A 415263-nucleotide genomic window follows, 5' to 3' on the forward strand; every position below is an offset into this window, starting at 1 on the left:
CCTATAAGAAAAATGTATTGGTCCAGCTAAGGATATTATATTATAATATTTTTTAAAATCAAAGTCTTTACCCATGACGTGCCAAATGTCCACCCTGTTACAGGACATTCAATTTTCTATTAATAACTGTTTTGAATACACAGTTATAGTAATATTTACATTTTCTAAAAGCTACAATGTCCCTTTTTAAAATCTGCAAGGAAATTTCAAGGAAGTATTTTAAACAAGCATTATATTAAAAGAAGACAGGTTCCGTTTTAAGACACAGTGTAATTTCAAAAGATTGTTTTTAGATTCAAAGGGAATATAAAAAAAAAATTGGCTCCATTTTTAAGTAACTTAATTTTGCTGATTCATTCCCTCCCAATAACCAAAGAGACATGCATTATGTTTGTTGATTTGATTTAATTAACAAAAGAAACACACAGGTAACAGGGTGGACAGAGGAGAAACAGGGTGGACAGGAGGTAACAGCGTGGACATAACATCAGTGACAAAAAATACCACCTTAAAGAAACTTTGAACACCTTCACCATGCCCGTCCAACCAACACAGGTAGATACATGTCCACATTAAACAAGCAAATTTTCACTGTACACCCAACGTAATGAACATTTTTCTCACACATTTTACCTATGCAACAGACCAGCAACTCCAGTTTTTTTCAAGGAAATCCCACACTTTCCTCTCCAGCTGAACTGACCTCTTATTCAAAGGTGTTGGTTCTTTCATCAGACACACAACCTGGTCATCCCTATACCAGGTTATGTCCTCACGTGGACTTGGCCAGTGGAACTTGTTGGTCCCGTTCTTGTGCATGCATTTCACTTTAACATCCTCTTCAACCTCCAGAATGATTCCTGGGTAGGGTTCACCATCGTAGTTGATAATGCACCACTGACCAATATGATCTTTTGTGATGTTCTCAGGCCGGGTTGGTCCCTCAGTGCAATGTGGACTTGCCTCTTGACTAAGGCTTATCTCCTTCAGGCCATAGCATTCACAGTCCAGTACACCTTTGTCTGCCTGGCAAAGGCAGGTTATGTCCCTGTATTTTATTGTTCCTGGAGAGAAACTGAGTACTTGGTGGATTTTCATGGTTCCTTTGACAGGCACAAGTGTCGGTCCATCAATAATTTCTTTTACTTTCCTCTCAACATCATCTTCTCCCACAAAAAAAAGTTCCACTGAAGTGCCCATGTCTCTCAGCTTGTGAAACATAGCTTCTGCGTTGGGGATATCTCCTCCATGGCGGACAATTGTGTCAGCTGACCTTTTAAGGGTGGCTCCAATACCATCTGGAGCCCCCTTTCCATGGCTGGCCTCAAAAAAGTTCCAGCTGATGTTTTTTTTTTTTGATCAAGGTCTTTTTATTGAACAAAGAATTGCTTCCAACAACAATTATGGCAAAATTAACAAACAGTTGTGCCCCCACCCCCCCAGAACAGTGTAACTAAAACCCAGCCAGAGAGGAAAGGAGAGACAAAATAACATAAAATAAAATAAAGTTACAGATACAAAGTAAATAATAAAATAAATGAACAACAGCAAGAGAAAAAAACAAAAACAAAAAAAAAACCCCACTCACACGCACATTAAGCAATAGTATCCGGACTTAATCTTTCAAAGTAAGTAAGAAAAGGTTGCCATGTGTCATAGAACCGCCGAACCGAACCTTTTACAGTGTAGCGGATCTTTTCCAGCTGAGTATAGTACATGACATCCTTAACCCATTGCCCATATACAGGTGGAAGTGGCTCTTTCCATTTCAATAATATCATTCTACGGGCCAAAAGAGTGCAGAAGGCCAGAAGATCAGAGTGTGATTTGGAAAGACTGGCATCACAAGGCGTCACTCCAAAAATAGCTATAAACGGGCAGGGTGCAATTGGAACACCAAATATGTTGGATATGGTTTCAAATATGCTTTTCCAAAAGCTACCCAGTTTTGGACACGCCCAGAACATGTGAAATAGGGAAGCAGGCTCTCGTTTGCACCGGTCACATGTGGAGTCAAACCCATCCTTGATTTTGCTCAGTCTAGTTTTAGACCAATGGAGACGGTGAACAACTTTGAACTGAATCACCACATGTTTAAGGCAAATAGATGATGAAGAAATGCTATTGATTATCTTGTGCCAAGTCTCATCTGTAATCCGTTGGCCAAGATCACTTCCCCATCGTTCCCTAAGTGATTGCAATGTGGACAGCCTAAAATTACTCAACAGCTCATAAACATCACTTATAACCCGCTTAGCATTTGGCTTAAAATCAAAAATATCATCCAAAAGGGATGGTGGTGGACAGGACGGAAAGCAGTCAGTATTAGAAGCAACAAAATTCCTGAGTTGTAGATACCTGAAAAAGTGTGACTGAGGGATCTTGAACTTGTTCACCAGCTGTTCAAATGAGGAAAAGATATTGTCCGTGAAAAGAGCAGCCATTGACGTTATTCCCAGCTTTGTCCATATGTTAAATGCCTCGTCCGTCAAGGATGGGGAGAACATGCAATGTCTATGCGGTGGTGCATTAAGAGAGAGTTCAGTCTGTTTAAAGTGCCGTCTGAGCTGATACCATAACTTCAGTGAGTGGACAACAAGAGGATTCGTGGTGAAGCTGGAGATCGGTCCCGCCAGAGGTAATCTGGCACACAGCAAAGACACCAGGGAGGATTGACTCACCGACAGCCGCTCCAGTGTTACCCATGATGATGATAAATTATCATGGTCTTTCATCCAGTACAATAATGCTCTTATATTAGCTGCCCAGTAATAAAACAGAAAATTTGGGAGTGCCAAGCCTCCTGCGCTCCGCGGTCTTTGTAATACACTCTGTTTCAGCCTAGGTGGTTTCTTGTTCCAAATGAAGGAGGAGATTTGACTATTTAGATTATTAAAAAAAGACTTGGTTAAAAAAATTGGAAGACACTGAAAAAGATATAGAAATTTAGGGAATATAGTCATCTTAATGATATTTAATCTACCACCCAGCGAAAGAGGCAAGGACTCCCACTTTCCAAAATCCTCCTTTAGTTTAGACAATAAAGGAAGATAATTAGTTTTATACAAGTCTCTATGATTCTGCGTAATCCAAATGCCCAAGTATTTGAACTTGTTATAGCTGAGCTTGAAAGGTGCTAAAATAGACGAAAGTTCCCCGGTTATTGTACCTAAAGGCATTGCCTCACTTTTCCCGAAATTCACCTTATATCCGGAAATTGTCCCGAATTCCTTAAGTACATCTAAAAGTTTAGGGAGGCTATTTGAAGGGTTGGAAATAAACAAGAGCATGTCGTCGGCATAAAGAGAGACTTTATGCTCGATATCCCCACGACGTATTCCCTCAACCTCAACACAGTGTCTTAGAGCAATAGCTAGCGGTTCAATTGCGATGGCAAAAAGGAGAGGTGACAAAGGGCACCCCTGTCGTGTGCCACGCTGAAGCTGAAAAAAGGGGGACAGACTATTGTTGGTCCGAATGGCTGCTACAGGGTCACAGTACAATACTTTTATCCAGGATACAAAATTACTCCCGAGGCCAAATTTTTCAAGCGTATGGAAAAGAAAGTCCCATCTCACCCGATCAAACGCTTTCTCAGCATCAAGTGAAATAACAGTTTCCAATACAGTACCTTTGACATGGCTATAGATTATATTTAATAAACGTCTAATATTAAAAAACGAGTACCTGTTTTTGATAAAGCCTGTCTGATCAGGTGAGATAATGGAGGGCAGATGTTTCTCTAAACGGCGGGCCAACACTTTAGCAAGGATTTTGGTGTCGGTGTTCAGCAGAGATATTGGACGGTATGTGCCACAATCTAAATGATCCTTATCCTTTTTTAGAATTAGGGAGATCACTGCCTGACGCATTGTTGGAGGCAAGGATTGTGAGAGGAAAGATTCTTCAAAAGTCGATTTTAACAATGGATTCAATTGGTTAGAAAACTTCTTAAAAAAATCGGAAGGATACCCGTCGGGGCCAGGTGATTTTCCAGACTGCATACTCCGTATGGCCATTTCAATTTCAGCATCAGAAATGGGCTCCTCCAAACTGGTGGCCGCATCTTCTCCTAAGGAAGGGATATCAAGTTTCTCAAAGAAATTTTCTAGAGCCAGGTCATCCTTAGCCGGGGGGGAGCTGTATAAAGTCTGATAGTATCTAAAAAAAACTATTATTTATACCTTGGTTATCCGTGCATCTTATTCCCTGGTCATTCCGGATCTCAGGGATAGCTTGATTAGCTGTTCTTTGTCGTAGCTGATGAGCTAGCAGCTTGCCTGTTTTTTCTCCATGCTCATACGAGTAGCTACGCAACTTCGAAATTAGATACTCAGCCTGTTTTGTAGATAGAAGATTATATTCAGTTTGTAATTTCAGCCTACGTTTATATAATACCGGGTCAGGGGAATGGCTATATACAGCGTCTAGTTTAGTAATTTCGTCAGCCAATAGAGAGAGTTGCTCAGTATCCCTCTTCCTTTTGTTCGCACAGAATGAGATTATCTGGCCTCTCAGATATGCTTTTAGAGATTCCCAAACAGTTGATGGTGACATCTCTGGAGTTTGATTGATGGCAAGAAAGAAATCTATTTGAGACCTAATATAATTAACAAACTCTTCGTCTGCTAACAATACTGGGTTGAACCTCCATGGCCGATAATTGGAGTAGGCATTGGGAATACGCAGTGAAAGAACAACAGGTGAATGATCTGAAATCACCATGGCCTTGTAATCACAGTCTGTCACCAAAGGGAGGAGTTTTTTGTCCAGAAAGAAATAATCTATACGAGTATATGTTTTATGGACATTAGAAAAAAAAGAATATTGACTTGAAGTTGGGTTACGAAATCTCCATACATCAGCTAACCCGTAGTTATGAAGAAAACGCTGTATAACACGTGCTGATTTTGAAATAGGCGTGCATTTGTGCAAGCTGCGGTCCATAGCAGATAATGAGCAATTTAGGTCCCCACCAAGAATAATATTATGCGTTGCCATGTTGGGAAGCCGTGCAAAGACATTAGTGAAAAAACTATGATCGTCCCAGTTAGGGGCATAGACATTCGCTAAAATCAAGGGGAAACCATATAAATGTCCTACAACTACAACAAAATGGCCTGCAGGGTCTTCATCTACAGTTGTGGCTATAAATGGTAAAGTTTTGCTTATCAATATTGCTGTCCCCCGAGCTTTAGAATTAAATTTAGAGTGATATATCTGGCCTACCCATCCAGACTTGATTCGAAGATGATCAGAGGTACGCAGATGCGTTTCCTGGAGAAATGCTATATCCGTTCTAAGTCGTTGTAAATGAGTAATAACCTTTTTCCGCTTGACTGGATGGTTGAGTGATTTTACATTCCAGCTTACAAAATTTACCACCCGATCACTAAATGATCGCGCTGTGCTCATCCCTGCTCAAATAGTAAAATATGAAAGCTCCAGATGCACAACAGGCATAGGAGAAGAGGAAAGAGAGGGGAGGAAGAAGAAGGAAAAAAAAAAAAAAAAAAGAAGGGAAAAACAAAAAACACATTGATAAGTAAAATAAACATCTGGCTGAAGCCCAAACCAAGAACACAATGAGCAATTACACCAGATCGAACATGGTGACTGCCAAACCCCCTGCAAACAGATCCACACATATAGCCTAGTGCTTGTTTGGGTTACTATAAGCCAGACTCTTAGGCTCCCACTGGCCGCTTGACATAACATATCCTACAAAGAAAAATAGTCAATAAAATAGAAAAAGAAAAAGAAAATATATATATATATATACACATATATATATCGACATCCAAACAAAGTATAGAACTTTTCTAAACCCAATGGTATTGCCATGAAATAAAATGAACCAAAATGTGTTTATGAAATAAGTTTAAATGTCTGAACAAGAAGTGTCTCTTCAAGCTTTTCATCACCGTGCGAACGCTACAACAAACAGTCATGTACACTCAGCCGTAACTGAGACAACCAACCGTAGCACTGGCGCTCCCACATAGAGCGACAGGCGCAGCCTCCTCAAACGTTGATAATATGTTCTTTAACATATTCCATTGCCTTCGCCGCATCCAGAAATTCTTTCTCCTCCCCGTTGTGCGTGATACAAAGTCGCGCTGGGAACCTGATCCCAAAACGGATACCTTCCTGCTCACGGAGAAGTTTCCGGACTTCTGTAAAAGCAGCCCGAGCTCGGGCCACCGAGGTCGTAAAATCCGGGAATATTGCAATCGGTTGTCCATTGAACCTCAGCGGAGCTTGGGTCCTGGCACGGCGTAGAATTTCCACACAGTCCTGGTAGTAATGAAGCTTGGCTATGATGGCCCGCGGGTTACCACCCGGCCTTCTCGGGGCCAGACTCCTGTGTGAGCGGTCGACAATAACATCTTTATCCATACCCAGCGCTTCACGTAGTAGCGCGGATACGGCCGTGGTGGAGCTCGAATCCGGGCCCTCCGGGACCCCCATGATACGGATATTGGATCTCCGCATCCTGCCTTCCATGTCATCACATTTATCTTTCAGGTCAGATAGCTCCTTCCTCAAAGTCTTCACCGTAGATTGCAAGGTGACCACCTCATCGCTCCACATTGACAGCCCGTCCTCTACTTCTTTCACCGTGGCCTTAACTCCATCCATTTCAGCGCGCGCTGCCGCCGTATTGTTAGCAATCTCATTTCTCACTTCTTGCACATCAGCCCTAATGTTATCAAAATCTTCTTTCAGTGCATTCCTGAGTTCTTCTTTTAACACCACGCTGATATCATCTTTAATGGATTGAAGAAGCTCTAATTTCAGGGCATCAGTGTCCACAAAGCGCCCATCACTCTGCTGAGCCCGTTCCTCAGTGGTCGCTGAGCCGGGCGCCGCCCTTGGGCCACCATTGGTATTCTCGCCCGAGGATGCGCCGGGCCTAGCCGCAGTTCCTCCGGTGTACTTGTATTTCCTTAGGTTCGATGCCATTTTGTCTCGAGTGAAGCTTTAATATAGTATATAAAACTGTTAGCTTCCCCTGTGACATAAAATGAGACTTTGTAGGTTGAAAAAAAACTATTTCTGAAACTCTGTTAGCGGGAGCCTTCAGAAACACGTCCTACTCCATTGCTGGCTCGCTAGCGCCCCCCCAGCTGATGTTTTTGAACCCTTTTTTGAATGGCTCTTTTGAGAGCAGGTAAAAGTTGCCCTTTTGTTTGTATTGTGTAGCTGGACCATCGCTGAAGACATGGAGGTGTTTGATAAGAGGGTATCTTTCTCTGATCATGTCTAACACAGGGTCAAGATGGGCCCATATCGCAGGGGGATCATGCCGCCTGGAAGGTGAGATAGAGCAGAATGTTACTGGTGACTGTTCAGCTGCAGTGTACAGTACTCCAGTATGTAGGGTTGCCTGCTGGTGTGACCCTCCGAAGTGGACTGCTTGTACTTCTTGAGAATACTTACAGGAGTAGTTCTCACTAAAATCTACATGTAGCAGACATTCATCGTTTCTCAAATTTTCTCTCAGTTGTCTGTAGGCCCTATACTGCCATCGGATATTAAAGACGTGCCGCCTAAATCTGAGTAGTCCGTCATGAAATTCCCCTGCAAGTGCATCCTCTGTTGTCATGACAGTTGTCTTCACTGTAATTGTTGACTTTTTACCAGATACCTCTCCATCATTTAATTTTTCATTCTCTTCTAGAGACCACTTGGTAAAGGCTATCTCTGTGTTGTTAGGAGGTCTCAAGAGTGTGTGTGTTGTACTGAAACAGTCTTTGCACTCACCGTATGCACAGACTTTGGATTTAGCATCACACATTGTTGCATCTACCATCTCTTCAATGTGTTTTGTTGCTGACAGACCTTGGACGTACAGGGCATTGGCCATGAACTGTAAGTTCTCATGTGTCCTGCACTGACAGGTTTCACGATCAGCTTCTGTGGGCACCACAACCCAAAATGGTCTTAAGGTGCAGAAACAAGAATATGAGACCTGATGCTCAGTTTCTGAAAGAAACTTATGGTGCAGATTCTTCAGTGAATCAGTTAGCAAACGTTTCTGTTTTTTTATTTTCTTTTGAGTTACAGTTTGCTTTCGTCCTGTTGTCATCCGACTGACGTCATCTCTTAAGAAGAAGGCCTTTATTTTCTGCTTGCAATCAACTGGTAATCTATTGCTTTCCTTTCTTTCAAAGGTTATGAGCCCTCCATCTTGTCTTTGACCACGCTTTTTTGAAAAGCCTAGAGCTGTCTGTGCAGCCCTCTGTAGCCTGTATTTCTTTATAATTTTTCCTATTGTCGTTTTTGCAATAATTTGCCTCTCTCGTTCCTTTTTGGTGTTTTTGTATTTATTCCTGATTTCCTCAATGATTGATTCCTGCAGTAATAGTCTTTTCCTAATTGTGTTGCTAACTGTTTCATGACGCAGCAGTGCATCCACTTTAGAACGTGGGGATTTTTTTCCCCCACCCAAATGCTGGCACCTCTTGTTGTATTTTTCTTTTTTTCTCTTTTCCTTTGAGTCTCCTTCTTCCCTGTCTAATATTCCTTCGTCCAACAATGTATTGCCTACAACACAGGAAATATTGTCACAATTATTATATATATATGTTTAGATAAATGTTTAGATACAGTATAAGATAGACGTTGGATATTATATGTTTATAATGTATTAGGCAGGTAGACTCTCTCTCTCTCTCTCTCTCTCTCTCTCTCTCTCTCTCTCTCTCTCTCTCTCTCTCTCTCTCTTTTTTTTTTTTAGGGCAAAATCACGTTTTATCATTCAAATACAAAATCTACCTAATCAGCAAAGCATTGAACTGTCAACTCTTCTTCTAACCTTGAGGGTCCTGGTTGCGGGGCATTTTCTGGCTCTAGGGAATATTCTGGACTTAGGGGAGGAGTATTCATAGCCTCAAATTCTGTCCTGCCTTTGGCACTAGCCCTCTGCTTTCTTTTCCTTTCTCGCCACTGCTTTCTCTGTGCTCTCTTCTGTCGTTCACTGAGATCTGCCACTTTCTTTTTTTTCCCTTCCTCTCTGTCCTTTCTCCACTTCTCTTTCTCTTTATTGAGATATATCTGTCTTCTCTCAGGGTCAGCATCACGACGTGCTCGGTAGCGCCGCTGCTTCTCCGCAGCAGACATTGGTGCCATTCCCTGAAAAATGTATACTATTCAAAATCTTCTAAAAGTATATATATACAGGTTAATAATAATTACCAATACACACTTGTATAAATAACCCTAAACACTAAACTTCTATCATCTTACGTCCCCCCTGTTACCATGTGCCCCCCCTGTTACAGTGCATAGCAATAACAGGGGTGACGGTAACAGGGGGGAGATTTTATGCTAAACTTAGCCATTACTACTAGTATGATGAACAACAAGCTAGTACATGGTGACCACTAAGAACCATTTTTAACATGTTTATTAGCCATATTATAAAAATTACAAAAAAAAATTGTTTCCACTATTAATAAGCGTAACAGGTTGGACGTGTTATGCTTTGCCACATTACAAAATCTTGCTAAAACATTGAAAAAAGGGTTGATTAAAGAGTGGTACTTACTCGTCTTCTTCTTGAAAGTTTTCCCTCCAAAATATGTTACATCTGGGAGTGTCATGTGACTAAAAGAATAATCAGGTGATGTGTTCTATGGAATTCTTATCAGAGTAACAGGGGTGACAGTTGATTCAGGGACACAACATTTTTTAAAGATTTTAAGTATTAAACATGCATTAATAATAAAAAAAGAACATTTGATGAGGAACATTAGAAATAAGCCAATCCAGAAATGATGAAAAATCTAGATTTTTTTTTTTTTTTTTTAAGTTATATTTGTAACTGAAGTCGAGCAAGCATGACTGGGGACATAGTACTTTAGTGACTTGTGCTAAAATAAAAGTAATTTACTTTTAATGTATTTATCCTGTGTATATATCAATGTGTTCTATGGTAGAGGGGGGTTAAACATACAAGAAAATGGTTTAGAAATAAGCATTAGACAAGTTTTACACTAAATATAGCATATTATGTCATTAGGACTCAAATGGCACCGAATAGTAAGAATGACCCTTTTATATTTTTTAGTAGTGTGTCACACAAACAGCAAATATTGTCAAAAAAAAGTAAGAAATATTTGGGGGTGCTTTGATTCATTTTAATGGGCTAAAATCGCCCCTGCGCTCATCTTTGTTACTGGAACCAAATGCATTATTGTCCACAACATTGGTATATTCTCCTACTTTGGATTCAGGTTGTAAATGTGACACAGGATCGCAGACACTTTGCTATCCTTCAGAACTTCAAGCCTGCAGGCTTGCACTGGCACAGTCAGCTATTTCCTGTGGTGGCTACTGTCACAGTGAACCAGGGGTCTTTGCTATAATGTGTAAACCTATTCTAGTTAATAAGTGAGCATAATATGGGCTCACCCCATGTTAGTCGGAATTATCCATCTTATGAAAGAAAATTAGCTTTTTAGCTTCGTTATAAATATGGTAAAAATGTTTACTCTGTAAAAATATCCAGTTTGAATTCTTCCTGATTGCTTCTGTTCTGTTGCTTGGCTGGAAGTCTCAAACCTAAATGAACCATGAGACATGCAAGCTGTGTACTGGCATATTTGCACCATTATACCTTTGTTGTTTAGATCTGTGTTCCTGGTATTTAAACAAAATAACATAATCAGTCAAAGGGCCATCTGTCTCATCTAATGAGGTCATGGCTTAAATGCAATAGATAGGTCCTTGCAGTTGTCAGTCTTCATGCTTTTATTCACAATCAATGGCACTGAAACATTTCTCACTAATTGGTCCTCTGAATATTTATGCAGCTACTTAGGTACAGAAAAGCAATCCATTAAACAATGTTTCTAAATCGACAACTGTAAGACAGCAACCATGTTAAGGTGACGGTGTTTTATGTCCCTTCAAACCTAAATCATTAAGCAAGCTACAAAATGGAGAAGCTGAATGATTGTATATTCTACATCCGATAAGCCTATAATTACTGCCCACTGCTCTCTTGTATTGATGTAGTACAATAGCCCATAAATAGGATAAAGGTCAGGATTTAACAATTGGCATTGACTTGCTTTTTTACACTAATAGACATCAGTAGAGACTGTAGACTGTTGGCAAAATGGCAAACACAATTTAATGATCTGTTATTAAAAAAAATGCTCATAACTGAGAATGAGTCTCGTTTAATGAGATCTATTTGGCTACTGAACCCTTGTTATTGTGTTTCTATTAGAGAGAAACTACAAGCAATTCTCCACAGCTTTACAAGTAGAGGAAAAGATTTAATCAGGGTGGCATTACCAGGCTATACAGCCACAAAACCTACTGTCGGACCAGCACAGCACAGAACCAATGCAGATTTGTAAAAGGTATCGTCATGTTTCCCTAATATTTTGTCAGCAGTAAGGAAGATCCGTAATCACTTATCTGCCTGCTTTCCTGGGTGTTCAACTGCTTTTCTATTTTTTACATGATTGCTGCTTTCACATGCTGTCAGTCTCAGTACTGACATCATTACTCTAGTCCAGTCGTCTTCTTTCTCACCTCGGCCAATCAGCTTCCGCTTTGCATGGTTTAAATCTGTGCTCTCCATCATTCCACCTTTCAGACTCACTTGTTAAACCCACCTACTTTCCACCTCCCCTTCAGACACCTCAGCCAGAGCTCCATTCAAGCCTCAGTCTTCATCTTCACCACCACCAGCACCTAGACTTCGGGGGATCTTTTCCTAAATTTCATAACTGCTAGGATTCCGTTCTGCCATGATGGGTCATTGGAGTTTAATCACCAAATACATTAATTTCTCCATCTCAATAAATCAGTGCAGTTCTTCCAAGTCATTTCTCCTTATTGAAATATTGTAAGGTAAAGACCCTACAATAACACAGAGAAAACCTCGGCAGTCCCCGACAATATTAATGAGAACAAAGACTTTGCTATAATAAAGAAATATAGCATATCACAATTAGATTAATGAGTTAGTGACCTATGTCCAGCTTAAAGTCAGTTTTGCCTGAGGCTTGCTAAATCACCATAGATAACTTATAATGGACACATCACCTGGTTGGGAGCAGATTATGCTGTTTTCCCACTTGAGGAACCTGTTATTGTGATTTTGGCACTTTCTAAATAAAATTGAAGTGAATGTAAGAAGAGTTCCTTTAAGTTTAATATCAATAGGAAGCTCTTCTTTTCACATGTTTTTGTCTTTTACAGCAGGTTTTACATGCAAAAAGTGATTCTGCTGGGTGAGTACATCTTATATGTGCTAGTTGTTAAAATCGCACCTGACTAAATCCAGGTATGCAAACTGTCTCATATTGTCACTGGAATTTGCAGATATCCAGCTAGTAATGCACAAAATGTTTCAACACTTGATTCCAAACTGCTGCTCTGTGTTATACTGTTCGAAATGCAGTTTGATTAATCTCTTTGTAGCAGTGTTTCATTAGACTTCTAGGAATCACTGTATGTGGAAGAAGACTGAAATAGCACATGAAACACCTCTTTTGATGAGAGCATGCACAGACAGTATGACTTAACAGAGAAATCTATTATTTACTGTTGCAATACCCATTATCTTAAACTGGGGTTTTAGATTTTGTTGAGCCAGCTAACACAATAAAAGCCTAAACTTCCTTCATGTTATACACACACACACACACACACACACACACACACACTGAAATTCCAAGAACTAAATATCAACATAGTGAAAATGAAGAGATTTGGCTGCAATTTTGTCAACAAACAGACAATAAAATACAGGCTTTTTAAAACCATCCACATGGCTGTGCTTCACTCTTTTGCTTAAGTCTTTCTGCTTCTCTAGTGACACACTAGTAAATTCTAATTTAAAGGCAGCTTGTTAGTTCAGCTTGTCACCAAAGCATTTCCAAATATTTACATGAGAGGCGCCACGAAGGTCTGGTCTTTTCAAGACCTTTTGTGGATGCACTGGGTTCTGGTGTAAGTGCATCCAGTGGAGATGAATCAAATCATAAAAGTAACAGAAAAGTGAGACTTGAAATTACACACTAACGAAAGAATATCCCTTTTTAATAAAGATGTACATATTTTAGGAATGTTAAACCTTCTTTTTATCGCCTATGCTCACAGCTATCTGCAATATAAGCCTTTTGAGTTGGGATTAAAACAACAACCACGTCCTGAAATTATGTAATAGAATTGGACTGTATACAATGTGTTTTTACAGATGATGTAATCATAGGTCTTTTTTTGTTTATGCAAACAAGAATTGAAATTTCTGCAGTTAGAGCAGCAAAGATAATATGAAAACACTATTTCTATTAATTTAAAAAAGTTGCTACAATAGCAATCACTTCACATTATCTACATTAAATGGTAGTTCACAATGAATTCATCCTACAAGGACTGGTTATTGAGAGCCCTTGTTCTGTCAACTTAACTAGTAGGTTAAATGAGACAAAAACATTTACGAATGTCATTTCTAGTAGGCTTGTCACGATCACCGTCCTCCTTAACATTTTACTTTATTTGATGCACTGTTAAGGACATTTATTTTTTTCAGCTTTACACTAATAGACAACATACCTTTTAAACCATAACTGCACTGATTGAAGACATCAGACATGCAGTTTACACTAAAAATTCTACCTCTCTTTAATTACATTTTGGCATCCTTCTCATCTTGTGTGTAATCTTACCTGCACTATCCTCACCTCTATAGAAAGTCTGTTTCAGGTCAGTAACTTAATTTGAAAAATTTAGAGTGCATTTGTTTGCCACAGGGAGCAGTAGCTCCTCATTTCTACTTTTTTTCACACTTTTTATTCTGACAGTTGCTTCAGAGCAAGACATCCGGTTTTCTCCTATGATTGACGGCTTTGAGACACCTTGCGATGACTCTTCTGCCTCTGTCATGTTTCGGCTCTGTCTGTCTTCTCTCCTTTTTCCTTTTGATGCCCTTTGTCTTTCTAGCATACACGTATGCCTTTCCTTAACCTCTCCAGGGACTGCTCTATCTAGCCCTTGGAAACTAAAGAAGAGCAAGTAATAAAAAGCTGGCTGTAAGAAAAAAATATATATATATAATTTCTGTCTCTCTTTATTCTCCTACCTCCTTCAGGTTTCCTGCTAAGGCATCAGAGATGCACAGCCAAATCCCTGAATCACTGACAGTTCCAGAACCTATCATGCCAATTTTTTTGTAATACATCACATCATATGCCCATCTATGAGGTAAAAAAGTAAAAGCATTACATTTCAAATTTTCAAAACTATCAACTGTTTTGAGTGGCCAAGTGCTTAATTTCATAAAACAAAAGTCCGGCATAAATCTGTCACTTTGTTTTATTTTTAATTAATTAATTTAGTCATTTCAGTTAAACATTTGACACATTATTTTTCAATCAAGAAACTATATACTGGAAAACAGTGGGCTTAATGAAGATGTTAGAACTTAAGGCTCCCCATCTCTTCTCTGCTACGGGTTTCAAAAAACTTACTACTTACTAACTGCAGTTAGTTGTGATTGATTATGCCCATACTACATGTATAACATGTCCCCTGTGCCTCTGCCTTAATGCACTGGGCATAGAAATAGCGGACACCAAAAGACAATTTTCCTTTTTTTAAAAGATGGACAAATTCAACTGAATAGAGTGGAGAGCTAACAGTAGAGTATGTCAGATTTTTTTGAGACCTTTTAGTCTTGGATGTTTTTCGATTGAAGTTTCACTCACTGATTTGTTTTGGTTTCAAACATTTTACAGTAGTTATATACTGAAGTAATTGGTTCGATGTAAGAAAAGTTTGTAATTTTGCTCAAAATACGACTCTTTACCTTTAACTTTTAAAAAACTTTTTAAAAAATGACACCTGAAACCGAAGGACAACTTAAAAAAAATGGTAGCATTTGTTTCCCTGGCAATGAAAACAGATTGGAATGTCAATGAGATAAACAGGATTTGAATTTTTTTTATGTTTAACTTTCAGGTGGAGGTGTGGATGAATCCTGTGTAACCACCCATGGAGTGGCATTTTCCCAGGCTTACTGTGCACACTTCGGTCCAATCATCAAGACTGCGTATTGTATTTAAGGACCGGCAGTGCTGTGTGCTCCTAGTTTGTAGCTTAAATTTCAGGATGCCTTGTTTTGGCTCTTATCTGCTTCTGTGCTGTTTGCCTGATATACTATCACCCACATCAAGATACTCAGCTGCAATTTTGTTCGGAATATAAGGACCAGTTTCATTTAAATTGTCGTTCCCAGAAGACGCCGCACTTTCCTAACAGTCTTTTACAAACCAGCTATTTTGTTGTTTCAAAATAGCTTCATTCCTTTCTCAACCTGTGAGTTTGAGATGCTAACACTCAGCTTTTGAATACAGTTGCCCTGGGGGATTGGTTTGCAACAATGAGTCTAACAGCTGCTTACTTTCATATGGCTATACAACCAAAACCACAGGCAGTTTGAGGTTGGAATTCATCGCCTACGAATATCTGGTCCAGCCAGTTACCACACAGCTGCTGTTCTAAAACTCAAGCTCTCCTTGTTTCATGAGAGTTAAGCTCTCAGCCAATTAGCAGTCCTTTGACTTTTTTCCAGCTCCCTCCCAGTGCTACCTCTAGGCCTGCTCTCACTCATCCATGTCTTAATGGATCTTGCTTTTTTCCCCAAAGTGCTTGCCCAAAAAGAGCCATATGATTATTGGAGATGTCTTGTTTTTTGTAGGGTCCTTACTTTACAATATGAAGTGACTTGAGGCAGTTGTTGTGATTTGGCACTGTATAAATAAAATTGAATTGAGTGAATACTTTGTTTGTGCCAATATAGTGTAGGCCTATTTGTGTTGGAGCTAGCTGATCATCACTGTTTGTTCTGTTTCATTGCTCATTCTGTTCTTTTTTCTGGGTTTACCATTCATTCAGGCAATGAACAGCATGTCTATAACTTGTGTTCCCTGAAGGAGAGGAACTAGGTACAACACCAGGTGTCCCTACTGTGCACCTCAGCTCAGTGAAGCAAACTAAGGGATGACTGTGGTGACAAGGTGTTGCACGTTGCATCATAGGTTATCTGCCTTAAAGGTGTGAATATAGGTTTCTTCAGCTCAGGATATGCAGTGGTGTAATATCCCATACTATGTCTATTGCACCTCATTCTTCTCCTTCATGGAACAAACGTTATAGCCATAACTTGTCTTCTCTGAGGAAAACATTATAGGCATAACCATTTGTTTTCTGTATGAAGTGACACTGCACAAGTGTTTAATAAGTGTTTCACAATGCATCTCTTTTTGAAACGAATATTTAGACCCTTTACTTGATGAAAAGGCTTTCACTTAAGTAAACTTTTTTCTTTAAAATACATGGGAAATAGGAAAAGTGGTGCAGAGCTACTTATTTTGGAATTATTTACTCAATATCATTAGATCACGTTATTCATTCTTTTATGTGTAAACTATATCATTTTAAAGTTGCTGCTTTGATTTCATTTCATATACTACTACACTACCTTTATATTGAAGAAGACAGTAAAGACATATCATTTTTGGAGGAGAGCGAGTGGGGTTCACTGTTATTCTAGTGTTTGAACTTTATGTCCTGCAGGTTCACTTTTATCCCTGTTGTGATGTCCTTAGCTCTCTAGCAATTTGGAGCTTTACCTTCGTTACCACCCTTTCAATTATTGTATACTTTTTATGAACTTTTGGAAGTCTGCCATGATGGTTTATATTTTTTTCTTCTTTCATTTAGCTTCAGTTTCTATTTTGAGTTTGTTCATATTTAGTTTCTCCAGTGTTTCTGCTTTGGTCCTCTTTTGTTCCACTGTTATGTTTAGTGTGACTTTTTGTGTTTAGTACTGCATTTGCCTTTTGGTTATATCCTCTTTCATTTGGTTTCCATTCCTTTGTAACTGTCTGCCCTTTCATGATTGCCTTCGGCTGTGTTTTCACTTATGTCTCTTTCTCTTTGTAATCTCCCAATCACATGCGAGTGTACACGTAGTCCCATTTTGCCTTTGTTCTCAAACAAGGCTTCTATTTATACTTACGTTTGTGTTCCTAATTTTCTGGATTTCTCTTCAGTTTTACTTTATGCCCAGTTTAGTTTTGATCACCATGTGCTCCTGGTTTTAGTTTTCTCTTCAGATTAAGTTTTATGTCCAGTTTAATTTTATTTTTTTGGACTGTAGTTTCTGCCAAATTAGTCCATTTTTGAGTCGTCTGCTCTGCCTCTGCATGTCATACCTATCAAATTTTATGAGAAAATCAAGTTGATAAAAGGTTTTCCTTTAATCTGAAAAAATTATTTCCCTGTAAAAAACAAAGCAGCACTGACTAATTGTGAATATAACATGACTACGATAATTGCCTTTAAATAAAATGCTGCTCTTTATCCCATACATGACTCTCAGTGCACAATGAAAAGCTCCATCTTTCTTAAATCTTGACTATATCATGCATCTCCCCGTGACGCTCCCATCAGCTCTTGTCGCCTATCATACCTCCTTTACCTTCCTCTTTGAGGACTTCCTCTCCCTTTCTGTTTTTGTGTATCCCATCTATCATTACCATCTTCTCCCTTTTTCTTTTTTGCCTTCCCCTTACGGGTGACTTGTGTCAAGGCTGAAAAAGATAGTATGTACCTTGCCTATCTGGTCCTGTGGGAGAATTTGTATGTGATGCTGACAGTGGTTGACGGACAAGGATGGCTGGACATCCAAAACCTGAGAGGCAAGAAGTGCTCTCTGGAAAAGACAGAAAGCATATTGACAGCACTGATGCCGCAGATCCTTAAGCATTTTTTATTTATCTAAATATAAAAATATATTTAGGAAAAACAGTCATCATATATTATATTTTTTTTCTTTTAAAGCATTTCACCGACTTGTTGCTGCCATTAAGTTTTGTATATACACAAATTCTCCCACAGGACAATTTTAATTTTTTAACTTATTCTGCGAGCTAATCAGCCTCTGTCACATCTGTCTCAGTGCTCTTCTGTAATCTTGCTTTTCAGACTCTCATTGAGGCATCTACCTCATCCTGGCCAGATAAAGTCTTGTCCAAGTGTCAACCTGCCTCGGCACCAGTGTCTAGATTCCAGAGGGTCCTGTCCCACTTCCTACCATTGTTGGACTCCTCTCTGCTGTTTAGTTTCATCAGTCTTGTCACCAAAAATCTAATAGAGTATATATACCAATAATGCATGCAAAGTTCCTTTAAATGACATGAACTGATGTTCTGCACTGATGTTCAGCATCTTGGCCATTCTGCGTTGTAATATGGAATAACCTTATTCATGCAATAAGCTTAGAGAAAATACACCTATAATCAGATTTTGTTGTGTTGAAAGTGTACTTTTCAGAACATATTGATTTACATATTGCATTTCAGTGGGTTCCTAGCTTCTTTTTAAATAAGTCAAAACGATATAATAGAAATATTCTAGTATGGCAGAGTTTATAATTAAACAACACTTGCATAAGTGTGTACTCAGTGGTCTAGCTTTTTTCTTTTCTCTTTTGTAACCAATGTGTCTGATCACAGTCTCACACACTTTAAAATCACTAAGGACTTTCAGTCTTGTTTGAACTCCAGAAACAATTTTAGCATGGCTGAAGCCTTGATGACTAAAGCATTTCCTATAAGGCAGAACTTCACAGCAGACAGGGTCACTCATACTCAGGAATCACAAACCCTGTCATTGTTCAGTAAAAAAACAAAAACAATTTGACTGTCTTAAGAGAAAAATGGTGATAATATAAAAAGGCCTTTTAGAGAATTTTCAGTGTGTGCTGCTTTTTTGTTGCCCTGGTAAGCTGTTTATCATGCACGTCAGCCTCAGGATTAATGCTTTCATTTGAGACTCTGATAAAGGAGTATTGATTTTGTTTAATCACACTCTGGATATGAGAAATCCATTGTGAAACATAAAATGTCCCAGTGAACTATTGATCTTTGCTTTGGGTCAAAAAGCAGCTAAGATCTGATAGGCAAGTTAAATATTTGACGCCAGCACAGCAGAAGTTGGGAAACACTGACAAACATAATTCTGCTATTGCACTCTAGTAAAAAACACAATTTGCATGATGTGAAACATGACTTTGAGAGGTAAGTTAGAAAAAATGAATTTAGCTCACCCAGAAAAATACCTGTGATCCATCTCTTGCCTTTCCTCAAACTGAGGTATCACCAACTTGTAATAGTTGCTGCAATGACATACAGCTGCTCCTATTTAGTGGTACTGTGCTCCCAGCTCATTGCTGCCACCATTGGTCCCAAACTGAAGCGGCACATTTTCATGCTATGCTTTCTAAAACATATATTGAATACAGAAAATCATTACTGCTATCTTTATTATACTATTTACTTTTTTGGTGTTTATGTGTCAAAACACTCTAAGAGAAGTCCTTGACAAAGCCAGAGGTAACAACTATTGTCTTACCATTGCAACAGGCAGTTATTTATAAAGCTACAGCTACAAGAGTCAAGTGTACTGGGATGTCCATGAGGAAAATACATCTTTGGAATAGAACAGAATGTCTTTATTTGTCTTTGTTAGTGTACGATGAAATCTGGAGTATCTCCCTGCAAGGTGCATACAGTTAAGACAAGAAAATATGGATTTAAAAATATGTGAACTTAACAGTATGAGTTAAAACTCACATACACCACACATGGGCTATATGAGCTAGAGTTCAGTACTTTGATGGCATTTGGACACAGCAGCTTTTCTGTGGTTCTACACCTTCCAGAGAGCAGCAGAGTGAAAAGGTGGTGGCCAGAAAGACTAGAGTCCTTGATGATCTTTGCAACTCCACATGGTGATGACCGTGTTCTGTAGGACTGCTTGAGTGAATGTAGCTGACTGGTGGTGGTCCTCTGTGTTGATTTGATGAGTCTCTGAAGAGCTTTCTTGTCAGTCTCAGTGCAGCTGGCACACCACACCAAGATGCCATGGTGAACAGGTCTGCAGCTCAGATCAGAAAACAGGGTGGGAATGGCAGGTCCTCAATGGGTGGTCAACTGGTAGGATTAGAGCTCGCAAATTTGTTGTCATGAAAGACACAATACCATACTGGCAGTCAGGCCATTTAATCACCAAGGCAACATAAACTTGACAAACTGGGCAAAGCGGGAACCTGCACGAGGGCTCGAGCAAACAGATGCCCAAAAGTCAGTCTGTGTCAGTTTTTGTGCTAATAAAGAGCAACTTTTGTTTTTCAATTTTATAATTGGTAACACTATGGCACAAAACCTGAGGGGGTTATCACAAGCCTTGCATCACTCCATTAGGACAATTTCCTAAGCTGGGTTGTCTGACCACATCAGAAATCAAACGTGATTTGAATGGACACACTTTCTGACAGAATGATAAGCCAGCACATCTAGAGAGAATATAGGCCAGGGTTTTGATGGAATGAACCAAGAGTAATTAATTAAAAATGGGGGAATCAGTGTATCTAATCAAGGAGACATTGTCTCTCATAGTCTTGGGGCATGCATGGATTGGGCATTGTTGCCTGCAATGTGCATGATTCCAACCCCTTCCCATTGCCCTGCTGGCCTCTGCTAACACTGCCCTTAGCCATCCAGATGATCTGGGCAGAATTAAAGCAAGAATTACACTGTTGAGTAACTCCCTGAAAAACTCCTCTAGGAATTGGAACAAAAGTATACAAAACTAATACCCCTTGTATTATTCAAGGTGCAGTATATCTATGCATACCACAAGTGTCTAACAGCTTACTGTTTGTGGTGCAGATTTGTTAAATTAGCGTTACTCTGGACAGTTCCAACTTTCTTCACCTCCAGAGAGACAACGGGAACAGGCTGACTGCCAGATCTCATTAAGTTCAAAGATATTCAGACGGACAGGCTGAGCGAAGCTTCAGATCCTCTCAGATTTAATTTGTTTGGTTCAATCAGTGCAGGCTGATCGCTTGTAGACATAAGATGAAACATGAGAGAAATACTTCATCCGTTGGTGTTGACAGCACCTCATTTCTAACTTAGACAATATGGGCCTGTATTTGCTTGCGATTGTGATCAAGTAAAATGAAACAAAATGTGTTAATTGTTTTCAATATGCTGGAATTTTAATTTGTTAACAGGGCTGTCACTGGTTAGCTTCCCTTGTTTTAAGTGTTAAACTTAAATTTGCATCTGCTCACTTCATAGCTGAAACAGCAGTCACATTTTTGACTTTCACTCGTGTACACTTGAAATAGAATACTGGCTGAGTAAGGACTCAAACCTGACGAACAGATGTTAGTAATATAAAAGTGTTTGATCATTAAACTTGTAAACACAACACAGATCGAGTCCGTTGTATGTGTGCATGTATGTTTTGTTATTTCTATTTTGTTTTTATTTTTTTGCAAAATGAGCTCTTTGAGAAGAAGCTGGGCCTAGAACAAGAGAAAGACAGTGCATTGATTATAATTGCCTTACCTGAAGGTAGCATCCAGTGGACCAACTCAAACGATGCAGAAACCCAGCAAATCCCAATTAAAACGAACACAGACATGAACAAAGCTTTTGCTGTGTGTTTTGTCAGGAACAGAACAAAAGAGTGATTAAAGCTGCTTGTTAAGGGGGAAAGTGTGACTCATCTGCCTCAAAGCAGAGCAAATTTTGGATATCTAATAAGTGACTTGGGAATTTCAGTTAATAATTTCACAGTTTTAATCTTCCCATCTGAAATATAAAGGAAAAATTAGTTTGCCGTAATGTATTTCAGCAAGCTTTATGTCTTTTTAGATCGGGAGAATGTCTTTTGGATCTTTTGTGGCCTGAAAGCAGCTTCATTCAAGCAACCTTCCATCTGACTATTACCCATCCAGATAAGTTGTGTATTGCGGTCCTGAAAGCAAGTAAAAAGGAGGTAGTATATGACTATCTGATACTTATATCTTAGTTTTAAAAGAACCCTTTCATGATGCTGGAACCAAACACACAAAAAAGAGGAGAAAATGGAATGAAAACCATCCATTTATTACCTGAAACTAAATACATCTTGACTGCATACTGAAACTGTGACATCACATATTATTATTATTCTGATTATTATTATTATAGCAATAATAATAGTAATAATAGGCCTATGTTACTAATGATTTCTTTGTTTATTTATTTATTTTGCCGTCATTCACTATTTGTCACAAATTTAATCTGTGTGACTGAGCATAGCTGTCCTCTGGGTTCTCAGTCATGTGGCACAGACAAGTCATGTGACATGGCTGCTTTGGCTCAACCACTAAAAACAAATACTAGAAACAAAAAGTGAATCAGCCAAACATGCACTTTATATAATTATCGGTGAAATCAACACCAACTGAGTGGCTTGTGAGTATTAAAGTAATGATCCAGACGTATCGATTCTCCGGTCCCTGCATCACAAACCACCAGCTCTGTCTAATGAGAAAGTCTGTCATGAGTCCTTTGACCTCTTAATAACAGGCAATAGCACGGACAGAATAAGATATCAATACGATACCTTTTTTTCCCCTTCGCATATCGTCTAGAGCATCACACAATTTAGTGGAGCTCTACTCCATAGGTGCAACATTATGTAACTGTTCTATTTGTGAAACACTGTTAAAGTACACAGCAATTACCCAACTGTTGTGCTGCTCGCGACAATGGCCCTGGGACAACGGCAGCACAGCTAGATCAAACAGTTGTGCTAAATTAAAGAGCGGGTTATCAGACCAGGCAGGAGTGTTTGATGTGCAGAGATGAGATGCATTATTATGGTAAATAAGCCTCCCTTATCAAGCTATTCCTACAGGGCCCTCTGGCTGAGCAGCCCACAGTCGTGTGTGCCCTTGGTCAGACAAATAGATGCACACATACACGCACACACACAACACACAACACACATGACAGGATCAGTGCCTGAGAGCATAAATACATGCTCTGTTGATCCTTTACACTCCACTCCAAACAGCCGCCTGCTCTCCAAATGTCAGTCAGTGTCTGGCATAATTTGTTTCTAATCATTGGCAAAGAGTGAGAAAATGTCACCCTTTTCCAAGGAGGATGAATTTCGATTGATTTCCAATTAGCACTAAACAAAATGCCAGTTTGCTTTTTTTTTTTCTTGGTCTGCGTGTGTGAGAGAGAGAGTGCTTGTATTTGTGTGATATTTAAGATCAGAGGAAACTGATAATGCATCACATCAAGCCCTGAGGCGCAAAAGGGTCCCTGAAGTTCTCAGGCTGAGCCCTACAAATACTGTTGTTCTGCTCTTAGCATGCATTCAGAGAACTAAAACGCATAACTAAATTCATCACATATTGGAAAACAATAAAACATTAACCACTAATGAATGATTCAAAATCTCAGTTTGTGTTACAGGACGAAATGTGTTTTAACAAAATAAGAGAACAGCAATAAAGACGAATTAGTTTAATATTCTATTTCGTCCTGTTTTTTATCCTATTCATTTATCCAGTTATTGTTGATCTCATATTTCTATAATGAGCATTTACACATGGGTTACTGCTAGAAAGTTTCTCTCTGTCTGACACATTTTATTGTTTTCCAAGATCTATGACAAAAATCATTCTAAAGAAAGAAAGAGATTTTACTCAGTATCGAATTCTCTTATATTTCAAAATAAAGTACAATTTAAAAAAAAAGTCAGATGATTTCTTATTGTGTTGCCAATCAAAATGCAAACCTGATCAGAGGGGGCACCTCTGAAACTGCGTCAATGTTACATGTTTCAAAATGAGCCAGGCTGCTTTTAGTGAGAAATTCTGATGAGTTTTGCAGAGTTTAAAGGATTTCTGTAATAGTGTATTTTTTCATTTTGTCACTTTTGAGCCACACTTGTTTATTCAGCTTTAAGTGCTTCTGTGCAAACTTTAAAACTTAGATGAAAATCATCAATAATGTGTAGTAATTTAAAGGTAACAGCCAAGATACATATTCCATATTGCACGTCTTCACCTTTTGCAGTTCTACAAACACACCCAACCTATTGTCTGATGGATGGAGTACCATAATGCATAATAACCCACACACAGAGTTCACAAAGAGCATAAATGCATAGAATTCATGAAAAAAAAAGTGCGGTAGAAGAAACTCTTTAATTTTGTTGTCACATTTTTTTGCCCATTTCAACAAAAGTGACAGATGTTCACCCTCTATCACCGTGTGTACTTCCTGTAAGAACATGGTGAGGTTTTACAGGCACTATTTTTATTTTAATGCATTCTACCTAGGACAAAGCTTGTTCAGCCTTCAGTCACAGAAAACAAATTTAATCACGCCACAAATAAATTGCCAGAGTAATTACTCGCGAGTATGAAGTGATGTGTGCTTCACCAATTAAATTAGTAAACTCAGCAACAGCCACAGAAAATAATAAATGAAGACTCCAGAGGAAAAAAAAACATATCAGCATATTAAAATCATTTATTGTGCTCCAGAAGAGTAATTACTATTTAACCAGAAAGAAAGACAAGTGACAAATAATCTACAATACAAATGCCAGACCTGCTCACATAGTTCCTCCGGTTCACATGACTTTCAAAGAACAAATCCACCTTTAGCTTTCAGACTGCTTGCACAAACCTCTCAGGATGAATCTGAGGTTTAATTGTTGTTTCTGCTGCGCTTTGAGGTCAGAAAATGGCACGTTGCGTTACATTCATTCGCAGTGCTCGTTCCTCTCTGCCCTTGCACTACAGCACAGGCTCACTGTCGACCACGATCTGCGTAGCTTTACACAAGAACAAAAAAAAAATGAAGCTTCCCCCTAGAACAGGGTTTCACAAGTGTTTGCAGTCCCAAACTGTTTGGATGTATACTCACCCTTCTTGACTGGCTTAATAAAATCTAGTGGTGCTGGGAGTCAAAAGAAATGACCGAAGAAATGCTACCTGGATTGGGTGAAACTTCCCCTTTTGCAAATGGCAGACTAACACCGTCTCACGGTAGCTTGAAAAATAGATGTAAATAATACCTATATGTTACGTATGTAAAGATCAAGACAGCTTCCACTTTAATGTACTAAAGTCCACTCAAGAAAGTAGGAGGATAGTGGCATAACTACAAGAACTTAATCAAAGAGACATTTTTACCATTCTTTTGTTTTATTCTTCTTATACGCTATCGTTTTACTAAAAGTAATTTTCTGGTAGATAAGTCGCATCTGATAGGAGTGTTGCTTCTCTGTCACGATTAAAGCAAAAGTCATCCTGTACAGAAGCGCACAGATCACATTTTTGGGACTATTTCACAAGCTGCCATGAGACTGGGCTAATTGGACACAATTTTTTAAAGGAGGGTGACACCAGATGGGAGTCATTCTCAACTATGGGGCATTCTCAGACTAATATCTCACATCTGCCATTTGAATGTCAACACTCTTACAAATGAGTGCTGCTACAAGCACAAAGCCAATAAATCCAAATTCAAGTCTTATTCAGGACAAGCAAGACATCATATGACACAAAATAAACAGAATATTTAAATATTCAACACAGAAACACAAAATAGGCACAATATAGAATTAAACACTAATGGAAATAATGTTTACAAGGCTGACAAAGGAGCATACTGGTAACTGGAAATGAACAATACCAGCATATGCATTCAAAAGGGGGTGACGGATTTTTGCAGGTCATGTTTAAGATTTTACAACTGTGTGTGGTGTGTGTTTTAGCTGTTGTTGTTTTGAAGATGTGTGTATTTTAGCAAACACACATGTAAAGACCCTCCTGCCCACGCATGCTGCACGTAATCAGTGTGCTCAACCTGCCCGCGACGGCTTTAGAAAATAACAGACTTTTAATAATCTCCTTAAAAAAAAGAGAAATTCAGTTATGAACCAGGTTGAATTAGAAAAGATGGGCAAAAGGTGTATGTTTATGATGTTATGGTACACAGCACTCAAACAAAAGGTATACCCTTTTCCTCATAACTCTGTAATGTTCCACGTAAAACTACCACAGTGTATAAACAGTATAATAACTGCAATTAAATTTGAACTTCCTTCGTATTTAATTTGCTCATTTCACTATCCAATAAAGTTTTATTGTTATTAGTTCTCAGTTTTAAGGCTTAATGTTTCCTCTATCATAGGGCAGGCGTGTGACTTGCCCTAACTTTAAAAAGATGTGTTAAGAGAATATATGTTTATGACATTTCCCACTCTTTAACGTAATCAAAATGCTTCTCATTGGAAAGAGTGTCATTTATGTGTAGCAAAGTCTCAGTGGCACTCTGGGATTGGATATGTAACGTTTAAAAAATGAGTGTCAATTACTCCAGTTTCCTAAAATCAGAAAGGAAGGATTTTTTTTCTTTTTCCTTTTTTCCTTCTTAGCAGTGAATCAAAACTTCAACAAATTAGATGAAAAGAGAAGGGCAACTTGGTTTCTGTAGCTGTTCTGTTGATTGGGAAAATTTATCACCTTGTTTCAGTCATACGTTTCATAATTATATACGTTTCTTAGCCCTAGTCTATTAAAAGCTAGCCCTTTCTTAAAAACACATGTAGTTGTACTTTAGTTGTGAGCTGAGATTTTTCCAACATGAAGAACACAACTCTGAGGTACCCTGTGGAACCTATGACCACTAGAGGTGCTGTTAAGCATCTTTTAAATGATAAAGTCTCAGCACTGCTAGTACCTACCATCATATGTACACAACCGTTTACATTCGTGTCAAGAGCAGGGAGACATGACCTACATTTGTGGCGGCTGCAGGGGTTGGCAATGCTTACTGACAGCTGGACAGGGTAACGCCTGATAAAACTTTACTATTGATACAAGAGAATAACAGCAGGATGGAAAATGCAACATTCACAAAAGTTATTATTTGCAAATGATCTATGAGGTAGGAAATGCATTTGAGATATTCCTTATACCATAAAATTTTTTTTTTAATGGAAACACTAAGAAAGGAATATTTTTCACAGAGCATATTCAACACACAGCTTAAAAGGTGACACGGCTTTAGATGTGGACCATTTCTTACCCAAAGACTGCGAATCTTAATAGAGAAAATGTCACCAGGCAAAACAAGTTAGTTTGCTTTGAAATGCATCAGTCTTCCAGTAAGGTTGCCTTAGTGAAATTTACTGAATCCTTCAATTTTGGTGTTGTTAAGACAATACATGAACAAATCTAGAATACACATTTTGGGTATGTTAAGTGGAGTAGTGTGATATGATTTTGATAGGGTTTTATGCCATCAGTCAAATACCATTTTGTCTTAACTTTGCCCTGTGGTCGGAGAGGTGCTCGGCACAGCATTCTCTTCTTCTGCTACTGTGTATTTTAAATCTTTTTCACATCTTCCTGATTGCAAGGGAAACAGCAGCTAGCTGGTGCTTAAATCAGACTTTCAATTTGTGCATCGCTTTCAAGATTTAATCTTTTAAAGATTTCTAATTCATAATGCCTGCAGTTGTCTTCAGGGAAAGGTCATTCGGTGCTGCAGTTTTCTCACAAATTATGCCAATTTGCTTTCAATTTGCTTTGATAACCATGTTTTTCCACACACAACTGTCAAAATTTTTGCGTCATAACTTTTGCACTGTCCACTTCCTGCTGTGACAAAACAAATTTCCCACGTGTGGGACTAATAAAGGTTATCTTATCTTATCTTATCTTAAAACTGTTAAATGCATTTAATGCATTTGCTTACTTATATATTTCCTGATTGAGTCATTGCGTTTTGCATTTTCCTGCAAAAAGTTTTGCTGTCTTCCTGTCTAGTTTTACATCCTCAAGCAATCTAGCACAACTGCTTTTTCCTTATGAGAAAATTTGGACTATATTTGCATATAGTCACTGCAGAGGCTAAATCTTGTTAGCAACTGCCACTATAAATTAAGTTTAGTGCAGTTTCTAGCAATTTCCATTTATAATTCCAAATATGTCAGGTGCTGACCAACATTTCTCTCATTTTTTTTCACGCTACAGTTGATTTACATTTTTCAACTATCATCAATCAGACAATTGGATGCATGGCAAGTTATTAATTAGGATTCATCCCTGGCTGTCACCCACTTAGCATGGCCTTGCAATTGCTTGACTATTTACCCATCAGTGCAATTATATGTTTAATTCAGTGGGTGGCCCTGCCTTTGCCCCTTTGTCATTTCTCTGGAGAGCAACGTTTGAATTTGGCAAGTGCTAGCTATATACGATCTCAACCTCTGTGATATTTTCATGTAGAGTTGTAATTGCTCGTTCTCAGTGCCTTTCATCCTACTGCTAATGCTGCAGTTTTGCAAACTTTAAAAGGGAAATGTTTTTTGGGATGCTTTGTAAAGCAATATGACTAAAATGCAGAATGATTTGTCATATTACGTGGATTTATGTAAAATGCAATCCTAAAATGTGATGGAAAGTCATGTAAGCTGTGGTTCCACCAGACAAAAGACAAAACTACATAGTGCTTTTTGTCTTTTGAGATGGCTGTTTTGGAACGGGTTGACCACTGGATACTTGTTGTGAGTTAGCTAAGAGATTTTAAAGATTGAACACTGGATCCCAATTAATCATAGGATATGATCTTCCACAGCATGTGCGGAAGATTGATCATAGAAAGTGACATTTCTTTGTTGCAACTGCATGTTTGGGTGCACTGTATACTTACATAGATGCAGTAGGCATGCAGAGGGTCATTTCTAGTCAACGGGGATTGTAAATTCAATGGTTTAAGTGTCATATAAAAGTATCAAATGTTCACTGTAACAAAAAAAAAAAAAAAAAATCAAAACACAACACAAACAAAAAAATTAACAGATAAAAATCTTATTTTGTTTTTGCCATGTTTGTAGCGAAAAAAGTGAACAAGTGTAGTGCTCCACTGGATTTACATCATGAAACACATTGTTTTGGTATTCAAATGCGAGAAAACAGTAATAAACCAATATAAACAAAGGAAAACAGATTTTGTTTGTCTTGCTTGGACTCACGTTGTGCAATCTGACCTACCCCATGTGACTCTTTGCACATTTTAAATTAGTAACCTACATAATAGGAATTACTTTGTTGCTGATGCGCATATTCAGGCACAAATGTTCCTAAATCCCTGCACAGCCAACGTCATCATTTAATTTTCTTTCAAGAGTCCTTTCCACATCTAGTGAAGTGCATTTGAGCAATTGGGTTACAAAAACAAGGTCATGTTGCTTTTTATATGGGTCTAATAAATCTTGAGTTCAAGTAGAGGGTTTTCCTATATAAAACATTTTGTGTGGGGAAACAAAATACTTGGAAAGCCCAGGTGTAATTTCTTATCACATGGTTGTGTATGAGATTGTTTATACATATTATCGGTATTAAAGTATGAAAGCTTTTGATTTGTCGATACAGTGCCAACAAAACTACAGAGCAGATTTTCCCCAGATTCTGAAATTCCCACGAGGATGATGTGTGATAATAACCTTGGAATCTTTCTTTTGTTTCAATCCCAGATCAAGCACTGGCTGTTCATTTCATCCAGAGAAACAATCTGGAGCCAACAGATAAAATTAGTTTATTCAATTTAAATCGTATTCCAAAAAGCAACATTTCCTGTGAGAGACAAGATTTTATCCCCTCATCCAGCTTGTCTGCCACAATGTTACATGGGGTAACAGTAGTCTGCACTCATTATTTTGAATGACTGCACAGTGCCTGTAAGGAAGCCAAAAGGGGCAGGATGAATTCTCACAACAGAGGCCTCTACACATCTACATTTTAGCGAAGGGAAAACAGGGAGAAAAGCGTTTCAGCTTACCAAGTAGCATCTCTGCGCCAGCTTTCACATTTCTATATCCGTGCACAATAGAGTTGCCATCTAGGATATTCATGTCTCTGTCTGCTTTGAAGATCACCACTTTACCCCCACAGTGACTCCAACCTTTTAAGCAACTGGATTCGACTGCACTGTGACTCATTTCTACACCGATGGATAACATCGTTAGCTGCTGAGGCTTCACTGACCTGAAGATGTTAGCAAAGGCAGACAGCATTGTAGTAGATGGTCAACTGAAGACAGTGCGGATGTGAGACGAGCCGCTTTGCTAAACAGCCCAGCTGTCAGCTCAGTATAAAAGATGAGACAGTAGAGAATCCCTGGTAGAAAACGAGTGGGGCTAAAAAAAGAAAAGAAGTAGGTGAAGAGGAGTGACTGTGGGCTTCAGAGCTGCTATGAGAGGCCTTTTTACTTCCTTCACATAATTCAATAATTCCAACGCAATGTGTCTCCTAACACAACCAGCCTTGGCTAATGATCAAAACTAGATGAAATGCGCATAATGGGAATTGGCCTACCGTGACCCTAACTTTTCCTATCATCTTGCCCTTTGACTTGTGTTAGTCATGTGTAGGCATTCATGTTTAAAGAGCTCTACAGTGCCCGATTGGATGAATAAAAAATCTACACGGTCCAGAAATTTACTCTCCCACCATTTTTTTCCCCAGTAGTTTCACCCTCCACCACAGTCAACACACCTCCCAGTTAAAAGTAAAGAAAACCGGGCAATGGAATAAACAGTGCAGGTAATTACTTCTATACGGTATAGTGGTCAAGTAGGTAGAATACCAAAGAACATTGATCTCAACTGAAGGTACAATGAGTTTGATTGATACAGTGTAATGTGATTTAACCACTATCAAAAAGTAGTACCAACACACGGAGTACAAAACTAGTCCTTATATGCCCAGCTCCACTCAAGCTATATCATGTTATGCAAGAAAATTTGAACCATATTTCCAGCCCCTCCCCTTTCTACCCCCGACTCCAGCCCACATCATCCATAACCTGGAATTGTATTTCCCATGGTCCTGCAAGGGTGTGTGTTTTCTTGTAATCCAATCAAGAAATATGTCTGAAATTTCTCCAATGCAAGGGAGAGGGTGAAAATGATTCTTAATAATGACATAATCAGCAGAGCAGCCATCAAGCAGATAAATTGTCATGCGCATCGTGCTAAAATATCCAATTATCCTTTGTCCCCCAGCTCTCTGTGTTGAAGTTGGAAATGCCAGAAAGCCAGTAGGTGGATCCCCACTTCCTACTGGTTCAGTTCTACTGGCAGGTTTGCAGTATGGATGCCCCTCTGAAAAGAGGAGAGCTTAAACAGCCTCGGTGCTTAGTGTACAGATCTAGATATGTAAATAGGTTCTATACAATAAAATTGTTCCCAATCCTCAAAAATAAATGGATGAAAAGTATTTGCAAGATTTTTTTCTCCTCAAAATGGTTCTGTTGTGCATACAGGATTTCTTTTTCTTGAAGTTTTCAGTCTTTCCTTTGCTCTTTTCAACAATTGTTTTTTTTTCTTTTTTACCTTATCTTACATAGCCTCCATTTATGATGTCAAGACATGCCTAAATTGGTTTGCATGGCATCTACATTGTGCCCCACAGAGTAATCTCTAGCGTGATGCCGAAGGAAAACAACGCGCTTTCTTTCTTTTACAAAGAGCTCCCTTCTTCTCACCTCCAAGGTGTGTCTGATGCTCTCTTCTGTATCCAGATAATACTCTCAAGCAGTCATTTGTCAAAAGATCCCGAAGGCCATATCTGTTGCTAGAAAGAGAAAGTATTTTTACTGTACCTTGTTTTGCTGCAATATCAGAACAAAAATAATAACAATAAAAAAACATCCTCCTCTTTGTTTTAGCTTTAGAGGTTGTTTATCTTCAGCTCTTTATATGTATTTTTTTCTTGTCTTAAATTTTTGTACAAAAAGATAATTATTCTTTTTTCCCTGGTCCAAACCCTCAGAAACTCTTGACTATATTTCCTCAGGTATTAACAGGGTGTCGTACAGTCCCAGTGTAATTCCATGGGTTTCTGGCAACTCCAGGATGGCATTTCATCTCATGACATACTTGTGTTTGTCAGAAAGTTGGCCTTCAGTCTCTGCTGCGTCAGCGGCATTAGCTTTAGCCTCAGCCATCAGAGTCCCGCCTGCATGGGTGCATCCACAGGGCTATACTCGGGTGGTGGAGTGTGAGTGTGGGTGCGGGTGGGGCAGGGTGTTGTTCTGGCCACTGCTGGGGAAGGTATTGAAAGAGTGGAGTGAGGTGAGCCCTCCCATGGTGCTGGGGATCATGGTTATGGTGTTTGGTGTCATGAGCGGGATGTCATCTGGTGAGCGCCTCATGGCCAGAGTATAGTCCGGTGGGCAGGCAGTCCTCAGAACCACGTCATGCGGGTGCAGGGAGTCGCCAACCCCCCTGCAATCTCGGTCCAGGTCTGAGTGCTGCTTCATCTGTAGAGACATGATTTCCTCCTCTTGAGTATGGGCAAGGTCATTTGCGGCACTCCGCTGGGGGCTGCAGCGTCTATGAACATCGTGCCGGCGCTTGTCCTTTTTGTAGTAAAGTGCAGCAAAAGCCAGGATATTAAGGAAAAGCAGGGATGCTCCCACAGCAATGGTTACAGATAGTTCAGTGGAGTAGTCACGCTGGTCCACAAGATGTGGTTGGTTGTGACTGTCCTGTGTCTCAGTGGGGAATGGGGTTGGGTTAGGACGTTTGGTCACCAGAACTTTCTTCGGTATTCGATTAGTAGTCTCTGGTGGAGGAATCTGAAGACAAGAAAACCAGTGGTTAATAACTAATTCATCTGATCATGTTCAACTGTATAGTCTAGCTTGTGGTACCACAAAGTTGAAACTACATATTGGATACCCCATGATAGGCTTTCAATGTTATTAGAGCAAAAAAGCATGATTTCATTTGCAATAAATAAATACTTTAATATAGAAAGCAATCCTGCCTTCTCTTTGGTTTTATTGCATTGTCTACCTAGTCCTGCTGAGGTTAGTGCATGTTCTTGCTTTGTTTCACATGTGTCCCCCAAGTATTTTTCATTACTTCTTGTATTTACATTATATTCCAGCTGGACTTTTGGATTCTACATTTATTTATCTGCTATTAAAGCTCAACTCTTGTTTGTTTATTTGTGTCTCCTGTGGCTTGAATTTCACATCATTCAAAACTTTGCAGTGCACACCAAACTGACATTTCACTCATTTAGCTTCTAAGAGTCACATGACTTTAACAGCATATTTTGAAAGAAAAGGAAAATATTACTTGTTTGACATTTTATAATCCTTTAAGAAAACCCAACTTCATAGCCTTGCAGATTTCCTTCTAGCAGGAAGGTCAAATACAATTTCATTAGATCAATAGTAAATATGCACCTACTTCGATTTGGGGCCTTATTTTTTCAAATTCAGGAGTCAAAATATTTTTCTTCATCATTACATAGTGCTTGTAAGAATGATTGCACTGTGTCTTTAAAGACATCAGATCACTTCTGAGTAGGATGTCAAAAAAAACAAAGCCAATTATTTTCAGTTTTAGTGGCCTAAAACTAGCAATTTCTGACAACATTTCTTTATTTTTCACCAGTGAGATTGGCTACTCTCGATTTAAAGCTGAAAGTCAAAGTTTACTTCAACTGTTTGTTTGATTTAAAACATAATGTAGAGAGGCAACATTACAGAAACAGTGCCCTTATTCAAATACTCATGGGTCTAACATACGTAAATAAAATGGAGACCAGGAAAGGGATGGAGAGCAAAGGAGGAAAAGGAAGACAATATCAGGAAGGAGCAACTTCAGTTTCCTTCAGCTCCAAGTGTTAATGTAATGTTGATAATCTCTTTGCTGCAGCTTAATGCTTAAGTTGCATAGTGACACAAATTTTTGTTCTAACTCGTGGCAAAGTGAGATTGTGTACATCCTGAAATTACTTTAAACATATGGCCACTGCCTGACTTGATAATAATAATGGATTGCATTTATATAGTGCTTATCGGGACCCTCAAAGCACTGTACAATTCCACTATTCATTCACTCTCACATTCATACACTGGTGGAGGCAAGCTACAGTTGTAGCCACAGCTGCCCTGGGGCAGACTGACAGAAGCAAGGCTGCCATATCACGCCATCGGCCCCTCTGGCCATCACCAGTAGGTGAAGTGTCTTGCCCAAGGACACAACGATCGAGACTGTCCGAGCTGGGGCTTGAACCGGCAACCCTCCGATTATAAGACGAAATGCCAACTCTTGAGCCACGATCGCACCTTGATAAAGTTACTTATCAAAATGTGACATAAATACGTTTTTTAAAAATGAAATTAAAAATATTACACACATTCACAACCTCAAACCTTCAGAATCAGCCCCTTGTACATCAAGTATCTACTCATAATTTGCATCAAACTGAAGTCAGACTGGATGTTTATGTATAATTCTTCTCTGTCACACCTGATAGCTGCATTTACTGAACACTTTTGGCATTGCCTTTAAATTCATTCCTCAATATACTTCAACTGCTGCTCTGTGTTTATATGTGCTCGTCTATCATGTCTATATATATAATCACCTAAGTAGGAGATCACAAGAGCCCCTTGAGCGGAAAATTAGGCAAACTAGGTCAACAACCAATCTCAATGTTACATTTAAAACTTTTCAAAAAGCCTTCTGTGGAGGGAATGGCTCACATAGACACTTTTTGCCATGATATCACACATCGACTATTTAAAACCAACCTTGGTGGTGGTTGGGATGAGCTGGGTGACCTCATTGAGACTGTGTAGATGAGGAACCAGCTCCAACCACAAGTTGACCTGAGAAAAGGACAGAAATGCGTAGGTGGTAAAATCAAGCAAGTATGAAAACTGTCTTCAGAAGAGCATCTTAAAGTATGGAATTACAATAGGATGAAAATGAAACAATATTGCAGTTCAATTTTAAGCATTCAGAAAATGTCCCTGCTTGTGAAAAACAAACCCAAGACTAGGGCACAAGTGATGCATAAAGAGGAAACACGCAGGAATTTCATCTTTATAGAGACGAAAAATTTAAAATAATGCAAGAAACAATTAATTGGAATACATTTTTATAAATCCAGATTGCATACACTGGATTTATCCGTTTTTTAAAAAGTTAGAGAAATGTGTAAGATGTTAATAGAAACAGAATTAATTAGAGTTTAATTTAAATACATAATAAACAGAAAAATAGACCAAATATATCATAATATATGAGAAAGTCAACTTTTTTTAAGTCTGAAGTTTTAATGCATTTTTAACAGTCTACAAATTCATATCAGAATTATTTCAAGCTATCTTCTTTACAGATAGATTGACATGCACGCATGCAAATGCTATCAAAATATAACCTGTGAAGACATAGAAAATATCACATTAAAAAAAGCAAAAAAAGTTTATAAAAATGTGTTTTTATAAGGGATTTGAAAAAAGCCACAGATTTTGTGAGCGGTTTCTCCTCAGATAGATTATTCCAAAGATGATGGTCAACATGAGATTTAAATCTTGATTTTGGAATCACCAGCATGGCAGCTCTTGAGGCTCTAAGGCAGTAAGACAGCTCATATGGGGTCAACAAATCTGCTATTTAGCTTGGAGTCAAACCATCACATGGTTTAAAAGTGATCAGTAACATCTTAAAATCAATTCTAAATCTACAGGGAGCCAGTGTACTGAAGTTTCTATTGGAGTTCTCTTAAAAACAGTAAAAAGCTTATCTGCTGCATGACAGAGTTACATCTAACTATACCTTATTGGCTCGGTAATGCTCTTTGACCCGGGGCTTCAGGCCAATGTGGAGGTAAAGCTGGTCTTTCTGGTTGTAGCGTGTCCATGCCACTTCTTCAAAACGATTGGGCTTAGTGTGGATGAACTTGGTGTCCTGGGGTACAGGCTGGTTTGGGTCCCTTTGAAGAAAGAATAGGAATGAGTTTCCGTTAAAGAGGTCACAGAGGAGAGACGAGCTGAGAGTCTTACAGTGGAAAAAAAAAATGTTGTTGGCTGTTTACCTTAGAGGGCAGGAAGATCTAAAACCAGGCTAAAGGTGAACTGGACCTCTTAAGACACAGCTGTTTGGCTATTCAAATTTTAATTTTGACATAAGTGTAGCATTTGCCTCAGGTTAATCAGTATAATTATGAAAATACTGAAAGGCAGTGGTGAAATGCAGCCTCCAGGTTTCATCAAATTTTAATCAGCGCTTTTTAAGATATCACACCTGATAAGATCCAGAAAAGGTCAGAAGGGAAATTATTGCTCATAGATGTAGGGCTTTCTAAAGATTCTGACTGAATGGAAAGGTCTTAAGATACCTAATTTAAATTTTGAGACATAAAAAAAAATCCCTGTCACAGTTTTTTGTTTATTTTTTAAATTATGGATATCTCCTTGGAAGTGAATGCATTTATATATAATTCAAACATGAAAAGAAGCTTCCTGCCAAAGAATATGTTTAGTTGAATATGCAGTTCAACCATGCTGATAATTTCCAACAAGTACATGGTTCAATGGTTGCTATAAACCACACTTAGAATAGCTACTTTTTTAAATGTCATGTGCCATCAATTTTAAATGTTTGACTCAATAACTCAAGGCTTAAATAAACTGTAAATGCAGGTCAGTAACCCATGTGAATACCCCTCATATATTCAGTACAGAGGAGGACAACGCACTGAGTTTGGATCCTGCACTAAATAGAGCCACTCGCACTTAATCTGAGGAGAACAGATCCAGCCATGTGAACTATGGAGGCCCATTCAGACCCAGTGAGCGCCCCATTGTCTGAGAGCAGCATATGGAGCCAGCCAAACCTCATCAGGAACACTCTTAACCATTCAAATTGGTGGCATAAATCTCTCAGGTACCCAGCATTCTACGTCAATTTGGGGTTATATATGTAGATCATTAGTGCTCTTTTTGTTCCCCTCCGGGCTACTGGGCAGTGCACAGGAAAAGCCAATGTCCCCCTATTATGCTGCAGAAAAACAATTACCGCCATGACTATATAGTGGAGGGCAACATGAGACAGAGGGAGAAAAAAAGGATTTTAATTTTGTCGCTTTCAGAATGTCACTCTCCAGGCTAGGATCATCAATTAATAATGTATTTGAAGATATGTAGTGGGTATTTTCAAAGAATACCAATTATACAACACAGTCCATAAAACCCATAGTATGATTCACTACTCCTCGTCATACTGAAGAAACAAAATTACAGTGAAATTATAACTTCACTGTGAAATGATCACAATGTTCTAATGGTGATTATATGTATATTAACATATAATTAACACTACATAAGCTCATAAACTAATTGATTATTTCATGTAAACCAGCTCACTTGGTAAACAATCATGTACCCTTTTTTGGAAATGAATAGAATGTATTTTGGCAAAATCACAACCAATCATGTCAAACAATAGAATTATTTCATTTCCATATAACTAATAATCACATCAAATTATTTATCATTTACAGCGAAGTGAAATTATTAACTTTCCAGAGGTGCTGGTTAGATCAAGTACAAATATTAAGTATGAGCTATAAGTTATTTCAGATGTGGCACTTAACATTTTCATAACTGAAAAAGCTGTGATGGTTTTGTTCAGATTCATGAGATTCATAACACTGCATTGGCCCTTATGAGTCATCATACCCTGTCTTGGCAAAGTTTGTCCAGTAGGTCATAACCACAGCACTGAGCATAACGTCGTTCTTGGAGAAATTGCAGGGAAACAGCTCTGTTGGTCCAATCATAGGCAGGCCAAACACATATGGGATCTCGTCTCCATGTGCTGCATCTGCCCAGGGTGGTACCTAATGAGCAGCAGATGAATCAAATCACGTCAGTATTATTACATTTATGTGACAGATACAGGACATTAAAAGACTTTATTTTTGCACGGTGGATATTCTGACAATATGCATAGACACAGCAAGACTAAAAAGGCTGGAGAAATAGAATAGTTGTTGAGGAAAAAAGGGGGAATGAGATAAGTTGTTAATATTAATTTACCTGCCATTTTTGGCTCATTATTCAGTGAATTGAACAGAGAGAGAGAGAGAAGACAAGAGATAAAAGGATGATGCTGACAGAGGAAAATTGCTTTGAGATGAGTTTAAACTGGAATACAGAGTACATATACATGGTAGCTGTACCAAGTTGAAGTTAATATAATAAGGAATGTGGGCAATTTAATGAGCACTCTTTATTTTCATTAGTTTGTCTAGACATATTTGAACATTAACATTAAATGTTGCATCAAGTAATACAGGAAGAAGTAAGGATTTAAGATACCAGTAAAAAAAAAAAATCAAAAAACCAGCCAACCAGTTTAAATTCAATTCAATTAAATTTTATTTATATACCGCCAAATCACACCAAAAGTCACCTCAAGGCGCTTCAAAGATACAGAGAAAAACCCAACAATCATATGACCCCCTATGAGCAAGTGCTTTGGCGACAGTGAGAAGGAAAAACTCCCTTTTAACAGGAAGAAACCTCTGGCAGAACCAGGCAACCAGCAAACAAATATGTATGTATACATATGTATATGTCAACTGTTCAGTTCAGAGGAGACTGTGAGAATCAGGCCTTTATGGTCAAATAGCTGCTAAGAAACCGCTATTAAGGAAAAGCAACAAGCAGCAGAGATTTGTTTGGGCAAAGAAACAGGAATGGACATCTGTGCTTTGGTCTGATGAGTCCAAATGTGAGATCGTTGGTTCCACTAACAATGTCTTTGTGAGACGCAAAAAAGGTGAACGCATGGTCTCCACATGCATGGTTCCCACTGTAGGAGGCTTGGAGGAAGCTTGCTGGTGACCCTGTTGGAGATTTATTCGAAATTGAAGGCACACTGAACCAGAATGGCCTGGCCAGATGGACTGGCCTCCACAGTCACCTGACCTAAACCCAATCAAGATGGACCTCAGAGTGAAGGCAAAAGGGCCAACAAGTGCTCTGCATCTATTGTAACCTGTGGAAAACTATTGGAAAAACATTTCAGGTGACTACCTCATGAAGCTCATCAAGAGAAAGCCAAGAGTGTGAAAGGCAGTAATCAAAGTAAAGGGTGGCTATTTGGAAGAATCTAAAATATAAAACATGGTTTGACACTACTGCTTAGCCAACTACACATCACTGATTATTTATGGAGAAAGACTCATAAGTAAAGCAGCAGTTATCATACACATGTTGTTACATATGTGAACAATGTGTCGGCTTATCTATCAAACTATCAGTTCAAATCAATTACTTTAGTTTCATTTGGGAGCATTTTGTTTTGCCTTTAGCAATAAGAAATAAGTGATTTTATTTGATTGTACATTATTCTTGAATTCGTTCTGTTTACATGTGTTGATAAATGGCTTCTGCTCAGTGATACAATTCAAATCAAGACCGGGTGTTCATTCCTAGATTCCAGGTACCATAATACTTGAAAGTACCTTCAGAGCTGATGAGGCATGTGATAGTTTGAAGCTCACCTGTTCCGTCTGACAGTGGTGGTAGAAAGCATAGAAGTAGGTTGGAGATCCAAAACTGGAGTGCAGGTCAGCTGTGGCAACTGCTGGTGCTACCCACTGGTGATCGGTGAAAAGTGCTAGGAGTGTCTTCCGGCGTGTCTCTGGATTATGCCTATCAGCCCAGTCAGTGTACATAAACTTGATGGTCTCTCGGAGGATGTCTTTGCCTTCTGGGTAGCCATAAAGGTCATCCACAAAGCTGGACACGGCGTAGTCGAAGTCATTAGCTTGGACGCCATTCTCATTGTCCACGATAAGCTCGACAAACTTAAGGCCCTCGCCCTGGTTCACTCCCAGCATTATATCATAGTTGAGGAACTCACCTAGCAAGAGACAGTAGAGTTTGGTTAACTTACAAATTGTAATTACAAAGCATCCATTGGTGGAAAATAAATTGAATACCTTGTTCCATTAAAATCTGAGGGTCATCAGGTATAACATCGCCATCAATAACAGGGCCGAAGGCAATGTGATAACGGGCCGGCTGGATGTCTTGATCCACAAGCTCCTTGTAATGTTTTCTCTGCAGGCACAACACAAGCTCCACAGTGTCCTCCAGGTTGCAGCCTACCTTCCGAGCCAGCATTCGAGCATATTTGGCAGGCTGAAAACTGACAGCCCAGCTAGACAGAGCTGTGCCGCTCTGAGCGATGGCCCTCTGGAACAGGCCTTAAGACAAAAACAGCACAGGGGCAGCATTGATGGAGAAAACAATGAATTAGGTGCAATTCAGAGACTATCCCAAAATATGTCAAAATAAGTATAGATGCATAAAATGTCATTTTGAAAATCATATAAAGAAAAATATCATATGATAAATCAGCTGATTGAGAAAATGGAACGGAACCTCAGTGATCATAGGTCATATTAGAGGCAAACTGAATACACTGAAAAATAGTTTTGCTTATTAGAACAGACAAAGCAATATTTCTTTTGGCAAAAAAGAAAAAAATAACTCAGCCATCCTGATTTTCATCATGAACATAGTACAATGCAGGTTTGTTGAGTCAGTCCCATATTAATGCCCTGCAGGTTGAGGGTAACATTAATGATGTAAAAACTGGCAAATTCTTTGGTTTGTTAGTTTTCAGTAGTGACAAGAAACAAATCTGAACATTTACTAATGATCCTGTGATTGTTAGTCATCTTGAATGCAAGAAAAATCTTCATGGCTTAGTGTGATGGGGGATGTCATGTTTTCCCTTTCCCTTTTCTTTGATTTCCATCCAAATGTGTGAAACCCCTCTGATCACAGTTTTTAGATAATTATCACCAAACTGACTGTAATAAAAAGGTGTTGACAGAGTGAGATATTGGGGTCCTTCAGATATTTATAAATGTTGTTAACAAAGCTGATTTTGAATCCCCTATTGATGCTAAGCTAAACAGCTCCATCATAGATAATGGTAGAAACCTATGAGAGTTCATGGAGATTGTCTGAATCATCCAATCTATCATGTCAAACGTGAGTGGTGTGACTGAAATGAGATTTCTGTTTCTTTATAAAGCATGACAAATCCACAGAAGGCATTGGTCTGTAACATAACTTGAATGTTCCTAAATTCGCTATTTCCTTCTTCTTGAGAAATGTTTGTTACAATTACAGTGGACAGCTAGCCTGGGAAATAGACAAATCTCAAAGCTCAGGTTTCATATACTCTGACAAAATGACTATCCTGCCACATAGTGTAGGATTCAAACAGAAATCCCAACTACAGCAATGTCAGGCTACTGGTCAACACTGTCCTTATCGTTCTTATTGCTTACCTGACCTTAGGGAAAGAGGTGCTTCAAGTTCTTTCTTTCCATATATTTTGTTCCCCAGTAATGTCAATATCCTTTACATATCTTATCACCTAATTTTGTTTATGGTTAGAGGCACATTTTTATTTTTTTTTGCTGCAGATATACATGGTTGTAACACATTATTACTACCAAGTCTCTTCGTTTTGAAAAATTGGTCTCTGTATGAATAAAGAGCAACATCCCATTAAATAAAATCATATATGAAACCTGTGTTTAGAATATATGTGATGTTTTTGTTCATTTTTTTATTTTTTATTTAACTGTTTGTAAAACAACTGCTTTTAATTGCTCAGAGCGGGCATTCTCAGAAAATTATGAAGCACAAAATCTTTTGTTTTCTATATAGTAGTATATTATCAATTGCTTTTTTTCATGTCAAAGCTGAATATTGCAAGTACAGTGAAACGCAGAGAAAAAAACCCTCCATTCAGCACGTTCCGACGTTAACATACACGCATCCAAAATGACAACAAGCATCAGCAAAAGCAGATCACAACCTTTTTTATGGTCACTCGCTACTGAAATGAGACTTAAGAACGTATGAAGACCCCACATGGATCCCTGTAACTCGAGTCCTTGGGCTTTACCTTTTGTTGAGTTGCTCCAGCGGTTTCCCTCTGAGTAGTGAGACAGCGTGAGCAGGTTCACACAGGAAGCTCCAGCTCCGGAGCCAAACACAGTGATTCGCAATGGATCGCCGCCAAAGGCTGCAATGTTCTCACTGGTCCAGCGCAAAGCCTGGATCTGATCCAACAAGCCATAATTCCCTTTTGCTGCTTGGTCACCGGTACTCAGGAAACCTGGATGAGAGGACAAATTAAAAATAGTAGATATTATTTTAATATCTTCTCCTTAATTTTCTTATTTGACCATAAGCAGATGGCTTCATTAACAAAGAAAAGACACCTAATGGCATCAGGACTTTTCTCTGTCTTAATCTACACATTTCATTTATGGAGTTTGGTTCCTTTTCAACAAACTTTAGAAATGAGAAATTATGTTTATTTATGTCTTTACATTAGTAGGTTTAATCTTACAGTTTATCATCACACATCACGAAAAAAAAAATCATTCAAAAACATTCTTTGTACTTTTGTATTTTGAAGATTTTGCATTTTTTAAAATCTATTTTCTTTTTTAATCTCCTTGATTAAGCTATTAAGGTATATTTTGCCACTGTACACAGAAAACCAAAAGCCTCATTCTTTAATAATTTGCTGCAATATAGAGAGATATAGAGTTACGAGTAATTCAAATGAAAACTTCATGGAAAATGATAATGTGTCACAAAGAAGCAGTGATATGTTTAATAACATAATACAAATTTCAAATCAAGGTCTTTGTGGATAAATCTATAATAATAACTCGTGTTTTCAAAGGTCAGTACAACACACTGCCCACATCCAGACTGCCTTTCAAGAGAAGACTTTATTTGAACTGCCTATAGACTGCTTCAACGCCTCCATGATCTTTTATTTCAAGTTGAATTGATTTGTTAAAAAAACACACTGAATACACAAGGTCATGGAGTAATTTAACTAACAACATTAAGGATATTAATTTTTGTTGTTGTTGTTTATGCATTTATTATCATTATGCTTTTTAACCACAATAACAATAGGCGATCTCAAAAGTTTGAGGTCAGGTCAATAAGTGTTTGGCCAGATGTCTGTATCTGAAATGTAATATTTACCTTTGACACCAGACAACTGGGCTTGTCTTACAATTAGTTCTTCAGAGTTGGCTAGATCTTTACAAAGGATAGTTTGGGAAATAATTATGCTGTTTATTACAGTTTTTCCACAAGTGTTTCTGTATTATATTTTCATGCTGCAGCAATTACCTTTTCTAAGGTACTTTTTTCAGGCCTGTGCAAATAGTCATTCGTGAATCATAAAAACGAATCTGTTACTGTTTGTTAGCTAGTCGGAGCTATCACTTACTATTCAATTAATAGTCGGTGAATGGCACTGACTTATTCACTAAGTCAGTGCCATTCACCAAAATCACCTCCTTCTCCATCCGAGCTACAAGACACCATATACATCACTTTTATTTCTTTTACTGATCCAGTGAAACTATGGTGCTAACAGCCTTCAACTGAACATATGTTTAGCTATGCATCATGCTACAGGACGTTGCTGGTTCTTTGATGAGGTGACGCTATAATGTTCTGTGTTTGTGTTTATAGCACCGTTAATAAAAAACAACAACAAGTGAACAAATAAACAAAAAGAAAGTGAAACAAAATAAATGTCATGTTAAGATGTTTGCTTACGCTCATTCTCCTGTCCACTCATATCCCCTAAATTTATAATGTATAATGTGAACAGCCTGATGCTGCATGGCCCTAAATGTCACTGTTGCAAAGGATTGTGGGATGGCGTTATCTCCTTTCCTTTTGTAAGGTACGGACCAGTCTATGCAATGCTAAAAAAGATAAGAAAGGAATCTTTGAAGCAACTTTTCTTTGAATTTCAAGCAATCTGACGACCTCTTATCGCTTAGATTATTTGCCAAAATCCATGGCGAGTGAGGCTTCAACATCAAATACTAGTAAGGTACAAATGTACTGAAGAGACGAGGAGAGCCACAGGAGAGCTGAGGTCTTTTAGAGCAATTTCATGTCCAGCTCCCAACACTTCCACACTAAAAGCCCCATTAAGCCCTCCATGCATCCTGGGCACTGACACCCAACAACCACACCCAAGAACTGTCCCTTTCAACCTCACATGCTCACATATTTTCTTCCATGTGTTTTTGGATATTTTTATTTGTATCAGTGAAAATGAAATGCCTATTTCACAGTCTCAGTCAACACTACACTGGTAATTTACACTGGATGCATTATGTGTACACCCACAGAAAGCCTTTGAGGATTGCTAAAAGAATATATTTACCATCCTGCACTTCAGCCTGCATATCTGTTATTTGCATTAATTCAATTATTTGCTGTCATTTATTTTTTTTGCTTGTTCCTGCTGTTTTCCAAAAGTTGTAAATAATTACTGAAATAAAAATCATCATCGTTAAAATCACTTGGTGCAAAAAAAGAAAGGATGGCATCACTGGTTTGTAAATAATTACTATATGTGCTGAATGTCTTTAAAGTAAAACCCAGTATTATACATGGGGACATGAAAAAAGCAAATTAATATTAGTAATAATAAATTGTAATTTATTTATTATTATTATTATTATTATTATTATTAGTCATATTAGTGGTAGTAGTTGTAGTAGTTGTAGTAGTTGTAGTAGCAGCAGTGATTGTAGCAAGTTTATTAGTATTTCTACATCACTCTCACTACTACACACTAAAACTCTCTAGAACAACGACATTTACTTCTTCTGATACCTGAACAGTTTTTGGTATGGAATGACTTGGGGATATCTAGTGTTATATTCACAGCTCTGAGGTTTGAGGTTTGTCTGATTTTCTACTGTTGAGGACTAATTAAGAACTCTATATGAGAATTCCTGCTATACAACATAATTCTAATAATGTGAGAGTAATAAATCCAGTTTTACAACAATAAATATGACCTCCATGATATCTGCCCAATCCAAGATAACACTTACTGAACCATTCTAGCATCATGGAACTAATGTGTTTATTGTTCTTTGGCCTGTCACTTCGATATTTAAAGAGTTAAATCTATGACTTTATGCTGAACCCAGTTTACAAAAAAAATTCATTAGAAGGGATCACAAATCATATTCATTTTTATTGCATAACACAGTGATTTGAATTAATGTGGCTGTTAAGAGCTGTAATTATGCATGGCAGCACATGTGACTGTGGTCATAATAACCATAATGCATATTATGTTTACAATGGCTCACACAGATTCATCTACTGTCAAGTATAACCGCTGACATAGTCAGCTGAAAATTTGTTTTATGAAATTTATGATAGAGCCACTCTATGTTCGCATGCACGCTCACTTGCTTGCAAGTTTGCTCATTTGCACATATGCACAATTTTTAGGTTTTTTTTTGTATTTCTGCAAGTATTTCTGAACAAGCACTCATTTGAATCACGCACATGTGCCAAAATCCTATACAGTGCAGCTGCATCCACACATTCCTACTAACATCCAGACAAGCACACACCCCTGCTGACTGTTTAATTAAGTTCATTCCTTTTCTATTCCCCTTCCACTTGCTTATTTATTTATTTGTGTGTTTCTTGATCAAAGCCTAATCTGGTGGAAGCAACAGCAGCCATCTAAAAGAAAGATTTTAATTGATTCAATTTAGCTGTAGTGCAAGGATGGGCTGGCAATCACAAAGAGTGAGACAGAAAGAATGATTACTACGCCAACAGTGGTGGGGCAGTGGGGTGGGGCTCTATTCCCTTGCTGTCTTATATACAAACATGCACATAATGCGGTAATATATGAAAAAAAGTGGTGCGTTGATGTTACAATAAACATGCTTTATTTCCTCTACAGAGTGATGCCAAACATGTTTTATTTTCCTCCTCTATGCAGGAGTTCATACGTGTCTATGTCTCAGGTTTGGCTAAAAGCCACCATCCGTGATTTAGGAGCTCGGCCTTTAAGCTTCCTGGGATGACAATATTGAGGTGAACCCTGATCCAGGAATCCAGCTTTTATCCCTCCTATTTCTGTCGAACCAGAAAGAGAAGGCTAGACGAAGAGAAAGATGGGATTTTTTTATACTTCTTTCTCTGCACACATCTATTTTTCACAGTCACGGTCTGTATACTATAATCCTCTCTCTTTTCTCTCGTTTTTACTTTCTGTCCTTTTGACTCTGAATGGTGAGAAAGAGAATGAGAAGGAACAGTAGAGGAAGAAGGAAGAGGGAAAACACCATCACTCAAGCATGTAAACTCTTCCAGCAGATGTGGCTTATTACTGGTGGTGAAATCAAAAGAAAATGCAAAATTCAGAGACCAAAGGGAAATGGGAAGTTAAAGTGGAGGGAAAAAAGAGTTTCGCAGCGTAGCAAGATTAACAAGCATGCAGAGAACGAGGCAGCGAGTCTAGAGTAGACAAAAGAATGACAAGGAAAATGAAACAAGACGAAAAGACGCAGAAAGTGAGAGAAAGAAGCTTAATGACTAAGAAAAATGGCAGAATCTGTCATTGTTGTTGTGCTGTGTAGACCAACGTCTGAGGTGGCATTCTTGAACTGCTTAGAGATTCTTCTTCAAATTGTTAAATATGATTATCCCATGCCTTACTACAATGCAGGTTTATAAAAAAAACAATTCCCTTAATCTCACATCCTTTGAAATAACGCTCTTATCAGGTTAAAAAACAAAAAGAAATCTCAGTAGAATCAGCAGAATTGACAATAATGATTTCCGAGGCATGTCTCTTAATACAGAATCTTACGGCGTCATTTTTGTTCTACTATTCTGAGCACACGTAAAATAAATTTGAGCGCACGTAAAAAAAAATTGCAGGTGCAAGTGTTGCATTTTGAGGAGTAATTTATTTTGAGTGAAGAACAGCTAAATTTGAGTCAACAAAATTCATTGCTGCGTGCAAAAAATGTATTTCAGTGTTTGCTATTAACCATACACACACTCAGTTTTTGCATTTGCGCTTGCTCGCAATGTGTTGCTTGCACTCTCAACATTTATAAAGCGTTAGAGCGCTTTTGTAAATATGTGATGTCTTGATAAATTGAGCAGATATTTGAAGTTTACACTAGTGATGTGCGGATCGATACTGAAATATCGATTCCTCCGATACCAGTCATTTATGTTCTTGAATCGATTCTCATATTAAAATATAGATGTTTTAGTAATTTAGGAAAAAATTTGTAGTTTATCATTAACAGGAACACAGTGGAAATAAACTATATCATTCAGATTGTCTACACTGGAAGGAACTACTTCCTCTTCCACCTTTCATAGTCATATGCGAAATATGGCTGTATAAATGTGTTGCAGCCCCTTGGCGTGCGCACTCACAACAATGGCTGAGCGTAAATGGAGTCATGTGTGGATGTATTTTACCTCCACAAACAGCGAGACGTGGTTTGTGATACATGTGGCAAGAAAGTGAGGTGTTGTGGCAACACCACTAACCTCGTCAAACACCTCAGAGTAAATCATATCACAGAATATGATGTCTCTCGCGGAGTCCTTTAGTGCTGCAGGCAGGCAGCGTGTTCAAATAGCGCACAACTTCAGTTTTTTTATTTCTATATGATGAATTCTGCATTATTAAGAGATAAGAACAAGTAGTCTGATTTCTTGTAATCATGATGACGCTATAATTTGAGATACAATAAAAGATACAATAAATAAAATACGTTTTTGTACAAAGTATCGGTATCGGATCAGTATCGTCGATACCACCCTGAATTTTACTTGGTATCGGATCGGAAAGGAAATCAGTGGTATTGCACATCACTAGTTTCCACAGCACCATCCTCGCATAAAAGTTCATTTTGTGACCCAGAAAGAGTAATATTTCAAACTCCGCCACTCTGTTCCTCCGCCACTGCCTCGTTTGAGTTTTGGACGAAATGGATTCTGGGATATTGCATTTCATCATTTTGAGCTGATTGGAGACCAAAACAGCCAATCAGATTTTTTTGCATCCAAGTCTGTGATTGGCTGCTTTTGTGGCACAAATATAACGGTGCACAGAAAGAGTTGAACGCACACGGGCAGAAATGTTGACAGCACAAGCAACACATATCGAGCGAGCGCAAATGCAAAAACTGAGCGAGAGGGGCTGGTATTGTGTGTGTGTCTATGGATAATAGCAAGCACTGAAATACATTTTTTGCACACAGCAATGAATTTTGTTCACTCAAATTTAGCTTTTCTTCGCTCAGAATTTCTCCTCAAAATGGAACACTTGCACCTGCAATTTTTTTTTTACGTGCACTCAGAATAGTGGCACAAAAATAACGCCATAGAATCTCCACTGACGCAAAAAATCAACACAAATATACAATAACCCACATTTGGTCTGCTTCACTGAGTGAATGGGTTAAATGCAGAGAGGGATTTTCCCCACGGGGACCAATAAAGTACACTTTCTTTCTTTCTTTCTTATGGTCCAGGTTTCCACAGTTGCTAACTGTTCTACTGAACTATAATTTTACCGTAGCTCAGGTCTGTGGGAATGTGCTTAAAACTACTGATATTGTTGCATTAGTGGGTCAGCATACATAGTTCCAAATTAGCGGAAGCAGCTCTAGTGCAATCAGATTTTTTTTAAATTCTTCTCCAGTTTTGAAGCTGCAACCCTTCTTCAGATACTTTTGCATCCATTGAGAAATGACAAAATAAGATAAATATAATGGAATGCTCTGTTCTCATTATGTGGGCCTTCTGAACTATACTATATACTAGTAGCTCAGTGACTGGATGACAAGTCATTTTTGATCGAATACACTGCATGGCCAAACCATAACCTCAACTCATCTAGTACACTCCTCCAGTTCTGCCCTGCAGTCTATGGATGTCTTCCTAAAACAAATGGTGCAACAGCAGCTCTAAATATTTACAGTGCCTCAGCAATGCTCCATCTATATCTGTTCGTTGCTTACAACAACACTGAAGACAACGGCGCGCTGAGGGCAGCCGGCTGGGGAATATGCTGATGAGGCACAAAGCATTTCTCACTGGAAATAATGAATACAGAGCTACAGGATATTCACTCATTCAACCTTTATTTAGATAGCACTCGGGGCAAACACAGAGCCAGTTCTCATTTTCAGGTGTGTCCTCCTTGCATAGTTACAAAATTGTGCATTACCAGCAAAATGGACATCGGTATTTAGCAGAGGATATTATTATATGAATTAATTTAGCATGTGATCACTGGATGATAAATGGGTAAACATATGACACAGAACAACGAAGATCCGTGTTACTTTTAAAGATAAAATTTTAGCTCCATATTTCAAGAGATAAATAAAATCTTCTTATTTCTAAATGTAAGACCAGCTGTGCTTTTATACATAACTTTAAAAACATGTGCATTTCACTTTAGGCTGCACCTGATCAATCCTGTGTTTCACCTGTTACCACTAAATACATGACATTTTGTAAGTCACATGACAGGATATGCCAGGTAAAATGGCTTTTTAGCAAGTACCTGTGGGCTGCAAATTATTTAGCAGGCTGTGTCAAATTTGCTGTGTATATTAAATCCTTTTTACTAACTGTAGCATTATACCCTTTTAAGAGGAAAAGTAAGAAATTACATGGGAAGAAAAGAAGTAACAAAACAATTAGATGGTTTTCAAGTTGAATAATTGGCTTTTCAGCCCACCTGAGAGCAAGAGAAGAAGGTGAACACAAAATACAAGCATGCATATCAACTTATATTCCTGTTATGGGTGAGGTTTTAGCAAGAAGCTGCCTATCCAGTGCCACCTACTTTAGCGCCATACTATACTTGACCATCCAGTATTCACTCTTTACTCTGCTTTGTACCTGGCAGCTGAATAAAGTAATGAAGTACATCTGAAAAAAGGGATTAAAGAGACTAAAATGGTTTGCTTATAACAATTTATCAAATAGGATCTGTATTTTTCATGCTTAAGATATTGCAGATTTAAATTTCACACAATTCATTTAGGCCAGGCAGATAGCTGTTTCATATGGCTAACCGATAAAAAAACATGAAATGATATTAGCTAGAAACTTCCCCAAGAGAACTTTTACAGACATGCAAAATAAATAAATTAGTCATTTTACCGTTTTAAACTGCTAATACATTTTCAAAGCAGCTGTGTGCTTGTGTGTGTAGATGCTTTTGTGTGTCTGAATTTGCATTTAGAAGAGACACCTTATCTTCAGTAAAGTGACACCACAAAAGCAAGAGGTCCATTTAAATATTACAACTAGAGAGAACGAGACAAGGCAGCCGAACACACCTACAGCGCAAGGGGTGTGTGTGTGTGTGTGTGTGTGTGTGTGTGTGTGTGTGTGTGTGTGTGTTAAGGGAACTGATCAAAATTATCAGCCGCAAGTAGAAAAATTAAGCAGCTTTAAGAGTGGTAATGAGGAGTTACTGAATATGAAACAATTAGTGTAATTGTATAAAAATACTAAACCTAAGGTAAACAAATACTTTACCTACCACCTTTTAGAACACACACACACACACGCACGCACGCACGCACGCACACACAGCAGTTGGTTCACATAGGATGTCAAAGGCTGTTAGTCTACGGTGTCATTTTATGGTAAACTCTCTAATCATCATCTGTCCATCACCTTCTATCTTGATATGTTAATCTAGCGTCTCCGTTTTCTTGTCTATTAAATCCTCTCCTCCCTTACCTCCCTGCCTTTCTCCTTCCTCCTTTCACAAATCAAATTACACTCTCGACTTCAAAAATGAAATGAGCCACCGTTCATATTTCTTGTTCTGCACAAACACAAACACGTGTTAATTTGTGTCGCTGCCCTAACAGATTTGCCTGCAGGACAAGCTGGTATAGATTACCTCCTTCTGCAGGGTTGAAGGCAATGAGGGAGTAGGGAGGACTTCTCTGTGTGGGTGTGGATGTGATTAAACTGTTACTCAAGCTATTCCGGCTTTGTGGACTGAATGCATAATGCCCCCTAATTAGGTATGTAAAGACAAAAAATGGCTGGACCTGCCACATTATGAAGTTTTGTACAAGCAAAGATACAAGCCACAATTTTATATATATATATATATATATATATATATATATATATATATATATATATATATATATTAAACTGACAGAACCATGACCCATGGGAATCATATTATTATGGTGCAACCAATATAACAACACCACATCTTTATACAAGCTGTATATAGAAAGACATTCTTGTGCATATAAAATATTTGCAATTATGACAGATTTATTTGTGCACTGGTTGGCCGATTTACCCATAATTACCATGTGACCCATGCAAGGAAAAATGTAAGCAATGAAGGAATTTTCCAGTTGGAATTTACTTTATTTGGTATAATAGCTTTCTGTCTGAGATTATTTTTACTACAAAGACAGCGCTTGTTTATGATTTGAACAGCTTTTGGATTTCCATATAACATTAAAAGTGTTGTTTGCGAAAAGAGAGTTTAATCTAGATAGTTTACCATCTGGCAAGCAGAGAGAAAGAGAAAGATCATTTACTAGTAAATTGTATTCCTCCGAGGCTTGGTGAAATTACAAAATCCTGGCACATAGTCCTGAAACCACTGGAGACGTAAAGATTTTGTAAAGATTTTTTGGGGGTATTGTAAATATAGTTAGAATTTCTAGTTTATACATGCTGCAGCTCCACATTTGCTTGGTAAGTGAAAAATTGCTTGTTTGATTCCAAACAGAAACATAAATTCCCTTTGGGATTATGTCAGGAAGGGTAATTGATATAAAACACAGCCAAGTGTTGGTGGGCTGCCCACTGTAGCCAACCATTGTTACAAGGAAACAGCTGAAAGTAACACATACATCATATTGCCAAAAATATGCGTTCATCTGCCTTCACACGCATGACCTTGTGTAACAACTCATTCTTAATTCATTGTGTTTAAAGCGATGTCAGGCCATCGTTTCAGCTATAGCAGCTTCAAGCCTTCTGGGAAGGCTTTCCAAAAGGTTTAGGAGTGTGTTTATGGGAATTTATGACAATTCTTCCAGAAACGCATTGGTGAGGTTGGACACTGAAGTTGGATGAGATGGCCTGGCTAAGATCTAAGCTCTAATTCATCCCAGAGGTGTTCTATTGGATTGACGTCAGGACTCTGTGCTGAGTTCTACCACACCAAACCTGCTCATCCATGTCTTTCTGGACCTTGCTTTGTGCACTGGTGCGCAGCCATATTGGAACTAAAACTAAAACTTTAACTGGGACTAAGAGACTGAGCCCAGCTTCTCGAAAACAATCTCACACCATAATTCTGCCTCCACCAAACTTTACACTTGGCACAATGCAGTCAGACATGTACAGTTCTCCTGGTAACCTCCAAATCCAGACTCATCCTTTTGATTACCAGATAGCTTGTGGCAGAATCTCTCTATGCACTGTTCTCGATCCAATCTGAAGGTCACATGACGTTTGCAAGTCTGTAGCGAATAACTCTGCAGAATGTTGGCGACCTGCGCACACTTTGCGCCTCAGCATCCGCTGACCTCTCTCTGTGATTTAATGCACCAACTGTACCACTTTTTTGGGGTACATAAAATCTGAACATGCATTAAATCATGTACTATTAGAGAAAAATAATTGAAAACTGAAAACATAAAGCTGCACAAGAGTAAAAGGACAAAATGTAAAAAAGAGACAAAGCTTAGCAGGATGAGAAGATGTGAGGTTTCGCTGTAGGACAGAAATGGATGCACACTTCTACAGGCACAAAAGTACTGTGTGTGCGTGCATGTGTATGCATGCATGCATGTGTTGAGTCCTGATGTGAATAGGTAAGCAGCTTCCTTTCTTAGCACAAGAACATTATTAGCATACAAGTAGAAGGGCACCCAAGAGAATGAGAGATGAAAACAGAGTGGCAAAAAAAAAAAAATCTAACGGACAGAAAGCGCGACATTTCAGTGAGAGAGCAGAGAAAGACAGAATGAGGCATGTGAGAGGTAGATGACAATGTGAGAAAAGAGTGTGGGAGGTGCTGAAAAAGAGAAAAAACTGGAATAAAAAAGAAAAACGGAAGAAGAGGGCACTCAGAATGTAAGGTGGCATCTTAGAACATAAAACCTGCATAAGAATTGAAGACAAAGATAGCTCTGACAAGTTTAGTCCTGTAGATGGATAATAAAATAAAGATGGAGGCACAAAGATGGACTGAGGGAATGAAAAAGTAATGGAGCTACTCAAGAGTCCAAAGGCTTTAGTGTAGAAGATAGAGAGCCTATGGTAGCATACACTATATTTAGTAGAGTAAGGTGAGGTGTGTGCACACCTTCAAATTGTACTAATTGTGTAATAAAACGACTAAACCATTTCTCTAGTGTAATAACAGTGGCACAAACAGAGAAGTCCTAAAATAGAAAGTCCCAAAGGAAAAGAATAATTTGAATTAAACTGGGGATGTGCTTGACACATTGCCACTGTGCATGCAAACGTCAGCACAGTGATATTTGCTCTTTGCACTCAACTCAAAGAACTCTTCTTCTAAATGACTGGCATAGCTGGTGAAGGAAAAAACAAAACACACATTATGCCACAACACTAAACGACCAATAAAACATACAATGCGCAGGATATATGCCATTCCAAAACAAACCCAATGTGGGATTTTTCCAACTGTTGCAGTAGTTTCACTAACATCGGTTATGTGCCATCTGGAAATCATATGCTTCTACATTGATGGATTATAGAGATGCCTGTAGAGAGGAGACTGTTCACAGATCTGTGCTTCCAGCACATCAGTTTTGCATGTGCACAATGTTAGAAAAGCTGGGATCTGCACAATCAGCCAAAAGGACAACAAAGCAGTCCATGAGGCAACAGTAAAGGCAACATTTGCCTTTCTAAATATGTAGTCTGTTAAATAAACCACTGATTGGTATAAAAATGCTTGACAGCAACGCAATAACAGCAACAAGCACAACAGTAAATAACCAATCAAAGCTACATTCATAGTATATATGAGGGAGTGTTGAAAGGAGTGTAAGTGTGACTAAGCCAGTCCTCTGCCTCAAGCATGGAAATCTATCTACTTAGTACGATTGATTATAAATCATAATTAATCACAATTCATCAATTTTTTTCTTGCTGCGAGGTAACAGTGCAAATGACGGCACTATCATGCTGCCCTAATAATAATAATACCAATCTTTCTTTAAATACACACTGTAAAATACCCCCTGAATGAGAAAACAAAAAGTGCATTGCAAACACTAAACACTATTCTTCAGATTTCACAGTCCCAAAATCCATCAGCCCACAGCACAGGAGTGTCTGAAAGCATCAAATCAACATTCTAATGCATCCCTGGCCTTCAAAACCCCATATAGGTCAGAGCGCATGCTGCTACAATCTTGAAGTGAGGTGGCTTTCAGATATACATGTCTCTTGTAAGAGCAGCTTAAGCTGCTTAGTGCTTTTATGGTGAAGGCACTCTAGTGGACTCAGAGCCATGGTACTGGGCATCACCAGCCCCTCTCCTCTGAATAGAAAATACAGAACATGTTATCCATGTTATTTTTTTTTTTTTATAAAGTGAAGGAGGTAAATGGGGGAGAGAGAGAGAGAGAAAGACTGAGAAGAGAGAGGGCAGTATTAACATGACACTGACCCCCCTCTTCTGTTTCATTTTCTACCAGGTAAGAGAAATCAGAGGAAAAAAATTGAATTAATTCAGAAGTTGTTGGTAAAAATCTGTTCCTCAAATTTCCACTGAGGTAGTTACTAAAGTGACAGAAAGTAAGAGCATTAATCTGTATTAAGTTTGTATTTATAAAAATGACCTGCCCTGACTGGGACAAGGACTCATTGCATGTTAAAGCCTCGGTAAAGTGTTCAGGTCTTTGGACATGAGAGAAACGAGGAGAGTGCAGCACGACCTACAGGTGAAGCTCAACAAAAGTCATAAGGGAGTATGTAGAGTGGAATTTATTTATTTTTTAAATCTGCGTGTTTAAGGTGACAGAAAGACCACCAGAGGAAAGACTGGGGAAAGCAAATGACCTAAATAATCTTTTCAACAGATTTAGTTCACAGCCCTATTCTCTACACTCCACACACCCACACCACTGTCAGTGATTTTCCCTTTCTTCCCTGCTTAGCCCCAAGTGAACTCTATGGATCAGACCCACCTCCATCTGTGACAAACACCCTGTGCTTAACTGTAGGAGACAGGAGAGCTGGAGAAATTACACAGGGCAACACTGCTGGCCCTGATGGTATCAGCCAAAAGGCTCTGAGGATCTGTGCTTTCCAGCTATCTTTGCTCCGGAGTGACATTTACAGCCTGATTCTGAAACTGGAGATGGTACCTGGATGGTTGACAACATCCTGTGTGATGACCATATGATGATGATATCATATACAGTGGGGCAAAAAAGTATTTAGTCAGCCACCGATTGTGCAAGTTCCCCCACTTAAAATGATGACAGAGGTCAGTAATTTGCACCAGAGGTACACTTCAACTGTGAGAGACAGAATGTGAAAAAAAAAAATCCATGAATCCACATGGTAGGATTTGTAAAGAATTTATTCGTAAATTAGGGTGGAAAATAAGTATTTGGTCACCTCAAACATGGAAAATCTCTGGCTCTCACAGACCTGTAACGTCTTCTGTAAGAAGCTTTTCTGTCCCCCACTCATTACCTGTTTGAATGGCACCTGTTTGAACTCATCATCTGTATAAAAGACACCTGTCCACAGCCTCAAACAGTCAGACTCCAAACTCCGCCATGGCCAAGACCAAAGAGCTTTTGAAGGACACCAGGAAAAGTATTGTAGACCTGCACCAGACTGGGAAGAGTGAATCTACAATAGGCAAGCAGCTTGGTGTGAAAAAATCAACTGTGGGAGCAATCATCAGAAAATGGAAGACATACAAGACCACTGATAATCTCCCTCCATCTGGGGCTCCACGCAAGATCTCATCCCGTGGGGTCAAAATGATCATGAGAACGGTGAGCAAAGATCCCAGAACCACACGGGGAGACCTGGTGAATGACCTGCAGAGAGCTGGGACCAAAGTAACAAAGGTCACCATCAGTAACACACTACAACGGCAGGGAATCAAATCCCGCAGTGCCAGACGTGTTCCGCTGCTGAAGCCAGTGCATGTCCAGGCCCGTCTGAAGTTTGCCAGAGAGCACATGGATGATACAGCAGAGGATTGGGAGAATGTCATGTGGTCAGATGAAACCAAAGTAGAACTTTTTGGTATAAACTCAACTCGTCGTGTTTGGAGGAAGAAGAATAGTGAGTTGCATCCCAAGAACACCATACCTACTGTGAAGCATGGGGGTGGAAACATCATGCTATGGGGCTGTTTTTCTGCCAAGGGGACAGGACGACTGATCCGTGTTAAGGACAGAATGAATGGGGCCATGTATCGTGAGATTTTGAGCCAAAACCTCCTTCCATCAGTGAGAACTTTGAAGATGAAACGAGGCTGGGTCTTCCAACATGACAATGATCCAAAACACACCGCCCGGGCAACAAAGGAGTGGCTCCGTAAGAAGCATTTGAAAGTCCTGGAGTGGCCTAGCCAGTCTCCAGACCTCAACCCCATAGAAAATCTGTGGCGGGAGATGAAAGTCCGTGTTGCTCGGCGACAGCCCCAAAACATCACTGCTCTCGAGAAGATCTGCATGGAGGAATGGGCCAAAATACCAGCTACTGTGTGTGCAAACCTGGTAAAGACCTATAGTAAACGTTTGACCTCTGTTATTGCCAACAAAGGTTATGTTACAAAGTATTGAGTTGTATTTTTGTTATTGACCAAATACTTATTTTCCACCCTGATTTACGAATAAATTCTTTACAAATCCTACCATGTGGATTCATGGATTTTTTTTTCACATTCTCTCTCTCACAGTTGAAGTGTACCTCTGGTGCAAATTACTGACCTCTGTCATCATTTTAGGTGGGGGAACTTGCACAATCGGTGGCTGACTAAATACTTTTTTGCCCCACTGTATGCCCTATAGCTGGAGAAAAGGCTAACATTGTTATCTTTTTACAAAAAAACAGCTAAACATGAGAGGTTTTTGGACCAATTTTGTGTTCTCCATTCTTTAAGCACCGGTTTGAGCACCGTTTAAGCATCAGCACCGTTTCAAAAGTACCGGTTTGGCACCTGTATCGGATAAAACCTAAACGATACCCATCCCTACTGGAGAGAGTACTCTTGGCCCACATGAAACTATAGGCGAAAACCTCTCTTGACGCTCTGCAGGTCAGATATCAAACTAATCTGGCAGTAGATGATTAGGTTATCTGGAAGCTGCAGATAGCTTTCCCTCATCCTGCTGCACTGCGAGAATCACCTTCTTTGATTTCTCAAGTGCATCTAGCTGATTTGATAATGTGAAGTACAGGAGCTCAACAAGGAACTGTGCTGTCCCCACTCTTGTTCGCCTTGGACACTTTCAGTACAACTCTAGAACATGCCACCTACAGAAATACAATACTGCATTCACTTGATATATAAGTGATAGGCAAAAGGAGGAATGCAGAGCACTTGTGGATGATTTTGTGGTGGTTTGGGAAAAATCATCTACTTTTAAATGTTTATAAGACTAGAGATGTGGCGAACATCTCCAGAGGGAAGCTACTGTAAATGGCCCACATCTATCTTGGGACAGGATAAGGCGAAGAAGTACAAGTATCCGGCGTCCACATTGACAGACAGGCTGAACTGGAACACCAACACATAAGAAGAAGATGATCAGGCTCTATTGAAAAAGAAAGTTGAGATCATTCATGTGAAAAAATGTTGAAGATTTTCTATCAGTGTGTTGCTGTAATATGCTGGGGGAGCAGCATTGGAGATGATGGTGATTTATTCCAAACTGGACACATTTGAAGATGTACTAGAGAGGAGTTTACTGAACAAGTTGTTCAGTCATGGATAATCCTGATCTGCCTCTGCACTACTTACTGGAGAGGCAGCACTTTCTCTAACAGGATGATTCAGCTGATCTGTAAAATGCATCTGTCAAGCAAAAAAATGAAACGTTTATTTCAATCCAGCAAGTTTGATTAACAATGCACAATTTTAAAATATCAAATGTCTAAAATCCAGTTGAATTAGTTTGGTTAGGATTTTACCACCTACATTTAACACCGCAAGACTCTAAATTACATGCTCAGTAACAGCGAGACTGGGGATCACATTTCTCCATGTTTCATTTTCTTCTCTATTTCCCTCACCTGCCCTCTCAGTAATGACCTTTTATTGGCATGAAAGGAAAGAACAGTTGCCAAAAAGATAAACATATTACATTAAATCTTTTCTGTCCTCACATTCATGTCCTCTGCCACTCCACCCTCCCACAACCCTCTCTCACTGTGTCATTGCTTCCTCCCTAATGAGCCACCCAGGAGGTGATGTCGCTGTACGGCTGCCCATTGCCTCCAGTCATAAGCAAGCTGGCTGAAAATGTCAGCCTGCCTCTTGCACTATCTGAGCTCTGCACACCCACACAATACAGCTCACACCTTAAACGTAGTTGCACATATACCTTCATGCATAATGTCCTAATGCTTTAGGATCACAAGTGCCTTTTCTTACCACAAACTACTAGTTACTAGAAACTTTACTAGAACTAGAAACTCAAGCACGCATACATAAAAAAGATGTTATATTCAGAAGAACACAACATCGACACGGACAAACATAATCACTGCGTTCACTTTGAGTGGACACACATGATCACACGACCAAGCAGCATCTCACCCTTCTAAACACACGTAGACTGACTGTAAACACCTGCACACAATCACACAGACATCAGTCCCAGTCACCTGATTTGCGGCTGGAGAAAAGGTTACTTGCCCAGATGGAACACTCTGCTCTTTTCTCTCTTCTTCTTTTTGTCAATTTGTGTGAGGCTGAGTAAAGGTTAGGATTGCTGAGGCGCTTCTCTGTGGCCGTTTTGTCATTCTTTGGCCTTTACTACTTCTGACTTCACTTGTGGTTCTCCACTGAGAATCTAGTTTTAGAGTTGTTGGAGGCTGATGAAGAAAAATTGGGAGTAAACTACTAAAACCAGCCACTGTTTACAGTATTCCCAACTTTCTGGAAAAAATAAAAAAAATTAAAATCAATAAACTGGACAGTATTAGCATGAAAGTGATACTATAAACCCCAAATTTGATGTTAATATGTAAAGACACTGTACACCTCTCACCGACTGCGTGCAGTGTTGCTCTAACAATCTACTTAGCTTTTGTTTCTCTTTTATAAATGTTAATAAAATTATCATGTAATGTTGGATGAATATTCATAACACTGAACTATAAAAGAAAAGGACACAAAACACATGGAGAACAATGGATGAAAGCAAAGTTGTTTGCTTTGGCTAACATTAGCTGATTACTCTCAGAGGACAGTGTGCAACTAAGTTTGTCTGTATGAAAAAATGGCGGCGCGGCAGTAGCACGCAGCGGCCACTCCGGAGCCAAAACTGGTGCTGCATTGTTTATTGTTTACGTTTTTGTGTGTAGCGTGCTTATTTTGCACTATGTATGGATAACGTCGCAACTGGTGTCGGTGTTCGTGCATACAACAGCCAGACACTTTTCAACCTAAATAACCTAGTTGACGACATCCAGGAGGGGCTGCGGGAAACGCTGCGTGAACTCGGCTTGCTCCGCGAACCAGGCCTCGAAGCCTCGGCGTTGCCTGATGCCGGCGGACGGAGGTGGAGACATCGGAAGCGTTGCGCGAGGAAGCGTTGCGCGAGGAAGCGGAAGCGCGGCAAGCGGGCGGGAGTCTGTGCTAGGCTAAAAACAAACCCTAGCCGGCCGGCTCTACCGTCCATCATCTTATCCAACGTCTGCTCCCTGGATAACAAACTGGATTACATCCGACTCCAGCAGGCCACACAGCGTGAGATTAGAGACTGCTGTGTCTTTGTTTTCACGGAAACATGGCTCAGCGAAAGAGTACCGGACGCCGCTATTCAGCTAAACGGGCTGGCCTCGTTTCGCGCCGACAGAAATGCAGCTCTGTGCGGTAAGACTCGCGGTGGCGGCTTGTGTGTTTACATCAACGAGAAATGGTGCAAGAACTCTGCGCTAGTCTCTAGTTATTGCTCATCGCTGGTGGAGTTTGTGACTGTTAGATGCAGACCTTTTTACTTACCACGGGAATTCACCACTGTTTTCATTATCGGAGTGTACATTCCACCTAGCGCTAATGCTAAGGAAGCGCTATGGGAATTGTATACAAAGATCAGTGAACTGCAAAATACACACCCGGATGGACTGTTTATTGTTGCTGGGGACTTCAACCATGCAAATCTCAAGTCAGTGCTTCCTAGATTCCATCAGTATGTGGACTTTGCAACGAGGGGAGAAAACACGCTGGATCTTGTTTACACAAACATCCCCGGCGCATATCGGGCAGAGCCCCGCCCCCACCTCGGCTACTCAGACCACATCTCTGTTATGCTAATTCCAGCATACAGACCACTCGTCAGGCGATCAAAACCGGTTCTGAAGCAGGTGAAAACCTGGCCAGCAGGAGCCATCTCTGCTCTTCAGGACTGTTTTGAGAGCACTGACTGGAACATGTTTAGAGAGGCTGCAACTTACGGCGACTTCACTGACTTGGAGGAGTACACATCATCAGTGTCCAGCTATATCAACAAGTGCACCGATGACGTCACTGTCTCCAAGATCATCATCTCACGACCCAACCAGAAACCGTGGATTACTGCGGAAGTGCGTGCACTTCTAAGGACCCGAGACTCTGCCTTCAAAGAGGGAGATAAGGTGGCGCTTAGAAGAGCGAGGGCTGAACTTTCTCGGGCCATCAGAGAGGCGAAGCGCGCACACGCCCAGAGAATCCACAACCACTTCAAGGACAGCGGCGACACACGACGCATGTGGCAGGGCTTACAAGCCATCGCTAACTACAGGACGACACCACCTGCCTGTGACAGTGACGGCTCCCTCCCAGATGTGCTTAACAACTTCTATGCTCGGTTCGACAGGCAGAACGACGTGGCGGCGAGGAAGACCACCCCTCCTCCGAACGACCAGGTCCTGTGTCTCACTACAGCTGAGGTGAGGAAAACTCTACGCAGAGTCAATCCACGTAAAGCTGCTGGACCAGACAACATCCCAGGCAGAGTGCTCAGAGAATGTGCTGATCAGCTGGCAAATGTTCTCACCGACATCTTCAACATCTCTCTGAGCAGTGCCGTTGTCCCCACGTGCTTCAAGGCCACCACCATCGTCCCCGTGCCCAAGAAGTCTTCTGTGTCCTGTCTCAATGACTACCGCCCTATCGCACTTACACCCACCATCATGAAGTGCTTCGAACGGCTCGTCATGAGACACATCAAGACCCTGCTGCCCCCCTCATTGGACCCAATGCAATTTGCATACCGCCATAACCGCTCAACGGACGACGCCATCTCCACTGCACTCCATCTTGCCCTGACACACTTGGACAAGAAGGACTCACACGTCCGAATGCTGTACATAGATTTCAGCTCAGCATTTAACACGATCATCCCCCAACAACTGATCGGAAAGCTGAGCCTGTTAGGCCTGAATAGCTCCCTCTGCAACTGGATCCTGGACTTTCTGACCGGAAGGCCTCAGTCAGTACGGATCGGGAACTGCACCTCCAGCACCACCACACTGAGCACTGGGGCCCCACAAGGCTGTGTGCTCAGTCCTCTGCTGTTCACACTGCTGACTTATGACTGTGTAGCAACACACAGTTCAAATCACATCATTAAATTCGCTGATGACACGACCGTGGTGGGTCTCATTAGCAAGAACGACGAGTCAGCGTACAGAGAGGAAGTGCAGAGACTAACGGACTGGTGTAAGGACAACAACCTGTCTCTGAATGTTGACAAGACAAAAGAGATGGTTGTTGACTTTAGGAGGACACGAAGCGACCACTCACCGCTGAGCATCAACGGCTCCTCTGTGGAGATCGTTGACAGCACCAAATTCCTGGGCGTACACCTGGAGAAGGACCTCGGCTGGTCCCTCAACACCAGCTCCCTGCACAAGAAAGCCCAACAGCGTCTCTTCTTTCTGAGAAGACTGAGAAAGGCCCGGCTTCCACCACCGATCCTGACCACCTTCTATAGAGGAACTATTGAGAGCATCCTGAGCGGCTGCATCACTGTCTGGTTTGGGAGCTGTGCCATATCAGACCGCAAGACCCTACAGCGGATAGTGGGAACAGCAGAGAAGATCATCGGGGTCTCTCTACCCTCTATTGAGGACATCTACACCACACGCTGCATTCGCAAAGCCACCAGCATTGTGGCTGATCGGACACACCCCTCTCACACACTCTTTACACTCCTGCCATCTGGAAAAAGGTACCGAAGCATTCGGGCACGCACATCCAGACTGTGCAACAGCTTTTTTCCACAAGCCATCCGTCTCCTCAGCAAAAAGGGACTGACTGATAAACACGCACACACACACATACACTAACATTATCACTCAGCTTAACTCAAATACCTCAAAACATTGTGACTGGACTGACTAACCAACACAAGCGCAAACACACTGACCTACACCACCAAACCATCGCACACACCAACCTGTAAATGCTCTTTTGCACAATATTATTACTAGATATATTATATATTTTTTTTTTTTTTTGCACTAACTTGTCTTGTAGCACCTTGGTTCCTAGAGGAACGTTGTTTCGCCTCACTGTGTATTTTTAAACTGTATATGGTTGAAGTGACAATAAAGTTGAACTTGAACTTGAACTTGAAGTTATATCACCTGCAATAAAAAACAATTGACATTGTTTATATGTAAATTCTTTCTCATGCTGATCCAAAAGAATCCGGTAGTATATCATTATCAATAATATCAGAACACATTAAATTATGATTATAATATGACATGATAACTTTTACCATCAGAGTTGATTACTGTGAGTTTTGTGTTGTCTCCTCCTATTTTACATAGAGGAAATGGCAACTAATGTTTTCTTCTGATAAAGCAACTTATGCAGATATTCCTCATTTTTGATATCAGGTCATTTTCCTGCTTTAAAAAGTCAAATTGCTTTCTTTCCAAGCTCCTTAGACACTTAGATATTTGCTAGATATTTTATAACTACATTATTTTTGCATTAGCAACTTCTTCTCTCTTTTCTCCAACTAATGACAGAGCATTATCTATCTATTATCTGCTTTTACCAATGAAGCTACAGGCTGAAGCTACTTTTAGATGTCTCCTGTGGTCACTTGTTTCATGGCTATCAAAGTTCACTTTTCTTTCACTTTAGCTTACAGATGTTTTTTTCCATTGTAAATGGATATTTATGGCAGATCTTGGTGGATAAAATCCCTTCTGGCTTCGAATCAGGATTATTATGGAATACAAGAAAGCTAAAAAAGGCAAGGCTTATATTCCTCAGGCTGCAGAGGATTATCTGACTTATACCAGTGTTTATTCACATAACATTTATTGAGTTTATTGAGCTGCTTCATACATATGAAAGGGGAAACATACTAAAGCATGGGATAAGTTAGCCAGTCTGGATGATTCATTAGCCAAATTGTGTGACTGTTATTTGCCCAGATTTAAAAATAAAAACAAGTATCTTAATAAATTTAGCAGAAAACACGACGCAGTGTCCCACCTTTATGAAAGGCAGGCACAGGCTCACCTTTCAAAAAATTCTCAAAAAGGCATCCTTCAGAACTTGTTTCCATAAGTTGCGTTATGACAAAATGTGTTTCTTGAGGTCAAATTAGGGCGAGAGATTTGAGACACAAACGAAAATCCCACTCTAATTCTAGAGAGACCATCAGAAAAAACAGGTTGCCAGACCTCTGTCAGGTTCTTCAGACTGTCTGTTCTCATTAGTTGATGCCACCATGCTGAGTGGACCGACTTACTCAATGATCCATTGAAAATGAAGAATAAAACAAAGTACAATGAATCCAGTTCAGATATTCTACAAATACACAGCCTGAAAAAATGCAAAACAATACACAAAAAAAGAAAAAGGAAAAAAAGGAAAAAGTCTTCAAATGTGAGACGACAAACCCAAAACTAATTCTGGGACTGTAGAAAAGAGCAGAGGACGGGTTTAACTTTGATTTGTGATGCCCAACAGATCCAGACTGTCTAGCTGTACCTCTGCTGGGAGGATTTCTTCTGATTAAAAACCATTTGTCTAGAGAAGTGACAGTGGATTTCATGTCAAGAGAAAAGACTCCTACTACAATAGCTATGTTATATTGCTGTCTCTTAGCCTGAAATCCTCTGCCTCCTTCATACCTTTCCTACAGTAGGCCCCTATCGCTTTTTTAGTCAATCAATCTGAGCAGGAACTTGTAAAGAGGTAAAGAAAAAAAATGACAAATATGAAAATATGTAAATAAAAAAGAAGTATGATAATATAAGGTGAGCATTAGCACAAACAGTTGAATAAAATACCATGACCATTTTTTTATTGCCTTCAGTTCTTGTTTTGCCCAAGTGTCACCGTTTTTGTTCTTCTCTGTCTCCTTCTCTGCCACCCACACAGTTTTGCTCTTCATAATCAAAATGTCATTTTGTAGCTCAGCCTCTCCTCTCTCTCCGCTGTACTTCGATGCTCTTGCGCATATCTAGTTATTGATCTGTTCTTCCTCATCACACCGCTGGGCAACTCATAATCCACTTCATTATTTCACCTACGGCATACAGACACACACACTCTCTCAGACACCAATGTACCCACAGGGAGGTGAGCGAGCAAGCAGGCATCTGTGTAGGTACACAGCACTGAGGCACACCCAAAAAGAAGCACCAGATAATTTTTCAATTAAAACTCAAACTCCCACAGACTACCCACCGCGCACTGCAGCTTCCAACTGCGGCCTCGTTTATCAAAGCATGCACAGAACAAGTTTTAAATATGCATACACATGAATCAAACACATGTACACACACTTGAATGGAACGAACATTTATTGATGCCACCACTGTGGGAACGGACATGAAAGAAATCATTTATTTAATTGACTCAATTAGCCCAAATGTAGGAAGGATTATCTTGGAATAAACATTGCAGCTAAAGGCAAAAAGAAGGAGCTTGAGGCTCTGATTAGCACTGATAATTGAAAGGAAGCAAACAAACAAATCAAAGATTGTTCAGCAAAGGAATAAAACCTTTAAAGTACCTTGACTGTACTTACAGCAACACTGAGCAGATGTGTTAATATAATTGTAAGAGGTTCTCCTCAGTAACCACAGAGCTGAAGCGGATTTGGATATACACGTTATTATTTATTGCTTCAGAGCATTTCCTCCGGCCCTGCTCCTTACATATGCAGGAGAGACTAATCAGCAGGCCCACACCAGGCGTGTCATTTTCTCCAACTGATGCCACACTCAGCCATCCTGCCCCACCTCTCCAACCTACACCCGAGCCACAACCATACCATCCCACCACAGTAATAAGAAGGAAATTCATTAATGACGGTAGGGCGAATAAACTGGGTTGGTAATGAAGATAATGGAAAGACATACTCTACTAGAAAACGACACCAACAATAACAACACCAACAACAACCATGTTCACCTAAGGAACAACCAGACACAAACACAATCTAACTAAACTAAACAGTTCTCCCTCTCATATATTTGTTAAACACACTGAGTTATTTCCTGAACCCGTTTTATTTTTCTGCTTCAGTGTCTTGCTGCATCAGCCAGCTTCTCTCATCTGTCCACAGGACACGGTTACAGAAGTGCAAACTTGAAAACTTGAGACTTGCTGTAGCTTTTGTTAGCTTGTTAGTTTGCTTTCTCGGTTGTTGAGCGCAGGATTCCCTGAGTGGTGCCTTCCATTAATACCACACCTATAAGGAGTTTTCCTAGACTGTAAATGACTGTAGATGACAAGATGGCGCCGAGTATGGCAGCCTCGTCGCGAGCTCCCCCAAGCAACAGCTTTTTTCTGTGTTTAATTTTACTTTTCCTTCATTTTTTCGCGAGTAGCACATGTCTCCTTGTGTACGACCGACAAACCTTACTGGACATAAAAGACGGTCTTTCTTATAACTTTCCGGAGTTCAAGTTTTGCAACACGGACGCTCCGTTTGCAGACCCCCCATTCATCTCACCTGAGACGCCTTTGTTCTCTGGCCCTGGAGGCCGCAAACGCCGACGCAGAGGGAGAAGATCTGGCGTTCTGGTTCGACTGAGACGGCGCACTAACAGACCACCGTTACCCAGTTTATTACTGGCTAATGTGCAGTCTCTGGAGAACAAGCTGTGCGAGCTTCGGGCACGGATCTCATTCCAGTGAGAGATGCGGGACTGCTGCGTGATCTGCCTCACAGAAACCTGGCTATCGGACAAGGTACCGGACTCCGCAATACAACTATCGGGGTTCTCCGTGAATCACGCAGACAGGTCACAGGATCTTACTGGGAAAAGCAGAGGCGGTGGTGTGTGTTTCATGATCAACAACAGCTGGTGTGATTATGCGAACGTGCACCCGGTCAAATCCTTCTGCTCACCGGACCTGGAGTACCTGATGATTAAGTGCCGGCCATTCTGGCTACCGAGGGAATTTACAGCAGTGATTATTACGGCTGTTTACATTCCCCCACAAGCCGACACTGACCGTGCACTCAGGGAACTGTACAGCGCGATCAGCAGTGAGGAAACCGCACACCCAGAGGCAGCGTTTATCACAGCCGGAGACTTTAATAAGCGAAACCTGAAGAAAGTCTCACCAAAACTCCATCAACACATCCTTTTTAACACACGTGGAAACCGGCTACTCGACCACTGTTACACCTCTTTCCGGGATGTGTACAAAGCCCTCCCCCGCGCCCCATTCGGCCAATCAGATCACTGCTCCATCCTGCTCCTGCCCGCCTACAGGCAGAAGCTGAAACAGGAAGCTCCAACCCGGAGGGCGGTGCACTGTTGGACGGACCAATCGGAGTCTGCGCTGCGGGACTGTTTTGATCACGCGGACTGGGAAATGTTTCACGTGGCCGCCAGAGACATTGATGAGTACACAGACTCAGTCTGTGGATTTATCAGGAAATGCGTGGAAGATGTTGTCCCATCCAGAACAGTTAAATCCTTCCCAAATCAAAAACCCTGGATTAACGGAGATGTTCGCGCGGCACGGAACACCGCCTTTGCCTCCGCGAACACATCGGACTACAAACACGCACATTACCAACTCCGGAAGACGATCAAAGCAGCCAAACGTGAGTACAGGGACAGGGTGGAGCAACAGTTTGACAACCCTCGGAGTATGTGGCAGGGACTAAACACGATCACAGACTTTAGAGGGAAAACCAGCACACCGCAGACCACGGCCTCTCTGTGTGAGGATCTAAACGTATTCTACGCTAGATTCGACACAGCGAACACCATGAGACCGGACAGTGTGCGCACCGCGGATGACGTCAGTGCGCACACTGTGTCTGAGGAGGATGTGCGGAAGTGCTTCAGGAAGGTGAACGCGCGCAAAGCTACTGGTCCGGACGGGATTCCCGGCCGCGTCCTCAAGTCATGCGCGGCTCAGCTGGCTGGAGTGTTCACACACATCTTCAACCTTTCCCTCTCTCTGTCTGTAGTCCCAGCCTGCTTCAAAATGGCCACCATCGTCCCTGTACCCAAATCCTCCACCATCTCCTCATTGAACGACTGGCGACCTGTAGCCCTGACCCCCATCGTAAGCAAATGCTTCGAGAAGCTGGTCAGGGACTTCATCTGCTCTGCACTACCCGACTCACTGGACCCTCTACAGTTCGCATACCGCCACAACAGGTCCACTGATGATGCCATAGCCCTGACACTACACACTGCCCTGTCACACCTGGAGAAGAGAGACACGTATGTGAGAATGCTGTTTGTAGATTACAGCTCAGCATTCAATACCATCGTTCCCTCGAAGCTGGACAGGAAACTGCAGGATCTAGGACTGAGCAGCTCCCTCTGCAGCTGGATCCTTAGCTTCCTGTCTGACAGACGCCAGGTGGTCAGACTGGGCAGCATCACCTCATCCCCCATCACACTGAACACTGGTGCTCCACAGGGGTGTGTACTGAGCCCTCTCCTGTACTCACTCTACACCTACGACTGCACAGCCACTAACAGCTCCAACATCATTGTGAAGTTTGCGGACGACACTACAGTGGTGGGTCTTATCACCAACGGTGATGAGACGGCTTACAGGGAGGAGGTCAGCGCCCTGACCCACTGGTGTCAAGACAACCATCTCACCCTCAACGTCGCAAAGACAAAGGAGTTGATAGTGGACTTCCGGAGGTGCAGAGAAGTACACACCCCCATCACCATCAACGGCGCTGCTGTGGAGAGAGTGAGCAGCTTCCGGTTCCTTGGAGTACATCTGGCTGAGGATCTTACGTGGTCAGTACACACAAACAAAACAGTGAAGAAGGCGCAGCAGTGCCTCTTCTTTCTCAGGAGACTGAAAAGATTCGGCATGAGCCCCCGCATCCTCAGGATCTTCTATCACTGTGCCATTGAGAGCATCCTCACTGGATGCATCACCACCTGGTATGGCAACAGCACCGCCTACAACTGCAAAGCTCTCCAGCGAGTAGTGCGGTGCTCTGAACGGATAATTGGAGGTGAGCTTCCCTCCCTCCAAGACATCTACAGGAAGCGCTGCCTGAGGAAAGCGGGGAGGATCATCAAGGACTCCAGTCACCCCAGCCATAAACTGTTCAGACTGCTTCCATCAGGAAGGAGGTTCTGCAGCATCCGGTCCCGTACCAGCAGACTGAGAGACAGCTTTTTCCATCAGGCCATCAGACTGCTGAACACGTCATAGACACCTCAGCTTCACTACTGGAACTTCAACATTATGCACTCCACACTGTATATAAATGCCACTTGTTTTGCACATATTCAACTCTGTATATTTTATATATTTTATTATTATTATTATTATTATTATTATTTTTTATTTTTTTTTTTTACTATTTAATTTGTAAAAATGTGTATACACACACACACACACACACACACACACACACACACACACACACACACACACACACACACACACGTAGGAAAATATTTAGTATACACATCCAGAAATGCATATGCTATTATATATTGTACATATATTTATTAGTTTCAGGTTGGCCATTCTTGTATTTTGCTCGTTTGTGTTGTTGTGTTTGCACATCTCTGTTGCTTGTGGGGCTCGCACACAAGAATTTCACTCGCATGTGCTGTGCCAGTGTGCCTGCACATGTGATGTGACAATAAAAGTGATTTGATTTGATTTGATTTGAAAGAGGAGCAAATGCTTTATCAAATTGTAGAGTTTTTTGTAGGTGTTTTAGTCAGAACTGTGGACCATTTTCCACAGTTTTTGGATCGCACATTTTGCTCCTCGTGTAATATCTAGGCTAGAAGCCCCAATTTAGCTCTTCACCACTTGTTATCTTATCATAGAGTGGTGAATATGTACATATTTAGAAACCCTTCTATAACACTTTCCAGTACTGTGTATGTCTATAAAGCTTTTCCCAACTTCTCCTAACTAGTAGTCTCAGTGATTGAAGTATGGTTCTTTTTCTTGAGAAGAGCACACATCTTTAATCAGATATTGTTTCCAATTCTGTTGTCTTTAACTGAAACACCTGATTTCTCTAGTAGTTTTTGAAGAAGTCATCAAGGTTTACCAAATAATTATAAAATACAGAGAAACCTCAACTGTTTTGTAGCATTAGTTCATCTAATATGTAAAATGAAAACAAATAAAAATACATAAACAGTTTTATTCATTGCAGAAAAGCAACACATTTCTATTTCTCAATCAAGCCGTCTATTTTACTTTGCCCACAAGCCTTGATAATTAATAATATAACACACTTTAAACATAATAAGAAAATAAAACAAATTATTTATGTTGAGTTCGGGTTGGAATAAATCAACACTGTGGTCTTTCCTTACATGTAGGGCTTCTCAGGGCCCACTTACTTAAAATTACATGAAGAAAATATATTTTGATCCTTTGCTTAAAGTTAATAAGTCATTTATTTTCTACTGACTTCAGATACTGCTGTGTTTACACCCTGGCTGCTAGCTGCTGTCCAGATATTATGTTTGTTTAAAGCATCATGCCGCATGAGTGGGTGGTGGGTCTACAGTTCCACGTGAACAGAATGTAAGGTGCCATCGAGGGAAAACCTCCACTAATTGGAAGGTCTATGGTTTGATGCCTGTAGAAAGTTTAACTGCTTTGTGTTATTGGTTCATTCTTTTACACTCGTCCATGTCAAATATCAGTGTGCTCAGGTTTAACTACTGTGTGTGTGTGTGTGTGTGATACTGAAAGCAGTTGTGTCTGTGGCCTGTGTGTGGTCTAAAGTGTTTTGATTTGTAAATAAGACAACAAAAATGCCTTATTAAAGTGCAGCACGTTAACTTACTAGTTTATGATGGGAATACAATGTTCCAACAAAAAAACAAACAACATAAGTAAAAACGGGGGCTTATGATAAATGCTATTCCAGAATTTGATAGGTGTGTAGATGGAATTTACATATCATGCTGACACGTTTGGCACTAGTGGAACAGGGTCAACCTGTGATAAGGCTTCAGTTGTCATTGTGAAAGCAAAAGTTTTTCTCTCAAATGTTGATGAGTTTATCCTGCATCTAATGCTTCCTCTGCTCCTGCAAAACAGAGCAGAACCAGAACCATATTCACATATTAATTAAGCATGGCCTATCTCATCATAACCCAACAGAGGCATCTTTTATTCATCTGTCATATGGTTGGCATGTTTGCAAACAGATGTGCACAACAAAACCAAGCAGACTTCAGGTTTTTGCAGATTTGGTCAACAGATTACGGAGCAGAATCCACAAACGACAAACATTCTCCATGTGCTGCATGACAAAGGTTCATGACTTCATGACAAAGGTTTCCTTTTTGCAGCTCAGGCTGAAATCAAACTGTTTTTACAAGTGTTCTCAATCCACCTCAGGGCCGATAGGATCTTGCCACCTGCCACCTGCTGAGCTTCTCTCCATTAAGCTGCCTTTGATTATTTGGTCCTTCACTTCAAGTGGGTGACAACTGACACTTACAGATTCCCGCTGATAGCCCTGCTTTCATACACACCTCACACACAGGTGTCAGAGTACCTTTAGTGCCAGGTGGTTGCCATAGTTGCCGCATCATTTGCACGTTTGTTTGTCTGTCTTTGAGGTAATGCGTTATGCATGTGTGGTTTTTCCAGCTGATTGTTGGGTTTAACCTCTAGAACTGCAGTTGACCACTTTTATGCTCCAATTCCACCAATAGAAACCGTGTTCATTATAACATTAAAAATAATGATAGTACATGAAAACGGGTTATTTATAGGCACTTTGGAAAGGTGAGCATCTGCTTTGTGTGGCAGGTTTCACAAGTGAAGAGGAAAATCCCCTCAGTGCACACAGGAGTGATTTCGCAGCTCAGACATCTGGTATGAAATAATAAAAACTTATTGACGTGCTGCAGTCTGCAAAGATCCTATGCCATAAGAGAGGCAGCTCACTCGGACTGGCTGATATCTGATTTTTAATTCAAGACCAATATTGGCAAATCCATATATCAGTCTAAGCCAAACACAAAGCCACGTGCACCCACAAGATTGGGGTGGGGGTGGGGGATCAAGCACACACACACACACACACACACACACACACACACACACACACACACACACACACACACAGATGGGGAGCAGATTTTGTTAGCAGATTTTGTTGTTTTGTCTCAGAAAGAAGGAGCTGTGAGGCTCCACATGGACCTGTCAATGAATACGAACTCAAAGATGAGAACTCACTGTCGGATTCCCTATGCATGCTGGGAAAGAAAGATTGGAGCACAGAGAGAAAGAGGGTGGTGGGAATGCGGGGGACACTACAAATGAAGGCTCAGACACTAGGACAGATAGAGCGAGGGTGTGAAAGGGCGAAGAAAGAAAAAAGAGAGATAGACGAAGACATATGGAGGGGAAGAGGAGGCAGAGGAGGCAGTGTGGTATCTTTGGGGACTTACTGTCAAACCTCTCTAGGTTTGTGAGCAGAAAAAGAAGCAGCTTCACACACACACACACACACACACACACACACACTCTCTCACACACTCAAAGACACCAACAGCAGGTCCACGCAGATTGACGTCTATTGAAGTCTTTGCACAAACAGCACTCAGCAGCACTCCCATGAGGCTTTGCTTCAGCCCAGACATCACCTTATCAAGAATGAAATGTTGAACATTCACTGAATTGATGGGCAAAGAGCGTTAAATATCAAAGCAGCGGTGTGTCCAGAAGAGTTTTAAAACGCCAAAAACGGTCCTGTGCCCAGTCATGACTGGGCACAGGGATTTCCACAGTAGTTATGTGACTTTTTAAACAGCTGGTTTTCTTTACAGGTCTTCATCAAAAATAACACGATTGTTATTGGTTTCTTTAATTAAATAACAATAGTTTTCAGTAAGGTGCATTTGTGTGCATAGACCCTTTTAAGTTACTCTTGCAATTTTTTTGTTAATGATGGAAACAACAAACATTGTGGCCCAAGAGTTGTATAACAAACTTTGCAAACTCCTGACATACTTTACCAAGTTGCCAGTTTAAAAATAAAAGATCATCAGTGCACACTACTATTTGCTTATTTCTCTTTTTTTAATGTTAGGCTGTTAGAATGAAAAATAGGTGAGTTTACCTCTGCTCTATCTCACTGTACCAATAAATTCTTGTGTTTTAGGGCTGTAAAGGTTTGTCTTCTCAAGCACTCTCAAGAAATTTTGTGGCATAAAATATGTAAATAGCGATATTTCAGTTAAATGTTCTGTCAATTTTAAGATCCAGCTCCAACAATCTGATTATGTTGAGGTGTGTTTGGTTTGGCTTTGGTTTGGTTACATGTAGACATAATATCAATATTTATTTAACAATATGAATGAAAATTAGAGGATGATACATTAATTTTACTCTTCATTTTTGCTCAGCCCACCTTTTGGATCAATGACTGTGTACACCTGAACCACGACTGATTTCACAAAGACACTTTGGGTTAGACTGGTCTTAATTTTGCTTATACATTCTAATGCATGTGGAACTATTTCACATTAAAAAGACTGACTAATCTACAGATTTAATAAACTGACAGGCTAACTAAGACAAGACATGTAACTCACTTGGCTATTTTTTTTGCTTTGTGCAATAAATGTAGAAATTTATTTCAAGTATATTTGACGTTATTTCACATTTTTGAATAAAACACTTCTTCTGGAATGGTCAACTTTCTCTACATGTGTACTATGGCTTTCCTCTGGCCAAGGAAGCAGTGAAAGTGACTCTTTGAAATTGTAACTTTTTTGTCTTTAAATTGATTGCTAACCTAAAAATAACCTTCAAAAATTCAGTTCAAATCTTTAGAATACCTAAAACAAGACACATTTGCCTGGTGTTGCCAGGTGTTTGCACCCAATTGAGAGGGGTGATTTGAAGAATAAAACCACACAGAGATAATTAATGATAGATTGGTTATTGTATTCATATTTATTTATTTATTTATTTGCTATATTTGATTTTTCCCAAATGAGTCTTATTGGGTAGGGCTTGTTTACTGCTTATAGTCTTGAGGCAGAAAATAAAAGCTAATATGCAGAAAATCACTCAAAGTGCTCTCTTGGCTACTTTTAACATTTTAAGAAGTATAATAACACACTTACACACAATAGCAGGGTAGACACACAAATACACAGACTGATGTGCCGGCTTCTCGCAGGGAGGGCAGTGCAGGGCCATTAGCCTAACACTTAGACACACCATGTCTTATAGGCCGTGAATGACAGACAGTCCTCTGTGTGTGTACATGTGTGGTCATCGGTGAAACCAAGAACCACCATAAAACTGGGGTTTCAATAACACATTTTCCTGAAAGAGCACACAAGGGGCTCTTCAACGACCCACAGCATCTCGGTGTGTGTGTAGAGGGATTGTGTGTGTATTCTGGTTACAGTCACTGTGGGGGCCATAACAGTCTCAGTGCCTCGGCATCATGAGTAAACTGTGTAGAAGTGTAGCCAAACAAACACACCCACATCCACCCTCAAACACAAGCATCCACATACACCGGGTAGATATATGACCTCAGGGTTAGATATAAAGGGCTCGTCTTGGTGATGTATAGGCCAAGGTCTGGGTCATAGATCTAATGGACAATAGAATGGACCTTGGTGTGCATGCAAACATTTTCTGGCTAAGGCTGAGAACTGGCTAATGTCAGCCCATGATCTCCTTCTCAGCACTTGCACACACATACACGTGCATACTGGATCTTTTTGTATTTCCACGCCATGTCAGTCATTTGACACACTGACATGTTGTACCATGGTGTAACCGGCTGTAACTGGTGTACAACTGGTTATTTTTCAGAGTTGTGCAGCATCATCGAGTCCTCTTGCTCCAGGCGAGCCATCTGCTGGATCTGACATGTGAAATCCAGGCAGATAATCCACTCCTCAGTGTTTCACTATACTTCGAAGAGCACATTTCAGATGTTACAGGCAGCTGTTGAAAATTGCTTTATGAAAGAACCTTTATCATTACTTGAGAATGTGTCTTCAACTGTTATTTTTTTGTAAAAACCAAAACTTGAGTGTAAAATTACTGCTCACAAAGTGGACCTTACTAAGTAAATGATGTTTTACTTCCTTGAATTGAAGTTAAAAGCCATAACTTTATTCTAATAGGCCCGTATCTTGTATAATATTTTCTTCCTGCTGCTGTATTTTCTTTTTTTTTTTTTACCATATGAGACTGAATGATCCCATTTTTCCATATACATTTGTTTAAAACTGCTCTGTGACTTCACTTTCTCACTGTTTATAGCTTAAGTAAAAAAAATAAAATTCTTAAATATCTATTCCGCTCATGTGCTCATGTCTTAAACAGCTAACTTGAGATTGTCAGATATAAGAGGTAGGATGTTTCATTCACCCAGTCACTCTTTCACCAGCATGTCTCATTAAACTCTTGTTTGTTCACTGCAGGCCTACATATTCAATTCCTATTAGTTTACAGCCAATCCACTTCCACTGACTTCAATAACACACACTGGTTGATAAGGGAGACACTTTTCAAGCCACATGCCAAGGCAAGCAGACAAACAAAATAAACAAATCCATGCAGGGAGAGGCATGAAAGTGCGTATGTAATTCCTGTAATGGTTATTCATTCACTGTAAATGACTGTCAGGCTTTTGATCAATCAATCACAATCAATCAATCACGTGAACAAAATGCGTGATGTAGTGCTGAGTAACGGAAAACTATAAGTCTACTACAGATTGCAGAGCTTATAGCAATTGTATCAAACATTAAATTGCAATAGGCCTGCTATGGGCAAGTCCAGGTGGGAGGGGAGGGGAGCCAGATGCCTTCTGCCAGATCACATGAAACATCTCAGGTTCATCTGGTATCCAAGATAATATTCATCTCTCTGAGTTATCAAATCTTCACTATTAACACAAGGAAAGATTCATTGTTGTTCTTCATGGCTACCAAGCACTGCCACAAAAGTCTCTTCAGCGTCTTCTGTTTGTTATAACTATGACTATTACCATGTCCTGCCCTCAGGCATAAACAGTTTAGGTGAATCATGTACATGAACTTTATTACGAACAAAAAAAAAAAAGGGGGGGGGGGCTTTGCACATTACTGGCACAAGATTTAGTTTAGACCGTATAAAAGCTAAACTCAGACTAGAGCGAAAAGGGAAAAACGCAGAGCATCAGACCGCAAAATAGGTTGATCAACAACCAGACGACTGGACAAAGACAAAGGGGAGGACAGGACCATCCGTTAGGGACAGACAGGGGATAAAAAACAGATGGGAAACACGACACAGATTAAAGTAATTAATGGCAATCAAACACACAGGAAACATAAAAACAAGACAGGTAAAAAACTGATAGATACCGAAAAGAAAAGAAAAAGATAGATACCGAACATGGAAACAAAACAAGAAGCAGTAGAACACAGAAGTCACAAACACACAAACATAACTAAGAAAAGGGGAGTGAATTTAAAAAAAAAACAACTCAAAACAAACCCCAGGGCCAAAGCACTTTGCTCTGGAAACAATGTAATACTTTAAACTATTCTCTCATATTTTCTACCTTGCTCTGTCTCTCTTATTGAAATTAATTAAATTATTTATTTAATTATCTTCTAGCAGAATGTAATCTTCATATAAAGATGTTCTGGGTAGTGCAATTAGAACAGTCTCCGGATGCTTTTTATTGTTGGCAGCGCGCACACACACATGATGATGTTGGAGTAAGTACGTGTGTCTGTGCACGTGTGTGCTCTGTGAATGTGCTACGGGGGGAGGGATGGAAGTCAGGATCTATAAATTCATTTCTCAGGGCAGCTGCGGTAAGTAATAAGATTGCTTGTAAGAAAGCAACAAGAATGTGTGTGTGTGTGTGTGTGTGTGTGTGTGTGTGTGTGTGTGTGTGTGTTTCTCTTTTCACATAATGATCCTTTTTTTTATTATTAGGATCATTTTACGTCTTCTATCCTGTCATTTGAACCAGTGTTTCTTACATTTTCGCACAGGTTAATTTTTAACAAAGTAACTACAATGTTGGAATAACACTGAAATATCACTGGAATGGTTATTGAAATAATACAACACATGTAACAAAGACAATAACAACATATTTATTCATATTTGTTCATATCACATTTGTTAATTTTGAGTGAACAGACACCTTTTTTCCTAATTATTGTGTTTTACGCTCAGTGCTCCCCGTCTTGCCTGTCCCTTTGCTAACCTTTGCACATCAGTTAAATGTTTCACTTTGCAGCATTCAGCTCTTTTCATAAATGTGGTCTCATGGCTGACTGACACCAGAGGTAAATTTATGTAAAACTCCCATATGTCTGAATGACACAAAGCCGTTAATGCAACAGACCTGCAAGCTAAATGGGCTCTATATATTCAGTATCACACTAATAAAAAGACAAAAACACTCAATAGGCTTACAAATAGACATTTTCAGAAGAAAATAACAACATAAACTGTGTCAGAACTTATGTATCGCTATGTTTTATATAGAAACGCTGTGTAGGACCACCATCACAACCCTGTGATTGTGACAGAGGAGGTGATGAGGAGTCACCCAAATATTTATGCTGACTGCCTGTTTATCAAGCCAAACCTATGATGTACAACAAACAAACAAATACACATATTCACAGACATGCACACAGACCCACACACACCAAATGACAGAAAGTGTCAGCCATCCTGCTGCTCTGATGCAAAATCAATCCCACTGATGGACATAATCCCTTTTAGAGAGAGAGGGAGGGCAAGATGTAACACTAGATGACAGCCAACTTGCTACAACAAGGGGGAACAACCACAAAAGCCACATTTAAGCAATGACAATAAATGATGACTTTAATAAAAAATGCACGGGGTGTTATTGGTCTGGAGGACTGTACAGCTCATGCACATAAAGACTGAGCAGGAACCCCCCAGTGGTGGAGCCGATCTTGTGTACATTTTCCTGTTTTTCCTTCTTTTCATAAGTTTGACATGATGTATATTCAGAATCTAACATTATCAAAGCTGATTCCAGAGGAGTCGAGATGTGATTTACTAATATATTAATTTAGGTTAATTTGTATATTTAACTGTTTAATTGGGGGTGGGGGAATTATTACAGTTCATATGCATTGTACTAGAAATTCTGATATGGTCTAGTGCAATCTGGTCCTCATATAAGATAAGATAAGATAAGATAGAACTTTATTAATCCCTCGGGTGGGTTCCTCTGGGAAATTCGACTTCCAAAAAAAAGCACAGCAACGACCGAAGTTACAGTTACAGAATTGTTATATATATATATATATATATATATATATATATATATACACACACACACACACACACACACACATATATAAATACAGAGACAAATATAAATAAAATATACAAAGGGGATAAATAGAATAAATAGGAATAAAAAATAAAAATACAAGTGTATTGCACATTTCAAGTATTGAGTCTATTGCACTGTTGACTATTTACAAAAAGTATTGCACAAGGTATTGTACAGTGAGGTGAAGAGGCACTACAGCTTAGTTGTTCCCCCCTCCTTTGTCCTCCTGTTTCCCCTCCCTCTCCCCTCCAGAGAGGAGTTAAACAGTTTGATGGCGTGTGGGACAAAGGAGTTTTTAAGTCTGTTAGTTCTTGTCTTTGGGAGAAGCAACCTGTCACTGAACAGACTCTTCTGGTTGTTTATGGCCGTGTGCAGAGGATGCCCAGCATTGTTCATAATGTCCAGCAGTTTCTTTAATATTATATTTAATATATGCATTTAGTCACTATAGTGCTCTTAATAGCAAAGTAAAATAATGCATGTTGATTGTCTGTAAACTTTAATCAAAGAAAAACTTTCATTTCTTTTATTTTGGTGCGTTGACAGTTTACTTTTGTTTTTTGTACAGAAAAAAAAGAATATGCTGAAGGAGGTGTATGCACTATATATCTGTTTGTGTTATCTTGACAAATAATGATAGAAAGTGAGATAAGAGGAAAAGGCGATGCCTATTAGTCTAGAATCCTACAACATGTACTCTGTCAAGAGATAACATAAAGTGAATGGTGGACTGCACGCTTCTCAAATGAAATCTTCTCGATGTGTGATGCATCTGTGTGTGTGTCTGTGTGTATGTATGTGCGTGGGTGTGTGCCTTCAGATGAAAGGTTAATTGGGTGGCTGCTGTTGTCCCAAAGACAGAGACAACAGGATCTGTAATAGCTGTGACATTCCTGCCTGCTCCCCTGCACACTCCAGGCAATGGTGTGAGAGCGTGTGTGTGCCATGTGGGTGGATGTGCAGAGAGAGGTGTGATGTCCCTATATAAAGTCTACTTTTCACTTGTAAGGAGAAGAGAGAGAAAAAAATAAAAGTTAGTGGCTTCCAAAATGATCCTGTTTGGTCCTTCTTGAAGTGTCTCAGTGTTTTTTTATAGAGAAAAATGACAGCCTGTAAAGTGTCATTGTGGAAGTGGAGTGATTGTGTCCATTGTCCACTGGTAAAACAACATAATTTCATTAATTAATCCCAATGCATTCAGCACAGCATCTTCATTTCAGCATGAATGTCTACCAATTCATGCTCAAAGAAATTTTGACCCTACAGTTTCTACCTGTTGACTATTTTCGTTAACAGTTATAGAAAGTTGCTATGGTTAACCTTAAAACTACCTTTTATTAATCAGCCTACATTTTACTTGTCTTCTCCATCATACAGAGTAGTATTTCTGGATATCTTCAGTCAAGATTTTAAGCCTATTCTCAAACTGAACCAGAAGAGCAGGATAGGTTAAAAAAAACCATTATAAGTGAGAAATGTATCCCACATCTGAGAGTAGCTCAGCAAGCTCTCATACTGCAGGTAAGCTTTGTTCAATATTTCAACATACGCACACAAACAGACACACACACACACATAGAAGTGCACTCATGAAAACGCGCATCCCTCTTGAGGGACAAGGTGATGTGAGTGCAGGTGTCATGAGCCATCAGCTCACCGAGTGTGGAAGAAGATGGCCAGATATAGACACAGACACATGCATGAAAGTTGCATTGGTGTGAACAGACAGGATACGGCTCCTAGCTAAAACCAGTCTGTGCTCATCTAATAATGATGCTGCCTAAGAAAATCTGGCATGATAGAGGCTTTCATCACCACCACGAGTATAATCTACACCGTCACAAAAAAAGTGACAAAGATGTATTGATAACCGTCATATTTTTATATATTCAAACAAACGTTATGTTATGTCGTTGTGTTCAAACAAATAATGCTGCTGAATGCGTTTTGGTTTTGACAGAAATATTACATTTCCTTTTAAATAATGATACACAGGCAGAAATAACCTCTTAAAGACATCAGTCAAAGTTTCTTTGATATATCCTTTAATACGTGTATCCTTTCATCTACTTAGATGTACTGCAATACAGCTGAGTTGAACAGGTGATCAGAAGTTTTGCCTTCTTGCATTAATATTCTTTAAAGCAAACTACAGAGCTATTGCCATAGTTTTAAAAGAAAAGTCGCTTCACTTTTTTTAACCTTACAAAGTTGCTATGGTAACATAATAGCAAACCATTTGTACAGAGTAACTTGAATTCATTTTTAATTAGGAAAAAAATGGATTCTGTCCATTGGACTATATTTGTTATTAACTTTCCTTTTGGGCAGACATTTTTCTTCTCATCCTTACAAATGCCAACCATGTGAAAAACACATATGTGCACACGTTTCTCTATATTATAGCTTCCACAAAATTGAAAGAGCTTATTGATGTAACTTGATATATGTGCACTATTAATTTAGAGATAGTCTGTGTTAATCTGCACTCATTTGTAAACATCTATAGCTACTTATGTGGCACACTACATTTTATATTGCTTAGCCTAAGATTGTATTTAAGGTTACTTAGGGAGAATACGTTTATACAATAAATCATTCTGGCTTTGTCCTCCCATTTTTCTTGCATCTTATGAGAAAGGTAATAAGTCCACTAGAGTCCGACTGTACTGTATGGTAATGCGACTTGAGAGGGTATGCAAATACAATTTGCAAGAATTTGCATTCAAATGTCTTCTAAAACATGGCATTTTAACTTCCTTTAGTGCAACAAAAAAGGAATACAAATGCTTTACTAGCAGCATAAAGGAACCAACAATTGTAAAAGCCTGGCATAAAGAAAGATAGAAAATACACAAAAAAGGAACTAAAGCCCTTTGATTCTATAAATAAACATAAAGTACAAAACCTTGTGGAAACTTGTAAACCAACACAGTCTTTCAAGAATTACATGTACTTCAAGAAATGAAGACGGAGAAAAGCGTGCTGTGTGAGACTGCTCACTGTGTAACCACGACCAGCTAAAAATGGAAAATGAGGTAATAACATGAAATGCTCTGCACACTGTGGCTACTGTCAAAAGTCATACATGTTAGGTGAATTTGTCATTCCACATAAATTGTCCATACATGTGAATGTGAGCCTGTCCCCACGTGTTAGCTGCGTGATAGACTAGCGACCTGTTCACCGCCTCTAACTGTGTGACAGCTAAGATGGGCTCCAGTCTCCCCATGACCCTGAGCTGAATATGTAGTTAAGAAAATGAATGATGGTCAAAATATAAATATATCAGTTAAATATGAAATAATTAAATACTGCATTTAATATTGTGGACTTTTAGGTATTATTAGGGGAAAAAATACTTAACTGAGCTGTGATAGAAGTTTTCCACGATTTCCTGACTGACTCATCTTTTGTTGACCAAGTTATCTATTATTTGTTTCCACCTCCCTCAAAAAAATCACATTGGTGCATGTGTGGGCAGCGTAAATCTTCACTGTAGATGTGCAAACATGTGGCTTTGCTCATAGGGAATCTTTTTTTTTTTTATTAATGATTTATTTTATTGATTTTTAAAAAAACTGTGACTGCGTCTCAGAGACAGTGAACAGTGGTAGAGCTTTGAAATAGCTGCACTTATACAAGAGGAAAGGAATCTACAGGTCGATGACTGCTCACGCTATCATCAAATATACACTCGCCTTGCATACACACGAACACACAATCCTGGCCCTTGGCTGAGAGTTGCCATGTGGAAGTCTTTCCAGGTCACTAACTTTAAGTCTACTGAAACAAACACACTTTGTTGGTGTCCTCCTAGCACCTTGGTTTTCCTCCAGTTTCTTGCTACTTTTCTATTTTCTACCACAATTTTCATTTTGTTCTCCTTTTCTTTCAAATTATTGTTTAGTCTTGTCTCTGGTAATTCAACAACTCCAAGCAATGAAAAACATTTCATCATCAGCAGTTCAATAAATTATCATTAGGTTCCTCCTTCTGGTCCTATTCTAAAACCATTCACTGTTTGTAGTCTGTATTTTTCTCTCTCTGCTCGCTATGCAGAAGCTGAAGGCACTGATCACTTTGCCACAACATAATCATTTTGACAACTTAGCATAGCCGACATAGCACAGCAGACATCATGCGACCACAAAGGAGAACAGGGGAAGGCAGTGCTTATAAACTATGAAAACACAGACAAAAAGCTTGTATAGTATGCTTTGGTGTGTGTGTATTCTGTCAGGTACTAAAAGTACTAAAACAATAAATGCTCCAAAGTTGATCGGATTGCTTAACCAAGAAAATTTTGACATGTATGAAGACATTTCAAAATGTTGCAGAATGTATGCTTTCGGCCATTATCTTGTCCTCCTGGGGTGTAAAAGTCTCTGAAACAGCACACACCATCTGGCACTAAAGCTCCCAAACCACTGAAAAACAATAATGATAATAATTCTGTGTAGAAACCAAGTATGGCAACAGCATGGATAGTTATTATAGTCATCCTACAGACAACCTGTGTGATCAAACAAAAAATAAATATGCAATGAGACAAACAGGTGGACTTTATTAATGCGACACACACACACAGACAGAACAGATGACAGAATGTGGCCACCATTCAACCGGTGTGTAACTGCTGTCTCGCCCCTCTTTAGCTGCTCTCTCCATATGACATTGATGCCTTTTGCTTAACAAGGCCACTGTGACTCTGATATGAAGCGTATGTTTATTTGCATCACATATGACGACTTTCTAATGTGAACTCCTGCATTTCTTGAGTCTATGAAATGCATTATTTTGTATGAAGTGTTGGTCTGATAATCTGTCATGTGTCTGTGAAAACAACCAAACATAGTCATGGTCAGTGAGTCCGAAGGCTTATTCAAGAGATTGAGTAAGACAGCATTTTACCCACTGCGATAACCAACAAGGCTACGATTTCCTAACATTATGCTGTTTAAATTTCAACCAGTTAATTAGGGTGTAGACTGTATTGTGAAGCAGTTTCTAATCTCTCTCTTTTTCATACTACAGTAAGCAAGTCCATCAGTCACCAAAGGCAAGACACTTATCTTCAGTTTGACTTCATAAATAGCCAATGTGAAGCCTTAAGAGAAGAAATGATTTCTAGATAGCTGTAAGTCCAAAGGCATAGCACACACAAATATTCAACAAACAACGCTTTGCCTGGCGAGCTCCGCCAATAGGAGGTATCGCTTTGTAAATGTAGCACATTTGCAGTTCAAGGAGAAGGTAGCAAGGGGGACGGAACCAGGAAGGAGAATGAATATGGGGAGAATAAAGACAACAAAAGGAAAGGGCATGCAGACAAGAGAGCAGGGAGGAGGACGAGCAAAAAGAGATGCAGGCATCCCAGATAAAGAGGTTTAATTGACTGTCACAGAGCCTTGTGGTTGTGCTGCAGCTACTAATAGCCAGCTAGAGGCTGCTGAGGCTAGCGGACACACAGAGAAGCTGGACTTCTCTCATTATCACTGCTACCCTCAAGCTCTTGCTCTCGTTTCCTCCTTGTCTCCCAGAAAGTCTGTGCTACAGCTGCTTTTCGGCTTATTTGGTTGAGTGTAATGTGCTTGAGTGGCACAAATGTTAGAAGAATCCCATTGTAAAAGAATTTCATAATGAATAGAAATATTGTAAAGTAATAACCTGCATGGCATGATTTTGAACTTGTATGTGTGTGTACTGCAAGATCCATTTGCTGTGTAGGAAATTAATGGGCCTCTGCAATTTGTCAGTGTTTGTGCGAGAATGTCGTGCTCTCAATTTTAAGTTCAATTTATTGTGCTTTATTGGGAGAACGTTAGAAGTATAAAGAACAAGTTTAAAGGTTTTGACAAAGTACAGAAATGCATTTAAATAAAAATCGCAGAGAAATTAATTACTGCCTCTGTGGTTTTTATATATATATATTTTATGTGTGAGTAAGTACGTGTGCCACAAACAATCTTGTACTCAGTTTTTTTTGTTTTTTTTAAATGGGATTAATATTACTTAAAGGCTTAGAATAAATTTACCATCTTCTCTGGCAGTTTCTTCTCACCTCTTCCTCATCCTAACTCACTCGCTTCACCTCGTCGTCCCCCCTCTTCCCCGTCTCTTCATGTCCCTGCTGCCCTGTACCCTCTAATAGGCTATTGATTTTCCATCTGCTCACGAAGCAGCCTCTACTTTTACCGTTCACTCATGATATTAGCTGTCCATTAACAGCAGCGAACAGCTCGGCTTGCACGTCAGCATCTTGGTTCACACATCCTCTCTCTCACTCTCTCTCACACCGACACACACGCATAGCAAGAGCACGAGAGAGAGAGAGGTCAGCTATGTTAGTCCTGTCCAGCAGATTGACTTTTCTTGCAATTCGTTGTAATCATCAAACCAAATAAGACAATTACAGGGTAAGATTGGTTATTACTGGCATAACTGCCCGTTACTGCTGCGTTTATAATTAATTGCAGGTCACAGTCTGTATCCTTAGTATGAAACACGACTCTTTGAAGCAAAAACACTACCTGCTGTGACAAAGTTCAGTTTTGTGAGTGCTAATGAGGTATTATCCATGTATTCCTGTAAACAACTGTGATTCATATATTAGAACAGCAACAACAACAGCTGTATGTGAGAATCCCACTATAGAAGTCAGTTCCAGCTGTAATTCTAGGACACAGATTCACTAAAAATAAACAGGATATACAGTGATTTCTTCAGTTAGTTACTGTGGAAGGTGTTGAATGAGTGCCTGTAGATTGCATCCTTGATTCTAAGTCTAAGTCAGCATGCTTTATTGTCACTGTCAGCTTTTCATTAACATACTAACAAAGGTATAAAAATTATGATCAAGCAAAAAAAAAATCATGTTTTTCTGTTTTTATCAGGTTTTTGGTGTTATATTTGACCTAAATTTGTATTTGTAATTAGTCTACTTTGAGTCAATAACAGATATTTCATGAATATATTCATGATATATTTTGAAATCATTTGTTCACTATATACATAAAAGCAATATTGACTTCAAAAGGATAATTAAGGCTGTTATAACTCACACGCAAAGCTTTTATTATATTCTTAAGTCCCCAAGATGGCAAAAAAAAAAGTTAGTGAGGCCAAATAACAGTAGGATGTCAGAGAGAGGTTAATGATGTATCGTGCTGTAGGTTTGTACAGTCAGAGGTTGCCTGGCTGTCGATCAGTCTTTCTCCACTGCCATTTATTTTAATTATCACTTTGTAATGAGGGCTGCACATACTGACAGTTTGCATTATGGGACTTATGATTTCTTTTTCTTTTAGTTGTGTTTATTTGCCTTTTCTCAGCTGTCTGTCATCTTTCTGCTCACTTTATTGTCTGATCTCCTTTCTTCTACGAATAGTGCTATGGAGGAAGAGTTGTTTTTTTTTTGTTTTTCCCTTGGATCTTGCATCCCTGAGTACACATCCTAGCATACCTTCAGTTGCTTTAATTCCTTTCAACTCATCGATATTTGCTGACATGTGCCAACAAAAAGCGGAGAAGTATTAGAAAAGAGAAAAGGCGTGTTTTATGATCATGAAATATATGTACGATATACCTTTAAATCCCACTTGTTTATTGTTGGTATTTTATATGAACACTGTTTTCATTACGCCCCACCTGGGGGTAATTTTTTGTAGCAGCTAGTGATAAGCCAAACACTGGAGGAGCCGACTTTAAATTGAGCCTACTTTAAATTGAGCCTACTTTAAATTGAGACCTAGCCTGGCTTCACTCCACCTCCTACCTAGCTTCAAACTGAGTAGTGCTGCGTTAATCCTGAGTGATCGTCTGTGTTTAGACAAGCTAGATCGACAACTATTGTACACATTGCAAATATCTTCTTGAACATGCTGTCCTGTTTTTAGCCTTATCGCGTTTTCTTCTGTTTATGCTTAAAAAGCAATTAAGCCACTTTTGTTTTCCTATGAGTAAAATGTATGTTACTTGTTTATATTTTGAGAATGCTTCGCTTGGCATTTTGACAATGCCCAAGATGAAGATATCAAGATAAAAAGAATAAATAAAACCTTTCTGTTTGGACAGCAGTTACTCTGTGGTCCTGGTCCTTACTAGGACGTGGGAAAGAGGGGAGACATTTTTGTGTTATGCTCAGACCAGGAAATACACTTCATGTAACCACACCTGGTATGTGGTTCCACACTTGTATTCTTATCTGCTGATCTGTTTCATTATTATTAACCGCATAATAAATAACATTAGTTTGAAGGAGCAAAAGGTTAATCAGCCATAATATGTCTATAAAGTGGAAATGTAAAACCAGTGCAGCTAAGTGAAGGTTTTTTTTCTCTCTATTCAGTAGAAAATCTGTAGAGAAAAAATAGCCTAACAGAATTAGTAAAAGTGACTGAATCATTTTGGTGCTGAAATTGTACTGAGTAGTTATTTCAGGTCTTAACTCACTCTAATTTCTTCTTGTAGAAACGTTCAGTGCATCTGTCTTATTTTCTCCATTGCCAGCCCATGCAAGTGAACAGTTGCTTTCATATTGAATATGATCCCTGTAATCAGATGTTTGAAAAACAGGAGATTTGTCCAATTTCCTGCCATGTCGCTCTGCAAAATTGTCTCCTCTGTCTTTATCCCTTCGTTTCATTTCCCTTTGCTCACAATCACACAATCCAGAACAGACAAAGGGAGCTCTTTTAGGATTCTACGTTTTACAGGCTTTCAAATGCTTCAAATGCTACCCTCCCAAAGAGGTTACAGAGGATTACAAGGAATCCAGGAAAAATTACATACACTCTTTTTCTCTCTCTTACACTTTATATATATAAATGTGCCATTGTGTGTCCTTGAGGGTATTGACCTTCAGGACAGGTGTGACTATTATTGTGTAGAAACTCAGTTTAGGATGTAGTTTAGATTTAGGATTAAGTTTGTTGGTTTGGGAATTAATGCAATCAATGTAAGGACTTTACAAGTATTGCACCACAAAAGTGCACGGAAGTGTGTGCGTATGTGTGCAAGATGAAATTGCGTTGGCCTTTACGGAGCCGAGTTAATTGTCTGATTGGGCGGTTCGGTTCCCTCCTGGACGGCTGTAATTTACTGATCTCCCAGCATATGTGAGGCTGCCGCAGCACATACTTGACCTTCTCAAATAACTGGGCCAGATAGAGAGAAAGGCAGAGAGAGAGAGAGAGAGAGAGATGTCTGTGTGAGCATGCTCACATGTCTCTATGTGTGTCTGTGTGTGTACCGACAATTTGCTTAATGCTAAAGTGGACAGCTGGGCCGACAGCTCTCACTTTAGAGAGCTAAAAGCCTCTTTAATTTAGAGAGTTGGAGCAAGGGAAAAAAGTGGCAGACAAACAGAACGAGCAAGAGTGCAAAAAAGGGCAGTTTCTTTATCGCTATCCACTGAAGAAGGAAATGAAATGAGACAGATGTTGGTTTCCACTCCACTCCAATCCAAATAAATAAATAATTATACACCCTGGGAAAAAAAGAATATAAAAACATAATAATCACCTCCACACAACCTCGGCCATCATACTTTAATCATGATTTTATAAAGAGTTTGGTTTACGATATATTTTGTGATGCAATATGAATTTTCCTTGTTCCACATTTTTGCTCAGACCAAACAAACTACTGTGTGTGTGTGTGTGTGTGTGTGTGTGTGTGTGTGTGTGTGTGTGTGTGCGCGCATGCAGGCTTACGTGCATGAAGTGTATCTATATCTTTCCATCCTCCAATACACTCAGTCAGCTTAAAGGTTTCTGACAACACCTGCACTAACGTCACCTGAGCCCCAAATAGCTATGTGTGTCTGTATGTGTGTGTTGAAATATTGAACATCACTGCACAATTTCTCCAGCATGAGAGATATGCTGGACACCTTTCTCACCTCGAGTGCATTTGGTCTGCTTTAAAGCACCACTGAGCCAGCTTGATGCAGCTTTGGCGCGCAAACCCGACAAGATAACCAGTCATACTCAAATGTTCAGTGCTGTGTAGATAAGCTGCAACTGGGCTAAAGTGTCAGACTTACAAGTGTGATGTAAAAGGTAAATTTGATTTACATCACTTTAGCTGGCTACATACTATTAGTAAATGCAAAGTGCTGCTTGTTAATTTACCTGTGATAATTGAAGTGGTATTTGAGCAGCAGATCAGCTTTTCATTGTTAAAATACTTATCAAAATACATTATCAATGGCATAGCTGTTAATAATGTTCTTTCTTTCAGTAAAATACCAAATGAAGTTAATTCTTGGGGTTTACCTTCATGGCTCTGTGCCATTCCAAAGTAACCTGAACACTACAGCTGATATTGGTTCATGTGCAGGAAGGAGAAAATAGTGGAATGGTCTACAATTTTTGAGGTGTGGAGGTAAGAACCCATAGAGACATATGTGCATATGTATGTGTCTATACTGAGAATGTAGCATCATTGTGACATCCATTTCGACCCGTGCATGTTTCCACAGTAGAGTCCGTTTCTTTGCACTGGTTTTAAACTTTGCATTTTGCGGTTAATTTTGTGTTCATACATAAACCCTAAAAGAAAAAAAATGTATGTGTCTGTTACGTTCCCCTGAGGGGGTCTAGGCGGGGAGGGGGAAGTAACAAAAGTGACCGGGTCAGAAAAAGGAGTCAGGGAGGCAAAACAGTTAAATAAAACAGTTTTATTGAAGTAATTCAACTAAAAGAGATGGACAAGCCGTTATCACCATAAAAGAAACAAACAAAACTCAGGCGTCGGTCAGTAAGGCAAAAAGTCAAAAGGAAAGCGCAGCTCACTAGCTGGAAACACCACAAGACACTCAGCTCACTAGCTGGAAACCACAAGACACTCAGCTCACTAGCTGGAAACCACAAGACACTCAGCTCACTAGCTGTAACCACACTCATGGCACTCTGGCCCAGAGCTCACCTTTCCCTGGGCTTAAATACTTTTAATTACTGATGTGAGTCAGCTGTGTAACAGGGAAAGGTGGCACCTCAGGCAGAAGAGGTGGTGGGACACGCCCACACAGGCACCTTCAGGAGGAGGCCCTGCTAGGGCCGTAACACCCCCTCCCATAAATACAAACCCGTGGTTTGTCAAATGATTATGATAACCAAAACAACTAATCAAGTCCGTAACCATCGCATCAACAAATTGCAGGCTTTCCACCTACCAAACCCCATAGCAACGGTTAGGCATTGCCTGCGGAAGCTGCCAACCCCATCTCAACGGGTTCAAAATACTGACTGAGGGTGGCCGCAGACCCTCAAAACAATGTCTCATGTGGTGGCTAGGGCTTTTTTGAGCCATCACATGTGGAGAACACAGCAGGCAGTCAGAAGACCTTACTGCAACAGTTTTCAGACGATTGCTCAGGTCACGGGTACAGGCATGTTTGTTAGTCAGGGGTGCAGGTCTGAGTGGTGGTGTTATACACTCAAAAAAATGAATGAGGTGGATTGTTCAGTGTATATTAATTATTTATTTTCATTTTACTTAAAATATATGTTTTTGTTAAGTTAACATATGTTTTTCTAATCAAGTCTACGTAATTGTGTCTATTATTCAACGTACATAATACTAATGTGTTACTTGATCGCATAACATTTAAGTTAAGTCAATTAGGATCGATATACCTTGTATATCCACAAGGTGGCAGTAATGCAAAAACAGTTGTAATGAAACCGTGCAGAACAAGAAGGTTTCACGGCTTGTGCCTGCTCATGCACAAGACTTCAAATTTAACTGAAAAAGGCTGTTTTGGCGCCAAGCTGCTGTTTCTTTGAGAGGTAAGACCACTTTTTTCTTTGACTATGTTGTGTAGTATCTATATGTCCAGCATGGTTATATTTTGCGTTTGTCTTACAAGACATGTTATATCGTTTGCGTGTGCTTGTTTTACATTAGTTTTACTGGGTCCTGGACATGCTTATTTTGTGGACTGTGTAAGAAACATTTTTATTGTTTTTTGTTTTATTAAGGGATTAGCTACAGGGGTTCATGGGGTTATTCTTTCAAGGGGTTATTTTTCCATTTGCTTTCTTGGGATTCCTTTTCTGTAATCCGAGAGTCGGAAATATCGAATAGGATAGCAAGGATAGCATAAAGTGACATTTAAAATCCAAAAAGTCAAGGGCGAAAGCCACTGTGACACCATTGTTCTGCTCTATCAGTAATCTGTATTATGTAAAAATGGTCTGTAAATACAGCATGTTTCCTAGCGGAGTTATACATATCAATGTAGTTATAAATTACAGTTTGTGAAAGTACACACTTAATTTTTTTAATAAAATTATTCAAGACATATGAGTGGACAGACAATGGAGGTCGACAGACCTGGTGATAATTGCTTCTATAGAAAGTTAGCACATGGCAGTGTCAATCTCTTGCTTTTCTTCTGAGTAGTATTTTATTTAGTTGTAATTCAAACAATAATTTGCTTCTTGAAATTAAGGAATTAATTATTTTTTTTCTTTATAAATCTCAGATCCTGCCTTTACCTGCTCCCTCCTATACTGATGTGGTGTATGTGGTATTGCTGAGCTTGTATGTGGTATGTGAACTGTTATACTTTTAAAAACAAAACTGTTTTATAAGTTAAGTTTTCTTTTGTGACCCATCCCATGCCCCTGTTATTTCTTCTCCACATCTGAACCATGGTAAAGGTTGCAGTTCAAGGGCCTGAGGCATGAAATTCTTTTCAGATCAGCTGTGATCAATATTTTTTGGAACTTGATAAATAACAATAAAAGCTGTAATGGCTCCATTAGCATTTTGTGTAAATGTTTGTGTTAAAATTATAGCTTTAATGAGGTCTTACTACATTAGTTTTAGTTTGTATATGTGTACATATAGTATGTATATTTACAGTACAGTATGTTGTGTTTGTTGACATATTTTCAGGTGGAAGCAGAATATGTGAGGATTACTACTGCATGTTCCAAGGCTTTTTACACAACTTGACCAATACACTGACCAGCTCATAAAAGTCTTCAAGAAAAAAGGAGGCGTTGCAGGGAAGAAAATTAGACAAACTTTGGCCCCAGCCACACAGGTGCGTTATTCTGTTGGTAGCAAAATATTATGGCTAATAAGATCATTTTCAAATTTAAACAGCTAGTGTATGGTAGCTGCACAGTGCACTTACATTTATATTAAGCAAGACAAAGTTTGGTACTCAAAACGTTGGAAAATTTAAATTACCTAAACATATGTAAAATCTGATCCCTTGATTTAGGTTAAACCAGAAGTGAATGTTTTTATGTTATGTTTTGAATGCAAAAAAGATGATGTATTAGTTTGTCTTTACCTCCATTATTGACATATATAATGTGGTGGAAACCCTGCCCAACAGGTTAACTATTCATGTCCATGTGATGATTAGTTGGTCTTGTGTACATGTCTATCTGTGCAGTGGATATGTCATTCATTTTGCGTATAATGTGAGTTTCTGTCATCCTAAAGTATATCTGTTTTCTCTTCCTGTATCTCTGCCACTCTCTACAGAAGGAAACCATTGAAAAGGGGAGGGAGTGTGTCCTCAGGGCACTACCTTTTTACCTGAATGAAGACCCAAGCATCCTCTTCAAAGAATAATTGGTTGGTAATTTTAGTTTAGTTTTTTATCTGTATTAAACCAAATTTTGAATAACTAATGTTGTTGCATGTTGTAATGTTGTTGTTGTTGTAATTTGCATGGAACCTGTTTAAATGTTTTGGGAAATCTTCTTGTATACCCAAACTATTTATATTTATCGTTGAATCTGTAGTCTAAAATAGTGGCGCACTGGGGTGCATGTTCCTAATATTGTGTTTACGTCATTAAAGGGTAGCTTTGGCCCTTTTTCTTTCTTTTTTTAAAACTGGATGCCATTTTTCTATGTTTTTGTGTCTAAGCTACAGCTGTTCAGAGGGAGCTGGAACAAATTACCCTTGCTATCTTTACCATCGAAAGAGCTGATGCCAGCACTCCTCCAGCCGATGTGGGTATAACCATCTAGTGTGTCCTGCATGACCTGGAAGACCTGGCCTCTGCATGTGCACTCTTAATGGGTGGGATATATGCACTGAATCTCAGTTAACCTCAAGACTGAAAGCTAAGAGACAATCAAAAGCATTGAGATTTAAAGGATTTAATTGAGAGATGATACTGCACCAGAAATGTTGAAGGGTGGTGTGTATATTAGCGTTCAAGGCATATTGTTATGAGGTGGAAATATATTCATATTCAGTTTGTGTTACATTGTGTGCATTGTAAAGGTAATTGCAATACATACTAAAAATAAGGGTAAGTTAGGAGGTTGATCTGATATCCTCGTGTTGGTGTTGTTCCCAGATCATCATACTAAATGTTGTTCCAGGATCAACATTGCAAGTGACCAATCAGAATGTTGTGACGTCATACTTTTGCGACTTCGGGAAAAACCGGCGTAAAACAAAAAACTGTACTTAAGCTGCGTGAAACCGCCTCTGTCCGCCGATCAACTGACCCTAACCCTAACCGTAACCCTTTAATAAACAGTAAGCAGAATTGATATTGTCCTTGCAACATTGGAATTTCATAAATGCACGAATGGCTTGGAATAGAATAACGTCACAACAATGTGATTGGTCACTTGCAATGTTGAACCTGGAACAACATTTTCATGATGGTCTGGGAACAACACCAACACGAGGATATCAGATCATCCAAGTTGGGAATGCAGGATGAATGTATATTTTGTGGACTTTTAAAGACGAACAATTGTTTCCATGTTAAAATGTTTACATCTGAAGTTTTTTGCCCAAACACTGGTAAAATAAATGTTGACAGTGGCGAGTGTTAAATGGTTACTGCTGTGCTGTTGCAAAAAACTGAACGCTGACAAGCTGTTTTATTGTTAGACCATAATGTTGGCATGTTTTGTTAAAGTTTTATTTGGGATGGTGATGTAATTTTCTTTGATTGCTAATATCAGTGGACTATTTATTATTATTATTATTATTATTATTATTGTTGTTACATTTTTTTTTTTTTTTTTTTTTTTTTAAATTGTGGCTGTTGAGGTGGACACTTCACTTTGCATTGTTAAAGGAAAGCACTTCATTGGCATTGTGTTACTGGACTGACCCTAAGCAATCATTGCAAATAGCAACTTTGCTATCCATTTTAGACACTAAAAGAAAAAAAACACTCACAGACCTTACTAGCATCACATGTGCATAACTCAAGTGTCATCTTATCAATGTGTTATGTGATCTTCAATGCGTTTTTTTTTCTCTTCTATTTCTGGTAGATACAGACATTTAATTTAAAGTCTTGATGTTGCATCTGTCTACATACTGTTAATTACTAACCCTAATGAGCTGTTGTGTTTTATTTTGGACTGGGTTTACACAAATGCTCACTGAATGTGTTGGCAATAAAATAAATTTTAAAAAATAAGTTGGATGTACTTAATTCATTTGTGTGGAACCTGTTGACAAAATAGATTTATGTAAAACTAATTAATAAAGCACAAGGTGGCTGAAAATATAATATTTGAATTAATCTAAATTTAACATTTTACTGCCACAAATAAGAAATGTGTTGAAGTAACTAATCTAAACTATCTAACCTGAAAATATATCATCTATGTTCATACAACATAACTTGATTTAGTTAGTCTTAAATATGTCTTGTTAATCTTAAGTAGTTTTTTTAAATTAGATGAACTAAAGATTTTTGCTTTAAACTAACATAATTCAATTTCGTGGAACCTGTTGACAAAATAATTTTAATTAAAGTCAACGTTTCATTTTTTTGAGTGTACATGATCTGTCCACCTGCAGGTCATGTTGAGGAACGGGGACATTGTCAACCAGCAGCAGCTCAGGGTTAGTTGACCTCTCACACTGACTAAATGACACGATTGAGCAATTATGCTCCAAGTGTAGCCTTTTACTAGGCCTGGCAACCTGGTCGGTTTGAGAACCACGACTAGCTTTTCTCAGAGCAGGCACTTGTTGCTTTGAGTCGGCTTTCCGTTTGAGTTTCAATTTTGAACAGTCAGCAATGAGGTGTCCAGGGTTGTGGCAGAAGAAACAAAGCTTTGTTTTGGGTCTCGAAACCACAACTTTTTCAGCCTTGTTAGCTGGCTCCCTCCTATCTCTCCAAGATGTATTATAGTGAGAAGGGATGTCACATTCTACCGCATTTGTTTTATGAGTTAGGGTAAACTCATCGGCCAGTATGGCAGCCTGCTGTAAAGTGGAAACCCTCTGTTCACTTAAATAAAGAGCAATACACTCAGGAACAGAGTTTTTAAAATCCTCCACAAGCATGAGCTCACGTAACGACCCAAAATTGTGAACCTGGCTTGCAGAGCACCACCTATCAAAAAGCTTCACCTTGTCCCTAGCGAAGTCAAGGTAGGACTGACCCTGTGCCAACTCCAAACCTCGAAAGTTCTGCCTATAGGCCTCAGGCACAAGTTCATAGGCTTGGAGGACGGCACTTTTGATCTTTTCATAAACTAGGCCGTCATGCCTAGACAGACCAGAACAAGCTTCCTGAGCCTTACCCGTGAATTTACACAGCAACATCAACCCCCACACGTCTTCAGGCCACTGTAATGCAGTTGCTATGCTTTCAAACACACTGAAGAAGCTCTCAACACCGGAGTCACAGAAAACGGGAACCAGGTGGATGTTATTACTTACAAACGAGCTTCTAGACACCTGTGCACTGATGGCTTCATCAGCCATTTTGGGGGCCGGAGAAGGGTTAGAAAACACCCTAATTAAGACACTACCACACCCGTCTGCCAACTCACTCAGCAACTACTGAACAATTAACAGAAAACTACACAACTTACTTTAACTGACCAACTTACCTCTTGCCACACACACATTAACAAATACAACTTACCCAGTTCCTAAGCACAACAACCTTTACCTACCTATCTTCTGGAGCATGCTGGGCTCGAGGCAACTTTAAAGGCAGAACTTCAGCGACCGGAGCCCTGAATTGCCTACCCCCAACAGGGAACTAATCCCCGCCCAGGATTACTCCGAAAATAAAAAAAGGCAAAACAACAAAAGAGTGCCCGAAGGAAGAACTTAAGATCAGCTGGACACTCACCTAACTTAACTGGGAAGTTGAATCTCTAAAGGTGAACAAAGCAAGATAATCAAAAACCAATTCCAACTCAAAACTCCCTTTTCAACAATCCCGGACGAGCCCCCACTTGTTACGTTCCCCTGAGGGGGTCTAGGCGGGGAGGGTAAAGTAACAAAAGTGACCGGGTCAGAAAAAGGAGTCAGGGAGGCAAAACAGTTAAATAAAACAGTTTTATTGAAGTAATTCAACTAAAAGAGATGGACAAGCCGTTATCACCATAAAAGAAACAAACAAAACTCAGGCGTCGGTCAGTAAGGCAAAAAGTCAAAAGGAAAGCGCAGCTCACTAGCTGGAAACACCACAAGACACTCAGCTCACTAGCTGGAAACACCACAAGACACTCAGCTCACTAGCTGGAAACACCACAAGACACTCAGCTCACTAGCTGGAAACACCACAAGACACTCAGCTCACTAGCTGGAAACACCACAAGACACTCAGCTCACTAGCTGGAAACACCACAAGACACTCAGCTCACTAGCTGGAAACACCACAAGACACTCAGCTCACTAGCTGGAAACCACAAGACACTCAGCTCACTAGCTGGAAACCACAAGACACTCAGCTCACTAGCTGGAAACCACAAGACACTCAGCTCACTAGCTGGAAACCACAAGACACTCAGCTCACTAGCTGGAAACCACAAGACACTCAGCTCACTAGCTGTAACCACACTCATGGCACTCTGGCCCAGAGCTCACCTTTCCCTGGGCTTAAATACTTTTAATTACTGATGTGAGTCAGCTGTGTAACAGGGAAAGGTGGCACCTCAGGCAGAAGAGGTGGTGGGACACGCCCACACAGGCACCTTCAGGAGGAGGCCCTGCTAGGGCCGTAACAGTGTCCTAATTAGGATAGTGATTCGTGTCAGCGTGTGAGACAGTAGGTTCTGGTTTAAATGCTCAGCTGATAATTATGTGACAATGTATTTCAGGTAATGTTACGTAGTGACATGAACATAATGTTACAAGCAGTGTAACAAGTTTCTTTCTCCAACAGCTAATTTAGTCATATACTGCATTAATGCATTACATCGTGTTTGTGTGGGTTCACTCTGAGTACTCTGGGTTGCTCCCACAGTCCAAAGACGTGTAATTGTGAGGTTAGGTTAACAGGTAATTCCAAATTGCCCATAGGTGTGAATGTGTGTGAATGGTTGTCTATCTCTCTGTGTTAGCCCTGTGACAGACTGTGACAGGCAGGGTCCAGGGTGTACCCTGCCTCTCGCCCAATGGTAGCTGGGATAGGCTCCGATTATTTCTGCCCTGTTATTTTGCCTGCTCTTCAGTCTTGTTGCGTGTTGTTGGAAGCCTTGTAGTTTGAAAAAGCATAACCCATGAATACAATACGAGTATTACAATAGAATATGAGAATAATAATAGTATACAATACTCAATTAGCTCAAGGTAATAAAGAATACTGGTCAGGGTTTAAATATAGAAAGCCTTACCAGTTGGAAAATATGTTGTTTTATTAATTTACTTCTCTACTTTATTTTCTAATAATCTATTTTAAGTCACATTAAATGATTGTAGAATGTAATGTGTATTGTCTTACTCAAGCACTGACTCACCAACAACATGAAAAAGTTTAAATGTTTGAGAAAGAACACAACATATATTTTGGTTTGGTCGTGTGCAATAAATATTTGATATCCACATCAGCATATGTGTTATGCTGCGTTCTACCTCTTTTTTATACTCCTCTACACGGCAGGGACTGCACTTAATTTCATTGTACTTGTTACAATGACAATAACGATATTTTGATTCTGAAAATGCATCAAGACAAATGAACATGGGTTTGTCTATTCCCTTGCTCTCGCCTGTTCTCCCCCCTCTATTTGAGCCTCACATTCCATGGCAGGAAATAAACACCATCAAATATGTCTTTGAAGAAAAGTTCAGTCAAATAACTTCCGAGAGTTTTTATTCAGAGGAGCAACTTGTGAAATTTCACAGCTTCAGACTTCAGTGGGTGGCCATTACAGCATGCAATTCTAGCTCTAATACACAGCATTTAATGCATATTTTGCAAAAATGTATTCACAACATGACAACATGCGTGTAACTTTATATTTATGTATGTACATATTCTTTTGACTTTGACTGCTCGTGTGTGTGTGTGTGTGTGTGTGTGTGTGTGTGTGCGGGTGGGTGCGTACGTGTGTGTGTGTGTATGTGTGTGTGCAAGGGTAGTGGGCATGCCTATGTGTGTCTGTTTGTTGGTGCAATGACTGCAACATGAACTTCAGAATTATTCATCATATTTCTCTGAAGACACCACAGGGAGCCCAAAATAAGCCTATTTATACCACTGAGACACCATAGACTCCTTCACCCCACTGCAGTTTAACTTGATGTGGACTGACAACAAAATTATATACAGCACTAAAAAACTGCTTCCACTTTCTCATTTGCACTAGACTTTAAAGATCGCAACTTAGCAGTTTTTTCTTTCTTTGTTTTTTTTTTTGGTATCATAGTATCTGCACTCGTAGTCTTCCATCCTGCATCAGTGCTTCAAATATTTTTTCAGTGCTGTTTGGAGAGATAACTACTTGCTTCACTTAAATACTCTTCTATCCAAATATAAAAGCGAGAGTGTGATCAAATGATTGAATACAAAGCCAACCTTTCCCCCTGAACTGGCAGACAAAGTTGCAGATTTTCAAATTAATTTATCTTTGTATGAATGTTTTTTCCTTTTGTTTCATATTTCCTTTCGTAACATAATAAAAAAAAGTTTTGATTTCCTTCTCCTATACTTTCTGAAATCTTGGATAATGTTGTTCCTTCAGTTGCAATTGAACATTTCACAGGTATGGTTATACACTTGGTCTTTTGATCATATTAAAATAAGAAATGCATAGGCAGCATGGTTTGTTCCATAACTATAAGAAACAAATGGATCCTTAAATAAACAATTTTGACTAAAATATATTTCCAGCTTTTTTCCAACCTCATTAAATCCACACTAAAATAACTATCTTATACCCTTAGCTTTTTGTACATCTCAAAAGAACTAGTGGCCAGTGTGCAATGCTAACCCTGCATTTGAAAAAATCCGTAGCTTTCTTAGGCCACAAACACATAGATCACACACTTATCCCAACCCCCCCACTACCACATTTTAGCCAATAGCAATAAACCACTCTATGAGGCCAAAGGGAGTTAATTTTGCCAACCAGCAGTGCATCTAAATTTCTCAGCTGGTTGTAGCTCCCTCCTGGTAGTGGCTCTCTACTATCTGTTAGCAGAATCCAGTCGTGTAACCCCTCCAGCTATCGGCTTGCTGCTTCGTTGATGCTGGCTTCTCAGCTTTATGCTATGGGACTCCTTTCACCCCTGCTAATCCTTCACTTTCGGGCTAATCCTACTTGTTCTCACAGCTCCTGTTCTCCGCTCATTCTCTCCCATCAGCAAAGCTTGTTTACTCTCCTCTCACTTTTGTAGTTTCTCTTTCTCACTCTCTCTTATAGTAACTCTTCTGCGCTATATTTTGTCCTCTCACCTTTTTGCTCAAAGAGAGGAACAAGGCTACATTTGAACTGTAATGTTTGAAACAACAAAAGCAGGTCCACATTTTGGTTTTCCCTTGGTTCATTTTACAGGTCACAGAGACTTTTTTTATATTGTCAGCTGTAATGAAGTATGTTACTTCATAAGTATTACCATTATTTTTTTTATTTTTTTATTATTTAGCTTTATTATTCATGTTTCTATTGGGGGCTTGAAAATCATAGTCAACATGTTGTGTTTTTAACATAGTAATTAACATATGCACACTAGGTAACCACACACTTGGATGAGATTTTGGAAACTGCCTTCATGGTCCTAACTTTTCAAACATACCGTTTAAAATAGGGTTCTCACTACGTTTTCCCTTAATTTCTGAGGTTTAGCTTTGCTTTGATGATAAAAAAGTGAACAATTTTAATGGGTTTACCCAACACTTTGATGTTTCTCACAGTCTTCTGGTGGCATATAGTGTGAAAATAGTCCACCCATATGTGGACTGATGCTTAATTTATCATACAGTGATTGTGTCTGTTTCCATATGTATTTGGCTGTGGAGAGAAGTTTTCAACCAATGCAAACATATTCCAGTGCAGGCTTCCAAAATCCCAACTGCAAGTTTCTCAGTGTGGATGGCACAGTGGATTGGTTGCATGCTGATTGATTGACAAGTTGGTCAGAGCAGGGAAGGGAACGACAGCAGAATTTACCAGTAATGGGACAGGTATGAAAAACACAACATCAAAGATAAACAAAACAACAATACAGCGTGAGACTGCCACTGAACATAATTTCAGAAGACTGTCTGAGACTAAAAGCTCTGTACTGTACAGTTTTTTTAATACCATTAACTCTATGAGGGTTCCAAGTGATCTAGCAGCAACATCACCACAAAATATATTCCTGTGACAATAATTATTAGTGTGTGTCTGAGTGGGCTTGATGAACCATGGATTTTTTTTTTTTAAATTTGGTTTATTTATTTATACCAGTGCTCTAACTATTTATTTTTACTAAATTATATTAATCTATATATTTGTAAACATAAACATTGTCTTTTGGGTATGTTGCTGGGATAGTGGTACACCCATTTAACAGGTGGAGTAATTTGCTGCTATATCCTTCTTTCTCTTATGCCTTTTGTTCTGTTTCTCATAGTCTCATCTCATAGTACCATGTAATCCCAACAGAGCACTCTCAGACTGGTTTCTTACTTGTAGTTCAGTGCATATTTAAAAGTAGAATGGGAGGCAGAGCTTCCAGCTTTCAGGCTCCTCTTTTTGTTTGGATTTTGGAGACACCCTCTCTACTTTCAAGATTATGTTTAAAACTTTCCTGCCTGATAAAGCATATAGTTAGGACTGGATCAGGTGACCCTGATTCCTCCCTTAGTCCCGCAGTAGGCCCATGGTGCTGGAAGCTTCCCATGAATGCTTCCTCCTCATAACCTTTAAAAAAAACAAAAACAAAAAAACCTCTATGCATTTATACACTGCTTTGCATTTCATCATTCATTATTATTAATCTCTGGCTCTCTTTCACGGATGATCTGATATCCTCGTGTTGGTGTTGTTCCCAGACCATCATGAAAATGTTGTTCCAGGTTCAACATTGCAAGTGACCAATCACATTGTTGTGACGTTATTCCTTTGCGCGCCAAGCCATTCGTGCATTTATGAAATTCCAATGTTGCAAGGACAATATCAATTCTGCTTACTGTTTATTAAAGGGTTACGGTTAGGGTTAGGGTCAGGGTCCGTTGATCGGCGGACAGAGGCGGTTTCACGCAGCTTAAGTACAGTTTTTTGTTTTATGCCGGTTTTTCCCGAAGTCGCAAAAGTATGACGTCACAACATTCTGATTGGTCACTTGCAATGTTGATCCTGGAACAACATTTAGTATGATGATCTGGGAACAACCCCAACATGAGGATATCAGATCAACCCTCTTTCACAGTGTCTTTGTTCTATCTCATCACCCCCAACGCGGCAGATGGCTGACCCTCCCAGAGACTGGTTCTGCTGGAGGTTTCTTCCTGTTGAAAGGGAGTTTTTCCTTCCCAATGCTGCCATGTTCTTGCTCAAATAAGGTCCTTTGGTTCTAAGGCTTTTTTTCTCTGTTATTGAAGGGTCTTTATATAAAGTGCCTTCAGGCAACTGTTGTTGTAATCGCACGATATAAATAAAAATTAGTTGAACTGAAAATTATAAAGTAGAGACGATAAAGATGCATACACGATTTGTATTAACAATCAACAAACAACGCAGAACAGCTAATATATATCATATAGATCAAGTAAGAAAATTAGTTTAGGAGATATTGTATTACAGCATTTATCCTTATCCTGCACATACTGTTGTCAAGATACTAAAACAGTAAAGTGATGTAATTTCTGCATTTTGGCCATTGCCATAACCTCCTCATAAGCTGGACCTAATGAATCTGTAATTATTGCCCATCACAAACAAAAGTACTATATAGTATAGACCTACCTCACTGACCTATTGCCAACCATATATTTTGATCAAACTGTAAAATCAGAATCAGAATCAGAAAGGGGTTTATTGCCAAATGTTGAGCAGGTTTACAACATTAGGAAATTGCTGCGGTGCTTCAGTGCAAACATAGTGTCATAAATAGCACTTAAATAGACATGAAAAAATAAAAGTAGGAATAAGAATTAAAAGTGCTACATAGAAAGATATGTGCATGAGATATACATGAGATATATACATGAGAATAAGAATAGAGTGCTACGTGGAAAGATATATACATGAGTGCAGGTGGTGATCAGTGCCAAACATGAAATGATGCAGTGACACAGCGTGGGGTCATGTGTTAGTGGTGGGAACAGTCATATGGTTATTGTTCATGTGTCCAACAGCAGAGGGGAAGAAACTGTTCTTATGGCGAGAGGTTCTGGTGCGAATGGACCGGAGCCTCCTGCCTGAGGGGAGCAGGTCAAACAGACTGTGTCCAGGGTGAGAAGGGTCAGCTGAGATCCGAGCTGCACGCCGCAATGTCCTGGAGGTGTACAGGTCCTGCAGAGATGGGAGTCTGCAGCCAATCACCTTCTCAGCAGAGCGCACAACACGCTGCAGTCTCTGTTTGTCCCTGATAGTGGCTCCAGCGTACCACACGGTGATGGAGGAGGCGAGGATGGACTCGATGATTGCAGTGTAGAACTGCATCATCGTCCGTGTTGGCAGGTTGAATTTCTTCAGCTGCCTCAGGAAGTACATCCTCTGCTGGGCTTTCTTGATGACGGAGGTGATGGTGGGCTCCCACTTCAGGTCCTGGGTGATGGTGGTACCCAGGAAGCGGAATGAGTCCACAGAGGTGATGGGGGTGTCAGTCAGGATGATGGGGGGGAGTGGGGCTGTGTGCTTCCTGAAGTCCACAATAATCTCCACTGTCTTCTGGGCATTCAGCACCAGGTTGTTGTGGCTGCACCAGGACACCAGACGTTCAACCTCCCTCCTGTAGGCAGACTCATCCCCGTCCGAGATGAGCCCAATAACGGTGGTGTCATCTGCAAACTTGATTAGCTTGACAGACTGGTGGGTGGAGGTGCAGCAGTTGGTGTACAGGGAGAAGAGCAGGGGAGAAAGAACAGCCCTGAGGGGAGCCGGTGCTGATGGTCCGGGAGTCCGAAACATTCTTTCCCAGCCTCACATGCTGCTTCCTGTCCGTCAGGAAGTCAGTGATCCACCGGCAGATGGGATCAGGCACATTCATCTGGGAAAGCTTGCCTCGGAGATGGTCTGGAAGGATGGCGTTGAAGGCAGAGCTGAAGTCCACAAACAGGATCCTGGCGTAGGTTCCTGGGGAGTCCAGATGCTGCAGGATGAAGTGTAGGGCCATGTTGATGGCGTCGTCTACAGACCTGTTGGCTCTATATGCAAACTGCAGGGGATCCAGGAGGGGGGCCGTGAGGGTCTTGAGATAGGAGAGAACCAGGCGCTCAAATGACTTCATGACCACAGATGTCAGAGCCACGGGTCTGTAGTCATTTAGTCCAGTGATCCTAGGTTTCTTGGGGACAGGGATTATGGTAGAGGACTTGAAGCAGGCAGGCACATGACATGCCTGCAGTGAGGAGTTGAAAATGCCAGAAAACACTGGGGCCAGCTCGTTTGCACAGTGTCTGAGGGTGGCAGGAGACACACCGTCTGGGCCGGGAGCTTTTCGAGCATTCAGATTCTTAAACTGCTTCCTCACATCTGCTTCATGAATATGAAGAGTTGTGGTGGGAGGAGGTGGTGTGAAATCCTCTTTTGTGTGGGGTGTTGTAGGTGAACAGTTTGAAGGTGGTGATGGCTCTATGGAGGGGGGAGAGGTGGGGGAATTAGTGTCCAAAGTGCCTCTATTGTTGGGGCCGTTGGAGGTGTGAAGGCTGCCTGATGGCTCGTCAAAACGGCAGTAGAAGTCGTTAAGGGTGTTGGCTAAGAGCAAGTCATCAGTGGAGTGGGGGGTTTTAGGCTTGTAGTTGGTGATATTCCTAAAACCTTTCCACACAGAGGCCGAGTCATTCTCTGAGATCTGCTGCTGCATCTTCTCAGAGTGCTGATGTTTGATGATGAAAAGAGAGAGAAATCAAAAAGTCTTAAAAAGCCAAAATGAAAATGTTATAAGACAAGTGCAAACAAGTATGAAATGGCTGCACAAAGCTATAATAAAACACTGTAAAACCAGCGTTCTTGCATGGAAAGACAAAAAGCATGCAACAGATGGAGAAAGCCAGAAAAAATGTAGGAAGGAAGTAATAAAAATTCATCTTTCTCCTGTCAACTGTTGCACAAAGTTTGGAGTATGAAGATAGTTGGGCTGATAAATGGCCTTCATTTGCCATTAGTAAGTGGTAGTGAACGAGATAATGGGGACGGGCTGTCCAGCGCCAGGGCACTCTGCGATGCTACCATCAGATCAGACCGCTCGTCCTGCCTGCAGGGAGAGGTGTGTGAAGCCTTCTAGCAAGAACAAACCATCTTGTCAAAACTGTGCAGTCATGAGATTAAGGTTAAGCTGTGCCAAAAACCACTGTCAAAACAGGTTCAGTGCATGCGTCTGTGTGTGTGTGTTTGTGTGTATATGTGTGACACTATCCAGTATAACAGGGTTATTTCTCTACAGACGGCTCTGGGCAGTTGTGAGACCTATTCCTCTCTGAAACCATCTTGTGGAAATCGATTCACCTTTCGCCTCAAACACACACATTGACACATACACAATTGCACTCAAACACGCAGACCCTTACATGCAAACACAAAGAGGAAAAACCTCACATCTGGTGCCTTGGCACAGGCACTTTTATGAGAGGTTGGAGTGACATCAATTGCACTCAGATAAAAATGGATTTTGCCCTGGCTGTTGGCTCAGTAATACATTCTGATGCCACAGCAGAGGAAGATTTATCAGGAGTCAAATCAGACTCCTCACTTTCACACCCAAACACATATCACACACGGAGAGGAGGCTAACAGATCTCATGCATCGAATTACACCATGCTCAATGCTGCATTCATTTCATTTTGCGCTCTTCAAAGTACCTCATTACTTCTGGGAGGTTTGAGGGTATTAGGAAATAAAGGTGAACTGCTCTTGTCTAGCTGAGTGGATAATGTTCTCTGGTTGGGTTCTCTTTTAAACCCTATCCTCTTCCTGCCTCCGTGATATCTACTATAGATTTATTTATTGTATTTATTTATTAAAGACTGTTTAAAATCTCAAGTGGTATCATAATAACCTAGTGTAAGTGTAAAATCACTACTGTCATTGAAATTTACTTCCACAACCTGCTGCACTGCTCTCTTTTTCGACATCTACTTTCTTTTTACTTTCAAATTGGTCAAGAAATAGTTGCACTTAATTCAAGTCATTTTAACCTGCTTAATACGTCAACTAAGAGAGTCAAACTGTAATATTGTGCTATTAAATAATATTATAATGTGCTATTAAAAAAGATCTTGTGGAAAAACTACAATTTAGGCTTGCATATCAAAGCTACAGGAAGCTTTCTTCTATATAGTTGTATACATTATACAGGTGACTAAATTAGAACTTTGAAGTCTGATCGTCTTTTCTTTGGATAAGAATGTGAGCAAGGACTACATATTGAATTTTCTAACTGAAACCTTTGAGTGGTTTGAAATGGGAGAGACCTTTGAGAAATTTCAGAAAGATGATGGAAATAATTCTATTGCTGCAAAATGCATGAGGTGTTGAATGTTACCGATAGACTGGTATATAATACTTGGATTTTCACATCACCAATTGCTTTCAAAGCTGTAAATGGCAATGTATTTATATAATGCAAAGAAAATAAAGAGTATATGCTGTTTCCGTATTCGACCCAAAAACACAGTTCAGGGTCACGCCTTGTTGTTATAATGACTAATGAAGCTGTCAGCATTTTTACATTGGACTCTGTGAGGACTGTCTCACTGTTGAAGCCTCAGGTGGACACTTGAAAAATTCCTGTTCCAACAAGTGCTATCTTATGGCAGAAAAGGCTGATATTTACACCTTGGGCCTATGCATGCCATTCTTACTTCCTTAAGCTTATTTGGAAGATGATTAAAATACAGAGAAAAAATGTTGCATGGATAAAAGACAAGACAACAACATTATGCAACTATACTTAGGCTATATAGATCACCAGTTGCATAGCTAAAAAAAAGTAAACTGCAGATGAGTAGTGGCGACATACTAACCCGTCACTTTAGACCCCTCCTAAACTCCTACCTTAGATGTATTAATACATTTATCAAGTGAATACTGGTGTTAGCTAATAACCATCAGCTACAAGTCTCCACTCTAAAATAGCCTTTAGTACATGCAGAGCCCCATTAGTCTGAAGTGAATGGTAGAGTTGAGCTGGCTGAAGATCAGGACTTTTCATCGTCCAGATATCCAGCCGATGGTCTGTTTTCTGAACAGTGTGTCTGGCATGCATTTTCTGCTCCAGTGGACCCGGTTTTGGGCAGTGATTCAGACACTGTTTTGCCCTGCTGTGGAACACTTACAACTTTGATGCTTAATTGATACAAAATCCTTTACAGTGGGCTACAGAGGAGAACACAGGAAAAAAGATGGGATGGATGGGCGTCTCTCAGGGCATTCCGGTTTAGTCCCAACAGATACATTTGGGGAAAGAGCCATTTGACTCTACAATGTGGCAATTAACACAAAGCTGGATACACTAAGACCTTTAATTTTGTTAAACAATAAAATCAAGCATTAATTAAAGTTTCAAAAAGTCTACAAATGAGGGCTAAGTTTATTGTGGATAGCCCTCCATGCAGTACTCATTCACGGTCACTGTTCTGCTACTAACCACAGGATTGATGGATTTGATACCTAAAGATGTAATTTTTAAAACGTATTGCCTGTTCACTGTAGTAACACTGGCAACTGTGAAACTGGACAAGATTTTAAGTAAATAACTGAACTGAATGGCACTTTCTGCCAGCGGATGTTGTGATACAGTTTACAATAATCTTGTTTTTTTAAGCAAAAGCAAAACTCTTCATTCACCTGTCTCACCTCACACACAAACAGGGACAATTAAATAGAAAGCATAGTATAGGACACAAACAATTAGAGTTTTCTTTTTCTTGGCAAACAAACAAAAGACATTAAGAGAAACTTCACCATTAAATCTTAGATTATTTGTGTATAGATGGGATAAGATTATTAATTTATGATGCAGAAAAAAAGGGGGCAGAGAAAGAGTAGAGAAGGAAAATACCAGAAGTAGTCTGAGGTAACATGATGGTGAGGATATATTTTTGGACTTGAAAAGACAGTTGGGGCCAGGGGACATGAAGGGAGCACTGAGAAAGAACAGGGAAAAAGGTAGACCAAAGGACTCTAGATCTCATGCCAAACCTAATTACCTTTACCTCAGAGAGAACGGCAGGGAGTAACCCTTCTCTCCACAATGAGTGGATGGAGGGAAAATGAATCTCTGGAGAAGAATGACAGAACAAAACCCCAATCTGTCCAAAGGTTCATGCATGTCTCGCACATATGTCTCACGGTAGGAGTTTGCACGTTTTTCTCCACATGGATGTGCAGATATGGGAATATGGATGTGCACACATGCACACACATACTTTACACATGTGTGCACATATGCCCCCATCCTTTTTAGTTTTATGGGTTTGCTGCACTGCAACTTGTAAGAGCAAAGTGATGAAATTAATTGACTGGGAGACGTTATTTTTTAGCAGATATATAGATATGCAGAACTTATAGGTCTTTGTCAGATAAGTTGATTAAAAAACTCTGACATATGGTATATGACCTATACCGACCACCCAGCTCATTCACTCATGCCTTTATCTTAAATGGTTATCTAAGTCGCAGGACTCAGACTTATCCCAGTTCACATTGTATGAGAGGTTGGCTACATCTTAAACAGGTTACCAGTTCAGGGCTAATTAATCTGGCAGTAGCAGTAAGCTAATGCACCCACAGACAAAAAAATATATATCTATGAGAAGCATGCAAAGTCCAGACTCACAAGCTCCAGCAACTGTATAGGTCTGAATTCAAAGCCTTTTTTTCTAAGAAAGAAAAGAAAATGGCAATGGTAAAGAAGTGCATAAGCTTCGATTTGCCATTTCTGGAAGAAAGGAGCAAGACCAGTGGGAAGGCATGTCCACCATTTAAAACATGATGAATTGTACTGGACAAGAAGAAGTAATAAAGCAGATGAAAAAAGGAGAAAGCTAAAGTTAAGAGAGTTAAAATCTTACAAAACAGGTGGAGAGAGAAAAGAAAAGAAATCAACAGAAAAAAGAAAAATAATAATGTAGTAATAACGGATTGAGGAGGTAGAAAGGTGGTTGAATATACAAGTAATAACAGGGCTTTTAAACCATAATAAAACTGCACAACTTTTGAAAGGACATTCCTTTTCATTGTCTTCCAAAATCATACAAGGTAGTTCAAAATACAATAGTGTCTGCTTATATTGTGAGCAATGTATGAATGTAAGGAAGAAATGAGAAAAACTGATCCATAGAGAATCGTGTAGTGGCATGGACATGATTTCTCATAGCTTATTAGCTAAGGTTTTATTCTGACACTTAGTGCTTCGGTCGCATAGCTTGATGGCATAAAATAACATGTAAGTAATGCTTATATCAAACTTTTTACTTTGACTGTGTGACAGTGCATGCTAAGCAGCAATCACTTGACTATTCTGCACAGCAAGGTGTGCAGAATAGGGGAATGGTTTTTATGTCAAGTACTGTACAATGAAGAGAGGCCAGAGGCTGTGTTTTAAGTAATGCAATCTGCATCAAGCTGAGAAGTACCTGGCAGTCCTCAGGGTGAACCGTAATCACAGAATGATTTTGGCTTCTGTGCAGATCTAATATTACCTTCTGCTGGTCATATTAATAGGCCAAGGCTCTCAAGTGCTTTGCACCTCAGTTGAAGTACAAAATATGTACTCTGTGGTTATGAAAAAAGCAGACATTTGTAGCATCTTGAAGTCATAATAAATACATGAACTCATACATTTTTGTTGCTCATGACCAACGTGAGCAATCATAGTATGATTTTAAAAATTGTCACACAGTCTCTGTCTGCTGTTGGTAGAAAGAGATTCTGCAAACAAAATCTGTAATGCATGCTAGGTCCAGATAACTACACGGAAATCACTAAACATTTATACTTTTTTGGTCAAATTCTTGGTGATAAATCCTAGTTGATGTTTACACAGTTTCTGTCAAGTGCTTAAAATGTCAAATGAGAATAGATCTTTTGTTTGCAACTTTTGGGGTTCTGCATCTTCAGTCTAAGAATAGCTTTTCCTGCTGTGAATGCTTTCTGTTTTCTTTTGCACATAGCTATCACAACTATACTGATACTGCAAAGATTAAAACTGAAGCTAATTCAATTCCAACTATCCAACACCCACCATGAAGGCTGTACCAACCAGGTCAATGGGTCCACTCTCATCCAAGAAACTTATCAATGGTTGCACAATTGGCAGTGGTACTGTTGTGAGGAATAATCACTAGCTTTTGTCCTATGAAAGTAGTGGCAGTGATCCAGCATCACAATTCCAGGATAGATATATTGTTTTAAGTGGTCAGTGGAACAAACTTCCTTTAAATAAAAGTCAGTTTCTAAAACACTGAACTCAGCCGACTTAATGAATGCTACTAGTTTGAACCTTTTTAACATTAACTGATTTTGAACTAAGAGTTTTTAAAATTCTCAGTGTGCTAATATAGTGACCTAATGAAATTGAATACAGAACGACTACAAGAACTAGGGTCTTACTGTCGATACTGTGCATTTCTACTCTACTGCTTTATGCACTGCATTACCATTTACTTTTCCTTTACTAGCGCTGGACTAGATGCCGGATTCTGATTGCAGAGCTGTTAGAGTGCTGCTGTATTTCATCTTAAGATTAAACTGTATCCTTGATCATGTTGGTTAGAGCAAAAGGCTAGTGTATGTAAAGCACTTTAAGTCCATCTTCATCTCACTCTAACAGCTACAGAGAACTCATTTCCAGACAGATGTACAACCTCAATAGATTTCTCCTTTAGTGCTATCTGATGGCTAAGGATCATAAACCACAGTCCTGCCACTCAGGTGAGCATCTATCCATTTTCTACTGCTTATCCAGGTGCGATTCATTGAAGTGAACACACATAAATATTGTACAATCAGGTAATCATGTACAAGCATACTAAGAGGATACAGAGAGTTTTTCATCTCGATCCTTTCTGGTTGTCATAATGTTTTAATTTTGCTTTTCCTGTCTTTGTATTCCATTATACAAATGGAATAGAATTTAATTAATATTACTTTTAATCTATTTCCTCTCCCCCCCCCCCTCCACCCCATCCACTTTGGGGTCACTGCAAAGACTCTGGCACAACACTTTACCTAACTAGGTCCTAGCTTTCACTGTCTCTCTCTCACCATATCGCTTTCATACTGACAAAATCCAATTTATAACAAACCTTTGCAAGCTTGCATGCATATTTCAGAGAAGCTGTGCACTCATAGCAGTATGCACACATTTTTTTTTATAATATATGTATGACTATGCAAGTGTATTGTCTATGTCCACAGAAGGTTATTCCCACAGATATGTATGCATGGGTGTGTATGTGCATCTGTCCAAAGAGATAAAGTTAGCCCTCCTGTCTGAAGGTTCCTGGTAAAATGCAATAAAAGCTGTCACAGTGACGAGACCTCTGCAATGAGATTTTCAGGATAGTTGTAAATGTTCAATCACGTTTCCTCTTTTCTCTCTACCTCTCTCTCCCCACAGCCAAAGAAGTGGAGAGAGGTTAGAGATGCATGGAGAAATAGGGGCAGGTTGGAGAGGGAGAGAAAAAAGACAATGTAAATTATTTGGATTTCTAGGATAGAAACAAAGAGAAATGCACAGAGTAGAAGAGGGAAATAAGGAGTTAGTGATAGAGAAAAGTGATTGGACACACAGCAAGGACATCTTGGCGTTTAACACCACTCCTAACCCTGGACAGATGGCCCTGAGCTGGGAACAGGGACGAGTGAGCAGAATGTGAATTTGTGTGTGTGTGTGTGTGTGTGTGTGTGTGTGTGTGTGTGTGTGTGTGTGTGTGTGTGTGGGTGGGTGTGGGTGGGTGGTAGTATTATTACTGTAATTATATTATAATTATGTTAAGCCTTAACATCAGGAGGGGGAGAGAAAATTACATTTCTATTACATCTCATGGTAATACTATCAATACTACTACTAATAATTTTATGCATGTCTCTTAATGCTAACACTGCTTCTAAGATCTTAGCTCCAGCTAATACCTCCAGTACCACCAACTCTGCTGTACATGTACAGCGAATCTGCATGTTACTGAACTACAATGATATGTACTTTCCTCAATGAAGGTAAAGCACCTGAGGAGTGAGCTATCTGCCTGTCTGCAAGACAAAGACAACAGACCCTGCTTCATTCCTAGTAAGCAGCTGACTCAATCACAATAAAAGCCTGATGTGCTAGCACCACATACTCACATCAGCTGCTTGGGGGAGATCTGTGTGATGCAGAGAATGAGGGGAGAGAGGGGAGAAAAGAAGAGCACAGGAAGGAGAGGAGAAGGCTGCCTTTGGGCTTTTCCTTCTCTCTCCTCACCTCTTCTGTGTCTCTCTTAGGATAATGAATCGGGCATAGAGAGTGGGGTTTCACAGAGTGGTCAATGCATAAATAACGCCTCCTGAGCAGAGGCCCTGTTATAGTGCTGCAGCGTGAGTCCAGGATTTCTCTCTCTCTCTCATGCTCTTCTACACGCACACACACACACACACACAAGTACATGGACACAGACCTCTATCAGATAATAGATGGCGTGGTACTATAACAAGGCCTGTACAGTCATAAAAAGCTTTCAGACAAATGGCAATCTGTCCTTTATCATAAATTAGGTGACATGTACAGAGCGAAGACGAGATCACTGTATGTGTGTGGGGAAATTGTTGTGTATGAAAAAAGGTGAATCAGAAGTAACACAATGTGAGATAAAATAGTCACAAACTTATGTATAACTTTTAACTTTCTAGGTTATCACAGCAGAACAAAATTTTTCACATTACTTATCCCAGTAGAGAGTCATACTGTTTAATTGTGCAACAGCAAAATCTTACAAAATTCTCTATTCCTACCATCCAGTAGTTCAGTGCAGATAAGTCTCCCCTTATGAAACTTTAATTTGGAGTCTCCATTCTGTTGTTATTTACCAGTTCATTATCTTACTTTCAAGTCACCACATTCCCCTCTGAATCTCTCTTTCTTTTATTGGTCTATGCAACAGCTTTGGTCCTTACAGGGAATATGATAAACACCTTGCTTTGTATTTCCTTCGTTCTATTACCTAATCTAATGCTTTACCTGAGAACAGAAATAATGATGGTGTTCATCACATATTTCAGCTGTCAAACAGACTGAACAACCTAAAAATGATGCTTTTATCTTACCCAGCTTATTCATGTCTGTCTTACTTTGGGTCTCACAGTCTCCATCATGAAGCATACAGAGACTGAAATCCGTTCTTTGCTCATTGTGTGAAACTTCATTCATCATTTAAAAGTGCATATGGAACACACAAAGTTGTGTGTGTGTGAGGGAGAGACAGAGATAGACAGAGAGTGATGTTATGTATATATATATATATACATATATATATATATATATATATATATATGTAAAACATAATCCTGACCAACATTAGACAAATTCATAGAGATGCAGATAACAGAGGTCAGTGATTGTACAGATCCTTATAGTAAAAACACAAAGTTACACATCATATTAGGACTGCATAATTAGTCCTGACAAATTAGACATTATAATTACAGCAAAATCTTTGGTTATTATTGTAACCATTTATTGTTCTGTCTGAAAGTCTACATCCAATATCCTTATCCACACATGGAGACATTATTCCATGACTAAATACTAACAGGTCTACATTTGTACATTGCCTTTTATTCTTTAAAGACCTCCATAATGGGTCACTAACAAAAAAGAACAATGGCAGCAGAGCAGAACTCATTATACTCTCCTGCCATTGGCCACAACTTGGGACACAACCATGAGTAAAGTATGAAGTTCAACATACCTGTATATATACAGGGTGGGCCATTTATATGGATACACTGTAATAAAATGGGAATGGTTGGTATCAGTGTGTGAAGAGTGGGAGAAGAGGGTTGCATTGACAATCCAACACAATGGGCAGCACATTGAACACATTTTATAAGTGGTCAGAAACTTGTAAATAACTCATGAAAGAATAAAGTTACGTTGAAACCAAGCACACCATTGTTTTTCTTGTGACATTACCAATAAGTTTGATGTGTCACATGGCCCTCTTCCTATTGAAAATACAAAAGTTGTATCCAAGATGGCCGACTTCTAAATGGCCACCATGGTCACCACCCATCTTGAGGAGTTTGCCCCCTCACATATACTAATGTGCCACAAACAGGACTTTAATATCACCAACCATCCCCATGTTATTTCGGTGTATCCACATAAATGGCCCAACCTGTATATATATATATGGAGAGAGACAGAGAGAGTCAACCAGCAGATTGCAAAAGTAGAGAAAAATGTATGGTGTCTCTACTGCAGCTGGTAATATGCTGACAGGGAAGAGTTTCATATCGGAAATGCATCTTTCGCTTTCTGTTTTTGTCCCATTCCTACAGTCCTTCTTTCCCTTTGGGGCTTGTGCTCAACAAACTGCTACAGTTAAAGCTATTAGATAAGGAGTGTAAACTGTGTGTTGTGCAGCTGGAGTTGTTTGTGTGATAGTGGGGTCAAAAGCTCTTCATCAGTGCATAAATCTGTGACGGTGTTCATGTGTTAGTAGTTCTATCTCGTTATGGGATGTAGTTGCTTATTAATGCATGGTGCCAGAACGTGTGTATGTAAATATACTCTATGTATACATTATGTTTTATAATGAGAAAATAGGGGGAAGTGAGCTACTGAAAACAACAACATCCAACTCCAACATCCAACTCCCATCGGCTCACTGTAGACAAAACGCCAAGCCAGTAGGCCAACAGATTGTGTCTGAACCTTGCCCAACCACACACACACACGCACAGAGAGCAAACACAGAGCAAACACAGAGCAAATACACAGAAAATACACGTACCCTCAGGGCAATGCAACAACAGCCGTTGCCCTGCGGCATGGGACACTCGTGTGTGGAACTGAACCAAAATGCAACAGAACAGACTATCAGGGCCTGGCGGATAGTTTTATTCCCAAGCACAGTCAATAACACACACACACACACAGAGCGAGAGAGAGAGCTCTGACTAATCTATTATCAACACAGCATCCCAGACCAACCAGACAAACCACTACTGATATAATCCAATTGCAGTGGAGTTGCAGCATATTTGCTGCAGAGATTATGGCAACGTGCACCATCTATAGGCAACAATAGGAATAGCAGAGCGTCGAGACATGAAGATGCACAGCAGATATAGAGATGTTTTTATCATGCCAGATATAAATGTATGTCTGTTACCTAATAATTTAAAAATATATAAAAAATGTAAATAATAAAAATGATACTTCATACTGAATTATATCTACTTGACTAGAATGTAAAGATCCGTGTTCCACCATCCGTTTGATAATACTGTTAGGAAACAGCTGTGAGTTAAAAAAATATAAATTTTTTCACAAGACAGGTAACATCTTAAAAGATCTTACTATGAGTTTATTAAGAAAAGTGGGTTTAACACATCAATCCAGTGTTGGGTTTGTATTAATTAACTCAGTGCTAATCTGATCAGACTAATTTAGACTTGGATTAAGAGCTGCCCATTCATTACGTTGAAGCAAATGCATGAGATACAGGATGTGGAACAAATCACTTCAATTCACACTGTAGAAACAGGGATGTAAAGTAACAACTGTGTACTGTTTGCAAAAGATCATTTACATTTTCTCTGGAGAATAAATCTTCATCGGTTTGATTGTGTTTGTTGGGTGTGACAGAGGAGCCTTTATATCGTGTAATTAATTCTCATTTCCTTTAGATTGTTTATCTGACCCTTTTAATCCAGTAACATTTGCACATTTGACTTACATTAGATTTAATGTGGCATCAGTTAGTTGAAATAAGAGGAAACAACATTCAGCCCACACCAAACATAAACAATATCATAGAGATGTAGCAAAACTGAAAACTGGTAACTGCCTGTACTTTTTTGGATATATATTGAAAACACTGACAAGAGACCAAATTCATTGTCTTAAGTGAAGGGTGAGTGCAGCTTAGGGTATTTTAAATTATGATAGTATATAAATATGTCCTGGTTATGATGCACTTTGGTAAAGAAATGGTGATAAAAGGAATGAAAAGATGAAGAAAACACTATTTTAGTTCTGGTTAAGTCTACAGTTAAGCTGAAACCTCTTCAGATACCTGATTATTTGCAGATAAATCTGTTTAAAGTTTACGTTAAATTTTGCACAGACAAAACTTTTGTTGTTTCTTTCTGACATATGTGTTTCTCTATTTAACATAAAGGTAACTTTAAAGGAACTTTATAAGTTAGGGTTATTTTCACATGATTTCCTCACAGGTATTGGTTTAATATAACAGTATATAACACATGTGATACCCTCCAACCTCCCATGGGTATCTAATCAATAAATCCATTGTATTATCTGCCTAAAGCTCTACCATTTTATTGGAAGTCAAGCTGGATTATATCCTGAGGCCTGAGTGAATAGTATAGGCTCAAGCACCTAATACATCTTTATTCCATAGACCCCAGGCTTCTCTTCCACAGCCAGATCTCTGTATTTGTCCAGCCAAGGCCAGCACTGTAGTCTGGCAGTGGCTGCATAGTGTACAAAGCAAAAAGGTGAAGGTGAGTCAAACTGGCACCATAGTCATGGAGCCAAGTTGATAATTCTGTTAGCTTACACAGCCATAGGACGAGCCATAGTTCTGCATGCACCCGGCTTTCAGAGCAATCTCCTGAGACACAGACAAAGAGTGGGAGAGAGTAGCGAAGAGATAAAGAGAGGGAGTGAGGGAATAGAAACATGAGGGAGAGAGAAAATAAAGAGAGAAAGAGATAAAAGGGCTTTCTGTATTCACTCGGCTTCCATCCGCTTTCCCCAGCAGGCTGGGATCGCCTCCACTTATTGAAGAATAAGACTCATTGGTGGATTGGCTGATAGCTAAGACAATATATGGGAAAGCAAAGGAAAGGAGGACAAAAGAGATGGAAGGAAAAAAAATATGTCTGAGACATGACAGAAGACTGAATGGGGAGAAAGTGAAGAAGAGGTTTCCCTTCATTTATGCACAGCGTTATTGCACACAAACTCATAGAAGGCTGCTAGTCTAACCACAGTATTAGGTCACTGCAGTGGTGTGACCTTGCTTCACACACCAAGGTCAGAAAACACAGCCAGACAGTGGATGGAAGCAGGCAGGAAGAGATGTAGGAATCTCTAAATCTCTATTAAAGCCGGTCATTTTGCCTCCTATTAGCTTTCCCATTCAGTGATAACCAAACAGGCTTTGAGGAGGGCATTGTAAGCACTTGTAGCTTAAGAGCTGCCTTTACTCAAGGACCCACCATGCATAGGATTCATTTAAATGCATGAGGTTAAAATGTTATCAATGATGTTTGAAATTGGTGAACATGAAAATACAGTATGACCAAATTGCTGAGGATTTCATTATGAATAAAAAAGCATTTGGAATATAAATGTGGCCAACTGTTTGTGATAATGTAGTACAGAAAGACTTCACACTTGATATGAAAATACACACTGACACTTTAAAAAAATAAAAGACGAGCACTTACGTATTTTATAAGACACTATAACCTGAAAGTTTTCTCTGTATTACAAAAAAATACAAAACTGTTGGCGTTAGAAACGAAAGAAAAATGCTTACACGGGCTTCAAGACCATGCGCCCCTGGGCACTGACATGGTGTACACAAGTTTCTCCTACACCAATCACAGAGCAAACTGCAGGTAATACTTACAGAAATCTGCCATTTCTCTTCGTGAGTGCAATATATATTTACCGCATTATTTGTTTGAACAGTGAAGTTGTTTAAGAGCTGGGAAAAAAGACAAGTATTGCAAAGAGCAACTAAAATGTAATCGTAAAATAGGCAAAGTGTATTTGCAGTGAACAGAATCTCTTCCTTATCTTAACCATGCAACCCAGGTATTTATAATGCATCCAAAATAAATCTTGCAACTACTACTCCTGCATACTAGTCTGAGGCACCTAACTGATTTGAGTATGTATGTAAACATTGATGTTCACCAACTTTAACCCCCAAATCTTTCATTTTTTTAGGAGTTACATGTAAATAAGACATACATGCAAAACAAGAGAAGCAAACAAAGCAGAGAAGTGTGTGAGTGGCTTACAAATGGTCCTGTGTGCGTGCATTATTACACAGTCTCGCACACCACGCGTGGTTGGTGTGGAGAGGAAAATAAAATAAACCAAACCACTACACTCAGAGAAAGTACTAAAGAGCTGTTTTGTGAATTAGAAGCCTGACATTATCAGCCTCCCTGGAGAAGCACAGCCATTTGCAGATAAATTAAGGGCCTTGGTTTAAAGTTAATTGGATCAACCGACAGTGCACCTTTGCAGTCTCCGGGGTCACCTCGGATTATTCATATCCAGGTAATTATGTATTGCTTGGATGTCTTTTTGTCAGCCTGCCATCTATGACCTGAACTCACCACAACATGTGAGAAGGTTAAACTGGCCTCTGGCAGTGGTGCACGGGGACTAAATAAGGTGAAAATATTACCATAACATTTTTAAGGGGCTGTGATACGGTGCTGAAACTGGAGGGAAAAATGCATCCGTGGCACGACTAATTTGTGTGTTCCTTTCAAATTATATGTGCAGGATTTATATTAAAAAATTGTTATTTACAATTTAGAAGATATCTTCAAATTACTTTGTTTTTCTTTCTGGACGTAATATCACGTGGTCACCCACACAGTCCTCTCGGTTTCACTGTCGCTCTTTTCGACTGTGTCTCTCTCGCTTTCTCTCTTTTGCCGTGGGAGTCTGTGGCTTCTGTCCCGGTGAATAAAAACCCCATTATTCAGCTAATTAATAACTTAATTAAAGCTCGCTGGCACGTCAGCCGTGCTTCATTACATCATTATTAGGAGTAATTGGGGATTTCTTTAATGGCACCTTGAGAGAAGAAGAGAGAGAGTGTGTGTGAGCGATGGAAGGTGAAATAGAGAGAAGGAACGAGGCCTTCTTTCAGCTGCAAAGTGCTGGGTTTACCTCACTTTCTTAAATTATATTTAGATAAATATCTGTGGAATAAAACAGCAGCAGCATTTAACTCTGTTTAATGCTGATCTATCAGTTAAGTGTTCTGGGTACCATTTTGGCATCAATGAGTCATCAACAAATCACCTAGCAGCAGCTGCTGCCCGCTTTACTGCATTTATAATTTGTACTTAAAATGAAGTCGCCTAAATTATGTGTAACTAATATAATAAAAAAAATTAAAATATATTTTTTAATCCATACTGCGAGACAATATTGCCTGCATTGCATTGACTGTCAACAGTGCATAGCAACTACAACAAGGTGGGTGAAACCAGAGACTCTATAATTACCCGTAATGCGTTCATTATTTTGCATTTCTAACTAAATTAAACAACAATGTAGGGTTTTTTAAGCACTTTAAAAGCAAACCAGATGACATATATGAATCCATAGGATGTTTTTTTCCCTTTAAATTTCTCCTTAAATTTAACATTCATCACACAAAAAAAGAATAAAATTCTTTAAGTTGTTTCTCATTGGGCCTCCCAGTCACAGTAGCGATACTATTAGCGTAAATAACAACAATCCAATCACGAGTGTTCATGAAAGATAGTAACTACAGTTGAGTTTTATCATCACAATATTTTACTAACACATCTGTTTTCCTTCAGCTACTTAGAGTGGGACATGTTGTCAGTGAGGTTTGCGGTCTACGGCATGGAGCCAGAGAGTCTGATTATTATAATCAACAGGGAGATATCATTGCTGGTGTCGAGTATCATAAATAAGTGTGGGAATAACATATACATCACATCACAGCCACCCTGGGGCGCACTGACAGAGGCGAGGCTGCCGGACACTGGCGCCACCGGGCCCTCTGACCACCACCAGTAGGCAACGGGTGAAGTGTTTTGCCCAAGGACACAACGACCGAGACTGTCCAAGCCGGGGCTCGAACCGGCAACCTTCCGATTACAAGGCGAACTCCCAACTCTTGAGCCACGATCGGTGATGTTCTTTTTATCTCTAACTACAATGACCGGGGACAGGAGGACACTAATGAAATTAGTCCAGACAAACCCCTTCCATTCTCTTTGTGCCTCATTAGAGCCTGATGTCCGTTCACTGTGAACCATCCAGCAGCACACTGGCCAGCCCCTCAATGAGAACCATTAAATACTTGGAAATTTCACCTCTGTTTGTGTAATTAGGCGCTGGATGAACACAGAGCAAATGGCAAATGAACAGGTGGAAAGACAGGGCTGCAGACTTTTCTTTCTTTTTAAACAAGTACAGCTCAAGTGTAGTCTTGTCACAAAAAAGCCTCAAGTTTTAGCTACAAAACTAACAAATCTCTTTCCAATTCTCTGCCTTGATAGATTAAGAAACAAGATCTAACTGTGGTCTCTCTAATAAAAGATGTACAACAAGTCAGTGGTTGCTATCTCTAAATTTCCTTCTACTATGGAAGACTGTCTCACAAACATCCCCACTGTATGTGTGGAAAAAGACAGATTGGTCCTTTTTGTTTCAATTACAGTATTTATTTATTTATTTATTTATTTATATTTAACAGGGGCAAAAGTGGCGAGAACAAAAGAAAAAATAATAATGCGAGAGCATGTGATATAGTGCATACTAAACTCGTTGGGGCTTCTGTGAATGACAATAATAAACATGTTTCGACCATCTGAGGGGACTACAATGTTTGTGCAAAAGAGCTATTCTTAAGTGGATTTTATTGTTTTCTCTCCTCCTCTAAAACCTCCTTTTTATGCTTCAGTAGATGCAGAATAATTACTGAAAAACGAAGGCTGGGGGTTTCATTTATAAAGTGAATTCAACAGATGTTTAAATCTAACCTGTGAGAATTAAAACGCCGGTATTTTTTTAAAAACTTGATCTGCTTTTAAATCCTTATTTATTTAATCTAATACAGTCTAACACAGTGGGAGTACATTGACTATAAGCTTGTTTAGAGACGCAATTTTCAAAGTTAATCTGCGAGCACAGAGGGAGGAACAAACAACTATATTACTCACATTTTCTTCTTACTATTCGAATATGAAGGATAGCAGAAGTATTCATTCATTTATTCATATAAAACAATCGTCAAGTAAAGATGTTTTTTTATTCCATGTGATCATGATATTGAATACGTACTTTATATTACCTCCTACCGATAGAGCTCCTCTATCTCTTGAAGAAAACTGACAATTCCTGCCTTTTGGGGAGGGAGTGGGGGGTGAATTGCAGTGTATCAGGCCCTGTGAGTCCAATCCCACAGGGACATGGGAGTGTATCATCACAGTGAGAGGCAGCGTATTCTCTACTCAAAAGAAAGAGACAGAACTTTAGTCTGTCAAGTCAACTAGGATCAAAACAGGGACTGAAACTGTCACCTTACTGGAGTGAAGAGGAATTTGCATAAATTTAAGCGTCCACCAGATGAAGGATGCATCAAACTCAGTATAAAAGGATAAGAAAGTGGAATCAGTCAGGTAAACATATTGTTTCAGTCAAGACTCCACTTTTCTTTAAAAAAAAAAGTCTGTCAAATCCTAAACAGTCAGTTAAGACCTTTATATTCCTTAGTGTCATCTGTTCATGAGATTTCATCTTTTACATTTCATTTCTGTGATGTTTTTGGATGTAAAAGCCCTCACAGCTCTTCCTATAAGCAAAAGAGCTGTAAGTGATGCTGAAAAATCAGATTTTCTGTTGTTGCCTTCCTCTCTAGCTACCCACGCAGTGATCAGTGAAATACTTAAGCATGCATATACATGGCAGCCAAACCTGCAAACAACCTGAGTATATGATTTATGTCTACAGTCTAGTGTGCAAATCACCTTATTGGTCAATCAAAGTTTCATGTTGTCAAATTTTCAAATACTCAGCTTGTCATTTCACCTTGACGTATTATTTAGTCTATCAGAGCATTGAACCCGTAGCAGAAAGGACATATCTTCTACTAGTATAAGTAAACCAATAGCAGGTTTACTATTAGTTCATATTAATAATAAGACCAGCATTAAACAAACTAAGAGTCGCTGAAAATGATTAAAGCTAAATTATAACTGATTTTATGATATTTTTCTGACAGTTGGTGGACTGTTGAATCAAAATTGAAATGAAAATCTTTTATTTTTCCTGACACTTTTCAGACTAAGGAGCCATATTAATACTGGAATGAATATTATTACCACAGTTAGTTCAAGTGCTTGCTGGTGGCCAGACACATTCTAATCACAGACTGTTTGTGAAAGCATTTGCATGTGTAAATGCAAGCCTGCAAGCTGAGCCACACTCACGGAGGGAAAAAAAAATGAAATCCAGACTCTCTGCTAAAACGGAAAATGCTTCACCCTTGAAATAAGCATGACTTGAACATTTCTGTAAAAAAATAAAAATATTTCGAATTAAAATCAGAATCAGTTTTACTGACCAAGTCTGTGTACACATACAATGAATCGGGCTCTGGCTGGTCCTTTGCTCTCAGGTAACAGAGTAGACAACAGACAATACTGACAATGTGACAGAAACAAAATCTAGCATATTTATTGTGCAATGGTGTAGAGTGAATAAATTATGTAATACATAAAGGACAGATAACTAGTTACTATAAATACGTTATATGCATGAGGACTGACTATAAATATACACATATGGTATCAATTTATGCGCAAAATAACAATTTAATTGGCCTTATTACACATATAGGACAGTGTGGGATGCAAAAACGTCCTGATATGTTAGCAGATACGTCACCCCATGTGGAAACAGGCAGATATTATTGTTTAATCTCTATTTTAGATTAAAATTCACATACATTCCAGTATTTGTGGTCTGATCTGGTCTGGCTAAAGACTGCAAATAACTTGTGTGATGATTACATGTCTCATACACCCATCGGTCATCTCTCAACCAACAGAAAGCTTTTAATCAGCTGCATATGAAGCAAAACCAAGGCTCAGGAAATAGGGGGACTGTATGTGTTATTTTGAATATATGATTTTAAAAAGTAATCAAACACTGCCTCTCTATGGACTATGTTAACCCAACAATCCCTATGGGTCCACAAGCCCCTCTTTGAGAAGCAGTGGTTCATATATCCTCCTCTTCTACAAAATACAGTGGAACTCTGACCTACATTTTACAGATCATTAACTATACGAAAACTAGCTGCATAAAATAAACAGACAAGCATGACTGTGCTGTCTCTAGGTCTACACCTGACAGTAAGCATTTGTGGAAAGTTTCCAGTGTGTTTATGGATGCATAAACACAGAGGAGGCAGAGTGAGAAGCACTAAAATACAGAGGTAGAGAAGTTGGGTTGAGACTTAAAGTTTATGAAAGAGAAAGTGATATATTTAATGAAGGCATATTCATACGAATGCATTAAGTGTAAGTGGTCTGTGTTAACTTAGTTATACAAGAAATGTGAAGACAATATTTAAACAAATATTTAAATAAATTCACTTACTGACTTTTCAAAACAAACCTTTCTGAAATAATAAGTGATGGACATTCTTTCTGAAGATGCTATGATTAACTAAACTCAAAAATGAGGGCAAGTATATCTGCATAAACACTATAAAATAAATACAAAGAAGAAGTATCTATAATTAAACATCCATCTTTAACATGAGGGTTATATTTTCATAATTTGTGTTCCAAGTTAAGACTGTGATATACACTTGTTTCAGCGAGCTAAATACTCTGTAATCTCATCTCTTCAACGCAGTCAAATACAGCTTCTCCCCTCCATCTCTTTTCTGGTTGTCACTGAACCATCATTAGCTGATTAATGTTTCCCAGCTGAGAGTGTTAATTGACATAATTTATTCTCCATTAGTGCTGGCCCTCTGCAGACAGACTCAATGTGTTCCTTTACCCCTCATTTCACCCAAGGTGGTCTTGCCCTTCACCTTGGGCTAACAGTAGACTAAACTAAGTCAAGGTCCTTGTGGGGGTGCTTCAGGTTGCTGTGGCTAAAGTATAATTTCACAAGATGCTGAGAGAATGAATGTGAGAAATCTCAAATTTGTCTCCATTTGACTGTTTTGGCCCTAATTATGGAAAATAAGAATCCTCATAAACAGGCAATCAGTTGTTTAGTCCAGTGGGATGAATCAGAAAGGTTCAGAAAAAATAATGAGATCAAGTTATTTGGTTATTTGCTGCTTGATATTTTGGATTTAGAGGATTTGCTTGGTTGTTTTTCCATCATCTGAAATTGTCATCAGTGACCAACGTTTTAGAGATCTGAGGCCCACTGCTCCACAGACCAGTTGTTTCTGGTGCGATAGAGAAAGTCTCAGGAACCAGGGATCCTGCTTAATTGTATAGCTGAGAAAAAAACTCTACATAGTCTTTTTCTTATGTCATGAAAAACAATCCAAGGAGAGCTGAGCAATGTTCACAATACACTGGCGAGTTAAGAAAGTCAACATGTTGTGCAGTCATGAAGACCCAGCACAGACAGGCTGCCTTCTTGGTGTATATTTAGACTGAAGCCAGCGACGGAAGGTAGAATGCAAAAGAGCAGGAACAGATCAGGAGAGAGAGTAAAATGAAGTTGAGGAGGGTGGAAGAGATTGATTTTCTTTGACATTCCCCACTGAAAAAGTCTCGAACTCGTCACAGAGACTTGAAAAAGAAGAAAGAAAGCATATCTAACACATACACTGGCTTCGTTTCTTAGCAACAGCCTGCACCCGAGGTGAGAAGGAAGAGCTATGGAGATGGAGGGATAAAAAGAAAGAAAGACAGATAAAGAAACAAGACCGACAAAAAGAAAGATATTGGAGTACGCACCCTGCAACTTGTCTGGTTGGTACATATTGATTTTAACTGATTTCTTTACCCCTGGTTCTTATTTTGAAGAACACACTCGCTTCCACCATTGTGTGGATTTCCTGAGAGAGAATTTATGAAAACTCTCATCTAAATATCGTCTTTAAGCTTTTATTTAAACAGGCGTGTGTCTTTAGACCAAATGTGCGAAAACTTTTCGAGACATTATCATCCAACCCAAGAAAATGAACAAAAATATCCAAAAAACATGATAAATTCCTAAATGCTGGTGCTGTGGGGATCAAGGAGGTGTGCAGAAAAGTAAAGAAATAAAAACATCATAGTTAATATCACAGTTTCCTTCATTAGTTAATGTGGAAATTATATGTTTACACATTTACCATTTCATGAAGTAACTGTAGCAAAATGACGTTTGCAGGATTTTAACTCAGTTATACAGCATTTATTTTCATGTCATATCCACCTTTAATCTCCATTTAATGAAGGCATTTAATACATCTGAATTTCACAATTATGCCTTGATATATTAATTAGAAGTGTTTCCTGTCCCTTGACACATATTGGATATTAACAAATTTCCAGTAAGGCTCATTAGTTTAGTGTTTTATATCAAACAGAACCAAAGTGCGCACAACCTAGAAAGAAACCCACTTGAATCACATCTTTAAAAAAGCATTAATATCTAATTTTTTCTTGATGAAATAAAGTTTGAGCACATACAACAGCAAACTCAGTCTATTTATGGTCACAAGAACCATGCTGCCATTATTTCATTTTATTATGGGTTTTTTTACTGCTATAAAATACAAAGTGTCCCTATGTTTGTGATATACAAATACAATATATATTATATATATAAATTAGGCATCTAAGATTTGGTGATAAATAAATTATTTGAATTATTATAAAAAACATGCAAATTAATTGATTTGGTCTATATTTGTCTATTGTGACTTTTCTGAAAATTAGTTTCAAACCTCCTTCAGATACAGTGGTGTATAAGCCTTAGTAAAAAACAATCTGCCCAACTTGTGAAGTATCGAAGGCTGAAATTGATCAAACAAATACTTGCCTGGCAGAGTGCAGCTCCGAGATAAGTGAACTGGTTTAATTATGGTGGTAGGGAAACTAGCAGTGGCCAATCAGGTTTCATTTCATTTCATTTCATTTCATTTATTTATTCATTTTCAGGCACAACAAATACCTATATTGAACATAAAATACACAAAACAAAAAACAAAAATTGCCTGAAAAAGGAGTGGGACGAAGAAAACTTATTAAATCCCACCCCTATACTCACTCATCAACAAAAAAAACAATAAACTTCCCGCAGCTACGCCCATCATTGCATACAGACCCATCAACAGCCCCGGGCACATACAAGCATCTAAGCGGCAGCTCGCAACCAACAATTAGAGCCTTCATAACTGAATACAGAATATATAAATTATAAATTGCATTACCACAGGTAACAGGCAGTAATAACTACAAGTAACAAACACACATACATATACATACATATATATCTACACACACAAGTACATATATGTACATACATACGCACACTTTATTTTTTATTTTTTATTTTGGAATCCATACCAGCAATGGTAAGAGAACAGACATTACAGAGCACACTAAAACCCATCATTGAGTATACTGTGACCAGACCAACTGTTTGTAGAGAAATTTAAATCTATGAATATTTTTGCATTGTTTCAATTGTAAACTCAGACTGTTCCAGATTTTCACACCACATACAGACACGCAAAAGCCTTTACGGGTTGTTCGAGTTCTGGGTAATTTGAATTCTCCAAAGCCTCTCACATTATAAACCTTTTCTCGAATTTCAAATCTAGTTTGTAAATTTGCTGGTAAAAGTTTAGTAAAAGCTTTATAAAAAATTATGGATGTATTGTAATTAACCAGATCCTGGAATTTAAGTAACTTTGCCTGAAGAAAGAATTTGTGAGTATGATCTAGATAACCAGCCTTGTGAATAATACGCAGTGCTCGTTTCTGTACTGTGACTAATGGATTAGTTGTATTTTTATATGTATTTCCCCACACTTCCACACAATATGTAAGATATGGAAGAACCAGGGTACAGTACAGAGTACGAAGTGCATCTTTATCAAGGAATTGTTTCACTTTGTTCAAAACTGCGAGGCTTCTAGAAATTTTGGTTTTTATGTGTCTGACGTGGGGTTTCCATGAAATTTTGTTATCAATTATAACTCCCAAAAATTTGTTTTCACTCACATTATCAATTGGTACACCTTCAATGATAATTGGTAATTCTATATTATATTTTAAATTACCAAAAAACATTGCTTTAGTTTTATTTATATTTAATGATAATTTATTTATGTCCATCCATTTTTTTATTAATTGTAGCTCCCTGTTTACGGTCATTACAAGATCAGTATAATCATCGCTACTGAAAAATATGTTGGTGTCATCTGCGAACAGTATGAGTTTAAGTACTTGAGAAACATCAAAAATATCATTTATGTATACATTGAAAAGTTTTGGTCCCAACACTGACCCTTGGGGAACACCACATGTAATACCAAGTTTCTCTGAATGGTAATGCCCTATGCTAACATATTGTTCCCGACCCGTTAGGTAACTTTTTAACCAGTTACCAGCTTTCCCTCGAATACCATATCTTTCCAATTTATCCAGTAAAATTGAGTGATTGATTGTGTCGAAGGCCTTTTTGAGATCAACAAAAATACCAACTGCATATTTATTTTTATCCAGTGTATCAGTAATTTCTTCTACTGCCTCAATTATCGCCATTGAAGTGGTTCTTTGCGTTCTGAAACCATACTGACCAACATTTATTATTTGATGTTTTTCAAGGAATTTTTCTAATCTTGAATTAAAAAGTTTTTCTAGAACTTTTGAGAATTGAGGCAGTAGAGAAATAGGCCTATAATTGGTAAAACTGTGTTTGTCATTACTTTTATATAGTGGTATTACTTTCGCAATTTTCATTTTTTTTTGGAAAACAACCGGACTGAAATGATAAATTACAGATATATGTTAAGGGACTAGCAATATTCAGAATAACCTGTTTAACTACAGACATATTTATGTCATGATAATCCATTGAAGACTTACTTTTACATTTTAATGTGATATTTATTACTTCTTGCTCATTTGTAGCTGAGAAGAACAGTGAAAAGGGATTTGATTTTATATTACTGATATTTTCATTTTTATGACACGGGATGTCCGCTGCTAGTTCAGGGCCAACATTTATGAAGAATTTATTGAACCCATCGACAATATTACTCATGTTGTGATTTTCACCATTTGCATCAGTAAAATATTCAGGATATGATGTTCCAGAAGATCCTTGTTTAATTAAGTTGTTTAACACATCCCAAGTTCCTTTTATATTGTTTTTATTTTCATATAATCTTCTTCTATAATAAAGTTGTTTGCTCGTTCTTATAATATCAGTCAATTTATTTCTATATGCTTTATATCTTTGTTCCACTTCTTTTGTTTTTACTTTGATAAACTGTTTATACAGATTGTTTTTCTTTTTGCAAGCATTAATAATTCCTTTTGTGAGCCAAGGACTTTTTATCTTTTTTTTCTTTGTCATGTGTTCGTTTACAGGACAATGTTTATTGTACCACATAGTAAAAATATCTAGAAAATTATCATAAGCCTTGTCCACATCTGACTCTTCATACACCGAACTCCAATCTTGTTGTGCTAAATCGAAATTGAAGGCATGAATTGCTTCTTCATTTATTGTTCGCTTTGCTATCATGATCTTGGTATCTATTTTTTTTAAATCACAGTCACACAAAGTAAAAACTGGTAAGTGGTCAGTTATATCACAGACAAGCAGGCCACTATTAATTTGGAAATCCATGACATTAGTAAAAATATTGTCAATAATAGTGGCGCTATGTGATGTTATTCTGCTTGGCTTTGTTATTGTTGGATATAGTGATAAGCTGTACATTGTGTCAGTAAAGTCATCAATGGCTTTTAACCTTGTTGGATTTAGCAAATCAATGTTAAAATCACCACAGATAAATAGTAATTTTTGGTTCACCGAAGCAAACGTTTTTTCTATCCATTCATTAAAAGTGTCAATACTTGAACTGGGTGTCCGATATATGCAACTTATTATAACATTTCTCTTTTTTTCATTCATAATCTCAATAGTCAAACATTCCAAAATTCCATCAATAGCCATAGACATAGTTGTTACACCATTAGATTTTATAGAGTTATGAACATATATAGCAACCCCGCCGCCCGCCTTATTTAATCTATTCATGTATTTTAAATCATATCCATTCAAACAAAAATCTATTCCTTTATCGACATTGAACCAAGTTTCAGTGATGGCTATAACACTAAAGGGGCGAGAAAATTGTTGCAAATAGTCCTTAATGAAATCAAAATTAGAGTACATACTTCTGCTGTTAAAGTGAATTAATGAGAGCTTCCCGTCTAGGTTAATTTCTTTTTCATATTGTTCCTGAGTGAAATAATTACAATTTTTAACAAAAGAAGAGAGAAAGTTACTTTCAGAATCTATTTCTGGATCTATTATATTATGCTCCTTATATTCACAATCTAGATCAATTACTTTCTGTTGAAGAACTAATTTCAACGTGTCCATGTCATTTCCTGGTGTAATTGATACATTGGTGTCAGTTATACTTGTCCAGATCCTCCATGTTCCTCACTATCAGTACTTTTGCCTCTTCTGGTGTCCCGTTTAGCTTAATGAAAATCTTACAGTTTGTTACCCATGTATGTTGTATTTTACCGTTCTTCTTCAGTTGCCTTGCCTTCCTCGCGATGTCTGCGTTTTTTCGTGTCAGATGCTCATTAATGAAAACGTCCGTGCCTTTCAGTTTGCGTCCTTGTTTCAGCAGTGCGACCTTGTTCTTCCGATTGACAAATCTCATAACGACGGCCGGCGGTCTGTCACTCCTCCTGGGCAGTGAGTGACATGCTTCTATGTGCTCCAGGTCCATCTCTATCCCCTTGCTTTGGAGGAAGGACGCCACCTGTTGCTCCACCGAGCGGGTCTCCTCGTCGCTGGGCTCCCCGACGTTCCCGGCCACCGCGCGCGCGTACGAGCGCGGCTTGATTTTAATACCGCTGATGACCACGTCGTTCGTACGGGTGTACTGCTCCAGCTCATCCACCCGCCGCTCGAGATCCATGATCCGTCTGTCCTTCTCGGCATTTTGGAGGCGTAGCTGTTTTACCTCCTCCAGAAGCCCCAGAAGCAGCTCCTGCTGTGCCCTGACTGCGGCCACGTCTCCGCACAGCGCTCCGAGGGAGGTTTTAATGTCCTCAACCTCCTCTGGTGTTGGGCCTTTCTTGGGTGGCATACTGAAGCGAGAGCACGAGGCGGCCACCACGAAGGACCCGGAAGCGGAATTTCTGATGATGGCGCCTGGCTAGGCCTGCTGGCTGATGGTGGAGCCTGGCTGTGGCCTGCTGGCTGATGGTGGAGCCTGGCTGGGTCTGCTGGCTGTGGCCTGCTGGCTGATGGTGGAGCCTGGCTGTGGCCTACTGGCTGATGGTGGAGCCTGGCTGTGGCCTGCTGGCTGATGGTGGAGCCTGGCTGTGGCCTGCTGGCTGATGGTGGAGCCTGGCTGTGGCCTGCTGGCTGATGGTGGAGCCTGGCTGTGGCCTGCTGGCTGATGGTGGAGCCTGGCTGTGGCCTACTGGCTGATGGTGGAGCCTGGCTGTGGCCTGCTGGCTGATGGTGGAGCCTGGCTGTGGCCTGCTGGCTGATGGTGGAGCCTGGCTGTGGCCTGCTGGCTGATGGTGGAGCCTGGCTGTGGCCTGCTGAGCCTGGCTGTGGCCTGCTGGCTGATGGTGGAGCCTGGCTGTGGCCTGCTGGCTGATGGTGGAGCCTGGCTGGGTCTGCTGGCTGATGGTGGAGCCTGGCTGTGGCCTGCTGGCTGATGGTGGAGCCTGGCTGGGTCTGGTAGGAACAAATTGCTGATGAGGTTTGATCCTCAAGCTTGGACAGTCTGCTCATTCCTGACTTAAAAAAGCATGTGGAATGGATTTATATGTGGTCATTCCATGCTTTTTAGATAAAAGCTGCACCGGGGATGTACGAGATATCTTAATAGCTGCTTTTCTGTTCAGCGTATCTGTGTGTAGGTGTGTGTGTCTGTGTATGTGTATCTGTATGTGTGTGTGTGTGTGTGTGTGTGTGTGTGTGTGTGTGTGTGTGGGTGTGTGTGTGTGTGTGTAGAGGGAAGAAATAGAGAGGAAGTCTATTTAGGACAGTGATGGCAGCTAAAGATAGAAGGCACGTTTTAAAGAGAGGATAGAAACATGGGATGTTTTGGATAGATCGAGTCTGAATCAAGGAACAGATTTTATAAATAAGCAAGGTATCGCTCTTCCACTATTATTTGTGTCTTGTTAGATCTAATCCACCTTTCATTTTCCCTCTCTAGCTACTTTTAGATGTTCTCAGGTGTTGTTACTTCCTTGGTCTCAGTCTCTTTCCACCCATTCTCAGTACTACTGTTTTTATCTTTTCTCTATTATGTTTCTCCGTTGGAAACTTGAGGCATTGCATGCGCAGGAGGCTATCTGAAGCACTTCAACTATCTCCTCTTCTTGCGCATGCAGTAGTGTCACCAAGTAGGACTTCTGCCCTCTCTGCCACCCATTTCAAATGCATACCTAACTCCAATAGCCAGAGGTAATCAGCGCAGGACAGAAGTGTAGCTTTGTTGATTGTTAGGCAGCTTAAAACAATCTCTCCAGTGCTGCTTGCAAGTTGTTGCACTCTCTATTCAAGATCATAGTCTAGTCCATGAACATCCGCTTTTACATCTCCAGGTGAAATTATTACATCAAAGATATGGCATATGCAAATTTGCATTATTCATGAGGTAGTGTTCCAATTGGCTGGAGGGTAACCTGACGCCATAATTCGAGCTACTTGCAATAAGTAATCATGAATAATGAAACTTAAGAGTAAATAGCTTCAAAAACCGTCTGTTGGGTGACAGAGGGGCATCTGCACTGTAAGGATGATTTCAAGAAACCAAAACAACTTTTGGAGACTGAAAAGTCCAGATTTCAATATTATTTTTAATTTATTCTATAAATCAATAATTAGATTTTCTTAATTTTTAATGAATCCAGTATACTGATCCTTGTTTAAAAGATTCTAAGTAATTATGTTTTTTAAGCTAATGTTAAGCAACAGACAAAATAATTCATAAACATGTTGCAACAGAAACAGAAAAAGGTATAGAACAGTGTGGGGTTTTGCCCCTTGGAAAACATGACATGTCCACATATGTAAGAGATAAAAGAACACATGTAAAATATTCATTATTTGATCAAAAACATTTTCTCATGCTAGTGAGATTTGCAGCTAAAACTAAGATACTATATAATAGAATAATTTGATCTATGATCAAATGATATGTTCAATGCTGGTTGTGGATGTGAAGCAATCTGAACTTCCTCTAACTGCAAACTTTTTAAATATGAATGAAGGGAAACAGCACACACACTGAACCAAATCTCTTGCTTTCACTTTCATTTAAAACGTTAATGGAACTTGATTTGCAACTGCTATCAATTTAAAAAGAAATCAACAGCTGTCCCACTTCTTTATGGTGTTTGGTTTGATTTTAAGACCCTGGAAGCTACGACTAAGTATTTCTGAATTTCCTGTGCTCCCAGTGCCGTGATGACAGGATTGAAAGGAGAGTGTTAACCTGCTTGTCTGTCAGCCTGTCAGTTTGCAGAGTCAGAGTGGTTCCGCAATAATGCTGATTCCTCTAGTGTTGCCAAACGATAAATCAGTGTTAATAAGAATTCATATAAAATGTGCATATGGAACAACAAATCTGTTCATGCATGCAGTTCACATGGCGGAGCAATTTAACAGAGCAAAATATGTGAATCTGAAAAACAGACAGTAGCAAAAAGCCAATCAAACTAAAGATGTTGGGAACGACAGGAGCTTTTTCTCGGCAGACTAACCATGAAGTTCCAACTAAACCTTCCTTCTTTGCCTGGCTGAGGCATCAGTCATTCCCGCGTGCACGCACACACACACATGCACACACGCACGCGCGCGCACACACACACACACCTTATATGCAAGCACAGTGAAGCCACTGCACCCAGAGATTTGCTGCTTGCAATGCAAATCAGGTTGAAAAAGGTTCTGGCAACGAACATGCTTAACTAGTCACTATGGAAACTCTGCAGGACATTGCTTGGCCTCTGCTCTATTTGTTTTTATTTGTTTCCCCCTGTTTGTTTACTATGTATCTTAGAAACACATCAGCGGCTGCAAGCCACCTCAGCACAAGCATCAACGAGAAAAAGATACCAGCTAATGATTGTGTTTATTAGATTGTATTCGATTAGATTTGATTGTATGAGATTACATTTGATTAGATTAGATTATAACGGAGTGACAACAGCAGACACGTTGCTGTTTTCTGTCATTACATATAGCACAGTTATTTCAATTTTAAACATATTTATCTGAAATTGCAACATTTAAATAAAAAAAAATCAGAAAATAACACTGTATATTCTCTATTATTGGTGGCGTTTTCTCTGTTTTCTTTCTATTATTGTCGGGTCTTTACCTCACTTTACCTTGAGGCAACTGTTGTTGTGATTTGGGGCTATATAAATAAAATTGAATTGAATTACTATCATAACAAATAAAGAACTCTGCCATTTTTGGGGGCTATTTGTAGTAAAACATTTTAATGCATAGTCGCAGCAACCCCACGAAGAAAAAAAAAAGTGTTGCCATGTCTGCGTGTCTGAGAAAATTGGTAAATAGATTCAAATTAGCATCTCTGTTGTCTACTCTGAACCACCATTACAACACTGATGGTGAGACGGCATTCTGTTTTCAAAATATATTTTACTTCTACCTTAATATTCTTCACACCTGCACTCAGACATACCCGCAACAGTGACAGAGGAAGCCACAATATGAGTGCATCCTCTCTTGCTTTAAACGTCCAACCTAGTAATATTGAGATAGAGTAAAGTGACCACGGTGTCGCTCAGACATGAAGTTGACACATTCAGATGATGTCAGATTAACAGAAAGGGCTTTTGGAAGATACCAGAAATGTGCAAACAATCTGATCTTCTACAAATTCCTAGAAAACCTTCAGAGCATTCAACATTACTGGAGTTTTAGCCAGAGGGCTAAATCTAAATGCTACAAACAAAAAAGCTCATTCAATTAACTACTGTGAAACTTGTCTCCTGCCTTTGTGTGAAACTTTAAATGAAAATGATTAATTTCTTAACAAAGCGATGATGTGGGTACAACTTATCAGTATGGACTTATGGATCTTATCTGATGTTTATATTGTTTGATGAGATGACTGTTAAATCACACCGATGACAGGAGCAATGCTCAGAGTGCAAACCTTCAGACAGATGTTTGCTATGTTTGGTTGAAAGTAAGCATGCACTTATGTGTGAATTATCTCACTGATTACTCGGGGAAAACTGAAAATAATTACACCGGTAGATTTAAAAACCAAACAATGTATTTGAATTCAGTTGACAGTTTTAGTCTTATGATTTATAAACCTGGGTGCTGCTCGTTGCATCGTTACCAACACATGGACGTGACTGCAGACCCGTCCCTTGTTCTTTGCAAACTATTTGTGGTGATTTGTGCTACGTTTACATATTTCTTACTCCAAAATATTTTTCAACTCAGCGTTGTGAGGTTGTTTTGAAGCTACAAATGAAGAGTAGATTTTCTTTTTTTATTGCTTTGTTATTGCATTTCAAACACTACATTATTTTGATGAGTTGATAGTATATCATGTAGATGGCATTTATGATGCAAATCCATCGTTAATGACTTTAGATTGATTGGTTCCCTATGCCGTATTTCTTCATAAAACTTTCATTTTCACTTACTGAATGGCTATGGTCACCTTAGCCATTTTTACATATGCACTGGCATTTCACAGTGTAAATGTCTGATGCTGTCAGGTTTGTTATTGAACAGTCTAACTTGCAAGCTTCCTAGTAAAGTCTGTGGGATATCGGATTGTGCTAGTTTGCATCAAAGTGGGAATAACCCAGGAGACTGTCTAGTAATAGTGTAGCAGTGAAGAGTAGCGTAGTAACAGCAGTGATTTCACAGCTAGTGAGTGGTTGTTCTGTGTTCCGCCTTCTGCATGCTTTACCAAGATGGCACCCTCCCATACACCAAATGGTATTTGGTGTAAATTCAAGTTTTGAGAACATGGTGGACACAAACTCCTCGAGTGTGCTGTTAGACAAGAAAACTCAAAGTTTTCCCAAATTCATGTTTAAAAAAAAAAAAGGGCTTCTTGCCAAATTGGCATGCAATAAGTGATGTTTGTGAGGCATCTCACTGTGTGAGAACAAAGAATTGAAAAAGTTTATTTACTTGTTGATGACTAATGATCACAAAAAGTGCAGAGATGTTTTTTCATAACATGTTAAACTGGATGACAAATTTAAAATGACCTCTTTGTTGAAATCTTGTTTTAGCCATCGCTGTGAATTCGGCGCCGGCCTTCAGCTTTGATTTCACGACTAGCTATGGTGATTCTTTGATGAGGCTTTGTACACTGCAGTGTTTTATCACAGGCCTCAGTGCAGTATTGTACCATGTCTCTATGGCGATAAACCACTTTAGAGGCTTGGGCTCGCCCAATATTTTATCTCAGCACCATCACTGAAGGCAGGTGGAACTGATTGAAAAGAAATTATGAAAGAGGAGAGAAAAAAATGGCACACAGCATCTGCAGAGCCTGGCTGAGGACATTGGAGAGAAGATTGAATACAGGTTATCAAATCTGAACCCAAAATAAATCTCTTTCATCAAGCTCTTCGTCTCATTCTTTCCCTGACGTTTTTCTCTGAGCTGCCTGTATACTCTGTATAACCAGATCAAACCTGCAATGAACCGCTGACTCAGTCAAGGCTCCAAACCCAGATATACAGAATTATTACTCCCACTAAATCCAGAAATGGAAGAGGGTATTCTACTGGAATCTTTTGCAAGTTTGAAATATTTTGCATGGACTACTGAGTGATTTTGATGTACAATAGCATCTTTACAAAATTAACTTTAAGAAAAAGAAAAAAGAAAGTAGGGCTGCTCGATTATGGCAAAAATGATAATCACGATTATTTTCACTGAAATTGAGATCTCGATTATTTGACGATATTTATTTAACAATAACAATGTATTGAATAATGACTTTAAAGACTGTCAAAAAATAATATAAAATAGTGTGCAAATACTGATAACAGTGCAAATGTTTGCAATATAAAAAATAAATGAAAAATGTAAACATCTATGTTTAGTGAACTTTGCAGTGTTGCTCTGTGGTGCAGCTACGACACTGTAGCAAAGTTTACACACTGTGTCTACTTGATCCACGTCTGGTTTTTTTTGGATTTTTTTACCTCTCTTTTCAACCAACGGCAGTCACTCTCCTCTCCAAATAACTTCTGCTTAGCTTTCCGAGCTTCCCTCGGGTCCTCTTGTTGTGACACGTGTTCGAAATGCAGAGAGGTGCGCTCGATTTGCCACACGGAGCAGCGCGAGAGTAAAGCATGAGGGAGGGGCTAATAATCGGCTCAGTTATTTTTAATGATCGTTGAAAGCCCAGATCGTAATCGTGATTAAAATTCAATTAATTGAGCAGCCGTAAAAAAAAGCATGAATTTTATTTGAACATTTGCTTCTGAAATACTAAATACTGTTCGCCAATACCTATTTGACTGATGTTGCACCTATGGTGTATTTCATATATTTCATATATAAAGATCCTCATTAAAATGTGTATACTTCTGGCTGAGAGAGCCATTGTCACTTATCTGCATGTCACACTCTAAATGCTACTCTAAAAACAAGTGAAAATTGCAATTAAAATTGGTGATACATATTTGAAAAGGATAAGCTGAACTGCTGTTCAGTGCATGAGAAAGATTAACGAATTACTAATGTTGTTCGTACCACACATGACTGCACTTTGAAAGATATAAACACTTGCATTCATGAAGCAGTGATCAGTGAACATCTGGCAGCTTCGTATGCAAACTAACACAATGAAGTCCATTCCAGCAGCACCTTTCATCAGTATTCTTTGGACAGTGCGTCATATGTGGCAGACAGTTCATAGCAGGTCTCTGCGGGGTGCCTGAAATGAGATGTGTCCAGTCCCGCAATTAACACACTCATACATTCGTGCTCAGGCAAACAGAGATGAATGTACGCAGCCATAATGTATGGATACATGCATGCAAATTCAGATATAGGTAGGGAGGAGTAGTGACATAGCTGCTTTGGTAATTGCAGTGTGCTCTGACAGCCATCTTAATGAGATAATGAGAGTAGGAGGGTGAGTCAGTGCCGCCCTCTCCCTCCTCCTCCTCCACAGAGCCAGAAACAGACGAAGGGGTCGACCTCAAAATGAGCAAGAAGACAGATGAGTAAATGGATAGAGGTTAAAGAGGGAAGAGAAAGAGATGAGAAAGACGACGGAGAGAATGAGAAAATGATTTGCGGCGTTAAAGGAAGAAGATAAAGGGAACAAAAAGGAGAAGGAAGAAAAAAGACAGGATGGTTTAAAAATAGGAAGATGACAATGGAGGGAAGAAGTAACACAAATTTATAATAAAAGGAAAATGAAAAATACAAAAGAAGAAATAATGACAGCTAATAAAGACAACAGAAATGCAAATAAGACGGTTGAGATCCTGAATTCTTAAGAGGCCCCAGGCAGACAGGGTGACACTGTGGAATCGAGAGCCTTATCTATGTGTGATATGTATATTATAAAAAAGCATGCATACAGCATTTTCCACACATGCTGCTACTTGTGTAGAAATTTGCTGGGAGAATATACCTCACACATGCTCTAGAGCAGGCGTGCACATTTGTGCTTGGAGCAAATCAAGGTAAAAGTGGTGAAAACAGAAAAATAAAACAGGTTTTGAACTATGGAGGAATATTTGAGAGATCTTGTCTGGCAATTCCTTCCTACATCTCCCTTGCTGGGATACTCTACTTATTTACTTTTCTATGTAAAGTTTGTGGTGCAAATTTCATTCTTTTATATGGAAAGCAAGTTTTCAAGACTTTAAATCATGTCTAAAAAAAAAGCAATGAAGATCGAGTTTTTGCAATCACGATGATAGACATATATGAGAGAGGACCTCAGTGTTTCATAAAACTCTGACAAAAATAACAATGTATATATGGATATCTGCATTTGTGTGTTCACACAGTTTTAGTCTTGAATCTATATATGTCCGTTTGTTTGGAACTGTCTCCAATTTGAAAAGCCAACACGTGACTGGGTGATCAAGTTTAAGCCTGGGCTAATATCTTTCTTCAGGATTGATAATATCACATCATTAAAAAATGTAAAGAGGGATTTTTGTCCACAAAACAAATTTACTCAGTCTTTTGCAGAAAGAAAAGAATCTAGGAAAAATATCCCTTTAGAACTATTTTAAAAAGTATCTCAGTGAAATATCTTGCAAAAGGTGGAGGGTGTAAACTCCTGAGGAGGATCTTTGAAGAATGCACAGAGCACTGTTTGAAATAATAACCCACAAAAACCTCTGAATATTCTGAATATTCTTTATCTCTCTCTCTAACACCACTAACACCCCCAAACACGCAGTCTCGTGTGATATTTTCTATTTTTCACTGCTAAAATGCCTGTACTTCCTAATCCAGCCCCCAGGAATTTTTCAGGAGGTTGCTAATATAGAGGAAAAACAGCCCTGTTCTAGGACTCACTGTTCTTTTAGGGCAAACACACACACACACACACACACACACACACACACACACACAGATAAAAATAAATACACACACATGTAGATAAACACACATCAGAGTTGATGCCAGATGGCCACATCTGTGACCAACTGCCATCTCATACAGACCAGGTGTTGAGGTGTTGCAGTGTGTGTGTGTGCGTGCGTGCGTGTGTGTGTATGCGTGTATGCGTGTATGTATTATGTTAACAGAACGAAGCAGCTCTAAAAACCCCTTTGCTGGATTGAAAAGCCATTGTCAGATTAGAGCACGTCTTTGTGTTTTGCATTCAATCTGTACACTAAAACATGGATTAAAGTCTCATCTACTGCAGTGCATTGAACTGGCGTTAGTTTAATTTTTTATTTTTTTTTTAAATTTAATGGGCTACTAATAAAAATGCCATACTAGTTCTACACTGCTAAAGACCAAACATCATCTCTTTAACAATGATTCAAGTCCAATGGATCTTTTTATTAAAAGAATCTCTTACTTTACACTTTTACATTTGTTATGTCTGATAAGTAAATCCATCCATCCATCCATTCGCTTCCGCTTATCCTTTCAGGGTCGCGGGGGGCGCTGGAGCCTATCCCAGCTGTCATAGGGCCAAAGGCGGGGTACACCCTGGACAGGTCGCCAGTCTGTCGCAGGGCTATAAGTAAATCCAGTAGAGCATAATTTGATTTTATTCCATTGTAGTGGGTGGCACATGCACGTGAGCATGAGCGTGTATGTATGCTAAACAGTATGATCATACTTTTGAAATTATCACTGGGGACAATAAATCTTTCTCATCGTTTTCTGATAAAATCAGTTGTGTTCTGTCTGTTCACTTTATTATTCGTATAGCATCATTGCATTAAATGCTTTTTGAAAAGAGACACACCATGAGTCTAAAACCATTTTTTTAATTCATACAAAAAAATCGAATCTCTTTCTTATTAGAAATCTGTTAGAGAACAGGCAATGTCAGGGAAAATGAAGAGATGGGAACGGGTAGATGATTCTCGAAAATCTAAATTTCAAATCAGGTAAAAGAATTCCCGTAACCCTTGGACGATGATATGCCATCCTTGTGCGTCAGTTATCAGCAACAGTGTTACTCAATCCTGTTTCGCCTACTCCCTCTATTATGGTGTGCAGCTCTGCCCATCAGTTGCTTTGGGCTCGTGAACTATCACGAGCGATCATCAAATCAAACAAGAAAATATATATAAAATTATAACATTGAGTTACATTATTAACCAAGCAGCTGATGGGATCCCTTCACACACCCTGAAAGGCATCCAAACACACCCCCACAGTGTCTTGATGCTGTGGCGTGTCCTGTCAGGCTTCCTGGATGTGATGGCGAAGCTGATGCTGATTTATAGCAGGCGCAGAATGGCTGCTTTAGATGGATGCAGGACACGCACTGTTTTAATATATCAAACACATACCACACACACACACAACTAAACACATAATGCCATAATTCATCACAGACACACACACATAGTTTTAATTCATCATAGTGGAGTGACCCATATATTGCGACTGAAAGTACTGTAAGAGGAAGCAAGAGGAGAACAGCACGGAATAGAGTAACTAAAGAGGTAGGCACCAGGACAGAGCATCAACAGACAGATGGATGGAGGAGGGTATACTATGATGCGTGCTGTGCATTACAATACAGTGCCAGAGGTAAGAAAACATAAATCAGACAAATTTACTTTTGTGCAAAAACAGACTTATTTTACTATTTTTTCCCGCATTAAACCATGTGCAGTTTTAAACTCTTGATATTTTCACTGAATAAAAACAATACTGACAGAATGTAATGTTAGTTTCCTAATCTTCACCATTTTATTAAACTTCATCCCAAGAAAGAACATGGCTGCAAATATCAGAGAAAAAAATACCATTTTGATGACTCATGGATTCCCACAGTAAGGACAACAATAGCAACACTACTCTGTGTCACCGAAACTGAGCTATTAACAAATTTTTTCATCTCTCTATCGATCTGCAAGAAATTACTCTCTCCGTCTACCTCTATCCTTCTTCTGCTGTCTCTCCTCCACTCACTCTGCAGACAGTGTACAGATTACATCTGCGCTTTCATTACACAGCTTTATTTTCCATCGCTGAGCTGAAATTGTGTCTTGCTGTTTGCCATCATTCGGCTTTATTACCGAAGCAGCCAGACAGTGTCAACAGGCTGCTCCTTCTGATCCTCTGTGCTCTGTCGGTTGTTAGACTGTCGTGTTATGGAAGCTTGTTGACTTGGGAAATTCCTGGCAGCTATCAAAGATATTGAATATCAAAAAAAAATAAAATAAAAAAATGCAAGTAGAGCTTTAAATTAGCACAAACCACCAGTGCGTGGTAATCATTTTATGTCTTTCATGATTCTATATCTTTTAGTTGCTGCTTTGGCAGGGACCCCCCCTCCCCTCCCAAACTCAAAGAAAGCACAGTCGTAAATGAATGGTCATGGTCTTGAGCTTGTTTCTACATTATATGCTTCTACCTCCTATTTTCTGCAACTTGCTTTCAATTTTTGATTACCGTCTCCTGACAGAGTGTACTCTTACAACCACCTGAAATCCTTCAACAAACCCACCTCCACCATCTGTAACAATGCATTCAAGTACAAAACATCCCAGTAGTCAATTATGTGTAACACACACAGTAATTGTGGCAGAACTGGAAATCGCTGTCAGTCTAACATGCAACATTGTAAATCTTATACTGGACCGTTTATAAGAAACATTTATAAGAAGATTAATCTTATGTCTGAAAAACACACATGCACACAGAGGAGAGACAGAGACATTAATAATGTTACAAACTTAACCTTTTCTTCCTACTGTAAGTATTTTACTAATAACCCATCATGCAAATGTACAAATGAGACAGAAATTATGACAACTGGCATCCAATCTTATAGTTCCAGAATTTATTCCCAGAAGTTATTTGGGAACGAATACATGAAACGGTAAAAGGGTTTAAAAAATATTTAATGACATAAGTTGAAACCTTCATTATCCCTCACTATACACATGGACACATAATGATCTGTGTCACAGCTAGAAGCCATCTGACAGAAGATGAAGGGCAGATCCATCTTTTACGTATTTGAGGATATAACAATCTCTGTACTCATCAAAAGGCTACTGGCCAATATCCTGGCTCAATGGGGCGCCAGATTCATAAGATTTATGGTCACTCGTGCGCGCACATACGCATATAGCCCAGGTCTGGATAATATCCGTGATGAAATTTAATCAGAGTGCCAGAAAACTATGATGAGAGAAATATGAGAAGAAAAAAAGTGAAATATTATATTTATATATAACAATAAAAAGTTTTGCTTCACTCACCTATGTTTCGACAAGCTGTGCATTGCTAAGTCCCAGTACAGATTTCATTGTGGTTCAATGTCTGAATATAGTGTGGAGAGTGGAAAGTACCGACTAACAATTTTGTCTTTTTCCTTTAATACTGTCACCCTTTTAAACGAATTTATGACAGCTCAGCATCTGAAGACACCAGCTGCATATAAATTATTTCTGCTGACAAGAAACTGTGAAGAATGAAGATCCACTGTGGAAATAAGTCTTAATTACAATGCCTTGTTTTAATTCATAATTACCATAAGATATAAAGCTCCATTTGTCAGTTAACTAAAAATGATGAAACTACTTGGCTATGAATTTTCCACAACACAAGATTTAAAACATAATCATGGAAAAAATGTATAATAATTGGTTATAGATTAATAAAAGTAAACTATAGTGTTTTCTTCTGTTGATGCTAAAAACTAAGAGTATGGGCTGGGCTTCTGTGATCTTTTTTTTACATTTAAATAAGCTTGAATAAAAATGTATAATAGCTTCAGAAATCCTGTCAATGTAGCTGGTTGTCCGCTGATGGACATGATCACTCTGGACTTTTTGCTCTCCGTATAATCGAGTCGAAAGAACAGTGAGAAAAGTTTTTTAAAAAAATCAATGAATTCATGAGTTTTCATATTAGGAGCTTAGCAACTGACCAAAGTGCATCAGAGCAAAATAATGAAGCTATTCACTCAGTATTTGCAGCGCCATTTACCTGAAGAACCTTGCTGCATTAATTATCAATGTTGCACAAGTTCCTTTCACTGAATATGTGTGTTTGCCATACAAATACATTTTCGTTGAAGCTGAATGTCACCCAATCTTTCTTCTTATTTATGTAGTGCTCTTCCTGATGTTACAAAAATACTAAAATCTTTGAATTTGAATCAGTGAAGAAGTTCTGAATGTAGCAAAAGGTTTGATCTACTAAATGGTCTAAACAGTGGATAGCTGAAACACTCTTCCACCTAAAAGGATTTGAACCACTAAGTTGAGGTCTTCAAAATACAAGTTACCAAAAATAAATGACAAATTTGCTGTTTTCTGATGGAATATGTTCACATGAAAAGACCAGACAAGACAAGACAAAAACCATATGTCAGATAGTGTAGACTAAATCACGATTGTTTGGTACTGTGTACTGGCCTGTCTCGAACCCCATTTACAGCACACTCCTGCTCCCTTAGTGCTCAAATTCTCTGTATGACTACCGTCACTGTTGCATTTTGGGCCTCCAGCTCTGCTTCTTTATTGCTTCTCCTCCGTAGTCTCTTTGCCTTCCTTTTCCCACCCTATACATGCCCCAGTTTCAACTCCCTTCTCCGTGTCTGTCAGCTGAAAGTCTTTTTTAATCGCTCACTACCTATTAATGTATTATCGTTAGAAGTTCCTGCCACTTTTCTTCACATTTGCTCTTTTCTTCACTTTTTCTACTTTCTTATTAACCTCTTTAAATTTAAAATGGTAATAATCATAACTGAGGAGAGTGGCTGTCGCCTGATTCCTGTGCTAAACTTCATCTCTGTGGTCAGTTCATTCTTTCAAGGATTTAAAAAAAAAGATTCTTGCCCATTAGAAATTTTATATTGAGACTAGTGTATATCAAATTACAACAGGATGACATTTACATTTACGCTTTCATGAACCGAGCTACTGCAATAACATTTTGCTTCATTTTTTTAATTAGTTTGTTTTATTTTTTATACAGAAACCAATTAAATTTGAATCCCTGTTTTTACTTGTGTGTTTGTTTGTGTGTTCATCTATATACTGAGGCATGCATCAGTGTGTCTCTCTACTGGTATTAGCTGCGTGCTAATTGGTTGAGGTTTGCAAGAGCTTCAAAAATAAAGCTTTCACATTTATGCATGTTTTCTCTACCCCATAGATGTTTGAATGGAAACAGAAGAATAAAACAGGTCAGAGTCTGTGCCACACCGACTGAGGAAAACAAAAAACATATTTGAGAAGCAGATGCAAGAAAGTCATCGAGCAGCAATGCTGCTTTTGGATCTGACAGCTAGATGGATAATACGACTGTGCATGATACAAGCTGCAGAGATGATAAAGAGCTCAGTCTCTTCTGGCAGACTCACTCTCTATGAATCTTTATTTAGTTCTGCAATTCAAAAAAAAATCTAAAAATTGTAACACTTCCTTTAGCAAGACAATGCCATTGTTTGTTCTGTCTATTTGCAACAATTTGGTTTATTTCCCATGTGGTGAATATTTGATTGTATACACTCAAGCCTAAGTGTAAAAATGATAGATAGAATTTCACAGTTCCAAAATCAAATATACAAGAATAAAATTAAAACTATTCAAAGGACGGGCTGGAGTATGTATTTCAAATTACAACAAGATGACATTTACATGTTTGTTTGTTTGTTTGTTTTGAGTTCTGTATGTTTTTTATTCTGCTTAGTCCTGTTTTGTGTTACTTTATATTCTCTAAACCTCTGTAACTGTATCTGACTTCCCCTATCAGTCTCTGTCTGTCTAAATCGCTCTTTGTCTACAAAGGCACATTCATATTTGAATAGTCGCAGCAATGTCAATAAAAAGTAGACAGTAGTGATGAGGGACAAGGCACTTGCCTATCTTCATCCGTCATGGTCATCCATTGCTGCATTTGTCTAACTTGCCCTTAGTGATCATGTGACTGTGGTGACCAAAAACAATAGGAACAACTGTAAAGGAGAGTTCTAGCTGGGATGCACCCAAGTCATATACATGAAGTCAGTCATATTTAAGAATGTTCACTCGTGGTTTTACACTCACTATGTGTTTATATAATACTCTTCATTTAACCATTAGTTATTAATCTACTCAGTGACTTTGATCAGTGACCTATATAACCTGTATTAACAACCATTTGTTGTTATACTTTAAGAAACTCCACGCACACAAAATTCAGACATTTTCACTACTGAAACTACATTTCTCATTTTACATACTAATCAGACGTATGCATCAATTATATTTTTAGTTAAGAATAAAAATGCTTTATGGAGTTAAACAACGAAAAGCTCTGTTGTAGCACTCCAATCATTTTAAACACATAGGCTGGATGTTAAGACCCTTCACCCCTTCCCAGATGTCAGAGAAAAGATGTGGGGACTTAAACCTCTCTATGTCCCACCTCTCTCGACAGTGGAAGATTAAGATGCAGCCAGTACCTGCAGCAGTCAGCTGCCACCAGTTCTAAATACAGAACATCAACCACTTTGGTTGGGAGATGCTCAGGAAGCAGATTGTTGCGTGAAAGAGCCATAAGTATATATTTCTTTGCCGCTCGACTGTCTAACTTTGTCACTCTCTTTCACTCTGTTCATCTCTCTTCTTCACTGGCCTTTTCCGTTTCTCTCTGTCTGCTTCTCTCCATCACTATGCCTCAGTGGTACATGCACACAACAATCAAAGGGAGAGAAAGTATGAGGGCAGGGTGTACGTACGCATGTATTTTTTTCTTCCGTGTCACAGGACAGAGAGACAGAAGACAAAGTACACGCATGTCCTTTCTCTTGTCTGCTCGACAGTGATGCCATGTAAGTAAATACTTGGCCCTTCAGTGAACCGTCGGAAGTGCTTCGTATCTGTGCACACGTACACACAGGCACTTACACACACACAGCTCTCACTCAATTTTACCCAGGTGTTCCACTTCCTTCAGTTTTTCTGACTTTTAGCTGTAATGAAAATGAGTCAGAAATAGGTGGCCTACTTTCACTTCAAACCCTCTATTATAATGAAAAACTTCATCTCTGCCATTTCTGTGACTCCTGTGTTATAGTTTAAAAGCTAAAGATGGGGTTAAGCAATGTGTTGAGGCCAGACAAGTAACATGTGACTACTTAACTTTAACAGATTGTTAGCCTAAGGTATCCACCTTACACAAATCAGCCATAACATTGAAAGCACTGACTTCTAATATTCAGGTTGTATGTATAAATTTGCCTATGAGCTTGTCACTGGTTCATCACTTTCCCTTCCCTGGACCACTTTTGATAGATACTGACCACTGCAGACCAGGAACACCCAACAAGAGCTGCAGTTTCAGAGATATAGATACAGTTCAACAGGTTTGCTCCTTACGCTTGCCCTGTTCTGCTGCTTTTAACGCATCGACTTTGAGGACAAAATGTTCACTTGCTCGCCAATATATCCCACCCACTAACAGGTGGAATGATGAGAGGTAATAAATGGGTTATTGTTATCATTCCTATCTAGGTTGCCTATAAATTCATGAAACCATTGATAGCTCAGTAATCTGTGGGAAAAATATTTGTCCAGTTGTCATGCATAGTAAAAGAGTCTTGGCATGGTCTTCACTAAAATGTCACTCTAGAGTGTTTGAGTGTTTTTATTGGCTGTTAAGTATTGGGTCTTTTTCTATTAAGTGAGACGTTTATCATAAGTGGAAGCTCTCAGAAATCCCAAGTTAATGAGCAGTCAAGTATTGCTTGAGTTGGGACACACAGCTAGAGTAAACGACACAGACTAGGATTATCAGAGAAGTGTTGTTAGGGATGGAAATATACACAAGTGAACTTAAACACTTCTGCTTCTCATACAATGAGGTCTATCGAGGATATCAGACTGATTTTAATAAAGCAAAAGAATATGTTCTGCAAGCAGCAACTTGAGGCACTGACAAGGTCTCTTACTCCCAAAGTTCGAAAGAATCTATAAAGGATATTGAAAAATCAAAGTTGAGTAGAATTCTGCCAAAGAAACATTATGTGAGCAATTAAGTACTGTTTCTGAGAGGGAAATATCTGTGTTAGGATTCAAATGACCTGGAAAATTCACAGACTGAAGGCCTAAACTCTATGTTAACTGGTAAAGGTGATAATCACCTTTGTGTAAAAAATATTAATCTAATATTAAAATAACATCCACAATCAGGATAAGCAGTTGCACAAAGCTGGTTTTATTAGCTCGCTATGCTAACCCAGGGTCTGCCTTGCACATTTACGGTACATGAAACAGGTGGTGGTGGCAGCATCTGACCAATCATAGCCATGGATAAGTGTACTGACAGCAGAGCGGCTGAACGTACAAGGTTAAATAAAACTATAATATTAAATCTAAAGATGTTAAACATAATACTGACTGAAGTAACGGCTGCTGCAGACAAATCAGCAGTGTGAGTATGTGTGAGAGGAAAGGTGACGTATGAATGTTTGAGTGCCTTTAATTCTTTGATCAGTAGGATTTTAAAATAGCTGCTATATTAATAAAATTGAACCTGTCGTTGAAGTTAAAGGAAAGCTAGCTTAAATGCCAACAGTGTGTTAGCAGATTTAACAAATCACACCACTATAACTAAGACACGTGGATGAATGGATGATGGATGATTTTGTTTTTGGGGTTTTTTATTTTGTTTTGCTTCTTTTCTTTTCTTTTTTTTAAAGTACAGTCTTACTAAAAGTATGGATAAATGAAACTTATAGGAGGCATTTTTTAACATGTGTCATTTCTTTTCACATCTAAAGATGAAGGAACTATTTTGCAGAACGCAACAGGAACTAATGAGTTCTTAAAAGTTGTGCCACTAAAGTTAGCAATATCACTGTGCCCTTGGGCCAGGCACAGTCATTTTAAGCCCCACACATTCTTACTCTAAGTTCCTTAGAAAGACATTAGAATGCATCATCACGTCTTTGCCCTTGTAATCAACCAATTTAGGGATTAAATGAGCACAGCGAAAGGCAAGTGAAACATTGTTTCAGAACATCATGACTGGACAAATACAATCAGCCACACATATACATATATACCATATACATACATACATATTTAAATATATATATATATATATATATATATATATATATATACATACATACATACATATATACATACATACATATATATATATATATATGGTAACACAGTGACACACATACAGGGATCATTTTCATTTAGTATAACTAGTATAACAAGCCCACAACCATAAAGTGTCCATCATCTTAAATAAATCAGAAGTGTTAATGTATGCGTCTGCTAGGATCTGTGAATGTTGAGCTTCAGCCTGCACATACTAACACTATGTGTGTGTTATATGAAGGGAGTCTCTGTATGTTGCTATAGCCGCTTGTCAAGCCTCATTTAGACAAAGTTGCTCACCAAACAGAAGCTGAATAATTCTCTTTGAGCCGCATATCTATCATATCCTCTCTTCTCCTCCTTCTCTTCTCACTGCTCCTGCTTGTCCTTCTCTACCTCTCTCTTCCTCTCTCGTCCTCCTCATCTTCCCCCCACTGTACACGATCTCTGGAGGATCTCTCTCTCTCTCTCTCTCTCTCTCTCTCTCTTTTTTTCTAATAAGAATTTTTTTTAGGGGAGAAGCAGCAGCCTTGAGACGCTCTTCCTCCAGGCTGAGATGGATTTATGATGTGCTGTCAACTTGCGAAGAGAGAGGGAGAGAGAATAAGAAAGCACAGTAAACATGTTTTCCTCCTTCCTACCATAATTTGAGGGGGTGGAGGGTAGAAACAGGGAACACAGCTGGGTGCTTTTTCATAATCCTTTGCATTGAAAATCAAAACAAGAAAACATCCTGATGCAAAGAAAAGGTGAAGCGTGGTCAAAGTCATGTCTTGTGTTGATTTTGGAGGGTTGTCAGGACTCTAAATTGTTTAAAAGAGCCACAATAGAGTGAGTATGTGTGTCCAGACTGGTTGAACTTTAATTAGATATTACCACAGGTGTAGACAGAAAATAATTTAGGATGGGGGTCTCAGTGTTTTTGGCGCGATTGGTTAAAAAACAATACAGTACCTGAAACAATTGAATTCATCACTCTATTCCAGTGTTATCAGTCCATTGCCAGCTATTGATAGTTGATATTCCTTTTGATACCGCTAGTTTCCAGCTTCCTACACCAACTACTGGGCTCAGTAGGCAGTTATCACCTCATTTAATGGTGGTTGTGCCGCCTTGTTGAACAGAAATAATGGGCAGAGTATTTTCACTTTAACAGCAACATTAGGGTGAAGGAGAGGTGGCGGTCGAAGAACTTTGACTTGAGTTAAAGAAACACCTTTGCACTTTTGGGTGTTGGAGGCTTTCACTTGGTGTTTAGTGAAGTTAAGGCAACCAAACCACTAAAGATAAAAGTAGCACAGATAAGTATGAGCATGCTTCAAATTAATTAAAAGTACCTCAAACACTCACTCAAAACCTTGCTGAATGGACTGCAAAGTAACCACTCTTTGTCTTCCTAAGCACGGTGTTAAATGTGTCCTGCCCACTCACAGCTGACAGCCAAGCTGTGCTATGTGCTGAGGAGGCTTTGCATATGACAAATTTAAAAGAAAGAAAAAATAGCTTCATTTTATGTGCCGTGCTTCAAGATGAGCACCCCCTGCAGATCAAATAGTATATTTTCTTTTTTCTTTTTATCACTGTTACTATCTGGCATATTCTGACACTTCAAAGTCTGCTACAAAGTCACATACAACTCCCATAGTGCAGGATATTTTTTAGCACAAAGTCATGCAGAGGATGCATAGCATGCACTACAGGAGATGACGTTTCACAGTGATGTTATCATTGCGACAATTATCATCAAAAAAAATAAAGAAAGAAAAATAAAACAAAGAAAAAAACAAACAAAATAGTAAAAAATAAAAATAGCATATGAAATCCTTTTTCACATGATGACCGCCGTACACCCTTTTTTTTTCCTCTCTATCTTAAATCATGCTTAAGATAGAGCTCATTTTAAATACTTTATATTCTTTTTAATGTCCAGCATCATATTTTATAAATCATATGTTTATAGTTTATGAGCTCATGAGCACAGGCCTAAATCTTTTTTTTTTTATTATATTGAAATATTAATAACAAAACAATCAGCTGAACTGTCAACATTTACAGGGGAACTTAGATGAAAGGGAAAAGTGGATTATGTGTGACTGTAGAGTGCTAACAAAGCATCTGGTTAACATATTAGATTCAGTTATTCTCATAAATGCTAATCAGAAAGTGCTCCTTAAACTGCACCTGCTCAGCTTCCCTGTTTTATTAGACCGGATATGCTCAGAGCTGCCGTCCCCTCTCCATCATGGTTACAGCTTTCCTTGCTAGTGTATTAAAGGAGCGAGAGGAAACTCAGCTATTACAATGCTAACTCGCTGAAGCTCGTCTACCGGTTAGCACTAGCTGTGTTTCCACACGAAGCACAGGTTGTAACTGATCTTAGGACAGTAAAAGCTGAGCCAGCGACAGCTTGCCTCGCACTCTCCCCTCAGTTTACCGTCAAAGACCAGTGGTTCGTCCACAATGCTCATGCGCAAACCACCAGAAAAAAGCCGCTGCCCTCTAAGTTGTGTGTTGCTTTACGCATAGATACTCAGCACACAATGGCACTACAAATCACATATACAAAGGATATATAAACACTAAAGAATTTAAAGCTCTAACTGTAATAATTTCTTCAGAAAACATATTCTTAAATGTTTTCTGAAGAGGCATTTAACATCAGTTAATGTTACACTACATCAAGAAGTAGTATTAACATGATTTTACCTAAAATCTACACGTCAGAATGGTTCCTAAAAATCCTTCAGTTAATAAAGTGGTTGAATTAGTGTGAAGATTTTGTAAGAAAGTGAAAAGATTGTGCCATTAGGTTCACATAATTCTCTCTCTTGAAAGCCAGATTCACCTGTGTCTTTCAAGACACGAGAAACATGAGATGTGTACTCAAGAAAAAGCCAATTTACATTCAAGCCAAGTGAAATCATCTCACTTCAACACTTGATTCATTCATTCTTTCCTTCTTTCTTTCTTACATGTAATAAAAGCTGGATATGGATCCACTAAATGCTTGACTTAATGACTTATTAAAGCTACACTTTCCTGAGACCTCTTGCTCTTACTGTGCTCTGCTGTAGACATTCTAAACTCACAACTCCCTTGAAATGGCCTTAAAAAAAGAAATGAAAAAGAAAAAGAGGAGAAAAACACCACTCTAGCGTTCCTTGATTTGCCCAGAATGCTGGTTCCCATAGTAACAGGGGGCAATGATAAATTAGCCCATTGGCGCTAAGGATTCTGCTCACACACCAGCCCTGCCACACTCATACTTTCTATTCTGCTCCTCCATCTCCATTTTTCTATCTCTCTGTGCAGCAGCCCTATTCACATGATTGTTTATTCAAAAATGATGCCGCCACAGATGGGAAGTAAACATATTCTACTCTTCAAAATGAAAGAATCACAACTATTTTAGCTCATAATGAACCTACAAGCACAATCAAAGCCAGAAATGGCAATGGAATGTGGTTAAAAATCATTTAGACAGTACTGCAGACATTTGGGTCATTGCAGTGACAACTGAATGTGGATGCTTGGTCAGCATCGTTTCGTTTGAGTTATTTATTGTGATTTTACAAAAGCAGAATTTTGGAGTGCAGCGGTGTTTATGGGAACAGCTTCCCAATCTTGTAAACCCTCCAACTAATTTAATTAAAGCTTTTGTGTCTATAAGGCTTTCCCAGTATCGGTCAACTAAAAGAATAATTCCAGTAGTGTCGTTTTATGGACTCTTTCTCTCACACACGCTTGCATGCACACTTTTATTTTTCATAAAGTGCAGGCCACATTAATTGTCAGGGGTTATTGTGCTTAATATTTATCCTGTTAGCCTTTAATTGTTAAGCTTTAATGTCTTGCTGAAATGCTTTTATTACTTCATCTTTATCTAAATCAATTCAATTTGGGTTAAATAAAACAACTGGTTTATTATCTATTATAAAAAAATAGAAAAGAGATGAGAACTACTTTTATAAATGCCAGGCAACATGATTATACAATTGTCCTTAGTGATATAATCACATTGTACCTACAACACTGATAACAATCTTACAGAGCAAACACCTGTTCTTTGCCCTGATTGGGTATCAGCTCTGTGAATATGAGCAGCTATGTTTGCTCTGCCACTCTAGTCCACTTTTACCAAGCCGTCTAGTTGACGTCTGGTGATTTCATGTTTACTAATCCACTCCGAAATATCTTTAAACTACAGGAAAGTGTTCTTGATCAGGTAACACATACGAGCAGACAAAAAGCATCGTATTTAACAAGTTAGCACTTAGGCATTTTATCCCAAAGAGAACCACTGCATTTCAAACCATTAGTTCATTTCACGAATTCTGGCAGAATAGCAATATCCAGCAGCTGTCAAGCACAGATGTATTCTATTTAATCATAACATTTTTTCTTTAAAATGCTGTGCAGAAGATAATCTGCCATAGTGAGCCCAGATGGTTGCTGGTCTTTATACACTTTTGTTAGATAGAGTAACAAAAGGTTAGCTCCACTTTGCATAGCTGTTTGGTCATCTACTCTTATAGGCATAACTTTGTGTTACTGAAAACACAAACAGAAAGATGAAATATTAGGGGAAAGGAATCCGATCCCACAATCACACATCTTAAAGTGACTTTCCCGAGGAAACATTTGTTTAAAAGAAGTTGAACTCAGCATGCAGCCTGTTATTTTGTGAAGTTATTTCATTGTTTCTTGCCAAAGCTGAATGTTTACGTGTCCACCACGGTTTAGTCAGCTACATGTCATTTTTATTGCTTAATTGTAATATTGCTGTCTATGTCAGTTTTTGGTCTATAAATAGTTCATTTTTTTAAATGTAAAACATATTGCTGAAGGCATAAATTACTTATATGTTACCAATAAGCTTCAGGTCAATTCATTCATCATTAACTTCAACATCTATTATACTTTTAATATTAAAAAATCTCTGCATCATCTGTTTCTTTTTACGTTTCGCCTCCAACCAATTAATTACAAAACAACAAGTTTACCATTTGTGCTAATCAGCAAATAAATGAAAACTCAGCGGAGATTAATTTGTTGAAAGGATAGCTGCATGCGTGATCTGAATATTAAGCAATTTCTACTTCCAGCATGTGCAAAGTAAATTCCCGGCTATTATATTGTTGACTCTTCATCCAACAGACACGGGCCAATCAGAGAACAACAGACGAATAGCAACGACGAAAAATAATTAGATAAAAGGAGGATAAGTCCAGCGTGCCAGGTTCACAGTGCACAGGATGAGTTGAGATGAGACTACTTTCTGGCTGCAGCCACTCTCTTGGCATCAGCTACTGACAGTGTGTTACACTCACGATCACCTTGAGGTCATTGTTTGACTGCTGCTTTCAGGATGCTTACAGCGTGTCGGAGCATCACCTCAATTAGCATATAAAGTATGAGGGAGATCTATCTGTGTTTTCTCACTCATCTGCCTCTCTTAATGTTTCTCCTGCTGTCTCTTTCCATCTTTTTTAAAGGACCTGTTTGTGTGAGTGACTGAGTGAGTGAGAGCGACAGAGAGAGAGTGAAAGACAGGAAAAACAGATGAAACTGTGAATCTCTAAATACATTTAAAAAAAAAAAAACTTTCATAATGGTACAAGGAATCTAAAACTACCCATTCATACAGCTACATTTACAATACTAGTTAGAGAGAAAAGATTTAATTTAATTTTAATATTTGTGGCTTTGTAAAATGTGCATTTTCACTACTGAAGTATGAATAAAGATGATAATCAGATAACAAATGTTTTCTTTTCTCTCTTTTTTTACTTTACCTGTGCAATACATTTTCTAAAACTTTAGCTTAATGTTGAAGAGGCCACAAACCTATGGTCAGCCACAAGCCAAGTAGATCAGGTGATCCCCCAGGTGACGCCCTACTATGAACCTGACAGGCAAAATTAACATAAAGCACACTGTTTAGGTTGCCTACAGTTGCTGCACATCCTTTCCATGGGTTTTTTGCAGCTGCTCCGCTAACATTATAATTTTCCCCTACGTGTGTAAGGTCAGGGACCAGGAACAGGAACTAGTATCCAGGAACTAGTGTGATAGGGTCAAAGGTTAATTGATGTGATGACTTTTACAACTTTTTATTAATAGCAGAGGTCCTGACAGGTTTGTGAAGTGTAAGTATGAAGCAATGAATGGGCAGACAATGCCTCGCTTCGAGCACTTCACAGCTGTAGTGTAAGAGATTTTCCGTTTCCCCTAAATGACCAGGATTTTCATCCGATGCAGCTACTCACATCAATGAGATGCCAGTCACAACCCCACTACTCAAAGCCATTACACTCCCTCTCTCCTGCTTTGCCATTGTTACGGCAGAGTGGAAATGGCAGAATAAAATGAAGTGGGTTCATATTTGGGGCATAATTTTCAATGATGTTGCTTTTCTGTTGTTTTATTGAAAACAGTAGCAGGTGCGAATTGAGCTGACGACTGCCAAGGTTATCAATTTCATAATAGTTATTAGTCCCCAAACTCCCCTACTGGGCCTTTCAATCAACACAGAGTACATTACACTGATGTCTGGGCTGTCAACACACATAAACACACACACATATTCAACACTGATTTCTGCTGCCAGCAACTAGTGTCTGCTGCCACATTAAGTGGTGCACTATAAAGCCCAAATCTGCCCATTCATTCTCTGCTCCTTCTGCTTGACAACAACAATAACTCGGCTATTTTAAATGCACAATTACATAGAAGTGCTCTTGGGCAGACAAGCTGATGGCACACTCGGCTCCACTTGCTCAAGCGTTTACATGTGCAATTTGTCAGAGCATTTCTGAGAATCTCTTAGTGTCTGTCTCAGTGTGTTTGTGTACATTATGTAAGTCGAGCAATTTCTCTCTGAAAAAGGGGTGTGAAGTGAGCTGCTCTCTTTTGAGATGAAGCCATGCAGACAACCATTATTGTCTGCATGGCTTCATCTTTTTAATAGACAATAAAAAGTTACTTGTTTTTTTTGGGTGTTTTTTCTTTTGTGTGTGTGTGTGTGTCTGTGTAATTGGTGACAAATAAAATGCCTTTATATTTTGTAGGTTTATTCATATAGATATGTAGCAAATTAAGTACATTTGTATTGTTTTGTTGTCTTATTACTTCTTTTTTTTGCTTGATTTTTAAAAATATTATCCAGGTGCATGGACCCACAGCCGCTGGCAGCATGTCACCCAGCTACATTGTCCTTCAGTGCCATAAGATTTATTGAAATACTTGAGCAATATCTCAATATATATAGACATAAATAAATCCTTTATTTAGCTATTTTGCTTCTTTTCCATGTTGCGACATCTTCACCTTGCTTAGCCATCCATCTGTCCCTCCATCCATCCATGCGTTTACCATGACAGTCATCCAGAATGCCCAGTAGGGGCTCAGTGAAGCAGAAAACTAAAATATTGCCAACCAGTTATTCTCAAATGTAAGAGTGTTCAGGGGTAAAAGTCACCCCGAGGGCCGATGAGGAGCTGTCCGTGTCAGAGCTCCTGAAAAGAGATGCTTTTACTGCAAACACGAGTAGCTCAACATGCACACATGTACACTCACTATCCTACATACTCCTTAGCCATCACAGTAAAGATTCTGCATGACTGGACTGGTAATGGTAAATAAATGCTATACTGGTACAGGTTCCCCATTAGAGATTTAGTCCTTTTTATCAAATGTAACAGCATCAATCTTTTAACTAATTACTGATAGTTTCTATTTGAGAGCACTACTTGTTATCATACACTGCCAAATCAAGCTGTAACTCTTTAGTCAGAATTGACTAAGCCATTTTAAACAGATGGTAACTCACACAAAGACCTGACACACTCTGATTTGTCAGTTTGGTTCTGCACATGTAAACACTGTTGATTTCCTGGTACCTGAAGCCTGAATATTTCTCTGGAGTTTCTGTATCACAGCAAGACATTTAGTTCATGATAAGCACACTCCTGCTGTGTCTCCTACTGAGCTCTGGGGGATGCTGGAGGAGGTGTTTAAACACTGTTAGCTTTTTCCTGGATGGGTTGCCCCCCCAAGGCCATCCTGAGGTGACCCCCTTTACCACTCCCTGATACAGGCAAATGCCTGGAGGATACACAAAGTGCTGGGACAGATGAGGAGTCAGGGATGTAGGGTAAATTCCATGAATGATAACAACTAATAACACTCGATTAACTTAGTAAAACAATATTTATCAATTTTCTCCAATGTTTTTAATACAACAATTTGAGGAAAGAGGGAGAGGAAATAATGGTTTGTTACAAAACAATACAAAGTGGATTTTGACGACGGGTATGAAGAGAGCAACACAATAAACCTCAAGTACATCCTGTATTATCATTTGCATAAAACAGCAATTACCTCATGATTAAAATGGATGCCACAATCAGTGTATTGCATCATTCGCTTCTCTCTTCAGTCAGTGCTTCTCAATGCTCTCAGCAAGGAAAACATCTGACATTGCTCCTTAATGAAAGTTAGTTTACTGATTAAATTTCCTATTTGCCATGTACAACTGGCTGCCATCTCACTATTTGAGGTGCAGTTCATCTTGTCACCAGAAACAAGGCAAGACACAAGAAGGACAAACAGTTGCCTTCGCACATCAACCTTTGAATATATCATATCAAAACCCCCAAAGAGTGCAAAACAGAGTTTATGAGGGGTCACCCAGAAAGTGCACGATGTAATAATGAGAAACACAAGATTGACCGAGTGCTATGGCAGCAAAGTGAAAAACACATAAATCAAGAAAGGAGACGAGTATAAGAGAAGAGACTTTGAGAAGCAGTATTATGAGATTTGGATAGTCATTAACAATTTTAATTATTTATTCTGGCTGAAAATAGCTAATATATTAGTCCTTTTCATCTGCACCAAACAGCTTTTTAAACCAGGTTGTGTTGCGTAATGCTGTAGTAAACTAAGTGAAAGACGCAGGCATGTCCTGTATTACATGAAGAGTTATATGCTGAACCAATTATTTCGAAATTTAAAACAAATTGTTTTATTTGCCCAAAGCAGTTAAAAGTATAATATCATTTTTAAATTCACTGAGTAACTTATTCCTGAAATTGAACAGTTTTCCAAAGTTCACAAAAACAAACCTGTTTTCACTGCAGCTTTAAATGAAGGTCTGAAATTTAGCCGACAACTTAGCAGTCGGAGGACATTTGCATTTTACATGTGCTGCTTAGCTTAGCCTTTAGATAAGTCACCATAATACTGCTGCAGTTAGAAGTAGACAATTCTGTTACAACGGTATTAAATTTGAGTACCTGAGCATCACTGAGAGTATTACTGTAAAAAATATGACACTAGTTACAGTGAAAGTGCAATCCCTCAAAACGCTCATCACTGAAAAAAGTGATCACATTATTGCCTCCCATGACTTTCTTCGTGGCTGCTCTTCTGCCCAGGATTTAACAGACTTTCCACCACAGGTGTTGCTACACTCACTGGCGGGAGTGAAAAAGCCCTTACACACCATCATGGAGCCATTGAAACTCTCCACTGACACCATGACAAATGAAATTGTTTTTGGTGGGTTAGCAGCTCCTTAAGCTGGGGTGAGGAAGCTTTCACTGCAGCTTTTACAGACTTATACCCTCCAAGCCGCAAAGCAAAAATGCACCTTCACCTTTTCTTTATTGCCAGGGGACAGGATGAATTCGCAATTGTTATAAAATGGCAATATCATATGGATAAAAGCAATTTATTCCAGTAAGAAAAAGATACCAGCAGTAACACAAACATACAGAAGAGTGGAGGCAAATAATGTATCGGAAGCAAGAAGGTTTTATTCTTATTATTATTTATCATTATGCCTGATGTGCTCATATTTTTCATATGAGAACATCAGACAATATCTATAATGTGTTTAAATAACTCGTATTGACCAATGAGCTGCAAGTTGTGCATCTATCTTAGATATCTTGACCAGTTAGATTAATAGTTTGGGCCTCTAAGCCACTGTCGGGTTCTTTTACATACTTACTACTTTCTCAACTTTGCTTGAATATCAAGGAGATGACCCTGTAAAATCTTGGACTTCCACACAACGTCTATCCCCTATCCCTAGCTACAATATTTTCATGATTATATCTAGTTTAAATACCATTGAACAATCATTTACATATTTTTGTTACAATTAAAATGAATGTTATTCCTATTTTATCCTCATGTCTCTTGCCTACTAGACCCCTGCTCTCCTTCTTCTATCCTTCTAAGCACATAGGAGGCATTGAAAATTAAATCCCAAGTCATTATTTCAAATATTAGAAAAGGAAATTGACTTTTGAGAGCTTTAAAAGAGAAAAAGAAGATCCCACATTTCGCTCATGAAGAGAAAGCCCCATCACCTTGTCACCTCACACTTCACATCTCATGAACAAGAATAATGTTCTTAATTCTGTGGCTATTCCACAAAGCTCACACATCACTTTGATGTGTTCTGCTCTTCTTCCCTATACTTTTATTGGTTCTATGCTACTACTTTGTTTTCTGTTGCAATGGACTTGCTTCCCCACGAGGCTCATTAAAGTCTGATCTAACCTAACCTAATTTGATTGTGATGACGCTCTGTCTTATCGGTTAAAGGCCTTAAGCAACATTTTTAGACTCTGTGTGACAGAACATTGGTTTATATCTGTTGAGACTAGTGCACGCAGTCTCATGAAAAATGTTGATAATGATCCTATCTGCCAAAGAAATGTGAACGTGTAGAGTAAAAGTGACTGAATAACTCCACCTCAATATCACCACCCACTGCTGCCCTTTATTTTTACTGCACTTTCATACTTACCCACTTTCCCCTCTCCCTATACAAAAGAGCAATGTTTATTACCCAGACTCCTCTAATAGAGCTCTGCTTTGTAAAAATCATTAATGGGAGGCCTTTCATCATGTAATTATTATTGATCTGACAACAAGCTGTTTCAGCCATCAGAATACACTGATAACAGCAGCAGCAGGACCAACTCAACAAGTTATTAGCATTGTTTTAAAAAGGGACTCTAATGTGACTAATCGAAGAAAGACGTGAGCACAGGCTGATCAAAGAGTTGGAGAAAGATGAAGGGATAGAATATTAACTGTAATAACTGTCGGCATATAAAAACATTCTCCAACCATTACAGGAGTAACAGAAAATGTCACTTACTGCTGACCTACCCTCCTTCATTTCAGTTACACGTACAAACAAAACAACCTATTTTCTCCAGGATATAAAACTTTAGATTTAAAGTTTATATTTAGCAAATGTCTATAGCCTCTATACTGTACTTAGTATTTCTAACACACAGTCCACATCCCTGTTTATGTTTCTTAACCTATGATTTCTGACCACAAACAAACACCTACATCCTACATTTACTGGCACATAGCTTCCTTTTACCTCATACAACACAATATAAATGAGTTAATATCTACCACTGCTAATAACAGTAAAATGAACCAAAAACAGCAATTGTTTATCTTAATTAGAGTACACATAATTAACATATAATTTATAAATAATCATATTTAAATTATAATTTAAAAAGTTACATTGCAAATGTAATCTTCTTCAGACCAACTGAATCACGTTCTTCTTTATTGAAAATAACAAACATAAAGGACGAATAATCATATTTTGTGCATTTAACCAAAAGGGCAGATACCTTGTGTACTTCCATTATCTTAATCACATTGAGAGCTTGTGTATTTCTTCATGAAAAAGTAAGATATGGATTGACATGCTGGATATATTTTGTGTCCAGATCAAGTATTGCAGGCATGATTGCCTAATATTTCACATACAGCTGAACAGCAGAGTTGTGCAGAGCAAGGATACAAAGTATATGAGCATCTTTTCCCACAGAACTCAAGTGAGATTTTCAAAAGAAAACAAGCAATTAAAAAAATGATACAATTTAAGCTTGAAACTTCAAAAATGATCCACTGTGCTTGACACTTGGTCACTACAATGAAAAAAATCTCAGTGTGTGGACTTGAAATAATTTGGCCACTAAGGATGAAAACAACATCTAGATGTTGAGTCTCAGAATAACGCTCAGTAAAGCTGATGTTCTGGTAATAATTCTTTTTACCAACTCTTGCCAACTCAAGGTAAACTTGTCACCTTTCTCTTTGTCTGATATTGTCTGATTGTAAATTTTGATGAAGTTTTGAAGTTCTTCTTTCTGTGAGAATACAACTTGTGTGATTTCTAAAACAAGGTAAATTGCTATTATGTAGACATTTTTATACATAATGTAAAATCAAATTTAAGTTAAGTGACTTTTTCACATTTTCATGTGAAATTTTATTTTTGATGTTCAGGATAAGTGGCCCTTTCTTTTTTATATAGAACCATGATTTTTGATTGGAGGCTATTTTTTATTAAAGGAATAATTGACATATTATATAATAAAATGTAAATGTAAATGTGTTTGTGAAATTAGAAATACATTAATGCAGCCTTCTTTTGCAACATTTTCTATGTCTTACTCTAAACTCTAAAAAGTCACCTTGTCTCTTTTATATTATTATAAATATTTGACAATTATGTTTCTAGGTACTCTTAATGTTTCCTAAAAGAACGAAAGAAAAATATATTGTAGCTGTACAATGCACTTGTTCTGTTTTACATCAATCAGACAATCAGTTTTCTTTGGTTTCACTGCCTCTCTTGCTCTCTCTACTCCATCTGTGTCTTATTTGTACAACTGCCAAACAGTGTTCAGAGCCACCCCTTTAGCCTGTATAGTTACATTTCCAAATGCCTTAAAAATGCACTTCTTGATGAACAGCTTTTTGTTGTGGCTTTTTGTCTGTTTGTTTTGCTTTTTGATTAGCCAACAATGTGCAGCATGTCTCTACTGAGTATGACCGTGGATTTGCTTTTTGTAGTTTTTATGTAGCCCAAATTCCCCATGAAGAATTTAACTGCCAGCTAACTGCCCCAGAGTGCAGATTATCCAACATTATAATGGGTTGATAACTGTAAATACTATATCTCTTCCACTATGTGTGTGTGTGTGTGTGTGTGTGTGTGTGTGTGTGTGTGTGTGTGTGTGTGTGAGACAGTGCCTATGTCAGTCACAATAATAATAACTCTCAGGCCTGTTACGATAACCCTAATCTGACACAGGAAGTAATTCCTTGTCTTCCTCCAACAACAGTGGGATTTGCCACTGTGGCTGCAGGCTGATAGTGTCATGGGAGAAGAATAAAGGGCTTCAGCCCCCACCGTGCAGGGATTACGTTAAGACAATGTGCCGTTGTGTACTGGCTTTCTTTTTATCTGAACTGTCACATTAAATTATGCTACACAGATATGTGCGGTAATTGTTTAATGGATTTGTAATTACACAATTATAAGGTGTAAAATGTGAATTTCCTCAATACACAATGAATGAGCAAGACATGCTGTAGAACCTCTTTACTGGAGGTTTTATCTCTCAGTAACGCAGCACCTACTCTATGCTATTTTCTTGTCATCGAAAAAATCTAACACTGCTTTCACTTTCTAATTAGAACATACATATGTGCCATGCATATGTATTTGTCCTTGGATTTATATTTATATTCTCAGTCGAGAGAGTATACGCTGTACTGTAGATATTCAGAAAAAAACAAAACGGATCTATTGAAAGCTATTCCTGTGCTGAACTTAATCGTGTGACTACAAGTAATAAAAAATAAGTCTCAAGAAGTATTAAAGTATTCTTCCATAAAGTTCCAAAGTTTTTAGTTAAGAACTCACTTTTAAAAAACTGAAATATTATTTTAAGCATGTTTAGTGGATTGGAATTGGATTACATAATGTGTACAATTTAACAATGTCTTTATACCTGAATATGATTGGTTATAGCAAACTAACGGGAAGAGATTGGAATAAAACCTTAAGTCACAAAGACCTCTTACTAAGGGCAAAGCTACAGAATATTCTGTACAAATGGAGCGTGACTTGTTTGTATGAAAAAAAATACTTACAGTACATTTCATCTAGAGCAAGTACTCTGTGGGTAATCCACATTGGACAGGACAAATGGGGAAAACCATTTTTTTGTGGGGTAATCCAAAAAGTGGGAGACTGTGCATTCTAGAGAGAAGCAGGAGTACAAAATGGGAACAGTATGTTGAGGTAAATCCAATGCCATCTGTGAATTACATAACTGCGGCAGCAGCTTGGTAATATCACTCTCATTACACTGTAGCCTGAAATGAGGTGAAGCTCTGGTAACACGGTCTACTTAAGTATAATTTCTTCTATTAAATGTCAAAACCATGTTTTTGTCTGCCCACATTTTTATAGTTCCTATTCAAACCACTAAATCTCTCTAAACAATGACAATTTTATTGGTTGTCTTAATTTAGATTAGAAGTATTATCCTCATAACTGCTTATACATTATACTATCAAAAATCCCTAAAGTCAATCATAAAGTCTTGCATTTTATTATTCTGTTGTAACTGTGACATAAAAAGATAAATTAGTGTCTTATATGGGTCAATTACTTACTTAGTTGTTCCAAGAAAAACATACAATCTATTCAGTGATAATTGGCAGTTCGCACAAATACATTTCCCCACTAGTGTTTTCTTTTTTTGATTTGTGGGGGTTCAAAAATAAGGACTGGATCCTCTAGAGAAAGCTGCATCCTTTTTGCTGGCATGAAGTCCTGATATTGGCACTGAAATAAGGATATGTGTTTTTCTTTTATCATATCACATGCTCTGCTTTCCCATGTTTCTCTGTTTTGTGTTTTACCGTTCCTCTGTCAGCGCTACACACATACAAACTCATTTACAGTACGTTCACATTGGCACATACAAGTGCAAACACATGCCGGGCCTTCAGGCATACAGAGGAAATCTGCACACACGGAGGATTGTAAGCACACACTCCTATGCTTCGGGGGGTCTGTGTTGGTCAAGGAAGACAGCGATGACTTTGCCAAGGGGAGTGAGGACAGTAGAGCAGAGGTGGGGGGTTAAGGGGGTGGGAGTTACAAAGATTAATGATCTGAAACTCTCTTTTTCTCCTGAGTGTGTGTGAGTGTGTGTGTGTGTGTGTGGACTCTACAGTGGAGACATTATGCAGAGGAAAGCTCCATCTCTGAAGGATGGGCTCGTTTAACGGTGAGAGGCTATTTCCACTGTGACTCTCACTGGGATGGAGGTTTGGATCTCTCTCTCACTCACACCGCACACACACACAAATATCCTCTGACACAGTAAGCAGTGCCGCTGGTGCAATGTGGGGTGTCACAAAAAGTCAGCTTTTACCAGAACCCCCAGCTGAGTGACATATTAACCTGGTAGCCTCACACACAAACACACACACACACACACACACACACACACACACACAGACACACACACACAAACATGCACACACAGTTTAGTCAGTCTTTACCCTACCCAGCATGCAAACCAATGCAGGATACTGGCACGATAAGATTAGTCAGGAACTTGGCACAAGTTTCTGCTAACATACATCCCCCCCCCCCCCCCCCCCACACCCCCCCCACACACACACACACACACAGTGTATGCAAATTAATAAATGCATTCGGCTAAACCAGAGGTGCTGCATAGGCAACACAGAGTCATAAATAACATGAATTAGAAATTGATTGACACATAACATGTTTTCCCTTGTCAGGTTAGTATGCATCTAGTTTGTTTGAGTGTCATCAGTTTAAGGTTTTTTTGTACTATATAGTTTGGGCTTCTCCTCTTTATAGATACAGATACTGTGTCAAGATGCAGACTTTTTTTCATTATTTCACAATGTAGAGTTGCTGAGCCGTGGGTGGGCACTGCCTCAAGAAGCAGGATTATGCTGCCAAGGTCACCAACTGAATTCCTTGAAACAGCTGGGAAACTTGGCGGGTTGGGGTGTGGGATATACACTAGCAAATCAGGTGCCTTATAGCGAGGTGCTTAGTGTGAACTCATGGTGCTGATTTCTCATGGTGACTCCCCAGTGAGGATTGATCTAGCTGCATGAGTGGGAAGCATTTCAACTTTAAATGAATGCAGAGAGAGAAGGAAGACACACCACGGCGCTACTGAGTGCAGGCTAGCAACAGAAATTATTTTTGTGGAATTGGACTGTTTTAGAAAGGTGATGCTTATGGAAAAAAAGAAAGAAATTTCCAAATGTGAAGACAAACACTTTCATAGCCAAGATGTCATAGCTACATCAGCTGCACAGCACTCTAGGGAAGCTCAGTCTGAGAATTTTGACTTTTTATAATGCAGACCTGGACAGAGGTTGCTTGGTCAGCAGTAGCACACAATATTAAATCTAAAAAATAATAAGTTGTGTGTAAGATTACAATTTCAAACACAGATTCAAACACAGAAAGTGGAATGACGTTTCCGGCCATTTCTAAATGATAGAAACAATCATGCACATAAATTTATAGCATCTGAAACAAGGACAGATATTAGTCAAATTAGTGTCAGGCCTCACAATTTGGCAGCCAAGTGTGGCAATACAGACTGGCAATACATCCACTGACAAACCGATGACGAAACAGTGTTACAAATGGCCAAGAATTTACAATAAAAGTATAAAAAATATGTTTATTGGGGGGAAAAAACACACTCTCCTGCTCTTTGTTCTTGATAATCAGTTGAATTGTTGCTTTCTTGTACAACTATAACTGAGTCTCTCCCAAAAGAATCCTGGGCAGACAGACATGAAAGGTCAGATTTCTAAACATGAAAGCATTATCATTCATTCATCTTTCTCCAAATGGAAAAAAGGTTCTGCAGAATTTCTGGGCAAATAATCTATCACAATAAAAACATATAGACTAACTGTCAGGCAAATGCTTATAACTTCTCCATACTTTTGAGACTTGATTAGAATATGTAAATCTAACAGCTCCATTAAACTGCTAATGATAGCAGCTATACACAGTAGCTTCAAAGCATGACACTGTTAGTATAGTTTTATGGCAGAAAAACAAGAACAAAAAGAACAAAAAACCAACAATTAGCCCATAAAATGCCTCAGTTTCAATAAGCGTTTAACCCATAAACACTATGCATTTGCATGCATATCCGCTTAGCACCAACATTTCAGCCCACACTGATGTCATTGTTTTTTAATTGGCTAATTAGAAGAACCCCAGTCTTGACTGACTTAAATATATTCATATATTTCAAATTCCAGTAAACACGCTTTGTACATGAGAATACAGAACTGATCTCCTACTGTCACACCACTTTTATACCAAATTTAAACAGGATAAAGTAAAAGTGTCTTCTTTTACTAAAGTCAAAAAATACATCAAAAATAGTCTGCAACAAAACCGAGACACTAAAACACCCACGATGAACTGAAACCAAGGGTAGTAATGGTCATTTATTACAAAGTTCTTAGCAGTAATTTCTGTCAGTAGGTGACCACTTGCCAACCACTAGTTGCTAAGGAAAAATCAGTATTTCTCAACTTGTTGTGAGTGGTTGCTAGCAGTCATTGAGGCAGGCGTGGAGACTGGTTAGTGACCCCCAGTAACTGGGTGCAAGGGAAAAATGTGTACTTCCCTACTTCCCTAATTGTGGTCACCCATAGTTTGTATGAGAAAAACTTTACAGATCTTTTTCATATTACTGTTCAGAGTGTAGCTTCCACATATTGCTTCATTCCCAAAGCTACACAGACAAAATATGTTCCCATGCTCTGTCTCAACATCCACAGTTCAATATAACGAACTGCTAGCAGTTACTTATATGGGCCCAGTTTCACAACAACAGCTGCCTCAACCCACTTTATGCTGTAAGGTAAAAACCCTACAATATTAGAAAGAAACCACCACGATCAAACAACCCCATGTGAGCAAGCACTTGGTGAAAGTGAGAAGGTAAACGTCCCTTTTAACAGGAAGAAATCACTGGCAGAACCAGGTTCAGACAGGGACATCCATCTGCAGCGACTGCAGTCCCAGGTATTATTCTCTGCGGACGCCATGTTTTTAAGATTTTTAGGACCAAGTACAATAACCTTAACTTTTTCTGAATTCAAGGTAGGAAATTAGTGGTCATCCACCCTAACCCTTCATCTCTTTGAGGATACCTGTAGTTTAACTAGTTAATTGTGTCATCTGGATTCATGGTTAAATAAAACCGTGTGTCATCTGATTAGCAATGAAAATGTTGGCAGTGTTTTCTAGTAATATTGCCTAAGGGAAGCATGTACAATGTAAAACATATTTGTCCCAGAATGGAACTCCAAGAAATTCCATTACTCCCTGTTTACATGCACAAACTGGAATCTATCAGGTAGATATGACTCAAATCAGTGCCGCAGAATTCCTTCAGTACCAGTGAAGTGCTCTAATCTCTGTAATAAAATATTGTGAATGCTGCACTGATATCTAACAGTACAAGCACAGAGGTGAGTCCTCTGTCAGAGGCCGTAAGGAGATCATCTTTAACCTTCACCACTGCTGTTTATGTAATGTGATGCAATCCTAAGTGAAACTCTTCAAATAAATAATTCTGCAAATGATCAGTTACCTGTTTAACAACTACTCATTCAAGATTTTTTCAAATGTAAGGAAGGTTAGAAATCAGTATGCGATTAGTTAAGACAGCTGGATCAAGTAAGAGCTTTTTAAGTAGTAGTTTAATTACAGCCACCTTAAAAGCTTCTGGTAAGTAGCTTGTTTATAAAGACCCAAGAACCATATTTCAAATCTGAAGCATTAATTAATGTTCATCCAGCTCAATAGCACATTTTGTTATACAAAGAACAAATGGGTTTGAACTGCTAACTTGTGCTCTCTGTAGTGGAGTACATCAAACAGTATCAAAGTACAATCACAATCTGACAGTCGTTGCGTGAAGCAGATGGAAAGAGAAAAAAGTGACACAGCCAGGTAAGCTGTCTCCATCACAGCCTCTCTGTCACTTCTGAGTGAAACCTTCAGACAGACAGCAAAAGTAAACACAGAACCTATTTTATGAATTGACATCCTGATGTGGCCGAATGAACACATTAAATATGAAAAACCCTGATAAAAACAGCTAGAAACATGAAGAAAAAGTGTGATCATTACAGCACATAGAAGGGAGTGGAGATAGGTATAGACAGAGTGTTCCAGCAAATGAAATCCATTTCCATAAAAATCCAATCCTCTTATTCTGCAATATGCTCCAAATGGATGGATTGATATCAGAGGTCACAACCCTGACCGTAACCCTGGCAACCATTCTAGCTCCCATCCCAACCCTCACACTCCTCATTTCACACTTCTAATCTCATATCTTTTCCTTTTACTGTTCTTTCCCCTTACCCTCTTTTCATCCACTATTTGTGGATATAAACCTGCACCCTGCACATTACTTATGTGTGCTGACTATATTGTGGATATTAAAAGATATACAGGCCACAGCCTTTTGCCCCTTGTTAAAGGATAGGGGATTGCCTCATGCAAGGATGGTAGTAAATAAGCAGAAAGGAATTATAAGAGCACAATGAGGGCTCCCTGAAAAAAGACTTTTGTACCGTTTCTGAAGCTTGCTCTTAGTGAGTTCCAAGTCAGTTTTATCAACGTCTTTAAACTTTATCAGTTGCAAATTGCTTTTAAAATTGTCCTTAGAAGTCCAACTTTTCTGCTCCATTTATGGGGAAGTACCATTAACTTGCACTTTACTTGTAATGTTTTCTACGGGTGAATGGTTTAACATGCGAGACACCAAAGATACCAAAAGTGTTTACGCAGAAGCAATAAATGATCTTACCGTGTGAGGAATTGGGGAGTTGACAGAGGACATTCGGTAGCATCCTGTAAAGCTTTTCTACCTTTTGTGAGAAAAGTATACAGATAAGAACTTATCTGTATATGACTTGTACAAAAGTTTTGGAGCACTTATTAATTTATTTTTGCCGAATACAATATACCAAATTTATCTATTCCATTCAGTAGTACAGGGGTCAAATTCACTAGCAGTGACTGAACCTGAATATTTCCTAGACTGTTTGCACCTGAGCACGACATGACATTACGTGGGATTTCTACAAAATAACTAGCTGGTTAAAGTCAGATGAAGTCCTCAAAGCTTTTGCATTCACACAAACACCTCCATAAAGGTAAGAGTAGGAAGAGTTCAGAGCTCTCGTTTATGTTTTTAAAAGGCTTCACTGAGTAAATTGAAAAACAGAAGAGTCATTTTATTTCTTAATAGTTCCTTTAATAAAATGCTAGGCATAGGTGATGTTATCTAAATATTTGAGTGAAAATTGATATTAAAACAGCTATTTCAGATATTCCGTGTTAAATTCCTTTGTCTGTGTTCCACATTTCAATAACATGTTTCAAAATATGTTTTTTTATGTGGTCACTGCTCAGTAAACTGCTCAGTAAAATGCTGCTCAGTATGACAGTGACAACAAACAGTTTCAGCAGTCATCTCTCAGTAAAATGCGTCTATTCTTACATAAAAAAAGAAAGTCATTTATCAAAATTCTTGCACCCATTGGAGTCAGTTATATAACGCTGAAGTTGTTATTATTGCCAGCTCAGCTAATTTTGTTGCATTGTGGGATACCTGACTCCAGAGTTGCATTTGTTCCTGACTATTATATGTCCCTAATAAAATGCAAATTCATCCCACCTCATGAAAAACTACAAAAAAAAAATTAGAGCTACTATTTCAGTCTAAAGATTGTAAAAAATATATTCTTAACGTACTGCTATTTTTAACCACACAGAGATTTAGTTTTGTATATATACTCCAAAGTATCAAAGTAAAAGACTGCATAACATATTATCCATCCATCCATCATTTGCCTGTTCATCCATTCATCCACTGATGCAGCAAACCACCCAGGCATCAGACTCCCCCCCGGTCTAGGTCAAGAGGGCAGCAGTCTAAGCAGAGGTCCCCAGACCTTTCTCTTCAGTCAACTCTTTCACCACTTTCGGGTTAGATACTGAGGAATTCCCAATCCAATGAAAACACAAACTCTGACTCTAGTATGGCATGAAGGTGAACTGAATTTGGTTTCAAGGCAAAGGACTCATGTCTTTGTTAGGTGTCTTTTCTGTTTTATTCAGCTGTACCACACGTACACATAGGTGACACAGAAACTATTCTCTCAGGCATGATTAGATTAGGGTGTACAGCCCTTTGACCCCAGTTCCAGTAAAGTGGTTGAGAGGAGTGACACAAAGGGAAAGGTGACGTAAAGAAAAAAAAAGAAACAGTAAAGGAGATCTGGAGCAAAAGAACAAGAGCCGATGAAGGAAAGGGGAAAAGACACAGGGGTATATTGTACACACTGGCATTTATACAAAGGTAACCATGCATGCAGTGACCTCCACCTTGACGACAGTTTAAAGTTAGACTTTTCCAATGACTCATCTTTTTTTCTTTATAACATGTGGACTGCAATGAAGGGATTTCAATTTTAAGATTCAGTATTAAGAGCAATACATATACCTGATCAGAAAAAGATATATACTGTATATGTATATATATGTATGCTCTCTACAAAATTCAGTTATTCCCATTGTGAAGCAACACTATGAATCCTCACAGAAAACCACAATATTTTTCGACAATGCTAAGATGAAAGTAGAAGAGTTTTGAAAGTAAATTATTTAATTCTTTCCACACACTGTGTGTTACCTAAAGACAACAAGTAAACAAGATATGTTTTTAAAGGTTGTTAGTCACTGACTATAGTGCAGACAAGAACATGAACAGCTTTGCCAGCTTCATCCTTCTTTAAAGAACCAACATGTGGAATTTGGGTTGATCTATTCCCACAAGTGGATTATAGTAATGATAGAAAGGGTGAGGCCATATGGGTCTACGGATTGTGTTTTTTCTTAGTTTATAATGAGCTGCACATATTGTATTTACACGAAGAATGTAGAAAGAGCAACAACGTGAGGCAGCAAAATGATAATTAAATTAATAATTAATTCCTCAACAGCCTCCAATGCTTCACTCATTGAAGCAACAACACCTGCATGTACTCAGTACCTTCATTGTGGGAAGTGAATGTCTCTTAATGTAGAAGAAGCTGTGGCAGAAAAGTGATCGTTTTCAGCTGTTGTCATCGTTCTTTAATCATCCTTAGAGTTTGTAGACAGGTGTGTAGTGCTTGCAGTAGAGCAGTTGATAACAGAAAAGACAGCTGTGATAAACTGCAAAGTGAGTGTGTAAACCTAACACTGTAAAACAATACAGTGCTATAGTTAAGCTGTTTTTAAGTTATATAACTTAAATATAATGGGATACCTTGAAAGAAAGAAAGAAAGAAAGAAAGAAAGAAAGAAAGAAAGAAAGAAAGAAAGAAAGAAAGAAAGAAAGAAAGAAAGAAAGACAAATAAAAAAGAAACAAAACATGCAGAAAAGGTTGATTGTAAAACACCAAATCATAAAATATGTATTATTTTTCTGCCTGAGTAAGAGTCTAAACGTAAAGCTACGTGACTCAATCTTTTCATTCATTTTTGGGATTCATGCAGAGATGCATAGAGCCATTCCCAAAGGATTTGGAAAACCGAATCCCCATCTACAACTACTTCAAAGATTAAAGTCCTTCTCAATTTAGAGCTTTTTCTTTCTTTTTTTTCAGGGGGTTGCAAAAAAATATTAGTGAAGTCAGTCAGGCAGACAGACTATTCCCAGGTTTCACTGTGCAGAGTCTGTGTTGGGAATACAGATTCATTTATTTATATATTAATTTTAACCCTGATAGGCTTTGTACTGTTCTATTTTAGCTTCTTCAAATACTGTGAGAGCTCATTGAATGAACCAACCAGGCACTGCTCCCCTGGCACTGAGAATTATGCAGCAAGAGATGTTTCTACTCTTCCTTCCAGTATGTGTTACGTAGACATCCACACACAAAAAATTGTGATAAAGCAAAGAGAAGAAAAAAAGGGCATGTGTAATGGCATATAATGAGTAAAGTTGCAACACCTTTAGACTATACATGTATATGTATTGTGTATATGTTACAATGTCACATCTTATGCTACATGCTATATTCCCATTTTCATTCATATTACGAATAGTCACATTCAGCTCAATCATATCATAGATTTTGAGCTTTAAATCATGATTTTGTCAGTTTTAGAGAAGATTTTGTTTTATAAATCAAAAGGTTAAAAGTATATGATTCCTCCATCACTGAGTTAGAAGCATTCGTTTAATCTAATTATACCTAACATTTTCAAAATACTTACAATGTAGTTTCATGCAAAACAACTCTATCCAAGTACTGCTGATGAGATTACATTTTTCCACTATTACATTTTGTTAACACATTCAGGGGAAGACACAGAAAATGACAATACATCACACAACTATCTGCGATAGCATGAGGTATTTTATCTTTGTATCAAAGATTAAGTGAATTGAGGACAAAGCAGGACAGTACGACAAACTGCTGTATGCAGATGAAAAATGACCACCGAGTCTTGTCTTAAAGACTACAGCAGGCCACAATAACTCAGTGGAAGAGGTTCAAGTGCACATACATCATTCCTCCATCCAATCAAAGAAGCACAGATGTCGGGGCTTGCCATCAGCAGAGTTGTGATTGGGTTAAAAGGGGCACATGGAGTCTGTTGGTGCATTATCGGCTTCAATCATTGTAATGCACCATGCTCCCACAATGACCTCTAGGGTGGGTCTGCTGCCCATAAATCATCACGATATATTTTCCTGGATCTACTGACCAACACGCTCACTATCTCACCACATATCCTGGCACTGTAGGCACAGAGAAACAGGCAGTCAACATTTCACAATGTGCATGAAATAGCTCACACAGACTATTTCAGAGCATAAATGCACCCCAAAGTAGTCTATCACAGAGCATGTGAAAGTGTAAACAGGATTAGAGCAATGGTTGGCTAGGGCAGAGACCTGCGGCGCAGGCGCAATGCTCCACCAGGCTGTACAAGCATTTATAGGGACAGTGAGACAGCAAGGGGCTAAGATGAAAAGGAGGATTCTCTCCTATTTTATTTCGGTCCCTCCTACTGCTTTTTATCTAACCCTTGACTTAGATGAATCCTGTTATGGTGTGACATGAACCTGGGGCATCACAGAGACAGACAGAGGGAGACGCGGAGATATGGGGCAGGGGCAAATAGATACACAGAAGCATAATGTAGGCACAACCAAAGGAGGTGAGAGACTGCTAGAAAGAGCCATCAGAGCTTATTGTGTTCTGAGTAGCTTCCAAAGCTGTGGGCGTAAACACATGGCCCAGTTAACCCATTAGTGGACCTCAGGGCAGAAAGTGGCGTCACCTTTTGAGCAGTATGAGGCAGACGAGCCTTGTCAGTGAACAGAGCTTTTCTTCTCTGCATTAAAATCGGACTGGCAACCAGACCACCACATGTATTACTTCAACTTATTATTATGGCCCTGTGGTTGTCTGAACATTTTATCTATATTTTATCCTCCTCTGCCATTTGTGCACGCGCTTTTACATCTCTCTCTCTCTCCCTCTACTGAGCCTGCTGAGATTTCTGCTTGATGTGACGCAGGTGAGCTGGGCTGATTGGTTGAGTGAGTGATTGTGACTGTATGTGTGTGTGTAGCTTGTTTACAAGGAGCTGATTGGTTCCAGCCACCAGCCGTGAAGTTTAAAGGCCAGCTTTTCAACAGCTTTTCCGAGCGTTCTTCTTTCCACGCTCAGCCAGGCAATGTTTTCGTGTGCAGGATGCTGAATTTGTTTAGTAATAGCTCGAGGTTTGGAAAGGGCGGATGGCATTTTAACTTTTTTTGTTTATTAGTTTTGTGTTGTTAAGTTATACGTTATAAATACTTTGATTTGAATATAGTTGAAGGTGAAACAGCACTAATTTTGCATTTACCTCATCTGGAAGCTAAAAGACTTAAATAAGCATGTTGCTAAATCCTGATCATGTTGGTTCTTATGAATTGGGAAGAGGAGACCAGTGTTTTTATGTTGCACTCTGTTCATTGTAAGAACAGAGAGGGACAACAAAGCTCCAACCCTTACAAGAAGCTCTGAATTACAGTTGCTATAGTGCCAGTTCCATCGCCATGCACTGCTGTGGTGTTTTCAAGGTTGTCACTGGCATATTAATGCCATGAAATCTGCATATAGTATTAAAAGTAGTTTTCAGGCTTTTAGACAATCAGCTGTACCAGCATATTAGCAGCATATTAAGTGGACGAGCCATTTCTCTAAATACTAAAATTGCATTTAAAGGTTTAGTTTTGATACTTTTTGATCTGAATTTCACATTTCTTTCATTTTCAAAAATACATTTTAATTATTCTATCTAGATAATGTACAAGATGTAATTGTTACTGTTTTCAAATAGCAAAAAAACCAAAAAAAACAAGGCAAAACAACCATGTTAGCAGGAACATGCTGTGAAATCATAATAGCAAAAATCATTAGCATGCACGATTACAGAATGCAATGGGGGGCTCTATGAATACAAAGTCACACCTGGGATATGTTAGGAGATGTACACAGTAAAAACCATATTATGTATAGGTATGCATATTTAAGAAGAAGGCACAACGGTTCACAGGAAAATAAAATATTTGATCATAAGTAAAGAGTAGAAAACATTTCCACGTCCACCTGCACTTTAACTTTTACTTGAGTACACTAGTATCTGTACTTCTACTTAAGTACAGAATGCCTGTACTTTTACCACCTCTGGCTGATCTCTGAATCTAAGTAGTTAATGTGAAACTTTGTTTAATGTGAGTTTATGTGTAAGTAGACCGCAACAAACTTGCAACTTTCAGTTATTTGTCACACATTTATCACAAACTGTTTGCATGTAGTTGCCAGCTTGACCCCATTAAATCACAGAGTGATAGCAGACAGACTGACAGCAGACTTTATGCCCATGTTGACTTACCAAAATCACTCTGAAGAGAGCAGCTGATTACAAGTGATCCCAGTCTTGGTCCTAGTCCATTTCAAAGGCGAGTCAGTACTACTACTACTAATAATAATAATGACATAATTTGATGATGACACTTACAATTGATACATTTAAAAAAATGTATTTGTTGGCTTTTTTTTTTTTTTGCCTTACTTTATCAAAACTGTGAAACCATCTCATTCATGAATGTAATGTATGCAGTGGGTCTCCGTGTGTGTGGAGCCCATACTTGCATATTTTCCTGTAAGGTTTAACCAATTTAACAGTCACTTGAGCATCTGGGAAGTGATTGAGAAAATCAGAGGTAGGAAGGAACCGAGTAGGTCAAGTAAAGTAGTGTCATCCAAGCCTGTTCCATTTAGATTGATTTACCCAGAGCAAAGGGTTCTACAATTATTGCTTGAGCAATCTCTTCAAGTCAAGAGCACAATTACAGTGGGATCACACACCTCTTCCCAGACTGCTTTTGTACCAGCTAGACTGGCTCAGTGGATAAGCGGATAAGCAAGCTGGCACTAGTGAACTCAACAGCCACAGAGCAAACGCCACTTGAAAGGAAGTATCTACTCAGGATATTCTGGGACAGGCTAAGACAGAAATTCACTAAGACCACTACAACCATTACATTACATATAGCTGCACTGTGCTGGATTGCAGAGCTCCCCTGAGTCAAGTGCTGCTAGAATAAAAAGGCATTTCATTTTGTTAGAAGTATTTCTAACAGAGGATGTCAGGGAGTTTATTGAATGTGCTTCACCCATTTGTTTTGTTTTGTTTTTTCTCCCTAGTGTGCGACACTACAGAGAGAACAGTACAATGACGCCAAATAATTAGGTCAATTAAAAACATGTATTGGTTTTGCATGAGAGGGGCAGTGCTTCTAGTAGAAACTCTTATCATATTCTTGAGACAGCCTCGTCCTCTGTTGTTCCCCACCAGCTCAAACCAGTGACTCGACTTCTAAAGGTTCCCAACATGTCGCAGCAGCTACAGTCTTGGCAATGGTATCTGCAAGCCAGCTAAACCAAGCGAGGGCAGCTGATGCATCTCATATCAACCCATATTTTTGAATTTGCACAATTGGTTCACTAAAGTGTGAATGACATATTTAGGAGATTTTTTATTCATTTATATTTTTAATATTTGCAACAAAAATTCTATTACAATGTCTGGTTAATCAAACTAAAAGCATTTTTAAAAATCACTGTTGATCAATTGTGGACTGTTTGGATAAGATTTAGATTTACCAGTTCTTATGTGACTTATTTAACATCCCTTTGAAACTCTCCACCACCTGCATCCGTCAAAGCCTCAGTAAGGTGAGAACACAGTTTGCACACCTCTGAACCGTTGTCTGGTCCAATGGATCTCCTTTCTGAGGAGTTAAAATGTTTCTTGTATACTGAAAATAAAACAAACCATTACTGACTTCCACTCCTCACACCTGACACTCCCACTTGCTCCACCTTGCCTGCACCCTCTTATTGAGCTCTTATGTATCGTCTGTTATTTTGAATGTTTGATCCCAGGTACGTCACAACTTTACAAATCTAACCCTTGCATATTCACCTCGACACATCTGTTTCCCTCTCATTTACAGATATGTATTCTGTTTTTCTTGTACTGACTTGAATTCCACTTCTTTCCAGTGCATACCTCTGCCTCTCCAGGCTTTTTTTTTTTTTTGCCTGGTATTTGCTCTTATTATAGAACACAATTTAATCTGCAAACATCATAGACTCCTGCCAGTCTAGCAAGTTAAAACAGGAAAGGGCTCAGAGCAGATCACTGATGTAATCCCACCCCCACCTTGAACCCATCTCTCACCCCTACCACAAACCTCACCACTGCACTGCTGTCCTGATATGTCCTTCACATACTTCTTTGCCTCTTGTGACTTCTTCTCACAGTACCACAGTTCCTGTATTGGTACCCTATGCTTTCTCTAGCTACACAAAGACAATCAAAGCATTAACCGTGCTGCTGTCACCGATCACCAGCTCTTCTTTTAACCTAGCTTCAATAACTCTTTCCCAAAGCTTAATGGCGTGGCTCATCAGCTTTATCCCCCTGCAGTTACTACAGCTCTGCACATCTCCCTTGTTCTTTAAAATTGGTATCACTACACTCCTTCTCCATTCCTTAGGCATCCTCTCAATCTCCAAAATTGGGCTGGTCAGAATGTCCATTGCCCTTGCTCTTAGACATGTCCATAACTCTACAGGTATGCCAACAGGTATTTCCACTCTTCATCCATTTCATAGGTGTCCTCTCTCTCCTTACCAATGCTGCGTGATTGCTGATCTACAAACTGCGCTCCAGCCACCCTCCTCTCTCTCTCATATTCTACATTCCTCAGGTCCTCAAAGTACTCTAGTCCAACATGTTAAGGTGTCGAAATATTGCAATTTTTATTTCAAGTTAAAAAGCTTTAATCCAGTCAGTGTATCATAAAAAAAATCTGTGATAATGATTTGAACACTACTGTTCATTCTTAAGATTCACTTAAAATGGATTTACTCTGTAAAACACAAAAACAAATACTGTGCATAACAGTGCATAGTTTCCTATCTTATGTTCAAAGTCCATTAATACTGAGTCAGAATCCAAGAATACATTACTTTAAGATTATACATTACTTTAAGATGTGACTTATTTAACTGTATGAAAGTATGTCTCTCTGAACTCATGCTTATCTGCACTCATTTGTAAATTTGGATCAACAGTTGTGCATACATAAGTATGCATGCTGTGTGGTTTCACTATCTATATGCACGTGCATTGTGTATTGCTTATGTGTGTGAGTCATCAATCCCATAAGACAAACTTAATGTAAGCAGAAAAGCCAGTATAATCCAATGGATGCCCCTGTAAATAGGATAGACAACTATATAGATTAGGTAGAAGGAGTTATAACTCTTACTCTAATCAGATAAAACAGATGGAATGGAGAGTAGGAGAGGAAGAGGAAGACTCAGAAAGAGGGAAGGAGAGGATGGTTGTGGTTTTTTTTTAAAAGCAAACAGTAAGGAAAGTAGAGGGCATAAAAAAAACAAGTCTGGCTCATGTTTTGTTTTGAAATAGGAGCAGAGATAGGATGAGAAGGTTTCATTAAGTATTTCTGTTTTGTCAGTCCCAACTTGGCCACTCTACCTGTAAAATATACAGGTCAGAGCAGTCTGTGTTCTGTGGTGGCAGTGGTTGGTGTCGGCTGGGTTTGGTGGAGTTGCTGATGGGCAAAACAAACGAACCATCCCAAAAAAGCAGAGAAGGAAAGCACCATTACTGCATCTACGCTCAGCATTTCTCTTTCTAATGTAACGTGTGTGTATTCAAGCTTTAAACACAAAAAAAATCCCTTCAGAATTAAGATCATTTCTTCACCTGTCACTCCCCCCTCCTGCATTCTACTCCTTCCTCCCCCTCTCTCTGTCAGTGGTGATGGATGTTGCCTGTTCTTCAGACTGAAAAGGGAATAGACTGTTCTCTCTGTGCGTTTCACAGCAATCTGGAGCTGTCAATAGACAAACGCACACGCACACACAACTGTGTGAAGCTGTCATGTCTTCATCAAACAACCTGCCTCATGCATCAAAGAAGAAGCAAAACACCCAGAGAACACACAAACAGCATCAACAACTAAAAGTTTGTCCAAGATGTAGAAAAGTTGTGTTTTATGCATTAAGGGTTTAGTAGTTATTTGGAAAGAACTTCTGTCTTACCTTGACTCTTTCGATTTTCTTTTATAGACATACATTGCAGGGCTCATTTTTCACAAGAAAGGATCTCAGCTCACTTATCTAACCAAATCTGATCTTTGATCTTCTAGTACGAGAAACTGTTCACTGCAATACAATGCTTGACCTTCTTATACTTTTCTTCCCAGTTTCATAATATGACAGTGACATAGTCCCAGTGGTGATTGCCATTCTGAAATTTAAATAAAGATGCTACATATGGATGAATATCATGTTTCTGTCTAGCTGCGTATCCTCTTAACAGTTTAGGACTTACAAATGATGTGAATGGTGTAAAAAGGCTGTTACAGGGATTCATTGCTTTTCTTTCCCCATCCACAAAATATAAATTTGATTAGATCACTAATATGTGACTTCTGTATTTGGACAAAAAAAAGTTACTTTTTTTGCTATGGACAAAATATGTTTCATACCAAGAGTGTAAATGTGTGTGACCCTGAAAAACATTACAAAACATCTCAAATTTACTTTAATAGAAAATTTTCACTTCAACTATAATTACTACAGCCATTACTAGTTGCAAAGGACGTGACGGTGTGGTCAGCCCTTCCCCAGTCCAATACTAAGCATACTGTAAAACTGATGCTCTTTGGTCACAGTAAGAGTTGGATGGAGACCAAAGGCAGCCTAGGATTGCTGCAGATGACTGCTATGCTAAGTGTAAAGCATGGTGTTTAAATTTTCTCTGTATGACATGAGATTACTTCGCTACTTGAGGGGGAAAGACAGCTTGCAGGAATTTATCCAATTTTGAATTCTGAAACAGAACCAGAATCTGGAATTTGTGCTGATTCTGATGCTACAGCAATGATTCCACCAAGGGGTGGTTGAGAAGGAAGAAATGAAGGAATGATTTGGGTAAATCTCAGTTTTAAATGACATTTCAAAACTACCATACAAGACTTTTTTTAATTCATCTTGCAAATATACATTTTTAGATGTATTACTAGACAAAATTTGCTGTCAGTGCACACACATGCTAATCAGAGCACACTGAACGCTATCATCATAAAGTAATATCAGATTGGTTTACTGACTGAGGTATACACTCCCAATACCTAAAGACATGAGGTACTTTTGATGTGCTAACAAATGCAAAGTTGTCCAACACTGCTATTAGGGAGGGAGGACCTGCAAGGCCTTATCAGGAGCCCCTGATGGTTCCCATGATTCCCAGGGCAGGAGGTGCTCCAGGCCTCTGCAGGATTTTATCCCTTTGAACTGCTGCTTGCTAGGAAGCCACAGGGGGTGTTGGACCAACTTGAAAAAAAAAGGCTAGGAGGAACCAAGCCCGAATTAAAATGAAATTCAATATATCATAGACCTGAGAGCAAATGCTCACACACTGGAAAGATTGTCACAGGAAAACTGCACAACAGAGAGATTAGACTCCGACATTTTACTCCCGGAATTAAAGTACTTGTATTGCTCACTTCTTCCAGCTCAAAGTTACTTGCCAAGTGGCAAGGATCCCTTGTGGTCACATGGTCAATGGCAATGTCGATTAAGAGATGGTGCCTTCTGACAGGGGTGGAGCCAAACAAATATACCACCTCAACCTCCTGAAGGCAAGGCGATAGATCAAATTTGACTTTCTCCATTCCTCACAATAATCACAGACTGCTTAACTTGCCCTGACATGGACATAAACCGATTTGCCTAGACTGCTACGACTCCAAATGTTAAGCAGTTTTAACAAACCGTGTATCCATCTTTTTCTGTTCGTTATGCCTTCCTTACCATTCTCTCTGTCTTCCTTCACCAGTGGCTGCTAAGCGTCTTGTGCGGCTGTGATGCTTGAGATGTGAAATTGAAAAGCCAGTCAGCTGATTAAATATCCCATTTAATGTCACTCGCTAATGAAAACAATCTTTCACTGTTAAATCTAAATAGGTGCAATTGCATTTAAAGAATAAACAAACCATGAAAGCTTGACAAATGGGAGATGACAGATAGAGGCAGTTGCAGGCAGGGGGTCTTTTGGACGTTTTTTGCAGACAGTTAGAGGCAGAAAGACCTCGAAATTATTATATTCCCTGATTTTTTTCATATAAAACTTTAACAGAACAATAGTTCCAGTATAAATAAAGAGCAGCTGAAAAGAGTGATATGTGAAGTAAGGCAGCAGCTAGAATGACGAGCACCATTACCATCTCACAATTTACCTGCCGGTAGGCTTTGCAGGCTATTATTATTTGACTGTGTTGGACTCTCTGGACATGCTGAGCAATGCCTGCTGAGATTTTCCAAGCTGACTTATGCAGTCTATTGTTTTCTGTATATTAGCAATAAAAATGTATGAAATTCTATTAATCTAAAATTCGACAGCCTGATTTTAGCAATGGTACACACAAAAACCCTGTACATGACACAAACAAAGATAAAAGAGATGTAAAGCTTCCCTTATGAACGCACTGAATTCCTTCATCAGCATATCTGAAAATGTTTTTCTGGCAGTTAGTGTAGCTTAATGAATGGAGAAGCAGCTGGGACAAAATAGTGGCTGTGTGCCACAAATGACCCCAAGCAGATGAAATGCTGTGACAACAACTGCGTGCTGATCATGGCAATATTGATTTAAACAGTGTGATCATACTATAGCAGTGATTGGACTATGAAAGTGCTGCTCACACTCTGTCTCGTAAGAGTTCGACCTCTTGGTAAGAGATCAATGGATGTGACCTGATAAGGTTGCAGAGGTCTGAAGCCTTGGGAAACAATCCCATGTTTAAAAAGAAATGGAATGTGGCACTGACACCGAGAAAAAAACAAAACATAAACAGAAGAAGAAAATCTTGCTTGGGCCAGTAGGGATTTGACCCTAGTCAAGTCTAACCACAACAATCCTCTAATGTTATCATTCACTACAGCCTTCAAGAATAACAAAGAGGGAGGTAGGTAGGTAGATAATGAACAAATTATGTTAACCCTCTTCTTGCGCTGCATTTCACACAAACCAGCAGGGATTCAAATTAAATCAATGCTACTAAGGTTAAGACTACATCAAGAACAAATCATGACAAGAAATCAAATATGCTCTTTACAAGAAACAAAACAGTACATAGGTCAGTAAGTCCCCACATTTCAACTTTTAAAAATGAAAGTAATCCCGATAAACGTCCTAAAGAATTGGGAGAGTTTTCTAAGTAGTTCAGTGCTACTGCATACTATATCCTACTCAAAAGTTGGCTCCACTGTTCTAGTTGATCATGGTGGATCAGGACCTGGACAATAATGACTAGCAACTGATCAATGCGAGCCCAAGAGAAAAAATGTCACCCTGTGTATGAGCAATTTTCAAATTTTGTCCTATTGTCAGAACTACCGAACACTACCGTGGGAATCCAGTGAAATGCCAGTGACAATGGCAATGACAGTGGAAATGATAGTTCCAAAGATTACAATGGGCCTCAGAGTAACATCCACCCCTTATTATGTCTCCTTCTCTTGTCTACTTCGTTGTTCTCTCATTCCCTTTTGCTCTCTATACCAGTGATATCAGAGAAGCATTCCATATCTAGGCTCAAGCAGCTAAATCAATTTCCTTCAAGCCAGGCCAATCACAATCACTTGAATGTGATTGCAGCTCTCACAGAAAGACCACAGAGGGCCAAAACATCTTCCATCCTGTCACTGCTACTGGCGTTTACAAAAACACAGAGAGTTGTGTTGCAGTTAGCTGAAGCCAGGACCTACTCAGCTCTTTGAAATTCAGATGCATAATGCATGACAACTACTAATAAGAGATCAGCAATTTTGACTTTATTTTATCTTCCAGATTGCTCTGGACAGTGTCAAGTAATATCACAGTTTAACATAATTTTTCCCTGGTGCCAAAGTAGTTGTTTCATCTAGAATGTAGATCTTGCCTAGGTCACTGGAAATAGTTACAACTTAGTTACAGTTGCAGCTGATGGTCAAATAGGTGGGAAAAACTAAAAATACAACATCAGTGTGGATCTTTACAATATCTTCAGAGAGTAATTATATTTCTTTCCAAACTCATTTGAAGCAATTTCCGCTGAATGCAGGACCAAAGGTAATCTTTGCAACTAAGCTACAAATTCATTAAATGCCTGATAATTCACATGCTAATGTTCAGTAGCAGTGCACCCGCACTGAGGCCATTTAATGTGATGAATAACTGTGTAGCATGTGCAGGTTTCATGCTTGAGACTGGAGTTGGTATTGGTGTTTTATTCAAGATTAAATTTAAAGGCCATTACATACTGAACGCGTTGTGAAAAAACAACACGTAATTCGAAATTTTCCAGATTTGAATTTGCCATTTTTGCGAATTATTTCACCTAAAAAATTAAGTCTATATCAAGCAATAACGAGCTGGTCCTCATTTTTCTAAACAAAAAAGTAAGAAACAGATTCTGGGTCCATCCAACTCTCACAAAATTGCAGAAGCATGAAGAATTGAATGTTTTGATCCAGGAGTTACAGCTGTATCGCAGTCCGCTTTCATACATAATTTGCAATTTGCACTCATGTTATCAGGGTTGGGGCCACACCTGAGGAGATTTGTTGTACTGTGTATTAAGTACTAGTGCACAATTTGAATTACATTTGCACTTTTTGCCAAATGCGGTTGGTCTGATTGGTCAGATATGTTTACTCGGTTCTTAAAAATCTAAAAAATTTTGCTTGCGTCAAAAAAATAAATGCAGGACATTTGTCCAGTGAAATTACACAGTTAGTGTAATAAGCTGCATTAAGAACAGGTGAGTCAGAAAATTATTTTTAACCCACAAAATATTCACACGGATTTTACATGTCCAGTGTGTAAAGGCCTTAAGGCTAAAAGCTGGGGACAGCAGTTCAGCAAACTGATAAAAGTCCAGTTACAACTTTCATACTGAGGTTCGACTCACACTGGAATTCCATTTACTTATACTTACATAAAATACACTCCATTTGCTGAGATCTTGTCATTTTAGGCAAGCATTTGTTAAAATCTTTACCTGAGACATACCTTACCAATCATTTCTTAAACTTAGAGGTCCATTAACTTTAACATTTTTAACTTTTTTTTCTATCATGTTGCATTTGGCAGGGAAGGTTGTTCCAATGTATGTTGTTTCATGAGCAGAAATGCAAAGGCACACATGAATGAATAAAGTGGACTGCTATGCCCAAAACTTATTTTTGAACAATAATAGTCTTTGTCAGTATCGACCAGCATGTAGGTGATGCTTCATTATATATACATATTCTAATAAATTGTGTTCATTTTCAGAACACAAATAAAATAGAAGTGCTATTAAGAAAAACACCTGTATTCTCGACTAATAAGATTTGAGGTTGACAAGAAGGCGTGCACGGTTAAGAGTCAGTTAGTGAGTCGGTTATCTTCCAGCAACACCCCGTCTATGTGAAAGCCTCTCCATGTGAATCGCTCATTAAAGCACAGCAGTGGGTACTGATAAAGAGAATTGGATTACTGTGATTAATACCATGTGTCACTTTTAAAGTCCTTAACAGCGTGAATCACACAGCACCATATATACAAGGAAATACGCTCACTCCTTTTTAAAATGTTTCACTTTTTGGAGTGAAACAATGGCAAATCTTGTGCCATTCATTTCAAGAACACCATGCCACTATATGTTAAATGCAACGCAAAGGTCACCGCCACCACACACCTCATCACATAATCAGCCGCACTGTCACACAGAGTGGGCATTCTATGTTGATTAGTTATAGTTTGGTCACATTTAGGGAACTAGAAGGATTCAGTGGTATGTGGGAGTTGTTTTTACGTTTTGTGTGTGTGTGTGTGTGTGTGTGTGTGTGTGTGTGTGTGTGTGTGTGTGTGTGTGTGTGTGTGTGTGTTTGTTTGTGGAGTTTATCAGGGTGTTTGGGGCTATTTGGCAAATCCCAACTATCCTGCTGTGTGTGCAGAGTCCACAAATTGAGAGAGAGGGAGATAATAAGGAGGAAATACACACATGCACACTCTGAGAGAAGACCGTAACCTGTACGATGCATGGAACAAACCCCTGGTTGATCTCTCTGGCCTTGGCAAAACAGAGTTTGCACACACACGCACATATACAGTGATATACTTTAAAATAAAGGTATTAATATTAGCCACTTTAGAAAGTAGATTTCCAGAAGACAACACATTTGGCTCTTCATAATCCACCCCACAAGCGCTATGTTTCTGCACTCTGTCACTTAACTTTATTCCAATCAATAAGTCTATGGCTTTCTTTACAACTTGACCTGAAGGCATATTGGAAGCATGTACAGCTGCCTCAGTTGTTCTCTAGTGTGTGTGTGTGTGTGTGTGTGTGTGTGTGTGTGTGTGTGTGTGTGTGTGTGTGTGTGTGTATCTTAACTCTTATGCCTATGTGTCCCATGGGATGTGGAACGTGCAGTGAATCTATTATGGGATTAGTCTAAGTTAAACCAGTAGACGTCAATGAGATTAGATATGGCTAATGGTAATACTAATAGTATTAACTTGCAGTTAATAATATATCAGATCTTTTGACAAATGCTCCATTACATTTTTTTAGTTTGTATTCAGTTATTTTTGCCCATGGCTGTTGAAAGTATATCTGTTTATTCAGTATAGCTATTGTTCAGCGTATTTACGTCTTTTCTTTCTGTTCCACACCACAGATGTTCTTTGTCATATCTCCCTCCGCTCACCCTCCACTGGTCACAGCAGATGGCCCCGCCCCTCCCTGAGCCTGGTTCTGCTGGAGGTTTGTTCCTGTTAAAAGGGAGTTTTTCCTTCCCTCTGTCACTGAAGCGATTGCTCTTAGGGGTTTGTCTCATTGCTGGGGTCACTCTGTAGTATTGTAGGGTCTTTACCTTACAATATTAAGCGCCTTGCCTGTTATTGTGATTTGGCTATATATATATAAAATTGAATTGAATTGAATAAAACTGGGGTGATTCTAGGGTCAAACCTTTAGTGGGCCTCACCTCCAAATCATTATGTCTTCCATACAGTCCCTTATAATTAATATTAAGGGAATATGCTGTTTCCAAATGTAATCAGCTCTTTTCACATTTGCAAACCTCAATCCAACTGGATACACAATATAACGTTAGCTTCAAAAGCAACCTAATTAGTTGGATGATCTATTGTAGTGTCTGAGAATAATTCAGAGTGAATAATACAGAGATTTCAACATATTCACTGGTTTTAGTGTGGAGCCTTTACTTATCAAACCTGAGGCTCAGTCGTCAAAGAACTTCAATAACTATTTGTGGCAAAACAGATAAGATGAGAAACATGCACATTCTTTCATATCAATGTTTTCTGTTTAGAACGTCCACTGGCAGTTTTTAAGCATGCTACCGGAAATCACACTGAGCATCCTTGAAATACATGAAAAATGACTTTGTGAAAAATGTTTTTTGTTCTTCCATCTAAGTTCACTATTTGCTCACTCGTTCTTACTGTTCTTGTATATCTCTGTCTTCTCTGCGTCTATGTCCACTCTTACTTGTTTCTTTTTGGTCGCTATGTTCTCTTTGTCCTGCTCTCAAACTAAAATAATAAAGTACATGATCTCCTTAGCTGGCAACCCCCAACATACCAGCCGCCTAGTGGATCAGAAGGTTATAATTAGGTAATAATTTCTAGAGATTTAAGCATCAGAAAATGTTTTTGAAGCTATTTAGAGAACAAATAAAAATAAGCAGAAACGTTACAAGTCACAACAATAACTCCACATTATCAGAACAGTTTGAACTTTTGCATTTCAGTTAAAGTGTGTTTTAAAAATGCATCGCTGATTTCTGTCATGAAATTCCCTTTTCCTCTGCCTTCTGCCACAACAATGAAAGTCTCATTAGGCTATTAATGACAAACTGCACTATTAAAGCAGCAACGCCTCTGTAAGTGTAACACTATAGCGTCAACAATGCTGGACGAAAACCTATTTTCATTCTATTCTGTACTATTGTCAACAGACAGGTTAGGAAAATATAACATTTGAAGACAATGTCAGGAAATGATACTAAAAAGTTCTATTATTACTACTATTAATATAGTTATTTTTAGGAGTGCTCTGATGAAATATGGGGTGCTTAAGCTCGCCTATGGAATAGAATATTCCAGGCAGTTTTACTGGAATATACTGTCCAAAGTCTTCAGCTTATCCACTGTGCTGGACTTCGGACATTATCTCTGCAGTTCAGATTCAGTCTGCTGTAGAAGCTGTGTGGCTCTATTACTCTTCATTTTCTGCAATAAGAGCAAACCTTCTGCGTTATCCTTGAGCCTATTCAAGCAGCTGACTGGATATCTCGATGTCAGCCAGTTCCTCTATTTTCCTCCTCATCACCCTTTGTTTTCCACTGTAATGTACTCACTTAGACGTTAATCCAATGGTCTCATTTCTTATGCTTCCAAGAGTGCTTCTTTCCCCCTGTTCACTATCTCTGAAACACAAATTGTCATGGTGTATACATGGTATATATGGTGTAAGCTGTCATATGTTTACACCCTTCTGGTAACTCCACCTATTTCAGTGTTAGCTACCCTCTTGATTAATCCATGTTAGTTCTTTGCGATGGTCTTAAAAGGATGTTCAGCCCAAGCTTGATCAGCAGCAGTGAAAGAGCATCATATTGGTATAAGTTACCAGTGGTTTTGTGTGATGGCCTTAAATTGAACATAAGGATTGAAATGAAAATATAATCAAATTGTTCAGCTTCCTGAAATTCTGTGATTAGTACAGACTGAGGAGGCCGAAGGGCAGATTTGTTCAATAAGGATATAGACTGAAAGCAGAGGTTAGCTAGGCTCGGCCTATAAGCAGGGGTCAGCAGCGGTTAACAGTGTAAGTGTTAATAAATGTAAGGGTGGTGGAAAGGGCTCTCTGGGGCAGTAAATGAAATGCGCCTACACTTTCATTTCTCCGTTAGAGAAGCCAGAGAGACACCACCTTCGTACACACACACACACACACACACACACACACACACACACACACACACACACACACACGCGCGCACACACACACACACACACACAACTTGTCAACACTATGACCAGTTCACAGCTCCCTGGGGTCTGTTATGAAACTGCAAGCCCAGCACTTATGGATCTTTACTCCTGTTCTCTCTAATACACAAACACGCACCTACACAAACACTCAGCAAACACACAGACTAACTGGTACCTATTGTGAATCTGAGGTTTTACTTTTGTTTGTTTTGTTTTTGTAATGACAAGAAGAAGAAAGAGGGCTGCAACAGTTGGTATGGGTATTGGTATAGGTCAAATACCTACGACTTGTACTGAGACTCACTTAAATCTATGTCATCCTAATTAAACTATACCAAATATGGGACAGGCACTAACAGGTCATTTGCATTCTAAAAAGTAATCAAGGGAGACGCTTCCAATTCAAATGACAGCCGCATACAGTCGGAGCAAGAGACGCAAGAGGGGAAGGAGAGAGCAGAATAAGGAGAGAGAGAGTTGATTAATTGAAGGTGTATAATGAAGATAGATGTTGGTGTAAACACAAGTAGCTGAAGCCCTGCAGTGCTGTTATGTTTGAAGGGAGAAACCGAATCATTAATAATTATGCATATTAATACTGATGATTAAGTGGTTGATATTAATGGTTACTTCTCTAATTAGCATCAGCAGGATGCAATATGCTGTGGATTAATTTTACACATGCAAATCAAGCAGTGAGTCTGCAGTGATGATATGGCACTTCACTCCTTCACAAAATGCAATTTAGCCGAGGTTGCGGTGTTAACTTGTTCTACATTTTCAGGTGAAAGAAACACAAGATCCTTCATGTTTCATTTGTAACGATACAAATATTACAACAAATTCAGATTCAACACCACAAATTAAACAAACTGAGCCAAAAAAGGGACAATGTGTATATTTAACTTTGAATAAAAGGTTCTGTAGAAGATGATGTCTTAGGATAGCAGTTAGTGATTCGAGGCATTGAAATCTCTTTGCCAGGAGTTTGTGAGATAATATCCAAATGCACACACATTCACTCACCAAGTTTTTAATTATTCAAATAAAAAATGTTGTTTTCCTTTATTAAAAATATCAATGATGGGTTGAAAGTGATCATTCAAGTTTTGGAACCCACCACGTCAGTACTATGTGTAAAATGCTGTTTGTTGGCTTCTGAAAACACTTCTTATGCAAATAAATAATTCAACTGAATTCAAATGAATTAAAAACAAAGAAAAAAGGAGAGCAAGAGAGAACAATAATGCATGAGGGAGATGGAGAGGAACAACAGGATCTTCCTGCGTCTCCACCACCTCCTCGTTCTCTTTTATCTTCCATATTGTTCTATTATTTCCATCGAGAAAAAAACAAATGAATACACAGCGAGCAGTGAGAGCAGTAGCAGCAAAAGAGAATGCTGACCTTTGAGAGGATTATGGGATTTGTTTAAGAACAAAGCGAGGAGGCAAATATGGCAGATGGATTCGTTAAATAGACTATTTAATAGTGAGAAGCCTGAATTGCACAGAGAGCAAGAGAATAGAGGACAAAAAGGAAAGGATCAATGTGTTAATGTAAAGGTTTCCGAAAAGCAGATCACTAATCCCAGAAGAGATGCATTCTGATCCTGTCAGAGTACAGGATAGTTTGTCAGCGGCTAGAAGGTTTGATTGCATACTTAATGTTAGATTTATTAATACAGTATCATATTGGTTTGGGGCATCTCTCACTCTTTCTTTCCATCTGGATTAGCTTGCACATCACATGCTTTGATATGCGTCCATACATTTCTTGACTGTTCAACAAAGTTTTAGCAACCCAGTCAGCAGAACGAAATGTTGGCATTGCAGTTATGATCACGTTTAACTACTCTTGTAGGCTGCATTTCTTTGTATTGCTGGTAACTAACTGAAAAAAACTACATACATTTAAAAAAGGAGTGGGTACATGATAACAAATGGTTAGAAGTGAGAGGAATAATCTGTATTAGACGAGCCTGTTTAATCCCAGAGGAATTTTCAGATGAGAGAAACAAGAGGCTGCAGAGGAGAGGGGGCAGCCATCCTCCAACGTAAGGTCAACTCTAGCAGCATTTTTGTGTTTATTCATGGTATGCAATAAACACACACAGAAAAGGATAGCAGCCCTGTGTTTATTGATTATCAAATGAAATTAACTCCATGCACCCCGTATGAAATCAGATGCACTGTGTGTGCATCCATCACCCTGAGCTCCACACCTCCCATTTTTAAAGGTGCAGTATAAAGGGCACTAGTTTCTGCTTTCGGCACTGCAGATAAATCAGTAGAATACCAGGATCATCATTCTTCATTCTGGATCAGCTCGCGAATGGTTGATGATTTTCATTTTCACTGATATCATTTTGTTCTCAACAAACTACACAATGTATGCCAGTAAAGATTTTCAGCTTGAATATTTCATTCATCAAAACCTGAAGTCTGATTTCAGGTTTTTTTGTAAAAAAGAAAAAGAAAAAAAGTAATAGACACGCCAGCTAACAGACAAGCCAACATGAAGATGATCACAGGAAAGCTTTTCAACAGACCTTACTAACACATTTACATGTAAAAACATATTAGCTTAATAGCTTCTTAATTGTCAGGGCTCTGTGTGCGGCAGGCGGAGGTGAGGATCCAAACGCAGGACTCCAAAGCCAAGCCAAATTTCAACAGAAAACCACAACTTTATTGCTGGCAAACCACAAAACAATGAACACTGAGAACCGGAAACACACAGGCATGATCTGATGGTACGACACGACAGAAAGCACAGGAACACACAGGGCTTATATACACAGGGAGGTAATCAGGGAATGAGAAACAGGAGGGAGACACAGCTGGGAGAAAGTGGACTAACGAGACAGGGGCGCAGTAGAACTGAACACACTCACATGAGACACAGACCTTCACAACAAAACAGGAAACAAGAACCCACTAAACAAAGACGCAGACAGAGAGGCAGACAGAATATAACACATGCAACTCGAACAATACATGAAACAACAAATCCTTAAATATGGATAAACAGAAACAAGAAACTAATAATGATCTATCATCACCACCACCACCACAAGCACTACAAGAGAATAAGAAAACAATCCATAATGCAAAAACACACCAAAATAACTGAAACACAGATTCATCATAAAACCCAGCAAAGCACCAGAGAAACAAACAACAAACCATCATTCAAAAATAAACCAAACCATAACAACTCAAAATACTGGGTCAAACTGACCCAGAACCGTGACATTAATAGCTTCTGGCACATTTTCTTTAATCAAATATTCCTATATTTAATTTAAAAAAAAATGCATACTGTATATTGCTCAAACCAGAGCTCTCAAACTTTTAAAGGCATTCACATACTATTTCTTTGTTTTGCACTTTAACATACTCTCATTCGGCTTTCCACTCCCTCCCTAGCTGCCTGGTGTCTCAGCAAGATGCTGCTATCTGACCTCTAAAAATATGGTGACGGCAGATTTGTGACTCAAGCTGATAACCAATCAGATGTTTTTTGTCGTGCACGGAGGACAACCCCCATAGAGTCCTAAATCACATTTTCTCTTCATAGTTCTCTCCCTTGGTCTCTCTGTCTTCTTTATTGCTTGTTGGCGATGGTTTTATTTGGTGCCGGCAGATAGTATGAGAGTTTCTTATTGGGCTGCAGAAAGGCTGGCAGACTGAGAAACTAAACATATCAACTTCAGACTTACCAGTAAATACATCAGTCCAATGAAATGAATAGAGTGAGGCAGCTCTAAAATGAACCCTTTAAGAAAACTAATCATACAGATGTAGTTGCTCGAGACAGAACTGATCTACTCCACTACATTTATATCCTGCAGTGACTGGACCTGTTGCACACCACACACTTTGTTATGGGTAGATGGACATGTAGCGTGACAGGCAAACCCACAGGATGGTTTATACCTGTGGGCATCTATGTGTAAGCAGTCATTAATACAAAAGCACAAGATACACTCTGATAAATACTTAACACTGTCACAGGGGTTGTGTAAATATACACGGGTTACCTATGCATGTAGACTGCAAAAAGATGCTTAGTAATAGCTTGATATGAAGGGATGTAATATCTATTTTTTCTCAACACGTCTCTCCATCTGCCCCCTGCGTCTCTACCCAGCTAATCAGCTTCAGTACAATCTGTACCAATCAGCTGTCTCAGACAGAACAACAGTGGTATTAACACAAGAGTGCATGTGAAATACAACCGCAAATCTGGTCAGAACTAATTCCAGTATGCCCAGGAATCCAACTCTGTAGAGTCATATCAGTCATCCAGTCAAATCCAATTTGATTGATGTAACTTAAATTCAAATAGATTTTAGAGTAAAAAACAACAATGACGACCACATCAGCCCAGCATCTGGTCAAACTCTTCAATATGCAGCCAGTTCAATTCAGTTTTATTTTATCTGTACTGTATAGTGCCAAATCACATCAAATACCTCAAGATGCTTTATATTGTAAGGTAAAGACCCTTCAATAATACAGTAAAAACCCCAACAATTAGACAACCTCGTATGCGCAAGTACGTGGCAACAGTGGGAAGGAAAAACTCCCTTTAAAAAGGACAAAACCTCCGGCAGAACGAGGGTGAGGGAGGGGCAGTCATCTGCTGGGACTGGTTGGGGGTGATGGGAGGAGGACAGTATAAAAGACACACTGTGGAAGAGAGCCAAAGAGTAATAATAAATAATTATTAAATACAGAGAGGTATATAGACACATCAAGCCACCATCAAAGCAGCTGTGAAAGTAAATTGTTTTAAAGCATGTAGCTGAAACAGGACATTTTGTAAAACACCGAGGGGGGTTAAAAACACAACTGCTTGGTTTGATTATTGATCTCACAGAACAAAAGAAATCCAAGCATAAAATGTGCAAAGAAAACAAAGAAGCGACAAAAAAGGATGAGGAGGAAATGAAAAGAGCTTGCTTAGTCTGAAAGCTCATACTGATATGTATATGTATGTGTGTGTGTGTTTGTGTGTGTATGTGTGCTACTTTTAATTACTGTTAATAGTTACTTGGGAGGTTAGCTGTATGAGCATTCAGACATCAGCAGACATTAGCATTCACGCCACATCTGTGAGTAAGATGGAGGTAGAAAGCAAACAAAGCTCAAAATAATTTTAAAGCTCACAGTTTTTCCATACATTAAGCACACTTTGCAATTCAGTTAGTATATTTTAGATGAGTAGAATTAGTACACTACTACATTTAAAAATATTCACTCCAGTTAGTATATTTGGTGTTAGTATGTTTAATATTTGTATAATTGATTCCATTGGACAGTAAAGCAGTGGAGGAGAGTGAGAACGTTGCTACTTCATCATGTATCAGGGACTGGAAGCATGCACATGCAAGAATTAAGTACTGGTTTCATTTTAGCTCTTCTGATCTGAGCACTTTGTGTATTAAAGAGTTGTATTACATGGGATTTTAGTTACTTTAAACTTAAAAACTTTAAAAGCTGATTAGGATTTGGAAGTTTGTAAAAGTATTAATTTGTACTCAAAAAAGGGTGCAGGGTTTAGAACACCGTGATTGCCTGAATGAAACCAGCAACAAGAGTTTACACATGTTTGATCAATTTCAGGAATGCTTCCAAACACTATGTGGTGAAAGCTCACATAAAGGCTGTATCATCATCATCATCATCAACTTTATTTATAAAGCACTTTAAAACAACCACAGCTGACACAAAGTGCTGTACATTGGAACTGTAAAATAAAATTACATGAGATATAAATAAAAAACAAATAAAAGAAGAGTGAAATCATTAATTAAATAACTACTGCATTAAAAAAGAAACTAAGTCTCACTGAGGTTAAAAGCCAAGGAATAAAAGTGGGTTTTAAGACGTGATTTAAAAGTGGACAGTGAAGGGGCCTCTCTAACATGCATGGGCAAATTATTCCATAATTTTGGAGCCACAATAGAGAAGGCCCTGTCCCCTCTGAGCTTCCTCCTGGATCTCGGTACCTCCAGGAGCAGCTGGTCAGCTGACCTGAGAGACCGACAGGGTATGTGGGGATGAAGAAGCTCAGAGAGGTAAGGCGGGGCAAGACTGTGTAGGCATTTAAAAACAAACATAAGAATTTTAAAATTAACTCTAAAAGACACAGGCAGCCAGTGCAGAGAGGCCAGCACAGGGGTTATATGCTCTCTTTTTCGAGTTCCTGTTAGGAGTCGTGCAGCCGCATTTTGAACCAGCTGCAGACGTGAGAGCAATGACTGACTGACCCCCACATAAAGTGAGTTACAGTAGTCCAGGCGGGAAGAAATAAAAGCATGGATCACTGTTTCAAGGTGCTGCCTCGAAAGAAAAGATTTTAGTCTTGCCAGTCGCCTTAAATGATAAAAACTGGACTTCACCACTGCTCTGATTTGGTTGTCCAATTTAAAATCACTGTCCAACTTAAAACCAAGGTCAGTAACAACAGATTTAAAATAGACTTCCAGGGATCCTAAAACAACAGAGGAGGACTCACAGGGACCACTGGGTCCAAACACCAACACTTCTGTTTTCTTTTTATTAAAATTTAAAAAGTTTCGAGCCAACCAAGCTTTAATGTCATCTAGACATGTCAAGAGAGGTTTTATTTAATTTTTTTTTTTTTTTTTTTTTTTTTATAAATGACATCAGAAACAGCAGTATGCGACATTACGTGATGGCAGAGCTTCAGTTCATCCTTTGTCTTTTTTTTTTTTTTTTTTTTTTTTTTTTTAATAAATAGGACAGGGGGAATGAATGAGAGAAAGAGGGGGAGAGAAAGAAAGAAAACCAAAGGGGAGAAGAGACGGTGAGAAGGGGGGGGAAGAGAGAGAGAGAAAAAAAAAAAAAGAACTCCTGGGTCACCTGTATGGAGAAAAAAAACAAACAAACAAAAAAAACAAACAGAGGAGACAGCAAACAACAAAGAGCAACATAATAATAGAGAAAACAAAGCACCATCACAATAAACTAGCTAGCCATAGATATCAATATTTACTAAATAATAAACGATATTGTGCAGCACGCAAGATAGACAGCGCACAGTGTGCTTTGAGGTAGCAGCCAAGAAAGCTTTAGTCCGCGTCTGTGAATACCCATGTGTGCATACCTGTGTGGATCAGCATGCTTGCATTCCAAAGGTTTCTCCATGTAATGATCTGCTAGGGAGTGTGGGGGGGCCACAGCCCCGTCCTCCAGGGTGTGAAGCGGGTATGGAGGAGATCAAAACTCCAGACATCCAGAGGCCCCCAGAACACAAGAGACCATGGAAGACCAACAGAGGGGCAGCCGCGCCACTGTTCCAGTAAGAGCTGAGGAGAGTCCCAGATGAGGGCTCGCCCAGCAGCCGCGGAGCAGAAGTCAGGGGGAGTTGCAGTGACGCGCCCGTGAGCTCCGCCGGCCCCCAGCTGCGCCTGAGTGACCGAGCCCCAGGCCGAGAGGCCGGGGGCACCCCACCTCCAAAGGGGCGAGCCCCAGGCCCCAGGCCCCGACAAGCGGCCGCCAAGGAGTGAGCCGGTGTGTACCCGGACGCCCACCCCCAGACACAAAGAACCACCAACACACCGACACCTGAGGGAGTCCGCCACCGGCAGGGGAAGTGGTGGTGGGTGGAGATAGGCCTCCAAACCTTGGAGGGCCTGAGGTGTCCCCAGAGAGGTGGCGTCTGATACCCAACCTGACATATAGACACAGACATACAGGCACACACAGACACAAACATCCATTCCCACCCTCATGCTCTCATATGCACTCACTCCACACTCATCCTTGCGTTTTAGTGTCAAATAAATTTGGCAGTCATCGGCATAACAGTGAAATGAGATCCCATGCCTTCTAAGGATAGAACCCAGAGGCAGTAGATACAGAGAAAAGAGCAGTGGCCCTAAAATTGAGCCCTGTGGGACACCACATGACAGAGGAGCAGAAGACGATTCGTAACCGAGAAGGCTGACAGAGAAAGTTCTATCTGACAAATAAGACCTAAACCAATTGAGTGCAGTGCCACCAATACCCACTACATCATGTAATCGAGAAATTAAAATATTGTGGTCTACTGTGTCAAAGGCAGCAGTTAGGTCAAGCAAGACAAGAACAACATGGTTACCAGAATCACATGCCAGAAAGATGTCATTAAAAACCCTTAGTAATGCAGATTCTGTGCTGTGAAGGGTTTTAAAACCTGACTGAAAAACCTCAAAGATTCCATTTTCATCTAGAAAATCTTTCAGTTGACTAAAAACAATTTTCTCTAAAACCTTGGAGACTAAAGGCAGCTTGGAAATAGGCCTATAGTTCGCTAAAACTGTGTGATCAAGGCCAGGTTTCTTAAGCAGTGGCTGTACTACTGCATGTTTGAAATTTGCAGGAACCACACCAGAAGACAGACTGCTGTTAATAATGTCAAGGACATACTGTTGTATACTAGGAAAAATTTCTTTAAAGAATTGTGGAGGGACAGGATCCCGTGGGGAACCTGTGGGCTTAATATGGCGAACCACATCCTCTAAAGAGGAGAGCGTCACAAGCTCAAACTGAGTGAAAACAGCAGCGCAAGGGACAGAGACAGAAGGGTCAGAGTCAGGAGCTGTGATAAGAGCCCTGATGGTGACAACCTTTTCAATAAAAAAGTTCAGAAAATCATTGCAAATCTCAGGAGAAACTTCCAAACAGACATTCAAAGGAGTATTAAGAACAGTGTCAATGGTCCTAAATAACACACGTGGGTTATGACAGTTGGAAGAAATAATATTTGCAAAATATTCCCTTTTTGCCTCTTTAACAGTGTTCTGGTAGCGATGCCAGCAGTCTTTGAGAATTTGAAATGATACATGCAGTTTATCCTTTTTCCACCTCCGTTCTGCTCGACGACATTCCCTCTTAACAGCACGACTGCTCTCATTAAACCAAGGCTCAGGTTTAGCCTTAAGCTGCCTGGTTTTTAAAGGAGCCACAGAGTCCATGATTTTTTGACAGCAAGAATTAAACCAGGAATGTAGGTCTTCTGTGTCAGAGGAAACAAAGTCAGAAGGCCCGCCGAGCTGATTAAAAGCAGCAGAAAACTGCGCAGCAGTGGCGGGGTTAATAACCCGACAGCACCGAGTAGCAGCGCCAGGTTTAACTGCGGTATATGTCAAACCAACGTTGAATAACACAGGCATATGATCTGAGAGTGCACAGTCACAAATCTCCAAGTCAGTGACAGGCAGACCATATGACAGAACAAGGTCCAGTGTGTGTCCGTGCTCATGTGTAGGGCCACGTACGGACTGTACCAGGCTAAAAGAGTCAATAAGGCTTAAAAAGTCCTTTACCAGTGGCTTATCAGGACAGCATACATGTATATTAAAATCTCCAACAATAAGAACACTATCATAGTTGGGCATAATCCCAGCTAAAAAATCAGAAAAGTCGTTTATGAAGTTCTTATTGTATTTCGGGGGGCGATAGATGACAGCGCAGAAAATCGGGTTTGTACGACTCACCTCAAATGAGGTAAGTTCAAAGCTGGAGAACGAAGGCTGTAGAAAACACTGCTTACATTTAAAATCCTTTTTGTAAACAGTCACTGTGCCTCCACCTCTGCCTGACGTCCGTGGCGAGTTAAAATAGCAACAATCCACAGGTAAAAGTTCAGATAGAACACTGGACTCACCAACACTCAGCCACGTCTCAGTCACACACAGAAAATCCAGATCACGGGAACTGAAGAAGTCCCGAAGAATAAAAGTTTTGTTTAAAAGTGATCTGGCGTTCACCAGGCCAATCCTAGCGGGAGCTGGAGTTGGCGCTCGGGGTTCAGGGGGTCCAGAAACCCGCCGCAGCGATCTCAGATTCCGATAATGTTGACAGCGGAGGTTTAGCCTGGGAGGGCATGGGCAGCGAGGCCGAGGAGCATGATCATCAAAGCCGACCACAGGCACCAAACAGGCATCAACAGGATCCAGAAAACGCCGAGACGCAAACAGCCTTGGCAAGAATCCATGCACTGGTCGGAAAACAGCAGAATAATTCTTTAGGTAAACCTTTAGCTTTACCAAGCGACCGCTTCGTTTACCCCGGCAACGAGGACGCTTTTGCCGGGAAGGTAGCGTGGGAACCCGGTACAGGTAACCCGGGGTTTCCGATGCAAATGGGGGCAGGGGTTGCTGCCCACCAGCTCCAAAGGACACAATATTTTGGACCACAGGTTTGAGGTCCAATAGTGTCTGGCGATCATACCTCAGCAGAGACTTTGTTTCATGGATGACACAAATTAAAAATAACATAAACAGGAACAAACTTGGCAGTGACAGACGAGCAGCCACACACACCGGCGCCATCTTGCCATCTTGCCTGTAGCTATTAGTAGCCATGAACCGTGCATATTATTGTGAGGTGTGTTGGTGGCAAGGTGCAATGGTTCTGGCTAGAGCAACCTGGCGTTGTTAAACATGCCCAGATGGCTGACTGTTGTCCAAGTCTTGGCTAGATTAATCCAATCCGTGATGCATCGGGAAAGCTGCTGTAACCTTCCATCGCCAACCTTGCTGTTGCCAGATCACCATTAGCATAGCATAGCTTCCATTAGTATTGCTGCTCACTCATGAATAAATCACAGAAAAACTCAGCCAAATGAGTAGGTGAAAAGCAAACTGAGCACTGACATACACAGCTCACCTCACAACCAGAATACTTCAACATAAGTCCAGTGCAATGACAAAAAAAGAATGATTTTCATATGACTGAAATACTTCTAGCAATTTCAACTAAAACTTGCTAACCTGATCTAATTGGTTCTGTTAATGAACGTCCACACAAGTATTACAGATGCAGTAAATATTTGCTGTTATTTTGTGATTTCTTCAGTACTTACTGTTTACACACAGTTCTTACCAAGGGGGAAAAAAACCTTTCGAATGGTACAGTATAGAAACCGCCAGTACAAGGCAGCCTGATTACAAAACAGTTTAGGAATTAATACAAATTCTCTATCTGAACGTGTATTCTGTTAAACAAAATGAAAAAGAAATACTCTAGTATCACTATCAGCAATTAAATTAACATGCAAAATACTGGACCACACAGATCGGGGCAGATTGCACTTTAATCAAAGGGCACATCTGGGCTGATTTCACACCAAAAGGATAGAAAGTCATGATTTCCAATCATGTCATCTGTCTTGTCAGCTTGCTAGCTTTCTCCTCAGAAATGCTGGGATCTTGGCAGCGGGTAGCACAGTGAAACTGGGAAATATTGAAGCAAATAGTACAACATGTCTCAATGCAGTCTGTCCACTGATCAAAGACTTCTCTGCCCTAAAATAGCAGAGGAAATGTTTGAGCCCTATTTGGCAAATTTACAAGAAAGAACATCCAAGCAGTACGGCAAAGGACTGCTGATGATGCATTTAAATATGCCTATGTGCACACACAGAGAGAGAGAGAGAGAGAGAGAGAGAGAGAGAGAGAGAGCGAGAGAGAGAGCGAGAGAGAGAGAGAGCTTGTGACAATTAGTGTCCAGGATACAAAACTACAAGCATTACAACACTGTAAAGCTTTTATGGCAAAAAAGTTTTTGTACATAAAATGGCTTAATAGTGCTGAATAGCTTTGCAAGGACTTCCACAACTCCTACTACTGATACGTTTACTCCCTTAGTTACATACGAGGAATAAGCTTCACAACTGCCCCTCCCAAAAGCCCTTGTCAAATATCTGCACACATACAGGTAATGGCTATGGACTTTTTGAAAATGTGTTTATTGTTAGCTCAGGAGAAAGCCTGAGAAAAGTGTGACAAAATGAAAGAGAACTAATAGCAATACCAATGTTTGCAGGTGGAGCAATCATTACACATGGATGAGAACTCAAACACTTTTGTTTAAAGATTAGATGCTCTCGAGTTTTTGAGAAAGCTGTGTCAGGAGTACTAGCAAGAGGAGAAGGTAGAGAAAAGAGGCGCAAAAGGAGTAATGAACCTAAATCATTGGAGTATTTGTTTCAGGGAGAAAGAAATTAATAAGCATGAAAATAATAGTCCTCCACACTTTGCCAGCAGGACAAAAACTAACAGGAAAGAAAAAGTCCAATTACTGTGGAAGGGGAAAAGAAAAGAAGATATATTAGAATAAAAAAGGGAGCGAGAGAGCGAGCATTATTTGGGAAGGTAAATATTAGGGGAAATGCCTGTGTGAAATGCACACAGTCCTAATTTAAATAACTAGCTAGCCAAATCTGATATTTGTGGATTTTCTAATGTGTGCAGCATGCAGAAAAAATAACAAGCATGCAATCAGTAAAGTTTCTCAGCACATATCTTGGGACTGTTTGGACTAAACTATGCTGCTGATCAAATAATTAACGATAGCGCTAGTGTTTAGGCTCATAAAAATGTCCTGTATATGTTTTCTTTATTATGAATTTTTTGTTTTATTTTGTGGTTGCTTTATCTTTAAAATTTGTCACGGAGCTCACATAGTCATTATGAACCTTAGTATAGTAAAACAATAAATGGAAGAATTGACAAATGGATCAATTTATGGATTCATTTTAAATGCATAATTATCGAACTATTATATTAACATGTTTTTAAAACATCTATATTCTGCTAGTCGGTCCTTTTCTCATGCCAGGTCTCTATGGGCTTGATCAGTGCTGAAAGTAAGAGGAGCAGTAGCATGCAGAGAAATGGATATTTTACTGGCCAGGTATATCTTAAAACAATCAGAGGCTTGATGAATTGGCTGAATGGCTGATGTATGGCTGGAATGGAAGGGGTATTTGGAGAAGGTTTGAGTCAGGGAAATGCACCTCATCAATCAGCATGATTAAAGGTTTTGGCTGGGCTGAAACAAACTCCGCACTGTGAGGGCCTGGCCTTAAAGGCACAGTCCGCTTTTCAGCACTCCAACAGCCAAGCGTGGAGGCTTAAAACTCACATATTACCACATGCAGTCAACATTTGTGACTCTGTGTTTGTCACAATGCCAGTATGATAGACATCTGGGATTAAACAATATTAAATAACTCAGTGTGACAGTTTCATAACTGCTCAGTAACAATCCCCTATATAAGTTTTATTCACTGGGGACACTGATGGGAATCGAAATGTTTTTATGACAAGGCAAGATTTTATATGATAATATCCAGCAAATTTCAGAATATTATGTCACTTTAAAGGGAAAAAAAACATCATACCATATTTGTGATAGAGCATTTAGCTTCTTAAGCACTTCCAAACAATTCAAACCAAAACTAACCTCACAGCAGGACTTCTGATTATAAACCAAGGGGGACTGAGATGGCACTTTGATAGCACTATACTATGTGTTTCATAAACACCCAATCTGCACCCTGGAGAAACTTCTGATTCATTAAACACACAACCTCCTACACACCCATGAACACACACTGACAGTAGCATACTATATGCATGCCCCATGGCCAAAATCATTGCAGCCAAGGCCCTTAACCCATAAATACAGCTTCGCGCCAGCAGCTCTACATATTTAAAGCCGCTAATGGTTTCCTTCGTAGTGCTCACTTGCACACACAAACACACTAAACCAAGGAGAAAAATCACTGGAGCGAGGGTAGGGATTTCTGTCAGCTGAGCAGCATCTCCAAGCAAACAGGTGCTGCAATGGCTGGCTGGGCAAGGTAAATGGCCTGTATTTGTATAGCGCTTTTCTAGTCCCTGAGGACCCCAAAGTGCTTTACAGCCACCCATTCACACACACATTCACATACTGGCTACATTGCAGCCACAGCCACCCTGGGGCGCACTGACAGAGGCGAGGCTGCCGGACACTGGCGCCACCGGGCCCTCTGACCACCACCAGTACGCAACAGGTGAAGTGTCTTGCCCAAAGACACAACGACGGAGACTGTCCAAGCCGGGGCTCGAACCAGCAACCTTCCAATTACAAGGCAAACTCCCAACTCTTGAGCCACGATCGTCCGTATAGGTCAGTCCCACACTTTAGCCAACATTGGCCAACTGGCTAACTAGAGAACATAATAATAATGCTGAGAGCCTGGTAAATGTTAGTAGGTATAAAAGGTTTAAACAAACATTGTTTCCTAGTCCTTCTTAATTTTTGAGATGTGTAATATCTTTCATTAACTCCTGTATTCATTCTCTAATAAAGAGCTTTTTTCCCCCCATACCAAATGTTAAACCAAACACATGTTTAGTTATCATACCTAATATACGGGTTTATTCATATTACGAACATGTGGTCGGCTGACTTTAATTAAAGAGGCTGATAATACATATACATCATGTCTGGACCAATGAAACATTAACATTCAATTCAGTTTATTAATATATCCAGTTCACAGTTTACAGCAACAGTAATATCAAGGTACTATATAATGTAACCTTAAGGCCCTGCAATATTACTGCGTCCCCCTTTTGAAAAAGCACTTGGTGACCTCGGAGAGGAAGAACTCCCATTTAAATGTCAGAGCCGTGTGGGCTCTGACTCTTAACAGTGAGAAAGAAAAACAACTTAGAGTCCAACACAGAACTTGTACTCAATTATACTGGATAACTGAATGGAAAGCCCACAAGCCCACTGATTATGAGTCCTATATCTACTGTCATTCACACACAGACACACACAAACACACACAGCCCACTAGAAGGTTGGGTAAGGTAAAGCTGCACACTTTTGCCCATTGCCAGGGGGGTAAACACAAACACACAGAGTTTAATCTGAGAGCAAACAGCAGTGCCTCATGTTAACCAGCAGGAATACACTTTCCCTCAACACTATGAGGCTTGGAGCAGTTAAGAGCTTGCACATGAAAAAGGGGCGAGTGGGGAACGGAGGGAAAAAAAACAGAAAAGAATGAGAAGGAGGGAATGCCTAAGGGACTGAGGATTTCACCACTTTTAAAATAATTTTAAATGTTCTAAAATGTAACTGACTGATCTTTGGCTGGATTACTCTCACCATACTTGCCTTTTTTATCCTTTCTCAAGCTTTTGATGTTTGGAAGTGGTTGTACACTTCAGCTGCTTATGTAATTTCCATAATGCTTTATAACTATAATCTAAAGCTTTAAATGTTATTTGCAAACAGAGTTTGAATTGGCTACGCCAGTTTATTCATAACAGGGAAATCCAAGATTTCAGCTTTGAACAGCAGGTTTTGGAGTGTGGAGTTCAGTTTTTTAGTGTATGTAGAGTATGTGCACTTTATACACATGGTGTCTCTACAAACTGTAATAGTCTGCAATGAAGCTAAACTTTAGGGTGGATAGGAAGGCTGCATATCTAATCACTAGATCTTTTTTTTAAATATTCATATATGTATATTAATTATCTGACTTCTAGCTGTCAAGAATTTTAGTACCACTGTTGATCTTTGGGTATCATTAGGACGTCTGTAAGAAAGCAACAGGTTTTTCAGCCAGTCTTAGTATTTCCCATTAAAATATAACTAATGTAAAATATCAGAGGGAATAATTTTGAGATTACAGAGATGATGCAGACCACCTGCAGATCACACTAAAGTGTTTCAGCTCTTCACAAAGAATATTATGTGAGCATTTATATTAATTCGCTAAATACGCCCTGACACACACAAACACATAGCTGTACATGCACGCACACTCACACACATGCCAAGAAAACTTTTTTTAATATATATTTGAGTGAAAGGCGGATATTGCCCTGTGTCTTTATTCTGCTATCCGTTGATCACACCGGGTGAAAACCCCATAAACCAAAAGAGCATTTAAATGAAAGCGGTCCATTCCATGACAGCATAATCTCATTCAGCACACCTTTGTTTCTATCATGTGGCAGTGACATCTAAAAGAAGGGAAAAGGAATTAGGAATTACTCTGATGAGAAAAAATAAGACAGGGGAGACAGAAAACTGAGATATCCAGAAACAAGAGGGACTGAAAATCCATTGTACTAACTATATATGAAAGGAGGCAAGAGATGTACAGCAGAGTGATAACCAGGTTCAAACTATGCAGAGATGCAATCAACATGTCACTTTAAACAAATACGTAGATGAGCAAAGGATCAGAAAAGGGATGGCACAAACATTTTGTACTACTATGCCTGTCACCTGCCTACTTTAGCGTCAAAGTCAAGGAAGAATGAAAAGCAATCATCTCATAGAAAGCTCAAATTCAGTCTTTGGAAATATCGCAATCAATCAACAAAGAAATGAGACCAGATATTAGCAAGAAATACCAGTTTGAGCCAGAACAATGTACAGACCAAAAAAAGAAAGGAAGGCAGAAAGAAAGGAAAAGAAAGAAATAAAGATATCCCTGGTCTTCGTCTTTTTAAGGCTAACGTAATAGACTCAACATGACAAAAGGCATAAATAAAGGAAGAACAGACACGACACAACATGACAGCAATAATGGTCACTCATTGCAGGATCCTTACCTAGGACGCCAAGTCTGTAGTTTAAAGTGATGACAATCACGTTCCCATAGCTGGCCAGGATACTGCCATCAAACATATTCCCAGTTCCTTCCATGTAGGAGCCCCCATGGATGAAAACCATCACTGGTTTGGGGCTTCCACTCTCCCTAATGTCTAGAGGAGGGGGGGTGGGGGGGTGAAAAGGAGAAGGTGGAAGAGGCAGAAGGACTGGTTAGATGACATATTGAAAGCGACGGTCAGGGATTCACTTTCAAAACTTTCATTTGTAGGGGGCTTTCGCCAACCTTTTTGGCACACTGGCTTTCAACATAGAGACCTTGTCAGTTTTAGGCATCAAAATATTTTGTCAATATGAAAGCACTATATGACTGTTGTTATTGAGATATACTGTTTAATTTGTTTATCAATGTATCTAAATTCCATATGCATGTAAAGGAAAAACGATATTTGATGTGTTTAATTTAATGAGTTGTATTTTCCTTCAGGCAATGGACTGTCCAAAATGCCAGAATGGCAATCTGAAATGTCCCACTATACTGAGGAACTTCAGAGAATAACATGGGATAAATTTTAATTTAATTTAATTTAATTTAAGAGCACATGAGGTTTGACAACTTTATGAAAAAGCTTTGTTTTATTGGGACATAATTTTACTTCAGTAAAGTAGTGTATCCTTTTTTTTTCAACTGCAGCGAAAAGCTTACCTTGACTTTGTGAATATGAATGCATATAAGCACAGACTGATAGATGTAAAAACTAACTAAGCTTGTCTTTTAAAATAACTCAGCGTGATTTAAAGCAGATTTAATCATTTTGAGCAGTGAGAATCTATTAATGTAAAAAAGAAGTATGTGTACTTGCACCTGGCAAATGTAAGGTATGGCCCAGGAGATCTAACAACATGTGAGAGCCCATGTTCAAAACAAGGTTCCACTTTCATCTCGTTTTTCAGTGATAAGCCTTTTCATGTTGTTTCTTAACTGTTTCTATCAGTACATGTAGCAGTACACATCATTTATCCTAATGATGTTTTATAGTGAGGGATCAGGTCCAGAGAGAGATGAGAGAGTGTGCGGGGAATTAAAAGTAAACCAACCAAGAAAACAAAAGACAGATTCTGTCAATATTTTTTGATACTTTTCTAAACCAGAGGAGTGGCAAATTAGAAACCTCAAGAAAAACACACATTTTGATGGAACTTCTTGACACTAAAAGACTGATATGAAAATAGTTTGTAGGTGCCCCTATAAATGCAATGCATCAGCATCATTTTAACATTATTGCTCCTTTTTTAACTAAAATTTAGGACTATATCTATATCTCTCTATATATAGAGATATAGATCTATATCTATATCTATCTATAGATCTCTCTCTCTCTCTCTCTCTCTCTCTCTCTGTCTAATATATATATATATATAAAACACCCAGCACGCCCCTGCGGGCGGTTTATCCTACAAGCTCGGGTCCTCTACCAGAGGCCTGGGAGCTTGAGGGTCCTGCGCAGTATCTTAGCTGTTCCCAGGATTGCGCTCTTCTGGACAGAGATTTCCGATGTTGTTCCCGGGATCTGCTGGAGCCACTCGCCTAGCTTGGGAGTCACCGCACCTAGTGCTCCGATTACCACGGGGACCACCGTTACCTTCACCCTCCACATCCTCTCGAGCTCTTCTCTGAGCCCTTGGTATTTCTCCAGCTTCTCGTGTTCCTTCTTCCTGATATTGCTGTCATTCGGAACCGCTACATCGATCACTACGGCCGTCTTCTTCTGTTTGTCTACCACCACTATGTCCGGTTGGTTAGCCACCACCATTTTGTCCGTCTGTATCTGGAAGTCCCACAGGATCTTAGCTCGGTCATTCTCCACCACCCTTGGGGGCATCTCCCATTTTGACCTCGGGACTTCCAGGTTGTACTCGGCACAGATGTTCCTGTACACTATGCCGGCCACTTGGTTATGGCGTTCCATGTATGCCTTGCCTGCTAGCATCTTGCACCCTGCTGTTATGTGCTGGATTGTCTCTGGGGCATCTTTACACAGCCTGCACCTGGGGTCTTCATATATATATATATATATATATATATATATATATATATATATATATATATATATTTTACAGGGCACTTTGTATTATTTATAACTTAATTTATTTGTAGTATTCTTCCTAGATTATGCATTGTGTTCTGCAATAATAATACAATAATAATACAAAAACAGGGCATTGTTGGAATGCTACTACGCAAGTAACCCCGGCGGAAGGGGCTACATGAATAGGATGCGGGACCTATGGATTCTTCGATATCCAACATCCACAATGACGGCGAAACAACTAGTAGCTCAGTGTTCCAACATTCGAAAGAAGGGACTGCTCTCACAGCTAGAGATTGACGAGGTACAACACAAATGCTATGGCAAGGAGGAGTCAGGACGCCAGGTCAGGGGGGAGATATCATCACCCCCACCCGAGATTGGGTACATAGCCCCAAGTGTGATAGGAGAAGGATCGTTGAGTGCGAGAGGAACTGACCTGAAAAATAGGATCATCGCCAAGCTTGAAACCTGTATCCCCTGTAGTCGGTTACCAAGATTACGTGAAGTACCCTCAGAAGGTCTGCTAGATGATGTTAATGCAGCACTACGGACGATACCTACAACCACGATTACCGACACTAACAAGCTGATCTACAATACGGCAGCAGTGATCAGTGAGATGCTTGGCTACAAGTTGAACAGCCACAAGGGGCAGTACCCTCCATGGAGAAGGAGGCTAGAGGGCAAGATCAAAGTAGCACGGAGGGAGGTCAGCCAACTAATGGAGTTGCAGAAAGGTGCGACAAAGAAGGTGCATAAGAAATACAGCAAGCTGTCCATACCTGAGGCCTTGGAAACTGCCAAGCAAAGACTCATAGCCTTGCCCAGCCGCTTGAGGAGGTACACCAGAGAGATAGGCAAAGGTGTACTCTCAGTGGCAAGGGAACAATAATAATAAGAGAACAGCACCACCAAGGCTGGAGACGGAGCAATACTGGAAGAGCATATGGGAGAAGGACGCAACCCATAACGGCAATGCTCAGTGGCTAGTGGATCTGAGGGCAGACCACAGCGACCTCCCTGAACAGGGTCCAGTAACCATCACAGTGGCCAACATCCAAGAAAGGGTCTCCAGTATGAAGAGTTGGACAGCACCAGGGCCCGACATGGTTCACGCCTACTGGCTAAAGAAGCTGACTGCACTCCACGAGCTTCTGGCAGCACAAATGAACCAGCTGCTAGTTAACGAGAGACACCCGGAATGGCTAACCGAAGGTCGGACGGTCCTGATCCCCAAGGACCCCAAGAAGGGACCGGTCCCCTCCAACTACCGACCAATAACCTGCCTCAGTACTACATGGAAGCTCCTGTCAGGCATCATATCGGCTAAGATGAACAGGCACATGGGTCAATACATGAGCGGGACACAGAAAGGGATTGGCAAGAATACCAGAGGCGCAAAACACCAGCTACTGGTAGACAGAACAGTCAGCCGAGACTGCAAGATCAGACTGACCAACCTGTGCACTGCCTGGATTGATTACAAGAAGGCCTATGACTCAATGCCCCACAGCTGGATACTGGAATGCTTAGAATTGTACAAGATCAATGGGACCCTAAGAGCCTTCATCAGGAACTCAATGGGGATGTGGTGTACAACACTAGAGGCCAACTCCAAGCCCATAGCACAAGTCACCATCAAGTGCGGGATCTACCAAGGAGATGCTCTGTCCCCACTGCTGTTCTGCATAGGCCTGAACCCCCTCAGTGAGATCATTAACAAGACTGGCTACGGATACCGACTACGGAACGAAGCAGTTGTCAGCCACCTCCTGTACATGGATGACATCAAGCTGTATGCCAAGAGTGAACGAGACATCGATTCACTGATCCACACTACCAGGCTATACAGCAATGACATTGGAATGTCATTCGGACTGGAGAAGTGTAGTCGGATGGTAACAAAGAGAGGGAAGGTAGTCAGAACTGAGGGGATTGAACTACCAGAAGGCAACATTGCAGACATAGAGGACAGTTACAAGTACCTGGGGATCCCGCAGGCGAATGGGAACCATGAAGAGGCCGCTAGAAAAGCTGCAACCACCAAGTTGCAGAGGGTCAGGCAAGTCCTGAGGAGTCAGCTGAATGGTAAGAACAAGATCCGGGCCATCAACACGTACGCCCTGCCCGTGATCAGGTACCCTGCTGGGATAATAGGCTGGCCAAAGGAGGAGATAGAAGCCACTGACATAAAGACAAGAAAGCTCCTTACCATGCATGGAGGGTTTCACCCCAAGTCCAGCACCCTGAGGCTGTACGCTAAGCGGAAGGAAGGGGGCTGGGGACTGGTGAGTGTCAGCACCACAGTCCAGGATGAGACAACGAACATCCAAGAATACATTGGGAAGATGGCCCCAACTGACCGAGTGCTCAGTGAATACCTCAGGCAGCAGAAACCCAAGAAAGAGGAGGGAGACGAGGAACCATCATGGAAGGACAGGCCCCTGCACGGTATGTACCACCGGCAGATAGAGGAGGTGGCTGATATCCAGAAATCCTACCAGTGGCTGGACAAAGCTGGACTGAAAGACAGCACAGAGGCACTAATCATGGCAGCACAAGAACAAGCTCTGAGCACAAGATCCATAGAGGCTGGGGTCTATCACACCAGGCAAGACCCCAGGTGCAGGCTGTGTAAAGATGCCCCAGAGACAATCCAGCACATAACAGCAGGGTGCAAGATGCTAGCAGGCAAGGCATACATGGAACGCCATAACCAAGTGGCCGGCATAGTGTACAGGAACATCTGTGCCGAGTATAATCTGGAAGTCCCGAAGTCAAAATGGGAGACGCCCCCAAGGGTGGTGGAGAATGACCGAGCTAAGATCCTGTGGGACTTCCAGATACAGACGGACAAAATGGTGGTGGCTAACCAACCGGACATAGTGGTGGTAGACAAACAGAAGAAGACGGCCGTAGTGATCGATGTAGCGGTTCCGAATGACAGCAATATCAGGAAGAAGGAACACGAGAAGCTGGAGAAATACCAAGGGCTCAGAGAAGAGCTCGAGAGGATGTGGAGGGTGAAGGTAACGGTGGTCCCCGTGGTAATTGGAGCACTAGGTGCGGTGACTCCCAAGCTAGGCGAGTGGCTCCAGCAGATCCCGGGAACAACATCGGAGATCTCTGTCCAGAAGAGCGCAGTCCTGGGAACAGCTAAGATACTGCGCAGGACCCTCAAGCTCCCAGGCCTCTGGTAGAGGACCCGAGCTTGAAGGATAAACCGCCCGCAGGGGCGTGCTGGGTGTTTTTTTTTTTTTTTTTTATTAGTCAGAATGACCTTACACAGAAAAGGAATTGGGATTAAAGAAAAGGTAGGTTGGCTCTGGTAAAATTCTCTCTGAATGCATGTCTTTGTATTATGTTTGTCTTTTCTTCTGTTTCCCTGAGTGCAAAGACCATTACATCACTCCACAGTCTCTGTCCTTTTACAGTTTTTTTTTTTTAAGCTATTCAGCTCCCTCTGTCGCAGCAGGCACTGGCCACAATGTAGCGACACATCATAACTCTCCTCTGGAACACTTCCAGAAACTCCTGACAAAAAAGGTCAGGAGATTATGGCAAGTGCGTATGTGTGCTGGTGCTGTACAGTCCAGATATATGTGCAACCTAACAAAAGGAGAGGAGGGGAGACAAACCGAGCATATAATAAGAATGAATGAACTGGGTAATTGTGATGATATGATTCTGTTTATGATGGTGGTTATGCAATGGTAATGATAATGCTGATAGTCATGTTGGCATGACAGTGGCAGTAGTGATAATTAACTGACAGCCTTGATGTTGACAGAGATGAGGATAATGGCAATTAATACTGGATATATAGTGGAATCAGCTGTGGGAATGTTAAATGGTGATTGCAATGAGTTAGACAATGATGTCAATGATGTCAACCATGATAGTGACAGTAATGGTAATGTACTTGATAGTGGTGACAATCATGGAAATAAAAATACTTTTTGCTGGTGTCACCCAAGATGGTTTTGATGACGGCAATAGCTAACTATGAAAGCGATTAACTATTACATTGCTAATGGTGTTGATAGTAATGATACTGAAAACTATTATGGTGCAAATGATCTCAGTGACAAATAACAACCATGCTAAAAAATCATGATAGCTACCTATTACATTGATGGCAATGAGGACAAGTATAACAGACAATAGCTATGATCAAGACAATGATGTTACTAAAGGACAATATTGCAACAATTATGCTAATATTAATGTTACTGTGGTGGCAGTTATGATGTAGTCAACATCATGTTACGAAAACAGCAGTGGGGCCAGGTAACGTGCAACTTCCAACCTGTGAATTTTTGACTAGTTGGAACAAAAGGGCTGTTTTTCAACAAGCATGTTTTTTTAAAATGTAATCCAAATTGCAAATATTTTGACCCAAACTATTATCTTTTTTTAAACTAAATTGGTAATTTTGGTGTATAAACTAAAATATAGTGAATGAAAAAAAACAAACAAACTTCTGAAACAGGACAAAGTGAAGTTTCCTGGTTGACAGTATTGTGATTGATGACACCGCCCCTTCTGCTTCCTTTTGGAGATTTTGTCAAACAGGACCATTCACTCTTAGTGTCTAATAACACCGCCACAGCTTGTGGTTCAAAGCATCTGTGCCAAATATGTGCTGAAAAAAAACTGCAATATTTGAAATTCTGGGGAAAAGAATGGCTTGGATTTTGATAATGGCAACAACAGTGAAGATGGTAGAGATGATGCCAACATCATGGCTATGAACAACAAATGAAGATGATGTAGATGATTACAACAACCGCAAATTACAGTGAAATCCAATGGGCTTTATATAATAAAAAACATGAATAGCATTAATTGTAATTGTTAACATGGGTTTGTAAACAAAATGATAAGGAAAGAGTTATGATAAAAATCATAATTTTTGAGAATGGAAGCTGTGTATTATTAGAGTCACTTGTATTTTTATGAGTCCTCTCAAGTGTTACTTGAAAATAGAAATTAAATTCTGCTGAAGTGATATAAATCCAGTGTGGCTTTTTTTGTTCTTTGCTGAAGGTCAGCGGTAATGAGGTGAGGTTAGGATAAAATTGCCACAGCGACGCTCGAACATTGATGGATTTACCTGAATTTACCTGGATTTACTGACTAAAGCAACTCCCAGTGTATACTCAACATATTATATATTAAGGTTTTAAGTTTATGCTATCCAGCTTGCTCTCAGTATGGCTTCCTGGCAACCTACATTGGCTGCCAAGTGCAGCATTCAGAGCCAAAAAAATCTTGTAAATCCCAGCCTCTCCATTCATTCCCCTTACTTATCAATTTATTCAGCATATTTCAACACTTTCTACCACCCACCACTTTCCATCAGTGAATAAATTGTATTTGAGGTGATTATTGAACTAGCAAATACATGTGTGATTATTGTAATCAGTAGTTAATATTGATTCCTGTAACTTAATTTTCAATGAATGTGTCTAGAATCAGGCAGGAAAATTCAACTGTCCTCTCTCTCTTTTCTGTGTGTCTGTGTGTGTGGGTTTGTGTATTTCACAGTGAGCAGAAAGATGAAAGCTTGCTCTAAGATGAGTGAAAATAAGATGCAATCATGTAGTGATTCTACCACTCAATCTTCCCTGGGATGAGTATGGGTCAGGGAGGGTTTGTCAGAGGAGAGGTGCCATGCCAGCATGGAGTAGATCATTGCTTCCTTGAGGATGAGGTTATGATCAAAGAGATTCAGGTGCTTTAGATTTCTCTGGGCAAACCCTAAGAGAGGCCCCCAGGCTGTTGCAAAAACTTTGGTATCCTCTCCCTTTGCCAGTGTAGAGGACTTATCAAACCAACAACAGTCACAAGAAGAAAAGGGTTGTTTTTTTTTCTTTAGCTCTAGCTTTTTGCTGCAGGGAATAAAGACACAGGAATCCTGGTAAGGCCAGCAAGAAAAAAAATGAGGCCAAGTGCTAAAAACTGATTCAAAGGCTGCCTAATAAAATGTATTCAGTGAAAACTGTTCATAAAAACTTCTTCACTAACATGGTTAAGAAGGCATCAATGTAGAGATGTATGATGAAGAGATTTAGATATATTTATTTAAATCTACCATGTATTAACAGTGACCAATCATTTTATTATAATTAGAAAACCATATTTCAGCTAAATTATAATATGCAGTACAAACATTGATCATTCCCAAATCAACTAACATTTAAATCTACAATAAACGCTGTCCTGGTTCTGTTTCAGGGTCTTCTATCAGTTGGACATCCAGTTGGCAGCTCTACCCTGTGCTCCTTTCCAATGATTAAGGTCAATATCTCTAAGGTTAAGGCCAGGGAACCTTTTCAATAATGTCCATTTCCACAACTTCTATCTGTGTATCACTTTTTTAGTCACTACCCAGAGCTTGCGGCCATACGTAAGGGTAAAAATGTAAAACATAGCTCAAGTAGTAAGGTCACACTTTTGAATTAAGCTCTATATTTACCCCATTATTGCAGGGTGTTACATCAATCCATTTGACTGTCTCCCACTCCCTTCTTCCCTCACTCATGACCAAAACCCAAAGATACCTAAACTTCTCTATTTGGGATGGTGGATCATTGCCCCAAGTGGGTATGCCTTCATTTTCTGATGAGAACCAGACTTTGGGGTACTAACTGTCATCCTAGCTGCTCAATACTTGGTTGCAAACCATGGCTGTGAAAGCTAGAGTCCATCAACCAGTGAAGCCAAGAGCACCACATCAACAGCAAAAATCCAAGATAAGATCCTGAGGCTACCATACCTGAAACTGTCCTCCCCTTGCCTGAATCTAGAAACATTGTCCATTAAAATCACAAACAGAATCGATGACAAGAGCCAGACCTGGTGGAGCCCCATACCTAAGGGAAATGAGTCCAACTTCTTGCCAGCAATGAAAAACAAACTATTACTACTGCTCTACGTGGACTAAATAGCCAACAATGACAGCCCCCGCACCACCACGCTCCAGAGGACAAGGGAAGTGCTTAAATGCGTTCTCCACCACTACACTTTGCCAATTAATTTCCACAACATCCAGAGTCTGAATGGAGTCTAGGGAAAGCTCAGCCATCTCTACCTCAGTGACTTCACACCTAGTGATGGAAGTCACATGCATCACACAAACACTGCTTCTATTTCTTGTGTCCTCAGTTGACGTCAGCACGCCAACCCAACCATATATACCTGACGGTTTGCCAGAATTGATTTGAAGTCGACTGAAAGTCTTGTTCCCTGGCCTCATCAGACTTCTCCCAAAGTTTGCCAGTATGGATTTGACAGAGCCATGTCCTTTTTTTTTCCAGCATTGATCAGCTACCTCCAGAATCCAACCAAACTTTCCTGTTGCCAAGTGCACTTTGGACACAATCATGGTCAAACATAGTTTCCGTTATGGACTATCCATGATCGGCACTGAACTCTAGAAACAGAACTACTCTTGGGGTTACATTATCATTATCCATGTGAGCACTGAAGTACCTAGTAGACAAGAGTGCCTTCGGAGGGATGCTTGCAGCACCCCACCCAAGATTTTCAAGAAGGCCAGGTGTTCTAAGCTAGTCTCAGCATCTAAGCACTATCAATAGTGACAACCCGCTTCCCTGACCTGAAGCCAAAGGAAAATTACCATCTTGTATGAATTTAAATCCACAGAACTAAAGAAGGGGAGCACAGTGGTAAGCACTGATGCTTCATAGCAAGAAGGTCCTGAGTTCGATTCCACCATCTGGACCATTCACCTCTTTCATTGTGGAGTCTGCAAGTTCTCCCTGTGTACTCCGGCTTCCTCCTACAGTCGTTGATACTGTTATGATCTTTTCTTTTACTCCAAGATTGTCTACATGGTATTAGCAACATCTCTGGGCCCCTAACACTCTAATCTATACTGTATCCCTGGAGGTTAATCTTTCACAGGTAATAACATGTAATACTTAGAGCCTCCATAAGTAGATGCCACAGTTTGAAACAGCTTCACTTCCACATTCTGACTCTTAACTATTCCAGCAATATTTGATGTTGAAACAGAAGCTTCTAACAAGTTCTCTGGGCTTTCCTGTTTACATCTCTATTCCCAGCACAAAAAGGATTACAAATAGCAGCTTTAGAGAATATAAAGAGATTATAAAATGCAAGATACTGGATGGGAGGGGTTGTGAAGGGATGTCCTCAATGAGTTGGCAGATAAAAGGCAACACTATGTCAAAGGTCAAAGCCTCTAGAGCTACGTGGAAAGTAAAATGGGGAGGGAGAGTTCAGACTGATTGGAGTTGCCCTGAAAGAGAGTGAGGGTCTGCGTGTCCATGCAGGCATTCTGAAACATATTTCCCTGTAAATTAAACTGGATTACTTGTCTTCTCCACATCCTTTATCGAGATAACACTTGAAGCTAGCATGGAATTCATTGAATAGATCTGTGTGAGCTTTGTGACTTTCTATAATCTTACTGACGTGTGTGTGTATGCGTGTGTGTTTGAACTCCCATAAAAACTGCATGATGATGCAGATCAAAAGGATCTGGATGGTTGTGAGTTTTACTTGGATGTAATTGCTGTTTACTCCATCACATTATACAGTAGAGGTGCTTTATTAAGACTTTCTGCCTGTCATTAGAATTGCACTGCAGCAGTCTCAAGGGGATATGACACTATCTCTGGGTTTTATCAAAGACATTTTATTTGTAATATGACTTTTCAAAGATCTCTTATTTTATGGCAATTGAGCAAAGGTTCTTCTTTCTTCTACTGATGAGATTAATGGGTTTCAAGTGGAATGCCATAGCATCATAACACCACTCATTTCAATACAAAGAAGAGTCATTGCAGTTTTCAAAAGACATTCGCTGGAACCCTGAAGTGTTTTTTTTTTTAAACAATACAACACGCCTTGCATTAAAGGATTAAATGGCTTTAAATGATTAGCAGTACATGGGGACAAAATAATTTATTTTTATTGCATTTGAGTTTAGAAAATTCATGGCAATAAGAGCAGAACAGGTAACAATGTTGCTTATTTTCAAACACATGGTGAGTTTGACAGAACCAGGCAATATATTTATGGGTTAACTAGCATGTCTTGATTACTATATATGGTTATAGAGTCTTCTCTTTATAATTTTCTGTACTAGCACATTGTGGCAGGAAACTGTGGGTTAGCATCCTTGATCTTGTCCCTATGCAGACACAGATTTTATATATAATGTATATAACTAGCCCATATAGTTATTTATATTACAATGAGTGACCTAAAGTGCAGCAGATTGGAATCTGTTTAACCCTGTAAAGATATACTATTTACAGAAAAAAATGTATAAAGTAAATCTTACGTCAGGGTCCACTTTTCCAGAGCTTTAAATTAAAACATGTAGCTACATGTCAGTCTTTAATTACCAGGATCAATAATTACCTACCAAAGTCAATATTAATGGAAATTAAATATATTAATGATAATATATTACATACATTCTAACTACAAGTTTGTCTGCTTTGAAAACTGATCAGCTAAGCCACAATAATTACTTCACCTTGTCTTACCTTTTGCTGAGTTGGTTCACAGGAGATTTAATTCCACCAGTGAGGTATTTGCCCCTGAGAAGCAGCTTTGTCTCACAGAGATGTTTGCTAAATTTTAATTGCAATCTGCGGTGTGAGCATTCACTGCAATCAAAGAAGCAACATGATTGCTCCACTGAAATTACCAAGTGATAGAAGTGTTTATGTACAGTGAGGACATCGGTGAAAACCTTAAACATAATGCTATGTCATGTGGGTTCCTTGCAAATGCTGAATAAGTGTATTTATTCAAGTTTTACATATTAATAGGTAGTAAGTTGGTCCAGCATTGCACCCCACAAGTCTTTGCAGCAACTAGGGCTGAGAAAGATATTAACATGTCTTCTAGTATTTTTATCATATTTACAAAGGTTATTTTGATGCCAAAAACATAAATAGATCTGTTAATGTAGAAAAAAGCCAGTTAGCCAACGGTTAAACTTTTGAACATGATCATATTTTAGAAACGAGGCAAATCAAAACAAAAAACATGCAAAAATGTGTTAAGAGCTGACTGAAGGGTTAATAGTTATTCTATCTGCTGGTGGGATGCAACATAGAAAAGTAAAGAAAAGGAAACAGCAAATCCAAGCAGGTAATCTACATATGTTACAGTTTTAATATCAAAGAATGGTGGAAGACATGTAAATTTTAGACATCAAGCTGAAGAGGACAAAACACATCCAGCCCAAAAAGAGAGTTTACGAGTAAAGAGCAAAAAGAAAATGTCCATCAATTTCAAAAAAAGGACAAGAAATGTAAGAAAATCAAAGAAGATAAAAATTGTAGGAGAAAGGGTAAGTTTGATTTCCCTTGTCATGCAAATCAGTTTGGCATTGGGGGAAAAAATACCTTCGTCGTCCGTGCGGTCACTATCACCTAAATCATCACTGTGTTTCTTTGTAAGGGGACCTATAGGACCAAGAAGGAGAAGATGGAGGAAAACAGGGTGATCAAGAACACAAACAGTCTTCAAAAGATGCTCTCAAAAGAAAGAAAGTTTTTTCAATCATTACTGATTTTATAGCCCCCTTTTTTCTTTTCTTTTCTTTTTTTCTTTTTAGAAAAATCCTCACATTGACAAGCAGACTGGGCAAACATTACCACAATGTCCACTTTGTTTAATGTTGGAATTTACTCTGCTTGAGTTCATTTAAGAAGTTAAAGACCAAAAAAAGAGGGACTTTAAAAAAAGAGGCAAAAAATGTTAGTTTTCTGTTGAAAATGAAGACTGAACTAAAGATAAACGTCTCAAGATCATAAACTTTAAAACATTGCATAAAGTAGCATAAATTACACACATCAGATATTGTGGTAACAACTGAATTGATCAGAATAGAAGAGAAAAACAAACAAACAAAGACTGTAAAAGAAGCAGAGTTTTTTTTTTAAGAGCAGAGCACTCTAGAGAATCATGTGACAACTTCCCCAAATGCATTTTAAAAGTGATTTGATGTCACAACACACACAAACATCTGTCCATACATATCCCTGTTTAGAATATCAACTATCCCAATATTTTAAAGGCAGTGAGAGAAAGAAAGGAGACCCCCCCAAAAAATATATATTTTTTGAGTGATTATTGGGTTATTCTTTATCCATTTATTTTCATGCTTTTGCCAAGGCATGCTATAAATCATAAAGCATGAATAAGCACACATAGTAATTTTCATAATACAATTTAGAATAATCAGTTTTATTTAAAGGAAACAAACTGAGCAATAACACAATAATGACTTTGCTCTGGCATAATAATATTGAGATTAATTATGTATGTTTGTTTAATTAATACAAGAAAAAAAGTAAAGTATGAAAGCATCTGACACTTTGAGCAGATACAATAAGGGTACTGAATTAAACTTCTTTTTTCTTTTTTTTTCAGTAGATTCTTTAAATACTCTTTAAACATTTTTTTTGTTCAACCTGAGTGTTTGTGTAGTGTTTAAGTTTATCAGGCAATTGTCTGTCAAGGGAAGTGGTTAGATGCTTCTCCATAAAAACAACAGTTTGTCATTTTAATATCAGTATTGTTTACATACACAGAGAAAAAAACGCATGCTAGCTTAAAGTATTTACACACCTACAAACAAACAAACACACAAATACAAACGTAGAGAGGAAAGAATATACATATATCTTCCAAACAAGATCAGAAACATGCAGTCTTAACAAAAAATAACAGAAGCTGTCAAGGTGCATGACACATAGAATAGCATCAGTAGCATACTGGTCCTCCCCCAACCCACCACACACACACACACACACACACACACACACACACACATACAGTTGCGCACACATGCAATGGCATCGACAACACGTGAGCCCGTTGTGCCTCAAAGTGCCATCAGTGGATGAGGAAATCACCACTTTAGTCCTTTAATCTATCTTAATTGACCACAGCAGCAAATAGCCGGCACTTTTATGCAAATATACTTCAATTCCATTTTTAAAAACTGATCTAGCAGTTTATTCTATTTATAAGGTCAACGCTAATAAATGGCTCATATTAAACTAGAAATGTCACTAAATGAGTTGTTGTTAATGTTTATGAAATAGATCATAATGGCAGATGACTGACTTAAATGGTTAAGATGGTTCTAGCCAGTAACTCATATCCAAGAGTAATAATTCCTCCATCATAATATCTTGGTTTATTTTAAGCTCACTGATTTCTTTCCAATGACTTTAAAAAGGAGGCTGGCTTACTGCATATCAGTGTGTCCTGCAGCAGTCTCCCAGCTCTCTTTTGTGAATATGACAAGCAATTTGATAAGGGAGAGCTGACTCGTGCTTTCAATGTGCTGAATAAGCACCGAGACACCAAGTCGCTTCTTAGGAAATGGGAAATGTCTAAGAAAGAGAAAGCAGCCACTGTCTAGGGATGTGTCACCTGTTTATAGAGTATGCCGCATAGAGAGATCACTGACAAAACAATACATAAAGGTTGTGAGAAATCTGTGGTAACCTTTCAGCATACACGACGCTGAGTGATATATGTCTTCGTGCTAATACCTGAATATACAGCAAGCCTACAGTTACTTTTCAAACTGTTGCATCTACAATTTAAATGCATGTTCGAACAGACAAGTACACAATTAATTTTTTATATATAGATAGATATAAAATTAGCAAAACAAAGTGGTGTGTTTATATGTTTTTGACTGAAAAATATCCAAACTACAAGAGGACATTTAAATTTAAAATGCTGTTTTATCTGTGTTATTTATATTTATAGGATGTAGAAGCCTAACTTCCAGATCTAGTCTAGTCTTAAGTCTCCATGAACCAAAGCAACTATCCATTTTAGAATGTTAAAATACTTCAACTGGCACAGTACACTGAATATACTACATATGTCTCAACACCATCAACATGAAATGAGTATCATCGAAAGACAATAAGTAAATAAATAAAAACATTAAAAAGCTGTGAGCAACTGGAAAACCTATGAGAATTTAAAAAAGAAAAGACAAAAACAATGCGACTGCTCTCTGAATTGCACATGTGCTGCTTTTATAGGAGCACCTTTTCTGACTTAGGGTTAGTTGGGATCAGAGCAAGACAGCTGCATGACATGTCATATCACACACACACACACACACACATGTGGAGAGAGAGAAAACGAGAGAGACATCATTCAACAATCATGTGCCAATACTGAACGTCGCTGTGACAAGAATGTCCTGACACCGACCTGTCCTCACCTGCTATTTTGAACCAGTGTATGCGTGCTTTCATATGTGTGTGGGTAACTGAAGCAGAGATACTGGTGAAGTCTCAGCTGGCATCAGCTCTGATCAGTGATTAGGAACGTGACACTTCAAACATTTTTCAGATAACCTTTGTTTTAATCCCTACCATAGATAATAACCAACCAAATATACTGTACTTCTATTGCAACCCATGAAGTCATTTATAATCCATTTTAACACCAATAAAAAGAAAGGAATGTAGACATCTAGAAAAATGTGCCTGTATATTTTCACCCTGGTATTTATATATATATTAAAAAAGTAAATAAAACTCACTACAGCTAGGATTATCCCCACTGTAGACGCAACACAGGTGTATTTGTCCTTATGTGCGTAGTCTACTAGACTACAAGGGCTCACAGTTGGTGCCCTTTTAGTCTGCTGTGTGGGTGCTGACAGGTCTGTGGAGTCGCAGCAAATTGGAATTCACGCATACATCCACGAGTCTCTTTCACCCTCTGATAACAAAATTTGCATCACCTTTGTGTAAGCAGACTTTTGCATCTTGTATATGGCAAAGGAAAGTATAACACTGGCCTAACGTGTGATTAGGCACATGTGTCTTTTGGAGCAGTGCAGCAAAACCGTAGTTAAAAGAGTTAATGACACAAACCAGTATCCTACCAGTTGGTTGAACCTGCCAATTACTGGCAATATAAGATAGATAACAACTGATAGTGATTCAATGGGATAACAGCTTTCAAAATAGGTTATCTTTTTCTACATTGTGTGACTACTTCTTATCACTTCACCTTTACTTCTGCATGCTAACAAATTGCTGTTCTCTTATATCTGCACTATACCCCCCTTTGTTTTTCAAACAAAAGCACAGATTGGTAGACTAACAGGCTGACCTGTAAATGTGAAAGAGGTGTAATTCAGAGGGAAAGAGCTTAATTGCTTCAAACAGGACCTCAGTAAACACACTGAAAGAAGTTTGAAGATAGAAGTTGAAATTTAGAAATTTGGTACTAGTTCTGCAGAGAAAACCGGGCAAAGATTAAAAATGCTCTATGAATTATTTGAAATATGCAATCAGTTACCATTTAATTAGGTAAATTAGTGCAGACTGTTATCCAACCCAGCAGCTCACTATAATACCTTTACAATGAAGTTCGTCTGACTTTGTTTAGGACTTGGAAGTCTTGAGTCTTATGGCCTCAGCATGTTTTAAATTATTATATTCACAGATATGTGCAGTTAACTTGGTCAGTGGGTCGTTAAAAATTAGCACTTATCAAGTTAAAGCTAGAGAAATACCCAAGGTCCCCCTGTTATATTCTTATGGTTCCTGTAATTCTTTTAAGTATGAAAGGGACACTGAGTTTCCTTTTCATACCTAAAAGGACCCCGTACAGCACATTTCATTTTTCTTTTTCCTCTTCATCATTCAGTGGAGCAAAATATTACACTTTGATTTTCAGTCTCTCAGTCTACATCGTCTGCCTTTCTCTGACGTTTGTGGTGTCTTTTTCTCTGTGTCCATCGTTTTCCCTTCTATCCTCATATCTCCCTGCTTCCACCAACAGCATTGATTGGAGACTGATGAAGAGGAGTTTCACGCTCTCTGACACTGCAACAATCCATGACTCAAAGAGCCAGCTGGGAAGCAAGAATGATAGATACACACACACACACACACACACACACTAAACCCTCAGGCTTTCCCCTCTTCTGGATGAGGTAATTATTGTGAGGAGAGTCCATGCATCGATTGCACATTCTGCACAAGAGCTATCCACACATACATATATTGCTCTCTGTATGCATCAGTCAAGGCCTCTACTGGCATAGAAACACACTAGCATAATCAATCACCGATGCACATTAAAAAGGGGATCTAACAGAGCTCGCTGCTCAATGAGCCAAATAGGTAATCTACAACTGACCTTGGATAAAATCCCCACAGGCTGTAAACTATAAATACAGAATCCATCCCCAAGGTAGAACTGGGACTTTAATGCACTTCAACAAACTCTCTGATGAGGAGAATCACTCAGGAAGCATGAAAATAAGCAGAATGTGTGAAACCTCAGAGAGGTGTGTTACAGATATGTTAGAACTGTGTTATACAATGAGTCTGATGTCCAAAAATATCTTTTTTGGTTTCTACTCGTTTCTTCTCAAGAGATCATATTAAATCCTGCAGTCCTTTTTTGTGTGAACTGAAGTTATTTATTTATTTATTTTCATCATTGGATTATTGTAGTCTTGTGTGTAAAATGATGTGTTATGGAAATATAGACATACAGAACTTTAAAATAAAATTTAAGACATTTGAGAGGTTTCTAGACTTTTCTCCATGACCTACCATCAGTATTCAGTTCTATTTAAAGTAATTGTGTTAAGGATGTAGAGTTGTCACAATACTTCACTTTCAAACTTGATACTGTTAGGATGCCTGGGTCGTTGACCCAGGGTTTTTGAGTTTACGATATTATTTATAATTTCTAGTTTTTGGTTTCTTTGAGTTCCGTCTTATGGCTTATGTCTCTGTCTTCTTTAGTTGCTCTGTCTCCCCTATCACCTGCATCCCCTTGTCTAGTTCGCGTCTCTATGTATCCTTAGTTCCTATATCCCCGTGTTCAGTCAGTGTTTGTGTCTGCCCTGGTCCCACGTCTCTGTTCCCTCTGTAGTGCCTGCATGTGAGTCTATGTTATGTGTTTCCTGTTTTACTTTGAAGGTCTCTGTCTTAGTGTGTTCAGCTTACGCTTCCTTTTGTCTCGTCAGTTCTGATTTGCCCCAGCTGTATTTCCCTCCTGTTATTCATTCCCTGATTACTCCCTCTGTGTATTTAAGCCCTGTGTTTCTTAGTGTCTGTGTCGCGATCTACCGTTTTCCTAGCTGTGTGTTCTGTCATTTCTCCAGGTTAAGTTTGTTTTGAGTTTTTTTAGTTTTGTTATATTTTGAGTATTAAATTAAAGCCTTTTTTGAGTTCACGTCTGTCTCCGGAGTCTGCACCTTGGGTCCTATTCCTGCCTGCACACAGCCACACCTAACAGATACAGCTACACATAATTTGATACATATTATATATTTGAGTAGGTAAGATAGGCTGTCATGTCAAGTTGTTGGTAAAAAATTTTCAGGGTCAATCTGGGGCTTTGGAAGAATCGCCTTTTAGATCAAATTCATGTTATCCCGCTATATTGAAACTGTCTATTAACTTGTCTGTGAAGGTTCTCAGTCATCCAGGTGATTGTAATCTAAGGAGCTTGGAAACAAAAGCGTCTGGACTTCTTTGATTTGCTTGAAGACGTTTCACCTCTCATCCGAGAAGCTTCTTCAGTTCTAGGATCAAATGGTGGAGAGTCCCAGATTTAAGCCCTGTGGGAGTATCCTCCCACGAGGGACAATGGACCCTCTAATGATCCTCTACATAATCACACAAGCCGAGGTGTTAAAATGGTTGTAGGTCACAATCAGCCAAGGTTTCGGGTGAGCTCATTGTAAAACCTGGCCCCACTCTGAGGTTAGATGGCCCAGGATGTGAGTGGGCATTAAGGCATCTGGGAAGCGATCTCAAAACGGGATTATAGATGGCAGACAGTTGGTGCCACCGCCTCTGTTCAAAATGGTCGCTCACAGTGGACATAGATGGCTTCTTTCACTCCTCTTTCAAACCATCTATCTTCTCTGTCCAAAATGTGACATCCTCAAAAGAGTGACCTTTGTCCTTTAGATGCAGATGGACTACCGAGTCTTGTCCCGTGGAGGTGGCTCTTCTATGTTGTGCCATGCGTTTATGAAGTGGCTGTTTGGTCTCTCGAATGTAGAGGTCTGGGCATTCCTCACTACACTGTACAGCATACACCACATTATTAAGTTTGTGTTTAGAAGTTTTGTCTTTGGGATGAACCAGTTTCTGTCTGAGTGTGCTGCTGCTGAAGTAAACTGGGATGTTGTGAGTGACCATCTTTGAACAGAGTCAGGGGTTTACGACACCAACTGTCTGCCATCCATAATCCAGTTTTAAGATCCCTTCCCCTTCCCTTAACGCCCACTCACATGCTGGGCCATCTGACCTCAGGAAATCACATGATAGGATGGGGCTAGGTTTCACAATGAGCTCACCCGAAACCCTGGCTGATTGTGACCTACACCCGTTTTAACACCTTGGCTCATGTGATTAGGTAGAGGATCATTAGGGGGTCCATTGTCCCTTGTGGGGGGATACTCCCACAGAGCTTAAGTCTGGGACTCTCCACCATTTGACCTTAGAACTCAAGAAGTTTCTCAAATTAGAGGTGAAACGTCTGCAAGCAACTTAAAGAAGTCCAGATGCTTTTCTTTCCAAGCTCCATAGACTGTCTATTAACATCACAGAAGTACAGGATCATGATAACCATAACCGCTAGCTGCTAACTTAATGATAACAGAATACTGATGCGGGTAATTACTAACGTTTCAGCACCTAATGTTAACATGCACAGTGCAATAGCTGGGTTAATATTTATAACTGGTTAATATTGCAGTGTTGTTGAAATATTAACACTGTTATAATGATTGTTGCATTCCAACAATCAGTCACCATTGGTATCTTTGAACCAAAGACGAAAGACTTCCTATTCCTCAGTCAAATATTTTAATGATAACCAATAAAAACTGGCGCTTATCTTACATTCTGTTATCCTTTTCTCAATGTACATAAGCTTGTTCTATAAAAGTGTCCATACATTTTATGGTTAGATTTGAAGTGTTTGGGCTTTGAAATATATATACTTTACTTATAATGAGAGAAAAAAGAAGCTATCCATCAAAACAGTTGTGCATCAGAGAACAGAATAAAGCTGCCATTTATTCAGATGACTGTGAAACATAATGTGTACGAACTGTCTGGGAAATGACTGAAATATGTGATGCAAATGGGAAAATGTGTCCAAACACAGAAGATCCTAAGATTATGAAAACCTAAAGGGAAGTCTGTTCATGGGGGAAGATGCATTAATATTCCATATCATCATCAGGAACTATGCCTGAAGCATATGAAGTAAGATTAGGCAGAAGAGACAGACAGGATTGAACATCATTTCATGAGTTTTTCAGTTTTTCCCTCTACCAGCACAAGTGAAAAAAAATGGAACTAATCTTAGACCTATGAAAGATTATGGTAGCAGTAATGTGAATATTAGAAGCAATACCAGTGGCAACAAAATAAAAGAAGTCGATGCATTTTGCAAGAAATGCTGATCACTGAAATGCACAGTTCTGCAGTAATGTGTAGGTGGTACAAGCACCAACTTTTCAAACAACATTCTCCATATTGAGGGTAAATGTGAAATTAAGAAAAAAGCATATGCATATGTAATACCTACCACTAACATATGATAACTGGGTAACTACTCAGTACAGTGGAGGGTATCACACTTACTCTATGCTTCATGTAAGATAATCTAGACCAGTGTTTCCCAACCACTGTGCCGCGGCGCATAGGTGTGCCATGGAAAATTATCTAGTTCCACCTGATTAGTACTCTAAGTGATCGGCGTGAGTTACGGGCAGAACAGTTAAATTCTCTTTCACTAGAGGGCAGTACAACTACCAGCTCTAATTAAATAGGTTGCCAACTGCCAGTAAAACAGAAGAAGAAATTACATAATAGTCATGCTGTGAGATGACACAACACGTAATAGCAATAGATAAATATCTGAAGAAAAAAAAAGTGGTCAATCTGACCTGGGTCCTGGAGAAAATTCTGACCCAGATGAAGGCCATAGCATGAGTAGTGGTCAGAGGAAAGCAAAAGAGGGTATGCTGAGGACAAACCAAGCCAATTCCACCATGCCAGGTGTGCAGGAAAAAATTATCAATATGCTTTGTGTTACATTTTTGTTTGGTGGTGTGCCGTGTGATTTAAACTATTTGCCATTGCAAAACCGACTAATTGAATTTACAGGGGGTTGCTTTATGGTACCTTAAGGGAAGTGGGTCCACATTTTGTGACTATACACAAATGAGTAATAAAATGCAGACATACCTAGTTTTGGTTGTCAACAGTAGAAAAATATGTCCAACTATTTTTACTTGAAATAAACTTGATCACAGAATTGAATTCAGGCAACATGTTTACCTACTGCAAATGACACAAGAAGGAACATAAGAGAAGAGAACATGAACCGGTGCCAGTGAACATAAAACTTTGAAGTTGTTAAAACAATTTTTCTAAAATAATTAGAGAAAAGAAAATTTGAAAAAAAATTGGAAAGACCAGCAATAAAAATCTGGAAAGATCAACTGAGCTGTAACTAGTTACAAAGTAATGTTCTGGAGAACTAAAAGCTTTCACACCCACTTAAATATCCTTCTCACCTTGACTTGTTTCACACTGCATTTATTTTCTCTTTTTTGTTTTGCTTTCTCCTGTCATTCCTTTTATCTGTTCATATTTCTTCTTCTCCTATCCATCCCTGCTACTGCTAATTTCTTTGTATTCTTCCACTGTTCTTTCTCCTTCTACTGCTTTCTGATGAAACAAACACCCACACTGTCAATGTCAGCGAGTCAAAGTCTGGGAGGGGAGGACATGAGCGAAAATGTGTGACTAGTATGCAAACGAGCGAGCAAAAAAAAAAAAAAAGAACAGCAGAGAAGTAAGAAGAAAGAGAAGAACAAAAAAATAAATGTCAGGAGCTCTTAGGTTTAATTTGCACATTTTTTGAGGAATTCATCTGCTAACAGCACCTGCATTTGCATAAACATGCGTCAATTATCAAATAAAAACTCATTTTTACCAATTGGAGCTTTTGACTCCTGCAGAAATCTTGCTTATAGAGGTCTTATAGAGAAATATCTGTTAAATGTCCATCAGCATAAGGTGGGACGAAAGCTTTTGGTTATGTTTTAGTCAACAATTAAAGCAGCAGCTCAAACAGAAGTCAGAAGTTTAAAGCAATGGGTTTATTCAAGGGTATTTACACATCTGCTTGTTTTAAAGTAGTCTAAGGAGTTTGGAAAGAAAAGCGTCTGGACTTCTTGAAGTCTTCTTTCTTGAAGATGTTTTACCTTCAAGAAACTTAGACAAGTCCAGACGCTTTTCTTTCCAAGCTCCTTAGACTTCGATAACCTGGATGACTGATCTTGTTTTAAAGTTGTTTTCCAGAGTTAAAGAGTGCCTTGTCATGGTCCTGGGTCAAGCGACCCAGTATTTGAGTTTCATGTATCTTTTGTATTCATCTGCACCTAGCTTAGTTCACCTAGTTAATTTCTAGATTGCAGTTTAGTTTTGTTCCTTAGTTGTTTATGTCATCTCCCCCTGTACTAAGTCTCCCTGGTTCATGTGTCATGTCTGCGTGGTTATGTTTAGTTCTTGTCATGTCTAATCTCCATGTTTCCTGTTTTACTTTGAAAGTCTGTATTCAATGTCAGTGTATTCAGTTTCACTCCTCCTGTCCTGTCGTTAGGTTCATGTGTGTCAGCTGTGCTCCCATGTGTGGCCACTTCCCCTGATCATCCCTCATGTGTATTTACTCTCTGTGTTTCATGTAGTCTGTGTCGCGTCGTCTGTGTTCCTACCCTCCATGTTGTCACAGCCAGTCTTAGTATTCATAGTTATGGTTTCCTGTGTCTTCTTAGTTTTTCCTAGTTTTACTTTCCCAGTTTAGTCATAGTTTAGTTTGTCACTGCGTTTCTGCCTTGTCTGCACTCCTTGTCACCAGCCACAATAAAGGCTCGCTTTCAGTTAAGTTTACTCCAGTCTACTTTCGTGTGTTCGCACCTGGGTCCACCACACACACCACCGCACGGTCTGCCTCCTCAGATCGTGACTTGCCTCCCCTTTTTTATTTTGTTAACTGAACACAGGAGAGACCTAGTTGTTATGAAGATTATATCTGTAAATATATCATGAAAAGATTAGTTTGGAGTGACAGATTGACATATGTAAAATCATCTCTTGTGTTTCATAGTATAAAGTCACTTCGATTGTAATAAATGTGTAAACCTGGAAATATTGATAAAGAAGAGCTGGGGTACTCAGTAATCAGACTGTTGGGAATTGTCATTATGTCACATATGAACTTAAAAATCTCTGCATGTGGTTAGTCTTCTTCTTACCTATCGCATAAACATTAAGATGGACTACCTCAGGCTTGCCAGGTTTATTTCTGGACACTCAAATAAGTGAAGCATTAAGTTTGAAGTCAGTCTTGCTTAGAGAGAGTCATGATAAAAAGGAGTAGATTTACTGGACCAAGTATGTAGCTGTAAAGCCTCCATAAACAGGCGGAATCACACAGCAGTGTATGTCCACGCCAGCAGGGACAGCACTAGTATTACTGGATTTGTCAGTCTTGACTCAACCCATTACCAAAAATGGTTGGGAGACTGAACCTCAGCCAGCATAGTTGAGTAGTTACTGATGAATCTTACGTATACGATAAAATGTATCAGAACAGTAGTGATGGGATTTCCGGCTCTTTTTAGAGATCCGGCTCTTTCGGTTCGGCTCACTAAAAAGAGCCGGCTCTTTCGGCTCCGAACCGGCTCTTCAGGTTGTTTTGTTGCTTTAATTAATTTATTATTAACAATAATATAAAATTATGCACAAAAGGAATTACTAACATAAAAACAAGTGGTTTTATTTATATATGTTTATATAAAAATATATGCGGTGGCCCCTAGAGACAAAACACGTACAAACTCCAAAACACATTTCTAGCATGAACTGAACTTCCAAAGCCGAGCTACTAGATCACTTAAATTACACAATTGAAAGCATGTGTGTATTGTTTGTGTATTTATACACAGGCACTCATATATATATATTCAAATAATTTAAAAAAAAGTTCATTTACCTGTTATTACCACACACCAAATCCGGTCGTTGGTACTTGCTGGCTTGTGTAGCCACAAGATAACAAAGGCTCAACACTGCGCCCAGCATCCTGGAGCACTTCTGTTGTCTTTTGTACGTGTTTTGAGTTTTTATATGCTTCTGAGTTTTTACGTGCTTCGGAGTTTGTACGTGTTTTGGAGTTTTTACGTGTTTTGGAGTTTGTACGTGTTTTTACGTGTTTTGGAGTTTGTACATGCTTCAGAGTTCATACGTGATTTGAAGTTTGTATGTGCTTTGTCTCTAGGGGCCACCGTAAATATACTTTTATTTATTCACTCCACATAAAATGTAATAAATAAATCACATAATACAAAAATCAACTATTCACATTTCAACTTTTAACTATTTAAATTTTCAGCTTTTTCCTTTCACAAATTTAAAGTGAAAAGAACACAAAACACTGCAAACCACAACACAATTAAATATAAATTATAATATGAAAACTAAAAGAACATGCATATTCTCTGTCATATGGACCTGCATGAATAAACTTTCTCAATCCTTTATCATCTGCAACTGAAAATAGTTGTGGATGATTACTATACCTTTCTAATGTTGTTGTCCCTGCCTCTCTTTCTCTCTCTCTGGCTCTGTTCCTGTGCTACTGAGTGTAACTACCGCCCCTCCCCCCTCTGCCCAGCGTAAAGCACAAGGCTCGCGTGCAGAGTGAAGCGGAAAAAAAGTGCGAGAGAGAGGCTGAGAGAAAGAAAAAAAAAAAAAAAACCCACGTGACGGCTCGCGATAAGGACCCGGCTCGCGTCGTTCACGTCAAAGGCTATGTTCACACTGCAGGTCTTAATGCTCAATTCCGATTTTTTGATCAAATCCGATTTTTTTGTCTCCTCGTTCACACTACAAATAAAATGCGACAGCAAACGCGCTCTAGTGTGAACGCTCAAAGCGGCCCGCATGCGCAAAAGAAGATGTCACACACAACGCGCTCTGTTTAGACCAAGAACAAACAGTATTGTTTGACTGATGGCCGTTAATATAAAGACTTCGGACTTTACGTTTCCCAATTTTTGCTTTAAGTTATTTTGTTATTTACATAATAATGTAAATAACCTAATAATGATCCTTATTGCTGTTTAAGAGAGGAGCGGTGCTTCAAAGGATAGCTGCAGATTTCTGTCAGAATCTGCAGATTATACAGTACAAATAAAATGTTTACGTTGTCTTCCCAACAGTTTCACTGACATCTACACTGGATGGCTAGGAAGCGTTCGCGATGTCTTCTCGGGCGCTGATAATTGGCTTCAGTCTTGTGTCGGTGACGTAAAAGGCGGATTTAATGCGACTTGACCGTTCAAACAGCAGTCGCTTTCTAAAACATCGGATATGTATCGGATTCAGTACCACATACGAAAGTGACCCAGATCGGATTTGAAAATATCGGATTTGCGCCGTTCACACTGTCATAGCATGATCGGATATGGGTCGCATAGGGTCAAAAAAATCGGATTTGATGCGCTTTCGCCTGCAGTGTGAACGTAGCCAAAGAGCCGGCTCTAAGAGCCATTTCGTTCGCGAACGACCCATCACTACAGAACAGCATGTCTGTCATCAAACGAGACAATGTTTTTGTCTTTCTCTGTTTGTCTCTCTCGTTTTGTTAACTGACTCATTTTGACCAACACTGTCAGCTAATAGGCCAGTGGCCAGTGCATTTATCAGTGAGTCAAGCTGTTTTTGAACTGAGCCTTCTCTCCTCATGCAGTGCGACTTGTCAGCTCTGCTCTGTGTTCACCCACTGCTCTGTGAAATATGCCATGACAGGAACTGCAGAGGTTTTAAACCCGAGTATGCAACCCTACTTACACAAGAAAGAAATATGGATTTTGACTTCAGGCTTTGAGGCAAGGCTCGGGAGAAAAGATGTTTGTGTAGAACTGCATAAGAAATGGCTCCGGTGATAGAATGTATCGTAATTCATTGGTGATTTAATGGTCTAAACACATGTATGGCACAGCTTTTATTTTTAGATTACATGACATAAATGACATGCTTCAGTTTATCTTTGGAAAATTCAGCATTATGAGCTTAATGTGTGCTTTAGCTGACCTTTACATCCATGTAAGAGTTTAAAATTTGACATCAATTTCTATGAACTTATTTTTATTTATGTAGATTCCTCCACTGCCACACACCTCCCCAAAAAACAAACAGTTGTTGGCCAACACAGTCACCCACCAAATAGCATGGGAGGTGGGGTACACCAGTATATCACATAGCCTGTCACAACCAATTCAGAATATCTTAACATACATGTCTGAACCACCGGAGGAAGCTGGAATATCCAGAAAGAACCTGCACATACACAGTGAGAACATACAAACTCCAGGAAAATGTATCTGAACCATGAGGTGACCATGCCAACCGCTGTGGCACTGTTCAGATAATCAGAAATATTATTTTAACCAAAGTGTTTTTTTGATTGGTCAACATAATAATAATAATAATAATAATAATAATAATAATAATAATAATAATAATGAAAATGGAAAAAATCCAACAGGGGCTGAGAGCTGCATTAAGCCTCTACCTCTTCATAATCACCACCAGACTGAGCTCAGTTTATTATACACCATAAAAGCCAACAATTTTATTTTCTTTAAGGCACCGTTTCAAAGTTGTTTTCTTTTGTAGACAGCGGGCACCAACAATGACATAAAAGATGAAACAGGATGGGATTTGGTAGGAACAAACAGTGCGTGTGCCTTGGCCTACCGAGCTACCGAAGCAGCCAGAAGCCGCATTTGCGTGTTAAAAAGCATCTCCCAAAATGTTTGTTTCCTGCTTTGTGCACACGATGTAAAGGAGACCTTAAAAAGGAAGCAACGTGCTTCATGGGAATAAAACCAATTACTATAAAAGCCACGTACATCTAGCTCCATGGGAATGAATCGCAGCTCAGCTTTCTCACTTTTCCTTATCATCTGTCTCTACAGTATAAAACACATGAAAATTGAATTAAAACATTTTAAAAGGGTAGATCTACCGTTATTCTCATTCAAGGTAACAAATAACATGCATTTAAAGTGCCATAAAAACTAAATTCAAGAATTTATAAATAAGGTGTGAACTAGTTTTGTAGGTCAGTGACTGACAATAACAATTTTAGTCCATTAAAGTTTATTGTTTAAATACACAAATCACCTTTGGAGTTGCACTGGGAAGGGCATGTAGAGTAAAACTGCCAAATGAAACATAACGAGCAACCCAAAGTGGCAACCCCTTGTAGAAAGGGAGCAGATGAAAGTACGTAAAGTTGCCTTTTTGGATCACACGTCAACAAAGTACTCCTTCTAGATTAACAGTTAAAGCCCTTAAAAGGCATTATTCTTAATATTCTGTAAAATGTATTGATAGGCCCTTACAAAAAGGACCTGTCACAGGACATGGTATATTTTTTTGCATGCTTGATATGAATAATTTCTCAATAAGGAAGCTTTATGTTTCTGCAGCATAGTGCACAATGCAAAGAGTAGGATGCTATTAATTTGTATAGTATAGGTTGTTTGACCGACATGAACTAAGACACACACAGCCACACATTTTCTCTGCTCGCATCCACTGATGGATACCATCATGTTCAGTTTAGAGAAGTAGCAATATGAAATGTAAATTGCATTTGTTACTCTATCACAAACAGAAACCGAACTGCCACATTCATGAATAATAAATGTCATAAAATGTCACAAACATGGTTGACTTTTAAACGTCTTAAGACAGGTGTGTGCGTGTTTGAGTGTGCATCTTATCCCTGTGTGCGTCTGATTGGAGAATCTCTCCTGGGGTCATATCTGCTATGGACCAGAGGAGGTAAAAACATCAATGAAAACTGATGTTGAGAAGCTCATTAGTCAAAAAAAAGGTTTAACGTTGGCTGTTCAATTATTTACACATCTTGACTGTATAGGGCTGACCCAAGCCAGATTGAATACCAATACAATTAAAACACAACCTGGATTGCCATATTAAGTGATAAGAATCTAGATACCATCAAATGAGACAGGGTGGCAGGCTCTACAATAATTACCTTAAACTGATACCGTTTCACATTAGATCATTTCTTTTATAAAACACATATTTCGTTTTTAAACATTTAGCAACTTTTTTTTTTTAGCATTTTATAACTTTCTAGATTCATACATGAAAATGTTACATCCTTATTTTATTAACAGTTCTAATACTAGAAACACATTTTTGTTTGAAAACGGAAGCATTTCGTAGTGTTTATAGAATTAGACTATTCTGAACTTTGTCAATGTTGTTCATAATATCTGTCAGAAAATATACAAACAAGAATAAATAAAAACCATAGCAATTACTTTTCATTATTTTTTTAACTCAAATGTATCTACAATAACAACACGTATATTTATGACTGTTTATGACTTAATTCTGGAGGCAGGACATTTTAACAGAGCTATCGATCTACACTATTAAAAGCAATTCAAAAACACTATTTATTCCATGGTTATTATTAAGTACTTCACCCACAAACAAATTTTGAATTGTCATGTAAGCTAAACTTAACATGTCCCCACTTACAATCGAAAACAAATTGTCTAAGTCTCATCTTCAAGTGAAGTTTCATTGCTAAAATTAGCTTCTTACAGAAAAGGTCAAGTGTGTCTAATTAGCTCTGTGAGGTTGATGTGACTCTAACTCAGGAACATGACTTCATGGTGCTAATTGCCACTGGCAAATAAAGAGATGCCATATTGACAAGTGGAGAGTTAAGGAGACATGCTGCTATTGGCAGCGCAGTAGCATGTCTTTCTGCAGAGCTCTCTACATTTTCCAATTATTGACTGAGAATATTCTTCATCCCAGAATCTTCCTACTTATACACGATTACCAGCAGTGATCAATCACTGATTATTAAATGAAATGTCCATTAAGGCTGAGGGATATTTCCATACTGGGCAGAGGGCCAGAATGTGATGCACAAGGCAGCAAAGGCATCTACGCAGAGACTGAAGAGAGGCCACGTCAGGCCATGCTCGTGTTTCATATACAACCGCTGATTGTGAAGTTCAGACTCTTTCTTTTTCAAAGAAAGCAACTGCTTGAAGTTTTTGTGACTTGACAAGTGTTGACATGTCTGCTACAGGAACAAAGGAGCGTACACCCAAACACTTATACAAGTAAACAACCGCCGCTCCCGCATACACACACTGTACATTCATATACTGCAGTATGCAATCATCGCATATTCCAGCAAAAAAACAAAACAACCTGTTGTCTCAGTCCCACACAGTGATATCACATTCATATCTTTCATTACTCTACCATGATGTGTGACTCACTTGCTCTGCTTCTAATCCAGTATCCAGTCTGTCCCAATAACTCTGTCATTTACACCTATTTTCCCATAATTAAATTACTCCATGACATATTTAACAAAATGCACATTACCCACCCGTTTGTGGGAAAAGAAAACAAACTAACAAAAAAACAAATAATTGGAAATGTGATTACTGGACTGGAATAAATTTCCACAATTTTCATATACTGGTAAATCACTTAATATGGCCATTAGAAGTAAAAGTATCTTGTAGATGAAGCCACTGTGATCTCACAGATTTGTTAGTGAAAACCCATCTTTAAGCTTTGAGCTGCACATTCCTGCCACGGCCTTTGTGGTGTTTTGAAACCAAAAGGCACATATGACTCATAAACCCATTGGCACGCCACACTCATACGGTAATCATGTGTGTCTATTGGAATTTCAGACCATGATTTACAAAATGTACATCATGTTATATTCAACCAAACCTAAAAGTAGCAATCACAAAATGCATGGGTTTCATAAGAGACTTTTTCCAGAGGCCACAGATCAAGTGACTAGTATGGTCATACGTTTCAGTACAACAAGATGTCTTTTTGGAGCCAGAGGAGGAGCCCCTTGCTAGCCATTAGGAAGAATGCAAGTTAAAGACACATTTGATGCTCTTATGAATTCCTTTAGTGTGCGTCTTTTCACTCCTGCAGAATTTGCGTGTATATGCACGTGTCAGAAAGCAAAGAGCATGTTCAGAGGGATTTGGGCTGGGACTGCTGTCATCTGAAACAATGACAATTTAAACATTCTCTTCAGTTGAACCATTGTCTTTGCTTTCTCTCATCTCTCGTTAGCGTTTTCTCTTTCCGTTTCTTCATTTCATATCTCCTGGCTGTCTTCGGTGGGTCGGTGTGTTTGTCTTTCCCCACAAGAGGATGTTGTTGATCAAATTCCGTGTCTCAGAGTTTTTAAACTTTGGTTTCCTGACACTGACACCATTCCAAAAAAACTGTTCAAGACAGGTCTGTTGTGCATGTGTCTAATCTTCATCTACAAAGCAGTCCACTGTTTGATCTCTACACTCAAGCACATTGGATTTGAAATATAGCAAAGGCTATGAGTTGTGTAAGTCTTTGAAAGTTACAGTGTTTGAATATGTTAAAATCATTCACTAACTCTCAGGTATATCTAATTATCTTATTTCACGTCAGAATTTGGCTCATCTCAGGTCCTCCAAGGTATGGAGGCCTATCTCCCCCCACCACTTCCCCTGCCAGTGGCGGACTCCCTCAGACATCGGTGCGTAGGTGGTTCTTTGTGTCCGAGGGTGGGCGTCCAGGTACGCACCGGCTCACTCCTTGGTGGCTGCTTGTTGGGGCCTGGAGTCTGGGGCTCGCTGGGGCCACTTCGGGGGTGGGGTGCCCCCGGCCTCTCGGCCTGGGGCTCGGTCACTCTGGCACAGCTGGCTGCCGGCGGAGCTCACGGGCGCGTCACTGCAACCCCCCCTGGCTTCTGCTCCGCGGCTGTTGAGTGACCCCTCATCTGGGACTCTCCTCAGCTCTTTCTGGGATAGTGGCGCGGCTGCCCCTCTTTGGTCTCTTGTGTTCTGAGGGACTCTGGATGTCTGGAGTTTCGATCTCCTCCATACCTGCTTCATGCTCACAGGTGTACACATGGGTGCTCACACACACAAACTACACCCTTTTTGGCTCCTACCTCAAAGCACACTGTGCGCTGTCGATCTTACGTGCTGCACAATAATGTTTAATATTTAGTATTTACTGTTATATTCCCATATATCATCGTGATGTTGTTTATTATGTTACTCTCTTTTTTTTTTCTTCTGCTTGTGCTCTCTTTTTTCTTTCTCAACAGGTGATCTAGGTGATTGATATATGTATTCTTTGTCTGCTTATTTTTTTGCCCTTTATCCACGTCCCTTTTCCCCGCTGTTTTTCTTTCCCTCTTTCTTTTCCCCAGTCAAAAAAAAAGAAAAGAAAAAAATAAAGAATTTGGCTTATTTTAATCCTGATTCCTGTCTTTTTAGGACTGTGAACTTGAAGAAAGTACAAATGGAGGTTCAAATGTGTGTTTGTCTTGAAGTTTGTCATGACAATGTTTATGTGCAAATGTGGATATGTATAGATCCGTGTGCATGCACGCTTGTGTGAAACAAAATTTCAATTACTTTACTTCAGCTTGATCTCTTCTCCACTGGGAGCTTCCCAGCTGACGTCAAAAGGGAGGGGCGCGCCAGAGAGACAGCGGCCCAGAACAGGGCCTCCTCACTGGGGGAGAGACACGTTCAAAGGGTTCGTTTGGCCCCGGCGGTACCAGCAAACACAGCTCATTTGCCACTGAAATTCTATTTTCACATCATTTCAATTTCAAAGAACCTTCTGGCTGCATTAGCATTTGGCTTGGATAAAAGAAAAGTTAGTGGAGGGGTAGAAGGGTAGCAAAAGAAGGAACGGGTGAAAGACGAGCAAACAGAGCAATAAGTCGGTACTTTATGTACCGATACTGCCACAGATTTTTTGCCATTTCTAAAATTAGTTGCAGAACGTTACCCACTGCAATGGGTGCTCGTCCTGTACTGTATGGTGTGTCTGGTGTCCTGTTTGTCTGCCATCATCTTTAATTATGGGTTTTTACAGCACACAATTTTATTGCTGCTGCATTTATCAGATACACCTAATGTGTATGTCAGGGTTTTGCATTTGCAAGTGGTAAGTAATTAAGTATGGACTATAACATTTAATTTATCTATAAGACAAGACAATTAGCAAGTCAAAAAAATTACCTCTCAAACTGGTGAAAAATAACTCACTTGACTTCACTTGAGAAAACTAGCAGGACATACGCAACACCCTGAATGTTAAAATGAGGGTTTTCTATACATTTATTAAGCGTAACACAGGTTCTTGAGTTATCCTGCTGCTCTGCTCTTTCAGCTTCATTTTCTCCCAGCTATCGAGCTCTTCTCTCAATCCAGTCTTCAAAACTGTGATCCAACGTTTTTGGCCATATCATTACCAATCATCATCAGTTCTATCATTCTCCCTTTGAGACCATCATTTATGGAATTTCCTTTTCCCACAGTCACCTGGGTCATCCAGAAAATCTCGTCCAATCATAACCTTGCTCTAGCACCACCGCCACCATCTAGTCTTTGGGATCCTGTTCTCTTTTATACATTCAGGACCACACAATGCAGTGTTGTATGTCATATGCTATGTTTAGAGATTTTACTGCTTTTAAATCAAAAGTTTGAATGAGCTCGGAAAGTTCAAGATGCCCACACTTTAGCAACAGTAGCTACAAAAATATTAATGAAGCACATGAGTAGGTTCAATAAGGAAGTCAAAGGAGCTTGCAAAGAAAAGCGTCTGGACTTCTTTAAGTTGCTTGAAGACGTTTCACCTCTCATCCGAGAAGCTTCTTCAGTTCTAAGGTCAAATGGTGGAATGAGGTGGGGCCAGGTTTTACATTGAGCTCACCCGAAACCCTGGCTGATTGGGACCCACACCCAGTTTCACACCTTGGCTCAGGCGATTAGAGGATCATCAGGGGGTCCTTTTGTCCCTCTGTGGGGGGAAACTCCTACTAGGTTTAAATCTGGGACTCTCCACCATTTGACCTTAGAACTGAAGAAGCTTCTCGGATGAGAGGTGAAACGTCTTCAAGCAACTTAAAGAAGTCCAGATGCTTTTCTTTGCAAGCTCCTTTGACTACGATGACCTGGATGACTGAGAACCTTCACAGACGTTCAATAAGGAACATCTGTAGTCACACATCTCTCTGCTTCCCAGGTGTTTGGTGGCTAATCTATGATTTACATCACTTCCACTTTCCCATGATGTCAAGCTCAATGCTGACATCACTGGTGTAGTCCAATCATCTTTCTGCCTACCTTAATCAGGCCAATCAGCCTCCACTCCACATACTTTAAATCTCACCTGTTATTCTCCCTTTGAGACCATCATATATGGAACCTCTTATTCACACGCTCACCTCTTTCTAGATGTTCAGAAAATCTCTTCCAAACATAAATATACTCTCTCACCACCGCCATCATCTAGATTTTGAGATCCTGTTCCACGTCCTTCCTTTATTCTGATCAACATAATGATGTGTCAAATGCCATATGCTATCCTTATAGATGTTACTGCATTTAAATCTAAATTTTCAATGAGCTCGGAAAATTTAAAGATGCCAGCACTTTAGGTGCTATTTTCTATGCAATAGAATTGCAATTGCAGTGAAAATCAATCAGTATATGAAAGAATTATGACTGCTGTCCAGCTGAGGAATGTTGATGTGCGGAAAGAGAACACCTTGCAACACTGCTTAGACATATAATTCAAAACATCTGGTATAAGAGGCCAGTGTGGTTTCCCATTCACCTGTGTAGATGATGGCTTAATATGACCTTAAATAATACCCACTCTTAAGCCTTGGGTGAGGAAAAAATAAAGTGAGACATTTATCATACTCATAAAATGAGCCCAAGTGATCAACAGATTCTAGTGTAATGGGTCTCCTCTTTAAAACTTTCTGGAGTGCAAAGGCATTTATGCAATTATATGAAAGGGAATAGAGCCAAAAGCTCTTCACTTTTATGAAGGTGCAATAAGCAAATATTTATTATTCTAGTCAAAATTTACATCGCCAATTGCATATATGTTTGTAGATTACAGACTCATCCAACTCCAAATATGTAGCACATCTTCATCACATTGCATTTTATGATGACGATTTTTATCCAAATCTAAAGCTAGTTTACAATAAAAAAGATATTTAGAAAGTAATATTTTCATATGGTATCTTTCTGATAGCGTGACAAAAATAGCTACAAAGAGATGCCTTACCATACAGCTATATGATGTTATCATACTGTCGGTGAAGGAATTCGTTCACTTCTTGTCATCATCTGTGGTCTGGACGCATCCATATATCTTTTTCTCTCACTACCTTCCCGTCTTCACTTCTTGCTCCCTCTCTTCCTCATTGCACCAGTGAAGCAGATGCCTTTGATGCCATGCTACAAATCACACATTTAGCTTTTCATCAATATTTCATCTATCCATCCTTGGCTCTGCTCTTTCTAGTTCTCTAAATCAGCACCAACTATGGGAGAATTTGGAAGTCATTTGCTTCACGGTGGAATGGATAACCAAGTCAGGCTGGGGTCAAGTTATTTGTCTTGGAGGGTCAGGTTTTAACATAATAGCAAACAAATATTGGAAGTATTTATGTGTGGTTATATTTGCTATTTTGTACGCATTTGTAAAAAACAGTAATTCTCAACTAAAATATCTCTCGTCATATTTTCCTGTGAGATCAATGTTTGCCTTCAAATTAAAAAAAAATAAAAATTAAATACATTAAACTCTACCCCACATGAAACCCATTTTATATCCTTGTCATGGGACTTGTTGATGATTTCAAAGCTACTAGCTTGGTTGCTGATGATATTCTAGCCACAAATTAAGATGATTTTACTTTGTGTTATCCACTAGTAGAAGGCAAGAGACATAAAAATTGATTTTTATTTTTCCTAATTTATCTATTTCTACAATAGGCTGCAGTCATCAGTTAGCCAGAAAAGTGGCACTTTTTTGGCAATAAGAAGTGAATCAAAAGTGGCAAATTGTACTCAAAACAGAAGCCCTGACACTGTATGCACTGAAAGTTGCACTGAAAGATTTATTTTATTTATTTATTTATTTTGTATTTGCACATAATTTTGAACTTGAAAAGAGAACAGCCTTCCATTTCCAAAGCGGATTAATGATGGAAAATAGATATGCCTCGGGAGCCACTGGGAGCTTGATGACAGCCGGCTGGCAGTGGACTGGGAGCAGCCAGTAGCTGTACCTGTATGGTTCCTCTAGAGCCTCTGTCTGCCAATCAAACTGCTGCTTTGTTTAATTTAGAGTTTAAGTTTACTTTTAACTAGTTTATTAATGGCATATAGAAGTTTGGCAGAGCAGAAGTCAGCAAGAGCAGAGTTTACATCATCAAATCAGCTTCAGCTATTCTGTGATTCTGTGATGCTCTATTTTGCCTTATATATTAAGCGGGCAGCTTTGCAAAATCTTATAGAAATAGAAAAGAATAGAAAACACACACAGAGACATAAAATAATTAATAAAATAAAATAAATAAATACTGCCAGCACAATATATACTGCTATTAACTGCTGACAAAAAGAAGTTAGACCAAAGGCATTTTTTTCAGAAACATGCTGACATTTTAGAGAAAATAGAGAATTATAGTGTGTGTTTAAAAACAAAATTAAGTGTGTTATCTAACTATATTTTCTAGTTAGTGAATACCATTTCTTTTCTATTTCTCTACTAAAAAGAACAAAAAGTAATTTGTATTTATGTGATTTACCTTCCCCTAACATACCTTGTTGGAGCCAAAAATCGAATCATATTTCCTGATAAGCAGAAGTAGGAGACATTACCAAAGCAATGCAGGAACACACTGGAGGAACATTTTACATCATTTTCTTTCTCACTGATTCTTTTTATTTTTAAAACACCAAGGGTAGGTAGGGAAGAGGGGAAGGGAATAATGAGGCAGACAGAAATGGAGAAGTGGAAGCTGAGAGATAAAACCACTGAGAGGAGGATAGTTTCTTGTTTGACAAAAAAAAAAGTGTTATTTTAAGTTTGGATGCTATTATTATCTCTGCTGTCACAGTTTTCGAAATTGAATGTTGATTTATTGTTCTCAGCTGTTTTAGTTGTTTAGCCAAGCGACTGCTCACCATTTCATCTTTGATATTTACATTGCAGCAGGAGACTGACAGTCAGAATAGGAAACACTCCTCAAAAGGTCTATGTATTAACTTTTGATGACCTGTATGGCATGATTTTGTAAGCATCTGTCTATCTATATATATATCAGAAATTCATTAGAATAAAGTTTACTTCAATTGCATTTCTAAATATGAAAATCTATTATACTAGGCCTGTAGATTAAACATAAAAGAACGTACAGTTAATTTTCCAAATGCAAATGCTGTTTTGCCAAACCTAGTGGTGTGTCACATCTATAGGGTGCTTTGGGTATGGTGTCCAATCTACCAAGTTTTGAGATGTTTTTTCAGACCTGCTTCCAATTTGCAAAATAACTTGCTGAGAGATATTAAATGCACAACATGAAGGTCCAAACAGGATGCTAAAAAAAGAAAAATTATTCCCATCTCCTATATTCCTATATTTCAAGGAATGCTCTTGAATTATTTAAAGCCAAACCCTCCCCGACCGGTTCACTGCCGAGTCTTACCGAAGTATTTAGTGAGACACATAGAATTTACAGATTTGAAAATGGGATAATTTTTCTCTGCAAGAATTTTCTGTTAAGTTGAGCATAGTTAAAGGTCAACTAAAGGTTCAGTACATTCTGCCTTCTGTTATCAACCAGTGACTAAATTTCTTCTTCAGTAGTACAATACTGAACCCTATTACTAGTATTAGTTTGGACAGTGCATGCGTTTGGCGTAGTGCATTGTACTACCGATTCCACGCCGTCAGCCAATTCCACGTTCCACGCTACCGATTCTTGTCGCAGCATCACATGTCTGTGCTCATTCTATATTTAGGCTTTCATTCAATATATTTATCACTCAGACTTTAATTTTGTTTTACATGTACAATGGCAATAAAGGGCTATTCTGTTCTATTCTATAGATAAAATGCTTAACTTTATTTCATGTTGTAAAGATACTAATTCTCGTAATAATACAAGTTTATAATGTGTTTCAGCACAGCTTCATTGTATGTCCCATTCAAAGAGAAGAGTATTTCCTTAATGTCTTCATACAGAAGCACAGAAGTCACAACAGTAAAAATGGAAAATATGTAGCAGTCAGTGCCATTGATGCATTCACATGGAAAAATATGGGAAACACCACTAAAATGGTAAAGAGCTGCTGTGTAATCGACTGCACGAACAGATTCAGCAAGAATTCAGGCAGAAGTTGTTTTGTTTTTTCTCCAGGCTGCGAAAGGGTAACAAGAGGAGTATGGAGAGGAAGAATGTAAAGTTGTATGTATTCACAGAAACTATAAATGTACAGCTTAGCATCATCCGTGATTTGATCATAAAGAAAAATCCTTAGTTAACGTGGGACTAGTTGATGCTTTCTTGGTCTGATACAATACAGATCTTTTGTATAAAAACTCTATGCGGTGCACCATGCTGTTTAGCGACCTAAAGTGACAATGTTCTTTCATACAAACTGCAATTTAAGGGTCACATACATACCATACCTGTTACATACATTAGATCATTGTCTCCCCTTTTACTCTCACTTGTGGATGCTTTTTAAAGACATCTTATCTCAAGAGATGTGTTCACAGCCGAGGCTTTGTTCAGAAAACTGGGTCCCACACCCAATTAGCTGTTGGTTACGTGTGAAGCACCTGTGAAATGAATCTAAGTGTTTGCGTTCCTTCTTATTATTCAGTCAGTAATTTTAGTGTGCACCCATAATTCCTGTGTGTAATTATAGGTGCTCTGGCTGACAAATTTTGCTCATCTATCTTCAGACACGCACCAGAGGCTTTGCAGCCCAGAACTGTTTCCCCAATAATCCATAGATAGGACAAAATGTGTGAAGGAATCTCAGATATTTTAGTCAACACTGCTGTACTAGTGAACACTAAGTATCTTTACATCTGTATCTATTTTTTACGCAAATGATTAATGCTCGGAACCAAGAAGAGAACGCTTGGACCATGATGTGACACTAATCCCTGTTAGAAAGCCTTCTAATGAACTTCCATTTGGTACGTTAACAGTTCCCTTAAGGCACAGTGAGACAAATTTCATACAGATACCCACTTGAGTCAGATATCATGAAACACTAAAAACATTGTGGTTATGGACCACATCACATCAGAGGATGCACCTAACTTGATCTATTTTTTTAATCCCACTAAAGTGACATTAAATCAGTTCTGATCCAACTCCCTTGTTCCTAGCTGCTCCCTTCTCTGTGATTAATGGTTGGTGCTGCTCATCCTTGCAGTTTAAGTAGAAAATCTTTGCTTGGGTAGAAAATGTTACAGCCCAGCCTGAAGCCTAATCATTGTTCTTTGTTTGCATTTTAGTTAAGAGTGTCAGCAGTAAGTTCTAGCTAATTGAGTTCCTCTCAATCCAAGTATTTTAGTAATTAAAAGAGTCTTACTGGAGTACTCTCACTGGTTAATCTGACCATGTTATGGCTCTTTTGGATAGTCTAGAATCAGCTGAGACTAAACACAGAATAAAACATATTATTCCCAGAGATAAGGGGAAATGATATACCTATTATGGGATTCAAATAAATTGTTCATATTTTAGACTGCGTAAAAAAAGATTTGCAATAAACTAATAAACTCACATATTGTGTTTATTTTGTGAGTTTATTCATATACTACCTCCCTTGCACAAAAAGTATTCCAAACAATATGTATATTTTTTTGTTTTTATAGCAAAAAAGCAGCAAAACTACAAGATTAATCCTATCACTTTAATTAACAACTGGTAAAATTAACCTTAAATTTGCTCTAAACATAATTCAATTACATGTTGTAAATTAATATATAGACTATTTCATATCGAGCTCTCCAGAAGTAGACGTTAATCTGTATCAAAATATTTTCATTACAGTCGTCACAAAGTAAAATTACTAAGAAAAAAATAATAGAGATCCATAGCCATCTGGAAGTACTAACAATATTACGTAAGAAGGTTTTGAAGAGTATGTCCTTTTGAGTGCTACTTAACCATGCATGGCTTGAAGTGGAGCTAATTCTACCTACATATAACTCTCGAATACTTACATATCTACATTTATCTGACAAGTGTAGTACAGCAGAATATTTCCATCTGAAACAAGTCCTTCATATTATTGGCCTTAAAATAATAATATTAGACAGACAGATAGATAGTACCAGACCAGAGCCAGTTAATATCATAAAGTTTTGACTTGTTTCCAACAAACACGCTGGACTATGAAGACATATGCACTGACATCTACACCTAGCTGAAGAAGGTAATAGTACCCCATAAGCACCAGGATGCACAAATAAGTGGGCTTCTAACAACAGATACTCAGGTACTCAGACTGGCTAACACAGGGCGAGACAATCCTAGTCACGAACGTTCACCGCAAGAGTAAAACATCTTTGAACTACTGAGTGATTACCTGTCTCACCTCGACTTGGAAGCTCCTCTGGCATCATAGCAATCAAACTGAGTTGGCAGATCAGTCAACACATGAGTGCAGCTCAGTAGAGTATTAGAAATATCAGAGGATCAAAGCACCAGCTGCTGGTTGATAGAGCAGCACGCGATTGATTGACTGACTTACTTTGAACATTAAAATATAGATAATAAAATAACAACAAAATACATAAATCAAGTTGTCATGAATAACTCAATATACCACACAATTTGCATGCTTAAAAAGGAGTCGGATCAAGTTTATACTTTATAAATATATATAATCCTACACAGCAAATTCAAAAGTGTTAAATGTTTTGGTGTTAATAGTCTTCTTGCAAAAGTAGAGTTAATTTTACTCTAAGCAGAGTCACATTCTTTTAATGTAACTCTGAGGTGTAAAATGATAGTAGTTAAAATCGAGTGTTAAAAATGAGTGTTTCTCTGTCAAATCTGGAGGTGTTACAATGGAAACATTAACTCTTGACCTCTTAACTCTGAATTCCTAGAGGGGCTATGACACCAACAGAGTAAATTCACAGACTCCGCCCCCAGCACGGCTCCAATCGAAGCTGAAGTGAAGCCGTTTCAGAACATTTTGCTCTACATATTTGAGTTGTTTGCCATGCTTGGTAAGTCATTTTTTCAAAGATTGTTTCAATTATTATTATTAGCTTTTACTTCTGTGGCTCTTTGGAGTTGAGACAAAGCTGTGTGAAAGGCATTAGCCATGTTGCTCGCTGATAGCATAATATTCTGTTTTAGCTAGCTGAAAGGTATTGTTTGCGGGCAAATACCACAGCCTTGAAAAAAAGCTTGCATGTGAATTTTCAGTCAAACTTTTGGTCAAATACACCTAAAACAATGTCTAGAATGTGAAATGTTGGTATAATGGTGCTACTTGAAGCCTGAAAACGATCGCCCATAAAAAAAACAAAAAAACGAGCAAACAGCAGTAGCAGGCGTCCTGACTGGATTCTAAGTTAGCATCGATCCCTCCAGAGTTTTGTGCACACGGTTTAGGTAAAAATGAAAAAGGTTGAGGTTTTACATTTAGTTCAGTATTACCTGTTGCCTGTGTCCTTGTCTTTTGGGAAAATACTTTACACAAGTAATGGCTCAAAGAGGATTCCTTTTTTTTTTTTTTTTACTGTGCTGCAATTGTTTACTGGATTATTTGTGCCATTAATTAGTGTCAACTAATTTTTATTCGATCTCCGCACAGGATATGCTTGTGAAGATGGAATATGGGGGAGAGCAGAAGTGCGTTGAAGTTCCACAAAGTGATGAATGAAGGACATGCATATTGTATTGAAGAAATAAGTGTTGAGAATGCTGTTATTTGCATTTACCATGTCAGACCTTTTGATAAACAAAATTCTAATGAAAGTGAGAACATGTACACTGTTACATCTTTCAGAAAATGTTTTGAAATTGTGGTGCACAGTTCAGAATAAATGTTTTTCAAAAACCATTGCATCTTTTTAGCAAATGTTTATTTCCAAAAGAAATTTCTAGAAGTTCAGAACAGTTAAATTCCCGCTTTTTAGAATGAATTAGAAGATAACTCTTACGTAGTTAAACTAAAATACCCTTTGAGAGTTAATATATAAACTCTTAACACCAAGTGTTAAATTATCAACTCCAGACAGATTTGGTGTTTAACACTAAATCAGAGTTAACGTACCAACTCTCCAAAAAGAGTTAAATTAACACTCTCTGGTGTGGACCCATATAGACACTTTAATAGTGTTGAAATCAAATCCGACAGTGTTAATTTGGACATGCTGGATTTGCTGTGTACCTCCAAGACAGCAAAATATGTGTTTCACATTGAACAAGAAACCATGCGATGAATACTCCTTTAAATCACTGCAGCTTGTGAAAATAATATGGATATGGAAAAAGTTCTTCTTTTAGCAGAGATGGCAACTGACACTTGCTACTTAGACTCGAGTCGCACTCAAGTCGCAGAAAGCAAAGACTTCAGACTGGAGTTAGACTTGAGGTTTGGGTCTTGAGTCCTGAGAACCATTTTTTATCCATGTAAATACAGTGAAATTAAGACAAATGATACGCAAGGAGAGACAGCAGTAACAAAGTCTCTAAAAGCTAGTGGTGTGTCACAATTTAATGTACCCTTTAAATTTTAACCCCGTCTGTATCACAGAAAAAAAAATCATAATAGTGAATAATTTGCTCTCAATACATTATTATTAATCAATGATTGGATACTAATTGTTTAAAATATTTTTTAAACAATCCTCATGTTGTAAACATAATTTTTGTTATTGGAATGACAGCTTTGTTTTTTCTTTATTTATTTATGATTTGCACCTACCGTTATTTTTTTCTTTTTTCTCACATGTTCTGTTTTGAGATATATTTTCTTATCCACCCTCGCTACCTCCTTCACTTTCCCGCCTCATTTCTCTTTCTATTTTTTGATGACCTGAGAGGCAGTGGCCAATGAAAGACAAAAGGTAAAATGGATATGGATTTTTCTCACTCAGCCAACCATTCCTGAGATGATTAAGTAGTTCATCAGGCAGAAATATAGAATTCTTTCCGGCGTGCTCATCGACCTGTCCTATAGATACATTAAAATGTCGGCAGGAAATCGTTGGAGAATGCACCGCACTACAGATAGACTGCAAGCCTCTCTAGTTCGATTGATTTCTTTTGCACCTTTGTGTGCTTGTGTGTTGAGTATAGCCAACTCAAGAGATACAAGTCTTGCTTAACACACATGAACTGTCACATATCTACCTGACTGAAAAGTTATTTCTTGACGTTTCTTGACAGTTAAAACAAAATATGTGTTCTGGAAATGTATTTTTGCTTGTTTTTTTTTTCTTAAACACATATAATTCTTAAAATATAAAGAATATAGAGAATCCCCCGCCGCCCCGCCCTCTCCTCCCTGCGCAGCAAGCAGCAGGCGCACATGGCAAACAGAGGGCACCCTTACTCCCAGCAAATGGGCGATAGAAAACCAATCGGTGCCTACGACATTCCCGATATGCGCTGGCATGACGTCGGGGCAGCACGAGTACGAGTAATTTTTTTTTTTGCCGATGCCCGTGATGCCCCCCCCCCCCACCATGATGCCGTCCCGGGCAACCGCCCATGTCGCCCGTATCAAAAACCACTACTGATGAGTAAGTGGAAAAGTTGACTTTACTCTGTAAACAAATAAATAAAATGAACAAAAAAGGAGCATTTGTCAGGTGGATATCATAAATATTTATCTGTAAAGACATCCACAGTGCATAGCATTTTATTTATTTAGGAAATAGTTTACTGCCAGGTAGCACTACCCATTTCTTCTTATATATTGGCCTATTTATTTGCATACCCTAACAGCATTTGCATTTGCCAGTATTTACCCCAATAACAGCTGCATACCCTAACAGTTAAACTTAATTTTTAAACCATCATAATCATGAAAATCGTAAAAATTCTATATTCATTCAGAGCAAAAAATGCGTAAATACTTGGTTTTACAAAAGAAAATCCCTATACACAAGGTGGCGTTAATGCATGTTATGGTGGTTGCAGGTGCATAATTAGAAATTTTATATTCCAGTTTATTATATTCTTATAATGATTGTTGTCAGAACTCTTGTCCCTCCTTCAAGGCCATCCACGTAGATCGAAGATTGTTGACTTTTGCTTAACCGGGTGAAGGGACACTTTTTCTTGGTTGAACACGGAACACACACACACGCACACATACACATGTACACTGACACAGACCTGCACTCACCCCCCCCCCCCCCCCCCCACCCCACCCCCCCTCCAAACGCCTTCGAAGCTTATGTCTTCTATGTTGTGAGATGATTCATGTGTTTTGTGCTGAGGTGGGTTTTTTGTTCTCAAACTGATCTTCCTGTTGGAGCTCAGTCTGGGGGGAGTTCTTTTTTCTCCTCGTCTTTCCTCATGTTGTGCATTTCCCTTGTTATACCTCTCTGACCTGTCAACCCCACGTGATGTTTGTGTAATGTATGCATGGTCAGAAGGGTAAGATGGCGGTGGGACGGCTGGCAGCCTTAACCCAATTTCCCTCGGGATGAATAAAGTATTATCAATCAATCAATCAACCAATAATAGGACGAATGTATAAATGTTTAAAGAGTTAAAGTACACAAAACTGTGAGCCTAGAAACTGCAGGTTTTCCTTGTTCAACACTGTATTGTTTCACTTCAAGTTCCTGGTTGATTGGGTTTAGGTACTAACGCCGTGATGATCATGTTTTTAGGTTAAGTATGCCCTTTAACATACACACACACACAGTGTCTAACCAAGGAGACTTTGCCAGATGTCTGTATGTGATGAATAAGGAAATAAATCTTTCACTGCAACAGGTGCATCATAGCAGCTACTTCAAAAAACACCTTAAGTGTATCTCAGATATACTTAAGGTAGGATGGGATCGGATAGGAGCTTATTTTATTCTTACGTATAGGAACTGGCTCAATGAAAGAAAGAGAAAAATCCACTAAGAATGGTTCCCACAATTCATTCTGCAACCTGTGGTGCAGTATCAGCAATATCAGAGGTCCTGCCATAGCTTCCTTTACATAAAGTTCAGTTTATACTGAAACATTTCATTCGCATATGCATTCTGCTTGTTAGTGACTACAGTAATTAATTAGATGCTCTGATGCTCTTAGCACATCTGTTCTAAAAACTATGAAGGAAACGAAGTTGCTAGAAGCCTGGAATGGAATTAAACACTAGTTTAAAGCCAATAATATAACCTCTCTGTATTTCCCTCTCATTGTGAACACATTTAATAAAGATCTGAAATTAGAAATAAACAGCCTAGGAAAAGGACACCAGAAAAACTAATTGTTAAGGGACTTCTAGCCCATGTGTGTTTTGCATATGACAAATATTTTATTACCACCTCTGTCTAGTATTAATTAAAAAGTGAGTACTGACTGTACGATAATAAATCAATATTATTAAGATGGAATATTGTCTGGATCGTTTAACATATTTTAGGTTTAAGTTATGTGTCAGTATCTTATTTCCATGGTATATTCAGCACGTTGCATCTTTGTAATTATTGTGAATGACACCCAAACTATTTGGTGTGCGTGTGTGTTAGTGTCTGTGTGTAATGGGCATCTATTTTGGCAATTCACTGTTAAACAGTTGATTATGCAGATGTGAAGGTTATATGAGACTACAAAAGCCCCTTTTCCATTAGTACCTACTGGGATCACCTCACCACAACTCAAACTCGGGTCGACTGGTTTTCCATTACAATTGGATACCACCTAATGTGCATGGTAATCCTTACAGCAACACAGCTGCTGAGTATCCTGTGACGTAATTAGTATGCGACACGAACGCTATAAAGGTATCATCGAGGTGACGATGTACCTGCTGCCCAGTCTGTGGCTTTCTGCCAGACTGAGCAGCAAGTTGTTTTTTGTAGCCATTTCCCTCGTTGCCAGGTTTCAAAAATAGTGGTTTATATTTTTGTGAGCAAGCCCCTCTCATGACTCGTTGTGTGATGCCACTGACCAGTCAATCTGTGGCATGAAGTCTGATGATGTCACATATTAGTTCCTGCTCTGATTGGTTGGCAGGAGTAGTAGGTAGTAGGTAGTAGGTAGTACTTGGATCGATTCGCCACGGTTTTCAGGGTTTTCCATTAAGTCATTGTACCTGGTACCAAGTAGGTAGTAATGGAAAACGGGCTAAAGTGTGCTCTTATAAAGGCGTACATAATGGACTCCACACAGATCTGACCCATTCATTACTGTCTTTCTTTAAATTTTGTGCTTGCCATAAAGATACTGATAAACTAAACTATTTGTTTCTTTATATTTGTAGTGACTATGATCTTTAAACTTTGTCCACTAAATTCTTACCCGTTCATACCAAGGCAACCTTTGATCTAATCGCTTCAATAATTTAATCAACCGATTCACACTACAACCTGGGTTTGCCTTTTATCTGTAGTTAATTTTATTTAATGTAATACCTGTACAGTACTCTGTTTATAGTAACCAGTAACCATTGTCCTTGATGTACATATGTAAGAAAAAATTGTGTATGTTTCTGTTCTGTGTCCTGTGTACTGTTTGTTTATATATGTGTCTTTCTGGCTGCTGTTACAACCAAATTACCCCTTGTGGACAATTAAAGGATTATTCGATTCGATTCTATCCAGTCCTAATAAATGTGCCTGAGGTGTTTTGTACATAATGCCACAATGGCTCTTGTGGTATGAAAATAATTTTGAGGAGTTAACATTGCTATGAATCAGGTGTGATTAAGCTTTGCTAGCAAAACAATTTGAATAGGGAAAAAGTTGTGTTTGTCATGTCATTAGTATAACTTGTAGTATTCTCTTTTTTTTTTCCTTTTATCCTTTTTCACCTTGTCAGCTTTGCAACAGTTTGACTTGGTCCCTCTTTTGGAGCTCAACAGGCCTACATATAATTGCTTTGGTGAATAAGTGTTGCCTAACACTCCTTGACCTTCCCCCAGACAGAAAGGCTGAATCTCAGGCAACCTAAATTAAGGCTTCCTCCCTGTGGATCTGAAGGGCAATGTCAAATTTAGTGAATGTCTGCACACTCTCATCTCCATTCAGTTCATAGCAGCATAATAATCTGTTGAATGAACAAAAGGCAGAGAAGCCAGATTGGCTTATCATAATAGCCGTATTATGTCAACCTTTAACATTGTTCCCTTTATTCAGTTACTTTGTTAAACTGACAATTCTATCGCTGTAATTGCAGACAAGATGCGTGCTCGTCTTATTGTTTCCTAATGCTGTCAAAGTGTCAAAATCTGTAGTCAGGTGAGGTGTAATTTTAATCATTAACTTTCTGGGTCAGGTGAAACACTTTTTTTAGGTTCCAGATCTTTGATACAGCTAAAGGAGATTATGGTATTGTGAGTTAATTAAGTGAATCATTTGCTGTTCACTGCTGCATGATCAACATAGTTTCTGTTTTTGAAATATGCATGGCTGTACCAGGCTGATGTAAAGTATGTGTTAAGAGAATAGAGTTGGCAGATTCGTGATACTCTCCTGTCATATAGCTGCTTATTTTAATAATTAATTGTTATCACAGTAAATCAAAGGATCGCCAAACTTCAAAATGAATCTGAAGGATTAAATTAAAGGATGGCTTTTTCAATCATGTGGCGCAGCCTCTTTTTTTCAAGGGCAGAAAAAAATACTGATATTCTGTCAAACACCACTTACCTGACAGAGACACGGACAAGGTCTCCTTTTACTGCCATAAATATAGCTGTATTTCATGATAGGCGGGGTGGAGATGGAGCAAAGTGTAAATCTGTCAGGAGAATATTTAAGCACGACTATGTGCTTCTGTACAATTATAAAAAGATTGCGGTTTCAGTTAAAACATGCCCTTTCACAGCATTAACACTGTACTTTGAAGAATGAGTCCTACCCAGTGTGTTTATTAAATGAGATCTGCATTTAACCAATTGGGACTAAGACCCATCTAATTATTTAAACTGCTCTAGCAGGCGCATATCAGTGAAATGAGAGCAGGTTTGGCAAAACAACAGTATCTGTTACCCTTCTAGTGAGAACAGGTTAATGTGTATATAACCTTTTCACGGCAACGGTTACACAAGCTGCATATCACTGTCACACACGAGGGATAAACAGAATCTGCGTGTACTGTGTGGTCTACTTGTGCCAATGGCAAACTACTATTCTCAATCGCACTATGAAGAGAAGAATAGGGGTGGTGGATCTTGTTCATCAAAATAAATATAAGATTATATTGAAGTCTACTGCAATGCTCCGGTCCTGCTCTGCTATACTGTATACATTTCAGTTGAGTCTATTATTAAACAATGTAAAGACATTAAAATGTATAATCATGTAAACAGGAAAGTGTTATACAATGTTTTTAACTGAATAAATGTTAAAAATGTGTCGTGTTAGCGCATTGGTAAGTGGCTACTAAATAACAGGTTGACATCATAATATCTAATATTGAACCTTCAAGTCCTTTGGATGTACCTGTGTGGCATGTTTGGTTGATGAACTATACTTTGTCACATCAAGCTTGCTGCCAAACAGACAGAAATTTTATGTATTATCGTAAGATGTGCTGTTACTGTAGTGAAGAGTGAATCTGTTATTGCAGGGCTGTATTTGAACTTAATGTTATTATGAGTAAAAACAACATATTTGGAGTAAAAAGCAAAATCATTCCTTAATTCCTTGTGTCCCTCTTGCTCATTTGGCTTTATTTCTACGTAACTAAGGGTTTTCACGGCGACCACAAAACCCCATCTGTGAAAAATGGACTCCCTTATTTTTAAATAATTTTCTGCACATGTCAAAATAGCAGATATATGAGTTTGTGTGGTGACCTATACAGCTAAAGAAAAATATTTTTTTTTTAAAGGAAAAAAAAAAACAATTGAAAGTTTATTATTGTGAGAATTCTGGTTGAAAAACTGCAATCACAACACCACATCTGTGAGAAGTGGGCTCAAATGCAGAAAAAGATTCAAAGGCAGACAAAAATCCAATATTCTAGGCCAGGGGTGTCAAACTCAAACACACAGTGGGCCAAAATTCAAAACTGGAACAAAGTCGCGAGCTAACGTTAATATTTATTGAAATATATTTATTCCTCCAGACATAAGAATGAATCTTTTCTTATGGACTCAAACACGTTTTGCTGAAAAACTGAATATGGAACAAGCAAAGCTTAATACTAAACAATATATACATTAGCTGTATAATACCAGTAGGCCAGCTCTGATAGTAATTTGGTATGGCTTCGCGGGCCAAATGTAAGTAGGCTGCGGGCCAAATTTGTTTGACACCTATGTTCTAGGGTGACATATGAAGATAGTGAAGCAACGGAAACTGGCATGCAAGGTCCAATAAGCCCATGCATTAAAAAAACCAAAAAAAACAAAACAACTCTCAACTCAAATATATTACAAAAAGCATAATGGAAGCCCTTATGTGACTGGGAAATGGAGTTTCAAGAAGTCAGTCTAGCTGGGAAAGAAGACAGTTATGTATTACTTAATTGGACTGACATGACACAGGTAAGGCAGAAAAATCTAAATAAAATTATTAAGAAAGTGTGTACTTTATTGTACTTTATTGTACTTTATTGAGCCCCGTGGGGAAATTGCTCTCTGCATTTAACCCATTCACTCAGTGAAGCAGTGGGCAGCCATTGGGCGCCCGGGGAGCAGTGTGTAGGGACGGTACCTTGCTCAGGGGTACCTCAGGGTAGCTGTTAAGGGGAATCGAACCCCCGACCTTCCGATCATTAAGAGCTTTGAGCTAAATAAAAAAGGCAGATATGACGAATAGAAAGCTAAGATTCCTAATATTTTTTGTCGCCACAACCACCTCTCTTGACATTTACATCTCTTCTCTGTTGATCCTGTTTTTGGTGTCTTATCTGACTCTCATCTCATCAGCATATAAACTTGCACGATTTTAATACCTCTCCCATCACACCTTAATCTATCCAAACCTCCAGGATTTACAGCAGAGCACTCTTTTCTCCAGCTCCTAATCTGGACCTTTAATAAAGTACTAAGCACTGTATTATCTTTCATCCACACTATTAAGGATTTTCAGTGAGAGTCTTGTGTTATCCAGCTTTTTCTTTTCATGAGAAACATTCAGCATGCTAAGACAAACAACGATTGTCTCATGCTAACTGATTACATTCATTTTAATATTGTGTCCCCACAAAGCTTAAAAGAACCAATGGTGGCTATGGAAGTATAGAGACTGTTTAGCCACAGATATGCAGAATATCACACAAGGTAACAGGAACTCTTTAGTGGCAACTGCTATGAAGGAAAGGAACGAACAAACTGTAATACTCAGAGTTCAAGAAAAAATGGGAAATGATAAAGGAACAGACGTACGATTTGAAAAATGAGAGGAATGGAGCAATAGAAAATGATAAAGGAAAGAATGCATGATTGGGGCAATGAGGACAATGAAATGATGCAGAGAAAAGGTGAGTGGGTGAAAGACAAGATAAAAACGAGATACAAAAAAAGAGGGAGAGGGAGCTATCATCTTTAAGTAACAAGGGCCCTTGTATGATCCCGTCTGGACACACACACACACACACACACACACACACACACACACACACACACACACACACACTTCTCCTTAGTGATTCAGTCACCACGGCAACAGAGCAGAGGGTAAATCGCCGCAGCAATTGCCCTAGTACGTGTCGTGCATGGGAATGCTGAGTCCCTGCTGCCACCACAGCATGGCACACATGTATCCATGCATGTGTTAGTAGCCATGAGCAACTTTCTAAAAGTAAACGCTATAACCCAGTAACCTCACTCACTGTTGTTATGTTGGCAATGACTGTGTCAAATTTAACACATAACTGACTGAATATCATGTCATCCAATGAACAGTCAGATATTCTGTTGTTTGGGGGGTGTGGGGGGGTTAATAACAAAATTCCTTATTTGCTAACTCATTAGCTGGAGAGAAGCAGTCTAAACATTAATTTATTCTAAATGTGTTTACAGAGAGCAAAGTTCAGTGGGATGAAGTTTATAAATAGTTTTTAACCCACAGGCTTTTAGAGTGACAGAGTGAAGAAGAAATTATTTAGGCTTAATTGTAGGTAGTACCTACACTCATGCATGTCCATAAGGGACTAGATGGGAGTGAAATACCTGCATCACCTGTATCATACTCTCCTAAGGCCAGCAAACGGGATCCCTTGTGCATATATTTGAGACACCTTTGACAAAACAGCAGTATTTGATGTAATGAGAATACAAATGGCAGTTAAGGATTGTTTTTGCAGTGTACGAGACTTTTAGACAAGGCAAATACAGAGCTGCAATGGTTTAAAATGTTTGTTAAACTATTGCGTTCCCAAACCTTAGTCAAGTTTCAACAGTTGCATGAGGGCTTTTGCATAATTGGATACTAGCAAAGTTTTCTGATGATGGTCATTGCTGAGAACACTGTGTTTAGAAATTTTAGTTCATCTTACTTGAGCTTTATCCTCACACTTTGAAGAAAAAACAGTTTTTTATTTTCAAAATAAGCTGTATTCCAGCTTCACATTTAAAAATCCAAAGGACATACTCACGGACAAACTGATATAAAAAACGTATCCACTGAGAGGCAAACAAAAAAAAAAAAAATCAGTTTCACAGTATAGTCTAGACTAGGGGTGTCAAACGTACAGCACACGGGTCATATCCGGCCCGCCATAGAATTATATCGGGCCTGTGAGACAAATTCTTAAGACAGTTATTAATGGCCCATCAGTACGTGGGAGCTGAATCTTCAGCCCTGCTGAGAACCCATACAGGCAGGGGTGGGACTTTATTTTGATGGGCACACCATGCACCCAATCACATGCAAAGACAGACTTAGATCATACCATTATGTGAAGGAAGGAAGGGGGCAGAAGTTCTGAAGAGCAAGTTTAGTGGCACAGGCCAGGTACACAGAGAGAAAATGAGCAGCATTTAACGATGCTGGAGACTAAGAGTGCAGAATTAAAAAAATTAGGAGCTGGCTAAAGCGATACTGTTTTTTTATTTTGATCCATTTTCCATTGTGGAGGACAAAAGGTTTCAAACTTGTCCAGGCCTTAAACCTCATGTGAATTCCCCCTACTAGTAGTAAATGCATAAAAATAAGGCTTTTATTAAAACACTGAATAAAAACAGCTTCCTTGAAAAAGCCTAAATTTACAGTTCACTTTCAGTTTCCCATCATAAATCTCTATTTTCTGCCTTATTCACTTTATTACACAGCAGTCTACCGTCGTGTCGTGTTGGCGGCCACTGTTTTATTTTTTTCCCCAAAATGACCTCTGACAACAAAGCCAAATTTCTGCTATTCATACCAAGGAAATTTTCATAAACTATGCCAAATTACAAAACGCTTAGCTATATCTCTAATAAAACCTCTGTAACTGTGAAAATCAGAAAAGCTTGTTTTTCACTTTCAACTAAAAAAATTTGTTTTTTATGACTACTATAAAAATAAATACATAGATAAACAACAACAACAATAAACTGGACAGTCTGAGCAATGAGCTACCAGAACCTTTTCTATAATTTAACACATTTATTTCTGACAATTTAAGTCCAAAGAGTCATGCTGACAGATTTCTTTCTTTATCACAGCAGCTTTGTGTGTATCATGTCAAAAAACAGTTGTGACTACTTTACAGAAAGTAGACTTTCATTGGTCCAACCCGCTTAAGATCAAAGTGGGTTGTATGTGCATGTGATGTAAAATGACTTGACACCCCTGGTTTAGACAGATAAGAGTGCCTGTGAGCCTTGAGGGAATTGCCTTCACTCACAAACAGCATATCAGTCTCTGTACTGATGACTACAGAGGTGACATCTTTTTATGGTTTTAAGCCATTAAGTTCTCGATAATCTATTCTGTCAACCCTTGGCTATTTAAGAAACCTTTACCTTTCATAATGCTCACTGCAGAACTTTTAATATGAGATGTATCACACATTCACACTATACAACAATGACTGGCGCTATGTCCACAGAGGGTTTCTGTGTGTATTCGTGGTATATATTTGTCTGCTGAAAGAACTCTCTTCGGGCCCAAAGGTGCAGTTATAATAGATCTGGGGGGGAAATGAGAGGGAGAAACAGCAATCAATCGCACCTCAAGCGTCTGGAAAATGTGTATTAGAGTGAAAACTTTTACACCATCACACTTGAGAGCAGCAACACAGAGATTTACACAACCCCAGCTTCACAACTACTACTTCACGCTTATGTAGCTGCTGCTCTTCTCTGCATAAATAATCCAACTAGTCCTAAAGTTTTACTGAGAAGTCACTATTTCATTTGCCACTAACAGATACCCTTTAAAAATCTAAACAAACGGCTAAAATGTCAAGTGTCGCAGACCACAATCAACATTATATTGCTTCGATGCTCGTATTTGTAGGGTTTCTTTTTTAATTAGAGTGTGGAATGATCTAGGCTCAGTGTATATTTTCCTTCCACACCACTCAAAGCATTGCAATGATTCTTACATATGCTAAATAGATGGTTATAATGAGATTTGTCCTCTTTGTCACTACTTATTAAAATTCTGCTTATTCAGGTGGCCAAGAATCAATTAATTATTGCTCAGAAGTCATTAGTTTCACACACACTGCCTTCCAAGTAAGAAAATAATCATTGCTGTTAAGGCTTCATTAGCTAACGATTTTTTAAGAGATTTTTTTTTTCCCTTCCTAGACACTGTTTACTTTAAAAATGGCAAGTCAACTGCCTAAAGACCCTTTCAATTGGTAAATTAATGATGCCAGTTTGATGAGGCGAGGGGAAAAATGATGACAAAGGGAGACAATCCTTTGTGCTTAATAGCTGCACAATCTTAATAAGCCAGCGACAACCAGAAGTAGTTTAACTACACTGGAAGACTTTATATGTCTCACAAGAATATTTGCGTACACAAAAATACTAACCTTCCCAATCTAATCATTTACCACTTCCGGTGCCCTTCCTATATATTTGTATCATCTTGTTGACCGTTTGCAGCAGCTGTAGACTTTACGTTTTGACGCCAACGACTGTCACACAGTCTTAAGCAGTTTATTTTCAAGAAAAACCTCGAGGACACCTTTAAGACAAATAGACAAGCTGCAACAGTTTTTGATCATTATTCTGCTTCTCTCACATTTCTTTCACAACAACAGAGACAAAATTGGGCAAAGCAGGCAGAATGAGGACTACCTCAACAGGAGACTGGCCAATTTGAGTTCACTGTCAAACTGGAGAAAATTTAAGGCAACTGAGCTTTAAAAAAATAGCAGCACTACTGAAAACAAAAATCTGTTTTTCTTTTTTCTTGGACAGTGTCTATATGAATTGTACTAAAGTAAATGTGGCTACATAGTCTGCATTAATTTTTCCTCCACTGCTATTGATGGCAGGTAGATGCCTCACCTGGTAGCTTTAGTGCCATTTGATCTGTGAGCATGTGAGTAGAGATGAATGAGAGGAAATTACAGGCAATACAAATAAAAAATAAAAAACAACAATGGTTACGTCTCAAGAGAGGTTTACTTTCTGACTATATTCTGAGTTTTCACTCGGAGTTTGTTGGTTGTAGCTTAAATGATCTTTCTGTTTTCAAAATAATCCTACAGTAATATGTGTCAATCCCTACGTTTCCAGTGTTTCTGTTTTTCTGATCTAATATTGTCACTGAACTGCAGATCATTTGTGTAGTATAGGGGATAAAGAATGGGATGATTGAGCTGCATCAAGAGGGAAAACCTTTCCCATCTCCTAAAGCTGGCAGGTGATCACAATGAAAGAAGAGCGGGTAATTTAGATTCTTTTGACTGCAGGCAATCCTTTGGTATTTTCTAAGAGCTTTAGACTGGAGCTGGGAGGAGAAAGGATAAAAAAGGTAAAAGGGGTCTGCTCAGACTAATTGCCTAAGCGGTAGATCAATATCTGAGCTAAGAAGGAAAGACCACAGCTCAGTGACGAGACAACCAATAGGACTCAGGAGTTCAAATGTTTCCCTGGGTTCAAATTTGACATTCTTACTGGAGCTGTAAAGTCAAAGCAGCTATTGACTGGGTATATGGTAGATGTAGATCTCAGTTGTTCCATCTAAGATGGAAGTAATGAATGAAAGTAATAACTAAAACTGGTATTTTACGGTAATTATTTAATATATATGCCTGTAAATTATGGCAAACAAAAAACATTATGGAAACAAATTAGGATTTTGGGAAAGAACCTGTTTTTATTCATAAGCAGTGCTTGGTTATCTCACTTCTTCAGTGTCAGATTTACATGTAAAGAACTAGTTGATCTGCCTGATTCTGCTTTTTCAGTCTTTTTTTACCTACTCACATACTTTAAATGTGCATATTTTACACCATTTCACACCTGCCACACTTTTGTTTACTGAATAGAAGAGTGCAGTAAAATTACATATTCTAATTCTCATGGGATAAGAGGAAGGATGTGTGTGTGAAATGGGTTGCAGTCAACAAAGTGCAGTTAAGTGAAACTATGCATAAAAGCAGCCTTGCTCTTACATTTCATCCAGTTAGATTTAAAAGCGGTTCACTTCAAAACAACACCCAGGTATGCATACACTCATTTAATTAGGACTCTTTCAGAAGGACGCTGTTATCATAACAGAGGGCTTTCCATGGCATCCCAAGAGACCAATAAAAGAGTCACAAATGACTATACGGTATATTCATTTCACAGTTTTGTAAAGTTTCGAGCCATCTAACGACAGTCAGGTAATTATGACAAATACCTGCTTAAGGTAAAAAAAAAAAAAAAAAAAAAAAGCGTTATTTTTATTTTTTTTCCAGGCGTTTCTCTGTTGTGATAAATATCTAAATGAGGGTTGGCATTTGGTAATAACATGTGGTGTGTGTGGGCAGATCAGTTTTCATAAATACACAAATTATGCTCCAAAGCCAGCTTGCTGAGAAGAATTCTGCACACAACAGCTATAATTGTGCGGAGTAGGGACCCAACACAAAGGAGGGGAAGTCAAATAACAATTGTCCACTACAAGATACCACAGACATTCCTGTTTTTCTGTGTTGACAATTTTTCCATCCAGAGCCTGGTGTTTAGCAAAATAACATGCAGTGGAAAACACTATATTTTCAGTCTTTAAATGGCAGGTCAGACACAGCTCCTCCTACAGACAAAAAGGAAAGCTGCATGAGCCGGCTGATTTTCATTCCTTCTGTAAAAGCGCAATCTTTCTGTGCTGAGGTTTGGAAGGATATAGCTGGACAATGGCAGCAGGAGGTAGGGCAAGAGGTGTCCCTGCAGACTAATTGCTCAGAACATAGTGGGGTGATAAAGTGACAGGTTGAACAGAGTGGCAGCCATGGCAGCATAAAGACCATGCTCATAGCAACATCATAAAAGTTAATTACCATCATACAAAGAAACGCCCCAACCATTGTGCCACAGTGAAAGGATGAGAGAGGAAAAACACACACACATACAGCGGGAGAGAGAGAAGGAGAGAGAGAGAGAATACATTAAAAGACCTGCAGAAACAAAGACTTAACAAGTAACAAGTAGTCTCCTGTGTTGCTAATGAGAAAGCTGAGATAAAACAGGGGGATAAATTTAAATGTAGGGGGTTCCATAGCACCTCTCCAGGGCTCAATACTACTCCCCTGCCAATAATGGCTAAGCCTTCAAGCTTCAAAGGTAAACTAGAGAGAGAGGCAGAGGCACAAATATTTCTTTTGGCCTGTGTGGGTAATAAAGTCTTGAGCCTTGGTGGCCTGTAGCACTGGAATGAGCTGTCTGCTGCACCGTGTGCAAGCCGGCAAGATAATCTCTACGGGGACAAGTGGAGTGGGATTCAATAGGGAAAACAAAAACCCAGGGGATATGTGTGTGTGTGTGTGTGTGTGTGTGTGTGTGTGTGTGTGTGTGTGTGTGTGTGTGTGTGTGTGTGTGTGTGTGTGTGTGTGTTTATGTGTACATGTTTAGTCATCTTTGTGAGGTATGGTTAGGTTTAGGCTAAGGGTTAAGGTTAGGCATTCACTTTTGATGGTTAGGGTAAGCGGTTAGTGAAAGCATTATGTCAATAAGATGTCCTCACTAAGATATGTGTGTATATAACTACGTTTTAAAGGTTCAGTTAATTTTCATAATATTTTTTACTGTCCTGAATATTGTGAAGGACATTTTAACCTATACCTGAATCTCCTTTGTAGCTGTCTGGCTCTCAACTACAGTTGACTGTCATGTTTCAACCAAAGAAGACTGCCTTCATTTTAATTTAAGAGTACTTGTTGTAGAACTAGACAGCAACTTCTTCCTATACCAAACACATCTTGCTCTCTATTCTTCCCTAATAGAGTTTGACGAGGTCCTCAGATCTTTGTTTTATGCTTTGCAAAGAAAGACTAATTAACCACACACGGGGTAAAGAGTTCCAATATTTTTGGGAGAACAAACAAAAAATAATAAGGTACAAAGACAGCAGAAAAATGAGAAGAAATGTAAAATAGATTCAGTACATACTAGATACTGATTTTTTTTATATTGTATACCCAGATATGTCACAGAGCCTGCCAGAAGCATACCTGTGTCTAGCAGTGAGCAAGTGGATTCTTTGATAGCGACATCCAGAAGAGAAGAAAAAGAAGCTGCAATTCCAGCAGGCCCATGACTGTAATGAGGGGGCAATGAGTATTGAGGCTGCTCATTACCAAAACCTAGAGCTGCAAGGAAGCCAGGATGACAGCTGCTAAGACAGAAAGGGACCCTGTGAGGAACACCACAGGAGGTAAAAACTCTGAAAGGAATAAATGGAGCCCAGGAATAGATATCACCTTCAGGATTTCAACTGACATCAGCTCCTGTGATTTCAACCTGATGCTGTTGGTTGGGTAGAAAATAAAACATAGTATGTAGACCACTAATGAAATCCTCTTAATTATATGGCATTATAATGACATTTTAGAAGCTCTTACTCTCATAATTTGTGTAAATATCAATGACCACATAGGGTTGTTTTTTTAAATGTTATTATCTATTAAAAAAATAAGTTACTAAGTGAGTAAAAGTAAGTTGGACTAATGAAACTGGGTGACCTACATAATATGTTTAATGGGAAAAGACAATTGAGGATTAATTTACTAAAACATCGCTGAAAAACTCCAAGTCTAGTTGGGAGTTTAAAAAAACAGTTTAATAGTGCAGTGATGAAAGACTGGATCAGATGCATGGCTTTTATCAATTTATCAGTTTTTGAATACTGAATCAGTAATGAAATTACTGTAGAGACTAATCTCTGAGATTTCAGAGTTAGACAGACAGCATGTTTCTTGAAGACTGCACATTAAAGACATGACATCGATAAATTTTAAGGTATGACAGTTTGCCAAAACCTGTGCCTACTGGAGGGTGGGTGTCCCAAAAGGCACTACACAATTCCTTTTCTCTATTTTGTTCCAGGTATCATTCAGAGAGACTTGAGGCCATCAGCATATCCTCCTGAGAACTGAGGAAACAAGTATCTTTTTTTTTTAGATGTCCTGCCTATTTGGAGCTGACAGTGGCCACCCAAGCACATGAGATATCATTGGAAAAGCCAAGACGTCCACTTTTGAGCACAACAGGACTTGTTAGGGTAGCTCAAATATAACTGAAATAACAAGAGAAAAGTCAAATGATATAGACCAAAAACAATTGTCCATTAAAGAGGACATAAATGAGCATATGACAGCTTAGGCTCTGCAGTTTTTCAAAGGATATCATTCCCTTGCCTGCTCACCAGTTGACATTGGAGCTGCTTTGCAAAATTCCTGCTTGGCAAGAAGTTTTTCAGTCCCCGACTGCAGTTCAGCACGAGTTTGAAAAGCTTCATGGCCATCACACTTGAATGGGCTCTGCACTCTTCTGACCTTACACCTCATGCCTTTTTTTGTGGGGCTACATCAAAAGCAAGCTGTATGCTAAGCCCCTTAACCTGTCACAGTTTGAGGAAAGAATATGCACGGTCTGCAGCGAAGTTGGGAAAGAGATTCTGCGAAACGTCATAGAGGCTTGCTTCTGAAGGTGGCTGAAAATCGTTGAAAATGCAAGTGATCCTCTGGAGGCATACAACAAGTCTTCAAGGCATTGGAACTTGATGGCAAGCCTAGCAAGAACAACTTCAACAACTCCTTTGTCGATGCTAAAAATATGAATAAACTTAGTTTCTTGTGAAATTTTTAGGACTTCGTTTAGTGTATAGTGGCTTTTGTATTTCTATGTTTAAGACACATGTGTCACCCACATTTGATTTCCTAGATTTCTGGGTAGCCCTGAGATAATGAATACTTGTCAAACTCCTCAATATGCCATCTCGCCTTTCGCATTACACAAACACATTAACAATTTTTCCCCCGTACCACAGGACTGACGCTGGCTCATCCACAAACCACTAGACTAATTGACTCTTGACTGAGAAATCACAAAGTGAGATCTTGCTAATTACCTGAGTCTGTGTCGTATTAAAGACAACATGCACACGCGCACACACACATAATCACCAAGACACATTTAAGTTTCATTTGTATTCAGAGTCATAAGAAGCTGGAGAGGTTAGATGTAGCAACAGAGAGGCTGTCTGCCATTTCACAACTTCTTAATTTACCATCACAGCAGAAAGACTGATGCAGCATGGAAGCAACTGATTCTCTGTGACCCAACTGAAATAAGGGGAGAAAGATAACTAACAGTCTTCATTTTCCCTTCCCTCCTTTCCTCCCATATCGAGCATATCTAAAGGGTATCTAAGTTTTTAAAACTTTGCTCTTCTACCTCCAGTGCCAAAGCAAAGCTTATTCATAATAACAAATGTTTTTGTTTTCCTCTTTTGGGCAAAATAGAGAAATGTTGGAATCTGGTAGCCAGTAAGCTTGATTGGTGAGAAAGACTAGCATAACAAAGCAGGACAGCTTTGGTTGCAAGCAAACAGTAATTATGAAGTGCAAAACGGGACTACAATTTCAAAAAATGTCATTTTATAACAAACAGCTTTCATTTGAAGGCCATGAAGCTTTGTTTAATTTATATATATCATACACAATGACTGCTGAATGAAACTGAATCGTGACGTTTGAGATGCCTTGAATATTTTAATATACCCATCCACCTAACACTTATCTACAGGCAATGCAAGATGAACTGGCCATGTAAAGAGACATATAAATGTCATATAAATTTAGATAAATGCTGCAAAACACTAGCATAAAATATTTACTGTAATCAATGATGATCAAAATCCTTTCTTCAAAACGATCAAACACAACACAGCTATTATCTGAGTGAGATTCTCTGTTCTTTATATTTCTTGCAGACAAAGAAAATATTTTTTAAATATACCCCAGTTGCTCACACAGGGACCCACTTCTACTCAGTCAGGCATTTGTGAGCTTTTCAACAGATTCAATTATTTGTTTTTCATCTGCCAATTACAGTGTATAAATTCACACCTGTTACCACGGCTGCAGGAGCCCAGTCAACACCTATGGCATCACATTGTCAATAAATGACACACACACAAACTGCTATGAACCCGAAACACAAAGTTTGCACAGACCTTACTTAATGTATAATCTCTAAAAACTGAAAACTGAATATGAATATTTAGTCTGTAGGCAAGGGAATAGATGTTTCTTTACTGGAAGCTTGTTAGTCTCCAGCTTACTGTGATCTTTGTTCTCTTGACCAATATATGCAGAGGTGTTTGGCTGCATGCAGGTTTTCACAGTCTGTGAACTAAAGTGGGACGCACTACTGAAATAACTGCATATAGTCTGACAACTATTTCCTATTAAATGTTAAAATATATTTTACATTCATAGTAAAACTATAAACAATGCCCACCCCATGGGATGGGACATCTTAGCCTGGATATTAGTTATGTAGATATCTGCTGGCTATGCCAGAAGCCCTGAAACACTGGCATTAGCCCCCACTTGCTAAGAAATTAGAGATTAGCCAATAAAGTAACTGATTTAATCTATCCAAACACATACAAAGCATAGATTCTAACATGCTGAATCATATTGTGGCTTTTCTTATATCAGTACAGGTAGTTTTGTTAACAACTAACATTAATTACTTAGTTAGTGGGAAAAAATAAAATACCTCTAAAGTCTGACAATGTGTGAAAGAGAGAAGCAGTGAAAGATAAAAGGGTCAGCAGTCAAGCATCTTTGGCTCAGCACTTCAATCCCTCTCTGCTCAAACTAAATGCCAAATATGGTCACACTGCTCCAGCTCACTTCGCTCTATGTCACACATACACAAGTTCAAGTAAAGGTAGACTACACATACACATCTGTGTACTGACTCAAGGAGACATGCATGTGTGCATCAACACATAACCATAAGACTTCATTTCTTCTCTCAGACGACCCCAACCAAGAGCTTTCACACTAGGATGGTCTCCCCGTGTCTGGCTCCCAGGAGACTGTGTGAAAGAGGACTACACAAGTACTGTATGTGTGTGAGTATGATGTGTGTAGCAGACAGCAACTGCCTCTCAGGGTGCCTGTGCTTTAGCCATGGTGTTATCCCAGTGGATGAGAGTGAAGAGGAGTCTTTTCTTTGAGACTGCTGACTGGAGTCCTCATATGAGTGCCTGGAACAAATGGATTAAAGAATAGCATAATCTGAGGCAGTGGCATGCCAACTCACTACTGCACCACACTGGACTCATCTCATGCCAATTCACAAGACCCACTGCTATAAGAAAGCAACAGTACATCATGGATTTCTAAGGTTTTCAAAGAAAAAAAAGTCCCAATATACTCATGGTAGACTCCTATATATATAACAAGATTCCAGCTATAACAGGAATAAGAAACAACACATTTTACTGTTACTTCCAAGTTTAGGCTAGAACTGTGGGAAATGTTATAATGACATATAGATCATTCAATAAGTATTTTGCATATTTCTAGTGTTTTTTTTCTCAAATTGCTTCTGTGTGAGAAACACTTGCAAAGGCAAATGTATCTGCGTTTGCTTTTAGATGACTCACAATTATCTACACTGTGGCAGCAAAATCACACCCACCCTCTCCAATAATTTCTCTAGTTAGCCATGCATCACAAGCACAACAATCATAAAACACTGCAAACATAGGAGTTTTTTTTTTTTTTGTCTTTATGTCCTTATATATCGTTGTATTTGACATTTCTGGTTTTATTGTGCACAAGTAAGTAGGGCTGCCACCAAACTGAAGTTTCAGATACATCTACAATTCATTTTTTTTGTTCAGTTTAAATAAGATGCATTTTAATTTCACTATGAACAATGACAAATGCAACCACCTAAATTAAACAAGGAAATAAAATTCATGTTGCCTGCAAAGAAATATCTCAATTCTCGCCTCTAAATAAAATCCAATCAATTAGTTTCCACTTTTGAATGATATTGTATGACATGTTTTTTTGCACAAAATTTATATTACATTTTTTTTATTAAAATGTGAGAGAATACAGTATCAATGCCTGGATCAGCCCTTTGTTTCCTTTCTTTTAGCGGTTTTGCTAATACATAGGTCGACACTCTGTGCTTAACTACTGAAACCTAATCATGCCTGTATAGCAGGGGCATCAATCAGCCTCAATTTCAGCGTCTCTCATCAGTTCACACAGGCATAATGTTTCATGTCTTTCATGTAGACGAATTCCACCTTTATCTTGAAGTAAAGCTGTTCAGAAATCAGTCCAACAAATAAACAAGCAAAACCAGAAATTTGAGTATTACGTGTGTTAATCAGGGAACTAGAAAGTGAACTACATTTGCTTTTAAGAAAAATTCGTTGAAAAGCCCAGGTGGAAGAATCAATTCCAGGAGAAGCAGTATAGTTTCATTACAGAGGAGGTTACAAAAATAGCAACCTGCCTTCTAACCCAACTAACAGTGGCTGTGGCATTAAGAAATGATGTATCATCAATCAGTGCAATGTAGGAAAATAAATAGCATGGTGAGGAACTGAGTGCTATTGTAAGTGTCAGCATTCAACAGTCATTTGCCAGAATGAGAGGTTCTATAGACTTCTGTCCACCTCTCCACTCAGTCCCTCCTCCTCCTATCCTTTCATCTTCTGTCATCTGTCCCACTGGCAGCCTGTCCTTCCCAAGGTCTGCTCACTCATTAATCATCATTTCCTCCTAAAGTTCTTTCCCACAAGCACACACAAATACACAAACACACTGTGTTAGTCAGTCACTCCTAACACGGTGCCTGACTATAATTATTCAAAGCTGAGTGATCCTTTGTCATTACTCTTGTTGTGCTGGCAGCAGATTGTCCCTAAAAACACTAACCCCTGTCATTGTCCATCACTTCATCCTATAGATTAAGTAAAAGAACAATCCCAAAGAAACTCTTAATATATTGATTTGAAACACTGCCTTTGAGGTGTTTTTATACCTGCTATGGTGGACAAAAACCGGTACAGTCAATAAAAGTTGGTTATAAAAGTAGTGAGCAACCTTTGTTGGCTCCTTCTTGTTTGAAATAAAATATTAAATATATAAAAGAATAAAGAAACGGATGTTCTATCTGAACTTTCAAAGGAAAAGGGAAACTGGCAAAACATTACTAGGATGATACTTGATATCAAATCATGCTGTCCACGGGCCATAGAGTAAAACGAGTCTGGCACCAGTGGTCTAAAAAGTACAACCTTGATGGCTTACTGACTCCTTACTTACTTGAGCTAGAATAAGGTTATTTGGCACGAGTGTAGAAGTGGGTCTTATTACTTACAGAATAAGGAAGTTTACATTCACACATGCCCCTGTGTTCCACTAAGCATCCATCATAGATCGCTGTCATTGTCATGGTCCTGGGTCCTTTTGACCCAGTGTTTTGAGTTGTCTTGTATTTTCTGTCATTTGGTGTTAGTATTTGTGTTTTCAGGTCCATTGTGTTTATTCTATAGTACCTAGGTTGTTCAGTTTAGCTTTTGGTTATTAGGGTTCCCCCTTGTGTCTCCCTCTGTGTGTCTGTTTATGTTGTACTGTGAGTTCTTGCTTCCCCTTGTCCTTTATTCCATCTTGTTTTTCCTGCCCGTCATGTCTGCCTCTCTCCCTCGTGCTCCTCCGTGTTCTCTCTCTCCCCTTCCAGTCTGGGTCTCTGTGTACTCCCTGTTTTACTTAGTCTCCGTCAGTGTACGTCAGGTGGTCTTTGCTCCTCCCCTGTCTTGATTATCCGTGTCAGCTGTGCTTCCACGTCATCGTTATCTTTCTGTGTATTGATGTCAGCGTCTCCTTCAGTTCTTTGTCGCGTCGTTAACGTCACCCTGACCTTCTCTGCGCTGTCTCGCCCCCGTCTTCAGGTGAAATTAACGGATGTTCCAGTAAATAAAGCTGCGCTTTCAGTTAACTTCCCGTTTCCGAGTCCTGCATCTGAGTCCACGCCCTGCCTGCACACAGCTGAAATTGTAGCTGCTGCTGAAACTGTTTCAAGAAAAGTTCTAAGATTGCATTTGCCAGCTGACATTTATCTTATTTATTTATATATTATCTATGTGATGCGTGTTGATTGAATGAATCAATCCATCTTAGAACACCATATTTTAAACTTATAAGCAGTACAACAACGTGTACTTATACAGACAAACACACCCACGCGCCTACGTAAACACACAATTTCTGTTCAATGACCAGCAGTGTAGGAATGCAAGCATCAGATTTCTGTAAGCTTGGATACAGAGCCATGGCAGCATTTCATCATTTCAAGGCTACTTCTTAAGTTTCAAGTAGTTCAGAAGTCCATACCAACTGAAATGACAATTTAAAAAGGAGCTGGCAGTTGAGCTCAGTTCTACCTTAACTCTTCAAACACCGTCTCTTTCATGTTTGACATTCCCTTCGGAAAGCTCAGACAAGGCTTCAACCAGGTGATGAGCTTTGATATGCTGATATCAGGTTGTATGGATATCAGGTAAAGACATCCTTGACTTTTCCACTATGTCACAGAGCCTCTTTCTTTCTCTCTCTCTCTCGCTGTCTTTGCCATCCTAGTTTTCTCTTCTGTGGTTAAGGTAGTTAGAGTATCGAGATCGCTGTTTTGTGTTCTTGCTTCTTTTTTTTTTTTACTGAATGTTACATTAGTGCTTTTGTTACAGAATAATTTTATTGTTATGGCAGTGCCTACTGTGAAGACGCCACAAAACTGACTTGCTCTTATTTTACCAGCTTTTAGGCTTGGCCAGCTTTTTAAAAAAGTTTTAGTTTATTTTGGTGGTGATAGTGGTTGTCTTTTACATTAATTATATTAAATATTAATAAATTGATGCATTGAAGCCCAAATTTTGCTCACTTATGTTCTATGAATTTCACTGTAACATCCATAAAACCATCTTTTATCTCTTACCAAGGTCCTGGTCACAGGGGCAGCAGTATTTACAGAGGCGAACTTTTCAGCTACAACCTCAAGCTCTTCCAGCGAGGATACTAAGGGATGCCTAACCAAGTGAGGGACATGACCCTTCCACAATGTCTCCTCTCCTCCTGGTTAGATGTACAAAAACACTTTTGGGTACATCCAACCATTCAGGAGGCTCATTTTAATGCATAGGAGCAGCAGCTGTACTCTGATGTCCTCCTGAGTGACAGGACCTCTCAGCGTATCTCTAAGAGTTAGTCCAGACATTCTTTGAAAGACATGGCTCCACCTATTATCAGTACTTAATTAACATAAGCTCACCTGTGGTCACATTTCCTTAGTTGCATGACAGGCTTTAAAAGGAAAAACAAACCCGCATTAACATTCAGTGCTCAATGCTTTGGCCTTGAGGATACAAGCAGGTTACATTTTTGCTAATAACTAACACTCCTCATTTATATTGATTTACAGTCTTGTTTTTCTTCTTTCTTTCTTTTTCTTTTCTCGCTCAGAAATGAAATGTGAATTCAACATCAAATGCAGTGTTAATAACAAATGAACAAACGAATAAAACAATCTGCCTTTTCAATCAGTTTCAGGTAATCCAACTTGAAATCCCATTTGTTAAATTCAAGGTTTCCTAAAAAGAAACAAACCTGTAATTTCTGTAAAGAAAAATAGCAATAGCTCCAGTAACAACAACCACTTCACCTTCCTCTTTTTTAGGGCACCAAATTAAAAGTGCTACCATCACAAAAGGCTGATCAATACATGTGGGTTTGGCACTTGAGACAGAGCAGGGAGTGGAACAGCTGCTGACTTTGACAGCCATTCACATGGTATTAACAAGGAAATTACTTAGACTGTTACCAGAACATAATATATCATCGTCAAATTGGGTCATATAGAATCCAAAAACATTCAGAGACATACTTTTATGTTATCCGTCTAATGTAATGGTCACATGTGAAGATCAAAGATCGAAGAAGTAGCTGAGCAAAACAATGAAACCATGTTCATAATGATGATGGCAGTCGTGATAAACGTCTGTTTTACCTTTTCAAAATTTGTCTTCATTAAAGTGAAGGTATTTATTTAGTCCATTATTCGTTGGATTGAGAACAACAGTTTGTGATTTTGATATAAAACAAATCATTCTCCTCGCTAAACGCTTTAACTACATCTAATTTAAAAAAAAAAAAACAGAAAATTGATTAGACATCTTAACTTACAATATCACTGAAAATCCACTTCCCCAAAGCTCCTGAAAACTGTTTCCACGAGTCGGTAATACACAAGTGTTATAGACAGATTAAACAGGATGAGTACAGCAAAACATTTTAAAAAGCAAGCACAACTCAAGATACATTAAAAACTGTGCATTATAAACACAATCTGTATGTAACAATCATATTTTAATATACAGTGCGCAACAGGAAATTATCTGTTGCAAACCCTGAGTACTAAATAATTCCCTTTGAAGCTGTGTTGTCATGTCCTATATAATGTATTGTGTTCTACTGTCAAAGAGTGCCATGCAGTGGCTGTGTTGAACAGGAAGTGGCCTATTTTCTGTTTTGAGGAGACAGGCAGAACTCGAATTTGTAGCCTGATCTCATGTGATGGCAGATATGACAGTCCTCTTGTCTCCCCTTTTTCCACCATTTTAATGTTTATATAATGTAACATTAGCGTGTTTAATATACATCAACCTTCTAAATATTCTCAGCTTTAGTACAACGTTGGTGTATTTATATCATCTTCAATTTCATATCTAGATCTATGTATGCCAGTACTTTTCTCAGACATCAGTCCAGCCACAAAAATGCCATAATGCTCAAAAGAGAGCAACAAGTTAATGAATTAAATGAGTGGGCACTCAACAGATTTAGTTGGGTTTATAAGGACTCACTGAGTGATGAGTGATAATATTATATGAGTCATGTGGTAAGGCCTTGACAGCCAGTAAATCTAAAGCTAACTGAAAACCTTTTTAGGATCAGATTTTAGGAGGATAACTTCCAGCAGAATGTGACACATCTATGTTTAAAAACCATAATCGTGGTTGACATGTTCAGGCTGGTTACTAGTTTATAATGGAGTTTGAGGTCCACTGTATGGATTTGTAACATGTGAAGGAAGGGAGGTGCAAAAAGGCATGGAAAGTCATACACTGGCTGAAATCTGTCAGTAATTAGAAAGCAATCCTGCTTCTTAGTGCAAGGTTACTGGAGATTTTGGTGAACACTGTTGGGGCCACTATTAAGAAGCGGAAAGAACATCATTTCACCAACAACCCTAACCCTGTTCCGCCAAACTCATAGGTGCTCTGTGCAACATTTCACACACAGGAGTGAAAAGAATTATCAGAAGACCTGTTCAAGAGCCAAAGACCACTCGTTGAGCACTACACAAAGACCTGGAATCAACACACACAGCTGTTTCAAAGAAAACAAGAAGAAATGAACTCAACTGCCATGGCTCGTAAGAATGAGTGTAAAACGGTTTTGTGTGGAAAAATGGGCCAAAATTACACTTGAGCCATGCATGCAACTAGTTTCTCCATACAGGAGGTGTCTTGAAATACTGTAATGTAATCCTTTTGTACAAAGTATTAAATACATTTCAGCTAGCGTGTTCAATACTGTCATTGTCATTTCTTATTTTTTTCACATAACTTAATTTATCGAAATCTTTCATTTGATCTCATTGTATGTGTGGACTGGATGGGTTGGTTAGAAATATTTTTACTGAGGGGCGTGGTTAGCAAGCAATGGCGTAGGACGTTTTTTGGAAGAGCTCCGCACCAGCCTGTAATTTTCTGTTTATACCCATCTGTTTTTTTGACACCTTTCTGTTGATTTCTGACGTTTGGATATATCTTATAACAATGACGAAGCCTAAGGCTCCAAAAGTCCGTGAAAAGACTGAGAAAATCGGAGAAGATGGAGGTGAACCAGCTAGTGTAGCTAACGGGCACGCGCTAGCTGGGGAGCCGAGTGCAATTAGCTCCGTAACTTCCCAAGTGGCTAACCCGACGTCCGCCGACATAATGAGTGCAATCACTAGATTGGAGGCTTCGGTTGATAGCAAATTGACTGCTATCTCAACCACGATGAATGCTGTGGAGGCCGCTCTTTCCGCGGTAACTGGGAGGATACATGATGTTGAGGAAGCTGTAAATGGGCATGACGAGAGGATTGCCGTCTTAGAGGCGCTCTGCGACTCGCTCCAGAAAGGCTACGATTTACATCACAAAAAATTGGATGACCTCGAGTCCCGGTCCAGACGACAGAATATCAGGATCCTTGGAGGGAACAGAGAAAGGGAACCCGCTGGACTTTGTTTCTGAGCTTATTCCTAAGCTCCTGGGGAGTGAGAATTTTCCGGGCAGGGTCGTGGTGGATAGAGCACACCGTGCCCTGGGCCCCAAGCCAGCTGACGGGGACCGGCCTCGTCCTTTAATTGTAAGGCTGCACTACTACCAAACCCGCGAGCGTATCTTGAGGATGGCAGCACAAAAAGCTCCGCTGCAGTACAATGGGGCGAAAGTTTTTATCTTTCCGGATTTGACCGCGGAGGTGCTGACACGGCGCAAGAAGTTTGAAGAAATCCGCAAACGATGCAGGGCGGCCAATCTACGCTACGGCTTTATTCATCCGGCTCGGTTTCGGGTGACGATGGACGGGGTCACACAGACTTTCGATAAGCCGGAGGCAGCCAAAAAATTCCTGGACCAGAAACTGGCCGCGGGGTCGGATGAGTAGGGCTCTCCAACACAACGGTTTACGTCCTCGATTATATGTTTTCTCTGTATAAGCCTTATTATTGCTGTTCTTCTGGGCGTGTTGCTGTGGACTCATATAGCTTGGGTCAGTATTGTTGCTGATATTGCTCCCTACAATGTGGACAATATATGCCCTCAGGGTCCTTGTTTATTCTTTGATTTGCTGTATGGGAGCCTAGTAATGCTCGCACATATATGGTTTATATGGCTCTCGTATTTTAATTTATCTGAATTTTCGCCTTTTTTTTTTCTTTCTTATAAAGTGTCTTATAAATCTCTCTTTGCTGGTGTGGGGCTGCGGGATGGGTTACGGGAAGGATTGTAGCTACTACTATGTTCCTACTGGGTATGTTGGGTGGAGACAGGCTTCGATGGGGGGGGCCCCTCATTTTTGGTGGGACTGTTTTTTGTGTTTTATGTTGGGATGTTCTTGTTCTATGGTGGTACAAGCTTAAACGTGGTAATTTCAGAGTGTGTGACTACTGGTTAGCTAGTCGAATTGGGATAAGTAGCATTTATGTTAAATACACTCAATAAGTCTACACTGAGGTTGATTAGTTGGAATGTGAAAGGCCTGGGTAATCCTGTAAAAAGGGCTAAAGTTCTTGCACACCTTAAACGATTGCAACCTGACATAATTTTTCTACAGGAGACGCATGCTAAACGCAAGGTTCAGTCAGTGCTCCGTGCCAATTGGTTGGGTCAGGCATACAATGCTAATTTTGGAGCTAAAGCAAGAGGGGTTGCAATTTTGTTCAGGAAGAATATTCCCTTCTGTCAAAGCACAGTTACTGCGGATCCAGGGGGAAGGTACCTCATTCTTACAGGTCTCTTGAACTCCTTACCTGTCACCTTTGTAAACGTATACGGTCCTAACTTTGATTGCCCTGAGTTTTTTCAATGGACTTTTAAGCTGCTGCCAAATGTGGATAATTCTCATATTGTAATAGCTGGGGATATGAATCTGGTACTGGACACCCGCTTGGATAAAAGTGCATCGGCCCATACCCAACAGTCTAAATCCAGTCATGCTGTGAAGAGTGCGTTGAAAAACATGAACATGGTGGATACTTGGAGATTACTCTACCCCACAGGCAGGGCTTACTCCTTTTTCTCTTCCGTTCATGGGTCGTACTCCCGTATTGATTATATCTTTCTGGACTCTAAACTTGTTCATATTATGAGGGATGTTACCTACCATCCCATTTTGATTTCTGACCATGGCCCTGTGTCCATTAATCTGGATTTTGCAGGTTTAGCTACCTTACAGAGACGGGATTGGCGCTTTGACCCAACTCTGCTTAAAGATGAGACCTTTCATAAGAAATTAGAGGAGCACATTTTGGATTTTCTTAATGATAATGATAAAGGCGATGTTGACGATGCAATTCTCTGGGAGAGTATGAAGGCAGTAATTCGAGGCCACATTATTTCGTTCTCTGCAGCTAAACGTAAATCCCAGGAAATGGCTTTGAAGGATCTTGAGTTAAATTTACTGCAGCTAGAACAAACTTATCAGTCCTCTCCCAATATAGAATTACTGGGCAAAATTACTAAATTGAAGTGCGAGTATAGTTCTCTGCTCAGCAAACAAGTTTGCCTTCAAATCACTAAGTGTAAGCAAACATTCTTTGAACTAGGTGATAAGCCTCATAGGTTGCTTGCAAGATTACTTAGAAAAACACAAGCATCGCAAACAATACTGTCAATCAATGACGAGCATGGGCAGACCACTAGAAACCCCCAAGAAATAAACAAGTGTTTTGAAGACTTCTATCGTGATCTCTATAGCTCTAAGAGTTCTGCGAGTCAGTCGTCAATTGAGGACTTTCTGGAAAAGTGTGATCTCCCGAAATTGGATGATGAGGCAGTTGCAGATTTGGAGGCGGACTTTACATTAGATGAGATTAAGACAGCTATTCAACAGATGTCAAATAATAAGGCCCCTGGACCGGATGGTTTTGGAGCAGAGTTCTATAAAGCTTACTCCTCATTGCTAGCTCCTCTGATTTTGCGTATGTTTAACTACTCAAAATTGTCTGGCTCTTTGCCAAGTTCATTATATCATGGGGTAATTTCGTTGATTCTTAAAAAAGATCGTGATCCTATGTCTGTCTCGTCCTATCGACCTATATCTCTCCTTTCTGTTGAGACCAAGATATTAACGAAAGTTTTATCAAACCGCCTTAAGGATCATATTGCTAAACTTATCCACCCGGATCAAACAGGGTTTATCCCTAACCGCTACATTTATTTTAACTTGCGTAGATTGTTTAATCTCATATATAGTTCTGCTAGGTGTTCGGATGATTCTGTGGTAATAGCTTTGGATGCTGAAAAGGCTTTTGATCAGGTCGAGTGGCCGTATATGTTTACTGTATTATCCAAATTTGGATTTGGTGATTCTTTTATTAATTGGATTAGAATTCTGTACAAAGGACCTATGGCCTCGGTGAGGACTAATAATGATGTATCGGTTCCTTTTCGATTGCACAGGGGCACGCGTCAGGGAGATCCCATCTCTCCTTTTATTTTTGCCCTGGCCCTAGAACCTTTAGCAGCCCGTATACGGCTCAGTTCTGATATACAACCGATTATGCATCAGGGTATTCCTCATAAGTTCTCCGCTTATGCTGATGACGTTGTCTTATTCGTGTCGAAACCCAAGACCTCGATCGGTCCACTATTGCAACTTATTAACGAATTTGGCTCTCTCTCGGGGTATAAGATAAACTGGACAAAGAGTGAACTCATGCCTCTGTCGGATGGGGTGGACATGACTTACTTACATAGTACTCCATTTAGAATAGCGCTGGATATGTTTGAATGTCTCGGTATCACAGTCACGCGTAAGGTGTCACAGCTTTTAAAGAAAAATTGGGATAGAAAAGTTAAACAATTGGAGAAGAATATTGAGTTTTGGGTCACATTGCCAATTTCCATGGTGGGGCGGATTAATGCCATCAAAATGGTAGTTTTGCCCAGATTTTTGTACATCTTTCAGTCAATTCCAGTGTGCGTTCCCCAGTCATATTTTAAGAAGTTGGAATCTATTGTATCCTCTTTTGTTTGGTCGGGTAAGGTTCCTAGAATTTCCAGAAAACATCTTGTTAAACATAAGACTTGTGGTGGCCTTGGACTCCCAAACTTTAGGTTATATTATATGGCTGCACACTTAAATGTTTTTTCTTTTTGGCGAAGGTGTGCTCCAGGTGCTAGTTTGGAAGGACAACCCGCATGGTTGATGATGGAACACCTATCTTGTAGACAAACTTGTCTCCCAGCCCTGCTTAATAGCCCGATAAAAGTGAAGAATACACTATATGGCAGAAATCCTGTGGTTCAAAATTCAATTAAGGTTTGGAACCAACTATTGGACTCCTAAAGGCTCCTAAAATGTATTTGGATGCTCCGCTATGTAACAACCATGCCTTCAGGCCTGGGCTGGAGGACAGCACGTTTGTGTCATGGCAGGGAAGAGGGATTTGTTCTCTCAAAGATATTTACATTAATGGATATTTTCCATCTTTTCAACAACTGAGGGTGAAATTTAATCTTCCTAATTCACATTTTTTCAGATTTTTACAGTTAAGACATTTCATCAAAGCATCTGTTCCACGATACGGTCTGATTCCTCGAAGCCCAGTGCTTGACAGCTTCATGTCGGTTGAGCCCTATACTAGAGGTGCTGTGTCCCGCTTTTACAGGGCCTTACTGGATATGTGCAGTCCTTCCTCTGATACTTTTAGGGAGCAGTGGCAGGAAGAACTGGGGGTGGATGTTCCTGATGATCTTTGGCAAGAGTGCATTAAGAATGTATATTGTAGTTCTGTAAATGCTAGACACTGTTTGATCCAATTTAAGGTTGTGCATAGGTTGCACTTCTCTCCCACTAAACTGGAAAAGATATATAAGAACGTCTCAGCCCTCTGTGTTAAGTGTTCAAGTGGTCGAGGAACTTTATCTCACCTTTTCTTTCAATGCCAAAGGCTGCGGCCTTTTTGGAATCATCTGTTTGATTTTTTGTCCAAAGCCATTGGCAGGGTGGTCCCATGTACCCCCTTTGCAGCGTTGTTCGGGGTGTGTGAACTGGGATGGGCAAGGGACAAGACGGAGATGCAGGTTGTGTCAATGACCACACTTGTGGCTAGAAAGCTGATACTTCTCTGCTGGAAGTCTGATAAACCCCCTACCTTCGAAATGTGGTTGAGAGCATTTGGAAATGTACTCCATCTGGAAAAAAATCAGGTTTACCCTGTCTAACCGAGAGAGTGTGTTTGATAAGATTTGGCAACCGGTCGTTAGCCTGATGGACAACCTTAATTGAAGTATACTCTGTCTTGACATTTATGTATGATGTATCACCACATTGTTGACTTGCCGTTCACCTTCTATTGTGTTCCTTTTGAAGGTGATTGTTGTATGCTACTCAATTATAAAATCAATAAAAATATATAAAAAAAAAAAAAAGAAATATTTTTACTTAGAAAACTGGTGACATTTGAGATTTATTGTTCCTGCTGTATATTGTGCATCTGAATTCACATGTATACAGTGGCTTGCAAAAGTATTTGGCCCCCTTGAACTTTTCCACATTACAGCCACAAACATGAATCTATTTTATTGGAATTCCACGTGAAAGACCAATACAAAGTGGTGTACACGTGAGAAGTGGAACGAAAATCATACATGAGTCCAAACATTTTTTACAAATAAATAACTGAAAAGTGGGGTGTGCGTAATTATTCAGCCCCCTGAGTCAATGCTTTGTAGAACCACCTTTTGCTGCAATTACAGCTGCCAGTCTTTTAGGGTCTGTCTCTACCAGCGTTGCACATCTAGAGACTGAAATCCTTGCCCATTCTTCTTTGCAAAACAGCTCCAGCTCAGTCAGAATAGATGGACAGCATTTGTGAACAGCAGTTGTCAGATCTTGCCACAGATTCTCAATTGGATTTAGATCTGGACTTTGACTGGGCCATTCTAACACATGGATATGTTTTGTTTAAAACCATTCCATTGTTGCCCTGGCTTTATGTTTAGGGTCGTTGTGCTGCTGGAAGGTGAACCTCCGCCCCAGTCTCAAGTCTTTTGCAGACTCCAAGAGGTTTTCTTCCAAGATTGCCCTGTATTTGGCTCCATCCATCTTCCCATCAACTCTGACCAGCTTCCCTGTCCCTGCTGAAGAGAAGCACCCCCAGAGCATGCTGCTGCCACCACCATATTTGACAGTGGGGATGGTGTGTTCAGAGTGATGTGCAGTGTTAGTTTTCCGCCACACATAGCGTTTTGCATTTTGGCCAAAAAGTTCCATTTTGGTCTCATCTGAGCAGAGCACCTTCTTCCACATGTTTGCTGTGTCCCCACATGGCTTGTGGCAAACTGCAAACGGGACTTCTTATGGTTTTCTGTTAACAATGGCTTTCTTCTTGCCACTCTTCCATAAAGGCCAACTTTGTGCAGTGCACGACTAATGGTTGTCCTATAGACAGATTCCCCCACCTGAGCTGTAGATCTCTGCAGCTCGTCCAGAGTCACCATGGGCCTCTTGGCTGCATTTCTGATCAGCGCTCTCTTTGTTCGGCCTGCGAGTTTAGGTGGACGGCTTTGTCTTGGTAGGTTTACAGTTGGGCCATACTCCTTCCATTTCTGAATGATGGCTTGAACAGTGCTCCGTGGGATGTTCAAGGCTTGGGAAATCTTTTTGTAACCTAAGCCTGCTTTAAATTTCTCAGTAACTTTATCCCTGACCTGTCTGGTGTGTTCTTTGGACTTCATGGTGTTGTTGCTCCCAATATTCTCTTAGACAACCTCTGAGGCCGTCACAGGGCAGCTGTATTTGTACTGACATTAGATTACACACAGGTACACTCTATTTAGTCATTAGCACTCATCAGGCAATGTCTATGGGCAACTGACTGCACTCAGACCAAAGGGGGCTGAGTAATTACGCACACCCCACTTCGCAGTTATTTATGTGTAAAAAAATGTTTGGAATCATGTATGATTTTCGTTCTTCTCACGTGTACACCACTTTGTATTGGTCTTTCACGTGGAATTCCAATAAAAGTGATTCATGTTTGTGGCTGTAATGTGACAAAATGTGGGAAAGTTCAAGGGGGCCGAATACTTTTGCAAGCCACTGTATTACCACCTGTCTGAGCTGAGAGTAAGGTATGCAGTATTTGCAAAAAAATGAGATCTAATTCATGGCAGTAGCTAAGCGTACCTGAAGATATGAAAGTCTTTACTCTCTTTCGATGAAGACTCTTTTTGGCTTGACTGAAGGTGTTTGAAATGAATGCCTTCTGTTTTGAGGTCTCCTTTTAATTAAGCACATTGTCATTATTTTCTCTCTTTGCTCTTCTCTGTTTTTACCTCAATGTAATCAACATGAATCATTTCTTTTTCTATTTATGTACATGATGGCAGGACCAGCGATGCCAACAGTCACTAAAGGGGCCTGTTCATCTGCAGCTTTTCTCTTGTGATGCTGCTGTTAAAGTAAAGCCTTGAGGCTCTTAGAACTTGTCAGCTTTTCCCCATATGAAGACTGTCTTCACAGTAACACGATTACAAGCTTGGGGTTTTCAGGTAGAGTTTGATTGAATAAAAAATTTGTATTGCCAATATCATGTGAAGCTCTAGTGCCAGTCAATGCACTACTACTCTAGGGATTTAAGAAGAGGTGCAATGTCAGTCTGGTGACTGAAAGGTTTGGACAGAGTTAGTTTTTCTGCAGCTGGAGTTTAGAATTGTCATAGTTTCCCTTTCTGAAATTAAATATTTTAGGAGGACAATATTTAAATGAATTGTGTAAATGTGATTAACTAAGGTAGGCAGGAAAATGTAGTCAAATTTAGCTTCAAGGCAAATAAACTTATATGGTGTTGGATGTAGCTATGATTGTTTCAGCTATGAACGTTATTTAGAATTTATTTAAAATGTATTTATTTAGAAGGACACAGGGAGATGTTATAAGAACAACTGCATAATTGGCAGATAGTGGTGTTCCTGGTGTCAAGGACTTGGACGTTTCCTTTAGCTCATCGCTGAGTCCTCAGCCTGAATGCTGAGAGCCAACTTAAAGTAACTATTTTCTGTATGACTTTTATCAGTCATTGTCATTGTGGAGGAATTTTGGTCCACTCTTTTTACAACGTTGCTTTAGTTCATTGAAGTCTGCATATACATGTTTATGCGCAGCTCTATTAAGGTCTCAAACAGGTTGAGGTATGGACTTTGGCTGAAAGAGCATCAAGGCGTTCTAATCCCTATACAAGATGCGCAACGATCCTCTACATTACATTACTGCATTGTCAAACTACAGTTATTAATAAGGCAGATCTCTGTATTAGACTTATATCTGAATCTTTTGATAAGTATTATTAACTTTGAATAAATACCTCCAGCATTACATGGCACAGAAAAAGTGAATAGTGTCATAATAACAACAGCTTTATTAACACATGGCTGGTTCAGGATCTGACTATAAATAATATTTTCTGTTCTTCTAGACATCCTTCAGGTGAGCTGTTACATGCACATTTTAGGTTTATACTATAATAAGCCACCTGAGAGACGTGGGATCACACACATCTGTGGCAAACGCAGCCCATGGCAATTGATCTGAAATGCCATGCTGTCTCAGGTGCATAGGCGCTGTAGGTGAACAGCCTACGCATGCAGGAAGTGGCAGCATGTAGTGAACCGCGTCTCAGTGTCAAACTCTTTTGTAGCATCATGCTGTTATTTGAAGGTAATTTTGTTTTTTAGTAATCAGAGTAGCATGCTGTGGGTAATAATGTTGTGCTCTGGCACTCCTTAAATGAGAATCTTAATGCCTTGACGTGGCTTCAGGGATGTATTGAATCTTCTCATAAAGTTGCTGCGGACAGTATGTGTGTCAAGCCTTTATCCATAATTACACACAGAGATTCCAGTCTCCCTTCACAGTGGTTATGCTTTAGTCTCAATAAATAATTTCTGATCTGAGTCTAAATATGTTTAGGGGTTAGAGAGCGTTTAATCACTGTTATTTCCTAAAATTTCATCATTACTCATCATTTCAACTAATTTTGTACTGTATAGTTTGCATTTGTTGCAGAGAGAACCAAACTGCCCCTTTAGTCACTAGTCTTGACTCTGTACTCTCAGTAGGGCTTCCACAGACAGAGAGCCCCATGTCTGAGTGTGTAAAATTCACACAACGAGAGGCTTTGTTCAGATGGTCACCCACTAGGCTTAATTCATTATTTTCCTCTAGATCACTGTTGATCTCTTGTTCACGATTGTTAGCTTCTGCTCATTCCGCACCCCCGCTCTCTTCCTGTCTCAGTGGAGTTAACGTGTTTACCGACGGTCTCTTAATACACCATCTCCTCCGCCTACGTCAATCCCCTCCACGGTACAGCACATTATCCATCACCTTTGCTTTTACCTGTCAGCAAGGACCCACACAGACTGCATGCTGAGACTCATTACTAAGTGTTACATTTCCATCTGTGTGGGCTATGCCAATAGGCACACACACACGCACAGACACACACAGACCCAAACAGTGGCCTAATGGTTAAATGGGCCTTGAATTTTAAAAAAAGAAAAGCCAGCGCAGTCAAAGAGTCACTGAACAGGCAGGAACAGAAGAAGACATACACACCCTGTTTGACTGTCTGCCAATACACTTAATGAAAGAAGTGATGAGTTATTGACAGCTGCTTGTAGCTAAAGCTGCTGAGGTGTCTACTGCTGTCTCCTGTGTGCTGACACACAGACACGCACATGGATGGCCCTGGAATTTAGATCTAATGTCCAATACAGCACTCCAAGCAAAAACAGTTATGTCTCATTATAAGTTTGTGCGTGTGCACCTGTGTATATTTTTGTTTGTGTGTGTGGAGGGGTGTGTTGCTGGCATTGCCTGAATATTGAGCACATCATCATTAAGCACACAGGTTGATGAATGCTATTTTTCTTTGAATGAGCATACATGTGTAGAAATGCACAGCTATATGCATTCTATGAAGATTCAATAATTCAGTATGGGTTTGTGTCTTTCAGCTTCTTAGGTTAGGTTTAACAATAACATATTTGAGATACAGTAGGTTTAAGGGTCTATTTAGAACCACAGAACCAGTGCACAACTGAGACCAATTACTATATTTGCACACAATTGCAACTGCCCTCCAACACACACACACACACACACACACACACACACACACACACACACACACACACACACACAACAAATATGCTTTGGATGAGAAAAGGCCCCATGAAGGATTTATGGTTTAGTTTCCCATGACTCCCCCAAACACACATAAAATTAACAAATGTATCCGCCCCCGTGATCCTCTTTCCCTCTCCTACTTCCACCTTGTCCTCCTCCTCCTCCTCCCTGCCCCCTCCTCTCATTTGGTGTGAAATTAAACATTAAAGCCCAACAGCAAATGATTTAAGGTGCTCAAATATGAATTCATTTTCTAGAACAATTTCCTAATAAGTCTCTGCTGTAATATAGATAAATAAAGTGAGGATTTACTGACAGAGAAATAAAGAAAAAATCAAATGTAGTTTATTATAACACAAAGCTGCAACTGCAACCAACCAATACACCAGCCATGAAATTAACAATCTAACCTGTTCAGTTTTACAGACTACTCAAAGCAGTTAACTGAAGAATGATCAAAACTTCATTAGAAGCATAGCAGACACTGAGATAGCAGTATCTTCATTTTTAGTAAAAATCTTAGCTGAATAATTCCCCAACCCTCTGAATCGTGCACTGTCATTAAATACTGCCGTTTCAGTATCTAGCTCATGCCTTCAATACTCTCAATTTTCTCATAGAATTTTTTAGTAAGACAGAAAGTCTAAAGCTGTGCTAGTGGCTCTGTCATGCTGGACACTGGTGGCATAAAACTAATATTAATATCACCAAGCTAACTTGCTCACAATTACAGCTGATTGTAACATTATCCCTGCATGTATCTGGACGTGTAATTATCTGCCCTGGATGAGTCAGAGGAGCATTAAAGAAATCACAGGAAGCCCACAAGAAATACATGGACATCAGTCCAAAGTGTTGTGGCAATCTATGCTGCGCTTGTTGACATGATTCAGTCCTGAACAAAACAGTGCACCAGCTGTGACAAGTAAATTTACTTGTCATGGCGTTATATGGCCATTCCATCTGTAAAGCTGTTGTACACAGCACGGAGGTCGATTTATGAAAGTGACAAAAACTGCAATGGCAGACGCGATTTGAAAACAAACAAAATAATGCTTAAAGGACTTTTTTGTTGCTTTTTATTTGTTTGTTTTTTAAATGTACCACTCTAACATGGGCCCAGTGTTGCCCATTGATAAACCTGGGGTCATTTCTAGCTATTTTGCATATCACTGCTATTCAGAATTATTTGTTCTACAGATTATAAGCTACTTATTCTGTCAATGATCAAAGCTAACACTTTGGAGTAATTTTCTAATGGTATGGAAAATAAATAATATGATTTATTTTGCTTTACTCTCATATTTTGTAAAGAAACTTCAACAAGGAGTAATGAAACTAAGCTCTAGAGAGCACTGCAAGCACAAACATTAATGGTGTTTCTATAGCTTAGAGAAAGAAAATTACAGACATACAGTAGTTTTTATGTATATAATTAGTACAATATATGTGCCTATTTTCCCTATTTACAAAGTGGCTTCATGTTATGCTGTGATGCAATATGAGTGCAATAAGCTACAGTAAAGAGAGCATCAGCATTTTTCACAGCCAGTAAAACAGTACCAGGTTTTTCTTAGCTCCTGTAACGCAAAGGAAGGCATAATTGCAATATTAAGTATTTTTTGGATTAAAGATAAGAATGTTGAACACAACCTGAAGGATCAAGCAACTAAATTTCACTCTACTGAACTGACCTCCACCCACAGCCAGGGATTTTTAAAAAACAGTCTGTGGTTCTCCATAAGATGCTTATTTTTTACTAAGTCTTTCTGAAATGCAGCCAGGAATTAATCTTCTTGCCGTCTCAAACTTTCTAGCCATGTAAAGTTTGCTGTACAGTCATGAAAACAAAGTACACAAATTACAGGCTTTTACTGTATCAGGATATAGTAATACAAGAAAAAACACACACACATTTGGCCTTTCTGCCATTATTTCTTTGATGATGCCAAAATGCAGAAGCAGTGTGTGAAAAATTAAATACACCTAATTAAATAGCTTGTATAACTAACTTTAGCAGCAGAAATGGCTGCAGGGTACCCAGGTCCTGTGGTTGCAAAATAAGCCTGAATCACTGCTCCACCACCATGTTTGACAGTTGGTGTTTGTGCCAATATACTGTGTGTGGTTTTTGCCAAATGTGGCACTGTGTACTATTGCCAAACATCTCCACTCATCTCATAGTCTCATCTGTCCAAAGAAAATTGCTCCAGAAGTCTTGGGAAGACTGTTAGCTTTCTTGAATGTTTTCCATTTTCTCCTTTTATAAAGACAGAGAGACAGAACGAGAAGGATCAATTAATGGCAAGGCAGGTCCACTGCAAAACAGCTTTGGAGTGGATATGACTGAACACCTTTAAGTGATTTATATAGTTGTGCAAAAGCAAATTACATCTAATTATGTCTTATTGTAGCAATAAAGTGTTCTGTCATTCTTCAGTATTTGCTAGTGCAGCACATAAATATTACAGATTAGGCACTAGGTAGTAATTGCGGTAGAGCTAATGACTTTTCATCAGCTTAAGTGTGAGTAAATAGTAAACAGAAAGTGGAGGAAAGAGACTCCAGGAGGATATGATAGCGATCCACACATTTTGAAATAAAATATTTTAAAGTCCTAAAATGAAAAATCAAGATAATCAGACAGTGTGAGATGTGACAGGCTGTGTGATTACACAGAGTGGATGCTGCTGAGCCTCCCCCAGCAAAGCGAATCTATTTTCAAAAGACTTATTTATATTGCAGTGACACTAATGAAGGACATTTTGACAGCATTACAGCTTATTTGTGTATACTCAGTTTTTTTCTATAAAAGGCTGCTTTACTGTACATCACAGTTTTTATATTAAGAACTTCTATACCATCCATGAAGACTATGTAAAAATCGTATTAACAGTGAACCTTCCCACTAAACTAACTGTGTACTGACAAATCATTAGATTATTTTGTGTTTCTTAATCCAATCCAATCCACTGGCCCTACCACACCAACTTTGTCTCATAAGCTAAAGTGACACCTTGGCTTCTGTTTTGAGCACCACCTGCTCCAGCATTACTTTATCCATTACCTTTCCAAATGCACACACTCACACAGTATAAACATGAACAGGGAAAAAAACCCCAAAATAAAACACTACTACATGTGAATGAATACAAATGTCATTTCAGTAGTTCTGTGTTTGAGCAGAAGCCATTAGAGGGGATATAGTGTGGCAACACAGCAAACTTTGTGACATCTTTCTTTCTCCAAACCGTGAGGTTTAGATGACTTCCTTGTGCCAACAAGCTCTGTAAAGGACTGGAAAGTAGTAGAACTCTGTATGTATCTATGGGTAGAATGAAGCTGGGCATGGGGCCAGCATTACAGCATGCAACCTGCTCTATTCCTTCTTACCCAATTTAACATCACAGCATAATTAAAGAGACTTGGCAGTCCCTAAGAGCAGATTTCCTAGTCCCTTGCACTAGAGCTTGTTGGAGGGGGATGCTTGATCACATGCAACACAGGAGTAACACAGAATACCACACCAACATGAGGTGGCTTACTGTTTCCATAAATAAACTAATTACTGGAATAGTTATTTGTTGTAGGATAAATATGAACATGAATCTTAGCTAGGATTTTTCAGGTCTTGGTAGAAGTAAAGAAAAGTAGAACTGAAATGACATTTTAACACCTGTGTTAAAGTGAAAGGTAAAATAAAAACACTGAAATAAATGAATGCTTCCTCCATCTTTACTTCTTAAAGGCTGCCTCTGGGATGCACCTCTGACAATAGCTTGTTAAAAATTCATCCAAGTTGTGAATGACTACCTAAAATATTTTAATAACATACATACTTCATGGATTTATTTCTCCTTGACTGCACTAATATACATGCGGGTCTACATTTGATGCAGCGTACTCATTCCTTTTTGAGTTACTCTTGAGTAAGTTCACAGCCCGTCTAACCAATTACCTTTGTAACTCTTGTGACCATGTGAGACATGACAACATGTGCAGCTATTTAAGATATGCTATCAATATTAAGTGCACTTCAGTGCTCCAGAAGAGCACGAATCACTTCTATATGAACTCGATATACCCCAAAGACTAAACCATTAGCATACATAGTACTCAGCTAAATAAATATCTCTCAGCAAGAAGAATTGACTTTTTTTTTTATTATATTGAATTTTATTACTTCAAAATGATGACATGGACCTTTAATGGCTATTTTTGGCCACAAGTCAATTGTGGTTATACTGTCTTGCTTTAATTCTTTTAATACTTTTGAAGCATTAACAGCAATTTATTCACTTCTGTCATGTAAACCTTTTTTGTATTTCCTCTTTTAAAATTATCGTTTTACAGAGTTTTTCTGTTTGTTTGTTAGTTTGTCTGTTTTTAAGTACATATCCACCTCAGCGACCAGACACATACCACTTACCATACAATTCTAATCACTGGAACAAAAATGTGGTGCAAGAGAAATATTGTTATAATTCAGTCAGTCGTTTCCATTCTCTTGCCATGTGTGTGCAATGGCTAACATCATTGCCCATATTTAGTTTACAGCAGCCTCTCCATCATCATTGAAGCAAATAGCTTCATGCATTACATATTTGTACGGCTGTTTTGGAAAGGGCCCTCATAAATAATGACTAGAAGTGAAATAGAAACTATGGAAAAAGCTGTTACTTCTCACCACAGTGTGTCTACTTTTGTTGTTCACAATGTGCTGTGTCTGAAATATGTATGAGGCAAAATGTGTCCTCGCTACAACTGTAGTAACGAAGCACTAAAGACAAGAGGGAATGAAAAAAAGATTGATTTTCTTTTCTTCCCTTTTTTTTGATGAATCTTAAAAAGGAGGTAATGTTATGACATTTGTATCCGTGCGTCTTTGTGCCACTACAATGGCTCACGCTGGCAATGTGCTGAAGGTTCAAATGTCCTTTATTTAATATTCAGGAAAGGGGAAAAACATAAGCAGCTTATTTATTTATTGTAATGCAAGTGTCATGAATATGTATGAGCAGCTATCAATGCTGTCACCTTGAGCAGAGTGGCTTGCATGTACGTGTGCAGGTTTGAGTTTAGGTGGGTGGAGGCTGATGCGTATGTGCAGCTATTTAGAAAAACAAAAGCTTGGAAACCAGTTTATACAAGCACTCAAGGTCAGTCTCTCCTTTTTCTTTGACATTTACCTCACTGAGCTATAAACTAGTGCTGGGTATTCAGACAGCAGTGGTCCTATTCAACAAATATGGTCACCATAGTGACTGTAAAATTGGGAATAAATTCCTTTAATTTTGAGGAATGTTGTACATACTTTATTAAAATTCATATCAGATGTACTGTACTGAAACTTCCCTCCATCTCTGGCTGATAACACAGAGCTTTTATAAAGCGTATAACTCTTCCAATACACATGAACGAATAAAATAAAATGGAATGAAGAGAGGTGCACTATGTTGAATGTCTGACATAAAGATTAGGCATAGATTGAGATAAATTGACTTTTATGTATTAACAAATTAATCTATTTTATTAGCATGTAAAAACAACATTTTTATTGAGGTGTACAGTATCTTTGATCTACTTCATATCTAGGTTGTTTTTGGAATACTTATCTTTTTACATCACACATACATTTGTTAATGTATATTTCAGGACACACATAAAACTGGATTTTTAGTTTAAAAAACCCTAAAAACTTTACATTTCTGGAAATAAAATCTTAGAGATCTTAAAGAAAGAAAGGCAGATGTTGATTGTAGTTATATGATTTACCTGTTATGCTCCAAAACAAGAAAGGTTAATGTACTTCATCATCACTAACAATACATTGTTAAGATTAATATACTAGTAAATAGCTTTTTTGGGAAGTCGCCTTCTATCTCTCTCTGTCTTGCTTTATTTGAATGAATCCCTGCATTGATAAAAAAACTAACAAAGTACTGTATCGGTGAAAGTACGTTCCTTCAGTGCTCCAATAAAAAAACCCCACAAAAACAAACAAAAACTAAGCATAATAACAAGAGAAAAGCATTTTAGTATAGTGCCCCAAGTGTAGTGGTTTACACATTTGCTTAACAAGAGAACGATCCCTGATTTGATCCTTGGAGGAGACACAAATCCCTTTGCGGTTGTGTCAGGAAGGGCATCCGGCATAAAAATCTGCCAAATCAAAGATGCAGAGATTTCCACTGTGGTAACCACTTGTGAATAAGGGAGCAGCTGAATCTAGCCATATACGCCTCTATTGCTGTATTTGTGGTCAATTAGGTCATATCAAATTAAAGGCAAGCACTATATTTTAAAATTTCTGACAATATGCTACAATTTGCAGCTCTGACTTTTCTTGTACACAGCCAGGGTTGTTCCTGGTTCTGAATAGACATTTGGTAGCAACTAGATGTGACACTACAGAGTTGGTTTCTTGTGAGTACGCATTGTAGTATTTAACAGAAACCTGTAACAGGAATTTTCTTGTTTTTTGTGACTATTCTTAAATAGATCGCAAATTACAAAAAAAAGAAAACATAGGGGAAAAATGTATACCAGAAGTGAATGCTTTGGTCAGATGACACAAAACTAGACCTCTTTGACCAAAGACACGCTGCTTATGTTGGAGAAAGAAGGGAGAGGCATACAACCCAAGTACACTGTCCCAGAGTGAAACACAGTGGGGAGAGTATTATGGGGAGTGGGAGTATAATGTTATGGGGATGCTTCAGTATGTCTTGAATTAAGAATCTCATCAAGGTGGAGGAACTCATGAAGAAGGATGGATATGTGAAGATTTTGAGAGAAAACCTCTAGCAGGCAACAGAAAAACTAGGTCTGGGTTGTTACTTTGCCTTCAAAGACAACAATAACCCAAAGCATATGTCTCCATTCTGCATCAGTGTTAAATGGATTCATATTACTGCAACATAGGTTTAAGACTAAGCTTTATATTCTGTTTAATGTCTAGTATCATATTCCATAACCAATGTTTGCAATAGTTGTCCTGTGAGGACCACATATCTTTTAAAATGAGCTCATGAACACAGGCGTACATCTTGATTGTTTTTAAAAAATATATATATTTTAATAATAATTTTAAAAATCAGCTGAATTAAAAGCGTTGAGGATTATATTTAGACATTCCCACAGATGCTCATCTGAAAGTGCTGCTGAGCCTGCACCTGGTCAACCATATTAAAGCAGACATAATCAGAGCTTCTCTCCATCATCATCACAGATTTCCTCATTAATATCCTAAAAGAGTCATTAACAACTTTTTCATACTCCATCTTCTCTGTATCACACATATCAGGTGCAACGTGGCGAGCAAGAGGAAGCTCATCTCTTATGATGCTAAATCACTGAAGCTCATTTACTTGCTAATGCTAGCTGTGTTTTCACTCAAAGAACAGACCGTAAGTGAGCTGAGAGCAGTGAAAGCTGGGCCAGCACCAGCTTGCCTTGTGCCCTGGTCTCCACTAAGTTTACTGTGAAAAGACCAGCAGTTTATCCACAATCCATGCGTATAAATTACCTGAAAAAGCTGCTGGTCTATCAACTTCCCCAGCTCAACCCTCAAAACAGAGACTGCTACAGTCCCTTATAAAACTGAAAGAAGCGCAACAATAGCCAACAGCAGCCACAAGGTGGCAGTAACGTAAAGGAGGGATGCATATTAATTAACAGACCAGGAGCTCTAAGACAGCACTGTCTGAAAGAAGCTTTACTTCGGTAATGCCTATTTTTAGACTTGCTGATGAAACACCACTGGTTTTTGGTTATGTAAAATAAACTTGTTTCTGCATGCAAAGGAAAATAATGTAAGCACTATTTCAACTTTGGCTTCATGTGGCTTCAAACTTTTTCGATCAGTGGTCATTTTGCATGTGAATATAGCAGAAGTCACAGAACAGCCATTTTTTTATTGTAACACATTCAGCACTTACAGAATGTACACTACTCAGTTTCCAAGGTAAATTGTACAGTTAGGCAGAGAAAAGCAAAATGTTGCTTGGGAGTAGAAAGCTGAGTAAACGAGATCCCTACTGTTATCAGCTTTCAGAGCGACTAAATCAAAAACGTTGGCACATTAAAATTTCTGGCAAAATATCTGGTTGAGCTTTCTGTTCCCACCAGTGCAAACATATTCTGCCAATTTTCAGTCTCTATTATTAACCACATCATACTAGACTCTCCTTTGGACTCAAGTTTCTCTCTTTGTTTGTCCCATCAAATAATCTACATTTATTTCTTTGCTTTGCTTAATCATTTGTTTTACTCTAATCTATTTGGAAAACAGCTTGTTGTGTGTCATTATTCAGTAAGTCATCCTGGCATATGTAGTTTACAAAATGGCATTCTATTAAATTGCTATTGATGACTTCTAAACTATCACAGTTTTTGAAGATAATAGAGGTGGCTACAAATGCTTTAGTAGGCCCCTCAGTCTCTACACCTGGCTTCAGTTAACTTGCAGACTGCACAAAATTGACAACTGACAATTTCAACCTGTTCCAGAATTGCTATTACCTCTTTAAAAGAGATCACCCATAAAGTCTTTATATTAAATCACCTTTTTTTCCTCTCAGTATGTGTGACCAAGACCTGGCTAACTGGTGAGTCCCGTGCTTTTTTAAAACTTTTGCCCAATAAATGTGTATTTATTAATTCTCCCCAGTTAACCAGCTTGAGTTTGTAAGAATATATTTGACAGTCACCTAGTGGAAGGAATACATGGCAACATTATTCTCTGTTACAGTTCAAAACTCTCTCTAGTTTGAACTGCAGCTGTTTATAACTGTTTAATTATCCAAGAGTTTTCTGAATTTTTAAATGAATTTGTGTTAAATGTGACAGCATTTTAGTTCTTATTGATTTTAATTCTTATTAAAGTTATTATAAAGTCTGGGGGTTATTTTGATCCGATTGAGTCTTGGCTGGGCCACACACTTGATTTGGTTCTATTGCTTCCTATATCTGCAGTATATCCACTTTTCCTGACTATGTGCCTCATCATTTTATTAAATCAGGGTTCCTGAGGTAAGGGACAAAACCTAGGACTACGCTTCACTCTCTACCATAATTACATCGACTACCACTGACTGTTGAAGTTCAGCAAGGACCGATTTCAGCACAAATGACGGCTCACAGTGCTGGGCTGATCACAGCAGTCACTCAGCTTTAACACCACTCTGGGCTCTTGCTAGCTTAGCATTAGCATGCTGTCTGTACAGGTACAAGTTGCATTAGCTCAGACCTTCCCAAAGTGCGGGACCTGCCCCCTGGGGGGGGGGGGGGGGGGGGGGGGCACAGAGCCATTGCAGGGGGGGGGGCACGGTATGAAAAGGGAAAAACAACAACAACAAAAAAAAAACAAAGCTTGGACACTGCTGGCAAGCGGCACCCATACAAAAGCAAAGCAGGAGATGAAGCATAGCTGAATATGTTTCCAAACCAACTTCATTCTAAGCCAAAGACTAGAAAATATGGTGAAGCATATCTTCCCTTTGGCTTCACCTGCATAATTGATTTTCCCTTCCTGGGGAGCACGCACTGGGCTGTTCAAATCACGGACAAACAGTATCCCACATTCATGATTTTTACTTCACAAACATTTGTTGTAATGACTAACTACTCCTGACATTTTGGAGATGTTAGCTCTTTATACAGTAAAGTTACAGTGGGATACAAATAATATCAGGCTCACAATTTGTTCCCCCTGTCTAAATCACGGACAAACAGTATCCTACAGCTGTTTATGTTTTTAAACCCATTTTGCACAGAGAGACATTTTTTGAAAAATGTATTGATAGCAATGTTGAATATTATTACACAGGAAAAAAACAACTACATGTAAAATAATCACACCGTGAGCCTCTGCCTTTGTAAATGGAGGGACAGTAACTGCGTGTATATAAAAAAGTGTAAAACCTGAAGATAGAGACAACATACTGTTAATCTGACTATCTGCTATTCTGCAATTCATCTCATGTAAACAATAACGTGGAAAAAGGCACATACCTTTAACGTTGCGTGACGAACTCTGCATTCCTCGTCCACACGTAAACGCAAAAAATGAGTTTTAAAAAATCTTCGTTTTCAGTGATTCGAAACGCCGTTTACGTGTGGACAAAACAGCTGCGTTTTCAAAAACACCCGTGTAGGTGCGGACGTAGCGTAAATGAGTTAGTAGTATATTTTCTTACTACCTGTAATTTATTGCAGGTTACTTGTAATTACTTAATTGTTTACTAAATGGGGGGGGGTGAGAACATTTTTCTTGTAAAACAAAAGGGGACCCAGAAAAAAAAGTTTGCAAACCACTGCATTAGCTAGTGATTTGCGATACCACTGATTTCCTTTCCGATCTGATACCAATTAAAATTCAGGTTGGTATCGACGATACTGGTCCGTTACCGATACTTTGTACAAAAATTGAATTTGTTATTGTATTTCAAATTACCGGTACAGCTTCATAATGATAACGGCCATCAGACAACTTGTTATTGTTGAATTATGAAGAATTATCATATAGAAAACAAACCTGAAGTTGTGTGTTAATTTACGCTATTTGAACACATATCTTGTTATTTAACATTTACTTGCCTGGACATTTCAACAAAAACATTCAACATTCACACTTTCCCTCATTCACAGTAGTGATGTCCCACACTACAAATTTTGGTATCGATCCAATACCAAGTAATTACAGGGCCAGTATTGCCGATATCAGTACCAATAATTTTAAGTTATTCAGGCAGCTTATTGGGGGAGAGTAGTGTAGGGTATTGATTCCAATGTTCCCTCTAAGCTGCTCGGTGCGCAATTGCGCACTGCTGGCACGGTTTCTGTGCACAGAAAACCTGCGTTGCACACAGAAAAAAAATTCTAACCTGAATTGAAATTAAAATGAATACTTTAACAATTCTGTTTTGCAGTGTTAGTCAGTCAGTGACTGGCTGCTCCCGTATGGGATTAGAACGATGTCAACTTATCCCATACGGGAGCAGCCAATAATGTGATTCACATTCGTATATAGGCAGCTAATCAACGTTGTTGACAGGCTATGACAGCGTCCTTATGTGCCGACACCGGTGTTTTAGCTAGCAAAGCGGCGTGGCTGATGTGCAGTGAAGCCACGTTAATGACAACGTGTACAACCATTGGAGATGTGAGCAGGACAGTCGGAACAATTGATGGAAAAATTGTGGACTTTATACCAGTTTTTAAATTGTGTTGATAGGCCACGTAAAACCAGAGTTATGATAAAAATATATGCAATGTTTGGTTTTCTTCCTGAATACTATCATTGTTTATATTTACTGCAGGAAGAAACGGTAAAAACAGCTTTTATAAGGAAAACGCTCGAAAGCACTCTCCGCCTGAGAGAAAAAACAAAACCAAAAAAACCCCACCCTTTCCTATTGGTCGAAAAATGTACCATGTTGACCAATCAGAAAATTATATGGCAACATGGCATTTAGTTGTTTAGGAAGGGGGAAGCTTTAGGAGTGATGGTGGTGTTTTGACATGTGAGAGATTTGCGATGTTTAGCACAACTCTTGTGTAGTTAGTGTGTAGTGTAGTCAATAGTTTTGTTGTGTGTGTCAGAACAATGAGGCAACTGCTGAATGTTACAGGTGTTACAGCAGTGATACATCTCCTGTTGTCAGGCCTGCAGATATCATGTTGTTCTCCTTTATCTCATAGTGGACAGAAACATTTTTTTGGAGTGGCACAAATAATTTGTGTGGCATCAAATTTGATGCAGAACAGCTGATTGTGCTGTAAATAGTTTGAAATGTTTATTTTAAAAAATGCCTTCGCTGCAAAACTCAGTTATGTTTTTGTAGAAGTAACTAAATAATTAATTGTCCAACATTGGTCATTATATACTGTATTTTGTAGTCAGAGAGTTACAGGACTCTCTCTCAGACCACAGACTCATAATACAAGTCAGAGCTTTATTTAAAATTTAAAAAAAAAAAAAAGGAAGAAGAAGAAGAAAAAAAAAGTTGTGTTTTCAAAATTGGAGTTCAAGTTATTTTTACTTCCAATAGTGTTAACATACTACACAGGTCATCAACAAGATTTTTTTTACATTTTCATTGTAAGTGGGATAAAGCAGTTAATTAAAAGTAGTCTAACATAAATGTAAATGCTGTGATTTGATTATTTTAATAAACCATGTAACTTGGACGGATTCGATGCTGGCGTGACCACAGTGCACACGTCTGCTGTTGCTCAGAGTGGTCCAAGGGATCGCTCGGGGAGTTTGTGCGTTCGCTCACACACATGAAAAATTAGAGGGAACATTGCTTGATTCCATCGATATTTCGATCGATCTGCCCACCTTTAATGTTAGCAACATAATGCAGTCGTTTCTGTCCTAGAGCAGTCTCCATTTTACCATCATGCTCTTTATAAAAATAAAAGTAATGTCCATATCTACGCTGTGCCACTATTGTCCTTCTCTAGCACACAAACTAAAATCAGCTGATCGTAGTGAGAGTAGAAGAACCGATAAGTGGGATCGCTAGGCAGGGAGACTAACGATTTAAAGGAATTGGACTACTGGGAACCGGTTCTCTACAAGAACCAGTTCTTGATTCCCATCTATAATTATTGATGCTGGTAACTCTGATGTCAGGGCTCTAGAGGGCGACCAATTTGGCAAATGCGACCAAATTTTTCAGTGGTGCGACTAAAAAAAAAATCTTGTTCGAACCAGCAGCAAAAGAAGCAGCAAACTAGGCTTTACATTTGATCAATGTCATCATGAATTCCCTCTGATTTTTGCTGTTTTGCTTCCACCACGATAAAAATCACAGTTCATGCACAGCTCTCTCTCTGTACTTCAAGAACAGTTTCCCGTCTCAAATCTCTGTTTTCTGCATTATTCATTCGCTTATTACCCACCAGTCTACCGTTGTTTACAGCACTGTCGGCCGCTGTCTTTTTCTTTTTTTTCACTTAAATGACCTCGGACAAGAAAACCTGCTGTTCAATACGGAAGAAATTAAAACTTTTTAAAATTATGCAAAATTACAGAATATCGCAGAATAATTTAAGGTTATCTGCTATAAAAAGTCAGGTCAGAAAAATCTCCTTCAAGTTTTTCTGTGTTTTATTCTCAGTTACTTTGACACAAAGGCATCTGCTGTGATGTTCACAATTCTGATGAAGTCTCACATGTATCAGTACTGATAAATGATCAGAATTATAATATTTCTGACTGTCTGAGGCTAAATTGAATCGAATCAGGACTTTGACAAACCGGAATCGAATGGATTATAGAAATCAGTGATAATACCCAGCCCTAGTGAGCAGCCTAGGCCTAGCTGTAGCTGTGGGTAATAAGAAAAGATGAAAATAACTACTGATAACTTTTTTGTTAAGTTAAGGCCTGGTCCGTATGAAATTCATAGCCAGTGCTCTGACACAGTACCATCAACCTCTGAATGCTGAAAAAGCACAGTGTATCCAGAAAACACATTATATGCTGCAATAAATGCACTGCAAGTGTCCCCTCTCCCCACTGCCTTTCAGCAGCATGCAACAGCAAACAGGTCGTCAGAGGAGGGCGAGATGATGATTAAGTTTAACATTTTCTACAATATTGTCAAAGCACTTTAAGCACAAGATTGTTAGTTAATAATTTAGAAATTAATATTTTCTGTATGGACTGCAATCCCCCCCCCAAAATGTGCACATGTAAAACTGCGGTGTTAAGCGATGCAGTTGAAAAATATGAGTGCGCCTAAATTTTGTGCCGGTGCGCCCATGGCAAAAAGTTAGTCTATAGCCCTGTACTTAGATACTTGTATTGTCATGTGCACAAGACAAAGTGGCAATACAAGTATTGGCACTCACTCTTCTAACATTCTTCCCATTCTTCCCACTCTTCCCATTAGCCTATAGTATACTTCAAGGGTCCAGTCCCTTTTTCATTCTATATTCTTTAAAAAAATAATAACAATAATAACATTAAATAAAAAATAGACATATCTGCCTTTTAAACCAGGCACCAAGTCCTCTACAAATTTATTAATTTGTTGTTTAGCTAAGGTTGAAACCTGACTAAAAAAAATTTCTGAAAGTTAATGAAAATAAAACCACCATGTTAGTGTTTCATCCCAATCAATGACAGACAATTTCACTTTCCATGACCCCCTCAGATCTTGAGCCCATGTCATCATATCTTAAACCTCATGTGAACGATCATGGTGTTAGCCACACCCATAGCAATAATCCCACACACAGGAATTACTGCAATGAATTATATATCGGACTGAGCAAAACACTAATATCACAATTGCAGCTGGTTCAAAATGCTGTTGCTACACTCTTGACAGGTACATGGAGGCGTGATAATATTTCGGCCAGTCAATTGCACTAGCCTTCTTTGAAGCACAGGATCAATTTCAAAATATTGTTGCATCCATCAATCAAAGTGCTAAAAGCATTTTCATCAATGTCTGTTGTGCTTAAATGTGCTATATAAATGAATTGACTTGACTAGAAAAGAGAATATAATATTGCCAGTGTGAAAACTAAATCACTGACTTGTACAGGAACAACTGATAAAAAGCAACACTCCTAACAGTTGTACCTGGAAGTGCTGAAAAACAAAACATAACAACAAATACCAAAAAACCCTAAAACAAGTTGTTTTTCCATACAGGAATATCAACCTGAACTAAAGTTTCAAATTCAAAATACACTACATTTTGTTACAGAGAAATATTACTATGCAAGTTTGATAAAGGGTACTATATTAGAGCTTTCCTGGTTCCAAGAAAAAAAAATATTTAGGGATGATGTGATTGTTGCTCTAGTTCAGTTTATTTAGTTTGCTTTTGTAAGGTTCCCTTTGCTGTGTCCTGCACAAGGCGGCTCATTTGGCAATAACAAGTTAGTCTGGAGTGCAGGTTCTTAGCTGGTGACCAGAGTAGACCAAGTATATCCAAGTGAAACAGTCTTTGCACATCAAAAATGCAGACAGCAGGGGGTATTGCACTTGAGGTCCTCTGGTTATGACTTTCCTGTATGAATGGAGCGCTAAAAAAAATAAGTAGACCATACCACGACCGTTATTAGGTGATTTAAAAGTTTGTCCCAGCAGCAAACTTTTAAATCACCTTTTTTGGGGTTTTAGTACAACTATGTTAAACTCTAAATTCTTCACAAGAAATTGGTCATAATCTAACATAATTGTCTTTTTCTTTCAGTATTTTTGTTGTTTTTAACTCAATTTGAAAGTTTGGTTAGGCTGAGCTGGAAATGGCAAGCTCACCACATACTGAGTATGTGGTATAGACACAAACACATACAGACAGACACACAGACTAGAACACACTAACATAAGAAGAAATACCAGTGTGGAAAAGTTAAGCTGTGAGTGGAGGTGACAGAGGCCTTCAAGGGAAACCCAAACACAAGCAGGGCCATGCCTATTCCTGCCCATTTGTGTGTCTTTGTAGGCATGTGTGCATGCCACCTCCCAAAGGATCGTCCCTCAACAACTACAAAACTAGGACAAAGCCCAAGGAATAACAGGAAAAAAATAAGAGACAAAAGCAAGAGAAAAGGACATAAGAGGAAAGTGAGATGGTAAAGGGTGAAAAGGTCAAGACGGATAGAGACAGAGACAGACACAAGGGAAAAAGCCAACCTGTACAGAGGGAAACCAAGATGGATGGAAAGAGACATGAGAAGAACAAGGTAATGAGGGAAATGGGAAATTGTGGGAAAAAACAGTCAAACATTCACAATGTGTGAAGTTCACTGAATCTTGACGGAATTCGTATCTACAGCAGGACTTCTGTTCTAAACCCCTCTGGAGTGATAACAGCAGAAAGAAATTTTAGAACAATACAACTTGTTAAAATATTTTGAGAACTACTGGAGATATTAAACAGTGTGTACATGTCCTGGGATAGTAGATCAAGTTTGCAGTTTAATGTAAGAATGTAAGAAAGAAAAAGGGAATCAGAAAAGCAGACAAAACAGAGCCAACCCCACCACCCTAAGTGACACTGATTCTAGACCAAGACCGAATGCTGTGCATAGAAGTTACCTTGTTGAATTACACTGGCAGCATAAAAATGTAATTTTACAGTTTACCTATTGGGAATGATAACAGCAATATCCTCTTGTACAAAACAGTATTGTGCTGTTTACAGTATAAGACAGCCAGCTGTCTGGTTGCCTTTATACTGTTATCTTAGGTTTTTTTAGGATATCCGGATATCCAGTTTATTACGATAAAATATACATGTCCTCATCCTTAATCGGTTTTTTGTCTTTCTTAAACTATGACTTACAGTGTAGCTCAACATTTGCATGATATGACTTTTGCAGTAGGAGTTCCACAATGGTGGTTCATTTTTAGCTCAACCTCAACACTGTTCTCAAGCACAAAAACCCTAGAAATCACAAGGCACAATCACAACAATTGGAATCTAAACCTCAACTAACGTATTGCTGGGTTCCATCCAGTCTGGGGCCTTTAGCGTGGAGTTCACGTGTGCTCCCCAAGTCTGTGACGGGTCTCTCTGGGTACTTTGGCTTCCTCCCAACATCATGTGTGGGGTTCTGTTAGATTCTCAGATTCTAAACTTAATCATAGGTGTGAATCTGAGAGTGAATGGTTGTTTTTCTGTCTGTGTTAGCTCTGTGACAGACCGGTGATGTGTTCAGAGTGTAACAAGTCTCACGCTAGGACAGTTATAAGCTCCTGCCACCATGAATATAATAAGTGGAAGAAAGTTAACAGCACTTAGCAGTGGTGCCAATACTGTACCATCGCTGTTAGTAATAAAACATTATTTGTGTATTTGGGAACCAACTTTCCTATGAATTACAAAGCATGTGCAGCTAGTTTATTTTCTCACATGGTAAGCAAAGCGCTATGACCTTTTAAATAAAATGCTCTATTCAGAGTGCAAGTTGATCATTTAACATCAAGACAGCTTAAACTTGTACAAATTAGTATTGTCCAGATTCAAAACTGCCAATGCAAATTTTCAGTGCTTACAGCCCCATACATTTTCTTTCAGCAAATCTTTGGTCAGGCAGGAAAACTTTTACTCAACTTTGTCAGTAATAGCTAAAGTGTCATATGCAATGAGATGCATTTAAGGCACTGAAGCAGCAACAAAGTGACAGTCTCGCCACATGCTGTTAAAGAAACAACACCTTCAGTATTGTGACACAGTTCTGTGCTAATATTGTCAGCATGTGAGTTTAAGACATTTGTTCTTATGGATTGAAATGTAAAGATTTGTGTTAAATAATATTACCTTCACCGCATCTCATCTGCTTCCATATTGGCTTGTGCTTGTAGTCATGATGTCTTTTGACAACCCACACAGTTGAGTCAGCTCTGGCCTTATGTGAAGAGTAGTAAAAATATATAACAGGCAATAAGAAATGAAAAAAAAAATTTGTCCTGCAGTGTTTCCTTCAAACTGCAAACTGCATTATCTTATTTATTTTTTGTTTTGTTTCCTTGTTGTTTTTTCATTTTTGGAAATCATTAAAAAGTCTACAGATTTATCTTATTTATCAAAAAAGGTTTTTGTTTTTTTCCCCCCAGAGTTGGTATTGAGTGTGTTCTATGCAGCAAAAAGAGCATTTCCCCCAAACGTACTGAAGGCTTGGCCCTCCATAGCCATAAATACATCTGACTCATGCATCAGAATGAGTTTTACTTAACCCAAGTCTGAAATTCCATAATTGAATTTCAAGCCACTCATATTCATTTATTTCATTTTCAGAAATGAATTGTGAATGCATGCACAGAGAACGAAGACCAACCACAGAGCTGCTACCTCTGATCTCAACACAGAAACCATTATCCCAGCATGTGATAACTTAATGGTCATACTCCATCCCAGAGACATCAAAAAGCACTACTTTTAACCACAGAAGATTTCTTTGAACCTGTGTGACACAGGACAGTACAATAGTCCTTATGTGGACAAAGAGGCAAATCCCACAGCAATTACACTCTGCCTTCTTCACTTTCACCGCTGCTCTATTGTTTGGCTGCGTGTGTCCTGCTCTTACTTTGTTTTTGTCTGTCTTTCTAATACTACCCCATATCTTCTTCTTTAACACAGTCATATGTCTTCATAGCTTTCCATCGCTAGCTTTCCTTCTAATCACCTCAGTCATACAGTTTTTCTTTGTTTTGTCCAATAAGAAGTCTTCCATGATGGTGTGGAGAACAGCCATTAACAAAAGCACATCAGAATTTCATGTTAGCTGAAGGTATAAGTGTTATACAAACTGTTACGGAACTAAAACCAAAAATAAACAGTGTATATGTTCCATGATGTGTTTTGTGCATCATAAGTTATCTACAGATCTGTCAGCAACCGTGTAGTTATTGATCAGTGGATGCTGAAGCATTTGGGAACGCTGTAAGATTGCCCTCCAAATTTTCACCTATGCAGATGAAATCCTAAGTTTCACATATTCACTATAATTCTGCAGGTGCACCTGATCATTTTCCTTTGGAAAAACTTGAGAGCTAAAATGTGCTTTTTATCACAAAATATTTGTAGTGTATTGCCTGTCAATATGTCACTTGTATGAAGACATTATAGTTGATTTTATTAATAATACCCCATTTCCACTTCCTATCCAAACATGTTATAAAATCCATCACTGTGGCTGCACACATCTAGCCATGAAATTACCTAGTCACTCACCATAATCTATCCACTCACCCCACACACCACTGAGTACACTGCACTACTGTGTCACTGATAATGACTCAAGTTCTAAAAGTATCCACTGAAATAGCTTTTGCCTCTTTAAAGTAAACCACCACCATCACTGCGGAACTGACATTAGACTCTAATGATGTACCAGAAAACATTATCTGATGCTGTAAAACTGATATCCCAGCCTGGACAGCATGGCTAGTAACTCAACAACGCACACTTTAATTGTAATATCTGAATATAGAAGCCATGCACATGTACTGAAGAACACCATCCCAATACATGTTCATGATTCCTGAGAAATGAAACGTGTGGTACATTTTAGTCATTTCTGCCTAGAAATATTCATCTGAAAAGTGCAGACTTCAATTGGATGTCCGTGGTTAGCATCAGTAGCAAGACACGATTTGGTGTTCAACCCAGGCTCAACTGCCCAGCACAGTCGTGCACAGAGAACTATTGCCACGTAAGAATGTCAACATTTAATGACACTATAAAGCCTTTTTTTTTTCTTCAGTACCTTGGGTTTGAAAATTCTCATTATATTCAATTTAATTGCGAATAGATTTCAATATGGCTAACATTATGGGAAACCCATTCTTATGACAAACTATAGAAAAGGTATAGTTGGGGAAGATGTGTTTGGTTAACAATAAATAAAAAGTCAAATGTAAATCGCAGGCCAGTAGCAGAAGACGAAAAATGAGTGACCCTCCATCATTCAGACCTCAGTTTAGATGTTTATGCACAAAATGTAAATAGTGAAATTAAATCTTTAGAATAATGACTTCTTACAGATTACACTAGACAGTAAAATTACTTGAATTCCAACAGTTTCTTCCCATGTCACAGTGATTGAACTACATGAATACTGACTATCTACTTAGATGGATTGCTTGGATCGGCTGATATCCATGGCATCATCTCTTATCAAAATTGTTTTTTTCTTGTTTTGTTTTGGGGGTTTTTGCATAAAATGTTATTCGGGAAAACAAGTAAGCAATTGATGTACTAACATTTTCAGAATTGAGGCATACTGCTTTAGATAATGTATTGTTCTGAAAGATAATATAATTTTAAAACATGAAGTTGAGCACTTCAGTCTCTAAAAGTTACACTTAATTTACCAGTCAGAAGTGATGTCTCTAGGATGTAAGACTACTAAGTTCTGGTCGATAAATGTCACTTTTTAGTCTCTAAAAAATTGCTTCCGACCTGTGCCTTTTACGTAAGGCTAAAATTTCACTTTTATCAATTTTATAAATATAAAAAACAAAAAATATATTTAAAAAAAAACGTTTAATTCTATAGACCATAGAGTATTGTCTTAGGATCTGTATTCTTCATGTCACTTTTATTTAGGGCTTTTCCATGTATTGAATATCTAAATTAATGTGTCTTCTTGTATACTGTAAAATAATTATTGTTATTTTCAACTTTGTGCATAGTTACTGGGTGGCAAACTGCAGACACAGAAACAAACTCAAGGAAAGCAACTTCTCCTGTAACTAAGGGACATTTCTGCGATCTTGCTTTTCTTTTTCTGTGCAATACACTGTGTTTCACAGCTATTCTTCCTTTATTATCAAATCACAAAATCTTGTTTTCTGAATTATGATTTTTCCATGGTGTGTGAACATTAAATAAGCTTCTGTAATCTGTCAGTGCATTTCCTTTCAGTGTATTTGTATGTGTAACATGTTAGAGGCGAAGAAGAGCAGTGAATTTATAATGTGCACGTATCTATTTAGTACGAAAAAAGGAAATATACAATAAGCGATAATGCTGACTGCTGCCAAGACAATGACATTAACACCCAGAACTTATCAAGGACGCTGTCAGCACATCTCTCCCCCTCTCTCGCTTTTGCTCTCTCTGTCACTCACTCTGACTCAAAAATATCTATACAGAAAAAAAGTGCACACACAGCCAAGAAGGGAGAGGCTAAAAGAGAAAGACAGAGAGGAGGTGGAGGACATTATCTTGATGAAACAGCGCTTGATACAGTAGCCAGAGCCAACCAGAACATAGCTCTGCTTTCTTTTAATGGAGATTACACAGTCAAGGTCCAGCCTGAGCTCATCTTATTTAACACTGCATACAACTACATCATTGTGAGTGTGTGCATGTGTGTTTGTGACAGTGTGTATGATCTAATATGCTGCTATCTTGCGACACATCAGCCATAATTACTGCACACCTCCTGACCTATGATCTGGCAGCCAATCAAATCCCCCACTATTGCTGACCAACGCGAGCACACATGAGTACTGGGGATGTGGTGCAACACACCTCACATCAATCCACCATCACAAGGTCTGCAAATTACTTGTCTTATTCAGGGTTTTAGATGCAAGTATGTTGCTGTTATTACATTGAGTATATCAGAGGGTCTTTACAAGACCTGACAAATGACAAAAAAGTATTTCCTGATGTGCGCACTTATACTTTCTGAAATGCAGTAGCTGTGTTCAGTGAGAATACTGCTTCTGACATTTTCACTTTCTTCTTAAGGTTTTTTAAATTGGCCCTAAATTCACTTTCAGGTAGTGTTTTAAAAGGCCCAGTCTCTTAATTGCAGCATTCTAAAAACCAGCAGAGTAAAGACTCTAATAACTTGTAGATCTTGATTTCACATCTCTCTCTCCATCTCAGTCTCTCTCTCTCTCTCTCTCTCTCTCTCTCTCTCTCTCACTCTCTCTCTCTCTCACTCTCTCTCTCTCTCATGCTGTAACATATAGCTCTTCTTTTTTCTTCCTGTTTGCAGGGTGTTCTTCTTTCTGTGGCATTGTATAGGTTGGAGTCAGATCATACATACCTCCTTGTCTACATATTTTCTTGCCCGGTTTCCTGGCACATTCCTTGGATATTCTTTTGACTGTAAAATGAATAGAAAACTAAAGAATAACATGGAGCCCCTGGACGCGCAGTGCACACAGGAGCTGGCATGCACACGCACACATGAACACTCACGCAGCGCTGATTGACTGAAAAAGACTTGGAGAGGAAGGAAGGGAGAAATAAAGACAGGGGGAAAGAATGAATAACACCAGCTCAATCAGAGCAGTATTCACTCTATCAGTCGGCCATCCAGCCAGTCATTCAGCCAGTCAGCCAAATCAATCGGTGATGATCATGACAACAACTGTCTTGTTTAATGAACTGTAGCCATTGTGGATGAGCACAATACGCTATGATGAGCTGCAGACATGAGAGTGGGGGGGGGGGGCCTGCAGAGCAGGGCAAATAAAGAAATTAGAAAAAAGAGGAGCTGAGAGGAAAATCTGTTCAAAAAGTCTGAAAGAATGAATGTGGAAGAAAAAATATTGAGGCAGATGTGGAGTGAAATTAAAAGTATGCACACTGTTCTCTCTTTCACACGTCACTCTTGCACATTCATGTAGTATAAGAAATATCATGCACATTTAACATGCACAAGGTCATGCTTTCCCTTCTAATGACAGACATACAAGGACAGAAACAGAAATTCACTCTCACATAGTAACAACACACCCCAACAACACTTTTTTTTTCCTCTATCAGAAGGTTGTGGGTTTAATTCTCTCTGCCCCACCTCCCTCTGTACTCAGCCATCCTACCCTGGGCTTGCAGGCAAACTCACCATCCTCAGTGGGAACATAGATGTTAAGATAGAGGCAGTCCTCGCTCTGGTCCTGGACGTAGGTAGACACCACATCGATGCTGTTGGTAAACCACACTGGCAGCATGACATCTGGCAGACGGCCCTCGATGATGCTCTGGGGACACACTGGGGCAAAGTGTGTGGCATTGCGAATGTCAGGCCATGGTGCCGCTGGCTCAGGTGGCTGAAAGCGGCGCTCACCAGTAGGTGGAGCGGCATATGGAACGCCCAGAAATTGTATGACAGGACCCAGGATCTCATTGTTCAGCTCCTTCTTGATACCACGAAGCTTGCCATTGGCTGTGGTTACTATTGGGTCATTCTCATCAAGTTTCTGAGCTAACACAACAGCTGGACATGCCTGCAGAAGCAGCAATCCCAGCCATATTAGAGTGGATACCCACCAGCCAGCCTTTAAGGAACCTTCTAGACCTACATATCCCATGCTTCTGCTCCCACATGTAGCACTCTGAAGTAGCCGACATCCAGTCCTCGAATGCTGCCTCCACTCGAACATGGCTGCTGTCCCACGTTTTACACTTGGTTGCTTTCTCTGTTTTTGGCCAGTTCTTGCTCGTGAAACAAACTACTTATTTCCTTTTTCTCACTTATACCATGCAGATGCAAACACAAACACAATCACAAAACTGACATTCATACAAAAGTAAGGTATAAGGAAATTGGTAACTCCGGAGCAAATGAGGGTTGTGGATGCTAATGATCCGTTTTAAAACCAAAGCACTGCAAAGCATCCAGTAGAACTGTAGCAGCCATCAGTTTCCTCCAAATTGGTGAAAGAAAATCTGTGAAATATTCCTCACAGTATGGAAATATATTCCTCAAAAAGGTCCTGTAAACAATCACTGGACTGAAGAAGAAAACACTGAAGATTTCATCTTTAGGCACCACTTCTCAGGAGATAGACAAGCCAGTCAGTGGTGATGGTTTCCATATTGCCATGTACAGCGGCAGAAGCAGCGATTGCGGTGCAGTGGGTCTAGTAGGTACTTGTACTGTGAAGAGTCAAGTCCAAAGTTGGTCCCCTGCAACACAGTAAACACACCTTTAGCATTCACACTAAGAAGGCAATGACCATTTTTAACCAGTACCATTTTAAATGTACAAAATTATTTTTCTTACTTCACAGCATTGTAGACATGCCATTTAATTTGTCTCATACCCATATGCACGGATGGTTACATGAGATAACATTCCTCAGCAACACACAAGGTATCAATCAGCATGCATGGCAACAAATTATAATGTAGAGTTTAATTGTATACACTACTGACTGTGTGACACTCCATCCCACCGAGAGGGGCTGATATTTAGACAGACCTTAACTTGGATCCCAGCAGCAACAAGGCTTACAGTCAAAGCCACAGGTCATTTCAATGAAAGTGGATATTGTGACATCATTAGTGCCAGTGTACCACATGTTATGGAGAGGCAAAATTTGGAGATGGTAAATGGGTATGTAGCAAGGAACTTCATACAGGTGGCTACAGTTTGTGTCATGTCACAGACCTTGTATTAACATTCCCCAGAAACTTTGCCTGTTTTACCATTCTCCCAGTAAGTCTGTCTAATGAGATATATGGTAGTAACACAAATTAATTCCAGCTGAAACAAGGTAACACACAATTTTTACTTCACCCTTTACGCCACTATGTGTTTGTGTGTGTGCATGAAATTGTCGAACATGAAGGTATGTCCTTCACACTATGTGGTTTTCTACCTTTCCCACACTTCTTAGTAGTCACTGTTCCATCTGGATGAGCTCACCTTCAATTTCATACACTGAGGTAATCCTGTTTAACTGCACACACACAGCAAACTGTCAAACTAGCTAAAATTAACACAGAACTGCATTTTCACTAAAACACTAACATGTTATACTCCTAAAAGTTTATGTGTATATCTGTATATGAAAGACTGATTGATCATGCAAGCAAGTACAACTGTGATTAACGGAAGAAACACGACAATGAGGGAAGACTAGAACCTGAACCTAAGTGTCCATACACAAACAGGAAATCTAAGGAGGCTAAGTTGACTGATGCACAATCCTACATATTAATATCTGATAATATCTTACCCAGCCCCAGTTACTGTCACTATCCTGCAAGACTGAATATTTTGTTGAAAACATTGTGTTAGCATAATGCTTTTCTTTTTTTTTTTTTTGAATACAGCTGATGCCCTCTCACTGTGTCAATGTATTTCTTCTATATCTCAATTTTGCTTTAATTCATCAGCTTAAGGAATAAAAACTCCTGAAAGGACCCACACCATTATGATGTCAAATGATGTGTAGTAGCTACAGTTAGGGTAATTGGTAATATGAAACTGTCTGTAAACGGGAATGCAAAAATGGGTGTCTATCTCTGTGTTAGCCCTGTGATGGACTTGCAACCTTCCAGGCTGTACCCCACCTCTTGGCCTATGACAGCTGGAATAGGGTCAACACCCATGCCCCCAGTGAGTGTGAATTGGATAAGTGCTTCTTTTTTTTTTTCTGAACATCACCTTCTGATTTATGAACAACACACACACCAAATGATTTTGCTGAAGACATTTAAAAAAATTTTTTTTAATTATTTAAAAAAAAACCAAAACAAACAATATATCTGGAGCCATGCATCTTCAAAGAAATCCTAATAACTACCAACACATGACCACATTTAATATTCAGTATACTATTATTTGTAGTTAATCTAACGTATACACTGAAAATTTAAAATAATTTAAAAAAAGGACTGACTCTAGATTGAATTATTTTCTTTCTTACACATAGGCCAGTTGTATACCATCCATATTCATTGTATAAAATTATGCTGGCAGCCATGTTGATGCCAGAGGATAAACTGCTTCGTTGGCCGCCTTTAAAAGTCAGCAGTTTTTGTTATTTGTTCAGGGACACAGAAGAATTGCCTACTAAACCTCTTTTACTTTTAGCAAACTGAAGCATGCTAAATAGTCCCTTTGGATCATGTCAAACAAGGGAACTAGTGGAATATACCCACATTTTCTGCATAATGATGGAAAATTACAGCAGCTGCAAACACAGAGGGCTGTTGGAGCTGAACATTACAATATGACTCCCATACTTTGGATCAGAGAAAACTAAAAAACAATCTCAATATTTTAAATTTTTAATATTCAATATTTTTTTTATATTTATCTATTCATGGCTTTGTCCTTTCTCTTTACTCATTTAATTATTGTAAAAAGTGACAATACTGAATTCATTAATTTTTCAAGTGTTTAGAGATATTTGCGGTAAAATCTCATGACCGTTGTAAGGCTGTGTGTGGTTTGTCATCTGTCCAAACCAGAGCCATATTTTTAAAGGGGAAAAATGTAAGTTAAACTAATAAAAATAAGTTACAGATCTGTATAGACTAAAAACATGCTTAAAAAATAATTAAAAGAAACAGCTGAAGATGATGCCAATCATCTCCTGAAAAGAAGTGTAAAGCACGTAATCTAGCTTTGGAAATGAGTGCATTTCCTTTTGTTTTAAGGTTTAATATGTTCAACCTGGTAAGACAACATGTGTGAGTTTACAAAGACATAATGGCTAATTAAGAACAAAAAAAAATCATGGCTGTCTGTATGTTATGAGATAATTATGAAAAATTATTGAAAACAGTAAAATTCTTCTCCTATTACTACTTAGTTTCCAACCCACAAACAGACTGTGAATATGACACAATGTAAGGAGGTTATTTCTTAGGTCCTCTATATTTTCAGTTTAAACCTTCAAATGTGACAGTTTGCATCTGCTGTTATTTCTTCTGAGGCCTCATGGGAGGCAGGCTGCAGTCAGCTGAATGGTCACAATGTGGGAGTGAAGGTGAAGCATTAAAGGGTCACACTATTTCAGTCTCCCATCTGCTAGTTCAGAAACAGGGATGGAGATCTTTACTTTTCCTTTGAAACATCTGTTGAGTCAGACTAAGATACCCCAGACGTGGGACCTGTCTCCAGTCAAACCACGCAGAGGAACAAGAATTGTGAACTCCCAGTATACATGACGATAAAGCTGACAGTCTGACAATCTTCTCCATCCTCAGAGCACAAACAACCACCCTGGCAGACAGAAGCCCTCCTGCCCCTCCTCCTAACAGCCATATTTCTACATAAACCAGCGCTTATCGACAATGGCACTGAGAAATCCACGTACGCAAACAAATGTAAAACAAATATCCAACATTCACGCAATAATGGCTGACAAACAACAGGAGCATTGTGACAGCGCTGAAAGAAAGCAGTTGCATTGATTGTTCCACTCTTTTGTCAATGAGTCCATAAAACTAGTTGCAAGTATTTTTACAGCAAGGCTGAAGAGAAACAACTGACATGATACTCTTTGTCATTATGAGCACATGAAATGCTGGAGGGGCACATAAACCAGTCAACAAGTTAAGAGCTGGTCATTACAGAAGCAGAGACGTCTGAAACTACTTTAGAATTTGAACCACTGATTTGTCAAAATCCTTCTTATTATGTTGAAGCTTTTTGGTGGAATCTGGTTCATCCAGTTGAGCTGCTGCATTGTTGATTGGTGTATGTCATTCAACATTCCAAAGAAACTGTTTACGAGCACAACTGTTTAACCAATCACATGGTCTTTCAGTAGTAGTTGCTATGAACACATCAAGTCAGACACTTAATAGTTAAAAGCCAGGAGGAAAATTGCATGTTAGCACCACACTGGAGAAAGTTATTCAACTTTGTGTTTGTGCACAGATCACAGCACAATATCAGATCAAGCGGTGTGTTTGGAAATCTTCAAATTATTATTCTACAACTGTATCATCTTATTTTCAGTATGAAATCACACAAACAATCAAACAAGGGAATTTTTGCTAGACAAAAGGCTGTATGTGGGTCAGCCTGTACGGTCGAAGGTTATATGGAATTTTTCACTTACAGCAAATTAGTTCTGGATTTCCTTGCCTGGAGTCATCCCAACAAGAACTTAATTCAGTAGTTTTTACTTCCACATTGCCCTAAACGATAACTCATGTCTTGCTTAGCATTACAGAAGCTGCCTGATGAATATCTCTGTGAATGTCATATGAAGATAGACACTACCAAATGAAAAATTAACCAGAAAAATAACAGAATTAAAAAACTGGGTTTTTGAAATGAAATACAGTGAATTACAAGGCAACTATGAGGCAATGTTACTGAACTTATATATGTAGACAAATCATCTGAAGGGATTTCAGGGGAGTTGCTGAGATACTAAATGATATACTAGGATACACTAGGAATCAGATCCCAACAACTGATGCAGGAAGAGGTTAAAAAAACACACACACAGGGGAGTGAAAAAAAGAAAAAAAAACTAATAGAAAACTAAATAACTAACAGAATATAGGTGAAACTAATTAGATGCCAACCAATCCTGAAGATGGTAGAGAAGACAAAGACAGAAAATTAACATCTAAAGACAAAGAAAGCAATTACCAAATGAGACAATGCAAGCAGACAGACAGTGAGAAAGCCAAAAACAGGAGACACACAAACTAGGTAAAAAACAAAACACCAAAACTCATAAAAAGCTAAAGAAAAACTTTTTAAAAGGACATTTGAGACTATGACACACGTAGCCAGAATCCTGAGGTCACGAGCACATAACACAACACTTACAACACATCTCTTCTGGCTGGTACACACTAAATATCTGTGTGTATAAAGGCAGAGTTTGACATTGTGTGGAGAGTAGACAGCATGATATGACACTGTCACTAAATACAACAGTCTCCCTCATGGGTGGTAAACACAGAGCAGTCATCATCTGTAATTGATGCATCTGCATGGAAAGAACGGGAAACTCTACTACTAAAGACAGGAACACATGAAGTGATTATTTCAAAACAGCTGTGTTATATCTACTTGATTTGTTTGGTGGCAATGGTACTGCAGTGATCTTGCAACTATCTAGCCAAAATTTTAATGCAATTTGCAGGATTATAAATCCATCTAAATTGCAGAGAGAAATTTATCAGTGCTTGAGGTGCTAATTCAGTCAGCAGCTATCAACTTAGACATGCCAGCCTCATTTCATGTTGTGTATATGTGCAGCTGCCAATAGCTCCTGCAATTTATGCTTAGCCTGTCATCAGATCAAATCTAACGTCTAAGAAGCTTGTTTGTCTCCATCCAATCTTTTGTGTGTTTTTTTCTTCTATATATAGCCATGTTCATTTTTCATTCTTTGAAGACCAATTTTAATTCAAGGTATTTTCAATTTTGTCCTGCTGTGTTATAAAATTTGTGCTCGTTTTTATCTGAATGTATTACTGTTGGTGTTCATTTTCTGCTTTTGCAATGTTGATTCGTACTAATATGTGTTTGCTGCATACACAATGTTAACTGTGCATCTCTATCTCTCAGCTGACTAAATCAAAATACAATAAAATGCAAAATCTAAAGCAAAATCGTTATAGCCACAAGATTATATTTTTCTTAAGTACTCTGTTTGATTATAGTTGTCATTGTGATGACAGTCTTTACACTCTAGGCTTTTGTCTCCTCTCCTGGGTTCATTTTTGTCCTGCTGAAACGCAATTAGGTAAGTTCAAAGAAGAACTTGACAAAGAAAGAAAGAAATGACAAAAGCTGTCAAAGTTTACCTTGGGATGTGTTTGCTGTAACAACACAGAGTAACCCATTGAAATATGCAGGTTAGTTTCCTGATATGACTGGTGAGGTTACTTGTCATTTTTCAATTCAAGTAATCATTTATTTAGTTACTTTTTTAAATAACTTGTCCATTACTAATTACACTCTCTGCCTCTTCCCTTTCTAGCCATAAAATAAATAAATATATATTAAAAAGAAACTCATCCTGATGCCGTTCCATTTATGCAGCTGGTGAGAGGCAGATGACCAGTGTTATACACGAATGCATTTTATAGAGTGCATTGCTATTGCTAGTGAGGGTTCACACAATATAGCTGGCCCTACTGAAACCAGTTCATATGAAGATTTGAGCCCAGATTTAAGCCCTGTGTGAAAACAGCCTAAAGAGTTGGTTTCCCTCAGATAGCACATTTGACCCTAAAACTGAAAAAGTTTCTCGGATGAGAGGTGAAACGTCTTCAAGCAACTTAAAGAAGTCCAGACGCTTTTCTTTCCAAGCTCCTTAGACTACGATGACCTGGATGACTGAGAAACTTCACAGACATGAAGAAAATGTTTCAAATTTTATTCCCACTTGGTCTAAAAATAGATTTCAGCCACATTGGCAACAAAATTGAAATTACATTGACATTAAACTTCCAGCAGTTCTTACAGAACTCAAACACAATACAGTGGACAGAGTTTATGTCTTAGAAGTATTCCAATATAGCAACGACTCTGAGCCTTCATGGATCAAGCAATGCAGGGGTGTTTTTTTGGCTTCAACGCTATGATTGATTCAAACTAAGAAAATGTATACCATCCATCCATCCATCCATCCATCCATCTTCATCCGCTTATCCGAGGTCGGGTCGCGGGGGTAGCAGCCTAAGCAAAGAGGTCCAGACCTCCCTCTCCCCAGCCACCTCCTCCAGCTTGTCCGGGGGAATACCAAGGCGTTCCCAGGCCAGCCGAGAGATATAATCTCTCCAGCGTGTCCTGGGTCTGCCCCGGGGCCTCCTCCCGGTGGGACATGCCTGGAACACCTCGCCCAGGAGGCGCCCAGGGGGCATCCTTGCCAGATGCCCGAACCACCTCAGCTGGCTCCTTTCGATGTGGAGCAGCAGCTGCTCTACTCTAAGCCCCTCCCGGATGGCCGAACTTCTCACCCTATCTCTAAGGGAGAGGCCAGCCACCCTTCGGAGGAAGCTCATTTCCGCCGCTTGTATCCGCGATCTCGTTCTTTCGGTCACTACCCACAGCTCGTGGCCATAGGTGAGGGTAGGGACGTAGATCGACCGGTAAATTGAGAGCTTCGCTTTTACACTCAGCTCCCTCTTCACCACGACTGACCGGTGCAGCGTCCGCATTACTGCAGCCGCAGCCCCAATCCGTCTGTCGATCTCCAGCTCCCTTCTCCCATCACTCGCGAACAAGACCCCGAGATACTTGAACTCCTCCACTTGGGGCAGGAACTCATCCCCGACCCGGAGTGGGCACTCCACCCTTTTCCGGCTGAGAACCATGGCCTCAGATTTGGAGGTGCTGATCCTCATTCCCGCTGCGTTACACTCGGCTGCGAACCGCTCCAGTGCGAGCTGGAGGCCCTCACCCGATGAAGCCAACAGAACCACATCATCCGCAAAAATCAGAGATGAGATTCTGAGGCCACCAAAGCGAAAGCCCTCCGCCACTTGGCTGCGCCTAGAAATCCTGTCCATAAAAATTATGAACAGAACCGGAGACAAAGGGCAGCCTTGGCGGAGCCCATCACCCACCGGGAACGAGTCCGACTTATTGCCGGCAATGCGAACCAAGCTCTTGCAACGGTTGTATAGGGATTGAATGGCCCGTAGCAATGGGCCAGACACCCCATACTCGCGCAACACCTCCCACAGGACGCCCCGAGGGACACGGTCGAATGCCTTCTCCAAGTCCACAAAACACATGTAGACTGGTTGGGCAAACTCCCATGCACCCTCAAGTATCCTCGAGAGGACAAAGAGCTGGTCCAGTGTTCCGCGACCAGGACGAAAACCGCATTGTTCCTCCTGTATCCGAGGTTCGACTAGCGGACGAACCCTCCTCTCCAGCACCCTGGCATAGACTTTCCCGGGGAGGCTGAGGAGTGTGATCCCCCTGTAGTTGGAACACACCCTCCGGTCCCCCTTCTTGAAGATGGGGACCACCACCCCGGTCTGCCAGTCCACAGGTACTGCCCCTGATCTCCACGCAACATTGTAGAGACGTGTCAACCAAGACAGCCCTACAACGTCCAGAGCCTTCAGGAACTCGGGGCGGACCTCATCGACACCAGGGGCTCTGCCACCAAGGAGTTGTTTAACTGCCTCAGTGACCTCGCCCCCGGAAATCGGTGGGTCACACCCCTCATCCCCAGACTCTGCTTCCTCCCCGGAAGACGTGTCAGTGGGATTAAGGAGGTCCTCGAAGTATTCCTTCCACCGCCCGACAATTTTCTCAGTCGACGTCAACAGCGCTCCGCCAGCACTATACACAGTGCAGGTAGAGCACCGCTTTCCCCTCCTGAGACGCCTGACGGTTTGCCAGAATCTCTTCGAGGCAGTCCGAAAGTCTTTTTCCATGGCCTCTCCGAACTCCTCCCACACCCGAGTTTTTGCTTCAGCCACTGCCCGAGCCGCATTCCGCTTGGCCTGTCGATACCTGTCGGCTGCCTCCGGAGTCCCACAGGCTAACCAAGCCCGATAGGCCTCCTTCTTCAGCCTGGTGGCTCCCTTCACCTCTGGTGTCCACCATTTGGTTCGGGGATTACCACCACGGCAGGCACCAACCACCTTGCGGCCGCAGCTCAATGCAGCAGCTTCGGCAATGGAGACGCTGAACATGGTCCATTCGGACTCAATGTCCCCAGTCTCCCTCGGAATGCTGTTGAAGCTCTGCCGGAGGTGTGCGTTGAAGATCTCGCGGACTGGGGCCTCTGCTAGACGTTCCCAGCACACCCTCACTACGCGTTTAGGTGCACCAGGTCTGTCCAGCGTCCTCCCCCGCCACCTGATCCAACTCACCACCAGGTGGTGATCAGTTGACAGCTCAGCCCCTCTCTTTACCCGAGTGTCCAGAACATATGGTCGCAGGTCTGGTGATACGATTACAAAATCGATCATCGACCTACGGCCTAGAGCATCCTGGTGCCACGTGCACTTATGGACACTCTTATGTTCGAACAGGGTGTTCGTTATGGCCAAACTGTGATTAGCACAGAAGTCCAATAACAAAGCACCGCTCGGGTTCAGATCAGGGAGGCCGTTCCTCCCAATCACGCCCCTCCAGGTCTCGCTGTCGTTACCCACGTGAGCATTGAAGTCTCCCAGCAGGACAACAGAGTCTCCAGGTGGAGCACCTTCCAGCACCCCCCCCAGGGACTCTAAGAAGGCTGGGTACTCCGAACTGCCACTCGGCGCATAAGCGCAGATGACAGTCAGGACCCGTTCCCCGACCCTAAGGCGCAGGGAACAAACCCTCTCGTCCACCGGGAAAAACCCCAACGTACCGGCAGCAAGCCGAGGGGATATAAGAATACCCACCCCAGCCCGCCGCCTCTCACCAGGGGCAACTCCAGACTGAGACAGAGTCCAGCCCCTCTCCAGGAGACTGGTTCCAGAGCCCAGACAATGCGTAGAGGTGAGCCCAACTATATCTAGCCGGTACCTCTCAACCTCACGCACCAACTCAGGCTCCTTCCTCACCAGAGAGGTGACATTCCATGTCCCTATTGCCAGTCTTGGCAGCCGGGGGTCGGTCCGCCAGGGCCTCCGCTCCTGGCCGCCACCCGGCTCACAATGCACCCGACCCCTATGGCGCCTCCTGCGGGTGGTGGGCCTGCGGGAGGATGGGCCCATGTCTCCTCTTCGGGCTGTGCCCGGCCGGGCCCCATGGACTAAGGCCCGGCCACCAGACGCTCGCCCTCGGGCACCCTCCCCGGGCCTGGCTCCAGGGCGGGGCCCCGGTAACCCTATCCCGGGCAGGGTAAACTGTTCCCTCGATATTCTTTTCATGGGGGTCTTCTGAATCGCTCTTTGTCTGGTCCCTCACCCAGGACCAGTTTGCCATGGGAGACCCTACCAGGGGGCAAAAGCCCCCAGACAACATAGCCCCTGGGATCCCTGGGACACACAAACCCCTCCACCACGATAAGGTAGCGATTCAAGGAGGAGGAAAATGTATACCATCCATAAAAATCTGAGACCAAAAAAAAAATAGTCTCATAAGGAAACTCAGCTTTTTGATATAAAGTTTTCCCTTGTTACCGAATACAAAATTTTTAAAAGTATTTGCTTGAAATAAATATTCGTAAAAAACACGTTATTTGTGCCTATCCAAATACTGTATTCAGGTTCGGCTCCACCCCTAGTCTGTAGTTAGATCCCCTGTATTTTTTAAATTCAAAACGCTTCATATAATTCTATGTGTCAGTCTTACTGCACTTATTGCAGGACTTATTGCAGAACACTTCACTACAGATGGTGATTAATGTCCAAGAGTAGATAAAATTACTGGTTACCCATTTTATTTTCATAACTTCTGACGTCAATGAATACAGTTCATTTATTTCTTAAGATTATGGAACTGCCAGAACAGTTGTCAAAGAGGTGCATTATTGTTCATTTAAGTCTTTGCAGGGCCTTTTTTAATCTTAAGAAAGAAGATAAAATACAAACTTAATACTTTAATAAATTCACAGCAGTTTAAACGATGCAACATGCATTTCAATCCCCAACTGTTTTTCTATTAAATTATAACAATAGGTTATATATTATAAAACCAAGTCACTAGCATCCTGACATGCTTCAGAGCACATTGTCTGCAAAAATTAGGAAATAACTGCAATTGTTTTCACAGCAATTTCTCGTCACGTTATCATTTACAATAACAAGTATAAATTACTGAAACAATGTAGAAAAATACTTTCTAGTGCAGTGATAAAATATTCAAAATATGAGACTGCTCAGAAAATGAAATAAATTAATATGAAAAATACAATTACCTCACTGGCTGAATATTTCACTTGTATTCCTGTAAAAAGTACAATTTCAGACTCAATAGCTGACTTAAAGACTTATAAACTATTTTCAGCCAGTCTGTATATTTTGAATATAAATGTTTTATTGGGCAGACGGAGTGCTTAAAGAATGCTGTTATAAAATGTCATAAATCTGTCACTTTCCTGTTATTTCTTTAATTCCCTCCATTTCCCCCTCTCTACTTTTGTGTTAATTTTCTTGTTGCTTCAGTTGAGTGGTGATTGAATGCCACCGGGTGTTCAGAGCAAATTTCACACGTGGTCGAGACCGGGTAACCAACTGGAAAATCCCTCTTCAATCTTCACCTCTCGTCTTCATTCCATTTCCTCTTCCTACTATCCTCCACTCACTCACATCTCTTCATTTCATAGCCATTTCTTTTTTATCCTCAGATTAATTTCCCCTCCCTTTCCTGCCTGCTCCTCTCCTTGATTTATTTCTATACATACTTGACCCTCTGCAGACCTGTTAATGTGGATACCAGCACATTATTCACTCTCTCTAATGTACATATGTATATGCTCTCTTATCTGTTATGCAACAGTCTTTTATCACGCTCTCATATTCCTATCTGCTATAAAATACACACAAAAACTGACATTAATATTGATAATTTTGTCTCTTTTCATCACTTTCTGCTGCACCATCTCATACATTTTTAGATATTTTCACTTATTAGTTTCTACTTAACAGTATGTGAGGACTCAGGGCTGTGTGTCGGACAGGGTCGTCTGCAATACGGGGGCCCCACAGGGAACGGTTCTGGCTCCGTTCCTCTTCACCATCTACACTGCAGACTTCTCCCACAATTCCACCCAGTGCTTCCTGCAGAAGTTCTCTGATGACTCTGCAATAGTCGGCCTCATCACTGATGGGGACGACAAGGAGTACAGAGGACTGACTCAAGACTTTGTGGACTGGTGCCAGCTGAACTACCTCCAGATCAACGCCAGTAAAACCAAGGAGCTGGTGGTAGACTTCCGCAGGCACAAGCATTCTCCACTGCAACCACTGAACATCCAGGGTATGGACATTGAGGCTGTGGACAGCTACAGGTACCTTGGTGTTCATCTGAACAACAGACTGGACTGGACTCATAACTCAGACGCCCTCTACAGGAAAGGGCAGAGCAGGTTGTACCTGCTGCGGAGACTCAGGTCGTTTGGGGTGGAGGGCCCACTCCTGAAGACCTTCTATGACTCTGTGGTGGCTTCTGCTATCTTTTATGGTGTGGTCTGCTGGGGCGGCAGCATCTCTGCTGGGGACAGGAAGAGACTGAACAGGGTGATCCGAAGGGCCAGCTCTGTTCTAGGATGCCCTCTGGACCCAGTGGAGGTGGTGAGTGACAGGAGAATGGCGGCTAAGCTGTCATCCCTGTTGGACAACGTCTCCCACCCCATGCAGCAGACTGTGACAGCACTGAGCAGCTCCTTCAGTGGGAGACTGCGGCACCCACGGTGTGGGACGGAGAGATTTCGCAAGTCTTTCCTCCCCACTGCTGTCAGACTCCACAACAAAGACTTTAACTGAACAAACACACACATCCACACATGTGCAATAACACTAAGTGCAATAATCTTTTCTGGCATCGTTGTATTTTTACTCAGTTGTATATAGCATTTGTATTCTATTTTTATCTTATTGTATATTTTTATTCTATTTTATTCTACTGTATATAGTATATTATTTTATTCTATTCTGTACAGCTGTGTACTGTATTTATTCTTATTGTATTCTAATTTTTGCGTCATAACTTTTGCACTGTCCACTCCTGCTGTGACAAAACAAATTTCCCACGTGTGGGACTAATAAAGGTTATCTTATCTTATCTTATCTTAACATGACCAGGTTTTGAAGTTGTGAGTCGTACATGGTTTATACTTTGGATTTCCCCTCTTATCATCTATATTCTCAAGCTTTTTCCACTCATTTCTGCTGCTACTTTGCCCTGCAGGGATCAATAAAGTTTTCCTCTTATCTGTTTGCACACTCTTAGCTCGTACTCTTCAATCCACTCCTACTTTTCATCCTCAACTCTCATTTTTTCACACCTTTAATAAGATCATCCAGCCTTCACCTCCTTTTTTCCCCACATATTTGCTCTTCTCTTCTGCAACTCTCTGAGACTTTGTTTTCTAACTTTTTCAATTTATGTCTTTATTCTTTTGTCTTTTATCCACATTTTAACTTCCTTTCTTTCTTTTTTGCTCTTTGCTTGTCCTCCCCTACTCCTCTACTTATCACTCCTCTTCCCGCTTCCATTTCAACTCCTCTGTTGTCTTCTTACTAATGTTCTTTCTTCCTTTTCCCAGTCTCTTTTTCATCACGTTCCTCCCTTTGCTCTCAATTTCCTCTTGGTCTCCTCCCTTAACCTCACCTCTTTACCTTCTCCTCATCCTTCCCTGCTCCTCATCCTTCACTTCATCTCTCCCAATTTCACCTCCTGGCCGGGGCAAAAGTGCTGTAGCTGCGTAACAAATCCCCACTGAATCCCCTCAGTCTAAGTCGCTGTTCTAATGAGCTCAGATCAGCCACGGCAGCCCGCAGCCACACTGCTGCCATTTCACTGACGCTCAGTGACAGCCATTAAAGTGGTGTGTGTCCGTGTGTGTGTATTACTCATGTCATGAGGACACAAATCTGTTTACACAGTCACATTGTGGGTACCCGCATCTCTCCTATGAACAAAAAACAACTGTAACATAAATCTTTAAATGAAGTAGGAAGACTCACATTAATGTTAGGGTTGGGTTAGGTTTATCTTAAGGTCATGAAATATGCATTTAAGTCAAGATAATGTCCTCTGAAGAGTAGCTGTATGACACATGTGCGTCTTGATGGTTGCACATACATATGTGTACCTGAAGGATGTTGTCTCAAGCTTAAAGGCCTTTACACACCAAGCAAGTTGTAATAAAATTACATGAAATTCTGAATTTTTCAGATGCAAACTGGTCTCTAAAGTATGTACATGTCATGTTTTTCCAAAAACGTGTCCTCAAAAGACACCCTGCAAAAAAGTGAAGTTAACATCAAGCATTATTGAGCTGGTCCTGATGTTCCTAAAAAAGAAAAGCAAGAAAGAAAAAAAGCAAGAGATTCTCGGTTCATCCAATTCTCAAGAGAAGACAACAGCAGAGAGAATTTGATGGTTGGATCCAGGAGTTGATGCTGTATCACAACAAATGTACTTTCACACATATTTCAGGATGTCAATGGGACAGTTTGAGCTATCGTTCAGTCAGTTGACTGACCTGGAATAGAATAGAATAGAATAGTGTTATTTTATCATTTCCATATCATTGTATATTCAGTACTGGTGAATGTTTTGTACTAGCATCGCACTTGTTGCCAAATACATTGGTCAGACTGGTAAAATGTGTTTATTCACATATAAAATGTGAAAAAATTAACTTAATCCAAAACAATCAATCTTGCAAATTCATTCATGGTGTTAGTTTGAATTAAAAATAGGTATGTCCAAAAAATATTTTAAACAGACAAAACTTTTGCACAAATTTTACGCGTCTGGTGTTTAAGGGCCTCAAAGCTGAAAAATTTAAATATTTAAACCAAAAACAACACATAAATGAAAATTAGGCTTACCAAGGCAAAAATAATAGCACAACTGTAAAATCAGTCACTGAAGAGCTACAGTTCAGGTCTAACACAGACAAATGCAACTGAAGCATCAATAAACAAAACAATGCCCGCCACGCAAATAGCTGCCACATATTAATGTCTACATATTGTAACGGCGGCCCGGCGAGGAAGGAGCGGCCAGCAGGTTCAGCGGGCATGTGGTGTGGAGGTTAGCCGGACAACTTGGAGGCCAGTTAGTTAAATAGAACAACAGGCTTTTATTTGGCGTTAACAGAACAACATACAAGCCTGGTCTCCATGGCTCCACACTATTCATACATACATGTGCCGAGGTTAGGTAGTCGCCAGCGCCAGCCCATTACAATGGTACGGTCTCTCTAAACAGATGCACGGAGAGCAGCATGCTCGGCTGTAATGGCTGCCACTGCACTCGCACTAGGAGACTCTCCAACTACTATAATAACGGGACGACACCCCATAGCGGTGCTACACCATAGTAAGGGTTGTTACAAGATGTATGTAGTAGTATGAGTGCTGTGGGTACACAATAATTGTACCTTATAAATATGTGTGAATAGGTGATTTGGGCTTGAAGTCTACAGCATTTTAAGTTGCTGATAAGAGTAGAAAAGCACAATTATTATATTATATCATTATAATGATTATTCCTTTCACCCCCCACTCCCACTTTAACACAGGAAAGCAACTGATCCAATCTAACCTACTTGTTAACCTTTCATTGTGTTGCAGGTCAATAAGAATTGATAACATCACAAACGTGATTATCTAAACTTTTAATTTCCTCTGAGCTGGAGATTTGACATTTGTCAGTTTTGCAGCCTTCTCCCTGTTAAATACATCATCCTAGGTCCACATACCAAAGTAAGATAGTTAAGCCAAAGAGCTGTGCTGACCGCTTTATGATTTACATTAAGTAGTTTTAATTTGGAATGACAGTAGACTGACTTTTGTACTTTTTTTTGGAACTGCTTGTATTTTTCTAAAGAGATATCAGGCTGCTCACCAACTATTATATAAAAAGGTTCAGTACATGTGAAGATTTTCAGAATTTACCTGCATATTTTTACACTACATTATCATGCATTGGTTTTACTAGCCTGGCCCACTGGAGATCAGATCAGGCTGTAAGCAGTTCATGGATTAAAAACCATTTATTAGAGAAAAGTCAAGAAGAAGAAAAGCAAAGAAGGGAAATTGATATCCAATTAAACTTACGTTCATCTCCCCGGTCTCTGCAATCCAATTTCCAACATTATAACAGTCCAATTCACAAATCTCATTTACTTTGTGTTTGTTTCTCTTATCAGACCACAGATGAGTATTTGATAATGCCTCATAAATACTGAAATATGTTCACCAGCAGTCATGCTGAATAAATTCAGTGTTTTAGAAATTGTTACAAAATAAAAATATAGGCTAGTGACAGGAGCTGCACTACCGGATCTTTTTGTCATCCCTCTAACTGTTATCTACTCCAACCAATGGCATGGTTTAGTAACTCCAATACTTGAAAAGAGCTATAAATAACTGAGCTCTATCAAGAATGTGTTGTGCCGAAGGACTCGTTAAATAAATAAAGATTCAGAATGGATTAATTTGGAGAATATTTGCAGAAGATGATAATTGAAACCATAACCGTGGCAAAGACTTTAACCCTTTTTGTTGTTTATAAAAGAAAGGTCAAGCTGCGCAAACACCTCACTGAATTTTCCTACTCTTGTATTATTTATTTGTTTGTTTTTGAATTGTATTCCCCTTAATTATATATCCCGTTTAGGAAGAGACATGGTCCGTCCTGCCAAAATTAGATGAAATTCTGATCCACCGTGCAATACCATTGAGAAACTGGCTGGCAATGCCTTGATTTGTCATCATATCAGTGATTCTAAACACACTTAGTAAAAAGGATACAACTGAATAGATAAAGGAACACTTTTAGTCATGAATTAGCTTCCCAGAGTCTGGTCCTCAATTGAAGCGCTGAGGCACCTAACATCCAAAAAAGTGCTTTGAATGTTCAGAGAACATTTCCTGAAGATTAATTAAAGAAATTCTAAGAACGCTTGAATATGAGAGTTTAGGTTATATAGAAATATTTACATTTAAGCTTGTTTGACATATGCAAGCGTATACCCTGTTCCTGTAGTCGTTTGCACATTCTTCAATAAATCACTGCACCCATTTCCCAATAAAATATAAAGAAATGAGGGGTATCTCATGACTTTTTCAAAGTACTGTTCATAAATGTTCTTCTACATCAACATTTTGCGCATGATATAAATCTCCAGATTTGTGACTGGAGAATTGTTTTTTCAACCCCCAAAGTGCTGCTCTGCAAAAGAATGATTTGAGTAGCATACGCCAGCTTTCTTTTTCAATAAACACACTGTCAATTAAAATTGCTGAATGTCAGTCTGCTTAAATTATCTGTAAGGTGCTAGTGGAGTTTTTGTCATTTGCATATTTCACTCGTTCGTCACATCACTCGAAGTCTGCCTTCAAATTGCGTTGGTAAATAGGGCTGAGATGTTGCCAAGTTAATTGCTTATAACCCACTTGATTGCCTGTTGCTCGCTGACTAAATGACAAAAAATCAGAGATGTATATGGAGTACAAAATTAAAGGAAGTACATAGATGGATTTTTTTAAAACCCACCCCTGGTCAAAGCAGTGACACCTAACCACAGTAAGATAATGCATTGACAGATTGCCTTTAATAAAGTAGAGTCAGCATGTGGAGGCAGCCAGTAGGTGTAGTGATTATCTGAGAGGGCAGTCGGGGGAAAACTAAGGGCCAATCATTTTATCCTGGCTTGTCACCACACAGAACATAGTGTTATTTTAAAGAGAGGCAGAGAGAGCAAGAGAACAGATCAAGGGGGGGGAGTGAGAGAGAAGCATAGGGCTCACAGGAGACTTATGGCTTAGTCAGTCATTCAGCTAAACACTCCATCAGCCTATGCTTTAGTCAGTCTCATCCATATCCACCTTCTATTTTCCATCGTCCATCCATCCATCTCTCCTCTAGCTGCTCTTGTGTGATAAATCCTCACAACATCACAGCATTTTAGCCATCCCTCTATCCCTTTGTCTGTCCTATTTTAAGCATCTCATCTCACCTATGTATGTGGCAACCACACACACAGGTGCACACACATCAGGGATTGTGGAAGGGATTTATTGAAGAGGTGCTTATGACTATTTGAGGGATGTGCTTAGCTTGCGGGAGAGATTCAACTTCTCAGTGGTCTGAGAGAACTAGTCACTTTAAAAATTATGATGCCTGTATGTACAACCAAGCGTGTGTGAAAGATATTGAATCTGGTGCTGGTGATTTGTACTCTGGGTTTTAATTTTTCAGAATATACGGTACATGATTACAATAATATGGACATTTTACAAATATAGTTTATAAAGACGGCTAGGCAGGCCAAGAGAAAGGAGAAAGCACGAGCAGCACAGCTACCTCTGTGACAACAGAATACTGAACTACGCTTCAGTTTTTCAGCTACTGTATCCTTATTATGCATGATGCTGTAGAATCAAGGACACCATGGACATGTTCTCATAGTTTTCATGTAGATTTCGCAGTCTTTCCTCAGCTGTTTAGCCCAAAATATGAAATACAGCGCTCGTACTAGCTAGAAAAATCTTAATTCCACAGGTCGCTTTTGCAACTACACTTCATAGTATTTTTTTGTTATACATATTTTTACATATTTCAGAATATTTACCATTCTTTATATTTTTAAATATTTTCATTATGTGTTAGCTAACTGCAATAAAATGTCCTTATTTTTACACTTGCTGTATTGATCTTATCTCTCAATCTCACTGTCAGATGAGAAAACTGGTACTGGGTAATTATTACAGCATTTCTCAAGATATTTTAAGACAATAATTGCAACATTTGCAGCAATTAGCATTTACATTTTTTACAAAACCTCTGAATAAATCTACGCTATAGGTAAGACTGGGGAAATATCACGGAAGACTATAAGCAGACAACTTTCTACTTCTCTGCTTTGAGTTTGATACTCTACACTTAAATGTCCATTCTCTTATCTTTCATTATTGGCACTGGACAGAAATGCTGAAATCATGATGGATACTGTGCTGGTTTCATATAAAAAAAAACCTAGCCTGCTGACTGTCGTGTCTCGAGGCAGCCTACTCGTGAACAAGGCTGACTGGCTGTTGTTCAGGCTGTTGACTAGGGAATGTAGCCTGTGTGCTGGCCTGTCAGTCTGGATCAGTGTGCTGTGTGCCCTTGGCTCCCACGAACAGAGTTAAACTCCAGCACAGAGCCTAGGGCACTTCGCACACACGGTCCACGCAAGCACACACAAAAAAATACACACATGCTAGCCTACGGAACAGTAAGGTATAGGAGTACTGAGAGGATGTGTCCATGTGTTCACCATGTTCGACTTCTCTTCCTTTCTTTACCTTCTCATCAAACAGCTTTCATTGCCCCCCCCTTTCTTTCTACTCACATTAGAAAATGTTGTCACATGCTCAATCTACTCTGATAAAATCAACTAAACCCTTTCCCCTCTCCACTTCAGGAAACACCCTGTTCTCCAAGAAATAAATGAAAATGCCTAGGATTGTAAAGTGGCATGTAATCTGTTAAATACATTGTATATCCATGTATTTATGATATACTATAAAGAGATGGCTTGCGGTAAGGCTTACAGATTTTGGATTGTAATGCGCTCCCTAAACAAGACTTTGTTTTATATATCATTTGAACTACAGGAATTTCAAGAAGAATTTTACTGGGATTGTTTTGCTGGGCACATAATTTTAACATATTAAAACATGTTACCACCAAGCAATGAAGTATTAATAGTAATTGGTCATTTCAAGTATTTCTGTGAGACAAAGGCAGGATGTATAAAACCTGAAAGAACTTTTGCAGAACTGATGTATGTTTCAGATGGAGGGTTAGCGATGTTTTCTAGAGCAGGTCAAGGCCCACATATTGAAGTGTAGGAAAGCTTAAATAACAAAGCTTACATTTCTTGTATTTTGTGGACTTTTGTTGTAAGTTTACACAATTACTTATACTATTTTGTGAAATTCACCCTTCAAAGTATTCACTGCAAATTTACTGTGTGCTTCATTTCATTGGTTATTTTTTTTTTGTTCTTTGTAACTTTGTCAATGTGCTGCCATAAGTAGCTCGATCCATTCATACTAATGTTGAGACTGCCCGGTGAACTAACAGTTTTTCCATTTTTCATCTGTTTACAATTTCAGAAGGAATCAAAAACATTTTCATGTCCTCTCTGGTCAGGTGTTTTGCACACCTTAGATGTCATCTTTATCGCAGCAACAGTTATATATAAATTAGATGCAAATTATGAAATAGTGACGCGTCAACATCCATTCATGTAGACAATGTGAGTGGAGAAAACACTTTTGTATGTCTATGAAATTAAGTGTGTATATGTGCTTGGATTTATAGAATTTGAAGATCATCCAGTATGATGTTAGAGCGATGTTCTGATTAGAAACCTTCAATGTTACACACATACCACCCACACAAATGCTGCTGCAGACCATGCACATCCTTCATGGCAGTGGTATTCCCTGAAGGCAGCGGCCTCTTACAGCAGTCCAATGTGCCCTGCCAAACACACACACACACACACACACACACACACACACAGCCTAATAACCTTACATGAATTATGTGTGCATTAAGCATTCATCGGCCTGCATTGTATTCAATTCAGTCACCTAGACAGAGAATAATCAATGTGTGGAAATTTTCTCTCGGTCACAAAGTCTAACAGTAGGCGTCCATACTAAGCGGCTTGGTGCCATGAGTACCACAGCAGGGATAAAATGGAAAGTGACCGGTGTTATCTGTGTGGGTGGTGGAAGAGCTGAGTTCTCCCTACTCTGTTTGCTTCACCTGGCAGACATGTTTTGCGTGGTTGCAGGGGGTTGGGGTCAATGGGGAAAGCAGTAGGTTGGCGTGAAACTGGCTTTCCTCACCACCACACTGGCTCAGCGTGAGATGTATCCCTTCAGGACAGAGGCACAGGCAAGTACAGGCTGCCTCCTGAAAGCTTTCACACACACACGCACACACACACACACACATTCAACTTAAAGCACAATCACACATAAAAGGACACACAATTATGCACCCAAATCACAAGGAACCTGTGCAGGTTAGATCATTATACCTCATTCCTAACCTTTTACATTCACCCTCCCCAGTATCCATTACCTCTCTTAATCACTCGACTCATCTTTCCAACCTGTGTTACACTTGGTGAGAGTTCAAGTCTACTTCAAAGACATAATTACTGTAGCCAGTTAGTTTGAGGAGCACATTTGAAAAACCTTCCTCTCTCGAGTCCCTGAGGTTCCACAGAGACCCTTAAGGAGCTGGTTGCTGTTAACAGATGACCACCTGCCATAACATCTCCACTGCCATTGGTAGGCGAATGTGTGTGTGTGTGTGTGTGTGTGTGTGTGTGTCTGTGTGTGTGTGTCTGTGTCTGTGTGTGTGAGAAGAGAAGAGAAGAGAAGAGAAGAGAAGAGAAGAGAAGAGAAGAGAAGAGAAGAGAAGACTTCAGTAGCTTTGTCTCTTGGAAGTACAGCTATCCATTAACGTTGCTCCACTTCTACTGTTGTTTCTCTACAAACCTCTAGTCTGAGTAATGCATGCCTGCACATAGGCACACTCATGCACATACAAAGACACACTCCCTGGCCATGTAACAGCCTTAACCTTAACAGCCCTATCAGCCTGCCAGCACAGTCTGTTCTTTTCAGCTTCATCCTCAGGTGAGCTTTCAGCTAATACAAATGTGTGAAAGGACTTGAAGACTCTAAAAGTGACACCCTCTGGGGCAAATGTAAGACAAAAAAGAGCAAAGCCATCATCTCATAATTCATCAACTTGGCTTCACATCAACACTATGGAAATAGTTTATTTATTTTTCAAGAAGTCCTGGAGGATACTGTGTCGAGTCTTTCAAGCTGCTTGCACTGTAGCATAAAAAAGTATTATTCAGCACTTGCAGATAATTCAGCAGGGACTGTCACAGTTATTAAATCTGGGAGAAAAAAAATTATGTAAACACAGCCAATGATTATCGGCTTTCACCACAGCGTCTGTACGAAGTCATTTCAGAATGCTAGCAAAAGGCTCTCATAACCTAAGAGCAAGGGCCAGGGCAGAGTGACGAAAAGCTAATCGTGAGCACTAAATGACAGTTCAGTGGGTCACTTTGCATAAAACCGTGTGCCTGTGCGACGCAGAATTGTTTTGTTAATGGTCACACCTGTTGACATGCAGTTGGATTATCCTGTAGCAGACCATTCAAAGATAATATGACCACTGATAACCCAGATAAGATGGGTGTCAACTAGGGCTGAGCAATAATATGATAAAGATAACTACCGCTAATAACTAAAAACCTTTCCTCAGTTGTAATATGAGTCATGGTCAATGTGAAATGGACAGAATTCATCTCATCCATGTTTTGACAGACAATTTAAAAGGGCAGTGACAATAAGAATAGCTTCCTGCCAAACCAATCATGTGGTTGGAACAGACTTGGAGTCACGTCAGATTAGATTGACACACATGGCGTAGGAAGAGCAGCCGGCAGCAGCACATGTGCAGGTGCATGGGCTACTCCAGACGTACGCACTAGTATGTTAGCAATGTGAGGAAGGTAAAAGATGATGGCAAATGTGAAGACAATGGAAAACTTGAACAACAGACATGACACCCTGAGGGACACAGACCCAGGCTATTTAAAGTCCAACAAAGAAGCAGAGTGACATATACTGCAAACTGTGTCAAAAGCACGTTCCCCCAAAGGCAGATAACACCACAAATTCTTTTTATGCTTCTGAAGCAGTGCCATCCTCGCACGGTGCACAGTTGACTGTTTACTTGCACAATGCAAGACTTCACAGTTCCAAACACTTATGTACCATACCTTACAACAAAAAATAAAGAAAGACACTGATGTCATAATACAATAGCATACCTTATTGTAAAATACACGATATCAACAAGAGCAGTCAAAAAATGTTCAGTTTAAGCAGCAGATGAAAGTACTGACTCTTGTTACCAAAAACATTTCTCAGTCAAATGGTAGTTTCCAGTGTATAAACAGATTATAGAGCCAAACAACTGTCACACTATCACTTAGGAATGGTCAAGTTACACACTTGGTCCATCAGCTGTATGAGCATCAATGCCCACTTTATTGAGGCAGTACTGCACTTCTTTTTTTTTTCTTTAAAAAAACTTTTTTTTAAGTTTATTTATTGTTAGCAATGTAGCACAGCTGAGTTAATACGTGATTTTTTATGTTCTCCTTTGATTGCATCTATTTATATCTGGATTTTTTTTCCCCAATAATTGAAAATGGCCTGAATATGAGTTTATCTATATATACAGTATATTTACAGTATATTATATAACTACACTGTTCATGAGCAAGTATATTTTTTTCAGATGTTTTTGGATCCATATCTACATCTACATTTATTTACTGGCCAAAGAATTTAGTTGACACTGTAACACCAGAAGCTTTTACTGTTTCAGAATTAAGATTTTACTTTCACATATGTATGTATACCATTGCATAGAGTTGCAGACAGACACCCACTCCACTCACTGGCAGATAATCCGTTGATGTTCAGAACACCTTACAACATTTTATGAGCGATATCAAGATATCAGTAAAGCTCCCATTTCAACAAGAACAATTACATTTTAATGAACGGTTATCATAAACGTTATCGCGACTGGCAAATATATTAATATTAGCTGTTTAACTGTTCGCGACCAATAACCAACAGCAAAATCAGCCATCTGTAATCAGGTAAGGTAGTGGCTAGGAGCGATGTCTAATTAATGAAACAACAATGCCAATGTTGGCGTGAGACAGGAAATGTTATCAGGGGTGTTATCAGTGTAATGTTAATTGACAGTGTTCATTTAACAAGATAACGAAAATATTTAAGTCTAAACAGTGTTTGTCTTAAAATGTAAACTTTTAACTAAACTCCCATTTTTTTGTGTTTTTCAGAAAACATGAGCTCTGACTTAGACCTTGAAATCAATGTCACCTGGGCCTTGGCTCAAACAAGATTTTAAGGAGTTGTTCCTATGGTATCAATTTGACAAACCTAGGTGACTTCCTTCTTGAGTTATCGCATCCATAACATTTTTAGTAAACTTGACTTCTGCCTTTGACCTTTATGTCGCTGAGATTCAAGCTCGTCTGAGATGTTTAATAGCTGCACGTATGGTATCGTTTTCAAAATCCTAAATCAACTGATTCTCAAGTTATTACATTCACAAATTTGGTGTCCATACCGCTCCTCTGCTCGTCTGTCCCACACGGTAATAACAGTACCCCATCAGCCTTTTACAACTGAGGGGTAAAAATCTATTGAGTGTCAAGTATTTACCTGGGTGTCCATACTAAATTTAAAATGATAATATATTCTAATCTGCAGATTATTAATCTATTAAAGAAAGTCATGACTGGAAAGGCATGACATTTTCTCATAATTTGAAGAAATGACAAACTATGTTCCATTTACCTAACTCATCTAATGTAACACTAGGCAACAGGACACAGACTTGTAACAGCTCTTGTTATGTTATAAAGGTATGGATTTATTTCCATTTCACTTGTTGTCTAAATAACTTTCATCTTAATATTACAGCTTTTATCTGACCAACATAATTTAACTAGGCATTACCAGCTCCACACTGATAATCACAGGGAGCTTAAAACCTCGGTAAAAAATTGTGAATGTTTAAATCACAATTTTAGACTGTTTATAAAATTGTTACACTGCTACATTCTACTTACTACACAATACATAGCTATTCAGTTCTGACTGTTACTCTTGGCACAAATAATTCTTGTTTTGAAGAACAATTTAGTTTGAATGGGATTTCTAGGGACACTGGGTATACAGTAACAAGAAGCACTTGTTTACAAAGAAAAACCTCCCAGAAAAGCAAAAGAAGGCTACAGTAGAATGCTGCTGCATTGAGCCATCCCCCACACACCACCCCTCAGCTCAACATCACTAAACCAGTGAGTAACAAATGAAAATGCCGGTTTACTCGTTTCAGACTTTCTAATCTCAAAACAAATGTTTTAGTACAGATAAGCTCAGAGAAACATAAAACAGAGTACTCGCTTTCAACCACTGCATACAGCTACCAAACAAATCCTGACATATTACATTCATCATTTTAATAATGCAGTAACATTAGACAAGTAGTTGCAACATGTTCACAATATAGTAGCTAGCAGTTTGTTTCTCACTTGGAAGCACATCCAGTTGGAAGATATTTGGCTCTGTTTCAATATTTAATTTGCAGTTTGAGTTGGATTCCCACAGTTAATCCCACAGTTTGGTTTCCAACATCGGGCTGTTTCTTTTTAAGACTATTATTATGGTTTCCTAACTGCTATACTCTTCAAAAGTAGTGTTAAGTGTAGGATGATGGTTTTGTGGCAAAAGCAAAACACTTTATTGTCTGTATCACAATGACATTTATATTTTCTACACCTGTTCAGCTCGTTCAGCTGGGCTCACACAGCAAAGAAAGCAAGAAAAAGAGTTCACCAATGTGCCTATATAGACCTTTCTGTCAAATGAATGTTTTGTCCCTGCCCATTATTATTCGAGGGTTCTCCTTACTGACAAAATCAGAGAAAGGTAGAGTATAGCATATACTTAAATTTAATGCTATGGTATCTTCGCACAGTCCATTGTTGCATATCAGCGCGTTAATCACCATTTATACCAGAAATTCTCATTAAAGCAGTGACTCATTTTGGCCAGACTGAGAATAAAAATAATTATTTCAATTCTGCTTCAGTTTTTTTTTGCATGCTGGCTTCTTACACAGAAATGTAGATGGGTGTGAAGTCATATGGTGATTCAGTTATTTGACACGTTCAACAAATGTCACCCTGCAACACTACTTCCTGCAAATCATGTGACTGGTAGGAAGTCATGTTGCGTTCTACTGAACATTATATGTGCATTACATATAGCTTTTAATGAAACTGACTGTAAAGGTGGTCACATTAAAAAACTACTTGATGTAAAAATGAATAGACATATTTGTTATTTGTCCTCTAACTGCTATTTATTACATTTTTCTGACATTTTTCTTGCATAAACCTCACAAATTGCAAGGAAGAAGTGGCCATGTAGATGTGGTTCATCTCTATCTGGTTTTGGTGGAGTTTCAAGTACTAGAAATGAGTGTAAATGAGCTAGAGTTCATTTGAGTCCATTTTGACCTATCTAGAGGCTAGCTCTCAGTGTCTTAAAAATCCCCAGACATTACAGGAAGCACTGCCTGAAACGTCTGGGGAAAAAAAGAACAACATCAAGTTTATATCGTTTTTTCACATCTAAAGTAAAAAAGCATGTTGTGTGTATTAGAAAAAAAATGTAATATAATGTACATTTTTATTTTGTTTATTAAAATTTTAAGGGTGACCCAGCGTGCACGTAACCAAGACCTTCTTAATCCCAGTTCACCGGTTACTCATGTGAACTCTGGCTCTTCACATTCTCTTTTAATGAAAAGGCTCTTGTGTAATCATTGTTTTTTGATGTCAAGAGGAAAAAAGTGTTTAATATCTGAACTACGAGGTGTGTGCAACAGTGGACAGCACATAATTTCTGACACCAGCAGACAAGCATTCAACTCTTATGTATGAATATTTTTTATTTATTTATAGATTTTACTTCTGTATGCAAATGTACCTTTTTATTACAATTTGATTAAGGTTTAAAGTGTGTGGTGAATTTAAGGTTAAATTATATCCTTTAACAAGGTAAAAGACAAACCTTGACGAATTTCTCAGACATTTCCTTAGTTATTACAGTTTCTTGTCACATGACATAAGTAGGACAGTAGAGTACATAGTCTCACATAATGGGGGACTCTTGTTGACTCTCTTAGATTTTGCACAACATGATAATACATTATCAGTGCAGGACATTATGATAGTTCAACTATATAGAAAAATATAGCTATTGGACCACACCTATTATTTTTTTAATTCGGGCTTTTTCAGTCCTACTAGGTGTGCACCTAGCTATGCAGTCTACCTTTACAAACAAGAATGAGTCACAATAAAGAACTCACTGAGTTCGATTGTAGTATTGTAAAAGGGTGCCACTGTTGCAACAGGTCATTTTGTGAAATCTGCTCCTAGTTATTCCACATTCAACTGTAACTTCTGGATTACAGCATGCACATATGACTAACCAATGGTTCCAACATTAAGAAGAGAAGTGGCAATACATGGTGCAGATGACAAGTTTGCAGTTAAAAGGTACTTCAACAAATCTGGGTCCTCCTGAGACCTCCTGTGCAATTCTGTGCTACAGACAAGGTTCTCCAACTCTTTAAACAAAAATTGGACTCCTGAGATGTTACAAGGCTCAATTGTCTTCTCACTCCATTGCGCCGTTTTCAGCAGCACCTGCCATAAACAAGGTTCCCACAAAGAAGTCGCACAAAACAGTATTCTGTTTTGCTGCACACCATGTTTATCCCCTCGGCCATCCCTGGTGCACCTTCGTGTCTACTTCATTTGAGCAGGAACAGCTTGCTCCATCTCAGAATATTTTATAGGGATGGGTCTGTTGGTGGAATTGTGACTCTCTGGCTCCATTCATATATCATGTCAATGTGTAAATGATCACTTCTGATGAGTTTCACATTTTGATACATCCTGTCTGTACCTTCTGTTTTTAAGCATGCAGACTGACTGTTTTATTTCACAATCCATGCAATTAATAAATTCAAAAAGATAAAAGAAGCGACATGAGCTTCAGCACGTCCTAGAGCCCAGGAGCTTCCAAATGTTGAAGCAGAATCTCAGCATCAAACTATTAAAGCCAGAGAAGAGGAATTATAGTTTATACTCTTACTCCTACTGTTCATAGGTTCCCCACAAACGTAAAAGTGTTTTGTAGCTGTAATAAACACAGCATGTAGTGGTGTTTTGCATGAGTGGATAACCTTGATATGTGTCTGTTTATGTTTCCCCCCTACTTTACTTTGGGTTGATTTGGTTTATTTAATAAAAAAAAAAAATAACTAACTGAATCTCTATTCTTGTATATCGTGGCCTGGATCTGTAAGCACCAACAACTTGCAAATGTAAACTTGAACCACTTTTATCTTAAATATTAAAGACAAATTAGCTCAGTGAAAATCCCTGTGCCCTCTCTGTAGCTCTGTCAATACTTAATTTATTTTGTGCTGTCTCAGGAAAGAAAGACGCATATTTAAAATCCTCTAATTGTTTCTTCATCGCCACGATTCGAGTGTAATTAGATCTTAAAATATGGTACATTCAGCAGTGTTTCTATACCACTGATTCAACAATACATAATCTTCACTTTACCACTTAAAACCCTTAGATAGGTCCTGTTTCCATATGACCAATTTAAAAAAGTGGTTAGTAGTAAGTCATGGCTTGTCCGTTTATTAGTAACAACACAGATATGAGTAGAATAACCAGTGCTCTCGTGTCTGGGGAGAAAGAAAATATCTCAAGAATGCTGGTAAATTGTTAAGAAGGAACAGGCTGGAGTTTATATTGAGCTCAGATCAGTGTTCATAGTGTTACATTTGGAGGATTATTCACAAGGACCAAACCCAGTGGCACAAAAACAGTTTAAAGTAGAACTTCCCTGCTTTACACAAGAGAAACTTCCAAAAGAAATAAATAAAAACATAAAAACAAATAAATAAAAACCGAGTGGAGAGTGAGGTGAAACAACAGGACCACAGCATGAGTCACCAACAAATCTATAATTTACAAACTAGCTCCCTGCCATGCACAGAACTGGTATATGAGAAGGAAAGTAGAAAAATGTTGGTTAAAAAGGATAGAGGTGTGTGATGAGCAAAAAGAAGATCACACTGATGAGTGGCGAATGGACATTTTCTTTCAGGGCTAAGCTATGTAGATCAGATCCCCTGAGACACAGAGGTATGAACTGACTGCCCCCTACCTCCATCCAAATCACACATACAAACACATCCACAGCAAACACAGCAATGCGAAACTTCATTAAAAAGGTCATCTGCAGATCATGTCATCATCAACTACTGCCAGGAACAGTGTTCTGCTCACATGATTGCCCTCCTTTCACTCTTCATCCACATCTCATTACTAGATGAATGAAACAGTTTAGCCTTGAGATTTCTTATACTATGCGTTCCGTGTTTATTCCAGAATGTCATTATGAGTTATGCCATGTCTTTCTTTTAATTTAATCAAGTGGGCCCTAAGGTGCTTTAATTACATACTGTGGTAATTTGGGGTAGGTGGTAGTGGCATATGTAGTCCGGGGAATCCGCATTCCCTAGTTTAGTTACTAGATCTTTGGAAATCTCAACAAATGCATTAGTATCTTGATCTGCTGTGCTGCCTTTGAACAGTAGCCTATTTGAAGCAAATACATAAATATGCATGATTGTCCAGCCTTGATTGGGATCTTCGGGGCATTTGAAAAGATGCTCTAATAGCTCAAGAAGTGCAGACATTTCTGTACCTGAGCTCTTTCTCACCATCTCAAAAGGTACCTGATCTGGGCTGAACTTAAAGGGGTGTAAGGGTAACGGGGTAAGGGGTAATGCCATTAAATATTGTATCTGACCGGAGTACATCGAAGCATCCACGCGTCCTTTTTTGCTGCATTTGTGTGTGTGTGTGTGTGTGTGTGTGTGTGTGTGTGTGTGTGTGTGACAAGTCGCTGAGGCGTGCACACACAAATACCGCATTCATCCAGTTTTATATGATGATGGTGCCCCCGCAGCGGCCAACGGGCGCAACTTTCCTCCTCCTCCTGGATCGAGGAGAGGATAGAGAGACTCCATTCAACACACACACACACACACACACACACACACACACACACACACACACACACACACACTTTATGAATCTCCCTCCATCCTGACCCTCAACAATCAGCCTGAGAGGAGGTTTGCATTCATTTGATTACCAAGAGAAAACGAAGACAAATTTCGATAAATGTTAAGTATCAGCTGCACACTAAACACATTGCCTCAAATGTTTAATGCTGACAATTTTTTTAAAATATTTTCTCTTTCATTAACAGAAGCTCCTCCTGAACAGTGACAGAAATGCACGCTCACAAACAGTCTGCAGGTGGTAAGCGATCGACCGACGGTAACGAATATCAGCTATATGTCCTATTTCAAAAGCAAGTCAGTATTTTTACGAAAAACAAGAATCACTGAGCCTTTTTCACCTAAAGGTTTCTTTTCTAAAGCAAGTATTTTGCGCAGCTTGGTCGGCGAGAGTGCGCAGCTCTGTGCGTTCATGCGCTTGGAACGGAGTGAGAGAGTCAAAAGTGGCAGACAGAAGAAGACGAGATGCTGCTTTCTGCTGTGCACGGGACGCTCATCAAGGCGCAGATCCTCCCATGACTTACATCTTAGACTAAGAAGAAACAGGGTCATTTGGAGATGTTTAATGCTATTCGTTATTTCAACCACATAAACTTGTCCTCGACCACATCTTGTAAATAATTCTGCAGTGTAAATCATGAAGTCAAAAAAACAAAAAAACAAAATCAACCCACTGCATCACAGTTGCTGATTCTACCGGTGAATTCTCAAAGCCCACAGAAACCCGACAGTGCTCAGAGTTAAGTATGAGCGTGTGTTTACCGTTAAGAAACGATCCCATGCGCTGTTTTTTCCACCTCAGACAATATTCCTCTGTGCCTTAAGTCCCGTTAGGTTAAGGTCCAGTCCTTCCAAAAGCCACATAGTACCCCTGAAAAAATCCCGACGCTCAAGCGTTGGAAATAAGCCTTGGAAATAAGACTGGCGCACTTTTCACTCCAGAGGGTAGAAACTCGGGTTAAATGCGGTCCAACATTTACACACGGGCAGAAAGAAATTAAGGAAACCCTTTTAGTCCAAAACAAGTGCTCCGTTAATCCAAAATGGGTTTTTTTATTCACAACTATAAAATTCTCCTGTGACAGAAGAAACCATTACGCTCCGGGTCTTTTGACGCGAATCGGTCTACATGTTAATGACGGTCACGTTAGAGAAAAAGAAAGAACAGTGGGATTTTTTCCCCCCCATCGTCCGCTCCTCACGATTCAGGTTGCACTTGGCTGATAAAACGCCGTCCTCTCTTTCTCGCTCTCTCTTCCTCTCCCCCCTCCTCCTCCTCCTCTCCTCCAGCCCCCAGTCTCTCTCGGAAGCTTTCGTGGAGCAGAGACGCACCTAGCGGCCTAAGAGGGAACTCCACAGCCACATGAGTTTATTCCCACCCCGCCCCCTATACAGACTGCTCTTAAAGAAACATTAAAATGTGAGACTTTTTTGCGTGTGTGTAAAAAGAGAAATCAATAAAACCTTCGTGAAGTGTGATTTGAAAAGTTAGACCACCATTCAGCTTGTTGCTTATATATAACAAAGATTTAAAAAAAGGTAAACTCCTATTGCCCATTGGTGTACAGTAAAATATCTTTAACACTCATGCTTTATGAATAATTATAAATAATAATGTTTGAAAATATTAATATTAAAAGTAGTTTTCAAAATGTATCGTTTTGTATTTTGAAGCCTGTTTCATATAAGCTACAACAACAAAAAACACAACATTTTTGCATTACCTTAAAATAAAACAAGTAAATAGTGCAAATACTGAAATTATATGTCTATCACCATTATCAACATATAGATATTTTCATATGATTTTAAAGGCATTAGGCTGAATGTTTAAAATGTTTAAAATTGATTGTTAGCAGTCTACTGTATTATTACAAAAATATTACCATAATATTAGTCAGAGGTTTTTGCTGGCATCTTTAAAAGGGTTTCTCGGTAATATTATCTTTTTTCTAGTCATTCATAATGCTGTCATTTGAATTCTACGCCACTATTATAATATAAATTTTAGTAACAGGTTATTGCATGGTCATCCATTTGGAAATCACATAGGAATTTATAAACGACCTTGATTAAATTATTACCATGTTCTTACTGAGGTGGAAGGTAAACTGTCACCAAAATCTCTACTCCCAGGGATTACTGGTGTCTAACTGCCAAACACAAGTCTCAGCTCTGATTTACCTTAAAATAGTGTCTCTTTCTCAGTAGTCTGAGTTACATTCCCCTCATGGGGGATATGGGTTAGCTTAATTCTAACACTTAGAAAGACATGGAGACCTTTGGCTTTTCTCCTGTGAAGAGCTTCTGGAGCTGAGAAAGTGGGAATACCAAAAGAAGAGAAAAGATGTCTGTGCTTTCAGTTTATCAAAAGGAACCTACTTATTTTTAATTATACACAAACAAAAGTTATACAAAAGCAAATAAAAAAATCAATCAAAACCAATCCAAAATAGAAAAATGTTCCTCCTGAACCAGTAGCTTGTTTTATACTAACCATCATCTTATTCTGTGTGACATCAATGCACATGGCAGCAGCATGGCAACCACATTTTCTGTCTACTCGATCTCTCTGCTCTAAGCCCATATATGAGACTCAACACAAAACTGCACATTGATAATGACATGTCCGTAATCAAAGCAAAAACACTTGTTCCATGAAAGTTTCTTTCATGGACCAAGTGTTCTTACTATACACAGAACAAAATGTTACTTGATAGAACATATTACACTGGAAAATTTTTATTAGAAACTGGTTGACTTAAAAATAACCTGTTAAAAAATTAAAAAGAAACATCTCAGATTATGCAGGTAACTGTCATGATCCGGAGTTTGTGACTCCGTGTTTATGTTTTAGTAGTTATTATTATTCTGGGTTTTGTTTTCATGTTCCTATGTGTTCCCCAGTCTGTGTGAAGTTTGTTTGTTGTGTCATTGCGTGTATGTGTTTCCTGTTTTATTTTGAAGGTCTGCGTCTTATGTGAGTGTTTTTAGTTTGCCTCCCTAGTCTCATCACGTTAATCACTCCCAGCTGTGTCCCCCACCTGTGCGTGATCTCCCTGTGTTCTCTGAGTGTTTTTAAGTCTTGTCTCCTGTCTTAGTCGTTGCTGGTTCGTCTGTGTTTCCCCTCAGTCTCCATGCGTCTCTCCGTATGTATTTCCCCGGACCTCCCTGCATCTTTGTTTCTGGTTTGTTTTGTTAGTTTTACCCAGTTTAGGTTTTCCAGTTTCATGTTTACCCACCATTGCTGTTTGTACCCACTCCTGTAAATAAATACTCACCTGCACCAGAGCTGCCGCCTTTTGGGTCCTTTCTACAACTCCACACGTCTGCCACACCGGACGTGACAGTACGAACCAGCCACCATGGACCCAGCGGCAGTAAATCCGTCCGAGGAGCTCCGGGACAACATTACGTATAATGTGGAGATTCTCCTCGGGCTGTGGCTAGAGAACCCTCCGGAGGAGCTTCGCCGCACCGTGGAAAGCCGGCAGGGCTGGACTGGGACAAAAAATCGGCCCGGGCATTTTGACTAGAGACCGGCCCACCAGGATAAAGATTGAAAATGTGACGTCATTCAGGGGTAAAACCGCAAAGGATTCTGGGAACTTGTGGCAAGAGGTACTAGCGATAAAAAGAAACCCAAAAAATGCCAAGAAGCTGTTGTATTATTAACTGCAATAGCTGGTCGCATGACAGCCACGGGAAGCCGACGGGTAAAGAGATCGGTTTTTTTTATCGGATTACGTCGTTGAAGAGAAATTTAAGCCATGTTTCCGAAGTAAGAGCCGACAGATGGTCTGGATATACCAAATATAACGTCTCAGAACACTTCAGCTCACATGTTAGTCTGCTCCAAGCATTCCCACAAAGGTCAGTCTGCTGTAGTAGTTAATACGTCATTTTTCTTAACATAATTGGTGATATAGGTTACAAGCAAGTCTGGCGCTGAACAGAAATTGTCGCGCTATGCTCCTTTATTTATTGTGCATAAATAGTGAATTGTCCTGACACAATATTGCGTTTCGCTTCTGTTATTACCATGGTACATTGACAAAAACATATACTTTTATTCACAGGGTAAAACAGTTGTTTTGTATCACTAATTGTCCAGTACGATTACAGCATACAATATTATTGTCACTGCTACATTTCTGTGATGGGTACCAGAAATTATTTCCACTACTAATTAATTACCGTTGAGCTCAAAGGTTATATTAATAAACGGTTAACGAATGTGTATCTATGAGGACGATTTGTGAGACTGGTAAACTTACCTTTGTTCGTACGATGGTCTTTCGTTCTACACGGTGCATTTCAAGGTCCTGCACCCATCCGTCGGTAAACTGTACCTGGGCTTGTTGCAGTGATCTGAAGTTACTAAAAACTTCATGAGTGTATGCACTCACTCCAAGAACCGTATAATTATAAATCTGAGCGTGGTGAAAGTTGGGCAGCACGCTGACGTCTTTTGTCCCTCTGTGTGCTCATAAGGGTCTGACCCTTTCACTCCTTTGATTTTTTCCTCGTATTTTTCTTTGTCTTTTCGTCGAGTCTGTCTTTGTACGGACCGGCATTGTTCTCCTTTTGTTTTGTACATTCCTTTTTTGTGCGGCAAAGAAAAAACAAGAAGGTATTGGAACCGGAGAATGACCGTTTAGCGGTGCTGCAAACGCTTGCATTTGATGCGGTACTTGGATTGTTTTGCCACGAGTTCCCGGCATGCAATGCGCGAAAATCACGTGATTGCTAAACAAGGGGGAGGGTGCATCCAGCCTCCTCGGCTGTAATTAGTCCAGCCCAGAGTCGATCATGACCAATTGGCCAATCCAACACCTTTCATTATATATACCCTTCCCGATGGCCAGTCCAGCTATGAAAGCCGGCTACAACGGCTCTTTTCTGGCCTGCCATGGCTTCTGAAGTCGCTTCCTCCGACCATGCAGGCTTTTCTCCGGCTCACACCTCACCTTCTCTCAGCCACTCCTGCCTCACTGCCCGACTCGCCGGATGTGATCTTGCCCGGCCTGTCGGAGCCGTCTGCGGGGAGGAAACGCTGATCGCGCCGCCGGCGCGCCACCCCACAGCCGGACATTCGGGCTTCTAATTCGCCGGCTGTGGTGAGTGAGGACTCTTTTCCGTTTTCGGACTGTGTGACTGTTCATTCAGGGGCTGTGTTCTGTGCGGCAGATGATTATGTGAACAGCGTATCACCTGCTCAACAGCCACTCTCAGCTCAGTTAGCTGCCCCGCAGCCACTCTCTGCTCTGTCACCAGTGCCTCCAGTGTCACTTTCAGTTCAGTGTCCAGCGCCTCCAGTGTCACCTGTAGCTCAGGCTCCAGCGCCTCCAGTGTCACCTGTAGCTCAGGCCCCTGTGTCACCGTTACTCGTAGTTCAAGCTCCAGTATCACCAGTTTCACTTATTCACTCCATGCAGGGAGAAAGACTTGTTTCTACTCAAGGTGCTTTTCATGGTTTAGCCGCCATTGGCACAGTTTGCCGCTCCAGGGCTTCCCCAGAGGCTAGGTCTCAGTCCCCAGCTGATTCTGGACCCCTGAAGTTTAAGCAGCCACCTGAGAACTGCACCATGTCAGCGTTGCCTGGGCAGAGCCAGTGCTCAGTGCATAGCCAATCGCCTTTGTGTCAGCTAGTGGGCTCCATGACTGCTGGCTTGGTGATGTCTTCTGCTGGAGGGTCCGAGGGACCGCTCCCGCCTTCGTCTCGTGTCTCCGCTGGAGGACCTGAGGGGCCCGTCCGGCCTTCGTCTCCTGTCGTCGCTGGAGGGTCCGAGGGATCAGTCCAGTCTGCAGCGCCACCGTTTCCGGCTTCCACGCCGCCACCTGCAGCGCCACCGTCTCCGGGTTCCACGCCGCCGCCTTCAGCCTTGTCTGGTCCGGCTTCAGACTCGTCGTCCTCGCCTGGCCCGGCTTCAGACTCGTCGCGGCTACATCATCCACGCCAGCTGTGGCCTCATCATCCACGCCAGCTGCGGACTCATCTTCCACGCCAGCTGCAGCTTCTGCTTCGGCGTCGCCTGGTCCGGCTTCCGTGTCTTCGGCGTCGCCTGGTCCGGCTTCCGTGTCTTCGGCGTTGCCTGGTCCGGCCTCGTTTGGGTCTGCAGCTAACCGGCCACTTTCTAGGCCACTGGCCAGGCGCCATCACCGTCGTGGGCGGCCCCCAGACTCCCTTCACCTGAGTCGCCACCGTTGCCTTCCGCACGGTTGGCCCCCTGAACTGTGTCCACTTCGGCGCCGCTGCCTTCCGCGCGGCTGGCCTCCGTCGCCTGGGTCGCTGCCGTTGCCATTCGCGTGGCTGGCCTCCGGACCTCCGTCCGCTGCCGGTGCTCCTAGTGCACCGGCAGCACGGTGGCACGGTGGTTAGCACTGTTGCCGCACAGCAAGAAGGTCCTGAGTTCAATTCCACCATCAGGCCGGGGTCTTTCTGTGTGGAGTTTTCATGTTCTCCCCGTGTTTGCGTGGGTTCTCTCCGGGTACTCCGGCTTCCTCCCACCGTCCAAAGACATGCAGCTTGTGGGGATAGGTTAATTGGATAATTCAAATTGCCACTAGGTGTGAATGTGCGAGTGAATCTGAGTGTGAATGGTTGTCTGTCCTTGTGTGTTAGCCCTGCGACAGACTGGCGACCTGTCCAGGTTGTACCCCGCCTCTCGCCCTATGACAGCTGGGATAGGCTCCCGCGACCCTGACAAGGAGAAGCAGAAGCGACTGGATGGATGGGTGCTCCTGTTTTGTTTTGTTAGTTTTACCCAGTTTAGGTTTTCCAGTTTCATGTTTACCCACCATTGCTGTTTGTACCCACTCCTGTAAATAAATACTCACCTGCACCAGAGCTGCCGCCTTTTGGGTCCTTTCTACAACTCCACACGTCTGCCACACCGGACGTGACAGTAACAAAATGAGAAACAATCTTAAAACAACTTGAAAAGTGACATAAATAATAGTAATCTCAAAACTCCTTTACTTTGCAGTTATATGATATGTTTCCCCGTCTGTTTCTCTCTATGGAGCCGAGTTGGAATATCATCTTCTTTAACAGGTCTATATACACATTGGAGGCTTTCAATAACAGTAAAAAATATTGTAATGTTTGCTAAAGAATATGAGGAAACATAATGGCAATGCAATAGAACTGCAAATGATCTAGAATAACATGTACATTGAGGTGTTTTTAGTTTATTATACAGCTAACCTCCTCTCCCAAGGCAGCTTCACAGACTGTCTTGAAGTAGGAGCACTTTAGTTAATTTTTTTTATTTGTGCAAGTTATTCCTATTTACTCTAACTAAATGAACTAGTAGTAGGACTAGTAGTAGTTAGTACTCTACTAATCTTTACTAGTACACAAATGCCACAAACACACAGACGATGTGCCATATTGACATAAGTCACATTTTGTTTCCAAATGTACAATACAGGAAAGTTACAACAACAAAGGATATGTGAAGAATTTATGTTAAAAAATTATGTTGTCATAAGCATCTTTTATTCTCCACCCTGTAACAAATTTACAAAACACTTTGATATGTATGCACACAGACATTAAACAACTAATCTATCTCATGATGCCACTGAAGCATAATGTGAAGTGTCTGAAAAATTTCTAAATGTGTTCTTCCAAACAAGAGCCACACCAGCCTCAACAAATGCCTGGAATCATGGCAGTGCAGAGGTGCAGAGCTCATGGTCTTCCAATAACTTTGTGGATGAATAAAGGGTTTCAACAAGGCTTCATGTAATGCACCTTAAAGCTACAGTGAACGGAGATTTTTCTTTGGATATGTCCTTGTTACAGCTACATTTTGACCCAATGTGTCATTTTGATAAAGACAACCCTTTATAAAGTGCTTACAACGTATTATTCTTTTTTTTTTTTTGCAACACTGTGAGTTAGTATATCTACTATATCTACATTTATTATCATTAAAGTCAATGTAGTTTCTGGCAACTCAAATGACCTTGTGCTTATTTTTTAAAGTTCAAAGTCCTGTATGGTTAGGCAGATACATACAAATCATTTTTGCTTCATGACTGTCTAGGACCAGAGTGTAAATATGCTCATTAGCCTCCAGTGTGTTTTGTTTTTTTGTTTGATTGTTTTGCGTGTGTGTGTTGTTTTTACATGAAAAGCTAGCAAGCTACATTTCATAAACTTTATGGGTTATGAAATGTAGCTTGAAATAACACAGACACCTGTTAATTAGAGCTAAGTAAAAGCCTAACAAATACTAGGATTTTAAGGACCAGGACTAAATCACTATAGATAACTTTGTAAGTTAATTTAGTCAAAATATGACAACTTCTTATTCAAATTACAATTTTGAGTTCTATTACTTCCTTATGGTAACATTCCTTGCACTCTTGCGAACAGTGTTAAAGCTGATGGTCTCATATTGAGTCAGCAGAGACAATGGTAATTGTGTTTCCATCCATTTAACCTCCTTCAAATGTGCCCTCTGCAGTGGTGCTGAAAGAAACAGCTCTTTTCTCGAAGAATCTAATTAGATTCAATAATTTGTGAATTACCCCGTTGATTTAAGCTACCATATGTGTGGCAGCTAAATCCTGCATCTGCTTAAGCTCATCCCTGCTCTCACCAGGGTTTTAATAGTTTTGCAATTTTCATTAGTTTTTATTTTTATTTAGTTTTGACTTCAGATTTTCAATTTTATATCAGTTTTAATTAGTTTTTACCAATTGGTTGCTAGTTTAGTTTAGTTTTTATTTTTTGAAAATCCTTAGTTTCAGTTTAGTTTTGATTAGTCTCACTTATAGTTTTAGTTGTGTTTGCAATAATTAAGTGTAACAAAATCCCAGTTTCATCATATCAGTCATTCTCTTCTGCTTATCCTTGGGTATGTTGCCATTCTAGCTACCATACCCTGCACCCTGGACAGGTCGCCTGTCTGTCGCAGGGCTAACACGCAGAGACAGACAACTCACATTCCCACCTATGGGTTCTTTAAATAAATAAACAAATAAATAAAGGCAGATGAACAACCACTGATACCAGGCAACTATAAAATGTATATCTTGGCCCCAATGAGACTATTAACTCTTGCAGCACCGGGTGTTCGTAATTTTGGTTCAAGTGAATTGATAAACTTTTTGAAGGCAATTGACTCACACAGTTATGTAGATGTCCCCGTCCTGTTGTCTCGGGATGCATCACGCTGCCTTGCCTGGGGTTAGCTTCTGTTTCTGGGGATGAGGGTTGAGTGTGCTCCCTTACCTTCTCAAGGTAAGCTAGGTTAGCCTTCTTGTGTGAGCTTTTCAAGTGCACTTTAAGGTTTGTGGGATTTTTTTCCCTTTAGAAATGTCCCTCATAATTTGTCTCTTTCCACTACAAGACACTTGCTTTATCCAAAACACAGTCATATTCAAAGTAATCCCAAATTGGACTCTGGCGCTTTCTCCCGACTTTTCCTGACATGATTCTGCGCGTGGACGGAGCAGCAACACAGACGACTCGACTAACGTACTGCCACCTGCTGGCATAGTGAGACAGCAAGAAAAAATCTGGAAACTAAACTTCATTTTCACTCTTGACTATTGTATGACACGCACACATCTACGAAAACTAAACACATTTTTGCTATAAATTCAGTTAATTTTAGTTAGTTTTGTGAACACTCATTACAGTTTTAGTTAGTTTTCCTTTTTTTGTTTTTATTTTTATTTCCGTTAACGAAAATGTTTTTTCATTTCTAGTTTTCGTTATTCCGTTAGTTTTCGTTAACGATAATAACCTTGGCTCTCACTGACCTCAGCTATTGTTGCTCACATGGTTGCCAATAACATCAGGTAATCTTGAACTGACTGTGTTTAGAAATATTTTATGCCAACACTAATGTCAATGGCATTTTTTCACTGGAAACATGTTTTAAGCTTTGTTAGAACAGATATCTGCAATGTCCTCTAGTGGACTTCCTGCAAATTCCCAGCGCATACAGTAATGGAAAAATTCCTTCACTACTATACAACTGCCAATTTGGCCCTTATAAAACTAAAGGCATCTTCAAAGATGTCATCAGGTATAGATAGAAGGTGTTATATAAGTAGACATCTGTGCTAAATATGGTCTAGAAGCCCTGAAGTAAAAATGGGACACACACCTGGGTGGCTGAGAATGACTGAGCTAAGATCCTGTGGGACTTCCAGATATATATGGACAAACTGTTGATGGCTAACCAACCACAGATCGTAGTCGTGGATAGGCAGAGGAAGACGGCTGTAGTGATAGATGTAGCTATATCAAGTGACAACAAAATTGGGATGAAGGTCGAGAAGTACCATGGGCTGAGAGAGGAGCTTGAGAAGATGTGGAGGGTGAAAATAACAGTGGTCCCCATGGTAATCAGAGGACTCAGGGTAGTAAGCCCCAAACTGGGCAAGTGGCTCCCCCAGATATGAAGAACGACACCTGAGATCTCTGTTCAAAAGAGTGCAGCTCTAGAACAGCAAAGACACTGCTAAGCTCCCAGGCCTCGGGTAGAGGACTCAAACTTGAAGAATAAAGAATAGAATCAACTTCCTGTTATCTGATTGTCCTACGACTGCACTCTTCTGGCCAGGGATCTTGGATGGCGTTCATGGGATCTGCTAGGGCCCCAGGGACCACTATTGCCTTCACTCTCCACATTTTCTCTAGCTCTTCTCCTCTGCTTATCCACCGCTACTATGTCCAGTTGTTTGGCCATCACCAGTTTGCCCATCTTTATCTAGAAGTCCAAAAGAATCTTATATTAGTTATACCCAATCACCCTAGGGGGCATATTCTGTGACCTCAGGATTTCTAGGCCATACTCGGCACAGATCTTCCTGTATACCATGCCAGCTATGTGGTTTTGGTGTTCCATGCATGCTCCGCCTGTTGGCATTTTGCACCATGTTGTTACGTCCTGGATTGTCTCAGGGGGATTGTTTGCGCAGTCTACGTCTGAGGTCTATCGATTTTGTGTTCAGGGCTCCTTTTTTGTGCTGCCATGAATAGTGACACTGTGTTGTCTTTCAGTCCAGTCTAGGATTTCTTGATTTCTATCTGCTGATGGTACGTGCCATGCAGGGGCCTGTTCTTTTGTGATGGTTCCTGTTCCTGGTCCTCTTCTTTCTCAGTTTTCTGCTACCTGAGGTATTCACTAAGTATATGATCACTTGCATTCATCTTCCTGAGGTACTCCTAGATCTTTGTTGTTCTTTGTTTGTTTGTATGAGCCATACAGAGGTAGACTTGCAGGTGTATTTCTGATCATTGTCCTGCTGCATAACAAGTGACCTTAAGTGAGCTTAAGCTTTAGAGCACAAACTGATGACCAGGCTTTCTCATCAATACAGCAAGTCATCCAGATCTTGAAGCAGCAAAGCAGCCTCCGACTATCACACTACCATCATGTTTGAATGTTCTTTTTACGAAATGCCGTGTTAGTTTTAAACTAGTTATAATGCGACTTAAAGCTTTCAAAAAATGAAAATGTTTTTTTCACTAGGTCAGACAGGTTCTATTTAAGTTTGGGAGTCTGGGTCTGGGAGTAATCAGGCCTGGGTGTGGCCCAACAGGGCCAGGTACATTTGAATAGTTTTATTCCCTTAATGAATGAAATGATCATTTAAACACAGTATTTTGTCTTTAATTGGGTGATATTTGTCTAATACTGAAACACGATGATTTAAATTGTAACAAATATGGATAAGAATCAGGTACGGAGCAAATAGTTCATTTCACTGTACCACTGAAATGTTACCAATACCTGCTTCATACAAATGGAATACATGCACATGTAAATCCCACAAGCAATTGCGAATGTCACACTTTAAATAGGTACAGTATCGCAGATACACGTGTGATGTCACACACAGAAGCGATATCTAACACTTTCAGTATACGTGCACACCACATTTCCAGCCTTTCACAAACAGGTACAGAACTCAAAATGTCATCTATGCAAAACACCTTCAATGAAACACTCACCTCCACACACCTGCACTGGATTAAACACAGCGCACCTGCAGTGACTCGCACCTACAACACAATATCTGAGTACACCTGGGATGCCATCTGCAAATATGCACTGTTAACTCATCATTTAAAAGAAAATCCCAATGATTGCTTTAAAGTTTTGTTCAACTTTTTTAAGATGACGCACAGTTTTTGTTTTTTGGCCACCCTCGGTGCCAACAGAACATCGAAATCATATGATTCATTCTGTCCTTTAGAATCCCTTAGGGGTCTCTCTCCTCTCTGTTCACCCTGAGTTTGTGTGTGTGTGTGTGTGTGTGTGTGTGTGTGTGCGCGCGTGTGTGTGTGCGTGTGTGTGTGCGTGTGTGTATGTGTGCGTGTGTGTATTTCTCCACAGTTCATCTCCTCACCAAAGCACACTAGAGCAGAGGAGTGATAGTAGAAGCGAAGAAAAAACCCACATAAATAAGTGTCTTTTTTGTCACGCACTTACTTTACTGTAGGTGTAGTAAAGGCATCCCAACAATTATTAACTGACCTAACACCAAAGACTGGTGCGGTGTTAAACACAAACTTCTTACAGCCAAAATATCTGCTTTTTAAAAAATGGATCCTAACTGGACGCGACATCGCTGGCAAGGACGTTAGAAGCTCTGCTACTGACTGCAGGTATGCTAGTTCACCTGACCATCCGGTAGCATCCCTTCTGAGACAAACATTTCTCATTACCATTGGTGAACATGAACACAGCTTAGTCAGATCCAGAAATTCTTTATTGGCCATGCTTAAATCCTGGCCTATCTGTAAAAGGTCTTTTCTTTAGCAGGACAGATTATGTTACAGTTATAAAATGAAAACCATGTCCACTTCACCACTAATTTGTTTCCTTTTTTCCTTTTCCCTTCCCAGCCTCATCTCTGTCAAAATCCTATGTCGTCACGCTGTGCCTTTGCTTCCGTATGCTCCTCCAAGTTGATAGCTTCTAAGCAAATCACTGGTTCTCCCATTGGCATGAAAATGAAAAAGACTGCTGGAAAAAGAGCCTTTTGGCTGCCTGTCTGTAGCCTCTGCAGTCTGGTGAAAATGGGAAACAAAAATATTGTAAAGATTCAATGTAGAAGCTTGTCTAATGCAATTAGGCAGCATATTAATACAAAGTGAACTGAAAGTAGTTCATCAGGTTAGTTAATACTTTTAGAAGCACACAATGTACCTTTTCATGTACTTTGTACCTTCTGAATCACTGTTTGTTTTAATCAAGAGGTTAACTAAAAATCCAGCTGATTTTCTTGGTGTCTCATTTTGTTCTTTCTTCTGTCGACACAGGCAGAACATTTTAATTAGATATAGATAGATTTTAAACATTTTATATACAATATGTATATTTCTTTATATATGTTTAATCATTAATCTATATTTATGAAAATACCATTGTATCCCAGACAAAAAACGACTGAAAAACTGTGTTAAACATTTTGTCATACTGTGAGACGTAGCTGCTGATTTTCAAATGAGATCAAAAAAATACACGTGGCTGCTGCAATCACATTTCAATATGAAATTACACAGCACATGATATCACTGCTACTGTCAAAGTTATTCACGGTCTCCTCCTCCTCGTGTTTCAGTGGAAGGAAGAAACAGGCCTACATTGAAATCTTGTTTGTTTTGCTGCGAGCTGGTATTAGATATCTCACAAGGCTTTGCTCACACGCTCTCATGTGACATAAAAATTAGATTGTAGTTTGACAGTTTTGAGACAAGTTTTAATTGCAGAGCTTCCTGAAAAAAAAAAAAAGCTTTCTCACTATATTAACTGCACTGTCTAAATGAATGACAACAGAAAGCTGCATGCTGCAATTAAAAAAAAAATGTTTGGTCTTTTTTTTAATTTATTTAACTTTTAGCCAGCAGTGTTTCCCTAAATCAACTTTTTAACCTGAACAAAATGATCTCCATGTGGGTCTAAAGGAAATCCATTATTATTTGTATGGATGAGGATCAGTGTTGGGACTAACGCGTTATTAAGTAACGCGTTATAGTAACTACATTATTATTGTGGTAACGAGCACGGTAACTAGTTATTATGCCAAAATCAGGAACATAGGGTCATTACTCGTTACTTCGTGTGGTGGCTATCGCGGAGCTTCCACACATTCAGTAACATTAGCAAGTGGAGGAGGGAAAGGGGACACAGAAGGAAGAGCGACCCGAGGTGGCCGCCGGTCCAAGTGTGAACTGAACTTCAGGTAAGTAGTTATGACCTGCAGTCTCTCTGGGTCAGATATAAACCAAGTTTTGGTGGAGTTTATTTTCGTTATTCTGACTTTTTCCATACTGCGTACTAGCTAGCATGACGGAGTTTCTATACAGCTGGGTGGGTGCTATGATGTTAATGATGTTGAACTTTATTTTGTTCATAAGTTATTAGAGTTGCCAACCGTCCCGTTTGGTATTCAGAGAAAATATTACGCGTTTCGTATTGAGGTGAAAAGGAACAGTTTGTCCCGTAATTCAGCTACAATGAAAAAGGCACAAAGCTGGAGTTATTCTGTCTTTGCTGCATAGCTGCCTCTTCTTCTCCCATTCTACCCCCTCCCTCTCCTGTTTCTACTTCAATCATGAAAACTGATCAATGATCAGCTGATCAGCTCTCGTTTGTTTATCGCTCACTTTGCGCCAGAAAGTGGAAATCAGCCGATGTCACGTTAAACAACAGCAGCACGTTTAAGCTTGATCAGCTGTTGTTAGAATGTATTTAATATTAATTTCTAGTATCAGCTGATGTTTGCTGGAGCCACAGCTGTAAAAGCTGCTGGTCATGATGTCGTTTTGGTTATCTGGTGAGAGGGAAACATGAAGATGAAACCAGGAGATGTCCTTACTGGATCATCAGAGCTGAACAGGTGATGGAGAAACAGGTTTACCTTTTAGGTGACATGAATGAGTTGAAGGGAAGTTATGAACTGTTTCTGAGAGACAAATAACACCAGGATCCTTTTCTAAGTAGCTGACAGCTGGTAACTGTGCAGGGGCGGATCTAGCAAAGTGTTGCCAGGGGGCCAGGTAGGGCATTAACAGGGAGAGGGGAGCACAAGGAAATACTTTTCTTTCTTATTCTCATTTAAAATGTCTAGCTTTTAAAAAATAATTATCTGAATCTTACAACAAATTGATACATATGTACCATCAGAACAGTGTACATCACTGTCACAACAGCGTTTGTTTTCATTCAAAGTCTTTATGATTTTTCCTATAATGGTGGGTCGGTCTCTAGTCAAAATGCCTGAGCCAATTTTTTGTCCCAGTCCAGCTCTGTATGCAGCTCATCTGCAGTCTGGTGTTACCTACATCTTCCTATTCAGAAGGCAGAATTTCCGAGTTCTGAGTACAATCGAAAGCACCACAATTGCAGTTTTTGTGTTGGATGTAAAAGGCGCACATGACGCTGTGACGTAGGCTAGAATCATGGCAGCAGTCAATGACGGTCCAGGCGTGGGATTTCTCTCGTGGAAATATGCACATTATCTTTTCCTTTCTATTGGTAGGTGGCACAGTGCACTTGTGGCAAGTAAGCAAGCTAGAAGACTGGCAAAGTTATGGAAGAAACACACAAGTTACTTTCCCTAGTAACTAGTTACTTTGAAAGTAACAAGTAACTTGAAGTAACTGAGTTACTAGTAATGTAACTAAGTTACTAATTTAAAGTAACTTACCCAACACTGATGAGGATACTAGAGTATATTCTGCTGTACACCAAAGCCTTCTGGTTAGTTGTTTTCAAAGCATTAAACACTGCTCTTTATTTTGTCAAGAGCAGTGTTTAATGCATTTACTGCTCTACTTTGAAAGTCTCTTAACAAAAATTAGGTATGAAACAGCCATTAGATCACTTACTGTAAGGTGCTGTGAAAATGTGAGATACATTGTTATCCCACATACATGATCTTGAGTTAGTCTCAGTTTAGGTCCATTTTAATTATATAGCATGAAATCAAAATGAGAGTTGCCTCAAAGCACTTTATATTTTAAGTATTGTAAGGTAAAGCCCCTAAAATAACACAGAAAACCCCAACAATCATGTGGCTGCTTTTAAGCAAATGCTGTGGCGAAAGTAGGAAAGAAAAACTCCCTTTAAACAGGAAGAAACCTCATGACGATTGAAGAAGAAGTGGGGCAGGAGGGGTGGTGATCAGCCTCAACTGATAGATAGTGAGGGGAGAAAGACAGGACAGAGACAAGCTGTGCAAGAGAGCCAAGTCTTCCTTTGACTTCAGGTTCTGTTTGAAATGCTTGACAGGAAATCGGATTGCTTTCACGTCCCATTTCCTGCACCTTCTGACATTAGATTAGGGAGCATATTTACAACTATGCATCTGAAATCCCAAAACAGACCATTTGACATGCACTTTGTTTTGTGCATGGCCAGTGGTGAAGAGGTGAGAAAGTACATTGGGTTCTCTCGATGTGACATTTTTTTGTACTGGAACCCCAATTTGAATATCTTTCTGAATAGACTGAGCCTATCTGAAAATATCTGACACATTTCCTCCTCATTATGACAGCTTTCGCATCAGTTATTTATAGTTTCCAGTCTAGAGACTTGAAGGGCAAAACATAATTCCGACAGACCACATAAGCACCAATTAGCCATGGCCCAAGCCTGGATGTATTTTATCAATGACATAATAGTACTTATTTGTCAGTACTTATTAGTCTCAGCTGGACCAAATAATTCTTCATTACAATTGATCAATCACTCACACTAGGAGCTGGCAACACAAAGACTGGAGAAATTTATCAGCCTGCAGTGCATAAGACTAAATGAGTGAAAATGCATGTGCGTGACTGTGTGTGCATTTGTAAGATAGAGTTGGTGAGTCAGTCTGTGTTTACATGTATGTGTATGTGTCTCCAGGCTTTTTCTGGGAGAGGCCAGATGTTAGTGGAGACAGAGAGACTCTGGGGACTGGTCGCCCCTGCCAAGTAAACACACATACATACAGTGTTCAGTCTGGCATAGCCTCTCTTCTAAAGGTACCTTACACGCAAATCTATACATTTAATTTAAGATCTCAGACTAAATGCCAGATTCATGAAGGAAACCAAAGCTGAGATTACAATTTATGCCTAAAAGTTGCAAAATGTAATCCTCCAGATTCTAATGTGGAACCCCAAGCCTCTACGGGTCCTCCTTCGGTACATCCATGAATTTTGTCTGTGGTTTTCTTCTATTTCTCCTTACTGGCAACTTAATAGTCAAGATTTCCCCAGTATATTCACATTCGTCTTCTACACATGTTCAAACCATCTCAACATTGTGTGTTGAGATGGTTATTAGAACAATAAGGTTGGGACCTGTTTCAAAGAGGCAGACTAGTAACAATTTTCTTGTACTCTGTTGTTGAGTTGTTTTGCTTACAGAAACTAAAGTTTCAGAAGAGATTTTTTTTTTCTTAAGATTTCCCTAAGCCTTAAGATTTTTTTAAGATAACACACTAAAAATGATTTAAAAGGGGAGGACTTATATTCAGTGGCCAGACAGATTGAGCTGAAAAGGATGTGCAGCTGCTTGGGGTGATTAAGTATAGATATGGAAATGTATTCACAAGTGAAGAGAGTGTGCTGAGAAGGTGGAAAGAGTGCTTCAAGAAGCTGATGAATGAAGAAAATTAAAGTATAGAAAATAGAAGGATTCCTTAATTAGGAAGTGCAGAGGATTAGTAAGGGGAACTGAGAACTGCTATGAAGAGGAAAGGTGGTCCAGATGACAAAAGTGTCTTTTTTGACAATATTGTTTAACCCTTTAAGACCTACCATAGAACCAAGTCTTCCAGAGCTTATATTACATTTTTACATGGTGTGGAGCCATTTTTGGGAGCATTTCAAGTTGCTATACATCAATACAACAATTATAGCCCAGATTTTAATAATATGTATTCATTAAGTGCATAGTAATTACATAAATTGCAAAAAGTGCAATAAACTACAAAAAAATTGAAAATCGTTTTTGCTTTTTTAACATATATTTCTAGTTAGAGAAATTTAAGAGGCTTATCCCTCAAAACTGTAAATACAAAAAAGTTGGACAAAATAGTTTCCCACCACAGGAAATGTATTTTGAGTGTCTTCATAGTTTTATTTTTGAAATACACCAATTTTTATACACTGCAGGAAAAACGAAAATAAATATTATACTGCAAATTTGCAAAAAAGCAGCATATGCATCAAAATAAACTATTTCCAGCAGTCCTAAGCATCCTAAGCATCCCACAAACGACACAGAAAGTCATAAAGTCAAAGATAACTTTTAAAAACACCAGTATAGGCCCTGAGGCCCTGATGGTAAAAAAAAAAACTAAATTTCCGCGAAAATGACGTCACTTCCGGTTTTGGGCAAGTAATGGCGGACATGCAAAAGTCCGCGCTGATGTCTATTCCAACGTAGGAAGTGTTACGAACAGCTGATCGGATCGGCAAAGCATGTTTATTATTATGTTTTTGTTGCTGCAAGTGCTTTTTATGCAGTTTTTGCAAAGCTATATGTGGAAGGAAACCGTGACCTAGGACAAGCTGATGGCACAAGATGTAAGTACAACTCCTTCGGTTTCATATGCGAAAAAAATTATTGCGCTAGCTTACGTGGTTGCAGAGCTACCGGGATTTAACAATAGTTACACAAAACAGAGCGTGCCCGCTCCGACCGGCTCTAAAGGGTTAACACAGTCTTGTAGAGTGAGAGGATGCCAGAGAAATGGGGAGGAAGTGGTACAGATTTTCAAAAGCAATGGTAATGTTCAGAGCTGTAGTCACTGCAGAGGGATAAAGTTAATGATCCATGAAGATGTGACCTTGAAGACCATGATGATATGGGAAAGAGTTGTTAAGGCTGGGTTAAGAAGAGAGGTGAATTAAGTCATAGTATGGTTTGGTGCCAAGAAAGAGCATTACAGAAGCTGTATTTTCTGTAAGAGTGTTGATGGAGAAGTATAGAGAAGGTCAGAAGTCATTGCATCGTGTCTTTGAGGCGCTAGAGAAAGCACGACAGGGTGCCAAGAGACGGATTGTGGTACTGAAAGAGAAAGGCAGGAGTGGCAGAGAAATTGTGAGGGTGGGCCAGAACATGCATGAGGACAGTGAAACAGTGGTGAGGTGTGTTGTAGGAGTGGCAGATGATTTCAAGGTGAGGGTGGGATAACATCAGAGCTCAGCTTCCCCTTCTTGTTTGATGAGATGATGGACGGGTTGGCATATGCCTGAAGTCAGGCAAGAGTGTCTATGGAGTATGACGTTTGAAGGACAACATTAATTTGTAGTGAGAGTAGGTAGCAGGTGGAAGAGAGCTTAGAGAAGGAGATATGTTCTCGAGAGAAGAAGAATGAAAGAAATACAAGTAAGACAGGATACATGTGTGTGAATGAGAGGGAGACAGGTGAAAAGGTGAAGAGGGAAAGAGTTGAGGTAGTGAAGGTAGAGGAATTTTAATATCAGGTCCAACCATCTAAAGCAATGGACCGTGCACAAGAGAGGTGAAGAAGAGACTATAGGGAGGGTGACAAGTGTCAGGGGTGACATGTAACAGAAAGACAGCAGCAAAAGTGAAAATACAGGTTTAAAAACTGCTATGATATGTGAATCGTAAGATGATACCACTAAGAAAAAGATAGGAGGTGGAGCTGGAGGTGGTAGAGTTGAGGAGTTGATTTTTATTGGGAGTGACAGAATTAGAAATTAGTAGGTCAGAGAGACAAGTAGGGTCAAGCGGTTTGGAGTCAAAGGTTAGAGAAGCAGGCTGACATGGTTTGAACAGGTGTTAGTGGACATAGTGGACAAAGGATGTGGAATATGGAGCTACCAGGTAGGATGAAATGAGGAAGGAGGACATTCAGAGGTTGTGTGACAGATGGGAATACTAAGGACAGGGTAAGATGAAGGCAAATAATCTGCTGTGATGATCCCTCAAGCTAAAAGAAGAAGAATACACACATCAGATTTTAGTAGATTTGGGCTGAATAGATGTGAACTTTTTTTCCCCCCTCATACAACCTGGCATCTCGCCTTCTGGGATACTCAAAGATGATTCACTCGAGTAATAATCATTTTCTTTCTTTTTCCAAATTTTTTTTCACCCATCTGCAAGTGGGGGTATAGTTCCCGTGCCAGCTGTCAAGGTGGTTTTGTATGGTGTGCAATGCCTGATGGCTCCGTTAGGGCGACAGTCAAACTGCAGAGGATCTAAGGTGTCGCCTGGGAAGAGCAGATGGTGTCTATAACCAACCACGTAAAGCCCTACATCACTTCAAACCCCACAAACCGTAGTTTGGTCATCACTGGGGCAGTTTAGGTTGGTAGACAACTTTTTAAAGAATGTCAGTTAAAGTGTCCCGGCTAAGATATTCATAAAAAAAAAAAAAGACTTCAGCTCAGACCGGTCCAGTTAGTTAAATTTAGCTAGTTGGTTGAGCTAGATGTTGATAACTAAAAATGAAATGGCAAGGACGATGTCTGATTATGGCAGGGTTAGTGGAGATTTCTATTAGCCAGTGTCCAGTAGGGCAATATAAGAGGGCATTTTGTATTGTTGATTAAATTAATGTCTGATGCTACTGAACATGTCATGTTTATAACTCTTCAAGAATCAGCAAAGTGGGTTGATATGGCATATACCATACAATATTATACTTTCATTTAGATTCAGATTTCGAGTTATTCATTTCCAGTTCTTCCTTAACTTTATTTGCCTGTGACAAAGAGTGATACTGCATCTTATATACAGACCTCCACAAGAGCTAAAAACACACATACAGTGTGTACATACATAGTATTGTGTAAACTGTATCGGTGTGGAAAGAAGAAGAAGAAAAAAGTGTTGTTTGTACAAGACAGTTCACAAACTTCCTGTGTGGGTGTGTATGTTAATATGCTGAAGGAAGCCTCCAAAGCTTGAAGACAGGAACCCAAGGTCCCTTTTAAATACCTCTGTAGCTACGGTGAAATCTATAAAGAACACAAATCATTTTATCAAATATTCAGTGCATAAAAAATTTATTATAGATTTTCTCAGTAAGGAAATGCTTTTGGTAGTTACCCAAACCTCCAAACTGATCAATAATAAAACCAACTGTTTTTAATAAGAAAATGCACAAGAGTTTAATATCAAACACCATCATTAAAAAATATCATGTTTCAGATATTTGTGGAGTATTTTACTTGCCTTGAAATGGTTGTAAATATCCAATGAATGCAGCACAAATGATGCAACATGTTGAAGGTGGCTGTGTAATGTATGTATGTATGAAACTACATATAGAAAGGGAAAGAACATTCAAAAGCTATTGGGAGAACAGGTACCTGTAAATACCTTTCTTTAATATTATTATATGTTTCACTTGAAGAATCATAATCCCTCCCACAGCCTTTTAGCTCTGTTTTTAATAATGAAAGAAATATTTTAAGTTTTAAATAGACTGCATCACAGCAGCTCTCAGCATTCTTCCACTAAGAAACATCTAAATAACCAAATGACCTTTCACAGCCAAATTGAGCTGCTATTAAAATGCTAGACCTTCTTGAAGCTGTTGGGGCAATCAAAAATCCCACTAATCCTTGACACCTAAATTGCACTGTGCTGCTTGATCCTTGCTCTTAATAGTGAGTTTCTCCAGAACTCACACAGACTAGCTTAAAGTCACTGAACTACAAAAAATAAAAAATTCAAGCAGCAGCAAACAGAAGACAGTTGCAGTGTCTGAAAATAAGACATTACCAGAGAATACACTGCAATAAATAAAAAGAAAGTTATTATTATTTTTTCAAATCAATTTAAATAATTTTGTTCTAGCTATATGTGAACCATATTTTCCTCAGAGGCATGTGATGACAAAAAACAAACATTTCAACAAAATTTCAGAGTAAAAACATCAGAAAAGGAACAGCATGTCAGAGAACACGTAGGTACCCCAGTCTTTATGTAGGTGTATAATAACCATTAATCTGGTTTGTCCTCATTCCCCCATCTCTCCTGTCCAAAGCAGGCTCCATTAGCAAAAATGGGTCAGCTTTAATCCACAGCCAAATTAATGGAAATGAAAACGCTTCTATTTGTAATTGATGCTGCTGTGTGTGAGAGTATGTAAGTGTTTCTTTGGGAGAGAGAGTGAGCTGTCAGCATTAATTAGTTATGCAGGTGCCCTGTAATGAGTATATAAGAGTGTGTGTGTGTGTGTGTGTGTGTGTGTGTGTGTGTGTGTGTGTGTGTGTGTGTGTGTGTGTGTGTGTGTGTGTATCTCACAATGAAGGAGACACATTTCATTCTGCCAATATAACTACAAAGTAAAATGTTTTACATTAGTATCTGCAAGTGCTTCAAAGGGAAAGAACTAAAGGAGAACACTGGAAGTCTCTTTTTAATCTATAGTTGTGGCACTCTTTAATCGAGGCAGCTACTATACAGCCACAAAGCAGTTGCCTACTTGAGGAACAACATATATTCAGTATCTCAACAGTCTCAGCTCGCTATGAAAAGAAAGAGGGGTGGAGGTATAAAAAAAAAGAGTGCAAGGTTATGGCCTTATGACAGAAGATCACAGTTTTTCAAGAAGAGCGCTTAAAATGGGATTATCTGCATGTGCAGTTTAAAACAGCCAGTTTCTAGATGGTGAAGTGTAATTTTCTTACTGAGAACTTTTAATTAACTTTTATTTAAATTGAAAAGCTTATATGGCCACCTACTGAACCAGACATCTACTATGTACCAAGAAAGCGGGTGCTTACATGAACAACACATATTCAATGTGTCAGCTCTCGATTAAAAGTAACAGGGATGAAAGAGACTACAAGGCCATGGCATTAATGTTTAACCAGTTTTCCAAGAAACTGTTTTGTTGTTGTTGTTTTTTTTTTCCCCACAAACTGACATATGGAATTAAGAGGCTGCCAGAGCAATCCTGCAGGTTGTTTTCCATCTTTAAAAAAAAAAAAAAAAGCAAAAACCTGTTTGACTTACTTTCTTATCTCTTTTGTTCTCCTGCTCTATTTATCACTGTTTGCTCTAGGACACACAAACACTTACGTGACAGCCTATGAAGACAATCTAAATAAATCTAACTCTGAACTTATTTCCAAATATAAAATACATTTACATTTTTCTCACTAGACAACACATTTACTGTTCATTAATAAACAAAACATTATGCATTCACACATTTATACGCAACCATAACAGGTCATTGCAGTGAAAATGTATTTTTTGAAAAATATGCAGTTCACATGATCATGAATGCTTAGGCTGCTGCCCCCGCGACCCGGCCTCGGATAAAGCGGATGAAGATGGATGGATGGATGAATGCGCACAAACCCATTATTTACCAACGGGGAATGTCATTGCATCGCTTCACCAATCCAACCTTTCCTCTATAGGAAACCATGGAGAAGAATGTATGCAACCCCTGAATGAATGCTAAGCAGAACGGTAGTGTGGCTGCTTCTAAAGCCAAGTGTGCACTCTTGGTTACATTAAAAATGCATGGAATAATAGCAATGTTTTTATTAAACTGCTTAATGCACATGAAGCTGTTCTCGTTCTTTGGTGACCTATATGTGCGACTATCTTTGTCCGCTGCTTGCAGTCAGTGCCAGAGTTGGTCTGTCACATCATGCTGGATAGTATTTTTTTTTGCTAAAGCCATGGCAGCTCACAATAAATGTATTGTTTATTCAAGCTTGTACTGACAGGTATACTACCAAGCGAGATTAACGGATTACTAAACTATGTCGACCTAAAAATCAGTTTTCTGTGATATGTAAGTGGCTTCCTTTTTCCTGGCTAAATCACCAAGGTAACATATTCGAAACACATAACTTAGTCAGGAGTGGGCTATGTTCTGAGGTTGCACTTAAATCAACAGAAAACACCAGGTTTTCACTGATTCTTTTACAGCACGTTTTAAGGACAGTGTAGAAAAAGAGTCATATGATTCGTGCAGTGCCCCTTTTTATGTTGGCAGAATCAGAACCTTAACTGAAAAAATTGATTTCCAGCATCACAAACATTCCTCCCACTGAAAACGCTACGTCCAGATGAACAAAATCAACCTTTTGGGGTATAAGTAGTTTTAAATGTTTTGACAAGCTTATGCAACATGTATGAAATGTAAGTCAGTTGTCACACATTATTTCCATCACACACACACACACACACACACACACACACACACACACACACACACACACACACACACACACACACACACACACCTCTATTATGTGAAAACAAGATCATGATTTTTGCAAAACCATATTCCCCTTTATTTTTACATGTTACACTGAAAAAGATCCGATTTCAAGAAAAAGATTCTCAAAGTTAAAACATTATTGTTATTTATTTTAACATTATATATTATATATATATTTAACATTATATCACAGAGACCTCTTGGTTTGCTAAGCACAACAGCCTGGCTGCATCCAGGAATCTGCCAGCACCACTCAAGTTCACTCTTATCAATCATTGATTTTTATTTAAGCTGTATAAAAGTGTAAAAACAATAATTATACATTTTATGAGATTTTTCACTCCGTTCTTTATCTGTAATGAGGAACAGTAAGTTTATCAAACATCTGGTCAAGTATTCAGAAACAAACTTCAGTGGAATTTGGTGGATGGCCAGCTGTTCCACCACTTTGGATCAGATGGAAATTTCATCAACTGGGCATCATGAATTTTATGGGTTACTGTAAAATTCATGATCCCCAGAAGATGAAACATAACGACTTGGTATATCTAGCCCTCCACTTAACTAACTCATATTTTACCAATGATATTTCATATTTTGTGAGATGGTTCTAGGAGGTGCAGATTGGCTGATATTTGTTTCCAGCTGAGATCGGTTGAGCCATCTGGTGAATGGATCACCAGCTAGTATGATTCATGTGTTTGTGGAAGCAGATTTAGAAGACATACTGGATACTACGTGTAAAAGAAGAAATGTTTTGCTTTCCTAATTACTGCTTTGATTCCTGTTCTACTTATTAAATAAATGTAAATATGTAGTTTATTTTAAACTAATGTTCAGGTGGCTGTCAATCTTATGATTCAACAAATAATCCCTATTCAGCTTGGTCCAACATAACCTTTAATTCAGGGTGAAATAAATGTATTTGTAGCTGCAAAACCCTCTTATGGCTGGCTTATTCACTGGCTCTAAATCCTTCCAAAGCACTGCTTACGTCTCCCTGTTTCCCAAAAGCCTCATCATCTGATAGACATGCATGTTCTGTTCGTATTTGCTTATGTCATGCACAGTAAATGAAAAGCCCAGTGATGACCGGAGGATAGTTTTGATTTGTTACTGCATTAAATAAAATGTGCATTACAAGCAGAGCTGAAATGCATTGAAAGAGTAAAAGGAAAAAAAATGCCACAACTAATAATCAGATGTATCTATTATTGCCTCAGATTTGTGAAATTTGTGTCAAATGTGTGAAAAATATGCTTTATTTTTTCAATAAAATGTATATTTAAATGTGTTTGATATCTGAAGCTAAAATTCCAATTGTTAGACAATTAAGGTTTAGTTTATTTGAGAAAGAAGGATGCAATGAAAAATAAAATGAAATGAAAAATATTTGTGCAGAAATGTTAGAATGCAACAGATTTATGATATAACAATAATATACAGAATATGGCGAGTTGTTTCATGAAGCAAAACTATTTGCACACTATTATATAATCTGGAAATATGTTAACTAATACATTTGACCTCTGTGCTTTTTCTCTGCATTTTCACAAAGTCCTTGAATTGTCCTACAATCAAAGAACAACGAAATAAAAAGAACAGCTGTTTCTGGATTTGCACATTACTTTGGTCAAGTGACACAATGATAGTGGTTTCACCGGAACCTCTGATGGTAATGACTTACACCTTTGTGACAATGTGCATAATTAATAGTGAACAAAAACAATATTTTAAGAGACAACCCCCACTAGGGTTTAAATACCTGGGAATCTCCACCTTTTGGTTTTAGAACTGTAGAGGCCTCTTGGATGAGAGGTGAAGCATGTTCTCAAAACCTGAAGATGTCCAGTTTCTTGTTTCTTTCCAAGCTCCTTAGACTACCATGACATAGGTGACTGAGAACCTACAAAAACATCAAACTTGCACATTCATGTCTTCTTGGACCTTGCTTTGTGTGCTGGTGTACAGTCACATTGGAACAGGAAGAGTTGATTCCCAAACTGTTCCCCCAAAGTTGGAAGTATGAAATTGTCCAAAATGTCTTAGAATGCTAAAACATTGAAGGTTTGTTTTGCTTAAACTAGGGGTCAAGCCCATCTCCTGAAAAACCACCCCATTATTCAGACTAAGTAATAGGTAATTATTTGGTTTAAAATATAACAGAATTTATTCATTATCTAATCTGTCTGTAGACAAACTGTGAATGAAGAAAAAGTCTAAAAGTATAGCTACAATTATATTATGTATCAACAATTAAATTACTAACTGAAACTGATGATTGTCTGTTAAGGTCATACTCACGCTACACTTAGCATGCCGTTATTCCTGTCCTAAAATGCCCAGGTGTCCAGATAATGGAAGCACAGATACCGACTCTGGTATGCTGGGTAGCCCTTCAAATTACAGCTCATTCATTTCCATAATTATGCTCTAATGAGGGTCTTAGGCAACAGAAACTGTGCAGTGTTCTTTTCATGCTCTTTCAAGTCGTAATGGACTATTTATTTCACCTACTGACCAATCCTAGTCCAAGGGGTAACCAGCTGGGACCCAATAATTTTGCTATTTCCGATTCAAAAAGCCTTTAATTACAACATATTCTTCAGTTCAAAAATTCCTTGCTTTTCTTCAGCTGTAACCGCTCATAATTAGAAATAAGTCAGGTAAATTTGTTTCCGATCAAAGTGGCTATTTCTGAATTCTCGGGAAGTGACCACAGTGATGAGATGTTGGCAGAGACTGTGTGAAAAGAACGGTGATGAACAAACAATAATTTAGCTTTTCTACCTAGTTCCAATCAACCCAGCCGAGAAAGGTTTCTCACAATGCAATGTGAAAAGCAATCTCTATAATGTGTGTGTTGCAGTGTAACACAATATACTATCTGATTGTATGAAGCTAATTTTTCTGTAGTTTGACCATGCATTAAACAATCAAAGCCCCACTTGAGTGAGATGTCATTGCTCGCCCTTGAAAACACTTTTTCAGCAGCATTTTATTGAGATTATTTAGCAGTAAGTCTGGAGAGCCAAGATTAGACTGTTTTTCCTTATTCACCCCAACCTTTCCTTGTTCTTGTGAAGGTCATTACAGTACAAAAGAGTCCAGTAAGAGTGGCCAGAGTTGCCTTATCCACCCTAACAAAGCTTAATGCCACTGATAAAAACAGTAGTGTTACTGGCTGGATGTCAGGTTTGCGTGTTGCCTCATTACATTAACAATTCAATTATATTCCTGGCAGTCCAACTGGGAAGCCAAGCTCTTCTATCCTCCTATTTATAGTAGTTTTCCTTGAGAAATCTAGTTCTAGCCTTCCCTAAATCTTTAAAGTTACAATCTGCACTAAATTCTGTTTTTAATCCAGATATCACATATCAAATTAAAATCAACTGAACAATAAAGAAAAAGCAGGTAAAGACTGCCAACTTCTAATACAAAAACTATTCTTATTGCACATGTATGGTTGGCAGTTTTATATCTGGCTGATCTGATTGCTCTAACATGCAAAGCATTAACATCAAAGCTTTCACAATGCCAATTTTTTCTGATTATTTATTTGATTTCTTCACACTGTTACTGGCACTGGGCTGCCAGTTAAGCTTGCTCACCTCACTTCAGTAGACTCCTGTCGTTGCTTTTTGCAGTACCAGTTCATTTGTTTTCCATTTGGCTGTTCCTGAATCATTTCAGTAACCACACACTGTCTGTGCTTTTCCTGCTCAAGGTGGCCAGTTACTCATTCAGAAGTTCATACTGAAAGAAATGCCTTCAGGTACCATCATTAAAAGCAGATCATTAGTTACACATTCAGTCACTCCTGCCCCAGGACAGCAAGCACACACACACACACACACACGGTTTCCAGTAATATACTGGCTGATCTCCTCATTCATGGACCTTGGCCTGCTTCCATTAGAGACACAAGGCTGCCTAATTTTTTCTTTTGTCCGTTCTCATCTACATAAATTTGAACCACTTATGGAATACATTTTACTAAATCCGTATACAGTTAGATGAAATTTGTAATTAATATACACTCACAAATCACAAAATTAAAAATCACCTTTGTGCCTCTCTCATCAATCCAAAACTTGATTGATGACATTTTAAACACCCTGATATTAATAGCAGTTTTAGTAAGAAAACCACTTTATCCTACTTACAGTTTTTGCCCGTTGCTTGAACACTATAAACCCATGCTTAGACTAAAGTAACACAACTTGAAGCTTTTGTTACCATACCTCAAACACATGCACCGTTACCTTAAACAAAAGCACTGCTTTGCACCCTAGTTGCAATTATGCAACACACTTACTCCTTTATGCAACACACATGGTCCTGCATACTACACTCTATTCCATACATAAGACACTTCGTTCACAAAATGAAATTTCAGGGTGCCATTTGGAAAACACATGTATCCAAAATACAAAACACATCGTGTAATTGCAACCACTCAAATACACACCTGAAGGCGCTTACTTGCAAAACTGAACACCAATTAGCCAACTACAAAAAGCCCTCAGTTTAGCCAATTCAAGAAATTTGCAAGCATGGATGGAGGGAGGAGGAGGAGGAGGAGGACGAAGAGGCCATGCACGGACCCATATTTCTGATGATATAAGAGCAACTTTGGTGGACCATGTCATCAACCATGGCCTGAAGCTGTGCAGAGAGTCCACCCACATCTAAGCCGCTTCACAGTGGCATCTGTAACAAGAACATTCCGACTAGAAAACAGGTATGTCTTCACCTCTCTACCTTCTACTCTACTCTGATGGTTTTTATAGCACTGTTCCACAGTATATCACATTACCACATCAAGTGTTCAGGGTATTGAAGGGTGCTAATGCTCATTTTGCAGCCAAAGTGGTAGTTTCTGTGAAACATACCATGATTACTTATATTGAAGTACAGTGTTATACAGTGGATGATACAGTATATACAGTAAAGTACTGTAAGAAAAATAAGCAAAGCGATGACAATATGTGGTTGTATTTCTCTAGAATGACTCGAAGACCTTCAAGGGGAGGACGCCAACGCCTGTTCACACAACAGCAGGACCTTGCCGTTGTGGATCTAGTGAGGGCAGACAATGCCATCCGTCTCCACCAGCTACGAAAGCAAATACTTGCAGACAGGCAAGTGTTCAACAACATAAACTTTGTGAGCATCACCACCATCAGGCGCATCTTGGGAAAACACAGCATCACCATGAAGCAGCTCTACAGAGTCCCATTTGTCGAGCTGAACATGTATGGGTAAGTGTAACTGTCCTTTACATGTACAATACAGTATTGGTGAAATCCAGTAGCAGCTGAATATGTACCATATCAATACCACATGGATCCATTCTGAAAGCTACACAGGTACCTGTGTGATGGGGTGAGGGTTCTGTATGTGCAGCACTGTAGTACAGTAATACGTTCTCTTTTTTTTTTTTTTTTTTTTTAAACAGAGAATCTTGGCCATGGATGGAGCTGCACAGCCTCATGAATTCATTTTCATTGTTGAAGCTGGATTCGACCTATGCAAAACAAGACGACGGGGTCGTAATGTAATTGGCCAAGGGGCAATTGTGCACGTCCCAGGGCAGCACAGGGGAAATATCACATTGTGTGGCGCCATAACCCTTCGAGGGCTTCTGCATCATCATGCAAAACTAGGTCCATACAATAGCCAACATATACTCACATTTCTAGATGCTCTCCATAACATAGTTGTACAGAACAGACCAGATCAGCCCAGGTTTGTGATGATATGGGATAATGTCAGTTTCCATCGGGCTGCTCTGGTCCAGGCCTGGTTCTCCAACCACAACCAACTTGAAGTGGTATACTTGCCCCCTTACTCACCATTTTTAAACCCTATAGAGGAATTTTTTTTGGCTTGGAGATGTCACAACCCAGCTCATAGGAAGTGACAAACAAATGGGAGACCACACACAGGCTTTTAAAGGCTGTAAGACATATTTAATGAAAATAAGGTAAAGCAACTTAAACACAATTTAAAGGACATAACAGCCATAACTGAAACTTCCAAATAAACATGACAAGTGCCAGAGAGAGCGTCAAAGCCAGCCACCACTGGTTCAGTCAAGGTGTCTTTATATACACTGGGACTGGCCTCTCAGGTGTGCTGCATCACTAATTGGGTCAGCTCCACCTACCTGCAAGAAACAGGTAAAAGAAAAAACAAAACACAAGGCCAGCCCACTGGCCGTCACACTTCCCCCCATAGAACAGGGTCTCACCCTGAATTGGCAAACACATTTACATTATGAATTTGCAACCGCATAAGCCTCTGATTTGGGTTCTGCAATGTGTTCAAGAAAGTGAGAGGGTTATGGTCAGAAAATACCTCAATTGGCCGAGCAGAATCTAAATATACCCTAAAATGCTGCAAGGCCAAGACTAATGCCAAAGCTTCCTTTTCAATGACCAAATAATTCAGCTGCACCAATGTGGCTTGCGTCCACGTACAGCTTGAAGGGCTGATCCAGACGAGGGGATAAAAGCACAGGTTCAGAGCACAGTAAAGCTTTTACATCCCAAAAAGCTTGCTGGCATGCTGCAGACCAAATAAACTTTACTTTGGCCTTCAACAAATCAGTCAGAGGAGCAACCACTGTTGAGAAGTTTCAACAAAAACAGCGATAATAACCGACCAGACCCAAAAATCTCATGAGTTTTTTTTTGGTTACTGGAACAGGGAACTCTTTGATGGCCAACACCTTTGCATCAGCTGGCCTCACATAACCTTGGCCCACAACCTTACCAAGATGGGTCACAGTTGCTTTTGCAAATTCACATTTTGCCAGGTTGATAGTCAGATTTCCCCAAACTAATCGTTCAAACAGAGTGCGAATGCGATCCAGATGATCCTCCCAGGTGCTACTATATACCACCATGTCATCTAGGTAAACAGCACAGCCTTTCAGCCCATTAACAACCATATTCATGAGTCGCTGAAATGTAGCTGGAGCATTGCGTAAACCAAAACCCATGACTGTATATGAATAAAGACCAGATGGCGTGATGAAAGCAGATATTTCCTGAGCTCTGGGAGTCAGTGGCACCTGCCAATATCCCTTCAACAGATCAAACTTGCTCACATATTCTGCTGCACCGACTTGGTCAATACAGTCGTCAATATGAGGCAAGGGATTGGAATCGGGTTTGGTCACTGCATTTACTTTACGGAAGTCTGTGCAACAACGTGGTGATTTATCAGCTTTTTCAACCAACAAGCATGGGGAAGCCCAGCTTGATGACGATGGCACTGCAATGTTGTTTTCCAACATGTAATGAACTTCCTTATCAATTATTTTCCTCTTTTCCTCAAAGATCATGCTCTATCAAAGTTGTTTTAGAAGGTATGTCTCTAAACAAGGTTGGATACCTTTTAATTAATGCAGACAGTTCTGCACATTTGTCAGCAGGAAAATGGCCCAACAGCACATCCAAGTTCTGAAGAGTTTCTGAATTCTTCAGACGACCAAGCAATAAAGGATCATCAGGTGCTGCCACATCCTCCCCTCCACAAACTGACTGTGCTATTGTACAAGCAGTCAACCCTGGACTCGATGCGGAAGGAGAAATGAAAGAGCCTGACAGACCGACGGATAAAGGATGAACATGATATGGTTTCAACAAATTAACATGGCAAGGTTGATTTCTTTTCCGGCGATCTGGGGTAGCAATCAGTACCACGGTGTGAGGCCCAGCAAACCGTGCCTGGAACGGTGACCCTGCAATCAGCAGTAAAGCCAAAACCTGGTCACCCGCACTAAACTGCTGCTCTTCAGACCGCCAGCCATAAAAATATTTCATCTTGACCTGAGCCTTTTCAAGGTTCTGTTTGGCCAACTGACCTGCCACATACAGTCTGTGCCGAAAACCATTAACATAATCTATCAAGTTCACTGGTGGTTCCCCTGACAACCACTTATCGCACAGCACTGTCAATGGTCCCCGAACTTTGTGGCCAAAGACCAAGTCATTTGGGCTAAACCCAGTACTCTCCTGGCAAACTTCTCGCGCTGCCAGCAGAAGCCACGGTAAACCTTCCTCCCAGTCACTCCTCATTTCGGTGCAATAGGCACGTAACAAGGACTTCAGTGTTTGATGGAAGCGCTCTAAAGCACCTTGGCTCTGTGGATGATAAGGAGAGGCTTTATTATGTACAATATTCAACAGCTTAAGAACTTGTGCAAATAGATGTGACGACAAGTTTGATCCCTGGTCACTCTGAATAATCTTCGGTATGCCAAATATAGAAATAAACTGTGTCAAAGCCTTCACCACAGACTTGGCTGTGATGGTACGCAGCGGATATGCAGCAGGATAACGCGTAACCTGGCACATTACAGTCAACAGATACTCCGAACCAGATTTTGATCTAGGAAGAGGGCCCACACAGTCAATGATCAAATGTTTAAATGGGTTACTCACAGCAGGGATGGGACAAAGTGGAACAGGTTTAATAGACTGATTTGGCTTGCCTACAATTTGGCAAGTATGGTAGGTCTTAATGTAAGCTGAAACATCACGCTTAAGACGTGGCCAAAAGAAGTAGCGCAAGATGTAATTATAAGTCTTCGTCACTCCCAAATGCCCAGATTTGTCATGAGAACACTTCAACAACTCCGGTCTGGATGGGCCTGGGCCCCCTTTCCCTGGCGGGTCGCGGAGTATGGGGCTGCCTACTGGGGTCAGCGGGGGAGCTGGCCCCAGGGAGGGGTCACTTGCCCCTCCCTTCCTTCCCTCCCTCCCCATCTCCAGCTGCCTCCCCCTTCCCGCTCCACCACAACCACCCACACATGCAGGACCTTGGAGTAGGGGTATGTCACCAGGGTGCAGAGGAGGCTACCTCCCCCCTCTGTCCCCTTCTGGCTGCCTCTGCCTCAATTTTATCCCACAACTTAGACATTCACATTACTCACACTCTCATTACACATACATATAGGATCTTGGGGGTAGGCACGATACACGGAATCCAAATTACCATCAGGGTGTACACCTCACCCCTGGCATCATTGCCCACCTCTCAATTTTAAATACACGTAGACATTGAGGGCTAGCAGGAGGGACCATGCGCTTACCTGCTGCTCTCTGGCAGGTAGCTCCATGCCCTCCTGGGTTTTAAATGTACCTTAGAACACACATGCATCAACACTACAATGAGCGGGTGGAGGGAGGTTTGGAGTCTTCTCTCACCCCCATTCTCTGCGGCCTGCTGGAGCAGGGGGGCTAGGAGGAGGAGTTGGCCGTCCGACTGCGGTCTGGAGTGTGGGGCCTCCCTGCTGCTGCGGAGTCAGGGCGGTCTGCCTCCCCCCACCGCAGGGAAAAGGGTAACACCACCTGGGTCTGGGTGCAGTTCCCCCCTCCAGGGGCAAGGGTACCTAGACCCAGTTCGTAGAGTACGCTTGGGGAGTGTGATCGTGTGTACAACGTCTCTTTATGTCTGTCTCCACGTTGGTTGAGTGTGGAGTAAGTGCATATGAGAGCATGAGGGTGGGAATGGATGTTTGTATATGTGTGTGCCTGTATGTCTGTGTCTATATGTCAGGTTGGGTGTCAGGCGCCACCTCTCTGGGGACATCTCAGGCTCTCCAAGGTATGGAGGCCTATCTCGCTCTACCACCACTTCCCCTGCCAGTGGCGGACTCCCTCAGACATCGGTGCGTTGGTGGTTCTTTGTGTCCGGGGATGGGCGTCCAGGTACACACCGGCTCACTCCTTGGCGGCCGCTTATCGGGGCCTGGAACCTGGGGCTCGCTCGGGCCACTTCGGAGGTGGGGTGCCCCCGGCCTCTCGGCCTGGGCCTCGGTCACTCAGGCACGGCTGGCTGCCGGCGGAGCTCACGGGCGCGTCACTGCAACTCCCCCCTGGCTTCTGCTCCGTGGCTGCTGAGTGAGCCCTCATCTGGGACTCTCCTCAGCTCTTTCTGGGACAGTGGCGCGGCTGCCCCTCTGTTGGTCTTCCTTGGTCTCTTGTGTTCTGGGGGCCTCTGGATGTCTGGAGTTTTGATCTCCTCCATACCTGCTTCATGCCCTGGAGGACGGGGCTGTGGCCCCCCCACACCCTCTAGCAGATCATTACATGAAGGAACCTTTTAAAAAAAAAAAAAACAAGCGCGTCCATGCTCACAGGTGTACACACGGGTGATCACACCCACAAACTACACCCGTTTTGGCTCCTACCTCAAAGCACACTGTGTTCTGTTGATCTTATGTGCTGCACAATAATGTTTAATATTTAGTATTTACTGTCATATTCCCATATATCATTCTGATGTTGTTTATTCTATTACTCTTGTTCTCTTCTGCTTGTTTTCTTTTTTCTTTCTCAGCAGGTGATCCAGGTGATTGATATATGTATTTTTTCTTCTTTTTTTTTCTTTTTTTTTTCTGCCCGTTCTGTTGGTTTTTGTCTTTTGCCCTTCTCCCCCGTCCCTCTTCTCAGCTGTTTCTCTTTCCCTCTTTCTTTCTCCCCTTCTTTCCCCCAGTCAAGTCTGTCCCGTATTCAGTAAGTGAAAATAAAATAAACAATAAAAGGTGAATCAAATGGACCATTACGGCAAGGCTGGGATGGTCAATTTGGTAAAGTAAATCCGTTGGGCATCTTTCTTTGCCTTTAGACAACAATTCTGATGGCAAAAGAGCCAAACGGGACAGGCAAAAAAGAAAGAAAGAAGAGAACACTTCAACACCTCGTCACGGTATTTAGTTGGAACCACAATCTGGACAACTGGACTCCCAACACAGTCCAACCCTTGCGGAATCCACCTACGGACTAGTACCTCCTTCTGCAGAAAATAACCAGAGGCCGCACTTCTAGCGTCATCACTAGGTTGCACTTTGTGAAACAGCTCAGTCAGTGAAGCATCAGCACGCTGTGCCTGAATTAACTCTTGCTGGGAAACTGACAAATGTTCAGGAACAATCAAATCTGGTTCAACCTGACACTCTTCTGCTTGAGTTACAGGCTCTGCATCCCTTTTAGCTGCAGCCCTTGTAACAGCACAAGCTGCAAAGTCAGAAAAACCCTGTTCACACTCATGGGAATCATTCAGAACTCTAGATTTAACAGGTAAAGAATTGTCAGCCCAGACTCGATTTCCAGCCAAATCATTCCCCAAAATCACATGTATGCCCTCAAGTGGCAAAGCAGGACAAACACCAAGGCAGATATCATCATCCACAAAACTGCATGACAGCCTGACTTTATGCAATGGAGCACAGATAGTGGTTAAACCCATGCCTTGAACAAGCACACACTCACCAGTATCAGTAACCTGTGAAAATGGCAACACGGAGGCTAAGATAAAAGAATCCTTCGCTCCTGTGTCACGCAAAATCTTTACAGGAACTTTATGAACATCACCCGGGAGTGATACAAACCCATCGGACACAAAATCCTCAAACCCCGAATAGCTCTCTGAGTCAGACTTAGTCGAAACTGGCGTCTCCCGAGAGACTACTGAAATTTCCCGTGCAGGAATGGTAAGAGCCGCAGGCTTAACCTGTTTGCCTGTACGCGCCAACTTGCTTTTCAACAAGGGACATTCTGTTTTCCAGTGTCCATCGCCATGGCAGTAGTTGCATGCTTGACCAAACTTACTGGGCTTCACACCACCAATGGCCTTCGCAGGGTCCGATGACATAAACTTAGTTTGACCAAAAGCTCTAGCAGGAGCACCAACTGAAAAACAGTTTCTACCAACCTGCCCCTTATGTGCCAAGATATATTCATCTGCCAATTTAGCAGCGTCAGAAACTGTTGTCACTTCCCGTTCAGCAATATAAGTGGCAACCACAGGAGGAACACACTCTTTAAACTGCTCCAATACCATCAACTCACATAAATCCTGAAAAGTTGTCACTCCCAGTGCCGAACACCATCTGTTGAAGTGTTTAGTTAAATCCCTCGCAAACTCTATATGCGACTGCTTATCAGACTTCCTCCATGATCTGAAACGTTGACGGTAAGCTTCTGGTACCAACTCATACGCCTTCAGAACTGCATCTTTAACAGTAGCAAACCTCCGACAATCAACTGCACTGAGTGCTGAATAAGCTTCCTGAGCCTTTCCAGTCAAAACAGACTGTAACATAATCACACAGTCAGCTTCTGGCCATCCTCTCAATTCGGCAATGCGTTCAAAAAGGGATAAAAAGGCATCTGGCTCTCTTTCATCAAATTTCGGCACCAAGCGCAAATTACACACGACATCAAAAGTTTCAACTCCTTGTGGAGAAGACTCTTTAGCCTCAACACGACCTGATAACTTGCCCGCCTTGATTAGGTCTAGCCGATACTGCTCTAGCTCCAACTTTTCCTTTTCTAAAGAATGCCTTACACGTTCTTTCTCAATGCTCAGCTTGTCTCTTTCCATTTGTAAGAGTAACAACTCCTTTTGCTGCTCAAAAGACAAAGCAACGGCAGTTGAGACCACAGACTGATCAACCTCAGCCACTAAGGTCTGCATTTTACGTGGCAACACGCCTTTCTTTACTAATGCAGCCTTCAACACTCCTTTAACCCTTTAAGACCTACCATAGAACCAAGTCCGCCAGAGCTTATATTATATTTTTACATGCTGTGGAGCCATTTTTGGGAGCATTTCAAGTTGCTATACATCAATACAACCATTATAGCCCAGATTTTAATAATATGTATTCATTAAGTCCATAGTAATTACATAAATTGCAAAAAAGTGCAATAAACTACAAAAAAATTGAAAATCGTTTTTGATTTTTTAACATATATTTGTAGTTAGAGAAATTTAAGAGGCTTATCCCTCAAAACTGTAAATACAAAAAAGTTGCACAAAATAGTTTCCCACCACAGGAAATTTATTTTGAGTGTCTTCATAGTTTTATTTTTGAAATACACCAATTTTTATACACTGCAGGAAAAACGAAAATAAATATTATACTGCAAATTTGCAAAAAAGCAGCATATGCATCAAAATAAACTATTTCCAGCAGTGCAATATGAGTCCTAAGCATCCCAGAAACGACACAGAAAGTCATAAAGTCAAAGATAACTTTTAAAAAGAGCAGTATAGGCCCTGAGGCCCTGATCGCAAAAAAGACTACATTTCCGCGAAAATGACGTCACTTCCGGTTTCGGCCAGGTAATGGCGGAAATGCAAAAGTTCGCGCTGACGTCTATTCCAACGTAGGAAGTGTTTTGAACAGCTGATCGGACCGGCAAAGCGTGTTTCTGGAATATTATGTTTTTGTTCCTGCAAGCGCTTTTTATGCAGTTTTTGCAAAGCTTTATGTGGAAGGAAACCGTGACCTAGGACAAGCTGATGGCACAATATGTAAGTACAACTCCTCCGGTTTCATATGCAAAAAAAATTTTTGCGCTAGCTTACGTGGTTGCAGTGCTACCGGGATTTAAAAATAGTTACGCATAACAGAGCGTTCCCGCTCCGATCGGCTCTAAAGGGTTAATCTCATCTTTCAACCGTTTATCTCCAACGTCGACATCGTAATGTTCAGCAAGCTTCAAGAGTTGTTCTTTAGTACAACTATTCAAGAGTTCCTCCGATAGAGACTGAACAAAAGCATCAACAGTAGCCATAACAGCGAAGTATTGATTCTCGACATGCAATTGAAAACAGCACTTTCCCACTAACTGCCTAACCAAAATCTACTTAACTAAAGCCTAGTCTTCATGCAGTTACTTACGGTGGGTACTTATGCACTAAAAACCGCCAGAAAGAGAAAGGCAACTGCACAAACAGCGACCCCCTCAATCCTGGGGACGTGCTCCCGAGACAACTGCTCTAACCGTGTTCACCGCAACAGAAATTTCACTGAATGATTCTCGAGAGAAACACTCCTTCAACCTAACAGGGAAAGCACTGATTTTAACTTTGCATATTCAATAATCAACACAGCTCATACGCTCCAAAGTTGACACAAGACAGCACATCAACACTAGCTCAAGTCTACAGCAAACAACAGTATTAACATGACTGCCTCCACTCAATCTGCCTAACCCAAATGGCCTCCCAAACACAATACACAGCAGACCCAGAATATCAAAGCACCACAAATAACCAAACTGATCAGCAATCAACTCAACAATTGCCTACCAGGCACCAAGCGCAGGCCAAGACACAACTAGACAAGCAGCTGCAAACAGACCAGCTATCAATCAAATGTTAGAAAGCTTACCAAACCAGGATAATTGCACAGACGATCCCGAACGAGCCCCCATTTGTCACAACCCGGCTCATAGGAAGTGACAAACAAATGGGAGACCACACACATGCTTTTAAAGGCTGTAAAACACATTTAATGAAAATAAGGTAAAGCAACTTAAACACAATTTAAAGGACATAACAGCCATAACTGAAACTTCCAAATGAACATGACAAGTGCCAGAGAGAGCGTCAAAGCCAGCCACCACTGGTTCAGTCAAGGTATCTTTATATACACTGGGACTGGCCTCTCAGGTGTGCTGCATCACTAATTGGGTCAGCTCCACCTACCTGCAAGAAACAGGTAAAAGAAAAAACAAAACACAAGGCCAGCCCACTGGCCGTCACAGAGATGGCATGTATATGACCGCCAACCACATGCCCGCATGCCTCTTCTGCAGGCAATGGAACAGGCCTGCGGTGACATTCAGGTGACAGCAATCCATGGATGGTTTCGACATGCAAGAGGATAGTTTCCCTGGTGCCTAGCGGGAGAAGACATTGCTTGCGATGTTAATGAGGTCCTGTGGCCAGACCCCAACAGACGGCGGGATCCATGAGCCCATGTATGCACAATTGTCATGATTTTTTGTGTTTACAGTATAGTGTTTTTTTCTATTACAATATTATTGTGTTGTTTTGTTTTGTTTTTGTTTTTTTGCTTTATCTGAATTCATGGTATTGCAATGTACAATATTGAGTAGGCCTATTTGCTTTTTTGGTTGTTTGAAAATGTGTCTCCTGAAAATATGCCTTCTGAATCAGAATCAGAATCAGAAAGGGGTTTATTGCCAAATGTTGAGCAGGTTTACAACATTAGGAAATTGCTGCGGTGCTTCAGTGCAAACATAGTGTCATAAATAGCACTTAAATAGTGTCATAAATAGCACTTAAATAGACATGAAAAAATAAAAGTAGGGATAAGAATTAAAAGTGCTACGTAGAAAGATATGTGCATGAGCTATACATGAGATATATACATGAGAATAAGAATTAAGAGTGCTACGTAGAAAGATATATACATGAGTGCAGGTGGTGATCAGTGCCAAACATGGAATGATGCAGTGACACAGCGTAGGGTCATGTGTTAGTGGTGGGAACAGTCCTATGGTTATTGTTCATGTGTCCAACAGCAGAGGGGAAGAAACTGTTCTTATGGCGAGAGGTTCTGGTGCGAATGGACCGGAGCCTCCTGCCTGAGGGGAGCAGGTCAAACAGACTGTGTCCAGGGTGAGAAGGGTCAGCTGAGATCCGAGCTGCACGCCGCAATGTCCTGGAGGTGTACAGGTCCTGCAGAGATGGGAGTCTGCAGCCAATCACCTTCTCAGCAGAGCGCACAACACGCTGCAGTCTCTGTTTGTCCCTGATAGTGGCTCCAGCGTACCACACGGTGATGGAGGAGGTGAGGATGGACTCGATGATTGCAGTGTAGAACTGCATCATCGTCCGTGTTGGCAGGTTGAATTTCTTCAGCTGCCTCAGGAAGTACATCCTCTGCTGGGCTTTCTTGATGACGGAGGTGATGGTGGGCTCCCACTTCAGGTCCTGGGTGATGGTGGTACCCAGGAAGTGGAATGAGTCCACAGAGGTGATGGGGGTGTCAGTCAGGATGATGGGGGGGGAGTGGGGCTGTGTGCTTCCTGAAGTCCACAATAATCTCCACTGTCTTCTGGGCATTCAGCACCAGGTTGTTGTGGCTGCACCAGGACACCAGACGTTCAACCTCCCTCCTGTAGGCAGACTCATCCCCGTCAGAGATGAGCCCAATAACGGTGGTGTCATCTGCAAACTTGATTAGCTTGACAGACTGGTGGGTGGAGGTGCAGCAGTTGGTGTACAGGGAGAAGAGCAGAGGAGAAAGAACACAGCCCTGAGGGGAGCCGGTGCTGATGGTCCGGGAGTCCGAGACATTCTTTCCCAGCCTCACATGCTGCTTCCTGTCCGTCAGGAAGTCAGTGATCCACCGGCAGATGGGATCAGGCACATTCATCTGGGAAAGCTTGTCTCGGAGATGGTCTGGAAGGATGGTGTTGAAGGCAGAGCTGAAGTCCACAAACAGGATCCTGGCGTAGGTTCCTGGGGAGTCCAGATGCTGCAGGATGAAGTGTAGGGCCATGTTGATGGCGTCGTCTACAGACCTGTTGGCTCTATATGCAAACTGCAGGGGGTCCAGGAGGGGGGCCGTGAGGGTCCTGAGATGGGAGAGAACTAGGCGCTCAAAAGACTTCATGACCACAGATGTCAGAGCCACGGGTCTGTAGTCATTTAGTCCAGTGATCCTAGGTTTCTTGGGGACAGGGATTATGGTGGAGGACTTGAAGCAGGCAGGCACATGACATGCCTGCAGTGAGGAGTTGAAAATGCCAGAAAACACTGGGGCCAGCTCGTTTGCACAGTGTCTGAGGGTGGCAGGAGACACGCCGTCTGGGCCGGGAGCTTTCCGAGCATTCAGGTTCTTAAACTGCTTCCTCACATCTGCTTCATGAATATGAAGAGTTGTGGTGGGAGGAGGTGGTGTGAAATCCTCTTTTGTGTGGGGTGAGGAGGGGGGTGTTGTAGGTGAACAGTTTGAAGGTGGTGATGGCTCTATGGAGGGGGGAGAGGTGGGGGAATTAGTGTCCAAAGTGCCTCTATTGTTGGGGCCGTTGGAGGTGTGAAGGCTGCCTGATGGCTCGTCAAAACGGCAGTAGAAGTCGTTAAGGGTGTTGGCTAAGAGCAAGTCATCAGTGGAGTGGGGGGTTTTAGGCTTGTAGTTTGTGATATTCCTAAAACCTTTCCACACAGAGGCCGAGTCATTCTCTGAGATCTGCTGCTGCATCTTCTCAGAGTGCTGATGTTTAGCAATGTCCACTTCTTTAGTGAACCTGTACTTGGCCTCTCTGTAGCAGTCCCTGTCTCCGCTTCTGAACGCCTTTCTCTTTTCCAGCCACAGCTTTTTGAGTTTAGGAGTAAACCAGGGTTTGTCATTGTTATAACTCACCCTGGTGCGTGATGCCACAATGCTGTCCTCACAGAAGTGGATATAGGAGGTGACAGTGTCCGTAAACTCGTCCAAGCTGTTAGAAGCAGCCTTCATTGTGTCCCAGTCTGTAGACTCCAAACACGTGCGAAGCTCCTCCACAGCCTCGTTGCTCCACAGTTTTTTAGTCCTCACGACAGGTTTGGAGAGCTTCAGCCTCTGTCTGTACGCGGGGATTAGGTGGATCATGACGTGGTCAGAAAGTCCGAGTGAAGCGCGGGGCACCGCGCGATAGGCCCCGCTGATCGTGCTGTAACAGTGGTCTAATGTCCTCTCCTCTCTGGTCGGGCATTTAATATACTGCTTGTATTTGGGAAGCTCATGGCTCAGATTGGCTTTGTTAAAGTCCCCAAGAGCAATGATGAGAGAGTCCGGGAATGTCCGCTCCATGTGCAGTATCTGCTCCGCGAGTGCGCACTGAGCTGCCTGTGCATCTGCCAGAGGTGGGACCAAGTCATTGTTTTGCAAGTCTCAAGTAAGTCTCAAGTCTTTATCCTCAAGTCTCAAGTCAAGTCTCAAGTAATGTCAGGCAAGTCAGAGTCGAGTCTCAAGTCACTGGTGTAAAAGTCCGAGTCAAGTCACAAGTCTGAAACTTTGAATTTCAAGTCCTTTCGAGTCTTTAAAAAAAAAAATGAAAAAATAATGTTGCAGTTATATGCTAAATGTAAATATTAGACCATGTAATTTTAAAATCTGTGTTTTTCTCAACACATGACAAAATAGTGAACTTAGAAAATATACACAAATTGTGAAATTGCACCTCTTTAAAATGCAGCTCAATTAAACCTAGCTCCAAGAATAATTTTCACCGACAGTTCTGAGATAAGCTGCATGTTATTCTTGGATGCGGTTGTAGGACCAGCTTTAAAATCGCATGACAAAAATATCATACACATTAAAAAAAACTGTATCACCAACGTAGCCTGGACAACATTTGCTAGTTAGATGAAGTCAGCTATCTCATCTTAGCATATTTATATGCATATTTATAATCATACGGTTCTTGGAGTGAGTGCATACACTCATGAAGTTTTTAGTAACTTCAGATCACTGCAACAAGCCCAGGTACAGTTTACCGACGGATGGGTGCAGGACCTTGAAATGCACCGTGTAGAAAGTAAAGACCATCGTACGTATCATAAGTTTACCAGTCTCACAAATCGTCGTCATAAATACACATTCCTTAACCGTTTATTAATAGGACCTTTGAGCTCAACGGTAATTAATTAGTAGTGGAAATAATTTCTGGTACCCATCACAGAAATGTAGCAGTGACAATAATATTGTATGCTGTAATCGTACTGGGCAATTAGTGATACAAAAAACCTGTTTTATCCTGTGAATAAAAGTATATGTTTTTGTCAATGTACCATAATAACAGAAGCGAAACGCAATATTGTGTCAGGACAATTCACTATTTATGCACAATAAATAAAGGAGCATAGCACGACAATTTCTGTTCAGCGCCAGACTTGCTTGTAACCTATATCACCAATTATGTTATGAAAATGACGTATTAACTACTAAAAAACACTGACCTTCGTGTAAATGCTTGGAGCAGACTAACCTGTGAGCTGGAGTGTTCTGGGACGTTATATTTGATCTTTGAATGGCTGCGATCCAGGCCATCCGTCGCGTCTTTGTTACTTCGGAAACATGGCTTGAACAATTTCTCTTCAACGACGTAATCCGATAACAACCGATCTCTTTACCCGTCGGCTTCTCGTGGCTGTCATGCGACCGGCTATTGCAGTTAATAATACAACAGCTTCTTGACATTTTTGTGTTTCTTTTTATCGCTGTATAACTGATTTCAATTGAAAGCCTGCGTGCGCTAGTACCGCTTGCCACGAGTTCCCAGAATCCTTTGCGGTTCTACCCGTGAATGACGTCACATTTTCAATCTCTATATAATATGCATGTTAAATTTTATATTTGGGGTAAAATATCAAGTCTTTTCAAGTAAACCGGTTCAAGTCCAATTCAAGTCCCAAGTCATTGGTGTAAAAGTCCAAGTCAAGTCACAAGTCTTAGAACATTTTTTCAAGTCAAGTCTAAAGTCATAAAATTAATGACTCGAGTCTGACTCGAGTCCAAGTCATGTGACTCGAGTCCACACCTCTGGCATCTGCGTCTGAATAAACAATGAAAATCAAAGACTGCAGTGTTTTATATAAAGTAGACTAGTGTGTTCCCCCTGATCTGTAAGTGTTTGCATATGATGCAAGTATGTGTCATTTTGTCAACAGAGTTTCATTTTGACAAAGGAATGTTAGGTTTTGACAGCAGAGTTTAGGTTTTGAGAGTAGAGTTTTAATTTGGCACAGATGTGAATTGTATATTTCCCAGTGTTGTGTCATGTTTACTTGTGTTTAGAGTTTTGGCACAATGAGCAAAGTTTTGCAAAATGTGTTCAAGCAACGGGCAAAAACTGTAATAAAGCTTCTGTTTTCAGTGATGAAGACATGTACCTGATCTGCAAACTGTCAAACCTACCACTGAAGAAATGTTCTGACTCACTGTTTTAGCCATCATTGTGTGGCCTTTATTACAGTCACTCAGATCCTTAAAGCTATCGATGTTTCTGCGCTTCAGAAATGACGGTTACCTCACTAGCATAAAGGTTTCTTATGTGAAATTGTGCATACAAAGCAGGTCCACCGTATTAGAAGAGATACAACCACTGACTGCGAGGGAACAATGTGTGTGGTTGGTGAATGGTTCACTGAAGCTGTTGGTTGTGGTTAAGTAAAGTCAAAAAGTTGGTGCTGCATCAAAAATGTGCTGCTTTGGTCACTTGTCTGCACTAGTAGCAAAACATTACCACTAGCTAAGTGGTAGTAATACTTGCAAAAGTGTGATGAAACCAGTAATGGAGGATGCATGTCTTCAAAGTAAAAGTTGGGCTTCCGCACTGAAGCCAACTTGCTTCAAAAGGCATAAGTTTAATTTTCATAAACTGCAGTTCGTTTGTGTTCTCTATAGAGCTATGGGCATGAGCACGAGCTAGGCGCTGTGAGCTTAACCATGAGCTTGGAGCATGAACATGAGCTGTGATATTCCCAAGCGAGGAGGGCTGTGAGCACGGGCAGTGACAGGCAAAGCTTGACTGGAAAACAGGGTTTCGAGAGTCAGGGGTGAAGGGCATTGTTTGCAAGTAGAGTAGCACAGGAGGGGGGGGGGAGCGTGGATGTGAGGCCTACGTGAGTATGGTGATAAATGGATCCTGAGTTCTAGATGGTGAGGCAGGGAGGCAGGCAGCGAAGACTGGAGAACATACAATGGATCGTACCAGCTATGGTGGAACAGAAAAGCCCAACGTGAGTAATCAGCTCCAGGTGGGAACCCTGGGAGGAGTGATGATGACTCCACCCAGAAGAGGAAAGCCAGGCACTGTGACTCACCCAGACCACGACAGCATGCTGATTGTTTTACCACAAAATAGCTTACTTACAACTGGGCTCGTCAGGCACTCTTCTTGGCTGAACTGGTTATTATTATATTTACATGCTTCCAGCTGCCGTTTTTCCTCGATGACAACTCGTACCTTTCCACTCCCCTTTTTCTCCCTCCTCGCGCTCACAGACACATAACGTGTATGGCAGTCCATTCTCCCTGCAACACGGACTACACTGCCCATGATGCTACATTCTTTAGAGCTATGCTTGTAGCATTCTGCCTGTTAGCTTAGCACAACAACAACAACAACAACGAAAAGGCGCTCTCTCACCCAGGAAACACACAGTCGCAAACACACAGTCAACCATAACGCTGCCGCCTGGAACAAGAGCACGTAGCTGTCAAACAAAACCCAAACAGTCCTGACCCGCGACAAAATGAAACAGGAAAGTACCGCAGTGTAATCCATTTATTTCAACAAAGTAACTGTATTCTGAATACCACCCTTTTAAACGGTAACTGTAACGGAATACAGTTACTCATATTTTGTATTTTAAATACGTAACGGCGGTACATGTATTCCGTTACTCCCCAACACTGGCTTTTCATAACCAACTACGTAACAGTTGCACCACTTTTGATGTGTTAGGTGAAAGTGGTTATCAACCTCTCACAAATTAAATGGCCACTAATTCAACATTAAATCCACTGTCCATAAGCTGATGGACTGTTCAGAACAGTCAAGGCTTACTGACACATGACAGAAAGATAAAGATGATGAGGAGACAGAGTGAGGAGGTAACGGTGGAATGACAACATTGGCTTCCTGAAGCTAAGGAAATGACAGTGAAATAGATTAACAAATATAGAGAAACAAATAATTTCCCCCTCCATCAAAATGACTTTTCCAAGTAAGTGTAATCTGATAAGTGTTGTAGAGAAAAGGAGGGGGAAACAGTAGGCGAAAGAGTATTCGCTGGGAAAGGGAGGGGAGGAACAGAGAGGATGAGAAGCGAGAATCTGAAACAATTTGTTTCTGTCATTTTGTAGCAAGGTCGACTTGATAGGGCTGAAGCTATATGAATTCCACACACCTCTTCCTATTTCTTTCACCAGTAGTCCTTTTTTTTCAGGGCCCCTCATCCCCTCCTTCTCAACCTCCATCTGCAAACAAAATTGACCCTGACTTTAAGATCACATTTGTTGGCCAGGGGTAAACCCTCATTGGTGTGCAACCTGTGGCTTGAGAGCCAATTTAAATTCCTTCTCTTCACACTTCCTTATATCTTACATCTCACTTGCTCTCACTGTCTTTTCCTTTAACACAACAAAACACAAAAAACTACTTTTCCTGGCAGTAGATGGAAGGGGAAAAAAGTTATTTGGCTGCTACCCTTGGGTTAGACAAATAGTGTTTACTTGGTGTGATGCAGCAAGTTGACCAGATACACACTCCTGAGCGGTGTAAGTGTTAAGGTTTTCCTCCACAGTTTGCAAAGGCAGCAAACCTCATACTACTTGATTTAACATAACAAAAACTTGTTTTGACAAGAGCAACTCATCAAGAGCTTTCATCTCAAGATCCAGTGTTTACAACCACCCAGTGACAGCAGATTGTACCTTTTCATCGCTAATATTTCTGTTGTTTCTTTAGGTTTGCAAATGATTGCATTATATAGTGAGTATTTTCAACATAATTTTGTATTTGATACAACACTACAAACGGTTTTCCTATTCTTGTTGGGTCTTACGGTCTTCAGATAACATTCACACTGACATTTTGACATTTAGCACTACATCAGACTAAAGACCTACCTAGTGGTCATACTGTTCTCCATGCCATGCCAAGAACTACAACAATGTCACAGCTGCTCACATCATATTTATTATTTAAGACAACATCTTGTAAAGTAGCAGAATTGATTTCAATTCATATTTAATATAAATTTGCTTGTGGAAATGATGGAAAAAAGTTTTACAATTGGTGTAAGTTCAAATATTCACCATCACAGGCTTATAGATTTTATGACTTACCTCACAAAATGACTTTTTAATTCAGATTTTCTGTAAGCAGAGTACTGTGACATTAAAATGACAATGAATTTTTGCAAAACTCTTTAAAGTTACTACAGTTTGCGTATTATATTATGAAATTTCAGACTCCTACTTACCTGTCAAAATAAAAAATTTTTCTTAGAAAATGAAAGGTGAAATGTGACTTCAGGGTCCATTGACGTCTTACTATGTGTGTGGAAATTATAATTATTTTCTAGAGGAGGATCTAAAGTGAAATGTCAGTTACATTATAAAATCACGGGTGCTTACCGTGTCCATCTTCATTGCTGTGATGAGGACCTTGCTCTCTGCTGTGCATTCCACCCATCAGCTCCCGCTGAAATAATGATAGTGTGTCAAAAGTTACACTGCAAATGTGTCAGAGATTGTGGATCTGAAAAGCACAGGAATTTTCTTCTTTTGTGTTTCTACTTTCCCTATCACTCACACTTCCACACTTTTCTCTTCTAATGTAATTGTGCCTGGCATGCAGGAATTTAGACTCACTTTGGATGACACCAGATATCTTGTATTATGTACTTGTTTTTTTCCAACTCACTAATGGACTGTTATATGCTTAGACCTCTAAATAATGAGCGAAACAAGCCTTTATACGCCTTGTTATGGATATCCTTAAGAAAAAACCAAGAAACACATCAGTGTCAAATATCGTCAGGGTGATGAAAGAGTTTATCCAATAAAGAAACATATATATGCAAACCAAGTAGGGAGGTGTAGTACAGAATCACAGGCAAAAACACAAGACTAATACAGAAATGTTACATTTAGTTCATCATGCAGTTTTTATTTTACTATGCTCATGTTTTGTTATTTTAGTTTCTTCTCTTTTGTGTCTGTTCTTCTTTATCTTCTTCTTGATGATTCCATGCCATTGACATCCCTTTAAATAGTTTACATATGTCTCTGGGTGGGTTTTATTTTCCTCAGCTGCTAACTTGTCCTCGGTCCTACCTCCTGTCAACCCCATTCACTGACCTGTCCCTGATTTTTCTTACATACACCCAAATTTCCCTTGTTTCCTCGATAGAACTTGTTTGTCTTTCAGTCAGTGCTTGAGTCTTTTTTTGCATCTGCATCTTGGTTCAGTCTAAAAACATTGTAATTTTGAGGTTATTATTTTGACTTAGGTTGCAGCTTTGAACCTACTGTGCTTCTATGACAGATGTGTTAAAACACGCTGCAGGAGTTCAGGAATACGCTGCTTCAATGCAATGCTCAGACAGCACAACCATCACTGCATGCACACAACAACTGCATGTAGTCAGGGTTACGCTCATTAAAAACCAAGGTGTCACAGCCAGAATCACAAGAGCCAAAACACAAACAGATGCAATTACAAAGAGCCATGACATCCAGTGACTGCAATCACAACTAGAGCTACAATTAGCCTCTGCAGTGGTCAGTGAAAGAGGTGACGTTTCGGCTCCTCTGTTGTTTGCTCTCTAAATGCTATGGTACTGGACTAGAAATAGAGAGGACATTTTCCCATATTGGCTTCTCTTCCTTGGTTCCCTGTTAAATCTAGAGTTTAACATCCTTAGAATACTCATGCCCCATCTTATCTTAAAATATATCACCCAAATTGACCACTTCACTCTCAGACTGCTGTTTTACGTATGGTTCCTGGGGTATAGAATCTTCAACTTTCAGGCCCATTTGGAAGCAGCTCCCAGTTTGGATTCAGGAGACAAACACCCTCTCTACATTTAAAATTAGCCTTAAATCATTTCATAGGCCCAGGCTGGGGGCTTCCCATGATGCCCTGAGTGGTCTTCTACACTCCCCCTTTTTCACTCTCTATGTCTTTATACAGCACTCTGCATTTAATCATTAGTTATTATTAATTACTGGCTCTATTCCACAGTGTGGCTTTTGTCCTGTCTTCTTCCCATCATCCCCACCTGGTTGGGGCGGATTGCTCTTCCTGAGCCTGGTTCTGCCAGAGGTTTCTTCCTGTTAAAAGGGAGTTTTTCCTTCCCACTGCTGCAAGCACTTTCTTAAAGGAGGTGATTGTTTTCTCTTATTGTTCTATAGTCTTTACCTTGCAATATAAAGCATCTTGAGGTTAAGGTTGAGGGTGCTGTGACTGCAGTATTCCATGTGTGTCAGTTGCATGTCAATATAAAATACAGGACTCCTGAATTGACCTACTTTATTTTTTATTTAAAATCTGACTCACGTCCAAGACATAATGCTTGACCTATCACAAACAACAACAGACCTCAAACCAACTTTAATACCTGTGGGATCAGCCTGCTCATGTAGAGTGTCCAACGTCCAACTTGTCTCTTGCAAGCCCCCATATTCATCCAAGGGCAATAAAAATCAAGTGGTTCCCACTTTTTCCCCACTTTTCATTAACAGATACTCTTAAGCTTTGTTTACAGTGACAGCATTTCAGCCACATTTTTAGTTGTTCCACCTGCAGAACAGTTATGCAGATTTCATTCTATCCATCTGTCTACACAGGCAGTGGAACAGCCTGGATTTATTTGAGCTATATGCATATGAGATCCAAAGCTTATTTTTATACTTCACGTTTATTTTCCTTATATAAGTAACTACAATGATTGTGGACTCTGAGCACTGACAAAATGTGGATGACCTACTCAGATCTCAGTACTCTTTCTGAATGCCTCTACTGTACACAGGGACACAGCATGCAGGGTTAATGTTGTGAACCAGCAACAGAAAATAAAGCAAGCCTGCGTTCACAAGGCATTCTTAGATGGCTGATCTAGTAACAAAGCACACTGGTGCAGTATTTGACACTGCAGGAATTATATGCATAGATATATCTATATGTATCTATAGATATAACCATCTATCTATACACACACACACACACACACACACACACACACACAAGAACATAAGATATACATAAGAAAAAAGCTTTGTACAATTCAAGTGAGCTTGAAATTCAATATTTGGTATAACCGCCTTTATTCTTCAGCACAACCTGAACTCTCCAGGGTTTTTAAAAAATCCAAAACAAGGGTACAACAAACAACACAGTAGCTAACACATCTAAATGCTTTAATTATTGTAGAAGAAGATCAAATTTAAAGATTTATGGAAAATCTGCAAATAAAGTTTGGATGAAGTGTGGTATTAGCTATAAGAAAATATCTTAAGGACTGAAACCATCTGACTGGGCTGCTCTGATTTTATTTGTTATTTGCTCAGCTTAGCTCTGCTTGGTTTCAGCGGTTTCAGCTCCGAACAACCAGCAACCTGCCCGTTCTCCATGCGTCTGTAATCTGTTCTAGCACAGCTCAATATTCCATCCATGACCTGCAATCTGGTATCCAGTACATTAATGATAATAAGTGACTAACGGGGCTATCAGGTAACTGCTAATAGTTAATTAGCTAATGTTAAATTCTTTACAGGCTAGGTTAACATTTATGTTAACTCTTTAATACATCATTGTTCCCTCACAGTAATATGAAACCAACCAAGTATTGAAGGGACACAGTAAGCACAGTTCGGAAGGTCACTGGAAATAACACCAGAGAATCAAAGCACCAGCTACTGGTTGATAGAGCAGTACACCAGCACTCTGACCAAGCAGTCCAACCTGAGCACTCTCTTGATTGACAACAAGAGAGCCTACTACGCAGTGCTCCACACATAGATAATAGAGTGCCTGGGACTGTACAAGGCTAACAGCAGACAGATAACATTCATCAGGAGCTCAATGGGACTGGAAGACAACACTGGAAGCCTACTTCAAAGCAATCACACAAGTCACTATCAAGTGCAGAAAGTACCATGGTGTACTATCCCTGCTGCTCTTCTGTATAGGCTTCAACAGTCTAAGCTAGCTCATCAGTAAGACTGGAGTGGAATATAGATCAAGCCAGGTTTGAGTGAGACGTTGACTAAACCACCTGACCAGGATCTACAACAAGGACATTAGGATGTAATTTGGACTTGGTAAGTTCAAGTCAATTCAGTTTTATTTATATAGTGCCAAATCACAACATCAGAGGTGTCTGACCAAAATTTCACATGCAGTTCCCTTAAACATCTAGGTTACTGGTAGAGGAACCGAGCTTGAGAAGTACACACACATTAGAAAAATGAGAAAATGTACCTTTAGAGGGAAGAGCGATTAACACACTCCAAGAAAAGGGCTATCTAAAAGGCAACATAAATATAGCTTTCTGGAATCATACAAAGCTTTTCAAGTGGTGGACCTTGAAATAACCTTTGTTTAGTTAAGTAGGGGAAACAATTCTTGCATAAGAGTAAGTTGTTTTCTGTTGTATTCTGCTGATTTTAAACTTTCCACTTTTTACAAAATATCTTTGGGAGTTCTATTGAATTGAATTCCAGGCATTATTGAAAAGGTATTAAAATATCCTGAGTGCCATTTTAGAAACCTAATATATTCTCCTTCAACACAAATCAGAGATGTTTGAATTGTAACATGGCACACATTTGCCGTTCCAGGTGGCAGCAGCTAATGTGTTAGAAATGGTGAATCTTAAATCAAGCTGCAGTGACGTTCCAGATAAAGAGATGTCTGCCAGCATGGCCTCTCTGATTTGCTCAGTGTGTTTATTATTCTGGTATTATTTGTGAGGGCTCTGACTGCCTGTGGCCTTCCATCTTGCTCTTCATCTCACTGTGCCCTCTAGTTTTTGTCAGCTTTGATAAAACTGAGGCAGTTAAAAGTGAATATCTGCCCCACTCCTTGTCGCTGTAAACAAACATGACACACATAAAGGAAAGGACGAGATCAAAAGATGTAAATGATAAAAAAAAAAAACCACACTAATTGGATTTGCTGTAGGGAATGCCAATAATTGTTTATACAGGACCGATTTTATAATTTTTTCCAATTTCACAATTTATTTGTTACTTTTTGAGGAAGGAGTCTGACAAAAATGTAAAAGAGAACCACTCTGTTCAGGTAAAGTAAGGAGCTTTAAAAATGGTCCTATGTGATTACGCATGATTTACATCTAACTAGCATTTAGTGTCAAGGTAAAAGGCAGTATGTCCATTCTATTGTTAGGTAAAGTGAGAATAGCATTGTTTCACTTTTACTTTCTGTGCTTAAATTTATACTTAAATTCAATCAAATCTATTTTTACTTTGCAAAGATGTTGAAGAAAGTTAGGTACCACTTTACAATAAGGCTCCCCTTATAGATGTTAATAAATAGTTTATAGCTATATTATTAATTAATTTGTAAATGCTTTATAAACCATTATTAATGGTTTATTATGCATTAGTTAAGGGTGAGAAAGAGGAAAAAAACTGACCGGTTTCTTGCCAAATAGTGAGCCAAATGTGTTCACCTATATATTTCATCTAGAGTTGCTATATTAAACATTTCAGACTAAGTTACTATCCTGTAAGCACAATCAGCATTTGTAAACATATTTTTTATCATATAAAATTGTACTTCAGAAATGCATTATAAATATCCACAACTATCAATCGGAGCTTTGTTGTAAAGTGTAAAGCATAAAACCATTTATTAATGAATAATAAATATTTATAAATGCCAAATGGGAGCCTTATTGTAAAGTGTAAAGCATAACACCATTTATTAATGACTACTAAACATTATAAATGACAAAAGAGAGTTTTGTTGTAAAGTTTAAAACATGTCAACATTTATTAAGGACTAATAAACATTTATAAATGCCAAATGGGAGCCTTATTGTAAAGTGTAAAGAATAACACCATTTATTAATCACTAATAAACATTTATAAATGACAAAAGATAGCTTTGTCGTAAAGTTTAAAACATGTCAACATTTATTAATCACTAATAAACATTTATAAATGCCAAATGGGAGCCTTATTGTAAAGTGTAAAGCATAACACCATTTATTAATCACTAATAAACATTTATAAATGACAAAAGATAGCTTTGTCGTAAAGTTTAAAACATGTCAACATTTATTAATCACTAATAAACATTTATAATTGCCAAAAGTGAGTCTTAAATGTATAATGTCACCATTTATAACACTTAGACCTAAATTACAATCAGTGCTTGAAATAACATTTAACTACTGTCAAAAATGGCAATGTATTGTAAGAGTAACACATGTAACATTAAATGTGTTTTTTAAAACACCAAACAGTCACCCACTCCAAAAAAAGTTCATGCCAGACTGGTTCAAACTGGAAATATTTTTTGTATGTCCTTAAATAAGCGTCCCAGTGGTCCATCAGGGTGTCGCGCTCCAGTTCCTCCTTAAGAAAAGTCAGTTTCTCTCGCTCCTTGTTAAGAAGGGCAGTTGCAGTAGGGGCAGGATTAGAAGAAGAATCTAAAGAACAAACAATTATTAAATTACAATACTAAAATAATTTATAATCTAAACTTGGGAAACTCAAATAAAATATTGATTAAAAACAGTTACAACTTGAATTTATAAAAAGCCACTTTGTAAAAATTATGTTATATACACATGTGGTGGTTCAGACATTTCTAAAACAAGGCAAATAATTCTTATGTGTACTGCCTTACCAGGGTGTTTAATATAAATTTAATGATGCACATAAACAAAACTAAAAATATACAACTAAGTGATATCAATCGTTTGGAATAACCAATAGTAATAGAGCTATTCACATGTTATGTGATGTTAGTTAGCCACTGTAGCTAGCAGCCAAATGGCTCGGTAGCTAGCTAGCTAGCATTATACTCACCTTCATGTCTAACTGCTGACGTCGTTGGCTTAGTGCAATCTAGATCATCCAGTCTCTGCTTTTTGTATCTCTTCGAACGTGTGCTAACTGTGTAAGTCGCAGACGCACACAAATTTTTATCTTCTGCTCCATCCATGGCGCAGCAACTTGAACGAGCGCCTTCAGTGTGTCTGTTCGTGCCCCTTTGGCTTGACCTTCCAGAGCGCTCCACTGCCTGTCGCATTAATAGCATTAATAGCAATTTATAAATGTTTATTAGTCCTTAATAAATGTTGACATGTTTTAAACTTTACAACAAAACTCTCTTTTGTCATTTATGTTTAGTAGTCATTAATAAATGCTGTTATGCTTTACACTTTACAATAAGGCTCCCATTTGGCATTTATAAATGTTTATTATTCATTAATAAATGGTTTTATGCTTTACACTTTACAACAAAGCTCCGATTGATAGTTGTGGATATTTATAATGCATTTCTGAAGTACAATTTTATATGATAAAAAATATGTTTACAAATGCTGATTGTGCTTACAGGATAGTAACTTAGTCTGAAATGTTTAATATAGCAACTCTAGATGAAATATATAGGTGAACACATTTGGCTCACTATTTGGCAAGAAACCGGTCAGTTTTTTTCCTCTTTCTCACCCTTAACTAATGCATAATAAACCATTAATAATGGTTTATAAAGCATTTACAAATTAATTAATAATATAGCTATAAACTATTTATTAGCATCTATAAGGGGAGCCTTATTGTAAAGTGGTACCGAAAGTTAGAACAAAATAATCAGGTTCTAAGTGACTGAACGCACCAAAATTACAAAGGGTTAAGAATTCAGCTTTTTCTTCCACTTATCTTGTAACTGTATGTCAGCAACAAAGTCCAGTCATGTAAAACCATCAACAACACAAAATTACGGTCTTTTCCACAGTTTTTATGATTTCTGCATGATTTTCAGTCCGATCCAAGAATATGTGCACAGAATGATGATTTGTAAGTGCTTTTTTAGGAATGTAGGTTAGTGCCTAAATCAGTGCTAGAGTATGTCTCTTTGTACGCTTGCATGTGGATAATTGCTACAGCTGTTCTGTCAGGGGAGAGAACCTTACAAGAGTGCTGGTTGTGACAGAGGCGTTCGTACAGCAAGAAACATATGCTGCGTTTTTATCATAGCAGCACACTGACAAAATAACACACACAACCTCGTCAGACAAAATGGAATGACTGCTTTTGCACACATTCTTTCACTCTAACACACACACACACACACACAAACTAAACCGCACAGTGCTTCATTTATCAGTGGTGCATTATTTATAAGAGGCAGTGTTGCTAGTCCTCAAGGTATTTACAACAGGGAATACATTAGCAGTGAAGAATGCAGGATTGGAAAATGAATATTCTTGTGGATTAATATGCACATCACATTACATCTCCAACTGGAATAGTCAGCCCAGCTATACCGGTTCTACTAACAACATAGATTGGACACTTTCACCAAATAAACATCAGACAACAGCCAATCTAGCATTATATCATCTAATCTAATTTTATGTGAAAATATTATTAATCTGAAAGCATTGGTTTTCACTAGTGAGAGGCCAGAAAATGAATTACAACAGTAATTGGATGGGCTAGAGCAAGAGCAGAGACTGGAATATCTCTGGGAAGAAGCATTCCAGCACTTCATTTTATAATGCAAATGCACACTAAATGTGTGTTTGCTTTTTAATACAAGAGGACTGGTTGAGGCCTGTTATTGATTGATGTTGTCTTGTGTTAGTAAGTGAGAACAAAACTGCAGTGAGGGTTTAATGCAAATAGCTGCTCCCAGAGCAGTAAGTGAACTTGTAGCATTTTCAAAAGGTAATGAATGATATATAAACATGTTTACGAGTCACAAGTGCATCACTGGTTCCACCTTTTGGAATTGAGTACTCTCAAAGGCCTCCTACCCAAATTCAAAATAAAAAGAATTTTATTAGACATTTGCACACACGAGACCTTATTAAAACACATGAGCAAAGGAAGGAAACTAAAACAAAAAATGCCAGTGCACCTAAGGTGAAATGGAAGCATGTCCTCATGTCCAACATCCAGGCCAAGCTCATGTATCAAACTCAATTGAACAATTCTGCAAATATGATATAATATATATGTATATAAAAGGCTCATGTATAGGTGAAAGACTATTTTAAGCCATAAAATGGGATGAGTATCACCAAGGGACCTCATGTGATTTACACCTACACCCCCACCTTGGTGTTTTGTACAGGACACTTGTGGAATGAGTCTTTGATTTACTTAAACATACTAACATTTGTGGTTACCAGCACCAGACATAACATTGCTATTACGGGCGATCTTGGCTCAAGAGTTGGCAGTTCGTCCTGTAATCGGAAGGTTGCTGGTTCGAGCCCCGGCTCAGACAGTCTCGGTCGTTGTGTCCTTGGGCAAGACACTTCACCCGTTGCCTACTGATGGTGGGCAGAGGGCCCGGTGGTGCCAGTGTCCGGCAGCCTCGCCTCTGTCAGTGCGCCCCAGAGCGGCTGTGGCTACAATGTAGCTTGCCATCACCAGTGTGTGAATGTGTGGATGACTGAACGTGTAAAGCGCTTTGGGGTCTTTTGGGACTAAATAAAGCTCTATACAAATACAGGCCATTTATTAATAGGCAGCAATATAATAACCGTTTATCAGCCTGCTGAAAGGCAGAAGACATTTCTTACCAAATGGTGCTGAGATTTCACTCTTCTAATGGATTAGAACTTGCTCTGAATGAATCGTCTCCATAAATTTGCATTTAAAATTTCTTCCAAAATTTCCTTTATTAGTATTTATATTTCCAACACATCTTTCATAACCTTTTCACCGTAAATAGGCAATGAAAAAAGATGGAGAAAACTTTGCTACAAAAACAAAAAATCCTTAACGTGCCAACTGACACAGAAGTAATACCACAGAACTTATGAGTCCATGTGTATGTGTCTTAGAAAATTAGAGTAGTAAATATCAGCCACAAAACTGAAACATGGAGGCATGGACTGTTGTATTAGGTAAGCTGTGGAAATGTCTTGGTGGGAATCAGGCTCGTTTTCCAAGTTGCCTCCATAGATGTTTCATTGAAACTGAAATCTTGTGACTCTGAAAGCAAAGTCAGCTGTTGAACTTTTTATGTTTCAGTTCTGACACATAAATGTCCAACATTTTGGTGGTGTGCAGTGGTCAGCCCTGTGATCTGTCTCTAGCTTTTCAGCTTCAAGCTGTGTAGTGTGCTCAGATATTTTAACTATAGCAAACAACAAGGTTTTCAGCAATTTCTTGTTCAGTGAAATCAGCCTCCAAAGGCTAGCCTTCACTACCCTTGTTCATTGCAGGGAATTTAAGTTCACTTTCGTCGTCCTTTTGCATGGCAGATGGACTGGATAGCGTGTAAGTAGCTCTGTTGCTGCAGGCGTTTCAGTGAGAGATTACTGCTAGAGTTGGAAAAGAGCAGACAATCTACAGAAGAGATGGGGCTAGATGGAGACAGGTAACTAACCCTAATCAATCAGAAACTAGAAGACTTTAGACAAAGGTAAAGTGGAAAAACAGATCTAACACACTATTATAGCCACTTTAATAGGTTTATATGTAAATATTCAAACATCTAAATACATGTAAATAATAAAATAAATAACTTTTGGAATTTAAACCTTGGCGGGGTGATGTTCTATTACATGTTTATAACTGACATTGCCATGAACTCAAGTGTATTTCTTTAATAAGTCAGAAAAGAAGACAGCACAAGTTTTGTCTTCTGGCTTTATTTCTGACAGCAATATTAAATACTATATGCAGCAGTTAATATCTAATGTTGTTTACTCATCAGAGAAAACCAAAAACTATCCGTATCAGCAGGCAGATGGAAACTTGTTGCGTATTTCTTGCTTGAACATAGAAGTCATTTATATAATCTAGTTGCCAGGTTACATTTGATGCTCAGTTTGAGTGTCAGAATATCAAGCATTGAGTACAGGTACTTATCATAATTATGGAAAACACACTTCTATCCACAGCTAATTCTGTAACTTTGGACACTGCAGTCAAGTATTGTCTCACACCACGAGGGCCCATTAAATGCTGCTACTCAGCCACTGTGGTACTGGCTTCATTGCTGCGGTGGTAAGAGGTAGAGTCAGTATAACTGACGCACTAGCCAACACTCTTTTGTTGGACGAGTGAGAAATGATAATTACAGTTAAGCTAATTGCCTCCAATTACCACACTGAATCAAGCAAGATTTAGCAAAAGGTAAAAATATGAACTCCCCTTCAGGTTATATGCACTATAGATGCACTCTCGCTTTGGTCAGGCCCAAAGTTACTAAACAACACCCTGTTACTGTTTTGTAACACGTTGTTCAGACATCTCAGATGCGGCCAGATTCTATGCCGAGTTTGTTAAAAACTGTCATATAAATATAATCTCCATGTGCTTATGACTCAAACCTGGTGCAAAAACAGAGCCCTTTCTGCTGAATAGCTTACTGTCTAGTTTCCCTGAAGGTAATTCAGATGAATACAAAACCTTCCGAAGAAATGTATATAACCTTCTTTATGAATTACATTTTTTTATGGTAAAACTGAAAAAAGAAAACACACACACACACAACCAAAAACTGTCTCTCTTTTCTCAGTCTTCTGTGTGCACAGATTCAGTACATTTTCATTATGAAAGAGCACACGCTTGCTTCTTCTTTGTAAGTATAATGACCATTTCAGACCTACCTTGGATGGTTTTTTTTTTTATTTTTTTATTTTTTTATTTTTTTTTAAAATGACATCAGAAACAGCAGTATGCGACATTACGTGATGGCAGAGCTTCAGTTCATCCTTTGTCATTTTTTTTTTTTTTTTTTTTTTAAATAATAAATAGGACAGGGGGAATGAATGAGAGAAAGAGGGGGAGAGAAAGAAAGAAAACCAAAGGGGAGAAGAGACGGTGAGAAGGGGGGGGGGGGGGGGGGGGGGGGGAGAGAGAGAAAAAAAAAAAAAAAAAAGAACTCCTGGGTCACCTGTATGGAGAAAAAAAAAAAACAAACAAAAAAAACAAACAGAGGAGACAGCAAACAACAAAGAGCAACATAATAATAGAGAAAACAAAGCACCATCACAATAAACTAGCTAGTCATAGATATCAATATTTACTAAATAATAAACGATATTGTGCAGCACGCAAGATAGACAGCGCACAGTGTGCTTTGAGGTAGCAGCCAAGAAAGCTTTAGTCCGCGTCTGTGAATACCCATGTGTGCATACCTGTGTGGATCAGCATGCTTGCATTCCAAAGGTTTCTCCATGTAATGATCTGCTAGGGAGTGTGGGGGGGCCACAGCCCCGTCCTCCAGGGTGTGAAGCGGGTATGGAGGAGATCAAAACTCCAGACATCCAGAGGCCCCCAGAACACAAGAGACCATGGAAGACCAACAGAGGGGCAGCCGCGCCACTGTTCCAGTAAGAGCTGAGGAGAGTCCCAGATGAGGGCTCGCCCAGCAGCCGCGGAGCAGAAGTCAGGGGGAGTTGCAGTGACGCGCCCGTGAGCTCCGCCGGCCCCCAGCTGCGCCTGAGTGACCGAGCCCCAGGCCGAGAGGCCGGGGGCACCCCACCTCCAAAGGGGCCCGAGCGAGCCCCAGGCCCCAGGCCCCGACAAGCGGCCGCCAAGGAGTGAGCCGGTGTGTACCCGGACGCCCACCCCCAGACACAAAGAACCACCAACACACCGACACCTGAGGGAGTCCGCCACCGGCAGGGGAAGTGGTGGTGGGTGGAGATAGGCCTCCAAACCTTGGAGGGCCTGAGGTGTCCCCAGAGAGGTGGCGTCTGATACCCAACCTGACATATAGACACAGACATACAGGCACACACAGACACAAACATCCATTCCCACCCTCATGCTCTCATATGCACTCACTCCACACTCAACCAACGTGGAGACAGACATAAAGAGACGCTGTACACACAATCACACTCCCCAAGCGTACTCTACAAACCGGGTCTAGGTACCCTTGTCCCTGGAGGGGGGAATTGCACCCAGACCCAGGTGGTGTTACCCTTTTCCCTGCGGTGGGGAGAGGCAGACCACCCCGACTCCGCAGCAGCAGGGAGGCCCCACACCCCAGACCGCAGTCGGACGGCCAACTCCTCCTACTAGCCCTCCCGCTCCAGCAGGCCGCAGAGAATGGGGGTGGGAGAAGACTCCAAACCTCCCTCCACCCGCTCATTGTAGTGTTGATGCATATGTGTTCTAAGGTGCAATTAAAACCCAGGAGGGCATGGAGCTACCTGCCATGGAGCAGCAGGTAAGCGCATAGTCCCTCCTGCTAGCCCTCAATGACTAAGTGTATTTAAAATTGAGAGGTGGGCAACGACGTCAGGGGTGAGGTATACACCCTGATGGTAAATTGGACTCCGTGATTGTGCCCACCCCCAAGATCCTATATGTATGTGTAATGAGAGTGTGAATAATGTGAATGTCTAAGTTGTGTGATAAAATTGAGGCAGAGGCAGCCAGAAGGGGACGGGGGGGGGGGGGGGGGGGGGGGGGTAGCCTCCTCTGCACCCTGGTGACATACCCCCACTCCAAGGCCCTGCATGTGTGGGTGGTTGTGGAGGAGCGGGAAGAGGGAGGCAGCTGGAGATGGGGAGGGAAGGAAGGGAGGGGCAGGTAACCCCTCCCTGGGGCCAGCTCCCCCGCTGACCCCAGTAGGCACTCCCACCCTCCGCGACCCGCCAGGGAAGGGGGGCCCAGGCCCATCAGACCGGGGCCCAGTGCAGTAGCGCCCTCCGGCTCCACAGAGCCCTGGACAGTCCACCCAACCCCACCACAGAGAAAACTGCACCCACCCCACCATCCACACATCTTCCAGACTACATAAGACGGTAAACGCCCAGGCTGAGATCTTCCTCCACCTCTCCTGTATCTCCCCCTCCTGCAGAGAGTTCCTGAAGAGAAGAAAGCTCCTGCAAGATGTGACCATCCCCCCCACCAGATGAAGAGCCCCCCAGGCGACTCGACGCACCGGCGGCACCCTGCTCCAGGGCCGGGCCCCCATGCACCCACCCGCCCACAACCCCGGCAACACACCAACCAGGACCCAAGCCCCCGAGGCCCGGCCCGGGCCCCAGCCCAGAGACGGAGCGCCCCCAGAACCTCACGCCCATCCCGGACCCACCCAGGGGCAGCCAGGTTGCCAGGTCAGTAACCCACGTCCGTCAGCACAGACCCTCCCCTAGCCCCGCTGCACGCAGCCGCGAGGAAACAGTCACCTGAGAACCAACAGAGCCCCCAACCGGACGTGACCGCTACCCCGGGTTGAGCCCCCCAAGGAAGATGCCTCCGGGGAACCCCCCGACGCCCTAAGCCTGTCCCTACCCCCTCACCAATCACAACAGTGAAGGCGGGACCAAACTATGACCCTCCACCCCCACTAGGTGATGGAGCTGATAAAAGGGGCCCAGAGCAATTGATCTAATGTGGTGGCAGAGGCTGTGTCAAGACTAATGTAATCTAATAGATAATTTCTATATTGGTTAGAATTAAGATTATTTTTATTTTTCCAGTTCATGAGGACTGTTTTCTTGGCTATGCATAGGGCAGTGAAGATCATATGGGCTATATTCTTTTCTGAAGTGACATTATCTAAGCTGCCCAGTAGACACACTAAGGGGGAAGTTGGAATGTTACATTTCAGACACTTTGATAAGTCTTCACATATCTCGCGCCAAAACTTTTGCACTGGTGGACAGAACCAAAGAGCGTGGATGTAATTGTCTGGTGTATTGCCTTGACAGTGTGAGCAGTTGTTGGAAGATGTAAAGCCCATCTTGAACATCCGATGACCTGTATAGTGCACTCTATGAAGTATTTTGTATTGTATTAATTGCAGACTGGGATTTTTAATTAATTTGAAAGTTTTTAAGCAAATCTGAGACCAGAAGTTTTGGTCTAGGTTGACTGATAAATCTGCTTCCCACTTTGCAGTAGGAAGGGATATTGATTCATCTAATTTAGAAAGTGTTCTGTATATTTTAGATAATAATTTGGGGGATTTAAGAGTAAAAAAATGTGCCGCACTTAGTGGTGTTTGTAATTCAACTTGACTGAGGTTAAATTTCTTTTTTACTATGGATTTAATTTGTTGATATTCTAAAAACCTTGTCTTGTTGATCCCATATTGTTCAACTAGTCTGTCAAATGGAATAAATTCTGTTCCCTCTAATATATGTTCTAAGTATTTAATTCCTTTACAACTCCATTCTGGGAAATTAATCATATTATTGTTTTGTAATATGTCAGGGTTATTCCAGATAGGTGTACGTTTGCATGGGATTAATGAAGACTCCGTTATTTTTAGAAACTCCCACCATGCTGTTAGAGAAAAGCTGATGTTGATACTTTTAAAGCATTCATGTCTTTTGATGTTTGAGCTAATAAATGGCAGGTCTGAAATCTCTAGATCCTTGCATAGTGCCTGTTCAACATCTAGCCAGGGCTCAACTAAGAAGGTATGTTTTAACCATTCTGAGATGAACTGAAGCCTGTTGGCTAAGAAGTATTGGTGAAAATTAGGCAGATCTAATCCTCCTCTATCCTTGGTTCTTTGTAGCGTTTTTAAGCTAATACGCGGGGGTTTATCTTTCCAAAGGAATTTGGAAATATATGAATCCAGAGATCTGAACCAATCTTGTGATGGTTTGTTAGGGATCATCAAAAATAAGTAGGGATGGGTATCGAAAACCGGTTCTTGTTGAGAACCGGTTCCCACTGTTTCAATTCCTTGGAATCGTTTGCCATTTTTGCAAACGATTCCCTTATCGATTCCAGTCGCCCCGAATGACGTCACCACGTTGCGGAGCGTCATTTACCTGGCAGGAAACATGGCGCCTAAGCGGCTCAAACGCTCAAAAGTTTGATTATACTTTATGAGAACCGATGACAACAGGGCAACTTGCAAAGTAGATATTTCATTTAAGGGAGGAAACACTACGAATATGCAAAAGCATTTGCTCACAAAACACGCGATGACACGCGTTTTTAATTCCGCTCCGGACTCGTGACTCTCAACCCAGCAGCAGCGCTAACGTTTGCACGTCCTCTCCCGTTAATGCGGCAGGTAAATAATCAACTAACAGTGCATATTATGTTAGCGCAATCTGCCTTATTACAAGACCTGCCATTACTGTACATGTAGGTGACCATGATGAGAGAGACAGACAGAGTCTGGCTGGCGCTCGCTGGCAGTTCTCGCTGCAGTCTACCGGTAGCGTCTCCTTTCAGGCCAGGATAGACTAATGTCACCGAGCAGTGTCTAAGTTTGTGGTCAAAGGCTTGCACCCATTTGCCACAGCAGATGCCCCCGATTTTTGGTAAGTGAATGTGTTTAATTGTAGGCAGGGACATTACTGGATATTCTTGTGTAATTGCCACAGAACAATTTATGTTATACTTTGTTATTGCTACAGAAGAATGTTGCAGCTTTAAGGCAGGGATGACTCCTGGAGTTGCTTTCTCACTGCATATGCTTTATTTCACAATCAGATCGATTCGATAACAAAAACATACAGCAGCTCCTCTCCTACTCCTAGCCCTTCGCTGCGGTGGAAAAAAGAACGACTTCAATCCCCTTCAAGGAACATACGTACAAAATAGTTTTCCTGATACACCAATGGGGCGTTCAATGCCATCTTGTAAATATGAGTACTCTGGCAGAGTAACAGTTCAAATGAAAAATACACCAGAACAAACAAGCAAACAAAAAAAGAAGTGTGGGGTACCTTTGAACCAATGAACAAAGTATAACAATTTATACTTTTTAACATAACCCGACCCCGTCAATATGTGATATGTCTCACAAGAATATTTATTTTATTATTTTACATTTACAATTTTTTTTTCCTGGGGACCCTGTGACACCCCATTGAAGAGCCGTAGGCTGGATCTCTCAAGATCTCACTGTTGGGTTTGTAAGGCCATGTTACTCCTAAATTTCTATCTTGTTCAAAGAGAAGATATAAAACAAAGCTCTGAGCTAATCGACCTTAGTGTTCTCCTTTTTTAAAAAAAAAAAAAAGAATCGATAAGAGAATCGATAAAGAATCGAATCGTTAAACAGAATCGAAAATGGAATCGGAATCGTTAAAATCTTATCAATACCCATCCCTAAAAATAAGTAATTTATTTTTGGCAAGATCATCATTTTTATAGTGGCGACCCTTCCCATGAGTGATATGGGTAAAGATTTCCATCTAGTCAGATCGCCTTCTACTTTCTTTAGAAGTGGGATGTGGTTTAGTTTAGTTAAGTCTGAAAGCTTAGGAGAGACATTAATACCTAAATATTTAATATTTCCGGATTGCAGTGGGGCAGAGGAAGAATTATGGAAGGAGCAGTTAATGGGGAGAACTGTAGATTTTGGCCAGTTAATTGAATAATCTGAAACTCTTGAAAACCAGTTTATTAAAGTAATTACCTCAGAGAGGTTGGTTTGTGTGTTTTGCAGAAAAAGCAACACATCATCCGCATAGAGACTGATTTTATGTTCTATGTTCTTACATGTTATGCCCTTAATTGTTGTAGCCTGTCTAAATGCTGCTGCTAGAGGTTCGATAAAAATTGCAAAAAGTGAAGGGGAGAGTGGGCATCCCTGTCTGGTGCCCCTCAGGAGACAGAAGCTGGAGGATGTCTGGTCATTTGTTCTGATACGAGCTGTTGGGGAATTGTATAATATTCTTATCCAGTTTATGAAAGAGTTTCCAAAACCAAATTTGTGTAAAGTTGCGAATAAAAATTTCCAATTAACTCTGTCAAATGCTTTTTCTGCATCTAGAGATAATATTATGGTTTCGATTTTTTTATCGTATGAGTAGTCTATTAAATTAAGTAATCTACGAGTGTTTGTTGAGGAGTGCCGACCTTTTATGAAACCAGTTTGGTCAGGATGAATTAAGAGGGGGGTCATTTTCTCTAATCTCTTTGAGAGAGCTTTGCAGATTATTTTAAGGTCTACATTTAAAAGAGAAATTGGACGATAGCTTGAGGGAAATAAAGGGTCTTTGCCTGCTTTTAGCAGGAGACTAATGTTGGCAGAATTCATATTTGGTGGTAGTCTGCCCTTTTCCTCGATTTCCTGCAACATGCTGTGGAATACTGGTGCCAAAATTGTCCAGAATTCTTTGTAGAATTCTGCAGGGAAGCCGTCTGGACCTGGAGCCTTATTATTGGGCATACTTATCAGGGCTTCCTGGAGTTCACTTGGCGTCAGTGGCGAGTCCAGTTCCATTGCTTGACTGTCTAGTAATTTTGGAAGAGTTACGTTGTCAAGAAACAGATCAATTTCATTTTTAGATGGGTTTATTTGTGGTGAGTATAAAGTTTCATAGAAATCCCTAAAAATGTTGTTTATTCTTCCAGGGTCATATATTGTGTTCCCCGATAAATCTTTAGCAGCACATATAGTTATTTTTTCTTTATTTATTTTTAGCTGGTTAGCTAGAAATCGACCTGATTTGTTACTGTGTTCAAAATTCTGCAAGCGAAGTCTTTGTATAAGGAATTGTGTTTTTTTATTAATAGTTTCATTTAATTCTAGTTTTGTTTTGCATATTTTGTTCAATGTTTCCTGATCTTGGTGGGACGCGTAGGCTTCTTCTAGTGATTTGATGTTTTTTTCTAATTCCTGAATATTTTTGTTTTCTTCTTTCTTTTTGTGTGATGAGAAAGAAATTATTTTACCTCTCATCACAGCTTTCCCTGCTTCCCATAGAACAGAAGCAGATATTCCGGGAGTGTCATTAAAGTCTAAATATGAAGTCCATTCCTTTTTAAAGTATTTAATAAAGTCTTCATCTTTAAGTAGTGATATATTAAATCTCCAGTTTTTACTTGGCGTAGTATTATTCTTGTGCATTAGTGTTAAAGATACAGGAGCATGATCGCTGACAGCTATAGGATGAATCTCAGTGTCTGAAATGTCACACAGCAGTGAGCTGCTGACCAAAAAATAATCCAGACGAGAGTAAGAGTGATGAACATGCGAGAAAAAAGTATATTCCTTACTGGTGGGGTGAAGAGAGCGCCATGCATCGCAAAGACCAAAGTCGTTCATATACTGTTTGATTATATTTGTGGACTGCCAATTACGCTGAGTTCCTGTTGTGTTGAGCCTATCCATTTCTTCATTTAGTCCAAGGTTGAGGTCACCGCCAAGAATGGGTGTGCAATCAAGGTGTTCAGAGAGTGCACTAAAAAACCGTGGAAGAATGAGGGTTCATCAACATTTGGACCATATATACTAACAATACATAGTTTTTTGTTCAATATTGATAGTTTAATAATTAGAAATCTACCCTCTGGATCTATAACTGTATCGAGTACTGTAAAATTAACATTTTTATGTATTAAAATTGCTACTCCCCGTTGTCTAGAATTATAACCGGCTGCAAACACGTTAGGAAATTCAGGTGTTTTAAGTTCATTTAAACCTGTGACAGGTTTGTGAGTTTCTTGTAATAAAACAACATCTGCCTGTAGTTTTTTAAGCTGGTTAAATATTTTTAACCTCTTTCCTCTGGTGCCAGCTCCATTTACATTCCATGTGACAAACCTCAGCATGCCCTTAATTGTGCGTGTATGTCTAATGATGTATGCTGGGTGTTTCGTTTAGACAGGTGGAGAGAATATGGAAACATCCCTTGTTTATAAATAGAAAGAGAAAAAGAAGTGTGGTGAGAGACTCCATAAGTCTGACTATGTGTGTGAATATTCACTAATATGAACAAGCGTGGCTTGCTTATGTGTCCTGCAAGTCTGTGCGTGCTGTGAGGCTGTTGTGAATGTGCTGCCGTTGAGCTGATGTGTTTGCGTGATCGTGTTGTGAAAATATGGAGAAATAGAGGGTGTTGTTTGTAGGTGAGTGGGGAAGTAGGTGACCACAGCAGTGAAAGACAAGAGAAAGAAAGAAACCACATGAACTGTGAGCGACAACAAAAAAAAAAAAAGAAACGAAACGGAAACATTCCAATTAAAGCAATGACGGAGGGTGACGGTGTTATATCTGCTATGACATCATATTGATATTACTAGCTTAAACTCATGTTAAAGGAGAGAGTGTGAATGAATAAGAAAAGAGTGTAGCGGGTTCTTATCTGGAGTGCAGTTAATATAACCACGGTGTGGTGCCGAGGTCGCGGTAAAGCTGTCCGTCCACGTAGAGCCGGTCCACGGCGATGACAGCACGGGAGCCTTTCTGGATGAAGCTACGTCGAACTGGGAACAGGACCTTGCGTCGTTCCAGGATCTCTTTGGGGAACTGGTCGTTCACGCTGAAGTCCTTGGATGTTTAATAGACTGCATCTATTTGGCTACATTTATTTAATGTGGCATGAAAATCATCAGCCAGACATCCTTTCACTCCAAAACTGGATTAAGATATCCTCCACAAACATCTACTCAAAAATGCGACCGATTACTCTGTCTCTCTTTCTATATTAGTGCTGTCAGCATTAATCCCGTTAAAACGACGTTAACAAGCTAACCGTGCTAACATGTTGACGCGAATATGTTGAATGATTATTTATATTACAATTTCTACTATATTTTGGTCCTCACAATAATGATTTAATGTTCAAAATATTTTGTATTTTTCATTTTTTTTACATTTTACAATGTCTGTGAAGGTTCTCAGTCATCCTGGTCATCGTAGTCTACGGAAAGAAAAGCATCTGGACTTCTTTGAGTTTCCTTGAAGACGTTTCACTGTTCATCCAAGGAGCTTCTTCAGTTCTAAGTGCAACTAGTGGAGAGTCCCAGATTTTGTCCCCTTTTTTTCCCCATTTTTTTTGTGTGCGAGAGTATATGCAAATGTGTGTAACTGTACAGACAAGTCCACTCTTTTTATGCCTCGTCTCCTCACTGTACGGAGTTGTGACAAATCACCTGTTTCTGGCTGTAATCCCTGCACACATTGCGTGGTACATTGCGTCTGACATTACAATTTTCGTTACTTGAAATCTTGTTGTCTATGGTTGGCCCTGTCTGCTTCTTTGTTGGCGCTTTTGTGACCCCATTGCTTCAGTGATTGGGGTTTGCAGGTTGGCGCAACCTTCCAGTCAACTTCTCATATGTGGTGTGGTACGCTCTGAGAGCTCAGTCAAGAAGAGTCATTGTCCATTGGTAATACCATTCGAGAATTCAGGGCGCTTAGCCATCAAAAAGGTGTAGGCTTTTAGGGTGCCATCATGTACCACAGCACCATGGGCCACCTGTGTTTGACACTTACAGGTGTAGGTGCCAACCATCTAGTCTGTAGTATCTACACCTCCTTTATTCTTGTCAAAGAATGTGATCAGTTGTGGGTTGAGGTGAGGATGTGTGCATCACAAACACAGAACATCTTTAGGCCAAATTTGATGGGCTTATTTGACATATACTCTAGAAAACTGAACCTACCCCTTAGTGGCACAAGCTGTTCTTGAGTGACACAATCACCGGCGATTACTCGGTGTCTGAATGTTGAATGTATGTAATTTCAACGTGTTGTCGCCTCTTGGCCAGGACTCCCTTGCAAAAGAGGTTTTTAATCTCAATGGGACTTTTCCTGGTTAAATAAAGGTTAATAATAATAAAAATGCTGTGTATTAGTTCTTGCTGTGTTAAATTTTCTTAAGGGGGTGACACTCTTTGTAGTTCACAAATATCTCAAAACCTATAAATGGATTCAGTTTCTTTTCTTGCAAGAACAGGCCCTTCCTGACACCAAGAGTAGGAGATTCATTAAAAAATAAACCTTTCTAAGACTTCTTTTAATGAAACAGTAGGCCTTGCACTTTATTTATTTCATTTAGGGCTACAAAATGACAAAACAAAATGTGCCCGACTGCATACTCTACAGTGTGTGTCAAGGTGTGCCTTTAATGTCTCCACCACCTCCAGATAAGACATTGTGCTTAAATCCTGTTATGGTATTCTTACAGCGCATTTGTTAATTTTTTCCTCATGTCTAGACTGCGGTGTGTGGATGAGAAGCTTAATCAGGAGAAACAATGCTCCCTGTTTGCAAGCTCTGAATGAGTCTTATCCCTAAAACAGGAACAATTGGCAAGTCTGCATTTGTTTGTGATGAGACACATTGTTCTACACACAGTCAAACACATCCTCCTGCCAGTTCTCTTTTTTGTGAAACCTTCAGCTAATCTTCCATACACAGAATAGAAAATGTGGCCCAAATCTTGGCGGAGATGCAGTGTGTACTGTATACTGCTGCCGAGTCTTCAAAATAAATCCATGATGAATGAGGCTGTGCTGACCCGGTTAGTGATCATTAAAGGTATAATGCAAGTGTAGTGCCACTGCTTCAGTAAGCTTAGCCTGTTGAAAGAGAAGCTGCAGACTCCTGATATGCCTTAGCCCAGAGAGGGACTTAACTTATTTTACATGGTGTACTGCAACAAAATATTAACAAATACAGTAAACACACACACTATCTGCTTTTGAAGCTGCAGTCTCTGACCTCTGAAATTTATTTTCAACCTTTTCTTTTTGTATTTTTTCAGACCACAGGCTGAAACAAAAACTGATGCCAAATGCCTGTCAATTTCATCTGCCACTTCATTAGGTAACCAACTTGTCACAAGACTTCTTTTTCCAAATTTCTTTTGGCAGCAAACAAAATTGGCTCGCAGTATTCTCAGTGCATGAGCCAGTGTGTCTCAACCCAGATTTGCAAAGTACAGATCAGTAGCGGAACCCAATTGCCTAATTTTGTGATACATGAAGCAATGTTATGTTCAAACATTTTGCTTTCCGTGCTCTAAAAAAATGTAGTGGAAAAAAAGCAGTTCACAGTAATAATTAGGGCAATTTTGTCAAGATATTTAGTGTAGTGTAAGACAGGACAGGAACCAGTTTTACCTGTAATACATAGAGAAACAATGCGCCGCTAAAAAATGCCACAAGGTTATTTCAAGCTCTAATATATTCTTTTCATTTTAACTACGACATGAACAAAACAACAAAAATGAATAAATATAGTGAGAAAGTGTCTGAAGGCCTTAAAAAATATGATAGGGAAAAATAGATTTTTTGATGGGGATTCTGGTGGAAAGTTTTGGTTGTTTACCATCAGGATAGGCATGCTAAGATGAAACCCCCAAAACAGGTTGATATAAAACAAAAAGTGCATGACGGGGCGTGGCCTTCCGTGCTGTGCAACCGTAAATCTTAATAAAGGATGCTGCAAAGCACGAAAATGTCTCCAGGTCTGCAGTGGTGTTGAACAACTTTCTTATACAATGGTGTGTCCAACATTTAAATCAGACATCAGCTAAATCTTCACTAGATCATCAACTTAACTAAATCTGGACGTGGTCTTGTATTGTGATTAACAGTGTTGATATGACTGAACCAGATTGTCATTGCATTATAAAATTGCACACCTGCCTGCAGTTAAAATAAATAAATAAACAAATTCTGTGACCAAAAGATTTCACAATTGGTTTAGTCATATTCTTACATCAAAAGAACCTTCTAGACAAATCAAAACCTCATAGACTGCACATCTTTGTCACTTTGGGAGATACAAGGCAGCCTTTGGATGGAGTTGGATAACACGAGGGTTACTTAGCTAGCAGACCATATGCTATCACTGTAGTTTAAAAACAACCAAGCTGTTGGTATTGCAATCAATTCCCAAAACATGAACTCCAGGGAACTAAGCTTGCTAGATTTAGGTCATAAGAAGGGTAAAATGGAATGAAAAGCAGAGACTGAGATCATGGCTAAAATTAGCTTCCAAGCATTACATTCTTGTGTAAAAGGCTTAGAAGAATCCACCAAAGCCCTCATAGCGGAAGCACTATTTGGACAAGCCCAAGTTGAAATACAGTTGGTTGTCATATTTTGTTTTTTTTTTTTTTTAAATTTCAAGGTCAACTTTGACCTTGGGTGCTACCAATGAAGGTCAAGGTCAAATGCTTAGTAGTGATGTGTCGGTCGCGAACAAAATGGCTCTTAGAGCCGGATCTTTAACGTGAACGACGCGAGCTGGCTCCTTATTGCGAGCCGTGAGGTTTTCTTTTCCCCCCCTTCTCTCACTCTCTCTCTTGCACTTTTTTTTCGCTTCACTCCGCACGCGAGGCTGTCATGGCCTGGGTCTAGGGACCCAGGGCTCAGGCATTTTCAGTGTATGTTTATGTTTATGTTTTCCGTGTTGTATTGGTTTGCTCTCCATGTGTCTCTGTGTGAGCTTCCGGAGGTGTGGGTTCGCTGAGGAGACTGCGAACCCGGAAGTGGTCTACTCGAGAGACGGCCGCACCTGCCGCTCGTCGTCCTCTGCCAGCTGCAGCAGATTACGCTCGTCTAGGAACGGCATTTAGGACTGCAGCTGAGCTGGATCCTTGAGTCAGAACTCGTCAGTACTGCCGTGAGCTTTTACGTAACCTCCGAGGAAACAGATCCCCTGCTAACCCTCTGCCTTTTGTGTTACCAGGAATCGGGAGCGGAGTACGCCTCTAAAGTCACGGTGTGGGAATTGGAGTTTTTTGGAGTCGCCACCTTTCACTTCTCACGGACATCTGCACTGTGTGGGATTCAGGGAGAATCACCACGGGACCACAGTGCTGGGATTTTGTATATAGTTGTGTGTTTTTCACCTCCTGTAAATAAATCCACTGTCCTTCACTTAGAGTCTCGCGTTTGGGCCCTGCTTTCACTGTCACTCCACGGTCTGCCATCGCAGCCCGTGACAGAAGGATCCAGCCACTATGGACCCAGCGGACTCACCGCGGAAGCGCAGCTCCCGTTTTGACGGGACCCGACTAGTGCTTGGAGGGCCTCCGTGCTGCCGTTCCTCGCTGGCAGCCTACCCTTCGGCCCACTCGTCTGCTTCCTCTCCGCGGACGCCTCGGTCTCGCAGAGAACGCCCTAGCCGGTCCCGGGAGGATTACTATGAGCCTGACAGCAATCAGCTTACGCCCGCTCAGGCATTCTATAAAATGCTAGGGATTATTCTCGTGCCACCCGACACACCCAGCGCTCCCACATCACTGCAGGAGCAGCCACATCAAAATCCGCCCTCGTCACATTCCGCCAGCTTCATGAACACTACAGCTCGTGTTTCTCCGGTTTGGGAAAATAGAAGTTTTCGTTTTAAGAACGATTATTCTCCCATAGGTTCAGAAGACTGTGCGCCTGACGTTCTTTCAAATCCAGGAATCAAGACTGTTTCGTCTGGAACTCTTTATTCTGGGGCTATGTTTGTTCAGTCAGCTGATCAGCAGCCACCTTCAGTTCGGTTAGCTGATCAGCGGCCACCTTCAGCTCGGTTTACAGCGCCACGTCTGGACCCAGCGGTCTCTGAGGAGAGGCTCAGGGGGGAGGTTATGGACAAGGTTTACCGCATGTGTGAGTTGTGGTGGGAGAAGCCCACGGAGGGGTTACGTCGCGCCGTGGAGAGGCGGCTGCAGGGGATGCTGTTTGAATTCCCCTGGTTGGTGGACTCCCTTAATTCAGTTGTCCTGGACTTCCTGCTTTCCACCCTCCACCTCCACTCTCCTCCTCAGGCTGCTCACCGGCCCGGACAGCTGGTGGATTCACAGCCTGAGACGCCGGCCCCGACGTCTACATGGAAACGACGTTCGCGCCGCCGGCGTTCCTCACCGCAGCCGCCCTCCCGGACATCTCAAGAACCGGCTGTGGTGAGTAATAAGGACACTTTTTCATTTCTCACCCCATCTGCTTTTTTGTTTTCGGTGGATGGTGACGCCGCTGACGCTGCTGCAAGCCGGCCTACAGTACGACTAGCGTCGCCTCATTCAGCAGTCTCCATGCCGCTGGCGGCTTCACCTTCTGTGGATGTAGCGCCGTCGTCATCTCATCCGCATGTAGTCACCCCTCAGCCATCTACTTCACCGGCTCTGCCTTCACCTTCCCCGCCTGCGTACACCGCATCACCATCTTCGCCTCCGGATCATCCATCTGTGACTGGAGCGCAGCCGGAGGTGCCCGCACGGCCAGCTGTGGGGCCCAGCGAGCGGGAGCCGGAGCCCAGCGAGCGGGAGCCGGAGCCCAGCGAGCGGGAGCCGGAGCCCAGCGAGCGGGAGCCGGAGCCCGGCATGCCCGAGCAGGAGCTCAGCGAGCCGGAGGAGCCCGCGTCGCCAGCTGTGGAGCTCAGCGAGCCGGAGGAGCTCAGCGAGCCGGAGGAGCTCAGCGAGCCACCAGCAGAGGAGCTCGGCGAGCGGAAGGAACAACCGGCGCTGCCAGCCGAGGAGGGGCTCTCGCTGCCAGCCGAGGAGGGGCTCTCGCTGCCAGCCGAGGAGGGGCCCGCTCAGCCGGAGGTCAGCGAACCGGAGGGACCTCCACGTCTAGCGCGGCCTCCACGTCCAGTGCGTCCACGTCAGCGACCGGCGCGTCATAGACCATGTGCCACGCCTCGCTGTTGCTCACTGGAGCAGCGACGTTGCCATCGGACCCGTGGCAGGCCACCAGAACCGTTCCGCCGCCACCGGACCCGTGGCAGGCCGCCGGAGGAGCAGCGCCGCCGCCACCGGACCCGTGGCAGGCCACCAGAACCGTTCCGCCGCCACCGGACCCGTGGCAGGCCGCCGGAGGAGCAGCGCCGCCGCCACCGGACCCGTGGCAGGCCACCGGAACCGTTCCGCCGCGGCTGCCGGACCCGTGGCCGCCCGCCGGAGCTGCTGCGTTTCCATCAAGGGGTTAGAGGTAGGCCACCTGAACTGTTTTGCCGCCACTGTCTAACCCGCGGCGGGTCCCGCTTGTTTTGCCATCCTGCGGGTCGGCCGCCGGAACTGTGTTTGCTGCCACTGGACCGGGGGATTGGACTGTTGAACTGTGTTTTTCTGTTGTTGCTTTGTAGTGGCTGTTTAGCGGAGTGGTTTTGGGGCCCTCCGTCCTGGACCTCCCGCCGCCCGCCCTGGGTTGGTTGTACTGTTGTTTTTGGTTTGTGTTTTTGGGTCGTCGGGAGCCGACCCTTAGAGGGGGGGTACTGTCATGGCCTGGGTCTAGGGACCCAGGGCTCAGGCATTTTCAGTGTATGTTTATGTTTATGTTTTCCGTGTTGTATTGGTTTGCTCTCCATGTGTCTCTGTGTGAGCTTCCGGAGGTGTGGGTTCGCTGAGGAGACTGCGAACCCGGAAGTGGTCTACTCGAGAGACGGCCGCACCTGCCGCTCGTCGTCCTCTGCCAGCTGCAGCAGATTACGCTCGTCTAGGAACGGCATTTAGGACTGCAGCTGAGCTGGATCCTTGAGTCAGAACTCGTCAGTACTGCCGTGAGCTTTTACGTAACCTCCGAGGAAACAGATCCCCTGCTAACCCTCTGCCTTTTGTGTTACCAGGAATCGGGAGCGGAGTACGCCTCTAAAGTCACGGTGTGGGAATTGGAGTTTTTTGGAGTCGCCACCTTTCACTTCTCACGGACATCTGCACTGTGTGGGATTCAGGGAGAATCACCACGGGACCACAGTGCTGGGATTTTGTATATAGTTGTGTGTTTTTCACCTCCTGTAAATAAATCCACTGTCCTTCACTTAGAGTCTCGCGTTTGGGCCCTGCTTTCACTGTCACTCCACGGTCTGCCATCGCAGCCCGTGACAGAGGCTTGTGCTTGCGCTGGGAAGAGAGGGGAGGGGCGGTAGTTACACTCGCTGTAGCACAGGAACAGAGCGGGAGGGAGAGACAGAGAAAGAGAGCCAGGGACAACAACGTCACATTAGAAAGATATAGTAATCATCCACAACTATTTTCAGTTGCGGATGATAAAGGATTCAGATTCAAAATTTGAAAATGATATCTTGTTAACTGTGGACACCAGACTGCTAACAAACAGTCAGATGGACAAAGAAAATGAACAAATTACATTTATTCAAACATTCAAGTCCATGTCTGGTAAAGGTTTTCAGCCGAGTAGTATTTCTGATGACAAAGGCTGCATCATTCTTTTCATTTCTTTACAAGCACCTGAACTCAGTAACATATCCTTGGACTGGTTTTCACTGGCTCTGCACTAAACTGGTGCCTTGTTCAGTACACGTTAGGGTTAAGCTTTTTAGCATACCAGTAAATTGATAGTAGAAGTTACTCAATCTGCTTGAAATCAAGTTCTGTTTGTAAATGTGGTTTTTGTTCATTTCTTGATGGCCAGAAGGCATTTTAAAGCCACTTAACAGGTTTTAAAGCAGAACAGTATAAATAAGTTGCTAGTAGGCCTGTTACTGATTTTAAATAATTATTTGTTTATATGCTCTTCTTCACTAATAGGACAAAATAAATGTAGGAATACTTTAATTTAAGCAGACATGCAACATTTTACTGGCAACTGATTCACCTGAGCTAAATGAACCTCATAATATGACTGTACCATGTTCACAGCTTATTTTGCTGGCACCAGCTAAGTTAGAAAGTGGACTTCCTCTTTGTCTTTTTCCATGAGTTTTCTTCACTCATACATTCTGACAGCCACATATATACTTTACAGTGTTGATTACCTCTGCTCCACACAGACTTTGATCACACATAATGCGTGACGTGTCTAAGTGAAAGTGTCTCTTACTGTCAGCAGGTGCTAACCGAAGAGTGATGGACACACCACCACTTAGGCCATTTAGCTTCTACCTTGAAATGACATGACATACATTCATCAACTGTCTCACAAGTGACACACACGCACACACACAGACACAAACCGATAACAGAGGAAGCAGCCAGCTGTACAACACATCCCTTGAGGGGACAGATACTCACGCTACAGTACACTACACTTTCTGTTTACACTCTCCAAAATCCTGCCACTTCTTTTCATCAAGAGATACACATACAGAGATATGTGTATCTCCAGCAGTATGTGTGTGGGATGATATTTAAGTGTTCGGATTTGTGCTCCTCACAGGAATGTGCTGTCAAACTGTAGTAAAACAGTGAATTTTTGTGATGTAGACTGCGACAGACGGAGCCTTGAAGAGAGCCTTGACAGTTTAAGGCTTTGCCTTTCTGTTTGTGGCAGCATGTGACCACATCTTCAGTCTTTGAGCTGATTTCTGGATGCTTTGTCAAAATGACTGAAACAATTAAGTTGTGGACTACAAACAATGCCACAGAAAGACCCTTGAACAATCCCACTTTCGCTACTTACATTTACATAAAATCTCAAACTGAGTCAGGCAACATCTACCTCTCCTGAAAGAGTCCACTCCTTCTCTAGTGTGGCTCATTATAAGCAGAAAATTGCTGGCATATAAAAAGTGTTAAGAACTTTTTAATGCAAAATCAAAAGTTTTCTTTTTTTTTTTTTTCAAATCTTAACTTTGTATGTTTTAACAAGTTAAATCATATTTTACATATTCCTTAGGAGCTTAAAATGTATAACCCAGTCAAGGGCTGATGATGGTGATGAAGATACCATGAGAAAGTGGGTACATCATTCATTGGAGAAGCATTTATGTGTTCGAAAGCCCTAAAACTTAGTCACTATAGCTATCCATTCTAAAGTTGGTGGTCTAAGCACATCGGGGTGTTTAGATTTCCCAAACGGTTAGCTCTTGAATATTTTGAATCACAAATGAATTTGGCAGGAAGCCAAATGGGTAATTAGCAACCTGGACGCCCTAATAGGAAAAGCAGGAAGCTACAGAACTGAGGTAAAATTAAGCTATTTGAATAGTAGATGTGTGATGAGATGGCAAGAAGTTTTTTAAGCCAAGCAAGAAAACTTGGATGATTATTGACCAACTTTATATTTGCAATAGTTTTTGAAGTGAAAAGAAAGTACCTAAATTAATAAATACAAATGAGAGAGTAACCAAATAGGTAAAATGGCAATCGAGTAGAATTTGCTGTGCGAGTGTAAAAGTGAAAAGGGGTGATGCAACAGATAGGTTTATCACTTTAAGCTGACTTTTATATTAGAAATCTGTGTGGGAAACTGTTGCATAGATAGGCATGGAAGTTTGGTGCTCAGCTATTATGAACTGTTGCTCCTTTTTATGAGTGACACCTCACCTAATATCAATCTGCAACTTAGCTTTTTGCAATTTCCCTGGGCTCACTACAGTGACAAGCATGTCTGCAAAAGAAAATATCCATAAAGGCCAGAAGCAGTTTTTATTTGAAATTTTCATTAATAAATAAAATGTTAAGTTTATCTTCTGCTGAGCCAATCATTATTGATGTAATCTAGATTAATAAGACTTCGCTTTAATAAATAACTAGGTTCAAATATATTACTAGTTACAGTAGGTGCACTTAGGAATGGCTCAACCCTCAGTGGTTAATAGTTAGCTATAGGTAACGTATAGCTCCTTGGAACTAAATCCGTGGACAGTTAATATTAATTTGTAACTACAGCTAATGACATTAACTTTAAACTCGATATAATTATTGAATCAAGTGTACAACACTTCAGTGATGGAGCTGGGACTAATTCAATATAACTCACACAGTAATTTATTTACTGGTTTATATATTTTACATTAATTCTGCCAAATATGCTAGTTAATAATTAAAGCTTTAGTAACAGTGCAGAGTAAAATTGCTGCTTTAAAAATACCATTGAATTTCAAAGATGAGTGATTCCTCAATCAGATACAGGGCTCGCAAAATCGCTAGCCCGACGTCCCGGGGCTAGCGATTTTTCCAGTCGGGCTACCAAAATCTATCTCTGCCCTGCCCGTCGGCCTATCGTAGGAAGGAAAAATATATGTCAATGCTTTTGCATTCTTTCAGAAATGTCGCTGGGTAATTATGTCATTGGCATCGGTGAGCCACTGTCAACATGACAAGTGAAATCTCCCGCAGCTTAAACATATGAGAGGTTGATCGCGCAGAGAATCGCTGAGCGTAATGTGAGTGCGTGTGTAAAAGCAGCAGCAAGGATATATATTTTAGTTCTGCTGAGCCAAATAAGACAGGTCAGGGTGAAAAAGTGACAGCCAAAGAAAAGCTTACCACAAAACGGAAAAGTTATGACAAATCAGACTGTAAGGCAAAAAGAAAGTGCAGCTTTATGGTTTCATGGACAAAAGAATTTCTGTGGCTGCGATATGACAAGCTAAATAACCAGGGCTGCACATAAGTGGTCCGCAGGTGCGCATTCGCTGTCAAAATAAATAACACACACAAGATATGTACGCAAACACGCGTTGCAACTTAAGATTTTCAGGAGGAGGAAAGACATTTGTTTAGAACTCTTAAAGATGCCAAAGAAGCTCCTTTAAGCTACTGTGGTGTTCCTCCACCTCCAAAGAAATGTCAGAAGGAGTCCGAACCACAAAAGAAGCACGTATTCTCGGAAAAGTGGTTGCAGGAGGTGAGCTGGCTTCAAACAAATGATGAACGCACAGAGATTTGGTGCTAAATGTGCCGTGAAAATTTAATAAATGACAAATTAAAAAGGCATGAACATTTTTTTTGTATCAAAAAAATATTGAACCGTGACACCAAAGTATCGAACCGAACCGAACCGTGAATTTTGTGTATCGTTGCACCCCTAATTCTAGCATTTGCCATGTTTTTTGTTTTTTTGCGACTGGTTACAAGTAACAAAAAAGAGAATTTGATTTACTTTCTTTGCCAAGTTGCCTCCTTTGTATAAGTACAAATCTGGTTCATCCTTTTCTGTGTTTGAATAATTCATACAGTGTTAAGTGGTGTAACAAACAAGTTAAAAAAAAAATCAAAAAATAGTCAGATATCAGGACTTGACTGAAAATGAATGGAAAAGCAGCCAATGTCCAAAGAGAATGAACAAAAGAGAATCCTGGAGAACTATTTCTCAAGATCACTTTAAAAATTACAAGAAGGTCTGAAATCAGATGATTATTTTTGATACACCTTGTAGTACTTTGACTCTGTAACATTCAGTAACAATCAAAACACGTACCGTTACGAAAAAGGGGATTTGTGAATTTCATGTGGTTCTCGGTAGCTAGCATAACAATAGCAGCAGTTGTGATTGGGATAGGTTTGACTATCGTGTGGAGTTTTGCATGTAAAACTTGATATTCAGCCATGTATTTAAAAATTTATATAGGCTTTATTTCAAAAAAATGATTATTTTCGATGCACCCTGTACATAGAAATGATTTTGCACAGTAGTGTACATTATTAAGATATAATGCCATCATTTAACTGTGTCAGATGCCAGGGGATCAAAGGTATCTATGGTAAAGTAAAATTAGAGGCAGATAGCTGGTACCACCACAGTAATCTTTGTCTCTCTTTCCAATCAAAAACATACAGAGTGTCTTTCGCGTTACTTCGTCAGCATCATGTTCCTAGGCTTGCCACTGCCACTTGTGTGTGTGCCTTGGTGAGCATTTGTGTGACTGCACTTGTAAATGCGTGCCTCGCTGGATCTAGTAGTAGCTCCGGAATAATGAAGTTTCCATCTTTTTAAAGACCTTTTAATAGTTTTTGTGTGTGTGTTGCACTTCCCTCCAGCAAAATATGGATCTGTTTTCAGCCACCGTCAAATGTCGGATGGAGAATTCACATTTACAGATAATCTAATATTCTCCTTCTCTGGCATCTGTACCAATCTGTTTGTCCTTGGCTCTGACTTATCTCTGCTACTTTTGTTGAATCTTACTTCGATATTCTTTACCTGGGGCTAAACCACTTTTAAGCATATTAATGGTTGACCCTGAAACTTCCGTAGGAGTCAAAGTAAACAGGAACTGACCACTCTCCCAGATGATCCACTCAAACTGCAACAGGGAGCAAGGTGAGACATCTCTGATAAAATGAAAGGTAAAAATAGAGAAAGGAAGACTCAATGGATGTTCCATAACTTCTTTTCTATTTAAAGCTTCAAAGATTTCCCTCAGACACTTTCAAGGATATGTAAAGCTACGTGGTTGTGAAAAGTAACTGTCTCAGGTACATTTAATTGAATAAAATAACTGGAGCACCCAGCAAATTAAATTTGCAAAGTCTATGTGCTTATAGCTAAAGTATAACAAGTGAACGTAGAGTGTCCCCTACAGCAATAAAATAGATGTTTTAGATTAATGTAGGCTTCAGGTTTTTGGTTCTCACTGGGCTAAGTAGACATGGCTTTTCTTCTGCATTTGTTATGTTTACTAATCTTGTACCTTAACTTTATTTATTTTAGTTATATTCAAAGAAATGTTTCAGTTCTGCTCACAGTTTAAAACTGTGAGAAGGCATTAGGTTTTACAGTTAAGATTAGACATCCAAAAAGGACGGGATGGAACTATTTTAAAAGAAAGAAAAACCAATGTACCTTATTAAATGGATGATACAGAAACATTGCTAAATTTGCCAGGTGACTAAAAACATGAACACTGCAAGAAGAGTAGGATTTTCCTGATAAGCATCCCTGTAAATTGCTGTGGAATTGCAGGTTAATGACTCTTGACAGGAATTTGGAGCCAGCACAGAGATTTTCCACTGGCAGTTCACCCTTCTGCCCTCTGGCTTACAGGAGGCTTTAATATGTAAATGTTGGGGCTGAGGTATACAAATACAAACCATGATAGCTCAAGGAGCACTACTGCTTGAGCTTTTCACACTTTTTTAAGCTTTCTCTGCTATAAATGAGTCACATTTGTATGCTCATAAACTGTAATATGAACAAATTTGCAATATGCAAGCAAGTCTGCTCAGATTAAAGGTCAACATTGTTAATAAAGATGCTGCATAACTTCACAGAATCTCATATTATGTGAATAATGTGATCGATACAGTACATGGATAGATATGCTTCATGCAATGAATTGTATTTTGAGCATTTGCTTTCTTTGCATGGATAATGTGTGCATGTGATTTCTACAATGTTTTACTTTTCCTGTTGTTGAGGTGAATAATAATCTATGAAAGACTACATTAAACAGAGAAAACAAGGAGCTAAGGAATACTATACACCTGAAACAGGAGTATAGTAAACTATTTATACTGTAGTAGATTTCTGTGCAGGTTCTCAGTCATCAGGTGCTGGCAGACTATGCCACAAAAATTACCTTATCTGAATATTTTTTTTAAAAAAATTGACAAGAATAATGTACAATTTTTTGCACAAACCAAAGAGCTGTTAGTCAAAAATGTGGCATATCACACCATGATATGCAGTGTGTCCTAGGAGGACACTAGACAAATGGAGGACAAAAGAAGCATCAGGCCTAAAAACTAAACATCATCTTAAAATAACATCCTTAACAAAAAGGAAAAAGTCTAGCGAAAACCTGACACACGACTTGAGAGATCTGCATTTGGCCCTTAAGTTGATGAATCTATGGTTCACTGAAACCACATCAGATCTGGTCATAGTGGAAAGGTAGCTGTCAAGAAGCTGTAAGTCAAAAACAGGGAGAACATGGTGTGGTAAGTGAAATTACAGAAGAACTAGACTGATAATCAATGGCAATAGATGTTTTGGTCTTAGTGATGAATTTAAACTACTAAATAAATCTTTAAAATTAGATTTTTTTTAACTATGGAAAATACTCTGGAAAGTTGCCCAACTGAGGATTGCTTAGTTTTTCAGCATGACAATGAGCCCATGAAGTGCACATCTGGAGCAAAGCTTTTGGGACTCCAGAGGTAAGTGACAAGTCCTGGCAGACAAGTGATCAGCGATATTACTGATCTCCCTTTCTCTCAAATCCAAAACCACACGTATCAAGTAGTCGTACAAAAGTACTTTGTACTACTTACAAAAGTTGTTTGTAGCATTGTTGGTTGCCGATTAAGTGAAGAAAGGATAATGACAGGGAAAGTTTGTGTGAAACGTCCTCTTTGAGGTCCTAGTCTACTTCTGTTTCACAAAGTTCTAGCTGATCTGCATCTTCAGCTTAAAGAAACTAGCCACTGTTTATTTTCTTAGTCCTTATCCATTAGTCTCACTCATATTAACTCTACTCCAATTTTACCGATTCTCAATTTGTCTACTCTAAATCTCTTCAAAAGAGCAATAAACTATAAAAAATTGTTTTGGTTTTATAACATATATTTCTAGTTAGAGAAATTTAAGAGGTTTTTTATGTACTGCTGAAAAAACAAAATTAAATATTATAATGCAAATTTGCAAAAAAACCAGCATGTGCATCAAAATAAACTTTTTTCGTCAGTAAATTTGAGTTCTAAGCATCCCAGAAACTATTCAGAAAAGCATGAAGTCAAACATCACTTTTAAAAACACCAGTATAGGCTTATAAGGCCCCGAAGGTAAAAAAAAAAAAAAAAAAAAAAAAAAAAAAAAACCTACATTTTCCGCGGAAATGGCGTCATTTCCGGCTTGGTGGTGGTGGACACGTGATAGTTCGCGCTGACGTCTATTCCAACGTAGCAAATGTTACGAACAGATGATCAGATCGGCAAAGCGTTTTTCTGGAACATTGTTTTTGTTGCTGCAAGTGCTTTTTATGCAGTTTTTGCAAAGCCATGTTTAAGTAAACCGTGACTTAGGACAAGCTCCTTCGGTTTTGCAAAAAAAATTATTGTGCTAGCGTACGTGGTTCCGGTTCTACAGGGATTTAAAAATAGTTAAGCAAAACGGAGCGTGCCCACTCTGACCGGTTTTAAAGGGTTAAACCATGCACAGGAATGGATTGCAAGGTTGCAGACCAAGGAAAAAAAAAAGACACCTCTACAGAAAAGATACCTTGAGGCCAGACAGAAGTATGGTAAGGACAACCTGGAAGCGTGTCCTTCAGATGAGATGAAACTAGAGCGTTTCTGCTATTAAAGGTGCTGATTATGTTTGGAGAGAAAAGGAAAAATCGTACTAGCCCACAATGAAACAGGATGTTGAGAGTATTATAGTTGTTGTGATGTTCAAAGTGGAAGCAATCATGACAAAAGAAGGCTATATGAAGGATATGTGACAGAAAACCTCAAGCAGTCAGCAGCAAAACTGGGTCTTGGAATTCCCTTTGGCTTCCAACACCGCAACAACCCAAAGCATATGTCAGAAGACCATCAAATCCAGAAGGGTTTGAGTGATTCACCAAACTAGAATGAGCTGAGATTGCTCAGGAGACACGTGCGAGACTTGTTGAAAACTACAGCAATTGACTGCAGGTTGTTAGCCAGGAAAGAGGGTACACAACTGACTATTGGCATCAGCAATCCCAGTAGTTTTGATCCTGCTAGTTTTTGTGGGATCATTTTGTTTCTGTGCGCAAAAGGCCGTACTAATTCTATCATCTGTAAGTGTAAGGAAACTAAAAAAAACTACATTGTAAATACAACACAGAAGTACTATTCCACTTGGTTTTTGTAGTTTTGGTGGGTTTTTTTGGACAACCAATGTTTTCTTTTTACTAATTAGAATTTACACTGAATTTGCAAAAGCCAAGCAGCAAGAGTCTTAAATAGACAGAAAACAAGCCATATTTTTCTTCTTGCCGTTTTGTTTGTGCTGTACTTTTTTGTTTTGTTTTTTCTGCTAATGGACTAAACTGAGAGGTATTAATTATCTCCCTGTGACAAGAAGGTTCCATGGTCACCTTTGTCCATCCATTTGTTTGTGCCTCGCCAATATACATCGTAACCAGTGACCACATTAACTTTGGTTTGCTGGCGTAACTAATGAGTGTACATTTAACATCTGGTCAAAAGCTCAGTCCCAGATAAGTATATTGCTAATACATACAACATATGTTGTTGACATAAGTGCATACTTGCACCCTTTTTTTTTTTGGTCAAACTTTTTAATTATTGCATGAACTTAGAAACATCATACTTTCTTTGATCATAGCTATTGTGTTCTTGCATTCAAACAGACTTCAGCACTCATAAGTATAAGTATTACTTTATTATAAATAAAATACTACAACTGAAAAATAACAGGCAATTTTCTTACCTCTGAAAAAGTCCTTGTGTACCTACAGAGAAGGTTATGACGCAAACTGTACCTTTTTTTGTACCGTCAAAAACAACACATACAACACATGTGACATGTAATTACAGAGAACTTGCATGAAAAATAAAGATTCTTTTCAGTGTCCA

The 415263-nt window shown here is 39.7% G+C and overlaps 3 protein-coding genes, 1 long non-coding RNA gene and 1 pseudogene across 6 annotated transcripts; 2 read left to right on the forward strand and 3 right to left on the reverse strand.

Moving 5' to 3' along the window:
• Positions 1–7096: 7096 nt before the first annotated feature.
• On the reverse strand, positions 7097–8503 carry LOC147301512 (uncharacterized; the record flags this gene model as incomplete). The annotated part of the gene is made up of 1 exon (XM_086282393.1): positions 7097–8503. A coding segment is annotated over one exon (1407 nt), but the record flags the coding sequence as incomplete, so codon positions are not given.
• A 15291-nt stretch (positions 8504–23794) lies between these two features.
• Positions 23795–332896, reverse strand: nlgn1 (neuroligin 1). 3 transcript variants are annotated; one of them, XM_086283051.1, is made up of 12 exons: positions 332398–332896; positions 301300–302363; positions 300496–300555; positions 213720–213779; positions 201211–201363; positions 41728–41940; positions 39737–40003; positions 39296–39657; positions 37464–37624; positions 35560–35716; positions 34530–34607; positions 23795–32555 (listed from the first exon to the last, which is right to left on the reverse strand). In XM_086283051.1, the coding sequence occupies exons 2-12, from the start codon at positions 301835–301837 to the stop codon at positions 31956–31958; spliced, it is 2649 nt and encodes an 882-aa protein (XP_086139177.1). In that variant the 5' UTR covers positions 301838–302363; positions 332398–332896; the 3' UTR covers positions 23795–31955. The 3 variants fall into 3 exon arrangements, with proteins under 3 accessions (XP_086139177.1, XP_086139178.1, XP_086139179.1); XM_086283052.1 differs by lacking the exon at positions 300496–300555; XM_086283053.1 differs by lacking the exons at positions 213720–213779; positions 300496–300555.
• Positions 123900–128667, reverse strand: LOC147301514 (uncharacterized). Its single transcript, XM_086283685.1, has one exon. The coding sequence runs from the start codon at positions 128425–128427 to the stop codon at positions 127735–127737; it is 693 nt and encodes a 230-aa protein (XP_086139811.1). The 5' UTR covers positions 128428–128667; the 3' UTR covers positions 123900–127734.
• On the forward strand, positions 331627–332363 carry LOC147301515 (uncharacterized). The gene is made up of 3 exons (XR_015127159.1): positions 331627–331737; positions 331824–331932; positions 332014–332363. It is a non-coding gene; the product is annotated as an uncharacterized LOC147301515 (long non-coding RNA).
• A 69844-nt stretch (positions 332897–402740) lies between the features above and the next one.
• Positions 402741–405515, forward strand: LOC147301516 (uncharacterized; annotated as a pseudogene).
• The last annotated feature ends 9748 nt before the right edge of the window (positions 405516–415263 follow it).

This window comes from Aulonocara sp. 'chitande type north' Nkhata Bay, linkage group LG23, assembly GCF_057382095.1.
Source record: "Aulonocara sp. 'chitande type north' Nkhata Bay isolate Kocher_YH1m ecotype deep benthic linkage group LG23, A_spYH_male_GT1.1, whole genome shotgun sequence".
In the NCBI taxonomy this organism is placed as follows: Eukaryota; Metazoa; Chordata; class Actinopteri; order Cichliformes; family Cichlidae; genus Aulonocara; species Aulonocara sp. 'chitande type north' Nkhata Bay.

What these genes read in the sequence shown, in the direction of transcription:
- LOC147301514 (XM_086283685.1), bottom strand. Translation starts at nt 128,427, where the DNA reads ATGCCACCCAAGAAAGGCCCAACACCAGAGGAGGTTGAGGACATTAAA.
- nlgn1 (XM_086283051.1), bottom strand. Translation starts at nt 301,837, where the DNA reads ATGTTCGAGTGGAGGCAGCATTCGAGGACTGGATGTCGGCTACTTCAG. An exon ending in TGACCGCACGGACGACGAAG is followed by an intron (nt 201,364 to 213,719) that starts GTATTTTTTCCC and finishes CCCCTCCTCTAG; the next exon opens with ACATTAGGGAGAGTGGAAGC. An exon ending in TCATCCCAACCACCACCAAG is followed by an intron (nt 32,556 to 34,529) that starts GTTGGTTTTAAA and finishes TCTTGTCTTCAG; the next exon opens with ATTCCTCCACCAGAGACTAC.